Source organism: Castor canadensis, chromosome 1 (assembly GCF_047511655.1).
Source record: "Castor canadensis chromosome 1, mCasCan1.hap1v2, whole genome shotgun sequence".
In the NCBI taxonomy this organism is placed as follows: domain Eukaryota; kingdom Metazoa; phylum Chordata; class Mammalia; order Rodentia; family Castoridae; genus Castor; species Castor canadensis.
In genome coordinates this window covers 145,752,138-146,328,853 of record NC_133386.1, presented here as the reverse complement: position 1 = coordinate 146,328,853, position 576,716 = coordinate 145,752,138, and the positions used below count along the sequence as shown (strand labels likewise).

Genomic DNA, 576,716 nt, shown 5'->3' with positions numbered 1-576,716 from the left:
GTTGGTGAGGGTGTCGGAAAAAAGGAACCCTCGTACACTGCTGGTAGAAATGCAAGCTAGTGCTACCACTCTGGAAAAACTTTTGGAGGCTTCTTAAAAATCTAAACATAGATCTGCCATATGATCCAGTAATCCCACTCCTGGGGATATACCCAAAGTAATGTGACTCAGGTTATTCCAGAGGCACCTGCACATCCATGTTTATTGCAGCACTATTCACAATAGGCAGGTTATGTAAACAGCCAAGATACCTCACTACTAACAAATGGATTAAGAAAATGTGGTATTTATACACAATGGAATTTTACTCAGCCTCAAAATGGAATGAAATCTTATCATTCTCAAGTAAATGGATGGAACCGGAGAACATCATTCTGAGCAAGGTTAGCCAGGCTCAGAAGACCAAAAATCATACATTCTCCTTCATATGCAGACTTTAGATCCAGGGCAAATACAGCAATGTGGTTGGAATTGGGTCACATGCTAAGGGGAGAACACATACAGGAGGTGGGGATAGGTAGAAAACCCAAAGCATGAAAGTGTTTGATGCCCCCACTGCAGAGGAGCTAATACAGAAAACTTAAAGTGACAGAGGTCAATATGGGCAGGTGATCAGGGATGTAACACATTTATTTGTACATGGAAGCAATACCAGGAATCTCTCTGTATAACCATCCTTAACTCAACTAGCAAAAATGCTTTGTCTTCCTTATTATTGGTTATGTTTTCTCTTCAACAAAATTAGAGATAAGGGCAGAACAGATTCTGCCTGGAAGCAAAGGGAGGTAAGGGGAAGAGGGAGGGAGCGGGGGATAAGGGGAAGAAATGTCCCAAACAATGTATTCACATGTGAATATATGAATAATTTTAAAAAAGAAATCCCTTTAAGCTTTAAGGGCACACATACACTAAAAATGAAGGGAGAGACAAAGATAAATTTCATGTCAACGTATACTAGAAAATATCAGAGGTAGCTATTTTTACATCAGAGAAAACAGCTTTAAGTCAAACTATCACAAGAACAAAGAAGTTCATTATTTAATGATAAAGGAGCTATGAATCAAGAAGATGTAACAATTGTGTGTGTGTGCATGTGTGTGTGTGTGAATACAAACTGTGCCAGTCTCTCAGGATGCATTTTATTAAGTCACCTCTGTATCATCACACTTACTCACTTTTTCTTTTACCTACCTAGAAGTCTTAGAATTTCCTTTTACCTTCAACTAGATAAATTCCATGAAGTCAGAGCTAGATGGTGGAACAGGACTTTCCAGAGATCATCTCCCCACAGAAAAATCAATGTGAAGATCTCTCCATGCATGAAAATATTATCACAAGAGCTAAGAAAACCAGGTGAAAGACTTCAGTACTTGATTATAGTGCAATAGGAAGAAAATACACATGGAAAGGGGCAGGAAGAACAGTTTTAGAAAACTTGCATCACTCCTCTTCCAACTTCAGGCAGCACAGCAGATGCCACACTCTTAGGGGAAATAAGCAAAAGATTTTGTTTAACCCTGGGCCCAGAGTAGTAAAATTCAGCACTGGACAGACTACCATGGCCCCTGACTCTGGGATGGTACCTGAAGACTGAGCCTCAAAATCTTCCCTGGTACCAGGTGAGAACCTATAGCCCTTGTGAGATGAGCTCAGTCTCAAGTCCACTGACTGACTACAGAGAATGTGAGCTGTATATAAATCTTAGTGGACGACTGGTCTTAATGGCCCATGAGTTGGATACTTTGACCACAAAAATGATAACTATGTGAAGTAATGCAAATTGTTATATAGCTAAATGTAACCATTCTGTGCTATAATATGTATATACTTCACAACATCATATTGTATACTATATACATACAATTATATCTGACAATTAAAGATAAAATAAGAGTTGTACAATGTAATTTACAGAGGGAAAAAAGAATTTTCTGTTCTTCATTATTGTTGTGCTAGGTGGGGGTACATTGTGGCATTTATAAAAGTTCTTATATCATACTTGAATTCACCCCCTCCACTATTCTATTTCATCCCCCTTCTCCCCCTATTCCTGGAGCAGTTTCAACAGAAACCATTTTTCCATTTACATACTTGTGTACACAGTATTTGCACCAAATTCACACTCCTACACCAGGAAATAAGAAGTTTTTAAAAATCATAAAAGGCAGGGAAACCTGTGGAATAATATCAAAGAGTGAAATACACACACACACACACACACACACACACACACACACACTAGAGGCCCAGAGAAGCAGAGAGAATTAAGTCATTAGGTATTTGAAGAGTTAATGGTTGAAAATGTCCTAAATCTCCAAGTATGATATATTTGATACATGCCCTCACCCATAAAAATAGTAAAAATGAAAATGTCCTAAATCTAACAAAAGCTATTACTTTAGAAATAAAAAACAAAGCGACTATCAAGCATCCCATCATATACAGCATGAGTGATAAACACAATAGTAGAGTGCCAAAAATTTAAAGTAAGAAGAAATCTTGAAAGTAGCAATCAAAAAACAAAACACACATAGAACAATGGTATAGTTAATGACCATTTCCTCATAAGAAAATATGAAGGCTGGATTAAACTTTATGCTCCTTTTTGACATTTAATGCATTTAATATTATTATTTGGAACTTAAATGTTACTGACAATAGCAGCTCAGAACATTTTGACATCCAATCTGACCCAAATTTTAAGCCTAGATATAATTTTACCAATTGGGTATATTTGGACAGGTAGATTAAATTAAGTCTCATCTGCATGATAGGGTGATGGAAATACTTAGCTTACCAAATCATCATAAGGATTAAATTAAATAATGTGTATAAAGCATTAATCACAGTGCTTGGCTGAGTAAGTTTTGAATGAAAGTCAGTACTAGCAGTGGTCAACCATTCATATCAAGAGGACATGGAGTGGATGAGGAAGGACTTTCTAAAATTAGGGTTAACAAGAATATTGGAGTGAATAAACAGACTGAAGGTCTGTTTCTACTATCCTCCATCACATCATGTAAGCCACTAACCAATAGTCACCCCTATGTACTATAAGAGACAAGTATTACCTGAAGTCATCCAAACCTCTTTTTGCTTTATAGTTCTCATCTACATAAGTTTAAAAGTGTTTCATATACTTTTGGATATAAAAAGTATGTGAATATCTTAAATAATGTGTTACTTAAAATTCAACTTTGCATATCATCACCCTCCATCATACCCCTCAAGGTACTTATAAAATGAAGAGATATGAATGAAAGAAGCTAATGTTACCATTTTATATTTGCAGTTTACAATTTTTACATGAAATATCAAAGTAAACTTACAACCAATATTTAGCTATGAGATCATTTGTTATTGTATATTCCCAATAATTATAAAATTAAAGTGCACCAATAGTAACATAAAAAGAAAAGAAAGGATCACTTGAGGATTGACAGAATCCTTGAAGATTAGTTGTGTTTGTATGAAATAAACTGTTCAATATTCACTTGAGAATGTGATAAAGATCCCTAGTGTATTGAGTTCACATTTAAATAATTAGAATCTTCAGAGTCTTGTCTCCAAAGGAGAAAATAATAAAAGGTAGCATGACTGCTATATAATCATAATAATCATGAATTTCTTACAGTAAAATTTATGAACTCCTATTTCAAGAAGTAAGATTTGATTTTTATGAGTGAATCTAGTTTATTGGATTTCCTTTACTATTTAGGATAAATAAAGATAACTTCATCCTTTGAGGTTGTATCTGTATTCACAAGCCATGGTTTAGAAATAGGGCAGATATACTCAAACAGTCAGCCAGCAAATAACCTCAACTGAATTAACTTATTTCCATAGTGAAATTCATAGAAATAAATAGACATAACTCAGTTTTGCAAAATTCCTCATTTATCCACCTAAGAAACCTGCATGATCTTTTATAGTATCTAAACTTAGCCTTTAGCTATAATGCTAATAAGTGTACTAAATTTTAGATGTTTTATGGCTTACTGTCTGTAAATATCATGTAGAAAAACCTACCTTGTTTATTGATTTAATGCTCTAGGATCCCAGACACTTTGGTTGGAGGCAGTGATATAAAACTTAACTGTTGGGAGATGAGAGTCAACCTTGCTTCTAGCTGGTTGAGCATCTTGACCACGCTGCTTAAGTTAGGCTAAAATTTGTTCACCTATACACTATGTTGAAAATATTATTTCATTCTGTAATACACTTACCTAAAACACATTTTTACATTAGAAAAGGATTTAATGGGTTTGAATAAACAAACTTTAATATCTATGTTCTAAATATTACTCATAATATGTTTTGTATAATTTTAGACTGATAATTAAAACTATTCAAGGAAACAATATTTTATTTGTAAAATGTTAAAATATTCAATGAAATTGTAATAAGTGACTTCATTCGTAAACTTAACTTGAATAACTGTTTCTTCCTGGTCATATCAGGAAAATTATTTCTCCTTTTTTAAAAATGGTCTTTATAGACATTGTAAATCATATACCTAACTAGTCTTCTCTTTTATACATTAGTTGCCAGAAAACTGAATTTAAGTTGTTTAGGCTTAGACTAATATTTACAAGTGTATTCAATCTCATTGTAACTATTTATTTAATTTCACTTAAAAAATAGTTGCCAAAGGAATGAACCAAATTCAACCTACTTGTGTAATTCATGTTTATATTTTACTATTTCCCATGCAATCTTAGGTAAGTTACTTAACATTTTCAAACTCCATTTCTTCATTAATAAGTTGAGAATAAATATATATTTTTTTGTACTTAGGATGTTTTTATTTTTCTCAACAACTTCATATTTTTAAATCTTTAGTTTTAAAGTCATGTTGGTATATTTCATAATATGTATAAAGATATACATTATTTGAAGCAAGTTTTCTGATTTTTCTGCTAAAAACAATTTTTAAATTATAGACTCATTACATATATCATAACTATACAACAAATTCTTAATATAAAAACCAAATCTTGATTGAAATTTTTAATGATGCTTGAGTTTATAATAACCTCAATGTATATGTTACATAAGTGGAATCTTCATGACATAAATTATTTCCTGTAATGTTTCCATCACAGGTTTGTTTTGGCAGCAGTTACATTGTATCATGGATTCCCTGGTGGATGGGAACCACACTGCAGTGACAGAGTTCATTTTGTTGGGATTAACACAGGATTCAGTCCTTTGGGTCATCCTCTTCATGGTCATCCTGTGCATCTACCTGGTCACCATATCTGGCAATCTCAGCACAATCATTCTCATCAGTCTCTTCTCAGCTCCACCATCCCATGTACTTTTTTCTGAGCCACTTGGCTTTTGCTGACATAGGTTATTCATCTTCTGTCACACCAAACATGCTTGTTAATTTCCTGGTGGAGAGAAATATAATCTCCTACCTTGGATGTGCCATCCAGCTTGGTTCAGTTGTTTTCTTTGGCTCAAGCGAGTGCTTCCTTCTGGCTGCCATGGCATATGATCGGTTTGTAGCCATCTGCAATCCACTGCTGTATTCAACCAAAATGTCTACACAAGTCTGTGTTCAGTTAATACTAATTGCTTACATTGGTGGTTTTCTTAACACTTGTTCCTTTACCATATGTTTCTATTCATTACTCTTCTGTGGGTCAAATAAGGTTAATCACTTTTTTTGTGATTTTGCTCCTTTAGTTGAACTTTCATGCTCTGATGTCAGTGTTCCTGCTATTGTTCCCTCATTTTCTGCTGGCTCCATCATTGTAGTCACAGTTATTGTCATTGCCATCTCCTACATCTACATCCTCATCACCATCCTGAAGATGCGCTCCACTGATGGCCACCACAGGGCCTTCTCCACCTGCACCTCCCACCTCACTGTGGTCACCCTGTTCTATGGGACCATTACATTCATCTATGTGATGCCCAAGTCCAGCTACTCCACTGACCAAAACAAGGTGATATCTGTGTTCTTCATGGTGATTATCCCCATGTTGAACCCCCTGATCTATAGTCTCAGGAATAATGAGATTAAGGGGACTCTAAAGAGAGAACTTGACAGGAAAATATTTTCTTAGTGATATTTATTATTTTGTAGAACTTATTGTATTAATAATATCCTATAGAGAAGTTGATAATGTAGCGCCTCAGAAGTATACCACATGGTCTGCATGCATGAATCTGTGTTTCATTCCCAACACTACAGACACACACACACAGAATAGATATAATAAAGGAATAATAAGTATTATTATAACTATGTAATAATATAATAATAAAAGGAAACCACATATGGTTGATATGTTGATATATGGAGCTTATAGTAATTTAAGGGGGTGTGTTTGCCGGTAAAAAATGAAAGGCTCATATTTATTTATAATTAAGAAAATAAATTGCTTCACATAAAAATAATCTGATGAAAATTCTTTTAAAAGCATATTCAGATTATTTTCAAAACTACCTATATAAGTTGAAGTTATTGTACTTTCAATTCTTTGAGGCAGATCCCATCATCAAAACTAACTTTTCTTTTAATGTGCATTGTAACTATAGTCATTGTGTACATTCTGAGAAGAAATGATAACATTGGACAGCAAAATCACTAGAGCTGTTTTTCTTGCAGTAAGGTTATCTGTTGAGAATGGGTTTGGTGGACTTATACAATTCTGGTCTGTATTCCTAGATTCTGACTCCAACATTGAATGTATTAGAGTTCCACAGAAGAAAAGAATGAGATGTCTCTAATTAACCTGTGAATTCCTCTCTAAGGTTGAAAGAGGTGACTTCCTCCATAGGAATGAGCAGTGTTCCTAAACTATTTAGGGGAATGAACACAGCCATGTTTTGGAGTGACTTCTTCATGGTAAGAATGACTTCATACAAGAAAACGTGAGAAATTTGGATTATCTCTTACCTAAGAATCTTAAGTTACCTCTATATACTGATAACTAAAATATTTACTTCACTTTCCCTATTTCTCTTCCCCAATTAACTTCTTCCCATCCAGTAAGGGGCACCATCATTCAATCAGTTATTGATTCAGAAAACCTGAGAATTATTCACTTCTCTTCTTCTCCTGTGCTCCTACACTCAGTTATGAAGTCTTGTATATTCTGAATCCAATATTAATCTACTGTTTCTTTATACTTCATTATCAGTACTTCTACTTTAAGCTGCTCCCTCCTACATTTAGTTTATAGTATTGTCCCAATGGTGGTTAATTTTTTTTAATTTTTATTTTTTTATTGTTTTATTATTCATATGTGCATACAAGGCTTGGGTCATTTCTCCCCCCTGCCCCCACCCCCCTCCCTTACCACCCACTCTGCCCCCTCTCTCCCCCACCCCCTCAATACCCAGCAGAAACTATTTTGCCCTTATCTCTAATTTTATTGGGGAGAATATAAGCAATAATAGGAAGAACAAGTGTTTTTGCTGGTTGAGATAAGGATAGCAAAACAGGGAGTTGACTCACATTAATTTCCTCTGTGTATGTGTTACCTTCTAGGTTAATTCTATTTGATCTAACCTTTTCTCTAGTTCCTGGTCCCCTTTTCCTATTGGCCTCAGTTGCTTTTAAGGTATCTGCTTTAGTTTCTCTGCATTAAGGGCAACAGATGTTAGCTAATTTTTTAGGTGTCTTACCTATCCTCACCCCTCCCTTGTGTGCTCTCGCTTTTATCATGTGCTCAAAGTCCAATCTCCTTGTTGTGTTTGCCCTTGATCTAATGTCCACATGTGAGGGAGAACATACGATTTTTGGACTTATGGGCCAGGCTAACCTCACTCAGAATGATGTTCTCCAATTCCATCCATTTACCAGCGAATGATAACATTTCATTCTTCTTCATGCCTGCATAAAATTCCATTGTGTATAGATACCACATTTTCTTAATTCATTCGTCAGTGGTGGGGCATCTTGGCTGTTTCCATAACTTGGCTATTGTGAATAGTGCCACAATAAACATGGATGTGCAGGTGCCTCTGGAATAACCTGTGTCACAGTCTTTTAGGTATATCCCCAAGAGTGGTATTGCTGGATCAAATGGTAGATCAATGTTTAGCTTTTTAAGTAGCCTCCAAATTTTTTCCAGAGTGGTTGTACTAGTTTACATCCCCACCAACAGTGTAAGAGGGTTCCTTTTCCCCCGCATCCTTGCCAACACCTGTTCTTGGTGGTGTTGCTAATGATGGCTATTCAAACAGGGGTGAGGTGCAATCTTAGTGTGGTTTTCATTTGCATTTCCTTTATTGCTAGAGATGGTGAGCATTTCTTCGTAAGTGTTTTGGCCATTTGAATTTCTTCTTTTGAGAAAGTTCTGTTTAGTTCACTTGCCCATTTCTTTATTGGTTCATTAGTTTTGGGAGAATTTAGTTCTTTAAGTTCCATATATATTCTGGTTATCAGTCCTTTGTCTGATGTGTAGCTGGCAAATATTTTCTCTGACTCTGTGGGTGTTCTCTTCAGTTTAGAGACCATTTCTTTTGATGAACAGAAGCTTTTTAGTTTTATGAGGTCCCATTTATCTATGCTATCTCTTAGTTGCTGTGGTTTATGTCTTTCAGTTTTCTTTGTTTCTTACCTATACCTACTAACTCCAGAGAATTTCCTACTCTTTCCTGTATCAACTTTAGAGTTTGTGGTCTGATATTAAGATCTTTGATCCATTTTGAGTTAATATTAGTATAGGGTGATATACATGGATCTAGTTTCAGTTTTTTGCAGACTGCTAACCAGTTTTCCCAGCAGTTTTTGTTGAAGAGGCTGCTTTTTCTCCATTGTATATTTTTAGCACCTTTGTCAAAGACAAGTTGGTTATAGCTGTGTGGCTTCATATCTGGGTCCTCTATTCTGTTCCTCTGGTCTTCATGTCTTGTTTTTGTGCCATTACCATGCTGTTTTTATTGTTATTGCTTTGTAATATAGTTTGAAGTCAGGTATTGTGATACCTCCTGCATTGTTCTTTTGACTGAGTATTGCCTTGGCTATTCGTGGATTCCTGTGTTTCCATATAAATTTAACAGTAGATTTTTCAATCTCTTTAATGAATGTCATTGGAATTTTGATGGAAATTGCATTAAACATGTAGATTACATTTGGGAGTATAGACATTTTTACTATGTTGATTCTACCAATCCATGAGCATGGGAGATCTCTCCACTTTCTATAGTCTTCCTCAATCTCTTTCTTCAGAAGTGTAGAGTTTTCCTTGTAGAGGTCTTTCACATCTTTTGTTAGGTTTACACCTAGGTATTTGATTATTTGTGAGGCTATTGTAATTGGAATTGTTTTCATACATTCTTTTTCAGTTTTCTCATTGTTAGTGTATAGAAATGCTAATGATTTTTCTATGTTGGTTTTATATCCTGCTACCTTGCTATAGCTATTGATGATGTCTAGAAGCTTCTGAGTAGAGTTTTTTGGGTCTTTAAGGTATAGGATCATGTCATCTGCAAATAGGGATATTTTGACAGTTTCTTTACCTATTTGTATTCCTTTTATTCCTTCTTCTTGCCTAATTGCTCTGGCTAGGAATTCTAGTACTATGTTGAATAGGAGTGGAGATAGTGGGCATCCTTGTCTGGTTCTTGATTTTAGAGGGAATGGTTTCAGTTTTTCTCCACTAAGTATAATGCTGGCTGTAGGTTTGTCATATATAGCTTTTATAATGTTGAGGTACTTTCCTTCTATTCCTAGTTTTCTTAGAGCTTTTATCATGAAATGGTGTTGGATCTTATCAAAGGCTTTTTCTGCATCTATTGAGATGATCAAGTGGTTTTTGTCTTTGCTTCTGTTAATGTGGTTTATTACGTTTATTGATTTTCATATGTTTAACCACCCCTGCATCCCTGGGATGAAGCCTACTTGGTCGTGGTGAATAATCTTTTTGATGTGTTGCTGAATTCGGTTTGCCATTATTTTGTTGAGGATTTTTGTGTCAAATTCATTAAGGAGATTGACCTATAGTTCTCCTTTTTGGAGGTGTGTTTGCCTGGTTTTGGGATAAGTGTAATACTGGCTTCATTAAATGTGTTTGGCAGTTTTCCTTCCCTTTCTATTTCATAGAACAGTTTAAGGAGGGTTGGTATCAGTTCTTCTTTAAAGGTGTGATAGAATTCAGCAAAGAATCCATCAGGTCCTGGACTTTTCTTTTTGGGGAGACTCTTGATTGCTGCTTCAATTTCATTTTGCATTATAGGTCTATTCAGGTGATTAATTCCCTCTTGGTTCAGTTTTGGATGATCATATGTATCTAGAAATCTGTCCATTTCTTTAAGATTTTCAAATTTATTTGAATATAGGTTCTCAAAGTAGTCTCTGATGATTTCCTGGACTTCCATGGTGTTTGTTACTATCTCCCCTTTTGCATTCTTGATTCTAATAATTTGGGTTTTTTCTCTCCTCATTTTAGTCAGGTTTGCCAGGGGTCAAAGAACCAACTTTTACTTTCATTAATTCTGTGTATGGTTTTTTTGGTTTCTATTTTGTTGATTTCAGCTCTTATTTTTATTATTTCTCTCCTTCTATTTGTTTTGGGATTTGCTTGTTCTTGTTTTTCTGGGAGTCTGAGATGTATCATTGGGTCATTGATTTGGGATCTTTCAGTCTTTTTAATATATGCACTCATGGCTATAAACTTTCCTCTCAGGACTGCCTTTGCTGTGTTCCATAGGTTCCAGTAGGTTGTGTTTTCATTTTCATTGACTTCCAGGAACTTTTTAATTTCCTCTTTTATTTCACCAATGATCCATTGTTCATGAAGTAATGAGTTATTTAGTTTCCAGCTGTTTGCATATTTTTTGTCTTTACTTTTGTTGTTGAGTTCTACTTTTACTGCATTGTGATTAGATAGTATGCACGGTATAATTTCTATTTTCTTATATTTGCTGAGGCTTGCTTTGTGCCCTAGGATATGATCTATTTTGGAGAAGGTTCCATGGGCTGCTGAGAAGAATGTATATTGTGTTGAAGTTGGATGAAATGTTCTGTAGACATCAAGTAGGTCCATTTGATTTATTGTATATTTTAGATCTTGGATTTCTTTATTAATTTTTTGTTTGATGACTTATCTGTTGATGATAATGGGGTATTAAAGTTTCCCATTAATATATGGCGTTAATATATACTTTTAGGTCTTTCAGGGTATGTTTGATGAAATTGAGTGCATTGACATTGGGTGCATACAGGTTGGTGATTATTATTTCCTTTTGGTCTATTTCCCCTTTTATTAGTATGGAATGTCCTTCTTTATCTCGTTTGATCAATGTAGGTTTGAAATCTACTTTGTCAGAGATAATTATTGCTACACCTGCTTGTTTTCGGGAGCCGTTGGCTTGGTAAATCTTCTTCCAGCCTTTCATCCTAAGCCTATGCTTATTTCTGTCGGTAAGATGGGTCTCCTGTAAGCAACAAATAGTTGGATCTTCCTTTTTAATCCATTTTGTCAAGTGGTGCCTTTTGATGGGAGAATCAAGTCTGTTAATATTAAGTGTTAGTACTGATAGGTATGTGGTGATTCCTGTCATTTAGTTGTCTTAGTTGTTGGAAGGTTTGATTGTGTGTACCTAAGTTGAGGTTACTCTCTATTTTCTTGCTTTTTCTTTTCCTGTGGTTTGGTGTTGCCTGTCTTTTCATGGTTAAGTTGGGTTTCACTTTCTGTGTGCAGAATCCCTTGAAGAATCCTTTGTAATGGCTTTGTGGTCACATATTGTTTTAGTTTCTGCTTATCATGGAAGACTTTTATTGCTCCATCTATTTTGAATGATAGTTTTGCTGGATAGAGTATCCTGGGGTTGAATTTTATTTTCACTCAGTGTCCGGAAGATCTCACCCCACACTCTTCTTGCTTTTAATGTTTCTGTTGAGAAGTCTGCTGTGATTTTGATGAGTTTACCTTTGTATGTTATTTTTTTTTCTCTCTTACAGCCTTCAATATTCTTTCCTTAGTTTCTGAACTTTTGTTTTAATGATGATATGTCGTGGGGTAGTTCTATTTTGATCTGGTCTGTTTGGTGTCCTGGAGGCCTCTTGCATCTGTATGGGAATATCTTTCTCTAGATTTGGGAAATTTTTTGTTATTATTTTGTTGAATATGTTATGTATTCCCTTCGCTTGCACCTCTTCTCCTTCTTCAATGCCCATGATTCTCAAGTTTGGTCTTTTGATGGAGTCGGTGAGTTCTTGCATTTTCTTTTCACAGGTCTTGAGTTGTTTAATTAATAGTTCTTCAGTTTTTCCTTTAATTACCACTTCATCTTCAAGTTCTGAGATTCTATCTTCTGTTTGTTCTATTCTGCTGGATTGGCCTTCCATTTTGTTTTGCAGTTCTGATTCGTTCTTTTTTCTGAGGTTTTTCATATCCTGGGTGGTTTCCTCTGTAATGTTGTCTATTTTTTTCCTGAGTTCATTTATCTGTTTATTAATTGTGTTCTCTGTTTCACTTTGGTGTTTATACAGTGCTTCTATGGTTTCCTTTATTTCTTGTTTTGCTTTTTCAAATTCTCTATTTTTGTTGTCTTGGAATTTCTTGAGTGTCTCCTGTACATTTTGGTTGACCATATCCAGTATCATCTCTATAAAATTCTCATTGAGTACCTGTACTATGTCTTCTTTTAAATTATTCTTGTGGGCTTCATTGGGTCCTTTGGCATAATTTATCTTCATTTTGTTGGAGTCTGGATCTAAGTATCTGTTTTCTTCATTCCCCTCTGGTTCCTGTACTAATTTTTTGCTGTGGGGAAACTGGTTTCCCTGTTTTTTCTGTCTTCCCGTCATTGTCCTTGATGTTGTTACTGTCCCTGTACTGTGTGCAATTAAGTATTTTCTAGCTTGTAATAATAATAATGGTAATATTTAGAATGGAAGGGTGAGAGGAGATGGAAAGCAAGAAGTTAAAGAAAAAGGAAAAGCAAATAAACAGACAAGTAGGAAAAAACAAAACAAGGAATCAAACAAAAAGTTTCAAAGGTTTAAACAGGGAGCGTTAGTGTACTAATCGACAGTAAGCTGAACATGCATTAGGGAGACAGAGAGAGGATTGAAAAGAAAAAAATAAAAAGAATAAAGATAAGAATAAAAATAAAAAATAAGTAAATGAAAGAAATATATATATATATAAAATAAAACAAAATGAAAAATAGAAAATAAGAAAAATTTTTAAAAATCTCCAAGTTCAAATGCAATGAAGTTTCAGTCTTAATAATTTTGGTGTCCATCCCAGTCTCCAATCCTGGAGATGGTGCCTCAGATATTGTTCTGTAGTTGTCTCATCAAAGGGGATGCATAAAGTAGAACAAAACTGCACACACAAAAAAACCCCACAAAGTGTCCCAAGTTCAAATGCAATACAGTTTCAGTAAGTTTTTCAGCATGGAGGTGTAGTTCGGTTGTTTTCTCATCAAAGATAGGGAGAGAGAAGGAAAAAAAAAAGTGTCTGGAGACAGTTCTGTGAATGGTATCTGCAGCTGTGGCTTGCCTGCCCGCTGCTGTCAGCCTGCTATTGCTGGAGATGTTATTTATGCAGATCTCAAGGGTGAGCTTAACACTCACCTGGCCCTGCATGCTTTGTTTACTCAGAGTTCTCCTGTGCATGAGCCTCTGCTACAAGCTTTCCCCTTTCCAAGCACACTGGAGGAGGTGACACTGCACCCGCTTTCTCAGGCCTGCATGTTTGTTTACAGCTCACATTGGAAGTGGGTCTTCCCCTCTCTCCTGTGGAGTTTTCCTCCCTCTGCCACTCTCACAAGCTTTCCTGCTCCTGGTTGCTGGGTGCACGCCCCTGCTCCCGCCAGAGCCTCTCCAGCCAGCCCCGGCATGGTTATTTACAGTTCCGGGAAGGATTCCCTTCCCCCAATGTTCGGTGCTCAGTGCACCCCACCCTTTTTCCCACATGTATTTATTGTTCTTATTGCTTATTACTCGGTTTCTCTTTTTTCCCCGGGTGGAGGTCGGTCTGTCCAGGGGGCTATGCTGGGCCCAGGGTTGTCTGTGGGAGTACCATGGTATTGCTTAGCTCACCTTGTCCACGTTTTCCCAAGCCATCTGGGCATGGGTGACTGGTGGCCTGGGGGCCCTCCTGGTTTCTCCATTTAACGTGAAGTGGAGATGCTCTACGCCGGCTGGAGGTGTGGAGGGGTCAAAGTTTTGCTTCTTCTCAGTGGTTTTGCCTACAAGGTGTGTCTCCAGCATCTCTCCAAGATTTCACTATAGGAGGCATGCTTTCTGCTTCCTCCCTCTAGCTGCCGTCTTGCAATCTCCCAATGGTCATTAATTTTATGTGTTAATTTGAATAGGACATGGGGCACAATTTTTTGACCCAACCCATGTTGCTCTAATGGTATTTTTAAAGATGTGATTAATATTTAAGTTAGCAGACATTGAATGAAACAGGTTACTCTCCATAATATAGAAAGGTCTTCTCTAATCAGATGAGAGAAAAGATTGAGGTCTTGTGTAGAGAAAGGAATTCTCCTCCATTCTGGCTCTGGACTCTAGAGTGCAGTGTCAACTCTTGCCAGTGTTTTCTTTTTAAATTTTGTTTATGATTTATCATACATTAAGAATATGAAGGGATTTTATCGTGATAAGTACACACATGTGTGTAGTGTACCTTGGCTATGTTCACCACCTCTGTTATATTCTCTTTCCCCTTCTCCTTCTTCCCCCCTCTTTCAACATTGTTTGGTGGGTTTCTTTATGTTTTCTTCATATAGATGCATGTAGCATACTCCCATCCTTTTCAGCCCTCAGTATCCTTTCTTTTCCTCCATGCTGCTCTGGCTGATTCCCTTCCCTCCTCCAGAGAGTTTCCCAGGTACAATCATGGCCATTATCATCATGATCACCATTTTAGGTCTAGGCTCTACAAATGAGTGAGAACATGCATTATTTGACCCTTTAAACTTGGCTTATCATATTCAGCATGATCTTCACTTCTATTTACTTCCCTGAAAGTGAAGTAATTTCATTTTTCTTTGTGGCTGAGTAATATTCCGTGTGTGTGTGTGTGTGTGTGTGCATATACTACACATTTTCTTTTAACATTTGTTGGTTGTTGTGCACCTCAGCTGATTCCACAATTTGGCTATTGTTAAGACAGCTTCAGTAAACACAGAAATGCAAGTATGACATTGGAATTTTGATGGCCATTGCATTGAATCTGCAGCTTCCTTTCTACAGATCATTTCACAATATTAATTCTGCCCATTCATGAATACTGGAGACCTTCCCACCTTTTAGTATCACTTCAATTTCTTTCTTTAAGGTTTTGTAGTTTCATTGTAAAGGTCTTTCACTTCCTTGGTTAAGTTTATATCTATGTATTCTAATTTTTTGAGGCTAATGTGGACTGGATAGTTTTTCTAATTGCTTTCTTAGCCTGTTCATTGTTTTATATAGAAAAACTACTGAGGCCTTTTTTTTTTTTGGTGGAGCTAGGGTTTGAACTCAGGACTTGGTGATTGCAAAACATCTGTTCTATCACTTGAGCCACACTTCCTGTCCATTTTGTTCTGGGTTTTGTTGTTGTTGTTTTGGTTTTTGGAGATGAGGTCTTGTCAACTATTTGCTCAGGCTGGCCTCCCAGCTAGAAAATCCACTGATTTTTATGTGCCAATTTTATATCCTGCTACATTGCCAAAAGTGTTTGTCAGCTCTAGGAATTTGTTGGTGGAATCATTAGGGTCTTTTATATATAGAGAGAGTGATATCATATGTAAATAGGAATAATTCTACTTCTTTATTCCCTATTTGACTCCTTATTTCTTTATCTTGCCTTATTGGTCTAGATAGAAAGTCCAGTGTTATATTGCATAGCAGTAGAGAAAGGGGACACCCTTATCTCCTTCTTCAGTTTAGAAGAAAGGGTTTTAGATTTTTCCAATTTGTTATAGGTTGGTTATAGGTTTTTCAAATATAACCTTTATGTAGATGTACAATCCTTTATTCCTAGTTTCTTTAGAGTTTTCATCATGAAAAAGTGTTGAATTTTTCTGCATCAGTTGAGATGATCATGTGATTTTTGTCCTTGGTTCTGTTTATAGCTTTATTTCATTTATTGATTTACATATGTTGAAACATTTTTGCATACTGCAATGAAGCCAACTTGATCATGGTGCATGATCTTTATAATGCACTGCTAAATTTGGTTTGCAAGCATTTCATTGAGAATGTTTTGCATCTTTGCTCATTGCAGTAATTGATCTATAATTCTCTTATTTTGTTGTGTCCTTGTCCAGTTTTAGAATGAGTGTGATACTAGCTTTATCTGAAGTGTTTGGTAGTGTTCCTTTACTTTCTATTTCTTGGAATAGCTTGAGGAATATTGGCATTAGTTCTTAAAGGTCTGATAGACTCCTTGTTTCCAGATAAATTAGCGTCAGGTTCTGCCCTGAGGTTGTGACCCTCTCGGAGTCCCCATTGGGTTCACGTGCACCCTGTAACATTGTGTGGTGTTCCCTGTCACAGTATTGGAGGATCCATGATGGTAACTAGAGTGTAGAAGCAGACAGCATGAGCTCCATAAATAAAAAATCTTGCTGAGACACTGCAGCCACACTTGGCAGAAAAAAAGCACCAGCCTGTACAAAGCTTCTCCACACCACTTTACACTGAGAAAACAGGAGAGCTCCTGTGTCACCAGATGCTGGCTCCAAACCTGCTTGGGAGACATCCAGCAGACCAACAGGTGAGCAAATAAGTGTCATGCAGTATTCCCACAGCCACCCCTGGGATAAACCAGCATATTCCCCTGGACAGACTGATCCCCCACCCAGCAAAAATAATAATAAGAAGAACTGAATAATAAACAAGGAACTGAAAAGGAACAACAGGAGAAGGGGCAAGGTGCTGTAAGTGTACCAGAGAAGGGAGGAAGAGCAAGGAGCTGATTTCTGTGGGAACTTTCAGTCAACAAAGACTGGAAAGGCAGAAGGGCAGACAGTGGGTGGGTGATAAGCTGCTGCCTGAAATAAGGCAGATAGTGGTCCACAAAGCTCATCTCCTGAGCCAGTGAGCAACATCTAAAGTCAAACAATGTTGCAAAATTAAAAAACAGTCAACAAACCAGCATAACACACTGACAACAGGGAGCCAGCTGATGGATCTCTGACCTTGCCCCAGAGAAAGGTGGCAAGGCAAAGAAATAAGCCCCCAATAAACCAACACAGTGAAAACCCAACCCCAAAGCAGGATGGCTGATGGGCTACAGAGCTAATCTCCAGAACCTGAAGACAAGCCACACCTCATTGAGTTAAGAGCTGACTAAGCAGCTGCCACTGAAAGTCAGGAAAAAAAACTGGTGAGTCTCCCCAACCACCTGGCAAGAATAAGACAAAGGGTCTGCTTAAATACCAACACCAAGACTGGATGCTTAAGGAGTAACACCAGAACTACTAAGACTAAAATTCAATTGTTCACGAAAATGGAATTCTTATGTTTTTGTTTACTTCTTTGTACCCTGTTTGTTTGTCCACCTCTCCCTGTTGATTTCTTTGACTTCATTTTTTTTCTTTCTTTGTTTTGTTAGTTTTACTATTGTGAGTTAGTAATACTAAATTACACACAGACCAGGGACAGAAACAGCATACATACACTAACCTAAAACCCAACACATCCACAAAACAAAATTAAACCAAGGAAAAGAAAACAGGTGACTGAAACAACCAATAGCCTATCAAGAACATAGTTACACAACCAAGTGGAGCAATGGGAAGAAGAAAAGGGGATGAAAACCATTCTCCCCACAAAAGTAATTTAATACAGGATTCAGAGGGAAATGAAGAAAATAGATACCCAATTCCAAACTCCAACAAAACAAAGATAAATTATGCCAAGGAACCCAATGAAGTCCACAAAAACACTCTGAAAGAAGAAATCATGCAAGTAATCACTGAGAATTTCATGGAGATGTTATTAGACATGGTCAACCAAAACATACAAGAGGCACTCAAAAAATTCCAAGACAACAAAATTAAAGAATATGAGAAGACACAAAAACAAATAAATGAACTCATAGGAGCCTTAAATAAACACCAAAGTGAAACAGAGAACACTATAAATAGAGAGATAAATGAATTAAAGAAAAAAATGACAATATTAAAGAGGATGTGACCCATGATATAGAAAACCCCAGAAAGAAGAATGAAACAGAAATACAAAACACAATGGAAGGCCACTCTGGCGGACTAGAGCAAGCAGAAGACAGAATCTCAGGACTTGAAGATGAAATGAAAATTAAAGTAAAAACTGAAAAGCTGTTAGTCAAACAACTCAAGACCTGTGAAAGGAATATGCAGGAACTCACCAAATCCATCAAAAGACCAAACCTGAGAATCATAGGCATTGAAGAAGGATAAGAGGTGCAATCAAAGGAATTCATAAAATATTCAACAAAATGATAACAGAAAATTTCACAAATCAAGAGAAAACTATGCCCATTCAGGTACAGGAACCTCTGGGACACCAAACAGACTTGACCAAAATAGAACTACCCACAACATATTATCATTAAAGCAACAAGCACAGAAAATAGAGAAAGAATATTGAAAGCTGTAAGAGAGAAAAAACAAATAACATACATAGGTAAACCCATCAAAATGACAGCAGATTTCTCAACAGAAACCATAAAAGCAAGAAGAGCATGGAGCAACATCTTCTGGGCACTGAATGAAAATAACTTCAACTCTAGGATACTCTACCTAGCAAAACTATCATTCAAAATAGATGGAGCCATAAAAGTCTTCCATGATAAGCAGAAATTAAAACAATATATGACCACCAAACCATCACCACAAAAGATTCTTCAAGGAATTCTGCATACAGAAAATGAAAGCAATCAAAACCATGAAAGGGCTGGCAGTACCAAACTGCAGGAGAAGAAAAGACAAGAAAGTAGAGAGTAACATTGATTCAGCTGCACACAATCAAACCTTAAACAACAAAAACAACTAAATGACAGAAATCACCACATACCTATCAATACTAGCACTGATTGTTAGTGGACTTAACTCCCCCATCAAAAGACACCATTTGGAAAACTGGATTAAAAAGGAAGATCCAACAATCTGTTGCTTACAGGAGACCCATCTCATTGACAGAAACAAGCACTGGCTTAAGGTGAAAGGCTGGAAGAAGATTTACCAAGCCAATGGCCCCGGAAAACAGGAAGGAGGAAAAATACTTATCTTGGACAAAGTAGACTTCAAACTTATATTGATCAAATGAGATAAAGAAGGACACTCCATACTAATAAAAGGTGAAATACACCGAAAGGAAATAATTATCAACCTATATGCACCCAACGTCAATGCTCCCAATCTCATCAAACATACTCTCAAGGACCAAAAACATACATAGACTCCAACACAGTGGTAGTGGGAGAACTTAATGCCCTCCTCTCACCAATAGATAGGTCATCCAAACAAAAAGTCAATCACGAAATTCTAGAAATAAATCATATCATAGATCGAATGGACCTAGCTAATGTCTACAGAATATTTCATCCAACTTCTGCACAATATACATTCTTCTCAGCAGTCCATGGAACCTTCTCCAAAACTGATCAAATCTTAGGGCACAAAGCAAGCCTCAGCAAATATAAGAAAATAAAAATAATCTCATGCATTCTATCCGATCACAATGCATTTAAACTAGAAGTCAACAACAAAAACAACAGTAGAAAACATGCAAACAATTGGAAGCTGAACAACACATTGCTCAATGATCAATGGGTCATTGATGAAATAAAAAAGGAAATTAAAATGTTCCTGTAAAGTAATGAAACTGAAAACATGACTTACCGGAACCTATGGGGCGCAGCAAAGGGAGTTCTAAGGGAAAGTTTATAGCCATGAGTGCATACATTAAAAGGACAGAAAGATCTCAAATGAGTGACCTAATGCTACATCTCAAACTCCTAGAAAAACAAGAAAAAGCAAATACCAAAACAAGCAGAAAGAGAGAAATAATAAAAATAAGGGCTGAAATTAATGCAATAGAAAAAACAACAAAAAACCATACAAAGAATCAATGAAAGAAAAAGATAGTTCTTTGAAAAAACAAATAAGATTGACAGACCCCTCGGAAACCTGACTAAAATAAGGAAAGAAAAAACCCAGATCAGTAAAATCAGAAATGCAAAAGGGGAGATAACAACAAATACCACAGAAATCCAGGAAATCATCCAGGAAATGATCAGAACTATAATCATATAGTTCTCTGATGAGAACCTATATTCTAATAAATTTGAAAATCTTGAGGAAATGGACAAATTTCTAGATACTTATGACCATCCAAAATTGAACCAAGAGGATATTAATCACCTGAATAGATCTATAACACAAAATGAAATTGAAGCAGCAATCAAGAGTCTCCCCCAAAAAGAAAAGTCCAGGACCTGATGGATTCTCTGCTGAATTCTATCACACCTTTAAAGAAGAACTAATACCAACCCTCCTTAAACTGTTCTATGAAATAGAAAAGGAAGGAACACTGCCTAACTCATTTTATGAAGCCAGTATTACACTTATCCCAAAACCAGACAAATACACCTCCAAAAAGGAGAACTATAGGCCAATCTCCTTAATGAACATCGATGCAAAAATACTCAATAAAATAATGGCAAACCAAATCCAACAACACATAAGAAGGATCATTCACCATGACCAAGTCAGCTTAATCCCAGGGATGCAGGGATGGTTCAACATACACAAATCTAGAAATGTAATACAGCATGTTAATAGACGCAAATACAAAAGCCACTTGATCATCTCAATAGAAGCAGAAAAACCCTTCAACAAGATCCAACACCACTTTATGATAAAAGCTCTAAGAAAACTAGGAATAGAAGGAAAGTACCTCAAAATTATAAAAGCTATATATGACAAACCTACAGCCAACATCATGCTTAGTGGGAAAAAACTGAAATCATTTCCCCTAAAATCAGGAATGAGACACAGGTGCCCACTATCCCCACTCCTATTCAACACAGTCCTAGAATTCCTAGCCAGAGCAATTAGGCAGGAAGAAGAAATAAAAGGAATACAAATAGGTAGGTTAGTTATAGATTATGGGTAAAGGTGGCATCAAAAAGGAGGTGGGAAAAGTAGTGGGTGGGTGGGTTAAGAGTTATAGGGGCTGCTGGTTTTGTGGCCCTTGTGTGTGCTTGGGTGTATTTCTGTTGTTGTAGTGGAAGGTATTTGTATCAGGGATTATAGGGGGCTGGGGTTGTGTGCAGTTGGCACAGTAGGCTAGTCAGCAGGTAGTGAGTGTGCAGGAGGGAGGGGTAGTATGGTGACAGGTTGTGGGAGGGTGGGAGAGAGAGGTTGAAGACAGGGGAAAGAGTGGATGAGAAAGGGCAGAAATAGTAGTTGGGAGGGGGAGCAATGGATTGTAGTACAGGAGAAACAGGGAGAGTGGAGAGGATGAGAATAGGGATAAAAGAATAGTGATGATGGAGTTAATAATATAGGAATTTAAAAAGAAAGAAAGAAAAAAGAAACAAAAAAACCCACCAGGTTCAGGAACCTCAGAAAGCTCAGTCTATTGATAAAAATTCTGGAGTTATTCCTTATATGTCCAATTCTGGTATTGGTGTTCAAGCAGAGACTCTGATGTGGTCTCATCAGGTAACTGGCTTGTGAGTGGTTTTAGGACCTTCTGTCCACAAAATTAGTTGGAGTTGTAAGGTGAGGTAAGGTTGACAGCTCATGCAGTATTGTCACAGCTGTTTTCAGCAGGTGGCAGCTGAGTTGTTCTTCAGCTGCAGCTCTATTTGGTCAGCTCCTCCCCCAGCAAGGTTGGGCAATTCAGTTTTGAATGCTGCCCTCTGTCCTGCAGATCAGCTCTGGAATTCACCTCCTGCTCTGCTTTGGGAGGTTAGTTTGTTGCTCCACTCTCAGCCTTTATGCTTCTCCTGATCTCTGCTTGGTGCTGGTGGTTCCTCTAGGTGGTTGGCTTGTTGGCCCACCTCTGTTCTCAGCCTTTGCTGCTTTATGCCACATCACTAGAGTTTGACATTGAGAGCTTGGTTCCTTGCCACACCCCTGAAGGTTCATCAGTGAGAGATCAGCTCTTTGTCCCTCCCCTGTTCTCCAGGGTGGGATCAGCGTTTCACCCTCACCTCCAATGTTGATGTTAGATTACAGTTTGCTGTTTATGGCTTTAAGTTTTGCTGTGGGGGGCGGGGTTCATTCTGCCCAGGGGCTGTGTTGGATTATTTTCCTGGGGTGGTCCGGGGTGAGGGGGTGAACAGGGGAGCCACACATGGTGCATATCTTTTGCAGTTTCTCACAGACAGCTTTAGAGCTGGCTGGCAGGTAGAAATGGTACTGTTGTTTACAGTGTGGCACAGTGTAGGGAGGCTTTCCATGGACTATGAGTCCAGGATGTCTCAGGGTTTGATCCTGATTGATGCTGTGTATTCTGTCACGGGCTAACTCCCTCCTAGGACTGCTTTTTGCATCCTGTAAATTTTAGCATGATTTTCTTAAGATACCTTTTCTATTTCTCTCATAATCCTTTGTATTTCTGTGGTATCAATTATAATATATCCTCTTTCATTTCTGTTTTTATTTGTGTCTTCTTTTTTTTCTTTTCTAATAAAGTTTATCAATTTTACATAGAACTTTTATATTGGTTTCTAGTCCCCGTTTTATACATTTCTGCTCTGATGTTTGTTGTTTTCTTCCTTCTTCTAACTTTAGGATTAGTTTGTTATTCTTGTACTGGCTATTTGAGGCTCTAAGTTTAAGGGGTTTTTTCATCTGATTCTATTTTTTGTGTTTTTTAAATTTTTATCATATTTACATTTACTCAGTTTGGGCCACCTCCCTTTCCCCCGCCCCCTGCTTCTAGGCAGAACCTATTCCGCCAAGCTCAAGCTCCCTCTTAGGACTGCGTTTTGCATCCTGTAAATTTTAGCATGATTTTCTTAAGATACCTTTTCTATTTCTCTTTTGATCTTTTTAAAAACATTGGTTGTTCATGAGAGGTTTCATAGTTCCCACATATTTGTAAATTTTCAAGTTCTTTCTATAATTTATTGCTAGTTTCATTAAAATACTTGATATTCTTTCAATCATCTTCATTTTTAAAGACTTGTTTTATTGCCTAACATATGATATCTCCTGGAGAATGCCCCACATGCACTTGAGAAGAATGCATGTTCTACTTCTGGTAGACCAAATGTTCTATGTATGTATGCAAGGTCCATTTGATCGAAAGCACAACTCTGTTCAGATGATTATCCTTGATTTAAAGTATGGTATTTGGATAAATTATTGGAAGTTTTTAGTGCTCCAGTCAACTTTACCAGACTGACTTCAGTAAGAAATGGCCTTCAACTCTGAGGGAGAACATGGTGGAGCAAATTTTGGGTCCCTGGTATAAGGATTCATGTGCAATAAGGTAGTATATGTTTAATTCTATTTTATGAGTCAATTAATTTATTTCAATTAACAAATAAATTATATACTCATATGCAATACATTATATAAATTAATTATAAGTGAATTATATATATACATATATAATTTACTTATATTTATATATATTTACTTATAATTATATATATATATACATATATAATTTACTTGTTAATATTCCTGAATGACAGTGTGATATTTTAAGCTCTTATACATTATATAAAGGCCTCTTTTAACTATCACTCTACCCTGTTTCTAGGAGATAGATTGTTTTAGATTCCACATAAGACTGAGATCATGTAATATGTTTCACTTAGAATAATGTCCTCCAGTTCCACTAATATTATTGCAAATTACATTATTTTCTTATTTTTACAGGATATATAATATTTTATTGTATATATAAGCCATATTTTCTTTTTTCATTTGTTTGCTGATGGAAATTTAATTTGCTTTCACATCTTAGCTATTTTGAATAATGCTGAAATGAACATGGCAGCACAGATATCTATATGACATACCAACTTCAAGTGTCTTAGATATATAACCAGAAGTAGGATTTCTGGATTGTATGCTAATTCTATTTTTAGTTATTTGGAAAACCATCATAGCTGTATTAATTTATATTTTTACTACATTTGAGTAATCATTTTGCAATATGTTGCAAGAATAGCCAAATATTAAGTGTTTGGGATATCTATGTTCTATACTAAATGGTAAACATCTTCCAATGACCTAATTGTAATGAAATTATGGTTGTACAATACTTTCCATGAGTTACTATAGTCTAAAGAAATGCCTGGACTACACTTCTGTGATCTGTGATATTCTTATAAGTACTATACTTCTTTCCATCTGCACAGCCACTATGACACTTCTTAAATTTTGACATGTATAATCCTCTTGACACTCCTGCAACAGATGCAGAGTGTTCCTCTTGCTTCTAGTCTAATCTTTAACTTGAGTATCTGCAAATGTTTTTAGCATTGTAAAACTAATTCAAGAACTTCTGGGGTAAGATGGTAAATTAGAAGCTTCCTCCATGCAACTCTGTGAATGAGAAGAGACAGGGGAACAAAGGAGAGACAATATTCCAAAGAGATAAATTGAGGAATCTAACTTAAAGGAGAAGCATGCTGGAGCAAATTTTGACACTGGGTCTACAGTAAGGGAAATCAAGTTCAATATAAGCAAAAGTTTAATTTTATTTTTTAGTGAGTTAATTAATTTAACAAATAATACTTTGGTATACTTATTGGGTACAAGGTGATGTTTTGATCTATTATAAATTATAGAAAGATTAAATATTAAAGGTTAAAGGATTTCATCAGTAATCATGAAAGAGATCACAGGACATCTGAAAAGCACAGATAAACATAAAACAATGCAAAGCAAAAGTAGGAAATATCCCACAGCTCCAACTACAGCACCTGCTACCTAAGAAGAGAGATTGAGACTACAACCCCAAGATAAGCCAGGAAGCCCTTGTAAAACCAACTGGGATCCCTAGCAGCCTTAAATTCAGTGCTGGGATGTGGTGTGACAGTGACTCCACCTGTGTCGTAGGAAAGAATTGGAAAAGAAATCCATTTCATCACTCTCTATATATCAGAGAGCTACTGCCAGGCAACACTTTGAGAAGGGCCTATTGTTTGAGACTGAACTACTCTGGGGACTTGAAAACAAATAATGATCACATGCTAGATTGTCTGGGGATACCTTCCCACAATGTCTGGGTGGGATATAGCCACGAAGAGGGGAAGGGTTAGACATGGACCCACTGAGAAGTTTAGGTAGCAGGGGGGTCAGACACGAAAGGCCATAGCAGCGGGCTGGTGGAGTGGCTCAAGCGGTAAGAGCACCTGCCTAGCAAGTGTGAGGCCCTGAGTTCAAACCCCAGCGCCACCAAAAAAAAAAAAAAAGGAAAATGAAAGGCCATAGCAGTTGGTGGCCCCACCCTCTGTGGCAAGGAGAAAGCCCTAGTGCCCAAGATCAGAGCTCAGACTAAGAATTTCCAAGCCATTACTAGCAGACAGCCTGGCTTCCAGGACTGCCTCCCTGCTGTGTGTGGTTTGCCACTAAGTAGAACTGAAACCTCTGAGCCCAGGTTCAGAACTTTGCTCAATTTCCCTAGCCTCCTCCCTCTTTCAGAGTGGTTTACTCTCAAAGCACTGACACTGGCAGGCAGAGTGTGGGCTCCCTCAGTTCTCTCACCTTCGATGCAGATCTCAGTACTCTGTTTACTTCTCTCCCCTGCTGACACACTAGGTAGACATCCCAATGCTTGAATATTTGGAACTCCTGGGAACACAAATGGGGAACCTGTGGAGTAAGTGGAAATCTGACTAGCCCACAGGTCACAAAGCTATTTGGGGCCAGTAGCTGCTCTGAGCACACAAAGAAGGAAGTTTTAAGATGAATGCAGCCCTGACATTGACAAAATACCCTTGGCTGACCTGACTGTGAGTCTATATACAGGAACAACTGGAACAGTCAGAACTACCATAGACTATAGGTATGAGTCACTACCTTCCCCCTCACAAACCTAGAAGATTCCAATATTAAACAGTCCAGAAAGAAACCTCTCCAATTTGGGTTTGTTAACATTTTCATTTTATTTTTTTAAATATTTTATGTTTTTTGCCTTTATTCCTCTTCTTAACTTTAATTTATTTGTGTATATTTTCTTTATTTTGTTAATATATTTTTAACTTTTTTCTCTTTTCTTCTTCACATTACTTTCCATTTTCTTTTTCTTCTTCTATTTAATCTTTCTTCTTATTTATTTTTTCCATTTCTCTGTTTCCATCCTTTATTTCATTGACCATGATTACTTTTACCTCAATTAATTTTTCACTTCATAGTTTGTTCTACATTATTTTTCACCTTGTTTTTGATGGTCAAGGGTGGTATAGTAGTTGCCCTTAATTGAATTTTATTTTATTGGTATATATGATTTCTTTTGACACAGCTGCTATTATGGAGCTATTTGTTTTCTCCTTCTCTGAGTGGTACTGAGGATTGAGCCTTCAATTGAAAACAGGTCACTAAGAAGACCCCCAAATAAAGTCAAATGATATATCCATCCCCACATGTGCATGAATCATAACATAGAAACAAGAGAAATATGAAAAAAACAATATGACTCCTCCAAAAATTCATAGCTCTTCAATAACTGAATCCAATTATATTGGAAAGGTTGAAATGCAAAAAAAATTTAAAGCCTAGTAATTGAAATGATCAATGACCTCAAAGAAAATTGAAATAAACAGATGAATAAGTAAAGAAATAAATTAATTGTTTGAATGAGAAATTCAACAAGTTGGATGAGAATTATAGCAACATGGATGAGGAATTCAGTAAAGAGATAGACATTATGGGAAAAACAACAGCAGAAATCTTGGACATGAAAATCTCAATGAATAAAAATTTAAAACTCAATGGAAATTATTTCCAACAAATTAGACCAAATGGAATAAAAAGATATCAGAGGTCCAAGACAAGATTGAGTAATTAATGGATTCCTTCATCAATAATGAAAAAGCACTAAGCAATCATGACTACAACATTAAAGCTCCAGAACACAATTAATAGACCAAGCCTATAAATATGTAATGTAGAAGAGGAAACTAAAGTACAGTGAAAGACAGAAAATTTTTTCAATGAAATTATAACAGAAAATTTCACAAATCTAGGGAAAGAAATGGACACTAAAGTACAGGAGGCATTTAGAACCTCAAATAGGCATGACCAGAAAAGATCTCTCCACATAATATTATAGTTAAATGTCAATAGTACAGAATGAAAAAATTATATTGAAATCTGTAAAGCAAAAGTGTGACATTATTTTAAAAAGAAATCCTACCAGAGTAACAGCAGGCCTCTCATCAGAAACCTAAAGGACAGGAGAGCAGGGACTGATGTATTTCAAGCTCTAAAACTAAATAGATGAAAACCAAGACCAGTATATTCAGCAGTTAGCCTTAAAATCAAAAGAGAAATAACAATGATGATAAACATAATATAAAGTCATTTGTGACCACTAAGGCATGATTAAAGACAATACTTAAAGAAATACAATACACAAAAGAGGAAAAATGATATACACAGCATGGAAATTCAGGAAAGAATAAATTTCACTAGCAGAATAGATAAACAAATGAGAAGTAGGAAAACAGACATTATGCATCACTAAACCACCAAATCTATAAGAAAGGGAAAAAAAAGTACATACCTCTCAATAATAAATGTACATTATCTGAAATTATTTTCATTCAGTGCCCAAAATACCTCACTTCATTCCCTTCTTGCTTTTAAGGTTTCCATTGAGAAATCTGCTGTTATTTTGATGGATTTACCTTTACATGTTACTTGTTTCTTCTCTCTTAGAGCATTAATATTCTTTCTTTGTTAGCTGTGCTTGTTGTTTTAATGATAAAATGCAGTGGGGAGGTTCTATTTTGGTCAAGTCTACTTGGTGTTCTGGAGGCTTCCCATACCTGAATGGGCAAAACTTTCCCAAGATTTGGGAAATTTTCTGTTATTATTTTATTGAATATATTTTTAATCCCTTTGGCTTGCACCTCTTCTCCATCTTCAGTGCCCATGATTCTCAGGTTTGGTCTTTTGATGGGCATGGAGTGAGGTATTTTGGGCACTAAATGAAAATAATTTCAGTCCCAGGATACTCTACCCAGCAAAACTATCATACAAAAAAGATGGAGCAATAAAAACAGAAACCAAAAAATATATATAAATATATATGACCACCAAGCCATCACTACAGAAGATTCTACAAGGAATTCTACACACAGAAGATGAAAGCAAATAAAACCCAAAAGGAGGGGAAGTATCAAACTGCAGGAAAAGAAAAGACAACTAATCAGAGACTAGCATTGATTTGGCCTCACACAATCAAATTCTTAAACAACCAAAACAAGAAATGGCAGGAATCACCACATACCTATCAATGTTAACACTGAATGTCAGTGGATTCAACTCCCCCATCGAATGACACCATTTGGCAAACTGGATTAAAACGAAAGATCTAACAATCTGTTGTTTACAAGAGACCCATCTTATTGACAGAAATAAACACTGACTTAGGGCAAAAGGCTAGAAAAAGATTTACCAAGCCAATGGCTCCCAAAAACAGGCAGGAGAAACAATACTTATATCAGACAAAGTAGGCTTCAAACTTACGTTGGTCAAATGAGACAAAGAAGGACACTTCATACTAATAAAAGCCACAATACATCAAAAGGAAATAGCAATTATCAACTTATATGTACCCAATGTCAGTGCACCCCATTTCATCAAACATACACTAAAGTTCTTAAAAGCACATAAACACTCCAATGCAGTGGTAGTAGGAAATGTTAATACTCCTCTATCACCAATAGTTAGGTGATCCAAACAAAAAAATATCAACAAAGAAATCCTAGCACGAAATGACACCAGAGATCAAATGGATTTAACTGATGTCTACAGAATATTTCATTCAACAATGGCACAATATACATTCTTCTCAGCAGCCCATGGAACTATCTCCAAAATAGATCATGTCTTAGGGCACAAAGCAAGCCTCAGCAAATACAAGAAAATAGAAATAACCACCACACTCATTCTGATCACAATGCATTAAAACCAGAATTCAACAATAAAAACAACAGCAGAAAACTTGCAAATAATTGGAGGCTGAAAAACACATTGCTCACCCATCAGTGGGTCAAGAAGAAATAAGAAGGGAAATCAAAAGGTTCCTGGAAGTTAATGAAAATGAAAACACTACCTACCAGAACATATGGACACAGCAAAGGCAGTCCTAAGAGGAAAGTTTATAGCCATGCATATATTAGAAGGACAGAAAGATCTCAAATAAACAAACTAATGCTACATCTCAATTTCTTAGAAAAACAAGAACAAGCAAAACCTAAAACAAGCAGAAGGAGAGAAATAATAAAAACAAGGGCCAAAATTAATGAAATAGAGACCAAAAAAAAAACCATACAAGTAATCAACAAAACAAAATCTGGTTCCTTGAAAAAATAAACAAGATTTACAAGCCTCTGGTAAATCTGACTACAATGAGAAAGGAAAAGACCCAAATTAGCAAAATCAGAAACAAAAAGGGGAGATAAATACAAACACCAAGAAAATCCAGGGAATCATCAGGGACTACTTTGAGAATCTATGTTCCAATAAATTGGAAAATCTTGAAGAAATGGACAAATTTCTAGCCACTTATGACCATCCAAAACTGAACTAAGAGAATATTAACCACATAAACAGATTTACAACACATAATGAAATTGAAGCAGCAATAAAGAGTCTCCCAAAAAAGAAAAACCAGAACCTGACAGAGTCTCTGCTGAATTGTACCAAACCTTCAAGAAGAACAAATACCAACTCTCCTTAAACTTTTCCATGAAATAGAACGGGAAGGAATACTGCCTAACTCATTCTATGAAACCAGAATTACACTCATCCCAAAACCAGTCAAGGTCACATCCAAAACAGAGAACCACAGGCCAATCTCCTTAATGAACATTGATGCAAAAATCTTCAATAAAATAATGGCAAACCAAATCCAACAACATATTACAAAGATCATTCAACATGACCAAGTCAGCTTCACCCCATGGAGGCAGGGATGGTTCAACATACACAAATCAATAAATGTAATACAGAACATTAATAGAAGCAAAGACAAAAACCACATGATCATCTCAATAGATGCAGAAAAATCCTTTGATAAGATTCAAATCCAGATATTTGTTGCGTGTCTGCAGCTGGGAAATTGCTAAGGCTGTACAGCTCCTTCAGCTGTGTGAAATATTCTGACTGCAGGACCATAGTGATGTCGCCTGGACACATCAGAAGCAACAATTGGAGCCCTGAATCTTTGAGGATGTTGCTGTGAACTTCACCCTGGAAGAATGGGGCTGTTTGGATCCTTCCCAAAAGAAGCTCTACAGAGAAGTGATGCTAGAAATCTATAGCAAAGTATATTACATAGAAGAAAATGAAAATATTGAAGAGGACTTCAGGAATCCCAGAAGAAATATGATACCTGAAGTGTTAGAGAGACTGCATAAACATAAACAACATATTCAATGTGGGGAAGCAAGGAAACTCTGCTTAGAATAACACCATGTAAAAGCTATATATGTAATTCTTATGCGAAAACCTTCACTGATGGCAAGGTTTTTCTAATCCATGAAAGTATACACAATGTAGTGAAGTCTCATGGATGGAAGCAGTGTGGGAAAGCCTTTACTCAAGCCTTCAAATACATGAAAGAACTCACCCTGGAGTGAAACCCTATGCATGTCAGCAATGTGGGAAAGCCTACACTTCTTCCAGAACCCTTCATATCCATGAAAGAACTCACACTGGAGAGAAATCATATGTATGTAAGCAATGTGGGAAAGCCTTTACTTGTTCCAGTCACCTTCAAATACATGAAAGAACTCATACTGGATAGAAACCCTATGGATGTAAGCAACCTTGGAAAGCTTTTACTCATTCCAGTCACCTTTGAAGCCCTGGAAGAACTCACACTTGAGAGAAATTTTATGGAATTAAGTAATGCGAAGATAGTGTTCACATGCCCTGCTACCCTTAAAAGACATAAAGGAACTTACACTATAGAGAAAAGCCTTGGATATAAGCAATTTCCACTGACATTAACAAATGTGAGCTCACTCTACAGAGAAACTCTCTGAATGTAAGGAATGAGAGACAACCTACACTCTATCCAGTCTCCTTCCTACTCATCAAAAAATTCACAGAGGACAAACCCAATGAATGTAAACAATTTGGAAAGCCTTTCTTCATGCACCTGAAAGAACTCATGATGTAAATAAACACTAGTGACCTGGCAAATGTGGTAAAGCATTCACATATCCCAGTCTTCTTGAAAGGCATAAATGAACTCAGAAGCCCTATCAATGTAAGCAATATGGGAATGACTTCACCTTTTCCAGTAATCTTCTTTGAAATGACACAGTTCACATTGGATTACAATGTTATACATGTGTGTAATGTGGCTAAGCCTTCACACATTCCAGGGCTCCTCCAAAACATACAAAATTAACAATAGAGAATAATTGTATTAGGAAAGCAATATGGAAAGTCTTCACTCATTTCCATGACCTCAAACATGAAAGTCCTCACACTGAAGAGAAAATCTATAGGTGCAAGCAAAATGAAGCTTTCTGTATTCATTCCATTCACCATCAAACAAATAAAATAATACAATCTGTGACAAACCTTAGAGATGTAACATATATGGGAATGTCTTCTTTCATTCCCATTACCAAAAAATAAATGCAAGGTATCACACTGGAGCAAAACTCTATGTATTGAAGTAATGAAGACTACCCAGTTTATATAACTTCTGTTACCAAAAGCATCACATGTTACCTCCTTTTCCTCCAGAGATATGATGAAAGATGACATGAAGAGAAAACATAACTCCTGGCTTTGTGTTTGCAGGGAAGGGACTCTACCTCCAAGCCAAACATCCTATCTAGTCCATTTTGTCTTAGATATGTTGGAGCAAGGGCCTGTGAACTATTTGCCCAGGCTGACCTCCAACTATGATCTACCAGGCTTACCCTCTCAAGTACTAGGATGACAGACCTGAGCAACTGGCTTGTTCATTCTTAGAGATCTGTGGTTATGTATTTCTAAATGTTTCCCTCAAAACAATTTTTATGCTTCTTATTCTGGTACCAGCCTATTAAGAGAGCTGCATGGGATTCTGTATCAATAGACTTGCTTAAGTGCTGGGAGGAGTTGCTTAAGTATATCTTTTATGTGGGACTGGAATTTGGACTCAGGGCTTCATTCTTGCTACCCAGGTTCCCTACAACTTAAGCCACTTTGCCAGTCCTTTGTGCGTCTTTTTTATTATGACTTTCAACTTTACATTTTGTATTTTCTTGAGACAGGGACTACTTTAACTGGATATATATCTCAGGCTGACTTTGAACTTAGGATGTCCCAACCTTTGTTTTCCAAATGCTGGTATGAAAAACATGTGTAATGATACTTGTGAAAGTGTTCAGATTCTATCTTTCTTGTTTCCCAATGCAATTTGTATATTGTACAAGACATAGAGAATACAAAGCATGTTTTCAAGTAGAACCTAGATTTGTCCTTGTCTCATGTTTTAAAGAGTTTGTGGTTTTGGCCACCATTGTATCATGCCTGATCTGTCAAGAATCAATTTTCTCTTTACATTAAAACCAAGTGAAGACATAAAAAAAAAAAGATTCAACACCACTTCATGATAAAAGCTCTAAGAAAACTATGAATAGAGGGAATGTACCTCAACATTATAAAGGCTATATATGACAAACCTATATCCAACATTACACTTAGTGGGAAAAAACTGAAATCATTTCCCCTAAAGTCAGGAACAAGACAAGGATGCCCATTTTCCCCCTCCTATTCAACATAATCCTGGAATTCCTAGACAGAGCAATGAAGCAAGTAGAAAAAATAAAAGGCATACAAAGAAATAGTCAAAGTATCCCCATTTGCAGATGACATGATCCTATACTTGAAAGACCTAAAACACACCACCCAAAACCTCCTAGACAACGGAAACAGCTTCAGCAATATAGCAGGATACAAAAATCAGTAGCTTTTCTGTACAGCAACAATGAACAAATTGAGAAAGAGCATAGGAAAACAATTCCATTTACAATAGCCTCAAAAAAAATCAAATACCTAGGAATAAACTTTACAAAGGATGTAAATGACCTCTACAAGGAGAACTATAAATCATTGAAGATAGAGATTGAGAAAAACTATAGAAGGTTGAAAGATCTCCCATGCTCATGGATTGGTAGAATTAACATAGTAAAAATGGCTATACTACCAAAACCAATTTACATGTTTAATGCAATTCCCATCAAAATCCCAATGACATTTATCACAGAGTTTGAAATATCTACCCTAAAGGTCATTTGGAAACACAAAAGACTGCAAATTGCCAAGGCAGTACTGAGCAAAAAGAGCAATGGTGAAGGTATCACAGTACCCGAATTATACACAGCACCATGGCAATAAAAACAGCATGGTACTAGCACAAAACAGATATGAAGACCAGTGGAACAGAGTAGAGGACCCAAAAATGAATCCACATGACTACACTTACCTTATTACAAAGGCACCTGCACATCTATGTTGATTGCAGCACTAGTCACAATTCCAAGCTATGATAACAGCCAAGATGTCCCACTGCCACTGAATGGATTAAGAAAATGTGGTATTTATACACAGTGGAATTTTATTAAGCCACAAAGAAGAATGAAATTTTGTCATTCACAAGTAAATGGATGGAACGGGAGAACATCATCTTAAGCAAAGTTAGTCAGGCTCAGAAGGCCAAAAATCACATGTTCTCCCTCATATGTGGATTATAGACCCAAAACAAATGCAGTAATATTGGACATGGGTCACACACTAAGGGGAGAATGTGCATGGGATGAATAGGGAAAGGGAAAGAAACCTAAAACTTGAATGTGGTTGATGTGCTCATTATACAGGAGTGAATATAGTAATCTTAAACTGGCAGAGGCCACTATGGAAGGGGACCAGGAAGTAGCAAAGAGGTCTGTTACAAGTGAACCAATGTAGGTTGGAATACACAAGTGCATGGAAGCAATGCTAGGAATCTCTCTGTATAGCTATCTTTACCTCAAACTAGCAAAAATGTTATCTTTCTTATTTTCTCTTATGTGTTCTCTTTAACAAAATCAGAGTACTAGAGGGCATAACAGGTTCTTCCTAGAAGCAGAAAGGAGAGGTGGCCCAAACAATATATACACATATGAGTAAATGTAAAACTGATAAAATAAAAAATAATAAAATAAAAACCAAAAAAATGCAAATGATCTTAACTTTCAAATTAAAAGATGCAAATAAGATGACTGGATTAACAAACAGAACCCAACTGTTTTCTTTACATAAGAAATTCACCTCACTGGCAAAGACACATAGAGACTAAATGTGAAAAATTATAAAATGATACTACAAGAAAATGGAAAATGAAGGCATATAGTAGTAGTGACACTCATATCAAAGCTCACTACTAGTCAAAATTAGTCCAAAGGGGTAAAGAAGTTCTCTGCATATTAATAATGGGAACAAGTATCAAGAAGACATACTGATTATAAGTACTATGTACCAAACATCGGTCCACTCAACTTCATAAAAACAATCACTTCTGGATCTTAAAGGGGAGACAGGTCCATAGATAATAATAGTAGATGAATTCAATACTCTACTCTCATCAAAATAGATTGATCATCCAGATGAAAATAATCCACAAGGAATCTTCAGAGTTAAACTGCATCATAGATCAAATTGACTTAGTGGATATCTACAGAATATTCTATCCAAGAGCTGTGAAACATGCATTCTTCTCAACAACCTATGGAAATTTCTCAAAAATAGATCACATTTTAGGCCATAAAGAAATTCATAACAAATACAAAAAATGTAAGTAATTCCTTGGATCTTAATAATGATGGAATAAAATTAGAAATCAATAGTAAGAGAAACAGCAAAACAACAAAAATTGTACCAAGACATGGAGATTGACAAGGGTCTTTGAACAAGTCAGGGAAGATGTTAAAAATTCCTAGAATGAAATGAAAATAAAAATACAACTTACCAGGACCTTTGGCACACAACAAAGGCAAAGACAAAAATATATGTCTACATTATAAAATCAGTGGAATCTCAAATAAGTAACCTAATGATGCACCTCAGGGAAATGATGCACCTCATAGAAACATGAGAGGTTGCCAAACCAAAACTTAGTAGATGAAAAGAAATCATAAAGATCAGGGTCAAAAGTCATGAAATGGAGACTAAAAAAACAGTACAAAAGATCAATGAAACAAATAATTGGTTTTTTGAAAAAATAAGCAAGAATGACAAACCCTTAACCTACTTAATGAAAATAAAAAGAAGACCTGAATTAAGAAAATTAGAGGTAAAAAGGGAGATATTATAACAGATATCACTGAAATCTAGATCATTTGGGAATATTTTGAAAACTTATATTCCAAGAAATTGGAAAATCTATAAGGAATTAGTAAACTTCTGGACATATATGACTTACCAAAATTCATCCAAGAGGATATAAATAACCTGAACCAATATAATTTGCAATGAGATTGAAGCAGTAATACAGATTCACCAACAAAGTGAAGTACAGGACCAGACAGAAGCATCAATGCTTTTCAAACTACTACATTTCCATAGAAAGGGAAATAACTCTTCTAAGTTCAATCTGTGAAGCCAATATTACCCCAATATCAAATCTGGACATCACAGAACAAAACAGAAAAGTATAGATCAGTTTCCTTGATGAGCATATATGCAAAAGTTCTCAATAAAATCATTACACACAAAATTCAATAACACATTAAAAGACCATACACTAAGATCATGTTGATTTCATTCTAGAGATGCAAGGATGGTTCAATATTTGCAAATTCAGAAAACTAGAATCAAGGACAAAAATGTTATGACAATCTCAATAGAAGCAGAACAGGCATTGACAAAATTCCATATCCCTTCATGAAAAATGCTCCAAAGAAACTAGGAATAAAAGGATCGTACCTCATCAAAATAAAGACTGCACATGAAAAACCTATAGCCAACATTATACCAAATGGGGAAAACCAAAATTGTTTCTTCTAAAATCAGGAATGAGAAAAGAATGTCCATAGGAAAAATTTCTAAAGTTCATGTGGAAGTATGAAAGGCCCTGGATACTCAAAACAATAATAAGAAAAAAAAGTCAGAATTATCACATACCTGATTTTGAATTATACTGCAGAGCCATGGTAACCAAAATAGCACAGTACTGACACAAAAACAGGCAGAACAATGGAATAGGAAAAAGACCATGAAATAAACACTTCTACAGCTTCACACAATACCCCCTCAGGGACTGCCCATAGGCATTCCAACCCCGCTACACATTGCCTGGTGGTGGGAGATTCCATCACCTAAGAACTTTTGTGTTCCGCATGCATGCAAAATCAGAATCACGTGGACAACACTGCCAGCTCAAATAGTATCTGGGACAGCTGGGATCATGGCTATAGCAACCTCTGAGTGTGTAGATGGCTAAATACAGGGAAACATTTCCCTAGGCAGTCCTGTGTGAGCATGGTTCTCTGGAAGTCTCATCTCAAAAAAGTTTTTCAAATTAGTTTATACACAGGAGGCATGGCTCAAGTGGTAGAGTGCATGACCAGCAAATGCAAAGCCCTGAGTTCAAACCCCAGTACAGCCAAAAAATGGGGGCTAAAGTAATGGCTTAAGTGATAGCGCTCCTGCCTAGTAAGCAGGAGCCCCTGAGTTCAAGCCCCAATACTACAAAAAAAATTAGTTTGCACCTTTACACCCTTGACCCTGTGATAGGTAAAGTCTGGTCAATTCTTGGATGCCTCCAAATCATCTTCCCCAACGCAAAAGACTTGGTTTTGCTCTAATAGCAGTAATCTATTCATTGATCACACCTTCCTTGTCCCCAACTTTGAATTCCTTCCTTCTCTGGAAAAACCACAAGTTTTTAAAAACCTTTCTGCTTGCTTTTTGCTCCCAATTCTCACTGTAAACCTGGTTAAAAGTAGCCAGCTGTACTATACCACAGCTTGAATGCCAGATTGCCTTGAAATTTCCTGCCAAATGAACTAGTCCATTACCTTTACACTGTGCTTCCCACAAAGTCTTGGAGCATGGACAAAATGTAGACAAGTTCTTTTCATTATAACACAAGTGACTTCTAGACTGATTCCCAATAGAGTCCTCATTTCCATCCAAAGCCTCATTAGACTTGTCTTTCTGTCACCATTCCAGTTTTCTGAGCTTAATGGGCAATTAATTAATTCATTAATGCTTGCAACATTCTAGGACTTCTCTAACCTACTTATCACACTTTTCCAAACTGCATTTGTGAAACAGCTCCAAAGACTTCTGAGGCACATGATCAGGAGTAGTCATGACAAAGATCCCACTTCTCTGGCACTAATTTTCTGTATTAGCCTTCTAGTGCTATGACCAAATGTCTGAGAAAAACAACATAAAAAAAGCAAAGGTATATTTTGGTTCATTATTTCAGAGGTTCAATTCATGGTCACTTGACTCTGTTTTATCTGGGCTTGTGGTGAAGTAGAACCATCGTGGTGGGGAGCATATGACAGTGCATACTTGCTCATCATGTCGTAGTCAAGAAGCGAAGTGACACAGAAATGGACTGAGGACAAAGTATGTCCCTCAGAGGCATGCCCCTGTGATTCCCTTCCTACAACAAGGCCTATCCCCCTAATAGCCTGTACAATTCTGATTCATCAATGGATTAATCCATCAATGAGGTTAACTCCCTCATGACCCAATCACCTTTCAATAATGATACCAGATAGGGACCAGGCCTTCAACATGAGCCTTTGTGGAAGACTTCATATTCATTAAATAGCACCAATCTCTTCATCACCCACATCTTCCTTGGTCCCAACTTTAAACTCATTCCTTTTGGACAAACTGCAAGTTTTATAACCTCTCTCTCTCTCTCTCTCTCTCAATCTCTCTCTCTACTTGTGCTTTTATCAGGCTTTGATAGCCAGGATAATACTGCCTTTAATTAAGTATTGCAATGGTGCAATGGTCTCTTTCCATATTAGTAAATAGCATGAGGAGAATTGGTACTAGTTTTTTAAATTCTGATAAAATTCATTGGTGAATTCATATGGTCCTTAGTTCTTCTTTATTGAGAGATTTTCTTAATGTTTCAATTTTATTACTTATTAATGATCTATTTAGGATTTTAATATCCTTTTATTTCAAAAATGGGTTATAAATGTCCATAAATCTGTACATTTCTTCTATATATTGCTGTTACTGGCTTGTACATTTTCAAAATTTTCCCTAATGTGAACTGGGCATAGCAGCTCACACCTATAATCTCAGCTACTCAGGAGGAGAGATCAGGAGGATTACAGTTTGACACCAGGCCAGGCAAAAAGTGAAATTCAACTCAATCAAAAATCTGGGCATTGTGGCATAACGCTGTGACTTCAGCTTCAGGGGAGGACGTTGGTAGCATGATTGAGGCCTGAGGACAGCCATGCGCCAAATCATTAGAGCCTACCTGAAAAATAATTTTAAAAAAAGGGCCGGGAACATGACTCAAGTGGTAGAGTGCCTGCCTAGCAATCACAAGGCCTTAAGTACCCCAGTACTGCCAAAACAAAATTCCCCTAATGATCTTTTATACTTCAATGGTATATGTTGTATCTCTCTCTTTTCATCTCTAATTTTACTTATTTGAGTCTTCTCTCTCTTTGGTTAGTTTAGCTAAATGGTTTTCAATTTTGTTCATGTTTTCAAAGAACCAACTCTTTGTTTCATTGGCTTTTGTATTAGTCTTTAGTCCCCATTTCTTTCTTCTCTAATGTTTATTACTTCTTTTCTTCTACTATTTGGGTTTGATTTGCTCTTATTTTTCTAAGACCTTGAGAGGCACGTTAGGTTACTGATTTCAGATCTTTCTATTGTCTTACAGATACTTATTGCTATAAACTTTCATTTTACTTCTGCGTTTTCTCTGTCCCTCAGGGTCAGGTGTATTGTATTTCATTTCAGTTTGATTCAAAGATTTTTAAACTTTCCCCTCTCAGTTCTTCAATGTAGCATACTGTTTACTCAACAATGTGGTTGCCAATAGTCATGTGTTTGCATCATTTATGTGAGTTCTCTTGGTGTTGACTTCTAGATTCATTCCATTGTGATCAGATAAAATGAAAGAAGTTATTTTATTGTTTTTGAATTTGTTAAGACTTCTTTTGTGGTGTAATATCTGATCTATTTAGAGAAAAGGTATATGTCCTGATGAAAAGAATAAGTATTTTGCTTCTGTTGGATGGAGAGTTTTATACATGTTTCTTAAAACCACTTGATCTGTGGTGAAATATAACTTTCATATTTCTTTATTGATTTTTGGTCTGAATAATGGCCAATGTATTTGTATTTGTATATGAAAATAAAGCAATGAAATTTGTTGAAATTGTTCTAAAAGGGACAGGAGAAGTGAGGGAGAAAGACGATGGGGTGAATCTACCTAAGATACATTGTAAGCACATATGTAAATGTCATTATGAATCCTCTGTACACTATAACATGCTAAAATTTAACAAGTGGCAAAAGGAATAAAGAAGAAATAAAAAACACAAACAATTTAAAAGAGGTGAAACTTGAAAGAAAGTGTGAAAGACAGAGAGAGAGAAAAACAATTAGAGCAGTGTCCAGTGATTATTCACTCCACAGTTTGAGCTTCTTTTGTGAAGCTCACCAGGTGAATAGTAGGAGTGAATTGTGGCTGAACATTTTTGGAGTTCCTCTCATTGATTTTGCACATAGAATAAGCTAGTGCAGAAATGGAACTCACTAGGCCAAAATTCTCTCCATAGTCTTTTGTGCCACGTACTCTGAGGGCAGGCCTAACTCTGCACTAATCCATGTTAATAAGTCAGCATGGAATGCTGAGCTTATTGGCAGTTTCTTTCTGGAGCTTTTGGGCTACAATCTCCTTTAGCCAAAGGAATGCTGGTCCTGAAGCATGTGAAATCGATAGGGTGGAATAAGTCACTCCCTAACCAAAGATTCTTTCCTGAGCCCCCTGGGCTGCATGTTGTAGGGGAAAAACAAACACTGGGCCATGTCCCTGGAAGCCCCAGTAGGTGAGGAAAGGAAATGGGACAGTAAAGATCTGTGCTGGGAGAGGTGTGTGGCAGGTTCCACAACCAATAAACCTGGAGCTCACAGATTTAGATTCCTCCTGAAATCGCACCCCAGCAGATCTCCCAGTCCTCCAATTTTAAAGGAAATTTCCTTTCTCCTCTTTCCACCCCCCCAAGAACGCTCGATATTTCTCACCACAAAGAATTCTTGGTTATTTGTATCAGTGACAGACGCTAGGCCAAAAATGTGTCTTGGTATATCAACAGTGTACATGAGCCGCTTTGCTCTAAGCATGTTCCCTGCCATGATAGCCTCGCCTCAGGCCCACAGCAATAGGCCAGCCAACCAGCAAGCAAAAATAAATCTTTCCCTTTTACATTGTTTTTCCCAGGCATTTGTTATAGTGCTGAACAGTCTCACTACACACACTTCATTCAAGAAGCCCTTTGTTTCCATACTGTGTAATAACAGAGACAGAAAGCACAGTTAGTAAGAATGGCATGTATTAGGAGGGGCACTTTGGATGCCTCCACCAGCTCCCAGAACCTCCACAATTACAGATGCATTTGCAAGACTCTAGGTAGCCATGCATAACAAAAAAGTAGAACTTTACAAAGCTAAGTAGACATTTTTGTGCCTTTCTTGGCTCTGTCTCACTAGGGTAGGTCACATCCTCAAGATTCTTTGAGAGCAGACTGCTAATATTCAAAGCCATACTGTTTTGAGAGTTGCTTTTGGCTCAAAGAAACTAATTGATTGGAAAAATCTGGGAGAGTGTGCTCTTACACCCAGTATGGCCTGTAGACACCTATTAAATAATACATTGATTTAAAAATAGTAACAAAATGCCCTATTGCTGCAAATTTGGATCACTTTGAGATGCCATTCATACTTCAGTGAACTGTGTAGGCTGAGACTGAAGCTGCACTTCAGGTGATCCCATATCTTCATCTGTTGTCTCCATAAGCCTTGCCCTCCTCTCTTATCCTTATATTTTCCCTCTGAGATCACTCCACTAAATAATTTGTATGAAAATTACTAAGGGTCTGCTTTTGGAGAACTTGTCAGAAGACAGATTGCCAATGAACATAGGAATAAGAACTGAATACACTTGATTATGCAGATTCAAAATTTAAAAACAATGAAGTATGAACACTAAGTTCTCATTGTTTTTCCAGATTCCTTCTTTCTGAGGAATTACAACCCTTACACATCACTGTTGGTTGTGTAGTCATGCAGAATGAAGTGCCATCTATGGGTCACATGCACTGTTCCCTTATGATGCTAGGATTTCTCTTTCTTGCTAGTAGGTCCTATTATTAGATAGTGGCAGTTTTTTGTTATAGCTCTATTTAGGGAAAGTTTGTGAAGTTTCGGTTCACATGATTGATTTTCTATGGAGATCTGTGATTCTGTGTGGCAAAGACAAATGGTTCTCCTTTCAGCTCTGTCCTTAAATAAATAAATAAATCATCAGTCCACCTATTTGCTGTTATCTTCATCCTCTCTCTTCCAAATACGAAGTCAGTCAAATACAATAAGGAAAATAACAATAGTAGTATTATTTCCTGCTAGAAAATGGAGCTAAGAACATTATCATCTCTACCTTCTATTTTGAAAAAAATTGTGATATCACATTATAAAATTATATATTTTATTGTATTTCTGGAAGTAATGACCTAGAACATTAATCTACCATTAACTCATTTCTTCAGAAAGCATATTGAGTGCCTCGTATTCAGGAATTGTCATAGGCAAACAGAAATGCATTGATAAGCAACCAGGGATAACATCCATCATGAGTTTGTATTCTACCATCTCCAAAGCAGAAAAAGAAAGGACAATGGTTTAGCATAAATTGATGCTCCAAAAATTAAGACAGAAGAGTAATTCAATTACCCTCTCAAGCAGAGTATTCACCAGTACTTCAAATCATTTAAACTATTTCTACTAGCTTCCATCAAGGCACAGAGAGGGAGATTTTTAAAAGAGATGTTGGAAAGAAAAAAGTTCAAAGCATAGTTCAATAAAGTAAGAATAGAAATTACTTGTTTGATTTTAAGTTCCTTTACTCGTGAATGCAAAAATAATTGCATAGTATTGATAAGGTTGCTCTGGAAAGATAGCAAATATTTTCTAATATTGATGCTCTTATCATTAACTTCAATAACATAGAATTTTCTATCATCTTCTAAAGATTCCTTGTGTCTAGTTGCAGTCCTTGCTTCCCTCTGCCCTTGGCCCTATGTAACTGAAGCTTCACTACTTGACAACAAAAATTATGTTTTGTCTTCAGCAACATTGGAGAAGAGGGTAGAACAGGTTCTGCCTGCAAGTGAGGGGATAGGGGAAGATGGAGGGGGGACAGGGGGCAGGGGGAGAGATGGCCCAAACAATGTATATGCATACAAATATATGCATAAAAATAAAAAATCCAAGAAAAAATATATATGGGTTGCAAAAATATAATTTGAAATATGAAAAAATAATTTTCTCTTTCAAGGGTTTCGTGACAAAATGGCACATGACATACTTCATTGTACCTGACTTCTCTCTACCAGCATAGATATTTTAAGATTCATTCACATCACACATACCAGTAATTTGTTCATTTTATCATTGAGTAGTGTTTTAGTAAATGGATATATCATTTATAGATTATTTCCAATTTGGGGCTTTTATTACAAAATCTTGTGTCTTTGAACTTTCAAACAGTCTGAGAATGATATATATCTTCCCCTGTCTTCAGTAAATGCAAAGAAACAGCCATGCTGGATCTTATGGTGGTGTATGTACACATTTTTAAGAAACTCCTAGTTTTCCAAAGTGATTGTATATTTTTATATTCCCAAGTATCACACTGAGAATTCACATTGCTCAAAAAATCTCACTGACGTATGTGTTGTTCTTTATTTTAGCCATTCTCACAGTTACATGATGACATCTCATTGTCATTTTAATTTGCATTTATATGGTGGCTCCTACTGTTAAGCATCTCTCATGTGTTATTACTTATCTGTATATCTCCTTTTGAAATAAATATTCAAATAGTTCCCTCTTATTAGGCTCTTTGTCCTCTTATTATTGAGTTTTAACAGTTTACAAACATTGTATATATTAGCTCATTATCATATATGTCTTGCAAATATTTTACTTTTCAGCTTCTTGTTTTTTTAATTTTTATTGTATAAAATAATGGATTTCATTATGACATTTCCACAATGAATATAATGTATTTTGGCTTTATTCTTTATCTATCACCCTTTCTTATCCCCTGACCCCTTCTCCATGGTTCCTCTATCCCCCAAATTCCCTTTCCTTGAAGGTTCATGTCTATTTGTATGTCTTGTTTGTTTGGATCTAGACTCTTCATATAAGAGAAAACATGTAATATTTGTCTTTCTGACTCTGGCTTATTTTGCTTAATGTGATGCTCTCCGTTTCTAAACATTTTCCTGCACATGATAATTTCATTCTTCTTTTGGCTGAATATACTCATTATGAATGTATATCACATTTTCTTTATCAGTTCATCTACTCATAGGCACCTAAGCTTATTCCACATCTTGGCTCTTGTGAATTGTGTCACAATAACCATGGATGTGCAGGTGTCTCTAACATTTGCTGACTTACATTCCTTCAGATGTTTGCTCAGGAGTGACATAGCAGGGTCATATGGTAGCTCTGTTTTCAGTTTCTTAAGGAACCTCAATGATTCCACAATTTCAGCACTAATTTATATTTCCAACAGTGTGTAAGAGTGCCTTTATCCTCACATAGTCACCAGCATCTGATGTTCATTTTCCTGTGATTGCTAGTCTGACTGAAATGAGGTGGAATCTCAATTTGTTTTGCTTTGCATTTCCTTCATGGCTAATGCTGTTGAATATTTTTTACATGTTCATTGTCCATTTGTATTTCTTCTTTTAAAAATTGTCTGTTTACTTTATTTGCCTGATTATTAACTGGGCATTTATTCTTTCGGTGTTTACTTTCCTGAGTTCTCTACATATTCTCAATATTAATCCCTTGTCAGATGAATAGCTTGGAAAGATTTTCTCCCATTGTGTAGGATGTCCCTTCACTCTGATAATTGCTTCTGTTGATGTGAAGCTTTTTCACTTCATACAATCAAATTAGTCAGTTATTGCTATTATATACTGAGCTATTAGAGTCCTATTCATGAAATGGTTGCCTATGTCTTTATGTTGAAGTGATTCCTCTGTATTTTCTCTATTAGCTTCAAAGTTCTATGTCTTATATTAAGGTCTTTGATCCATTTTGTGTTGATTTTTGTACAAGGTAAGAGACAGGGGTCTAGTTTCAGTCTCCTGCATGTGAATACCCAGTCTTCCCAGCACCACTTTTTGAAGAGGCTGTCTTTTCTTCAGTATATGTTTTTGGTGTCTTTGTCGAGTATCAGATGGCTGTAAAATCCAAGATTTATTTCTGGGTCTTGTATTCTATCTCATTGGATTAAGTTTCTGCTTTTTGAAAATTCATGTAATATTTGTTCCTACACCTTTGTAGTATAATTTGAGATTGATTTCCTGATATCTCCAGCACTGTTCATTTTGTATAGAATTGCCTTGGCTATTGGAGGGCTTTTATATTTCCATATAAATTTTAAGTTTGATTTTTTTTTTTATTTCTGTGAAAAATGTCATGGGGATTTTTATGTTCATATAGCTATACAGAGAGATTCCTAGCATTGCTTCCATGCACATGTGTATTATAAGCCAAATTGATTCATCTCTACCAGACCTCTTCCTGGTCACCTTCCCACATTGACCTCTGTCATTTTAAGGTTACTATATTAGCTTCTCTGCAGTGGGCACATCAAACACTTTCAAGTTTTGGGTTTCCTACTCTTTCCTATTTCTCCTGTATGTGTTCTCTCCTTAGCGTGTGACCCATGTCCAATAATATTATTGCATTTGTTTTAGATCTAAAGTCCACATATGTGAGAAAACATACAATTTTTGGCTTTTTGAGCCTGGATAACTTCACTTAAGATGATGTTCTCCAGTTCCATCCATTTACTTGCGAATGATAAGATTTTATGTATTATATATTTTGAAAATTACACACCTTATCTAGAGTTACTAATGCAGTAATTTATAAAAATATAAAGATCTTGAGATCACTTCTATTTTTCTCATATAGCCTTTATGTTATTGCTATGTGTCTTACATCTGTTTTTATAAAGATAACATGAAACAATATTGTATTTCTTATTTGGTGAGGTTTATGTATTTTAAATGAGCTAGAAGGAAAATATTTTCATATTAAACCAAGTTATTGCCATTTTACATTCTCTTAATCCATTCCTGCAATAAGGGATCCCAATCTCCCTCTGTACCCATTTTCTTGGTTATATAATCAAAGACATTACAACAGCAAGAATTGGGATATATTAGAAGCTCAAAGATGTTCTTCCAGAATGTTCCATCTGAAAGTTAAGGGAATAATGTACATGCATTGAATTCCAGCCTCCATTATTTGGGGTTGCCTTTGGAGACAGTAAATGCTTTTACATCTTCGGCTGATGCTTGCATGTGAACTAAGCAGGTTACTAATATGTTCCCAGAAGGTCTAAGGGCGGAAGCCTTAAAGTGGACTGTTAGTAGGTAGCACTGGAAACTGGCAGTGTGAGTTGGACTCCCTTAGCACAAGTTGAGATCTTTCATCTCAGTTCTCTCATTTGAAAAATGGGAATAATTAAATTACCTACTTCATAAAATTGTTTTGAAGATTTAGGAAAATGCTTATCATAGTTTTTGGCATAAAATGACCACGGAAGGAATTTTATAGTGGGAAGGTATTTTAGATGTCAATACGAAATACTTCTCAATAAACACGTATTGAAGGGTTAGATATAAGACTAATATTTCATACCGCAAATTTAGTACTGTTTCTTAATCATTAATATCAAAATAAATTTGGAACTGATATTTATCTACAAGATAATTTATTAAAATTTATTCTCCAGTAATTATTAAGTAAAGATTGTAGAACTAAACCTGAACGCTTCAATAGAAAACAAAGAAATAATTGACCACTTGAGAATTGGTAGAATCTTGAATTATTGATTGTTTTCTGTGTAAGTTGAATTGCTCAATATTCAGTAAGGAATATAATGATGCACTGTGATACTTTTGAATTCACATCTTCAGAGATTTTACCCCCAAAGGAGAATAAAAATAAAAATATATTAAGATATAGATATAGACATATCTGCATAACCAGTATGACATTGATTTGTTAATGAGAAATAAATGAGTTCTCAGTTCATGAGATAAGACAAGCTTTCTCTAAAGAATCTGATATATTGATTCTCATTAACCATTTGAGAAAACATTACTCTCTAAAGTTAATGTTCTCACAGTCATAGTGGGCAAACAAGGCAGTTGTTAATCAAGGAATCAACTAGTTAGCAATTGGGCTGACTTGTTCTTTTTCCACCATTGGTTTCGTGTGAGTAAACAATAATAATTCAAGTTGCCAGACTTGCTTGTTTACTTAACCGTAAGACAGAAATGCATATGGTCTTTCAGCACTATCCAAATTTGGCACTCTGCAAAAATGCTAGCTTTGAGTTGCTTTAGGTATTTCTTGATATTTGAAGATTTTGAAGTGTAAAGTTGTAAAAATAATGCAGAAATACTGACTTTATGCATCTGAATACTGTAGATTCAAGGCAAGCTTAAGAAAAACCTTGATATATACACTCAGAAATTTGGAGACAAAGAGTAACATGACCACTAACTCAGGGATACTTCTTAAGTTTAGCATATACTTTATGTAGCTACATATGTTTGAAAGGACTGTATTTTGTGCTAAAAAATTCCTTTAGAAATCATTGTTACCGTAGGATGTGATATGGCTTATCTGAATGAATGTACTTTAATTATGTGCTGAGTATCAAATCTTTTTTTCATAGTGATTACCTTGATATTTCAAATTATTTGATAAAATGATTTTTCTGTTTGAAAAACATAAAAGTGTCCAGTAAATTTACAATACGTTACCAAATTTCCAAGCTTAATTTAAAATTCTTCTGAGATTATATTATTGATAACAATATTTCTTCTTTTTAAAAAAAGGTCACATTTAACTAATAAATATTGTGAAATATGTAACAACTTGAGACTTTTGCACATTTGCTCTTAGAGGCTTAAACAAGCTTATTATCTTCTCATTTCTGGGTATATTATACTTCATAAAAAGTATTGTTTAACTTCATTGCTACATAGTTACTAAGGGAATAAGCAATCATATTCCTAGGACTCATATTTCTTGCTTTATTACTTGCTATGTAAGCTCATGGAATTTACATAAATTTTAGTTTCTGGTATTTATCTACAAAATAGTAATGAAAGGGCTGGTGGAGTGGCTTATAGGGTAGAGCTGCCTAGTAAGCTTGAGACCCTGAGTTCAAACCCCAGTACTGCCAAAAAATAAAAATAATTAAAAAATAGTAATGAAAACAACTAATATTATTTTATTGAAAATGTCATAAACTATGCACATTTGTTTATTTATATAATAAATATTATGTACATCTGTTTATATATATAATTCTTCTCATTTTGGAAGCAAGTAAATAAATATTAGCTACTATTTGTGTCTTTTTTACAAAACCCTTTTGTTCCAATGTACTCAGCACTTATTTTTGTTATTCTTATATGCCTTGTATTTTCATCATTTGATTTTTGAGTTACTTTAGATTCACTTTTTGGAAAATATAATATATAAGGAAAAAATAGATATTAATATAAAAGAATTCTGTGGTGTTTTTGCTAATATTATTTTGAATATTACCACAGATTCATAACTGCATGTCAATATGTGTTGGTATTTGAATATATTGATATTCCACATGTGTTAATGAAAATAAAAGCATCACATTTACACATTCTTTCATGCAATGTTTTGGTTTGCTTTTAGAAACAGCTACAGTGTCCCATGGATTCCCTGGTGGATGGGAACCGCACTGCAGTGACAGAGTTCATTTTGTTGGGTTTGACAGATGATCCAGTCCTTCGAGTCATCCTCTTCATGGTCATCCTGTGCATCTACCTGGTCACCATAACTGGCAATCTCAGCACAGTCATTCTTATCAGAGTCTCTTCCCAGCTCCACCATCCCATGTACTTTTTTCTGAGCCATTTAGCTTTTACTGACATAGGCTTTTCTTCTTCTGTCATACCCAATATGCTTGTTAACTTCCTAGTAAAGAGAAATACAATCTCCTACATTGGATGTGGTAGCCAGCTTGGTTTAGTTGTTTTCTTTGGGACAGTTGAGTGCTTCCTTCTGGCTGTTATGGCATATGATCGATTTGTGGCCATCTGCAACCCCCTGCTGTATTCAACCAAAATGTCCACACAGGTCTGTGTCCAGTTGCTTATAATAACTTATACAGGTGGTTTTCTCAATAGTTGCACTTTTACTATTTGCTTCTATAGTTTACTCTTCTGTGGATCAAATAGAGTCAATCACTTTTTCTGTGATTTTGCTCCTTTAGTTGGACTCTCCTGTTCTGATGTCAGTGTCCTCACAGTTGTTTCCTCATTTTCTGCTGGCTCCATCATCGCATTCACAATGATAGTCATTGCCGTCTCCTATATCTACATCCTCATCACCGTCCTGAAGATGCATTCCATTGGGGGCTGCCACAAGACCTTCTCCACCTGCACCTCCCACCTCACTGTGGTCATTCTGTACTATGGAACCATTTCATTCATTTATGTGATGCCCAAGTCTTTCTTCTCTTCTGACCAGAACAAGGTGATATCAGTGTTCTACACAGTGATGATCCCCACATTAAACCCCCTGATCTATAGTCTCAGGAATAATGAGATTAAGGAGTCTCTGAAGAGAATGCTTGGTAGGAAAATATTTTCTTAGCAACATGTTATTTTGTCAGACTTTATAAAGTAATGATATCACATAGATACAATAATAAAAGTTAACTGAATATTGAAATATATCTACTGATATATAACAGTGTGAATGTTTTTAGTAAATGTACAGGGTAGATTTAAGATATCAAATAGTAAGTCATAGGTTCATGGTGAGTAATATTTAATAAATTTAATATAATCTATAACTAAGAAAAATATTTCCGATAACAATAATCTGCTGAAAATTCTTTTTCTGATGTACTCATATTTTTGAAATGTAGTTAGTTGCTATGAATTCATATTGCTAAACATACAAATGTTTAGGATTGGGGCCATTTTCAACAGCAACTCACCCTGAAATCTGCACAGTAACTGTAATTATGACTTAGTATGCATTGAGAGAAAATTACAAAATGTACAAGACAATAAAATTACTGGTGATGTTTTTCTTGTAGTATGGCTATCTGTTGGTTTTTACCCTTGTAGACTCACAAAATTTCAGTCTGCATTTTCAACAGCTTTGGATATAAGCAAGGTCTACACACATCAAAAGGATGGGATGTCCTGACAAACCTGCTCCCCTGACAATGTTCTCTTTTCTTTAGTTCAGATGATGGAACCCAGAGCCTGGCACATGGTAAGGAGGCTCTATCACTGAGCCACATCCTATCCTACGCTTCCCCTTAGTCTTAATTTACCTCTACTCTGATGACCACCACATTCATTTATCTTTCCCTGCCCTCTCTTTCAGTCCCAACTTCTCTTCAAGTCAGTGTCATCATAATTCAATCTGTCTAGGGATTTAGAAGTGTGAGAGTAATTTATTTCACTCTCCTGTCTGCACTCTTACATTTGATCATGAAATTTTCTACATTCTGGTTAAAAATTTATCTACTACTCTCCATCTTCATTGTCAATCTTTCTACTTCAAACTGACTGCCTTTTAGATTTAGTTTACAATAAGTAGTCAAAGTGTAATGAGTAATTTTATCTGTCAATTTGACTAAACTCTGATGCCCATTGTTTGGTTGAACACAAGTCCTGATGTGCCTCTGATGGCATTTTTTGTGATGCAATGAACACTTAAATCTTCAGTCCTTGACTAAAGCAGATTAGCCTTGAAAATATAGACGGATCTTGTTTGATCAGCGTAAAGCCTTACGAGAAAAGACTGAGGTCTTCTGAAGAGGTTAGACATATTTCCATATTGGTTTGGACTCTTGACTATAACACTCTTATTGAAATGTCAATCTGCTGATCTATCCTATGGATTTTGGACCTTACAGTGCAACAATTGCAAAACGCAACTCCTTAGTATCTCCATGTCTCTGTATAGATAGATGTGTGCATGTATATATGTGTGTAAATAGATAATGGATAGATAGACAATAGATAGATGATAGATAGATAGATAGATATAGTACAAAAATATAATCAGTTCCCTTAGGAAAGCCTAGCTAATACAACCTCTAACAAGATCTCTTCATTATGACTCTTACATTTTTCCAATTCATGTTCCACATACCAAACATAACCATAATTAAAAAATATTTTTTGATGAAGCTTCCAAAGATCTTAAAATAAAAGCAACACTTCTGAACATGTCTTACAAGTTCCTGAATATGGCCTTTGTTTTCTTCTCATCTCTCATTAATTTTCTCTCAGCCCTTGTGCACACACATTCTAGGAATTAATCTTTTGATCTTCTCTCAAATCCTTAAACATGTCCCTATTCTTTGTTGCCTCAAGAGTTCCTCACATGCAGGACCTCTACCTGCAATACACTTTTCCCTTCACCTGGAAAACATCTTATGCTACAGCTACCAGACTATGTGTTATTTGACCATTTCTAGCTAGCCTTATTAAAGCTTCAGACATTACTAAGAACACTATTATGCCTATGTAGAACCCTGTGTATTTTCCTAAAAAATTTCAGTGCACTGATAGTTACATATTCAGTGATTGTTTTTCCACAATGTTGGAAGCTTCAGGTAGACAGTTACAATAGCTTCCTCTTGCCTCAGTTTCTAGTGTTCATACATTTCATAGGAACATAGGAACATAGTAAGTTTAAATGCATTTGATATGAATGAATGAAAAAATTAATATACCAATGAATGGCTGAATGAAACTTCTACTTGTGTTGGAACATTGATTCTGCTGTATTTAAATTCTTATTTTATAGAGGATGTAACTGACGCAAACATAGGTTAAGCAAATGATCAAGTTCACAAATATTATTTTAATACTTTGATTTCTTTTATGGCATAAACTCTCATGTAGGAATGGAGGGATGAACTCTTTGAGAACACTAGAGAACTTTGTTTCTGTCACATTTATTTCTAGCAAACTTTTTGCTCTTACTAAATATGAGATTTCCATATCTGAAAATGACAAGGTAATTTGCATTAGACTACCTTTTTGACACCAGACAAATATGAAGCTAGGTAAATACGTTTACATATTTGAAGGTTTAGATTTCTAATTCCACTGAAGATAAAGTAGTCTCATTCTTTTCAGGATCTCCCGCTTATCATTAAAAAAATAAACTTTAGATGGAACATAAGAAGAAAACTGGGGAAATCATGGTCTTAACAGAAGTGAACATCCTAGTGAAAAGCTTCCCATACTTCACACAAACACTGATGAAAATGGCACCTTCCTACTACCCAAGTATCACTGGGGCCAACTGAAAGACTGATCCTCCTTACTATTCCTCTATCAGCACAGTGTAGCATTTCAAATTGGGAAATGAGATTCTACTTCACCTGGAAGCCACAGACCTAAAAGATGGGACTTTTTGGTACTCTGTCCCCATCCCTGTGTGTGAGGCCCTCTGGCGACCTGATCTTCCATCTCCACCTGCAACAAGAAGCAATGCAAGCCAGCTCACCAGTTCTTCCTTCTCTAGTGGCAGTGAGTCCCAACAGTGAGCAAAGTTTACTATAGGCAAGGAGGCAAGCAAGCTAGGGCCTCACCTTCACTGCTTGGGAGTCAACAGCAACTGGCAGCTGAACTTGCACTCACACACTGAAAGGAGACAGAAAGAGTCACCTTCCACTTATGGAAGCCTGGTGTCAGTGGGGCCCAACAGGAAACTGAACACACACACTTGACTAATATTGTAGCTGTATCTCAATAGGAGGACTACCTGCTAAAAAAAAAGAATGACTATGACTCAGCATCTCATAACGTGATACTCAAAATGTCCATAATACAGTAAAAACCACTAGTTCTACCAAGAGCCAAAAGATTAAAAATGGTTTGATGCCAACATTTAGATGAATCAGATTTTGAAATTATCTAAAAGGGATTTTAAAGCAACTATTAAAAATGCTTCATTCAATCAGCAATCACTGATTTTCTTGGTAGGAATGAAGCCATTAGAAAAGCTCAGTAAAGAAATGGAAAAAGGAGCCAAATGGAAATTATAAATTGTAACATTGTACCTACTTACAATGTTACAGTTTATCAGGAAGCTTAAATTCCGGGTTTATTGCACAGTAGGGTGACTAGTTAGTAATAATAATACATTGTATATTTAAAGTAGCTCAGAGGTTTTACCACAAAGAAATGATAAATGTTCTAGGTAATGTGATATGTTAATAACCCTGATTTGATCATTACAAAATGTATTCATGAACTGAAAAATCACATCTTCCCCATAAATATATGCATTATCATGTGTCAACGAAAAATAAAAATAAGCAAAAATACCCCCAAATAACAATTAAAAACAGAAAAGAAATTACAAAACTGAAAAACACAATCATCTAAATAAACAACCTAGGTGGATGGGTTGCATAGTAGAGGGCAAACAGAGGAATAGAGTGGAGACAGAGGTTTTGAATAAATTAAGCAGAATTTAACTGATAAAAACAACAAAGAAAATAGAGCTACACACCTACGGGGTAGTAAAAATAGAGCCAACGTTCATATTTTTAGTGCTCCAGAAAGAATGAAATGGCATTGAATAAATACTGAAAGAAATACTGACCAAAAACATCTTAACATTGATGAAAGAGGTAAAGAGTTATAAAATCAGGAAGATGTATAAATTCATAATTTTTTAAATGTCATATTCTAATTAAACTTTTGAAAATTAAGGGCAAAAAATTTTGAAATTAGCCAGAGAGAGAGAGGACCCACTACTTTAAAAAGGAAGTCACTCTGAGAAACAAAAAGTTTCTCATTTGAAATCATGAAGCCAAAAGGAGGTGGCACACTTTCCTTTTCATTTCTGTTTGTTTTGCTGTTTGAAGAATTGGGTGTGTTGTAAAATATGATACCGTGATATACATGTGCATTGTGATAAGATTACTATAGACAAGAAAGTTAATATATTCATCATCACTCTACTCTTGGCAAATTTCAAGTCTGTGAAAGAATATCATTAACTACAGTCCTCCTACTCTACATTGGATCACTAGAAATTCATTTTATGTAACTGCAATTTTGTACTGTTTGATCTATATCTCCTATTTGCCTGGTAAGGAAGAGAATATGGGGTGGAGGTATAGGAAAAACCAAAATGATGGTGAGAAAGAGCACCTAAAACTTGGATGCAGCAAACAATAAAATGGTCAAATGATAAAAAGGAAAGAAACAAAGAAATGAGCAAATCTGCAGCTACGACAATCCAACAACTGCCTCTGTACAAAAACATTAAAATAAAATACACGCCAGCCACTATTTCTTTCTTGATAAGGGAAAGAAGGTAGATTTCTACCCTCCCTTGTGTTTTCAGCCTGTGGGGCAGGGTGTTAAGATTCCCCTAGAATACGGCTTTAGGTGCCTTCAGGACAAAGTCAGGAGAAGTAAATGTGAAGTGGGAAATACACTGGACTTCATCTCCTGCTTCTTGCTTGTTTTAAAATAGAAATGCTACAAATTTGATGAAATCCACATCATTTTTATTTCCTTAATGGTTTGTGCTTTTGGGTTCTAGCTAAATCATTTTTCTTACCATAAAATGCAAATTTTTCCAATATATTTACCTCTAGAAGTCTTACAGTTCTTCACATTTTTATCTATGAAGCATTTGAGTTAATTTTTGTATTTGGTACGATGTTAGGATCATTCTTCACTTTTTCCATATTGACATAAGGATCTTCAAGTAATGTATACTAAGAATTGCTCCCGCATTGAATTGTCTTTAAGATTTGTCTAAAATCAGTGGGTTAATACGTATGTGGATACAGCCAGTGTATATGTGAACCTGAGTTTGGACAGTGTTTTCTGTTTCATTGATCCACATGTCTATTAATTCAGGACAATAATATTTTAGATTTATGATAAGTCTTGAAGGCATGCATGAAAATCTCCTGTCCTTGCTCTTTGTTTTCTAAAAACAGTCTCACTTATTCTACTTAGCTCCATATAGATACAGAATCACCTTGTGACTTTATGCAAAAAATCATGATAGCATTACTATCCACAGTGCATTGAATGTGTAGATCAATTCTTAGAATATTGGCACCTTAATGATATTGGGTTTTCCAGTCCAGGCACATAGTATACCCCTTTCTGTTTGGTTAGGTTTTCTTTAGTTTACCTTTAAAATATTTATTAAAGAGGTTTTATACAGATGTTCATAAGTCTATTCCTAAATATTCTAGCATCTTTTTTTTTTCATTTTTCTTTTATTATTCATATGTGCATACAAGGCTTGGTTCATTTCTCCCCCCTGCCCCCACCCCCTCCCTTACCACCCACTCCACCCCCTCCCGCTCCCCCCCTCAATACCCAGCAGAAACTATTTTGCCCTTATCTCTAATTTTGTTGTAGAGAGAGTATAAGCAATAATAGGAAGGAACAAGGGGTTTTGCTGGTTGAGATAAGGATAGCTATACAGGGCATTGACTCACATTGATTTCCTGTGCGTGGGTGTTACCTTCTAGGTTAATTCTTTTTGATCTAACCTTTTCTCTAGTTCCTGGTCCCCTTTTCCTATTGGCCTCAGTTTCTTTAAGGTATCTGCTTTAGTTTCTCTGCATTAAGGGCAACAAATGCTAGCTAGTTTTTTAGGTGTCTTACCTATCCTCACCCCTCCCTTGTGTGCTCTCGCTTTTATCATGTGCTCATAGTCCAATCCCCTTGTTGTGTTTGCCCTTGATCTAATGTCCACATATGAGGGAGAACATACGATTTTTGGTCTTTTGAGCCAGGCTAACCTCACTCAGAATGATGTTCTCCAATTCCATCCATTTACCAGCGAATGATAACATTTCGTTCTTCTTCATGGCTGCATAAAATTCCATTGTGTATAGATACCACATTTTCTTAATCCATTCGTCAGTGCTGGGACATCTTGGCTGTTTCCATAACTTGGCTATTGTGAATAGTGCCGCAATAAACATGGATGTGCAGGTGCCTCTGGAGTAACAGTCTTTTGGGTATATCCCCAAGAGTGGTATTGCTGGATCAAATGGTAGATCGATGTCCAGCTTTTTAAGTAGCCTCCAAATTTTTTTCCAGAGTGGTTGTACTAGTCTACATTCCCACCAACAGTGTAAAAGGGTTCCTTTTTCCCCGCATCCTCGCCAACACCTGTTGTTGGTGGTGTTGCTGATGATGGCTATTCTAACAGGGGTGAGGTGCAATCTTAGTGTGGTTTTAATTTGCATTTCCTTTATTGCTAGAGATGGTGAGCATTTTTTCATGTGTTTTCTGGCCATTTGAATTTCTTCTTTTGAGAAAGTTCTGTTTAGTTCACATGCCCATTTCTTTATTGGTTCATTAGTTTTGGGAGAATTTAGTTTTTTAAGTTCCCTGTATATTCTGGTTATCAGTCCTTTGTCTGATGTATAATTGGCAAATATTTTCTCCCACTCTGTGGGTGTTCTCTTCAGTTTAGAGACCATTTCTTTTGATGAACAGAAGCTTTTTAGTTTTAGGAGGTCCCATTTATCTATGCTATCTCTTAGTTGCTGTGCTGCTGGGGTTTCATTGAGAAAGTTCTTACCTATACCTACTAACTCCAGAGTATTTCCTACTCTTTCTTGTATCAACTTAAGAGTTTGGGGTCTGATATTAAGATCCTTGATCCATTTTGAGTTAATCTTGGTATAGGGTGATATACGTGGATCTAGTTTCAGTTTTTTGCAGACTGCTAACCAGTTTTCCCAGCAGTTTTTGTTGAAGAGGCTGCTATTTCTCCATCGTATATTTTTAGCTCCTTTGTCAAAGATAAGTTGCTCATAGTTGTGTGGCTTCATATCTGGATCCTCTATTCTGTTCCACTGGTCTTCATGTCTGTTTTTGTGCCAGTACCATGCTGTTTTTATTGTTATTGCTTTGTAATATAGTTTGAAGTCAGGTATTGTGATACCTCCTGCATTGTTCTTTTGACTGAGTATTGCCTTGGCTATTCGTGGCCTCTTGTGTTTCCATATAAATTTCACAGTAGATTTTTCAATCTCTTTAATGAATGTCATTGGAATTTTGATGGGAATTGCATTAAACATGTAGATTACTTTGGGGAGTATCGACATTTTTACTATGTTGATTCTACCAATCCATGAGCATGGGAGATCTCTCCACTTTCTATAGTCTTCCTCAATCTCTTTCTTCAGAAGTGTATAGTTTTCCTTGTAGAGGTCTTTCACATCTTTTGTTAGGTTTACACCTAGGTATTTGATTTTTTTTGAGGCTATTGTAAATGGAATTGTTTTCATACATTCTTTTTCCGTTTGCTCATTGTTAGTGTATAGAAATGCTAATGATTTTTCTATGTTGATTTTATATCCTGCTACTTTGCTATAGCTATTGATGATGTCTAGAAGCTTCTGAGTAGAGTTTTTTGGGTCTTTAAGGTATAGGATCATGTCGTCTGCAAATAGGGATATTTTGACAGTTTCTTTACCTATTTGTATTCCTTTTATTCCTTCTTCTTGCCTAATTGCTCTGACTAGGAATTCCAGTACTATGTTGAATAGGAGTGGAGATAGTGGGCATCCTTGTCTGGTTCCTGATTTTAGAGGGAACGGTTTTAATTTTTCTCTGTTAAGTATAATGCTGGCTGTAGGTTTGTCATATATAGCTTTTATAATGTTGAGGAACTTTCCTTCTATTCCTAGTTTTCTTAGAGCTTTTATCATGAAATGATGTTGGATCTTATCAAAGGCTTTTTCTGCATCTATTGAGATGATCAAGTGGTTTTTGTCTTTGCTTCTGTTAATGTGGTTTATTACGTTTATTGATTTTCGTATGTTGAACCACCCCTGCATCCCTGGGATGAAGCCTACCTGGTCGTGGTGGATAATCTTTTTGATGTGTTGCTGAATTCGATTTGCCATTATTTTGTTGAGGATTTTTGCATCAATGTTCATTAAGGAGATTGGCCTATAGTTCTCCTTTTTGGAGGTGTCTTTGCCTGGTTTTGGGATAAGTGTAATAGTGGCTTCATAAAATGTGTTTGGCAGTTTTCCTTCCCTTTCTATTTCATGGAACAGTTTAAGGAGGGTTGGTATCAGTTCTTCTTTAAAGGTCTGATAGAATTCAGCAGAGAATCCATCAGGTCCTGGACTTTTCTTTTTGGGGAGACTCTTGATTGCTGCTTCAATTTCATTTTGTGTTATAGGTCTATTCAGGTGATTAATTTCCTCTTGGTTCAGTTTTGGATGATCATATGTATCTAGAAATCTGTCCATTTCTTTTAGATTTTCAACTTTATTTGAATATAGGTTCTCAAAGTAGTCTCTGATGATTTCCTGGACTTCCATGGTGTTTGTTGTTATCTCCCCTTTTGCATTCCTGATTCTACTAATTTGGGTTTTTTCTCTCCTCATTTTAGTCAGGTTTGCCAGGGGTCTATCGATCTTGTTTATTTTTTCAAAGAACCAACTTTTTGTTTCATTAATTCTTTGTATGGTTTTTTTGGTTTCTATTTCGTTGATTTCAGCTCTTATTTTTATTATTTCTCTCCTTCTATTTGTTTTGGGATTTGCTTGTTCTTGTTTTTCTAGGAGTTTGAGATGTATCATTAGGTCATTGATTTGGGATCTTTCAATCTTTTTAATATATGCACTCATGGCTATAAACTTTCCTCTCAAGACTGCCTTAGCTGTGTCCCATAGGTTCTGGTAGGTTTTGTTTTCATTTTCATTGACTTCTAGGAACTTTTTAATTTCCTCTTTTATTGCATCGATGATCCATTCTTCATTAAGTAATGAGTTATTTAGTTTCCAGCTGTTTGCATGTTTTTTGTCTTTACTTTTGTTGTTGAGTTCTACTTTTACTGCATTGTGGTCAGATAGTATGCACGGTATTATTTCTATTTTCTTATATTTGCTGAGGCTTGCTTTGTGCCCTAGGATATGATCTATTTTGGAGAAGGTTCCATGGGCTGCTGAGAAGAATGTATATTGTGTAGAGGTTGGATGAAATGTTCTATAGACATCTACTAGGTCCACTTGATCTATTGCATATTTTAGATCTTGGATTTCTTTATTGAGTTTTTGTTTGGATGACCTATCTATTGATGATAATGGAGTGTTAAAGTCTCCCACAACCACTGTGTTGGCGTTTATATATGCTTTTAGGTCTTTTAGGGTATGTTTGATGAAATTGGGTGCGTTGACATTGGGTGCGTACAGATTGATGATTATTATTTCCTTTTGGTCTATTTCCCCTTTTATTAGTATGGAATGTCCTTCTTTGTCTCGTTTGATCAATGTAGGTTTGAAGTCTACTTTGTCAGAGATAAGTATTGCTACTCCTGCTTGTTTTCAGGGGCCATTAGCTTGGTAAATCTTCTTCCAGCCTTTCATCCTAAGCATATGCTTATTTCTGTCGGTGAGATGAGTCCCCTGTAAGCAACAAATTGTTGGATCTTCTTTTTTAATCCATTTTGTCAAACGGTGTCTTTTGATGGGTGAATTAAGTCCATTAACATTAAGTGTTAGTACTGATAGGTATGTGGTGATTCCTGCCATTTAGTTATCTTAGTTGTTTGAAGGTTTGATTGTGTGTACCTAACTTGATGTTACTCTCTACTGTCTTGCTTTTTCTTATCCTGTGGTTTGGTGCTGCCTGCCTTTTCATGGTTAAGTTGGGTGTCACTTTCTGTGTGCAGGATCCCTTGCAGAATCTTTTGTAATGGTGGCTTTGTGGTCACATATTGTTTTAGTTTCTGCTTATCATGGAAGACTTTTATTGCTCCATCTATTTTGAATGATAGCTTTGCTGGGTAGAGTATCCTGGGGTTGAAGTTATTTTCATTCAGTGCCCGGAAGATCTCACCCCACGCTCTTCTTGTTTTAATGTTTCTGTTGAGAAGTCTGCTGTGATTTTGATGGGTTTACCTTTGTATGTTACTTGTTTTTTCTCTCTTGCAGCCTTCAATATTCTTTCCTTAGTTTCTGAACTTGTTGTTTTAATGATGATATGTCGTGGAGTAGTTCTATTTTGATCTGGTCTGTTTGGTGTCCTGGAGGCCTCTTGCATTTGTATGGGAATATCTTTCTCTAGATTTGGGAAATTTTCCGTTATTATTTTGTTGAATATATTACGCATTCCCTTCGCTTGCACCTCTTCTCCTTCTTCGATGCCCATGATTCTCAAGTTTGGTCTTTTGATGGAGTCGGTGAGTTCTTGCATTTTCTTTTCACAGGTCTTGAGTTGTTTAATTAATAGTTCTTCGGTTTTTCCTTTAATTACCATTTCATCTTCAAGTTCTGAGATTCTGTCTTCTGTTTGTTCTATTCTGCTGGATTGGCCTTCCGTTTTGTTTTGCAGTTCTGTTTCGTTCTTTTTTCTGAGGTTTTCCATATCCTGGCTGTTTTCTTCTTTATTGTTGTCTATTTTTGTCCTGAGTTCATTTATCCATTTATTCATTGTGTTCTCTCTTTCACTTTGGTGTTTATACAGTGCTTCTATGGTTTCCTTTATTTCTTCTTTTGCTTTTTCAAATTCTCTATTTTTATTGTCTTGGAATTTCTTGAGTGTCTCCTGTACATTTTGGTTGACCCTATCCAGTATCATCTCTATAAAATTCTCATTGAGTACTTGTAGTATGTCTTCTTTTAAATTATTCTTGTAGGCTTCATTGGGTCCTTTGGCATAGCTTATCTTCATTTTGTTGGAGTCTTGCTCTGAGTTTCTGTTCTCTTCATTCCCCTCTGGTTCCTGTACTAATTTTTTGCTGTGGGGAAACTGGTTTCCTTGTTTTTTCTGTCTTCCTGTCATTGTCCTTGGTGTTGTTACTGTCCCTGTACTGTGTGTAATTAAGTATTTTCTAGCTTGTAATAATAACAATGGTAATATTGAGAATGGAAGAGTGAGCTGAGATGGAAAGCAAGAAGTTAAAGAAAAGGGGAAAACAAATATACAGACAAGAGGAAGAAAGCAGAACAAGGTATCAGACAAGAGAGTTTCAAAGGTATAAACAGGGAGTGTTAGTGTACTAATCGACAGTAAGCTGAACAGACAATAGAGTGACAGAGAGAGGATTGAAAATCAAAGATAAAAAAAATAAAAAATAAGTATATGAAAGTAATATCTATTTATAAAAATGAATTAAAATAAAATGGAAAATAGGAAATTAAAAAAAAAAAAACCAAAAAACTTCCAAGTTTATATGCAATGCAATTTCAGTCTTAATAATTTGGATGTCCGTCTTAATCTCCAGTCCTGGAGTTGGTGCCTCAGATGTTGTTCTGTAGTTGTCTCATCAAAGGGGATGCATAAAGTAGAACAAAACTACACTCACACACACACAGAAGAAAAAAAAAAAAGAGCCCCACCAAGTGTCCCCAGTTCAAATGCAATACAGTTTCAGTAAGTTTTTCGGCTTGCAGGTGTAATTCGGTTGTTCTCTCATCAAAAGTAGGGAGAAAAAGAAAAAAAAGCGTCTGGAGACAGTTCTGAGAGTGGTATCTGCAACTGTGGTTTGCCTGCCTGCTGCTCTCAGCCTGTAGCTGGAGGCGTTATTTATGCAGATCTCTGGGGTGAGCTTAGCACTCACCTGGTCCCACAGGCTTTGTTTGCTCAGAGTTCTCCTGTGCAGCGGCCTCTGCTACAGCCTTTCCCCTTTCCAAGCACTGGGAAAGGTGCCACTGCCCCGCGTTGTCAGGCCTGCGTGTTTATTTACAGTTCACGTGGGAAGTGGGTCTTCCCTCCTCTCACAAGCGTCCCCGCTCCTGGTTGCTGGGCGTGCCCCGCTCCCGCCAGAGCCTCTCCGGCCTGCCCGGCTCGTTTATTTACAGTCCCGGGAAGGATTCCCTTCCTCCAATCTTCAGCGCTCAGGGCGCCCCACCCTCTTTCCAGCGTGTCTTAACTGTTCTTATTGCTTAGTACTCAGTTTCTCTTTTTTTCCCGGGTGGAGGTCAGTCTGTCCAGGGGGCTATGCTGCTCTGGCCCAGGCTTGTCTGTGGGGGAACCGCGGTACCGTGAAGCTCACCTGGTCCGCGTCTTCCCAAGCCGTAGGGGCGCCGGCCACTGGCGGCCCCAGGGGGGCCTCCTCGGTTCTCCGTTTAACGTGAAGTGGAGATTCTCTGCGCTGGCTGGAGATGTGGAGGGGTCAAAGTTATGCCTTTTCTCGGTGATTATGCCTGCAAAGTGTGTCTCCAGCGTCTCTCCAAGATTTCACTATAGGAGGCTCGCTTTTGCTTCCTACCTCTAGCCGCCATCTTGGAATTCTCTCTCTAGCATCTTTTAATGCACTATGTTTTAATACTATCTATAAAATAAAAATAAAATTCCTTTTATATATATTATGAACTATCCCACTATCTTACTAAATTAGTTATAGTATATATTTTGTAGATTCCATAAAATTATATACATGAAGAGCTGTGTACAAATAGTTTTAGTTCTTACTATTTTATCTTTATAGTTTCTTTACATTACTTTTATTACCTTATTTCTGTACCTAGACACCACTGTAATTTTTAATAAACTTGGTGAGAATGCACCTCCTTGCCTTGCTCTAAAGGTAGATGAGAGTCATTTAGTATTTTAACATTAAGCATGATGATGGTCTTTATCAGATTTTTGCTTGTTCTGTTCCTAGTTTCTGCCTTCCTTTTGATCATTTGAATTTTTTAATCTATTCTAATTTTTCCATTGGCATTTTAGGCAAACATTTTTCATTGCTATTTAATGATTGTTCTCAGTATTATATGTTCCAAAAATATCACACTCTACCTGAAGTTAGTAGTGTAGTAATTCACAAAAATATAAAAGTCCTGAGACCATTTTTGTTTGTTATCATCATGCCACCTTTATGCAAGACATATAACAACAATATAAACACACCAAATGGCAATTTGTATTTTCTCTTTGGTGAAGTTTGTGTACTTTAGAGGAGTTAGAAGGAAAATATTTTCATATTAAAACCACATATTTTCCATTTTACATTCTCTTTATCCATTCCTGCAAGTAAGAGATCTCAATATCCCCTCTGTATCCATCTTCTTGTTTATGTAATCAAGGTCACTACAGCAGCAGGAACCGGAACATGTAAGAAGCTCAGAGATGTCCTCCAGAATGCTCCATCTGAAAGTTAATAGAATCATGTACATGCATTGAATTCCAGCCTTCATTATTTAAGGTTGGCTTTGGGTACATTAAGTGCTTCCACAACCTCAGGAGATGCTTGCAGGTGGATCAAGCAAGTTCTTAATAGGTTCCCAGAAGGTCTAAGGCTTCCCCAAGAAGGTGGAAAGCATTAAGGTAGAGAGTTTAGTGGATAACACTACAAGCAGGAATCTGACACTGCAAATTGGAATCCCTCTGCACAAGTTGTTTGAACTCTTTGGTCTCAGTTCTCTCATCTGAAAAATGAGAATAATTAAATCACCTACCTCAGAAAATTGCTGTGAGAATTTGTTGTGTGCAAAAATGGTAATCATAGTTTTTGGCATAAAGTGACCACTGAAGGACTTTTATTGTATTCTCATTCCCTCAAAATTTAGGCTACAGGGGGTTGAACAGGGGATTATAAAAGTAGAATTAGCATGAGAACTAGAGTAAGGCAGACTCTTGATTGAACACTCCACTGTTCTAGCATGATCTACATACACCATAAGACCATACTCAGAAGACAACCCTTTGACACTATATCTCTTCTGGAAGGCATCCATGCCTCTTTTAAATTTGGACTGCATTATACAACTTCCAAGCCATTTACTTTCTTTCCTCTGATATGAAAATATACATGCCTTAAAATTTTTGTTGTTTAAATTTGACTTTTCATTAAGTTCCACTTCATGCCACCCATGCTACTTAATGGAGGGTATTAGAAATGTCAATACAAAATACTTCTAAAAAAACCCACATGTTGAAAGGTTAAATCTAAGCTTAACATTTCATACCTTAAGGTATGAACTATTAAGGTACTATTTCTTAATCATTAATACAAAGTAAATTTGGCACTTGTATTTATCTACAAGACTATTTCATTTTACTCTGTATTAATTATTAAACAAAGATTGTGGGAAAACATGAACACCAAAATAAAAACAAAAGAATAAATTGACCACTTGGGAATTGGGAGAATCTTAAATTGTTGGTGGTTTTGTGTGTGAATTGAATTGCTTAATATCCACTACAGAGCACAATGATGCTTCAGGATACTTTTGAATTCATATTTGAATCTCTAGCATCTTCAGAGAGTGCCAAAGGAGATCAAAATTTAAAATATCTAAAGATAGGTATAACACCTGCATAACAACTGTGGCATTGATTTGTTACTGAGAGATGGATGAGTTTTCATTTCAAGAGATAAGATTTTGCTAGATAATCTAATATTGATTTTCATTCACCATTTGCAAAAAGATTACTCTTTTAAAATTATCTGTTCTCACAAGCCATAATGAGGAAACAAGGCAGGTGTAATCAAGGAATCAGCTAGTTAGTAATTTTGATGACTTGCTCTCTTTCCACTATTGATCCATGTGAGTAAAATAGTCAAAATCCAAATTACCAAGCTTCCTTGTTTACTTGACCATAAGAGAAACTCACATGATCTTACAGCACTATCCAAACTTGGCACTCTGCCAAAATGCTAGCTTTGAGTTGCTTCAGATACTTGTTAACATTTGAAGATTTAAAAAATGTAAAGATGTAAAAATAATACAAAAAGACTTCTTTCTTTGTGCATCTGAAAGTTTCACATTTAAGGCAAGGTTTAGAGAAAATTTGGTATATACACCTAGAAGTTTGGAGACAAAAATTAACATGACCACTAGTTCAGGGATCATACTTAAGTTTTGGCATATATTTTATGCAACTATGTATGTTTGAAAGAACTGTATTTCATGCTACAAAATCCCAATTAGAAATCATTGTTACAGTAGGTGGTAATTTGACTTATGTGAATGAATGTATTGAATTATGTGCTGAGTATCAAAAGACTTTTTCATAGTGATTACCTTGATATTTCAAACTATTTAGTAAAATGATTTTCCTGTTTGAAATATATAAAAGTGTCCAACAAATTTATAGTAGGTGACCACATTTCCAACCTTAATTTAAAATTCTTCTGAGGTTAAATATTGATATCAGTTATATTTCTTCTTTTGCAAAAACAAGTCATATTTAACTGACAGATACTGTGAAGTATGTAACAATTTAGGTGGCTTTTATACATTTGCTGTCTAAGCTTAAAAGAATCTGTTATCTTCTCATTACAGGGTGTATTAGACTTCATGATAATTATTATATAAGTTAATTATTACATAATTATTAAAAGTATGAGTAATAATTCCTAGGATTCATATTTCTTGCTTTATCAATTGCTATGTAACAATGTACAAGTTACATAATTTTTCATGCTCTTCTAATTTTTTATGAAGGAGTAATAAATATATTATTTTATTGAAAATCTTATAAACTATATATATTTGTATATGTATATAATTCTTAGCTATATTTTTCCCATTCAGAAAGCATGTAAATAAATATTAGCTACCATCTATGACTTTCTTGTAAACCCTGTTTACAATCTTTTTGTTCCAATGTACTCAGCATTTATTTTTGCTATTGTACACCTTGTTATTTTATCATGTGGCTTTGAGACCACTTTAGAAACATTTTTGCAAATGTAATATATGAGGAAAAAGAGATACTAATATGAAGGAATTTTCAAGTGTTAGTGCTAATATCAATTTAAGTATTACAAAATTCATAATTACATGTAACTAGGTACTGGTATTTGATTATCTTTATATTGATATTCCACGTGTTAATGAAAATAAAATTATCACTTTTGCACATTCTTTCGTGTAATGTTTTGGTTTGCTTTTAGAAACAGCTACAGTGTCCCATGGATTCCCTGGTGGATGGGAACCGCACTGCAGTGACAGAATTCATTTTGTTGGGATTAACAGACGATCCAGTCCTTCGAGTCATCCTCTTCATGGTCATCCTGTGCATCTACCTGGTCACCATATCTGGCAATCTCAGCACAATCATTCTTATCAGAGTCTCTTCCCAGCTCCACCATCCCATGTACTTTTTTCTGAGTCACTTGGCTTTTGCTGACATGGTCTTTTCATCTTCTGTCACACCCAATATGCTTGGTAATTTCCTGGTGGAGAGAAATACAATCTCCTACATTGGATGTGGTAGCCAGTTTGGTTCAGCTGTTTTCTTTGGGACAGTTGAGTGCTTCCTTCTGACTGTTATATGGCATATGATCAATTTGTGGCCATCTGTAACCCCTTGCTGTATTCAACCAAGATGTCCACACAAGTCTGTGTCCAATTGCTCATAACAACTTACACAGGTGGTTTTCTCAATAGTTGCACTTTTACTATTTGCTTCTATAGTTTACTCTTCTGTTGATCAAATAGAGTCAATCACTTTTTCTGTGATATTTCCCCTTTAGTTGGACTCTCCTGTTCTGATGTCAGTGTCTTCACAGTTATTTCCTCATTTTATGCTGGCTCCATCATCGTATTCACAAACATAGTCATCTCACATTGTGATATCCAAAATGTCCACAGTGCAATAAAAACCACCAGTCACATCAAGAACCACAAAAAACGTCACAAGTGGAATGACAAAAGACAGTGGATGCAGGTAGTAAGCTGAATCTGATGTTGAAAATATTTGACAAGGCTTTTAAAGTGTCCATCAAAATGCTTCGACAAGCAATCATTAATTATCTTGAAAGAACAGGAGGAAAATGTTGGCAAGGAATTAGGATGTATTAAAAGGAACCAAACAAACCTGGTGTCGGTGTCTCATGCCTGTAATTATAGCTACTTGGGAGGCCAATATCAGGAGGATTGTAGTTCAAGGCCAGCCTAGGCAAATAGTTCTTGAAACTCTTTTTCCAAATAACCAGAACAAAGTGGGATGGAAGTATGGATCAAGCTATAATTGTTTTGAAAGCTTGAAGCCTAGGTTTAAACCCTAGTCTCACCAAAAAATGAAAAGGAACCAAGTGGAAGTTGTAAGCTTTAACATTGTAACCACTGACAATGTTATAATTAAATGGGAGAATAAGTTTTCATAGTCTATTGCACAACAGGGTAACTAATTAACAACAATGCATTTTATATTCAAAATAGCTCAAAGAGAGGATATTTAATGTTCTCACCACAAAGAAATGATAAATGTTTCAGGTAATCTATGTACAAATAATCTTGACTTACATTCATGAATTAAAACATCACATTGTACCCCATAAACACGTAAAATTAGTGCTGTCAATCTAAAGTAAAAATAAACTCAAAATATCCCCAAACAAAAACAATAAAACATATTAATAAACATATTAAAAACTGAAAAATACAATCATCAATAATAAACAATCCACCTTGGTGAATGGCTCAATAGTAGGGGACAGAGTAGTAGAGCACAGACACAAAGGTTTTGAGTAAGATAAGTAGAATTTAACTAATTGAAACAAAGAAAACAGACAGAGATATACATACCTGTGGGGCAATAAAAATAGACCCAATATTCATATTTGCATGCTACAGAATGAAAGGGACCAAATAAGAAATAATGGCTGAAAGCTTCCCAACATTGGTCAAAGAGATTCAGAGTTATAGAATCAGGAAGCTGAACAAACCTCTAGTTTTAAAAATCACAAAGGCATATCCTAATTATACTTTTGAAAATTAAAGACAAACTTGTATCCATAGAGAAAGAACTCATTACATAAAGGGACAATCCATCGTTATATGATTATTATTGTGAAGCAAGTTAAACATATTTATCACCTCAGCTTTTGGTTATAGGAGCACTTAAAATCCACTCTTAGTAAATTTCCAATATGTAATAAAATATTCTTAATTGTAGTCCTTATGCTGTATACTGGGACACCAGACATTCATTTTTCATACTCTTTGGCTGTTATATCCCATTTTTGAGCCTCCTGCCCCTGGTAACTACCAATATTCTTTTTCTATGTATTTGGCTTTTCAAAGATTCTGCATACATGTATCTGGCTTATTTTCCATAGCATAATGTCCTCAAATTCCATCCATGTTTTTTCAGATGGCAGGAACATTTTTTCCATTATTTTCCTTCCTTCTTTCCTTCCTTCCTTCCTTCCTTCCTTCTTTCCCTTCCTTTCCTTTCCTTTTTCTTTCTGTTTTTTGTTGTACCAGAGTTTGAACTCAAGCATTCTGCCACATTGAACTGAACTGCATCCAATAACACAGGAAATATATTCCCTTAAGTCCTTCATCCTTCTAAGTTGCAGGATGCTTAACTGGAGGAGAAGGAGGCCTTGCCAAGGTCCTAGGGATTTTCTATGTGACTGCAGTTCTGCAGTCCAACAGTGGGAAATGAGATACCCTCTTGTTAATCAAAGGGGAAATTAAAACATCTAATTTCTATAGGAGAGCTATGTGGTTTGGGGTGCCAGTATGTGTTAAGTCTTTTCCATAAATTATTTAAGTTATCTTTTACTTTTAATGTTTCCTTATTTTAAATAAAGTATTAAAACTAGAGAAATTCAAACCAGAATGTGCTTACAACACCTCTTTTAATAAGTTCGTGAGGTTAATTTATCCCTGTTATCTTTCAGATATTGTTCTGCAGATTTTCTGCATTCACTTAAAGGAAAATAAGAATGTTTTTTATTTTTTAATAAGCTTTTTTCTTGGGTGGATGCAGAGGCTCATTCCTGTAATCCCAGCTACTTGAGAGGCAGATATCAGAAGAATCACTCACATTTTAAGACCAGCCCAGAAAGAAAGTTAGTTAGACCACATATCACCCAAAAGATGGAGCTGTTTGTGTGCCTGTCATCCTAGCTATGCTGGAAGCATAAATAGTAGGATCATGGGCCAGGATGGCCCGGGCGTACATGCAAAACTCTATATCAAAAATAACTAATGCAAAAAGGACTTGGGGGAAGGGATGACGTGATAGAGTTCCTGAGTAACAAGCACAAGATCCTAAGTTCAAAGCCTACTACCACTAAAAAGAATTATTTATCTCCCAATCCTTTCTCTTTCACCCTATTACACTGAAGTAAAGGAAAATCAGATTCTAACTCTTGCTTCCAAGTGCCATAAGTATTTGTCTCAGTACTTGTTGGGCTCCAACAAATCTCTTCCTACCCTTTCCAATCTCATTGCAATGATGGGAGAGTAGATCATACCCCCCCCCCATATTCCTTCCCTGTGATCTGTGGAAGCATTTTTAGCTTTATTTTCACCAATTCTAATTTCTTTATAGGTTCAGACCTATGGAACACAATTATTATGAACCCATTAATTTTGGTGCTTAGAATAAAATGATACCATTCTGGATTCCTACTAATAAGATTACTCTATGGAAACAGAACTATGTGTTTTAATATGTGTATAAATATGCACAGACTTCTAGGTAAATCATGTGAGTGTGGTATCAAACCTGAATTCCTAAAGATGGGCATCAACGCAGTTCCATCTCTACCCTTGTTCCAAAGTCTCTACTTCCTGGACTATAAAGATGACAGAGATAATTTAAAATGTTGATACAAGGTTCCAGCTGAGGCTTCATCATGCAACCTAAATCCTCTAGCTCAGCAAGGGTGCTGAAGTTATTAGAGCCATCATGGTATGGTATAGATTAAGTGCACAGGACCTGGAAACTGAGAAGTTTAAAGGCATGCCACCATGCCCGGCATTTTATTGGTTGAGATGGGGTCTTGCAAACCTTTTGCCTGATCTGACCTTGAACCACAAACCTCCGGAGCTCTGCCTCCTGAGTAGCTAGGTGTGAGCCATCACATTTTGCTTAAAAGAAAACTTTTTTAAAAGAAATTTTAGTAAGAGTGGTACTGTTTTTCCAAATCTCCTTACTGTCTCACTATATAGAAGACAGCTGATTCTCATCTGTTTTATTCAATCTGTTGCCCTATGTTGTATGGGTTGATGTAAATAAAGAAAATCCAACTTCACATAGATATTTAATTTGAAAAGGCAGGGGTGCTTCATCAGTCTTTTCAAGTTGTAAATATTCTCCTTTGATGCTGGATTGAAATGCTACAAATGGTAGTGTCTTAAAGTTTCTTTGCAATGAAATGACTGATGTTAACAGAAAAAGCAAGGTGTTTGGGGAACCAGACCCCCTGGAGTCATATAGTGGTCGCACATCTTCTTAGGTGAGTCACTTGGTTATTGCCACCTTTTAGCCTCATTTTATTTATTTGCAAGTAAGAAATAATAGGACCACTTCAGAAAGCTACTGTGAGAAATAGATGAGTTAATAAATGTCACATGTTTAGAGTGAATCCTGGCACATAGTAAATACAAATTATTGTTTGTTAAAGAAAGGAAGAGTGTTTATTATCTATAAGAGTTCGATAATAGTGACAATTACTACCATCATAATAACTGATATCAAGGTGTCTGCTAATTAATTTTAAAGTGTTTGAAAGTGATGATTAGAACAATGAAGTATGATTTTAATTTTTAAAAATCAAAAACATATGATTTAATTTAAACAATCAATTAAGAACTATATGGTAGGTCCTAAGTGTGATATTGTAAAGAAAATCTTTATAGGTCATTATCAATTCAAATAATAGATCTAAGAATATATTCTGACAGTCACCTTCCTCAGGGTCTTCTTAGCATCTCTTTTCCTCAGACTGTGGATCAGGAGTTCCACATGGGAATCACCACTGTGTGGAAGAGAGACATAACTTTATTATGCTTAATTGAATAGCTGGTTGTGGGCACCACATAAATGAAAGTAATTGTTCCATAGTAGAGAGTGACTGCAGTGAGGCGGGAGGTGCAGACGGAGAAGGCCTTTGTCTCCCCATCAATGGAACACAGCTTTAGGATGTGGCTAGAGTGTACATGTAAGAGAGAGCAATGACAAACATTGCAAGCACAAACATTGATGGAAGAGATGGATAATTTCAATAATTGAGATATCTGAACCAGAAAGTTTCAAAAAGGGGAGAAATTACAGAAAAAGTGACTGTACAATTTGGTCCACAGAAGGACAGACAGTAAATAACTAGTAAGTAAATGTCCAAGCATTCCACCGCCACCCAGACAGGAAGTCCCCAGTAAGAGAATGCACACTCTGGGATATGTGCACGGAGTAGAGCAGAAGAGAGCAGATGGCCACATAGCGATCATAGGCCATGGCAGCCAAGAACCATTTGGGTTTACAAGATGTCACTACAAAGTTGAGCTTCACAAAAGCAATGAAGATTCAAAATAAAATAAAAAACTGATGAAAATTAAAGTAAAAAATTATGAAAAATGATAATTGTAAGCTTTTTCTAAACCTCAATAGCTGACAGAGAAAGCAATCAAAAAATCAGGAAGGATATAGTAGATTTGAAAATTAGTTTAATTTAATCATATTGAAGTGAATGTAATATATGCTTCACTGTTTCCAAACATTATGACAACCCTGTATAAGAGAGGTGAGCTCTTTCAGAGAGAGAAGGTGATGTGGGGTGTCAATAGATTGCCTTGCCATTGAGCACATGCTCTCCAAGTTGTTCATTTATAAGATAACATTTTAAAGGAATATATTAACTGAATGGGGGAAAAAAACCTGTAATCAAAGATTCCCTAAATTATAGGCAGAGGAAAGAAAAAGTGAAACTACATTTTTCAAGTATCAAAACCATCATATACACACATTTAATTTGAGCCAAAGGATTCTTGTGAATGATATATTTTATTCTGTGGCTCTAGAAAGTTCAAGTTGGCTTGAATCAATATACTGGCACAGTGTATTTAAGACAGTTCTTGACATAAAATAACATAAATATCTATCACATATGCTTATCAAAGTATTATTTTAGATTTCTGGATTCACATTGAATTTCTTTCAAAATGAGGAATATGTTCTCGCCATCAATTTCTTCATGGCCTCTTTTACATCCTTGTTCCTCAGACTGTAGATCATGGGGTTCAACATAGGGATCACCACAGTGTAGATCACAGATATCACCTTAATATAGTCAGGTGAATGGCTCGACTTTGGTATGACATAAACAAATGTAACTGTCCCATAAAACAAAGTGACTGCAATGAGGTGGGAAGTGCAGGTGGAGAAGGCCTTGTGCCTTCCCTCAGTAGAGTGCATCTTCAGTATGGAATGGAGGATGTAGACATATGAAACAATGATGGTGAATAGCGTGATTACAATGACTAATGTAGCTGAGATGACAGGAGATATTTCAGCAATATAAATATGGGTACAAGAAAGCTTTATGAGTGGGGGCAGGTCACAGAAGAAATGGTTGATTTTATTTGGTCCACAAAAAGTGAGACTTAATAAACAGCTAGTAAGCGATGAAGCATTCAGGCACCCACCCAAGTAGGAAACAAACAGTAAGATGATGCAGACCCTGGGGGACATGTGGGTGGAGTAGAGCAGAGGGGAGCAGATGGCCACATAGCGATCATAAGCCATGACAGCCAGTAGGAAGCACTCAGCTGTTCCAAACACAGCATCAGAAACAAGCTGAGCTATGCAGCCACCAACAGGGATGGTAGTTCTCTCCCTTAGAAAGCTCACAATCATGACAGGTGTGACAGATGTGGAATATCCAATGTCCACAAAGGCCAAATGGCTGAGAAAGAGGTACATTGGGGTGTGAAGCTGAGAGCTTCTTTGGATTAATATGATTATGCTTATGTTTCCCAGCATGGTAGTAACATAGATTCCTAGAAAAACCACAAAGAGGATGGAACAAAGTGTAACATCCTCTGTTAACCCCAAAATAACAAACTCTGTCACCATTGTGTGGTTCCCAGTCTCCATTTGCTTCTGAATAGTATCTACTGTAGTAAAAAAAAAAGTGAATATTAAAATAAATTGAGTTCACAATTGATTTATTTGCTTCGACACTTAGTATATTAAAAAATCAACATGTAGATTTCACTTTTGTCTACCCACTTGCACTTCACAAAACATCTCCAAACATGTTACATTATGTATGATTTGTGAATATTAATTATTTCTCTCAAGGCCACAGATACAAATTGGAGAATGACTCAGATCAGAACACATCACTCACAGTTGCAAAATTTGATCAATTCACATTGCTAATTGAATGCTTCCAGCAATGTTCTGGAAACCTGAATGGTTAAAGTGATTGATCTCATGCTTATTTGACAATATTCAATTTGCCTCTGTTTCTCAGTCACGTTGGAGACGACACTTCCCAGTCCTCTTGAAGTTAGGTAAGACTGTAAACAGTATATGCTAACAGGTTGTGGAAAGAAATGTGTCTTTTCAGGATCAATTTAATTACTAGTGGGCAGGTCTCTCTTCCTTTTCCACAGTGACATATTTACATGATACAACTCTAATATAGTGATAGGTCTCACCAACTCAGGATTTGAGTAAATATAGAGAACAAGAATATACTGGAGGGAGTGTAGCTCTATATTGTATTGGACCATACTGTGTTTCAAAGGTTAATATGTTAGGAAAGCACAAAATCATCTATCTTGGTTAGAATAATTATAGATTAGCTGTAAGTAGAAGTTTCAAATAGAACTTAATCTTGAGAAAAACATGAGATATAAATCCACTTTTGGTCTCTGTTTGTGCTTTAGAAACTCTGTAGAACTAACAAAAGAATCTATTTCATAATCTTATGTGAATAAGTCATATAATGAAATAATTACCAAAATGCCAAATGTTTATGTTATACCAGCCATGTAAGAGCAAGCAGAAAATACATAAATGCAAGGGATAATAAGAAGTCATTTAATTTAACAAAAAGTAGGTTTAATCAGGAGAATTCAAAAGATAAATAAAATGAATGCAGACTTTCACTTAAGAATTACTGTTAACATTGTGCTGGCCAGAGTTGCTCAAGTGGTACAGTGCCTGACTAGTAAGCATGAGGCCTTGAGTTCAAACCTTAGTACTGCCAGAAAAGAAAAAGGAACAATGTTAACATGAAAGAACATAAAATATTTTCAGCAAAATATTTAGAATGCCAGTTTAGGCATTAAAATATTGAAAAAATGCTCAACAACAATAACCATTTGAGGAATGTAAATTCAACCAGAGTGAGATACCTGTTCTACTTGTCAGACTATTATCAAAAAGAAGGGTACAAACATTGGAAGAATGTGGAGAAACACAACCCTGGTACACCTGAAGTGAATGCCATTCGGTATAGCCATTTTGGAAAACAGTATGGAGTGTCCTCAAAAATCTGTAAGTAGAATTTCTATATGATTCAGAAATTTCACGTTGGTTACACATGCAAAAGAACTGAAATTGGTTTATCAAAACAGTATCTGGACATCCATATTCATCACAGCATCAATCACAACAGCCAGAACATGAAAGCAACTTAAGTGTCTAGCAACAGACAAATGGGTAAAAATAAATGTGGCATATATGCACAAAGAAATTATATGCTGCCTTAAAAAATACAGAAATCTTGTCATCTGAGATAATGTGGATAAACTGGGAAGGCATTACACTAAGTGAAATAAGCCAAGCACAGAAAAACAAGTACTGTATGATCTCACTTTGGTATGAACTCTCACAAAGTTCATTACATAGAAACAGAAAGTAGAATTGTAGTTTAAAAAGGCTGGTGGCAGGCAGAGAGAGAAGAATGGAGAAAGGGGAAATGTTGGATGAAAGGGCACTAGGTCTTAGGGGGAACATATTTAAGTGATTTATTTCACAATGTGGTGAGCATAATTAATAATAAGACATTGCATTCTTCAAAATTGCTAAAAGTAATAGATTTTTAAATGTTCTTCCTGTAAAATAAATGATAGAAAAGTGAGGTGACGGATATGTTAAGTGGTTGGATTCATCTTTTTATAATATATAGACACATGAAAGCATCATGCTGTATCCCATAAATATATGCAATTATTATTGGTCTAATTAATTAATTTTAAAAGTTCACAGTGCAGAAGTGAACTTTCATGTAATTTTTTAAAAATCCTCCTTGGGCCATGCTTACCAGGTAAGAGGTGACTAGGTGCACCATGACTGTCTGGAGACCTGTGCTGACTCCACAACTACAACTGTGTGGGCTGAAGATGAGGGCTTGCAACTATACAAGACAAGAAGAGTTGACATCTCAGACCCTCCCCCTATATGTGTCACCTCAAAATGCAAGAATCTGTGCTTTCAACCTCAATGGAATGGCAGTCCTTAAGATATCCTCTTACTAGCCAAGGGAAATGAGAAGGAAAATTTTCCATCTCAGCCTACTCCTTGTAAAAGAATAAAATAAATCTTGAGTGTCCTGGTATATGTTTGGGATTTTAATTTACATTTTTACTTAGTCTAAAATCCCAAGCTCTCAATTATCATAACTAGTCATGTATTGGCAATAGTATAAGGTAGATTACTGTGATGTATTGAAGATGTGATAGATTAAAACATTTATTTGTAATAGGCTAGAAGTGACTGCAAATTTCATTATGCTATTGCCACTGAGGAAGGAGTGCAATCTCCCACTATATTCAGACAGAACTTAGTGACTTGCTTTCAGAAGCAGAAGCAATAGTCTGGAAATTCTGAGAATAGTTCAGCTTCCTTTTGGGATATTTGTATATCAGTAACAAAGAATGAATGTTACCTGCTGGTCAAACATTGTGGCAAGAACAGACTCCAGGTATCATCTCTACAGAGTAGATCTTACTCACAGAGGACTTAGGAAAATTTTGAATACAAGACCATAAGTACCTTAGCAGCAGACACACACAAGTTTGTTAGAATCTTATTGAAAATCCATTGGGAGAAAACCCAATGAGACTGAGAAAGTTAGATGTATTTATGTATTCCTCCACCATTGTGCTGGCTGAGATATTCATTAAGATCTCATGGGTTTCATTTGTTCCTTCATTATTACCATACAGAATTATAACTGCAAACATCTAATTCATTTTCAAACCTGGTTTGAATAAATATAGTTGGCATGGGCTAAACTGATTATCTCTGCTGTTTCAGAGAAGCAGTCATGACTGGGTGTCTGGAATTGAATTTCTGAGCACTGTCATTTGGTTTATACTTAGTCACACCATTGGGCACTGCAAGAAGAACCGTGACACTTTTCTGTATATGAAAATGACCCACACTTTAATTCAGTTTTGGCATTTCATATACATATATATATACACATATTTCAAAATTCTGTACTCTTGACATAGTGATCCAGTTATTGAAAATATTTCTTTTCCTAACCCTACATTTATCTCTAAACCAATGATCCCTAGATAAACCAAGATTCTCTACCTTATTCTTAATTTTCATGTGGTTTTATAAGTGATTTTCTATTAGTATTATTTTAAAATTCCTTTTATTGAAAAATACTTTAGATAATTTCATATATATGTTAATTTACCTTATATTATTCCAAAATATTTTAATATTTTTTTATTTAACTATACCTTACTAATGCTTCAATGTACCACTGTTTCTCCTCACCATACACAAAGAAGTACAAATAAATACTGGGTTAAAATATTTGCACACTGTGAACTCTAATAGAGACTGCCAAATTGCCCTTTAAAGAAAGCTCGAATTATTTAAGAAATGATGTTTTGTGTTAATAAGCTACTAGATCATATATTTTGTTATAAATTTCACCTACCAATTTTTAAAGTCTTGCAATATTTTTATGAATTTTCTTAATTTCCCATATTCCTATTAGATTTTGCTTTAAGTATTTCAACATGGTATTATTAAGTATATAAATGTTTATGACTGTTATAATTTCCCTGTTAATTTCACTTTTTGTTTTATAAAACTTTTAAATTATTTTTATCAATTCACTTCCCATTAGCAATATTTGAAAGCATAGACTTCCTCACATAGTTAATGTTCAATATTATCAATCTGGTTCATATTTGCGATGAACATCATCAGTTGTGATTTGATGGGTTTAAATATGCTTTTTTTGTTACTGCTTTGTTTTTGTTTCCCTATAATTATTTACACTAGTTAGACTGAATCCATTTTCTTTGTGCTGCTTTTTATATAATAATACAGAGTGTATGTGCCTTATTTGTATTTTCCAGGAGTTATAAATTTTTTGGTACAAGAGATTGAATTTAAGTCATTTATGCTTGTTAGACAGGTAGTCTACCACTTCCAGTAGTTATATAACTCCTTTTAATGGTTTTTGTATATTTTTGAATTGGTATAATATTAATAATGCAAGTTGGGTTTATTGTGGTAATTCAATACGTGTGTGTAGTATGCTTTGAACAAGTTCATCCCTCCAGTATAAAATCCCATCACCCCAACTCTTCTCCCCCTTTTTTCAAACAGTGTTATGGGGCTTTCATCACATTGTCTTTGAATACATATATCTTGTGTACGCCAATCCACTTCACCCCTCAATATGCTTTCCTTTCCCCCTTCTTGTTCCTGTCAATTCTGTCCAGACCACACCTCTTACACATTCATGTCCCATCATCATCACCATCATTTCAGGACAAGATTCCACAAATGAGAAAAATTATGAAATATTTGACTTTTTGACTTTGTCTTCCTTGCTCAGGATGATGATCTCCAGTTTCATCCATTTTCTAGAAAAATGACATAATTTCATTTTTCTCTATGACTAATAGCCCATGCTATATACATACCATATTTTTATATCCAGTTATCAGTTGTTGGGTACCTCGACTGATTTCACAGTTTACCATTGTGATCCCACCTACAATAAACATAGGTGTGCAAATATCTGTCTTGTATATTGATTTACACTCCTTTGGGTGTATGCCAAAGAGTGGTATGGTGGAGTTGCAAAGCAGGTCTACTTTTAATGTTTTGAGTGAACTCCATAATGATTTCCATAGAAATTGCATTAGTTTACATTCCCACCAACAGTGTATAGGGTTCCTCTTTCCCCTGCATCCTTGGTAGTATTTGTTATTTGTTTTCTTGATGATCACCATTCTGACTGTGGTGAGATGGGATCTTATTGTAGTTTTGATTTGCATCTCCTTTGTGGCTGAGGATGCTGAACATTGCTTAATGCATTTATTAACCTTTCAAATTCTTCTTCTGAGAACTGTGTTTTCAATTCATTTGCCCATTTATTAATTAAATTACTGTTCTTTTGCTGTTCAGGGGGTTTAGCTCTTTGTATATTCTGGATATTAATCCTTTATCTGTTGAATAGCTAGTGAAGAGTTTTCTCCCATTCTGTGAGTTGTCACCTGATTTCAGTGACTGTTTCTTTTCAATGTGCAGAGACTTTTTAATTTGATACACGCCCATTTGTCAATTCTTGCTCTTGTTTCCTGGGCAAATTGGTCAATTCAGAAAAAAATTATCTTGGTCAATATCTTTCAACGTTTCCACTGTTTTTTTTCCTGTAGTAGGATCAAAGTTTCAGGTCTTACATTAAGGTCTTTGATCCATTTGGAGCTGATGTTTGTTCAATGTGAGAGGTAAGGGTCTAATTTCAGTCTTTTACATGTAGCTAACCAGTTTTCCCAGTACCATTTGTTAAAGAGGCTGTCTTTTCTTCAGGGTATATATTTGACTCCTTTGTCAAATATCAGATGAATGTAGTTTGTGTGGTTTTATTTCTAGATCTTATATACTGTTTCATCAGTCTTTGTGTGTTTTTTTGTCTGTGCCTTTCTGTTTTTATTACTATGGCTCTGTATTATAATTTGGAGTCCGGTGCTGTGCTACCTACAGCTTTGCTCTTTTTGATCAGGATTACTTTTGCTATACAGGGTCTTTTATTCTTCCATATGAATTTTATGATTGATTTTTTCTATTTCTGTAAAGAATGACACAGGAATTTTAATGGGCATTGCATTGAATCCATAGATTGCTTTTGATATTTTAGCCATTTAATGATATTAATTCTGCTAATCCATGAACCATGGGAGGCCTTTCCATCTTCTGGTGTTTTCTTCAATAGTTTGTAGTTTTCCTTGTAGATGCCTTTCATTTCCTTGGTTATGTTTGAATCTAGGCATTTTTATTAGCATATAATGGTTGTACAGGGAGATACATTGTAACATTTACAAATGTGTTTACAATATATATTAATTAGAATCAACATGAATTTTTCCTTGTTCTATTTTCATATATGAATATAAAACATATCTACCATATTTGCCCTCTTTTATGCTTTCCTTATACCCTTCTCCCTTCCACCAGTACCCACTTTCAGACAGGACCTATTTAACCTTCTCATCCTTCATTTTTTTAAGTGTACACAAAAATACATATGTGAGCTTATACACATGTGCATATAGTGTGCTTGTGTAAACATTTTCCAAACATTCCCTGTTGTGACCCTTTGTATTTCATTGATCTTTTTTATCATAGTACCTTTTCCATCTTCAATTTTATTTATTTGGGTCTTTTTCCTCCTCTTTCTAGTCAAACGTGCTAAGGGTTTATAAATTTTATTGCCTTTTGAAGAACCAACTTTTTGTTTTATTTATTCTTTGTGTAATTTTTTCTCTATTTCATGAATTTCTGCCTTAAATTTTATTATATATAAATTCCATCAACTATATATATATAATTCCATATAATTATATATTATTAATTATATATATATAATTCCATATAATTATATATTATTAATATATAATATATAATTATATATATATAAATAAATATATATATATATATTTATGTATATATAATTCCATCAACTAATTGGGGATTTAGCTTGTTCTTGTTTTCCTAGTTGCTTGAGGCACATCATTAAGTTACTTACTTGAAATCTCTCTCTCTCTCTCTCTCTCTCTCTCTCTTTTCCCCTCCCCCACCCTTTTCTTCTCTTTATCTGTCTTTGATGTAAGTGCTCAAACCTATAAACTTTCCTCTTAGCGCTACCTTTACTGTATCTCCTAGGTTCTGATAGGTTGTGTTTTCACTTTCAATAGATTCTAAGAACTTTTGAATTGCTTCCCCCCTTATTTCTGCAATGACCCACTGGTTGTTCAACAATGTGTTGCTCAGTGTCCATGTGTTCGAATATTTCTGTAGCTTCTTTTGCTGTTCTAGTCTTATTTCATTGTGGTCTGATAGAATACAGGGAATTATTTTAATTTTCTTATGTTTGCTAAGACTTGCTTTCTTTCCTAAGATATAATCTATTTTAGAGAAAGCCTCAAGGGCTGTTGAGAAGAAAATGTATCATGCAGCTGCTAGATGAAGTATTCTGTTGATATCTGTTAAGTTCATTTGATTTCTACTGTCAATAACTTCTGAGGTTTCTTTGTTGATTTTTTTGTCTACATTACCTATCTGTTGGTGAGAGTGGAGTATTGAAGTCTCCTGCTATCATTGTGTTTAAGCCCAGTATTGTTTGTTTAATGAAGTTGGGTGCACTGACTTTTGGCACATATAGGTTAACAATTGTTATTTTCTCTTGTTGAATATAAAGTGACCTTCTTTGTCTCTTCTGACTACTTTTGGTTTGAAATCTACTTTACCATATTTGAGTACAGCTACTCCTGCCTGGTTTTGGAGTCCATTTGTTGAAAAATCTTTCCCACCCTTTTACCCTAACCCAGTGAGATGCATTTCTTATAGGCAACAAATGGTTGAGTCTTGCTTTTTTAATCCAACTTTCCATTTTCTATCTTTTGATTTAGAAATTGAGGCCATTCATATTCAGTGTTAATATTGAAAGGCATATAGTGACTCCTAGAATGTGTTTTATTATTTCATATTCTTATTTGCCTATCCCTCATCTGGTGAAATTTTTTTACAATATTTTCATGGTTACATCCATCCTTATTTTCTTCCCTTCTGCATACAGAATTCTTATGAGTGTCTTCTGAAGTGCTGGTTCGGTGGTCATAAATTGCTTTAGTTTTATTTAACATGGAAGGTTTTATTTTTCCTTCAGTTATGAATGATAGCTTAGCCTGCTGGAGTGATCTAGGCTGGCAGTTGTTTTCTTTCAGCCCTTGAAATTTATCATTTCATGCCTTCTTTATTTTTAAGGTTTCTGTTGACAAATCTGCTGTTATTCTGATGGGTTTACCTTTAAAGGTGATTTCATACTTCTCCCTTGCAGATTTCAACAGTTTCCTTATTCTCTGTACTTGTTGTTTTATCTATAATATGCCAGGGAGAGGTTCTATTTTAGTCTTCACTGTTTAGAGTCCTAGAACCTCTATACCTGGTTGGGCACCTTTTCTCAAGATTTGGGAAGCTTTCCGCTATTACTTTGTTTGATATGTTCCCTATGCATTAGCTTGTACCTCTTCTCCTTCAATCTCCATAATTTGTAGGTTTGATCTAATGGAGTCAGAGTAATCTTGTATATTCTCTTTATATTTCTTCATTCTTTCTTTATCATCATCCTATCTTTCTAAAACATGTAATTTGTCTTCAAGCCTTAATATTCTGTCTTCCATTTGATTAAATCTACTGGAGAAGATTTCAGCTGAATTTTATTTGACTTAATGAGCTTTTCATTTCCAGAGTTTTGAGTTTTTTTTCAATATGTCTATATATTTATTGAATTACCCACTCATGTATTTCATTATCCTCCTTATTTCATTTAGCTGCTTCTTTGTATCCTACCTGAGTTTGTTCAGCTGTTTATTTGCACCCTCTTTGAGTTCTATTTGTTCTTTATTCATATTCTCTTTGAAGTCACTGAGGTGTTTATGCATGTCTTCTTTTATCTCATTAATCATTTTATCATCATTATTTTGAGCTCAAAAATTGCAATTTCATCCCCTTCCCTATCATTCAGGTCCTTTGTTGTGCAATCATTGACCTTTTGAGGTGTTATATTCCCTTTCTTTTTCATATTTCATGTACTTTTACATTGAGATATTCTTATCTGTAATCAAGTCATTTGTTAGGGGTCTGAGTCACCTAAAGTTTTTTGCTCTAAATTATTCTCTATGTTCCAGCAGGAATGGATTGTTGCAGGGTTGATTTGTCATTTCTCACCATTGGACTGGGGATATAACTCAGCAATAATGTACTCACCAATTCAATAACAAACCAGACATTTACATGATATAAAATACTGTTGGGAACATTGTTGATACAGCCAATCATACTAGATATGAAAGGGACTAGAGTCCTTGCATGGAGTGATAAGGGGTTAGAAAAGTAAAACTTGCTTGCCTAGGAGTTAAATCTTAGGTAGTAGAAATAAGGGGAATGAGGAAAAACTAATGGAGGAGGAAGATGGGGAGCAGGTTAGTAAAGTGTGAGGACCACAGGCAATCAAAATACTAGTGTTTAGGAATATAGTTCAATTATTGTGGAGTAGGGTGATATTGTCAGGGATTGCAAAAGGATACAAAGGTTAAGAATAATAAAAAAGAAGTGGTAGAATAAACCACTAGTACAATAATTTGTAATAAGAGATAGGAAAAGTGAAAAGAAAAGGTAAAGTGAAAAAAATGACAATATAAAATAGATAAATCAAAAATCTTTTAAATTAAAAAAAGTCAGTATTTCTTCTTCTGAATTGAGAGAAAGGTGAATGTCTGTGGTATCTGTCAGTACACTGGATGCTACCCTCCCATTTCTGGCTCTCAGGTTTCTGTCCACAATTCAGTTCTCCTGTTGTGTTTAATTACATGTCCCCTTAGGACTCTGAATTGAGCAGGTATTGTTTGAGAATAAGTATCTTGATTAATGTAGTTACTGGGATGAGGTGGGGCATCTCCAGACATGTTAGGAAGCATACAAGGTGGGTATGAGGGTTTCTGAGCACAGCTAGTACTTCAGAATTCACTCTGCCAATCTTGAAACCCATGGTCAGAGAGTCTAGTCACAGCTCTGGCAAATATACAATGAGCTCCACTCCCCTTTTTCCACCTAGACCTCCAGTTTAATATTTCACTTGGAGGAATGAGGGGTGAATAACTCCTGTCACTTTTGTATATGCATACACTGCTGGGTTGGGTCATAGGTTCAGGACTCTAGCTAGTTGGCCATCTCACGTCATACCCTCCTTGTCTTGGGATAAGGAGCAGAATGTTGAGCTCTATCCAGATAGCTTACTCACTTCTGCACCTTTGCTGTGAACAGAGACTCTGGTACTGAGCAGCTTCACACCCCTGACTGCTTGTCTAGCACTGTGTGGAGGGGTCTTTAAGCAGCCTACTTAGCCAAAAGTTATATTTGTGTCCACATGCTTGACTTGGTTGGGCTGTGGCCCTCAGGTTAACACTAGTTATAGTAAAGTTCATGCAGCTTCCCCCACTCACCAGTGCAGGGCTATATGTGGGGTACTTTAATCAGTCTGCTTAACCAAAAGTTTTCTCTGGTATCAGATATATTTGTGTCCACATGCTGGTCTGGCCTGTGTGCTGGCCCTCAGGACTAAAATAAGTTTACCTCACTGGCTCATTTCCATTCCATTCTTGTTGCCCCAGGTGGTGGAACATAGATGACAGTCAGCTTTTGCCTGAGCAAGTCTTGATGACCTGTTCTTACCCCTCAATGCAGTTGTTTCATTCACAGGATGGTCTGTGCACATGGATCTTGCTAGAAGTAAATCAAACCAGAATAATAAAAGAAGGGGGGAGGGGGTGGTAAGGGCATGGAATGGAGCCATTCCATGCCCCACAACAGATTTGTGTTTTCATAGGTTTAGTTAGAGTTTGGTATTTCTTGATTTTCTCAAGCTACTCTCTGTCCTTATGCTGGCACTCTCCTTTTCTTTACTAACTTGTCTTCCGCTCCTTTCAGTTGCTTACCTGAGGTTTTATTTCTGGTTCATGGAGACACATGAAAGTGGTGTCTCAACAATCTGCCATCTTGGAAAAAAATAATAAAATAACTCCAGTAATTATGACTCTTAAATTTTAGTACTTTATTTATACTTTCTACCAATGTCCATAATTCATTTGTTCTCATACCTCAACTTTGAATTTGACAAGAATCTGAGTTTACCTTAACATCTTTCCCTTCCTGGTTTACTACTCTCTATCTTGCTTGTTAAAGCATCAGTAATTTTAGCTACAAATTATTATTTCTAAACAATAATTATTTAGACCATGAAATTAGTTTTATTTCTTATTTGCTCCTATTTCTTGTGCTATATGTGTCCCTTAAGCTCTATCTTCATTCAGAAAGGTAAATCTTGTGAATAATAAACTTTCTGAATCTTTGCATGATGTACACAATGTCTTTATTTTCTCTTCTGCTTGAATCACGTATTATTTGCATATAGACTTCTATGTACACCATTACTTTCCACCTCACAGCTTAGAATAGTTGCTTTCTTATCTTCTAGCATCTCAGGTTATCAGATTTTCATCTTGTGTCAGTATTTTGATCCTGTGTAATAACTGTTATTATTTATGAACATTTAGTTTCTATAGTCCTTGTTTTTGAAACTTCACTATATAATTTTGGGAGTAGTGCTTTCTTGTCATTCTTCTTACTTGATACTTAGTGAGACCCTTGTCTCCCTTCAACACTAAAATGTATTTCTTTAATTACTTTACTTGGCATTTCTTTTCCATTCCTACTCCACTGTTTTCATTCTCTGTTTGAGGCTCTTACTAGATAATTATTGGACTTTTCCATCTGTCTTCCTTGTCTGTACCTTTTTAACTTCTTCCCATTCTTTGACATTCTGTATTGCATCTCGGGCATGTTTAGCTTTATTTCCCAGCTTGATAACAAAGAACTCATGTATCCTTTTTTATGTCAAATGGATCTGTTGATGAATTTTATATCTCAACAATAACATTTTTATATTTTGAAATTGACTTCTATCCATGAGATATTTATCATATCCCTGTGGGTTTATTAATTATACTTATTTTGAAGTTTTTATTCTAATTCTTTTATAAACTCTGTTTCCTTGGATGTCAGATTTTCCAATGATGACATTTGGTATCTCACATCCATGGTATCGTTGTGTATCCTCAGTGATTAACTATTTCTTTTATTTTTTATTCTTTTTAATTTTATCATTTTTACATTTACTCATATTTGTATACATTGCTTAGGCCAACTCCCCTCAAAACCACCACCACCACCTCTGCTTCTGGGCAAAACCTATTCCACCCTGATTTTGTTGAAGAGAAAACATAAGAGATGATAAGAAAGACATAGTATTTTTGGCTAGTTTGAGATAGATAGCTATACAGAGAGATTCCTAGTGTTGCTTCCATGTACATGTGTGTTGCAACCCACATTGGTTTATTTCTACTAGACCTTTTCACTACTTCCTAGTACCCTTCCCATAGTGGCCTCTACCAGTTTAAGACTACTATATTTGCTCCTCTATAGACCACATTCAAGTTTGAAATTTGCTTCCCTTTCCTTATTCCTCCCATATGCATTCTCCCTTAGTGTGCAACCCATGTCCAATAATATTACTGCATTTTAGGTCTATAATCCACATATGAAGGAGAACATGTGATTTTTGACCTTCTGAGCCTGGCTAACTTTGCTTAAGATGATGTTCTCCAGTTCCATCCATTTACTTGTAAATCACAGAATTTCATTCTTCTTTAGGCTGAATAAAATCCCATTGTGTATAAATACCACATTTTCTTAATCCATTTGTCAGTAGTAGGTCATCTTGACTGTTTCCATAGCTTAGCTCTTGTGAATAGTGCTGCAATAAATATGGATGTGAGATGCCTTTGTAATAATGTGAATTGCAGTCCTTTGAGTATATCCCTAGGAGTGGTATTACTAGAGCATCTGGCAGATCTATGTTTAGTTTTTAAAGAACCCTCCATATTGTTTCCCAAAGTGGTTGTACTAGCTTGCAAACCCACCAGCAGTATGAGGGCTTCTTTTCCCCCACATCCTCACCAACATATGTTGGTGTTGGTCTTCTTTATAATATCTATTCTAACAGGGGTGAGGTAGAATCTTAGTGTGGTTTTTATTTGCATTTCCTTTACAGCCAGGGATGGTGAGCATTTTTTTCATGTGTTTTTTTTTTTTTTTTGGCCATTTGGGCTTCTTCCTTTGAAAAAGTTCTGTTTAGTTCAGTTTCCCACTTCTTTATTGGCTCATTTATTTTCAGTGAGGTAGTTTTTTGACCCCCTTGTATATTCTGGTTACCAGTCCTTTGTCTGATGGATAGCCAGTAAATATATTCTCCCACGTTGTAGGTGATCTCTTCAATTTAGAGACCATTTCTTTTGTTGTGCAGAAATTTTTTTATTTCATGTAGTCCCATTTGTCCATCCTTTCTCTTAGTTGCTGGGCAAGTGGAGTTCTACTGAGGAAGTCCTTTACTATACCTATTGCTTCCAGAGTATTCCCTGCTCTTTCCTGCACTAACTTCAAGGTTTTGGGTCTGATATTAAGGTCTTTAATCCACTTTGAGTTGATACTAGTACAGGGTGATAGGCATGGATATGGTTTCAGGTTTCTGCAGGTGCATAACCACTTTTCCCAGCAGCATTTGTTGGAGAGGCTGTCTTTTCTCCATTGTAAGTTTTTGGCTCCTTTGTCAAAAATAAGGTGGATGTAGCTATGTGGATTCATATCCAGGTCCTCTATTCTGTTCCACTGGTCTTCATATCTGTCTTTGTGCCAGTCCCATGCTGTTTCTATTGCTATGGCTCTGTAGTATAATTTGAAGTCCAGTATTGTGATACCTCCAGCATTGCTCTTTTTGCTCAGGTTTGCCTTTGCTATTTGCAGTCTTTTGTGTTTCCAAGTGAACTTTAGAGTAGATTTTTCAATCTCTGTCATGAATGTCATTGGGAATTTCATGGGAATTATGTTGAACATGTAAATTGCTTTTGATAGTTTAGCCATTTTTACTATACTGATTCTACTAATCCATGAGCATGGGAGACTTTTTCACCTTCTATAGTTTTCCTCAGTCTCTATCTTCAGTGATTTGTAGCTTTTCTTCTAGAGGTCATTTACCTCCTTTGTTAAGTTTATTTGATTTTTTTGAGGCTATTGGAAATGGAATTGTTTTCCTATATCCTTTATCAATTTGTTCATTGTTGATTTTGTATCCTGATACATTGCTGAATCTGTTTATAGTGTCTAGGAGTTTTTGCGTGGAGGTTTTTTTTTGAGTCTTTGAGGTATAGGATCATGTCATCTGCAAATAGGGATACTTTGACTGTTTCTTTACCTATTTGTATTCCTTTTATTTCTTCTTCTTGCCTTATTGCTCTGGCTAGGACTTCCAGGACTATGTTGAATAGAAGTGGGAGAGTGGGTATCCTTGTCTTGTTCCTTACTTTAAGGAAAATGGTTTCAGTTTTTCCCCATCATGTATGATGTTGGCTATAGGTTTGTCATATATAGCCTTTATAATGTTGAGGTACATTACTTCTATTCCTAGTTTCTTAGAGCTTTTATCATGAAATGGTGCTGAATCTTATCAAAGGCTTTTTCTGCATCTATTGAGATGATCAAGTGGTCATCAGCAATAGTCTTTGCTTCTATTAATGTGCTATATTACATTTATTGATTTGTATCTGTTGAACCACCCCTGCATCCTAGGGATGAAGCCAACTTGGTCATGGTGAATGATCTTTCTGATATGTTGTTGGATTCACTTTGCTATTATTTTATTGAGGATTTTTGCAATGATGTTTATTTATTAAGGGGATTGGCCTGTAGTTCTCTTTTTTGGATGTGTCCTTGTCCAATTTTGGGATGAGTACATAACTGGCCTCATAGACTGATTTAGGCAATGTTCTTTCCCTTTCTGTTGCATACAAAAGTTTAAGGACTGTTGGTATTAATTCTTCTTTAAAGGTCTGGTAGAATCTATCAGGTCTTGGACTTTTCTGGTTTTGGAGACTCTTTATTGCTGCTTCAATTTCATTATGTGTTATAGATCTGTTTAAGTGTTAATGTTCTCCAAGTTCAGTTTTGGATGGTCATAAGTATCTAGAAATTTGTCCATTTCTTCAAGAATTTCCAATTTATTGGAATATAGGTTCTCAAAGTAGTCTCTGATGATTCCCTGGATTTCCTTGGTGTGTGTTTTTACCTTTCCTTTTTCATTTCTGATTTTACTAATTTGGGTCTTTTCCCTCCTCATTTTACTCAGATTTGACAAGGGTTGTCAATGTTGTTCGTTTTTTCAAAGAACCAACTATTTGTTTTGTTGATTCTTTGTGTGTGTGTGTGTGTGTGTGTGTGTGTGTGTTTATCTATGTTTCATTAAATTCAGCCCTCATTTTCATTATTTTTCTCCTTCTGCTTGTTTTGGCTTCTGCTTGTTCTTGTTTTTCTAAAGTTTGAGGTGTAGCACAAGGTCATTTATTTGAGGTCTTCCTGTCTTTTTAATATATGCACTCATGGCTATATACTTTCCTCTTAGGACTGCCTTTGCTGTGTCTCATAAGTCTGATAGGTGATCTTTTCATTTTCATTAACTGCCAGGAAACTTTTGATATCCTCTCTTATTTCTTCTATGACCTACTAATCATTGAGCAAAATGTTATTCAGCCTCCTATTATTTGCATATTTTTGCTGTTGTTTTTGTTGTTGAGTTCTAATTTTATTGTATTTTGATCAGAAAGAATGCAGGGGGTTATTCTATTTTCTTATATTTGCTGAGGCTGCTTTTTGCCCTATGATATGATCTATTTTGGAGAAATTTCCATGGGTTGCTGAGAAGAATGTATATTGTTCAGATGAAATATTTTGTAGACATCAGTTAGGTCCATTTAGTGCTAGGATTTCTTTGTTGATTTTTTGTTTGGATGGATAACCTATCTATTGGTGATCAAGGGGTATTAAAGTCTCCCACTACCACTGTGTTGGAATCTATATATGCTTTTTAAGTCCTTTAGTGTACATTTGATGAAATGGGTGCACTAACATTGGGTACATATAGGTTAATAATTGTTATGTCCTTTTGATGTATTACACTTATATTAGTATGAAGTATGGTCTCGTTTGACCAATGTAAGTTTGAAGACTACTTTGTCTGATATAAGTATTGCTACTCCTGCCTGTTTTCGGGGGCCATTGGTTTGGTTAATCTTATTCCAGCCTTTCACCCTAATCCAGTGTTTATTTCTGTCAATAAGATGGGTCTCTTGTAAACAACAAATTTTCAGATCTTCCTTTTTAATCCAGTTTGCCAAATGGTGTATTTTGAGGGGAACTTGACTCCATTGCAATTCAGTGTTAATATTGATAGATATGTGGTGATTCCTGCCATTTAGTTGTTTAAGGATTCGATTGTGCGCATCAGAATCATGCTACTCTCTGATTACTTGTCTTTTCTTCTCCTGTGGTTTGATACTTCCCATCCTCTCATGGTTGTGTTTGCTTTCATCTTCTATGTGCAGAATTCCTTGTAGAAGCTTCTGTAGTGGTGGCCTGGTGGTCATATATTATTTTAGTTCCTCTTTATCATGGAAGAGTTTTATTGTTCCATCAATTTTGAATAATAAGGTAGAGTATCCTAGGGCTGAAATTATTTTCATTCAGTACCTGAAATACCTCACTCCATGCCCTTTTTAATTTTAAGGTTTCCATCGAGAAACCTAATTTGCTGTTATTTTGATGGATTTACCTTTATACATTATTTGCTTTTTATCTCTTACAGCCTTAAGTATTCTTTCTCTGTTATCTGTGCTTGTTGTTGTAATGATAATATGCCATGGGGAGGTTCTATTTTGGTAAAATCTCTTTGGTGTCCTGGAGGCTTCCTATACTTGAATGGGCAAAACTTTCTTGAGATTTGGGAAATTTTCTGTTATTATTTTATTGAATATTTTTCATATCCCTTTGGCTTGCAGTTCTTCTTCTTCAATGCCCATGATTCTCAGGTGTGGTCTTTTGATGGAGTCACTGAGTTCTTGCATATTCCTTTCACAGCTCTTGAGTTGTTTGACTAAGATTTCTTCTGTTTTTTCTTTAATTTCTACTTTATCTTTGAGCTCTGAAGTTCTGTCTTCCACTTGTTCTAGTCTGCTGGAGTGGCTTTCCACTGTGTTTTTTGTTTATCTAAAAAGACTTTTTATTTCCAGGATTTCTGTTTGATTTTTTTTGAGGTTTTCCATATCTTTGTTCAACTCTCTTTTATATTTTGTGCTGCTATCTTTAACTCATATATTTCTTTTTATTGTGTCCTTTGTTTCACTGTGATGTTTGTTGAAGTCCTCTCTGAGATCATTTTTTTTCCTGTGTCTTCTCATGTTCTTTATTTTTGGTATCTTGAAATTTCTTGAGTACCTCTTGTACATTCTGGTTAACCATGTCTAGTGTCTTTTCCATGAATTTCTCAGAGAGTTCTTCCAAGATTCCCTCTTTGAGGGTTTTTTTGTGGGCTTCTTAGTGACATTTATCATTGTTTTGTTGGGGTCAGGAACTGGGTATCCATTTTCTTCCTTTCCCAATGAATCCTGTATTGAATTATTTTTTTGAGAAGAGTGGTTTCCATTGCTTCTTCTTCTTCCCTTCACTCTATTTGGTGCTGTGCAACTATATTCTTGATAGGCTAGTTGGTGGTTTTAATTACCTGTTTCTTTCCCTTGGTTTAATTTTTGTGTTGTGACTAACTTAGTTGTTATCTAGGTTGATGTACTCTTTCTATTCATGGCCCAGTAGTAATTTAGCAGTAACAAATTCACAGGTCCAATGCCAGACCAGTTGTTTACATATTATGTAGAAAACCCCTTGGTGATGATATCTGTTCATTCTGTAGATTCATGCAAGCAGCTTTGAAACCAACTGGTGGGGAGAAATGCACAGTGTAGAGATGCTTTCCACAGGTTTGAGGTCCATGGTGTCACAGATTTTGATTCTGATTGATGCTCTGTTTTTTGCTTTTTGGGAGATAAAGAGAAAAAGAAAGAGAGAGAAATGGCCAGAGTTTTTTTCCCCCAGGTCTGGACATGCTTTGCTGGCGCTGTTGTGTGGGATTTTTGTGGCTGTTAGGTGCAACTAAAGGCTAATTTAAGTGTCAGTCTTTGAATTTTTGTGTACCTAATATGAGAGAGGTTATTGTTTTGGCTAGAAAAAAATCAGAATTACCCAAGTGTAGCCTTAACGTCTCAAGGTGGTTTCTGGAGTCATGGAGTTTAGGATTTCTGATTCACTGCCCAAACTGCCATCTTGGATCTCCTAACTATTTCTTATTGTTTGTTAAACCCTGTATTCTGATTATCTATGAGTCTTTGTGTGAATGACACTTACAACAGCAACCTCCAGTGCCCCTGAGAGGATAGGATGTACTTTCAGGTAGAATCCAGAGCTGGATTTGTAGATATGTCTTCTCCTATTTATTTAATTATATCCCTACTAATGCTTCATTGTACCACTAGTTTTCTTCAATGTATACCAAAAGGTTTGCAAAGGGTAAATTCTAATAGAATTTCTACCAATTATTCTTCATGGATGTTGCCCACCACCTGGAGTGTTGTCTTGCCTTTAGGGACCAAATATTCCCTCACATGTTCCTCCCAGGGGAAAACCTAACTGATCCTTGTTTGCAATTAGTCCATTGCTTAACTTATACTGGGATACCCCAAACAATGATTCTGTTTATTATCTTGGAGATTTCTCCTGCTCCCTTTTGCTGCTGTCTCCAAAGTTGTATAATTCCAGGACTTGGTCAGAAGTTTTCTCATAACTGATATGTTAGGCTGTGGTTCTTTCCTTTAATTGGATTCCATCTGCTTTGTAACTTTCTAGGGATATTTATAATCTGGAGACAATAAAAGTATTCTCCTTTCTGGTTTACAGCATTGCTATGAGTTCATTTAGTTAACATAGCATTTTTTTTGTTACAGATCTGGAACAAGAATAGAAGCTTACAGTTCTCAGGATGCCTATTTAATCCAATCCCTAGGTGGAGCACTGAATCCTTCTTCTAAATACCTTTTATTCCTTCTTGCAACAAGATTTGACACACTTGAAACTAAACACAAATGAAAGGTAGAGATTGCAAATTGAATTCTAAATTAATGAAGGGCAATCACGAAATGCCTTGAGAATAATAAATAATGAAGGTTCTATTAAAAACAGATCTTAAAAGAGCAGAGGGAGATGGAAATTGGGATGATCATGGTTCTAGGCCAGCTTGGGAAAAAAGTTAGCAAGATTCCATCTCAACAAACAAGCTGGCATAGTGACTCACACCTGTCATCCCAGCTATGTTGGAGGCATTAACAGGAGGTTCATTGTCTGAGGCCAGACCAGGCAAAAATGCAAAACCCTATCTGAAAAATAACTAAAGCAGAAAAAGGTTGAGAGCTTGTCATAAGTGGTAGAGCACTTGTCTAGCAAGTGCAAGGCCCTGAGCTCAAAACCCAGTAATGGCTCTGAGTTCAAGCCCCGGTTCTACCAATAAAAAACTAAATAAGTTGAAACTCATCTATTAAAAAAAGTACCACCAAAAAAAAGAAAATAAGAACAGAGATGATTCAGAAATTGGACATTAACAGGGAAACTGAAAAGAAAGAAGCACTTCTCTTGATTGCCTGTGAGACTTAGGGAGGAAAGTGGGAAGTAAAGGGAGATAACAGGTTCAGATGTGCCCAAGAATTTCAGGAATGTTGAGGAAAAGAGTAGAAATAGTGTCCCCATAAATAGTAGGCATATTGGATAGAGGACACAAACTTAAGCAAAAATTAACTGGCCAGAAATAAAAGACTATGGAAATAGTGTGATCACTTTCCCCAAGTCACTCCCCAGAGTGTTGACTCTGCAAATATAAGAAATTCCACACCCAAGACTGAAGAAGGTGGGAGAAAGGAAGTTAGACAGAGTGCATTTAGAAAAAAAACATTATTAGCCTCCAATTCTGTATCTGGAGTCACAGAGCAGAAGCCCAATTCCAAGGGTCCCAAAAAAACTAAATTCAGTCACTCATCCCAACAGAAAAACAGTCAGGGAAGTTGATGGTGAAACAGGGAAAGGAACTTTAATTTCCACATGGCCACACCAGGAAGACAGGTCAATGGACTATTTGGGGGGTATTAAAAGCAGCCTTGATATTACAAGGGGGAAAGAACAAAGGCAAGAATTGAGGGGATTGCAGAGCATACAGAGTCTTATTGTGTCAAGGAAATTGCTGTGCTTGGCATGGAGGGGCCATTTCCATTTGCTTCACAGGATGTTAATGTAGCAGACCTATAGTTCTGAAATTTTTTTATTGTACAAAATAATGTATTTCATTGTGACATTTTCATATCTGGATTCATGTACATCAGTTATATCATGCCCTTCATCACCCTCTTTATTCCCTCTCCATTCTACCACTGGTCCCACTCCCAAGAAATCCCCACTCTATACTCTTTTTTTTTTTTTTTTTCAGATCTAGATCTTTTTTCATCATGGAAGAAAACATGTAGCATTTGTCTTTCTTTCTTCTTTTCTTGTGGTACTGGGGCTTGAACCTTGAGCCACTCCACCAGTCCCATTTTTTGTGAAGGGTTTTTCAAGATTGGGTCTCACAGAACTATTTGTCCAGGCTGTCTTCAAACCTTGATCCTCCTGATCTCTGCCTCCTGAGTAGCTAGGATTACAGAAGTAAGCCACTGGTGCCCAGTGGTATTTGTCTTTGTATGTCTGGCTTATTTTGCTTAAAATGATTATCTCTATTTCCATATATTTTCCTGCAAATTACATAATTTCATTTTTCCTTACAGCTAAATAATACTGCATTATGTATGTGTCACATTTTCTTTATCCATTTATCTGTTGGTAAGCACCATGGTCCATATTATGGGTATTGTGAATAGTTCTGAAATACCATGGGTGTGCAGATATTTCTATTGCATGCTGACTTACATTTCTTTGAGTATACACAAGAGTGGTATACCAGGATCATGTGGTAGTTCTGCTTATAGTTTTTGAAGAATCTTCATACTGATTTTCAAAGCGGCTGCACTAATTTACTTTCTCACCACTAGAGTACAAGGTTCCTTTCTCCTTGCAAAATCACCAGCATTTATTGTATCTTATTTTCATGATAGCCATTCTGATTAGGATGAGATGAAATCTGAATGTACCTTTGATTTGCATTTCCTTTACAGCTAAATTGTTCAACATTTTCCAGTTACTTATCGATCATTTGTATTTCTTTTGAGAACTGTCTGTTCTGATCTTTTGAGAACTGTCTGTTCTGATCTTTTGAGAACTGTCTGTTTACTTGCCCATTTATTTATTCTTTTAGTGTTTAATTTTTTTAGTTTTTCATATATTATAGATATTAATCCTTTGTCAGATAAATAACTGTGAAAGATTTTTAAGTTGATGCCATCCTATTTGCCGAATATTGCTTTTATTTCCTCAGCTACCAAAGTTTCATATCTGTTAAAATCTTTGATCCATTTTGAGTTTATTTTTGTGCAAAGTGAGAGATAGGGATGTAATTTCAGCCTTTTACATGTAGATATTGATTTTTCTCAGCAGCACTTGTCAAAGAGACTGTCTTATTTCCAACATATATTTCAGCAACTTTGTCAAGAATCAGATTGCTGCAGTTGTTTGGGCTTAGTCCTGGGTCCTCTATTCTATATTAGTGGTCTATGTGTTTGTTTTGTGCCAGTACCATGCAGTTTTTGATACTATGACTCTGCAGTATAATTTGAAATCAGGTATTGTGATCTTCCAGCATTGCTTTTTTTGTTCACACTTAGGCTATTCACATCGTTTTTCCATATGAATTTTAGGATTGTTTTTTCTGTTTCTATGAAGGTCATTGGAATTTTGATGGTGATCCCATTGGTAATACAAGCATTTTCTCAATATTCTGATAATCCATGAACATGGGAGTTCTTTCCATCTTCTAATGTCTTCTTCAGTTTCTTCAGAGTTTTATAGCTTTCACTGTAGATGTTTTTCATCTACTTATTTTGGCTTATTCCTGGGTATTTTTGAAGCCATTGTGAATATGAATGTTTTCCTGATTTCTTTCTCAGCATGTTGTTTATTGACATATAGAAAAGCTAGTAATTTTTATAGTTGGTTTTGTATCTGCTACTTTGATGACAGTGTTTATCAGATCTCAGAGTCTTCTGAAGATCTTTAAGGTATTTTAAGTATGGAATTACATCACATACATAGATATTTTGACTTTTTTCTTTCCTATTTGTGTCTCCTTTATTTTTCTTGCTTTGTTGCTCTGGCTAAGAATTCAAACATTATATTTAACAAGACTGGAAAGAATAGACACCATTTTCTCATTACTTATTTTAGAGGAAATGCTTTCAGTTTTTCCCAACTAGTACCATGTTGGTTGTAGTTTTGTCATATTCAACCTTTATTATTTTGAGGTATAGTCCTTCTTTTCCCTTTGGGGCTTTTATCATGAAGGAATGTTTTGTCAAGGCTTTTTCTTCATCTGTTGAGATGATCATGTGATTTTTATTCCATATTCTATTTATGTGCTGTATTACATTTATTTTTAGATTTTTTTTTTTGGTTGTGCTGAGGTTTGGACTCAGGGCCTCATGCTTGCAAGGCAGGCACTCTACCACTTGAGCTACTTCACCAGTTCTTATATTACATTTATTGATTTGCATACGTTGAACCATCTTTGCATCCCTGATAGGAAACTGACTTGATCAAGATATATGATCTTTTAAATGTGTTGTTGAATTTGGTTTGCACATAATTTATTCAGGATTTTTGTGTTTGTACTCATCAAGGAAATTGGTCTGTGTTTTCTTTATTTCTATGTCCTTATCTGGTTTTGTTATCATGATAATTCTGCCTTCATAGAATGATTTTGGCAGCATTCCCTCTCTTTCGACTTTACGGGGCAGCGTTGGTGTTAGTTTTTCTATAAAGGTCTGGTAGAAATCAGCAGCAAATCCATCCAGTCCTAGGCTGGAAAAGATTCTATTACTGCTTCAATGTCATTGCTGGTTATATATTTGTTAAGTTATTTATGTACTCTTGATTTGGTATCAGAAGATCACATATGTCTAGAAATTTATCTATTTCTTCCAGATGTTCCAATTTATTGGAATACATGCTTTTCAAAGCATTCCCTAATGATTCTCTGAATTTTAGTGGTATCTTTGTAATATCCCCTTTTAATCTCTAAGTTTATCTCTCCCTTCTTTTGGTTGGTTTGGCTAAGGATTTGTCAATCTTATTTATTTTTTAAAGAACTAAGTCTTTGTTTCATTGATTTTTATATTATTATTTTAGTCTCCATTTCATAATCTCTGCCCTGATGTTTATTATGTCTTTCCATTTACTAATTTTAGGGTTTCACTTGTTCTTGTTTTTCTAAGATCTTGAGGAACATCATTAGGTAATTTATTTGAGATCTCTGTCATTTTTAATGTAGGCATTCATAACTATAAACTTGCCTCCTAAGAACCACCTTTGCTGCACCTCATAGGTTCTGACAGGTTGTTTCATAGTTTCCTTTAATTCTAAAAATTTTTAATTTCTTCTCTGATTTTTTCCAATACTGTACTGATCATTCAAAAGTATTTTGTTCAATCTCCATATGTTTGTGCAGTTTCTGTAGTTTTTCTTGCTATGTGATGTCTAATTTTATTTTATTATGAGCTGATAAAATGTGAGAAAGTATTTTAGCTTCTTTTATTTGCTAAGATTTGCTTTATGTGATCTCCTTTGTAGAAAATTCCATGGACTGATGAGAAGAATATATATTCTGCAACCCATGGATAAAATATTTTGTAGATGTTTGTTAAGTCCATTTTTTCTATGGTGTAGTTGAATTCTGAAGTTTCTTTGTTGTTGTTATTGTTTCTGTTTTTCTTTGGTCTAAATGCTTTATATAGTGATGAGAATTGGGCATTGAAGTCACCCACTATTGTATCTGTTTCTTTTTGTCTGGTAGTGTTCATTTTATGCAATTGGGTGCAGCAATGTTTGGCACCTATTTACAATTGTTTTATCTTCTTGATGGTTTGTTCCCCTATTTAATATGTAGTAACCTTCTTTAGCTCTTCTAATTTTGGCTTAAAATCGACTTTGTCAGTTATGAATATAGTTACTCCCACTTGCTTTCAATTTCATTTTGCCTTGTATATAGTATTCCATTCTTTCACTTTCAGTCTCTGTGTATCTTTACCAATGTGGTGTGTTTCTTGCAGACACCAAAGTGTTGGATCATGTTTGTTTTTTCTTGCAATACATTCAGCTAGTCTGCATCTTTCAAGTGGATAGTTAAGACCATTTACATTTGGGTTATTATTGAGAGGTATTTGCTGATTCCTATAATTTTGTTGGGCTTTTGTTCCTGGTTAATTAAGGTACTATTTGTTCTTTTCTTTCTCCCTTATTCATCTTAGGAGTTTGCTGGTTTACTAAGGGGCACATATTTGATTTTTTTTTTTGCCTAATTGTCATTTGTTTCTTTATTCCTCCTGTGAAATTTATTCCTCCCTGAGCTTTTGAGCTTGTGACTGTCTTTCTTCCTCATCTCAGTGAAATATTCCTTTAACTAGCTTTTGCAATGCTGGCTTAGTGGTCATGAATAGCTTGGAAGTTCTTTATTTTTCAATTTATTTTAAAGAAAAGCTTTGCTGAATATAGTAATCTTGGTTAGTAGTTATTTAGTTTCATGGATTGAAATCTATTATCCCATGCTTTCTTGTTTTTTAGGGTTTCTGCTGAGAGGTCTGATGTAATTCTGATTTTATCTTTGTAAGTAAGTTGGCATTTTTCTCTTGCAGCTTTCAATATTTTTTCTCTGTTCTGCAGTCTTTTCACCTTAACTATTATGTGACATGGAGACGTTCTATGTTGTCATTCTGTTTGGTATTCTAAACGTCTCTTGTACTTAGAAATCCATGTCCTTCCCTAAATTTGGATACTTTTATGCTATAATTTCATTGAATATATTTTCTATGCCTTTAATTTGTATCTTAGGTCCTTCTTCTACTGCACATACCCTTATGTTTGGTCTCCTGATTGTTTCCCAGAGTTCTGATAAGTTGTAATCACACTTGTCTGGTTTTTTTTCTTTATTATTGTCTGAATGTAATATTTCCTTGGCTTTGTCTTCAACACCTGATGTCCTTTCTTCTTCTTGATCTCGTTTTTGGAGTATGTTTTTCACTATGTTTTTTCTTTCATTTATTGAGTTTTTTAATTCCCAGCACTTGTTTTTCTTTTCTTTTTTTTTTTAAGAATGTCAATTTTCCTGTTAAATTTCTAATCCAGGTCTTGAATTGATATCCAGATAAGTGTCTGCTTTCTACTAATCTCTCTGGCCTTTTAGAAGTATGCAAACCAGTCATACCAAGGCAATGTGCATTGGCTGGGCAAGGTACAGGACTCATATAGTTCCTGGGTACAAGACCTTACAGTTCTCTGTCTTAACACCCCAGCGCATGTTCACAGACAGTTGGTCTTTCTCCTTGTACCAGAGTCCAGGCAGCAGCTATGCTGATATTTTTGCCCTTGGCTCCCATCTGCAGCTCAGCTCACAACTTTTACTTCTCACCCAAGAAGACTGTGTTGGTGAATCTGAGACCAAATCACAGCCAGTTTCCTGGGTCCATGCTGATTCTCAGAGTGATTGCTCATGTATACAGTGTAAGGGTGGAAATTGATGGGGTAGAAATGTAAAATAAAGAATCTTCTGCCCTCACAGGTGAGTTATTTGGCTTTAAGACTGTTCCACAGATGACTCCCTCCTACTCCCTCCTACAAGCCAAGAAGTGCAGGGGGCCTCTTTCAGCATCCCTTATTTCTTGGTATGCAGATTTCCCATCTTAAGCTTTACTTTTGTAGAGTTCCAGCTGGTTCATGCCTGTGGATCTTCCTGGTGCTTACTATTACTCTTTTGCATACCCCAATGAGGGAGATTTTCCTTGTTCAATACCATTTTGCTTAGTGTGTTTTGTTGGGGTTCATTAATTCTTTTATAAATTAAAAGTTAAATGTTTCTGAATTTCCCTTGATTTCTAGCTGTCTACTCTTTCTTACTACCCTCCCTTGCCTTTCCAAGCACTCATCTCTCACTACTGCCATGCACCTGATGTTTTGTTTTAGATTCATGAAAATACAGGAAAGTGTTGGGTATCTCTACCTTAAATCTTCAGGTCCTGGAATTTAAAACAAACTGAGAGAAAGAGCAACTCAGAAAATGACAAGTCAATGAGAAACAAAATGGAGTTCATTAGGTTAATAATTGGATTCTCCTTCAATTTAAGGTGAATACTTTACATGTTCTTCTTCAGACTTTGGAGCCACAGATAAAGGTGTTTGTTTTTATGAAGACCAAATTTTCATAATATAAAAGAGGAAGAAAGTCAGCAGAAGACATAGGTTAGTGAGAAAGTCAGAGGAAAATAATATTTTAGAATAATAAAAAATCTCTAACAAAGATAAAATGGGGAAGGAGTGTGCATTATTTCCATAGGAGGCTGGCTAAGGAGAGGAATTGTACAAATTCACCTTTTCTTTCTTCTGTACCAAATTTGAAGCTAGTGACTAGTGGGACACTCTCTCTACCCCCTACCCTTGCAAAAAAAAAAAAAGAAAAAAGTGAACAAAATCTTTTTGGTTGGCCAGAGAAAATAGAAAAACTGACAAAGATTTAGTTAACATAATAATGTAAAAGAGAGGATATGGGATTAGGAATTAAAAAATATTAATGGAAGGCTAGCCATAGTGGCACATGCCTATAATTTCAGCTACATGGGAGACAGAGATGGGAGGATTTACATGGAAGACCAACATAGGCACAAACAGCTATCTAGGCTCTATCTCAAAACACAAGTTGGGTGTGGTGGTTCATGCCTGTAATCTCAGATACCTGGGAGATGGAGGTGAGAGGATCTTGGCACAAAGTAGGTTATATGAAAATAAACTAAAGTAAAAAGGGCTGGACGCATGGCTCAAGTGGTCGGCAAGAGCTAAGCAAGCAAAATGTTGTGAGTTCAAAGTCCCAGTACCACCAAAGTATATGAATGGAAATCAAGACGTGAATACATACTAAATATGTAGCTGTAGGCAAGTCTGTGAAGCTATTTGCTCCTTATATTCCATATTTGTAACAAACAGATAATAGCAAATATGGGTAGTCTTATGTATCTCTTGGGAAAAATATGTACAGGGACTATATAAACAGTGATAGGTTCCATGATTTCATAATGATACTTGAAAAATGAATCATCTTCAGCAGATACTGAAAAACTAACTCAACATTTTTCAAAATTATTAATAAATAAAAATGACTCAAGCATTTATCTTGTTTTTCTATATCAAATATAATGCAGGGTGCTTTCATTAATGAAAATTTTTATTAAATTGTGCCTGTTGATAAATAAATAATGGAATTAGAATATCACCATTTTGTGCATAGTACAATGATGATGAAGGGTTGTTTAAAATCAGTAAGTGAAAAAACATGTGGGACTTTATAGTGAATAGATCACTGAAAACATCTGACCTAACTTTTACATCATGGAAAGAACCAGACATTATGTGCCTAATTGTCTGAGCAGTCAGAAGTATATACCATAATACAAAATTTCTTGTCAAAAGTCTAACCAGAGTCTGATCAAAATTCTATGTAGATCCACCTATTAACATACAACCACATTAAATACCACAGTTCTTGAATCAGCAAAATGCTGAATGTAGAAATTTTAAGGATACTAAATAACTAATTCTCTTAACAAAAGTCACGCCCAAACAGGAGGAAGCAGAACATTATGGCTTTAAAAAGACTTATGGGATATAACAACTAAACAACACAGGAAAAAATTTTAGATTTCTAACTCAAAACAACTGTGAAGAAAGTTGAAAGAATCAGAGAATTCAAACACCTAATATTTGTTGTTAACAAATTATAAATTTTTATTTACTTTTCTTGTGGTAATGTGTTTCATGAGTTCTTGTCTTTAAGAGATATTTAATTCCTAAGTTATTTATAAAAAATTTACTATCCAAGCTTTGTTTCAGAAAAAGATTGTGAAGTGGTGAGAGCATTGAAAAATAAATGACATGGGTCAAATGTGAGTAACTGTTGAAGCAGAGTGAAGGGTACATGGAGGTCCATTACACTATTCCCTACTTTTATATTTTATATGGGATTATTTTTCATGATATTGAATATTCTCTCTACAATCTCTTTTTGTCATTCATCTTACACATAGGCTGAACATTTTCTTTCTGTTATGCATATCCCAGAACTTCTTTTCATTCTGTGCTACAACCTCCTTCATTGACGTTTTGTGTAATTTCTCAGGTCTGTCTTCCAACTCATTCATTCTCTTTTAGTTATGTGTAATCTATTACTTACCATGTCCTACCCTGAATATATTTTTATTTCTAGAATCTCTTTCTTTCACACGTGTGCTCTGGTTTCTTTAGATTCTTTTTTGAATATTTTATTATTTTTTCAAAGACATTAACATTTTACAGTATCTATTACATCATTCTATTATATGGAATGCTTGGTGATCTAAGTCTGCTCCATGGAACACTACTGGTTTGTTTCTTCTGCCACCCCTTTCACTGACTCTAGATAAATTTTGATATTAATTTCTGAACTTGGAAATTTGCATGCCAGAAGGACAGTATTATTTGAATCCCCAAACCATATTTGGTGTAGACTTTGATCCAAAACTGCCACGGGAGATTTTTTCCCTTCAAAAAGGTCAGCAGTCCATGGAGCAACATATACCTTCTTATAAGTACTTACAATGTACAATTATTATAGTCCCAGGGACTCTGGGAGACTTGGATATCTGACCTTAAGGAAACTTAGCATCTTAGAAATTGGCACACTCTCCCCAAAGATTAATGATTCCAACAGCAATGGGACCACAGTTTATTTACCATCTCAAAAGATAAGAGTACCAGACTCTTAATGTACAGCCTCATGCTGTACATAAATATGTTGGTATGTACAGTACTGACGTCTATGTTGACATATGTTTTGATTGTGTTTATACAAGAACTTGAAGGAAATTTCTTTTACTGAAATGAAGGAATAAGCAAGAAATGAAGGAATAAGCAAGCATGACAATCAAAAAAAATGCCCATCCTTACATGAAGAGGGAAAATGCCTCATTTTTTGTTTAGAGTTCAGTTTTGCCATCTTAGGACACTACAGGCCAACAGAAGGTCAAAAGGTCACAAGTCTCTCTCCTTTCATAAGCCTCTTAGTCGACTTTAGTTTCCTCAGTTCTGGTGTTCTCAGGTCTACCTGCATCTTCCTATGCTCTTGGCATTAGTAGCACCCAAAATTTGGACAGGGTATAGTGAAATTTAGAACCAGGAGATCTCTACTCCCAGTCAAGTTACTCTGGTAAATAATTCATAAAACATAATCGAACCCTCAAGAGGATTTATTGTCAAAGAAAGATTGAGATTTTGATAATGGCTTAGATGTTGATTGATTATACACATATTGGTTCATATACCCTCAAAATTACAGCACAAAACTTTGGTTTCAGGATTAAGGCATTTGGAGAGGAAGCGTCCATTGCAGGTTTGATTTTTCTTCTTTCTATAAATGTTCCCTAAGTATGCAGCATTGGCGTATTTTAGGTTTTAAAGTGTTTTGTTTTGCATTTATTGTTATGCTGTTATAGATTTATCTTATATAAAGGGAAAAGTTGCCACAAAGAACTTAGGGGCTCATCTGACATTTGCTATTTTGAGCAGGTAACTTACAGAAAGTTGTCAGAAAAATCTCACATTCCTATGTGGTTATCTAAGGCATTGACCAGTCTGTGTGCATTTGTTTCACACTAATGATGTGCTAAGGGAAAAGGAAGACTTATAAATAACCACAGCCAATTCCTAAACATCTACCAGGTGTACAAGTGAAGATTTAGTGTTTACCTTCAAGACATACAAACATGGTGGGAGAATTCATATTCAAAAGTACCGCAATAAACAGTATCCTAAATGACTGTGTAGCAGCATGATTTCCTGAGTGTGGACCCAATTATCTTTCTTCTCTTTTCCTCCTCTAACACATGGCAATAATAACCATCTTATTATACTTGGAAAATAAAAGAAAGAAAAATGTTTTAGTATATTCAGATGGATTGGCTTCAAACGGGGAGAAAAGTCGGCCTTTGCAAACAAGGACAACTTTGATATTCAATTTTCTTATAGAAAGCTATAATGTCAACAAAGGGGAAAGTTATGTTTGCAAATGAAAATCTTAGACATCGACCACTTGGCTAGCCAGAAACAGCCTAGGGGAAGCAACTAGCTGATGTAGGTGTAATGGGATTTGTAATGTTGCTCAATCAAGACTCTGCTTCTGTAGTTGATTCTCCACATCTTGCAAAAGACATTCGCAAGAAACTACATTCAGAAACGTCATATGGACATGGTTAAATGTGCCAAGTTTAAGTGAAGAAATAAACTTGCTTTAAATTTATTTATTGCTGGCCTCCCAACGTTTTCTATTTTTGTTCTCTTTAGTCTCTCAAAAGTTTCAGAGGAAAACTTGAGTCTCCAAATGGCTATAAGCAGAAACAAGCTGATATTACTGCTAGGAATGGTTTGTTTGGAACAAGGCGAATCTGCAGCCCTTTCTCTCCACAAAGGTAAGTTCCAAATGAATTCTATAACTGCCCTTGCCTGATAGAATCAACTTTGCTGGCAACGTCACAATCTGCACCACATTCCTTTGGGAAAATAGGAGAAGCAAGTCATTTTGGAAATCTAATTGTTTTTCAAGAAATTATTTTGGACTTGGCTCCTGCAATCAGCATATGAAATGGGGTGAAATATTTATAGAATGAAACTATGTTTTTTCACCTAGCTTTACTCACTGATTTTGGATTGTTCACTTATTTGGACACATTGCACAACTCAACCTTCTTTCATGGAGCAAATTCTGGAAGTAGTATAGGTTTGGAAGCATTTGTAATCTTTCAGAAAGTTATATTGCTGGAAAATATGAAGTATGTTTACTGTGATATATTGTAAAAACTCTTTTATCCTGAAAACGATTCTTGGCAGTCTTCTCTGTGAATGAACAAGTATGTTTTCTGTCTTTGGTTCAGTGACTTCAGGTAGGGCTAGCCACAAGTCTAATCAATCTGAGCCAGTATGTTTTCTGTCTTTGCTTCAGTGACTTCAGGAAGTAGTAAAAATTATGTCTGCAGTATTTATGACTCATTCAGATGAAGCAGCTAGAAAATAGGCTTTTATTCCATCTCATTTCTTCACTGGGTTCATTCTCTGCCATTATTCAGCTGTTCATTTCTTTGATTCTTAAATTTCTCATGTACAATGTGAGGATTCATTGACATGAGGTAGAGATTAAACAAGAAGTCATACGACAGAGGTTTGCATAGTTTAACATATAGATCTAAACAGTTATGCTCTTGGGGATATGGCCTAAAGAAAAACCACCTGATCATTCAACATTTCCAGGTGCCTACTGAATATTGAGAATTGTACTAAACCTTAGAAATGTTTTTTTTTTCCTCAAGAGGTTCATAGTCCAATGACAGAAGCAACAATTCACTATCACAGTACAGCATGGCAGAATTCAGTGGGGTGAGGGGTGCCACACTACACAGGGGAGAGACTGTAATCCAGTTGGAAAAAGTCAAGGAAGATTTCACAGGTGAGGTGCTCTCCAAGCTGAAGAATAAGGATTACAGCATTAGGCAAAGAAGTAAGCAATTAAGAGACAGAGCCTTCTAAACCCTCTTTTAAAAAATATGTGGAGAAGAACAACCTGCAGGAGGAACACAGGATGTGTCACCCTTGAATTATCTGGTAGAGGTAAACATCTTTAATGTAGCCTATCTTAGCTGAAGAGAAATGCATTGAGGGCAAATAAGCAAATGCAGCTTGTTCAGTGATAGTCTTTCTCCATGAAGAGGAAGGAGTTCCATTTTCTATTAGCTGCCAGCCTCCTATCATAACACTGTGATGTAAATCAGAACACTGTCTTCACTCCAGTCTCCTTGAACAACATATAATTTCCATCCCTACATAAAATTAAACCCAGCATGATTTGTTAATATCTACTTATATGGCAGACAGCAAAGACTGTGGCCTCAGACTCCACCTATGGAGTGGAGCATAGAAGATCTGCCCACAACTGCAATCTAAGGCAGACTATGGCATTGCCATCAAATTATTTGAACAGCTCTGTACACCAGGAACTGTGATTCGCAGTGTGCATGTAAGTTTTTTTTAAGATTAAGATCTTGTCTCTAAGGAGCCCATGGTCTAATTGGGTTGAAAGACAGAAATAGACACAATGGCATGTGTCAAAAGTCACAGGCAAGTACAGAGCACTGTACTCTTATTAGGAATCTCTTTGCATTCCTAATAAGACAGTGGAAATCTATTCTAGAAGCCTTTAATATTCACAGCAGAAAAGTCCATCTCTTGATAATATACATCCTCTTCTTGACAAAACCTGAGAAATCCATTGCAGTGCAAACCACAGCAAATCTCAACAACTAGCTTAAAACTATTTTGTGATGTTTTTTCTACATGCTCTGTGTCCTTCAGTTTTTATTTTTTGCTGTATCTTTTATTCCTAGAAACTATCTACTCACTCAATATTGTCTTGCTTTTTCCCAGCTCCTAATTGTGGGCAGAGTCTAGTTAAGGTATGGCCTTGGAAATACTTTAGCCTTTACAGTCGCATTGTCGGGGGAAGCCAAGTAGAAAAAGGATCCTATCCCTGGCAGGTAAGTCTCAGGATACATTCTGTGGTGGGTGGGTTGTGAGATGTCTCAGGATTGGATCTCCCGTATCACATGCTACTTACCAGTGCTCCACTCTACCTCCATCTTCACAAACAACCTCATGAGTGCGTACAAAGATCTAGGTTCCTTGTGATGCATATTAAATTGAGTTCTAGAAAAGGGTTTTTGATAATAGTTACATATATGGTTGACTTGCATCACAAAATTGAAATGCCATCAAAAACTTCCAACCCTCTACTTCAAGAAGCTAAAATTCTTCTGAATTTGCTATTCAAAAACTAATGTTTTGGTTCATTAAGTGTATTTAATTTTTTTATATTTAAATAAGAACAGAAAATTCATATCCCCAACACACTTTGAGTACAAGGTATAAAGTTTTCACCTGTACCACAGGACCCCTCATAGAATATCCAAGTGTTTACCTCCTTAGTAGCTAATGTTCTAAGCTTCTGCCTTAATATAATTGTCTAGTCCACCTATGGTATGGAAAAACCTTTATGCCTCTTGCTCTACTCCATGGTGTTTTGTCGTCTGTGAAAGTCTCCCAATTTTCCTTCTTTATTCTTCTTCTTTTTTTTTTTTTGAAACAGTGTCTTGTTATATAGTACAGACTGGCCTCTAACTTGTGATCCTCTTGCCTCAGCCTCCTGGGTATTGGGATTACAGGTATGTACCTCTTGCCTCAGCCTCCTGGGTATTGGGATTACAGGTATGTACCACCATGCCTGGCTTTGATACTCGAGTTTGAACTCAGAACCTCATACTTGCTAGGCGGGTGCTCTGCTACTTGAGCCATGTCCGCAGTCCAGTACATCTCCTGATTTTCTTTACCCTGGGATCCAGGTTGAATTCTTACTTTTTGGCACACAGAGAAATACTTCTTTGTTTTTATTTTTCTTGAATCAACCATTAAATCTTAGGTAAGTGATTAATTATTAATAGTTGTGTTAAGTAGTTTTATTTCACTGCAAGTAAATAAATACCTAAGAAAAGCAACTTAAGAGCGGGAAATTTATTTTGGCTCACAGTTTCAGAGGGCTCAGTCCAAGGTCACTTGGTTGCTTGTTTCTGGGTCCATGGTGAGTCAAAACATCATGGCAGGGGGAGTGTGTGACAAAAGCTGTTCATTTCATGATGGACAAAATGCAGAAAAAGAAAATGCCTCTGCTGGCTGGCTCTCTCCTTTCCCCCTTTTATTCTATCAGGGCCCTCAGCATATGGGAGAGTGCTGCCCACATTAAGGGTGTGCCTTCATGGTCACATCCAGAGGTGTGCTTTATACTAGGTTCTTCTCAACCCAATCAAGTTCATAATTAAGATTGTCAGAATTTCATATTCCAAATCATAGTAAGGATAACTCATTTATTTTTGTTCTATTAGCTGCTTCTCCCTGACTTATTTTGTTTTTTGCTTTTTGTCTTGATACTAGGGATCAAACCCAGATACTCATAAATGCTAACCATGCACTCTAACACTGAGTGTTAGAAATGTTTTCTATACCCTTCTGTATTACATTTTTTTTCATTTTTGATTGCACATTAAATAATTTTTGGTTAAAAAGTGGATAATTGTCATAAATTGCCTTTTTTTTCTAATTCCAAAAATGTGAAGATATTCATTGAAAGTATTTACTTGCATACTGTAAGCCATTTTAGAATAAAATCAAACATTATGACCAGGATAAACCAAAGGTAGAAAGTATGTTGAAGAGGCAGAACAAAGAACAGGCTTGGAGAAGTTTTAGGAATCAAATAGTTCATTAAAAGTATGAGAAAATGGTAGTCCAAACTATTTCTCTAAGTGGCTTGGAGAAATTAGAGAATGTGTTTAAAGGTTCCATAAACCTATAAAGCAGGACTTGACTACATATTCTACTCCTTTTTCTTCATTCACAGATATTGTGCGTATTGCTAGAGTCACAGAACTGAGTCAACAGTATTCTAAAAATAAATAAATACCAATCCTTCCAATTGCCAACTCTACTAAAACCATTATGACCAATCATCTAAAATGACAATCTCTGGTCAGCCCAAGGCTAAGAATTGTCTGTTTCCAGGACTGGTCTTTTTTCTGAGTTGCAGTGTATGGATTTTGCCTTGTCACATCCGTAAGTCATGATAGTTAAGAGTAAGACATCTAGGTCTGTTTTAAAAGCATGCCCAGTCAGCAGTTTTCAGGGCATCCCAGGGCACTAACTTGTACCCACTTAAGGTCTTTGCAATCCAGGTGTCTCTGAAACAAAAGCACAAGCACATCTGTGGAGGAACCATCATCTCTCAACGGTGGGTTATCACAGCTGCTCACTGCGTGGCAAACAGGTAGGGAACGACGAGAAAACAGGTCATGGGTGAAGATCAGGTCGCTCCCTCATGTCCCTCGGAATCAACAGCAATAACTCAATTAAAACACGGGGGAGTATCCTATTGATGCTTGGTGACATTTGCAGATGGTACTAAACTTAGTAGAAAACACACATCCATTGTAGAGGTAAAATATTGTTCTTATTTAAAGTGGCCTAAGTTAATAAAGAGTAATATCCAGTGAGAGAAAAATCACAAAAATGGATTTATGGAGGTTTTCTCCAAGTTGTCATAAATTACAGTGAAAAAAATCATCCAGTTCATCATACATCTTAAGGCATGGATAAAAGAAAACAAAGGGAGAGCAGTAAAATATAAAGTAGGCTCTCATGTCTCCCTTGCTATTGCTCCTGCCTCTCTGAGCCTCAGCCTACAACTTCCAGCCTTTATCCACTTTCTTGTGTAAAGCAAATTTCCATTGTTGTCAGTGATTTTGTACACACTGGGCTATGATCAAGACCTTGTTCCCATATTTGTCCTCTTTCAAGTCTGCAAGTATTCTTTGAATGCTTACTTGGTGCTAGATGCTACTAGGTGTCAGAGACACAAAAATGACTAAGATATGATTCCTAGTCCCAGAAATTTGACAGTTTAAGAGGAGTGTTAGCCAGGTAAGGTGGCACATACCTGTATTACCAGCAACTCCAGCGGGTGAGGCAGGGGCCAACATGGTCAATATAGTGAAAATTTGTCTTTTAATAAATGAATAAATAAATGTTAGTTGGTAAAGTCATTGCAATATGGCAGGTGGTAGGCTAGAGAGATACTTTGTAGTAGGTTAAGCATCAAACATAGCCAAAGATTTAGGAGAGTATACCAAGACAAATAATGCCCTTTGCAATTTTGCACAAAAGCGACACTTCTGTAAATGAAGGATCCCATCTCTAGATGGTGACTGATAACATTGCAAAATGTTAAATTTATCATATCATTGGCTCTACTCTATATTAGTCCTCCACTGGATCTGGAAATCTCTGCATCTTATCTAATAGTATTGGAATTATTCTCACTTTGCTCAGTAGCCTTACACCCCATATTATCTATCCATGTCATTTTGAAGAGGCCAGTTTGTCATCATTTACAACTGTACTCAGAGGCTTATTGACATCTTCCATTGTATTATGAAATACCCTTTATAGAAAAAATGCATCAACTTTAAATGTTACTGCTGGAGAATATGACTTGAGCCAGACAGAGCCAGGAGAGCAAACACTCGCCACTGAAACCATCATCATACATCCACAGTTCTCCATTAAGAAACCAATGGACTATGATATCGCCCTTTTGAAGATGGCAGGAAGCTTCCAATTTGGTAATAAACATTTGAGGTGCACCCTAAATTGTCTACCCTATATTTCCATAACCTTTTTCCCATAGTACATTTCCTGCAGTTCATGTTATGTAGCCTATGCGCAGATAGTTTGGATCAGGTATTTGATAAAGGGATTTAGGCTGGTGGCTCCTCCCTACCTGAAACTCCATTTGCTTGTGATTCTGGATGTTGAATTATGTGAAATCAGGAAAGGGGACCCTGGCTGACTTCTGGAGGTCCCAAGAAGAGATATTACAACACTTAAAAGGTCTTTTGGACCTTTAGATACTAACTACCACCTAGATGCTAACTGATGAGTGGCTCATTGTGGCCTCTCCTCCATGGATGAGACAAGCGCTGCCTTCATCTTTCTTCAGGCCAGTTTGTGGGGCCCATGTGTCTTCCAGAGCCAGGGGAGCAATTTGAGGCTGGATTTATTTGTACAACTACAGGCTGGGGCCGCTTGCAAGAAGGTAAGAATCCTGTGTCACTCCAAATCAGAGATCAGAACGTTCTAAAGAGTAATCAGAAAATAGAATTTTTAATTTTTTAAAAGAATTGTACAAATATTTTGAAAGAGAATGTCACATTGCACTTAGAAATTTAGGTCTTTCCAAAAAGACACAAACCTGAACCCAACTGATGATGAATAATGGGGCATTGTCAACTCAGGAAGGGTGAACTGAGGGCCTTGCTGGGCACCATCCCTGTGTTCCAGGTGGCAGCCTCCCACAAGTCTTGCAAGAAGTTGATTTGCCTATCTTGACCCAGGAAGAGTGTGTGGCAGCTCTGTTGACCCTAAAGAAGCCTTTTAATGGGAAGACCTTTCTCTGTACAGGCTCCCCTGATGGAGGGAGAGATGCTTGTCAGGTAAGTGGGAACAGGAGGGCTGACAGGTTTGCTAATAGATAAGGGTCTTAAGGAAGGTTTATCTGGAAGGCTGATTCCAGATTAAAGTAGAATCTGAAAAGAAGAGTCAGAAGTAAATAGGGAAAGTCAAGTTAAAATAAAAGGACAGTTTTAACCATCAGTTTTGAGCAGGAGTAAGAATTCATAGGTGGTCTTCTGCTTTTCCCAAAAGGACCAAATAGTAGAGATAGTGTCCCAAAGGAGGCACTCAGGGTTCTCCATCCCTAATGGATGTCTGGCTCTTTCCTACTTAGAGGTTTCTAGTTTGCAGAGATTGGGAACTTTACTTTTCCTCCATTCTCTCTGTTGACCAAGACCTGAGGTCAGTTTTATCACTGAAAAAGTCAACCCTGATTCTGTAGCATGAGACAGGAGAAGGAAAAAATTCTGTGGCTTTAACAAAAGTCTAGCATAGGGGAGAAAGAGCTGTAATTAATGAACTCCAATAATATTCAAGGAGCTCATGGGAATTGTGCTTGGCTGTTCTCCCAGGCACCTGAATTTAAATTATTAGAAGTGAGAATATATCATTATCCTCACCTAGCATCCTTGTGGGGAAAGAGTGAGTACTTTGCAGCCTAGACACTGACAATGATGGTAACAGAGGATTCTTCCTTTTGCAGGGCGATTCAGGAGGTTCACTTATGTGCCGCAATAAGAAAGGGGCCTGGACTCTGGCTGGTGTCACTTCCTGGGGTTTGGGCTGTGGTCGAGGCTGGAGAAACAATGGGCAGAAAAATAAGCAAGGGTCTCCTGGAATCTTCACAGATCTTAGTAAAGTGCTTCCTTGGATCAATGAACACATCCAAACTGGTAATGAAGCCATTCTACAAGGTTAAGAGGCTGCCATTCTGTTGGGGCAGAAAGCACATTAGCAGTCTAGGCAAATCAGGTCCATGGAGCAGAAATGTCCACTTCTGTTCTCAGTATAGCACATAAGAATTGTAAGATTTACTGTCTAAAGCAAGAGCAAACAATGATATGTGGTACAGTATGCAATTATTCAATGGAAATGAATCCATCTATTGCAGTATGTGTCAGTTTGGTTTTTAATCACAGCTATGTTTACCTGATGATATTGTTTCACCATCTATTTCTCAACTCTTCTAGCAAGAATCTGTAAGATAGTATAGATCAATACTTACCAATCAGGGACAATTTTGCCTCCCCTTGGAGTGATATTGTCAGACATATTTGTTCAGACACAATTTGAGAGGGGGCATAGGCACTTAATGGATAGGGACGATGGATGCAGCTAAGCCCCCTGCAATGCACAGGATAGAGCCCCATGATGAAGAATAACTTTGCCTCCAAATGTTAAAAAAGTACAATTGAGAAATGCTGGCATAGGGTATAAGTTTGAAAAGGTCAGGGTCTATATGTTGCCTTCTATTAGACTGACCAGGGAGTAAATTGTAACTTCATCTCTACTTCCAAATCCAACTTAATTGTTTTCTTATCTGATGTCTTCCAGTTTAAAAAGGGTTTCCATCCTTTCCCAAAGGGGTTAATTCAAATTAGTTCAGTTAGAACTTGAGTATTTTTTCTCAAGTGTATGGAACAGTGGCAGGTTATCTGAGCCCTCAGCTCAGTTTAGCTATCCCCAAAACTCTTTTGTGGCAAGTTATTTCCATCTGAAGCCTCAATTCTTATGTAAAATGAACTCTTATTGATCTGGTGTAATCTCCAAGATAATCACTTTCTGCTTCTTAATTAGGCTGTTCAATAAAGCAAGTAAAATCATCTTAAAACACCAGGACCCCTTTCCTACTTTGTCAATTTATCCCTTCTGTTCTTTTCATGCATTAAATTTTTCCTTAGTTGCTATTGAATTAAAATTTTCTGTAATTTTTGTCAATATCTTGAAATATTATTCAGAATACCACAAGCTTTGAATTGCATCTTTTTTTTTCTTTCCCAGGATATCAGAGAAAGAGCTCCAGAGGTGGGTATTGCTTATAGTCTACTCCAGCACCAGGAGCATGAATTAATACCTAACATTTCTGAATATCAGCTCCCTTTATAATCAAAAGACTTCCTCCACAAGAATTTCCATGCTCATTAGGCATAAAACACAAACAGATATTCTCTGCTGGTCTGGCAATCCCATGGCCACAACAGCCCCACAATCCCATTCATTTCCCTTAATTGTCAATTCATACCTGCATCTATTTTTTTATGATTTTTTTTATTATTGTTGTACTGGGGCTACATTGTGACATTTATAAACGTTCTTACAATATCGAATTGTCTCAAGAGGTTAAGAGTGCCTGCCTAGCAAGCATGAGGCCCTGAGTTCAAAACCCAGTACCACCAACAACAAAAAAAAAAGATTTAAAGATATCAAACTAGACATAATTTAAATAGCAAGAACCACAGATCGATGTAGAGTCATACCTACATCTGATTCAGCAAACATTTGACAAGCCCTAAACTTTGAATCAAATACTTGAGAGAAAAGGGAAAGTAGTGCAGATATGGTCAAAAAGCTATCACCTGCCCCGAAGGTGTCCCTTCTTACACAGGGGACTCATCCTTGTTTTACATTGCAACTCTGCAATGAATTCACTCTTTAAGTTGGGGCAAGGTCTTTCCCATCTCTGGACCTCAGCTACCTCATCCATAAAGAAAAGAGAATGGACCAGATGGTCTCTAAGGTCTCCTTAGCTCAATAATTCAATGATTTTTTTGAGCCTGTAGAACTGTCTACAAAAAGCAACATGGAAAAATAGCACCCCCAGAGCTTAGAGAAATGAGAGGCTGCTTCTATCTGAAAATAGTCAATTAAATAAATAAGTAGAGACTTTGGGGCATAGATATCTTTTAAAATATCTTCATCAATCTTCTGGATGGATGAAGAAGTTTTCAGGTTGGAAAGATAACTTGAGCTCAAATTATGGAAACCTCAAATTTCAGTTAAAATTTTGGACTTTATTAAATAATGGGAAGTTGAGCAGTTAGATAAGTAGAGTGGAGCTATACTTTAATTATATAAGAACAGCATATAGGAGATGGACTAAGGGGAGAATAATTCAAGGTAAACTCATGCATCAATTTAAGAGAGAAGAAATGAAAGATTGAACAAAGGCAATGACCACAGAATGAAAAGAAGGAAATGGAAAGGAGAAAATTTAGAACTTTGATGATAAATAGTGAAGGAGTGAGGACACATAAAAGTAATAAAATCAGAATTGAACTCAGCTTGATGACTTACAGAACTCCATTTGTAATGATGAGCTTCAGGGGAGATAGCTAGGAGACCATTGTAAAATTGATATGATGTGCAGAAAAAGTAGAAATAAGAGTTGAAATTGCCCCTGGGCAGAACTCTTGCTTTCCTAGACATGAAAGTGACTTTTACCTGCATCATTAGGCTAAGAAGAAAGACACCAATAGTTAGCCATAAGGAGATAAATGTTATTTATATAAGAAACAGAAATAAAAGTGAGTTTGGTGGCATATGCCTATAATCCTAGCATTCAGGAGGCTAAGACAGGAGGATTGGGAATCAAGGCAAGCCTGTGCTACATAGTGAAACCGTCTCAAAACAAACTAACAGACAAAAACAACAAAATCAGAAGAGTGAGAATGAGGGCATGATTGAGATTGCTCAGAGCTCATGACCTCATGACCCAGCAAAGGGCTCCTCTGTAAGAGAGAGAATTAGAGATAGAACGTAGTAATGAAGCTATGGGACCAGAAAAGGCAGAGTAAGAAGGGAAAAAATAAAAATCTCAATGTTAAGCAGTATCTAAAAGGAACAAAAAAGAATAAGGCTTCACAGAAGTCAAGGCAAGAAAAGGTGCCATGGACAACAGAAGAGTACGTAAAGAAGAACCAGAGTCTCTGCTGTTCTCACTCCAGAAGGGAGGTTCTTATGGCCTGCCATCACTACCAGCCCTGACTGCGTGACTTTTTCTCCCAGCCCTATGTGGCATGCAAGATGGCCTAGTCCCTGGGTCTGAGGGGGAGCTGTATTTCCTAGAAAGCCTCTACAAGTATTATGAGAACAAGCAGTAAGTAGACCCCTTTGCCACCCTCCACCAGATTCCCACTTAACAACTCTGCCCACTAACAGCAGAGTTGGGCATAAGTGGCCTATGATAGTCACTTTCTGTCTAGAACTAACACCCTCTTCATGTATCTGCCTGCAGACTGTGTATCTGGACCTTGTTGGTTCCAGAGGAAAGGCATGTGTTGCTCAGTTTTTCCCACTTGGATGTAGAATCTTGTCACCACAATTACCTGGCATGTACTCTTTAGAAGACAGGCTCCTTGATGAGTGGATTTTCACACTGTCAAATGGGAAGCAGTGCTCAGTGCGCTTAATGAGGCCTGGTTACAATATGTCTGGCATTGAGCCATGTGTAAATGCCACACTGCCTGTCTCCAATTTTGAGACTCAGATCTGGAGTGGGGAAGAGCTATATTTGAGCTTGCAGATGACTGCAAGGCCAACATCATTTTACCTGCTACATCTGTTTCCCATCAAACCAGTCTTCCTAGACCTGGACCCCATTAGTGGTAAAAGCTACCCATAATGCTGGGCCCTCAAGGCCCTCCAGGTAGAACACTGCTTTCCTAGGCATTAAAATGGCCTTTACCACCTTCATGAAGCTAAGGAGAAAGATGTCAATAGATAACCATGGGGAGGAGACAAAGGTGACTTATATTTGACATAGAAATGGAGTAACATTCCTGTGTTTCTCAGTTGGGGGTGATTTCATGCCCCCAGGAAACATCTGACAATATCTGGGAAACATTTCTTGGACATCACAACCAGAGGTAATATTACTGGAATCCTGTTAGGCTGTCACAACCAGAGGGGTGATTACTGATGGAGGCCAGGCTGCTACACAAAGCACACGACGCCAACAGGTGCTGACACGAAAACATCCAGTATTAAAATATAATAGCAACTTCAGGTTTCCTTAAGTCATTTAATGAGTGCTGTTTTCTAGATCTGAGCAAAGAATATTCTCATATTGCAGGAAAATTCTGTGAAGAAAGCCATGCTTCATCCATTCTCATTGGCTCCAATTCTATAAGGCTGAAGTTCATCTCCAACGCCACAGATTATGCTGCTGGGTTTAATCTCATCTATAAAGCTCTTAAACCAAACTACCTCCCTGGTAAAATCATTTACTTTTATTGCATACTATCCAGTTTTGGCATCATAGGAGTCAGGTAAGGGGTAATCCCCAGCACTGGCTGGCTCCATCATGGAGCGGACCATACAGCCAGCTCGAGAACAGTATGTAGTCTCTCTTTCTACAGCCCTAAAAACTCATATTTATCTCCTGCACAAGTGAGCTGAAAAGTTCTGTAAAACCAGTGCCTTCTTCTTGGCTGTGTATAGATTCAGTTCATGTCTCACGTTGCTGGAGACAGGGAGGAGAAGGATGAGAATGCCTCTTTCTTGGAGAATTCCATTTGTTTAAAATTTCTTTGTGTGTTTCAGATTCAGTTTGAAATTCCTTAACTGTCCTTTTTTAAGAAGGCATCATACAAAGTCCTCACTATCCTAAAAACTACAGTAACATGGCTAACTGTAACTGGACTTTTCAAACAACCAGCCATTACCTAATTAAGGTATTGATTTTGGTTATCCATAGGATAGCCAGAGTAGCTTACAGAAGTTCTATGGAAACAGAGGATTTTTCCTGATTTGTTCACAACTGTATTTTTAATATCCAATACCTACCACACAATAAATCAGGAGCTCAATAAATATTTTAAGAATGGACAAGCCTGAGACTTCCCACTTTTACCACTAGATGGCACTCACGCTCTTAATTTTTGTTAAAAACGGAACCAAGCAAAACCCCAGAACAGTGTTGCCCGAGTCTTTGTACCTAGTGACTTCCATCAGCCTTTAGACCCTTCTAGAAACAAACATTTCTTCCTTATAAATTCAACTGCTAACAAAGCACTCTGTAAGCAGTGACTAATAAAAGTCACTGACAATCAGGGCAATATCACTATAATCCTTCCGAGCAGAAGAGACAGAGCAAAGAGGAAGCAATGCAGAACAGGTACCAAGCTGTAAAGCACACTTGGAGGTGGTATTTGAAGGTCAGACTAAAGACACAGTACAGAGGGTATAGGGATTATTTCACATTGATGTTAATGGCCATTTGTTGGGGTTTTCCCACTAACCACTTGAAGACCTTCTGTGGAGAAATGTCCATAGGCAGTTGAAGGTTAGACTACAGTCAAGATGAGATTGCAGAAAGCCATTTAAGTTTTTCTATTAAAATAATAATTGAAAGCAAGAAATATGAAGGACCTAAAGGAGAGGAAGAAAAAAAGGGGGGAGGGAGTAGAGGAAGACAGGACCCCAGAGTTCTCATACACAGTAATGACAGGAGAAGTTCTGAGAAATGCAAGTTCATTGGGTAATTTTCATCTTGTGTGAACATCATAGTGTATTTATGCAAACTAAGAGTGCTACATGGTCACTAGGCAATGCAATCTTGCAGGACCACAGTTATCTATATGGCCTGTTGTTAATCAAAACATTGTCATGTTGTATATGACTGTATTTGAAGGTGAAAGTGATCTGAGATGCAGGGGGAAAAGCAAATTGGTGCAATTTTATGACAGTTCAGAGAATGGAGCCTTAAAACACAAAACAAAACAAAAGTATGTGACCAATTGTTTGGGTTTATCACACAGAGTTAGGTTTAAAGAGAATGAGAATTGAGAACAAACTGTCCAACACCCACCCCACGCCTCAACAACAAGGCAGAATAATTGGACTGGACAATCGAACATTTGAGAGCAGTTGGGAATGTTGGTGTGTGAAATATCAAGCCTAGGTGGAAATTAGGAGCAAAAATGAGATTACATATGTTTTGTGAATGAGTGGGTGAAGATGATTCAGAGGAGATAAGAGTAAACCTTCTTGAGCTGGCATTGCAGCTCAAGTGGTAGAAGCCAGCATAAGGAGGTCCTGAGTTCAAGCCCTAGTACCACCAAAAAAAAAAAATTTTCTGAAACCCAATAGAGTGAAATTTCAGTGGAATTTAGGTATGAGCATATTTTTAGGAGGAGAAGAAAAAGCCTTTGATACCGCATCTTTTTCTAAGGGACTTTATCCACTCCTGAGTATCTCAGTAATTTTCTCAACTCAGGTCTTACTCCAGAGCAAGTTAAACAATCCAGATTTCTCTGCTAAATCAAACTCAGGCCCTTTATTCATGTTGTTTACTGTGAGTATAACACAGAGTGATTTTGGCTTTCATTTCAGAGTTGGGAGATAGAAGAAAGTGGAAACTGCACTTCTGACTATGTGACAGAGCACAGTGATATAGAAAGGAAGAAGGAAATAGGTTTGCATTGCCCCTGAGCCTCAGCAGCCCCTGGCTCACATTTGGACTGAGTCTCAGATGGGAATATAAAGGATATGTCTCAATTTTCCTTCATTCTCCTGCACCACTGCTATCCCTCCCTATGGTCTCACCACCACTCTTACATTTGGAGCATGAAGAAAGAGAAGAAGGATCAAAGAACCATTAGAACAGAAAATGTGAAAGGCCCACAACGAAGTAGAGTTAAATGGGGGAGGGGGAATTTCAATGAAATAAGTTTTGTGGCTAAAATCAATCCCTTAGTAATTTCAGTGGGAGTGTTTGCCAGACGAGACAGAATTGAAATGTTGATGGGGTTAAATATATATTTGAAAGAAGCAAACCACCTTTCAATTTTGAAAAGAATTGCGATATTCATCAACAAAGCTTATTTCTCAACAATTACCAAAAGGATACATTTTTTTTTCTTCTATCCTATGCCGTGTCTCTTTGAGCCCTTTACAATATCTGGCTCAACCTGGGCTTCACGCAGCTTGGTTGTGTGGCTACACAGTACCCATTACTGTGCTGAGCTCCTCCAGGGTCATGCTCACCAGCTTCCAATCAGATGAAAACAGGACCTTCAGGGGTTTCCAGGCTACTATCTCCTTCATTCCTAGAGCAGGTAAGACAAGAGTGTCACCAACTCTTTGGTTCCCAATTCTAATCCTCATCCCATGATAGTAAAGGGCAGCCTTTAGAACCCGGCATTGATAGCCTTGTAATTATCACCCATAATGTCACCATGAACACTGAATAAATAGATACTGAACTGTTGTTCCTAGGAATATGTAGGAATAGGTTCCTACAAAACCCTGATACAGTTTCATCAATTGATCAATACATGATTTTGTCTTATGTGTGTTTTTGTTTAAAAATCCCTTATCTAGTATATATTATTGATTCATTAACACTAAATTCACAGTGAACAGCACTATAACTCATGTCTGAACAAAGCTTACCTGACACATGTATTTTCTTTAGTTTTCATGTTTTATTTTCTGGTTTTTTGAGATAGGGCTCACTTTATAGCCCAAGTTGGCCTGGAACGCTCTGCATAGCCTAAGACTGACCCAAACTCGCATTCCTGCTGCCTCCGCCTTCTGAGTACGGGATTGTAGGCTCACATCACCACAGCCTGGCCCGTGTACTTTCCAAGTAATGTACATTCCAGCCTTCTTACACTTATGGTCACTAGAGGGCATTATAACACTATGACTTGGGAGCCATATTAAACAGCTAAATCTCCAATAAAAGCACAAAACTGGAAGATTTTTTTTTATCACCCTAAAGCAAACACAGTATTTTACAAGGAGTTTCATTACAATACTCAGCAAGACATTCATCATTTTATTCCCAGCAGCTACTGCAATATCCTGAACAATGCAGGCATGAAATAAATACTTGGTGAATAAAATCAAATCATCCAGGCCAGGTACATTGTCCCATGCCTGTATTTCCACCTACTGAGGAGGTAGAGATCTATTGGATATGGTTTGAAGCTACCCTAGACAAAAAGTCATGAAGATCCCACTTCAGAAACAACTCAGGTGTGGTTGTTCAAGCCTGTAATACCAGCTACTTAGGAGACATAGGTAGGAGGATTGTGGTCTGAGGTTAGACACAGGCAAAAACAAAACAAAACAAAAACACATGAAACCCAATCTGAAAAATAACTAAAACAAAAAAGGACTGGGAACATGGCTCAGGTGATAGAGTACCTGCCTAGCAAGTGTGAGAGACTGAATTCAAACCCCAGTACTTCTTAAAAAAAAAAAAAAGGTAACCACAATTTACTTATTGAAGTTTTACTTCAATAAGACACTTTCCTTATTTTCTTTCACTGAACACATACCATCTTTATATGCTTCTTTCTTTCCACAAGTACCATAAAACACAGTAAGGATAATAAAAAGCATTTACTTTTGCCCTATTTTAAATAGGACACCTGAGACAGGTAGAGACCACCACAAGAGGACAAAGACAAACTCTGGCTCTTAACCTATCATCCATTAAAAGTATGCTTACAGCAAGGCATGGTGACACATGCTTGTAATCCCATAATTTAGGAGCCATAGGTAGGAGAATCAAATTCCAGGCCAGCCTGGGCTACAGAGCAAGACCCTGTCTCAAAAACAAAAAGCATGCTTTCAACAGCTTTGTCATAAAACACCAGATTAGGCCACAGGCCAGAATGCTTACAGAGTAGGTATTTCTTATGACTAGGCCAAGCTAAAACTGGTGAGGCTCAAGATAGCCACACAAAAAAATAAAGACAAAGGGGGAAATTGTTACTGAAAAAAATCTTGGTTTCATAAAATGCTTGGTAGACTCCCAGAATCAACCCAGATGTCAAACAGTCTGTTGAAGCAAAATTACAGTCCCTTTTTAATAAATTTCTCTTTCTCTTTGTGTTACTGAAAAACCTCAATAAATCTTCTAGTTTCACATGTTCTTAATTCACTTAAAAATCATTAATTTTGGAGGCCACACAGCTGAGCAATATATTATTAGTCTACCACTAGCTTTGCTGCAAATAATACCTCTGGTGTGTAGGTTATGAGCAGTTACCCAGGTTACTTTTCAAAAACTTGAAGGCCATTTTTGCTAAAAAATACAGACTCTTCAATGGATCTTACCAATATTTGGTGAGTGACTAAAATGGGATAAAAGGCTTGGCATCTCTGAGTTCATATTGTGTCTGTACCCTTTGCTGTCTTCATTCTTCTACTCAGCTCTTCATGTAGATTTGTTACTCACTTCAAAATGTTTTGTCAAAGACTATTGCTCATTGGAGTTCGTGTGGTGTTTTTCCTACCCCAGCCTCATGCTGTCTTGGCAGCTCAAGTACCTACAGCCTCTCGGCCTTATCATAAGATTAAACAATGAGGCCAGGATGTTTGTGCAAAATGGTGATGCCAGCTGTAAGTATAACTCAGTGGTTCCTGAGCAAGGTTACCACCCATTAGCCCACCAAATATAAGACCAGGATGTTTGCACACAAGGACATCTTTTTAATCATGTCCATATCTAATGGAAAGTCACCAGATTAGTCTACTACAAGGTATCCATAAAAACCTTCTGCTCCCTTTGTTAAACAGGCAGCTCTGTCACCTCTTTGATCAGTATTCTCTCCTTTCTGTTCAAGAGCTGAAGTTCCAACAACGGAACCCCACCTGTTTTGTTCATAATATATAGCTTGGTCTTATTTCTACCATTTCCATGCCTGCCATAAGATCCCCCTGTTGGGTACCATACTTACTGAGATTACCTTTTAATGGGTAGAAGATGGATGTAAGATATATTATAGATATTGTTTGGAGACTGGGTAGAGCTAAACACAAAGGGGAGTGACTGAGCTTGACATTTTACTCCTGGGTGCAATGCCCACTTCTCTAGTTTATATATTTTTCTCTCTCTAGAATGCAAGTATTTCTCATATTTCTCAGGTGTCTGTTTGTTAGACTTTTCATCACTGTGACAAAATACCTGACAGAAACAACTTAAAGAAGGAAGGATTTATTTTGCTCACAGTTTTAAAGGTTTTAGCTCATTGTGTTTGGGAGGGCATGGTAATCAAGAGAGAAAGAGAGAATTGATTGAGAGATGCCTGCTGCACTCGTGGGCTTCTTACTTCCATCCAGGCCCTCAGTCTATGGAATGGCGCTGTCCATTTTTCCCCCTTAGTTAATCCTCTCTGGAAATACCCTTACAAACACCCAAAAGATGTGCTTTACTAATCTCCTGGGCAATTCTCAATCCAATCAAGTTGAGAATCAAGATTAATCATCATACTATTAGAGTGCTCTGCCCAAAGAAGATTCCTTGAGATTGCTATCTGGGTTTGATGGTAAGAAGAATCTGTTGGTAATAAAGATGTGTCTCCTTGTCCCCAATACATGTGGCCTCTACAGAGTCACTCCCTGCTCCCTACAGGGAAGGCAAGGAGGCCCATCCAGCTCCTGGCCATGGCACGCCACTCTACAGATTGCCACTTAGCATCTCTGTGGAGGAATAATCATTTGACACATCTGGGTGATGACCACTGCTCATTGTTTTGTCAGGAAGTACACCTGAGGAATGGACGGTGGAGGGGGCTAATGGTTTAAACTGGCTGTTCATCCTTCCCCATCACTTCCGATAACCATCAGGGTCTGCTGTGAGTTACCACTGGTTCCCCCATCCATCATGACCAGGGTAATCCACGAGTTCCCTGAGTGTTCCAGAGAGATCTGTCACATCACTTTGTGCTTCTAGTATATTCTAATTAGGCATGAACTAGGCTGATGGATAGAAATATATTTATTTTATATCTTTTTTCCTAGGATTTTTAAAATCAGAAGTTTAAATTTTGTGAAATATTTTTAATCATCTATTGAAATGATTAAATAATGTACTGACATATTAAATCCTAATAGATTTCCTAGTATTCCTTTACTCTTAAAATGAATTCCACTAGGCCATGGCCCATTATCTTTCAATAAACTTCTGGGTTCTCTTTACTAATATCTACCTTAGATGTTTGCATTACCATTCTGCAAGGTCAAAACTATTTTCCTACTAGTACTAAGGTATTCGTATTATTCGCCCTTTTTATTCTCATAATCACCACAGTGTACACTGGAATTTTCCAAAGTCTATGTAACATATCCTATATCACCAGATTGAATATAATAAGCAGATAGGAAAATCCATCTGTGTTTGTTTTAGCCAGACATTGAAGAGTTGTGCAACAATGTAAAACAATGTTAATCTTGTTACCAGAAATTCAGTTGCCTAAGCTCAATGCCAAATTCACAAATAATGAGAGCAGGGTTTTGAGGAAAAGGAAATAAGGTTTATTAATTTTGATAGGCAAAATGAGGACTGCATGAGCTATTGCCTTATAACCACAGTCCTGTCCCCAAGTGAGGATGATGGGTTTATAAGGGGAGCCCAGGAGCTCAGTTTAGGGGTACATGATGGAGTACGTGTTCTAGGCCAGGTGTTGGCCTTAGTTCTTATCACCCAGTTTACTGGGACCACATCCCTGAACTCGTATGTCTTGACAAAGATTTACTCCTTCCCAGTGGTCAGAGAGAAATAAGGGAGGAGGGAAAAGATTGCTTGAGCCTGATGGAAAAAAGTGGTGGTAATCTTCCCAATATAGAAAGAGGATAAGAGAAGAGGGAATAGGAAAGACCTAGAGAGGAAAAGAAAGGAGAGGAAAGAAGAAGAGGGGAGGGGAGGAGAGGAGAGAAAAAAGTGTCAGTTTAAATCTCTGAAAAACAAAACACAGCAAAACTAAACAGCAACACAAGCTGGCTATAACCAAAAGTTTCTCTTTTTGTAGTCCCAGTTATATTTTCCCCACTATAAATTTGTTCCTTCCATGTCTGGAAAAGCTGTGTTTTCTAGCTTTTCTAGCTTTTTGTGTTCATATAGCTGCTTCCTGATGAAGTCTGGGGCTCTGTCTGGTGAAAGGCACTTCCTGTTTTGGTCTAATTAAAATTTTTGGTATGGAAATGTTATTTTGCATACACAAGTTACTTACTATATTTATCCAAATAAATTGGTGAGTAAATTGTTACATTTCTGCTTTAATCTCTAATTTCATAAGTATAGTTCACAGAAACAAGAGCTCTTTAGGACTGTCAGTAAGTTTTCAAAGTGTAAAGATATCCTGAGACCAAAATGTTTGAAAATTGCTGCTGTAGTTTGCTTCCTGCCTTCTGCATTTGTCAGACTTTGGTGTCAGTGTTTCCATGAAAAGATTTCAACATTGTTCTGTGCTTTACATACTATTTACAACATGAGAATAATAAATAATCTATTATATTATTGATATATATGAGAATAATATATAAATAATAACAAATAATGACAACATACAATTATGTAGACTAAACATGTATTCCTTAATGGCTTGAATGTAACTTTCTCAAATTTTTTTACAGTTACTGATTTTTAGTTTCAAATTTTTCTTCTTCAGACAATTTGGGTAATTTATCATCTCCTGATAATAGTTACACCATTCACACTTTCCTACTTTTTGTCTTGAGTTGTATGAAACATTCCCTGATGATTAATCCCTTCTATTTTGGAGATATTTTCTACTTTATGTTCCCAACTTTGTCTATTTTTTTAAATCTTTTTTTTAGATTAGACCAACTAGTGTTTGGGGAATTTTATAGAGAGAATTTTTTCCTTAGAAAATTAAAAAAAAAAAAAAACAAAAAACAACGTATGATCCTATTTCCTCTTACTGTGCCCTATTTAGTAATTTTAGTTGATCTGGACCTGCAGTCCTGAACAGGGGTGGGGATATTTCCTACAGATGACTGAAGGCTCAGCTATGATGCATACTGGCCTTAGAAGGGAGGCCTCAAGGCTTGTTTATGCTCCCATTAAGCTCTGAACTCTATGTGTGATGTCAGACAGATTGCTTCATGTTTTTGACTCTTAGTACCTCCTATATGCATTGATATGGTTTGAATGTCCCCTTCAAAGCTCATTTTAAATTTTAATTGCTTTCTCAAAGTGTTGAGAGGTAAGACCGTTAAGAGACGTTCAGATCCCGAGGGCTTTCCAAACATTAATGGGTTGATGTTATTATTGCATAAGTAGTTTAATGGTAAATTGTGATGTGTTCTGGCTCCCTTCTGCTGTCCTGCTCTCTCTATTGCTTTTTCTGTCTTGTGTATGTTTGCTGGCCCTTATGCCATGTTATGATGCAGCATGAAGCCTTCCCCAGCTTCCAGAACCACAAGCCAAATAAATTTCTGTTGTTTGTAAATTAACAATCTGTGGTATCTTTTATAGCAGTACAAAACAGACCGAGACACATATACAGGATGTGCATTGCCTAGATCCTTGCTGGGTTACTGGAAGTGATACACAGGAATTTTCAGGTGGTAAGGGTCCTTATTCCACTGTTAGATGGAAATCAAAGGCAGATTCGAGCAGCAAAGGTCAGAGAAGTTTTATTTGCAGAGAAGAGAAAGGAAAGGCTGTGTGAGGTCATGCAGCAGAACCCAGAAACTGGTGGTCCCCTGGGCCAGATTGGAAATTGAGTTTTGCAGCTTTTATTATTGCCCAAGGGCAGAGATCTTGGCAGGGCAGATGTTGAAGGAGAAGTGTCTCCTTGGTGTGAACAGATTTTCTTGGGAATGAAAAGAGAAGTTTTTCCCCCTGGCTAATTGACACCTTTTGGTAATACATGGACTTCCTGCAGTCTGCCCTTCTAGTCCCCCCAGCCCCACCCCCTCCGCAATGATCACCCTGCTATTAGGAATAGGGATGATTAAAGTCTATTCAGTGACTGATTCCTGCTGACAGGAGGCAACGAAGGGGTCTGCAGTATCAGAACTGACCATGAGAGGGGTTATCGAAGGGACCACAAGAGTAGGTCGTTTTCATCTCCATCAGGGGCATCTGCAGTTTGATAGATTCTAGGCAAGAAGAAACAAACTTTTCAAGTAAGTTTAAAATGCAAAGTTCAAACACAAGTAAGAGAATAATGGCAACAATAGGCTCCAGAAAGGGTAGGAACCATGTCCTGGAGGGGAGCCAGGATTTTATTTGGTCCCATACCTGTGTGGACATCTGAATTTTGAGGCACTATTCTCGGAGCCACTTAGCCTGTTGGAGAATGTAGTCTGCACGTTTCTCTACAATGCCTCAAGTGTTTATATATGTGCAACAGGAAGTATTGGTGATGGCACATACCCTTCCTTGTTTAGCCAAGAGAATCTAGAGCTAGGCGGTAGTCCATGACCATATAGACAAGGGACAAAAAAGATCTTTGCATGTCCTTAATGTCAAGGCCTACCTAGTTTGAGGTGTCCTCTACTACTTTGGTTAGGTATTTTGCAGTTACATGATTGGCAACCACCCCATAGCTTATTCCAGCTAGGGCTGCAATCAATGCTGTTATCCCTAAAACTATTAGAGTAATCTCCCTTTTATCCCTATGGGAAGTTGTTCCTGTTCGTTGGGAAAAATTCAGTTTGTTGTATTGTAGTATTTTTCTAAAAAGAGGTATGTTCAGGATTAGGTGTAAGTTGGGCAATTGCCCAATTTCCTCCAGTATGGTTTGCGTGTAGACATGGCAGCCCCCATACCTGGTTCTTTTTCCATGACCTTCCTACAAAGAGATATCCTTCCTCAAGGCATAAAATACCTTGGGTGTTTTTAGTCTGGGCCTGAGAGGTGTCTCCTAGAAACAGGTAGTTGGGGACATTAAGTCTTCTGGTAAAAAATGGAAGCACAAGGGGTAGCAAGGTAGAGTTATACAGTTTTTTAACCTCTTGTATATTTTGTTAAGATACATTTGTGATGGCCAGTAGTAAGTATGCAATAAGAGTCTTTACCAGTGAGGTTTGAGGACTTGGTCAGATTGGAGCCGAGGCTCCCTTTATAAGCACTAGCCCTAAGCACACTGGGACCTATAAAAAACGGAGCCCTTAGAGTTGTTTATACAGCACCAGCTGGCTGTCAGATGATAGTCACCTTTAAGGGTGGTGAAGTCAATGTAGGCCCTAGGCCCTCTATTGATGAATGACAAACTGGTGTATAGCTCTCCGAGACAGAAACATTAATTAGTCAAACCTTTTATCTGAGAGATGAACCCAAGCCAAGTGTAAGACATAGTAGGCTGGTTCTTCCATGGAATCCCAGTAAGAGGAACCATGGCATAGGAGAAGTTATCTGGCCTGAATATCAAACAAGGGAAAGGACTTGAGTAAAATTTAATAAGGCCCATGCTGGCAGGTGAGCAGCTGTCAGTCTCTCATAGCAAACCTAAGAGTACTTTAGTGGGGATTTTGGAAGGGCAAATGCTCAAGAGAGGTTTAAAAATTTGTTGGTCTTTCATGAAAGGCTGTAACTCTTCCCATATAGGGGCACTAGCATACCCAGAAGACCAAGCCCCGTAGCAATGTAGTTAGCAACGAAAAGGAACATGCTAATGTTGCCTTTTGTGTTCTGGTCCAATTAGAAGGAGCTGTAGTGGCTAGTCCTGTTCCCAAAGTAATTGCAAACAGAATGTATAGACTGATTAGGAGGTATTGGAGGTTTGGATCAAGAAAGCTCATGGAGGTGACTTATCTGTATCTGTAGGCATTTTCCTTTTGAACAGCAGTTTTAATCCATCCAAAGGTTCACATGAGAGTGAGGCAGGCTCCAATTCTGGATCCAGAGATGGAAATGCGATGTTCACAGCAGATTCCAGCCTTTTACCCTTGAGTGATGGATCCAGGAATCCAGGCCAACCACTCGCACTGCCGTTGGGGTAGACAGAATAACTGGATATGGCCCCTCCCAAAGAGGGATGTTTAAGTCTAGGGTTGGATTTGGAGACTTTATTAGGACTAGGTCAACAGGGCAAAAGAGAGGGAGCCCCTTTATATCCTTCCTGGGGGTGGCTTGTTTGAGCTCTGAAAGTGTTTGCTGGAATTTAGCAAGTTGAGTGACATGGGAAATTAACTGTTTCTTGGTCAAGAAGGAGGTCATTGGTTAGGAAGGGCCTGCTGTATAGAGATGCAAAAGAGGTCAGTCCCTGCCTGCCTGCGGTGTAGAGCAATATGGAGGAGCTTGGTCCAGGGGGAGTGGGTTTCTTGGGCCAATTTAGCCAGGTCTCTTTTTCAAAGCTAGTTTGTTTTTTCTACCTTTCCAGATGACTGGGGATGCCAGGCACAGTGGAGGTGGTATTCTACGCCTAGTGCTCTAGAGAGTCCCTGAGTTACTTCTGCCTTAAATGCAGGCCCATTATCACTTTGAAGGCTTTTGGGGAGACTGAAGCAAGGGATCATTTCTATGATTAGAACTCAGACCCTCCTCCCTAACACATTCCTGTACTGCAAGGAAAGGCCTCTACCCATCCCGTGAATATGTCACCAATACTAACAGTAGTTTTGACTTTGGTCCCCCCTGGCATATGGGTAAAGTCTAGTTGTCAGTCTTCCCTGAGATAGGACCCCTGCATCTGTGCCCCTGGCACCTGAAGTCTTTCATTATTGGGATTATTTTTTTTTGGCACATTTCACATCCCTATACAACTTGTTGGGCAGTGTCCCTTAATTTAGTCCTCCAAACATTTTTTTGACCAAAACCAAAGTATTATCTAAGCCCAAATGATAAAGTTGGTGGAGGGTCTTAAGAATTTTCCACTGGAGTGTCTCAGGGAGCCATAGTTTCCTTTCAGGGGACACCTACCAGACCCAGTAAACCAACTGGTACCCTTGGGCTGAGGCTTGTTTACTTTCCTCTGATTGATGTTTTGGTCTCTCTGGGGGAAGGAGAGTCCCCTCCCAGAGGACAGAGCCAGCTGTATATTACTGCACAGCTGCCCATTTAGCTGCCTTGTCAGCTGCTTTGTTACCCTTTGCTATCTTATCTTCCCCTTTTTAGTGACCTCTACAATGAATCACCAAGACCTATTTAGGCAATAGAATAGCCTCTAGGAGGGCTAGGATGTTGCAGGCATATCTAATGGGAGATCCCGTTGTAGTTAGCATTCCCCTTTCCTTCCAAATGGCTGCATGAGCATGCAGGATCAGGAAGGCATACTTAGAATCTGTATAGATGTCGACTCTCTGTTCTTTTGACAGTTTTAGGGCTTCTGTTAGGGCCACTAATTCTGCCAATTAAGCACGTGCATTAGGAGGAAGAGGACCTGATTTGAGGATGCCAAATTCTGTCACAAGTGCAAACCCTGCATGTCTGACACCATTTTTGACAAAGGAGCTGCCTTTGGTGTATAATTCTAGATCTGGGTTTTTTAAGGGCTGATCAGTCAACTCAGGTCTAGCAGCATAATTCTCCATGAGTACCTCCTCACATGAGTGTTCAGGATTTCACTCTGTCTCTGGTAGAACGGATACAGGATTTAGGTTCTGACAGCAGCTGGGGCTGGTATCTAAGTAGACTGCTGTCAGACAACCAAAGTCCTAACTTTGAGTTTAAAATTTCTCCTCAGTCTTGTGGGGTGTAAACTGTCAGGGGCCAGTATAGGACAAGTTTTTGAGCTTCTGGCACTAGAAGGCTAACTGCAGTGACTGCTTGAAGACATCCTGGCCATCCCTTGAGTGCCTGATCTAATTCTTTACTTAAGTAGCCCACTGGCTGGGGAGTAATGCACTGGAGCTGAGTCACCACTCCCAGAGTCAGTTTTCCCTTTTCATAGACATGTAATTGAACCTTGTCCTGTATCGGGAGACCCAGGGCTGGAGCTGTCATAAGGGCCTTTTTAACTGGTGGAATGCACTTTCTGACTTGTTAATGCCATTGAGTAAAAAGCTGGGAATCCTTCTGCATGTCCGTAAGGATCTGACTTAAGGGCCTGGGATCCAAATTCTACAGTATCCTGTCATCTCTCCAAAGGCCCTCAATTGTTACGAGTCTTAGGTAGAGGAAACATCAGGATTGGACGGATCCTGTCTTCTCCTAGAGCCCTCATTTCTTTCTCCAGGATAAGACCTAAATATATAACCCTAAGCTGACACAGTTGGGCTTTTTCTTTAGAGCTTTTATAACTTCTATCTGCTAGGAAGTTTAGTAAGGATTCAGTGGTTCATGAAATGACAGGCTTGGTTGGTCCACAGAGGAGGAGGTCATCTACACATTGTAGCAGAGCAGCTTGTGGATATTGCCACTCTGCCAAGTCTTGGGTTAGAGCCAAACCAAAGAGGTGGGGGCTGCCTCTAAATCTCTGGAGGAGGACAGTCCAGGTGACCTGTCCAGGCTTTCATGTAGGGTCCTCAAAGGCAAAGATAGTTTGACTTTTAGTGTGTAAGGGAAGGTGTCCTTTAAGTCCAGGACAGAGTAGTAAGCAGTACCTGGGGGTATTTGGACTAGAAGTCTATAGGGATTTGGAACTACAGGGTAGAGATGCACTAATGCTTCATTGATCAGGCAATGATATTGGACTAGCCTCAATTTGTTAGGTCCTTTTCTGATCCCGAGAATAGGAGTATTATATGGGCTGGAGCATTCTATTAGCAGTCCCTGTCTCTTTAAGTCTTTGATTATGGGAATTAGTCCCTCCTTAAATTCCAGTCTTAAAAGATATTGGTTTTGATGTGGAAACCAAGAGGGGTCCTTGAGATGAATTAGGACTGGGAACACCATTTGTGCCCATCCCACAGTATGTTCATCCATTCATACCATGGGATCTACTTGTTCCTCTATCAGGGGCAAGCAAAGTACTCCTCTGTGGGTAAAAGGAGCTGCACCCCCAATTTAGATAGAAGGTCTCACCCTAGCAGAGGAGTAGGGGTTTCTGGGACAATTTAAAAGGAGTGACAAGTGGAAATCTCCCCATGAGCAGGTTAGAGGCTGAGTGAAATAATGCTCTAAGGGCTGGCCTGATATGCCCCAAACAACAATTTTCTTGGAGGACCTGGGTCCGGGAGAGAAAGAGATAGCTGAAATGCTGGCTTCAATATTGATAAGGAGGCTGAACTTGTGCTTTTCAATAGTAAGTATCACCCAGGGCTCCTCTGGTTTTATAGTGGTCACAGGAGCCTGGATGGGAGGTACCACCATTGGGTGGGAGACTCTGGTCTTGGTTTCCATGCCTTCCAGTGATTTCCCCAGCTGATGGGGCAGGGTCCCAGAGGTGGCTTTCTCCAGGGGCACTCCCTCCTTCAATGTCTGTCTACATTGAAAACATGTCCTTGGGTTTGGACTGTGCACCAGGGGAACCTCTTGGAGTGCTGCGATCAGAGCTTCCTTCTGTTAATCCTTTCTCTTTACCTTTTCCAGGTCCTTTTTTTTCTTTTTCTAAGTCCTTATTATAGTACACAGATGTAGCTACACAGACCCATTGGTCTAGATCTCTGCTCCCTTCAGACATTAGCTGTTGGAAGTTTCTATGAATATCTGGAGCTGTGTTAGAAATTTATCCTTTAGGATGATTTTCTCCTCCTGTGACTCTGGTGCAATGCTGGTATGCTTTTGTAAAGCATCCTTAAGTCTCAGTAGGAAAGCTACTGGGGTCTCTAAGAGTCCTTGCTGTATAGCCATGACTTGGGATTAATTAAGGGGTTTTATCTTGGCTCTCCTTAGACCCTAAGAATACAGTGGATGAAGTGGTTATGGGCCCATTCATCCTTGTTGTTCTCAGGGTCCCACTTAGGATGATACCTAGGCACTGCCTGATCTCCTGTGGGAATTGGAAATCAGGATTCCCTTTTAGGTGTCCAGTGTCTCTGTCTTTCTTCCCCCTTCCCCTCCTCCTACAAGGGCCTGGTCTGAGATAGGCCCATAGGGCCACATTTATCTAAGTGATAATCATCCCCAACTGCAGCTGCCTGATCTAGTACTCACTGTTTCTCCAAAGAAGTGAGAGTCTGAGATAACAATATCATTACATCCTTCCTGCTTAGTTCAAAATTTTGGCTGACTTCTCTGAATGCCTGGATGTACTGATCCGGATTTTCTGTGTAATTTCCTAAATCCTTTTTTATTTCTTTAATCTCACTTAATCTAAAAGGAACATGAGCCCTGTGCCCTCCAGGAATTAACTGGATGGGGGTAGAGTCCTGGGGGGATGATGTCAGGAACATGAGGTGGCCGGACAAAGGGGTAGAGGAGGAGCTGATGGGGCAAAGACCAATTTCCTCAGGGTGGGATATATCCCCTGTGGTTCCCCTGGGGATTTGATTTCTGTCACGAGGGAGGCCTTGATGTTGTTGGTTTTTCAGGTTCTGGTTCCTCAAGGGAGGAAGTGTATTCTATTGAATACAGAATGGACAAATTTCTAGATACCTATGACCATCCAAAACTGAAGAGGATATTAACCACCTAAATAGATCTATAACACATAATGAAACTGAAGCAGCAATAAAGAGTCTCCCAAAAAAGAAAATCCCAGGACCTGCCAGATTCTCTGCTGAATTCTACCAGAGCTTTAAAGAAGAACTAGTACCAACACTCCTTAAACTTCTCCATGAAATACAAAGGGAAGGAACACTACCTAACTTGTTCTATGATGCCAGTATTACACTCATCACAAAACTGGACAAGGACACATCCAAAAAAGAGAACTACAGTAGGCCAATCTCCTTAATGAACATTGATGCAAAAATCCTCAATAAAATAATAGCAAACCGAATCCAACAACATATCAGAAAAGCTATTCACCATAACCAAGTCAGCTTCATCCCAGGGATGAAGGGATGGTTTAACATGCTCAAATTAATAAATGTAATACAGCAATTATTAGAAGCAAAGACAAAAACCACTTGATCATCTCAATAGATATATAAAAAGACTTTGATAAGATTCAACACCATTTCATGATAAAAGCTCTAAAAAAGCTAAGAATAGAAGTAATGTACCTCAACATTATAAAGGTTATATATAACAAACCTGTAGCCAACATCATACTTAATGGGGAAAACTGAAACCATTTCCCCTAAAGTTAGGAACAAGACAAGGATGCCCACTCTCCCCACTCCTATACAACATAGTCCTGGAATTCCTAGCCAGAGCAATTAGGCAAGAAGAAGAAATAAAAGGAATACGAATAGGTAAAGAAATAGTTAAAGTATCTTTTTTTGCAGACAACATGATCCTATACCTCAAAGACCCAAAAAACTCCACCCAATAGCTCCTAGACACCATAAACAGCTTCAGCAATGTAGCAGGATACAAAACCAACTTACAACAATCAGTAGCCTTTCTATACACCAACAAAAAAAAAAGTTGAGAAAGAACATAGGAAAATAATTCCATTTACAATAGCCTCAAAAAAATCAAATACCTAGGAATAAACTTAATAAAGGATATAAATGACCTCTACTAGGAGAACTACAAATCATTGAAGAAACAGATCAAACAGAGATGGAAATATCTCCAGTGATCAAGGATTGTCAGGATTAACATAGTAAAAATGGCTATACTACCAAAAGCAATCAACATGTTCAATCCAATTCCCATCAAAATCCCAGTGACTGCTAACCAGTTTTCCCAGCAGTTTTTGTTGAAGAGGCTACTATTTCTCCATCATATATTTTTAGCTCCTTTGTCAAAGACAAGTTGGTTATAGTTGTGTGGGTTCATATCTGGGTCCTCTATTCTGTTCCACTGGTCTTCATGTCTGTTTTTGTGCCAGTACCATGCTGTTTTATTGTTATTGCTTTGTAATATAGTTTGAAGTCAGGTATTGTGATGCCTCCTGCATTGTTCTTTTGACTGAGTATTGCCTTGGCTATTCGTGGCCTCTTGTGTTTCCATATAAATTTAACAGTAGATTTTTCAATCTCTTTAATGAACGTCATTGGAATTTTGATGGGAATTGCATTAAACATGTAGATTACTTTTGGGAGTATCGACATTTTTACTATGTTGATTCTACCAATCCATGAGCATGGGAGATCTCTCCACTTTCTATAGTCTTCCTCAATCTCTTTCTTCAGGAGTGTATAGATTTCCTTGTAGAGGTCTTTCACATCTTTTGTTAGGTTTACACCTAGGTATTTGATTTTTTTTTTGAGGCTATTGTAAATGGAATTGTTTTCATACATTCTTTTTCAGTTTGCTAAACTGAAACTAGATCCATGTATATCGCCCTATACCAAGATTAACTCAAAATGGATCAAGGATCTTAATATCAGACCACAAACTCTAAAGTTGATACAGGAAAGAGTAGGAAATACTCTGGAGTTAGTAGGTATAGGTAAGAACTTTCTCAATGAAACCCCAGCAGCACAGCAACTAAGAGATAGCATAGATAAATGGGACCTCATAAAGCTAAAAAGCTTCTGTTCATCAAAAGAAATAGTCTCTAAACTGAAGAGAACACCCACAGAGTGGGAGAAAATATTTGCCAACTATACATCAGACAAAGGACTGATAACCAGAATATATAGGGAACTTAAAAAACTAAATTCTCCCAAAACTAATGAACCAATAAAGAAATGGGCAAGTGAACTAAACAAAACTTTCTCGAAAGAAGAAATTCAAATGGCCAAAAAACACATGAAATAATGCTCACCATCTCTAGCAATAAAGGAAATGCAAATTAAAACCACCACACTAAGATTCCACTTCACCCCTGTTAGAATAGCCATCATCAGCAACACCACCACCAACAGGTGTTGGTGAGGATGCAGGGAAAAAGGAACCCTCTTACACTGTTGGTGGGAATGTAAACTAGTACAACCACTCTGGAAAAAAATTTGGAGGCTACTTAAAAAGCTAGACATCGATCTACCATTTGATCCAGCAATACCACTCTTGGGGATATACCCAAAAGACTGTGACACAGGTTACTCCAGAGGCACCTGCACACCCTTGTTTATTGCTGCACTATTCACAATAGCCAAGTTATGGAAACAGCCAAGATGTCCCACCACTGACGAATGGATTAAGAAAATGTGTTATCTATACACAATGGAATTTTATGCAGCCATGAAGAAGAACGAAATGTTATCATTCGCTGGTAAATGGATGGAATTGGAGAACATCATTCTGAGTGAGGTTAGCTTGGCCCAAAAAACCAAAAATCGTATGTTCTCCCTCATATGTGGACATTAGATCAAGGGCAAACACAACAAGGGGATTGGACTATGAGCACATGATAAAAGTGAGAGCACACAAGGGAGGGGTGAGGATAGGTAAGACACCTAAAAAACTAGCTAGCATTTGTTGCCCTTAACACAGAGAAAGTAAAGCAGACACCTTAAAAGCAACTGAGGCCAATAGGAAAAGGGGAACAGGTACTAGAGAAAAGGTTAGATCAAAAAGGATTAACCTAGAAGGTAACACCCACGCACAGGAAATCAATGAGTCAATGCCCTGTATAGCTATCCTTATCTCAACCAGCAAAAACCCTTGTTCCATCCTATTATTGCTTATACTCTCTCTACAACAAAATTAGAAATAAGGGCAAAATAGTTTCTGCTGGGTATTGAGGTGGGGGGAGAGGGAGGGGGCGGAGTGGGTGGTAAGGGAGGTGGTGGGGGCAGGGGGGAGAAATGACCCAAGCCTTGTATGCACATATGAATAATAAAAGAAAAATAAATAAAATAAATAAACAAATTGGCAAACTGAACCCTAAAAAAAAAAAATCCCAGTGACATTCATCACAGAGATTGAACAATCTCCCCTAAAGTTCCTTTGGAAACACAAAACACTATGAATAACCAAAGAACAACTGAGCAAAAAAGAGCTCCTACAGAGTCATATCAATAAAAATAGCATGGTACTGGCACAAAAACAGATATGAAGACCAGTGGAACAGAATAAAGGACCCGGATATGAATCTACACAGCTATGCCCACCTTATTTTTGACAAAGGAGCCAAAAACATATGATGGAGAAAAGACAGCCTCTCTGACAAATGTTTCTAGGAAAAGTGATTATCTGCCTGCAAAAAACTGAAACTAGATCCATGCCTATCACACTGTACTAGTATCAACTCTAAGTGGAGTAAGGACCTTAATATCAGACCCAAAACCTTGCAGTTAGTACAGGAAAGAGCAACACTCTGGAAGCAATAGGTATACGCAAGGACTTTCTCAGTAGAACTCAAGTGGCCCAGCAATTAAGAGAAAGGATGGACAAATGAGACTACATGAAATTAAAAAGCTTCTGCACAGCAAAAGAAATGGTCTCCAAATTGAAGAGACCATCTACAAAATGGGAGAAAATCTTTGCTAGCTATGCATCAGACAAAGGACTGATAACCAGAATATATAGGAAGCTCAAAAATTTAAACTCCCCAAAAATCAATGAACCAATAAAGAAGTGGGCAACTGACCTGAACAGAACTTTTTCAAAGGAAGAAGTCCAAATGGCCAAAAAACACACAAAAAATGCTCACCATCCCTGGCCATAAAGGAAATGCAAATGAAAACCGTATTAACCGCACTAAGATTCCACCTCACCCAATGGAATGTGATTCAGGCTACTCCAGAGGCACCTGCACACCCATGTTTATTGCAGCACTATTCACAATAGCCAAATATGGAAACAGCCAATCCATACTGACAAATGTATTAAGAAAATGTGGTATGTATACACAATGGAACTTTTTCAGCCACAAAGAAGAATGAAATTCTGTTATTCGCAAGTAAATGAATGAAACTGGAGGACATCATTTTATTCAAAGTTAGTCAGGCTCAGAAGGACAAAAATCACATGTTCTCCCTCAGATGCAGATTATAGAACTGAAACAAACAGAGTAATAATATTGGACATGGGTTACACACTAAGAGGAAAAAGCACATGGGAGAAATAGGGAAAGGGAAGGGCACCTAAAAACTTGAATGTGGTTGATGTGCTCACCATAGAGGAGTGAATGTAGTAATCTTAAACTGGCAGAGGCCACTATGGGAAGGGGTCTAGGAAGTAGTGAAAGGTCTGGTAGAGAAGAACAAATGTGGGTTGCAATACACATGTACATGGAAGCAGTGCTAGGAATCTCTCTGTACAACTATTTTTATCTCAAACTATCTCATTATCTCTATGTTTTCTCTTCAACAAAATCAGAGAACAAGAGGATGGAACAGGTTTTCCCAGGAAACATGGGGGGTGGGGCAAATAAAGTATACACATGTAAGTAAATGTAAAAATGATAAAATAAAATAAATAAATAAATGGGATTCAAACCCAGGATTGTCTGAAGCCTAAACAGACCAGTGCTCTTAACAACTATACTAAATCACCTGTACTTCTACTGTTGACCAAAAAAAAGTACATCCTAGGGATAGCAGTCTTGAGATGCAAGAGGATAAAGATGAATTCTTTTTGTAGCTGTTAATTTTGGAGGTGCCCTGTGAAGAATCTTGATGCTGTGATCCAGAAATTAAGAACCAAACCTGGGATGAGGTGATTTTGAGAAAGGCTATTTTTAGAAGAAAAGGAGAAAAGATGAGAGGAGAACCTGAAGAAAGAGGCAGAAAGGAGCAAGCATAAGGGGAAGGGAATAACCAGGTCAGAGCATAGAAGCTAGGAGAAGAGTTTAGGTTTTGCTGAATGTTTGTACCCCTCCAAAATTTGCATGTTAAGCTTAATCTCCAATGTGATGATATTTGGAGGTAGACCATTTGGGAAATGTGTTAGTTAGCTTTCTGTTACTATATTAAAAAATAAAAACTGAGAAAATTAACTTATAGAGAGGTTTATTGTGGCTCAGTTCTAGAAGTTTCAATCCATGATTGATTAGCCCCACTGCTTTGGGCTCATGGTAAATCGGCATATGGTGGTGGGAATGAATGGCAGAGCAAAACCACTAACCTCATCAAGAGCCATGGAGAAAAGAGAGAAGGAGAATGGGACTGGGTTCCACAATCTCCTTCCAGGCATGATCCTAATCATCTAAAGATTTCCCACTAGTCCCCTCCTCTTAAAGGTTCTACCACCTCCTAATAGCACCATAGTCTGGAGACCAAGCCTTTAATACATGGGCCTTTGGGAGACACTTATGCAAAACCCAATTAAAAGTAATTAGGTCATGAGGGTGGAACCCCATGAATGATATTCTTCCCTTACAAGAAGAGGCACATAAGAGAGCTTGATTCCTCTCCTCTCTCTCTCTCTCTCTCTCTCCTCTCTTTCATGTGACAATAAAACAAGAAGACAGACATCTGAAAACTAGAAAGTGTGCCCTTTCCAGACACTGGATCTTCCAAGACCTTGAGCTTGGATTTCCCAGGTTTCAGAACTAAGAGAAATAAATGTTTCAATTATCCAGTCTATGCTATATTTGCCATAGTAGCCTGAACTGACCAAGATGGGAGAGAGGTATCAATAATGTAAAGTGTTAAGAAAAAAAATCTAGTAATATAAGAATGAGAAAAGAGTTCTTTGGATCTGCCTTTGGGGGGTTGTAGGTAGCCTCAGTGAGTCAGGATTCCATGGACTGGTAAAGATGAGGACTTAAGTAGAAAAGAAGCACAACAGAGACAGATTTTACTTTCATAACAAAAGGCTTCCAAACACAGAGGCTATGGCCTCCGGCTTCTGTGCCTGATGCACTTGGACAGGCTGACGCACTCAGTAGTTTATTTCTCAGCATCAGTCTTTAAGGGACTATATTTTATAAAAGCCCAGGCTCATTTTCTAATTCTTACAGTCATCACTTCTAAAAATGTTATGGGTAATGAAATAGTAATTGACAACTTGCACAGACCTTTCATGCCATGTGGTGGATTCTCTTTTTCTTTTGTCTCTGTGGATAACATGCCAAGATAGATTCTGAAAATATATTCTGCTTTTACTCTGAACTTTTCGACTATGCAACAGAGATTTCTTGTCTTGAAGACAGTAAGAAGGTCAATAAGTTCTAAAATTCCCAGCTCTGCATCTGAAGTACACCAGGAGAATTGTGTTCCCCTCTGTGGGGATGCTGTGGAGAGTATCAGGTGCGGGCTTCCCTGCTGAGTAAGCTCTTCATGGGCAGTCTCTGTGCTCTCCTACAGTGCTCCTAGGTGACTGAGGTCAGTTACCTGATAGTTTCACAATCTAGAATTTTCAGGCTCTTTGGGGGCACACTGGGGATGATTTTAAGAACCAGCTTTTGAGAATTGAATGGTCATTTCTAAAAAAGTTTCCTGTGACTATTCAGATACATTCTACTCCCAATGTGAATTAAGGAACAAGTCCTTCATTTTCATTTTCAGGATTTTGGCTCCTTTCCCTTCTGCTGCTCCCTGAATTGAATCACTGTTGGTTATAGCATGGGACAGAACCTTCAACTCCATGGCTTTAACAATCTATCTCATTCTATTTGGGGAAGTGGACTATAGTCAATAAATCCTACATTCCTTATTCTTCCTCAAATTTTCACCACTGTTATTACTAACATACAGGGAAAGAAGTCAAATTAGCAGATACTATATATATTATGAGATTAAATTTATAGCTTATATATCAAGACTAACAGCTTACAAATTCCTAACTCTTGCTAGAAGTGCTTACCTGTTTTCAGAGAGACGACTTGGGCATTTTAGTTGTTTCAAGTGCTCAAACCCTAGGCCTTGATGAAATATTCACTTGCTCATTTCTAATACTTCATTTTCTTCCTTTTCTGGAACCTCACCATCACCATCCTGTTTTTCTTCCTTCACCCTCAGTGGAGTAACAACACATCTGAGGACAGCTTGTGCATTTCACCACATAAAATTCACCTAGAATTTCCCCCATGTACATTCACCTAGAATGGCTACTTTATATTCCTCTAGGGTGATGCCAGGAACCCCTTGGTTTGCTTGTGGTAGATTCTGGGCACTATACAATCTTTAGGATAATCAGCTGAAGCTTGTGATGCATCCATATGCATCAGTGCCTTTTTTGACTAGATTGGCACCTCCATGACAACAGAACTTCAATGACATATGTTTTCTGAGTTGATGAGTCTCCTTCCCGTTAATGCTCTCCACAAAGGCTGCACTGGCCCTTCTCCTCATAGTCTCAAAGGAAGCCTTGAAGACTTCCTTCTGGATGGATGCAAAAACTCATCTTTCATCAGGTTCATAAGCACACGCAATACTTGAAAGACTAGGATCATGTCCAGAACAGACACATTCATTCGGGGGATAAGCATGCTTCTTTTTCTCTGCTGTTTTAATAATTTTAAAAGGTTCCAACAAAATACATTTGGTTAGAAGGGAACAGAGCGGGTGATACAGTGACAGGGCAAAGGGAGAAAAAAGGAGCACATTTTCTATATTTATATAATTTCTGCATTCTCTTACACCATGGAAGAAACTTACTCCCTTTTTAAATCCAAGTGTAGGCTTGCACAAAGTTAACGCTTCAATACAAATGACTTGTCCATTTGATCATGGTCCTTCTGCCAAAAGCATTGCTTAATATTCACCTAGCTCTGGCCTTGACTTTGTCAGGTGAAAAAATGGGGGGACTTTCTAATTTGAAATCAAGAATATAGTTTGTTTGCCTGGCAGAGGTCACTATGGGAATGTGACCAGGAAGTAGTGAAGAGGTCTGGTAGAGATGAACCAATGTGGGTTGTAATACACATGTGCATGGAAGCAATGCTAGGAATCTGTCTGTATAGCTATCCCTATCTCAAACTAGCAAAAACGCTATGCCTTTCTTATTATTGCTTATGTCTTTTCTTCAACAAAATTGGAGAAGAGGGCAGAACAGGTTCTGCCTGGAAACAAGTGGGTAGGAAGGAGAGGGAGGGGGCAGGGAAGAGAGATGACCCAAACAATGTATGCACATATGAATAAATGAACAAATAAACTGAAAAAAGAATATAGTTTGTTTGCATGGCATCAGAAATAGTTTTCTTCATGCATTTCTTGCTCCATAGGTTGCTGTGGTATAGAAGAAGAGCATTGAGATGGATTCAGAAATAAGGACTTGCATCCCAGCTTTGCTAGCTTCAAAGCTGTAGACCTTGGAGAAAGCATGGAATCTGCAGACTAAAGTGGTAGTAAAAAGATTTTACAATTTCAGAGGGATATGTTTCATTGTGAGGAATGTGTTATAAAGCCATGAGTCTATGAAAATGAAAGTTTTAGAATGCAAACTTCTGTTCAGTTTGCTCCATCTTCACTTTTTCTTGCTTTTTAAATCACTTTTAGAACAGAATTGTCATTACAAACAAAACTCTTTTCTGAAATGCTCCTGTTTTGGTCCTTTTAGGAGATGAAGTATATGCTAGGCAAAGTTCTGAACAACCCAAGTGTGAGAAAGTAAAATATCCCACTCCAAATGTATTTCCTTAGCATATTTCAAGGTGGTCATTCAGAGAAACTGCAGCAGACAAAAATAGCTCTGAAAATCTGTGCCTTTGTGAAAGAAATTTACATTGGTAAAGTAAGCAGAGGATGAAGGCAATACTTTTACTTTGAGATCCCTATCTCTACCTAGGAAAGATCTTTTCACAGGAAGAAGAGATGGGGTTTCTGACACCCGGCCCAGACAGAGATTGCCACAGATAGTCTTTTGTGGGGTGCGACCTGGGTATCTTTGTCAGAATTATAAGACAGTCTTTGATCCCCATGCCTGTACCATCACTTCTCTGCCTTGGGGAGCCCCAAAACTTATTCCTTTTTGTATCACAAGATACAAATGTCAACCATCCAGCCCATCTTGAGATTCATATTTTGTATATGGCTCCTGTACTTCTGTACATTGATAAATTTGTATGCTTTTTCTCCTGCTAATTTGTCATATGTGCTTATTTTATACAATAAAATTATCAAATCGTCATGGGAAAAGAAAATTTTTAAACTTTTCTACACAAGTACTGGTTGTATTTCATTGGAAGTTGTAAATACTTCCCTTAGCTCTCTTCTTTCAGACATTTTCCCCTTCTCCTCTTCTCGGAGGCCCTGTCCTTCCCCTACATCTGAGGGTCGCAGACCCAGACTGGCAGTTACACTCTCTGTGCAGGTGGAACTCTCTCCTGGAAACAGCATTTGCCTTCCCAATAAACTCCCTGTTGTCTTGAAGCTGTGAACACACAATCATTACCTTCTGGAGGCTCTAGCCCAGCCTCTGTCACAACAGATGCTGTTTGGGAAAAGCTGAAGTAACTGCTGTAAATATTGGTGGAAAACTTGACTGGTGTCACTGGCATATCTATACAGACATAGCTGCTCAGGGAGGAATCCCCTGGGTGTAGAAAGGACAACAGGAGTAAGATTCTGCAAGCTGTTCTTTTGACTCTTCCCAATCACAGTTTCTAGCAAGCTCTGATCATTCCAGGTGTCTCAAACACCTTGCCTTTATACAGTTTTGTCCTAGTAGGCCCCTGGCAACTTCATAGGAGTATGCAAGGTTTTACATAACCACATTTCTGCTGCACAAGTCTAGGTTGAAGGCATTTCAGAAAGCAAGGTACTGCCATAGATTTATGCTTGTCTGCAGTGCTCAGTGGGGAATTCTGATCAGGTGGCACCAATATCCTTCAGTTTTTCAGTCCTTGAAGAAGAAAACCAAGGAAAAGCCAATTCAAGAAATATTCTGCATTGGTTCATGTTGAGTTCCTGGAGTGGACTGGCTGCTCATCAATGGTCTCATAAAGTTCATTCCAGTCAAATAAATTCAGTTGCTGAACTCTTTGTTCAGGGTGACATTTAAGCAAAATGCACAAAGGATGGGCCAAAGCCAGGGTGAAGAGGAAGGATGGAGTGGGTGTGCTGTCCATGTGGCCTAGCAGACAATGACTTGAAATTGTAAGCAGGTAGGAGGAAGCAATTTAGAAAAGAGACCCACAACTAAAGCAATGCAAGCATCAGAACTGGGGGAAGGGGGGTTCTGAACCAAGTCACTGGAAATATTTTTAAATAAATCCAGGTGTCAATAAATAAGCCCCCAAAAGATAAAAACAATAGTTCATTTAATATATCCATATACTATTACTGCCATACAAGTTACACATTGAAAGAAAACACTTAAACTTATGTAACTGACAAAGAAATGGTATCTGAAATACACATAAAATTTAGTGGTTTAAAATAACATAAATTTATTCTCTTATAGTTCTGGAAGTGAAAAGCATGAAATCAGTTTCACAGACCAATGTCAAAGTGTCAACAGGGCTTATTCTTTCCAAAGGCTCTAAGGAAAAAATCCATGTCCATTCCTTTTAGCTTCCACTGGCTGGCCTGTAATCCCTAACCCCATCTTCAAAATTCATCATTCCAGACTCTGCTGTTGCCAATGAATTGTCTTGTCCTTTGATTGTGTGCTTCTGAGTCTTTCTTATATGGACCAATCATGTCATGCTCACCCAGACAAGCCAAGAGAGTCTTCCCGTTCCAAAATCTTTAATTTAATCATAGACAGATACAGAAAAAAAAAAGAAAATGTTTTTCCTATTCTCTCATTCAACAGTCAACACTTCTGGGCTGGCAGAGTGGCTCAAGAGTACAGTGCTTGCCTACCAAGTGTAAGACCCTGAGTTTCAAGCCCCAGTTCCACAAAAAAAAAAGGAAGAGAACATTCAACACTTCTGTGACCCCAGATGTGTGGGAATTTCTCCAATAATTCTCCAATGGACATCAAATGAGGTTCTCTAATTCAACTTAATTCTGTATAAGAGTGAAAGATATAAACAATTGCTAAACTGTTGTGACCAGAACAATGAGGTATTGCCACAGACTTGGCAACCAGATCAATGTAGAGAATCAGGATGCCAGACCAGGTTCACAAGTATATGAAAACTGATATATGACAAAAGTAGCATTGCAGGTCAGTGGTCCAATAGGAAAAATTCAATAAATGTTACTGAGGATAACACATTAGTCATATGGGAAAAATTAAACTGAATCCCTATTTTCATATAAAGAAATCAATTTTAAGTGGTTGAGAAGCTTAAAAGTGAAAGGAAAAATGTTAACTCTTGTCAAAGAAAATATGGAATATCCTTATGAGCTTGAGTAGGAATACAGAAAATCACAAAAAACCTGTAACCATAAAATCAAAAGACTGATGACTAATACATATGACTATATTGCATTTATAAATTTCTGTTCATTGGAAAAAACAGGGGGGAGAGAGAGAGAGAAGAAAAAAATTTAAAAAGAGTTATTTACACTTTGGGAGAAAACATTTGTGAATCACTTAACTGACAAAGGAATAGTATCTAGATATATACAAAGACTCCTAAAATTCAGTAATAAACAATCAACTCAAATGAAAAATGGACAAACATCATGATCAGGCAAATTTTCGTGAAAAGGAAACACTCCATTGGAAATAAACATTTGAAACGATTCAGTCTCATTAGCAATTTTTAGGTAATTCAAATTAGGTTTGTGACACATCAATATACACTTAAGTTGCCAAAAGTTAAGATATCCGACAATGATATCCTGACACTTGCTGGCATTCTGGGAGGTGTCCCACATGTGCCTATGACAATGTGTGTTTTGGAGGTAGGGTTGATGTAGTCTTGTGGATTGTTTCCTCCTCACATTCTTATGTTCAAATCCTAACCCTTTGTTTGGAGATAGGGCCTCTACTAAGGTAATCATGTTGAAATGAGATCATGATGTCTTTGTAACTAGGGGAAACTTGGGCACAGGGGCACAGACAGAAGGAAGATGAAGTAAAGAAGTCATCATCTACAGACAGGATTAGTCACCATCTACAAACAAAGGAGAAAGGCCTGGAACAGATTCTCCCTTACAGCTCTCAGAAGAAACCAACCCTGACCACATCTTTTGGACTTCTATCCCGTAGAAGTGTGGGACAGTAAATTTCTGTTGCTTAGGCTAGGCAGTCTGTGGTCCTTTGTTACAGTGGCCGTAGTAAACTAAGACAAATTGGGATCTTCTTTGTCTCACTCAGTCCTAGAAGGCTGGAATTGTATTTGCCATTTGCAAAAGGTAGGAGTGCGAACCAAGGTTGTGAAATGAATTGAGAAGTACCCCACCATCTGTGCCTCTCACTGTGTAGGGTCTCACTGTGACCATCAAATCAGGGTAGGGTTCTTTTATCTGTTTTCAACTATGAATGAACGAATGAATGAACGCTGAGTAACTGTCATCAACTCCATGATACCCTCCACTTCAGCCCCATCCTGCAAATACCTGGTCCTGGACCAGGCTCAAAGTAGAAGCTCACAAAGTGTGTCAAATGAATATTTTTACTTAATATACTCTTTACCTGGACCTGAAGTCCCATTTCCTTTACAGCATCCCCTTCCTCCAGTCTTGCCACAATATAAAAAAGCAGTCATGGCTACTCAGAGAGGACCTGGATGCAGAGGGGCCTGAACAATAAAGCATGTACGGGCCAGGAAGACCCCCACTCCCACCTCACGACCCCCCCCCACACACACACACGTACGGGCCAGGAAGACCCCCTTGGGGAGGGGTCAGCCGCGAGGCCAGTGTCCTCTGCTGGTCTCAACCCGCTGCGGTCGGCCGGGCGCAGCTGCCCACGGGGGAGCGGAGGTCGACGACATGTTGGGCCTCTGGTTCCGGGTGGGTTTGGCGGGAGGGGCGCGGGCGGGGCGGCGGGGCAGGAAGGCGCAGGAGGCGGTGTGGCCGCGGCGGGGAAACGTCCGACGGGACCAGGGAGCCCGGGCGGGCGGGACAGCGCGGGGCTGGGCGCGGGCATAGGCCTCCTGCTGGGAGAAGAGGGCTAAGGACCTCTCCTGGATCTCGCCGGCCTTGGGTTGGGAAATGAACCCTCTGACCTTGCGGGACACGGTGGAATTGAGCTTGGTTGAAAGGAGGCTGGCCACACCTCTGGCAAGTGAGTGCCCAGGCCTCTTTTTGCCTGCCCTGGACGGTGTTGGTGAGTCCCCAGACCCTAACATCATGGAGCATCCATCCCCCTATTTTGAGCTACCCCATCCCTATACTACCCTAGCTGAATCAGAAGAGGGTGGGAGGAATGCAGAGGTGAGTCCTGTCACCAGTCCGGTTCCCTCAGCCACCACCACCTTGGGAGGACATCACAGCCATCTCCTCCTCTCTAAATCTGACCTGAGACTTGGGGCCTTCATACCAGATTACTTGTTACAAGTAATGCCATTACCTTGCAACTCGGGGGGAGGGGACTGTCAGCATTTGTACCCTTGGCTGTAGCCAGGATGAAAACAGATGGGCAGGAGGAGCCTGGCATACATTAGGACTCTGGACACTAGCAGTCTGACCTTGTCCAGGGGGCCTGTCTTACTTGCCACTTTCTCTGACACTGTGGTTCACACAAGCTCAGACTACCTTCTGTTAGTACCATTCCCACTGCCTATTCCTTTGAAACATGGCACAGTTTCTCCCATGGCATTGGCATGGGGAGGATGTTCTGTGTCTGACAACTGCCCTGCCCAGGGTAGGCAAGACCTGAGGTGCTCTACTCATACTCCTAGGATCCATCCATGCTGTTGGCCATCACTGTCATCGGGGTCACAGTGCTCATGTTGGCCCTGAAGAGCATAAACTCCAGGAGGAAATACATTATTACTTTACAAGACCCTGATACCACATACCTGCTGCCCTTGATTGAGAAGGATGTACTGTCTCAGCCGTACCCCTTGCCATGGTTGGGTGAAAGAGAGGACCAGAACAATGGAAATGCTGGCTGGGAAGTTGTGGTGGGTAGACAGGCATTTCATAGACAAATGGAGTTCTTTCCAGGCATCTGAGGTAACCAGCAAGGCTTCCAGAAAACTGACAGAGCCTGCTTCTATTTTGTTTTACTAGCAAATCAGCCACAACACCCAGAGATTCCGCTTTGGATTGCCCTCGCCTGACCATGTCTTAGGGCTTCCTATAGGTGAGCAGGCTTTGGTGTCACCTCTGAGGACTAGGTACTCTATCAGAAACAGGTTTCTAACCTCCTGGGATGTAGAGGCTGCCCTGATACTCTTCCCAAGCCATGTGAGCTCAAGGAGGTAGGAGGATAGACTTGGGTACCATACATTCTGTTTCTTTACTGTTCCATTTGGGCTGACACAAAAGTGGTGGCTTAATGAGCATTGAAAAGAAGCCTAGAGTCAGAAAATCTAAGATCCCATTGAAGGCTCCCTGCTAGGCAAACTTTAGCAAGTTCCTTTAATCTATGAAGTGGGAGTGTCCAAGCCTGTTTACATATCTCAGTTGGGTTGTGAGGGAAGGAGATTGATAGATATGCAGATTCAGAAACTGAAAAGTGTGGTGCACATAGGAAAAATGGGAAGAACTTATGTTTCCCTACAATCAGGAGAAATTCCCAGAATGTGTGGTGAGACAGGAGGGAGGCAGGTGCTCCATGTGGATTCTCTGCAGCGGTCTCAGACCCACATAAGGAGGGAACCATCGTGGACAGAGTCTAGCCATCCTAGAGTCCCATTTCCAGTCGGTAACACCTCTAGGTACCTCAGTCTTCCTGAGGTGGAAATCCCCAGGGCCTCAGAGAAGCTGTGCACAAAATGCTTTAGCTGATTGTTTCCTATTGGAGACCCTAGTCCTTGGCCTACTTGTCTCAGACGCACAGATGATGAAATTGCACAGTAGGAAGCCAGCTGGCCCCTGAGCCTCCTTGCTACTCCCTCACTCCATCTCTTTGCCTAAGAACACTGTGTCTTGCAGCCTTCCAGCTCCCTGGCCAAACACTAGTCTTGTTAGCAGAAAGCACAAAGAATGAAAACCTTGAGAAATAGAACTTCTTAGGAACTCCTATTACCTTCTCTCTTCTCAGTATGGTGAAGGCTTGGTGGTCAGTGGGACAAGATAATTTAGTGGTCTGGGAGCTCAGCTAAAGAGAAACTGGCTAGAGATGGGGACCAAGGGATCCATGGACAGCCCATTTTTTTCTGGAGATGTTCCCAGGCTAGGCCTAGGGTGGCTGTGTCTGCAGGAGCCTTTCCAGGTTCCCATTCTCAGGTGAGCTCTCAGAAGGAAGCTGCAGTCCCAGGCCTGTATTCCTGAGTATCCCCAGGATCCAGCCTGGCCATGGCTAGTCACTGAGGCACTGTGTTTGCCTCAGGCTTCAGGACCTCCTCAAAGACTCAGACTTGTGCTCTTGAAGCAACTTCAAGAACCAGCCCCTTTATTGTCCCAGTCCACTATTTTTCCTCTTTTCTCTCTCACCTGAAGTTCCCATTTCTCTCTGCAGATCCATAACCTGTGGACCAATGTCCTGAGTATACTGTTTCTACTGTCTCAGAAACTGTCACAGAGCTTTCTCCATGGCAACACCTGTCCTCATCACTAACCTTGGTTCTCTGGAGTTTCTATTTTAGATTCATCAAAAATCTGAGGGGCCTAGCTTGACATCTGACAGATTTATTGATCTTGGGCCCATCAAAACTATTAAATTCTACTGTGGAAGGATAGAATATATCAAAACATCACTACTAGCTGGTCATGGTGGCACATGACTGTAATCCCAACTCAGGAGGCAGAAGCAGGAGGATCAAGAGTTTAAGGACAACTTGGGCAAAGTTAGCAACACCCTATCTCAAAAATAAAATATAAACAAAATGTCTGGGGGTATGGAAGAGCAACTGCGTAGCATGCTCAAGACCTAAATTCAATTCCCCATACCACAGAAACAAAACAAAACTCTCATTATTTCTTCTCAGTAGAATATAAGACCAGGAAAGTACAACGCTATTGCTTTATTTGGGCCAAGGGTGTCCAGATGTTGGGGCCCTATAGCATCTATGAGCTCTTTGCCAGGCACAAGGATAAAAGTGTGGTAGCTATGACTTATTCATAGACACCAGTGATACATCCAGTTTAGGGAGAAATTGTGAAGCCCACATAGTTTTCTTTAAAAGGGAAACACTCTTTTCTATTTTTTTAATACTCATCATCCAACTCTAATCAGCTTTTCTTGCTCTGAAAGTTATTTACACTATGATCACGGCTGGGAAGTTACATCATTCTCCACCCCTGTCTACCCATTATTTTTTTGTGATGTTGGGGATTGAACCCAGAGCCTTGCACATGCCAGGCAAGTGCTCTACCAGTTGAGCTATGCTCCAGTTCTATCACTCCTGTTTTGTATATGAAGAGACAATCCCAGAGAGATGAAGTGGACTGCCCAGGGTAGTACATTGGAGTATCAAGGGCAGCCTAGGATCCAGGTATCCTGAATTGGGGCTCCTTGACTGCCAGCCCCCATTTTACAGCCTGCTCCCTTCATTGATTCTCAATCCTTTTAGAAATTCCTGCAGGGGTCCTATGTAGGCTAGCCATGCTCAGACTGAACAATTGATGCCTTTTCTCTAGGTAACCATGTCCATCTCTCGGCCAGAATTGATGGTGACGTTGTGCTCAGGGCTTACACCCCCATCTCCAGTGATGATGACCGAGGCTTTGTGGACTTACTTATAAAGGTAAACAATGCCCACTGTGCCCAGCTGCCTGAGCTCCCAAGCTTATTGATTGTGGTGGAGTGGAGGGCAGTGCTTTTTCTCTGAAGGGACTCATGCGCTTTCCAGTAGTCTCATTTAACAGCAGAGCTACAGTTAAGTTTGTGGTGTCTTCAGGGATTGCCTACAGTAAGTGTGAGGGCAGAATGTTTTTCCTCCGTGGCTTCCAGTAGCAAATGCATTTTCCGGTTGTATGTGGCTATGGCCATAGGTCTGAAAGTGTGAAAACTATGCTGTCTTGTTTTTCAGATCTACTTCAAAAATGTACACCCCCACCATCCTGAAGGTGGGAAGATGACTCAGTACTTGGAGAACATGAAAACTGGGGACACCATCCTTTTTCAAGGGCCATCTGGATGCCTGTTCTATTGTGGGCCAGGTACTAAAAGGTTAATACTGGGTCTCCAAATGGAAGAAAGAAGAGTCCTGCAGTTGCTTGTATTGTTCTCAGCTGAGTCACATGGGCTTGTCTTTTAAGTCTTCATACATTTATTACACAAATTCACTTATAATCATTTCTGTCACTCACAAGACCCTAAGCTTCAGGTCCTCATCACTATGTCTCCAGCACAGATTCATAACAGGTGTTTACAGATATGAATGATGGAGGGAGTCCACTTTGATTCATTCACTCAGATTCATCCTTTACTGCGGTGACTGAGAGTACTCTGTGAGGTTCCATATCAACTTCAGGTTGTCTGTCTCTCCTTAGAAGAGAACGCCAAGTGATGCCCTGTGGAAGCCCAGACTTTATTTCTACTTTGTTCCCTGGTACTTCAGGATTGGCCAGGGAAGCCATTGTGCTGATTTGCTGGATTTGGGTGCAGCCTGTCCCTTACTTAGGTGCACTTGCCTACTGGGAGTCCTATGGAAAATCAGCAATTTTTTGTAGGCTCCCAGACTAAAGCTGCAGAAGCTAGAAGCATCTTTTATGTTTCTAGGGAGACTTGCAATCAAAACACACAAAACAAGCGAGTCTGAAAACAAACTGGTCTATCACCTGGGAATGTTTGCTGGGGGAACAGGTAAGAGGCTTCTGTGGGCTTCTTCCAGAGAGTAAACCTTAGGCCCATTCTGACTTTGGGGGTATTTGATCCCAGAAAGGATAACATGAGAGATTCCTCCCTGGTTATGATGGTGGGAATGCAGAGTGGCAGATAATTATACCTGATCCTGTGTCCCCTGCTTCCCTTAACCAACATGGTGGCTGTCTGGTCTGAGCAGGCATGCCTATGGTCTCCAAAGTCCTCTGGGATCTAGGTCAACCCCTGCTCTCCCCATCCCTTGAGAATGAAAATAAATCCTTAGGAAGACCTACAGAGTTCCAGGCACCATCATAGACACTTTTAAAACCATCACATTTACTTGCCATTTAATTCTATTTTGTAAATGCGGACATTGAAGAGCTCAGAATGCTCTTTCCATTTTGCCATATGAAAAGGAAAAATGGCTTTGACTTAACTGTTGCTTTAAAAAGGAACACCAAAATAAAGGATTATTCTCCACTTTGAGTTTGGGGAACAGAAGTAAAAAAGGTATAATTGGGCCCAAAGAAAACTGTTAAGCCACTGCTAGCCAGGGACTGTGTCATCAGAGACAGGAGAAAGCTGCCCTGCCATGAACTGTGTTTCAGGCATTACACCCATGCTGCAGCTCATTCGCCACATCACCAAGAACCCCAGTGATAACACCAGGATATCCCTCCTCTTTGCCAACCAGGTCAGTTCTGCCCAGTCAGCCCAGAGCTCGCAGGGGTAAAATGGAATGTTTGCCAAGCTGGGGCTCTGCATTCATTCCTCCACTATTGACTGTGTGCTGCTTGGGGGCGGAAGGCTTTGGGAGGGCTTAGTAGGCTCAGCCAAGGCCACTGGCAGCTGTCTCCTCAGTCAACTGTGAGCACCGATGTTTCCTTCCTTCCTTCCTTCCATCCATTTCTCTGTTTTTCTGAGTTTAAGATCATAGATGCTTCCAGTGGAAATTTTGAGAAGTACAGAAGAACAAATATTTTTGCTTATCTTTTTGTCTTTCTAAACATGTGATATATTTTCATGTATATATTATATATTCTTGTATATATTTACATAATAGTTTTCATTTAGCATTACCATACAGGAATTTTCTTATTAATGTTACATTTTCATCATAGTCTATGTCAAGTTGCACTATAACTTACTAACTCTCCTACATTTAGGTTCTTTTCAGTTACAAATGATAAATCATACAAAGATGAATAATTGTCCCTAAGCCTAATTACTTTCAGATTATTTTCTGAAACAGAATCCCAGAAGTGAAATTCCTAGGGCAAAAGTTATGAAGAGTTTTAACAATCCAGACCTTCTGAACACTTTCTTAGAGCTTGTGACAAATGACCTTGGCTCCTTTTTCCCGGTTGAGGGTCCAGACTGTCTTCCTTTCTTTGAGATTGCAGGTGCTGCTCTTCCACATGACTTTTTAGTGCCTCCTTCCTTGCAGAAGATCACAGGCCTGCACTGAGTTTGTGACAGTTGGATGTATGGGCTTGATACTAGTGTGGGTGCAGGTCTTCTGTGAAGTCACCTGGCCCATACAACCACAGTCTTCTTACAGCTGGAGGGCAGTCATGCCACTGTGGACACCTCCACACTCCCAGCAGCTCATTGCATGAGAGGGTTTGGTCTGCAGAAGCAGCATCAGAACCCTTGTTTTCTCTGGTGTCTACTGCAAGTCCTCAAGCTAGTATAGTGGCCGCTTGGGTAAGAAGTATTGACTCAGGTGCTCAGTCTGGAGAACCTGAAGAATATCCCTGGAGAAGCCTTTCTAATGTTGCTTCTTTTCTAGACAGAGGAGGATATCTTGATGAGAAAGGAGCTTGAAGGAATTTTCAGGACTAATCTAGATCAGTTCAACCTGTGGTACACCCTGGACAGGGCTCCTGCCAGTATGATCCCTGCTGCCCTCACTCAGTGTGGATCGGCTCCAATCCTCAATCCACCTCAAGGACTCATGGCTGGTTTTTTTGTTTTGTTTTGTCTTGTCTTTCTAGGCCTACACTTGATGGTTAGGTATGGAGTTCTGGGTCTATATAGAAAATGCAAGGATTTGAGTGAAAGAGTATCCCATCTGTACTCCACATTGCACTAAATGTCAAAAGGGACACTGAGCCACTGGGTTGCCCTGAACAACTGCCCCCCTCACCCCAGTCATCACATGCATCATACATACCATTGCTCATGGCCACTGTGCCCCTCACATCTGGACAGCAACGCTCAGCTGGTGGAACTTTAGCCAGCACCCCAGCAACCATCATGTACACTGCACCCCACCCACTGGCCTATCTTCTACACTGTGCTACCTTGTCATATGGCTCACTGCCAGCAGACAGCACTACTCAATCAACACCAACACACCCTACCCCACAGCTCCAGTTCGCTGCCTTGATTCACACTGTATCCTGGTTCACTTCACCATGGTGTTCTCTGCCCTCCTCAGTGCTTTACAGCAGCCCCACACCAGCCCCTGCCCAGAATCTGGAGTAAATACTACAGAGAGCTGAGACACCCCCTTCTTCATATCTGTTTCTCAGGCTTTCTAAAGAGAGCATTAGTGCAGAGACTTCTCAGCCTTTGTAGAGCAGCCTGGTCTCTCCCTGGCTCTGAGATCAGGGACATTCTTGGCATCCCACAATTCTTTCCTGCTCTGCTTCATTACAGGCTGGAGGTACAGTTCAGGCTTTGTTACTGCCAACATGATCAAGGAGCACCTCCCTCCCCCTGGGAAGGCCATACTCATCCTGGTGTGTCGCCCACCACCCATGATCCAGACAACCATTTACCCCAACCTGAAGCAGCTGGGTTATACCAAAGACATGATTTTCACCTACTAACACCTCCCGTGTTCCTAGCAAGCTTGTTGGGCTCCTGTTTCAAAGTGAGTTTGGTTTCACTGTGTTAAATGGGAATGTTTTCAAAAGCACCTCCTCATGCACCCTTGGGCACACAAAGTGGTGCTCCCCTTTTGGGTGTGGGTCTAAGAAGAAGAACTCAGAGAGCTGGAGACAAAGTGGTTTCGGATGCCTCCTGGCTTGGAAGCTGGAAAGAGTTCCATTACAGTATCTTTCTCCATTTAATGAAATAAACTTAAGTTCTCAGCAGATAGCCCACGAAGTGTGTCTCTGTGGGGGACCTGCTGGGCAGTCAGGAGGCCTTGTCTCCCCTACTTGAGAGTTGGCTTCTTCATGCCTTTGGGGTGTCAGAACTGGCAATGATGTTAGTGCCAGAGAATTCCAGCAGGATCCAAATGGGTCACATTAACTCCCACAAACCTCTCTTGAACTCCTCCCCAGAGTACTCTACTTTTGGTCAGACCTACAAGAGGACTCAGCCACCTTCTATGAGCAGTATTCCTTCTCTTGGGGGATCCTTTGAAACAGGAATTGAATTACACACACACACACAACCCAGGGCAATAAATAATTCACAGGTTCCAGGAACCCCTTCTAGACTCCCTGCATTTTACAGTTGGGGGCATGGAGCACATTTCTTAACATCTTCTAAGTTCCAGGCTATGCACTGACATTGGCCCAGGATAGAGGTGGCTGCATTCAGAACTGTCTCAACTTGCACACAGGTTCTAGAAGCTCTGCCTTAAATCTCTTCTATCACTAAACCCAAATGATATAGGGATCACTATTGCCATCTGCTGTCCAGGGCCAATACAACCCTATGGTTTGGTTCTGCTACCTGAAGTGGGTAGCAGTTAGGCTGGGTTTCATATAACCCTCCAGACAGACCAGAAATCATGTGGGGATTTTGTTCTCTGAGTTACGAATGAGAAAACAAGATCAGAGATATAATTGTTCCCTGGTCATTTAGCTTTTAGGTAGCAGCGCTGACTTTAAACCTGAGTCTATTTAATTTCAAATTGTTCCCCTTTTCACAAAAAACTGGCATAACAGCAGTGTTGGAACTTAATGCTACTGGATTTTTTACTCAACATGTATGTGTATGATGGAGAAGAGAAAGGAGAAGGGACAGAGGAAAGAAAAAAGAGGAATATAGCTCTAGAGAGTTCTCTGCAGTAGGGGTGTATGTATTACCCACAAGTGGGCAAACACAGGGATGGACTCAAAGAAGGCCTTTGACAACTTACCTGTTCATCCTCAGGGAATCTCTTACTCAGGGAAATACACAGATGAACACTTCAGGATAAGACCCTGCGTCAGATATTTTTCATAAAGACAGGAGTGGAGAATGTCTGGAGGGGACCAAATGGGAAGGTAACAGACCATGCTTGTAATCTGCCCTTTACCACTTCCACTATAGTCACTACTCTGGCCAACTCATTTCCAGGACATATTCCAGAGATTGGTTTATAAGGTCTTTTTTGATTGGACTCTTGCTGACTTCATCAAATTTTTCATTCCCTGATCCTCACACTGTTGATTTCAATCTCTAGACCAGTAGCTCTCAAATGGGGGCGATTTGCCCCTTAGGGAACATTTGACAGGTCTGTAGACCTTTTGGTTGCCACAACCAGAGGAGATGACAGGAGGGTCTCCAAGAGAGATCAAGGATGCCAGGCAGCAGGAGCCTGATAAAGAAGTAATTGAGGGCCAGGATTGGGGCTCATTGATAACTGTAGAGGCTGCTGTCCACAACAGGCATTCATTAGGTTTGTGTTGAGGGTGGGTATATGGTGGTACAATATGTAACTTCAAGGCAAGCTTTGAAGCATTCAGGGTCCAAGGCAGACAGCGCTGTGGGACAGAGCTGACCTCTAACTGGAACAGGAATGAAGGCTTCCTGAGAGACCTGGAAGAGATAGTACTGTGCTGGGCCTTGACAGGCAGGATTTGCCTCATGAAGAAGACTGGTAGAAAACTGGATACCACAGGGAGGAAAGGGCCTGAGCCAAGTTCTGGAAGGAACAAAGATTGAGCAGTCGGCTCACAAAGGCTGAGGATGAAGGACCCAAGATACTCATCTGTGGGAATTATGTAACTGAGGAGCTCTGATAACAGGGGTGACTGAATTAAAACAGTGCTTTGGAAAGGTCACCTAGGAGGTGGGGTGAATAATACCTGGAGGGACCACCTGAGAAGATGGAAAGACCAAGTAGACCAGCTGCAGTAATCAGATGAGTAATCATAGGGAATCATGGGGAAAGAAAGAGGAAGAGGCTGGCTGGGGAGGGGACACTGACTGGGTGCTCAGTGGTGCCTCTCTCTGAGGTGGGAAACATCAGAGAAGGAATGGGTTTGTCTGGGAAGATGGTGAGTTTCCCCTGGACATGTTGTTTCACATGGCCAATGGCCATCCACTAGGGGGAGCTGCTTAACCAGACATTGTACTTGAGCGTGAAGCAAAGGCTTTGGAGATGTGTGTTTCTGTGTCAGGTTGGATGTCTTGGTGTTCCTCTGCTCAGCCCAACTACACCCACAGTAGGTGAGAGGGGATGGAGGACAGTGAGGAAGGACCCCAGTGCTCTTGCTCTGCTCTCACCAGTCAGTTCCTGGGAATGGAAATACATGTTCCTGAGAAGCAGCTCCAGAGAGCTCCCAATTACATTTCACACAACCCAGTCACTATAGAACACTCAGAACAGTTTTTCAGAACTTTTTTTCTTTTCCCCAGCAGAGGTTCTATGAACTAACAGCTCTTCCCCCTTGATATAGGAGCCTCCCAGCTATCATCAGAAAGAGCAGGGGCCATCAAATCTGTTTTCAGATATCACACTGCTCTCCCTGCAAAAGTGGTCTGCAGTCCATGTATAAAAGTACAAAAGGTAGAAAAGCTGCAGTGAAGAGCAAGCACTGTTGAAAACATAGGGACACCAGGTCCACCTCCTGGAACCTGTCCCACTTCTCTGCTTTGCTCCTATCAGTACCCATGTCCCAGATGCCCCACCAGTACCATCTGGGCTCTGCAAATGGCTACGAGCCAGCTCCCCATGGAGGCAAAGACTTAGGGCCCCACACGTGCCTCTCTGGGCTCTCAGCCATGAAGAATGTCATCTCCAGTCATCAGAGTTGGGGGCAGCCAGGCGAGAGTCGTTCAGCAGCTGGTCCTGGCTCAGCAGAGTCTAAAAGGACATAGCCAAAGGGGCAGTTTAATAGCATTTTGGCCAAGGGTGTTCTGTGGCAGCTACATGGGAAGCAGAGGGGAAGTGGGTGTGTATGGTCTGGGTCTGACACCAGTGCCCTGTAAGTTCATGGTATTTCATGGACCCTGAACATTTAGTCAGAATAGACAGTGCTATTAAGATAAAAATAGGATGGGTATATAGCTCAGTAGTAAAGAAGTTGCCCAATTTGGCCAAAAACAAAAACATAAAAAGAAATTGCTCATCTTAGAGAGATAAGCTTGTTACTTCTTTTTTTTTTTAAGTACATTTTATTTATTTATTTTCGATGGTACTAGGTATTGAACTCAGCACGAAGCAAACTACCACTTGAACCATACCTCCAACCAAAAAATTTGCTATTTCAAGGCTGCCGAGGGCCTGTTAGAAATCATAGGGAAAGTTTGTACAGAGCCATTTCAATGTGTGGCCCAAGAAAGTGAAAGAAAAAAAAAAAACAGTTGCATTAAAACGATCCTAGTTAGATCTGTGGAGACTTTCCTGTCTTGCCCTTAGTCTTCAAAATGTGCCTAAGTAGATCATCAAGCAATATACAGACACTATAGCTACCAGCTCAGGGATGGAAATGAAAGGCCTTGGGAGGTATGGGACCGCAAGGACAAATCTGTGTTCTACTGGTCTTTCTAATATGCCTATGATTATTGCTTGGAGGATATTATTTGCCCTGTTTTATAAATAACTAAACCAAGGCTCACCTAAGGTTTCAGAGCTAATAAAAGGCAAAGCAAGAGCTTGAACCATGTCTGCCTCACTCCAAAGCTGCTTCTCTTCCACTGAGACCAAGCTGCCTCCCCATGATCTAGTTTGTCCTCTTGAGCGTGGTAGGATCCCCTAACTTCCCGTCATTATGTCAGAGGAATTATGGGGAAAGTATGCATTGCATGGGAAGAGAACACAGGACAGTGTTCACTTGGCTGGAGATGAGGCCTGGACTTTGGGCTGACTGGACAGGTGACAGAGAGATGTTGAGCATCCTCCCAGCTCTAAGACTGGGAAGAGGACTCAGACCTAGTATGCTTTATCCAGCTAAAGGCTTGTGAGCATTCTGATGCCTTGTAGGTCCAACAGGCCTGTGGAGGAGGTCCGTGGGTGGCTGTCTGCCTCAGGGATGGCTCAGACTCCGACCCCTGTGCTCAGCATCATTCATTGCTCTCCTCCTGGCCTCCAAGGAACCAGCCCCAATGTGTGGAGAGGAGCAGAGTCCTACCGTAAGGCGGTGAATGTCTTGGGAGAGGAGCCCTATCTGCGTCACAGTGCCTTCCGAAGGTGCCATCTGTAAAATGGGCAGCAGCCTGGTCAGTACACACGGAAGCAGCCTGTGGTGTGCAGAGACAACATGCACATCCCATCCTGCCTGGGCCTGGCTTCTCTGGGACATGCTTTCTGGACGGATAGGCAAGTACTGAGCCAGGAACCAAGAAGTGGCAGGTGGTGGGCACATGCTGCTGCTTTCCTGAGGAAAGGTGTCCAGTGTCCTGCACTGCATGCACACATACTCCTGAGGCCCCACTCAGCATCAGCACTCATGGTACAGAGGAGCAGAGCACAGGCATTGTCAGAAGCAGCCCTTTTGCACATGTTCAGCGTTCCAGCATCTGACAGAAGTAGGGAATAAGGCCTCCAGGATGGTGAATAGAATGATGATTCCCAGGCATCAACAGGACTCTAGACACTGATGCCTGGTATAGGAGAGCATCTTGAGGAAGTTGCTGCTTCCTTGCTGCTCAGGAGTCTCCCTCCCCTGCCCTCCTCCTGAGGCATTTCTGGTATTCTTCTTCCCTAAGGCTATTTAAATACTGTAGACTTAGAAGAATCCTCTGTAGATTTAAAAGGCATAGAGTATAACCCCTTATTTTACAGGTGGGAAAGCAGGCCCACAAAGGGAACAGGACTTGTATGAAGCTGCACAGAGACTTAGTAACAAAACAGTTCCATGCAGGATTTGAAAACAGGCACGTGCAGAGTCTCTCACTAGGACATGATAAGAAACAAAGGAAAAGGTCTAGCCTCACGTGCTCTACAACTGCAATGACTAGATATTAGCACGTTATTCAGTGGCCCTGGTATTAGTATTGCCAGCTGGCAAGCTTGTATCCACATCTCTCAACCAGCTGGACTTCAGGGAATGTAGTGGCCTTGGGGAACAGGCCATGTCTGAGGCTGCTGGTAGTATAAGAAACAAATCTTAGTATCACCTCCAACTGGGGCAGAACCAAAGTGTCACAATAGGGTCATCGGCCTTGCTCTGCTGTAAGATTGTTATGGCACTGCTGTTATTTCTCTGTAGATGAGACCCACGGGACCCAGTGGAGCCAGACACCAGCCTGTACTGAGCTAGAATCTCATGAGCAGGAGCTCAGATTGGCATGACAGGTCTCTCTCTTAGTCTCTAGCCAGACACAGCCCATCTGGTGGGCCCATTATTAGCCAGTCAGCCTCTAAATCAAGAGACAAGATCTGTTCCAGCTCTGCCAGCACAGACAGACCATCCCCCACAATGATTATGAGAAGTGGAAAGACATGTGAAAGAACAGTCTTGCCAGCAAGGCTGCTTGGTTCATTGACCCCTACCCTTCACTAGGTGGCTCATGCTGCTAAAACAGAAACCATCTTTTGGCTCTGCATGACAGATGCCACCTATAGCCAGGATGTCTGTGAGATCTGAGCTTCCTCTCTTGTTTCACAGAGGTAAGTGGGGCCTCAGACAATAGGCCACAGACTTCTGAAAGATACAAAGAGGCGAGAAGGGGACCTTCCTTGTTCTGTTCCCTTTGGGATATCCTGAGTGTCGTGACTGAAGACCATGCTCGGTGCCATTAGGCTCCTAAAGCTCTGCAATCAGTAGCACTCCATCTCCAGATGGGGTTGGCTCCCCACAAGATTAAAGATATGCTGCACTACGCGATTTCTATATAAATATTGCTTTATTACCAGAAAGAAGTGACCACCTCTGTAGTAATGCACAACCCAACTGCACTGTCACCATGGCAAAAAAATCCATAATTCTTGTCCCTTTGATCTCAGCCAAGCCTCTGTGACTCACAGGCCTAAGGCACTGAACTCTTTCCTCAAATGGAGCAGAGGTGAGGTACCAGAGAGCTAAGCCTCATGGGATTGTCCAGGGTTTCCGGACTTCTGGACCTGTGTCCACATTCGTGTTTCCAGCAATGCTGAACATGGACACTAAGAATTACTAAAAAATGTAAAAGTGTGTTTCCTCCTGAGTGCACCTTTGGCGACAAACCCTGGCCCCTTTGTAGAGAGATATAACTGTGCATCCTGGTCACCCTTAGGGTGTAAAGAGAGACTAGCCTAGGAGCACATAATTGCTAGAATGTTCTCTGCAGTTCATGCACATGGCAGGGGTGGGGTGTGAGGTGCAGTTATATTGTGACACACGCAGTGTAACTGTGAGCTCTCAGGTGCATAGAGAAGGCAGGTGACAAGGACGTCAGCTAATCTGTCCCACCTGGTCCAGCCTATCCAGTTCGGGGGTGTCGAGGAGACTGAGGCCCCCATAGCCACTGTAGACCCTGTGACTGTCACTGACAGTATCACTGGGCTCCATCGGGCAAATGTAGTCTGTTGATTCATCGAACTTCTTTTTTCTCATGTTTCCAAAATGTGAAAATCCAAGTTTTCTAGGCTGAAACACAGCAAATACAGATTATAAGAAGGATATTATAAAACCAATACATTTAAGGGCAGGCTCAAGAGGAAAGGAATAAGGAAAATTATCAAAAAACTGAACCAAACAGAGCTCCTACAAATAAATGCCATGAGGAGAAAAGGTCAACAGATGAATAGTCATGAAAAAGAAGAGCTGCTCTTCCAAGACTGTGCCTAAAACTCATGCCTCACAACCCCTCTAGTGACTTTTCTATTTCTCAAGATGGGCTGGCAGGATCTATAGAATACCACAGTCCGCACTCAAGACCCAGCATGGAGGATTTGCCTGAATGCTGCTGCTGGCACCACATAGGGGAATAGCATACAGTGCCTTTGAGGGCTGCTGAGCACTGGACAGCCCTGAGTTTGCTGTCCTCCTTGCCTGAGCTGCACTCAGCACTGTTTCTGCTAGATTTCTTGCTCCCTCAAGGAAAGATATCTAAGTATGAGTTGCAGCTGTCCTTGAGGCACCAATATGCTTGCTAGGAACAGATTCTGTCTGTTGGCCTGTGGCCTAGGAAGGACATGGTCTAAATGAAGATATGGTTAAGGGTGGGCTTTGTGAGATTCAGGGAGCCCAGAGTATGATGCTGGTGTGTGGACAACTTCAGGTCAAAACAAGCAGGACCAACTGCTAATAGGAGAACTAATCCTTGTCTGGCGAGACCCCATGGCACTGCCATTCAGATTGCCCTGACTGAAGGAGACCTAGAACTCATCAACTTTGTAAGATGAGTAATGGCAGCTTTGGGGTAGAAAATGAGCTTCTGGCCACCCGAGAAGAAATGTTTCCTGCATGTGGCTTCTGTGTACAAAAACCTCTCTCTTCCTGGGACTTCAGACAGGCAGGAAACAAGCCTAACAAAAATGAACAGACCACAGGACCAAACTCCCATGGCAGAACCTGAGTGCAACTCCTCCTCCAGGCTGCACACACTGTTTTAGCTTTAGGCATTGAGCCAGCAGCTGTACATCATGAGGGCTGGAAGGCAGAACCATGTGGCCCACCCAGAAAGGTATGACAACTCACCCGGACTTTGGCTGTGGTGGTCAGTGGTGTGTAAGCTGTCGAGGCCATTTTATCTCGCTTTTCCTGTTCGGCCTCAGGACCAATCAGGGCATTGAATTTGGTGGTCAGGTGGCGCCTGAGAAGTGTCTTCTGTGGTGGGATATTGAGAAGCATAGCAAGGGTCTCCCCAGTGAAACGTGGCTCCAAGATCTAAGAAGAAACCACAGACAAACCTAGCCAGTGGTGATCAGAGATAGTACCAAGTGGGTGACCGTGAGAAATTGGTGCTTGGGCTTAGGTAGCCTCTAGAGCCTCTAGGGCTAAAGCTCGCACCTTTGTTGTATCCCACTCCCGTCTCTGCCCAGCATAAGGCCTGCTGATTGAGTAGATAGTAGCACATTTGTTGTGAGCACCTCATTTTCACAGACAAGCAGAGAACTGGAACCTCTTTGATAAGGCTGTTTCCCATGCTCCTCTGGATGACATCGAAGCCACCACCTCCACATTTCCCCTCTGGCTTTGTCACTTGACAGAGCTAAGTGGTGATAACGACCACATCAGGGAAGCAGAAAATTACATCTGATGCCCTCACCCTCACTTCTCCAGCCCCTGTGTTCCCCTAGGAACAGGTGGAGCTGCCTTGTTCAGGGTTCATCCTTGTGTAACCCCACTGACCCAGAATCCTCTGGTCTGAAGCTGAGGAAGTCCTTTCAGAAGCCATTTTGTTTTCCTAGGTATATAAATTCCCAACCACAAATTATAAAAATACTTTCTTGGAGACTTCAAATTATATACTGAGTTCAAATGGGTTTCTAGGATTTTCACTAGATGAAATATGTGGCCCTTCGGAAGTTAGTTTTGAGCTACCTCAATCTGTACCAAGGCGGATGGGAGAGCCCAGACAGCCACTCACAATGAGACCTCCATGGACACCACTCCCTCGAAGGTTGGGGGCATACTCTGCCAGGTCCACAGATCGCAACCACTCCATCACCCTGTGGTTTGACCATTGCACAACTTCTGAAGGAGAAAGGTTACTCTGTGAGAAGGAGAGTGAAGATGTTAGGCTTAATCAGTCCTGCCATGGTCCTAGATGGGATTTCAGTAACCCTATCTTAGAAGCCTCACCAGAAAAGTGAACCATCATCCCTAGTGGCTCAGGCCAGCCAGACCACTTGCCTGACAGCCTGCCCAGCTCCAAGAAATAGGGCTCTGACTTATTCTTGCAGCATTTTCTATATAAGATATCTGAATCCAGAATCCCGTCACACCCTAAGTTTCTGGCTAACTTTGGGATAAATAAATGAAGGCATACAGTTTTTCATTCAGTGATCTAACAGAATTTTAAAGAATCAATTGTGAGTCAAGTGTTTTACAGACTGAGGTCTCCCTGGTATGAATGCAGACAGATACTTATGCCCTGCGCTTTCATACGGCATCGTGGTCTTAAAAATGCTCAACACTGTGCCGGACACATAGAAGGAAAGCAAAACATATTTGCTGAACAGCAAGAAAATAGAAGATTGAAGACAGAAGTAGGTATTTTTAATCCCTCAGGAATTAGAGTTAGACATAGCTCATAGGATCAAAGGAAGAATGTGACTGATGAAACTTCAGTTCAGAGCTTACCAAGAACACATAGGTTTATAGAACATTTTCAGGTATTTCACTAGAATTCAGGTTGCCATGTTTACTTAAACTATCTCTTCTCTAACAAGATCTGCTCAAGAATACTTTGTATCTGGGCCTGGGGGTTGTTAATGTATATAGAAGCAGAGAAACCTATTCTGAAGTGTCCGATTCCTTCTCCCCTGGGTCTTCTCTCCTCTGCCTACTTTGACACCCATATTTCCATCTTGTCTTTCCCTGTTCCTTTTCTTTCTGACATCTCTTCATCTCCTTTAATCCTTTGATGACTTTGAAAGATTTATTGATACTACTCTGTAGCATTTGTCTCCCTAAGGGAGGATAGGAAACTAAAGGTTTAGTGGCTACCATGGGACACAAAATGCAGGCAACAGGGGTACAGGGGTATGCTGGGTTCCAGCATCCCCAGTATCACCATCTGAATGCAGTTGTTTATGATGATACCATTCTTATTTTTCCCACACACAGTATTTCAGGTGTCTTGGTTCAGGGCCACCTACTAGCTACTCACCTCATCAGCAGGACGCCGATGCAGGCAGTGGGGGTTGAACTTGTTGACATGCAGCACATGAATGGCACATTTGATGCTGAGATGATGCAGTTGGCTGGTGACTTTTAAGAAGAGTAGATCATTCTGGAGAGAAAAATTTTGGTTAATGAACCAGAGTTTCCAAAGTGACAAAGACCCCAGAGGTCCTTCTTAGACCAAGCTCAGACACATTTTGCACATTTCAGGAAGATACACATGGACATATCAACAGCTTCTCTTATCTTCATGGTTTGAGTTCTGCTACTTGGGACCTCTTTCTTATGTGACAACCAATACTGTTTCAAGGCCATAAGAATATGATGGAGGAGGAGAAATTCAGCTTAAAATAGCCACTAGGGTCACATCTGAGCTGAGTGCTCATAGAAACAAATGAATTATTTAAAGGAAAAACCCTTACCACAGTTAAATATTGCAGCATTCGTCCATCAACTCTGGATTCATGAAACTGGTCTTTATATTGGGGTAAGCCAATATCATCAAGCCACCCTACAAATACATAAAAAAAAAGTGTTAGAATTCATGAGAAGAAAGTGGGTACAAAGAAAAAAAAATGAATTATCATTTGTCTACGGTTTTATTCCCCCAAAGGTTTAGTAATCCATCTGCCTTTCACAAGCAGACAGCTGTTATTGAGGCACAAATTCAAAGGGAAATTCTCTCTACTCTTAAGAACTGCCTAAAACATGCTTAATACATATATGCCTGTCCTTACGTGTCACCCAAATGTGGTCTAGCAGTGCAGACTTCTCCTCCTGCTTGGTGTTGATGGCTTTCACTGCTAAAACCAGCTTCTTCCTGTGGAGAGGGTGCTTAATTCCTAGCTCCTGAAATTAAAAGATGAAGAGCAGATGTGAAATTTGGCAGGCAACTTGGTCCTCAGAGGGCAATGTGTCAGAGTGAAGATGCTCTGAGAAGGTTGTAGCACTTCTCTATACAATGCCCTGGGATGTCAACCTGTAGCTGCAGAGGGAATCTCAGCCTCCCCTGTGTGTATGATAGAGGGGTATGGGGGTGTTCGTCACTTCCCCACACATTGGTTTCCATGCATTGGTCGGGAGAGAAATGGGATCCTTTTTTGCCTATGCACAGTCCTTACCTTTTCCATGTCTTGAGGGGTAGCTGTAAGTAGTGTGTGTCCAGACGTCACCCACTGCCTGGCAAAGATCACGTACTGAGCCAGGCCGAAGTCTTCCAGCCATGCACACACACGCTCTGTGCTCCACTGAGCAAAGGGGGCATTGATATCACTGAGAAGCAGGGAAACAGTATGTTCCTGTTAGTGGGAAGCCTGAGGTTCTGCATATTGTAAAGCCTCACCAAAAAAGGAGCTATCTTTTAAAAAACAACCCTGATCATCACAACCTACTCATGTGAAGAAGACTCTAGAGTTTTCTGGATGACATGGTCTGAGTCCAGCCATGTTGAGCACAGGCCTGATCCTCAGGAGGGTGTTCACTCACATAGGTTCACATATAAGATCAGAGTGTGACTCCCTGAGGACGAACACCCATAGCTAAATTATTTTGCCCAAAAGACCCAACACTCTTTTTAGGAAATTACTTAGAAAACTAGGAAAAGACAGTACTCTAACATGAAAAGTAAAATAAACAGCCCCAAAGCAAATATCTTCTAATCAATAACAGCTAATACCTTATTTATTTATGAAATACTAGGGGCTTCACATTAAGAATCAACAAAAACTCAGTATTTATTTTTATTAACTTATTACTAACACTAGTATGAGAGGTTCATCGAGAATAAGAAAGAGCAGATATTAGGGAGGTAACTGATAGGAATGTTTACCTCACCTAAAATCCCAAGAGAGCTCAATAAGATGGCTAGTAATAAAATATGGGTATATACCCATATATACATACATAATATGCACATTACATGCCAAAATTCTTCTACACACCATCCACACACTGATACTATTACTTTTGTTTAAAAAAAAAAAAAAAACTCTCACCCTTAGTAACCAAAATTATAAAGTGCCTGGGAACTGTATGGAGCCTGTGTTACTGTGTGGGGCCGGGGTCAGGGGGGTGCAGTATGGTGATATGGAAGCTGCAGCACTCGACTGAGCAGCATAAAGAAAGATATAAATAAGTAAAGAGCTAGATCATGTTCCTAGACAGGATGACTAGGTATTAAAAGCCATCATTCTTAAAGACATAAATTTTTCATTTAAAGCATGAATGTAATGGTACACTCAAAATCCACTAGTGCCTGTGGAGGAGGGTGGACAATGCAACTTCATATTCATTTTTTAAAATAGGCTTGATAGATGGCTAGAAATTCAGAAAGATCTCTTTCCAAGAAAGTATAGTTGTCCCCTGTATTTTTGAGGGATTAGTTCTAGGACTCCCATACGTAGCAAAATCCAAGCATCTTCACATCCCTTATGTAAAATGGAATAGTATTTACATTTAACACACGCATATCCTATGTACTTTAAATCATATGTAAATTACTTATAGTACCTAATACAATGGAAATGGCTTATGAATAGTTATCTACATTGTTAGGATGACAAGAAAAAAAAAGTCTATACATGTTCAGCAGACTATGCAACCACTGAAGGCCTGAGTACATTTCAATCCTCAGTTGGGAGAATCTGCAGATCAGAACACTTGGATATAGCGGGCCACCACACTCCTAACATGAGGAAGAAGAAAAAAAAATTTTTTTTGAATGCCTGTATGAGCTGTTCTTAAAGTGAGGGAATGCCTTAAAGGGCCAGAACAACAAGAAAGCACCAGCCATTCTAGAGTAAATGCAAGAGGTGCATTCCCCACCCTGGTTTTATCCTTGGGTTGTTTCTACAGTATCAAAGTCAATACCTCCTCAGCTTCTCTCAGAGCCAGGATCTCCCATTCCCTCTACCAGTGCCATTATAAACATACTAGGAAAACACTCAGAGATGACAGAGAAGGTACCTTTCATATTCAGCCAAACCATTTGTTTTTCATGTTCCAAAATGTCTTTCCAAGTTGCAATTCAAATGACATAACTGAGATTATCAACTATGCCACTCCCATTGTAGGACAGAGCACATAGCATATTCATAATTGCTATATTTCATTAACAAGTACATTCCTGACAGGAGAGGACTTCTGTTTTAACTAAGCATTTAAGAGAACCAAAAATGTTGCTTAGGATTTTGCAGATCTCATGACTACAAAGAATTTCCACAGACTAGCTGCTAGTTCTGTATATCTCAAAGAAGTTTCATTTCTGCTAACCCACACTTCTAGTACAGATTGCCAGAGGTCACATTCATATTGGGACATGACCTCTGATTTGCATCTTTGTAGGAGTGCTGGGCAACTTGTCACAATGGGAAGCAGGAGTAATTATGGAAGTCAATTTGCATATTAAGATAGCTAGTTAACTAAATGTAACTAAATGAAATAATGAAAGACCACAAACCACATATCTATATCCTACTAAACCCAAACTAAATGGATTGCCAACTCAACTTCTCCTTAGCCAGATCCCCCAAATCCCCATGGCTATTCTATCATCATCTGATATAAGGGACAGTTTAGACCAAGGGAAAACTGGAATAAAAAGAGTCAGCAGTCTTAAACTGGCTGTATTTAAAATACTTTATTTATACAAAATTTTCAAAACACCTGGGTCAACATTTTGATTGGATACTCTCTGGACCTTAGAAGGGGCCCCTACAAATAAGAGTCTTGGAAGAGTAAGCTTTCTTACATTCATGATAAATACTCGGACTATGAATGTGGGAAAAATGCAATAAGATGTGGCCTGGGGTAGTGAAGTAATCTGATTGGAGACTTCTCATAAAGGCAGAGTTCTGTGGGCAACACCTCAGTACATCAACTCAGAAACCCCCTCCACAGAGACAAAATCCACCGTGTGGCTCAAGAACCTGTCTGCCTTAGCACTTTATTGCCTGTTTTTTGGAGGGGAAGGGCAACTCTTACACTAAACTCACATACTAAAAAAATCCCTAAGTAGATTAATTTAAACACAGTTTTTTTTTTAACATATCATGGAAATGATATAAAACAAAATAGTAAAAGAAATCACAAAGGAAAAGTTGATGAATCTTATTATATATAATCATAAAAATTCTAAGTATTACAAACAAAAGTAAAATTCTGCCCCAAGCCTAAAAATACTCTGTCACAATTATTAGACATGGCTTAATATCTTAACATATAGAAAGCAGGTAGAAATATACAAGAAAGATATTAATAATGAAACAAAATTGGCAAAAAATTCATTTCATGACATTGTCTGCATTTTATGATAAACATGTTTCATGAAAAATATGAAAACTAAATTGACAATAGAAGTGTAATTTTTTTAGAGGTCTGTAAAAGTGGAGAAATTTAAAGCAAGAAAAATGCAAATGTTTAATTATGTGGGTGTAACAGGCTCTCTCTACAGTGTGTTGATTAGAATGTGAATTGGTAAAACCTTACCTGGAGGGGAAAAGACAATAAAATTTGTTCTTCTATAACCTGAGAGAGAGTTGCTACATAATGTTATTACCAAATATATTTTAAAAACTAATTTTTTTTCATTGGACAAAAATGGATTGGGCCTGGAGGCTTTCAGTAACAAGTACTATTCCTATAAGAATATTGGTGGCAACACTTTTTTAAAGGTTTGCCTTATAAAGTAAATACCAAAGGATTTTAGCATACAATTATATCAAATTTCTGCTTAAGGGTAATAACAGCCTTTCTTTTCCACCAGCAAATTCATTTTTGTACCATAAGCACTGTTAAGATAAACATACCAATCTCAGGACCTCTTCATTCTTATTCCTTTACCAGCCATTGTTGTTGTTAACAAAGCACAAAGCATTCCAACAAAGCAGCTTTTGGGTTGGAATTGCAATTCTTTTTCCTTTGGCAGAAACAGTTTCTGACTTTGGTTACTCCCTACCCTAAAGAGACTGGCAGAATGAAAACTGGCTCCCTCAACATGCAGTCCTACTACAGGAAACACCTAAAGGGCCTCTGAAAAGTTCATGTATCTTTACCCCTCCTTCTATAATCAATCCTTAAACAAATAGCCAGAAACAAAGATGAATCATTTAAGTTTACTTTAGCTTAATTTTTTCATCTCAGGAAAACAAAAACATCAGTAATGTCTAAATCTTAAAAATTCCTAAGTAAATTAGCATATCTAATTATGAAATATATAGGTAAACTTTCTTTGGCTTCTGAGACTGTGTCCTTAACTTCAAATTATACTACAGAGCCATAATGACACAAATATCATTATGCTGTACAAAAACAGACATGAAGACCACTGGAATAGAATAAGAGACCCAGAAATAAAGCTATACAGCTACAACTATCTGATCTTTGACAAAGAAGCTAAAACATACACTGGACAAAAGATAGTCTTCAACAAATGGTGCTGGGAAATTGGCTACCTACATGCGGAAAACTAAAACTACATCTCTATTTCTCTCCCTGTACAGAAATCAACTCCAAATGGATCAAAGATCTTAATATAAGATCTGTAACTTTGAAAGTGCAATAGTAAAAAAAATAGGGAAAACTCTGGAAGACATAAGCATAGGTAACTGTTTTCTGAATAGGACACCACTTGCCCAGAAAACAAGAGCAAGAATTGACAAATGGGATTGCATCAAATTCCAAAGTTTCTGAACACCAAAAGAAACAATTACTAGAATCAAGAGACAACCAACAGAATGGGAGAAAAATCTTTGCCAGCTATAAAACAGATGAAGGATTAATATCCAGAATACACAAAGAGCTCAAATAACTAGACAACAGAAGAACAAATAATCCAATTAATAACTGGGCAAATTAATTGAAGAAACAGTTCACTGAATAAGAAACTCGAGTGGCTAATACATGAAGAAATGTTCAACATCCATAGTCATAAAGGAAATGCAAATCAAATCTACACAAGATTCCATCTCATCCCAGTCAGATTGGCAATCATCAAGAAAACAAACAACAACAAATGCTGGTGAAGATGTGGGGGGAAAAGTAATCTTCATATACTCTTGGCAGGAAGGTAAATTGGTGCAACCACTATGAAAATCAGTATGAAGATTACTCATAAAACTAAAAATAGACCTACCTATGATCATGCCATGCCACTCTTGGACATATATCTGAAGGAGGGTAAATTAATATAAAAGAGAGAGATCTACATATCATGTTTATTGAAGCTCTGTTCACAATGGCTAAACTGTGGAATCTGCCTATGTGACCAACAACTGATAAATGGATAAAGAAAATATGGAATATTGCTCACCTGTAAAAAAAATGAAATTATTTGCAGGAATAGATAAAACTTGAGATCACCATGTTGAATAAGATAAGAAGAGGTCAAAAAGCAAAATATCACATGTTCTCAGTCATTTGTGGAACCTAGACTTAAAATGATGATAATGATGGACCATGAATGTGAAATGAGGACAGGAGAATCAACGAACGGGGAGGAAGAAGGAAAGGATATTGAGAAGGAAGAGGATCAAAATATGCTACATGTATATAATTGAAGACAGCATAATGAAACCCACAAAAGCTGTAAAAAAAAAAAAAAAAAGGTGGGAGAAAGAGGAAAAGCAAGTATAATGGAGGGAATGAACTTGTTCAACTTACACTGTACATATATATGGAATTATCACAATGAAACACCCCTTGCATTATTAACGTATACTAATTCAAAACATAATAAAACTATTTAAAAATTAAACAAAAGCTAACATTTACTGAGAATTCACTGAGCAGAAGCATCACCACCACCCTCATTGATCCTGGGGGTAGGGGAGTACACACAGGAGGTCTATACATTCTCACATATCTTTTCAAGCACCTGGAATAGAATACAGGTTTGGGGATAGCCATCAAAGCAGAGGTGGATCTTAAAAGGTCTCAAACCCCAGTATCTTGCAAAGCCTCCAAACCTAAGTGTGGCAAGTTGGGGAAGGAGTTATCTCACTCATGTGCAAGCTGGGTAGGGTGTGCAGATCTATGAATAATAGGATGCATTTAGGGAAATTTTCTTTTCCATTAATTGGAATTCAGACTATATTATTTCTAAGAACTAACATTTGAGTTGTGGGCATCTTATCCAGTAATTGCCTATACCGGTCAATCTTGAAGGCAAACTTAAGAAAGTGAAAACCTTTTAGTTAGACTGCAGGTGCTCTAAAACTTGAGCCATGTCTCCAGCTGTTTTTGCTCTGGTTATTTTGGAGATAGGGTCTCACTTTTTGCCCATGTCAGCTTAGATCAAGATTCTCCTATTTTACGCTTCCTGCCATAGCTGGGATGTTAGGCTAGATGTTGGGTATCATCCTGCCCCACTTTTCTGGTACCACACCCCACTTTTTCTATGACAGGGGGTCCTGTGAACTTTTTTCTTGCTCCAGGTGGTCTGGACTCCAGATCCTCCCAATCTCAGCCTTCCACGTAGCTTAGGATGACAGCCACATGCCACTGTCCCCAGCTATTGGTTGAGGTAGGGGCTTGCTAACATTTTGCCTGGGCTGGCCTTGAACCATGATCTTCTGGACAGGGTCTCATTATGTAGCTCAAACTGGTCTCAAATTCTCCATTCTCCTGCCTCAGCCACCTGAGTGCTGGGATTAAAGAATATACTACCACACCTGGCTCTTGGTTAGTTGTTTTTGGTGACATGATATAATTCCATGGGAGACCCCCAGAAGTACTAATCTTAGCACTGTAATTTACCATTTATGAGATATTCTGCTGGAAGTGATATATTGTAGGGGCTGCCCGCTATAGAAAGGGATTTCTCCAAAACATAGGAGTAAGGATTTGTCTATGCAGGTTCGACGGGAAGCACTGTCTTAGAGCAGTGAGAACTAAGGAAATGGTATAGTAAGAGTAGCTGGAGTTAAGGGGGGGAAGGGTGTCAACTAGGGACACTTCTACAAATTTGACGTTTTTATGCCTTCTTATAAGGGCATGATGGGGATTGTATGTGAAACTCAGCATTTTTATTCCAGTGCCAGTGATGCCTTTGTGGCTCCCTTTAATCACTACTCTTCAGTAAAGTTTGATATTGGGATTATGAGGGATAACAGTAGATACAGCCTGTTCCACTGACACCATCCTGCAGAGTCTGTGGCAGGAAGATCCTGTCCCAGAGACAGGTAAGAGATCATGATCACTTTCCTAAATAGATGAGATGATATTGATCTTTTAGTGGCAGACAGCTGATATTTGGGTCACTTTAATAACATACTAGGTTTTGGCCCCATTTTACAATGAGAGAATGGAGAAATAGAGGTTAAATAACCTCTATTTAGGGCTCACAGCTACAAAGCTGTCAAGCAGAGATTGCAACCAACATCTGAGATTCTAGAATTTGCTTTTAATGGATGCATGAGAGCTTCTCAATCCAGTGTGCAAAGGCACTTCTGGGAATGGTCACGGATGAACAGAGCTGTTGAGGGTCCTCCTACCCCTGCCACCTCCAGTTGTGGGGAGCCTCTTGCCTTTACCTCAGTATCTGTGAGTATGAACAATGTCTACACATGTCAAATGGACAAGTTGGGAAGTTCTGCAGGGAAGGCTCCTGCCTTCCATTTCTGGAAGCTCTAGGACAAACTGCTCCTGCCCCCACTGTACCCTACCACCATTTCTCACAGCCCAATGTAGATTAATTGATGAGAGTCTTACCATTTCTGTCCCTTGGAGTCTCTGGTCCTAGAAAGTCTTGGCCCTGCAGTTGCCCGGAGCCCACCTCGTCGAAACTCTGCCATTCCTGGTGCATCAGTGTTGAAATTCCCTGACTGAGTTCTTCGGATTCTGCATGGAGAGGAATCCACAGAGACTGTTAGGGTATGAGCTGACAGACTGAAGGCAGTATGCCCCTATTTTGCAGGCAGGGCCATGCAGGCCAGGTTCAGGGGTCTGGGCAACACTGCCTCCTCGTGCCTCCCCTGAGATCAAGGATCATGACCTAGGACGAATTCTCATTCAGACTGGAGACTAAATTCTAAGCCTGTCTCTGGGATTTGGGCCACTTCTCATAGGGGTCAAAGGTTGATGCCTTGGAGGAAGTTCTAGTTTCTGCCTCATTTGGGAAGGAATCAGTAGGTCCAGTAAGTACTCAGCTTTCTCAAAACATAGCCTAATCCCTGAGAAGGAGGAATTCAGTCTCCTAGGTGTCTATCCCAAAGCCTGTGTAGCGTAAGCTGTAGAGAATGTGACCAGGGTATGTGGGATGGATGGATGCCTAGAATAAATGACATGTAATGCAACTGGCTCTATTTAGGGTGCATACCACACTTCTCCCTCTCTTGACCCTGAAAAACAATGCAAATTCTTCTCTCTGAATATGACCACCCTATTTTTATAGCTTTTTACCCAGGGTTTACATAGCCTCTTTGCCTGGTCAATATGAAAATTAATTCTAAGCATATGATTATGATCATCACCACAAACTTACTTTCCCCAGAATTTCTTGATGCCTTTGGGACTCCGTTTACCATCTGATGTCAGGGGAGACTGGGGACTCGACTCAGCACCAGATGAAGTGGGAGAAAGGTCACTGCCCATGGCGGCATCTTCCCAACCACTTTCTGTGTCTCCTAAAGTGGAAAGGATGAAATAACATGTAAATGAGTAAGGAGTGTGATCTTTGGAATGCTGGTCCTTAAACTTGGTCCATTGTTCCAGGGGAAGATTCTGAGCTCTCCACCAAGATTTTAGGGGCCAATGGGAGATCAAGTATACGCCAGGCTTTCACAGTAAGGAATTAGTGAGCTCCATGTTTCAAATCTGGGTGAACTAATGTCTTCAAATTCTAAGGAATTGGGGTCTAGGCACTTGTGGATTATTCCAACAAGGAGCTTGTTTCTTTTCTCAGAGGGAGATGGAAGAATGCAGGCAGGATGGGGGAACACAGCTGAGAGTTTGGGAGGGAAAAGTTTAGGGTCAAAACCAGCACACAAAGGCATCATCACTCTCCACCTCACCTGGAATGAGTACAGTACCTAATACGGGGGCACTGACACTCCGGCCGCGATCTCCAGCCAACCAAGAAGCAGAGAAGCCACATGAAGAAACAAGAGAGGCCAAAGTCCAGCCCAAGAGTTATAGGGAAGCAAAGAAATAAACAAAAGAATGTCATCAAGCAAGAGAGATAAACTTAAACAGAAAGAAAAATAATCCCATGAAGAGGATGGGGTAAGTCATGACCAACCTTGGCCCTCAGCATTAGTACATTAAGAGAAGGCCTTACATGAGGAGCCAAATGCTCCTGGTGCCACTTCCTGGTAGCTGAGGTATCCACAGGCAGGGAGAAGGAGGGACAGCATCAGGGGCTGAACACACCAGGTCACACATAGTTCTTGCACAGGTGCCAGGGTTCAGTTAGACTGGAATAATCTGAAGCTACTGTGCATCCAGCCTGAGTGTCACTGGACACACAAGCTTCTGTTCCCCAGGGAAAAACTAGCCTTCATAAGCCAACACATGGGGTAGCTCAGAAAATTGCTAGACAGAGGAGCAAATAGTAGGGAGAACTTTGGTAGGACAAGAACATTCCCTCCTGGGCCCCATTAAATCTGCTGCTGCTGTTGGAGAAAGATGGCCTGCTTTGGATGAAAATTAGCAAAGACCTCATAGTTTCAGGTCCTAATTTCCAAAAGGATATCTGTGAACTAACTAATCCTTGTCCCCTAGGCACTGACACTATTTAGCTAAGGAGGTGATCTCACTTGGTAGACCACATACTATCACTCTTCTGCTAAATAGGGAGGCTGCAGAGAAGGCAGAAACAGGAAAGAGAAGACCAGGATGACAAAAGAAGGAAAGTGAGGGTCAGGAAGGGTGGAAGGGGGTGTCTAAGAGGGAGGCAAAAGTGGAATGCTGGGAAGGACAGACAGGCTTCAAGAGAGGAGGAATGGCAGAGGAAGAGAAAATAGGGATGTGTAACTGCAGCTGGAAAGAACAGGATACATACATAGCCTGGTTTTCTGGGACTCTGAAGTGTTTACCATAGGAAATAGCTTTCCCAGACAAGGAGCCTTTCAAAATGGGCCCACTTTGGAGTATAGCTTGCCCTAGCACCCACTATTCTCAGTGTGGGCTGTGATGGTCAGTTAGGGATCTCACACAACGACTGGAAATGCTAAAGGTATTGCTACAGATGCTACCAGCCCTGGGGCTGGACGCTTACTCAGCCTTAGCAAGCTGCTCCCTGTGGAGTCAGGCTGGGTGGCCTTGGGAATAGATTTAGCAGCTTCTCCATTGGGTGTGGCTCCCGAAAGCTTTCCAGGTAATGTAGGATATTTCTGCTCCACCTGGAAATGGCTGTCCTATTGAAAGGAGAGAAGGAGAGATGCTGAATTAACATCAGACTCAAGATTCAAACCCAGTTAGGAATACACTTGAACACACAAAGAGTTCTGTGTTCTACAAGTCATTTTTCATTTAGCCTGACTGAACTCAAAGACCCCTCAAAGATCATTTTACCCAGGTTAGAAAAGGGACCCCAATTCTAAGAAAGGAAGAAACTTGCCCACACAGTGATACAGAGATGGAGTCAAGCCTAATCCATGGTTGACTGCAACTGCTTCTAAGCAGGAAATAGAGACATCTTGCAAATGGGGCCTTTGCCATTTGACCTAGTTGTTCAGAGGTTCAATGATTAACAGACATGAATTACTCTTTGAGTAATATGCTCTCCAAATATACAATTCAGAATTTGAACCTAGTACTTTCATCAATTCTGAAAGAGAGGAGGCTGAGGTCAGTCAAGTCTGGGTTTCCTGTTCTATAGGAAAGACTTGCTTTCCTATAGTCAGTAAAGAGGTGCTTTTGCTACATAGGACAGTCACTCCGACCAGTCCACAGCAGATATCTGCAAGTGCTTGGCCATGTGCACAGATTATATGGATCTTGGCTAAGAGAAGTCTCTGCCACAAGAGGGGGATTATAGTTTAAATTTTAAGCAGAAGAAAAAGTCTGTATTGTGATAATAGTTCTTTTCAAAAACATGTTAGCTAAAGAAAGAAGGTATGCACACATGGGAGAGATGACAACAGGAAATGAGTCAGAGAACTAAAGCCAGGAACACAGAGAGTTCCCTTAGGAATTTAGGATTATCATTTGCTTTGGTATGATGGACCCTATGGCATAGCTTTGGTGCAGTGGGCACCATATATCTGATCCCGGCCATATAAAAAGCCCCAAAAGAAACAAGTTGACAAAAAGAGAAAGGATATCTTATATGTGGCAAAGAAGCCTGTCATGGCCCATAAATCTGCAAATGTGAGAGAGATATGGTTAATGTACTGGGAGAATGAGAATGAGATGAAAGAAAAGAGAAATCGAAGCAATATTACCAGGAGAATCAACCATGGGGTCACTTGATGGGTCCCAAAAGAAGTTACATGGAAGACTAAACCGATTTCAAAACAGGCAAGTCAGAACAACAATGGGAGGCTGCAGTGACTAAGACATCTTTTGAAGTTCATTTAGCTAAAAGTGTCCAATATTTTTGAATTCAGTTTGTTTCTAAACGAATGTTCTAGAAATTGTCTGAAATTCAGCTCATTCATTGAGCATTGAAAAGAATGCCTAATATACAAGATTTGAAAGGAGAGATATGAGGAGAGGAATCTAAATTTTTAAAGAATTCTGAAAGAACTAGTCGGTGAGTAGAAGTAATTAGGTACTTGAGAGGTGATGACCATAACATCTTCAAGCTGGTGACGACCCATGAGGTAGAGGGTGGACGTGAACAGACATGTGTACCAGACCAAGAGGTTCTCAGTGCTAGCTCATGCACCCACTGCTTCATGCTCACCTGAGGCACTTGGAAAAACAACATCAGTTCCCAGCTCCCTCCCCAGCCCTGTGAATCAGCCCCTCTGGAAGCAAATTCACCCAAGGAGTCTGTATTTTTAACAAGCGTCTCAGATTATTTTGATACACAGTCAGACCTGGAAAGGGAGTGTTCAAAAAGTTTAGAGAGCTGCAGGGCATGACTCCAAGTTCCATCTCCCACAGAAAACGCAGGAGAGAGAAAGGCTCTCTATACAGGTTTTTGGTTGTGTCATCACATAAGCTTCCTGAAGACAGGACAGAGACAGCCAGAACAAGGACTCAAGATGTGGTCCACTTGGGGAGCTCCCAGAACTTTTTGTTCAAAGCACCAGGACAGGGAAGCAGGGAGAAGACTTATTCTACAATTCAGAGTGGCCCAAGGACTGACTTATCAATCACAGCATTAACTGCTACAAACATGGACGTGCTCAGAAGTCCCTTATCTGGAAGCAGAGATGTAAATAAGATCTTCCCCTTGCACAGAGTTAGAAGGGGAGAGCTGACCCATTCTATCACCCTGGTTTGAAAATATAAAATTAAACTGTCAGACCGAAGTACATATGCAGTGAGGCCTCATATCGCCTATGAAAGGCAGAGGACAGAAAAGAGTCGTGCACATTACATTCTCCCATGCGGTACTATAAATGGTGGTGGGTGTGACTGAAACCCTGCTAATTATATGAAGCTTCAGTCCATCTTGGTTTCAACATTTAATCATCTTCCATGCCAAGCTCTGTGGCAAAAATCATAGAACTGACTGGAGCTTTTATAACATGACTTGTTCTTTAAAGGGAGACAGAGTGTGTTCCTGTGGTTTTTAACCATGACATAGCAGCAGAAAAAGGATGAGAGCTATTGTACTCTTCTGGGTGCTAAGATCACAGTACTCCCTCCCAAGTGATTAAATCTAGATTGCTTTGTTAAAGATTAGTTTCTCTGAGCCTATGGAGGTGATAACAATAAATCCTATCCTACAGATAACTTGGGGAGAGTACATTATATACATATGAGGCACATTAACATAAAATGGGAGGAGGAAGTTTTACCTTTCTTCTCACCTACCTCTTATGCTTAACATATTTTTAGTTTACAAAAGCTGTAACTTGCTAAACCCCCTCTAGCCAACAGTGCAACAACAGGTAGATGACAGAGACATGAAGTTACTGTACCTTGGGTTCTACCACAGGGGAGATCTGGTTCCCATCCACACACTACAGAGTGATAAAGAATTCAATTATGTGGAGAAAAAGAGACCTGTGTTAGTCAAAAACAACTTAGGACTACCTCCCTGCTTACATCTAAAAGGCTCAGATATAAGCAGTCCATGTGCCCCCCATCTTCTTGTCAGATAATCACCACTGTGTAGAAAACATGGGTCTGTCCAACACCATAAACAAACATCCTAGGCAGCTGCCAGGAATCTGACTATGAGGAACAAGAGGCACATAGCAGAGGGATCAAAGCCAAAGGATGAGCCCACGGTTCCTGCCAACTCCAGCTTTTATACATCTCCATTGTACCACCAGAGGGCTAGCACACTGTTGGAGCCCAGAGGACAGTATGAAGCATGGCTCACTGGAAGTTTATTCATGACTAAGCTCAAGAGCCTGAGATCTTTTCCTCCAGCATAGGATCCACCCATGGTCCAGGGCTACCCTAAGAATGGAACCACAAAGCTCTTCTCATATCTTTCTAGACTTTAAAAAAATCTGCCTCTCTCATCTAAATTATTCCAGACATTACTACTGGAATCATCTCCTTTACCCACATTACTTCTTCATTGAAAATCTCTCCAGTGATTCCAAGTATCCGAGGGAGGTAGGTTCAATATCCAAGACCTTCTCTGGCTTGATCTGATGCATGGCTATGATCCCATCTACTCCTACTCCCCACCATTTCCCCAAACCTGCTTGTTCCCATTAGACTCAAGCCAGGCTTTTGCCCACCTCAACCTCTCCTCTTATTAACTTCAGCCAGCATTTCCTGGCTTGCTGTACCTCTAGGATACTCTGGGCCACACAAGATTGGTTTTCTTAAATTATTCATGTTATTCTGCCTTCCCTGCAACTGTGTAAGAGCTTCTCCGAGGCAGGGGACAGGACTCACCAGTGTATCCTAAAACTGTGCTAGGCCCAAAGAAGTAAACAGTAATAGGCAGAGGAACTGACCTTATCTACAGATTCACTTCTCAAGTCTTCCAGACTACAGGAGAGTTTCTTTTGAGTTCTGGAAAAACACAAAAGAAAGGAAAGAAAGAAATAGTTACTAGAGAAGGTAGTGGTAGTACTTGGTATTCATGCAAAGGACATTTTAAATGATTAACCAGTAGTCTGTATTGGGTTTAGAGTGAAGCCAAGGAGAAAAATCACCCTCTCATAGTAGCCAAGTCATAGGATGAGACTGGCCCACACAGCCTGGGGAGGCCTGATTACATCACATACATCCCAATGAAAAGTTCCTGACATTGCTCAAAAAGTTAGAATACACTTTTTTTTATTGTTTTATTATTCATATGTGCATACAACGCTTGGGTCATTTCTCCCCCATGCCCCCACCCTGCCCTCTCCCTCTCCCCCCCACCTCCTCAATACCTGGCAGAAACTATTATGCCCTTATCTCTAATTTTGTTGAAGAGAGAGTATAAGCAATAATAGGAAGGTACAAGGGTTTTTGCTAGCTGAGATAAGGATAGCTATACAGGGAGTTGACTCACATTAATTTCCTGTGTGTGGGTGTTAACTTCTAGGTTAATTCTTTTTGATCTAACCTTTTCTCTAGTTCCTGGTCCCCTTCTCCTATTGGCCTCAGTTGCTTTTAAGTTTTAGTTTCTCTGTGTTAAGGGCAACACTTAATGCTGTTGCACTGATAGGAGGTGGCTATCGAGTGTTCATAAGGAAGAGTAGGACCTGCATAGTCAAAGGAGAGGAAAAGCGCTGCTCTGGCTTCTCTGCAATTCAGAAAGAGCAGCTGGCATTGCCTTCAAGTGGAGACAAACATGTCAGTCAGCCATTGCTCCAAAGTATCATCCACTAGGATGCTTCAACTCTCTGCTCTGGCTCTATTTGCCCTGAGCAGTCTGCTCTGAGGAAGAAGAGGCAAGGCCACCAGTGGCCACAGGGGTAATCTTGTGCCAAGTCTCCTTGTCAGTCATATTTCTTAGTTTATAGAAATAAATCAGCATCTATTTATATTTTAGTCTCTTATAAGTCTGGTCAGTGTGAGTGCCCCATTGTCAATTTCCCCCAAGTGAACTCAAACTAAATTTCTTATTTTGCAAAACTTAGGACATGCCAATAACCCTCTGTTATTGGCCATTTTTTCTGTTCTCAGGAAACTGAGCTCTGAGAGCGTAGATTCTGGAACTCTGGAGACACAGCACCATTCCGAGAGGCTTCTGCCATGCTTGTGACTATCTTTCCCAGATGTTGTCACTAAAGAACCTGTTCCTGGTGGTGAAAACTCCACACCTCTCTCACATGAGAATAAAATTGGAAACATGTTCTAAAGAACTCACATAGGGATCTAGATATGGGTTAATTTTAGAGGGAATCAGACAGGTGGCAGCAATGACCCCATAGGCCAGCCTGCTATAAGCAAACTGTCACCAAAGCAATTGGACCAACTTCCCTGTGAGGAGAGATGGCCCTCTTTGAACAGCCTCATGGGCCAAATACAAGATTTGCCTTGAGATTGGTGAAGACATTTCAAGTGGGCTGATATAAATTACAGACACACATCATGGAATACTCTCATCTCCAAAGAGCTGCCAGAGGCTGTGAAAGAGTTGTAGACACCAAGTATCCTCTGAAGCTCCAACCTCTGGCCAGGTCTTTCCTCAATGACTCAGCCCAACATTCTCTGGTAAGGAAAGTCCTCTCTGGTTGGCAATGGCCCTGACAATGGAAGAGTGGTGGTATCCAGAACATGGTGGCTGTGCTTAAAACACATGGCCAGTTATGAGCTACCACAAGAGCCCCCAAGAGGGGCCTAACCCTACAGAGGCTCCAGAGAAATGCTCAATTCTCTTACCTGGTCTCCAGTGATTTCTGTGGCAAAGGAGGTGGCCCCACTGTGGGAGAACTGCACCTTGGAGGCATCTGCATCAAAATCAGAAGAGTGATCATGAGGATAATTACTATTTGGGGACCATCCTTCCCTGTCTTTGGATGACACAATTAGGAGCTACGTTTCTGCCCCTGGGTACAGCCATGGTAAATACATCAATATGGTAACCTTGCTCATTTCAAGATGCCAAGAAGGAAGGCATATCAAACCACTTGGGTCAACTAGACTTTTTCTCCTAAGCTCCATATCTTAAATAAAATTCATGACCTAGAAATAAGAGTCCTGAGATCCTGAGTCCTTGGGCTTTAGCTGCTCCTATCCTGTCTGAGGTTTGCTCTTCAGCTTTTCCTTTTATTCATTGAGTGACTACACACATTTCAAAAAACATTCTTTTTTCTTGGTTTAGATTACCCAGAGTCAAATTCTGCTGCTCTCAATGAGATAACCCTAATGATATAGTCACACAATATCCACCCTATGTTAGATATAGGGAAAGTAAAACTTACACCCAGTGGCAAGGATAAACAAACAATGTAATGCCACCTGTCCTGTGGCACATATCCCACATAATGTGGGAACAGAAGGGACGAAGGAGCTCCCTCTTGTTGAGGGAATGTTGAGAGGGCTTCAGAGGGGAGAACACCTGAGGTGAACCTTGAGTAGTGAGAATGGGCTCAGTAGGCAGGCAAGAAAGAAAAGAACACCTCAGAGGAGGTACGAATGTGAGATGATGAAAGTGAAAGGAGACAGTTCTATGTCTTCAGTATTGTGCCAACCACAAAGTTTTTCTCTTTTCCTTACAGTCCAGAGTCTTTTTGGTCTAATATAGAAAGAACCCTGGCATTATAGTTGATAAAAGCCTGGGCTCATGGTCAGATAGACCTGGGTTTAACTCCAGGTTTTATCATCTATTTGTAGTGTGACCTACAGCTTATTACTTACCCTCTCTGAAGGGTCATGAAGACTAAAAGAGGTGAGTCATGTACAGTGCTGATCATAGTTACCACGCAGAGGTATTAAATAAGCATTGATGATGGCTATTTTGTACTGTCAGCAATATAGGGTGCTTCTTTTAACTTAATATTGGGGTCACTGGATGATACTTTTGCTCCACCCTTAAATAAAAGAATTGACTTGGACTGCTAAAAGTCTTTTCAGTTTGATCATTCTGGGGTCTCATGAATCTTCTGGACTCTAGACTGATGCCCTTGAGCCCCCAGTCTCTACCTATGCACTTGTCTGCTCTTTTATAGTTGGCTTAAGTTCAGAGAAAAATACAATAGGACCAGATTTTAAAAAACAAGAGAAGGAAAGTCTGTGTGCTGGTTGTGAGGACTATGAAGCAGGAATGTATCACTTCAGAAGTTGCAGGAAGCTCTCTAAATCGGCAAGACCCATTTACTCATTCAACAAATATTTGTTGAATTCTGGTTATCAGGCATTACTGCTGACCCTGGATAAATGGTGGTAGATAAAATAAATACCTTTGTTATACACTTACATTCCAAAGGAAACAAAGTAAACAAGGAACCAGATTAAAAGGAAAATTCCTATCCTTGGAAGTTCCAGTATCTACCATGCCATTCTCAACCAGAATACACGCCTGAGCCTGGGCCCTTGCCCACTTCCACCTTCTCCTCAAAGCTGAGGACCATTCATGCATTTAATTATTCACCAGTTAAAACATATACTGGACTGTTGCCTTACTAGATCTTCCTCCGAGCTAAGGGCAAGCTCTGAGGGCTACTGAAATCCCATGTCATAAGTGGAAGTACAGTACCTCTTGTTTAAATAATTCTTCAGAGTCTTTATTTGCAGTGTTCCATTTTCTGAAACTTCCCTCTAATTCTTCTTCATTGATTGAGAGAGCTGTCTCTGAAGGGCCTGGAAGCATTTATATAGAAGTGATAGATCTCCGGAAACTTATCAAACTAATCATATCACAAAACCCTAACATTGCTTCTCCTTCATTAAGAAAGACTAATAAGGATCACCTGGGCTCAGGAGTTTGTGCCTAATCTGGGCAACACAGTGAAACCCTGTGAAAGAACAGAAAAGAACAATGGTACACACCTGTCATCCTATCTGGGGAGACAGAGGTAGAAGCCAGCCAGGGCAAAAGCACAAGATCTCATCTGAAAAACTAACTAAAAGTAAAAAGGACTGAGGGCATCAGTTAAGTGGTAGAGCACTTGCCAAGCAAGCAGGAGACTCTGAGTTCAATTCCCAGAACTAACACCAAAAAAAAAAAGAAAGAGAAAAACTAAGAAATGAGAAGATTCTTTAGGGTATCCAAGTAAGGGCTGTCAAAGGGTGATTTCAAGGTCAAAGTTCACTCTGGAATAGGGGCAAAGCATCGTTTGTCTCCAATCTTCTTTTTTATTGCCACAGGCAATCAGGCCATGAGAGTGAGACTTGGCCTAAGATCTCAAAGGATTGGCAAAAAGAGGGTTGCAACATTTGTGTGGGGGTCTGCAGATGCCCTGGGCAGTGACCAGTCATCCACAATCCAGTAGAGACTTGGCTCCTTCCCAAGAACAGGCAAGCTCAGCCAGAATCAAAGCTTCCTGCACACTCTTCAAAATAGCCATTTCTCATGAGTCAGCTGCCTCTGCAGAGCCTGGGTCTATGGCAGGAGTGATGAGGCAGGCAGTTTGGCATACACACCATAAGAACATGAATGCTACCTTTAAGAGGTGGACAACTTCTGATACCTGGTGAGGGCATTAATTGATCCCTGATCCAGGTTTGACTCCACACTGTCTCTAAGGCTATCTGGAGAAGATGCACAGGAGACCCCTCCAATGGTGGACCCAAGGGCTAAAATTGTAGGCTTTATGTATTTGGTGATCTAGACAGTCCCTAGAAATTCTTAGCTGACTACCATTTGATAACATTTCTGGAAATCATCAGCTGCCAGTTTTCTACCACACAGGACAGTCTAAATTGCTCAGTTTTCCAGTAGATCTTCTCCAAATGGAGATAAAGAATTGCTCGTAGATTTAATACAGATGAAGTATCTTTCAGGGGAAATGGTAGGCTCACCCTTGTTCCTATCTTGAGCTGTCATCGCAATCTCCTTCACTCTTCGGTATTGGTTCAGCAGCCCCATAAGCTCCTCTATCCGACGGTCCTGCCACAGAGCAAGGGCCAATTTAGATTACCACCATCCCTGGGACCCAGTCAATTCGGGGCCCATCTTGTATTCTGGGCACACTGTGAAGAAATCCTGTTTGGAACCTCTGAAGTACCTGACAGGAAAAGACAATCCAGGTCTGTTCTATAGAGCTGGGTCTCAGTGGTCTGCCTCACAGGAAGCTGCACACACTCATGACTCTACCTGAAGGTTGTGAGCCAACAGGTGCTGACATACCCTACAAGGGGCTTAAACATCTGCAGAAACATAAAACTCACTGCCCTCATTCTTCTGAAGTAGCCACCTATGAACGATGCCTCTTATTCTAGTGTTACTCTCTGGAGTTACACACACACACACACAAAGGACTAAAAAAAAAAGCTGTCATATTTATCCTAATATCCTCACCTGTTCCTTGGGACTCTGAGATACATTATACAACAGAGGAAATTCCCAAGTGGGAGCAGATCTTTCAAGGGAAGGGTATAGGAACTTGGCAGGCCACAAAAATCCTGGAGCTAGACTTTCTTGGGTGTGAACCCTGGCTGTGCTATTCACTTGTTATGCCCTATACAAAATTATTTCAATATTTTGAGTCTGTTCTCTTCACCTGGAAAAAGCAGTGCTGAGATTCTCAGAGATGATCTTTCTACTGGCTAGTGCATTTTATTTGTAGACATAGCTATTTTATGATTATGCAGGAATTAGACTGAAGAATATAAGGCAGTAGGGTAAAATGAGGCATTATATACAGCTAACGGTATCCATGATACTTCTGTCATAGAGATAGATAGTGCACATGGGAGATTGGTGGGCTGTTTCTGAGCTTTGAGAGTAATCTATGCAGGAGCATGAGTATTGGCATTAAGCACAGTTATACTGGCAGTAAGTATAGTGATATTTTTCCTCACACCTGCATGAGCAGGCAGGACTCTCATCTGCCTTTGGGAAATTTCATTTAGGCAAAGTTGTAGGCATCAAAGTAAAAAACAGGTGCTGTTGCTGAGTCTTTAGGGGGGCAGAAGCTGTTCTCCTGACCAATCTCTGTTTCAGTGGCCTAATGACATGGTTCTGTTCAAAGTAGCAGAGACCAGCAAGGAAACGACAGGGTTAATCAATGGCCAGTCACCTTACCTTATCTTCATTGGCAACAAGTAGACTTTCCATCCCCATTTTCAAACGTTGAATTTCTTGGTCTAAAATAATTGAGGTATAGAATTACTTATATAAATGCAAACAGCTATTCATATGTGCTAAGATGCCCCTTAAGTTCAAATGTGATGACTTTCCATGTGAACATGGCTCGTTTATTTCTTTAAAGAGCTCAGGATGGTGTCTGGCACAGAGTCAGTCTCATTAAATATTTGTTGGACTACTAAATGAATGAGCTCAGTATTCTATCTTCTCTTTATAGACATTTACAGGCAAAGTAAAAGTGCCATTTATTCAAAGGTAGTACAGAGGAACTAAAAATCTTTCACAATCAATTAATATTTTCTAAGAATATAGACATTCTTACTCTATATAGGCATGTAGCTAGGCTTCTGACTGGCTGTAGAAAAAAACTCATACAGTCTGACAGATTACGAGCACAAGAAAATTAAAAAGGAAAAGGAAAAAAAGAACCTACACTCAAATGGAGACTGGACAAAATAATTATGTAATTTTGGTAGTTGGCTTAATTTAAAGTGGTATAGTCATGCTTAGGAAATGTTTGGATGGACTAATAAACATATTAAAACAAACTCTATGGTAAAGGGGAAAGTAAGATTAATTTTATTTCAACATATATCTATAGACTTTTCCTATGGGCTGAGGGTTTTGTGTTGGTCTATGGTAGAAAACTCACGTTTGTTTGTTTGTTTTTTCACTTTAGACCCAAAAGGGACTCACTTGACTTCTTTCCAAATTGGCATGAAGATCTAAGTCAAAGCTCAAAACCTGAATCTGCTAATGGTCATTTGCCAGATACTTCAAGGTTTAGGAATCTGCACATGTATGGATTTTCCAAAGATGGGCTTATCCCTGTTCCTAAATTGGGATAGGCAAAGGGTTCTCTGTATAAGAAGAGTACAAGAGACAAGAGAACAAAAGTATAGACATCCTATTTCCTTTGAGATGCCTGTTAAATTCAATAAGAATAGCAACCAGAGGCCAGGCTTGATGGTGCATGTCTGTAATCCAGCTACTTGGGTGGCACAGGCAGGAGGATTATGATTTTGAGGTCAGCCTGGCAAAGTTAGTGAAATCCTATCTCAAAACAACAAAATAAAAACAAAAGGACTGGGGGTACAGTTCAAGTGGTACAGCACTTGTCATATTTGTATGTATGATGCCCTGGGGTTAATCCCCAGTACAGAAAAAAAAAAAAGACTAGCAATAGGAAATATATGGACTCTATGTGAATAGTTGTGGAGATCTATTGTCAGAGTAAAGTGGACAGTCTTAGACTCCTGGAAGCCAACCTCAGCTCTGCTTCTCAGTTTTCTAGGGGTAGGAGGTAAGTTTCAGATAAAGATTGGCAAACCTGGATTCATGGTCAGAATCCAACCTCAGCAGTGAATGACCAAAGGATCAGCTCCAGAAGGTAACTGATAATGGATTAGCACAGGATCTAGAAGGCCTGGACTGTGAGAAAGCATATGGTACAGAGAAAACTGCCTGATCTAGAAGTCATGGCACTGGGAGCTCTATGTCCCAGATTGTTCAGAATATCGTAGCCTCCACAGGTAGGTCTTGGCAGGTAGGTGACATACCCAATAGTTTGGAAAGACACCAGAGAAAGGAAATGAGCATGCTGTTCACTACTTTCTTTTCTAATCCTAAGTCACTGTTGTACAGCTGCATGACTTCCCTACCCCATCTGCAGATCCAAGCTAAGAAGGGTTGAGGTTGAGACAATACTAAACAGTGGCACCAACTCATAGAACTATATATATGATCTCTTCTAGCATTGCTCTGCAGCCAGTGACAAGTAGAGAAGTTGAAAGGTGTGTCATCATTCTGTATATGTTGCAAATAATCATAAACATATGTTAATAAGACTTTTTGACAATTTATTCTTGATTTTTAATCAGTAAAAGTTGAACTCCTCAGGGACCATTCACCATCCTTTTACTTACCCCAAAACTACTTTTTAGGAGGTTAACATGAGCTGAATATTGTGCTGGGCTCTGTGGATATGTTTTTAAACAAGAAAAACATAGTCCTTTCCTCAGAGTGAAGATGACCACAAGACCTCCCAAAATATAACACTGATAAGTTATAATAAGTGCTATGAAGGAAATAAGAAGTTACAAGATTTAGAGACAAGCAGGATTAGGGCATCTACTTGAGTTAGGACAGCCAAGAAAGGTCTTTCTGAGGAATGACATTTAAGTGAATATCTAAAGGATGAGAAAGAATTGAATGGCTTTTGTAACCTAAAGCCTTTGTACAAGGGTCAAGTAGGGCAAAGTGCTAAGCTTCCTCTCTGGTGATAACAATGAAATAAAGAGTCAGGTAAAAGCTGCATTCTTGGTAAAAAAAATCTCCAGAGGGGGTTGCACAGGGCTTTAGTCTGTAACATGCAACTGAGAAAAGCCTTCAGAGCCAAGTGTTCTGGATAAGGGAGGGGGTACATGGCAACAATTCCACAACAGATCTGTGCTTCTTAGATACACACACACAAATAAACACACATTCATATACTTGGACATGCTGACACACATAGTTGCATGTATGTGCATATTAGCATGCCTACATACACAAACACACACACTCATTCATACATATACATGAACACTTGTAAGAGTGGGCCCAGGGTCCAAGACAATGACATTCTATCACAATCAGTCCAATTACCTCTTTCTATGTGGTCACTGTGAAGAGCTGTAGTACGGGAGAGCTGGCTGTGCAGACGCTCAATTTCTGCATCTTTCAGGGCCACCTGCTCTTGCAGCTGGGCTACCTCAGCCTGGAAGAGCAACAAAGAATCTCTGCTAGGTCAGAGGGACTATCAAACCATGATGAGGTACCTCATGCCAAAGCCCAGAGTCCTGATGGACCCTAGGAGACATGAGGCATTAGGAACGGAATGGGGAGAAATTAGAGGGGCTCATGGCTCTCCCTACAGGGCAGAATTCTGCTGAATGAACTCACTCTTTCTGGCCACCACCTTTCTCCTTCCCTTGCATCCTCCTACCTGACCAGAGTAATTCTCTCCCTGAACTCCCAGAAACCACTGAGGCAGGAGGAACAGGGATTGTATACAATGGGTGGGCTCTGTCCTTGGTACAGAAGTGGATATTCTCATTTTGGATGTGTTCTTCCAAAGTTACTCATGTCACAGCACTTTAGGCTTTTGTAAAAAGTACTTGCATCTTCATCTTTTTACCCCATACAGGAAACACAATAGAAATCAAATCACTGCTGGCTAACAAAGCTTGAGCCAAGGACTCCCTCCCTTGACAGTTTCTCATCACCCCTTCTTCGCAGTCAATGCTTCTGCCCAGCCACTAGGCACAGGCACACACTTACCCACATGTACACAGACAAGCATTTGGGTGTGCTTTATGTAAACCATGTAAACACAGCATACAGTGTATACATATTCATACATTACACACATAGGCAGTGGCATTGGATGGTTCTTGTGTCTCTGCCAAGCATAGCAGGTTAAATTGCACACATTAGGTATGGTTGTCTAGGCTTTCCAGATTCATTAAAAGATCATAACTATGTCTTTCCCATCCCAACCTTGATTTTGAAGTCAAACAAATCTGGATTCTCTCATTCCCTAGTGTTGGATGAGTAAGTTATCCTTTCTATGTCTGTGCTCATATATAAAATGGGAAAATGGCAACTACTTCATAGACTAAGGTGAAGAATAGGTACTATAACAGTTGTGAACACTTAAGTCCAATACTTAGCTAATGTTAAGTGCTCAATAAATGCTGCTACGATTGCTCCTCTTATCCTATGCTCATGTAAAGGAAAGAGAAGTGGTGAAGGCTCAGATCTCCTTACAGATAAGTTCACTATGGAGGATGATCTCTCTACTCTGGGCTTCACCCACAGAACAGAGAGCTCAATCTGCTTATACCAAACATCTTGCCAAGACATGCAGCCATGGAGTAGTTTTTCATAGCTCACTTGGAGCCTAGGTGCCCATGGGTTTATGGATAATGGTGACAGTGGCTTCTAAAAACCTTAGCCTTGGCATTCTCAACCCAAATACCTCCCATTTCTACAAGGACCAAAACATTCTTGGAAGATTGTCTCTCAACCTTTCTTGAACATCTCCTTGCCCATTATCTCCCTCTGTTAGGATCTGGATGTCTGATGCTTACTTATCTGTTGGTTCCACAGTTGGACTTCAGTGATATGGGCCTATGGAGACAAAGCCCAGCACCTGGCACGCTGAGGTCCCTTCTCTCTAAGGTCTGTGTCTATGTGAGGTCATTTATATATGTAGTATGGAGCCCCTACATGCCAAGTGACTTGGTCCAATCTCCTTTCCACTAATGTCCACAGAACAAGCTAGAAACTACAGGTACTCTAGCATCCTTAGAGTGTCACCTGTCCTTATAGGTGGGAAGCCCTCTCCCTGACTGCTACTGCTGCTTCAGCCAGCTCTTAGACAGCACAAAGACCAAGACAGTTAGGCAGACTGGCACACAGGCAGGCAGGCATGGGGGCTTCAGGCCCCTGCAAGTGCTGTCCCTCATTAAACTCAGCAACAAGACTCTACTGCTGAAAGACTGTCTGTGGACTCTACTACTACTTGAACTGAAAGATGAACCACCTTCAGGGACTGACAGAAGGCTTAAGCAGAAAACTTAGGAACTTCCAAAAGCAGTGTAAGGATCTCACTGTGATAAATCAGGCTCGTGCAGGAAAAAGAACATGATAGCATGGGAAGGTCAGATCCAGGTCTGCACCGCATCTTGGCCACTTAGAGCCTCTTTATCCTTATCAGTGAAATCAGAATACTAAAATATAACCCACTGTGTTATTCCATGAATTAAATGAGAAAAAGTGTGCAAAGGGTTTGGTAATTCTGGAACACAGGAGGTACTCCACACTGGTAGTTACTAAAGAACCCTTAGCACCTAACAGGTCTACATGCCAAGGCAAAGAGCTTGAGTAATTTAAAAAGGAAAGAGTAACTTGGTTTTATAACAAAGGGTGGTGTGCACAACTTCAAAGGTTTCATCAGAGCAGGACTCGCTTGAGTGCAGCACCGTGGTGGACTGTTCTGAGCTACTGGACAAAAACAATGCTCCCAGAATCAGCGACAGTGAAGCATATAGCACATACATGGCTATCTATGCTCAGATAACAGTGGGCCAGTGAACAGATGGATCCAATTGACCAGGCTAGTCCTAACAGCTGTAAGATCTTGAGAGAGTCAGTTAATCTTTCTGTGCCTCATTTTTATCATTTGTAAAATGGTTAAGCAAATGAGTTTATATTTAGACATTAGGATAATATTAAAAAGATATTATCACCATGTTCAGCATTTTCTTTTAATAGCACAGGAAACCACAAAATTTTTAATGAAAAAAGCACAATATAAAAATTATATATAAATTGTCAACATCAGAAATAGAGAGAGAGAGAGAGAGAGAGAGAGAGAGAGGAAGATAGAAAGAGAGAGAGAGAGAGAAAAGGGGGTGAGGGAGACAAAGCAAGAAAGCCAAAATGAAAGAGAAAAATACCTGGAAGAAAATATTAAAAATGATAGTAGCTCCTTGGTAGTCAGTGGTTCTTATTCCTTTAATTTTTTATGGTCTGGAAACCCTCTAATAACTAATTTGTAGGAAAAATAAAAATATAAACTAGAATTTAAGAAAATTCTATTAGGTGTGTTTAAAACTCTAATAAAAAGTAAAAATTGGAGCTAGGTATGATGGCTTACACCTGCAATCCTAGCTACTTGAGGTTTGAGGCCAACTTAGGCAAACAGTTGGCAAGACCACATCTCAATCAATAAAAAGGTGGGTGAGGTAGTGCGCTCCTATCATCTCAGCTTCAGAAATAGGATCATGGCCCAGGATGGCCATGATCTTTGAATAATGATGGAAGACAAAAGAGCTGAGGGCATGGCTCAAGCAATAAAGTGCCTGCCTACAGAGCTGAAGGCCCTGTTTTCCAACCCCTGCACTGCCAAAATGAATTAAAAACTGAAATGCCTGCAGAGACCATCTGTTATCAACTGTGAATGGCACTGCAGGGGTATGTCCTTCCATAGGGGACAGCTGACCCAGGCACCCTCCAGCAGGCATGTGCCCAGGGTTAAGAGCTTCCTTCCTCCCTTGAACCCCCTTCACCAAAGGAAGCCTAACTATATTTTTTGTTATTGAGAGATAATATTTGTACATCTTTCTCACTCACTCACCGTCCCTTCTTCGCTAATGTCAACTAAACACTAATGGCAACCAGAGGAAGGAGGCTCGGCTGCTGCACTTCAGCAGCTCATTGTTTCCCAGGCTTCATGTGAGGTACACAATCTTGGCACAGCTGTACATCCCCACAAGGGCTGATGTGCATTTTTGAACAGGATGCTGGGAACCCATACCCTCCCCAAAGAATGTTGGTACCCTCCCCAGGAGCATCACATTGGCCTCTTACCTTCGTGGCCTTCAGCTTCCACTCATACTGACTACGTTCATTTTCTAACTCTTCCACTTTGATTTTGAGGTGCTTGAGTTCTTGCATTAACTCCTGGAGGGGAGAGGGAGAAAGACAATGTTGTGGTGGGCAAAAGGTGCTGGGTCTCCAAACCTGGTTAAGCTCATGCAGAAAGGATGCCGGGGCAGCAGCAACCACAGCAAACTCCACACTTCAGCTTTAATTAATCCTCAAACATGGTTGTGTTTCTAGGGAAAACCATGGGGCCATTTAAAAACAAAGGGTAGTGAGTTCCACTTGTTGCTTTTAGATCCTGTTCCGTCTGCCCCTTTCTCTGACATATGTGTCCTCTGTGGGGTATGTCCATATCATGCACAGGTATGTAGGAATCAAACAGGTGAGGCTTGTGTGAAAGACACAGAGATATTGAAAGGAGGCAGCTTCTTCCCTGTGATACTAAGTAGTAGGAAATAAACTAACTTGGAGCATCTCTATGTGCTGAAGGTGGATGAACCCAAAGAAGGGGTGTGTGGTGATCCTTGGAGGCTTCACAGAAGAAGTGACAGCCAGGATAGAAATGAAACACTCAGATAACAGATACTAAGCGCTAAATGTAGATGTCAGTAATGCATGTTCCAGTGTAAAGGTGGAAGTTGAAAAAAGAAAGGTGAGAGAAGACATGCAGGAAGGACTAAAGATAGTAGGCAAAAGGGGAAATAATTTGTTGGGCTGGAGCAGAAGATGATGTTGGCACATAGTAGGAGATAAGGCTGGGAAGTTAAGACGTAAAAACTGTAAAGGCTTTTGAATGAAAATACAAGGAGCTCTTATGCCACTGTTTCACAGTCAGGACCTAGTGAAGGTTACTGAATGGGGAAGGAATGTTTAAATCACTTGCCCATGTTCTTACAACTTATAAGCGGTAAAATGGAACTCAAGTTCCTACCTTCTGACTCTAGGCCATGCTTTAAAACCAGTCCAGAAAAGAAGGCACCATGACACTGTCATTTTAAACCAATATTCCTTTAATGGGCAATTGGTCCTGCTGATTAGTTCCTATCAGAAGTAGTACCATAAAAGTCATTATGACACTACACTCAAACATAAAACTTCCTACTTAACATCTCCACGTGGATATAGACTGTCAAGTCACAAGGGAACTCAATCTCCCCACCCCAGTCATTCCTGTCACAGTAAATAGCACATCTAACCATCTAAACTGCCTGTGCCAGAAAGCCATGCTTGGTACCTCTTTCTCTCCCTTCCCCTACGTATACAATTCATTTCTACCTCCAGGAAAATTATTGGAATGTCTCATTTTTCTCCCACTCTACCACTATAACTCAGGTCTAACAAAAAGTGTCGTAGCCTGACAGTCTCTTCATTGGTTGCTTCCCTGTTGTATTGCCCCTCTTGAATACACTGACCCCCAGAGCCTCTAGAGGAATGATGGAATTAAAACACATATCTAATCATTGCACTCTCCTGCTTCTCAAATCTCATTAAATTTACCCATGACCAGATAAGCCTAGCCTGTCCCAGCTCCCTGCCTGCCTTTTTCCCCAGTTAGGCTCTAGCCATACTGGAGAATTTTCAGTTCCTCTTTCCAATTTAGGCCTTCACACATGCCATTCCCTCTGACTGTAACTATCCACCAGGTTAACTCTTGCCTATCCTTTAGGCCACCATAAGCAAAGCTCCCTCAACATCCACACTATATCAGGTCCCTCTGCCAGATACCCGGTGTACCTCCTACATAGTTTACAACCAAATATTTATTGGTACAATTGCTAATGGCTAGTTCTCTACCTATTCTGCAAACTTCGTGAGGTGTTTGCAAACCTCTGATTATCCATCAGGTCCTGGCACACCGCAGGTCTGCATTGTTTACTGATGAATGAATACATGAAACCCAAGTCATTGTTTAACTGGCCTAGAGTTTTTTGCATTTGGAGACAATCTGCCATGAATTCAAATCCACTTGAATTTTGTAGGGTAATTTATTAAAAGTACCTTATAGTTGAGGTGAGCATTTGTTGATACCTATTTAACAAAAAGCAAGGTCTTCCAAGCTAAGGTTCTTGTGTCTATGATCTGCATCATTGGACATTAAGACCTAGGTCACCTGTTTGAACTTGCAGCAGATTCAGAATCATTTTCTTGGAACACTGTTGGCCCTGCATGAGGGTCTCCAATACCCAGTATTTAGGGGTTCTTCTGTTTTGCTTGTATCATAGCCGGGCTACTCAGTTTGTCCTGAGAGGGCAGCATGACTGCTGAGGGCAGAATCAGAAAAGCATAGGTTACTGTAACCTAAGGTGCTGTCACTGTGGAGAAACAGAGGCTGTGCACACCAGGCTCTTGTGACTTCTTTGGCACATGGCCCAACGGTCATGATGAAATCATCATAATGTGACTATGTTGGGGATTTCTTCCTGGAAATTCAAATTATGACTTAATTGTTCACAACAAACGGAAACCTGTGCTTTATTTTCTCACTGGGGGTAAACCTCAAATATAAACTTGAAAGGATTCTTTTTCATGATGCTATTTTTTTCCTAAAAAAAAAAATCATGTCAAATGAAGCTTCATTTAATGTCCCATTCTGTACACTTAGGGAGGAGAATCCTGTGACTTCATTTGGCACAAATGTCTGAGAGCTGGTCTCACCAGCTCAGACCTTCCTCAGTAGGGGTCTCAGAGTTCACCTCACATCCCCAGAAGCTGCTTGAGTCCATGGTCTGCTCTGAGGTAACACCAGATCATGCTAAGCCACACCATTCTGTTCCAGTTAGGAGAAACCCCAGCCTTCCACCAGTGAAATGCCCCACACACATGCATGCTCTGATATACTTAAGTATGGTTCCTACAGGTGACCCCTCCCCAGGGGCACAGTCCTGGCTGCAAGGCTGGGGCTCAGCCACCACCTCCTCGGGGTGGTCCCTACTGAGTAAGAGGCGCTCTTGAATCTGCCTGTGGATGTCCAGCTGCAGCCTACACATCTGCTCCTGCAGCTCACTGATCACATTCAGAACCGACTGTGGGAAGGAAGAGAAAGGAGAGAAAAGCACTGGAGGTCAGTTAGCTCACTGATACACAACTCCTTAGGAAAGCAGCACAGACAAGAGATGGTGTGCAGAGTGGCTGTACATAGCCAGCCCCTCTCTTCACAGGAACCAAAAGATATAACACTCTTCCTGAGGCCTGCCCCATCCTTAGGCTTGCCTTGAAGTTTGGACAAACTCCTGTCAGTTCCTTTGTGCCATACTGGACAGCCATTTTGCATGTCAACATCTGAGGTGCAGAGTCTAGACAATCCCTTCATCCAAGCAGAAGCAACAGCAGAGACAGGTGCATAGCAGAGACATAACACACAGACACATTCCTTCCACTCATGTCCATGTTATACCTTTCAACTCTCCTGTCTACATGCCAAGCATGTCAACACCTATACAAGTAACCCATGTGGCACATACCACACATATATATGACAATGTAACCCAACACTGAACTCATTTAGGTGCCAATATGTCTATTTTAGCATTAATCTTATATTTCTCTATCTTGATAAAAGATTAACATAAACAATGTTTCTGCAATGCCTCACTGAAGTTGGGTTTGCCCATTTCTACTACTATAAAACACATTCCCAGACAAACCAGAGACCTAAGTGTAATGTGACTCACACTTCGTGGACATCAATTCCTCCAATGTCGTCTAGCTTTCTGCAAACCATCAAAGGGTTGACCCTGAACTCAATAAGCCAAGTTTTATAGAATACATTTAACTATTTTTGCCATTTTGAAAATCAAGAAGAGAATGGTTTGTTTCCAGTTTTATAATAACTCTCTTGATTTCCTGATTCCTTAAAATCCACTTACAGCAAGCAGTTTTGGAACTGCCATACTAAGTTCTTTGCACCTGTCAAAAGCACTGGAAGAATCAAATCCATTCTTTCTTTGATTTTCTTACTAAGAACATATTCTTTTTTTTTTTTTAAGGCTTTCTATTGTCCCCAGCATTATCTGTTGTTTGGGGTTTGCCATTTGTGAATCTGGTCATACAGGTGCACTTTTATTTGCTCTTAGTAAGTGTCCTTTCTATCTTTGTACACGGTCCATTGAAACCTAGTTTCTCTCAAGGTGCCTCTAAGCCCTTCCTTTTTTATTGGTTTTATCTGTGAGATGCACAGTTGGAATTCAGCAGTTCAATATTGTTGAATATTCTCTTTTAGAGTTCCCAGTCTTTTTATTTCTAAATGTTCAAAGTACTTATCTGTTTATACCTAGCTTTTCTCTTGCTCAATCTTATGAACTTTCAATATAACAATGACCACATAGTCAGTACATCTACAACTTTACTTCATCAGTCAGTCTTGCTTTGCTTCAAAATTAGAGCTAGTATGGCAGTTTTCCCAGGTTTGTTTTCTATCTTCTTGAGTAGACTGTAAGCAAGTAAGAAAAATAAAGAAACTTTCAAATACTTCAGTACTCAGCTGGAGATTTTTAGGAGTTATCCAGATAATACTGCTCCCTTCCTCCATTACTGCCCCTTGTGTGTATCCCTTAGTTTAGGATGGATTATCAGGAATCTATATTTTTCTCCCTCTTCTCAGTGTGACTATGAGGTATACCGCAATACTATTGGGCCACTCTCCCTGACCACATGTTGTTGTTTTTTCATATATGTGTATGTCCTCAGGCTTGGTATTTAAATTTAGCTTTCTAATTTTTTTTTAAATCTCCAGAGCTGACCCATCTCCTCTCTTACTACTTCTTTTTCTCTCCCACAAGGCAGACCTTTTGGTAGCACTATTGTATCCTTAGATCGCACATCATGAAGTCCAGTGACATTTATGAAGTTGTAACTGCTGTTCTATACTGTAATCTCAGCTCCCTCTGTTTGTTAATATTGCTTTGCCAACCACAAAAGTTCTTTTTTTAGGGTTCTAATCTATGTGATACTACTGGGCACTTCCCATAATCATAGTCTTTCTTATCCCTTCTCACCCATTAAACTAATTATTCTTCGTTCTTTCTCTTTCTTCACGTTCAGTTTAACATTGGCTTGGCCCTCTTATACCCTATGCTGCTTGTGGGTATATAACCTCTATACTCTACAGAAGGCAATTTGGAAATATGTCAAAATTTCAAGTGCATGTATCCTTGACTCATAAGTTGCATTTCAAGACTCATATGTGAACAAGATTATTCACTACAGCATTATGTATAATAGCAAAAACTTAGAAACAACTTAAATGTCCATCAGAAAAGAACTGGTTAAATACATTAGGGCACAGTCAGATAGTGGAAAATATGCAGAAATAAATATGAACAAGGAAGTTTTTGTTGTTGTTTCTTACTGTGTTTGATATGAAAAGAACTCTAAGATGACTACATTTAAAAAAGCAAAAGTCTATTAGTCTATTCTGTGCATTTTGTACAAAATAAAGTGGAGTGTGTGTGTGTATGTGTGTGTGTCTTCTCATAAATTTGCTTATCTATGTCTAAGAAAACTCTGGAAGGATACAAAACAAACTAGTAATGTTGGTTGGACTGATGGATGGGGGACAAGTGTAGGAGAACCTTTGTTATATATCCTTTTGCACTCTTTTTCCCCCCCTGCTTTTGCACCTTTGATATTTGAATTGTGGCAGTATATTTCATATTCTAATGAAAAAGTAAATTAATAAAATAAAAAAAGATAATAAAACTCTCTTCAGCAGGCCAGCTCATCTCTCAGCAAATACATTCTTCATAGCCCTAACTCTGTGGTCCAAGTCTATCATTCTGGTTGTTCCAGTTCAGAAATCAGAATCCCTCCCTTCCAAGTTCTTGAACACAGGAAGAGAGAAGTGTGTTATAAGACATTCCATGTTTTGCCCGAAAACCTAAAGATTGTTTCCAATTCTCTCACTGCTCATGTAAACCCCCAACCAATTGAGATGACTCTAGTTCCTAACACATTCTGGAACATGCCCCCCTCTTAAAAGGCCACTCTAGCAGCTATGCTGCAGGACCTCTGCAATCCTTGTACATGAGAAACCAGACTCCCTTCTCCAACATACTTCTGATCGACATGCCTTTAAAATGCCTTTGACCTGGGTGCCATACAGAGGGTTTCTTTTGCCTCTGGGTCTTTCATGTTCCATCATCCTAATTCTGGTATTGACTTCCCATGTCAATTACTCATCTGCAGTCCTGTCTTTTATGAGTAAATCTAATTGATTCAATCTTGGGTATCCTGAAGTGATCCAGAACCATGGCAAAGGCTGATGAGAAAAGATAAAACAAACAAACCCAATGTCCACATCTCGTGTGGACCACTCCCAACCAACTGCTAAGCAAGGCTGGCCATCAGAAAACCTGTACCTTCACTCCTCAGATCTTACCAAATGGCCACCTCTAATCATTTGCATGCCTCACAACAGGCAACAGGACACTGACTTAGGTATGATCAGAACCAAAGCAGGAGGAGCAGTCTACAGTGCTTTCATTAATAGCAGCTTTTTTTTTTCATTGAAACATAAAATAGAATTTGAGGATAAACCCTGAGTTATACTTAGGAAGTCTTACAATTTGATTCTGAAGGCTTGTGTGTTAAAGGCTTGGTTACCAGTTAATGGACTTTTAGGAAGTGATTGGAGCATGAGGACTGACTTCACCAATGGATTAATCCATTGATGGATTTGTGATTTGATGACATTATTGGGAGGTGATATAAACTAGGAGGTGGGGCCTGGTTGAAGGAACTGGGTCACTGTGCTTCGAAGGGTACGTCTTGTCCCCAACTCATTCCTGTCTCTTTCTGCCTCCTGTTTGCCATGAGATTAAGCAACCTTCTCTGCCACACGGTGCCAGCACCATGATACACTGCCTCACCACAGATCCACTGCAATGAAGCCAGCTGACCACGGACTGAAACCTCTGAATCTGTGAGCCAAAATAAATCCTTCTTCCTTTAAGTTGATTTCCTCAGGTATTTTCTCACAGTGACAAAAGATAACTAAAGCAGGAAGTTTATTTCAGATCTGCCTACCTTAAAAAAATGTCCTGCCTTTCCCAAACCACAAGCAATCAGCCCTCAGGCTAAATACGTTCACTGGAAAACAGCAGCAGAATGGGAAGGGAAGCAGGATTCCCTTTATTCAAGCAATTATAACCTCTGGTAACCTGAGCCAGCAAAATGGCTCACTCAAAATAAACATTTTCATCACATGACAACAGTGTGGCTTAAGCAGCACTCATGGTTTTAAGCTCCGGGTGCTCCAGATAGCTACAAACAGAGGCAGAGGTTTGGAGCATAACAGCAAGGAGTATGTTCAATTACAAGAATGAGGAATTTGTTTCAGATCATGTGGCTATTCACTGATTAGCACAGGTTTGAACAGCCTACAAAATTCCTCCACATGGAAACCTAATATTTGTACTAGCAACCAAGAAGGATTGTGATCTGGGAGGATAGCAGTCAGAAAATCAGGGTCTCTGTTACCTCATGCATGAACAACAGTCAGATGGAAAACCACTACCGCTAAATAAATATAAAAACAATCTTTCAGAAAAGGAAGAAAGGAAGGGAGGGAGGGAGGGAGGAAAGAAGGGAAGAAGAGAGGAAGGGAGGAAGAGAGGAAGGGAGGAAGGGAAGGAAGGGAGCTTTGGTAAAATGACAATACCAGGAGAAAATTCAACTGCTTTCCTACAAACATTTAAGAAACAGAGTCCAGTCAATTAATACTTCACAAAGGACATTCAGTCTGTTTGATCTTTGCAGTATGTAAATAATATATCTAAGTATGCATTTCCATTTTTACTGTGCTTAACACCATTAGTAAGTGATTAAAAAAAGCTATTACTATGTGCTCCTCACTAAAGGCTACACATACATAATCTCATTCACTCCTCAGAAAATCAACAACTGAAAGCAAGTGTTAATATCTCCATCTTATAGAAGAAGAAACAGAGATTTAGAAGGTTAAATCACTTGGCCAGGATTAACGCCACTGAGTAGCTGAGTATGTATCAAAGCTGGAGATCTGATTCAACAGCCTGCACTCTTATCCGCTAGAAGTCAATGCTCTTTGCTTACTGGAGATCTCCTCCATTGGCAACTACGGAACATATTTCCTAAAGCAATATAGGGAATATACATTCACACATTAGAAGTGTCCCAATCACCAGCATTTACCCAGCAAAAAGAAATATGGCAGGTGTCTGTGCAAATCATGTTGGCACTTACCAGAACAGAACAATGTACATCTTTTGACTTTTGAGATGCCTAAATGGAGGCACCTTCAAAAAGCCAGATATTATGATAGGTGCTTAACTTTTGTGATTTTATTTGATCTTTAACACATAATTATCCATTTTATAAATAAAGAAATTAGATTCATAGAGGTTAAGTAACTTTTTGAATTTCAAAGTTATTGAACAGTAGATCAGTAAGTAAGCCAAGATTTTTCTAAACATAAAACCTTTCTTCTTTCATATCTTACAATTCTAAGTGTGAATACAAATACATGAAGGTGGTTATCTAAGGTTAAAACAGGCTGCCTTATCTCAAATAAAGCACTGTGACCTTAAAATTCTCTACACACTTATTCATAATATAGTCTGTCATGTTCTACACAATGGTATATGTAGCTTGAAAAAAAACAAAATCAACAAAATATTCCTTTAGAGAGGGTATGTGTTGGGGCACACCTATATGACCCATCAGGAGAAAAACATCTAATCTGAGACTTCCATCTTTGTCAGTGGAATGCATGTCAAAAATATCTCCAGATTCTTTAGTTATTGTAACAGTAGGCTGTTGGAAGGCCTCATCCCAGTACATTGTCATTACCTAGTTCTCACAGAAGACATCTTACATCCCTCCATGTTTGTCTGATCCTTCCCTCACTACTGCTTTCCTTTCCATACTTGTCAGCAGTTTGAGGGAGGACAAACACTTAAAGCCAAAACTGGGTGGTTTGGGCATTTCTGAAATTTGCAGTCACAGCAAAACCTGATAACTTGGTAATAACAGATCATTGTGTCTCTAGTGCATAGAAATTTTTGGCACCTAGTGGCTGCCAGAATTGGGGTTGACCAGATGGACTGGGTTCATATTTGGGTAGCCCCCACACAAAGTTGAGTTTCAGGCAATACAGGTTCTCCTCTGAGAAGCTGGTGTATCACACTCACCTCTGCTTTTCTCTGCTTTTCCTCTTGCTCTCTTTGTTCCTTCTCCATGCCAACCAGCTTGAGCTTCAGCTCAGACACTTCAGACATCAAATCAAGCTTCTGAGTTTCAAGAGATGTGCGACTTAGCAGCTCCTGCAAGAAAAATGAATCCCAAAATCATAAACCACCATGGCAACAAGGACAGCTCTTGCTCCATCCATAGCACATAAATCAATATCTAAGTTGTATATTGCACAACACAGAATGGAGACTGCTGCAGATAAGCCACAGGTCCATTAGGGCTAAGTCTGAGGTTACCCAAGGTCATTAGAGATAGCACAGCCTTGACAGTACCCACTGCGCTTTGAAAAACAAACTACATTTCTCAAAAAACATGTTTCCCCACCAAATAATTATTACTTCCAACCAGACAAAAATGAATGGGTATGCTCAAAGAACCAACTTCCTCTATCTCTACCTATAAGACAGAGAAGCAAGTCTTCTCTACCAGAACACACAGATAAGAACTTATATTAACAATGTATTTTTCAAAATTGAAATTTCTAAATCACATCCTGGGCATAATCTCTGCTCAACCCAGACTTCTACATTTTTCAAAGTTAGACTTCATTACAATGAACCCAGATGGTAGTTAGAACATATAATAATGGATGTTCAATGAGTATTTTTGAATGATTATATAGAAATATTATTATGGGAGATTGATCTTTCCTGAGGTGTACCCATATTACAGCTGGGTTGTAAATAAGAAGGTTGTTCTTTCCTGATTGTGAGGAGAGACCAGAAAGATTATTACCAGTGCTGCTATCTCTAGAACAGTACCTTATTACAAACAGAGACCTCAGAATCTTGACACCAAACCTATCATAAACATATATACTTACTAAAAATATTCAATGAAAAAAAAGAAAGGGTAAAGCAAAGCACTTGCAGAGGGCTACTAGGTATTATAAAGGACTTCAAAAAACAGAAGCATTTTCTAAAGTGCAAGACAAGATATTTTGCTATTGGCAAATGGCAATGTCCTATGATGACCCAAATCCTGGCACAAGGTAGACCCTCGCTACAAAGGTCCTGGCACCAAACCAGGAGAGCATCAGAAAAAAGAACCAGATGGAAAAAATATCCTGTATTGTTCTGAACATTTTGTATCATCATGGGCAACTGAACCCCAGCACAAGAATGGTGATCCCAACATTCTAATCCAACAGTTTTGATTTCATACATTTAGAACTGTCCTCAGGTCATGAATCAAATTACATACAACAGACAGTTTGACTGGGAATACATGATTTCCCAGGCCAAAGGGTGACAGTCCCTGGAAAAGCTGAGCTACAAATTGTCCATCTGAGAGAATGGCTAGCTAGAAGTCCAGTAGCTCAGCACTGGACTGAGGAAGCCAGACCTTCTGGGGCTGGCTGACAGGGCAAGGGCAGCAGGACTACTGTGTCAGAATTATGGACTTCTTGGCCCAAGGAGTCAGACAGATGAATGTGTCCAATGTAACGGAAAATTTGAATTTGTTGAGTGTCTCCTCTGCACCAAGCACTGCTGGGTGTTTTTTATATACACTCTCTTAATAAACCCTCCCAGGGATCTGGCAGTAAATATTAGTATCCCAATTCTACAAATGACAAAACAGGCCCAGAGAGGGTGAGTAAGTCTCTTGGCCAAGGACACATACCAATTATAAGCAGAGTTAGTTTTCAAACCAAGGCCTCTTTGGCTCCAGAACTCATTTCTGTCTAATATATCACATATCATATACTTCCCCAACACAGAAAAACATCAAAGAATTTTAAGGGAAATTAAAAAATACATGCCGAGAAAATAGTCAACAAATATTTTCTGAGCCCAGGAAATGTCCACTCAGATTGGCACGATTTCACTGAGCACAGGCCTAGTAAATACTAGGGTCTGATGCTAAGGCTATGCAGGTTATACATAGAAATAATGAGTTCTCTTAGCTTTGAATATCTAAATTTCTTCAGATGCAATCCTCTCCTCTATATCCCTATATAACTTACTCTCTTCTACTCCCTCTTGCCACTTCATATCTCCCTCTCTTTCTCTACCACCTCATTCTCTGTGTCTCGCCATCTTTTTGTTTACCTGATCATTTCAAAGATGATTTAAGGCAGTTTGCAAAAATAAATGTTTCCAATTAAAAATAAGTCATAAAAATTAAACAGGTAGGCAAGTACAAAGTTCTAAGTTCAAACTCCAGTACAATAAATAAATAAACAAACAAACAAAATTAAAGCAGGTGGGAAAGAAGGTTTAAGCCAGAGTTAGGAGAAAACTCATACCATAAAGTACTGGGAACAGCTAGAGATATATATGTGAGCTTCCTTGCTGCTAGTGCAAAAAGGAAAAGAAATAGGTACACAAACCACAGTCCATAACAATTACTTTGGAATACTAAGATATCAGGAAAAGAGTCCTCTAGAGATTTCATTTGTTTTTAACTACCTATCAGAGGCCAATACCTAGGGATATGACAGTTGAAAAACACAGCCCCTGTTGACTAAGTATCTTAAGATGATATTCATGAAGCTTTGTCTACAGATTAGCATTTGAGATATTGCTTTGGTAGAATTCAAAAAAGCCTCAAAATGCTTCTCTCTTGAAAGTTAATCACCTACTCTACTTTTGCTATTGCCAAAATCCCTCTAGCTGTTTTAACTACCAGGTTGTAATTTGTCATACCAATGTTTCAGTTGATGAGGGTAATATTATAATTGGTTCCAACAGCCGTTCTAATTAGTCATACCAGTGTTTGAATTGGTCACACTAACATTCCAAGTGGACATTCCAGTTGGACAGACTAAAGATTTAACTAGAGACCTGAGGTTACTTAATTCATTATAGTATACTAATAATAAAACTTTTATCCACTATCTTCTAGCTTAATACCTATTAAATGTACTTTTACCTTTCAAAATGATCTCCCTTCTGATCCTTCTTACTACCAATTACTGTTCTAGTCTGCAAATTCAAAATTCACCCTTCAACAAGCTTATCTCAATCTAACTGAACTTCCCCATTTCTAGACCCAACAAGGCCCCTGGACACTATTATGTACTGGAATTACTAAAATTCATGACTTAATAGGAATTAACTACCCCACATCCTCAATTACTCCTTCTACTTCCAACATAAACAGACTCTTTTTTTTTTTTAAACAGTACTAAGGCTTAAACTCAGGGCCTACACCTTAAGCCACTCCACCAGCCCTTTTTTTGTGATAGGCTGGCTTCAAACCGATATCCTCCTAATCTGTGCCTCCTGAGTAGCTACAATTACAGGTGTGAGCCTGGCCTACCTTCTTCGTCTAAGGAAGTGCCATTCAATGTTACCACATTCTCCCCAAGTCTCTAGAACCAATACTGCTTCCCACTTTCCTTGAGGCTTTTGAGCAAAAGCTTTTCTACCTACCCTAGGCACCTTCCATCTTTTCAGTAGCTTCAACATCTTTGTTAATGACTTTTCATTCACTATTCACTCACTGACCTGTTCAGCTTCACACTGACTTCAGCTCCCATAAACTCTGCTTCCACTTCACTTCACTTTCTTAGCAGCATGGCCATATCTTGGTTCTCATCTTTTTCCCAAATGTGTTTGCTCTACTTCTAAAGTCTTCTACTCTGAAATTCTCTCCTCTGATCACTATCTTTTGACCTTTCAACTGTCCCAAGTTGCTCACTCAACCTCTAATTTCTTCTGTGGCCATTAGTTACTTAATAACTCCCTATTTGCCTGGTTTACCAACTTTCTTTAAGCAATATTTGTCTTCCTACCCACTTTATACCTTGAAGTTAGTCATTTCAATTGTATTTAATATCTACACTAAAAAGTCCTTCACCAAACTCACCCTGCCCCTAGACTTGATAGGTGTTTACCATAGCCCACTTCAGCCAAATCTCATAGCTTTTTATGTTTTCACTCCCCATGGCCTGAGAATTGATAAGGAAAGTCACTTAATGATGTCATTTGGTTTCTATACAAATTCACACTAATAACAGCTTATCTTCAATACTGTCTGTGAAACTTATATTCATCTCCAAATAAGGACGGTTCCAAATCTTTTCTATTCTCCTCAAGCCCTAAACCATACAATGTCCCCACAGTCTTCTCCTCAAACCCCTCTTCTCCTCAAATAATCTCTCCTTGTATTTACAGAAAAGATAAAACAAATCATTCATTAAACTTAAGTTCTGTTTCATGTTTTCCAGAATCATCCCATTCATATTTCTTTAATCCCTGTCTTAGAAAAAGCAAGCACTGAGCTCCTTTCCAAGGCTAATTGCCACAACTGTACATTGCTATCTTCTCTGTCAGCTTCTCTCACTTTAAAGAACTGTTCCCTAGCTGGGCGCTGGTGGCTCACGCCTGTAATCCTAGCTACTCAGGAGGCAGGGATCAGGAAGATCACAATTCAAAGCCAGCCTGGGCAAATGGATCCATGAGACCCTATCTTGAAAAACCCTTCACAAAAAATAGGGCTGATGGAGTGGCTCAAGGTGAAAGCCCTGAGTTCAAGCCCTAGTACCACAAACAAAACAAAACAAAACAAATTTGTTCCCTAGCCCAGCAAGTTTCCAGATTACACATAAAAAGTATACAACAAGGAATGCAATGCTTCCAGAATTTGTTCTTGAACTGCCACATCTGAAGACTTTCCTGTCTCTGGCCATTTCTGTCTCTGGACTCTTCGGGCATCCTCATACATCTTGATGAATTATAAAGTTACCTTCATGGGTAATCAGTAACCTTTGGATTTTCCCCCTGATTTTTGGTCCTGTTTCTTCCTCCAGCTGGTAACACAAAAAGATTGCCATTCACATTGCTTCTCTATCATTTTTGTACCACTTTTCAGGAAGTTTCCACCAAGTTCTGTGCTAGTCTAGGGTAGAACCATCAATCATCCACTATGACAGGCATTTAATCTCTCCCTCACCATCAGCTCCCATTCCTAAGGCTATAAACGTGATCAAATTTCTGACATTCTAAAGAAATTTCCCTCTTGATGTTGTCTGCCCCTCCAGTTGCCACCATCAACTCTCGTGTCTTCTTCATGGGTAGTAGTGTGTGTGTGTGAGTGCTGTCTCTTCCTGTCATTCTCTTCCACCTTCATAGTCAAACTCCTAAAGGGATAATCAACTCTTGCTGCCTCTTCTTCCTTTTATTCCTCAACATGTCTGTCTGCCTGCCTACAACTTACCCCCTGCCTTTACTTACGTAGGGCACAGAAGTAATTTTGCTCCTGGAATCCAATGCCGAAACTTTAGATGCAGCTGTACTTCTTGGCACTTACCAATTCCACTCTTCATCAAATCAGTGAAAGCTACTCTTTGCCACCCCATCTTCTCTGTGCCAGGTTTTCCTGATCTTTCCTTTTTTTCTCTCCATTTTCTTTGCTGTTGATTTATTCTGTCTACCTTTTAAGGAAAATATTATTTAGATCACTAGTTCTCATTCCCAAGACTGGAGTCCGCCTTCTGTCTGGAGTATCAGCATCCTTGCCAGACAAGGATTGCCCTGCTCAGGCATCCTGGCCTTCAGGTTCAAATCCTGCTGAGAATCTCTCTCTCAGATCTCTGCAGTTACCATGATATGTGAGGAGAGGGGGTGGGGAGGCAGCAGGCTAAGGATAAGGGACAATGGTTTCATAAGCAGCATTATGCTTCTGCTCATAATTGTTTCAAGATTGCCTGTAAAGAGCAAGACAAGGACAAAGGGGGTGGGAGGGAGGGGAAAGAAGGCTTGTTTCTTTCATTGTGAAAGACCATGAAACCAGGTAATGAAGCTATAGGAAAAAACAGTGGACAAAACTTTCACTTATCCCTCTCATTTCATCACTACCACTAACTTCTTCCAGAAGGACAAACATAGTCCCTTTCTCAGAGATGAAAGTTTGTATCTCAGAGCAACCCACCATTTCCTTTTCTAAAGCTCAGGTTCTGACTGAAGCTGATAGAAAGAATTTGCCTTTCAACTTATTCTCCGTAAAGGGGCACATCTTGAAGCAATTACCTCCATTTTTTAAGTGTGGAACATGATCCAGCGAATTACTGACCAATGACAGAGGACTGCAGCCAGCCTGGAAATCTGAAACCAGAATGAAAGGATGGGCCATGGAAAGACATGAAAGGAAAAGTATGACCCTTTGCCCTTTGAAGTAAAAGGTCTGGGTCTTGCTGGGAAGCCTGGCTCATAAGTAGCACTGGGCAGAGAAGAGGTGCTTATAGTCAACTTGAGTTTTATTCTAGATTCAGTCTCTACTAACTGAATCATCTCTCTGAACCTCAGCTTTACCTATAAAAAGGGCTTAATATATCACTCCTCACTGTGGTCTAGAGACCTCCACATCAAATAAGATAAACTTGAAGAAACTAGTTATCTGTGCTTCATAAATATCCCAGAGGGAGTTTTAGAGACTATTTGGAAATGCCTACTTTCTTCACTCATGACTCAGTGTCTTGCCTCCTCAGACAGATTTGTTCCCTGCTAAATCATGTCATGGTTCTCTTTAATATTCTCTTTGAGGCAGAAATAAATCCTTTATCAGCCAGGTACAAGGTCTGGGTCCTAAGCCCCCAACCCCCCTGCTCAGTGTTTTGACTTATATTGGTCATTAGTATGATAGTTTTTTTTTAAACAACTTGAATAATCTTACAACTCTGGGAGGTAGTAGAGTTGGGCAATGTAGACTCCATATTGTCCTTATTCTCTATAAATTAGAAGAACAGATTCTCTGACTTTTCTAAATCAATGGCTAGAGGTTAATCTACAGACACTCATGTCTACTGAGTCCCAACCCCCTACACTATCACTCTCCACAGCTCACCTAAAAGGCAGCCAAAACCATGATAATAACCCTAGAGCTCTGGGTCAAGTAGGAGGCTTGAAACAGACACTGGTGTCACCCAAGGTTTCCCAGAGCAAGGTAATGTGCTTGGAAAGAAAGAGATGTTTGCACCCTTTCTTCCTCCTTACTGTGCTCCCTCATCCCATCTTCATTTTCACATTGAACATCGTCTCTGTTCTTAATGTTGACTGTATGGATAAATGTCCAGTCTCTGAAAATTCTCCATGTGGCTGTCAGCCATGTAAAACCTCTGCTTTCTGGATACCAACAGCTTCTTCCCTAACATGATCACCGTCTGGAGAGGAGCTTATTGTGCAGGAACTGGCTGCACCCCAGTAGGCTCCAGGAACCTCCCATGGAGGCCATTTTAGAGAAAGTTACTAGGCATCTCAAATATACCAACAGAATTAGGGAGCCCTCCTGGTGACACAGAGATTTTTTTCCAGCACATTCTGAGCCATCATGAGGAGGTCTCTTGCTCACTCCTATATTTCTGGAATACAACTCTGGGCTCTGGGTTCTGATGGCCTCAGTGTACAGCTGGACAATACCAGGTCAGCTTAAGGACCAGAGAGGCACTGAGGTCTCTTTACCCAGGCCCACACTATCTCATACCAATGAAAACACACTCAGACACTTTCCTTCTTACAGATCCATTTGCACATTTCCTAGGAAATGTATTTTCTTAATGGGAAACTTTTCCTGAAAAGTCCAGGCATACTGGATGAGTCTGAGACCATAATCTGAGAAGAGGCTTCCACAGGCAGTCCTGAAAGGTACTCACAGCTGCTCTCTTTCCACTCTGCATCTGGCAGAGCACTGTTGATGAGAGAGACTACCCTTAAATGTGCCCCTGTGCTCTTTCTGTTTGGTTCTGATTTGCTTATCTAACAGCAAGAGAAGTCTTATACTTTCTCCTGGAGGCTGGATGAGTTCATGTGCCAATAGTAAGCTAAGAGCTGAGAGATCAGCAATGAACAGGGGCTGGGTTGGGCCAGGGTAAGGAGTGCTTGGCTCATGACTTGAGTAGGGGACAAACTCCTGAAATAAAGCTAACATTGGTCAGGAGAATATCTGTAAGGAGAGAAAGCTCAATGGACTTTTGGGAGCCTAACTAAGCAGGGGGTTTGGGCTATGCTCATTGGATTTGGGTTTCCTTAAGTCCTCTAATGCTATTCTAGTCAGTGGAAGGGGCAAGGTCTAGAGCTAGTATTGCATATTGTAGGTTTTTAGGTCAAATTTGACCTACAGCCATATCCTCTGTAATTCACACAGTAATTTTTAAAATTTGTGTTAGTTGCCAATATTTTAACAATTGTTATCTTTAAGTCTTTAATTCTGAATTACTACCTTCTTATGAAAAATGAATTATCTAGCACTACTGAGCCTACATAGGAAGTCAACTGGAGTTGAATAGCAGCTGCTGCCTTTAGGCACGATGCATACAGTTTTGTGAGGTTATCAGGAGCAGCATAACAGAACACCCAGGGGAAGTACTGGGTCTACAGGTGGAGCCAGGGAAAGGCTCACATTGAGCACAGTAGGCCAGGCTTGGCTCAGGAAAGGAATGGTCTCTTAGGCTGACAGAAAGAGGCAACTGTTTTCATCCATACTCTGCCTCCAGGACATGAGTCATTCTTGCTCCTACTGCCAGAAGCCAAGAGCCCTGCAGCCCATAGTATCTCACCCAACTAGGCAAGTCTCTGCCTGCCCCCAGTTCAGAGGAAATGTACATACTCTAAGCTATAGATGGCAATCCGTCAGCACTATAAGAATCAAGTGTCTTTAGAAATGGCATTGAGCTTATTTCAGGAAAGCAACAGCATACACATTGAATGTGAGATTTGGAGCTTGGAACTCAAAGATTTGAAGCTCTGACACTACCAAACACCCAAGTGGGAGCTAAGGCTCAAATGTGTCCCATGATCTTAACTGACAATTTTCAAGGAATTTTACCCTTGAATGATTGAGAGAACACAGTGAAAGTTTATGGGCACAAAAAAGAACTTGGTCAAGTTTAGGAAAATCTTTAAAACCTTATTTAAAATAATGAGATATAATTCTCTAAAATATAATAGGTAATGACAGCACCTCTATAGCACACACAAAACAATGCCTGATATCTCATTCACAGCACCTAAGAAAGATTTAGAATAAACAGAATACAAAGAGTAATTGAGTTTAAGACTTTTAAAAGTTTAAAATGTCATGCATGGGATAATGCTGAAGGACAAGGCAGCCTGTCCCCACTTGGTACTGGGCACCTCCATCAGACTCCTTGGCATAGAGACTTAGAGCAGAAAAATGCCATTGAGAGATGTGGAGGAGTACGGAAGAGAAGTTAGGGCAGAAAGGCAGATAACTCAGGCACTACAATGCAGCCATTCTCTGACCTCCCATTATGTGGTTACTGCCAGGAACCATCTTCCTGAAACATCAACCCTGTGACATTTTCACATTCAAATTTTCATGGTTTCTTTTGGATTGTTTACAGCATTCTATCATCTTCCTTCCTTGTTTTTCCACCTCACAACCACACCTTCTGCAGACTTAAAAACATAATCTAGTAGGTTGTTTTATCCAGCCTTTGTGAAAGTGCTTTCCTGTCATTTGAGATTTTTTCCATCAGAATATTTTCTTTCCTGGTCTTCAAAAGAAAGATTCAATTAAAAACACAGATACCTGTTGCTACTCACAATTTTTTGAGACTACCATGAGCAAGAGAAATGCATACAATCTAAATAGAAACTCAAATGGAGCCAAGGATAGGGTAACTTATTAATCAGTAATGAAAAGATAAACTAACAACATCTGAGCCATTAGAAATAGTTTTTATGAAGGCATATGCATAAGAATACTGACTTACTCCCTCCCCTTAAGATCTTCAAGTGCACTCAAACAAAACAAACAAACATTGACACTAAGAAGTTTAAGACCAAAGATAAAATGCAAGGCCTGTGTTCATTACTATACTGTCAAGAAATATTTGAACTGTAGGCCAATCATAACAATAAAAAGAAAAGAAGAAGCTGTGGGGGAAAGATTGTAAAGTTATCTAATTTGAATCTATTCATTTTAAAGGAATGATTTTTGCTCCTTAAATAATTGGTGAGAATCTTTCATGTGCCAACTACCATACTGGGGCTACAAAGCAGACATACTTAAACTTCAGGCAGGGATTAATTTTCAAAATAACTGAAAATGCAAGAATGATTTAAGTTAAGGAACTGTACTAATAATAGGTTGAATAAAAAACCTAATTAGCTTCTCAACAGATTCTAAGTGGACTTCGGATAAAAAAAATAAAAAATCTGTAATAATTGCAGCTCATTATTTAAAATAAAACTATTCTGGAGACAAAGAATGCTTAATTCAATTATGATACTTTAACTTTAAAAAATTATTATAAGTGTTTAATAAAGATGACTACCCTGAAAATTTTAGAATGAAAAAGAGTCACTATATGATAGTAAGCAAATAAATACCTAAGGACTAAATTGTATCTCTGTGTGACTACAGCTTTGTAAATTATGTGTACACATCATGACAACCACCAAAAAGGAACAAGGAAAGAACATTATTTGAAATGTAGGGGAAAAGCTAAATATTGCAGGCTTTTGTTTTGCATTTTAATGTCTATTAAACTATATCAAGATATTTATATGATAATTTTTATCAAACAAAACTACACAGAATGAGAGGGAAAAGAGTGAGAGGAGGAAAGGGGGCAGAAAAACAGGTGATAAAATGACACTCTAAAACCCCAGATGCCATGCATCAGCAGACTATGGTTCTTGTGATAAGATAACAGCCAACAAGGCTCACTGCACCAGGCTGGAGAAAACGCTGCCTAGGAATCTGTCTAACCAGCTCAACAGGTTAGACATCTCATGCCAGCCCTTCCCCGCCCTCAACTCAGGCTGGTTTCACCTGCTGTCTAAACACTGCACATTGAGCAGCGATTCTCACCTCCAGACAGGATGGCAAAGTAAGCAGGGAGCACAGAAAGGGACTTTCACACAGGAGCTGCTTCAAGCCCAGTGCCCTTCCGCTCTACCCTGCCCTTACCTGTTGGAGCATTTCTTCAGCAGCATTAAGTTTCACCTGGTGTCCTTCCAGACACACTTCTAGGTCCCGAATCTTCTCTCCTTGGGCTTCCACTTGGTCTGTGAGGACACTCACCTGTTTCAGGAAACAAAACAATGGAGGAACGGGGAAAGTGTTTGAGGCAGAAAGGCTCCCACAATAGGTGAGCAATGGAAGCACATCACTGGCTCGCATGCCAAGGACGTGCTTTCTTTTAGGTAAGTGGAGGGTGGGGAAGTGTCCTGGATGAAGGCAACTCCTGTTAGATTGTCACCTTACCAAGAAGCCTCTTCCACTGCCTGAATGTCGTTGCTCACGTTTCCTGCTCTTGACAGACTCAAGAGGAAAGCAGCCAATAGCCACAAGAGCTGCCTCTGGGCTGGACTCCTGCTCCTTACTCCTCTAATAGGGCAGCCCAACCTCAAGGCATATCTCAGCTGGCTTGCCAGAACTTCTGTCACCTCATGTGAAAGAGCTATCCAAACCTCTATGGAACTAACCAATGACCTTACCTCTCTCATAAGGGTGTGAGGACTGCTCACCTATCAGGCAAGTGTTTTGAAGCAATTAAGGAATGTGAGACATAAAGGGCATGTATTAGCACTGACAAAACTTGGCTCCAGAGGGGTTTTGTGCTTCACAGGCCAAAACATGACTCTAAGTCATATACATACAGAAGCCACAGTGCACATACGTGACAGGAAAAATAAGTCATTGTTCTGTGGAACTCTGAGACTCTCTATTGGATGTATTAACTACTAAAAACCCATTTATAATAAGTGATTTAAATTATGTCCTAAATACATACCAAGAGGGCTTTCATATTCTTCTCTATTAGTAAACCACTCCAGAGGATCCTTTTAGGTTTTGTTTAATAAAATATACCTCAAAGCAGGAAAATGAAGGAAGTGAATGCCTGGGCTCCCAAAAATAAAGAATCAACAGTTGGTAAATTGAGATCCTTTCATTTAGAGACATGGCTGATGACATACAGATTATCCTCAACTATTGCTCATTCTGTAATGGAATGACAGATGGAGCCTTAAAGAGTTAATGTTAATTTGTTTATGAGTGTTTAAATAAATTTTATTAAGTGATAAAGTTGTTATTTAAAAAGGATTGAAACTAAATTAACCTGGCTACTTGAAGCATTCTGTTTTTATGTTCCTAAATGATGAGTGAATTATCCATGAAACTGAAGTGTGCTAACATTTCAATTCAAATCCAAAAATTCTTCTGTCAATTTAGGCCCATTTTAAACAACAAATCTTTCTGTGTTTTTCTTTGTGTTTAGTCTTTGTTGTTCAATACTATCAGTGGCCCTGACCTTTTCAACTGGTAACTGCACTATCAAAAGAGCAGGATTTGGGGTGTGATGCTGCCTCCAGGAATCCAGAGTTTCTATTTGAAAAGATGTTTTATGGTTAACCCCATTATGAGGATTAAAAACTATATATGGCTGCACCATACCATGGGTCTATGTGCTTGTCCACATAGGGGATTGAGGAATAATTTGCAGTTTCTAGTATTCCATAGCTTATAGTTGTGCATAAAACTAAAGACAACAGGGCTGCAGGGTCCTCAATGTTAACTCTAAGTATTAAAAAAGGAGAGGTGTAGGGTGGTTCAATATACACAAATCTATAAATGTAACAGAGCACATTAATAGAAGCAAAGACAAAAACCACTTGATCATCTCAATAGATGCAGAAAAAGCCTTCAACAAGATCCAACAATAAAAGTTCTAAGAAAACTAGGAATAGAAGGAAAGTACCTCAACATTGCAAAGGCTATATATGACAAACCTACAGCCAACATCATACTTAATGGTGAAAACTGAAACCATTTCCCCTAAAATCAGGAATGAGACAAGGGTGCCCACTATCCCCACTCCTATTCAACATAGTACTGGAATTCCTAGCCAGAGCAATTAGGCAAGAAGAAGAAATAAAAGGAATACAAATAGGTAAAGAAACTGTCAAAATATTCCTGTTTGCAGACAATATGATCCTATATGTTAAAGACCCAAAAAACTCTACCCCAAAACTCCTAGACACCCTAAACAGCTATAGCAAGGTGGCAGGATACAAAATCAACTTACAAAAATCATTAGCTTTTCTATACACCAATAACGAACAAACTGAGAAAGAATATATGGAAACAATTCCATTTACAATAGCCTCAAAAAAAAAAATCAAATACCTAGGAGTAAACTTAACAAAGGATGTGAATGACCTCTACAAGGAGAACTACAAACCTCTGAAGAAAGAGATTCAGGAAAACTACAGAAGGTGGAGAGATCTCCTGTGTTCATGGATTAGTACCGTCAACATAATAAAAATAGCCACACTACCAAAAGTAATCTACATGTTTAATGCAATTCCCATCAAAATCCCAATGACATTCATGACAGAGATTGAAAAATCTACCCTAAAGTTCATTTGGAAACACAAGAGACTGCAAATAGCCAAGGCAATATTCAGCAAAAAGAGCAATGCTAGAGGTATCACAATACCCAACTTCAAACTAATTACAAAGCAATAGCAATAAAAACAGCATGGTACTGACACGAAAACAGACATGAAGACTAGTGGAACAGAATAGAGGACCCAGATATGAATCCACACAGCTCTTCCGACCTTATTTTTGACAAAGGTTCCAAAAATATATGATGGAAAAAAGACAGCCTCTTCAACAAATGTTGCTGGGAAAAGTGGTTATCCATCTGCAAGAAACTGAAACTAGATCCATGTTTATCACCCTGTACTAGTTTCAACTCAAAATGGATCAAGGACCTTAATATCAGACCTGAAACCCTGAAGTTAGTACAGGAAAGAGCAGGGAATACTCTGGAAGCAATAGGTATAGGTGAGGACTTCCTCAATAGAACCCCAGCAGATCAGCAACTAAGAGAAAGGATGGACTAATGGGATGCAATGAAATTAAAAAGCTTCTGCACAACAAAAGAAATGGTCTCTAAACTGAAGAGAACACCCACAGAGTGGGAGAAAATATTTGCCAGCTATACATCAGACAAAGGATTGATAACCAGAATATACAGGGAATTTAAAAAACTAAACTCTCCCAAAATCAATGAACCAATAAAGAAATGGGCAACTGAACTAAACAGAACTTTTCAAAAGAAGAAATTCAAATGGCCAAAAAACACATGAAAAAATGCTCACCATCTGTAGCCATGTAGGAAATGGCAAACCAAAATCACACTAAGATTCCACCTCACCCCCGTTAGAATAGCCATCATCAAAAACACCACTAACAACTGATGTTGGCAAGGATGTGGGGAAAAAGGAACCCTCGGACACTGCTGGTGGGAATGCAAGCTAGTGCAACCACTCTGGAAAAAAATATGGAGGCTTCTTAAAAATCTAAACATAGATCTACCATATGATCCAACAATCCCACTCCTGGGGATATACCCAAAGGAATGTGACACAGGTTACTCCAAAGGCACCTGCACACCCATGTTTATTGCAGTGCTATTCACAATAGCCAAGTTATGGAAACAGCCAAGATGCCCCACTACTGATGAATGGGTTAAGAAAATGTGGTATCTATACACAATGGAATTTTACTCAGCCATGAAAAAGAATGAAATCTTATTATTCTCAAGTAAATGGATGGAACTGGAGAACATCATTCTGATTGAGGTTAGCCAGGCTCCGAAGACCAAAAAATCGTTTTGTTCTCCTTCATATGTGGACTTTAGATCTAGGGCAAATGCAGCAATGTTGTAGGACTTGGGTCACATGCTAAGGGGAGAGCACACACAGGAGTTTTGGGAATAGGTAGGAAACCCAAAAATGAAAGCGTTTGATGTCCCCACTGCAGAATAACTAATACAGAAACCTTAAATGACAGAGGTCAATATGGGAAGGGGATTAGGAACTAGTGAAAAGGTCAGTTAGAGATGAATCAACTTGAGTTGTAACACATTTGTACATGGAAGCAATGCTAGGAATCTCTCTGTGCAGCTGTCCTTGTCTCAACTAGCAAAACACTTTATCTTTCTTATTATTGCTTATGTCTTCTCTTCAACAAAATTAGAGATAAGGGCAGAACAGGTTCTGCCCGGAAGTGAGGGAGGGTGGGGGAGAGAAGAAGGGGGCAGGGGACGGGGACGGGGGGAGAAATGGCCCAAACAATATATGCACATATGAATAAATGAATAAAAAAATTTTTAAAAAAAAGGAGAGGTGTAGAAAATTAGGATGAAATGATAAAGATCCTACAATATGACCTCTGTTCTCTAGAACCAAACTTTTCTTTTGAGCCCTTACTACATATTAGGCATAATTTTAGGTATTGGAGGATACAAAAATGGGGGGGGGGGTGATGAAACTCCTTGCTTTAAAGGAATACATTATAATGAAGATATAAAATATTTTGTTTTTAGTTAATCCTGGAAACAAAGTATTTTGTTATGTATGGTTGGTCTTGTTCTTCTACAAATACACCCAAGAAAACATAAAATTCAGTCAGGCTAAGCTGTCGTGTGGATTGAGCAAGAAGCTGTGCTTTGCAGAGGATCTGCCTAACCAGCTCCACAAGCCACTATGGAATAGGAGCAGAGGTGAACATAGAAGAGCTGTCCTGAGAATTTGTCAATATACTCCTGGCAGAACAAAAATCATTAGGGTTAGGCTGTTGGTGTGGCTCAAATGATAGAGTGCCTGCCTAACAAGGCTCTGAGTTCAAATCCTGGTACCACCCTCCTCATCCCAAGGAACTACTAGGGTCAACTTCTGACTTTACTGGTAAATAGCTTTCTAATTGTGTTAGGTTTATTTAAATAGGGATTTTTCAAGAATTTGGACTTTTTTATTTTTTAAAAAAACCAAGTGAATGTGAAACAGAGCATTATTAAATTGTAATCCCCTCTAAATAGGAATGTTATTTCAATCATAAAGGGTCCTGGTTCAAAAGTCTACAATTTCATACTGCTTGCTACAAAATTCTAAGTTGGATACTCTTTCATCAATCTTGTCATTAGCATGGAGTTTCAAATTACACAGCCCTCAAAACATCTGGGCTATAAAATCTGCCCTGCTAATTCTCTCAAGGTGGCTTCTACCCCATTCTTCATGGCAGTCAATCCAGCCACAATGACCCCTTGCTGTTCTTCCCTCACATTAAGCATACTCCTGTCTTGGTATGTGGGCTGGATTGACCACCTCCTCTACCTAGAATGTACTTCTCCAGGTTATCTGCATGGTTCCCTTCCTTGCTTCTTCTAGTCAGACCTTCCCTGACTACACAGTTCTTATTTTTATACGGTTTTTTTTTCCCCATAGCACATAACAATATCCAAAACATTTTAGGTATTGGTGTATTTATATTCTCTTTCTCTCTCTCTCTCTCTCTCTCTCTCTCTCTCTCTCTCTCTCTCTCTCTCTCTCTCTCTCACCTTTTCCTCCTTCCTCCCTCCCACCTCCTTTTCTTTCCTTCTCTTTTTTTCCTCCCTGTCTATCATTCTAGGGACTTAATTTGCTTTGTCACTGCTATGTCCCTGGCATCTAAAACTGGTGTCTGACAGACAAGTGGTATATATTCAATTATTTTATGACTTAAAAATCAATGAAGTGAAGGAAAGAACAAAACTAGGATACAATATTGTGTATTTGGTAGGATCTCAATTATTTAAAAGAGGCAGGGCAGGGGAAAAAACACTGGGAAAAAGGACAAATGTTAATCGGCTTTAAATTCTTTTACAATTTCTAGTTTCTAAAATTGTTGATTAATCTTATGTTCATAAAATAAAATGAAAAAAAGTAAGGCAAAAAAATTAACACACTGCCACATGACGATTTTAGTTCTCTACACTAAAGTCCATACCCTGGGGTAGGTACCAAGTCCCACCTACTCCCTCTTCTGTTCTACCACCAGTCATACACATCACCCTTCAAGCTTTTTAAGAAGCTGAGATTAGGATAGTAATATTCTCCAAATCACCAATAAATATCTTAAGCAATCCAGGCCTTTAGCACATGCTTGCTAAATCCACTTATGTACTTAAGAATAACAGCAAAGGCTTCTTGCATGCCTAACTTTATGTTCTACTAAGTAATGCAGGTCTTCAGAAATGAAAAAGTTTTCTCTGGTTCTCTTTCTCCTTGAGAAATTTTGGAATTCCTCCCTTGGAAGCAGGAGTGCCATCAAAGACTTAGCCCATGTTACTAGCTCCAGGGCATTTGGCATCAAAGTGCTCAGTGTGTAAATCCAGCTTTAGACGCTTGGACTTGATTCCATTAGTGCTCACCCTTAGGCCTATATTGCACATGAGTCTGTTTTATTAGTGATGTATCTCATCTCCCTTCCAAGACTTATGGGCTCCTGAAGGACAGGGCCCGTTTTGTTCATCCTTAGCACCTGGCATCAGCCTGCCACAGGGCTTCCAGTGTGTAGAGGCAGGTACTTTGTAGTGCATGATGAGTGAACTCACAGCCCCCCAAAGTCAAGTCCAAAGTTAAACTGTGCCCCAGTTACCTTCTGGTTTGTTCTAGGAAAACCCTGTTTTAAACAGAAACATTTACTTTGCAAGCAGGAAACTTCCAACAGAGAAAACCCCAGTGCTTCTTGTTCAGTTGGGGAAGTTACAGAGCTAGAAGTAAGCGGGTAAGCTGGTTTTCATCCAAAAGAACCTACCTGTAATATGAGGGACTCTTTATCTCCTTCTAGACGGGCCAGGCGTTCCTGGTAGGTTTCGTTACTAGCAGCACCGTGGTGATTTCCCTTGGACTAAATAGGGGGGAAAGAATACACTTAAAAAGATGAAAAAACACTACCAATTTCTAAATGGATTATGCAATGTATACAATTTGAATCACTGATTCAATGTGCAAAACCACTGACCAAAATAGGAACCACAAACAACTACCAGGAGTACCAAACCACATGCCATTAAAAGGTGTGCCTTGGAAGGTGTTGCAACCACCTCTGGTGACCTCACCCTTGGCCTCGAGGGCCTCCACAGAGTTCCAGTTCAGCAGTGCTTGACTTGATGGGACGTGCTGGGTCTGGTTCAGTTGGAGGCTGAGCCTGCCAGAGGCACAGCAACAGTGAGGGTCTGCTCTTTGAAGAGACTAGAGAGAGCTGGTACCACTAATAAGTAGCTATGCAGAAACAAATGGGGCACAGATCTTGGTACCTCATAACTTTCACATCAAGCTTCTCTCTATAGAGCACACCCCCCAGCACAGAGGCCCATCTTGAACATCACAGTAGTGTGGAGAATCCAGGATGCCAACTGCACATCCCTTCCCACCCCAAACCCACTGCTAGCAAGGACTTTGGCAGCCAGGCTGCTGCATCATGTTTCAGAAATACTACAGTTGAAAGAAGTAAGCTACAATGAATCATCCTGAGAAGAAGCTAAGTAACAGCCAGGGGAATCCTAAAGAGCTAAGCAGAGAGAAAACAGGGAATGCAAAGTAGCTAGAAAGTACAGAAAACAAAAGAAAGAAAAAATGTGAACAGGCAGAGGAGGGACAGATGTTATAAAATACCATGAGGTATACAGAAGAGCTGTAACTTTCTAGGGTGTGTCTGACTTGGTTTTGGGCAGGGAGGAGGGTAGGAGCTAATAATGGCACTCAGCTGACCCCAATACTACCATGTCAAATGGAAGGCAGAAACCAGGAACCCAAACAGGCCACCCAGAGGACAGCAATCTGAAAAAGTAGTCACAATTGTGGAAAAGGGCACATCAGGGAGGCCCAGGTTAGCCCACCTTATCCTCAGCTCATTTCCCTACATTTCAATTTTGATATGGGTGATCCATTTTTTCTCTATGAGAAAGGGAATCTCCTTCCTCCTTATTCCATCCCTTCTCAATGCACTGCCATGGTGAGGGCAAGTGTCAGACTCACTCTCAGTCCTGAAACTGAAAATAGAGACAAAGCATTCCACATTTAAGCTGTAGAGGCTCACCAGTGAGGGAAGCACTGACTGTTGAAGGGATAGTGAAAGACTGAGCCTGGGGGCATTTCCCAGAGTGGCTATATCAGGCACAGTCTACATGGTGCACAGTGCCTGCTGCCACCTCACTGCCTTTACTCCAGCCTTCCCCAACCCTGCATTCTGTTCATTGTTATGGAAGCTCTTTCATGCCATAGACAAAGGGCTTTTACGGTTATGAATGACTTCTTTGTGAACAGCAATTTATTGTTGTTACATTATTATTCCAGGAATATTCCACTTCTCTAACTAGCATCTGAGAAACTATATAACCTACATTTTCTCAGAACCTGACAAGAAAAGATAGGAAAACAATTCTCAACAGCAGGCCAAATTCTCCTGCTAATGGACTCACAATGGTAATTTTCAGTTGGCAGAAATAGAAAAGAACCCAGACATCTAAGTTACATTTTGCACATCAGACCCCAGGGCCAAAGTCACCATGCACATGGGGCCACTCAGCATTGGCAGAGTAACTTGTCCAGCAGGAAGTAGAAGAGAGAAGGTCAAAGTGATTGTAGATCCTATCACAAGACTCTAGCAAGTCCCCACACCCACTATGCTATATTCAAATCATTTGAAATATGTCCCTGTAGTTAATGCTTAAATTTTTATATTGTCTTGTCATCTATTTTTAAATATAAATTGAATTTGCTCACAACAGAAGCAAAGTTCAGTTACCTTGACGCAGTTTCTAATGCTATACCCCAGAATGATACCTTCTAGAGATGAGAGAGCTCAAAAGCATCAATCCGTTCCCACCATTTTCTTTCAAAGGACCATCCAGACACTTGTCCCAAAACTTAAGGTGACCACCTCTTAGTCTGGACATAACACATGCTTTTAAAAAATGTACCAACTAAAGGTTGACACAGGAAACCAGTTTGGGCCCCAGTTTGGGGTCCAGTAAAGGTGTTGGTTAACTTTCTATCTGCTGTGCTCCCTGACCTCTATGTGTGTCCTCTACATGTGCCATGTACCCTCCAGGATCCATATATACTAAAAGCTCTTAAACTTTCACTTTGAGTTTATTATTGAAGCCCTACCGGCAATCTGACTCCTGCTGGTAAGGCACCCTAGTAGCCCCATGCAAGTGGCTCTCCTGCAGGCAATCTTTTGTCTGGGTCTCTTGTAGCTGCTTGGGGACAAGTAGCTACCAGCTGTATTGATAATGAACTCATACAAATCAGTTCCTCATTATAATAAAAGGGCTACCCATATAATCATCCAGAGGGGCAGTCATTTGTACTAATTAACCAAAAAATAAGGGTAAGAAAGTAAGTTAGAGTCCTAAGTTCAGTTAATACACATTGTACGCCACAGCGTTCATAACACATGCTAGAAGTTGATCAAGAATCTGGAACTTTTCTAGCAGTCAACAGAAGAGAATCACAGTCAGTTAAAAGATGCACAGATCAACAGGGTGTGGTGGTGCATACCAGCAATCCTAGTACTTGCAAAACTGAGAAAGGAGGATTGGTCATGAGTTCTCTCTAAGCCTGTGCTACATATACAGAGAGACCCTCTCTCAACACCTGGCCACACAGACCCTCAAAAAAACATGCACAGACCAGTAAGTACCAGAAAATCAAACTGACCACCTAGAAGAGCCATAACTACTCCTGGGCAAGAGAGAGAAACTGCTCTTGTTTTCATACAGACTTTGTGTGTGTAATGGGTTAAACAACAACCATGACGACACCATTACAGTAAAGAGCACAGTAAAATGCATTGCTTTTGTGTGGTGCTTGCAAAATAGGTTAAAGGTTAACGGATAATATGGGACAAAGTCCAATATAAGACCAGTACAATATGGTCCAAGCACAGTGCCTTAATATACTGCAAGTATTTATATAGCACTCACAGCACTGTTCGGAGGAGAGCATTTTACTATTCATTAATTCATTTAATCCTTCCCATGATCTCATGAAATGAATATTATCTTTATTCCCATTTTACAGATAAAGTAAAACACAAAGTATCTTAAGACACAAATGGATAGTGTGCCCAAGTTACTATGTAATAAATTAGTATGCTTTCTGTTGTTATACCTTGAGGGGACAGATCAATATAAATTTTGCTTTATATGTTAGGATTGTATGATTAGTCACTTAAGGTTGGAAGATGTCTTTAATAGGGAGTTGATAATAAGTGATGGTTTGCCTGTAACATGGAAAATTTGTAGCATTTTAAAACATGTAATAAACATTTGTGGGCATCATAGAAATATGACTTTGGATAGTGAAAAAGCAAGATACAAAAGAATGATATGGTATGATACTAGAAAGCAATATAACTCCATAATTATTTAAATATATGTGAAAAATAAATAGAAAAATTAGATTACCTTTTTATTATCATATTATTGTTGTATTGGGGGTACATTATAACAGTTACAAAACTTCTCACAATGTATCATAGTCAAATTATATATCATAGTTAAGGCTCCCTCCATCATTCTCCATTATCTCTCCTACCCCACTCCTGGAATCATTTCAATAGATCTCATTTTCCTATATTTATACATGAGTACATAATAGTTCTACCATATTCATCCTCTTTATATCCTCTCCCCTCCCACTGGTACCAAACCCCCAGTACAGGACCTATTTTACCTTCCTGTTCTCTGTTTTTGAAAAACAAATTGTTTAAGATAGTTACAGGGAGTTTCATTGTAACTTTTCCATGTATATATGCCTTATAACCGAATTGGTTCATCCCTTCTATTTTTCTCTTTTCTACTTTAGTCCCCTTGTTATGGTGATTTCAACAGGTTTAAAAATTCTGTATTCATTCTTGTATAGAAAGTACATCAACCATATTTGTAGAAGGTTACCTTTCAACAGTACTCCCTTTTGGGGAGAGATATGGGGTGGGAAGTATGGTCAAAGCAGACTTTAACCACAATATCTGAGTATCTTACAAAAACATATTTTCTTGAATATTAGTATTTAAAACACATTTTATAATTAGAAGCACCGTTTGAGGACCTAGAACAGTGGTTCCTGGTACTCTGCCGTCCCAACAGATGAGAGGTTAATCCTCTCCCAGTGGTCACACAAGCCCTGGGGCAGTGGCACACATGACAGAGAGGACTCTGCTCCCTATAAATCACTGTCTTAGAGAAACAGTACCTTCTTCTCAGCCAGGCCCTCCAGAATCAATGCTGTTCTACAGCAAGTTTTTGAATGGTATTAAACTGCAATGAAATCAGGATATGTTCCAGACAAACGTCTGCAGTATTGCTATCCTTGGCTTTTGGTAAGTCTAGAGCCATGTTCTAACTTTCTAGATAAAGATGTGAATCTTAAGAAAACTGCAGCCCCTCAGAAGGGCACAGAACAGGACAAATACCTGGCCAAGAACCCGGAAAATGCCTGAGAATAGGGACAAGAATTTTAGAATAATCTTGAATGTCAATATTCATCAATCAAAGGTAAAAATTTGGGTGAATAAATGTATACTCCTCAGTCTACTAGTTGGTCAACAGGTTTAATCATTTTCTGATGTCATTCTTACATCATAAAACAGCTGCATCACCAGAGCATAAAAAGCTACATAATTTCAAAATGTGATTCTAATTTGTTGAGAGACAGAGTTAGGACATAGCTCTGTTTTGTTTTACTTTAAAAGAGTTTTCCTTGGTCAGCGCTTTGCTTAATTCTCATGGTAGAACTGCAATAGAAGACTCAAATCAACACTAAGATCACACACCTGGGTCCTTGAGTGACTCCAGGTTTGGGAAGTCTCTGGAAATTCTTATCTATATGCTCTAATAGGTAAGTCAATGATAGAGCAGTAGTCCAGCTCCTCATGCACCAATTCACATTGAGAGAATGGTGTCCATGCTCCAATGAGGGGAAGAAAGCCAAATGAGATTCTGAAGGATGCTACAGGCTAACAGTATTTCCTCTACAGGACAGCAAGGGAGTTAACTTTGTTCAGGGTACTCACTCCATAGATGAATACACATAAGAAAGAAGTAATTTTTACTCAGTCAATGTTGCTAGTCCCTAGGCTAGACCTGTCCAACGGACTACTAATGTACTAAGCTGTATTACACAAAAATTTGATCAAATTTTCTCTTCTTATGTCCACAGTCATTGGTACATAGAAGACAAAAAGAAAAATCAGTCTTCTCACTAGAAATTCCACAGCTATAACTATCCCTGATACTATAATTCAGGGTAGTTACCTAAAGATATTGTGAGGGCTATGTGATCTATATAGCTTCAGGAAGTGAAACTTGGGCTGTAGACTGGAATTCCATTTTCTCTTGCATTTTGATTGAAGAATGCTACAGTGAAACATACTGTATCTCTTGTATCACAGAACTGAATCAAGACAAGGAGTTCTTGAATGTATACTCTCAAGAACTTGGAAACTAAGCCAAACCATCTTTGTTCCTATCAAAGCATGACTCTCAAAGCTAGGATACAAGGAATTCATTCTCTGAAACCCAAATCTTTTGGAGGCAGATATAAAACTTTAAACAAAATCATCATATCAAGGTCTTCCCTAGACCTTCAGATGATGATCCTGAGTGTCATTAGGAACAAAGACAACACAGTTGTTTGACTCTCACAAGTCATCTATGGGTCTTCTCCTGACTTGCTACCACAACTTGGGTTGGGCAGACCTAACAGCAATCAATGGCCTAAGGTGGGTCTGTTTTCTAAGCCATTCATAAGTAAGATAGGCTTCAGAAAGATCTGGCAACCATGCAGGTTGCTCTGTGGTGGGGGATCTTAGAATTTACCAGGAGAGTTAATCAGTCTCAGCAGTTGGGAGAATAGTCACAGGATGGAGAGGGAAGATGCAACCAGGAGGAGGGGACCAGGAGGATGCGACCAGGAGGGATGGAACTAATTAGCAATATGCCAGCAGGGACATAAAGGGCAGTTTGGACTGCATAAGACAACAAACTAGGCTAGACACAGTGGTGAATACCTGTAATCCCAGCACTTAGGAGGCAGAAACAGGGGGATTGAGAATTCAAGGCCAGTCTTGACTGCAGTAATAAGACACTGTCTCAAAAAAGGAAAAAAAAAAATGGCACCAACCTAACTAACCTAACCTAATCTAACTAACCCGACTACTACCTCACATCTCTCCCATGAGTGAGTGAGGTAAGGAGTTTATTCTTGATAAGTTCCTCACATACAGAAAGTTGGATACTGGCAAGCTTAGGAAATAAAAAATAAGTTTTCACATCTTAGGGGACACTGCATTTTAATTGGTGATGAGATTATCAGGGGATATTTAAGGCACACAAAAGAAACCTGTTAAGATTGTAAAGAACCCCAGACCAGTTCATTCTGCCCTTATTATTTTGCTAAGGGAAAAGAATGAAGAAAACTTGTATTACTCTTGGCAGGGAATTCTGAATTCTACCTTACTGGAATCCATTGCTTATCCAAAATAGCCCAGGATCATCACCTCTACCTAACCATGTGTCACGAGTGAGGCTGCTACCTTCTTAATGATAGCTGCACCTCTCAGCCACCTGACCCAGGTATGACTGGTTGGATTCCTTCCTCACAGTTTTTATTTTTACTTCTTTCTTTTTTTTTTTTTTTTTGCAGTGATAGGGATCAAACCCAGGATCTTGCATATGGTAGGCAAGAGCTGTACCACTGAGCTATCTTCTAGCACTCCTCTGAATTCTTAAACTTGGGAACACAGCATGGTAGTTGTGCTGGAAGGTTCTGAGGTAGTCAGTGGCTATGTCCTCCTCCACCTAGAAGAAGCTGGTTTGTAGCAAAAGTCAGCATTGAAGCCCATATGCACAGAAAAACAAACAAAATCCAAGAAAAAGATGAGTGGAGCTCTCATCCCTGGTTCATATTGTCTAAAGACAGAGATATATTCTGACCCTTCCTTTTAGTTCCTCTGGGCTTCGATTAATTCAAACTGAATTTCTGTTATTTGCAATGAAAAAAAAATCGTGGCCAATGCATTTGCTTCACTGAACTGAAATTTACCACTCTGGAAACAGACTTAGAGGAAAAATTCCTGCTCTTTGCACAAAGTACTGAATTACAAAGGAATTCTGCCTTTCATTGCTTGATTTACTTGAGCTAGCATTTTTTTTTTCATTTTTCTTTTATTATTCATATGTGCATACAAGGCTTGGTTCATTTCTCCCCCCTGCCCCCACCCCCTCCCTTACCACCCACTCCACCCCCTCCCGCTCCCCCCCTCAATCCTCAGCAGAAACTATTTTGCCCTTATCTCTAATTTTGTTGTAGAGAGAGTATAAGCAATAATAGGAAGGAACAAGGGGTTTTGCTGGTTGAGATAAGGATAGCTATACAGGGCATTGACTCACATTGATTTCCTGTGTGTGGGTGTTACCTTCTAGGTTAATTCTTTTTGATCTAACCTTTTCTCTAGTTCCTGGTCCCCTTTTCCTATTGGCCTCAGTTGCTTTAGGGTATCTGCTTTAGTTTCTCTGCGTTAAGGGCAACAAATGCTAGCTAGTTTTTTAGGTGTCTTACCTATCCTCACCCCTCCCTTGTGTTTGAGCTAGCATTTTTAAAGGCAGGGTTCTAAACCACTATAGTTAAAACCAGGATTATCATCAAGGCTAATAGGAATCTACTTTGTGGCTCAGGGTGTGTCTGTGTGGGATGTACTGGGATAAAAAGGACATCCAGTCTTTGTGTGTGGGATGGATGACTTTCTATCCACCACCTGTTTGCCTCCATTCTTATGTTCCATGTAGAACAAGGTTAAGACTTAGAATGAGAACAAGATGCAACAGGCCCATGGGCACCAACTGGGGTGGGGAGAGAAAGGATGTGAAACAAGAAAAATAAAGAAACAAACAGGAGATAAAAGATATAAAGGTGAAAGGGAAGATGAATACATAAAGATAAATAAGAACATAAACATATCTAAAAACTATTTAAAAAGTTATATTGAAATAACTATATGTCATACACAGCTGTACAAATGCCAGGTCTGGGAGCTAGGAGACTGAAAGCCACAGGTCCCCTGTGTCCCACCCCTTGCCCAGCTGGACTTCAGGCAGGGGACACCTGGGGATATTGTAGGGGCACTTTCATGTTCATTTAAGAATTTCTATAGCATCCTCCTCCCCAAGGCACAGCATTCTCAGCAGTCTAAGGACAAACTAAGAATGTTTAGGAGGCCAGAGTTGCTTCTAATCTCAGGCAGGTCATCTTATGTCAGGCTTTCAGTCCCTTCAATGAGAAAATTACACACCGTAGAACATTGGAGAAGGCCACTTAGGTCTCTCTATATGAAAATGTGTGGGAATAAAAGCATAAAATGCTTTTTATATCAGGATGTGCTAATAACTCCTCTGTGTTATAACAGGTTTTGATCATAAGATTATGGAAATCATTTACGTGATTGTCTAACCCATAGAACAATGTTCAGTTAGAAGCAGTTCATTCTTTCTGCTAAGAGTTAATTAACACTTATTCTTGTAAGAGAACAAGAGGGGCAATACTTCTTATCAGGACATCGAAGAAATATCTATAAGGATCTGTACAAAAAAAATCCCAAGTAAAGAATAACCAAAATACTTTCAGACTGAAAAGAAAAATAAGAAAACCCTAAGTGACAACACAGAGCCTACTATTAGCTAATAGTTTTGGAATCATGACTTTGGTGCACACAGCTAAAGACATACTCACTTTTCCACTGTCCTTAAAAAAGTGCTCATGATTTGAGTCATATCTTCATAGCCATAATTTTTTCCTCCTTATAAGCATTTTACTGTGCACTCTAAATACCAGTGCTACATATATATTTATAACAAATATAAGAATTTCAATAGCTAGTAATGACCAATCATAAAAACCTAAAGTTCTATTTTTGTTACAATCTAGAAGTTAGGTCAAATCTAGGTTAAACATGAACATTCAGCTAAATCAACTTCCAGCAGCCTCCTCAAAGTCATTGCTCTCTATCTATGGTGATTCTTCAAATTCCATGATACATACTTGCTCTTGGCCTGGCCAAGGGTTAGCTATGTTAGGCTCACCACTGAGTTTCTAGGTACTGTGCGGGTACCTGATGCCATGGTTGTCTAGGGACCATGCAGAATCCCAGAAGCATGTTTCTGTAATAGCCTGCCTGACGTCTGCTAGGAGAGCATGGCCTTCACACATGCTCTTGGTGTGTGCTGATCACGCACGATCTAGGGATGCTGGATGACGGCATCTTTGCATCATTCCAAATTGACCTGTCTCAGGAAACTGATTATCAGTACAGCACTTCACTGAACTTTGTGACAAAGTTGGTTCGAGAGCAGTCAAACAGGGCAAGAAAGAGATCACAATGGGGGTATCATTGGTATGCAACTAAGGAGTGTGGGAAAATGCTAAGTCAGATCACCAGTGTGATAGGCTCTACCCATCATGTAGACTTTCAGAGCCAACACTTGCTTTGAATCTAAAAGATATAAAGGTGAAAGGGAACGTGAATACACAAACATATCTAATAACTAGTCAAAATACACCTGTCCTCTTTTTTTTTTTTTTATATATCAATTCTATAGTCTTGGTCAGGTATATAATCATATTTCTTTAGCACTTCTTATAAGCTATGGATTCCAGTTTCTTCAGGATCCTTGCATGGCATACTACTGTTCCAACTTGTCAGTGTATATTTAATTATATATGCTTTTGCCTGTAAATATGCTGAGATTTTGAACACAACATATTGGGTAAGCCTTGGCCCTTAGATAAGTCTTAGAACAATTTGAGTTTCAGGGAAGATGCCAATGTCTGATCTGAACCATCACTTACATGGGAACCTTTCAGGAAATTATAAAATATGAACCTTAAAATTAAGGGGACCTACATAAATAAATAAAAGTAAGTGGAGCAAAGGTGCTGTTGTCAATTCTGGTTACATGGTTCAGATTACCATCACCAAGGGAACCAAACAGTATGAGTGTAGGTAAGTGTTTGGAAATAGAAAAACTTCCCACACATTCTTTGTTTAAGAATTCTTAGGGCTTTCTGGTAGTTATTATAAACCCAAGTAGTCCCAAGATAAGTTCTATTTTTTTCTAAGCAAAGAACAGTCAAGCCAATCTATTATCTTTGGCACAGAGCTAAAGAAATTTCTTTCAAATGCAGTGTAAATAGAGTGCAATCAGATCTTTAGCTACCAGTAGGCCAATAAGAGAGATCCTGTCCTGACCTTGACCTTTCCCTGCCCTCTTCTTCTTCATCTCAATTATTTATAAGAGGCTAAGTGTTGCTGGTGTGGTTATCACTACTCAATGATATAAATGTCCACCTTTAGGGAAGAACAAAGCAGAGTTCCTAAGTAGTGAATTAAGTAGCTTCTTGGGTGACCAGTGTTCACGTACCCGTATGTGCATTCAATGGCCTGAATACTCCTCAGCATGTGTAGTCAGTACTGTCAGAAAGAGTTGCATGTACATCAACAGCAGGAGTATGGGGAGGTATAAATAAAATTTACCTTCAAAAGACAGAAGAGGCTTTATAGTGGAGGGAAGGCTATAAAAGAATTCTTCTGGGGGAAATGGAGAACAGCATCTTTGGAAACAGCCTTTCCAAGACAGGCTATCCATGAAGCCATGACAATCACTAGCATTTAGACACCGGTTTTTCCAGAACTAACACAGCAAACAAAGACTGACCTTACATTCTCCAATAAAATGGTGGTATGAGGTTCCTAAATGATCTTCCTGAGAAGCTTGATTTAGAGTGAGAAAGAATCTTGATTTGCCAAGACCATGGCATTTATACATGTGTGTCTGATATAGCGTAAAGGGATGATATTAAAATCAGGAGTAAGGAGACTCTGAAGAGTTCCTCATCTTGCCAATTCCAACACACACACTGACTCATTATTGAAAACACCTTCAGAGACAGAGCAGCATCACTGGGTGTTGGATTTGGGGGTGGAGTGGGCATTGTGACTGATTTAGCTCACCTGGAGGCATAGAGTTAATTAATTGTATGGCGCCTCTTAGACTGCCTACCTAGACCTTCCACACAAGGAGCCAACAATCAAATAGGCAGGAAAAAACATAGCTGGAGAATATGAAGTAAGGCAGACAACAAAGTGAGGAACTGATCCTTTAGTCACAAGAATACCAGCAACCCTACAAGATTTTCAAATGGGAATGAATTAAGAAGGCCATGGATGGAAAAGGTTGTTTGGGAACTAGATGTAGCAAGAACATCATAGGAGGGAATTTTAAAGATGACTGCAGGCACAAAACCAGTGTGCAGTGGGCTTGAGGGTGACAGGGAAGAGTAGAGATGGTAGTTTTTAGCTTGGTCTTTCAAAAATACTAATGGTGGAACCAAGATAAGTTATAAGGCAGCATGAAGAAGAAAGCACAAAGCCAAAGATAGTTTTGATTTGACTTTTTTCCCAAGAGTTGAAAAGAGGAATTTTCCTCCAAGGGCAAGGAACAGGTAGGCAGGGAGCAGCTGCAAGAAGAAATAATTAGAGGACTAGGAATTGGAACAGGATTGGGTCAAGAGGACAGGACACTGGGATAGTCTGAGCCAAGAGAGAGGACTTTTGCCCCAGGAAAGAGAGAGACGTTGAAAAATGATAGCTGTGAATACAATTATACTTTGTGATGAAGGAGAGGGAAAATGGACGATGGATCTAAATTTTAACTTTTTTTTCCTCCCCAATGAAAAAGGTAGTGATGTCAGTTGAAAAGGGAGTATAAGGTTGGAGACAAGTGAAAAATCATGAGCACTGCTGCAGAAGACAGGAAAGAGGAATGCAGGAGTATAGTGAGTAAAAGGATCCCCAATGCCATTGCTAGCCTATGAAACTACCAATGGCTATGCTACTATGGAGCACCCACAAGCTATCCAGCAAATGACCCTGGTATGATGCCACTTTATACCCACTGTTGCCCTACCCAAGGGCTTGCAAAACCTCTCTACTCAGAATCAAGATTGGGCATGTGAAATGGAAAAAGAAAAAAAAAAAAAAAAAGACTGGGCATGTGGCTCTGGAGTAACCAGAAGTTGTCAGTTGTGATCAATGTCATCATTGTAACAAATACTTATGATGTGCTTTCTAAGCACTTTACAGGTATTGAATTATTTCCCTTCCAGGGAAATTGAATCCCAGGAAGGTTAAATAAATCATCCAAAAGTCACAAAAAGATGAGCTGTGAACCCAAGGAATCTGAATCCAGTATCATGATCTTAACAAGTCAGAGAAGCTTTCATAGAAGCTGTTGCCTACCTCTCTAACTTCCACTGCAGCCCATAAATGCAAGGCAAGTCAGATGCCAGTATGTCTATTTGTCTTTGCACCTCTTCTAGTCCAAGTGGCCAGGCTACTGGATCAACCATATGAGTACCAGATGACATAAAATAAAGTTGCACATTAGTATCTGGAGTTCATCCCAGTTTCTACTGCAGAACCCAAGCCAATTGCATGGCACACTCATGGTGGTTCCATTATCTTTTGTGACTTCAGGTTGCAAATCTGCTCAAGCAATCAAAGTGCTAGAAGCCAGGAAGCAGTGTGAAAATGCCCACTGTGCTGGAAATTCTGAACACCTACTCAAAGGGCATAGGTGGCCCCCACAGATCCTGATGGACACTATTTTTAGAGGCTCTTTCATGATTGTGTGGGTTGGTCTGCTGACCTCAGTGCAGGACAGATATGAGCTGTTGGTGAGTTAGGAACCAAATAGTTGAGGGGGGCTAAGGTCCTCTTGGTACTTGTAGCAGGAATTACTTTGTGCTTAGCCTTTGTCTAATAGGAGAATGAACTGGAGGATCAGTTCTGGGCAGCTTCATTCAGCAGCTAGAGTCAAGCTGGTCAGAACTAGCAGTTAATGGGCTTCTGGTTACATATGGTGGACAAGATTGCAACCACCTTTTCTTTGCCCTAAGTTTGCTTGGTTTGAGACATTGACAGGAACCATGAGAAGGAGTCTAGAGTTGAAGGATGAATAGCCCAAGATGCACTGCTAGGAGTGCATTCTCACTTTTTTAATTTCTCCTTCCTTGTAATAGTCCATAGCAGTTAACAGCAAAGAAGATATTGAATGTCTCCTACATACGTAGTGTTATGCTAAGCACTTTATTCACATTAATCTCACTTGTACCTCAAAAAGCTAATAGGTGGCAGGCACTATTACAAACTTCCTGGGCTAGTGGAGTGGCTCAAGTGGTAGAGCTCTTGTCTAGCAAGTATGAAGCCCTATACTAGCAAGTATGAAGTTCAAACCCCAGTACTGAAAGGAAAAAAAAAAAGTAAATAAACTTCCTTATTTTATAGTTGAGGAAACCCAGGCTTTGGGAGTATTCTACCTAAGGTTGCATACCTGGTGATTGTGACAGACATAGGATTTTAATCCAAGCATCACACCAAACTGCATGTTCTTAACTATAATACTAAAGTCTATCCCATACCTGAAAGGTCCCAAATTAAGGAATTTTTTGTTTGCTTTTGTTTTTTAAGCAAATATTTCTCCTCTAACTCTGTTCCTCCCTAAACATAGAATCTCCCCCTTGCCTTGGTTAAAGGGTAAGGGCTCTTGCCCTGTGTGACAGGTCATACCTCATCCAGGCACCTCTTCTTCTAGAACCCATCTCCTCTGTGTAGAAGAATAAAGTACACATGCTTCCACCTTCAAAAGCATGGATTCAGAGAAACCTGCTTTCCATAAAAAATTACATATGAAGGACAGGTGAGTCAAGCAGATGGGAATTCTAGAGACCTTGGCTGGAGGAGCCCCCCCCCAGAGGGAGGGGGTCAGCAAAGGAACTATGGGAAAGGAAGGGCCTGATGGAGTCAGAGAGGGTGAGAAATAGACACCTGGGAGATGCTAAAAGACGAAACTAAAAAGGTAAGTTGAGGCCATATTGGAAAAGGTTTCAAAAGCTGAGCAAACTGAAAAGTCTAAGCTTTCTCTTCTAGACTAAAGATAAGTCCTGAGGGCTCATAATTAGGGCCAGAGGATGAAAGGAAACATTCTTTTGGTTTTTGGGAGTTTAAAAAATCTGGCAGAAGTATTTTGGGTAAAGAACATGCCTATGACATGTCCAGCATGTATATTTTGCTTTTTTTTTTTTTCTAAAAAGTCATTCCTAAAATTCTAAAAATAGAAGAAAATATGTTTTTCTGTGAGCCATTGTGGGAATTCTGAAGTCTCCTGGCTTGGTGCTTCCCTTGCAAACTTCCCACTGTCCACAGGCGCTCACAGCCTGGGTCTCAGGACAGACAGAGCCTTCTTACATGACATCATGTACAGAAGTAGATCCTCTACAGGCAGAACTTCTGCACAAGAACAGAGTTACAATATCAGGGATGGGATTTCCTATAATCCCAGGCACATGGTGACTGGAAAAACCACTTAGTTAAAAATTAAGTTTGGCCAGCGTAGTGGCTCATGCCTGTAATCCTAGCTACTTAGGAAGCAGACATCAAGAGAATCACAGTCAGTTCTAAGCCAGTCCCAGGCAAACAGTTTGCAAGACCCCATTTCAAAAAAAAAAAAAAAAATCACAAAAAAAGGACTGGCAGAGTGACTCAAGTGGCAAGAGCTGCCTAGCAAGCATGAGACTCTGAGTACAAACCTCAGTGCCACCAAAAAAAAAAAAAAAAAAAGAAGTAGTAGTAGTAATGGTATGTAAGTTTCTTACCAATTTTCCCTTAGTACCTCCCAAGTGACATTCTTTTAAAATTTAAGAGATAAAAACCTTTGCCAAGATATGTGGTGGTCTCAGGATGGTCACTGGTAGTTGCAATGCCCCCCTCCCTGCTAAATAGGAGCTAAGCATAGATGGGATTGCAAACCAATCTGTTGGATTCCAAACCAATAATTTTTTACATATTTGGCAGACGAGATGAAGAAAGAACTGGACTGGGAGTCAGAGAAGAGGGTTCAAGGCCAGGCTTGCCCCATCAGCAGCTAAGACAGCAATAACTATGAGGTTCTTGGCCTCACTCAGGCTTTGCCAAATGAGGGGTTTATACTGGTTGACCCCTACAAGTCATCCAGTTCTATAACTGTATTCAGCTACCTCAAGTTTTCCATCATGGCTTACCATATGCCACATCACAGCTACCAGGATTTTCCTAAAATACAAATTGGACCCCACAGTATATCCCATACCACTTCCTTGCTGTAAACTCCCCATGTTACAAACCACTGTTACCCACCAACCTTACCAGAGCCTTCATGTCCTGTGATCTGGAATCTGCCTGCCTCAACTCATCATCACTGAGTTCAGCTTTCTCCTAGTCTTGAAATTTGTCAGACTCCTCCCTGACTCAGGACCTTTATATATATCATTTGCTTGGCCTGGAATTTTCCTCATTTTATTTTTCTCCCTGACTTTCCCCTACTGCTCCTTTAGGCTTCTGCAAAGTGTTAATTCCTCAAAGAGGGCTCCCTGCCTTCCTTCTCAATCATCAGGAGCTTTCCTGAGCCTTCTGTTGCTCTTCTTCACTTACATATCAGTTTGTAATCGAAGCTTATTTCCTGGGACTGTGTAATCTCCAACTCCTAAGAGATGGAAGATCCACAAGAGATTGGTTCTGCTTTGCTCAACACAGTACCAGGAACTCAGTATTTGCTAAAGGAATGCTGCAGAGGGCATATACAAAAGCCAGCCAGCCTAGTGTTTGTGAGTTGGAGTGAGAACCTGTGTACCTTTCTTGCTGGATACCTTACTTGTCCTTTTTTCCTTTTGTAGTTACAATGTCAAATCTCCTATCTGTCTGCTGTTTTTGCCCTTCCTGCCTCTGAAATATATTTAGCCTAAAATTCCTCAGTGTGTAGATAAATGCAAATCCATCTTAGCCAAATTAAAGGCAGCCACAAAGAACACCTGAGTTCTGAGTATGATGCAGTCTAACCCCCAGGGTTCATTGATTCCTAGCTCACTCACCACAAAATGCTCATCACCTAAAGAAAGGGCATGAAGAACTTGCAACTCAAACCATGGACTTCAGAGGGTTAGAAAAAGAACTCCCTAGAGCCTTCCTTCAGAAATGCAGAAGCTCATTTGGCTGGCAGCAGATGTACCCACCACTCCGGATAACATCAGAGCTGGGAACAAGTTAAACAACTTCCGAATTCATTTGAAAGGCTGCAGCTTCCTCTCTGGGTCCAGAAACCCAAAAGTGGAGGACACATTTTTCTGGTCATGGTGTTTGGAGCCTCCAACTGTTCAAGAGCCAAAGTTAAAATAACTAATTTTTCTCACTCCATTCTTGTCTTTGTACAGAGGCTCATTCACCAGAATGTCACAGCAGAAACAAAGACAGCTGACTGTTTTCTCCCCTGGTGTCTATAATTAGATTCTCATGAAGATCTTGGCCACCACATGGCTCTGCTGGACAAATACCTCCCTCTAAGACACAGACATCCAGACACACACAAACCACCCCAAAGTCTATCCCCCCCCACTCATCTCCAGAGACTCAGACAAAGCATCAGTCACTTACCCTCTTTAGCCACGAGAAATGCTTGTAAACATCAATGTCCCCATCCATGCTGGGCACCCATGTCAGCAGTTAGAGTCCTTGGTTGAAAAGGCCCTTTTTCTGGCTGAAGACCAAGCCCTCTCCTCTTCCTTTCCTCACTCCCCTCCCGCTCAGGAACGCCAATCTGTGTTCAAACTTCCCCACTCCCCTGGCCTGTGTCCTTCACCCTTTCCATAAACAGTTTCAGATACACAAGAAGCAGACCAGACCAGACCGTGCTGCTCCAGGGTCCTCCCCCACCACCCCCACAGGGAGGCACACAAACACACACAGGCACCCGGACTGGGACTTAAAGCCCTGCCGAGCAATCAAAACTCACATAAAAGTGGGGGGGGGGCAAAGAAAGACTGGAACTGGAGTTGTAAATACACACACACACACACACACACACACACACACACACACACACGAGGGAACATTCTCCTCAGTGATAATACCAGATCCTGCCAGAGGGAAACAGTCCTGAAGAAAATTCCTTGTCTGGCTTCTCCTTTCTGGAGTGGCTGGAACTCATTACTGAGAGCCCCTGATTTCCTGTCTCTGCTCCACTCTGCTTTTACCCATGGGCTCCCAGCTGCTCTCAGTTTATTTGGGACTGGGGAGATGACTAAAAATAAGTGCTGTTCTCAGAGGAGCTTGCTAGTTCCCACACACAGGCTGACCCCCTACCCCAAAGCCCACGCCTTCCCCCTTACAGGCAGGAGACAGACTGCAACCCTAGGAAAGCCTGTTGTTTCCAAAAAGAACAGATTCAGAACCAGCTCCAGTTTTGAGTACTGGGTTCTGTGGTGTGCCAGGCCTGGGGACAGTGTCTGCTGCCCTTGGCCAGGCTGACTATCCACCAGACACCAAGTGCTGCAACCTCAAGACCTTTGCTACTCGCTCCCTTGGGGGAATGTGGCTCTGGGCTGTGAGCCACCACCACCAGGCTGCCTCCCTAAAGGCCACATTCCACACCAGGGGTGCAGCTTCTGTCAACTCCTTGGTCTGCCTCCCTGGCTGTTCCCCACTCTGTACAACCTGCTTTACAAACCAGGGAGGTGGTTTGTAAGTCTCACGTGCATTTCCATGAGACTTGGGGAGCAGCTCTGGGTAGGAAGTAGCCATAGAAGGGCTGGAAGAGACAGGGAGGTGTGTGTTTGCCTATCAGCTATCAGCGGGTCACATACTGGCCTTCCAGAGTGGCCTCCCAGAGGCCCCCCACCTCCTCATAATGCATCTTCTTTGAGAGCTTCCCTGACAACAGCTTTTCCCCCTTTGCCCAGCCCTTAATGTGTGGCCTTGGGCTATGAGTGATTATGAAAGTGATCTCTGATGTGGGTGCAGTGGGAACAGTGCTTACATGCAAAGGCTGTGCACTCTGCCATCATAAATGCTTGCAGATGCAGATCTTGTGTTTGTGGGGGCCTTCCTGTGCCTTTCCTGGAAATTCCATATTGAAGAAAAGACTTCACTGGGTGTCATCAGCTCCCTCAGCCTGGCATCAATGTTCACCATGGCCCAGAAGTGGAACCCAAAGACAAGGCAGAAATAAGGCCTGGCAGCACAATCCAAGCAGGCTGGCCAGGCAGGGAGATTACAGAAGCATAAGGAGGAGAACTCTGCCCAGCAGCTGGCATGGGGGAGGAGTAAATTCCTGGAGACACACCCAGATCAGAGGCCAGAAAGAAAAGCAGGCTCTGCTGCCCTGCTCTGAGCTCCAGATCCCTTTCTTCACCCTGGCCCACTTCCAGAGTAACCCAGAAACAGCACCTTCTCCCTAGCCAGTTTCCCACTCAGGATGGGCTAATGAAAAATGTCTTTAAGTTTGCAGGGGTAGTAAGGTTTTCTGGTTTTGTTTTTTTCTTTCGTTTTGTTTTTTGTATTTTGTCTAGAAACATAGGAAAGTCAAATGAAAAAATTCATTAGGCCAACACACACTTGTCTAGCACCCAAGACAATGTAACCAAATTCCTAGCCTGGGTAGATAACAAATTATGATATGGTATGTAATAAAGGTATACCTGGGGATCTAGAGAAGAGGACACTGAGGGCTGATTTAGAGGATAGAAGAAGAGAGGCAGGAGAGAATCCCACTGCCTACACTTTCTCACTCATGAATCCCAGGGGTGCTCAGTCAGGACTTCTTATCACACAGGCTAGGTGGAACTATGGCTCTATTACACTCACCTGAAAGGCCATATTAGCCAAGAGAACCTCACAATGGTCCGCAGATGTACTTCAGGGGATCAACCAGAAAGTCCCAAAACATATTCATTAGATATCTGAAGAATGGGAGAAACCCCTGCTCTCCTTGGAGTTGCTCAGTGCCCTTCTTTAGCTTTTGGTACAAGAGGAGGAGACAGGTGAAGAAATGGCAATATGACTGCTTCTCAACAGTCTTTCTAAGCCCCTTGGGGAGGTGGCTCAGGTTCAGTCCTGCAGGAAGCCTCCCACCAGCTTCTCCTCCACTTCTTCCTGCTCATCCACACTCTTCCTCTACTTCACTGAACCATGCTGAACCACAGCTAATGATCAAGTAGAGAGACCTCTCTACTGCCCCACAAGTCTCTCTACTGCATCAGAAAGTAGGAAGTAATACTTGACAAGTTTCTCTACGGCACCAAACTGTGGGAAGTGCTTCTGCTTTATGACTCACTTCTGTAGCTTCATAATTCCTGGTACACAGTGGAAACAAACATTCTCTGAATGAAAGAATGAGGCTAAATTGTACTTGGAGAAAATAGATTCTTGAAAGTCTATTTCCCAGGTAACAATGCTTAACTCAAAGAGAAATAAAAAACAGGGGCAACTTCATCTATTAGCTGAACTCATGTGATGAACAAAAGTGGGAAAATGAGGGAGGAGGGGAAAGGAGAACAGGAGGGAGGAAGCCCGACGAGCTGAGATAAATTCTTGACATATTTTTATACATCCTCAAATAGCAATTCTTACCTCAGTCTTTTTTTGTGCTGTTTTCTTAAGAAACACTAAAGTACATTTTACTTATTATTATTAAATTCCACAAAATAACACTTCAAGGGATCTAGAAGCAGTGCATATATGTATGAAGGCAGTAAGGAAAGGGGTAGAGATGAGTGAGATACGGTGACTGCAGCATCTTCAGCCATTCCTCACTCAAAAACCCCTTGGGTGCTCAGCTTGTATCACACTAGCAAATTGAGCCATGGATGTATCACACTCACCCCAAAGGCTATCTTGGCTAGGGGTACCTCATAGAGCTCTACTGATACATTGATGAGCTTCAGAGGATCAGATAAGTCCCTGAATATATTATATATATATATATATATATATATAATAAATATAGTACTATTATATGTATAAATCTCTATTTCTCTAAGAAAAGTTTTCATCAGATTATCAAAATGGTCCATGCTCCCATAAAGTGAGAAATCTTGATTTCATCTGGCCTAAGTAGTTAATACTACTGGTGTAAGCTGCCCTTGTTACTGGGCGGGGGGGTGGAGGGGTGGCGCACAGTAGGCTCCTTGCTTCCATTACACTGTTCCTATGAGATAGTCTTGGTGACCATAAAGAGTAAACAAATAGGGAGTCACCAAGTTGACTCTGACAGCCCTCAGGATCTTCCTAGAAGCACTTCACCTACTTATAACCAGACTCAACTCATTACTAACTGCAACATGACGTAGAGTGGAGGAAAAGGGCAGGGGACTATGAGACTGAGTAGTCAGGGAGTGGAAACACAACTAAGAGGCCAGAGTAATCAGATTTGGATGAGGGAAACTTGTGGTTTGTCCCCAGCCCCATCCTAGGGTCTAGAAGAGGACCCCAGGATTGTCATCCACCTGGCTTGGATTTCAGGGAATGGCTGAGTGGGTCTGTAAGGTGTCAGTTCTATTGGCTAACAGGAGTCAGCAGCATCTTATTGGGAAGCAGTGAGGACCAAGAGAAGTCTCATGGCCCATGTGCTATTCTGTTGGCCCATAACCTGCATCCCAGGCTCTATTAAGCTCTGAGCCTTGGCGATAGCTGCCAGGACACCTCCTAATCAGTCAGATATAGTCTCTGTCCTGAAGCAGTCATGCTGCACAGTGGCCCTAATTTGGTAAGAAGGGGAGGAGAAGAAAGAACACAGCAGAGAGAGTCTTGAGCATAACACTTAATTCCGCCACCACCATCCACATACCCTGAGTCCACAAGCATGGACAGCCCATCTCCAAAATGGGTTAGGACAAAGGCCACAAATATTTTTGGCTTGGTGGGCCATACAGTCTCTGTCATACTTAACTCTGCAATTTGTAGCATGAAAGTGGCTATAGCCAGTGCCTAGACCAATAAGTGAGGCTAAGTTCCAGTAAAATTTTATTTATGGATATTGAAATTTGAATTGTATATCATTTCCACATCACAAAATATTCTTGTAATTTTTCTTCAATTACTGAAAAATGTAAAAGTCATTCTTAGCTGACAGGCAACAGGCCATCTGTAGCCTATAGTTAGTTCACTAACCACTGGTTTAAGACAAAGTTTCCCGATCTATAATAAACTGCCTGAGCTAGAGTGGGTTCTAGTGAAAATGTAGGGTCTGATCCAGAAGGCTAGGAATAGAGCCTGAAACTGTGCATTGATAACAAGCCCAGGACCACACCTGGAATAGTAAAAAGTAAGGAAACCATTTAAGTTCCTTGAAGCACTGGGTACTGGAAGCATGAATTCCTGGAGCTTGTTCACTAGTGGGGGCTGAAGGGACACAACCTGGTGACGTGCCTAACAGGCCTTCTTTGTGGGTGGAGGGTGAGTGGGTATCTACATGCTCAGACTTCAAGTTATGCTAACCTGGCAACATCTTCCACCAGGTTCTCTAGGCCTGAAGCAGGAAATTTAGTGGGGAAGGATTTATTTGCTCTTTTACCAGTGTTTGCACATTCTTGGTCATTTATAAACATTGGTTCTCAGGGACTGAAATAGTCCCCTTTGGTCAGGTCTGAAAGGATACAGATTGCTACAATTTACTTATTTGGGGAAGCCAGGGAAGATTTAAAAACTCAGAAAGAGCAAAACTGCTGAATCTGCAGTAACAGAATGCCCTTTCAGTATTGGGTGCTATGGAGGAAAATTGCATTCAAAACCCCTCAAGGCACAGGAACCTTCTCTAAGGCAGGGCTGGCAGACTCTGAGCCAGGAAATGCCTCCTAGAATGTAGAGAACCATTCTATTAGCGCCCCAAAGAAAGAAACTGGTGTCAAGGAGTTTGGAAAGATTTTTTTGCCACTGACCATGGAAGGTCATGTCTATGCTCCCAGGACCAGTCCTCAGCACCCTTGGCTTTTCTCTTCCAGCCCCACAGTGGAAGCCACACACACACACACACACACACACACACCCCTCATTTGTCCACTGTTTCCAAGGAAAACAAGACAGAAATCTCATTTTCTCAAAGAAAATGAGAAATATCCAGGTGCACTGTTCAGCAGCTTCACTACTGAGAGGTGTTTGTCATTTTGTCATCTGAAAATGGAAAATAACCAACAAACAAAAAGTATTTTCTCTAATAAAGCCCATACCTTATTTCTATTCCTTTCCAGCATTTGTCCCTGACTCCCACCTACTGGCTTCTTCAAGTATTGCATGAGGACAAAGAACCACTACCCATGTGGCCCAAGAGTCCCTTGGAAGCTAAGCACAGAGTAAAAAAACAAAAAAACCCAGTTCATGCCTACTTATTTCTCAGTTGCCACTCAACTGCACACCTGTAATAGGGCATAGTAAGAAACACACACTGAAAATTGACTCACATAGGGGCAGCACCCCCATTTCTCTCTTTTAAAACCCAAAGGAAAAGATTTTCCTATGTACCTTTTCAAAATTAAAATGTTAAAATTAAAATGTTCTACACAAATACATCCAGACCTGTTTTTTGTTCTCTGCCCTGACTGGAGAACAGAGATAGACGAATGAATCACTCTGCAAGAGAAATCAGTCTCACATTTTACAATCCATAAAATAGCTTTCTCTCCCCACCTTTTTTGCAACAACTCTGGCTTTTCAATATGGTAAACAGACTTATTTCTTTGGTCAGAATGAAAAAGTACAAGTGGAATCTGGCAGGAACACGTGGCTTTGTTTGAGGTACCGGGAGCTGAAGAAGCCACCATCTGTGACAAGGTGGTTGGGAGCTGAGATAGGGGGTGGCCAGGCCCTGTCCTACACCTGGGTCTCTTTCTTTGTTCCTTGAGCAACTAGTTCAAAAAGGTAGCTGAGAGTACCAGTATGCAGGACAGCCCTCTTCATTGTTCTTGAGATGTGGGCCTGACATAAGGGCATCCATACCTGGAGTCTCCTCAAATGGTTTCTACCTAGGAAACTAAGAGATCTGGACAGATGGAAGCCAATACTGGGACTTACAAAGAAGCCCCTCAAACCAGCCTCTCCTACAAACCACAGGATAGAATGTCTGGTCAGATCTTAACAGACATTGTCAAAATGAGCTGTCATTTCCAGTAGGGAAACCGAGTCTCAGAGACCAGAGGTTCACAGTGCTGGGGAAGAATGCTGGCCTCTTAACCCCTTCCTACCTCCCACACTCCCTCACGTAGGTTTAGCTTGCTTCCACCTACCCAGGCACATTGACTAGGACACCTGCAATCTTACAAAGGAAAGCCTGGGCTCACACTGGGTGGCCAACCCTGCTGCATGTGCTCCAGTTCCAAAGAAGGCACAGCCCCTCTCTAGGTTCTCTGCCAGCCACTGCCCCTCACCCTGAAACCTGAGCACTGCCCTGACTTGCCCTCACTTTGGTTTGCCTGCCTCATCTCTGACTTCATCTTGAACTTTTGCCAAGGAGTTCCTTGGCCTATATCCATAGATTTATACAGCAAGACAAACTGGCTACTGTTGAGAGATGAGGAGTGTATGCAACAGAATGTTAATGAGGCACCCATAATTGTTCTTTCTACAGACGGCTGGCTCTGGTATCTTTGGGGTATCACCTAAAGACCCAGGTCACTGATCAACATTGTGTACTAGTTACTGTTGCCATCATCAATTGCTTGTTCCCAGTCCTTTAGAGTCCAGTGAATCTGGTTGCGTAGCCTCTATCTCCCAACCTATCCCTGGATCACACCAACCAACATCTACCCAACCAGGCCACGTGAGTGTGGAATAGTAGACCCACCCCTTCCAGAGCACAGGAAAGCCCACTTGAGGTACAGTCAAAATCCCGGTAGTCATAGTGGTGCCAGATCCTTCCTGCCTGTTATACTTGCCAGGAACATTGATGAGCACCAGTCTCCTTTCTGGACCTCAGGGACATTGAGTTAGGTTCAGGACCTCTTGACCTGAAATAGCTACATCCTCTTGAGGGCATCATTCTGCACTGATACAGCAAACAGAGCAGGAAGAGGCTGCCTCAATCCAGAACTTGTCTCCATTCCCATCACAGCAGAGATGCTTCAGCCATCCAGGAGGGCCTTGGCTTCATTCTCTGTGAGCACTGACTCTAAGTTTCATCCAGTCTGCCAAATATAAAAGACTACCTTCCCATCTCCTGAGGGTGACACTTCTGCTGTGCCACAGAGTAGGCCAGGCCACTGCTTGCCTTAGATTCCAGGAAATTTCCTATACAAGAGCCTTATCCACCAGCTTTCTAGAGACAGACTTAGAATTCAGATACAGATGCTATTCCCAGACCAAGGGAATCCAAACCTTTTGCTTCTTGCCTCACTGTGGTCCAGACACCATTCCCAACCCAGAGAGCCTGATGCATGCCCTTCTGTGCCTAGAGCCCACTTCTCATTATACTTACCAACCAAGGGCAGGCCAGAGAACTCTGGAAATTTAATCAAAACCCAACACCACTAAGTCCTGAGTGGGTCTGCTCTATGTGGTCTTTAGGGTGATCCTGGCCTGTTGATATCCATATCACTATGACACACTAGAACCAGATGCTCCCTTCTCCATTTGAGACACAAGGGAAGGCCCAGGACTAGTCTATTTGTCCTATTCTAACCACCAACCACTCTCCAACATCCACAACTACCTCTTCAACAGCCCCTTTCTCTTGTAGACCACAGATACCACAGTGCCTAAAGATCCACAGTTCTTGATGAATAGCAATAGTAGGAGCCACATTTCCTACCATACAACCCTTCCCCTCTGACCACAGTTAATTGGTTCTTGAGTGGTCACCTGACCCAAGGATAACTAATCCATAATTGTGCTTAAATGAAAAGCTTTAAATTTCTACTTCATTTGCACTCAATATTTGTATGATCCTGTAGAACTTAGTTTCAAAATTATGACCTATGCAATAAGATTCTTTAGGAATTTGGGTTTAAAAACAAAAAACACAAGAAGAAACAAAGAAAGATTCATCAGTCAACCAGAAGAATAAACTCAAATTTAAAAGATGTTGTGGCAGTCATTCTGAACTGTCTTCCTAAGGGCCATTTGTTTCCCCCAACTCTATCATTCCTTTCTGACAGGGGCCACCTTTCCTACCATGGCAAATGGAAGTGCCAATACAGGTTGAGTATCCTTTGTCTAAAATGCTTGGGACCAGCAGTGGTCCCAAGGAATTCCCAGCAGGAATACTGACATATAGATTTTACCAGTTGAGCATCCCTAATCCAAAAATCCTAAATCCAAAATGGTCTGAAATGTAAAACTTTTGGATTTTTAGATTAGGAATGTTCAACCTGTGCTTGCTATCCCAGCCTCCCTTGCAGCTAGAGTATGTACATGTGAATAAATCCTAGCCATTGAACCAATGGGAAGTTCAGAGAAAGAAATTTTCTTTCCTGATTAAGGAGGGAAAAAGATAAACTAAAGAAACTGTTCCCTACCTATAGGCATAGTTCTGTAGTTGTGTCTATATGAGGACATGATTCCTGGAGCCCCAGCAGCCACCTTGCAACAATTAGGGGAAAATCCAACCCCAGAGGATACTGGGACAAAATGATGGGAAGAACAAGAAACTTTGCAGTCATCCAGAGCCACTCACTGAATCTGGAACTGCCCATCCTGAGGACACTTTGTAAGCGATATTTTGTTTATACACTTTACTAGAGAAGCACAGTTGGACCAGGTCAGGACAATGCATGCCAAAGAAGTAATTTTATGTGACAAGCCAGTGTGTCTACAGAGGACAATGGAGCAAACATGCAAGAGCTGCAGACAACAGGAATGGGAATACATTTGTCAGTCGTGGCTAATCCCTCAAGCTTTCTCACTTGCTCTAATTGTGATTCTAATCCCATATGATTCTTTTTAAAATATAATTTAAGCAAGTCTCTGAAACGTTAATGTGCACATGAATCACCTGAAGATGATTTAGTAGGTGTAGGACAGGGTCTATAGTCTGCATTTTTTACAGGCTCCCAGGGGATATCAAGCTGCTGGGCCTCAGACCATTTGTGTAGCAAGGGCTTCTATTTAAAGGACCAATCTGAAACACCCAGTAAGTTTGTTCACTGCTCTGAATCCTATTTCCATGCAGATAAGAAGTACTGTGGAATGTGTGCATAACCAGAGTGTAAACTGACTTTAGGTCTGCAAGACCTAAAACATAGACAGGCCATCTCTGTTCACAATCAAAATCTTAACACCCAGTTCTGATTTCCTGGAATGTTTGTATGAACTTCTGACCCCCTGAAAGTATACCATTCATAGGTGGCTAATAGCCATAATTACTCCAAAAGATTTGTGAATGCATAACTTGTAAGGGAATCTTCTTTCCAAAGAAGGGTATGCCCCAAACCATTGTAAATAACCCCAAAATAAATTCAAACCAAGCATTTTTCTGAGATTCATCTTAAAAACCCAACAACCACATCAGCTACCTTTGGATCAAAAATAATTGTAATAACCTAAAAAATATTTTCAAAGTTGGATCCATTTTTTCATACCATACACTAAAGAAATACTAATGAATTAAAGTTAACCAGAAGATAAAAATCAAACCATAAACTTACTGGAGGAAGATACAGGTAAATGGCTATTGAATCTGAGATTAAGAAAGGCTTTTTAGGGCTAAAAGGAAAAGAACCAACCCAAACAGGAAAGACTAATGAGTTAATTACAACCTTTAAAAATTATATGCCTCAATAAGCACCATATACAGCATTTAAAACAAAGTGAGGAAAACATATGCCGCAAATAAAACAAAGGACTAGTAAAAGGTCATTTAAATACATAAGCACTAAAATCCTAAAGAAAAAGAACATAGAATATGAATAGAGAGTGAGATAGACCCACCAAGGGACTTAGGGTTATCTCTAGGGTACATGGGAAGAAAATGTAAGAGCTATTTTTTGACCTATCATTTGAAAATACTCTATTAGAGGGTTATTTTAATAACTTAAATATATTAGCAAAATACTATATATATATATATGAACATGTATATATGGGGTATTTTTTTCAGATCAGGTATGAGTTTAAAAGCTTAGAAATCATACAAAAGAATACTAATAAACTAATTTTTTAAAGAGTTTAAGCTCAGAATGTAGCTAAGTGGTAGAACACTTGTGTAACATACATAAGGCCCTGAGTTCAATCCCCAGCACTACCCCCCTCAAAAATGAAAAGAAAAATACGATCCATATATTTTTTTTAAAAAAATAAAGGAAAAGTAGCCTTCCCACTAAACAAAGAAATGCAAAAACAACTGGAAAACATTTTCCCCTATGAAACTAGTAGAGCTATTTGTGTAGTCTTAGTGATTATTGTTAATCAAGATGCTGTGTGATATTCACATCAAAACCTCACAATGATTAAAAATATATAAAAAATAAAACCTCACAATGAAACTATAAACAGTTAAATCTTCCTGAAAAGTGATGTGGAAAAATATGTCAAAATGCTTAAAGATACTAATGCTTTTGAATTAGAGTTGTCAGATTTAGCAAACTGTATGAAGCTTCTTTAGTAACTATTATTCATTGCTTATCTAAAATCAAATTTAACTTAGCTCCCTATATTTTAACTGGTAACCCTACTTGAACTCTGTAATTATACTTCTAGGAAATATCTAAAGATAAGGACAAACATTTCTGGACAAAGATATTCACTGTGGCAATGCCATGTTATAAGTGAAAGATTTAAAATGATCTAAATGTCAAAACTGGAAAAACTGTCACATAAATTAAGGTACAACCATATAAGATAACCAAGGAGCATCCATGCTCATTGTTAACTGTACAGTGAGGAATAAAAACCAGCTATTTCTAATCTATGGGCAGACTGGGCTTTTTGTTCAGAAAGACACTTCAATGAACCTCTCATTTATGTGATTATAAGGTCCTGGACAGAGCTGAGAAGCAAGTAAAATAAGGCCCTGGAGCTTAATGAAAGGGCTCAGAGAATAGTAGAGAAGGCCCCTATAAGGACTCCTGTGATTACATGTGTTATACCTGGATAGTCCAGGATACTCTCCCTATTTTAAAGTCAGATACTTAGAAATCTTAATTCCATCTGCAAACTTCCTCTTTGCTGTGGAAGGTAACATATTCACAGGTTCTGCCCATTACCATATGACATTCTGAATTATTCATTGCCTATCAGCTTGGTATAGATATATTACATAGAACACCAGGCAGATGCCCAGGTAATGAAAATATTGAATAACACATATAATGAATATAATAAAGAACTGTTCAGTGTTCATAGGAAGCCATGGAGATGAAACTGTAGTGACAGAGCCTTTGGAACAGAAAGTAAGCTAGGACATCTGGGACATTGCCTGTCTAATCATAAATGACATGACCTCTGTACAAGGGTATTTCAGCTTCCTGGTTTGTGGTCTCCAAAATCACCCCCACACCCCCAATTAAGGCTCCTGTTCCTTTCCTCTCACTTCTATGCATACTTTCAATTTTTAATCCATTCTGAAGGGCTCTAGCTTTAGAAGACTGTATCTCAGCCTTCATCCTCAAACTCACCTTAGGTAATTCTTCCTTCCTATGGCTTCCCATATTCCTTAAGTCCTCAGATGGTTACAACCCAGATTACCTCCTCAATGGACTAGCTCCTTACCTTACCTATTCCTAGTTATTACTAAATCTCTTAAAGTTGACCTGTTAGTCTCCACAGGGAAGCAGATGGATAACCAAAGCCAAAACCAAAGCTTGGTTACCAAATCTGCTTGCCCTACAGGGAGGGCAGGTCTGTGAGCCTGATCTAGAGAGAGCTGGAGAAGGAAGTTGGTAAATCTGCATTCCATTCTAGGGATAGGAAGTAGTTCAAGGGCAAGTAGTAGGAGCAGAAGAAAGAAATGAAAGAGGCAAGCAGGCTGTAAATTGTGCTGGGGAAAAAAAAGGGGGGGGGGGCGGTAATGGAATCCATTTGAGGGTTAGAAATCTCATCCAGGGATTGTAACTCAGAAAGTAGTACATGCAGTCTTGGGGGCCAGGGGTTCATCCACTGCTGTCCTTCTCTGGCCCTGGAATTACTCTTCTCAGGACAGAGTGACTGTAGACCACAAGAAGGCAGAGTGTATAGCTTGAGCTGCTTGACTGACATCTATTCCCTTACTGGGAAGGACCACCCAGTGGGAGCTGCCTAAAGCTAGATGGAAAGCAAGAATAGGCTGGAGGATATAGAGATAAGTCAATAGCCATGGCCAGTGGTGGCATTTCATGGGCTGCATGATTATGTTTCCTAGCAATTCCCCAACCAGGTAATGGACCTACTCACCAAGCTCTCCTCAAACCACTCCTTTATGTAAACAGCTGTTGGGCCAGGGATCTGGCTCAGGAGGACAGCTCTCTCCTGAGGAAGCACCAGCATCTCCAGGGCCAGCCTCAGGTCCTCGATGAGATGGAGCACTGGGAAAGGGTTCTTGTAGGAGGCCGGGGAAGACAGTCCAGGCTCATAGGTACCATCAGTAATATCTGCACCTGTTTTAGTGCCTAGAACAAGAGAGAGAGGGAGGAACCTGAGTAAGAAGGGTGTATCCCCTGGTCAATGAGCTAGAGGAGAGCAAAGGCAGTGAAAAGAGAGGAGAAAGGGCTGGATAAGAAGCCTGAAGGATCATTTCTGCCTTGGCAGAATCACTTACAATGATCTGGGGTGGGTATGATAGGAAGAGACCCAACAGAGATGGGTAACAGTCCATTGAGACTGACATATGATGCTAACACATTTAACTTCTGGAAAAACAAAGCCAAACTTCACCAGTGACCAAAGCTTGCTAGTTGAGACAATGTGATCCCATTATTCGGCTTTTAGATGAATGTATATTTTTAAAACAGCATGGTAGACTGTATAGGCAGCCACCTATTTAGGAATGGAATTTCTTCCATTCACATATGGGGGTTCCACTCCTTCCATTGAGATAGATCTTGACCCTGAGCTGTTATTATCATCAAAACATAGTGGTAGTGACTGTGCCAGTTCAAGAAGTCTGACAGTTTCCATTTCTTCTCTTGCCCTAATCTACCATGTAACAAAGCCCACTTACCCTCCTAGAAAGACTGCCCCAACTGCAGGCATCCCAGCTGCAGTGACAGACTTGTAAATAAAGTCATCCTGGGTCCTCCACCTCCAGATGAGCCATCCCAGCAGACACCATATGACTACACCTGCCTAGCACTATCACAATCATGGAATTATAAAGAAACAAATAGTGGTGATTGACTTAAGCCATTATGTTCAGTTTAATTCACTGCAATAGACAGCAATTACTATAATCATTTTGGTGATAGTTTAGTGAGTTGGAATCTTTCTGGATGAGGAGCCACATCTCATCTCCCCATTATGGACTATAAAGTCTCGGACAGCAGAGTCCATGTCATACTTAGTTGAGTTCCCAGCATCATATCCTCTACCCAGTAGATGTTGAAGTAGACTCTGATCAAATGGCCACACATATACTTGAGTGAATAGCTGGAGAGAAAAGAGTACTTGGTTTTCCTCAGAAATCTGGCATATTTAGTCAGTTCTTTTTAATTTGTTATGCCCCAAATAGGACTGATTTTGCCTTTCAAATCCCATCATTTAACAATAGCAACAAAAGTCTTCTTTCCCTAAGTACAAGAATATATTTATCAAGCCAGAATTGGGGTAACATAGTCATACAAAGGATTTCTGTGATTCCTTCAGCAGTAAGAAACACTTTCGAAAACACGGTTTAGACAGTGGAATTTCTAGGGCATTTGGATTGTTTATAAGGCCAATAGAATAAAATATTTGAAATCAAGACTCTGCTGGAAAATGTGAGCTGTACAGCAAACACGTCCACGGGTACACTATAGGTCTGACATCTAATTCCTGGTCCCTTTACTCTTCTAGAAGCCAACTCCTATTTGCCAGGAAGTTTGGAGGTGGGGGAAGGAGAAATCCACACAGAAGGAAACAATTACCACAGTATTTGATTGCCACTTTGTTTTTGAAAATGCGTAATAGAGGGATTCATGGATCACAATCCACAGACAAGTCAGAGGCTCTGGGGAGCTAGGAAACTGCCCAGGAAATCCACACTCTGATGTGTGCTCAGCATTTTCTGGCTCCTACAAATCCAATTTAGAGTTGACTGGGAATTGCCACAGCCAAACTTCAGGGAAGAAAATAAACAGAAGCTGAACAAGATCTCTAATCTACAATTGCTAAGCAACCCATCTCCATTCTGAACACACTCTAATTTCACACAAATATTCATAGTTGTAAATGTAGGAAGGGTCAGGCTGGGAGGCAGGAGGAAAGATGGGTTTTCATTAACTTTATATCACTGTATGGCCTTTGAAAAGTCTCTTCCTATCTGTGGGACCCTCCCTACCCTAAAACATTTGGATTCTTTCCTACTAATCAAAGAGTGTATGAGTGCATGTATGTTTTCTGTTTTTATAGGTGTATGTATATGTATGATAGACTAAGTTTAATTCTTTTGCAATTTATATTTCTTTATTACTTTATCAAAATTAGTAGCCAATAAACTCTAAATGAGGAAAATGAAAAGATAATAACCCATGAGTGATTATTTGTCCCTAAGTTAGTTGTAAGGGCAGTGACAGCAAAGCCCCACATAAGAGCTACTTGATTTTAAATCTAAGAATCAGATAGTCATAGGATAGAAAACTAAGGGAGGAAGAAACTTCTAAATACTACTTGTGGTTTGGGGGATACAAATGACAAAATGATATTGAACAAGAAAGCTTCTATACAAGGGGAGATATAATGATTCTAATTTCTTAGAAGAAAGTGTGGTAATAGGTCCCATGAGGCCACAGTATGTTCATAGATCTCATGTAGTCCCCTTGTCCCATGTTATATCAAGGTCACCCCATGAGCCCACTAGAGTATGACAGATGTGCAGGAATGTCACTTCAAAGAGTAGATTACAAAAGATGTATCATTTCTGCCTTGTTCTCTCCCTGTCTCAGATCACTTACTTGGTCTGGAGAAAGTCAGCTGCCACGTTGTAAAGACACTCGATTCTCCCTATGGAAAAGTCCATGTGGTGAGGAAACATGACCACCTATTAACTAACAGCCATCAATGACATGAGTCCTACCACCAACCATGTAGGTGCACTGCCCTAGGTGGGGGTCTCCCAGCCCCAGGTAAGCCACCTGATGACAGTATTCCCAAGCTGACATCTTAACTGTAACCACATGAAAGACCCTGAACCAGAACTACCCACTGAAACACTCCTGAATTCCTGGCCAACAGAAACTAAAAATAAATATTTGTCTAATATGTACACATATATGGACACACACATATATTACACAATAAAATAACCAACCAAAATAAATCAAATAGCCAAAACCATTCTAAGAAGCATAATCAAGGGGAACTAGCCTATGTGCTACTAAAGTATGTTGCTAAAACTACTTTTACAGAAAAATAGGATTTTTTCTTATTGCATGTGTGTAGGGCTAGGGATGAAACACAGGGTCTTGAGCACATGCTAGGCAAGCATTCTACCACTGAGATATATCCCAAGCCCCCAAAATACCACCTTTACTTTATACCATATACAAAATTAAAATTTAGACAGATAAGCATTATATATAAAAAATTAAACACCAAAGATAAAAAGAAGATAGATCAAAATTGGATTAGAGAAAGATTTTATAGGCATAAGGGTAATTGATCAAAACAATAGAACATCAAATCTAACTACATAAAATTAACTTCTGGAACTATATAAATTAAAATTAAATGATAAATTATAACCTGAAAACTCTACTTGTAGCAATTCTAACAAAAGATCAATATATCCTTTATATAAAAAGAGGGCTTATATAGCAATAAGAAAATGCACACTTTCTTCTCACACATAAAAATAGGTATAAGGTTTTTACCCGGGCAACTCTGGAACAACAAAACCAAAAATAAAAAATTAAAATATGTAAATAAAATGTTTTCTCTAGTAAACAGAACTAGAAAGTGAAAAATGACATTTCATTTTTCACTTATGAAATTGTTGAAGTTGAAAATGCAATGACCAATGTTGACAAGCATGCAATAAGAAGGATATCCTCACATCCTATTACTGGACACAAAAATCAACCCAATTTCTCTATAAAGCAATTTGGCAAGATACAGTAAAAACATTTATACTTTTTGACCTAATGATTCTAACTTTAGAAATCTAATGTAAGGAAATATAATCAGACATGCGGCTAAACATTAATATACAAGAATGATATCAGCAGTATTCTAATTGTGAAAAAGTAGGGGGTAAATGACCCCACACAGGTGAATGTTTAAATAACTTCTGGGACATACAAAGAATATAATTCATATACATACACATAAAAAGAAACAATCGTCCAAAGATTCAGTAATGTGGGAAAATACTTGCCTTATACCATTCAATAAAAAGGAAAAGAATAATTTAAAAATATACATAGAAGCATACATATATAGAGGATTCTGTAATGTTAATAATGATTATCATTACTTTTATAGCATTTTTAAAAGCTTTAAACTTGTTGAATAAGAACAAAAGTGAGACTCAAATTTGATATTTCCTTTGCACAGGACTCTAGGTACAATAGTGTTTTGAACGTCTCCATCAGGTGGTGGACAATATAGGAGAATTCAGGCCTTTTTTGAGCAGGCATGAGTAATACAAACAGGTTTTCTCCTTGTGTCCTTGATTAGTTTTCCTTCTCTCACTAATTGCATAAGTGAAAGGGGTGAGGGGCTACTAGTATTTTCATAGAACGATCATTTTACAAAATCATAGACTTGGCCAGACCCCCACATGTCTTAAGGGGAAGTTTCTAGCAAACAGGGCAGACCCAACCATGGATGAAGGTGTCCTCTTCATCCACAATGAACAAACAGAAAAACTGAAAAAGCTAACACCTTTTTATTTTTTCCAATATAGAGGCAATCTTGAAAGAAAATAAAAACTTTGGGTGCTGGAAAGTGAAGCGTGAAGTAAGTTCTAGTTGACTATAGAACAGCCCAGTAGGAAAGACCTGGGCTGGAGCTTCAGGCTGCAAGGCCTCAAGTGAGAACAGAAAGTGAGACCCTACAGAAAGACAGTAGCCCAAGTATTACCCACTTAATGAAGTAAGGTCTGAGAAAATTTGTCCACTGGTAGAGAAACTTATGAAGGACTAGGGAGCCCCTGCATGTTTATAAAACCACATACAAACACACACACACACACACACACACACACACACACACACAGAGAGAGAGAGAGAGAAATCAAAACTACAGGCTTACACATACTACAAGTGCAACTTACTACTAAAATCCCAAATCAGAAATCAATACACATGCAGAATGGTTCAGGAATGGTGCAACACCTGAGGCTCAGCATTAGCAAAGGCAGAATCTCCCAGAAGGCTTAGCAACACACTGCACACACACTCCCTGCAAGCGACAAGCTCCTGTGAAAAAATTACCATCACAAAGTTAAAAAAAAAAAAAAAAAGTCAAAATAGAATGGCCATATGCAACAACTAAGAAATGGGTGTTCTATTCCTGAGATTAACAGAACAATATGAACCAGACAATAGATGATATGCCCATGAGGATTTTTTTCCCCAAATTATTTATCAGAAAAAGATGATTCAGTTTATATTTGAGCTGTAAAAGAGCTTCTCTCTCTGGGGACATTCTATTTCTCTTTTTTTGAACTACAAAGCACTTTTTCAGGAAAACAGATTAACACAGAGGTTTTCAACTTTGGATGCACATTGAAATCACCTGGGGTTTCACCTGTAGTGATCCTAATTTAGTTGGTCCAGGATGTGACCTGGTGTAATAAAAAGTTTCCCATATGATTCTAAAAATGAAGCTAAAGTTGAAACAACTGCATTAGCAGATCACCTAAATCAGTGCTAATTTTTGATATTTACAGCAGTCTCCTGAGAATTTTTATTTGAAGAAGCAAAATCAAAATTTAATATAGACTTGTAATTATTTTTGTATAATTATTCTAAGGATAAGGCCACATAAAATGCAAATGTTGAATTTTATTAAAAGCACTTTAATGATTTTTATTAGCATATATTATATGAAATGATGGGTTTCATTATGACATTTTCATGCTTGTATAAATGTACTTTGAAAAAAAGTCTTTTAATGGTCACTTTCAAAAGCATGTAAGTATGTAAATGGTAGACATTAAGCTTATGAAGAAATATTTTGGTTCTCCATTTAAGCTCCATAAATAGGATGACGGTCCTGCTCCTTGTGAAGCTACACATGACCACATGACTTCCTTTGGCCAATAAATATGATAAGTGACATATGTCAGTTCTGGAAGAATGTTGAAGAGCCAGTATACAATTCCCCATATCCTGGCTTCTGGCAATGGTAGAGAATGAATCAACACATGCCTCAGAGTGAAATGGCATAGACCAGAGCTTTCCACAGAGAGGTAGTGTGTGCAATAAATACATCTTTGTGTTTCAAATTACTGACATTTCAGGACTCTTTGTTACTATAGCATAACTTAGCATACCTGCACTTATACAAGGTATCTATGTTACACAATTCAGAAATAGAGACACACAAGATAAACTTTTAAAGAATGATCTTTTATCATGTAAATGGGGTTCTGGCATCAGGTGAAACACACAATGATAACATCAATGTGGATCTTAAAAGCACTGCATTTAGAACAACTTACAAGTGAGGATGATGTGCTCTAAACCTTGCCACTTAAAAGTAGGTCCACATGAGCAGCACTAGCAATACGTGAGAGCTCATTAGAAATATACAACCTCATGCCCACCTCAGACTCAAAACTATGAATCTTCATTTATTAGCATCCCCAATTGTCCTACAACTGCTTCACAATGCTATGATTACTCAAAAGGTAGCCTTCATAATAACAGAAATAGAGATAAATGTAAAAGGCTGGAATAAAAATATTTCATAAAATGTGCCAGAGATAAGAAATTCACAAATAATTTTAATATTTTACACTAGTGCTAATCTACATCAATACATTAATAATATGTGTACATATTTGCCTATTTGGGAGTATATTTGGGCATATATGAGGTTTTAAAGGAGAAAAAAATAGAAACCATGATAACAAAAAGGAAAGTATGCAAAAAGAATGGGGAAATTTGAAAAAGACTCCAATACCAACCAAAAAGCAGCCAATCAAATTAATATTTAGTGGACATATTTAATAACAGAAAAGAGAATTATTGGAAAGGAGGGTAGACCAGAAGACTGCTAGAGAAAGAAAAATACAAGGAAAATATGAAGAGGAGTTAGAAGACACCAGAGACAGAATGACAAAGTCCAAAACAATTCTTAGGAATTTCAGAGGAAGAATACAAAGGATAAGCAGAGACAACGGTGAAATAGAAAGGCTATGGACTTTTGAGAATGGAAAACTGGAGTTAAAGACAAGCACTGATTTCTAAGCAGGGATTTAAAGTGAATCCACCCTAGAAAGAAAATAGTGAAACTTAAGAACACCAAAGATTAGGAGGAAATTTAAAAGCAATCAGAAATAGAAGACAAATTCTACTAGACTGTCAACAGACTTTTCATCACCTATAATCCCAATGACCACAAAATGGCTATAAGTAGCTACCAGTCTATAAACCCATACAATATAAGCTATAATTCAAGATTAAGAACATTGAAGGGTAACTTTCAGATGATGATCAATGCAATTTATTACTGATAGACTATTACTGAAAGAATTTTAAAAATAAAGAAGAATTAGCAGTGAGCAAAAGGAATGGGCTGAAAGAACAATGATTGGAGAAGCTGTTAAAATTGTTGGTTAAACAAACTGAATGCTGTCAACTTTAAAACAATAATTTAGGGAATATAAATTAAGATAATACTAAAATACTAACAAAAATAATGTGGAAGATAGGTCTCTCACAACCTACAATCCTAAAAACCTAACTGGAACTGGAGCTGCAGAAAGGACAAAAGATAGACAAACATGTAAGAAATTGGGGGAAGGTATGCTGGGCACTCAGATGGAGATGCACAACAACCTCATTACTCCTGTTTTACTTCTTTTTTCTTCTTTTACTTTGTTTCTTTGTCCTTTAGCACCTTACTTCTTTTCTATTCTTTAAAGCCTTTCTTGAAAGTCTCGGTCCTCAGACTTGCACTGTCCCATGTTTCCTCTGATCTTTACCATAACTCCTAAAGTCTTGGTCCTTAGACTCGCAGACACACAACAGCAGCCCCCGCCCCCCAGCAGCCTCCTTCAGGGAGTCTTTTATAGACAGTCACAAACAAGGAGGTGGAGCAACAGCTCAAAGGGAGGGGCGTGACATTGTAACAAGAGGAACCTGCCATTGATCACTACTGTCTGAATGTAAACATCTTAGGAAAAGCAGCTGAGCTGCACGTTGCCCTTGCCCTCTTCTGTGGCTGGGGCCATGCCAAACTCAGCCTGCAGATTATTTGACATAGTGGTGCTTATATCAAGTTCTCATAGGATTCTCATACTCCACTCCCCACAAGGTCAGTGATGGTAACTAAAGCTTTCTTTAGGAGTCAGGTATTATTAAAAGGAAAGATAAATATTACTCTTTAAAGATATTACCTTTGGCCTTCATTTTAAGGATGCGTGCTAAAAGCATAAAGATGAGCATTTAAAGGAAGAAATAGATATTTAACTTCCAACAAGATTTAAAAAGAACAACATGATGATCAAGGCAACAGAAGCCAGCAAGGCACAATTAATTAATTAAGGGTTAAGAAAAATAAAACAGATGCAAATATGATGGTGCACACCTGTAATACTAGTACTTGGGAGCTGGGAGCAGAAGATTATGAGTTCAAGGCCAGTCTAGGCTACATAGTGAGCCCATACAAAAAAAAAAAAGAGAAACAAACAAACAAAAGGGAAATAGGTATACACGAATCTACATACCAATAATTACAATTATAAATTCATTAAACTCACTTGTATTAACCTGAAATTTTGAATAATGGAACAAAAGAATGATGATAACAAAAGAGCATTATGAAAGACCTGGCATGGTGATATACACCTGCAATCCCAGCAATCATGAGGCTAAGGCAGGAGGATTGTGAGTTTGAAGCTGGCTTAGACAACACAGTGAGACCTTGTCTCAAAAAAATTATGGGAAACAAAAACTTATGATTCTAATCACAAAGTATTCAAAAAGATAAACAGAATTCCATACATTGGAAGTTACTTGATCAAGCTGCTGAAAACAGCCACAGAAAGGAAATCACTAGATAAAATGATAATGAACAAAAATTCATCTGACAAGACCCATAAAGAAATTGAATCATAGTTTAAAGGTTTTGTTTTAGAAAAAACCAGGCCAAATGCTTTCATAAATTAATTCTATCAAACATTCAAGAACTGAATAATTCTAATCTCATAAACATTTTTGTTTAGCATAGAAAATAGGGACTGCTCCTAGCTCATGTTATAAGGACATCCTTTACCAGTACAACTTACAGAGTGTGGCTGGTGCCCCTATCCAGGAACTGTGTGCTTTAGTAATCCTGACTACCACAAAAGAAAATTACAGGGTGTCTCATGAATGAACTTAAATATATTTAAATCCTAAGCAAAAATTAACAAAATCAAATCCTGCAATGTGTAAAAAAGATAATTATGATCATCTCTCTTAGGAAATGATAGATAAGCAGACCCAAACAACATAAAATAAAGTGATGAGATACATTAAAACAATGTTCTTCCAAAACTACAGAACACATTCTGTACACATACAAAGCGTTTTTATCAGCTGACCATATACCAGGTCATAAAGGGAATCCCAACAAAAATCAAGAACTGTTAGAAGCTTGTTATTGTTTGAACATGTCCGCCAAAGTTCATGTGTTTTTCCAATGTAACAGTATAGAGATGGGACCTTTATGAAGTAATTAGATCATAAGCCTCTGTTCATGAATGGATTAATGCCTTTATCGTGGGAGTGGGTTAGTTGTAGGTTTCTTATAAAAGATGAATTCTGCCCCTATCCTTTCTCTCTAGCATACATGCTTGCTTGTCCTCTGCCTTCCACCGTGTGTTGACCCAGCAATAAGGCCTTTGTCAGATGCCAGAAATTTGATATTGGAGTTCTCAGCTTCTAGAACTGTGAGAAACTTCTTTATAAATTACCCAGTCTCAAGTATTCTGTTTCAGTAGCACAAAATGGACTAAAGTATTCCTGTCTCCGTATTTCTATGGGTAAAATCCACTCAGGCCACATTTGTGGCCTCACCCCTTCCTTCCTTCACTCATTTCTTTTTCCCCCAAAGAGAAATTACTCTAACAAGAGACCTAAAAGAATGTGTTCTCTCTCTCTCTCCACAGCTGCCCACCTGGATGTACACATTGCCTTTGGGGCAAGCTTTCTGAGACCAGTCTGCCTCTTGCCTCTTTAAAGTGAAAGTCTGTAGCTTGGGGTTGTTAATATCAATTTGGGGTGTGTGTGTGTGTGTGTGTGTGTGTGTGTGTGTGTGTGTGTGTGTGTGTTAGGAGTAGTATTTGAGCTTCAGATAAAGTCAGCTTCTCAAGTCAGTACTATACCTGATATTTTGATCTCCATCTGTTATGAATGCTTGTCTATTCATCAATTTGTTTAAAATTGAGCAGGAGAATAAAGGAATGGTATTCATTGATCACTGTGGTGGAGAGAATAATGCCATCCTCAAAAGATGTTGACATCCTTGTTCCTGGCACCTATGAATATGTTACCTCACATAGGAAAAAAACTTTACAGATGTAATTGAGGTTAAGAATCTTGAGATGGGGAGGGTATCTTAATCGTATAAGATTTTAAATGAGAAAATGTAACAAAAGAATGAGTCAGAGAGATATGACAAGAGGACTCAACCTGCTATTGTTGGCTTTGAAAATGAAAGAAGGGAGTCATGAGCCAAGGAATGCCACAACACTCTAACAATCATAGGGCAGGCAGTAGTAGACTCATTATACAGAGAAACATCCCTCCTCCAAGAACAACCAAAGATACAAATAATACAGATACACATCCAGACTTTTTAGGGCAACTGAATTGAGTAAAATCCTGAGCTCAAATTTTAGGGGTAAAAGCATTTGAGTTGGTGTTGCTCTGTAGACACTGACAATTCCCTGATGGCCTAAGGTCTGAACTTTAACGGGCTATTTGAGGGAGAAGAAAACAGACATAGCTTAAGGCCTGAGCAAAGGGAGAGATTAGATGGGAGACTCCTGCACAAGATCAAGATGCAAAAGTAAATAATCTTAGGAAATCAACTAGAAAAAAAAAATAACTCTACAGAAGAAAGCTTGGCCTTGGATCTGGAATAACAACATGAAAACAATATAATATTTTAAAACAATAAAAGAAGTATGGAAGGAAATACAGAAAGAGTGAGACAATAAGAAATAACAAGATAAAATATTTGGAAATTTTTTCAGAAAAATTAGTAATCAAAATAAATATATCTAGAATAGGAATGGCCAGTTAGAAGAAAGAACACTGGAAAATTGACTGAAGTGTAAAAATTAACCAATATTCCATTAAGCAAAAGATATGCCTAATACCAAAGTACATTGGAAGCTTTGGAGAAAAGGATGGAAGAAGATAATACCAGTAAAAAGAACCACGAAAGCAAGTTGGAATTGGTAGATCAGTATTAGGTAAAATACTCTTTAGGGCAATAAGTATCACTAGAATTATATCACAGGATGATGTAATTCTAAAGATATATTCATATAATAAAAGCAGTTTTAAAACATAGGAGGCAAAATATCCATAACCATAAGGAGACAAAATCCACCATCTTTTATGGATTTTTATAGTGATAGTAATAATAAGTTTGATAGTAATTTCTCAGAAACTACTGAGATGGAGTAGACAAAAACAACCAGTAAGGATAGAGAAGATTCAAACAACTTAATTCACAAACTGATGTAATTGGGGAGTATGGAATACTGAACCTAACGACTAGAAAAATGTACAGGCCTTGTGAACACACACGGAACATTAATGAAAAATGCCAGTTGTTTAGGCCATAAAGCATGTATTAATAAATCTCAGAGAATAAGTGTTAGCCACAACATAGGTTAGAAGTCAATTTAAAATACATGTTATTGTTTCATTTTAAAAGTTGAGTTTTGAAAAGGAACAGATATATTCAAGAAAGCAGAGAGGAAAATGATGAACAGATACAAAGAAATTAAATATAATAATAAATTACAGAATAATTTATACATCCACACATATTCACATATAACAGAGACTGATCAACAAAGCCAAAAGTGAAAAGATCATCTGTGTCAAAATTGGTCAAAAATAGAAAAAGAGAGATATAACAAGTATAATAGATCTCAGATAAAATGTAACAGCCAACTTTATCCTAGTAAAATTGAATGCCTCAGTAAAGTGGTCATACTCCTACAAAAACATAACTTGCCAAAAATCAATTAAGGAGAAATTAAAACCTGATTATCTGTAACCACTGAAAAAGAAAGAAAGAAAATTCCCTCAACAGGAAAACAGGAGGTCCATGTGGGTCTGTAGATTAGTTCCTTTATCCATAGCTACAGTAAGTATTTAAGGAACAAACAGCTCTAGTCTTATCCAAACTCTCTCAGACAATATAAAATGAGGCCACATTCCCATGAAGGAGTGGGAAGCAGGCTCTACCAACAAGGTAAAAAGCAGAATGCTGGCTGCTGAATTTGTTGCCATAGTGGGTTATTTTGATCTCTTCACAGTAAGGTTAGCCTTTGGTATTTCAGCCCCTAAACACTTCTAACTCTACTCCAACTGTCTCCTTTAAAAAAAAATTAATTAACTTGTTTATTTGCTTTATTTCACTAACACAGGGTTTCACTATGTAACCCAGGCTGGCCTTGATCTCAGGATTCTCCTGCTTCAGCCTCCTGAGAGCTGGGATTATAGGCATGCACCACCACACCCAGCTTCCAACTCTCTTCTAAACAAAGCCAGAGCAATGCTCCCAACCTAAATCCTGAGTGGGAAACAGGCAAATTTAGTTCCTCTGTTCTGTTACTGATGGATACTGTATGCTGATTGTCTCAGAGAAGTAGTAAACAAGATCAGTTAACAGCTAAGAGCTGTTCAGAGCACAGACTCATCTCAGCCACTAATACCACAGCTGAGATTCATGGGCCAAACTGAACCATCTCAGTCCTGACCAGAACTTTTTCTACTCCTACAAAATCTTTCTTCTTTTTTTCTTTTTACAAACCCAGACACTAAACGGAGTTGGGAAGAAAGGCCCAGTAGAAAGAACAATGTCTGTTTTAACTGTCATAAGACACTCTTTCTAACTATTCGTCATCAGTGAGTACAGCTTGTAGATAACTGTATAAGTGACCGCCTGCCACAGCAAGGAGAAATAGTGGCCCTCTGTGTCCTGACCACGTGGTTCTGGCTCTTTGCCAGAAGTGGCTTTGACAAGAGTAGCCACTGAACTATTATTAATCATCAAATTAAGCCCTATGTAAAATCAGCATTCATGGTAACTGCTCTGTGCCATCTAGAGGAATGTAATTAAGCAATATATAGTTCAATTTCACCTACCAATAGTGTAACTCAATTACAGTGTTATTTGCAGACAGAATCACAGGGACTATTGAGGAGGAAGATTAGATCAAAGGTTACACCCTATTGGGAGTTGTAACAATGGTCTTTTGTGTTAGAAACAAATTATTATTGACACTGGTGCTGGTGTCTTTAATAGTCACCCTTTGCCAACTTTCTGCTAAAAAATTTGGGAGTTCTAATCAAGTATACCTAGAATATACTACTGAGTCTTCAAAACTAGCTAGTGATTTGATATTCCAAAAGAATCAATCAAACAAAGGCACCAATACAGAAAACAATAAATGAAATCCAATATGCAGATTTGAAGATTTCATATTCAAGAATTCAAATTTATTAAATTAACAGTCCTACTTCTATTTCCAAGGGATTTCTCTTTGTATTTACAAGAACCAACTTCTATTTCTCAAGCCTCCCAAGCCACTGATGGCCTTGAGATGAGGTCCCCACTCTGTGGGCATATGGAGGAGTACATCCACCACCTATGCATTGGAGTGAATGCTCAGAGTCTTCCTGCCCAAGCACAGGAGTGATAATTATCTGTACTGTTTCCACTAACTGGGGGAGGGAGTCAGGCACTCTTTTTGCATTGAAAGTTAAAAATTGGTACCACATGGCCGAAGTATACTTTTTTGTATAGAATTTTGGAAGGTGAACAGTAATCTGCCATAGTATAGAGTAATTAAAAGTTAAAATCCCTGCTATGTAGTGTTATGATTAATAATCACTACTGAAGGAATTGCATCCATTTTAGTAGGCATCTGTGTTATTTTTGTATAAGTGACTACAATTGGGGGAATACAGGAAGCCCATAAGTGTCTTTTATTGAAACAAGTAGCAATTGCCTTTTGAAAAAGTGGGAGAATATAGCCTTTGGGTACTTGTTAAGTACTTTAACTGATGCAAAAGCAGCTGTGCTTTGGTAGTGGTGGGTGGCACTGCCTGACATCATTCACCCTCAAATTAATAAGAGAAAGACTTAGTGCTCACACAAAATGAAACATTCCTATAGAATCTATAGTCATAATATGGTGACACAATTTCAAACTTACTTTTAACTGTGCCACCTTTTGAGAAAAGGAAGTCCTGCTTGGAAAGGATAATGTGCAGTGGGGATGAAAATTAAACCACTCTGGCTAAAGGATTTCAAGCAAGGATATAACAGTGTCCTCCTCCCAGTTAGCTCTTCTCTCCTATAGATGGTCCCACACATCGATGTAAAACCAACCCAGGAATGGAAGGAGCCTGGAAGACACTCAGGGACATGAACTCAAATGTTACTTTTGCCATTTTCCAGTACTATGTCTTTGGGTAGTGCTTAAAAATAATATTAATACGTACATCAAAAAAGCAAATATTTTAGACCAATTGAGTACTTAGTAAGTACCAGGCACTATTCTAAGTGCCTTATTTGTTTTAACTTAATTTTCACAATAATATAAGGTAGGAGCTATTATTATCACTGTTTTATCTATAAGGAAACTGAGGCTCATTGTCCAAAGATCCCACAGCCAGGAGTAAGTGGCTGAGCTGGGAGTCAAACCCCAAAAGTCTAATTCTGTAGACCATATTAAAGTTCCTAACCTCTTTGGCCCAGTTTGTCCTGGCATCTTGAGGAAAAGTGTCCTGTACAAAGGCATTCAATAATTCTCTCTCTCTCTCTCTCTCTCTCTCTCTCTGTGTGTGTGTGTGTGTGTGTGTGTGTGTGTGTGTGTTACTGAGGAGTGAACTCAGGGCTTCAGGCTTGCTAGACAAGGGTCAATAATTATCATTCTTTCTGGGCACAGGGGTGCACACCTGTAATCCCAGCATGCAGGAGGTGTAGGTAAGAGGATGTTGTCTGAGACTAGCCTGGGGAAAATGGAGACCCTATCTGAAAAATCAGCTAAAAGCAAAAAGGGCTGAGACATGATTCAAATGGTAGAGTATTTACCCAGGAAGCACAATGCCCTGAGTTAAAATCCTAGTACCTGCTAAAAAATAAATTTAAAAAAATTATCATTATTTTCATCAGGAATAGCATAGAATGTATGCCCTCCAGACACTAACAACATCAAAGGTGAATTATCTGTCAAATAGCTCCTGTCAAACTTCTGTGTGGGCTAATTACAATTTAGGAGATGGTTCAGAGACATACAAACTACTGAGTCTTCAAAACTAACTAGTGATTTGATATACCAAAAGAATCAATCAAACAAAGGCACCAATAGAGAAAATAATAAATGAAATTCAATATGCAGCCAGATAGAGAATATATACAGAAACTTCTAACCAATGAAAGGATGTCCCATTGACAAAAACAAGTAAAATATGCACATGACAAATATTTTTAAACACCTACTATGTGCCACAGACTAACTGAGATGGGAGATACAGTGACAGAGACTCTGCACCCATGGAAGTTTCATTCTGGTGCAGGAAGCAGACAGAAAGCAAACACAGCAATATGAATATAAAAGGCCAGGTGATAGTAAGGCATATAAAGAAATATTAACTCATCATGAGGACAGAGAGAGATGGAGGATGCTGTATTCAAGTCAGGGAAGACTTTCTGATATGATGACATTTTCTGCAGAATTCTAGGTGAATCTGAGTTTCCCAGAAGAGGAGACAACAAGCAGCAGGACTCTGAGACAGCCAATGCTTGTGTCTAAAATGAGACAAGCCAGAGGGAAGTAACAGAGAAGAAGCCATGAGGCAGCAAATGCCAAATCATATTATTACCTTGCTGGCCACAGTGAGGACTTTGAATATTTTCCTGAGGTGGAACACCATTTGAAGAGTTTTGGGGAGAGGAGGGATGTGATTTAATTTATATTTTCAGGTTTACATTGCTGCTTTGTGGGAGACAGTCTATAAGGGGGCAAGAAGAGAAGCAGAAACCAATCAGAGGCTACATATCAATCTTGTAGACTCTGTCCAAGTCAAGTCATGAATGTTCACATGTTATATAATGAAAACCCCCAAACTCAGATGGGCAATATATAGGCTTCAATAAATGAGAACTCTACTATGTCCTTGAAGAAGAGAAACTCAACATAGTAAAGATTTTCTGACTTTCATTAATTTATCAAGAGCTAACATCTTATAGTGCTAACTATGCTCCAATCACTTGTCTAAGCACATTAAATGGGTTAACACAGCAATCCTCTAAAATGGGTACTACCACAATCCCACTTAAGTGTGAGAAAACTAAGACACAAGTTGTGAAAACAACCTGTTGTAGAAGTAGCATTGAAACCAAGGAGTCTATCTTACAGGTATTCCTCCCTGACAATCTGCAAAGGACCACTCTACAAAGAACAACTTTGGTATGTCTTAGATTTTCTTCTCTACAAAACTCTCATACCTGTTTCAGACAGAAGCCCAAGGAACCCATCTAGCTAGACCCTTCAAAGATGGAGGACTAAGGAAGTGGAAGGAGGAAGGAGCACTGTGCTCTGTAATATCAGAAGGATAGGTCTCCCAGGTTCCCTACAACTATACATAAGATCCCTTTCTTCGCATCCATCCCAAATTCTAAACTGCAGATCCTGGACCAAAGCAAGGCCTGGAAGATCCAACAACATAATCTCTCAGAGACAAAGATTATTTTCTCAGAGGCTCTGTCATTTTAGGAATACTTAACTGGAGAAATTGGGAGGCAGAAAGAGGCACCAATCTCACACAAGGTTTCTTTAGGTGGTGTCTTATTTATCCCTTAAATATTCAATATTGTCAACATGTCAGTTCTTTCAATCATGATCTATAGATTCAATGCAATCCCAATCAAAATCCCAGCAAGAGATTTTGTGGCTATCAACATATGATTCTGAAGTCTTTATGGAGTTAAAAAAAAAAAAAAAAAAAGGCTGGCCAACACAATGTTGAAGAACAAAGTTGGAGGACCGGTACAATCTGACTTTAGGACTTACTATAAATATTCAGAAATTAACATAGTATAATGTTGGCAAAAGCATAATAAAAAGCTCAGTGGGACCAAACAAAAATAGAATCATGTAACTATAGTCAACTGACCTCTGATGAAGGGGCAAAGGCAATACAATGGAGAAAAGTCTTCTCATTCATCCTGCAAAAGCATCCAAGAGCTCTGTTATGAGCTTGGTCCTCCACAGGGGACTCAGAAGTGTTGACCACCTCATCCAAACTCAGTGTACAGCCCTGGGGCTCTTATCTCAACACACATGGTTTCCTGGGAGTTTCTAGATCAGGCTCTCTAAAAGTATTGCTAATACATTCACTCTCTTGGTGATTTTGGAGATCAGAGACTCTAACCTACAAGAGGTTAGGCAAGACATTAGTCATGGCTACTCAAGGGCCACTCTAAATTCATGGAGAAATTAAAAGCCTGACAAAAGTTAGACCAAGTTATAGGTAGTACAACTCATAACATAAGGGGGCTGTGAGACACAAACTCCCTTAGCCCAGGCTCCAACATCCAGAACTTTCCATGAATCAGATGTATTGCTGCAAAGCGAAGGAAAAGTAAATGCCTGAAAAGGGGCAGTGCCAGATATCCTAAGCATTTCCTGGGGTCTAGCCATATTCAGCTCCATACCATCTCTCCCAGCCATAGCTGCAAATAAGGCCACTGAACTACATCAGGCAGAAAGACTACCTGGGACCTTTTGGAAAGATTTTCAAAGATTGATTTACTGTAACTAGTACAGCTTCCTGGTTGTTCTTGTCAAGAAATTAATCCCCCAGAACGGCCCACTTGTAGTCTTTCCCAAGTAGTCACAATTTTGCTGGCTCCTTTCTAGAAAAGTTCCCTACTGGCTAATGCAAACATTAACACCAAACAGTTCAGATGGACAAAAATCAACATGGCATAAAGAACACTGTAGTCATTAGGTGAATCGATCCAACACTGCCTCCTGTTTGGATACCATCTGGGGCATGGTGGGGAAGGAGGGTGTAGAGCAGACTCTGATTTGATAGCAAAATCTCCTGGATTTTGAGTTTCAGCTTGGCTATAATAAACTATGATATGCTTTGAAAATTATAACAGAGTCAAATTCATCATGCCCAAACTGCCTCAAATCTAGGATCTAAACCATAACAGAGTTTTACACATGCATGTGGTACATCTACACCATCTCAACAGACACCCCCAAAACCATTATACTAGGTATAAAAGTTCTATAAGTTTATATGTTAGAGAGAGAGAGAGAGAGAGAGAGAGAGAGAGAGAGATGGCACATGCCATAACACTACTTAAAAATAAATTTAGCTATCTGGGAGGTACAGATCAAGAGGACTGAAGTTCAAAGCCAGAGTAACAAAAGGTTAACAAGACCACATCTCAACCAGCAAGATGGACGTGGTGTAATTGCAGCTGTAATTGCAGCTATTCAGGAGGCATAGGTAGGAGGAACACCTATCAGAGGCTGGCCCCAGGCAAAAGCATGACACTCTATCCAAAAAATAATCAAAGTGTAAAGGGCCTGGGGGCATAGCTCAAGTGTTAGAGCACCGGCCTAGCAAGTATAAGACCCTTTAGTAATGCCAAAAAATAATAAATTAATAAATTTAACAAGGTGTTTCTATGCCTCCTCCCAAAAAAAGTAAAATGAGAGAAAATAGTTTCTGAGATGCAGGGGAGTAAACATCAGTCACCAGGATCCCCTGGGCCTACCTGCAATGATCCCATCCATCTGCTCCAAGGCAGCTTCCAGTGCATGGCTAGCATCAGAAGTCATGGCTCCTTTTGTCTGCTTAGTCTCCTCCTCCTGTTATTGAAAATTCAAATACAGAACAAAGGAAAAATGATAGAAGTTCCATATTATGCATGTTAGACCACAAAATACTTTAAGTCCATCATCATACAATAAACTTTCATTAAGAATCCTTCCCAGAGGGATTAATAACCAGAATTTACAGGGAACTCAAAAAACTAAACTGCCAAAGAATCAGCAACCCAATAAATAAATGGGCAAGTGACTGAACAGACAATTTGCAAAGGAAGAAGTACAAATGGCCAATAAATCCATAAAGAAATGCTCAATATCCTTGACTATAAAGGAAATGCAAATCAAAAATGACACTGAGATTTCACCTCACTCCAGTCAGAATGGCTATCATTAAGAACACAAACAACAACAAATGTTGGACAGAATTCAGGGGGAAAAAGTAACCCTTATACATTCCCACTATTAGTAGGAACATAAATTATTAACTGGAACTATGGAAAGCAATATCAAGGTTCCTCAAGAGACAAAAACTAGATCTACCATTATGATCCAGCAAACCACTACTGGAATATACCTGAAGGAATTTAAGTCGGGATATAATATAGACATGTGTTTATTACAGCACTATTCACAATAGCCAAGCTATTGTGAAACAGCCCAGATGCCCTACAATGTGGCATATTTACACAATGGAGTATTATTATTCAGCCATAAAAGAAGAATGTAATTTTGTCATTTGCAGATAAATGGATCAAACTGGAGACCATCATGTTAAGCAAAGTAAGCCAGGTTTGGAAAGAAAAGGCCACATGCTTTCTCTCATATGGGGAAAACAGATCCAAAAGATAAACATATATACAAATACAAACATGATCATATATATATATATACACACATAGAACATGTTTAAAATGAGACCATTTGGTGGAACTAGGGCGAGGAGGGAGAGGAAAAGAGAATGATGGAGAGTAAATAATACTGAAAAACATTTCATCTGTGTAAAGATGATGGCATAACAAAACACACTGAAAGCTGTTGAATAATAGGGGTTGGGGGAGGGGAAGAGAGAGTAATAGAGGGGGTTAATCCGATTAGAGTACAATATATTCATGGATGAAATACCATGGCAAAACACCTCTGAACAAGGAATATACACTTGCAAAATGAAACACTAGAATGTTAAACACATCCTATTGGGGGGTGAGTACTAATGGGAGGGGGAGGGTAAAGGAGGGAGAATAAGGTCAATGTACTTTATATACCTGTATAAAAATAGAACTGAGAAACTTGTTGAAATTAAATTAAGTAGGGGAGAAGGAAATGAGGAAATGATGGAGGTAATGCATCTAACCAAGGTACATTATAAACACGTATGGAAATGTGACAATGAAACCCCCTCTGTACAACTAATATATGCTAAATAAAAATGTTTAAAAAAAAAAAGAATCCTTGCCAGGCCAGTCATGATAGCTCACACCTACAATACTAGCTTCTTGGCAGGTAGAGATCAGGAGAGTAGAGTACCAAAGCTAGCCCAGGCAGAAAGTTTGAGAGACCCCATGTCAACCAATAAAGGATAGGTATGGTGGCAAGTGCTTGTCATCCCAACTACTAGGGACGCATCATTAGGAAGTGACCCAGATAGGCCTGCACACAAACTTGAGAACCTATTCAAAAAATAGCTAAAGCAAAAAAGGGCAGGCAGCATGGCTTAAGTGGTAGTAACCTGCTTACCAAGCATCAGGCCCAGAATTCAAACCCAAGTAATGAGAGAGAGAGAGAGATCTTGCCAGGAGGGGTGGTGCACACCCAAAGAGAAGGGGGAGAGGAGAGGAGAGAGGAAAATCCTAATAATGTATGTATAGCTTCTGACTTCTCTGTGGACTATCCCTCCTGGCATGGGCGTGTTTTCCAGTACACGATCCCCTCATTCCTGTAATGACCACTAGGCTCTCCAGTCACCTGTAGCAGCCAGATACAGTTGTACCTCTCCATGCTGACGGGCCCCAGGCTCCAGAAGTTCTTGCCATCACTGGGGAAGATCCGACTGTCTTACAGCTGTATTTGCTCCATGCCTGAAGTACTTTCCTTGGGTATAATCCCGGCAAAGAGGCCTCAACTGTGCTTTCAATTCTGCAACTGAGCCATTGTGCCACATCCATGAAGGCCACAAGCATAATGATACACTTGTCCCGTGCAGCTGAATCTCTACCTCATACCATTCAAATCTCAACTTTTCAAGGCTGAGGAACAACTCAAGGATCATAGTCCAGTCACTTTCCTAATACTGAACCTGCCCTCTAAGGGCCCTGTCAATAGCAGTGGAGACCTGTCCACCCCCAACCTGGGGCAACTACTTCCATTTTAGACAATTCTGTCACTTAGAAAGGCCTAAGTTAAACTGCCTTCTGGCAGCCTCCTCTCATGTTTTTTGTTTCCCAGCTTCTTCCTGGGGAGTAGGAAAGGTCTTACCACAGCACTTGTAATCCTAAGAAGAGACTTAGCTCATGTCTGTAAACTGGGACCAGGAGTCAGTGTTTGTTTGCTCATTCAGCAAAACCCACAGGTGTGCTCTGGAGAACAGAGGCATGGCTCCCACACCCAAGCATGGCACAGGCCAGGAAACAGAAGGATCTCTGTTCATTTTCCTTATGAAGTTGGACCTTAGGAGGGAGGAAAGTAAAGTGGACCCTTCAGAAGAGTGGCTTTGGTGATAGTGTGGATATCAAAGAAACAAGCCAAACTGTACCAGGCAGTAGAAGCTAAATTCACAGACATGAGAATCACAGCCTGAGTCCAGACTCAGCTCTGCCATTTACTGTGTGATCTCTGACCCTAAGTTTCCTTGTCCATAAAATGCAAACAGCAGCATCTAACTAACAGGACTGGTGTCATGACTAATGGGTCATTAAGGTTTCACAGAGAGTGAAATTCATTCCTTTGCACACAGTAATTGCAGAATATATGTTAGCTATTTTTCTTTTTGTTTTTAAGTGAGGAGATACCCTCAGGACATTTTATTTTAAAAAACAGCTCACTAGATGAGACTTTAAACTGAAAAGGAATGGATTTAGGAGAATCCAGAGAAGCTCAAGAGGTTGCTTCTCCTGGAGGAAGTGGGCATCACAAAAGAAGATAAATAACTGCACGTGGAGGGAGAGAGCAGAGATTCATAAAGACAAAGGCCAAGTTAGGCTCAGAACAATGACATTCACCCACAGGGGCTGAGAATCACTACACACTTAGGTTAAGGAGAATGAAAACAGGGGATTGCAGACAGGGATGGGGGTCTCACTTGTAACTCAAGGTCCTGGTAGGAGCCACGCAAGGCTGAAACAAGGACCAGAGCTGTTCCAAGGTAAGCAGAGCAGCCCCAGCTGCTCCAGAGCAAACAGTTTGGAAATCTTAGGGTCTGAAGAGAAGCAAGATTAGGTCAGGATATAAGAAGAGGTCACAGGCAAAGGGGAGGGAGCAAAATCAAGGCAAAAATCAGCAGATTCCTACGTGTTGAGCTATAAGGAATATTAGAAGTTTAAAATACTTCCCTCCAAAAACTTCCCACTGCTCTTGGTGGGGGGGGGGAAATTCCAAAATCCTTACTGTGACTTGTGAAAAAGGTGCTACAGAGTTTGGCTAGGCCAAGTTCACCTCAATCTCCTCATGGCTCCTCATATTTCAGCAACATTGCTCTCCTGTCTGCTCCCCACATACTCCAAGACCATTTCCTCCTCCTCTTCCCTGAGCTCACTCCCCAGCATTCTCTTCATGGCTGATTTATACTCATCCTTCCTTCAGATCTTGGCTCCAAAGTATCTTCTCAGAGAGATCTTTCCTGAACACCCCTCATCTAAAGCAGCCCCTCTGAAGTGCATTAATTCCAAAGTGTCTTATCCATATATTGTTTTCTTGTTACCTGGTCACCTTCCCCAAGGCAAACTCCATCTGCCTTTTTCACCCCTATGTTCTCAGTGCCTAGCAGAGTGCCTGGCACAGAAGTTTGAGTAAACACTTGTAAATAAATGGATCCAGGCAGCCAACATCCCATGAATTCCTTCTATGCTGCGCTTTGGGTGTGGGGTGGGGGGAGCAGATATTAATAAATCGGACCTAGTCCCTGCTCCCATGGAACACATAATGTAGAGGAAAAGACAGAGGTATGAACAAATAACTATGACATTTTGAGTTATACTGATGGAAGTATACAATTTCCTTGAGTCCTGAAGGATGAGCAGGAGTTTTCTCACAAGATAAGGAGGAGAATGCTATTCCAAGAAGAGGGGATGGTGCAATGAAAGGCACGGAAGCATGTAAGGGCAAGATGTGGTTGGCTATGGTCAAAATGTTTGACAAAATTATACAGGAGCATCCAGTTATTCAAGATGAGTCAAAAACTTCCTACAGAATTCAAATAAGTAGGAGGACAAGATCATTTAATGAGAGGAGCATGGGAATTATGCTCACTACTTCAGGGGTCTGAATACCAGTGCATAACAAATCAAGAGGTCTCTGATCGGAACATGACAACAGATTTTAAAGGAAAGATCTCCTAGTTCAGCAGTCTGGGCCCATTGATGAGCCATGCTGGTTCCATTAGGGGCCTTGTGCCAGGATAAAAGTTGGTGAGAGGGGCACTTAGGAGGTGCCAACCCCCTCATGATATGTCCACCTGCAATAGAAAGGCCTTAAAAGAAGAATATGGGCCTTCTGCCCAGCGATGAGTTTGTTCTTGGCAATGAACAAGTTGGGTGGACCTGTGGGAGCTGACCTGAAGTGAAGCATGAGTCAAAGGTATATCCTCGTCATAACCCAGGAACTGGGCCACTGAGATTGGAGAACCTGCTTTGGGAAGAGCTGATGAGCTCAGTTCTAGACCTGCTTGGGCTGAGGCAATGACAGGACACTTGGGTGAGAATGGGTCCCTGCCAGTCCTGTTACAGAGCTGCTGTTGAGGCATCAGTGGTTTCAGGTGTGGAAAGGCAGAATATGCCACAGATGTAATGCTTCCTGCACCATCTGTGAACACAATCTTACTGGATCAGGGAAGTCAGAAGGTCACTAGCCATTTCCTTTCTGGCAACTAATCGACATTTTCTTCCTTTATCACTGTCTTGGTTAGCGTTTCCATCAGAAAAGACCACATGATGATGGGGCAATCCCTGCCCTCAAGAAACTTGGGATTTAAAAAACAACAAAAAATTCTATTTATTCTGTTCTTACAATACTTTTGATATCAAATGTGTAGGTTTTTTCAACATCAAGCAATTCTTTAATTCTCTGGACTTCAATGTGTGTTCTACAATTCAATTTAATTCGGACACTATCTACCTGTATTTAGCATCAGATCCCACAAGTTGAGGGCACTGATGCACAAGACTGCCCCAACTCCAGATGTCAATCAAAAGTTTTCTGTCTGACTGGCTATAAGTCAAATTTGATAATTTGCTAGCACTGCTTACAAAATTCTTATGGTTACTAGTTGATCATAAAGGATACAACTCAGGAACAATCAAATGGAAGAGATGCACTGGACCAGGTATGGGGTACTGGAAGATGCACAGAGCCTCCCTCCATGTCTTCTCTAGAGGGGCCACCCTCCCAGCACTTCCATGCATTCAACAACCTGGAAGTTCTCCAAAGTCCTTCCTTTCAAGTTTTTTGTGGCGGTCCCATTACTTAGGCAAGGCTGACTAAACTGATGGTCATTGAATCACTAGTGACTGAATTAAATCTCTAGCCCTTTCCCCGACCAAACATAGAAGTGGGATGAAGGTTTAGATGTGGAGCTGACCTAGGTTCTAACCTTCTAATCACATGGTTGGCTCCTTAGGCCACCAACCCCATTCTCCAGTTACCTTAATAGCATAAACTCAGGTATGGCTGAAAAAGGGCTTATTATAAATACATGTTTCTTCTCTTACCCCTCACAAGGGTTTTAGGAGCCCTCTGCCAGGAACCAGGAAAAAAGATCAAATATACTATTCCTTATTACATTACTAGTCTCAAGGACAAATGTGTCATCGTCTTCCATGTCTGTTCCTCCCTACAAAGACACAGCATCTCCCTCAGGAGCTCAGTTCATCTGAAATGTGGCCTAACATACACAAAGTTCCAGAAGCAACATGCCAGAAGGCCTCCTAGACAGAAGTAAGGAGAAGCCAGAGGGCATCCAAAAGAGGCAACAATCCAAGAAGGCCAGGAAAAAGAGCCAGAAAACAGGTCAAAATAGAAAGGAGACCTGTAAGCAAATTAGGAAGTAGAACTTTGCTCATTTTCCCTACCACTACAATTTCTTTTTCATAATTTGCTAGAATGGCTCAGTCATCCTACAGTAGCCACCCAAGGGTTCAACACAGCACAGACATCAGAGAAATCAACAGTGTGCTGTGTGGACTCTGAGAAGTGACATCAATGAGACCAGAAGGAAAGCAGGCACAGAGGATGTTATTCTTAACATGCTTGATATAATGACTCTGGTTATGCTGGACACAAGCAGTTATCCTCTCTGAACACTTAACACAGCTCTGCATTTGACCCTGATGAGCAAGCATGCTTCTGATACCCTGGGTTCCAAAGCTAAGGCATGGCGTGATGCTTAAGAAAAGGTGTGATGCATTCATTGTTCATCCTTCCCTTCACTTACAGGCCTCTGCGGATGCTGTCACACTAAGACTAAGGCTGTAGCACCTGCTAAGACAAGATTTCACACTCCTCCCTCTACTAGTCAGGGAGAAAATGACCCATAGAGCTGTAATATCAGCCAGTGAGGTAGGAACAGTCATATTTTAGAAAGACAATGTGTGATGACAGATGTAAACCACAGGGACTGCACCACACAAAGGTCAATTCAGCACCTTGAAGGTGATTAGGATGCAGGACAAAGAAACAAACCTGAAACAGAGCTAGGAGTCCCTGTTACCCCTGCTCTTCCAGAATGCCTGTCATATAAATGGCTGAGCCCAAGTTGAGACCTGTCTGCTCAGCAGCCCTGCAGAGAAGGCAGAGCGGGAAGAGCCCCACTATTTTGCCACAGGACTTACATTCACATCATATCTCACTTTCCTAAATGGTCAACAGATGATAAAGAGTGGTACCATAAGAAACTGAAGTCATTTTCCTGTAATTTACACATCTCCCATAAACCACAGCTGCTCTTAAATGGTTATTTGAAGAAACATCTTCTGTTATATCTAAGCTTGGGAGACAAACTCTTAAAAGGATAAATAAAATATTTCTTTTGGAGAGTGAAAAAGAGCAAGAACCCATTCAAGTGCTCGGGTCACAGAAAGAAATGAAGGAAATTGAGCAGCATGTAAATTCTCAAAAACATTGATATCAATCAAAAACACTCAATTACATAGGTTGTATAGCCATAAAGCCTCAAGTTGAAACATGGGTTCTGCCACATCATGGTTATGGGACTTTACACAACTTATTTAACTTCTCTGAGCCTCATTGGGTCATCTACAACAACAGTATAAAACCAATCATATTGTTATGGGCAAAGGTAAACAGGAGAAACCTCAAGTAAACAGAGCAGATTGAACCCAGACATATAATTTAGCTACCCACTAAAACAACAATAGAAGAATTTACTTGGAAAAACACAAACCATAAGGATACAGAAAACAGGAGATGTAGGGAGATGCCAGGGTATCAGATGTGCAGCAAGCATCAAAGTTAGCCAGTCCTAAAGCTCCAAGAGACACTTCTTCAGTAATATGACATTGACAAAACACCCAATGTATCTGAACATCTTATAAGATTTATATAGTAGGTGAAGAATTTCTTTAATTCATTGAAAAGAAAATAGAAAACCAAGCAAATAACAAGACAACTCCACAGAAACCAAAAAGTCAGAGTAATTATCATCCTTACAACAAAAATACCACATCCTGATCTCACTGAAACTACAGAATGGGGCATATGGGAAAGTACTTGTGGGTTATGAGGTAGAACTGAAAAGAGAGTTGAATCCTCACCTTCTCAAGTTCAAGAGAACTCACGTCACTAGATAATGACAGCCAAAAGTACATAGAGTAGCAGAACATGCAGTTTTTCAGTAATACAGATAAAAACACTAAAAGAATTTAAGAGACTGCCTCTGAGGAAGAACTATGGGGTTGTGAGGGTGGGAAGATGGCTATTTTAACAAATTATGCATAATTATTTGATTCTCTAAATTGTATGGCTACACAGTAGTGATAAAAATTAAAATAGCTAGAGCCAGGGATGTAATCCAATGCTCAAGACCATGAGTTTGATCCCTGGCACTGAAAAAAAAATTAAATACGTGCTGTATGCCTGGCATGGTGCCAAAATTCAATTAACTTGTGCTCCATTCTCCTCTTTAGCTACCTTGTATTGGCTAAGGGTTTATATAACATTATCTCACTAATTCCCACACTCCAGTTAGGTATTATTCTTCTCAATTACAGATAAGAAAACAGATTAGGTTAACTTGCCTGAGAATGTACAGCCTACTTCCCCTTCTTCCCCTTTCCTCGCATAGGAATCTACTGAAGTATGTGGAGCAAAAATCATAGGATTTTTCTGGCTGCTGCTTAGAAAATAGACTGTAGGAAAGCCAGGTGACAGATGAAAGTAGCTTGAGCCCGAATGATCATAGATGTTCTAATACCTATGATCTATGTTGAGGGAAAAGCCAGAAAGAGTTACTGACAGATTGAACACAGGCCTGAGAGAGAGAAGTTAACCATGACTATGGGGTTTTTGCCCTGCGTCCCTGTTAGAACAGGAGCAACAATGTGCAGCATGTGAGGTCAAGACATTGACTTTGTAACGGTCAGCTCAAGATACCCAGGAAGATAACGCAAAGCAGCCATATGGAAATACGAACATGACGTTCAGTGAGAAGTCTGTGCTAGAGATACCAATTTGGGAGCCATCTACATAAATATGGTATGTACAGCAATCACATGAAATGATTTAAGAAGTGGTATAGATTAGAAAAGAGAAGAGTGCCTAGGACTCTCTAGAACACTCCATCACGGATCCATCAGAAAGAAGATCCAACCAAGGAGACTTCTCACCTGGTGAAGTGAGACTGGTACCAGAGCTAAATGAAGCATTTCAGGTAGAAAATGCAGCCAGGTGTGCCCAGTGCTATGGAGTAAGAACAGATAGCATCTTCTCTCCAGACTCTTGCTAGTGGTTTTCTCATATGCTTCCACAGCCTTAGTTGTCCACATGCTACCTCATTCCAGACAACTGCAGTAGCTGCCCACCTGGTGCCTCCCTCCAAACAGCCCTCTCCACTCACCCTGCACTGAAGACTCACCCATCTCAGCAATCTTCAAACATTGGTGTTTATCAGAATCACCTGGAGAGTTAATCATGTAGAGACCCAGCCTCATGTAGGTAGAAAAGGGCCTGTCCTTTACAGATGATTGAAGACCTTGGGTAATTCTGATACTGACCAACTTTGAAAACTCTGCACCAAGCACTCTTCAACTTAGAAATTTCCAGGGGCTTGCCACCAGTGACAGCCTTTCATCATATGGACTCAGTCTATGCGTTAAACTTTAACCTCAATCTTGACAGCAGAATTCTGCCCCATCCTAACCAAAAGCCTTATCATTAGTGGACTGATCCCAATTGTTAGTCAGTTGATTGTCCCAGTTGCTTTCCTGAGTTTACACCCATGCCAGCAGCCTTCTCTACTAAACTCCCATGTTCCCATACAAGACAGTACTTTCAGGAAACCAAGCTCTATCCTGCACCTGAATGTGATCTTCACACCTCTTTTTGTCCTGTAGGAAAGGGATGACAGCTGTCCCCAACTTCTCTGGCATTCTGGTCATGTGTCTGGGCCTCTGGAGGATCCCCCACTCTGTAAACCCTGGAGAAGTGCTTATAGATTTGTTGATAAAATAAACCGATTCATTTCTAAAGGGCACTAAAACCTAGGCAATAGATAGTGGGAGTTGGTGCCACCCACACCTGATACCCACATCCTTCTCCATATCCTCACTGTGGGTGGCCCACACAGATCATTTACCAAATGCTCCTCATCCCACCTCAGGGATACCACCACTGTCACCAAGCCAGACACATGGGAGTCATCCCTTCTCTCATCCACATCCTGAGTCACTAGTACAGTCTCCTTCCTCACCCCTTCTCAGAACTGTCCCCTCATCACTCCCATAAGAATGACCTCATTGTCTTCCTAACTGGCCTTTCTGCCTCTCCACCGCCAGCATTATACACATACATACATACTCCTCAACCTCTCCACAGCTGCCAGAATAAATGTCTACACTTCACAAATCTAACCAAGACAAGCCAATACTTCAACAACTTTCTATCATTCAGGACACAAGGGAAGGCCTGAGCACCCACCCACAGAGGAAGGTAAGGACCCATGGAAGATTCTGGCTCTGTAGTCAGACTGTATTTGGACTCACACTTTTCCCTTTACTGGCTGTGACCAGCACAAGTTCCTGAACATCATTGAGTCTTATCTTCTCTGCTTAAAAGGTGCAGGTAAAAGCATATACACTACGGGCTGTGAGTTCACAGCCACAGCAGTTATAATTCTTCTGACCATACCTGGCTTCCTGCCCTGAGCAACAGGCAAGCTATTATTACCAGCCAGCTCCTGTTCTTGGGACTTCCTTAGTATGTGATGTTTTAGCCAAAGGTCCTCATTCCCCCTGCTCAACTTACACTTCTCTCCTAGAACCATCCTCTCCAGAAACCCTCTCCCATCCCCCAGAGGAAAGTGAGTGCTCCTGATTTGGTCCCCTTCTCTAGTCCCACAGAAGACCACTCCAGGGCACCGGCCACATTATGTGTGAGACTCCTTGGCTCAGTGGTAAGCCCCTCAAGGGCAGGTCCATGTTTCTGTCCCTAGCTCATGTATGTTGAGGCAATAAACAGAACCAAACAACTGCCTGAGGGAGGCAGTTGAAGAATGGCCTGTGAAACAAGTCATCTGCTTCTAAAATATGATGGTAGAACAGGCATGTGATAGACATTCTCATTCCAAAAGGGAGAAATGGAAAGAAGAAAGAGGTTTTCAGTAAAGAGGCTCCCAAGAGTAACAGGCCAAGTCTTCCTTGCCTTCAACCAGGGTCCTCATCTGTGCCTGCGACCCTGAGGCTGGAGTGAGGTAATGCAGTCATGAGGTCATGTCCCACAGGATAAGGCCTGATGGTGAGGAGTAGCACAGAGAGCACTTCTAGCCTGAAAAGACCGCCTACCAGAGCAACAGCAGAGCCCAGACAAGGACTCTATGTCATGACCGAAGGACAAGGCCACAGGCATCATCTTCCCTCAGGACAGGAGCAAGACACAGCAAAACATCCTGTCATGACAGATGAGTCAAAGCAGGACAGAGGGATCAGAAGCTCAGAAAGTTGCTATCAGAGATGCTGAATGTCTTCAGTGGACATCTGAGTCCAGTAAACCTCACGTTTACTTTGATTTCTTTTGTCAGCTAACAACAGCAGCTTAAGTAGCCTAAGAAAAGCTGAACAGGAGAAAACAAAGGTGAACAAGCTTGCTTCACTTGTCCCCACCTGATCATAGTATCAGTAACTTCTAATAACATTGTTTAAGGCTTTACAGCATCAGAAATGTTTTTCACTCACACAACTTGGAGTTCTTAAATGTCTCACACAGGTGGTTCTGATTAGTGAGCCAATTAACTGAAGCCAGGGGTCGAAATCCACCAGAGCTGCTGAAAGGGCCCCAAGTCTGGGTGCAGGCTGACAGTGCTGGGTGGTAGTAGAGGCTAATGCTGTATTTCTTGCTTAGCATCTTTTCCAGATTAGTGAGTTGTATGCCCTGGCCATTACCAGCCACTCCCTGCTGAGCGAGTTCCAAGAGATCCCTAAGAACATTTGTGCTGCAAGTCCAGCTCTACCAACCACACTGGACGGCTTCTTTTTGCCTTCTGGACCTTCCATTTAAAACCCTGCCCAGTTCCCATCAGATGTCCCTGCCCTACCACCAGCCTTCTTTGGCACAGCCCAACCCAGATGCTTCCACTTAAGCATTTACCCAAAAACACTGAAGCCTTTCTCATCAAACCACAGCCCATGATCTCAAACAGCTTTTCCAACCCTATGCAGCAACAGAAGGGCACACTCATAAGGCCAAACACCCTCCTCGAAGGAGCATAAGGAGAACTGAGACCTCACCTCCAAGGATTATGAGGTCACACTCCCAGCCTTACTTCCCCACAGTCTCAGGAACAGGAATGACATCTCTCTTCTACTTGAAATGGCAAGCTGCTTAAGAGAAACACCACCCCAAAGGCATGAACATGAGACATCGCGGTGAGCCGAGCCCAGCCCACAAGGAGGAGCTCAGGGCCTGGCCAGGAAACGGGTGAGTGTGAGGTTCAGCCGCTCACACCCAGACAACACATCTGATCTTAGTTGGAAGAATACGGAGAAACTAACATTGTTTCCTTCAGAGTCTTTATTTCATATATTCAAATGCCTGCCTTGCCTTCCTCTGACTATTCACACCTACCATCTGTGCTCTTGACATTCTAGACCTCCCCTGTCCCAAAAACTGGTCCTTTTCTCCAATTCAAGGACTAATTGTAGAAAAAAGGTCACAATAATCCTGGTGGTCAAGGCCATGGCTTTTACCCCTGGGCCTGCCAGGGAAGTTTGGGCAGATCTCAGGACAGACCATGAGGCATTCCAACGAGAAGAGATTCTGGGTGGAGGGTGGGAGTAGGAAGTGAGGACAGGAAGTTTACCTTTGGAAAAAGTGAGATGGGGAGCCAGGCAGCAATCAGGGAGCAGAGCCTCACCAAGCACCCCAATCAGTCTCCTCCTTCACACTGTAAGACAAGTTTATCTGTCTTTACAGGTGCACAGATCACTGAAGCTACTCCAAGACCCTGGGATGGAAGATTCTTTTCCTTCTTCTGAGAGCCACAGAAAGAGTGGATCTGAGAAGTAAAGGTAGATGAGAGTGTACCTCCTGAGGCTGAGACATGAGGAACCACACACAATGCATCAAAATGATGGAAAATTACTTCAATGCCTAAGTAATTTCTACCTGCCTGTAAACACCAGCTTCTGGAAATTCATAGCAGGTTTCTTGCCTCCTAAGAGTGAAAAAGACTTTGTCCTCATTACCTCATTTGTGAGAGATCTACTACAATGATCATTTCTGTTTTACAAAGATATAGTTCTATGACCAGAGAACAGGGAAAGAGTGATAACAGGCAGTTAGGACCAGCTTGGAAAAGTCTTTCCTCTCCTCTCACCCCTTGAACTTGGCCTGTGTCCACCAGGCAATGGCCTGAAAGAAGCACTTGGAAGCCACCCTACTCTCCCCAGCAAAAGTGTGGAAGGATGTAAGGAGTGGAGGACAGAATCACTTTCAGTGGATTTCAGAGAACTCTCTGTATCCCCCAAGTATCAGCAGGCTATGTATGGCAGCCCATTCTTTCCGCTGCCCTCCTTGGGTCCCTGCCTATACCCTCCTCATATTTCTCTTTAATTGCGCTTTCCCTTTCCCTACCACCTTTTTCTGGACAATGGGGGAGAGAGAGAGGGGACACACTATCTCCAGTCCCCACAGTCTGTCATCATCTGCTCGCAGAGTCCTTACCTGAAACTGCCTCTCTCCAGCCACCTCCTAACTCACACTGAGCCCACTCCTTGGTGTATTCTGCTTCTTGTTCACATTTAACCTTTGCCTGAGAATCAGGTGGTTCAAGTGTCTGTTTTTGCTCCTCAACACTCCAGTGCCAAGATCTTTAATCTCATGTTCTTTTCCTGACCCACTCCCCTCAGCAAACTAGCATACACCTTTCTTTGATGAGAAACAGAAGCTCTTGATTCTTTTTTTCTCCATTCCAAACTTCCCCTCCATCCTGTGGAAAAGCTGCTCTCTTCCTTCTGACCCACTAGTCTATCATTACTGAGCTCTATCCTTTTGATTACACCCCCTAAGCTGAATCTGTAACCCTTCCCCTCTTTCCTTCTCATCCTACACAAATATTAAATTTCTGCCACCCTAAGACACTCTCTGCAACCCTACACTCCCTAGGGATCATGTCCTGTTTCTCCTAAGCTCTATAGACAACTGCTCACTCCCTCTGACAACCATGCTGTAATATTTCCACTCATATGTGCACGGCCCACAGAAGGAACACAGATGCTGCACTCTCGTCTACCCAACTGTTCCCATTCTTACTTCCTGGAGAAGCAGCATATGGTAGAGTGAAAAGTACATGTCTGAGTGAGAACCCCAATTATGAGACTCTCTATGTCCTAGAGCAAGGGCATAACTTGGGTGCCTCAGCTTATTTATCAATAAGATGGGAATAATATCTACCTGAAAGGGTAGCTGTGAAGGTTCAATGATTTAACAGAGCAAAGTACTTAGTAGTCAGTCTGAGTCAGCAAGATTGCTTTCTTTGGCATCTCTTCAGAGATATTTACCTCCTTTGTCACTTGGGACAAAGCACTCTTTGGATTCTCCTTGAACTATGCACCCTACATCCTGGTGACCTGTCCCCTCCCTTGCCTTAAAAAGCCTCCAGGTCCCTATGGGTTTCTCTGCAGAGATACTCTGCCCACCTTGTGTTTAGGTGTTCAGACCTGGAAACAACAGGACCTCCTCTCACCTGAGCAAAACTTGGCCTCTCCCAGAGCAGTTTAAACTCATGAGTTTGTACCCAAATTACAGCTAACCCCATGTTACCCCAGACTCATTATGGTATTAATGTCTGTCATTTATTAAGCTCTTACTCTTTTTCTACATTGAGCTAAGCGTATTTATGTATATCATAGCTCAGTATTCATAACTGTTATATACAAATTCCACAGACAAGGAAACTGAAGCTGGAGGAGATTAATCAACATTGCCAAATCATACATCCAGGAAGCAGCAGAGATGAAATTTAAATACAGGCAGTCTGACCCTAAGGTTATTCAGTATTTCCTCACCAAGCCTGGCACCCCTCTGACCACATTCTGAGTCCCTAGGAGTCCAGCCATACAAAGGAAAGGATTCTCATGTCACTGTGCCTTTTTTTTATGCCACTCCTTTAACCTAAAGGACCTTTCCCCAGTACTTGTCCATCAAAACTTACTTTTTCAATATCCAGACAATCCTATGTTCTCCATATTCCCACCCCATCCAAATGAATCTCTGCTGAGACAGAGATTCATGCCTTCATTATTCTGTTTCATGTCGCCATGAAGGTATCCAGTGAGAGGACACTGATATCCTCTCTTTCACAGTTAAGTATCTGATTGGTGAGTAAGAGAAGGAACCAAGCATGTGCTACTCAGTCCCATCCTTCTCTCTCTCTCTGGAGTCACCTTAATGAGGGAGTGGCCTGCCCCAGAAGGAGACTGCATTCATCTAGGTCCCCACTAGAGGTAGGCATGCTAATTCAGCTAAGGGATGCACTGGGAACCCTATGGGACCAAATTCTCCAAACACCTTTATTGGTTATAAAGCTGGCATCTTGGTCTCCCTCTGACTCCTGGTTTTATTTTTCAATTGTTGACAATTTAAAGGAATGAACAATTACTACCTCCCCCCAAACCAAGTGAGGCCACTCAGTGAGTGAATAGTGCCTATAGAAGTGTTGATCTGCGTGGCACACTAGTGACCAATATACCATCTCTGAGAGTAGAAGCAATCCTAGTAGCTAGCAGGCACCATCACTGCCAGGGCTAATATACCCACATTCTACACAGTGCTCTGTCTGGGAGCTCAATAGCCCAGCAACCTGCAGTTGACACTGTAATTCACTTTCCCACATAGGGAAATGCCAAGAAGGTGGTCTGGAAGGAAAGGCATTTGTGTTGTGGCCACCGGACAATGCCTGCCAAAGTGAATTAGTCCACTGGTGTCTGGCTTATAGGCAAGCCTTGTCAGGTCAGTCAGTGTGAATCAGGCCCTGGGCAGCAGGCACATTCCAATGAATGGACAATGGGGCGTCTTACTCCATAAACTGCCCTCCCCGCAGTCCTTACTTCTATTCTCTACCTTTCACACACCTGCTTTATGACAAATTCTTATCCCACTGAAAAGCCCCTGCTGGAAGTGTGTATCCTCAGCCCAAGAACACACCCTTCAAAGGATACAACCCTCACTTTCCTTTTCAAAGTAATAAACACACACTTGCATGTGCATGCACACACACACACACACACACACACACACATATTCACATTTAATTTACCTCCAGGGAGGAACAAATGGACATAATGTTATTTCAGAGCCTCAACATCATCACAGGCAGATTCAAATTCAAACTCAAATTGGATGCTTCCCAAGCTCTGTCTAAAACCACCCCTAAAAAATAATACCAACAAGAGGTTATCATTGAAACATGGTGACAAGTAGGAAGATTCATTATACTATTCCTTCTACATCTGGGTATACTGGAAAAAGTTTGAAAGAACATCTGGGTATAGTAGTACATATCTGTAATCCCAGCACATGGGAGATTGAGGTAGAAGGATGACAAGACCCTGTCTGAAGAAGAAGAAAGAATAAGAAGGAAGAAAGAAAGAAGGGAGGAAGGAGGGATGGAAGGAAGGAAGGAAGGAAAACCTGCCACCACATAAGGCTCTGGAATTTGGGGGTGGGGGAAGAGGCAGCAGTGTGAAGGATTTCACCTTCCCTTCTAGCAGAGCTGAGATTTGAATCTAAATTCCTGATGACTCATATGGGGCACTTTTCTAGTGTCATTCAGACTCCCCAAATAGTTTCTAACACCCAATCAAACTCTCCTCAGATCTCAAACATCTCTGCATAGCTTGGAACCTCATCTCTCAGCTGGAATGCAAAAACTCCCTCCTCTGGGCTTCCTACCTCTAGCCAATTCTCTTTCAATCCATCCTTCCCAGTGCAGCAGGACATGTTCCACAGAGCTCATGGCATTACTTCCCTGCTTCCAAGCCGTCTGTAGTGGGCTCCTCATTATTTTTTTGGGGAAAAAAAAGGTACATTATGCAGCTCAGCCAAAGTCCTGTAATACGGTTCATCTTCCAGCTACTACCCTTCTCCCAAGATGGGCTGGGCCATACTGAGCCACTTCCTGCCCTCTAAATAGAAAAAAGATAAGGAGGGATAAGGAGAGACATAGAAAGGTTTTCCTATCTCTATGTTCTCTGTTTCCTCTATTTGGGATGTTTTGTTCTATCTATACCTTCAAATCCTACCCATTCTAAGGCCTCATCAAAATTTACCACCTCCAGGAGGCCTTTTCTGACATCAAGACCCCCAGTCCCTGCAAATGCTGGACTCCTCCAGTCTCTGATCCTGTCTTGTCTGGAACCCACCTTAATCATCAGAACTGCTTGCATTACTTGTAAGAATGACAGTAACTTGTATTATTTCTCAATGTGTCTGTTCACCCTTCTAAATTGAGCAGCTTGAGAGCAAGGAGTATACTCTACTCACCTTTCTATCCTAGGAGCTCAGCAGAGAACATGACATTGGTAGACACAGAGTAATTGTTTGTGTTTCTTTGAGGAGGGAAGGGAGAAGGGACATGTGTCTCTGCTACCATCCTGAAGGGCCAAAGTTTGCCCATGACAACCTCTCCAATCTCACTTTCCCCATTCCTGAGTCCTCTCTCTCTCTCTCTCTCCTGTAGCCTGATATTCAGAGGAACCTGGTTACACTTGGACCTGGAATGAGCAAATGATGGATGCAATTATACTCCAAAGGACCAGCAAGAGCAGACGTTATAACTTCCCTTGACATTTGATAAAACCAGACCTTTCTCTTCATTCTATTATTTTAGACTGCTAAGCAACAAGAAAATACAGGTCTGAATTGGCAAGTTTTCTTTATTATCTAGAGTATTCAGTATTAGCCTACTGGCAGCTGCCTCCCACAAGCCTCTCTAGCTGCCCACAAGGGATCAGACCTCAGAATTTGGCAGGCTCTAGGTAAATACTAATCTGCATTTTAAATCTTCATTTCAACATTTGTTGAACAGTTTAATTTTGATTCAGTGCAATGATTTTCCTTTGGCATTAAAAAAAAAAAAAGAACTGGGTACAGTGGCACATGCCCTACAGTCACAGCTACTTGGGAGGCTGCAGGAGGAGGATAACTTGAGCCCAGTAGTTCTGGGCCATGTGCGTAACAAAAGTAAGACTCTATCAAAAAAAAAAAAGATTTAAAAAGAAACCCCAGAATGATGATGATAAGACCAAAGAATTTCTTTAAAGACCAGCCTGTATGTACTGTCAACAACAACCTGGCTCCTGTCTCCCTCAAAAGAGAAGGTGGCTTCCCCTGCAGACATGAGCTAGAGTATATTAGCAGCTCTAGCTTCACTGCAGGGCTTCACTGCAGTTCCAGCTTCACTTCAGTCATAGAGAAGCCAGATGAAGACACTGTACAGAACCCACTGCTGCCAGAGAGCTCAGATTGCAAGTAAAAAGTACAGATCCAAGCTTTTCTGGATGAGTCTTTGGGCAAGGCCAGTCAGGCTTCCTCTACTGGTCTACCTTCTTCTTCGCTTGGCAAGAACAGCAGTAGGGTGCTAGCTGTGGTTTATCATGCACTGAGCCTTTTTCACTGAGGATTTTGGAAATACCCTATTATGAGCAGAATTGTGTCCCCTCCCAAAATTTGTGTGCTGTGAAGATGTGATCCTCAGTACCTTAGAAGGTGACCACATATAGAAACAGGATCATTAAAGAGGCTATCACATTAGGATGGGCCCTAATCAAATATACCTGGTGTTCTTTTAAGAAGAGAAGACTAGGACACAGATAAGTACAAAGGAGAGACAATGTGAAAATGGCTATCCATAAATCAAAGGAGAGAGTACTCACAAGAGACCATCCCTGCCAACACCTTGATCCTGGACTTCTGGCCTCTATAATTGTGAGAAAATAAATTTCTACCATGAGTCCACTGCTCTGTGGTGCTTTGTTTTGACAACCTGAGTAAACTCATAAAGACCTTATTCTGATCTTGGGCACAGAGCCTGGCAAGCCTAGGTAAAGAAGGCAGCTTCCTCTCCAGAGCTGTTGACTTCTATTCTGATCTACTAGTGTTTCTTTCCCTCTCAGTCCAAGGGAGATTCTGCTTCATTTCTCTGACATTAGACAACATCCAGGTAAAAGCAGTTCTTAACATTCCTTTATCTATAGTCTTTGTAAGCCAACTCCCAGTTCAATCATGTCAGGGAACCAAGACCAAGTAGTGAGGCTAGACATTAGGATGCTACAAGGAAATCACACTAAGACCACATGCATGACCACCTGTCAAGCTGCATTCAAGAAGCCTACAGCCCTCTTTTCTTCAACCATTCAACAGTATATCTAGTATGATATGGGCAGGAAGGGATGGGGCAGGGCCTGTCCCCTAAACTCAGCTGCCAGTCACAAGACACTTGTCACTCAGATCACTTCCCTGCCCCAGAGCACTGAAGCCAGGAGGGTGATTTAGGGACTTTCCCAACACAAGTGACCCAGTAATCTCCCACTGGCACACATGCTGGTGCAAAACAAAGACAAGCCTGCAAGAGCAGCCCTCCTTCCTGAGGGCCCAAGCAGTCTTGCTCCTTGAAGTCTGTCAGCTCCCAGGGGAGAGGAAATGTCTAAAAATCTCCTGGGGGCCTCTCTCCATTCTTAGCTTCTTCTTTTCCATAAATCAAAGCTTTTATTTCCCCACAGAATATAACCAAAGAGTTTCTTAGACTTAAGGAAGAAGTGAAAGGCATAGAAGCCTACATAACCCAAAAGGGCCACAAATAGGTAAATACAAATGTCAGGTCCCCACCTCTCACTCTACCTCAGCCACAAACTTTATGAGGCTCTTTTCTTACCAAGTGAATGGAGGCTTCTTCCTCTAAAGAATTAGAGAAGTAAAATACAGCAAATGGAGTCTAAGCCTGGTCTTAATCTGTTTGGGTTGCTATAACAAAATTACCATAAACTGGGTAGGTAGCTTATAAACAACACAAATTTAATTCTCTCAGTTCTGAAGGTTGGAAAATTCAAGATCAAGACTCTGGCAGACTAAGTGTCTGATGAGGGCCCATTTTCTGGTTGATAGAAGGTAACTTTTAGCTGTGTCTTCACATGGTAGAAGGAACTAACTGGCTCTCTCAGGCCTCATTTTAAAAAGGGACTAATTGCATTCATAAGGACTCTACTCTTATGACCTAATCACTTCCCAACTCCCACCTCATAGTACCATCACTTTATTTTAACAAATGAATTTTGGTGATTATATCATTCAGATCAAAACAAAATTGGAAGGACATGAATTCAAATCTTGACTCTACTTAAGTTTTTTACCTTGGATAATATAAATTATTCTCTCAGATTATTTTATAATGGGGATATTATATAATGGGGACTTTAAACCTGCTTCACACAGGGCTGGTAAGACTGTTAAGAAAGAGGACGGAATAAACTACCCAGTTCAGTGCCTGTCCCAGTAAACGTGCACTATCCCCATAGGGAGAACATGTCCCTAACTGTATAATTCCAGAAGACACTCATCATGGCCTAAATGTTAGGATTAGGAAAAAATATGATGTTGACTCTCTGTAAGACATGACCAAATCTCTTGCTGTCAGCCCTAACATTGGGAGTACAAGAGCTTAAACCCAGTGTACATGCTTTGGGTTTTCTGTGTCTTTCCAGTAGTACATGACAGAAAGACAACAATGCCAAGGCTATTGTCTTTCAGACCTGAAAATTTCCTATAGATCACATGCTCTGTCTTATAGTCTGATGCTTTCCTCAAATATCCCCCAAGAGTCTTAACAACTAGCCCTGATTAGGGACAGGGAAATGCCAAGGAACCCATCATGGAGCTAATGCTGAAGTTGGGCTCTATGGAGTTAGGGAGAAGAAGGGCCAATCCTGACCACATTCATAGCTGGATTTAGACTTGGAACAATAGGTCCTTTGTCCTCTGCACTGGTATCAAGATTTCTCATATTAACTCCAGAGATGGCCTTAGGAAAAAGACAGCCAAGTTGTACAAGTGTCCCAGAGAAACCTCACAATTGCTCTTTGTAGATACCAAAAAGAGCCTATAGGTGTCCAATTATTCCAGGATTTACTTCAGAAAAGTTTCCATACATGATATGTAATAGTGATATAATGACATGCTTTTCTCACATAACTTATAGAACCCTTCTCATGAACACCATTCCTCATTCAACTATTACCTGATCTAAAATTTTCTGTTAAATACAAGCAAGCATGACACTTGAGGCCTAGATTTGTGACAATGAGGCATCCAAACGAGATCAGAGTCAACACAGCCAAGACACTACCTGATCTTCTCACTTTGAATAGTCACTGTATTTTCTCAGTGGTTAGTTACTGCCTCTCCAGATCACCTCAAATTCTGAAGGAGAGGAAATTCTCTTGTTAGGAAGCCTGGAGGTCTACCCTGAGGACAGAAGCAAGGTGTGGTGTGCAGGACTGGGTATGAGTTCTAAACTCCAGGAGGAACACCAAGCTGGACAGAGGATGAGGCCCAGCACAGACCAGCTCAGCAATAAGGACTGGCTGGTTCTACAGGATACAGGAGAAGAAAGATCCCCAACTTGAACAGGCAGCCCCCTTCCAACACCCACCTGCTCACAGCCTCAACATGCCATCCATGGAAACAATGCTGTCCTTTCATGTAGGTGTCCTGGTGCCCACTCCACATCCCTGCACAGACAGGCTGTCAGCAAACACTTACTGAATTAAATAACCTCCTCCTCTCCACCCCCACAGCCTCACCTGAGTTACTGCCCAGGTTTCTCTGACTCTCATCCTTCACTACACCCTTCCAACCCACTCTCAAGAACCACTCTTAGAAACAGACAGGACTGACAACCTGGGGTCCCAAAGAGGTGAGGTTGTTGTAAGTAACTTGTTACTAATGATAAGGCAGCTAGAGTGAGTAGCTTTTTGTATAAATTATAGAAGCTCAGAGTTATCTTTCCCCATTCTAATATACTTTCTTGAATGGGGAAAAAAACAGAGGAGTTTAGTTAAGAATTCAGAAATTATAACAGTCAGGGACTAACAGTTTCTATGACACCATGAAAACCTGTGCAACTGCCCATTGTTTTAGAAGTTGACTTCCTGAAAATGTATGAGTACTCGTCTATGTTAAATGGAGTGGAGATGTGCTTGGTTACCAGCTGGCCATATCCATCAAGTATCTCTCAAGGGTTAATGTGAACTGATACTCACCATCTTCTTGCCTCATCATGATTTTTAAAAAGTCTTCCCAGACTCTCCATAATGTGGACTGTAAATGTGGTGGCAAGATAGGATGGAAAGAACACTAGTTTGGGGTCAGGTAGACTGAGAATAAATGTAACTTCAATCACTAATCAGCTAGAAAACCTTGGGAAAGTTGTGTAACTCTTTGAGCCTGTTCCCTCCTGAGCTAAAGGCCTGAAAGTCGCTGTGAAATTTAAGTGAGTACAGCCCCTGGGCTCAATGTTTGAGGTACGGAGGGTACTTAGTAAATGGTCCAGTTCTAGCGCCCTCCAGTTCTAGCGCCCTGTTTGACCTCATTGATCCCATAGTTCTAGCCAACCTAATCACTAGCTGTTTTCCATATGCAGTGTCCTGTTCTGAGCAAGGGGTACATTCTTTAAGTTCCGTTCAGGTAAGGGACATGGCTTCCTCAGCTGTGTTCCCACCATCACAGTTCTCAGAGCAGAGGATGGTCTCAAAAGTATTTTGTGACTGAAATAATCAATAAGGACACAGGCCTATTGGCTCAAAAGTACTTAGGAAATATGCTCTACCTCTTTTAGTACCTCTGCTACTAAAAGGATGGGAATTTCCCCAGACCCCATGGGTCCGTTCTGACTCTGGGGCTGCAAGGTTCCCTCCCTGCTACCCAAACCAGGATATCACACCCCTCAGGCATCCACGTTGCTTAACCACAGCACTCTCCATCTTCCCATCCACTGCACCCCACCCAAAACCTCAGCCTACTTGAATAAGGCCCTGGTGTCCACAGCCCTCCCCTGTCTCTTCTTGGGGCCAATGACAGTCAGACTTCTCAGTGTAATGACCAATGCCCTCCTGAATCACTCCCTTCTACACCCACCATAACCTGTTGAATGTTGTGAACCTAGTGCCTCAGGCTGCAATGTCTTCCTTCCCTTCTACACCTGCCACACTCTCTTGGATATTAGGAGCCTAGTACCCCAGACCACATGCCCTGCTTCCCCAGGTCCCAGGATGCTGTGTTCTCACAATCTTCACAGGTGGCCTATGGATATGAAAGAGGCTTCCTGTCCTAGTAGGTAGTTAGGCCAAGGGAAGCATCACATCAGCAAAGGATGCTGAGAATCATAGCCTCAGAATTTCAACCCACAAAGGGATTTCCTCAGAGCCTTTCCCCTTACCCAACTCTTGTCATTAAGTGGGACATTTAGCCTATGACCTGGGAAAGAAGATTTAAGGTTGCCTTTTTCTAACCTCCCACTCTCATACCACCATACATTTGCTGCAAGTTGCCTCTGCTCAAAAGGCACCAATTAGTCCCCACCTTCAACAGGATAAAGTCTGGCTTCTTAGTTTAACATCAAATCTCCCTACCCCATTGTCCCAACTTATTTGTTCATCTTTTTAAAATAAGAAGCCTAGCTAAGCTTCCTTATTATTTCTTGATCCCAGTTTGTTCATTTACATAAGAGACTTCTATGCCCTTAACTCATGACATTTGATTGACCAGGGATCCCTGCATATTCTCCCCTTCTCTTATATGAAACTCCCTGCCTGCCCTGGTAGATGTAATTCTGGTTCTAACTCCTTTGGACCTGGTCCTAATTGGTTGATCCACAGAGCCAACTCTGTCAAAATCCTGCAGTCCTTTTACTTAGACCTATAATCTTTCAGCACACCCTGCCTCCCCTATTATCTCACAAACTCCTTTCTAATCAAACCACTTGGAAAGTCTACCCTTTTCAGGTAGCCCCAATACATGCTCTCAGGCAGCTTCTTGGCCCTAGAAACAAGCCTGAGTAATTTGGAATTTCCTACATCATTTCATACTAAAATCTGCCTCTTCTTATTTGCCTCTACATCATTATCATGGCCCTTCCATTTTGCCCTCTGAGAAGCACAGAATATGGTAGATGCCTCATCTAACTGAAAATAGTAGTCATATCCCTGTGTCTTCCTGTCTGTTTCAGGTCCTTCCAAAGCCTGCAGGACAAGGACCCCAGTTTTTCAGTGTCTGGATTCGCTCCTCCACTTGCCTCAAGGGGTAACCAGTCTTAGACGATGTAAGAAGAAGATGCTCTACTAAATCCTAAACTCAAGATTTCTATTAATTCAGCCAGGCTAAGCCAATTTATGTGAGCTTTTCCATATGGGAAGGTAGGACACATACAAATTCATTTTGGTAGCCTAAAGGCAGGACTTTGCACTTACCCTTGGCTCATCTCATTGCGCTGGCTTGAGTCCTGAGCTCTGTGTACTGCCCTTGTCCTTTATGTTTGACCAGCCATCTGAAACTGGACTGTCACCTACCTTGCTGTGCACTTTCCCTCCTGGACTTTCTGCTCAGTTCCACTATGGCTGTGTCATACCAACAGGCCCAGAGATACTTTTTCCCCCTTGAAATCTCGGGATAAGCCCTCTCCATGATGTAAACCACTCCTTTTGACAGAGTGTTTTTCTTAGGCTCCTTGAGAAGAAAAAAATAATGATGATAATACCATTTACTGACTGTCTATGATGTGCCAACACTGTAGTCACATTGATTGCATCATCTCACCTAATCTTCATAACAACCAAATGATGTGGGCCTCTTATTGTTAAGTTATTAAACAAATGACAAACTTAAAGCTCAGAAAGGTAAAGAGATTTTCTCAAAGTAGCAACAGTGAACATGTACACAACCAGGAGTTAAGTGGATGACTGTCTAATTCAAAGTCCCATTCTAGAGCTACCAAGGTCTCCAAGGGTCAGGGAGGCCAAGCCCTCATGGTGGAGGAAACCTGTTACCCACCATGAAGGAATGGGGGACAGGGTGGCAGGAGGAGTCAGTTTCCTCCTCTCCAGAAGCAAAACAATAATCCCTGTCCAGGCATTGCGCAGCACCAGTGAGCCAACACAGTGAAAACCTAGACAGCTGTACAGGGATGTTGTTCTGTTATCAGGTAAGCAGTGTTGCATCAAAAACCCAGATGTCTTGACTGGTAGCAGGAAGAGTTTATATAATAAAATTCTTCATGACATGTAGTCAAGGTCAGCTGTCAGAGCCGAGAACTATTCCTTCCTTTATTGTGATAAAACATTGAATAAAAAGAACCTGCCATTCCCACTCTGAATCACATTCCAACTTCTCTCCTCTCCCTGTACCAATTCACTCTCCCCTACCCCTCTCCCCTTTCCCCTTTCCGGCCCTTGCTGCTCATAGGATTTGGGCTTTTGAATGCAGAGTTTGATGCCACATATTCCATTGTGCCTGGGACAGTCTCATGATCCCAGGGTCCACCTACTTTAGCATTCATTCCCCTTCTTTCATTCTCAAAAGCATCCATCTGGACAATGAATAAAATAAAAGTAATAAATTAAATATGCTGAAGTCTTCAAAAATCTGTTTCCTAGCATGCACAGGGTTAGATCCCCAGGGCCAGAAAAAAAAAAAAATCCAATGCCCTCCCACAAAATAGGAATAACACAACCACCCTTACCTCATGAGATAAGGGTTTTGTCAAAGCCACTAAAGTTGTAAGTTCTACTCTATCCTCTGCATGGAGGAAACTTTCTGTGGGGCCTGTCTACACCTTTGTTGCCTCCATGAGGCAATCCAGCAATTGAGTTAGCTATTAATGCAAAAAACTTACTTGATTTAAGGGGAAAAAAGCCTTGTGTTGGAGGAAGGAATTCACTGCTCCTAAGACAGGAACTGTCCTGTACACAGAAAAGGAACAGAGACAAACCACTTTGAGTGTTCTTAGCTTGAGTTGGAGCTCTAACTTTTTCTGTTCCTCTAGTCCCTACAGAAGACTACTCCTCTTAGCTTCTACATAACTAATTCTCTCTCAAATTCCCTCTCTCTCTAACTGCCTCTCTCCCTCTCTCCCTCTCTCTCTCTCTAACAGACACACACATACACACACAGAGTTATCAACCAAGGAGTTCCTTTTGGCAGGGCTCTCTGGGTCTTTCTGCTAGGAGCAAGTTGGAGATGTTTGCTAAGAAGACCACTTGTGAGACTCAGTGCAGTCACAGTTATGGCCCTCCAGCTCAGACTGTTTCCTGCCCAGCCCAAGACACCCAGCTACATGTAACTGGTACATTCCAATCACACACACAAACTGCTGTGGAATTACATCTTTACCCTGGAGACTGGAGTTAGGAGTTCTGGCTATCCACACTAAATACATTCCCAGGAAATCAATAATCACTAGCAATCCCTGTGCAGGCAGAGAAACTCTGGAATTTAGATCACCTGCTTCCCTGTACTGCCCTTTATCCTCAGAAAGAAACAGATATACTCAAAGTAGAGTCCCCTGAGAATATCACTGCAGCTGTAGGCCAGAGGAGAGGCCATGTAGAATCTAATCCCCATAGTCACACCTGAGCTAAGTAATTTCTTCCTGTAGATTTATTTGTTCATGGACCCTCCACCCACCTACGTCTACACAAGTCATTTCTAAACCTTAGGCAACCCAAGTTTCAAGTCTACAATCTATAGCTGTTGCTGTTACCTAACCATGGGTAAGCAGACTCACTCAAGCACAAATTTTTCTCAATAGAGGCAAAACAACCTGGGAACAAGAAGTGGGAGAAAATACCAAGAAAGAGCATAGAGTCTTGACAAGTTTTCCTTCAAAGATAAATCCCAGTATTCCTTATGTCTTTGGTTTTGTTTGGCAACAGCCACATGCAAGATGATAATCTGAATGTTTCACATGCATTAACTCAACTCTGCCTTAGCAAATAGAAATGACCACTGTGCTAGGGTACATGGCAAGACTTCATCCTGGGAAGCTAGAGATTGAGGAGCTTGGCTGGCTAGAGAAGTGTAGAGAGAAGGAGGGACAAAAAAGGGAAACTCCAGCCTCAGGGTCAGTGAGTGTCTGGGTAGCAGTGTAGATTCTGGATAAGCTCCCCTTCCTTCCTCTAACAGGTGTGGCCCTCACTTGACACTCCTGGCCCTAGATGGAGGAAGTCCTCATGACTGGTTGCTTTCCCCCAGCCAGTTGTCACTCCTACCCACCCTGCTCCCATCTTCAATTCATCTAATATCTAATGAACTGCTAAATGTGTTCCCAAAGTTTGTCTGGGGGGAAAAGAGGTCTTTGATTCTTGGTAAATTGGTGGTTGCATTCCCAGCAAAACCTGATTTATACATATGTATCCCACTGAGCATATCAAGTGTAAGAGTTTTGATACCATACAAGCATGCCATACCTCATAAGCCCCATATATAGGGAGGCCTCAGGATGAAAAATGAGGCCTCCTGGGTCTTCAGGCCCCATTAGCACTGGCTGCCAGCAGACAACTCCCCTGAGTCTCTGACCTGTATAGCTCCAGCCTTAGCTATTCTGCAGACTGAATTCACCACAATCTGGTCTCATTCCCATTTTTGCTGCCTAATAGAATCTCCATCTGGACCTTCTGGCAGCTCTCCTCAGGCCAAACTCACGTAATACAGATGAAAGAGCCCCAGGCCAGAAGGTCACAAGGCCTGGATCTGCCACTAAGTGGGGTGACCTTGGGAAGGTCACTTGGACTTCACCATACTCATGGGTAAAAATATAAAGGGCAAGCAAAAAATTACCCAAAATTCCCTTCTGATTCCAACATGAGTCAACCACCCTCATTTTCCTTTCCCCTTCCAACAATCTCCTCCCCTAGGTCCTCATGCTACTCACAATCACCTCATTCTTCTCCTGGCAAACTAGCACAAAATGCCAGTGTCCAGCTTGATGCCTTTCTCTATCTCACAAATCCAATCATTCACCAAATCCTGCTGATTCCTTGGCAAGCTCACTTGCTTCTGTTCCTTCCTCTCCATCACTATTGCCATTGCCTTGACTTAGGTCCTTAGTTTCTTCATGACTTTTTCTAAATAGCCTGTCCTCACAAGAAGTTCACCCCCTTCAGGCTGCCCTTCGTAGCCCAGAATCCTCCTGAAAAGACACTAGCACCATGCATTTTTCCATACTCAAAAATATTCAATGTTATTAGAATAAAATTTGCTTTTTTTTTCCTTAAATATTGGTTCTCACCATGTTGACCAGACTGGTCTCAAACTCATGGGGCTCAAGTGATCCTCCTGCCTCCTGCCTCTGTCTCCCAATTACATGGGACTCCAGGTGCATATCACCACACTAAGCAAAATTTGAATTGTTTAACTCAAACTGTCAGGGCTTTTCACAATTTCTCCCTCACCTGAGATTTCAGCCTCTGCTCTCCCAGTGCCCCCACCCTACTCATGACTCTAGCCTTGTGGGCCCACTCCTCCTTGTGCCTCTCCTTCCTCCCTATCTTTCAGTTTCTGCTCCTGTTCCTTCCTCATCTCTCACACAAAATAACCTGTCCCTGTTCCTCTTCATCGGGGTAAACATCATGAAGTTAGCCAGATCAAGACTTGCATGTACCACAAAGTCCTGCCAACACCTGCCAAGTGTGGAGACACACACAAGAGCTAATGCAGCTATAAAGCAGATCAGAGCGTGGATAGAGACATGTAAACTACAGTGGTTAAGGAGCACAACAGCAATCTACATTTACTGCAATATGTACATAATATTAGGAGAAAAGAGTAAAAACGACATGAGAGGGGTAAGGGGGTTTCAAGAGTTCACTCTGCATGTAAAGGACAAATAAGAGCTCATCTATGTTGCAGATCAGAGACAACAGGTATTTCCAGAAAGAGGAAATAGTGTGTGGAAAGGTAGCAAGGCACCAAAGAAAAGAAATTGTTGAGTTCCTTAGTTTTGGGAACATTGGAGATGCAGCTGGAGAGCTAAATTAGGACCAGCCTCTACACAGCCTTAAATGCCACAAAAATGTTACACTTTATCCTATCTGGAGAGGTAATCCTATCCTGTGTCTACAGATGTGTTATAAAAGCCAAGATCACTACAGTGGAATACAGAGATGATTAAAACCTGAGCACAATGAATGTTCAGCTCTCAGTGTGTATGTTTGTATGTAACAGAGACACAGGAGGAAATGAAAACAAGAACTACCAAGAAACACCAAACTAATGATCTTAAGACCAATAGAAATCAAAAATTTATTGAAGACAAAGCTCCCTAGAACTCCTAAAACTCAGCTGTAGGCCAGCAATTCCTAGAAGATGGTTTACCAGATGTCAGAGATAAGAATGGGCCTAGTGAGATTCACATGGTCCAACAGACCTGGCTTTAAGGCTCTATAGGGACTTGGCAAGGTGGGGCATGCCTGCAATTCTAGCTATAAGGGTGGCTTAGGTAGGAGGATGATAGTCTGAGGCCAGCATCAGGCAGAAAATAAAGTAAAAAAGGCCTGGGGGTGTGACTCAACTGGAAGAGGCCTTACCTAGCAAATGCGAGGTCCTGCCTTCAAACTCCAGTACCACCAGAGAGAGAGATAGACAGAGAGAGAGGAAGGAAGGAAGGAAGGAAGGAAGGAAGGAAGGAAGGAAGGAAGGAAGGAAGGAAGGAAGGAAGGGCAAAGGATACAGATCGCCTTCCTTAGATTCTATTTAAAAAAAAAGGAGGGGTGGAAGTGACACATAGATGCCATGAAGCATTGAAAATGAAAGAAGGATGCTAGGAAACATACAGGCTAAGAGAAGTGGCACCCCTCTTGAGGAAGGAGGAAGCAGGAAAAATAGTGACTCAGGAAAAACAAAGCTGCCAAGAGTTTCAGCCTAGTTGTGCCCACACCAAATGCTGACTGAGAGACCACATCTTGCATGAGGGTACACAATCTGTGGAGCTTAATAAATGTTTAGATGACTTATTTGCTATGTCTATATCATGCTTCTTTCTCATATTTTGCATTAGGGTATCCAGAATAGGACTTTAAACAAGACAGCATCCTGAACAGATATGTATTGCAGGAAAAAAAAAAAAAACTTTACAAACATTAACATTTTAAGGGCACACCATTCCTTGTGTCCAAACTCAAAATCTCCCTAAATTGGTCCTCTCTCCTCATGTATTATTCTACCCAACCAGTCAAATGACTGACTCACTCCAAGATCCTGCCCTATGTATTCCATTTTCCCAAGGTCTCTTCTCCATAACTTCACTTTACCACTCTCTCAGACCCCAAAAAAGGGCTTTTAGATTGGCTTTCCAGTCCCCTAACAGGCCTCCCCAACCCATTGTCTTTTTCCTATGGACGCTGCTCCCCTAGCACTGTCAGAATCACCAGCCTTCCCCACCTGACATTTTATCAGAATCACCTGGGGGACTTTTGTAAAATCATCTCAGACCTACTTAATCTAAGTAGTTGCAATGCTCCCTAGGCAATTCTGAAGCCTAGCCAGTTTGCATACTACTAATCTAAATTCTTGCTACAGATAGGGAGGTGATAAGCACTTTCCCTGGAACAAGTTAGAAATGCAGAATGCCAGGTCCCACCCCTGACCTACTAAGTCAGAATCTGCATTTGAAGGAGGTATCTTTTCAGGTGATTCTCAGGCTTGGTAAAGTTTGAGAAACAGTGCTTTAAAATCCTCTGACCACTCATTCCACAAATATTTTACTAGATTTTCTCTGGAAGTTGTCAAGGGTTAAAATCTCTGACTTTGAGAAGCTCAAAGAACCTGAAGTCAGTCCCCTTCTTAATACCTGATATTGACTCCCATGTCTTCAAAGTCCAGACTTCTGCAACTGGCCTTGAGGGTTAGCAGGAACCGTGTTCCATCCTGTCACTAGTTTTTTGTCCACCTTCCATGATAGGAACCAAGGTTGACCACTAGTCAGTGTCTTAAGGCTAGTCTGAGCTTGCCTTCCTATGCAGCTCTTACAGCCCAGGTCACCTCTACCCTCCACTGCTGAGAGAAATCTGAAATCCAGGAGAAACTCTAAGAGGTCCCTCACATACATCAGTCCTTTTGAAATTATTCCAGATACTTCCTGTATAGATGAAAAATAAGAATTGCCACAACTTTGTTCCTATGTCTTTATTTTCACTTATTTCATTCCACTTAAGTCCTAAAATCATAGCACATCTGCCTTAGCTACCCCAGTAGAGATCATGGCGTTCAGCATGTCTCTCCAGTAGCAAAAATCTAATGAGTGGCACATCACCAAATCTCAAAGTATACCACTAATAATTAAAATATGTTAGATAAGCAGTGAGGGTGTAGGCACAGTGAAACAGCATTTAACATGAACAAGGCCAAGAATTCAATCCCCAGCATTCACACACACACACACACACACCCCACAAATTAAATTCCAAATGAATGCAATAGTGAAAAACTCACCAATGTCCCTTATCTCTCACTTCAAAGTCATTTAATATAAATGTACACAAAATACAAGCATACAAGTGGGCTGCCTCTCTCAGTCACAAGAGAGAAATCATTTCTAAATCAGATAACATTTTGTGTTTTCCACATACCACCAATAATCTGAGATTTAAGATGATTAAGTCAATGGTCAACTACCTTTCTATAGTTGAGCATTTAATGTAAAAAAATACACCATAAAATTACAAAAATGTCAGTTCTGTATTACAATCAATTAAGGAAGGGTGGAAGAAGGAGAAAGATGAAGAGAAAGACAGGAAACAGTCCAAAATAAGAAAAGTGAGGTGAATCTACACCAAATATCCAGATGTTCTAAAAGAAAAATATAATTGGTTTTGTACTAGTTAGAATGCTTTTTTCAATCTTATCCAAATCTTGAAAGTTCTAGTATTGAAATAAATAATCCTATTTTCATTTGAAGAAAAACCTCAGCTCTGGAGTCAGGATGTTTTGCGGGAAGAAAGACCCACTTTTAAATAAATCGGACCATACCCATCCCGCAGTCTTCTGCTGCTTGAGCCTTTGGAAAGTATGTTGCACTTTTGCAGTTACACTATAGAAATGCTCCTAGACAAGACATTGTATCTGGACCCAGGCTCTGTGGAACCCATTTGCCTGAGCGAGCAGTCCTAAATTTCCATACCACTTGGGCTCTCTGGTTAACGTTGCTGTTCCCAGGGGCTGAGCGGAGCTCCAACATATCATCGCAGAACTGACATAACTCACTATCCCAGCACCTCTAGGGCCATTCTGGCACCTGTAGGAGCGTGGGCTGTCCGCGGACTCCGGGCAGAGTGGGGTGAAGATCTTGAAGTAAAGCTACCGGAGTTACACCCCGTGTATAAGGGTTCTCATCCTCGCGCCTGGGTCACGTTCTAGGGCCTAAAGAGGCACTAACCCTCTTGTCTCATGTTGTTCTTGGAGCCGGAGGCGGGGGGAGGGGGGAAGAGAAGGGGGATGGGAGGAAGCTCTCAGTTCCCCAGGCAATGACCATGTCAAAATTCCCAGGCCAGACAGGGGCGAGCCCGAGGGTCGAGGGGAAGCCCACTGACCTGGATGCGGAGCCGCGGCTTCTCTCCCGGTAGCTCAGGTGTGCGGGCCGCTCCCCGTGTCCCTCCCACCTTCGATCATGAGAGCCGAGAACCCAGCAACAGGCCACTGGCCCACCAACCAACTGCCGGACCAACCAGCGGACCGACCGGCAGCGGCCGAGTACAACGTGCACGTGACGGAGGCGGGGACCCTGCGGGAGGCTTGTCCCAAAGTGTCGCTCTCGTACCGCTGGGACCTTCCACTGGGACCGCCCCTCTGTCACTCCTCCTCCCTCTTGGGCACCATTGGGACACGTGTGCCACCGTTCCTGTTCCCCAGAGACCTGCCTGCTCAGCCCCGCCCCGTACTCGGCTTGCCCGCCCCAACTCCGCCCCTCCAGACAGACCGCGCCCCTCGCGGAGCCTGACCTGCAAGTTCCACCCCGTCCCTTCCGGCCGTAGTGATGCCAGGGAGCAAAGTCCCTGCGCGACTTGGTGCCCTGCGTGTGCTGGGCTTCTGCAACCCGTCCTCTTCTTAGCAAGAGACGCTGGAAGATGAAAAGCAAAGGAAGCAAAGAACTTTTTTCCGGAGAACTGCGAAAAGAGAAAGAAGCAACGAAAATGTAGATAAGAGGCATACCCAGAAAAGCAATCCGTGAGCCGTCCGACTCCCCGGTCCACGTGCGATCCCATGGAGATTGAGATTGGCCTGAGGGCAGCTTCATTCCCTGTCTGAGCCAAGCCCAGTTCACCCCTGGTTTGGAAAGCTCCCCTGGCACCTAGGTCCGGCTGCGTGGGAACCCCGCGACCTCCTGTGGGGGTCCCTCTAGTGGTTGACGGTGAAGTACAGCTCTGGCGCCAGCTGTTGTGAATAGCAGAAGACAGAGAGCATTTCCTGTGCCCAGCACCAAGGTCAGGTACTGTATACATCTAAGAAAAGCTTTGGTGATGTCTGACCACAGGAGGACTGGACCATGCAGACCGAATCCAGTACCTACCCACGGTGTGTGGCTTGAGGCTGTATCACCAGGTGGTTGCCAAGGATCAGCTGCTCAGTTCAGCCAGTTAAAACACCCATGGGCCTCAAATGGCAGTGACACCAGGAACTCTGGTGTAGTCAACTCTGGCAGGAGTTACTACAGACCTGGCCTCCAGTTATCTACAGGATAGTGTTGAAAAACTCCATGGGACACATCTTTTTTTCCAGACCAAATTTGCCTCGGTATTGTGAAATTACAGAACATAAGCCACCCTGGCAAACAGGAAATATGTGATCACTGCAGAAGCCTGACCAGCAGAGCAGAGACAAAGCCAGCAGAGGAAGGTTGGGGCCCACAAAGAGTTGTGTTTCAGCAGGACAGCCTTCAGTTCACTTTTACTTCCTTAAAATAGCAGCAGAGAGGCTTTTGAAGACAGAGCCTACCACAGTTCACACGAGTTCATGGGTGTTTCCAAATCCCACAAGTGCTGCTCCAGGGGAACCACTGCCCTTAACCTAACTGCCCCCCACTCCAAATGCTAGCCTGTTCTTAGAAATATTCAATTAGGGTTTTTTTTTTTAATGTTCTATGTAATTGGTTCTCAAGTTTATTTACACTTTGAAGCCATGTTCGGGGAAGGGGTTTTAAAAATGCTAATATCTAGGTCCTACCCCTAGAAGATCTGATTTAATGGGATACAGGTGTAGCCTGGGTGATTTTTATGTGCAACAAAATTTAATAATCATTAGGATTGATGAGACATCAATTCTCACTTAAATACAAGAGACCCCAGAGCTGAAAAGTTCACGTGAAAGATACCCAAGAAGGTATTCCCAAGCCTGCATGCTATCCAGCAAAGTGGCAGTTCATAGGGGACTCCTGGAGAAAATGCAATGACCTAAAAGAGGAATTCTAGCTGTAGGAATTCAAGGTACCAGGGTGAGTGGCTAGGGGCAGGTGTCCCCTGCAGAACTGCCAAATCCAAGCATATCCCCCAGATGGAAACCACACAGCACATTACAGACAAATTCTTCTCTTGCCTCCAAAGGAATCAAATGTGCAGAACTCACTGCTGTTGATAATTCCACTCCATCTTCCATTGATGGAGGTAACGTGACTTTACTCATGGAGCAGGTAATGACCCCAGGCCCAAGGAATACTAGCACATTCATTCATTTATCCCTGCTTCATTCCACAAAAGATTTGGATTCTCCATGCCATTCCATTATAACTATAGATAATTACACAGTCTCCATGGGTTGAGTTAATTCCATTCGGCCAGAGATCTACTCAGATACTATGAGAGGAAAAATCTCTCTTCACTGCCTATGGTTCTGATCTGGACTTGGCAAAGACAGGGAAACAGCTGCAAGCACACAAAGCAAGCCCTCTCATGTGATCAACCTGGAAAGACAGAGGCCTCAGCACATGACACAGACTGGCACTGCAGCCTGCACTTGTGATCCAAACTCAGCTGAATTGGACACACATGGGAGATACTTTGAAGAAGTCCCTCTCAAGTGGCACACTGCCCTCTGTGCCACACAGCACGCCTGCTGGGGCAGTGTTGCTTCTCTGCTATCTGGCTTCCATCCAGATTCCAGAATATTTACCAAGGGCCTCTGGATGGGGGGGTGGGGATTGTTCACAGTAAACTCAGCACAGGCAGCACTCCCTGAAAGCTCTTAAACTGAGGGTATGAAAGCAAATATAACTTGATGAGGTTATTTGCTTAATCTCACTTTTATTGTATTTAAAGTAAGAAGAGAGAAGCAGATGGCAGTAAGACAAGAAGAGACCAGAGGTGGAGCCCTCAGCTTTAGGTTGGGTTTCTGAGGAAAGAAGCTTTTGAAAAACCTATAGGAATGTCTTGTGTAGACATGAAAACTAGCTAAAGATCAGACTGTTATTTTTAGGGTGAACTGATGAACACATTGGTTATAAAAGGCTGGATGAACAAAAATACATATCTGATGCTTCTTTGGACAATGGAAAGACTGAAATTTGTAGTATTTTCTAGCTCTTTCATTTTATAGTTCTGCTACTTTGAATGGCTCACCTAAACTCTATCCCCAGATTAACACGAGTAGAAACTTGTACATATCTCACAATGGTGAGAAGAGAAGTAATGTGCAAATACTTTGCAACTAGAAAGCCATATTCAAATGTTAATGTTTTTACTCTATTACTATATCCACCTATCTTGGGGAAAGGGCATGACTAGGGAAAATAAAGATTAAACCTATGAAATAGTACTTAAGTAGACAGTGAAAAAATTAAAGAATATTTGTAAGAGCCTAAGCAAAGGCCCCAAGAGAAGGGACCAGTGAGTATCAGCAGGTGGCATGAGTCTACTTGTTGGGAGGAGGGGTAGAGTTACAGCAAATGATGGAGAGCAGAAAAGAAAAGGCTGGGCATAAGCTGGATCAAAATATGGGAGGCCTTAAAGACCAGTAAGTTTGGATGAGGAATGGATGGTGTTGAAAATTCCTGAATAATAGACCCTCATCTAAGCTCTTGTATGATATGTAAAGTAGTGACATTTGTATTCCCACTTGTAGACCCTATTCTTGTTTGTGACTAGAGGGATGCTACACTGTAAAGGGGTTGTGGCCTCAGTGCCCCAGAAAGCAGTTACCAAAGCCACAGTAACTCTCTCCTGACTGCAGTTTGTTACTGCAGAGGCTGCTTTCTCTTTGTCTGGAGTTTGTAAATGATCTGGTTTCCTTCATTCCAGGCATAGAGCTGCTTATCTCTGGGGTTGTAATGGATCATGGAGTGACTTCTTGGCCTCCTGGGGAAGAACAAGTTGGGTAGGTCTTCCTCCCTAATAGTGCCCAGTGGATCATAGACACATGTGATGCGATGAGGGCCCTGGCCACCAGAACTGTAGACCACGTAGAGAACCCCGCACAAGAGGAATGAGGCTTCAGCATCCTGGCTACTACATGGTGTATCCCATGAGTGCTCCACTCCCAATGTGCCAGGCTCGATTTTTGTGAGAACCAAATGCCCTTGTATGCCTGCCCCTGAGTGTATAGCCCAGAGTCCATGCTCATCCACAGCCAGGTCAATGTAAGTGGATGGGGAGTGCTGGTAAACCAGAGCTCGGCCTGCTCCTCCTGGGAGCAGCATTCGGTCTTCCACAATCTTCTTCTGTAGATTATATTTGATTATCTCATTAGAAGTCCCTTGGTTGTGAAAAAATAGAAAACCTTTGTAGATGGCTTGGCCTGATCCCTGCCAGGAAAGTGGAAGGATTAGTTTCCGGGGGGCTGGCTTGGTGCTGTCCTCCACGAATGCCCGCATGTTTGCAAATTCCCAAACAATGTTGTTTCTGGGTCCAATTAGGAAATATACTTTTGTGGAGTTACTGCCAGTGTCTTTCATCCAAGAGCCATCTGTGTCCATAGTCTTCTTCACTATTTTCAGGGACTTTATACCCACCAGCATGTTGTCACAGCCTGGTCAAACAGAAGAAAAAAGAGGTTATTTTATAATCATGAGATATCTACTTTCTGGAAGACTCACCATGGCTGGAAAATTTTGTTTCCTCCCAGCTCTCATACCAGTCGGGAAGTCTTTTTTTTCATTTTTATTAGTATATATTATTTGTACAGAAGGGATTCATTGTGACAATTCGGAATAGCCTTACATTGTACGTTGGTTAGTTTGCCCCTGCCATCTCCCTCCAACCCCCTCCCCACCCCATTTAAAGCAGTTTCAAGAGGTTTCATCATTCTATTTCATATAGGTATACAAAGCCCATCGACCATATTCCCTCACCTTCATCTCCATTTGTGCTACCACCTCCCACTGTCCCTACCTATTTTATAGCCTTGTTTTCATTTTTAATTCCAAAGTCAATGTTCAAATGGGTTTCTTGATGTGTCCCAGCTGTGAATATATTTTACTTTGGTCACTTCAATCCCCTCTGTTACTCTCCCTTACCTTTTCTCCCCTACCCCCTATTATTCAATAGTTTTCAGTACATATTGTTATATCCTCTACCTGCACAGATGTAATGTATTTCGATATTGATGATGCTCTAGAAATGATGGTTCTTAAAAGAAGAGTTTCCTTGAGAAAATCCTACAACAAAAATGGAACATAGGCTTGCGCTTCATTTTCTTGAGATAAAGGGTGTTTAAATCCCAGTAATAATCCAAGTGTATTCTTTTACCTCCTTATTCTCACAGATTGCTTATGTCCATACTGTTTACAACAGTTTTTACACATAGATGAATCACAAGTTATGATATGATTCAGTGAATCAAAAAATAAATTAATAAACTGGTCTTTACTAAGAGAATTGTTGTCTAGTTTTTAAGAGTCAGCATTTTATTCACTTCAGAATATAAACAGCCATTTGCTGTGTCAGAGACCCTGTCACTTCAAAAGCACTTGGAGCTGACATCGTGAGATTACATAGGTTTGAAGCTACATAATTCAATTCTTTTCACTATCTACAGTATATTTAGCTTACAAGCCTCCCCCCGCCCCACAATAGTGCCAAGTATTGAAGCACTATTTTGGGAAGTTCTGGAAACTTTAGAAGGTAGTACATAGTTAGAGGAAGTAAGTCACTGGGGGTAGATTCTTGGAGGTATCTTGTCCCTAGGTCCTTCCTGCCTCTCTCTGCTTTCTACCTGCCACAAGTTGAAGAACCTCCTCGTCACAAGCTTCCACCACTGTGATGTTCTACCTAAGTACATAGGGCCAAGCAACCATGAGCTGAAACCTCTGAATCCATGAGCCGAAATAAATCGTTCCTCCCTATAAGTTGTTCATCTCAGGTATTTTGGCCACAGCTATGCAAAAGTGACTAATATAGAACCTAAGGAATCCCTGGGTTTCCCTCAAATCCTGCTGTGATTTACATCGCAGGCAGGAGAATATGGTATTAATAGGAGCAGGGAACTCTGCAGGCCTCCCTCAATGACATAGAGAGTAGTCTCTACATAAGAACTGAGAACTCTTAGGGCCTCTCTCAAATTCTTCTAAAGGCTTTGGTATAAAAAGCTGGATGTGCTAGCAGGCTGTCATGTTAGAGCTCTCAAACCTATCTGGAGTCAGAAAACAAGAAACAGGATGACAGTAGAAAAATGACACAAGGAAGAGCAGTGCACAGCTAACAGATCCCAGAGGTTCTGAGATTAGTAAGCCTATTGGCAAGCTGCTCACCATAGTCAGCTGTTTAAGCAATACTCCTATCATATTTCTTTTATCATACCTCTACTCTCTCCTCAAGCCTCTATCATGCTCTGCTCGCTCTCATTTGAAGATTTTGCTTCTTACATCATTGAGAAAATAAGAGTAATTGGAAGAGAACTACATCATTTCCTGCCTGGATTACTGCAGTAGTCTCCTATGTGTGATCTGCACTCACATTCTTGCCTCCCATAATCCAGTCCCACAGCACTCAAAGGAATGCCTTAAAAATGTAAGTCAGATCATGTAATATGTCTCCTCAAACCCTTCTAGTAGTTTCCCCTAACACTCTGAGTAATGCTGGAGTCTTCACCTCTAGTGCTGTCTGTAAGATGTTTGGCCTGCCTGTCTTCCCGTCTCCTACAAGTCTTCTCCTTGTTCGCTCTGTTCCGCTACTTCAGCTAATGTCCTTTAGGTTCCTCATGTTCTTTACCTCTGTTCTCAAATGTTCCTTTGTCATAAAGTACTTTGCTCATTACCCAATAAAAATTCACTCCTCTTCTCCAGCTCTTTGTAAATCCTTGACCTATTATCTTCCATTGTGCTTATTACCTTCCAACTTAGTATACATTTGCCTATTAGCATATTTATTGCTTGACTCCCCTCAACAGAATGTAAAAATTCATGAAAGCACAAGCTTTGCATTGTTTGTTCCATTTACTGCTGCTATGTCTTGTCCCTAGAATAGATCAAGCACACAGTAGTTCAGAAATTGCTGAATGAATGAATGAATGAATGAACGTTCCTTTTCTGACCACAAAATCTACCATCCAACTGCACCAAACCTGCGTTCTCTATCTTCCTTCCTGCTCCCTTTTCTTTTGTAGTGGCTCTTTGCACCCCTCTCATCTACTTAAGGGTTTCTTGCCTGAAATTATCTCCTCTCTTCTGCCTTAATAGTCACTCCCTCCCTACTGAATCATTCACTTCAGTAACCAAAGAGGCTGTAAAATAATCCATCCTAGGGTGGCTCCATTATCTATTCCACTTTATAACAAAACTCCCTGAAAGGAGAGTTTCTTCACCTCCAGTTATCCTCTAAACTACATTAATCTGGTTTCCATTCTCCACTAAACTACCTAGCCCACTCGAAAGAATCAGCTCCTGTCAAGGTCATCAACAACCTTCACATTGCCAAATCCAGAAGTCAATTCTCAGTCTTTATCTTAATTACCATCTGGACAAAATTGTATTATTTGATTGCTACCTCCTCTAGAAACTCTTCTCTTGATTCTGGAATACTGTTTGTCCTTACATTTTTCTGGATATTTTTTTCTTAGTGTCCACTGCCAGTTCCTTCTCATCTCCTACCTTTAATTAAGTAGTCTGTCTTCAGATCTCTCATTTTCTCGATCTACACTCACTTCCTAAAATCATCTCATTCTGTCTCATGATTCTGAATACCATGTAAATTCTAAATAATGATGGCTTCTAAATTTGCATTTTCAGCCCCTATATAAATGTCTACTTAGTCCCAAACTCATTTATCTAACTGCTTACTCAGTGACCTGTCCAAAGCAGAATTTGCACTCTTTTTTTCTCCCAAACTCTCTTCCTCCCTATCTTTTCCCATTTCAGGCAAGAGCCATCAACAAAGTCTCTTACCTAGAAGGCACCCTTGTTTTCTTCCCTTCCATCTCCCACTGTCAGCAAGTCTTTTTGGTAAAATTTACCTTTAAATTATGATTTCACACTTAAATTAAAATTCTAAAATGTTAATTTCACTTTCTATCCTTCCTCTTCCCCTACACTCCAGGATTCATCATTTCTTGCCTAGATCACTACAAAAGTATCTGATTTGTCTCCCTGATTTTACTGTTGCTTTGCTGTTGTAAGTATATTATCTACAAAGCAGTAGAAGTGATATGTTTAAAAACACAAATGACATGACCGATTGTCAAACTCTTTTCTCATCATACTTGAAATAACATCCCCAATCCCGTATTTTGGCCTAAAAGGTCTACATAACATGGTGCTTGCTGGTCACTGGGACTTTATCCTTTACCTTTCTCCTCTTGTCTACTGTGTTGTGATTACATTGTCTATCTTTATATTGCTCAAGCATGTCAAGTTTGTTTCTGCTTCCAGGCTCTTGCATTTGGAATTCCCGTTCCTGAAGCACTCTTTCTCTTGATCTTTGCACAGTGGGCTCCTATTCACTCAGTAAGTTTCACTTTCAATATAATTTCCTTAAAGGGTTTCTTGTGCATATTCTATCAATATGTCCAGCCAATAATCATCTAGTACAGCACCTTATTTCCTTGAGATCACTTATTATACTGTTAATTATTTTATGTTTTATTTAAGTTCATTGTCCATTTCCCCAACAGAAGAACAAGGTCTTTTTATTTGTGTTTAGCATTGTCCTCTAATGCCTAACTCAGGGCCTTAATGGTTCAGTAAATATATGTTCAATGAATAAAGAAAACAGCTAGAAAAAGCAGGTCTTTTTCTAGGATCTAAATAGTATCGCACATTCTAAGTTCTGACTGCAGACCTATCTTAAGTGAATAACCATTTGTAAAGTACTTCAAAGCTTTTAAGATATTTCAAATCCATTATTTCATTAAAAACTCTGACCCAAGGTTTTCACAAAGGGAATACATGGAAGAAGTGGGGTGGAGAGCAAACTTAACTGGGGACAGCCAAGTCCCAGGAAGTTGGTCTTTTAGTGTTCATGCCTGCTCCCAGAGGCACAGAGGCCTTTCCTGGCTTATACTGTGGACAGGGCCAGACTTGGGGGGACAAGTGGTCACCATATCCCCTACTGACATGCTTCAGAGTCCTAAGGGTCTGCTTTCTTGTATGGCCTCTAAGTCCACAGTGACCTGTAACAGGAAGCCATAACCCTGGGGAAGGCACCCAGGAACCTTGTACATTGCAAGAGCAGCTAGCAGAAGGATCCTCTACCATGGTGATCTACTAGGGACTACAGGATGTAGTGTGAAGAGGGTAAATGAGTTGCCCTTTTTACCAGGGCCCCATCTCTGCTTGGGACCAGGAGACCTTTTTCAGTTCCATGAGCTGAACCTGTCTGATGTGAAGTTTCTGCTCTTCCCAGATCCTCTGCTGATCACAGAGGATGAATGCGGGAGATGTTAAGCCCTGAGATGACCATAGAAGATTTTTATGAGGGAAAAAAAAATCCATGGGTTATTAGAGAAACCCAGAAGCTATTTTCTCTTAAGAAGCATACAAAAGAGCTAGAGAAGTTAATAAATATTTGACAAATATAAGTTCCCAACTATCAGACGTAGCATTAATTGTCAATTCCTCCAGACACTGGATATTTTTATCATTTCCATTTATTGCCAAAGGGAAGTAATATTAAAGTTTAAGATAACTTGTAAAAATATGACAAATGCATAGAATATATTTGGTACTGTACTAGACACTTTATTTATATTAACTTGTGTAATTTTTTTTTACAGTGCTGGGGATGGAACCCAGGTCCTCATGAAAGCTAGTCAAGCATTCTACCACTGAACCACATTCCCCAGCAATTTATGCAACTCTTACAATAAGTTTCAGTGGCAGGTATTTTAATTCCTCTTTTCCAAGTGAAGAAAATTAAGGTTTTCATAAGTTACTTGCAATTAAGTGGTGGGGAAAGGGTCCTCTGAGCTCAGGCTGAGCTGGGAGGCAGGCCGGTCAGGACACTTCTAGCTAGCCTCTGGGGCACAGTGGTTATGTGTGTGTAGTGGGAAGGGCTGGAGAGTAGAGTGTTCTAGCATACTCAGAGAAGGATGAGTGTTTCCCAAGGGAAACAGGGTATCTGCCTTGGCCAGGCAGCCCCCAGCTTGACCATCCCTCCTTCCAGGGAGGAAGGCTAATAGGCATGCAGCCCAGCTATGTAGGAAGTATGTCTAAGAACAAGGCACAAATGTCTCATCCATAAGAAAATATTCATTAAAAATACAGAAGAAATAAACATATAGATTCTTCCTTCTTCTATGCCTTGTTTTTAGTGCAGAGCCCTTGAAGAAATAACAAGAGAGTGGTAATATATGATTTTTATCAGGGAAACAGAGCTCTGGAGGAAAAGAAACAATTTTTCTATGTCCTTTCTCTGCTTTTTCTACACCTTCTTTTGTAGGTGGAACCCAGGACTGGGAGTGAGAGACCTGAGTGCTCTGGACTTGGTCTCTGACCTTCTCTGTCCCCTTAAAAGTGCCATTGTCAATTCACCCTTAATTCTACCACTCATAAAACAAGGAGTTTAGGCTGGATGCTACCTATGCTTTCTTCAGGGCTGATCCTCTGTAATGTTTTAAATTTTTTCTTCTTTTGGAGTTTAGGAAGAGTACATTTCCAGTGTTCCAGCAAAAGGGTAAGTTAACTACCCACTGCATATCTCTTAAGAAGAGATAATTAGCAGGAGGAAAAGGCTGAGGAAGGATTGGAAATAATAAATTTAAAACTTCTGAGTCCAGCCAAGATGCAAATTATTTAACAGAAAATGTCATACAAGGTTCCGCCTGCAAACCAGAGAATGAAAAATCTGTGGTTTTTCCCTCAGGCAGAATTGCAGACAAGCAATTAGGGTAGAATTTGGCCCAAGGCCTCACAGTGAATTCGAACACAAATATCACTTACTTGAATCTTTCAAAAATACTTTCACCCTTATTTAATTTAATAACAACACTCTCTGGACCTGGTGAGACTTTTCCCTCTCTAGGGGACTGACTTAATTGAGTATTAGAAATATTGGTCCAGATGGTAGAGAATGAGGGGGTGAACAAAGGGAACCCAGGCAATGAGTTTGTAAGTATATTCCAGATGAGAGATCTTCAGATAGAGATAAGCATGGAAAGATTGGCATGGATCAAGAAATGGTTAAAAAAAAAAATAGAGGTCAGGTCTTAGTTAACTGATTAGATTAAGGGAGCCAGACTCAAAGTTGAGGAAGCCAGACAGAATTCATGAGATACCAACAGAGAAAGAAAAAAAAGAAAGGAAGGAAGGAAGGAAAATATGTTTTTCTTGGTAAGAGTGAGGAATCCATTAAAAAGAAGAGAATTTTCCAAAGGTCTTGAGCATTTTGACTGCATTTTGAAACTCTATTATAAAACTTGACTTTTTCAACCACCTAATTTATATTCACTTCAGTAAACATTTATCAATACCTATCAAATGACAGGATATTAGGCACTGGGATGACAAAGATGATGGCTTTCAGACTAAAAGTCAATTATGAAATTTCATGATGTCACCATAAAATTGCCAATGTAATAGCATAATTGGATGCAATTATTCTAGAAATTCAGGTCACAGGCTTCCCCCTAGAATAAGTTTCACAGATCTCAGCATAGCATGTAAGGTCCTTAATCTATCTTCCTCTCTTATTTCCCCACCACACTGCATTGGTCTCTGCATCACTGAACTTACCACGACCTTCTGCAAGTTTTAGATTTTGCCCTTATTTTCCTTCAATCACCCTTGCTAATTGCAGTACACTTTCTTGTGTTTCAAAACAAAACTCTCTTTTATAGAGCAGTTAGTTGCTCCTTTTTAAGTGTCCAAAGCACTCTTCTCAGCCCTACTCTCAAGACAACTGAATTAGAGTTGCTTATTCAGTTCCTTAAATATACTTTGGACAAAGGCTACGCCTTTGAGGTGTTTGTTTGGGGTTATTTTGTTTTAGTTTTTTAATTTTTTTTTTATCCTCAGTGCTTGGAACATAATACATACCTCCCTCACTATGCAGACTCTGCTTACTTTCCATAATCAGGAACCAATTAAATTCAGATCACACAGTATTTGTCAGTGTCCAAATTTGTAATCTCAACTCACTTGTATTATGCCAACTTGGAAATCAAATAAATTACCAGGTGCTATTTCACTGTCTGGGAGCTTCAGTGCATGCACTGAAGGGGATGGCGGGAAAACAGAAGGCTAGCTTATCTGAAATATTTATTGATCACAGTAATAATCACAGTATGATTTGGAAGGTGTGCAGATCTGTGAATCCAGGGTTAGGACTTGAACAGGACCTGGCATACAATAAAAGTTCTATATGTTGGTTTTGGTGATTCACTTAGAACCCTTCAGTAAATCCATATTATAGACTTTTCTAGCTTCCTAAATTTTCTAGGTTACTAAATTTAGAATATACCAAGGCACCGAGAGCTAAGCTCTGACAGCTTTATTGGTGATTAGCAGTAGATTATGAGAAAGAAAACAGACTCAATCAATGGCTCTTTACTTGTACGGCTGTAAGTTGCCCAATAGCATCAAGTAGAGGACAGAAGGAGAGTGTCTGAGTGCTGGGAAGATGTGTAAGATGTGAACATGAACCCAGCCTGCTTTCACCATGGGGTCTGAACAGCTGGAACCAACACACACGGCTTCTTTCCAATGCCCCCGTTTGGTGGAAGCCAGCTCTTCATAACCTCCTTACCTTAATTCATTTTTCTCTATAGTGCCTGTTATATTCTTCTGACATAAATTTATTTTTAAATATCTGACATATTTATTTTTTGCTACCTCAGTAGAATGTAAACTCCCTGAGATTCAGAGCTTTGTCATCTCTTTTATTCACTACTGCATGTTCTGTTCTGGAGTAGCATCTGGTAAATATTAGGATTTCTCCATTTTTATTATGAATGTAGCAAAGGTAAATATTTATAATCAGCCTCAACAAAACCTCTTTGGGGCTCTGAATAAGTCTTAAGACTATAAGGAGTTTCTGAGAGTGAAAGTTTGAGAACTACTGCCCTACAGCATCCAGTATGGTCAACACTTGTGGAGCAAAACATGGAAATGACTAGGTCACTGGGGGAGTTCTGATCAAACAGCTTCTATTTTGAATCAATTATCTGACTGTTGCAACATCTCGAGTATTCCAAGATTATACTTACAAACCTCTCGTTTTCACTTATTTCTTGTTTAAAGACTGTGCTAGGTTTTTTGTTGTTGTCATTTGTTTGTTTGTTTCTGGGACTAGGGTTTGAACTCAGGGCTTTGTGCTTGCTAAGTGAGCACTCTACGCTTGAGCTACACCACCAGCCCCTTTTTTGTGGTGTTTTTGGAGAGAAGGTCTCACTTTTTGCCCAGGCTGGCCTGGACCATGATTTTCCTATTGTGTGCTTCTCACCATTGCTTTGATAACAGGTGCACACCACCCTGCCCAGGTATTGTTTGAAATGGGATCTTGTTAACTTTTTCCTGGGCTTGGCCTCAGCCTCACAAGTACGTAGGATTACAGGCATGAGCTGCTAGCACCTGCCTACCTGTTTCTTTCTTTTTATTTTTTAAAATAAGTTTCTTCTCAAGCTGAAAAGGAATGGTTAAAAATGTTCTCAATTTCTAGCTGTGGTACTTCCATTCGCCTATCTGCCTGGTTAGAAAACAAAGTTATTTTGTTGTTTTCCAGTGGATTCTTCCTGTGAAATAAACCTCACTTCATCATGTTTTCTTCATCCTTTCTCACAGTGTGATGGTCTGGGGCCTGCTTGCCCTCTATTTTGTAATAGCGGCCTTTTTACTGTTTCTTCTGTTTCACCTCCTCGAAACCATCAGTCACACCAGTGCCTGCAATTTGCATGCTTAAAAAACTAATCTCGATGGCTGCTTCTTTCCGCCTGTTTCCATGAGCCTCAAGACCAAAAGCCTGATATAGATGCGATTAGAGGTTATAGTGGAAGAATGTGCCTGGAGCCAGAGTTGGAATTTTCTCTATTCAAAAGAATGTGGTAGCTGGGTTCTGGTAGTTCTCACTTACAATCCTAGCTACTTAAGAGGCTAAGATTGGGAGGATTGAGGACTGAAGTTTGAAGCTAGTCCAGGCAAATAGTTTGCAAACTCCATCTCCAAAATAACCAGAGAAAAATGGACTGGAAGTATGACTCAAGTGGTAAAGCACTTGCTTTGTAAGTGTAAAGCCCTGAGTTCAAACCCTGCCCTCCCCCAAAAAAGGACATGGTAAAAATGAATAGGCTAAGTCCATAAGGGCTTTGTTTGCTTCTCTCTCAGACATCTACCTCCATCCTAAGATGAGCCCAGGTCAGCTTCCTGGAAGATCAAAGGCCACATGAAGGTGAACCATGTCATTCTAGCTGAGGGCCTCCTCAAATAGCCATCCCTGGATGGTGTGCTGTGGATTGGAGATGCACAAGTGAGCCAGACCTGTCCCTAATCAACAGAACTGCCCAGTCACCCTGCAGATTTCTGAGAAATAATAAACAGTTATTGTTATAACCTACTAAGTTTAGGAATGCTTTGTTAGGTGACATTATTGTGGTAACAACTAATGTGGGATGGGAATGGAGGGTGGTGAGAGACATGGAGGTAGAGATGGAGCCAGCATGTCTGGGGGTTGTATAGATTCCTGGACTTAGCAGAAATGTGGGGGAAGATGGGGCTGTGTGAAACTCTGAAGCACAGCTTCTTCATCTGAAAGGAAGGTTGTAATAATGTCTATCTAGCAGGGTCATTGCAGGCATTGGACAAGATAACAAGTAAAAGAGCTTAGTGAAATTCTAAGCAAATGGTTGCCTCTACTTTTATTTTTTGATAGTACTGGGATTTTAAGCTCAGGGCCACCTTCTTGCTAGGCAAGTGTTCTATCACTTGAGCCATACCTACAACCCTTTTTTACTTTAGGTTATTTTTCAGAGTCTCAAGTTTTTTTTTCTCTGAGCTGGCCTGGGACTTTGATTTCCCTGCATCAGGACTTACAATGCCTACCACAATACCTAGATTATTTGTTAAGAGAGGGATCTCACTAACTTTTTACCAGGGTTGGCCTTGAAATGCAATCCTCCCAATCTCCACCTTCTGAGTAGCTGGTATTACAGATGTGAACCATTATGCCTGACCCTAGTTTCCTTCACTTTCTAATAAACTATTTCAGGTAATAACATAAACTCCTTCCTGTGTCCCTTTAACTTCCCCTGCTGCTGTTCTATTCTGTACCCTGTGGCCAGAATGACCTTTCTAAAACCTCTGTCTGAGTGCTGATGCTTCCATGTTGATCACTACTCAGCAGGGCAGCATGCTGGGAGAGGTTTGCACGTGTAGGAGTCAGCCTGCCTCAGTTTGAATCTCAGCCCTGCCATCTTTAGCTGTGTGATCTTGGGCAAATTACTTATCCTCTCCAAATCTTAGTTTCCTCATGATATTGTTGGTCAGAATTACATGATAACAGTCAATAAGATACATAAGATGCTCAAAGATTTCTAGTATATGATACGGCTCAATAAACGTTAACTGCTATTATTCACATTATTCTCATCCCCCTCAGCTGGCAAGGATGAACTACATTAGCACAAAGTGACTCAGCTCTTCTTTGGTTCTTTTTGTCTCCTTTCCACAACATTCTCCTCCACCTCATCTCTACTGAACAAACATTCTGAACCCTATTACACTTTTGTGTTGCCTCATGTTTGAAATGTCCTTAACTCTATTCTCCATTTAATTAGTTATTTTCATGATTAAAACTCAGCTGTTGGGTTATTTTCCAGGTTCCATGGTCCCTCAATCTCCATGGCAACTCTGACCCTCTCTACTTAACGACTGCCCTTTCTTGTGCTTCTGTGATACCCTATATATCTCTCCAACAGAGCAGTCATCACTCCGGCTGTTATTCTCTTTTCCCTAGATGGTTTCTCCATCTGGCTGTAAACTTTTTTTTTTTTAGATAGGATCTTGCTGTGTAGCCCAAGCTGGCCTGAAACTTGTGATCCTCGTAACTCAGCCTCCTGAGTGTGGTGGAATTATAGCATGAGCCCCCGTGCTCAGCACTGGCTATAAGCTTTTTGAGGACAAGGAAATTATCCTATACAATATTCCATCTCTAATGCCTGGCACAAGGCCAACATCTATCTGGAACTCAATGTGAATCTGTCAAATTTATGAATAGATGAGTAAGAGATAATAAATGAATTTCTTACCAACCAGAGCCAAATGTTACTAGTTGGCATGATTTGGGGACTTTTTGTTAGTGTTGGTAGTAATGAGACTACGGGTAACCTCATGAACAACAAGGTTGTCAGATGATAAACAAAAGAAGTGCTGTGTATATAGGCCTTTCTGGACCCCTGGGCATGGACTCTCCCTGGGAATGCACAGGAGTAATTAAACTGTGCACACATCTACAGTGTTGCTGGCCTTGGGAATGCAGCAACTTCTGGGTGTTTGCATGCATAGCGTGTGTACACACACACACACACACACACAGAGCATATTCACGTTCTCCTGTACTTACACCTACATGCATACCTCCAATCTCCTCTTTTGTAGTAAACACATCATTTCACTTTGGTTATACTTCTCTTAATGTTTTGTTCCACTCAGCAAAAACTAATGATCTTTAGGGTTAGTTCACAAATATGTTTTATTTGCTTCTGGGGGATTGTTTGGTTGTTTTGCTTTTTTATTATTTGTTTTTAGTGAATTTGAATACGGGGCATGCACATTTATCTACATAAATGGATTCTAGAGGCATTTAGATATGCAGCAACAGACTTTCTTCTTTGAAACATGATCTAATAGAAGACAGGAGTTATTTAATTCAGCAGAGTGAGAGTGACTCAAGCTAACTTGCATGCACCTTTGCAATAAAAGGAGCTGGACTAAAGCAGGAAATAAAATAAAATCTACTACAATAAAGGCTTGTTTTGACTGTTTCGAGAATTTTTCTTCAAAAGCTATTTGCAAATTAAAAAGAGGTTAATGCTTTTATCCACACAAGAATACAGCCCATGGAATCTTCCCAAGACTTCAGTTGGATAAATTCTCAATCTAGGTGCCTTAGGCCATAGTGTTTTATGATAAATTGGCAAGTGCAATGCAAAATTTACTTTAATAGTAGCAGTTTTAGTGCCAAAGGCTTGAAATGATTTACAAATGTAAGTTAGATTGTATTCATGTAAGTTTCACTTGCTTACATTTCAAATTGTGTATCTATGTGAAGCGGGGGAGTAGGAGAGAAAGAGATAAAGTTTTGATTCTAATAATTTTACTTAAACCCCCAAAATCCCTGGGATTGAGGACTATATGTGGGCATTATTTGGGATTATTTCAAAATAAAGAATGAAGACTTGATAAACAGCTCTACAGGGAATGGTTTAATTATAAAGCAACCCTATCTTATTTCTCATCCCCAGTATCTGGTCTTTAGTATTTGCATGAGAAATATTCCTAGAAATGAGAACCATTTAAACTAACATGTGTTAGAATTTCCTGGAAGTCTCCTGAGACTCAGGTTGAATTATCTAAGGAAGTTCAAGATCTACTTGCTATAGGTTTTCCAAAGGAACACTCTTAAGACAAAATATATGCATATGAATGAAACTATGTACTGAACCCTAGCAGCCCTTCCTTGGCCAATAATCCCTAGGTTTTTACCCACACAAAAGTGTTGACTTGCATTTTTAGGATTTTAGTGAAAGTTCTACAACTTGTACCGTCCCAGTGGGCCAAGGACAGAAGCTGGAAAGACTGGAATCCTTTAGGAAGAAGGTGGATTTGGGGAATTAGTAGCAGAACAACACACTGTGACAGGTAGAATTCCAAAAAGGGCATGCAAGTTCCACCATGTACATGCCCCACATAATCCCTCCCCTGGAGTGTGGACAGGACCTGGGCATTTGACAGCACTCTGTCACTGAGTTACATTATAAGACTATGGTGCTTCAAATTAGGTAATTTTAATCTAATCAAAAAGACTATTAGGATAGGTAGACCTAATATGATCAGAGCAAAAACTTTAAAAGAGGCACTGGGTACCTCATGAGAGATGTACTTTTCTGTCAGCCTTGAAAGAAAAACAGGCATACTCTGAGCCACCCATGGAGAGGGGAGGTTTCTGGACCTTAGTCCCATAGCTGTATCCCATACATGAACTATTAATCTACAGAAAATCTAAATAATAAATACATATCATTTAGAGCTGCTAAATCTATGATAATGTGTTGTGAGGCATTAAAAAATGCACAAAATGGGCTGGGATGTAGCTCGGTGGTACAGCGCTTGCCTAGCATGCGTGAGGCCCTGGGTTCGATCCCAGCACCAAAAAAAAAAGAAAAAGACAAAAAAAAAAAAATGCACAAAAAATCACAACCACAATAAAACAAACAAAAAACTGGGGAAGCACAGTATGAAATATGAACAATGTGAGGTAGGTGAAGAAACTGATGTTCTAAAATCTAGCCTTGGACAGAGAATTTCTGAAAATAATGGGTTAGGGGAGCACGAACCATGAGGCTAAGATTATTTATAGGCTTGTCTTTCCTTAAATTGAGCTCATCAGGGCCTCTGCCATTGGTATTTCTTCTAGAAACAATTTTTATGGACTTTCCATGCAAGGTCTATGTTCTAGACGCCATGAATTCAGAAAGGAAAATGTCAATATGTTCATGGTCTGGTTGAAGAATCAAATACACACATGTGTGTTTGAGTGTGTTAAATACTCATATCTCTGTTTGAACCTATAAATATTGTAGGTGCTTATGAGTAACTTGGGAGAAGAAACAGTTGAGATCTTCACTTTGTGAAGGGACTTTCCTATATAAAAGGCTTAGACAATAGAATGAATATTTTTGTTGTTGATAATTAATAGTGAATACAAAATTCTAAACAGAATAATATGATCCATGTTGTGCTGTGGGAAGGTTTGCTTAACAGCAGTTGGATTGTAGAAGGCAACAGAAGCAATAAGAAAATTAGTACAGGATGCAGACATGTCCTGCTCACTCCTCTGTCCCTACTGTGTAGCATAGCCGACCCAAGGGGCAACATGTGTTGGTTGAATAACAAATGTACACATGAAATATGAGCCCCACAAGCAAAGGTATGGGAGCAGCAATCTCTGGGAAGTCGAGAGAGAAGTTTTCATTTATCACAGAGCTAGGAGAGAAAATATTTCGGGCTCCAAGGTCTGCGGGATGAGGCAGAGGATGAGAACTGAGAAAGCATCGATTCCAAGAGCTGGAGTGGGAAAGGGCTCAATTCAAGGCCTGAGGGGCTGAGGGTTTATAGGGACTAGAAGCAGTTTAGGGAGCTAATTCAGTACTACCATTCAGGCTTGAGATCCTACCTATTCCCTGATGAGAAAGTTCAGGCACATTTTACTTCAGGCCATATTATACCTAATCCTTTCCACCAGATCTTTCTTACTTTCTTTTTGGTTTGTTTTCTTTTTGCATTGATAGGGATCGAACCCAGGGCCTCATGCATGCTAGGCAACTATTCTACGACTGAGTTATGCTCCCAGCCCCCATCAGCTTTTTAGGAAGCCTCTGTTTATCCTGGCTGGCCTAGCCTTGTCCTTTCCCCCTTTCTAGGCACTGGAGACACAGCACTGAACATGAAATGGAGTACCCAGGCTCTCAAAGAACTGACGTTATAGATGGAGAGGGAGAAAATAAGCAGTGAGCTAATAAATGAACTGGAATATTTCAGAGTTTTAAGTTACTATGGCTTGAATGATTCTTCCAGCAGTTCATGTGTTGGAAACTTAATCCCCAAAGTCACATATTAATGGTTTTGGAGGTGGGGCCCTTGGGAGATAATTAGGATTAGATGAGGTTAATGGGGGGGGGAGATTCCCCTATGATGTGTAAGTGGCTTTATGAGAAGAGGAAGAGACCTTCAACCTCAGTATGTGAGGCTCACATTATGATGCAGCAAGACAGCCCTTGCCAGCTGCTAACCAGGTGCCTGTATCATGCTCTTGACCATGAGCTAAATAAGTTATCCAGTCTGTGGCACTCAGTTACAACAACAGAAAACAGACTAAGCCATAAATTCTCTGAAAGAAATAGTCAAATAATAAGTGTTCCCAAATTCCTCTTGGGTTTCCTACCTCAACATACTTCATGCCAACTATTCAATGACATAAGCTCAGAACTCATCTCTCTCATTCATCTTTTTAAAATTTAATAATTATCATTTTTATTTCTGCAGTATTAGGGTTTTGAACTCAGGGCCTCACAGTTGCTAGGCAAGTGCTCTACTGCTTGAGCCATGCCTCCAGCTCCATCCTTTAGTTTTGATCATCAGTTGCCAAACCATGTAGATTCCACCTTCCAATGGCTCTCAAATCTACCTGCTCTTCTCTGTCCCATGACAATTCATGCTGACATCATTACTTGCCCAAATTGCTGCAGTAGTCTCCTGACTGGTTTCTCTCCAGTCTTACCCTCTTCCTTCATATCCTCCCCTTGCTTAGAATAATCCAGTGGTTCACTAAAGTTTCTCCAGTCAACTTTAATCTTCTTATTATGGTATGCAAGGTCTTCCATTGTCTGGGTCCTGCTGAACTTTTCACCTTAGTTTTCCTACAGTCACCTGCTCTATGCAGTTTTACTCATATTCACAGACCTTTCTTATAATGACCCATGGAGTTTTTAAGAGATTACATTGAGAAGATGTGTGAAACAAAGCAATGATGACACTCAGCTTGTGTCTTATTTCCCTGGTTGAGTTTCATGAATTTGGCAGAGATAATTAGCATATGAATAAAGTCATCCTGTTCGTCATGAAACCATTTCAGAATTTAGTCCCTGAGGTGGGAGTCTTGTTTCTCTTACTGTTTTAACGAAATGGACTCAAACAGAAAAATTTCCTTCTCATATTTGTGTCTGTTGCTTTATACTTTTTAATTTGAGCTACTAGACATTATTGTTAATGGCTTGGAATTGATTCTGATGGATCCCAAATCCCCTGTGTATCACCATCCCATAATTATCAACACACACATAATAATTCATTGCCGCTCCCAGCCCTGAGTGCTCCTGTTTCAGACTGTTGCCTTGCACATTGTCAGCCATTCCCTACTTCCAGGGCCCTGGATGTAGAATCCACCAACATGCCATTCTCCCTGGAAGGATCCAGGACCACATCCCTCCAACAAACTGATACCTATCAGGAGGTGACTCCCAGGCTACCTCAATACTGTAGCCCTGACCTTCTATGGGGTCTTTAGAAACTTGAGCATTTCTACTCTCTGAGAATAGGTTTTTCTTTGGACCCCTGTTCCCTGCACAATTTACTCTTCCAGCACAGGCCTGGCAAAGCACACATCCTGTTCTTACTCATCACTTGCTCACACTCTCCGTGTGCCCCAAGTCCGTGTCCTTCAGAGTGTGATAGTCCCTCAAAGAGGTAGTAAAAAGATATAGGCCTTACTTGCATTCAGCAGAGTGCGGATCTTTTGCTCTTCTTCAGCTTCTTGAAGTAGCTTTTCTGCTAGTGTCTTTTCCTCTGATTCTATGCACATGTCAGCTTCTCGGAGGTATTCCAGGTAGTCGATCTCCCGTTGGGCACGTTCCACTCTCAGTACCAGGTTATTTACTGCACTCTTATATTCACTCGTATAGGTCTGACACCTTCCCAGCATAACAGATACGTTCTTTGAGAATTCTCGGAATTCTTGAACGTATGCCCTTGTTGCTTGGGTACATTTTTCCAACCCTTGCTTCAGGTAGAAAATAGATAAAAGTAATAAAAATAATAAAATAAAAATAGCTAACATTCATAGAAAATGATTATTAGAAAAAATACAAATAATAAAAAAGGGAAAAAGAAAATTTACTCCTAATCCAAAATTTGAAGTTACTATTGATAACTTAGTGTATCAATTTTTAAGTTTTCTTATGTATTTAGTGACATATATGTTTATATATTCAAAGACATATGATTTTACTATATCTATGTTTTGTAACATATTTCAACTTGCTGATATAGCTTGAACATATTTTAATATCAGTTACTGTATTGGTATACTTACACCATAAATTTTGTGTTGATCACATCCATTTGAACTGACAAGTAAAAGTTCTATATATTTATGGTACAACATTGCAGAATGGTTAAGTCAAGCCAATTAATATATGTGCTAACTCCCACACTTATTTTTTGGGACAAAAACACTTAAAATTTATTCTCTTACTGACTTATAGGCATAGAATATATGGTTATTAACTAGTCACCATGATGTACAATAGATCTCTTGAACTTATTATTCCTTTGTTTGTTTGTTTGTTTTTGTAGTATTGATTGTGGTTTGAACTCAGGCCTACATTTTTTTTTTTAGGGCCTATATCTTGAGCTACTCCTCCAGCCCTTTTTTGGAGAGAGTTTTTCAAGATAGGGTTTCATGAACTATTTGCCTGGTCTGTCTTTGAACCACAATCCTCCTCATCTCTGCCTCATGAGTAGCTAGGATTATAGGCTTGAGCCACCAGTGCCTGGCTGAACTTATTCTTTCTAACTGAAATGACCAACATCTCCCCATTGCTCCTGCCCCTCAGCCTCTGATGTTTCCATGAGTCCAGCTTTTTTATGTTCAACATATAAGTGAAATCATTCAGTGTTTGTATTCTTGTGTTTGGCTTATTTTAGATGTCCTTCAAGTTCAGATATAGTGTCACAAATGACCTTCTTTTTAAAGGCTGAATGGTTTTTCATTATACACACACATATTTATGGTGCAACATAATTTTTGATGTATGTATACATTGTGGAATATATATATTCACCTATAACATAATTTTAATAAGATATAGCATTCTGACAGAGCATCAACAATATTGTAATACATAACATCTGCGAAGGTAGAGGATATAAGGATGTGTATTGAAAATTGTTGAAAAAGTGGGAGGAGGTAAAGGGGTAAGAGAGAGAAATGAAAGGGGTTGAGCTGACCAAGGTAAAGTATATTCACAGTGATGATACATCAAGAAACCCCCTTGAACATTGACTTAGAAATTAATAACAAAAGACAGGACTGTAAAATAGATAGTGTGGTGGATACTTGTGGGAGGGGGGAAGGTGAATGAAGGAGATTAAGGTGAGGAAGTATGGTTGATGGACTTCATATACAAAATAGAACAATGAAACCTCTTGCAACTGCTTTAAGTGTGTGAGGGGGAGAGATGGTAGGGGCAAGCTAACCAATGTACAATGTAAGCCTATTTGGAATTGTCACAATGAATCCCCTCTGTAAATCAAATATATCCTAATAAAAAATATATAACATTCTATTGAATTGATATCCCATTATCTATTCTGTTATATTGTTTTAGATAGACGTTTATGTAGTTTTTCATTTTATATTATCCAAATAGTGCTGAGAAAAAAATGTATTTACATTTTCATGCACTCAACTAGTTATTTTCTTTTACTAGATTTCTAGAAATTAGCTCCATTCCCCAGCATCTGGCACATGGCCTAACATATAGTAGTACTCGACAAATATTTGTTGAATGAAAGAATAAATGAATGGAAATGGGATTACTTAAAGTTCACTTGACACAGTTTACCAAATGCTCTTCACAAATGTAAAAAGTTATGCTCAAACATCAATATAAGGGCACTTCATTTGGAAGGGAAGGAGTTAGAGACAGAGAGAGACAGAGAGACAGAGATAGAGAAAGATTAAAATAATAGCCTAGGTCTGGTATTGTAGCTCAAGTCATAGAGCATTTGTCTATCCCTGAGTTCAAACCCCAGTACAATAAAAAAATAAATAACCCTAAATCTATATCCTTTTCTGCTTCTGACACATCCCTTTCAGGATGAGAATTGTATCACTTAGTTAAGTGTCTGCAGTGACCAACTGGGACTTGGCTTTACCTTCAGGTCAGCATCAGGGTGGGAAGATCTGAACAACTCATAACCCTGCCTTTTTCAAACCTATAGTCAAAGCTATTGAAGTATTAATTTGTATGTTATTCAATTACCTGCAGAAAAACTCTTTTTAAGCATTGAAGGACAATATGCAGGGAGGTATATGACTGGCTCTAACCATAGGGGCAGCTGGTACAAAAGGCTGAGAGTAATCCTGACATTTTAAGTAGGTGAGACTGGGAGGTGTTGAGGAAGGGAGCAAGTGAAGCAGCCATTGCCTGGAAACATTTCATCCACAGCTTTCAGGCCACAGTCTGTTGGTGGGACAATGTTAGAAATGCATTATGGCTGCTCTGTTGAATTATTTTCACTGATTGTAACTAGATGACCAAATAATTTGTACTTTAAGATTTTTTTTAGAAAAAGACAGAAAATAAATATTCGAAGTAAGTGTCTTGGAAAGAAGATAAATAATGTGTCAATTTAACATGTGTAACAGCGAGGCATAAAGTTTGAAATAATGGATACCAATGCTAGGGTATGAGAAAGTCCAGGGTGGAAGTTTACATTTGTCCCTGAGAAACTCTGTCCTACAAAAGCATGGAGTTTTACCCCATTTTAATGAGGTGGAAGCCCAAACACTTTGGCTCTGTTTAAAATTGCTGAAATCTGTTCATTTGTAATTCCAAGTCCAGTTAAGGCAAAAACTCCAAGAGTTACCCTTTCAGTACACTATCAACATTTTATAGAGACTTAATGGTTTATTGTAAAAAAAGATAAAAAGTTAAAAATCTGCTATCATCCAGATATACTAAAACATGAAAACTTACAAAATTTATTACTTTTCATATTTAAAAAAAATGAACTATTGATTTTGGATGTTAACAATTGTACATGTACCCACCATGCTAGGCGATGTTCTAATTATGGATTAATGATCCAATATAAAACACCCCCAAGTTCTCAAAGTTGGAATTTATTCGTTAAATTTTCAGAATAACCTTAGATGGTAAATCCTATTATAAAAACTGTTAAGTCAGAGTACAGAGTGAGCCATGTTCAAGGCCTGGGAGTGAAGCAGACCAGACTCTGGAGTTAGTGTCCTGCACTGATAGAATATACACATTTGTAAGTGCAATTTTAGCAATGGATTTATCATTTTCTTTGTGGAAAGCATGCATTCCAGTAGTCAGGGAAGTGTGGGTATAATAAAGTGACTCCCAGGTGGCTTGTTCCTTGTGTAAGTCCATAGATGTCACCTACCTCCAAGACTTGAAAGCGCTGGTAGATGTAATGCACCATAGCTGGGTCCTGGGCACACTGTGGTGGGGGTAGAAATGCTGCAAGGAACAAAACGAGCACAGCAGAAGCTTCCTGAAGGGCCACCGTCATCCTGCAAACTCCCCAGGAGTGGAGTTTCTTATGCTATGGTTCTTGAAGAAGACTCAAAGTTTCAGGCGGTAGTTTCCTGTTTTCTATCTGCTGCCGTGACAAGTCCTTGAAAAACAATGTTTTGTAGAACCAGAGAGCACAGTCCGCTTGTTATTCCACCCAATGAATGATCTCAGTTTGTAAGCTGGTGATCAAGTCCAGCTGTTGGCAATCAGTTCCTGGAGACCTTGCAGGCACACTTGGTGCAGATTGCTTCCTGGGTCTAGCATCTGCTGCCCTTGACATGTGTAGACCCTCCCCAGGCTGCTGGCTGCACACTGCTTTCAGGCTTAGGGTGTGTGGGGGGTAATGGGGAGGTGTTCCCATCCCCCAGCAGTTTCCTTTTACTTTTGCTTTCCTCCTCCCTAGTGGACTCTGCAGTCCAATCACAGGCCTGACCCACACAAACCACCCCCAACTTCTCGGAGTTGGAATCTCAGTTTAGTTTTTGGCAATAATTCCCAGGATCCTTTTCCCAGAAGTTCTGTTTGGAGACCCCACCTCTCCTCCAGACTTCCTTTGCATTCCTGCAGTTCTTAAAGGCACAGCAAGGAAAAATGAACATAAATATCCCCCATCTCTGAAAAACCAGTGTATAAGGCTGCATTGTTCTGAGGACAGTGAGGTACAGTGGGCTACAGGCTGACAGCTGCCCAGGCTGACAGCTAAAAAATCTCAGCATTGAACTCAGAAGAATTTTCTTAAGAGGAACAAAAATTATTGATATACCAATAATTCCAGAGCCATGTCACTAGGAAATGAAATTCCTTTGTGAGGAAGTCCTGGTGTTTTTCTCAATCACAAATATCAGAATTCACTGGGAGTGGTGGCTCGTGCCTATAATCCCAGCTACTAAAGAGGCAGAGACAGAGGATCATGGTTCCATATCAGCTTCAGAAAAAAGTTCACGAGACCCCATCTCAACCAATGGCTGGGTGTAATGGCATGTGCCTGTCTGTTACCCCAGCTACATGGAGAAGCACAAATAGGAGGATTGCAGTTCAGGCTGGCCTGGGCATAAAGCAAGACACTATCTCAAAATAACCAACGCAAAAGATGCCTGGTGGAGTGGCTCTAGTGATAAGGTACCTACCTAGCAAGTATGAGGTCCTGAGTTCAACCTCCAGTACTGCTAAGAGAAAAAAAAGTCAGAATTCCTTTCATATAACTTCAGACTAGAAATGATAGAATGCAACTCCTGCAGGTACCATTCCAGTTGAAGATAAATCATATCCCTTGAGCAAAGTCTTGACATCTTCCAATTTTACATTTGATGTCTAGGCTTCTACTTATCTCCAGAGCGGACCCAGGACTCCTCCATGGTTCTTTCTCAATTACCTACCAAAACAGAGAATATTGAAGCATCTATGGATGAAAGACCTCTCACTGAAAGTCAGAAGACCTTTTGTTCCCTGCAATAGACATTAAATGTCTGAGAGTGTCCTTGTCCCTAGTAGATGTTCTTCTCCATCTTATTTTGTGTGTGTGTGTGTGTGGTCCTGGGGCTTAAACTCAGGGCCTACACCTTGTCACTCCACCTTTTTTGTGATAGGATCTTGCAAACTATTTGCCCAGGCTGGCTTTGAACTGTGATCCTCCTGATCTCTGCCTTCTGAGTAGCTAGGATTACAGGCATTAGCCACTGGTGCTCGGCTTCCATCTCTTTTTGATATGACCTTTGCACCTGTCTCTCACCTACCTCTGGGTAAAGTCCCAAACAATAGCTCCTCATTCTTATACAACTTCTCCTATTTCCAAGAACCATCTTTGCCCTCTTCCTCAAAGTAGTGGAACTTTAGTTGACCTCTTCTCCTAAATCCTTATAAAAAAAATTCTGCCCTACTCAGGTTCCTTCTCCCAAACTTCTCATGCTTGGAATTTTTGAATAAAGTTTCATACTAAAGGTGTTCTTCTATAAGTGCCTCAGGTCCTAACTTTGAAGCTGTGATCTAGGAAAAGGACCAGTTAAGAAAGATTCTGATTGTATCATAATTAATGTTTGGAGGGTCATTGTGCGTAATCTCCTTGGTTTTCTATAGCCAAGTTTTATATTACTTCTGTAATGAAATACATATTCAGTACCAATGAAGCCCCCCAAAATCACCAGACAATTGGTAAGCAGGCCTCATTGAGATGCCTCAGTTGCCCCACAAGTCCTCAGGCTGCTTCCAGAGCTTCTATTGCCTCTGTCTCTCCCATGTGGGCTACAAAGGACTTAGCCCAGGCCTGGAAGGGACTCTGCTCTCTTCCTGACAATGATATAGTCCCCACCACACTGTCTATGGCCCTCAGCTTTTCAGGGAAAACCTGACCTCTGACTGTTCATACTTGGTTTCAGCTGGATAACTTTACTTTTTGCAATCTCAGAAAGAGGCAGTAAAGTCTACAGCTGGCATCCCTAACCATTAGACTGATAAGCCAGGGGATAGATCCAGAGTGGAAACCCTCATGTTCTTTGTCTCCATAAAAAAAGACAAAGTTCACTTTAGAGATAGTCCCCATTTTGACCGACACACACTATGACTAGCTGTAGTCATTGTTACTGAAAGCAATACTCCTCAATGGGTGCTGTATTGATGAGGATAGAAAGATGGATTGCTGAATATTAGTCTACAGAGGGAGTAAAATCATTTACTTTGCTCTGGTGTCTTCCTCACATTTAACCTCTGACCTTGGTCCCTACTCTCAGCTCACTAATGAGCACAGTGACCAAGCACAGTGACCTACTTTTTTCCTCCTTTGCAAGAGGATGATCCCCGTGTATTCCCAGCCTCAGTCTCTGGAGAGGGAAAACTTTAGCCCTTAGATATTCCTTTTCAGTGTGGGTGAATCCAGGTGGCTCGTCCTTGATCTGTAAGCCCAGCCCTGAGCTGTCTTTTCTAAGGGACCAACTTCTTAGCCTCCCCACCCCCAGTATCCCCAACACTAATCTCATCTATATCCCCAGCTTCTCTTGAGGTTCTCTTCCACAAAGGATGCCTCCTTTTGCTACTGTATTTCCATATTAATTGAACTATGACTTCTAGAGCCATCTCTGTTCCCAGCACCTTCTACTTTACTGAGAAATGCTGGCCAGCTCTGAGAAGAGTCTGTGAGGAGGAGACAATGCCTCTTTGAGGAGGCAGAGGCCACCCCACTAGAATCTCACCTAGGATAGTGGAATTTATCATTTAGAGATCAATAGGATGTGTTTTTCTTCCCTCCTTTTCACTTCTCTTTTTCTTCAGCATTTCCCTTTGTCTTTTATTCACTACTTCTGACCCGATCTCCCTGTAATTTGCTTTAATATCATTCTCAAATCTTTCAACTTTGTACAAGTAATCACATTGTTTCCTGAAAGAGTGATAGGAGAAGTCTCTAATTCCCCGTGTTCATCTCTAGATAAAGCACCAGCTGGTTTTTAGGACAAAGTGAAAGCTTTTGACAATGTGACCTTAGCCAACTTTTCTTTTTTTTTTTTTCATTTTTCTTTTATTATTCATATGTGCATACAAGGCTTGGTTCATTTCTCCCCCATGCCCCCACCCACTCCCCCCCCCCCTCCCCCCCCCTTCAATACCCAGCAGAAACTATTTTGCCCTTATTTCTAATTTTGTTGTAGAGTATAAGCAATAATAGAAAGGAACAAGGGTTTTTGCTGGTTGAAATAAGGATAGCTATACAGGGCATTGACTCACATTGATTTCCTGTGCGTGGGTGTTACCTTCTAGGTTAATTCTTTTTGATCTAACCTTTTCTCTAGTACCTGTTCCCCTTTTCCTATTGGCCTCAGTTGCTTTAAGGTATCTGCTTTAGTTTCTTTGCGTTAAGGGCAACAAATGCTAGCTAGTTTTTTAGGTGTCTTACCTATCCTCACCCCTTCCTTGTGTGCTCTCGCTTTTATCATGTGCTCATAGTCCAATCCCCTTGTTGTGTTTGCCCTTGATCTAATGTCCACATATGAGGGAGAACATACGATTTTTGGTCTTTTGGGCCAGGCTAACCTCACTCAGAATAATGTTCTCCAATTCCATCCATTTACCAGCGAATGATAACATTTCGTTCTTCATGGCTGCATAAAATTCCATTGTGTATAGATACCACATTTTCTTAATCCATTCATCAGTAGTGGGGCATCTTGGCTGTTTCCATAACTTGGCTATTGTGAATAGTGCTGCAATAAACATGGATGTGCAGGTGCCTCTGGAGTAACAGTCTTTTGGGTATATCCCCAAGAGTGGTATTGCTGGATCAAATGGTAGATCGATGTCCAGCTTTTTAAGTAGCCTCCAAATTTTTTTCCAGAGTGGTTGTACTAGTCTACATTCCCACCAACAGTGTAAGAGGGTTCCTTTTTCCCCCGCATCCTCGCCAACACCTGTTGTTGGTGGTGTTGCTGATGATGTTAGCCAACCTTTCTTGTGTCAACTCTTAAAATCGTAGGTATTCATCCACACAAGAGCCACAAGTAATTGTCACAAAACTCTCCATGAACTTTAACTTTGTGGTATCTTTGGTTGGGGGGAGGTGTCCTACAGCCTAGAAGATTTCTTCTTTTGTAATTAGTGAATTCTTACTCTCATCCTTCAGGTCTTCCTGCTACCTCTTCATCCCCATCCCGAGCAGAATAGCCTCCTTTCTCATCTGTTCTAAAAACATGTTGAAGTCTGGTCTGGACATTTTTGCTCTGGTGAAGAGGTGTGGGCTGGCAGCCTCTATAGCAGTGGTGTGGAAAGAGGCAGAGAAAAAAAAATGTAGCACTATTATGGGTTAAACTGTCCCAGATTCGTATGTTGGACCACTAATTCTCAGTATCGCAGAATGTGACTGTATTTGAAGTGGAACCTTTAAAGAGGGGATTAAGTAAAAAACGAAGTCCTTAGAGTAGATCCTAGCCAATTTGATGCCCCTGTAAAAAGAGAAAATTGAACACACTGAGGAAGTATGTGAACAGAGCAGAGACTGTGTGAGGACACAGTAAGAAGGTGGCTGTCTGCAAACTAAAGAGAAGCCTCAGAAGAAACCAACCTTTTGATTTGATCTTGGGCTTCCAGCCCCTAGAACTGTGAGAAAATAAATGTCTATTGTCTAAGTCACTCAGCCTACAGAATTTTGCTTTGGAAGCCTGGGCAGACTAATATAAGCACTCATTGAGCTTCAAACGAAGGCAATGTGGGGTCAGTTCACAGAGATTCCAATGGGTGTGTGCAGAGTGTTCTTGGCCAGATGTACATTCATCAGGGACTTCCTGGGTGACACAGTGATGATTTCCAGGCCTACATCTTGAGCTTTCGACCTTTTTCCCTTCTGCCCACTGGACATTTGCACTTGGATATAGAATAAATTTCACAAACTTGACTTATTTTCATTTGTGTCTCTACTTAAACTTCTGAATTATTTCTCTCAGCTAATAGCATCATTTTTTTACCTGCTTACAAATGCAGAAATGTAGGAGTTATTCTAGATTCTTCCTCTTTTATTTCTATGTTGTCAATTAATCAGTCACCAAAATGTTAATTTTACTATCTAAATATATATATGAAATATGAACCTTTCTCTTTTATCCAAATAATTTCTCACTTAGGACTTCTTCCATTTCTACTATTTATTCATTTGACAAATACTCTGGAGTACCAGTTACGTTCCAGGTACTGGACTATGCCCTTGGGACCACAATGACAGATAACAGTAAATAGATTGTTTGTTCTCACAGAGGATTTAGGCTAATAAGGAATATAATGATAATTACAATGCATCATAATTATTCTAATTATGCAAACATAGAGGTTGTACTAAGTACCATGACAGCATGGAAGTGGGGCACCTGAGCTCAGTAAATCAGAGATGACTTCTCAAAGGAAGTGCATTTTAGCTGAGACTGGAGGGGTAAATAAAATAGATTACGGGAAAGAAAAGTGAGAAATTCTCTAGGTGGAAGCATCAGCCTGTGCAAAGACTCACGAACTAGAGAGAGCTTAGCGGATTTAAGGTGGTAAAAGTGCTGTATGAAATTTCTAAGAGGCTGGGAGAGTGTTGTAGTTTAGACTTCCCAGGAGACAAACTCTAAGACTAATTTACATGCAAGAAGTTTCTTGGAGTGTGCTTTTTGGAACAATGCCTTTGAGGGAGTAAAGGAAGCAGACTGGGCGAGGAGAGAAGTTGAACTGTAATACTATTTTAACACAGTGCTCAATAGATCCCACCAGGAGCTCTGATGTGATGAGGCCCCATTGAATAGTCCCCAAAATTGAGGCAGAGGGTCTAGGCCTGGCATTCCTGCACCAATCAGCCATTGGATAAAGGCTTCTCCCAAGAAGGGAGGGCATATAATGTTGGGAGAATGGCGTATAATGTTGGATGAGGTAGCTTCCTTTGACTGAGGCAATTTTTGGAGAAGGACTCACCTCTGTGCTATTAATGGCAACACTTGGAGAGCTGGTGGAGCTAGTGTCCTTGTTGTAAAGAGTCAATTTAGGCAAGTGGCATACTATTCCCTTCAGTAGAGCATAGAGAGGCCAGATCTTGACAAGTTTGTAGGACGTGCCACACATTTTAAATGTTATGGTAAGAAAAATGAAAGAACAATTAGGATTTCAACATAAGTAGATTTGTGTCTTAGAGCTACCTCTCTGGAGGTCAGGTGAAGGTTGAATTGGAAGGCCTCAAGACAAATTCAAGGTGGGATATGGATTAAGAGGCTGTTATAGTGATTTGAGGAAGAGAACAATGAGGGCCAGAGTAGTGTAGTGAAAAGAGAGCTCAATGGATGGCTTTGAGAAATATTTAGGATGTGGAATTGTTGAAACTCAATTACTAATCGAATGAGGGGGCAGAGCAAGGAAGGAGTCAGGTTGATGGTCAATTTCTTTTCTGACGGTTCCTAGTCCTAATCTATTGTCCACACTGTAGCCAGAGTGATGGAGCCAATGTGAAAATCTCATTATGTAATCTCTCTGCTAAGACCACCTAATTGTCTGCTAATTTTTTCCCAATAAAGTCTATATTCCCCAGTCTCAGGGAAATCTTTGCAAGTAAATTACATCTAAGCTAAGATCTATACCAGGAGTAGACAAAGGGGGAGGGAGTATGTATGAGATACATTCCCAATGGAGAGGGATGCACACATACAGCTCTTTAAATATAGCTCTGGCCAGCAAGCCTGCCCCTCAGAATTGATCATACTTCTGGACCCAACCTCTGCCATTCTGACTAGCTTTGCCATATGTCTCTCCCTCAGTCTTGATGCCTTGTTTGGACACTCTACTCTTGCCTGGACAACTCCTTTCCTTTTAGTTTAGGCCTAGAACTGATTTTTTTTTCCTTTTTCTTTTATTATTCATATGTGCATACAAGGCTTGGGTCATTTCTCCCCCCTGCCCCCACCCCCTCCCTTACCACCCAGTCTGCCCCCTCCCTCTCCCCCCCCAATACCCAGCAGAAACTATTTTGCCCTTATTTCTAATTTTGTTGTAGAGAGAGTATAAGCAATAATAGGAAGGAACAAGGGTTTTTGCTGGTTGAGATAAGGATAGCTATACAGGGTATTGACTCACATTGATTTCCTGTGCGTGGGTGTTACCTTCTAGGTTAATCCTTCTTGAACTAACCTTTCCTCTAGTACCTGTCCCCCTTTTCCTATTGGCCTCAGTTGCTTTTAAGGTATCTGCTTTAGTTTCTCTGCGTTGAGGGCAACAAATGCTAGCTAATTTTTTAGGTGTCTTACCTATCCTCACCCCTCCCTTGTGTGCTCTCACTTTTATCATGTGCTCATAGTCCAATCCCATTGTTGTGTTTACCCTTGATCTAATGTCCACATATGAGGGAGAACATACGATTTTTGGTCTTTTGGGCCAGGCTAACCTCACTCAGAATGATGTTCTCCAATTCCATCCATTTACCAGCGAATGATAACATTTCATTCTTCTTCATGGCTGCATAGAATTCCATTGTGTATAGATACCACATTTTCTTAATCCATTCATCAGTGGTGGGGCATCTTGGCTGTTTCCATAACTTGGCTATTGTGAATAGTGCCGCAATAAACATGGATGTGCAGGTGCCTCTGGAGTAACAGTCTTTTGGGTATATCCCCAAGAGTGGTATTACTGGATCAAATGGTAGATCGATGTCTAGCTTTTTAAGTAGCCTCCAAATTTTTTTCCAGAGTGGTTGTACTAGTCTACATTCCCACCAACAGTGTAAGAGGGTTCCTTTTTCCCCGCATCCTCGCCAACACCTGTTGTTGGTGGTGTTGCTGATGGCTATTCTAACAGGGGTGAGGTGGAATCTTAGTGTGGTTTTAATTTGCATTTCCTTTATTGCTAGAGATGGTGAGCATTTTTTCATGTGTTTTCTGGCCATTTGAATTTCTTCTTTTGAGAAAGTTCTGTTTAGTTCACTTGCCCATTTCTTTATTGGTTCATTAGTTTTGGGAGAATTTAGTTTTTTAAGTTCCCTATATATTCTGGTTATCAGTCCTTTGTCTGATGTATAGTTGGCAAATATTTTCTCCCACTCTGTGGGTGTAGAACTGATTTTTTAATCTAAATCATTCTTGCTCCTACCTTGCAGCAAAGACACATCTCTTGATGGCCACTTTGAAAGGCACATGGAAATTCATATGGATGCACATACTTGTCTCAACTCCATTGTTGGGGTTCACTTCATGGATTTTAGCATAGACTCCAAATCTCATATTATTTTGAAGGAATCAATGCCATCTAGCCCTTAACAATCTGAACAAATTTTAGGTGACACATCCCACACGTCTGTGAAGACAAAGTCTAGGATGTTTCACATTTTCAAGCCATGCAATTCTGTGAACATGAGGCTGCATTTCTCTGGGGGATGAGATAGTCTTCATAAACAAATCTTCAGAAGACAGAAGGCTTTCATTCCTCTAAAAAAATTCCAAGACATTTTTAAGTTTAAATATTTTAATGAAAATCTTGCCAAGCATGTTTGAAACTTTACTTTTTAAAGCCATTTATTGTTTACTTAATGACATAAGGAGACCTTTATGAATACCAGCTATTGTGTCATGTGCAGGGATCTTTCAGAGATTACTAAGGTATGTAGAGATGTTTGCCTTCCTACTTGCTAGGTGAGGATAGCTAGGGATTTTTAGTTTCTGCATCTTTTTTTTTTTCTGTACTTTCTCTCTTTCCCTTCCTCTTTGTCTCCATCCAACTGTAAATAAAATAACATAATTCTCACACTAGTTCTCTCCTGGCATGTGATATCACCAACCTGTTTGGGATTAGGTATAGACTTAGGATTCAGAACTTATTTGAGAGGCTGCCTGCTATTTTTCTTACACATCGCTTCCATCTTTCTCTTTTCTGGGATCACAATCTGTTCTAATAACTTGCCCTGGCCCTCCTTGTAGCAGGACCTACAACAGGTCTTCACCAGTTGTTTTGATTTACTTCAGCCCCTTGACCATGGCCTCTTGATGCTGCCCTCCAGATTCGTGAGCCTTGGCAATTTCCTGCAGGTTCATGGGCCTGTGACCCCTGTGGAACCCACCCAGTCAGCCCAGGGGTACATGTGCAACTCCACCCTCTATTGGAAACATCACTCTGCTCTGAGTTTGGCCCCAATGTTACTTCATGCTCCACCAGGTGCCACCACATAGTTGCTCCATGAGAAAGAACAGAATTTTGACAGAGAAGGTTGGGAAGGGCTTTTCAGTGTTTGAGAGTTGTCTTGTTTCCTCTTAAGCTGTGAGGAATTAATTTTTCCTAAATATTGAGCATGAAAAATCTAAATATTGAGCATATTTTAAGACCCAGAAATCCAAGAGATCCTTCCATATTTCAAGGAGGAAACCGTCCTCCTTTCCACCTTTCTGCCACCACAGAGATGGTAAAAGCCTGAAACTTCTGGCCTCTTTAGTGGCTGTGCAAGGAAGGTTTTGCAGCAACAATCAAAGCTCATAATTCAGTTCACTTGGAGAGAAGACGCAACTATGAATTAAAGGCTGGCCCGAGATACTAAATTAATTGGTAAAACATTTTAGGGTTAGTCCTTTTAGTACATGGAAAGACCAGAGTTAGCACCCTTAGAATGGTATTTATATTTATTTATAATAAATAATAAATTTATATTTCCTTATATTTAATTTATATTTATAAGGACACTAATATCTTCATAAGGTTCTTACCTTCATAACCTCACCTAGTGCTACTTACCTCCCAAAGTTTTCACCTCCAAATGCCATCATATTGCAGGTAAGGGTTTCAACATAAGAATCTGCGGAACACATTCAGTCATGGCACCAGTCTTTCCACTATCAACAGCATCATGATTTGACATCAGTAACAATTCTCCAAGGTGCTCCCTTTGCCTTCAGTCACTTCTTTTTACCTTCCTCCCTTACTTGGCCTGAGTCTACTCAGAGCACAGCCTCTCGGTTCTGGACATTCATCCCTAATTCCATATGGTTTACTGGAAATATCTTTTATCAGAATCCTTTCAAGTGCCTGGTGCTGTTTCCTGCCTAAAGTGAAGAGGCTGGCCCTGATTTCCTGTAGCTCCCAGGACCAGACAGCTGCCTGCTCAGCATCCATTTGGTGGATCAGCCTCCCTCTGCTCTGGGAAGTAAAAAAAAAAAACCATGAGGTCCCTAAACACTCAGACCTCTCTTTGTGATTATTATGGTTTGGCTTTTGAAAAACACCTGTGCAGGTTTCTCTAAGACAATTCTCCATGGAGGCGAAGTGTCTGGTCCTTCTTGGTACTAGTAAATGCTGGATGCACCAGGTGTGACTGGCTGGCTCAGGTAGCGAACACTGAGTACTTCTTTAGCACCTAACAATCATGTCTCTGCTAAGAGCTTCTGACATCTTGCCTGCTGTCACACAGTTTGGGTGGCTTGAAAGTGAAGGTGTAGCCATAAGGAAGGGGTTTGACCAATGAGAGTCACTGATGAGGGTGGGATATGGATTAGTGACTTCCAGAGGTAGGAATGCTGTTGGGGAAGACTTGATGCCAGGAGATGACATGTTTCTTGATATTCACCTGCACAGGGCTTGTTCATAAGTCAGCTTTAGGACCAGGGCTGGTAGGCATGTGGAAATGCCCTAGGTCTGTAAGCAAAGGCCCTGTGTCTCCCCAGGTAGGACTTACTTGGTCTCTGCTGGACAGGTTCCCAAGTGGGGTTCTATGAATAAATTCCCAGGACTTGATGCCGGAGGTTTCCTGTTGTCCTCTTAAAGGTGTCTCTGGGGTCTTAGTTCAAGTGTCCCATATCAAAACATTGGGCCAGTTTTTGCACAATTTGAAGCCTTTAGTCACTAGAGGGCAGAGGCTTTTTAGGCAGTCAACTGACTAGGGCCAAGACCCTGGTCCTTTCCTTTTTTAGATTTGAATGGGGATATATTCTACATGAAAATGTACCCATAAGCTTCCTTCCTCCTCCGATCAATCTGTTTGATATCTTGATCAAATAGATAGAATGGACTGTGTGGTTTTATTTTCAAAACATAGGCTGAAGCACAAGAATGACTATTCTTGTGGTCAATAGAGCATCAGGCCTTCAAAATGCACATCTCAATCCAGTGCACACAGGGGCTGGTAGGTGGGCAATTTGTGGAAGGACAATACCTGGCTTTTGACACCCCCAGATACCTCTGCCTTGATCTTATCAGAAGCATAGTGTTCAGTGGTATGAGCTGTGGATAAATCCATGAGATTCCTGGGATAAAGATTTCTATCACAGCCTTAGGCAAGGAATTATAGGTTAGTGCTTAAATAAGTAAGCCAGGGGAGGAGCTGTGCAGCATCCTCCCTCCTCTTGCTTCTGGCTATGAACGCTCTGCACAGACCTCTTGTTTTCATCTAATACCTGCTTCTTTGTCTAGAAGCTTCCCTTTTCCTTTGTTGCTCCCCCTGCCCTCTCTTCAACTCACTTGCTAGACTATGATTAGCTAGGAGGTTATTGAGAATAACTCATTTTGGAATTTAATTCAAAATGGAATTTCCTCTGCTTACAGTGTAAGTCCTGGCTTTATGATTTACTGGTTATTAAAGGGACTTTCTGAACATTTTCAAAATCAAATTCCTTTCAGATCACTTGTTAAAAATGAAAACTCATTGAAAAGGGAACTGGGAAACAATGAAGGGGCTGGAGAGACAGTCCTGTGGAGATTAAAAAAACCCCTCCTCCTCCAGAGACAGCTTGCACTTGGGTTTCTAACCAGTTTGTGTCTAGGACTACAGAGCCCCACCCTAGCTCTGTGGCTTTACCAGTGACAGGCACAGAAGTTCCCTAGATTCAGAGACACACAGACACCAAAGGTTGGAGAGCACAGAACACATTGGGCCAATCCTTCCTCATGAGAGAAGAAATGAATTCCCACAGGGGAGACCTCAGCATCAGAAGCAGAGGCAGAGCTCCAGGCACCAGCTTTACTCCATGGCTCTGGCCACTACACAGGTTGCATCTTCGTCCTTGCTCAGTGGTCCTCAGGCCAGCAGTCAGATGCAAACGCTACATGTAAATGACAACCTTTCAACAGAAATGGCAGCTCTGACAAGCCTACACATTTACGCTATAGTCTCTGACATCCTTTGTCAATCAACATGTCATGGTCCCAGAGAGATGGAGTCACCTCACCTTTTCTCTCTCTCTCTAGCTGAAGAGTGGATTATGAAGGAAAGAATTGTGTAGAATCTGGCATAAAATGAGAAGAGGAAGCTACTGTGACTGCAGGTCATAGGTATCTAAAGAGACAGGAGGCTCCTAAGAAGACCAGCCTCTCTGTGCTAAGTGGTCAGGTACATCCATGAAGTCTCACCTTATTTCTGCCATTCCCATTTAGCAATTTCTATAAGACTTAGAGAGCTCTTTGCTGTAAAGAGTTACACAGGTCCAAATCTCCCAGCTCTGATGGGGCCACTCTCTCTGCAATCTTTTTCTTTGGCCTGAGAGGGACATAAAAGGGCATAGCAGACTCTTCTGAGCTGCACCTGCCCAATAATTGCATCAGTGCTTATGTGTGTGTATGTATAGTGGCATGGGAATGCCAAGCACTCTATGACATAAAAACCAGGGAGGGGCTAAGTCAAGACAGAAAGTTCTAGGCAAGGGTTCCCATGGCCATATTTCCATTGTTTGAGCCCTTTGAGGATTGCTAACATTCTCTTAAGCCCAGAAGAGTTGGAGCCAGGCACAGTCACAAATGTGGTGCTATTTCTTTCTTTGATATGTCTGGGTCCTGGTTGTACCAGGGCTGACAAGGATCTGGTTTGGCCCCTCATAGCAGAGTGTATAAGAAAGTAAGGCCTGTGTCTTATAAGGTTAGCCAGTAGCAGAGTAGGTCCTCAGCTCCTCACAGGGCAAGACTGTTCCTAACCCCACTCTGCTTGGAGGTAACTGGTTTGTGTTCCTTTTGTCTTCTTAGGACCATTTGGTCTCTAGCACTGCTGCTATCCACCAGAATAGGACAAATATTTTATGGTTAGAACCCAAAATAGTGAAGCCATTCACTAGAATAGTTTCAAGGAGTGGGTAGAAGTTTAATCTCCCTGCCCAGTCCTTAACCTCTATGTAATTACAACTTGAAGTCTGAAATCTACTTCTCCCAAACTGATGATTTTACTTTGTACCCTGGAGTCAAAGGTTGTAAGTTGAAGGTTGGTGGAGAATTCTTACTCCTTCCTCTATAAGAACCTTCCCAATGGGAACATTAGCAGACTGGAAAAATTGACATCACGCATCCAATCAGCCACATGATAGTTTGATCTACTTGATATAATAAGCATTTGAATAATTTATTAAACTTTTTTTTGTTTTGTGGGACTCTTTAAAGTCACAGACATATCCCTTGGATTTCTTTTGAGTTCATTGTTTATATTTTTCAAAATTCTGCCTTTTTTTTCCTAAAAATTTAAGATAATAAACTTTAAAACATAGAAAAATGTAAGAGATATTGTATTTGAGTTTTAGGTGATGTTTCCCCTCACTGCCCTGTGTACATACATACCACACCACACACACACACACACACACACACACACACACACACACACACACGTTTGTACTTGTTTTTATGCTGTTCTGTGACATAGATATATTCTCCTTTGCTTCCTCCTCTCCCCCCAAGGTGGTGAGTAACAGGAAGAACATATTTCAGAGTCAGGGGACAACAAAATACTTGGACATTGCTGCCAAAATGGTGTTATCTTGACTCAGGAGCCCCAGAGGATTTGTCTAAGCTGCTAAATGGACTGCTACAGCAAGGACAGTCTCATCCATCCAGGCAGTCACTGTGGAGGGGCAGCAGGTATTAACAGCACCAGTGAGGGCCCAGAGATCCACTATAGCATGTTAGGCAGGCAGTTTCATCTTGCCAACCCTCCAGGCCCAGGCTACTCACACGGAATTACTGGCTCCTCAACATGGATTCCAACTGTAGAAAACACTGGAAGGCAAAGCTTAAGTGTCTTCTTGTTAATTTTATGAAATCAAATACAATTCTTCCCAAATGAGCAGTACTGTTTATAATAATGTGACAAATAACTTTGCAGAGAACAAGGTAGAACAAATGCATGTTAGAAAAATATTTATTTTGTTTGAAATCCTTTTAAATGGGGAGTGATGGTTCATGCTTATAACCCAGCACTGTGGAGACTGAGGCAAAATGATTATGAATTTGAGGTTAGAGGCCAGCCTGGGCTACATAGTGAGACCCTATTTCAAAAAAACTAAAACAAAACAAAAAAAAGGAAATACTTTTAATCCTTGTGGTCCTAATTCAGAAAATAGCATATTGCTGCCTTTCTTCCTGTCCCTCTTCCCCTCCCCCCATGTCCTTCTCTTTCTTCTTTTCTTTCTTTTTGGTACCCAACTGGTAGAGGCAAGCACTCTACCAGTGCTTAGCTAACACACCAGCCCTCTTCTTCCTTTTTTAAGTGGTGGCCAAAACATCTCCTTTTCTCCAGCAGGCTTGGCACAGTGCTTCCTGGTCTTCTCAATAAGACATTTTTATTTACTCTTTCCATCCTAAACACAAAATTAGAAAACACTGGCCATAATTCTGAATTGCTAGTTGGCTAAGAAATCCCACGAGTCTTGCTAGAGCCAGCAGGCCCAATGAACACTCAGCAGAGTTCCAGTCTGATTTGTGGACACAACATACAGGCAGGGATAGTGCATTTGTTTCTCTTTATGCAGTTTATGATACTGTTTTTCTTTATTGAGTTCTTATCTTGTTTTTCTAGTGTGCTTTTAAGATTAGGGTTGCTTGAAAGCTTTATTTTAAATAAAAAATTTAATTTAGTTCTAAATTTCCTTGAGGGGAAAATATTATCAAAATCATTACTTTCTGAAATGAAGGTAAAACTTGGTTTTGGAACAATTATTTACCAGTTTATGTAGTTTATAAGCTTATCTTCAAAACCTTGACAAGTGTCTTCAGGTATTTGAAGAAATAATTTTTTTATTCTCTAAAAGCTTTATGTTTGTCAAATTGGAGAAATCATCTTTGTTTAATAATTGCAAATCTGGATAAATTCAAGATTAAGCCTCTTGATGCTGTCATGAAAAAAGAATTTTATTTGAATTGTGAGATATGCTGTTTACTTGATAGGAAAAACTATCAACATTCCTATGTTTCAAATGTTGCTTTGTAAATAACTTTAATGCAATGGGTAATCAATGGAATAACTACAATAAACTTGGTATTGAGCCAAAAAGAAATTTTTTAAACTTTCTTTTCTATTTGGAATCACAAGTTAAATTTTTAAAACATAAAATGGATAAAAGCAATACCATGTAAGGTATGAGATATAATGCTGATTATCACCAATAAGTTTCAAGTTGATAAGTACACTTTGTTATCTGGCATAGCTTACCCAGCTTTCACAGAGTGATCTATCTTTTGACCTGTTTACCAAGGCCATAACAACAATGGAAGGGCATCTGTGGCCCATCTCCTTTGCCTATTCTTCCCTCTCCTACCTGTAGGAGGTGCTATGAGAATCATTATCTTCTGTGAAAGGTTAGCACTGGCCTAGGAACCAGGATCCACCAAGGTTTTGGGGGCACCTTTAACATTGGCTCTTAATTCTTCCCAGACTTGGAGTTCCTGTAGCCAAGTGGGAAGACATGAGGGAGGTAGATGGTAGAGGTTATCATTCAGTTAATGGAATTTTGCAGCCCATATGTCCAGAAAGCATAGACTGCAAGTGACAATTAAGTCTTTTGAGTGGGAGAAGGAAATGGGTTCCTGCCATAGCTCCCAGAGAGGCTAGATCTACTGTGCTGGAAGACTAAACAAAGGGAGATTTGTACCTCCCATTAGGGATGCCCAAGGAAACCCATGATACTGCTTAGAGCTTTTCTTTGCCTCATTATCTTTCTTGGGCTTAGAGATTAGCATTGGGGTTCATCTTCTGCAGCTCCTAGAATGCTAGCCAGTCCTCTACTTTCTGGTTTTCACTGGGATTTTCCTGAAGGTTTTCCCTAGTGGAACATTTTTTTCCTCCTGGTGAGACAATTCTCTGTGAGAGAGCCATTATAAGGAAGTAGAAGGAACAGTAGCCATCCCCTCTCACTTAAGTTTGGTGGTAACACCAGAGCCTGGGTACTCCTAGGCTAGATACTCTCAGCAGCCCCAAGTGTCCATCAATGAGGCAAGTTGCCATGAACAGCTAACTTGCCTTTAGAATTCTCAAGATTCACATACAAGTTGCTGACATTATTTTTGTTCATATGCATATCCAGATCTGTCCTTTTCTCTGTTAGTTAAATACTTTGTATAATCTTTTTTGAAAGTTCTAGCAATGTAGGTGATAGGAGTAGACCAGGGTATGGAGAAGAGCAGTGGACTAGACCCTTACTATTCTATTTGGCAGAACTGCTGCAGGAAAGGGAGGGGCAGACAGGGGAAGGCACCATGGCACCACTGGTGATGTAGGGACCTCATGCAGCGGACAGCTGGCAAAAGAGTTAAGTTCAAGTTAGATTTGGTAAAATCTCTTTGTCTTCATTAGCTGCAATAATTTTTGTGAATTCTTCATAAAAGGGACAGCTTCTGCTTAGCATATTTTTCTCTAAGAATAGTCCCAAGCATGGGGAGGTCCTATGTAAACCTTTTTTTCTTGAGGGGGGGGGTCAGAGGTTCGGGGGCAAGAATCCAACTCACACTTTTGCATTGTTAGTACAGTGAGAGTAATCGTGTTTTTCTTCTGGGGGTTTCTGTGATGTTTGTCTTACATAGTTAGCTATTCCCCATCCTTTACCTCTTAGAACTCCCCTTTTCTCCATGAATGTTAAGCATGTGCTTTTAAAGTGACAGTTATCTACAAAGTCCTTTGACTCAGTAAGTTCCTCACCTCCAATCCCATCCTCAGTGTCTCCAAGGATGACCCTGATTAGCCACATCCTCTGGTGTTCCATTTTCTGTAATCCCTTCCCTTTGAAATCTGGGCTGACCCTGTGACTTGTTTTGAGCTAGTATGTGGCAGACATGGCTTTGTGTAATATAGGAGGTTATTTAGAAGACTCTGAACCACTTGTAATGCTAGTTCTGGGAGGAAGCCAGCTAATTAGTTGATTTATAAGAAGGCTATCTTAAGACCTCCATGTTGTGAGGAAGCCCAAACTTACCATGTGGCAGGAGATGTGCAGCCATTCTTTGGCTGTTCCAGTTATCCCAGTTAAGGAGCCAGACTTGACAACCAGCCCAGTCAGTCACTCAAATTATGCCAGCCCCAGTTGCCATCTGACAGCAATCAGGAGACTCCAAGAGAGAGCAATCAGCTAAGCCCAGTCAACCCACATAATCAGGAGAGATAATGAATTTCTATTTAATCCACTATGCACAGCTGTTTGGCATGCCTCTAATCCCAACACTTGTGAGAGGAAGAGGCAAGAGAATCTTGAGTTCAAAGCCAACCTGGGATACATAGTAGACCCTGTCTAAACAAACAAACAAACAAATAAACAAAAAGTCTTATTATGTTTTGTGGTGCTTTCTTATGTAGCAATGGATAATTGGAACACCCACCAATGTAGGACAGAATAACCATGGCAATAGCAAGCCATTTTCTGTACCTATCTTTTGTCAGTTTCCTTGTCTTTAATGTGAAAGCATGACTTTATTCTCTTCATATGAAATATTGGGTTACTTACTGATGATCTTGGGTACAAAATCATTGTATTTGGAGCCATGATTGCTAGAGAAATTTGAAAACACCTACATTGTAGAAACCACCTGTTTTTTCTTGCTTCCCTGAGTCCTCCTCCTGTCATTTGCCAGTGTACTTTCTGGACATCACACTGCCTGCTGAATGTGTCCAATTTATTGGCCAGGGAGGGGCTTTGGCAGCAACACACATCCAGAGCAAATCTTCCTGAAGCAATAGCAGTAAGAGGAGGGAATCTGGGAATCAGTGCAGGGAAGACAGGAGGATACTTGGTTCCTTTCTCTCTTGGCATCAGCTCTTAGAGTATTTCTTTTTCCACTGCTATTTTCACTTTTTCAAGGTATTTTAGTGTCATTCTTTATTCTATAAAAGAAGCTGGACAACCCTCCTACCCCAAGTTCAATGAGACAAGGTTTGAATTTTTCAAAAGAAGCATTTACTAGGAAACTAAAGGACAACCAAACAGAATACAAGAGAACAGAGGCAGAGTTGCAAATGGGCTGAGGGAGTTCAAATTTATAACCAGCCTCTGGCCACAGCTACACTGGCTAGGCAAAGCTTTCCAGACGCAGAGCCCCCTGCATGCTGTGTGGCCAGTACTCTTTACCTGATGGCTCCTACAAAGTTACCTTGTTTCATACCACTGAGCCAGTAGCATACTCATTAGTACCTCAGGGCTGCTACCTCTCTGGGCAGGAATATCCTGAGGTGGGAACAATAGGCACAGCTGCCCCAGGATCTCCAACCCAAGCTCCCATAGGAAATGTCAAAGCAAGCTTAATGGGATGCCTCCCTGATATCTATTGAAGCTAGTCTGGTTTCTTTGGGACCATTTTTCTGGGCTCATCTGCTTGGTAGTGATAATATTTCTGCTCACGACCCTGAAGGGCACTTGCCCTTCATGCTTTGGTTCTAAATACTGGTGTGGTAGAGGATGTCTGGGTGGGGAGGGATGGACATAGGGTAACCTTGGGTAAAGAAAGTTGATTTGTTCTCATATGTTCAGAGATAGGGAGAAGTGAGATTCCTTTTGAATCCCTATGATTGAAAAACCAGTAAGAGATGGAAATGGATTAGGCAAGGTGGGGAATGCATAAAGCTTAAGTGAAATAAGACTGCCTCACACAAGCAAAGTTCTCCATCTTTGTAAGATCTGACATCAGGGTAGGGTTTATTTAACTAGGCAGCTGTGCAACAAGAACTTTCTGGCAACACACAGTGATCATACTTCCACTCAGTAAGTCCTACATTGAAATGTTAATTGAAACGAAGACAATGATCTTTCCAGGAAGGTAAACTACAAACCAACTCTGGATTCTTCTGCAAAAAGACTGTATGAAAGCAAAATGTTATCTTGGAGTAGTGGTGCAAATGTGTAGGTGGAGTGCTTTGCATCCATAATGGGAGGACCACTAGGTAACAGCCCCTGGTCTTCCCAGGGTGTACTGAGGCCTTTGGTTTCATTTCTGTGGAGGCAGAAGCATTGAGGGTGAGGCTCATAGCTGGCAGTAGATTGGTGAGAAGGAAGCTGAGTGATGACTGAAATACCTGGGGAGAGCCCTTGACCTTCACTCTTATAAGTATTTCCATTCCCCAGGTGATATGAAAGTGATATGTGTCTGAAGTGAGAGGGAAATCACTGGGCTGTAGCATCTGGAGATAGCCAGCAGGCTCTCAGGCCAAGAAGGCTCAAAAGCTATGCCTTCCCCTAGGGACTGGTGTCATTTCTCAGTGATCTCATTTCTGAAGTGGCTCCCTTAATGAACAAATGGGCCTTGGAAAAGATATTCCAGAATACATATGCCATTGAGAGGTATGCCTCTCTAACAGAGATGACAAAATCATTTTAGTAACACCATCAGTTGAAAGAAAGTGACTGCTGGCTACTTAGAAAATAATATTGTAGAATTTCAGAACTTGGAATCTGGTTTTAGTAGAAAAGATGGTCATGGACAATTGGTACTCCACCATGTGCATGGGAGGGGGCAGTGAATTTGCTGTGAACTAACCCTCCTTGCACTAAATTTTCTCCAGGGGAATGGCCTGCCTGTCCTATTAGTCTCCTGGGGCTACTCTTTGTGAAGCTGGAGCACTTCTTGGGGTAAGATTATTCTCTGAAGACAGTCATTAGCTCAAAGGTAGTGGAGTTTGAATTGAGATCTGCTGCTTATTTAGCACCTGGATATATTTTTAAATATTATGTCCTTCCAGGGCATTCACACAAATAGCTTCATGTCAAAATGACCACTGACAGGGCAGGTGCTATATACCCATCACCATGGGTCTTACATTAATCACTAAGAGTTCTGGTACTCTTGAGACTCTCACTGTATCACTTCCTTTCTTCCACAGTCCAATCTTGCTTGGTTCATGACAATGAGAGATTAGTTTCCCCTATAGCACATCACCTTGGGCCACTTGAAGAAGGTAGCTGGACCATTCATGTTCACCTCATATTCACCAAACCCAATTTGGAAAGAGGGCCAGTTATTGCTGTGGTTTCAGCTGAGCATTTGGTCACTGGAGTCATCTGGGTGTTGCTAGCTGGGAAAAAGTTACTTAAGATCTTTGTTAGATGGTTCTCCTACTGTGTCCTTGGCATACGCAGTCCTCTTATCCATAGTCATCGTTTCTGTAAGAAGAAAAAACAGAGTGACTTGGTTTTCAATTATATATTTTAAATGGGTAGCAAACAAGCATAGGGCATTGAGAAGAATACTCGGAATCCAAATACCATCAGTAAGATATTCAGCTGAATTTCAAAGATCTCAAAGGGAATAAGTGAATAACAAATAAGTAAACTGCCATAGGAGCCTTCAAGGGTACTTAGGAGGTCTACTGAAGGATAAATCTTGGAATGTGTCATTTAGGCTGAAGAGAATGCCATCAGTAGAGAAAAGTAAAAGACCATTTTACACACAGCTGTCAGATCTGGGATTACAACCGAAGACTTCTAATTTCAAAATCCAAGCTCACAATTACATCATCCCTAAATGCACTCTGTAGACCCAGTCTACACATCTGACATGTTACAACTGCTTTTCTGCCTTGGCTTTCTGGACTCTCTAACTAGCCAGATGAGCTGCCGTTAAGGAACACTAGTCTAGTAGCATGTAGCCACTGTCATATCCCACTTCCTAGGTTCTTACTTCATTTTTCTAGATTCTCCTGGTTAGTGACTGGCATGTGTAACTCATTCTACCTTTAGAATCTGTGTATAATCTCATTATTCTTTTTATGACCTTAGTTTCACATCTCCATTTGAGCAGCTATTTAGGACTACTTTAACTATGGCTCTCTCAAAGTGCCCATCTTTAGGGGTCATCTTTATATCTAGTTTCTTATGGCCTTGTCTGGATCCTGCTGGGAGGACTGGGCTATGATCTCAGCTAATTTTTAACCTGTCCCCATATCCAAGAATATCACTAGTAGAGGTCATGCACCAAAAACCAAATCATAGCATAGTTCTGTTCTGACTTTCATTGCTGCATTATGTTCATTTGGTGGATTTCTTGGTTGTGCAATTATCAGAATCAAGCACAGTCCCAGGAATAGCATGGAGTGGGCTGCAGATTTCCCCCTTTTTCAGGTGAAGCTCTTCAGCTAGGTGAGTTTTCTAAATCCTGCTACTGTCTGGGCCCCTCATCCTTTGTTTTTCCTCCTCTAGAAAGTGGCACTGAGGTACCAGAATGCTTGTGTCCAGGGACTGAGCCCATAAGATGACAGGACAAAGGAGTTTAATATGTCTAGTAGCATGGTTGGTCATTTCTACCAGTGATCTTATAAGAGAAGTTTCTTGGACACAAATGTATTCTAGGCAGTAGGTCATACAAGTCAGGTCTGAAAGAAGTAGTTCATTTATCTTAGGAGAAGGGGAATTTGGAGTATATCATGGATGGATCTTACTGTTACCCAATGCCTCTTTGTCTTTTGGGGTGAAAAAAGACTGGAAAAATTCAACCAAGCAAAACAAAGTAAACATACTACAATTTTCTAACTTCTGTAACTCAATGAGTTATTTCTCATCCAAGATTTTCACAAAGCAAGGTGTAAGGAAAAATTTTTCTATAGTTTAGAACAGTGTTGACCCAGTGGGATGTGGTGGGGAATGGAGCAGTGGACATTGTGGTATCAACACAAAGACATAATGGTGGTGTAAGCACTGTGGCCCCTAATGTTGACCTTGTTGGTTTCAGTGCTGGCACTAGGCTCATTTCATTGGGCACAGCAACAGTCTCCTTGTTATCATCCCCAGTGGCTTACTAGGTAACACCATGGGCTTGGAAGATACCAGGAACTTTAGCAACATCGACAGGGAGTAGTGGTTACAATCCTATCTGAAAAGAGAGGATTTTTAAAGTGAATTCAATTGTCCTGAGACATAAGGATTTGATTTGAACTAAATTGAATTGAAACCAGAGATGAGAACTGTCCCAACGAAAACTATAATGTGCAATGACATTTCAATCACAAAAATGACAGCTGATGTGAGACAGGCCATTGACACTGACCCCAAATTAAGAACATGAAAAGACTGAGAGGCACATTAGATAAAATCTCCCAGTGAATTTGAAAATGGGTTTTGATTGCAGGAAGTATCAAAGGGTTTTTAACTAAGAAGCTTTTCAAAAAATGAAGCAATTCTTGTTACATAATTCAATCTTATATGTGCTTAATATTGTTGTATTTGTATTTTAAATTTTTTTATTTAAAAAGCACAAAAATCCCAGGATTTTGTCCACTATTTAATGCTTAGCATAGACTTATAAATACACATATGAAGAAACATCACATTCTGCCCACTTAGAATGAGATTAGCTTCTCCCTTTCCCCAAAAGAGAGCATTCTTTATTTTTCACTCCCTTTCTCCCCTTTAAGAACAAATATGTTAAAGAAATAAAGTAGAGTAAATGTACCTACACTGCCAGTCAAGAGCTTGGGGTAATAGTATAGAAAATGAAAACGTCTATTTGGATAATAACTACTATTTATTGAGCGCTTATGTAGCTGGCTCTATTCTAAGAGAGCCTTTTTACACTTACTATGTACCTCAATCCTCCATGGCAGATATTGTAATTACAATTTTACAGATGAGATAACTGAGTCTGGTAAAGATCAAATGTACACCATTATATTTTTTTCAGATAAGGGCATAAGTCAGGGAATTACTTCAAGGCAAAATTACTCAAGTGGAAGATATTTGGAGTCTGTTACTCCAAATTTATATTCATTATATTTATTCATTAATGCATTCAACAAGCATTTATTGGGGACCGGGCATTTGTGATGGACACTAGGAATGCAAAGATGAACAATGTACATTATACTCTTGAAGAAGAGCTCACAGTGATTAATAGACTATAGGATCAAGGATGATGAGAGAAGAAAGCAAAATGAAGTTTTAATAGGAAGCTTTGATTGTGACTGTGTATGTGTGTATGTTTGTGTATAATTCCATCTACTCAAATCATGGAATAAAAACGAAAACATTATAATAAAAAAAACTGAGTAAGGGTAAAAGCTGAACAATTTTTGGGAATCTGTGATACACTGGATTGGGAAATGAAACTCCATTTAAGAAATCTAGGATTGCCTCCCAATAATAGTAATGCAAGTACAAACCAACAAGAAAGGACTTCCTTATTAATTCCTAACTGGTAAAATTCTCCTTGGAGGCAACCCATGCCCTGTCCCATATCTGTACAGTAATTTTACCTCTGCAGTTTGGGACAAAATCTCTGAATGACTATTTGTATTTTCCATTGTAATGTCTTGAACCTATTAATTGGAAAAGTAACTTTACAACACCAGAAAGGTATAATAACATTTATAAGTGATGAAGTAATGATGATTTTGTGCAAGTTATATTTATTCAGGTGCAATACACACTTTGTTATCCTAATTCTGCTTTGTTTATGTTTCTTCTATTTGTGTGAGGGAGCAAAATCTACCGTGTTGCCCGGGTTGACCTTGAACTGATGATTTCTTTCTCAGTCTCCTGAGTATATAGGATTTAAAGGCTTTATGTTTTTAAGCCAAATTCTTAGCAATATGATAAGCTAGAAAGTTATTATATTTATTATTTTAATGGATACATATAGTACAACTCAGTTAAGTTTACAATTAATGTTTAAGTGCTCAAGAAAATTTATTATAAATAATTTATAAAGTTGATTTTGAAGATGTTGAAATACTTCCAATAATTTTAACTTAAAGCATAGGATTTAATTTATTTTAGCATTGATAGAGTTGTTTAGGTCTTGAGAACAATTTTGTTTAATACCACTGTGTTTGATGTCTTAAGTATTTGACGTAATTGCATTTTATGATTAGGATATATTTGTTATTAAGTGAAGTAAGCCAAGCTCAGAAAGACAAAGGCTGCATGTTTTTTCTCATACAAGGAAGACAGATCCAAAAGATAAACATATGCACAAAAATAAGCATGACCATACACAAACTAATGTGTAGAACATGTTTGTAATAGTAGAACTACTCTATGGGACTTGAGGAAAGAGGGAAAGGAAAAGAGAATGCCAGAGCATCAGTAATATCATAAAGCATAACATCTGTGCAGGTAGAGGATGTAAGGATGTGTACTGAAGGCTGCTGAAAAATGGGGGGTGGGAGATAAAGGGGTAAGGAAGAGTGATGGAAGGGATTAAAAATGGAACAAAGCAAAGTACACCACAGTGGGCATACATTGAGAAAGCCTTTTGAACATCAACGTAAATATTAATAATGATATAATCACATTTTAAGTTTGAAACATTCAAAGGAATTTAGCTAATCAATTGCTTAAACAGTGCCTAAATATTTAGGAGAATTTTATTTGCTAGATTTGTGAGGTTTTTTTTATTTAAAAATGTTTTAGAGAATTTGATTAAGTATGAAATTGGTATTTAAAAGTTTAGGGAAATTTAATCTATTAAATTAATAAGCTAATTGAGAATCAAAGGATAAGTGAAAATGAGTGTTTTAATTTCAAAACAAAATTATTATATTTAAAAGCATTATAATAGTTGACACTGTATAACATTTGGTATGTATTATTCTCAGAATATTATGAATATTAATTTATTCTTCATCACAACTCTCTGAAGTAGGTACTATTATTCTGCCCATTTTACAGATGAGAGAAACTGAGCAACAGAGATTTTAATGACTGTTTTACCAGGCATATTATTTTTGTAGGGCTGTCACAACAAAGAACCACAAACTAGATAGTTTAGAACAACAGAACTTTATTCTCTATTTGATTTTATTCTCTTCTGGAGGCTACAAGTTTGAAATTAAAGTGTTGGAGGGGCTATGGTCCTTCTGAAGGTTCTAGGAAAGAATCTGTTTCTTTCCTATCTTCTAGTTATCAACAATCCTTGGCTTGTAGTTGCATCATTCCAATTCCTGCCTCTTTTCTCCTTGTATGTCCCTCTGTGTCTTCAAATGGGCCTTTTTATAAGAATACTAGTTATTGGACTTAGTACCTATCCTAATCCTGTTTGATCTCATTTAACTAAATATATCTGCAAAGACCTTATTTTCAAATAAGGTCATGTTCTGAGTTTCTGAGTAGACATGCATTTTGCAAGATACTTTGGGAGTATCAACCCAATACCTCACGGTCACCAATGTCCAGCACAGAGTTAAACCCAATGTCATTTCTCAGTCTCCATCTTATTTATATATCTTACTTGACACATCTGGCCATTCCCTCCTCCTGAAATAATCTCTTCTTTTTTCCTCCTGGCATATCACTTCTTTGTTTCCTTATAACATTAATGATTTCTCTTTCTCAATATTTGTTAGCTATTTCTCTTCTTTTCCCTATCTTTAAATGCTGGAATGTGCCATTTCTTGGTATTTGGCTCTCTTCTCTTCTCCATTTACATCTCAATTTTAGCCTGACCTTTCTCTGGAACCCTAGATTCCTGTATCAAACTGCTTCTTGATTTCTCCCTGTGGGTATCCAGCAGATGCTTCAAGTCCAAGTGTTGATCGCCCCACACAGGCTTTACATATAGCCTTCCTCAGCCCATTACTGGTAACTCTGTTCTTTCCAGTTTCTCAGTCCCAAATCTGAAAATCATCCTTTTCTTCTCTCTCTCATACCTGGAACTCCTGTTGGGTCTCCCTTCAAAATATATATAGACTGTAACTATGGCTCACTACTTTCCCTGCTTCTGCATGGTCCAAACCTCTTTTATTTCCATCTGGATTTCAGCAGACTTGTAGTGGATATTCCTGCTTCCATCCTTGCCACTCTGCAGGGCAAGATGGAATTTCTTTATGAATTTTTGAGATAGAATCTCACTATGTAACCCAGTCTGGTCTCAAACTCATGATCCTCCTACCTCTCCATTCTACAGTGCTGAGATTACAGATGTGTACTACCCACTACACCCTGCTACAGTCTATTCTCAACATAGCAGCAGAGGGATCATTTGTAAGTTTAGACCATGTCATATTTCTCTTGAGAGTTCTGCACTGAATCCATGTATATCTCAGAGTATGAGCCAAAGTACTTACAAAGAGTTACCAGGTTCTATATAATGTGAGTTCTGTTTGCCCATTACCTTTCTGATCTCACCTCCTACTTCTTTCTCTCTCCCTCTCTCTCTCTGCATCTCCAACATTTCTCTGCTCACTGTTTCTTATACCAACTTCCTTAAGGCTTCTGTGTTTAAAATTTGCATTTCCTGAAAAGGATCAAAGAAGCTGCCTCCCTCCTTCCCCCTCTCTCTCCTCTCTCTCTCTCTCTCTCTCTCTCTCTCTCTCTCTCTCTCTCTTTGTCTCTGCTTCTACATTGCTTTCCTCACTGCATCTTGTACAAATTTCCTCAAGGCTTTTGTGTTGGTTGTTCATTCAGCCTACAAATCCATATGGCCACATGGTTGGCTCTCATCTCTTCAGTGTTTGCTCAACTGTTTCACTTCTCTGTGAGCCCCACCATTATTACCTCTGTTAAAATTAAGACCCTCAAACAAATGAATCATGCCACACTTCTGATGCCCTTTACTTACTCTATTTTATTTTTCCCTAGTACTCACTGTCTTCAATTTTATTAACAAAGTTTATTTTCTGTTTCTCTCACTAGAATGTAGTATGTTACACTAGAAAAGCAAGAATTTTTGTCTACTTTCCCCACATAAATGCATCTTCAGTATCCATAGTAGGTATTCAATCAATGCTTGTTGAAAAATAAATGCTTGAAATCTAGCATTTCCCTTTGCAAAATGATTATTTAGGAAGTCTGATTGATCCTTACTTGGGCAGAATGTACAATACAGCAAATGATGCAACACAGGGAGGCATCTTGAAAGATTGTTGAGATAAACTGACAGCATGGTAGCCAGGATGATGATTCCAAGTGTGCAGAAATTCTGGGTTTTCTGAAGGAAGTGGTCATGCATCCCTTAGTTTGCCTTTTAAACTAAAATGTCTTACAAACGTCTTAATGAGAACTGCTTGAGCCTTTGTGCTGCTTCAAATCTCGTGATGACTAAGGATTGTCACTGTTTTAACTTTCATGGGTATCCTGTAGGGCTTGGAGAAATAAGTGCTATGAAGAAGACAGGGTTTAGTCCCCAAGAAAATGGAACTTCTTTGGCTTTCAAAGCTAGTGCTCAGTTACTTCTATACATTAGTAGAACCACTGTGCTTGTAGATTTTAAAAAAAAATTGACATGCAGAGTCTGTCTAAGAAATCAGTAATCATTTTACAAATTATAAGACAGAAGAAATCAGAATTCTGTCCAACAAGAATTTATTCAGTGCTAACTTTGTGCCAGGCACTTTGCCAGGTACTGGTTATGCAATGATGAGCACTTAGTCTCCATCCTCAAGCAGCAGCTGGATGTGCTGGGAATGACATGGACACAGATAATATCAAGTGTCAATGAATACTATGTTAGGGGTAGGTTCAGTGTTATCAAGAGAAGACAGCAACATTTAGCTCGTACTGGAGGATCTTCAGGATACTTCCTGAAGATGACAACTGATCAGCGGCTTAAAAGATGAGCTGAATTTAGCCAGGGAAATAGAGTAGAAAGAACAGCACAAAAAGTTAAAGCAGAAGCAAGGGTGTAGGGTGAATAAAAAGCATTGCGTGAATCAAGAGGAATGATTCCAAAATAAAGTCACAGAGGACCGCCAAGAGAAACTGTTCTTGATCTTGTTCAGGACAAAGGCAGTTATTGAAGGATTTTAAGTAGGAGAAGAAAATGGTCAAATTTGTGTATTAAGATGGGAACCTGGAATCAATGTAGAGATTGAACTGAAAAGTGCCAGGAGAGCAAGGAAACCAGAGAGGAAACCAGAGTTTGTGACCACCTGGGGACAGTTACAGCATTCTTCTTGCCTTGATAGACTCCGTTTACCTTGGCCTCATAAAGTGAAGATGGAAAGTAGTTGACTTTAGTATTTGAGAGCTCTACATGGCTGGTTCCAGAACAGGCCCAGAGTGTTTAAAATTTGCATTTCCTGAAAAAGGCCAAAGGGGCTCTGAAAACACAATAGAGTCAAAAATATAAATGCATCATGAATCATGATGAGGAGATCATGAATGACGAGTCACAGATCTCCCTCAGCCCTTACTTACCTTAAGCTTTAGTGTATAATAAAATGAATGTTAGATATGTTCACTTGTGAACTTGACTTCAGGTTAACATCACTACCACTTATGGACCGTGGACATCTTCTAGCTAAAGACCAAGATCCTAAGGTTCACGTGCTCTCACTTGCCTGATATGAGATATTAGAGAGAACATGCTGCTATGTGTAGTATCTTACCTCTTTCTGGGTGCTTCCACTAGCTGTGAGGAGCTGTGTGCATACTATCTTGTCTTAATCCTCTATTGGAGACTGTCCCACTGACCAGCCTTTTTCTGCCTGTTGACTACCGTATACTAGAAATGTTTCCATCCATCACAGAGTAAAGGCCTGATCACCATCTGTAGTAGAGGTCAGAGTGACCCTAAATCAACTGAACACATCAGTTCAGTGCATACTGACAGACTATATTTCACTTTCACCATAAGATATTATCCCAGCCCTCCGGGAGTTCACTGTGAAGTGGGAAGATAGATGTACCTAACTATAAAACAAAACTCAGAAGTGGTAACTGACCAATGTGAATCACAATCAAATTATGGGAGTACTTTATTGTAAATGTTTCATTGGACACCCCATAGAGGAAGTGGCACCCAAACTGAACCCTGAGGATTATGTATATTTATATAGTGAGAAAGTAGAGGGAAGGTATTCTAGGCTAATGAAGGACAAGGAAGAAAGGTACAAAATAGCAAACTGATTTAAGGAATAGAAAGAGGTATGGACAGCACTGGAAGCTTTTGAAGAGGAAAGGAAGGATAAAATCTGTGTCCTTCCTAAGGAGAGTGGTTAGAGTAAGAGGGAAACAACTGAGGGCTGATAAAATCACTTCTAATGACCACATATGGAAGAGAAGAAAGACACTGGGTGACCTTCTTGGGTACCTGCTGGGATCAGCCTCACTTAACTAAGTGGTGATAACTCGCTTCAGTAGACATGACCCAGAAGACTGTCATCCTCACCCAGAGTATACATACATGAAAGACAGCAGCTGTAGAACTTGTAGCCTATTGCAATTCCATGAAGAATCCCCCTGAGGGCCTAAATCAAGGGTCTTCACACCACCCTCCCAGGGCTTTCATACTACCCTTTGCTTTTCTAGGTATAATAATTTATAGATGTGTTTCTCTCACTTTGAGAAAGCTCTCAGAATGAGTTTATACACTGAAGTACAGTTGACAGGAATAAACACACCTAATTGGTTGAACTGAACTTCATTTTGAAAAGTTAATTAAATATTTCTTGATGCTGGATATTTTAAAATCAAGTCCCAGGTGTTATATCATTTCATATATAACTATGAGCATATGTACATATAACAGGTAACAACCTTTAACATATATAATAAATCATTACTATGACTAATAAAATTAACAATGACTCCTGAACACCATCTAATAATTACTTGAGTTCAAATTTCTCAATTGTCTGCAAATTGTCTTTCAATAATGTTTGTTTAAATGCAGCTAAACACTGAACAGAGCTGATATGACCATTGTCTTCTCATTTCTAAGCAGTTTTTAGTCCCTACTCTCCTTTCATGCCATCTATTATGTAAATATATTTGTAATGTGGCTGTGTTCTCATGCTGTGGTTTAATGTGTTCCTCTGTCTTCAAATTTCCTATAAACTGGCAGGAGGATCCAGTAGCTTGATTCAATTGAAACTCAAATTTTTGGGAGGGTATTTATTGATGGTAAACTACTGTGATAAAGGAAGAGGTACATCCTGTCTAGCTGCCCTACTTGTAGCAATTTTGAGATGAATCAATGGGTTCAGATGTGTGTCAGTTAAATCCACTCCTCATCATGTTCCTCATTAACATTCCCCTGTTTTCATCACTGTGGATGATAACTGTTTAGATGTTGCGGGACTTTTATAGTAAAGAGTACAGAGCAAGAGAATACCACAGTCCTAAAGCAGAGGTCCTAATGATGTTGTAAACAAACTAAAACAAATCTCCTGTCTTTTGATTTGTCTAAGACAACGAATTCATTTTACTCTCTAAGTTTGAGGTTTCTGTTCTCAGAAGCCCAAAGTATTCTACTTGACTCAGGGTATCATAATTGTTTCTCTCAAAGAGTCTCACCCAAAGTCCTCTGAGAATCTGGTAGTTGAGGACCAAAGGATGAAGTTTTTCAGTGAGTGACCCAGCCAGTATATTGGATGGACTTTGCATTCCATTTGAGGGATGAGCTCTTTTTGAAAGGATTCTGGGTAAGGCAAGTGCCATGATTTGAATGTTGTCTCCAAAACTCATACTGAAAGTTAATTCCCAGGTCATATGTTAATGGTGTTTGGGAAGTGAAACCTTTGAGAAGTAATTAGGTCATGAGGGCTCTGCTCTCATGAATGAATTAACCCATTCACTGATTAACAGATTAATAGATTGACTAACAAGTGTGAGATTTTATTGTGGGTTATAAATGTGAATTCTCTCTGGCTCACTTAATTTGTTTGGCCATGTGATGATCTGCATATTCTCAGGACTCTAGGGAGTCCCACCAGTAGGAAGGCCCTACCCTTAAGCCTCCAACATTCTGCTTTGAAATGGGCCCAACTTGAGAATCTGCAACCCTACAGGACAGAAGGAGTGGGCAGAGTCAGAGGGCAGCTCTTCTCTGTGGCAGAACTGCAGGCCACAGAATCAAAGTAAGAGGCTTTCAGTTCTAGAGGCAAAGAGTCCACAGGGAGCCTGGTAGTTAGTCCTGCTGGTGTCACGGGTGTGATCTGTGCCTGTTGGTCAAGCAGCAGTATTAAGGATAGATTTTCTAGATATTAACTGCTTAAAGTCATTACACACTTTGATTTATTTTACATGACTCAGATTTCTTATTACAGTTTGTTTTATTATGTTTCCTGAAAATGTGTGTGTTTATATCTGCAATACTGTTAGCTCTTTTTGACTTAGGGATCCTTCACTGCTCATTCACAGTTTAAAATAAAGATCTGAGGTATTTTGTGTATTGTTTTTTCTGCTTTTGTGTGTGCAGAACAATTTTCTACCTATCTGTATCCCCAGAGATGGAATTTTGATCAGGAGCTGTGTCAAATTTTTCCTTTTTGGTCATGGGTCCATGTTTCCTTGCAAGAGACTTCTTCAGGCAAAGCTGGCTCCAGAAGTTCAGACAATGCCATCAGAACTCTTTACTTTCTCCACCCCTCAAGTCTGCTTTCTTTTGTTTTGCACTACTCTGAGACTGGGTTCTACTGTTCTGATGTCAAAATAGCATCTAGTAACTTCACATTTTGTATCCAAACCCAGTGGAAGTTGGAACATTTCCTTTGGTTCCAACAAAATTCTTGGGCCAAAACTGGATCATGTGCCAAACCTGAATCAATCTCTGAGTGTTCCAACTGGACATAAGCCTGGGGAGGCAGAGAGACACTTATGGAATGAGGGTGTGGTTACCTCCACCAAACCACGTATGCAGAGAGGAGAGGCGGACAGAGCCCTTAAGTAAAATGGAATTCTTTTATTAGAAGAGCACAAAAGGAATGTTGAATAAGCAAAATCAATTTTCATTCCAGAGCTTTTCTAGCTAAGATAACTAGAGAAAAATCATGTTCTGCTCTAGAGGAATCAAATTTTTGTCACTGCAAAGTTGAGTCTTTTCAGAATACTACATTAAAAAAATTTGCAAAATAACTACAGAACAAAACATGCTACTAAGAATTTAAAAAGAGTATTGCATTAACTTTTAGGATTTTAAAACCAAAGGGCTTTCGATTATTCAATTTTACTGCATAATGTTCACTGCATGTCTTTCTGGGCTTGGAAATTATGGTTATATTGAAGCACATGATTAGGTGGGGGGAGAAACAACAGAAGAAAAACAACTGAAAGCAAATTAGCAAAAAAAAAAAAAAAAACTTACATCACAAATCCTTTGGGAATATGAGGTCATAACTGGAGAGTGAATTGGTGCCAGGAAGACAGAAACAAAAGAATTTTCCTGAAAATTCTTAGGCATTGTTTTGTTTCTATTGTGAAGTGAGCTGAATAATAATTGCACAGAAGGGAAAAGTCTTTTAGAACCAGCTGTGTGATTCCTAGACTGATGTGGAAGACACACTGGTTGAGTTCTGTCTGATATAGCTATGTCTTCTTCCAAGTGACCAAACAGCAAAGTATGGGGTTGCAAGGTTGGCTAAGATGTGTAGGTATTCACAAGATTTTTTCAAGGACAGGGCAGTGGAAGAAAAAGAGAACTGCAACTGGAATATCTATAGGTTGTGAGATTCATCTTGGTGATAAACTGATGAAGGGAGAGAGCCTCTCCCAAGGGGCAGAGAGAAGTCCCTATCTGGATCCAGTCTCAATCAGCATGGTAGCTACACTGCAGAAGCACTGGGGTGGAAGAACGCTGTGGCTAACAGCACTCTATAGAACCAGTGGATCTCCATTTAAATCTGCATTAGTCAGCATTTGTGACAGTAACAACTAACCCCCAAATCTTAGTTGCTTACACAATAAGCACCACTTTCTTGCTCATGGTTGGTGGGTTGGCTGCAGTTCTGACAGACATGTAGAGGTCTGCTTCTAGGTCTTCTCATTCCAGGACCAGGCTGAAGGAGCCTATGTAATCCAGAGTGTGCTATTCCCATGACAGATGCCCAGAGATCAAGGGAGTAAGTGGAAACATGCTTCTTAAAGACCTCACTAGGAACTGGCTTATGTCACTCCATCTACATTCTACTGCTCAAAGTAAGTCATAAGGACAAGACTAAATTTGATGGTGTGAAAGACCCCGACAAGAGTGTGGGAGGAGGCATATATCAATGAGCAAATACTATAATCTACCTCAGTGTGCTATATCTACCATGTAATTAATTGCCTGATGATGTTGGGTAAGTTATTTAAGCTTCAGTTTGTTTCCTCTGGAGAGACAATACCACTTATCTGTTTACAGGGTCAGGATTCAGTTACATGACAGACGCCCTTAATGAAGCAGGTGTTTGATGCAGGAAAACTAATGTATTACTATGACTAATCTGAAGTATCATTAGGGGAAAAGCATGCTAGCTTGTGAAACAGGCTAGGATCAGCACTGGAGAGAAAGCAGGACAGGGATGGACAGGTTAGATGGACACAGAAGAGGAGGTGGCAGGCAGGAAAGCAAATAAGGGTTTAAGGTGGTAGAAGACAAGGGAACATTAGGCCTTATGCTCCTAAACAGTGGATAATATATAAATGAAGGCATGAAGATGGGTGGCTCAGGCTCTCTCCCAGGCTCGCTCCCCGGGACAGAGCAGCTGGTCTGAGGATGGCTGTGGCTTCATCTTCCCAATCCCAGCACAGCCTGGCTACCCAACATCCTCCAACTAAGGCAGACTTTGTCTCTGGAGAGCACATCTACCAGGCTTTACCCCCTTGCTTCTTGCATTCCTTGCCCATGTCTTCTCCCTCCTTCCACCCACATGCTGTTCTGCACTTCCCCTTCTCAGAACTAGAGCCCTCTTTCTGCCATCACCAGTCCTTCTCTGGTGGTCCTCCATCTACCACGATTAGACCCATACCCCCACATCTTAACCCCTATGACAACCTTTGAATTCTATCACTTTCTTGTCCTGGTTCTCCCTGTAAGCCAACTCTCTTTTTGCAGTTCTCTCAGAAGGTCATTTAATTTCTCCTATTCTGCATTCCAAGTGGGCTGTGGAGCTGTGTCTTTCTTCTCAATGCCATTGCTTCTCCATTTTCTTGGAAATCTCCAGTGATCTCTCTACTCCTCTTCTCTGCTACCATCTCCATTTCATGAGGACCAAGGCCCCTGGTATTCCAGGGTTTCCTTTATACCCTAAGTCCTGTCATGCATCACGTCAATAAACCAGGCCTGATTGGTGTCACATTTGAGTGTGGACTCATCAAGCATTATGACTGCAGGGTGTTGGCTGCCAGGGGAAGCTGGAGATACCTGGCCTCTAACTCATTGTGCCTGCTGAAGAAGTATGTCTGAAGGCCTATAAAAGGTGAGTTATTTTGAGAGAATTCCTTTGTGTTCTGCGGCAGAGGAGGGTTTGCCACTTTATCAAACTATTTCAATAAGTCCGGAAACAGAAACCTTCATGATACAATGCTGGAGACACAGTGGGTACAGCTGCCACTTTCAGTAGAATTGAACTGGAATAATCACAGCATGAAATTGTAAATAAAGCACAGTATCTTATTGAACCTATACCCTCTTGGTGGATGCTTTCTTCCTCAGAGCAGGAGGTCTGTGCATTACCCTGTTCTTCTGCCTTGTGGCAGGACACAGCAGGGATACGGAGCCCTGCACAGAGAAGATAAGATCCACTTGCAGTGTCTGTGCACACATTGCTCATATAGCAGGAGCTATCAAAGGCTTCCCCCCAGTCTGGAGCCAGGTCCCACACCTGAGTATGGGCCCCTGGCAGGGCAAAGGCTGCCTTTAGCACAGGTCTGAGAACCAAGCAGATAAATAAGGAGACTTTTGGAGGCATCTCTTCTCCACTCTACGTCCTCATTCCCTGCTGCCTCCACATTTCTCAGCTTTGCAGCTTCACAAGGTCACTAAATTGTCTCAAAATGTAACTTGGATCCTGAAGCCCTTGAGGATCATGAAGTCCAGCAGTATTTCTCTGTGGATATATAAAGACTTTCTTAAAGCCCCATGGAGTAGGAGTGATCTCATGCTCTGAGGCAAAGTATGGAATGTTGCCAGTGAGGGTTTCTTTCATCCAGCTTTTCAGAGTACAGAGGTTTAAAGATGCAATCTTCTGAAACCATACAATAACTGTCAATGATGGACTCACATCTGCAAGTCACAAAAGGGGTTTATATACTTCACGCCAAGCACAAGGAAAGTTGAACCACTGGAACTTAGGGCCCATCCTTCCTTTCTCAATCAGCCCACACTACGTCCCACCCATGGGCTGGGGCCTGTGGAAGGGTCTCAGCATTCAGAGATGAATAAAATACAATCCCTCTTTCCAAGGACCTCATAATCTACTTGGTAAAACAAACACAAATTACCAAGTAGCATTATCAGGGAGCTGTGGCAAAGGTGTATCTACCCACAGGAAGCGATGCTTCGGTGATGTATTTGTCTGTTTTTCATTATAATGAAATACATGAGGCAGGCTGACTTTATAAAGATAAGATGTTTATTTAGTTCACAGTTTTTGAGGTTCAAGGGCATGGGGTTGTGATTGGCTCAGTACTGGTGAGGGCTCTCTTGGACAAGACTGCATGTGTCAGGACGTGATCACTTTTCCATACCGGAAGCCAGAGAGACTGAGGTACCACAGTCTTTTCTGAGGGTGTGCCCCTAAGGGCATTTGGAGGACACATTTAACCCATATCCAAACCTCAGCAGGTGGAATTCTAAAGAAGTAAAAGTTTATGTGAGGTATCCTATGCAAAGCAAAGAGCACATGCAAAAGCAATGTGACAGCACAGAACGCCATGTTTCTAGGGCCATAAAAGTGGCTTGTGTGATGTGAATGTAAGGTTAAGAGGCTGTGATATGCTATCCCTCTAGACAGGAAGGGGCCAAGTTGTGAAGGGCTCTGTGTGCACTCTGAGAAATTTTGGTTCTATCCTGTGAGGAAGCCAGGGAGAAGGAGAGTTGGGCAAAGGTGCAAGGGTGAGCTGATGTGGTAAGAACTGGCAGCTTCTGCCTCCTGTGAAGAGGGGCACCAATACAAGGTTGAGATTGCTGACACTGGAACCACACTTGTCTCAGAGCACTTGGGAAGCCTTGCCAGTTCCTTCGCCAGAATGACTTCATCTTCTCTGCAGACCCCTACACTTCCATTCTGTCAAATTCCACATGCCAAAGCAAACTGGCACCAGGACAAGTATCCCTGGGCCCAGGATAGACATGCCAGGTGATGCCTGTGTGCCCCATGCTTCCCTCTGAGCTTTTCTCAAAAATTGAGTCCTCATTGCCCTTGCCTGGCTCCACTTTCTTATTCAGGAGTCATTATAAGAGCTTGAGAAGCTGACCAGGGCCAAGGTGTACTTACAGTGGAGGGCAGGAACCTGCTACCTCCATGTTCCAGAAGGAGATGAGAAGGAGCCAGGAGGTCCAAATGAACTGGTCTTGTATTTCTGGAGAGGGAACTTGGATAGCCTCTCCCGTTTCCTCTTGAAGGAGTCAACACAAAGGGGCCAAAGGAGTCAAGTGGATGCCAGCAAAGAATTTTCCCTCCCTTGCCTGCCCTGGGCAGTTTTAGGATCTGGTTTGTTTAACTGAGAGATCAGGAAGTTGTCATGATGTCACTTGGCCTGGGATCATTAGACCATAGATTCAGCTCAACAGTGAACACTTCTAGGAATTCCCAAAACAGAAAAATCAGTATTTCTGGCCAGGAATCCATAGGCCTTGTGAAGCCCGAGTTCTCCCTTAATAATAATAATGACAATGATCCATTGATTGTTGGTACACCAGGTACCAAGCACTCTTGTATGTATACTGCACTTATTAACTTATTTCTTACAATTCTTGGAGGTAGTTAAAAATCAATCTCCATTTTATAGTCTAATGATAATCATGATTATCCTTGAACAGAGACCACTGGACATTCCAGTGTGATGATTTCATTGGCTGGGTGTTTCTCATTTCCTTTGCAGCTCTCAGCTCAGGGTTGAGCATAATTGTAAGGTCAAGTGTATGCTCTTTAGGATAGTCTTGTACCCAGACTTGATGCTGTATCTGGGGGTGGGTCCTAACTTGGGAGTGTTACATAATTGCTGCTCATTCCAAGGCAAAAGCCTCCCCAGTGGCCAGTTCAATGATAGGTATAAGAGCTGGGTATTTTAGTGACCTCGGCAAGGGAGCCACATGCTATAGGCAGAGGGAGGGATGGACTAAGCCCAAACACTGGCTAAGGACTGGTGCGGATGGCAGTCTGGAAAAGCTGGCTCACAAGTAAGGGATCTTCACAAGGCCCCACTGTGTAGACAGCACTGCTGAGATCCCAGTGTTCGGTATAGCTCTTGAAGAGCAGACTATTAGAATTGTGTATCACAATAGAGTAACTGTGGCTGATAACGATTAATTCAATATTTCAAAATAGCTACTAGAGGGCATTTTGAATGTTCCCAACACTAAGAAATGATAAATGTCTGACTGGTAAACATTCAAGTTACCTCAATCTGATTATTACACATTAAATACAGGTACTGAAATGTCACATTGTGCCTCACAAATATGTACAATTTCTATATGTCAACTAAAAACAAAAACATATTAAAAGTTGTCTTTTTGGAGCCAGGAGGGCAGGAAGAAATTGCATCCCTGTAGGTTATCGGTATCTGTCCCTAAAAGATGTTTTATATGTTGTAGAAAAACAAAAAGTGACTTAGGACAGAAATGGGATATAACTACATCCAATTATCAGCTCACAAAAGCCCATGGACAGCAAAAGGCATCAAAGATGTAGGAGGGAGGTTTGTGTGGAAGTTGGCAGAGCACAAGTCTCCTGGAGAGGCATCAGGACAGGAGCAGAGGGAGGCCAGGATTAGGGAGGAAGGGGTACAGGGAGAGACTGCAGTTAGAGTTCTCAGGTGAAACACCCCCAAGGAAGGACAAAGATTGAGAGGCAGCTATGACATCCCAGGCTGGGCAGTGAGGCCTGAGGAATGGCTGGGTCAGTGGCAGCCTAGCCCACAGTTTCTACATGCTTTCAGAGTCCCCAAGTTCTCCTAGGAGCACATTTTTAACACGTCAATTCTCCCCTCTGTGTCTCTCCTTTTTTTTATACATACTTGTACGTTAAATAACATTGATTACTAAAATTTACCTAGCATTCGTTAAGTGTTAGGCACTGTGTTAAACACATTACATTCATTTTCTCATCTAAGTCTTACAATAGCTCCATCAGGTAGGATCTCTTATTGTGTGGTTCAAGAGTTAAATAATCTGAGGCTTAAAGAAATTTAGAGGGCTGGAGGCATGGCTCAAGTAGTAGAGTGCCAGCCTTGCAAGAGTGAAGCCCTGAATTTAAACTCCAGTACTGCCACAAAGACAAAAAAAGAGAATTAAAAACTCACTCAAGGACACACATCTCAGAAGGGTAGAGGTACAAGATGAACCCAGTGGTCTGATGGGGGAGTTGTGTTTTAAATATCATACCTGGGTTCACAATGTGAGAAGATCCCACTTCTGGCTTTGAGAGAGTAGAAGGTAGGACCCTTGCAGAATTCCAGCAGAGGAGGACTGTTCTGGAAACTTCTTTGCAGAATAAGCCTCCATTTGTCCCTAGCCACTGACCTCTTAGTCCTGGTACTAATCCTGATTTAGAAAATCATGAACTCCAAGAAAGATCAAAGGCAAAGTCTGAGCTCCTGTTTGCCAGTCTATGTCTGCTTGGCCCTTGATGTGGCATAGGCCTCTAAGGAGGCAGTGACCACAAGACAGGAGACATTCTTAGCTCTGCCTTCACAAGGAAAGCACACACGTGGGCCTCCATTGGCTATGGAAATTGGGCAATTTTTCATTTAAATCCATTTGAAAACAAACTTCAAAATTATATATTCATAGAACATTCCTAGACTCTGGACTAGGATTAGATGGTAATGATTTAATTGACGGTTAAGTGTGTAGATAAAATGAATGCGCTGAATCCTTTCCGTTAATTATCTCTCCAAGGAGCCCTGGCAGCTGTAATTACTGTCTGTGGCCAAAATTACAAACCAGCTGTAGTTTTAAGCAAAATGCATTGCAGCCCCTGCTGGATCTTTCAGGAAAAGTCAGTCACCATCAGCACAGGAGCCCCTAGGGCCTATCAAAGAGAGGGCAGAGCCCTTGAAGAGGTTTGTTTTCCAGGCTGAAGGGAAATATGTTCTTGTTCAGTATCTGCCCCTCACAAGCACTGTCCTCTGCTCTACTCTTTTTCCTTGCTACTATAATTCCTTCCTCCTTTCCTTTCTTTTCTAGGAAGATTTCTCAGACTAGTCAGCCCACCCTGGGGCCAGAGAGCAGGATGAACAAAGAAGAATGCTCTTAAATCAACTCAGGGATGATCCTGGAGCCCTCGTGGACCTTGAGGAAGACTGGTGACACCACTGCAATTCCAAGTCTTCACTCTCTTGGTGTCCCATAGGATAAATTAGATTATATATCTACTTCTGACTACAATTAACAACGACTGCTTCCACTGATCCAATGCATCCAGACACGACCAAATTCTTTTCAGATGTAAAGCCTTTGTCTGAATAGTTATACAAAACTTTTTTTAATTTTATTATTATTATTTTTAATTGTTTCATTATTCATATGTGCATACAAGGCTTGGGTCATTTCTCCCCCCTGCCCCCACCTCCTCCCTTACCATCCACTCGCCCCCTCCCTCTCCCCCCTCACCCCTTCAATACCCAGCAGAAACTATTTTGCCCTTATCTCTAATTTTGTTGTAGAGAGAGTATAAGCAATAATAGGAAGGAACAAGGGTTTTTGTTGGTTGAGATAAGGATAGCAGGGAGTTGACTCACATTAATTTCCTGTGTGTGTGTGTTACCTTCTAGGTTAATTCTTTTTGATCTAACCTTTTCTCTAGTTCCTGGTCCCCTTTTCCTATTGGCCTCAGTTGCTTTTAAGGTATCTGCTTTAGTTTCTCTGCATTAAGGGCAACAAATGCTAGCTAGTTTTTTAGGTGTCTTACCTATCCTCACCCCTCCCTTGTGTGCTCTCGCTTTTATCATGTGCTCAAAGTCCAATCCCATTGTTGTGTTTGCCCTTGATCTAATGTCCACATATGAGGGAGAACATACGATTTTTGGTCTTTTGGGCCAGGCTAACCTCACTCAGAATGATGTTCTCCAATTCCATCCATTTACCAGCGAATGATAACATTTCGTTCTTCTTCATGGCTGCATAAAATTCCACTGTGTATAGATACCACATTTTCTTAATTCATTCGTCAGTGGTGGGGCATCTTGGCTGTTTCCATAACTTGGCTATTGTGAATAGTGCCGCAATAAACATGGGTAGTTATACAAAATTTTATAGGCTCATTCAACCACCATCACAAAACTATGGACATCTTCCTATGTACCAGGCTATATAAAGGAATGGATATTCAAGGATGAATGAAGCAGATAGGTTTCTGCAATACTGGAGTGGCTCTTGGATTATTCTTGACTTGACTTGGAATCTGCTAATAGTCCTCTTGAAATATTAGGAAGTAGAGATGTGTAGTTGGGTAGAAGAGAGTTTCAGGATGAAGTGAGCATGCTGCAGATGAGGAGAGGGCACATGAGCTGCTGATTTCAGCTGAGTTGGCTGGAAACACTGGCCTTGGCCTAGGGACCCCTTCAGCTCTGAAGCCTCTCTCATTCATTCAGCATTCCTGAAGTGTCTATAGTGTTCATAGGTTGTATGTATTTGTGGTTCATTCCTCCTACCTCCCACTCTCATACAGATACCATGCCGATCCTTGCTGTGTAGAATGCTTTTGTTTTGTTTTAAAAAAAATAAAGGCAATTTAAAACAATTGATTAGCATATATTAGTTGTAGAGAGGGGTTCATTGTGAAATTTCCATATATGACTACAACGTATCTTGGTCACGTTCATCCCCACCATCATTCTCCCTCATCATTTCCCCCTTACTTAAAATGGTTTCAGCAGATTTCATTGTTCTATTTTCATACAGGTATATAAAGTACATCAACCATATTCAACCTCCTTAACCTCTCCATTCATCTTGATGCAAGATGAAACAGCCAAGACCTGTTTCACATTTCCTGACCTACATTATTTAAATGTATATTCATTGTTCAAAGAGGTTTCATCATAGTTTTTAATCCCCCTATCCTCTGTTACTCTTTTTTATTCTTCCCCCAACCTCCTATTAGGCAACAGCTTTTGGTTCATTTCATTATGCATTCTTCACTGTGTAGGCATGAATAAGACAACACAATATCAGGTAACAGTTACCATAACTATTATTAAAGAAACTGTGCCTCTTAAGCTAAGGGAGATGAAACTAGCATTTCTCCATTGTATTTCTGAATAGGTGCCTGGCAGTATTTGGCACCTGCTTAGAAATACTTGTTTTACAAATGAAAACAAGTCCTAAAATGATATGGAAGACGAGGATGACAGCAGATGTGACTAACATAGCCATTGACTAGAGGGAGGTCAAAGGTCTCCAACTCTAGCCACAAAGGGAAAAAGATGCTAAATTCCAAGGACTTTTTTCAAGTGAAGATGTTAGACAGTGAAATGATGAGAATCTCATCAAATTTCAGCTGAACAAATTTCAGCTTCCACAGAGTATACACCAGAATTCATTCCTTTCTCTCTCCTCCCCCGTCCCACCTTCTCTCTCTCTCTCTCTCCCTCTCTCTCTCTCTCTCTCTCTCTCTCTCTCTCTCTCTCTCTCTCTCTCTCTCTCTCTCTCTCTCTCTCTCTCTCTCTCTCTCTCCCCTGTGTTCTCTTGGAAAGCAAACACCTTGTATTTATTCCTTGGTGTCTGAACACCAAGTAGTACTGAGCAGCCCTAATACCTCCATGAGTCCATTAGAGCCCTGACAGGTTACTTGCAGTTATATCAATGCCCAGGTGAGGGCAGCAAAGGGTGGCAGAGCAAATGGCAAAGGTCCCAGGAAAGGGCTATTTGCTCTTTGTGAGAAAGATGTTTGACATTGGGTCAGTATTCTTTTACTTATGTGAATATTTGGGGACATTGAGAATACCAGGACTAGAGAAAATTGTTGACAGAAGTCCAGTGAAGCCCATCATCATAAAGGAGGGAGACTAATATAACTGGAAGCTAGAGAAGCATGGCTAGTGCAGTATGGGGGTAGAGGTGTATGGAGAACTGAAACCCTGGATTCCATACGAGGCTGGAGTCATAAGCCCTGTACCAAGCACCTCTGGGAGTTCCAAAGGTGCCCTCAGGGCTTCAACTCTGTAGCTTCTAAAGTAACAAGTGTCCTGAAAGTTGGGCCTGACACCACTTTTATCCTGGTTTGGGCTTAAAGACAGTGGGAGGAAAGCTTAGAAATGTGTGGTGGGAGACATTCTTGGGTTTCCTCCGGTCCTACCACAGGTGTGGGAATTGGAGAACTCTGGGGATTTAGAAGAAAAGTTCCTCATCTCAGTCATTTTCATAGGGGAGTAGAGTGTTGACAGCATTGCAGATGTGGGACAAGAAGTGTGGAGAGGAAACTATCAGGATTATCTCTTACCTGGAAAGGTTTCATAGGAGCTACTGGTCTGGGAAGTGTTGGGATTCAGACTTTATTTACTGCTCTCTGGTGCCTATGTTGGCTTGAACCTTTTGAAAGTGGCAAGAAAATGGTTTGATTTCAGGAGGGTGGATGATGGAGTCCAGAGTTGTGGGGGGGAAAAATTGGATTAGGGGAAACTCATGTTGGACAAGCAAGAAGGGGATGGAGTTTTTCATGGTGTCTCAGAAGAAAGTGACCCATCTCCAGGGTTGGACTTGTTTGGCCCACATTGCTTCAAAAACTGGCAAACTTCTAGCCATGAAGGTAAGTAGAAAGTTTTTCCTTGATCCTAATTGAGAACCACATGAAGTACATTTTTCTTTGGACGTTTTCATGTCTGGACTCAATGCCTAGAACTACATCCATGTTGCTACTCATCAGAAGATGAATAAAAAGGATGTCCAACAGCCTGGAAAGAACTAGTGTTCCTGGCACCACCATTAACCACTGAATCAATCCCTGAACTCCCATCCTCTCTCAGCTCTCTAGCCAGATGATACATTTTCTTATTGTTTAAACCAGTTAGTGTCAAAGTTCCTGTTCTTTGCCTCAGAAGTATTCCAATGCATGTATCTTATAACAAAGCAACTCAAGAACTTGTCAGATACTGTCCTTAACAAATGAAGACTTCCAGGAAATGTCTTGCCAGAGGGTTTTCCCTCACAACTAAAGTGCTTACTCTGCACTAGTGCTATGGGGTCCTTTCTGCTCAATCCCACACATATGATTCTCAAGTGTTGAGGATAAAGGTTTTCAGCAAGACACAGCACATTAATCTGTGTGTTTCCAAATGGTCTGCTGACACGTTTTGGTATCAGTGATGCCTACAAGCCTATAACGTTGCTCCAGATAATCTGTTTGTTCTCCACTCAGGATGGAGTAGCATACCTAAGGACACACACATCTCTTATAGCTGACTTTCCATCTTTCCTCCTGTGAATCACTGGATACCTCCTGTTCTGAAAATCCTTCCCACCTCCGACTTAGTGTCATTTGTAACAAATGATATTGTGGATTATCTGTTTTGTTGTGTTGGCTCTCTCTACTTCCTAGTATTAGTTTATAAATCTTGATGAAGTTAGCTGATCATTCTTTGAAAAACACTGTTTTCTATGTCTTTGTAAGATGCTCTGCATTCTTGACTGTAAATGATTTCTTCTACTATTTTAACCCATGATTCAGGTCCTCATTCTAAACATTAACCTGATCATTTAAGGCAGCTATTGATCATCTTTGAAGCACTCCTTCATGCTCCAGAGTTGTAAAGGGCAATGGGAAGGAGTAATGAAAATACCACCTCTATTCTCAAGTCCTTCATTTTCCCAATCAAAAAATTACTGTCTCTAAAAACATATTTAAGTTTGCTCCAAGTAGATTATCTGTGCCCATGAGAAGCAATAACTGTGACCACTTTCAGCAGAATCTATCATACCTTATTCAATATCAGAAAGGCATCTTGCCATTATACCTTTTGGACCCACGTACAATTTATTTATGCATCACAATGAAACATCACCAATAATTAACTTTTTTGTAGCTTCCCTATGAACTGCTTTCTTCATACTGAATATTCGGCAGGGTGGGGGGGGCGTGTTTCTCACTCATCTGTGATTCTTTTCCAGAAGTCTAGCTTTCTCTAATGGATCTCATTTCTATTTGTGTTATTTTGCTCATTCAAATTTTTTTTCTATTCAGGGAATTGCTACCCATTCAAGGTTACATCTTTAGTACAGCTAGACTTTGGAAAACTGTTGAAACAAATGGAGAAGCCAAACACCTTTTATCATGTTTGCTTCTAGACACTCCCAAGTCCATATCTTTTCTGGTGAATCTTTGCATTGCAAGGTACACAGGCTCAATAAAGGAAGCTCAATACATGTTTGGATGGGTGTGCTTTATTACAAAAATTCTCATAGGACAATAATGGAAATGAATTCTCATAGAAGCTCCACAGAAGGAGCCCTGATAGGAGTGGGTAAAGTAAATTTCTATAATCCCCATGTTCTCAGCATCAGAACCTCTAGATTTTTTAACTGGTCTTTATTATTAATAAGACTCATCTCTTCTCTGTTCATCTGTTTCTCTCTCCTCTTTTTATTAGTTGGCTTCTTTATCTTCTACTCTGCATATATTTCTTGCTACAATTCTGAAATACTGACAAGGTGGCTTTCTCATGGCCTATCAAGACCTCTAAATTCTGTGAAACTTATGACCTTTCAATTTCTGGTTCTGCTGCTCATTAGAAATGTTCATGGCATTTCCAAGTTCAGTGATAGAATCTAATTGACCCAACTCTCCTTGGGATATCAGGCCATGTCAGGAGTCACCACTGGGCAGCCCAGAGATTGGCTGCTGGGAGCATGAGCCCCTCTTTATCTAATCACCCATGACCAGGGGTACACACTTTAAGAACCATAGTGGTTAAGACTGCCTCTTTATGATATGAAGGATGGAGTTTGCATGCATGCAGGGAAGGCTGAGCTGGGACAGGCACTGTGGGTAATATGTTCTAGCATGAGTCACCACCTCTCATCTGTTCTGCATCCCAACTCTATTTCATTTCTGAAGTCTCATCTTGAAGTTTCAAGTGCAAGCCTTGATTATGTTCTCCAGTCTTTGGCTCATGGATTTACCTCTCAGCTCTAGCCTATCTTTTGACTTGGTATTGTTTGACCACAATTCCTGTGGCTGAGATTGGGGTCTACTCCCAAGAAATGCTTCCCCAACAACCTTAGCAGGTGTAACCCACTGTACCTGAGCACTATCTGTCCCCCCAATATCAGTTAAGATTAGACACACTCTTTTTTTTTTTGATCAGGCCACCATGACTCCCACATGGACTCTCCTCAGATTTTTCCTTGTTTCCTGGAGCAGAGAAAGTTTCTGGTTTCCCAGGTTTGAGTTCACATTCTAGATAAAGGCCTTACCCCATTAGGAAGTAGCAGTGGAAAGAATGACTTTCCTTCTATTCTATGTAATGTGCATGCCTCCACACCCTTACTAGCTTATATAATTGATGTTCGTATAATTTCTTCCATTCTCTTCTGGAAATTTGTCCTCTCTATTAGGCTGGGTTTTTAGAAGTTGTTCAACCGTTTCATCCTCTGAGTGTCTGGGGTGTTGTCTGAATCCAAAAGGCACAGTGATTGAATACTTTCTCAGTGATGAGAGATGGCCTCTTTCCTCAACATTGAAACCTTTAGAATTTCAGAATAAATGCTCAAAGGATGCCCACAGCTGGACTGGGTGGAAGTGAATGGAGGTGTGGGCTATGAACTGTAGCCAGGAGAAGAGGACTTAGTAGGAAGAAGCTTCTGTGTCAAGAGCTGATGGTGAAATCAGAGATGAAATGTGAATAGAAATGTAATATCCAAGAGTTAGGGGTGGGATGTGGGAGGTACATGAGATGGCAGGGCAGAGTCTGTTCTGAGGAATGCAGTTGCAAAGTGTAGTGCAGAGGAGGGCATGGGAAAGAGGCTGGGCCATTCTAGACAACCTGATAAAAGCTCCTGGAAGAATAACAGCAGGTTATGGGTGTTGGCATAAGGTCACACAGGACCAAGATAGGGAAAGAAGTCCTTTCAAGCCTGAGCCATGATAGAAAAGGGCAGAGCCTGTTTCCAGCATACCAGAATGTGCAGTAAGTATGTAGAGGAAAGCCTGGGTACCAAGAAACCTGGGAGAAAGGAGGCAGGCAATAAGCTGGGCTTCAGTTCTAGTAGTTGGGGTAAGTGGCAATTGAATAAATGCTGGGTCCTCTGCTCTCATACTGAGAGCAGCACAAGGTACTTGTTAACCCTGGCCATGGAGTAACATTTACTTCCATATGCCATGGAACCAAGATGACACCATGATGGGCCTGATATGGAAGGGGCAGAACATCTGATGATGAACTGGACCCTGTGTCTGTAGGTCAGAACTCACACATCAGTTATCCCCTCTCTCTCCTGTACCTTCAGTCTTTTCTTCCATATTGGACTTTCCTAAGCCTATAAAAATGCCCACATTTCTTGCTTCTGAAAATGAAGAAATCACCCTCCTTTGACTCTTCATCCTTTTCTACCTACTTACTTATCTTTTGCCTTCTGCTTTCAGCCAAGTAACTTGAAGTTGTCTATAATCATTAACTCTTAATTCCTCACTTTCTAATTCCTCCCTCCTTGTCTCTCCAATCAGGATGCCACCAAGTACCATCACACCACTGAAACTGCTTTCCTTGAACTCAGAGAGTGAGCCCAGCCAACCTGTGCACACAGATTAAATAGCACAGAGATGTTGCTTAGTGAAATGAAGAATGGTTTTAAAATATTACTAAGTGTAATTTGAAATAGATTTGGATATATTTTGCTATACATTCAACTTGTTGTGGCCTGGTCTGTAGTCTGAGGTTGTCCTGATCGTCTGTCTCTTTTTGCCTCTTCCTAGCACTTTCTCCCTTCTGACTCCTGAGTCATCTCTGAGGTCCAGGTCCTGATGATGTTCCAGATTTTTTTGTTTTGGTCTTCACTCTAGGCTTCAGCAGAGTGTAGAATATGCCAATCTGAACTGAGGTCTCTTCTTTTCACAGTAAGGTTATAGCTGAGTGTGGTGTCCTCTAACATAGGGGGAAAAACTACAACCTCCCTTAACTCAGGGAAAGCTTTTGTCAGTAAAGCTCTGAGCTTCCCTCAGAGGATCTGGCAGGCTAATTAACCTTTTGTCAACAGCTTATGGGCATAGGCATTTTCATTGAAAAAGTCATCATTCAGAGCAGTGTGTGTGTGTGTGTACAGGGTGATGGTTAAAATTTAAGTAACTGTTGTGAACTCATCTTTTAGAAGGTAATGAATAAACCATACATTGTCAAATTCCATTGCTATGGGAATACAGTGAAACTCCTTAATCTCTTTACTCCAAGCCCCTGGTCCCTTCTCTACAATTCTGTAGCCCAGTAAACAGCAGGACCATCCATCTGGTCAACAAAGAGGCCTGGCTATCATCCTGAACTCCTCCCTCTCCCTAACCTCTTGTTTTAGCTCATAATTCTTTCCAAGTATATTCTTCCTTATCCTCTACTTCTTCCCTCTTCAGGCCCCAACACAGCTCATCCTGGCCACACCTCCTCCAGGTGGTCAGTGTGATCCTTTTAATATGTCAATTTGAGCACATTGCAGCTCTTCTCAAAATCATTTCAAAGCTCCCTTATTGTCCCAGTAGAAAGGCCAAACTTCCTTCCCTCCCTTTCTGGCCTTATTTCCACACTCCAGGTTGCCTGTTTTAATCATCTGAACTCCTTGGTGTGTCAGACACTGACCCTTGCCTTTTACAACTTTGTGCCTTTGAATGCATTGATCTCTATTCTTTTCCTTTTCTTCTTTGTTCAATGGGGGGATTTTTACTCATTTCTAAGAGCCTGCTGAAGTCAGGTCATCTATGCTCACATATTACCACTCCCTCCCCTATGGCGTATTGAGAACACACTCATCTGTGCTCCCGTAAAAACTGGGAAAACACAAATTATATAATCTATGGCATTACACTGGAACAATAAACTGTTAGTCTCTCTTATCAGCCTCTTTGAAGGCAGGCACTTAGCCTTCATCAGCATCTTCAGTACTCAGTGTAGTGCCTGGCCTCAGCAGGAGTGAAGGAGTCATGTAGAGCCAGTCACTCAGGGAGCTCTTTCATAGCAGAGACACTCACCTTCATGAGCGTTATCTCTCCTTCCTTCTGTGGTTTTACATGACAATATTCTTCAATGATAAGCACATGGTTGGTATCTCAATGCTGATTAGCACCGTAAGGCTCAGCCCCAAGGTTAAATATATGTGGCAAAAAAAAAGTTATTTGTACTTGTATAAATGTGTCAGCACAAACTCATGCATGCAGTATCCTAGCAGAGAAGCTAAACTCAAGTCATGAGGAATGTATGTGATGGTGAATGTATGTGATGAAAAGCCTGGAATTCAAGTCTTTCAGAGAAAAGATCTGAATAGATGGCTGTAAAAATGTGTGGACTTGATCATGATTCTACATCTCTCATTTAATAAACCATAATAGAACAAAATTACAGTGGCCTCTCTGAAAGTGGTACCCTTTATGTAAATGTTTTTCATATTGAGAAAAGTGACCCATTATTGGATTTTTAAAAAATTAATGTAATAGTTTTGACCAATACTTTTTTAAAAAATGAAATACAATTTTTAAACAACATACATGTGTGTAGTTTTATATCTGTGTATATGTAATGATATTAGATATATTTCTACTGTAAATCACAGGTAAGAATCTATTCCATGTATAATTGGGAAATTATTGAAATACAGTGCTACAGCTTACATTCTTGATGACAAAGTCCCTGTGAAGCACTGGAAATTCCAAAAGTCAGAAAAATGAGAAACTTGGAATATTCCTAGGAAGTTATCCTTATTTGAGCATTGCAATAGCACCACCAATAATTAGCTGCTGAAAGGTCTAGGTAGAATTATATTTCCCCAAGATTTTAATTGGCTGAAAAAGGAAACAAACACTTGCTGAGCATCTTTAACTGCCAGATCCAGGCTAGGTCCTTTTGTATATGCTATATCATTGAATTGCCTAAATAGGTATTTAAAACCACATAGAAACCTCCTCATTTATGAAGGAGAAAACTGATTCTTAGAACAGATAACTTGTCAAAGCTTCACAGCTCCAAGTGGCAAAGCTGGCATGAGATTTCCCTTCTTGTTAGACACTAGCGACAGCAGCACAGCTGGGGTAGCTCACCAGGAAGTTTAACTGGGCTATGCCTTTCTTATTAAATGTTTCTCTCCTCAGCTTCTCATTGCTTTGACCACAGTAGCTTTTGCATTTATATATTTCATACATTTAGTTTCCAAGTTAAACAAGTTCAGGAATAAATTCAGCCAAACAAAACAAAATAAAACACCCTCCCAAAGCCCCCAAATTGGACCCTAGAATATTAAACAGTTAATTTAAGTCTTTATGTGTATGCTTTAGCTTGCTGAGCGCTAACTTAAATTTGTACATATACATGTATATGAAAAATTACAAATAATCTAGCCTCATGTGGGAACACCATGGACCATTCAGTCTGGGGCCAGTCTCAGAAAGCTGTCACTGTACAATCCAAATGCAAATCCATGTCAATTCTACTCAATATACTGCCTCTAATTTCCCCTTCTCCCAATGGCATCAAATTCCATTCCCTATGACTGGCTGTTGTTCCAACACTTCTCTTTCACACCCACACTTTCTTCAGCTTCTTCAATCACATGGAAGGAATTTTATATAGCAACCTCTCACTAGCTGTATTATACTCAATCAAGTATGCGCCATCATCAGCATAAAGTCTTAAAAATAGAGGTTGCCTATTATTCTCTGAGCATGGAATGAGTAGTGGTTCTAGAAGGGGCTTAATCCTTAATTTCTCATCCTTTCTAGGGTGAGAATGAGCAAAGCCTCAAGTTGGGTCCGTATCTACTTATTTAGTCGTCTTCTTCCCCTGTCTCACAGAGTCCTCTTCTGGACTGTGTAGCTGATTTTCTAATCAATTTATATTAGTTTCATCTGCAATTGCTTAAGGACTCTTTTAACTTTCAGAGACCATCCACCTCCACTACAGCACAGGGCTCAACTTTGTATTTGTAGGATTATTGCTATTATTAATTCTGTCCCAGCTTCTGTTATGGAGGAAGCTCATACTCAGCAGGACTGTCTCCTGGGCACCCATGAATTTAAACAGTCTGTGAAGATGGGGAAGGAAGTTACATCAGTGCTTGGGAACTCTGGAGAATTATTGGCTTGAATCAGTAAGAGGAACTTCTTCTGGAATGAGTAGTCCTCGAAGTCTCCCATGTAATTCAAAAGTCCTTTTCTACCCTATTATTCCCTCTCTTGCTTTCAAGCATCTCTTCTGGCTGCAGCAACTGGAGCTAAAAGCAATTTCCTTATAACAAAGAGCAGCTTCTCAAGGTCTTTGCTATTAACTGCTTCATGCCCACTGTCATGTGGGAGGAACAGAAGGGCTGGAGTTAGTGCTGATGGTACACTGAGAGTGAAGGCTTAGATTCTGCCCCGATACAAATGGTGCAATTCGTGGTAGTGTCCCCAATTCTCTCTTGTTATCCTGAAGTCATAGGGTTTCACTCAATTATGATTTCTTTTTCTGCAAGGATTCTTGGACCCTTATTCTTGATTTAAGATTTATTTCTAAGTGGCTCCATATTCACGTATGTTGGTTTAATACTTGAAAAGCAAGGGAAGTCCCATATTATTTGCAAGTAGTAGCATAAGAGCCATTAGTTCTAACCCTGAAAAATAAATATTCTGCAACTTTTAAGAGCATAAAATTTAAACTGCAACTGAAAGATCAGATTTGGTCACCCCAACTAGTCACTCCTGAGGTCACCCACACCCATGCTGATGTCACCCTGCAGGCTCAAAGTGGAGAGGCAGAACTGCCCTCTTGTGGCTATCCTCTATCCTTTTGGGTCCTGTGATGCAATGTTCCATAGCCAAGGGACCTTGGTTGTCAACTCATTCCTGAACCTTGTATGCCAAAGTGAGTAGAACTCCCACACTATTCAACCCTTCCACAAGTCTGACCCAGCCTGGCAGGTCAGGATCTCTCAAAAGCAAAATACTACTTCAATCCTTAAAATCTGCAATGAAGATACCTACCATCTCAATCTAATCCCTGTCTAGCTCTTGCTTCCTTCCTTAGGGAACATTACTGCCACTGGTGGCCCCACTCAATATTTCTGCAGAGAAATTCCCAGAACTAGGATGGGAACAGCAGATACTCAGTCCTGATTATCTTGTTTAGAGATTCTGTGTGTCTCTCTGAAGTCAGGCTAATTCCTGTCTTCTTTAGTGAAGAAGTGTTGCTTGGCCCAACTCAGCCTTATTTTTTGATGCAACCTTGACTCCAGGTAACAGGAGGGTACCTTATTCCTTTTGGGTTGCTTTAACAAAATACCTTAGCCTTAGCCTTAGCCCGAGTATTATATAAGCAACAGAAATTTATTACTTACAGTTCAGGAGGTTGGGAAATCAAAAGATCAAGGCACCAGCAGATTTGGTGTTTGGTGAGAGCTAGCTATAATCCTAGGAGAAGGCTCCTAGATGGTGCCTTCTTATTGTATTTTCACACAGTGGGCCTCTTTTATAAGGTATTCATCCCACTCATGAGGGCACAGCCCGTATTACCTAATTATTCTCTTTATATCACTAGATTGGGGAAGAGGTTTCAACATAAGAATTTTGGAGGGACAGAAATATTTATACCATAGCTGAGGTAGAATGAAGATAAGGCCCTGTGGAAAGCATAAACAGATGTGGATTTATTTGGATTTAAATCTCCAAGTCCCCTTCAGAGACTTCATTAAGCATTAATAGCAGGAAGGAAGATCCAGAATGTTTACATTTTAAATTTTATAGTCACTCTTAATCTCTTTGGATGTTATTTACTTTTTTGATTGGTTTTATGACCTTTCTCTAGTAAACTCTGTGAATTGGAACACTTACTTATCAATATGTAAAGTATCTAAAGGCTGATACCATTCAGATCTTCTGCTACAAAGAGAAAACTCAGCTTGATGTTTTCCTGGCTGGCTTGAAACTGCTTCTGTTTCTGACAATCTGAGTACAACAAACTATAGTATATTATATACCTACGAAGTAGAGATTGCATTCCATAATTGCTTAGTGATTTGTAAAGTTCCACTTGCTTTTTAAGAAAATCCCCTTTCTTTTTTAAGTATTTTGATTACCAATGTCATCACATTTCATGCCCTGAATTTTATTTAAAAGGAGTGAAAAAATGTAATTCTATCACTATCAACTACAGATTTTAAACATACACTTGAGCTTTACTTAAAAATAAAGTAACAGGACTAAAAGATAAAGTTGCTGAAACAGTGTTGTTAAAAGTATCAAATTTCACTTTTATTCTAAAAAAATGAGTACATGGGAGGAAACATTGATGGGAAAGGGCAGTAATGTGTGAAATGTTTGCTGCTGAGGAACTGTGCCTTTTTCAACCCCAGGGGGCAATCAGAAATGGAGAGCTTCCACAGGCCCTTCAATTTCATGTATGATTTGAATTCTTCCCCTGGAAAGTAACATAAGTATAAGTACAAGAGGAAAGCAGTTTTCTCCCTTAACTGTGAAAGAATTTGTGTATCATTGAGAGTAAAGTGTCTCTCTTTTGACCATGACTATTTGAACACACAAGTCAATTAACCAAATAGCAATAATTGGTTTCATTAGAAAACATTGCTGGGAGTCTACCACGTGCCATGGGCTTTGTTAGGTAGTGAGTATACCACAGTCTATAAGACAGAAGAGGCAATGGCAGCCAAGATCCTCTCTTTCCATCCCCTCACTGCACTGAAAGACCCACCTTAAATCAGACTTCCAAATATAAATAAACCAGACCTTGCCCTTCCATTACAGGAGAAAGCAATAAACTTAGCTATGTCCTATCAGTAGGTTGTACTGGTGATGTGTGAGAAGCAGCACTTGATAGGAGCTTCTTTTGGAAGACATTTCCTGGAGTAATAGCCTTCCCAGATGACCTCTGCCAGGATGATCTACTTTTGCCCCAGGTCCCTTCTCCAGGGAGGGACTATCAGCAGCTGGCATGACTCCTTCAGAGAGTGGCATAAAACTACTCTGATTCATTTAATCTGTGGGAGAAGAATCTACACACCCCACTGTGTTGCAGTCACAATGCCAGTCCCTCCTGAGGTGGGGAGAGCTGAAGCTCAAACCCATTGTCATTCACCCTCCTATTTAATAACTATTCAAGTGTGATCCTCTAGGGCAAAGACTGCTGCAGCAAGGTCACTTGTGAATCAGAGGAGAGTCAAGATGCTGTTGACTTTCTGCTTAGGTAGAAATGTTACTTTCCATCACACTGTTGTTATTTTTTATACTTCTAGTGTTTACCTTAAGCATTCCCATTTTTGTATGATTACTATATGTACAGACCTTCTAGAAAGTCACTGGTTTTGTATACCAACTGAAAGTGAGAAACCATTTAGAAACCTTATTTTTTTTTTTTGTACAGATAATTCAATATAAGAAATAAGACTTGCCAGGTGCCGGTGGCTCACATCTGTAATCCTAGCTACTCAAGAGGCAGAAATCAGGAGGATCGTGGTTCAAACCCAGCATGGGCAAATAGTTCATGAGACCTTATCTTGAAAAAACCCTTCACAAAAAAAGAACTTGTGGAGTGGCTCAAGTTGTAGGCACTGAGTTAAACTCCAGTACCACAAAAAAAAAAAAAAAAAAAAAAGAAGGGCTGTTGGATTGGTGTTGTGACTCAAATGGTAGAGTGCCTGCTTCATAAGTGCAAGTGCCTGAGTTTAAACCTCACCACCACAAAAGACAAAAAAGGAAAGAAAAAGAAATAATATTTGCAGGAGAAAGGCTGAGTGGTCTTGGCTTTATTTACTAAGCATATCCTCCACCAGCTGGAAACACAATGCCCATTAACACTAACTGTGCTTGCTTGTTCAAACTGCATTCTGGCCACTCATATATCAACTAGTATAGATTCTAACAGATTTGTTAATATTTTCAGATCCCAAACATATAGTACATTCTATGGTCTTTGCAATCAGTTTTGCTTCAGAGGTTCTGCAAGTGTTTATGGACATTGGCATGCTAAAAATGTTTTTAAAAAATCTTTTAAAAGTGGTTGAAAAATCTGAAAAATAAGTCCTTTATATTGTCACCCCACATTTCCCTTTGTTTTTTCCCTCCTTTAACTTCACAGATGGGTGGAGCAAGTCATTACTTTGTATAAACTGGTGCGAGAGCACACAAGGGAGGGGTGAGGATAGGTAAGACACCGAAAAAATTAGCTAGCATTTGTTGCCCTCAATGCAGAGAAACTAAAGAAGATACCTTAAAAGCAACTGTGGCCAATAGGAGAAGGGGACCAGGAACTAGAGAAAAGGTTAGATCCAAAAGAATTAACCTAGAAGGTAACACATGATAGAACAATAATGTCGCCATTTTGTGAATCAGCCAAAATGGCAGCCCTGCCCTTAAACAAATTCCCGTGCTCTAAGACAGCCCCACCCCTACCAGAGACTACTGCACCTGTACTAACTTCCTTACCCTCCCCCTTCTATAAAAGCCACTGCTCGCCCAGACTTGGGGCTGTGCCATCTTTTCCCCAGCCAGCCTGGCAGTTTGGGCCTGCCATTAAACTTTGCTCTACGGACGTGAGTTTTCTCGTGAGCTTTCTTTGAGAGCGGCGTTTTTCCTAACAACACACATGCACAGGAAATTAATGTGAGTCAACTCCCTGTATAGCTAGCCTTATGTCAACTAGCAAAAACCCTTGTTCCTTCCTATTATTGCTTATACTCTCTCTTCAACAAAGTTAGAGATAAGGGCAGAATAGTTTCTGCCAGGTATTGAGGGGGTGGGGGGGAGAGGGAGGGGGCGGAGTGGGTGGTAAGGGAGGGGGTGGGGGCCAGGGGGGAGAAATGACCCAAGCATTGTATGCACATATGAATAATAAAACAATAAAAATTAAAAAAAAAAGTTTACATCTAAATCATGGAGCCAGCAGAAGACCACGCAGGAGCTGCAGACAGAGCTCTGACTTTGGCTTTGTTGTCCTTTCTTTGTGGCCTTTGGTACATTATGAGATCATCCTGAGTCTCATTTACTTCATTTATAGAAACTGAATTTCTGTTCCTACCCATATATCTTGCTTTTGAATGCAAGCAATTTTATTAAAAATGATCAAAATAAACTTCATATAATTTTGAAAAAAAAAAAAAGTTGAAAAATCTGAAAAATAAGTCCTTTATTTTGTCACCCCACCTTTCCCTTTGTTTTTTTCCTCCTTTAACTTCACAGATGGGTGGAGCAAGTCATTACTTTGTATAAACTGGTGCTGAAATGTTTCCCCAGTGAGAAAAGTCAAGTTGAGGGCTGATTTCTTGTCATCTCTCTATCAGTTCTCACTTGGGGTGCAGCAGTCTGCTTTGCACCTCCGGGGTCTCTGCTTCCACTATCAAAGGAGATACTGAAGTAGGACCTGGCTGTCTATATCAAGCGGATCTCTGCACTTTACTAAGGGGAGTCAATTGTTCTGAATATTTCTCAATTGTACCCCAAATGCAAAGCTACTATCATCAGATAGCATTTCTTGGGCACCAAGGGAGGAAATGACCCCTGCTCATGTACTTTTCCTAAACAAAGAAGAGCTCATCAAAACTTGGAGCTCAATAAAGGGCATCTCCATTTGAACAGCCTTGATGCAAATTCACTCTCAATGCCTTTTACACCTTGCCTGGGACTGACTTTTATTTTGGACTCCACGGAATGGGGGAGTTTGAAACTACAGAATTTCTTTTTTTTTTTTTTTTCCTTCTTTTTTTATTATTCATATGTGCATACAAGGCTTGGTTAATTTCTCCCCCCTGCCCCCACCCCCTCCCTTACCACCCACTCCGCCCCCTCCCGCTCCCCCCCCCCCCCCCCGTCAATACCCAGCAGAAACTATTTTGCCCTTATTTCTAATTTTGTTGTAGAGAGAGTATAAGCAATAATAGGAAGGAACAAGGGTTTTTGCTGGTTGAGATAAGGATAGCTATACAGGGCATTGACTCACATTGATTTCCTGTGCGTGGGTGTTACCTTCTAGGTTAATTCTTTTTGATCTAACCTTTTCTCTACTACCTGGTCCCCTTTTCCTATTGGCCTCAGTTGCTTTAAGGTATCTGCTTTAGTTTCTCTGCGTTAAGGGCAACAAATGCTAGCTAGTTTTTTAGGTGTCTTACCTATCCTCACCCCTCCCTTGTGTGCTCTCGCTTTTATCATGTGCTCATAGTCCAATCCCCTTGTTGTGTTTGCCCTTGATCTAATGTCCACATATGAGGGAGAACATATGATTTTTGGTCTTTTGGGCCAGGCTAACCTCACTCAGAATGATGTTCTCCAATTCCATCCATTTACCAGCAATTGATAACATTTCGTTCTTCTTCATGGCTGCATAAAATTCCACTGTGTATAGAAACCACATTTTCTTAATCCATTCGTCAGTGGTGGGGCATCTTGGCTGTTTCCATAACTTGGCTATTATGAATAGTGCCGCAATAAACATGGATGTGCAGGTGCCTCTGGAGTAACAGTCTTTTGGGTATATCCCCAAGAGTGGTATTGCTGGATCAAATGGTAGATCGATGTCCAGCTTTTTAAGTAGCCTCCAAATTTTTTTCCAGAGTGGTTGTACTAGTCTACATTCCCACCAACAGTGTAAAAGGGTTCCTTTTTCCCCCACATCCTTGCCAACACCTGTTGTTGGTGGTGTTGCTGATGATGGCTATTCTAACAGGGGTGAGGTGGAATCTTTGCGTGGTTTTAATTTGCATTTCCTTTATTGCTAGAGATGGTGACCATTTTTTCATGTGTTTTCTGGCCATTTGAATTTCTTCTTTTGAGAAAGTTCTGTTTAGTTCATGTGCCCATTTTTTTATTGGTTCATTAGTTTTGGGAGAATTTAGTTTTTTAAGTTCCCTGTATATTCTGGTTATCAGTCCTTTGATGTATAGTTGGCAAATATTTTCTCCCACTCTGTGGGTGTTCTCTTCAGTTTAGAGACCATTTCTTTTGATGAACAGAAGCTTTTTAGTTTTATGAGGTCCCATTTATCTATACTATCTCTTAGTTGCTGTGCTGCTGGGGTTTCATTGAGAAAGTTCTTACCTATACCTACTAACTCCAGAGTATTTCCTACTCTTTCTTGTATCAACTTAAGAGTTTGTGGTCTGATATTAAGATCCTTGATCCATTTTGAGTTGATCTTGGTAGGATATACATGGATCTAGTTTCAGTTTTTTGCAGACTGCTAACCAGTTTTCCCAGCAGTTTTTGTTGAAGAGGCTGCTGTTTCTCCATCGTATATTTTTAGCTCCTTTGTCAAAGATAAGTTGCTTATAGTTGTGTGGCTTCATATCTGGGTCCTCTATTCTGTTCCACTGGTCTTCATGTCTGTTTTTGTGCCAGTACCATGCTGTTTTTATTGTTATTGCTTTGTAATATAGTTTGAAGTCAGGTATTGTGATACCTCCAGCGCTGTTCTTTTGACTGAGTATTGCCTTGGCTATTCGTGGCCTCTTGTGTTTCCATATAAATTTAACAGTAGATTTTTCAATCTCTTTAATGAATGTCATTGGAATTTTGATGGGAATTGCATTAAACATGTAGATTACTTTGGGGAGTATTGACATTTTTACTATGTTGATTCTACCAATCCATGAGCATGGGAGATCTCTCCACTTTCTATAGTCTTCCTTAATCTCTTTCTTCAGAAGTGTAGAGTTTTCCTTGTAGAGGTATTTCACATCTTTTGTTAGGTTTACACCTAGGTATTTGATTTTGTTTGAGGCTATTGTAAATGGAATTGTTTTCATACATTCTTTTTCAGTTTGCTCATTGTTAGTGTATAGAAATGCTAATGATTTTTCTATGTTGATTTTATATCCTGCTACCTTGCTATAGCTATTGATGATGTCTAGAAGCTTCTGAGTAGAGTTTTTTGGGTCTTTAAGGTATAGGATCATGTCGTCTGCAAATAGGGATATTTTGACAGTTTCTTTACCTATTTGTATTCCTTTTATTCCTTCTTCTTGCCTAATTGCTCTGGCTAGGAATTCCAGTACTATGTTGAATAGGAGTGGAGATAGTGGGCATCCTTGTCTGGTTCCTGATTTTAGAGGGAATGGTTTTAATTTTTCTCCGTTAAGTATAATGCTGGCTGTAGGTTTGTCATATATAGCTTTTATAATGTTGAGGTACTTTCCTTCTATTTCTAGTTTTCTTAGAGCTTTTATCATGAAATGATGTTGGATCTTATCAAAGGCTTTTTCTGCATCTATTGAGATGATCAAGTGGTTTTTGTCTTTGCTTCTGTTAATGTGGTTTATTACGTTTATTGATTTTCGTATGTTGAACCACCCCTGCATCCCGGGATGAAGCCTACTTGGTCGTGGTGAATAATCTTTTTGATGTGTTGCTGAATTCGGTTTGCCATTATTTTGTTGAGGATTTTTGCATCAATGTTCATTAAGGAGATTGGCCTATAATTCTCCTTTTTGGAGGTGTCTTTGCCTGGTTTTGGGATAAGTGTAATACTGGCTTCATAAAATGTGTTTGGCAGTTTTCCTTCCCTTTCTATTTTGTGGAACAGTTTAAGGAGGGTTGGTATCAGTTCTTCTTTAAAGGTCTGATAGAATTCAGCAGAGAATCCATCAGGTCCTGGACTTTTCTTATTGGGGAGACTCTTGATTGCTGCTTCAATTTCATTTTGTGTTATAGGTCTATTCAGGTGATTAATTTCCTCTTGGTTCAGTTTTGGATGATCATATGTATCTAGAAATCTGTCCATTTCTTTTAGATTTTCAAATTTATTTGAATATAGGTTCTCAAAGTAGTCTCTGATGATTTCCTGGACTTCCATGGTGTTTGTTGTTATATCCCCTTTTGCATTCCTAATTCTACTAATTTGGGTTTTTTCTCTCCTCATTTTAGTCAGGTTTGCCAGTGGTCTGTTGATCTTGTTTATTTTTTCAAAGAACCAACTTTTTGTTTCATTAATTCTTTGTATGGTTTTTTTGGTTTCTATTTTGTTGATTTCAGCTCTTATTTTTATTATTTCTCTCCTTCTATTTGTTTTGGGATTTGCTTGTTCTTGTTTATCTAGGAGTTTGAGATGTATCATTAGGTCATTGATTTGGGATTTTTCTATCTTTTTAATATATGCACTCATGGCTATAAACTTTCCTCTCAAGACTGCCTTAGCTGTGTCCCATAGGTTCCGGTAGGTTGTGTTTTCATTTTCATTGACTTCCAGGAACTTTTTAATTTCCTCTTTTATTGCATCGATGATCCATTCTTCATTAAGTAATGAGTTATTTAGTTTCCAGCTGTTTGCATATTTTTTGTCTTTATTTTTGTTGTTGAGTTCTACTTTTACTGCATTGTGGTCAGATAGTATGCACGGTATTATTTCTATTTTCTTATATTTGCTGAGGCTTGCTTTGTGCTCTAGGATATGATCTATTTTGGAGAAGGTTCCATGGGCTGCTGAGAAGAATGTATATTGTGTAGAGGTTGGATGAAATGTTCTGTAGACATCTACTAGGTCCACTTGATCTATTGCATATTTTAGATCTTGGATTTCTTTATTGAGTTTTTGTTTGGATGACCTATCTATTGATGATAATGGAGTGTTAAAGTCTCCCACAACCACTGTGTTGGCGTTTATATATGCTTTTAGGTCTTTCAGGGTATGTTTGATGAAATTGGGTGCGTTGACATTGGGTGCGTACAGATTGATGATTATTATTTCCTTTTGGTCTATTTCCCCTTTCATTAGTATGGAATGTCCTTCTTTATCTCGTTTGATCAATGTAGGTTTGAAGTCTACTTTGTCAGAGATAAGTATTGCTACTCCTGCCTGTTTTCGGGGGCCATTGGCTTGGTAAATCTTCTTCCAGCCTTTCATCCTAAGCATATGCTTATTTCTGTAGGTGAGATGAGTCTCCTGTAAGCAACAAATTGTTGGATCTTCTTTTTTAATCCATTTTGTCAAACGGTGTCTTTTGATGGGTGAATTAAGTCCATTAACATTAAGTGTTAGTAATGATAGGTCTGTGGTGATTCCTGCCATTTAGTTGTCTTAGTTGTTTGAAGGTTTGATTGTGTATACCTAACTTGATGTTACTCTCTACTGTCTTGCTTTTTCTTATCCTGTGGTTTGGTGCTGCCTGCCTTTTCATGGTTAAGTTGGGTTTCACTTTCTGTGTGCAGGATCCCTTGCAGAATCTTTTGTAATGGTGGCTTTGTGGTCACATATTGTTTTAGTTTCTGCTTATCATGGAAGACTTTTATTGCTCCATCTATTTTGAATGATAGCTTTGCTGGGTAGAGTATCCTGGGGTTGAAGTTATTTTCATTCAGTGCCCGGAAGATCTCACCCCATGCTCTTCTTGCTTTTAATGTTTCTGTTGAGAAGTCTGCTGTGATTTTGATAGGTTTACCTTTGTATGTTACTTGTTTTTTCTCTCTTACAGCCTTCAATATTCTTTCCTTAGTTTCTGAACTTGTTGTTTTAATGATGATATGTCGTGGAGTAGAAACTACAGAATTTCTAAAGGAACCCAATTTGCTTCATTATATATCTCATTTGTTTATTCCTTCCTTCCTTCATTCATCAAATATTAATTCACTGTCTATGTAGCAGGGATGTTCTTTTCTTTTTTATTGATGGTACTGGGGTTTTGAACTAGGGCTTCAAATTGTTAGGCAGATACTCTACTGCTTGAGTCATTCCACCAGCCCTTTTTTGTGTTAGATATTTTTGAGATAGGGCCTGAAAAACCATTTGCCCAGGGCTGGCTTTGGACCTCCTGATCGCTCCCTCCTGAGTAGCTAAAATTACAGGTGTGAGTCACCAGTGCTGGCTTTTTTTTTTTTTTTTTTGAGACATGGTCTCTCTCACTCTGTAGCCAAGGCTGACCTGGAACTCATGATCCTCCTATGCATTCCCATGCCTGGCAGATATAGTATTTTCTTTCTTTCTATTTTTTTTTTTTTTGGCAGTACTAGGGTTTGAACTCGGGGCCTCACACTTGCCAGGCAGGTGCTCTATCACTTGAGCCACTACATCAGCCCCAGGATATTATCTTCATTGTCTATCAGTCATGTGGTCTCCATGCATTGAATTAATGCCATATATTTCTTCAAGTTGAAGGGCAGATAAAAGAAGGTCAACAATCAGCCAGTGTCAGCTAGTCTCCCATGAAACAAGTCTTGAAGCCAGGCTTGGTTGTGAGAAAAGAGACACTTCTAAGCTCCAAACATTTCCTTTACATGTTGAAAGAAAACCTTGGAGTCCTGAACATGTCATGGGTAGAGAAGAATCATGCTACACCAGAAAGGACATTTCCACCAGACAGGAAGAAGAAATAGAGAGCCTTTGGCAGAAGAGACAGGGAGGGCTCAGAAGGAGGAGTGATTCTAGTTTCACTTCAAGCTTGAAACCCCAAGTTCAGATGGATTGAAGGAAAAGCAAAAGGAAAATGTGGACTCAGGGCCAGCATGATCTGGAGGAACAAAGCAGCAATGGCCATGTACAGACCTGTGACAGCACCTAGGCTCCTTCAGCTATACCCATATCCTTCTGGAAGAAATCACTCTAGTTTCCTGAATCTGCCATGAATAACAATTTGCCCAGAGTGTTTAAATCTCTCACTCTCTCACTTCAAAATCTTCTGGGAAGCAATCATGTTAATTCTAGTCACTTTTCCTGTCCTGTCAGGTCTGATCTCAAGAAGTCTATTCCCCAAACTCCTGCTGGAGTAGGTACTCATTACATTTTCATGACCCATGGGAAATAAGATGCTTTCTCCTGGGAATCTGTGGACCTTGGAGATCCAGTTAGGCTGGAGAGATGGTTAAAAGGGATTGTTAGTATAACTTCAAGACAAGCCTGGGTAACTGACATTTGCTTTGGACCTTTAGTTATAAATTCATACCCTTAATGAGGCTGAAGATGATATATGAGGACCATTCATGCCAAGGTGGTCTTGCACCCATAGTTATGCTGAGAACTGTACAGCCCTCAGAAAAGAACTGTACACCAGGTGCAACCAGGCAGTCCCAACAGACAGCTAGGTTGGTGTAGAACAATTCTAGCCCAATGCACATATTTATACAAAGACTGGACTTGGTGAGAGGAAGACTGATCACATTTGAGCAACTTAGATAGGACTTTAGGAGTTAAGAACTTGCACCTGTCAATCAGGATGACATTGATGTGTTCTATATATTCTGATTGGACTCTCATTCTTTATTCTTTAGTAAAAATAAATTCTACTTTAACCAAATGGTGCCTGTGTCTGGTTTCCCATCAAACCAACTTTACTACTTGTTAATACATAAGTTTACACAGAAATACACCGGAGAGCAATGAAAACCTGGAACTATTTCCTGTTATTCTCCCTGAAACTAATCATGTAGGTCAACTTGACATTCAGGAGAATGCAAGAGGTACAGGGATATAGCCAGGTCAACACCATCTTATCTTGGATGTCCAGAGCCTTGTGTTAGGGTGAGGGAGCCCTTAGCACTCTATCATCCCTTGCAGCTCTGTGGAGGGAATCCTCCTATCTATCCCCAAGCCCCAGGCAGCCTTCTCTGAGGCAGTTTACTCAGCTTTCCATGCTGTTGACATCATGGAGAGGAGAAGGAGTGGTATTGGCTGACCTTTGAGTGTGAAGTGAAGCCATCCAGAATCCCTGAGAGAGAAACGGATTTTTTAATTCATTGGCTTTGAAGACTCCATCTGCCACCTGCCCTGGCAAGGTCAGGATATGTTGGATGCAGCCCTGAGTATGCTGCCAGATCTCTGCAGGGCTCAGGGTTCAGTTCTAACTTGGTCCCTCGGTCCTTGGCAGTGAAGAGCTTCTGCCAGGCCAGCTTCCCTTCACACTAAATTCCAACTCCCCCTTATTCATTCTGTCCTCCCTCTCAAGCTCATGTGCGCACACACACACACACACATACACACACACATCAAAAGGTCTGGGATTTAGCAATGTTTTGTTTTAAATCAGAAATTTAAAAGACATAATAGCAACTTATCTTTACAGCCAAGGAAAAGAAGAAAAGGGGCAGAAGTGCATGCACTCAAGTACAGAGAACCCCCCCAATCTGCGCTGTGGGGTGCGGGGATGAGGATTCCCAGCCTTTCTCTTATTCTCCATGATGAACTATGGGTGGATATTTCCCTACATGACACAGTCCCATGAGGATTCACAGCAGCCCGTCAAAACGTGGGAAGTATTTAAGGATCATGAGAACTTCACTGAGTACCTGTTATGTGCCAGCTGTGGAGTTGCATTTCACATAGATTGGGATGCTTCATCCCCACAACTGCCCTTGACAAACAGGCACTCTTATGGCCACTTTATAGATGAGAAAACTAAAGGAAAGAACAACCCAACCAGCACAGGGCAGCCCAGCAATGTGAATCTAGGTCCATCCAACTTCTTCATGCACACATCCCACCACTGCCTGCGGCCTCCTCCACCTGTACAGAGTCCAGCAAAGCATGGCCCACCTCCCACCTGCTTTCATCTCATCTGGTACCATTGCTCCAATTCTGCCTTTTCTATGTTTATTTTTAAAAAGAGAGGGCATCACTTCTCCTCTTAGGATGGATTTGGAGTCTGGGGTGTTACTTCAAAGAGACAGGAAGCTACAAGGAAGGAACAGCCTCCCTTGGTTAGCCTTTCATACCAGGGAGCAAGCATTTCTCTTCCTTAGTTCTGCTGCAACAATTGAGAAACAACTGTTGTATTAGCTGAAGTAATTCTAGCTGCTGTACAAGTGACTCCCAAGCTTCAGTACTTTAACCCTAAAGACATTTATTTCTCACTTACATAACCATTGAACACAGATTTGCAAAAAGCTGAGTGCTCAGCATTTAAGAAGCATCTCCCAGGCGACCAAAGCTATACAGCACTTTCCCTCAGCAGTGGAGGAAGCCTCCAAGGCCTGCTTTCTACCTCCTTCTTTTCATTACACCCACTGCTGCTCAGGGCCAAGGATGCCACACCCGGCCAAGGATACTGCCTGCCGAGGAAGAACCGCTAGAACAGGGATCAGGGCTCACCTCTCAGCTTCTCTCCACCCCTTGCCCTTATTCCTATCCCACTTCCTGTCACAGAGCTTAGACATTCCTGATGACAAGTCATAATTTAATTCAGGGATGACTTCGAAGACACAGGAAGTGGTTTACAACTGCTCTGACACTGCCAGAGGTGGCCCTGAACAATTTAATGAGCCTGCAGATAGACTCCTTTGAGAATTCCATTCATGGAATGAAGTGGGGTAAGGTTCAGTCAGTGTCAGTCTCCCAGCTAATTCTCAAGGGGCTCACAGGTCCTTTGGGGCTCCATTAGGGATTAATTTTGGGTCCAGCAGAGATTCTTGGCTTTGATGGCCCAGGGACAGAGATGCCTTTAGGGATATGTAAATTAGGGGACTCTAGGCTCCCTGTGAATATAGCCAGAAACCCTGATGTTTGGAGCCTCCTTTTTGCACCATTCTAACAAAGGAGGTGTCCCTTTTTCCTCAGTCCTGGTTTGGGCCTCTTTGCCTCTCTACTGATGCATGTTTACCACAACTAGACTCACATGACTATGGCAGATAGAGGCACACACTCTGGGTGAGGCTCTGTCTTGCTCTCTCATGATGGCTATTGAGGGAAACAGCTGACTGCACAGAAAGAACAGAGGAAAGTTCTCCACATGGAGCCCACAAGCCTTTTGTAAATAATCTCCAATTGCTTCCTGGCATTCCCATTCCCAGGGGCTTCTTCTCTTTACTTACTGAGAACAGGAAGGAGAAACTTCACAGAATCTCCTGTAAGCTCAACAAACACCTCTCTCTCTTATGGCACTTCCTATGGATGACAACGCTTATGGCTGTATCCTTTAGTAAGTAACCTACACACAATCTTCTGTCTCTCTCACTGTCCGCAAGTTCTACTTTTGATTCACCTCTGTAATTTATGTGCCTACAAGGCATTTGAACCTCAGAAATGTTACTTAGTCTGTGCAAATTACTTTTGAGGGAATGAATTAGCAAATAAATGAGCAAAGATAAGTAGAATAAGAATGAATGAGAAGTGATGGAAAAGTGAGAGTGAATGAGGGTGAGAATGGGAGAATGATGTAAATTGCCTTTAGTTATCTATTCTCTCTCTCTCTTTTGCAAATAAAACCTCGTTTTTCATTTGAGAAGATTACTACCCAACAAAAAGAATATATTTCTCACCCTTCACTACAACTAGACATGGTTTGCAGCTAAAATAAACAAGTAGTAGCATTGCATGAGATCTTAAAGCAAATCCTCAGAACAGGAATGTGTGTTCTTTTGACTCTTGCCACTTTTACCTTTGATTTTTGGCCTGTAAGATATGTGATGGTTGGAGCTTAGCAGCCATATTGTACAATGAAGTGACTTCAAGGAAAACAAAACCAAAAATACTGGGACAGAAAAGCAGAAAGACAGAAGAAGTCTAGGTTTCTGTTGATCATGGGACCACTATAATATCCTACACTGTTTTCTTCAAAGCTGTGTATGTAAGAAAGAAATTTACATTTTATATTGTTTTTCCATTAAACATGGTTGAACCTGATACTAACCAACTTGCTTAGAACCACAGGTTAGTTCCAGAGTCAGTTCTAGAATTCAGACCTCCTCTCTTTCAGTCTAGAGTTCTTTGAGAAGTCAGGCTCTAGATAACATATGATGGTCTGAAACTTTACACTCAACCACACCCTGCAGATGCCTTCCAAAGGCCAAACATGGAGCCAGAGAACCCTAATCTTTGATCAGGATTCAAAACCTCAATGTTCAAAACCTCCTAGAGTGGTGGGGAGCTCAAACAGAACCTCAGACCACATGCAAGTCCTAACAGCCCTGTCAATGCCACCAGAGAAACCCATCTGTAGAGCCTGGTAAACTCATGTTTTTCCCAGCTTTTGCATTTCATCAGCAAAGCATTGACTCTTCTGCAAAGTGGAGCACATGGAGGTAGCTCTTACCTCCACCAGGGAGTGCCAGTGCGCAATGGGCTTCCGAGGATACGACAGCATCTCACTCCAGTGGTCTCTGCCCAGCCGCTCAGCTTCGTTGCCTACTTGACACACTCCGATGATCTCATTGTGACCTACACTGTGAAAATGGTCCACAATAGTTTTTTCTTAAAATTTTGGTATATAAGTGTAATAGCTATTCAATTAAACTGATAAAGGAATTGGGAAAGTGGTTTTTGTTTGTTTATTTTTAATTCCCTAATTTACAACTACAAGCCAAAACATCCAATAGAACCTGGGATTCAATGTCATACTTGGCTTTCCTGACACTGACATAGGTTAGTTTGTTCCTGAGAATCCTGTTATCAAAGAATGCCCTGATGCATGCTAAGGATACTACCTTGGGTTCTGGATTTAGGTTGGCTTCCAGTGGGCACTCAAATTATCACAAGAGGCAACCAAGGAGGGTGAGAGAACAGTTCTGAGTCTGGTAACTATCTTGAGCCCACATACAGGGCAAAGTGGAGGAGGCTACTGGGTTGGCTTGTTCCCTGTTTTGTTAGAGAAGATTATTGTCATCTTATGCTCTTCTCTCCTTCCTTCCAAGCTCATATTTGGCTCTTTGGTCCAACTTGAGTTCTCGACTCTACAAGACACTTAGCTCCTTGGCCCTTAGAGCTAACACTCTCAAAATTTCCTTGGGTAGGTTTCTGCCTTGGGTCAGTGTTTTGTTTTGTTTTTCTTAGCAAACCAAGAGATATGGCTCATTCTTAACTCTTTGAGACCCAAACTCACATATTCCCTTTCTTTTTCCTTTCTACAAAGATGAGTAATTTTTCCTGTTTGCGTGGGAGTGGTAAAGGGGAGCTATGGGTGGGGATGTAGTGTGTAGGATATTTGTGTCTAAGCTCATTAAAATGAGATGCATGCAGAAGGTCTATGAATTCTGCCTTGGATTTTTCCAGACCAAATTCATGAGTTTACTGATAATTAAATTGAGGCAGAGATCACATAATCAGATTTGTTCATAAAGAAAACTTGGCAATAGCTTTAAAAGTACTGGCCTAGCTTTCCACAGTTGGTGGGCAGTATCTCCTCCTGGGGCCTGACACTACAGTGCTGTGTATTGCCCAGGGGAGATGGACAAGGCCTACTGCCCAGCATGGGCTGTCATACCCATGGACAGCCGTGTTGGAAGACAGTCATGTTTCATGCAGGCATCTGCTGAAGAAGTGTTCAGGTCACTGAAGCTGCCTTGCTGACATTTCGGAGGTATGTGGGAAAATGTTTTAGCTACAAATAATATTTGTAAGATTATATTAGAAGTCAAAATGATTCTTTCTTTTATAATTGTGCCCAGACCACGTGGGAGGTTTCTAATTAAAAAGAGACTTTGCAATTCAGTCTAATGACTGGTTTAACATGTATAATTCCCTGTTGGTGCTTCCTTTGCATATTAAAATGACTGTTTTTCAAATCTGTCCTTTAAATACACAATTGGCTACAATGCAGGCTATAAATATCTCTTCTGTGCTGTATTAATTAAAAAGTCTAGCATCTTATACATTTTAATGTACCCTGTCATCCATACGGATTTTAGCATTTTCAAGAGTACATTTCTGTGTTTGCTTTCAGACTTAAGTGGATGGAAATGATCTTTATTCAACATGTTTCAAGAAGGAAAAAAAAAACAAGATTGAAGTTACATATTTAGAAATGTTGATGGTCCGGCTAAAGTAATCATTCTGTTGTTCGGGGTGGAATTTTTTTCCCTAAAGGTAGTCAGGATTGCTCCACAGAACACAAAGACTTGTCAGGCCACAGATCTGCACAAGATGCCAGGAGGTATGCAGAGATGGGGAGGGGAGAAAAAGGAAGAGATAACACAAGGAGAGGAAAGAGTGGAAGAGCTGAGAGGCAGTCTGACTCTACACCATGGTTTGGACACTGAAGACTCCTGGACAACCTGCCTTCCATGTGCTGCTCATACAGTTACTCCCTGTACCTAGGACCCCAGCTGAGCATCTAGGCAGCTTCCATCGCTGTCCTCCCTGCCCAGGGAAGGGGACTTGTACTGAGAAGGAGTGCCAGACATCTCACCGGTCATAGTCCATGACAGCTATGGACAAGTGGATTTGGTCAATGTTCTCAGGAGGGACGTCAAAGACTATGGCTTCGTTGTAAACAGGATTCAGGGTGTTCCTCTTGGTGGATGTTTTCCTCTTCTTGAGTCGTCTTCCATCACACATCAGTGAGACCTTCACATAGGGATCTGTACAGACCATTAGAAGCAGGGATAGTGAGGATGAATGTACTGTGAGTTTTCATAGACCCCTGCCTGTGGACTGGAGTTTGAGGATTTAATTAATGTGATATCTAGGCAGGGACTAGTTAGGATAATTAAGGCATTAATTCAAGAAAAAGCACGGGATTATGCTCTTCAAAATGCAAGAAATTTAAAAATAGTGTGAAAACATCTGTTACTGAATTAGAAAACATTACAGCTATAACTCAAGACCCGCCTGTCTGTGACAGGAAGAGAAATAAGGAGTGAGAAACAGGCCTTAGTCCCCTAACTCTGAGTCACTCAATCTAAGGAATCTTTTCCTAAAGATCAGGTAGGTTTTTTTTTTTTTTTTCCTTCCAGTGCTGGGAATTGAACCTAGGGCTTTGTGCATGCTAGAGAAGCACTCTGTCACTTGAGCCATGCCACCAGTCCAAGATCAGGTCATTAGGAAAGGGAATTCTTCACTATTTGGGAGATGGAGATCAGGAGGATCATGGTTCAAGGCCACCCTGGGCAAAAATGTTACAGAGACTCCATCTCAACAAACAAGCTGGCATGGTGGTACATGTCTGTAATTCCAGCTATAGGTAGGAAGACTAGCAAGGAAGATTGTGGCCAGAGGCCAGCTCCCAGCAAAAAGTAGGAGATCCTGAAAAAATAACTAAAACAAAAAAGGGCTGGGGGTGTGGTTCACATGATAGAGTACCTACCTAGCATGCATGAGGCCCTGAGTTCAAACCCTGCACTGAAAAACGAAAAAGAAAAGAAAGGGAATTCCCAGTGTCCTAGAGTTTCAGAATTCCTCAAGGACAGAGAAAGCATCTGGGGTGGAGGCCCTTAAGTATAGGGAGCCCCCAGAACCACCTGTAGTTGTATTGCAAAGGGAGAGGAAGAACAGGCTTGCTCCTTGTACATCACTGTGACAGGGTGACAAGTGGCAAGACTAGCCTCTATTCTGGACAGAGCTCTTCTTGTCTCACCACTGCCTCGCTATCCTCCTGTTCAACAGGGAGTTCTCCATCTCTTATCTCCATCTCTTATCTCCAATCACACGTGCCCTGGCTCCTTACAATTTCCAAGAGGGATGCAGAGGCCCCTGGGGCCACATCTTTGGTTTTTTCTGCTTTGAAATCCCCTAGAGTATGGATGCAGAATATATTGCATTTCACGCTCTTTGATATCCCTGACTGTGAGCAAATGTGTGCTGCATGTTTGTCACCACATTCAGGTGACAAACCTTCTGAGGATGCTTGTGAATTTGTATAGTAGGAAATCATAATGAGACATCTTTGTTAGGGTTTTGAATCCAAGTGTACATGCTGGGTTCACTAAACCAAAAATAAAACCAAACAAATCCCAACTGTATCATTCACTTTTGTAAGGACATAGGGTTGCCTTCAATCTCCAATAAGCCTGGGATGTGTCTATCTGAGGAAAGACCTAACTAGATAAGCTGTGCTAACATGTGCAAACTCTAGGTTCAATTCGCACTTCTGGTGAGGGAGAAGACTCCACAGAGAATAATAGCAGCTAACATTATGTAGCGTTTAATATATACCAGACAGTTTTCTGGCTTTATATGTATTAACTCAATGTTACAACAACCCAGTGAGCCCAATGCTATTATCATGTTCATTAAGGTTAAGTGGCTTGGCTAAGGTCACAAAGTTCTTAAGTGGTTGGAATGGGATTAAACCTAGAAAGTTGGTTCCAGAGTTAACATGCTTTATTGCTATATTTGATACTTTGTAAGGTACTACATTAGAACCAGATGGGGAGCTTGAATTTAAGAATGGCCCACCTGAGGCTCCTGTTATGTCCATTGCCTTTAAATTCCTTGCTTTTATAATGGTAATGGTCAGCCTGCCAGCAGTTGGAAGATAGCAGAGGGAAAACATCAGCTCTCCAAGATCCACATTGTCCTGTTGAGAAACCAAAAATGGAAGCATTAGAATGTCTTTTCAGATGATAGGCAGGAGGCTCAGATGCAAAGCAGCACTGGAAGGGACCACACTGTTCCTTTTGCTCAGCTCATAAGCCCCTTATCTCTTCCTTTTGGGTCAGTTATATGGAGAATACATCCCTGTATTCTGGGAGTAACTCACCTAAGGAAGCACAACTCATTTTTAGATGGCAAAGAGGAGGCCATCCAAGGCCTTAGCCACCACTTAGCCTGCACAGCCTTATATGGGTCCCCATAAGCCAGAACACAGCTCCAGGGCAGAAGCCACATAGCCTTGATAATCCTCCATTGCTCTCTCCCCAACCCCAACATAGTTTCACTCATATCCCTACTACAATCCACATACAGCTTCCAGCACAAAGCTATGTGGAAAGGAGCCCCAGAGGCCTGCACAACTCCACCACAACCCAGGCACTCTCTGCATGACCCCATCTACCATCTTGCAGTCTTTCAAACAGGGTCTGCACCGCCCCACAGACCCTCTCTCCCCCCTTACATAGTTGTTTCAAACACACTATTCACATATCATTCTGTGTAACTTAGCCTCCCTCCCACAGTCCCTACCCTCAAAACACTGCACACAACTTCTGCAGACCAGCACATGACTCCACCAGGCCCTGGAATCTTCTAGCCCCTCACATAGCTCAGGACAAGGACACTGCATGAGCAGCAGCCCAGGAACCCACAGTTGTATGGCCCCGGACACCCCAGGACACTTGCTTAGTCCTGCAGTATCAACACAAGGGAAGAGTAGCAGAGCCTCAAACCCCTAAGTGGCTCTGCTGCCTGTGTCTTTAAGGAGCCCCATTCCTTCTCCTGGGGAAGACATCTCCTCAGAAAGCATGCATCCATCCAAATAGGTCAGAAGGCATGAGTCTCTTTCTCCCATTTTAGCCCAGGGAGAATAACTAAGAAGAGAAAAAAAAAAAAAGCCAGTTCATTTAGTTTCAATTTCTGAGAGACACCTGAGGTTACTGAGCTGGGTGCCTGTGTCTAATTAATACAGTTTCATAGTGACAATGCTCTGGGGAGTCAGGTTATTGCCCTCAACATCCAGAGCCTCCCCTGCCCTTCTGGATTCTCTGAGGATGCTCCTATTTTTAGAAGCACAGATTCAGCTCTGTAAGGTCACCTCACCCAACCTCCCTGCAGTGACTGCTTCCACAGGAGGAGGAGGAGAAGGGATCTATTTGGTTGTTAAGGCAGATGGATTGCTCTGTGTCTTCATGCATCATTTGCCTCCTGTAAATAAATCACCTCGTCTTGCAGGTCAGCCCCACCCTGTTCCTTGACCCCTAGAGACCCAGGTGGCTAGGCCACCTATGGGGAATGGTTTGGGGGCAGTCCTACAGTAGTTGGGGCTCACATGCTTCAGGTTCTGGTTGTTCTGTGGTACTGGGTTCCTTCTTCAAGAGCAGGGTCTGCACTCCCTGAAGAGGAAAGTCTGACCAGAATTCTGCTGGTGACAGAGAGGAAAGTGAAGCAACAGCTGCTCCCACAAATCATGCTTTTGCTTCCTTATTCCCGGACCCTCTTCTTTGCCCTTGCCTTCTATTACCTATTCTTTCTACTGCACCTAGCTCTCTTCTCCTACTTCATCCTGCCCAGAAAATTTTGATTTGACAAAGTAATTATAGGAGCAACCAAAATCATGCTTGTGAAGCTTCATAATCAATTCTTTCAATACACATTTCCTAAGAGGCAATATTGCATGCACATTTTGTAAGATTTAGGATGTGAAAATGCACTCCGTCTAGTTCCTGTACTTTAGGCCAATAAACATAATTCAATCTGATGTGTCAGGGTACTTCTATACTAAGTATGTTGGATTGTTTTTTTTCCCAACATGAATCCCATTCATAACTATTTGTATTGTAAGACTATCTGTTCACGAGTTAAAAGAAAAAAAAATCAAACTACAGATTTGGTAGTATATTCAGAGTGTGAATTAGGGCTAAAGCCACATTTGTACTTTTTGGTTGTTTGCTTTATTTTGGTTTGGTTCTCATAGGGTCTCAATATGTAGACCAGGCTGGTCTTGAACTCACAATCGATCCTCTTGCCTCAGTGTCTGGAGTGCTGGGATAGCAGGTATGTACTACCATGCACAGTCACATTTGTACTTTAAAATATATATATATATATACACACATATATGGTAATAATTGTTATCTAAGAGCAAAAGGCTTTGTCTTCAATTGCTTTATAAAGAAATCTTTAAAAAATTTTCTAAAATATAACAATAAAATGACACATATAGAAAAGTTCAAGTAAGGCAGCAAGATATCCTCTTTTTCCATGTACACAACCACCATGTCACTCCTTTCCCCAGAGTAACACAGTGAATAATTATCCATATTTTCCCTTTTCATTTATCCATTATCCCATCCATTTATTCACTCATGCACTTATTCTTTCAACACCTGTCATGATTGTGAGCTAAGCATTGCTCTTCCAAAGGCTGGGGGCTGAACCTGCAGTGGAAATAGCAATCACTGTCCCTTGAGGAGATTTGGGCTTGTTGAGTTGTAGAACAGGAGTTCACTGGCACCTGATGGTAGCTCTGCCTTCTCCCTATCTGCTAGTGTTGGTTTGGGGCAAAGAGCCTGAAGATCCTGGTGTTTGCAAATACTCCTTTAAACTAATGGTTCTCACTGAGAAGCAATTTTTCTCCTCCAGAGGATATTTGACACTATCTGGAGAAATCTTTGATTGTCCCAACTGGGGATAGAGGTGTATTACTGACATCTGGTAGGTAGAGCCCAGGGATGGTGCAAAACATCCTACTTTTCCTACAGGGAAGCCACAGTCATCTGGTCCAAAATGTGAATGTTGCCAAGGTTGAGAGATTGTGATTCACATAGAGGTGTTTAGATCCTTAGTAAAAGTTTTTCTGAAATGCTGATAAAAGTCAAATGTAAAGGAAAGGCAGAGAATCTGAATTCTCTTTCAGTTTGACAGGAATCAGATATGCAGAAATGTCACTGGTGGATGATTGCCCTGGAGGATACAAGGGGAAGAAATGTTACATTTGCTCCTGTTTTGTGTGGCCAAATTTGCTAATGTTAGCAAGATATATTGGGAATTTATAGCAAGTGCATAAATTCTCTATCTGCCAACCTATAGCCTCCTTCTGTGATCTGATCACCTATGTGGCCTGTGATAGCTGTACTTTTTTTTTTCTAACTAGTATACTTTTCTATTCCTCTTCTTGCATTCCTCTGGCAAATTCCCTCCCAACTCCATAAAGTTCTGGAAAAGCTGCTGCAGGAATCCAGGTTGACCAAAATATTCACACCACTGTGCTTTGATGGAATAAAGGACAGTTATATAGGTCAAGCAGGATTACTCAGAGTCATTCCTGGCATTCAAAAAATCGATACTGAGAAAAAAAATTTCTCATTTTGTTGAGGTTATTCATAAGAAAATATGAAACTAGAATTGCTGTAAGATTCTTGTACTCTATAATAATATCACGTTAAGTTAATCTGTGCAAGTTAAAAGTATATATATAGTATATACCCCAAATAAATAACTAAAGTAATAAAACAAGTAGTTAAAGGAGATAAAATGGATGCTTAAAAATATTCAATTAATGCCGGGCACTGCTCTCTCAAGCCTGTAATCCCAGCAACTTGGGAGGCTAAGATCAGGAGGATCACAATTCCAGGCCAGACCAGGAATTGTGAGACCCCGTCTCAATGGAGCTGGGCATAGTGATGTGCACCTGTCACCCCAGCTACTACAGAAGCTTAAAATAGGAGAATAGTGTCTAGACCAGCCTGGGCAAAGTAAGACTAGAGTAAGACTATCTCCAAAATAACCAGAGTAAAAAGGACTATGAAATATGGCTCAAGAGATAGAGCACCTGCCTCACAAGCAAAAAGCCCTGAGTTCAAACCCCAGTAACACCATCCCAAAAAAAAAAAAAAATCAAGAAAATGGAAAGAAGGAAGATCAGAAGAGAAAAATCTGATGAAAACACAAAACAAATTATAAGATGGTAAGTTTAAAGAAAATTATTAAGTAATTACATAAAGTGTAAATGGTCTAAACATTTGTATTTAAAAACTCTTGCAGTTTGGACATATCAGGGTAATTGATGGAAGCTGAGGTTAAGCCTTCACTCCTCATTAAATCACTTCTGCAACCTTAGATAAGCTACAAAATTTCTCAGTTCCTCAGTTCTCTGTTCTAGTGTCCGCATTTGGAAAATGGAATTAATATCTAAGCACAGAACTAACAAAATAGTTAAATCAGGAAACATATTTATATAACAAATATTGAATTCATATTTATATTGTAGCTATCATTACTATTTCATTTGATTATGTATTTGTCACTCTCACAAATGTTGGTATTCAAAAAGTGATACTCCAAAGTATCATTTAACTCAAATGATACTTTGAATTAAAGGCCCTTTGGGATGGCTTGGGAAAGAGTTGTCTTTATGCCCTTCTCTTGCCCTTCTTGCTCTTATTTGCTTTTCTCACCCAAGGCAGGTCCAAAAAAGAATTCCTCAAGTCAGATCATAGAAACTAGAAACTCCCTTCCCCAAAGCCAACCATAAAACCTGGAAATATCACTCTAGCCTATCCCTATCTTTCTGCCTTGCAGTTGGCCATCAAGAAATTCTCTGGTCTACCTTGTCTGAAAGTAGGCCAGGCAGACCCTTTTTCCAGAAGAGGCTTTGTACTCTGCTTGGGAGGAAGGAATACCGTACAGAGAGACCAAAAAGAATGAAAAACAAGCTTTGTTGATAATGTCCCCTCTGTCTGTCACCATTAATTCATGCCTTTTTGTCCAATCATTGCTACATACTATCCATTCTTCATTGATCAATCATAAGCATAAAAATATTCAGCTTTCTCTGAGTCTTTGAATCCTCATTTCTGAAGGCTCTCTGTCATATAAAACTTTGATTAAATAATTTTTTATGTTTTTCTCCTATTAATCTGTCTTTGCCAGATTTTGTTTCAGACCTAGCCAGGAACCCTAGGGAGACTGAGGAAACATTTCCTCTCTACACCAGTCTGTATATTCTTTAAGAGAAGGCCCATTTATCTACCTCTCACAGTGGCTTCCACACAAGGGTATCTCAGTCAATATTTCTTGCATTAATGAAGTGATGTCCAAACAAGGGAGTGTTGCAAGGATCCATGGATATGTATTGTACCCTCAGTAGCTTCCTGGGACTTTTGGATCAAATTCTAGTGAGTCAACAGACTATAGGACATCTGGTCTCCCCTCTCTTCCTACCCTTTCCCCACCCACCCCTTGCCATCATATTCCCCAGAATTACAGGCTTACTGAGAGATCCTGTTCTTATACAGCCTATTTAAAAAACAAAAACCTTGTGAGATACAGTGGCAAGAAATCATTTACTTAGCAAGCACAATCCTGGTTGCAACATTTCTCTCAAATGTCCTTTATCTTTACTTGTAATAATTACACGGCCCAAACCTGGTCCTCCTGTAACATGGAAGGTGTTAATGAAATAACCATTCTATTTTCTCAGAAACTCCAACTATATTCCTGATACTGTCCCCAGACATAACAAATTGGCAAAAAACGTCCTTTTTCAGTGACAATCCTACAAATAATTAGCATTCACTGTTAAAGTAACTGTTGATTGCACTTTATTTATAGGTATTTACATGATTAATTGCATTGGAAGTGTGCCTGGAGGATGTCATTTTCTTAGCTGGTGCTGGGGCACAAGCGAACCTGCAGCCCTCACAGAGTAGTGATAGAGGGCTGGGATCAGCCCAAACCTTTCTCCTATCTGACCTGCTCCCTCAAAGTATTCTAGGTCTAATTCTGTAAGACTAGTCTTCCCTTAAAAGAAAGGATTTCCTTTAACCCATGATATGTTCAGCTGAGAATGGACAAGATAATAACATCATACATGTGTGAAGTTCTTCACGGTCAACAAAAACAATCACAGTACTCTCTTATCTGATCTCATCCAGTTCCCTGGTTTAATATTATATCTCTACCCTAGCTTTTTCCTTGCATTATAGACTCATACATCCAAATGTCTTCTTTAGTTGTCTAACAAGCATCTTAATCTTGATAATTCAAAATAACCCAAATCTTCTCAATTTCAGTGTGGCAAAAACCTCCTCCCAGAGGCTGAGGCTAAAAATCTGGTAGTCATCATATTCCTCCTCTTTTCTCACCCTCCCACATCTGCAAGTCATGCCATTTCTCCCTCCAAAAATATTTAAGTCTGCCCAATATTTTCCTTTTCTATAGTGCTACCCCATTTCAAGATACCATTACCTCTCTCACATGCACTACTGCACAACAGTGAAGGAAAAAGGAGAAGTGAGTGGGTACATGGGGCAGGACACCTGCTGTAATATGTGTATATCATAGGAATCTCTCATGCAATAAGCTCCCAGCTGCTCAAGGCCTCAGAGCTTGCTTCCATACCCTTGTGCTACAGTGCAACATAGCCACATCTGAGATTTTCCAGTCTGGTCTGATGCACTGGTGAGCACACAGAAAGGCCTCCAAGAAACACTGACTCTAGCTGGGGAGGTGAGGGGACACTATGGGTCCTGATCTTCCCACATGTCTGGGGTTTTCCCTCAAAGGCTAGAGTAGGACCCTGGGGCTGGACAGCTCCCATTGCATATGCACACACAGGAGGCTTGGCTGTGTCCTAGCACTGTGGTGGCAGACGGGATGGATGATGATAGTAACACAAAGAGGAACTTAATGATAATAACTGCTGGGTATGAGCAACCTCTTTGCTTTCCTATAAAAAAGAAGTGGCTCTGGCTTATCTGGAATTACATAATGTCTGCTTTTGCTCTGCTGGGATTTGAGTCTTTCATATTTCAAAACACAACCCAAACAGGGAAGATGTGAATCTGGAGGACATTCTTTTCTGACATATTTAGATAGCAATATCTTGCTGAGAGCTTATTAGGTACTCCGCTTTTCTCAGCACTAAAGGCCACCGGTTTCTGCCCCAAGGGACCCAACTGTCTAGAATGGCGGCAGAATTTCAACACAGGGTAGTGAATGGGGGACACTACCTGGAAACCACATTCCCAAGTGTAAAGAGCTGGGCCATTTTGCTGGAAAAGTAAGCATGGAGCTCATCCCAAGAACATTACTAGGATTAATTATTGAAAGCTCTGGTTTCCAAACCCCTCAAAAATCACTGACTTCTAATGGGTTCGTAAAAGACAGGTGCTACCAGATAAACATCACTTCCTTTTTGAACTATGGGATTCACAGATCAGGGAGTTTTTGCAGGCACAGGAGTTTTTGTGTGACTTCAGCACATCTGGGATGTGATATTCTTATAGATGATCTGGATAGATTTGGCACAGATGATAGTAAAGGTGAATTCGTATCTACTTTCACAATCACACTTAAAGGGTGTCAATTACTGATTCAACAACCTGGATATTGTCCAACTCTGTAATTTTATCAAAAGGCTAGAAGAAGGAACAGAATTTCAGTGTGACAGAGCAGGCAAAATAAGTACACTGGAATCCAGAATCAAGATCCATAAAAATACCAACGGGTAAATATATATAAAGCTTAAAATATGAATTTATCAAGATAAATTATTTGATAGCCTAAGAAAATCAATATTGCAATCTTTGAAGTAGATGCATCTCAATGCCTGTGAAAATAAAAGGTTTATGGTTTAATCTTAAATTGGATCAAAATGTGATCTAGCTACCAGTAACTAATTTTGCTTCAGGCAGCACCAAGAGGTATAGTTTGAAGATGAAGGGTGCACACTAGCCAGAAGATTCCTGAAACATTACTTCTGTTCTGGCCATCTGGATTTTAGAGATATGTAAATGGTTGGAAGATAGTGAGAAGAACTGGAGGTGTGGCTCAAGTGGTAGAAAGCCTGCTTTCCAAGTGCCTGCTTTGCAAGCTCAAAGTCCCGAGTTCAAACCCCAGTCCCACGAAAAATAAACAAATAATAAATAAGATAAGTAAAGATGGCGAGAATAATAACTGCTATGAGAGAGGATCAGGATTATAAGAAGCACAAATGAGGAACTAGTAAACCTTAAGGAAAATACTCAAAAAATACAAGATTCTTGTCAGCACTAATTTGAATTGGTGTCCCACAGAAGAGGGACTGAACTGTTCTTAGTGATTCTATAGACTAGAACTAGTGGAAATCACAGAAAGATTTCTAATATTCTTTTCTATTACAATCCCAATCCATGGATTGTCTCTCTTGTCTACCTGTTCAGCAGGTTTCTCTGCTTTAGAGAAGAATCAAGGTTGAACAAATGTAAAGCCTTTTCCCATTTCTATTCCTGATCTCCTGTGATTTCCTAGCTCAAATATGAGCTGGCAGGTAAAGAGAGACTATAAATTTCTGGGGCAAGACGACTAAGTTATCAGAACCATAACTAAGGAGATAGGGTTTAGTGCCGTGGTATGTATATCTATATTTGAGGGGAAGAACTTATTCGATGAAAGGGATAGAAACTCTGAAGGCAGCTGACTAATAATGTGTAATTCAGCATCCTAGGAACACGTATACTTTGAAGAAGACATGGTAAAGAAAAAGTGAATTCTAAGCGTTGGTGCACCCAGCGTAGGAATTTGGGGTATTAGAACCTTTTAATTTTTTCTTAACATTGCTTCCCTGATAGACACTTTTAGACTCAAGTGTGATTTTCTTTAATCTCCCTGTTTTCCCAGGGCTCATGTCTAGTCAAAAGAGTCCTTGACTAAAACAAAGGTAGCAGTTTTTAAAAATTAAAAGGCTACAGAAAAGATTTTAGTATTTAATATGAATGTTTAATAACCCATTCAGAAAAGACTTTTTTTTTTTTACAGATCCATGGATTCTCAATAGAAATAAAAGACAAAAGTAATTGAAGATGAAAATTTGTTCTTTAAAGGCTGGGTAGAGACATCAGAGCATCCTCAGAATTGAGCGTTATATGCTGGCTCTGCTGGATACAGTGAGTTTCACTGGCTTTCAAAGCAAACATTAAGATGAATTGGATCATTTTGAATTCACCCTGCATTCTCAGCATCCATGTCATCCTGAAAATTTCCATCAAAACTTGGAATTCATGTAGCTTATGGGAGATAGGAAGATGAGATTCTTTAGTAAAAATGCCCTTTAAAGAGAAGCATAGCAGCAAATCAGTTAAATTAACATGTTCAGTGGTTTGAACAATCATACAGAAAAACACACTATTTTACTGTGAATGGAGTCTTGACCCAAAGATAGTCACAGGACATAGAGTTGTTTTGTTTTTAAAAATCTTTTAGTGAAGACAAGCATTATCCCCCATCTTTCATCCCTCTCTATCAACCATTCCTCTATCCCTATTATGCATCCCTGAGAGCTTAGTACCTGGGCCACCCAATTTACAACAATTCTACCTCTAAAATGTGTCTTGATTACCACTTTTCCTCTCCATTCCCTTTGGACCAGCCTCTGAAATATTACTCTGGAGTAATTTGCCACTTTCAATCCATCCTACATGTAAACATAGATCCATTTACTCCTTATTTAAATCCTTCAATAAATCCTCTTAGGTTAAATAAAAACCTTGTGGTATATACTATAAAGGATAACTTCTCAGGCTATTGTGTTACTTCCTAAATGACCCGCACTCACTTTTATGTTGGCAACAATTTCTTTTGTATCTTTGAAGACCCAGCCTGCCAAGTTATCCCCTCTAGGTATCCTTCAGGGTCTCTCCAAGCCTGTTTTCTTTGTTCTCCCAACTCTCTGTCCATATTTGTAATACCATATAAAATTAGAGGTAGTTGTGATTCTGCGATGCTGAAGACAGGAGCTGCATTGTCCTGTTGGCATGTTTATCTGGAGATGTGGACATTTTACAGAAGAGAAGTCAGAGTCAGAGAGGCTAATTAGGTTGCATGGCTATTCAAACACTGGAACCATGCCCTCAGCTCTGACTGAGGAGCCTGTAGTGTGCATCATGTGGTAGAATCCAGCCCTTTCATAGCCAAGAGGTTCATAGGGTCAAGCAAAGGAGAAGGTGAACAAATTCTTTCTTGTATGGTGGAGATGAGAGAACTCAGAGGAAGCAGACTGTGAGTTAAAAATGTGCCCAGATTCTTCCCTTTGCCACACAATATTTCCACCCTTAGGGTTGACATTTTCTCTCACCTTTTATCAAAAGGAACTGCTTTTGCCTTTGCAACTAGTAGAGAAAAGAAAAAGAAAAAAGGACAGAAAAGGAGAGGGAGAGGGAGGGAGTAAAAGGAGGGAAGGAAAGAGAGGGAGGGAGGGAGAGGGAAGGACAGAGAGAGGGAGTGAAAGGGAAGGAGGAAGGGAGGAAGAAAGGAGGCTGTGGGGGAAGAGAGAGAAGCAGGGAGGGAGAGAGAAAGGAACTACATTGATTGAATCCAATTTGAGAACTGGACAAAAGATGCTTTAGCAAAAGAGGATCTGCCTCTCCTCCAAAAGCTAGCATCAGACCACTTCCTTGTCTCTGACACAACTTTCTAGGACTCTTGGGGAAACACAAAATTTTGATATAATAAAGGACAGTGCAGGCATAATCAGGGGTTATCATAGGTGTACTTTAAATGAGGACAATCATAGTCTCTCTGTATTTCTCTCTCCTCTTTTCCTCTCTCCCTCCCTCAAATTGAATGTAAGGCAGTTAGTACACTGAAACATACATGTTAACATATTATCTCTGTCATTCTACATCTCCTAGAGCAGGGTCTGGTACAGAGTGGGCTTACAATTAGCAAACTCAGCATACCAGTGAATGAATATATGAACAGAATTATATAGGAAAGGAAGCAAATAAGATATCCTTTTAAAATGGTATGCCTTGAAGTTGCAGGGGACATCATCAGATAGGTCGAGCCATTTTTCCTCAGTTACAAAGTTTTTTACCATCAAAAATGAGTCTGTAGGATACTTTCCATCCCCATGAGCTCTGTGACTCTAAGTCTTCATTAAAAGATAGTAATTTTTAGAAAGTGTAAAACAATAGTAGTAGAATTTCAGAACAAGCCTCCCACTTCCCAGGACACAGCAGAGGATAAGCAGTTTTCTCCACCCAGTGCTCCACATGGGGACTTACAGGACTTTCTAGGAAGAGTAAGCCAACTGCTATAAAAAATCTACTTTGTGGTAATAGCCGAAGGCCATGCATGTGTCAGAATGTTTTAGGAGACAAACCTGGACACTTCATTTGCCATGATGAGCTGGGGAATTCCTTGACACCCTAGGCTAACAATTAGTTCATTGTACACAGGAATCTGTTCTTCTCTTCACAAAAGCCTAATTCCCATTTATCCAGGACATGAGCTAAGACAATTATGCAGGAGACAGGGGAGAATCTGGACATGACAAAAAAAGGAAGGAAGGAAGACAAACAGGTCTTCAATTTAAATTTATTCACTCAACAAATATTATTCAACAAATTGAATACTTACTATACTTCAGACATTATACTAGATTCTGCTAATACAAAGAGATTGTGGGGTTCGGGGGCGGGGAGGGGGAGTGAAAGGTAAGTATCCTGGCTGTAATAGTCATTTGAATTGCCATTCTAGAACTTAGATAGTAAACAAATTAAAGAAGTAAATTATATCACGCTAACTGGTAAAAAGTGTTACTCAGAAGTTAAAGGGAAATAGGAGCTGGAGGAAGGAGATGCAATTTTATACAGAATGGCCAGGGAAGCCCTCAGAGACTGTGCCATGTAAGAGGAGACCGGAGAAAGTAGGGGAGCAAGGCATAGGTTACCTAGAAGAGGTGATAAGGCAGAGAAAAGAGCCTTGAGGCAGGGGTACATCTGAGCAACAGCAAGGAGGCAATTGTGGCTACAGTGGAAATGTGCAGGAGAGCAGTAGGAGATGAGGTCAGATATAAGGTGATGAGGAGGCCTGAGGTCAGATTCTGAAGGCCATTGAAAGGACTCTGACTTACTCTGATGAAACGAGGAATTGCTGGAGGACTTTGGCCACATAAATGACAAAAATCAACCAAGAATTTAAAAGATCACTTCAGTTTCTAAAGAGATTACAGACTTTGCAAGTGATGGAGCAAATTAGGAGCATGAGATCCAGTTAGGAGTCCATTGCAATTAACTCACAAATATACTATGTTATACAAGCATCCATTGTTCTGAACTCACAAGTATACTATGCTATACAAGCATCCATTGTTTTCAGCTTGAGATTGTCTTGGCTTTTATGAGGTCTCTTTAATTATTAAGAAGCACTGATGTTTCTGCTACACATCTAGTCAGATTAGAATGTATGGTAGGAGGTTACTTTTATTTAGAAAGGGTTTCAATAGGGACTTAACTGAATATTCTTCCTGGGAACTCAGGAATAACAAAGTAAGAGACCCTCTAGGACAATCTAGAAAAATATGAAAAGATTTTTGAAATGTTCATCAGAAAGCTCTTCCTCCTGTTTCTGGGGTCCTAATCACACCCACTACAGGCATTTCCCTCCAGTATCTCCAACAGACAGGAAGTGAAGGCTTTCCCAGCTTCCAGGTGCTTTCATATGTCTAGGAGGAAAGAGTCTAAGAATTAGGCTAAATTATGTGAAGTTATTTTGTAGGCCATAATGGGAAGTCAGCAATTTCATATAGTTTGGCTCAAAGTGAGTAAGATCTGTGCTTACTGCTGCCCTAGATTAAATGCACTCCAGCTTAGTTTGTGAGAACTTATTCCAAAACAAAATGTAAAACTGAACTACTCAAAGCATTCAAGGTTGCCAGCAAAACCTAGTCTTGCATTAGCATGGCCAAGAGCAAGTAAAGCTGGGACTTGGGAAATTCTGGAGCTCTACAGAGGCCAGTAATAGCAATATGGGAAGAGTTGATGTGAGGTGGAGAAAATAGATAGGGGAATGGGAATGATAGGGTTACAGATGTATTCAAAAATATATCACAAAAGGGGAAACAGTAATGATTCTTCAAATCTTTTCTTGAGTTTAGTGTCAATATTCAATATCAGACAAAGATGCACAAAACAAGCAAGGGCCTCCACCAAGATAGTCACAGACAAGTAAGCAAACAAAATAGGCCAAGTCTTATATAAATATGGCTGAAAATCCTATATACTATATTAACAAATAAAATTAGTGTTAATAATATGCCTTGATCAGAGAACACCCTGAAGTATGGGTGTTTCAAAATTAGTAAACTAGGATGTAACATAAAATTAATGGGTTGGAGAAGAAAAATTATGCAAGCATCACAGTAGAAAAGATATTAGATGAAATTCAAGATCTATTCCTAATAAAATGAATACAAAGCATTATATTGTAACACTAATAGCAAATTCAGAATCAGGATGAGAATTCCTGCTATCACTTCTACATAGTCTACAATTTGAGAAATTCTAGCCAATGCTGTAAAATAAGAAAAATAAATAAAGGGTAAATTTATTATTAAAAGCAGTGTATGTATAGTTATTCAAAGAGTATCTGATTGCTTAGTTGGAAATTCAAGATAACCAACCAAGTTGAAAAACTATTGAGACTAATGAGACAGGTGGCTAATTACAAATACACAAAAATAAAGAATTACAAGTCACAAATGAGAAGATAAACAACTCAATTAAAAATGAATAAAAAACCCCATGAATTTAATAAAAGTAGATATGTAAAAAGGTCCCTGCAATCATGAGTCATATAAAAAGACCAGAATGAAATATCATCACTAGAAAAACTAAAATAAAAAAGATGATAACAGCAAACATTGCAGGGATGTGAAGCAACCAGGACTTAATGCACAATTGGTGTGAATGTAAAATAGTACTTTGAGAAACTACATGCATTTTTTGTAAACATAAATCTATCCTATGGTATAGGAAATCTACTCCTAGGTAGATTACTTGAGATATGTAAAAGTGTTAAGTCCATAAGTATACTTGTACAAGACTATCCATAGCAGCTGTATTCGTGTTAGGCAAAAAACAAAAACAAAAAATTGGAAATCTGTAGGTGAGTATCAGAAGCATTATACTGAACAAAGGAATCCTTTGTCTACACCCATGCAAGTGTGAAGTGCAAGAACAGGCAATTATGGTGAGAGAAGTCAAAAAGTTGCTGCTCCTCACGGGACTGACTAGAACAGGACACGAGGGAACTTTTCAGCAATGATAGAAATGTTCTACATCTTGTTTTAAATGATAGATACATGTGTGAGCACAAATGCCAAAGCTCAAACTGAGTACTGAAGATCATGCATTTTGTTAAATGTAAAATATATCTCAATTTAAAGACAGCCTCTTCCTACATGTGCAAGGAAGGAGAAAGATTTTTTCAAATGAAAAATATCCAATTCTCATAGGCAACATAAATAAAAAGTACATAGGGAAAATGTTAAGAAAACTATCTAGACAGATAAATTTTACAAAAATCTATTAAATAATGTTCTTTAAAAAAGAATGGAATAAATGGAGATGTTCTGTATTCCTAGATGGTAATATTTAATATTGTAAAGATGTTAATTCAATCAAAATTTTATATACATAGAGGTAAACTCAAATAAGTTCACAATTCATTTTTAAAAAATGCCTTTCCTAGATAACTTAAAGATATATTTTCAAGACTCAATGGCTAAAACCATCAATCATTTTATCATTAATAAGAGTGTAAGATGGGGGAAGGGGATGTGCCTCAGTGGTGGAGCACTTGCTTAGCCAGCACAAGGCACTGACCTTGACCTCTAGGACTGCCCCTCCCACCTCAAGGATAGGGGATTAGTGTTACTACAAGGTAGAACATATTATTATAATATAAGCACCAGCATTTTGCTATAAGAAAAGTGAAGATTAATGGAAAGAAACAGAAAATGCAAACGCAGACCAAAGTGTACAGCTTGTTCATAACTTCAGTACATAATTATCTCATAAAACATATGGAATACAAATGCACAAAAATATATTCAGTATAAAAGAATTTCTATTTATTAAGAACGAAAAATTCATTTAAAATCTCAGTCACACATTCGTAGCACAATTTTTAACAATATGTTCTCAACATTTTCTTTTGTTTACAATGGATCCCATGATCAATAGGCATAAGCTTGTAAGAGAGCACCTGTTTGAGAACAATGGTGAACAGCTTTCAAGCTCTAATTATTTCCTTATTTATCCTAATTTATTAAATTTTGAAGCTTATAGTTTGTGACTGCACCAAAAGTTAAAAACTTGAGTATTGGTTATATGGTAATAATGTTGGTTTAGGTTTATTCAGAGGATCTAGATAACTAATTATTTGGGGCAACTTAGCTAAGATCATTAGCTTATATGCGTATCAAGTTAATTTTAAATGGATTTACATTTTAAAGTAGAGATTGTGGTTTAGACTGTGGCATCTGGAATCAGACTGTGCTTTATTGCAGATCTGCCACTAGGTGACCACAAGTAAGTCACTTAACCATTTGTATCACATTTTCTTTATTTGTAAAATAAATTTTAATAATGTTATGTGCCTCATGGGGTTTTGTGATGAATAAAGGAGACAGAATGTACAAAGCTCTTGGAACTGGGCATGACAAATGGTTAACGATGACTTCATAGATGTTACTTCTTAGTGTTATCATTATTGTTGGTGCAGGCAGGTTTTAATAATCATGGAAACGAGGGACTTCCTAAGTTGGACTCCAAAGGCAGAATCTTTATATACATGAACACGTAAACATATGACAATGTCAAAAGAAAATTGAAGCTGACAACTTTAATGTTGAAGAGATCTTAAAAATTAGCAAGGAAAAAAGTAATTCATGAGTAAAAAGAAGAAAAACAAATGGTTAACAAACTTACAAAAAGATGTTCAATATCATCAGTATTAAAAGAAACACAAAACTTGTCAAAATCATCATGGCTTATTTTGCCTATTATATTAGCAAACAATGAAACAATGATAACAAAAAAAGCCTAGAAGGACAGATTAAAATAGCTGTAAATGACGATGGAGGTAGAGTAATAATAGGAGATGTTTACTGTCTTCCTTGTAGCTTTGTATACACTAGAGTCTGAAATTTCTACAGGGATCATGTATAATTTCTATGAGCCATAAATTTACCTTAAGTACATTTAAAATACAAACCTTCATACCCACGTTAAAGCTAATTCAATAATGCTTATAAAAGTGATGAAATGTACACTTGAACATCACTATAACTATAAATATAGTAAAACTATGCAGCAAAACCAGACCTGAGGGAAAACTGACAATATACATCAAAATCCATAAAAATGTGTGTATCTGTTGATTGTAACTTTCCACCTCTAGGTCTTTATCCTGGGTAAATAATTAGACAGCATAAAAAAGGTATTTATAAGAATTTACATGATGGTATAAAGCCAAAATTAGTAGTAACTCAGATACCAATTAATAGAAGATTGGTTAGAGTGCATTATGGGAATCCACACATGCAATGGAATAATAATGAGAAGGGTTGTCACTTCAAATGAAGATGTAAGCTGGGGTTGTAGCTCAAGTGGTTGCATGCTTGCCTAGCATTTGTAAGGCTCTGAGTTCAAACCCTAGTACCAACAAATGAAGATGTAAATGTCTATTGATATGGAAAAGTTCTTATTAAGAGAAAAATAAATTATAAAGGAGGAGTATGCATTGGAGTCACCTCAGGTTTGCTGGAAAAAATTATAGATATATGTTTATGTTTAGGTAATTAAAAAAACTCAAAGTAATTATGCCAAAATATTACTGTATTCTCAGAATAATAATTATCTATACATTATCACCAGGTAGATGGGGAGAGGCCAGAACCTGGCAATTTGGTGAGTTAGAAGAGCCTGAAGAAGAGAGAGCTTGATTTTGCTGATCATGGGCCAAGGCCCAGGGATATCAGAGCTCAGGAAAGCTGATAGCCATTAAGGAACCAAGATGAGGTAGCAGCATGACCTCATGATGGGGCAGAGCAAGGGATCATGAGAGCTGGGCTTGGAGAGTTTATGTGGATAGACAGGGAACACATGGAAGATGGCCCAGCCACAGATACCTTTCAGTCCCTTGAAGGGTAACTCACCAAAGGAAGCAAGGCTTCCTTCAAGGGAGAGTACAAGGTTATGGGGCACAGAACAGAATTTGTCTTTAATATCAGCACCCTAAGTTAGAGGCACAAGGGCTACAAGCATGCTACAGTGCTAATCCTACAGACTGAAGGGTAGAGCAGGAATGGAAGGGAGTAGAATCACGATGCATATTTGTCAGTAGTATGTGTGATTACTGATGACTTCTAACACATTTCAAAAATTTAAGTCATTTTGGTAACTACAGCAACAACTACTGCAACTACTAAAAGAGGCATAAACCTTCCTGAAAATGTCAGTAAAGAAAAAGCAATGAGAACTGCAGGCCACTGAAAACTGTAGAAGAGAATATGCTGAAACCTTAATTAGCTTATTCATTTATTTACAAGAAAATCACCCATGGCATAAAGGTGCCAGGATTTGCAGTGAGCAAAGGTGAACAAATCTGTCCATTGACTCTGATAGAGTTCCAGTTCAGTTTTCTCTAAAGCACATATATATACAAAGTACAGTTAACAGAATGCACACATGGTCAGAACGTGACACACTATAAAGTCTTTAAAATATTTTTAGGCTTGTAAAACCAGAAAATGAGAAATTTTAGTTTTTCTTCCTTTTCAACTGAGAAAATACAAGAAAGTATTCTCTATAAATTGGGAGGATAATAAAAAATAAGTCTTTTTTAGATTAGAGTGTTTATTTTCCCAACAAATGATCTCTTCTGTTTCCCACCCAATTCTGAGGATTTCTAAGTAATTTCATCAGTTTTTATTTTTTACTTTTAAATCACAAAGACAAAAACCCAACTACACTATTGCTCCAGATAAGCCTTCTGATTATTGGAGGACTTCACTGCACATGGGAATGACAGTGGTATGAATGCAGGGTGAGTCTGGGAGGAGGGGCATGCTCACTTATACATACCAGGACACAAAACAAAGGACCCCTAGCAATCCATTAAAACCTGTCTGGGAGGCAAGTCTTCACTGTCTGGACAGAAGGGTCAGTTTAGGACAGATTCCTTTTTCTTTCCTTTCTCCCTCTAGCATTTGCTCTCTCATCCATCTGTCACAGCTGCAGAGCTCCCCAGCCATGAAGGAATCTGACCCCAAAATTCTATTTTAGTCATCGTGATGCTTGGCATTTATCAGAAACAAAAGCAACTACTGAGGACAACTAACTGCTTAGGCAGGTTAGACTTTTCAACTGGGTCACAAAAAGGATCTTAAATACCCATACAAACTATAGAAAGGCCAATGAAGGGACAGCAGAGAATTTTCAATAAGCCAGTAAAGAACTAGAGGAGATAATTTCTGTCTTTGTCACATTCTTAATTCTTCAAATTAGTATCAGTTTTACAGTCAAACAGATTGAAGTATCAATCCCAGCTCTGCCATCTATATGGCATATATCTCAGCTACAGAGGTTGGAAAAATGATTTAACATTTGCTTCCATATCTATAGAGTGACAGTAACAGTATATATTGGGGTTTTTTTTTTTGGGGGGGTGGATATTAGAAGTAATAGGTCCTAACATGTTGCCAACATTCTTACAAAGAGTTTTGTATCTTTATCCTCCTTCTAGTGCTTCTAGTGCTTCATCCTATCAAGTATGATGAAATCCCACCCTATTAATCATCCTCAGAAACTCAATGATCATCTCTACTCTCCTCTTTCCTCAGCATTTTCCTCTCCAATGGATCCTCTGTATTAGTATATTTTAACATATTCTTGTAGTTTTAAATAAATCCATCCCTTAAAAGCATGGCTCTCTATTAGTTTCTGCCTGTTACTTTTCGGTTTTATCTGGCCAAACTTCTCTAAAGGGTTGTTTAAGCAGAAAACTTCAACTTCTTATCTCCCACTTACTCCCCAGCCCACTTCTATCTGACTTATGTATGTGGGGCTCTATACAAGGTGTTCTTCATTTTACTGAATAGACACTGTCTTCATTTGGACTTCTCAGAGGTATCTATGGTAAATGATCACCCTCTCATAAACATATTCACTTCTTCTGGGTTCCACAATGTTAGATTCTCTTGTTTCTCCTTTTTTTGACTCCACATTTCAGTTTCCTTTGCAAGAGGTCCTATTCCATGGGATCTTTAAACATATCAGGTTCTGTGCCTTGGGCCTAGGCCTGGCTTCTTTTTCATTCTAGGTAATCAAAATGGTTTGTTTCTCTTGTCTTCCATATGTTCAGGCTAGTTCCATCTTTAAGTTTCAAACCCATGTCATCTAACAGCCTATCCAGCATCACCACTTGAATGGCCTACAGACACCTCACACTCACCATGTACAAAACTGAATTTATAATTTCCTTGTTTGTATTTCTAGTACTCCTCATTCCAGTAATGAGATCACCATTCACCTATATGCTAATGTGAGAATCCTGAGCACTGTTAATTTTCCTTTTATGAGTTCTTGGTGTTAAGAATGTTAGTTTCCTGGGGGTGTGGCTCAAATGCAGAGCACCTGCCTAGCAAGCACAAGGCCCTGTGTTCAAACCACAGTACCACCAAAAGAAAAAACAACTCCCAAACAAAAATAAAAACCAGAACATAAACAAAAAACAATGGCCAATTTGATTTGACCCTGTAGGCAAGTCCAGGAAAATTTAGGTTATTTTCCTACTATTTTCTTTAGTTAGTCTAGTGAAGTCACTGAGACAGTAGAAAGAGAGGATTCTAAGAGGTTAGATGGTTATGCAAAAATTCAGAAGAGAAATGATAGCAGCAGTGGAAATTCAAATTGAATGTACAAAATGAGGTTTATAGACAATGATGACTGATGTTGTTTGATGGAAAGGTATAGGGGAGCCATTCCATGTCCCTAATATAAGAACCCAGTAAAACAATGGTATAGTGGGTGATCAACAAAATGGTCCATTCAACAAGTAAGGAGATAACATAGGCAAAAAAACAACATGTTAACTAGAAAGCAAAAAATAAGATGGTAGAAACAAATTCATAAATTCATAAATGTGCAAGGCTATATATATACATATATATATATATACATATATATGGATTACATTTTCAATTAAAAGATAAAAAGTTGATTAGTTTAAAATCAAAATCTCAACCAGATGCAGTGGCTCACACCTATAATCCTAGCTTACTTGGGAGGCTTAGCTTGGGAAGGTTGTGCTTTGAGTCCAGCCTGGGCAAAAAGTTTTCAAGGCTTCATTTCAACCAGTATCTGAGCTTGGTGGTATGAGTCTGTCATCCCAAGTACAAGGGAAGATTGTGGCTCCAGGCAAGACCCTATCTCAAAAATAGCCAGAGCAAAAAGGACTAGAGGCATGGCTCAAGTGGTAGAGTGCCTGCCTCACAAACCTTAGTACCACCAAAAAATATTCAAATCATGCTATGTATGAGATAGTTCTAAAATACTGCAATACATTAATGTTGAAATTCATGAAAAATATATACAAGATAAATACCAACTAGAAGTTCATATAATACTGAACAACACAATCTTTAAGGTAAAAAGCATTATTAAGGATAAATAGGGCATGTAATGCTGACATTTTACCTAATATTCAATCTTCTTTCTTCCTAACTAATGGAACACCAATTCAGTTGGGGGCACTAATTTTATAGACTCTTTTGTAGTAAGGATAACCTGTGACTATTTCTGGTCACAAGTATATAGATGGAAATATAATGGCTGATACCCTTGTGAAGTCTATTATTTTCCTGATTTAAAGGAACAGTTTAATTGCTATATGACTTTTCACCTTCAACCTTCTACTATCTTCTTCTATAAAATGACAAGTTGCTGCTGGAAGTAGATAAACCATTCAATGACTATGAATTTAAAAATAATATTGTAAGGAGGTACAGGAAGTTAGAAGAACATTTGCCTTTAAAAAAATCCCTGGAAAAGCATGACCATCCCTGAACTGTCTATAACTAGACTTCTTATTTCTTAAGAAAAATGAAATTCTCTTTTACTAAGCTACTCTAATTGGATTTCCATAAAATGCAGCTAATCTCATTTCCAGTAGACATGATGATATAAGGAACAATTTTCCAGGAGATAAAATGACAGTGAATTGGCATATATATATATATCAGATATATATATCAGAGAAAGAAACCAGCAAATTCGCAATCATAGTTAGAGATTACCACATCTTTTTCAATAAATAATAATGTAAACAGACAACCTATGTCTTAATATAGATTATATGAAAAGCACAATACAATTAACAAGCTTGATCTAAGGGACTCATATGGAACTCTGAAATCAACAATAGGAGAAAACACATATTCTTTAAAGAACCATGGAATAGTTATAAAAGCTAACCACCTATAAGGCTACAAAGCAAGTTTCAGCAAGTCAAAAAAAAAAACAAAAAACAAAAAACCTTGACATTCTTCAGACAATGTTCTGTGACCAAAATACAATAGGAGTATAATAAAAGTCAGACAAGTCTACAAAGTCAAAAATCTAAAAACATTCCTCTACATAATAAAATCAAAACGTGATTCCTACGGGAATAAGAAGCTACTTAAAATGACTCATGGGATGCAATGGAAGACCATGTCAAAGTTACAAAAAAGACTAAGTTATGCCAACACCCAGAAACAGAACAGAAGTAGAGGAGGGGAATAATATCAACGATAAAGGAAAAAGAAGCTGGTCATTGTGGCACACATTGGTTATCCCAGGCAAAAGGATAGATAGTTTGAGGCCAGCCTTGATTATCTGCCATGATCCATTTCAAAAAAATAAATCAACCAAACAAAAACAAATTAGTTAAATCCTTGGCAAAAAGATCAGAAAAAAGATAACTGAAAAACAAATTGCATTATGAAATATTATAAAAATATTACAAAAAGTCATAAGAATTTCATTTTTCTCAAAGTCATGCATATGTGAGGAATTTTGAAAGTGTTAGAGAATACTCTGAAAAACTTTATGCCAAAGAATCTTAAAATGCAATGAAGTGGAAAATTGTCTAAAAAATATAACTACCAGCGTAGGAATCAAGAACAGACAACTTGGAAAAATAACTATTAAGTCAACCAAATCAGTTACTTCAAACCCACCTCAAAGAGACCTTTGAAATGGATAATTTTACATGTAAGTTCTACCAAATCTTTAAGGAATGAATATTCTTTCTTATACAAAATTCTTTTAGAGAATTCATTTTTAAAATGATTTTCTCCAATTCATTTTGTGAAGTTATCATACCCTTGATATATGCCAATTTCTTTTATGAAAATTGCACAAAAATGCTAAGTAAATCTTAAAGCAACAAAAGTGAAGTCACATATGAAAAAATAATATATTGCGAACAAAGTAGGGTTTATCACCAGTATCCAAGGATGATTTAACATTAGATAATCTAATATTGAACTTCACATTACAATGACAAATGGAAAACAATATTATATTCTCAATAGACTAAAAACACTTAGTAAAACTTAGTACTCATCTATGAAAAATATATTTAGCAAGCCATGAATCTTTAATGTGATAAAAAGTGTTAACATGTTTATTCACTAAAAACATCATACTTACTGGTGAAATATTAGAAACCATCACTCTTTGTTTTTGTTTTAATTGTTCTTTTCCTAATTTCCTTTTAAAACATTTTTTTAGTATATGATTGTTATACAGGGGATTTCATTGTTACATTTCCATATATACATATATTGTACCCAGCTTGGTTCATTCCCTCCATTATTCTCCCTCTTCTCCTACTCCCTTTCTTAAAATGACTTTGACAGGTTTCAGTGTTCCATATTCATACATGCATGGAAAGTTCCTCAACCATATTCACCCTCATTTACCTTCCCCCTCCTGCTATTATCCTCCACTTAATGGGACCTGTTTTACATTCCTATCCTTCATTATTTTAGTGTCTGTTCATTGTTCACTAGGGTTTTGTCTTGGTATTTTACCTGTAAATATATTGTGCTTTAATCAGTCTAACCACCTCTATTACTCTTCCTTACCCTTTTCCCTTAACCTGGAAACCATCACTTTAAGAATAAGACAAGATAACTTGTTGCACCATTTCTGTACAAAAGTGCACTAAATACAAAAATAAGGATGGCAGGAAGATTAACAGAAATGAAATTGTATTTTATTAAAAATGTCAATCTAAAAAGAATCTGCAAATTAATTAAATAAACAAATACAAGTTTACTAGATATAAAATCAATATTCAAAAATCAATAGCATTCTTTTCACCAGCCAAAAAATGTAATTTTAAAAGAAATAACTTTTATATTAGCATCAAAAACTATATCATACTGAGAAACAAATCTATAAAAATTATAGAAGATTTTAAGAACATTATCATTGAAGAACAAAAATGAACACCCTTTGGGAGGTAGAAGATTGGTTGGATATGGTTTGAGGCTGGACCAGGCAAAAATTTCATAAGACCCCCATCTCAAACAATGAAAAGCTGGGTGTGGTGGTACATGCTTATCATCCCAGCTGCTCAGGAAACATAAACAGTAGGATCGTGGCCCAGGCTGACCTGGGCATAAATGGTAAGATCCTAATTTGAAAAATAAACTAAAACAAAAAGGTTTGTGGGCACAGATCAAGTGGTAGAGCGCCTACCTGGCAAGGGCAAGCCCCTGAATTCAAACCCTAGTACTGCAAAATCAAAATACCCTTTATAAAATAGTATTCAACTAACAGTCATTCTTTAGGCCTTTCCACACTATTTTTTTCTTCCATTATAAATGATGGCTATAGATAGAAACAAATCAATATAAGATGTCAATTCTAGTCAAATTAATATACATTCCATGCAATTTAAATAAAAATAACTCACTATAGTTAATTGATTTTTCTTATACCACTTCTCATTATTTTAATTAAATAACAATTTGTGTAATTATTTGTTTAGTATCTGCCTCCCTCCTGGTTGAAATCTGATGAAAGCAAAGAATCTAGGACATTGGATTCCTACGCTGAATAGGAACTGTAGAATGCACAGAACTATAGAATTCATAGAAGAACATGTTTGGTATTACAATTAGAAAAAAGTGAAGTGAAAATAATTATTCTCTGAATAACAAAACCTGTAAAGGGAGCTTCAATCACTGATGTTCACAATTCCTTTGATCTTTATCTATTGCAAAATGTGTTAGTTGTCTCTAAAGAATTCATAAGGTTCAAAAGGTGGCTTTTGTTACTATCTTGGATGCTCCCAAGTCAAAGGATTAAAAGGCAAAGAGCATCAGTGCAGTATAGGGAAATAATGTGCAGCAGATAATTCTCTACTCTTCACTCCCTGTGGGCTCAGACCACAGGGAATTCAAGGCAGGTTGGAAGGAAGAGGAGAGAAAGAGCCTCTAAACCTTGGCAAACTTGCCAAGGTTATAGCTTTGATGCAAGTGCTTGTATTTTAGAATACTGAAATACAGAAGTAGCCATTTCACCCAAGAAACAATGCTGAATTTCAGTGTCAAGCTTCAAGCACTAGAAAAATAACTTGAAAACGCAACTAGTAGCTTCATAAGTGTTTCTTAATGTGCTAGGGCTAAAATTGGGATCAGACAATTAGACTCTTAGAACTGCTTCCTCCATCCTTGGATGGGCTCATTTCTGTTTGTTGACTATATTTACAGTGACCATCTTAGCTCCTGGAGAGGCTCAAACACATTGTAAGTTATTTCACCCTAAACTTGAGACAGTTGATAAGCATAAAAGAAACTGCCATTCCTCTGGACTAATGTAGGTATAATTCCCAAATGAAGGCAAAGCAAAGGCTTAAGTGTTACTAATAGGTTCAAATAAGAAAGATTTCATGAGCTCCTACTTCGTGTAGAACCCTGGGCTAGGTTCACTGTGGCAGACCCAAGTCAAGCAGGAAAAAATGGGACTCCCAAAGAGCTACTGGTAAATTGGGAAAGGGTCCAGCATGAGAAATGTGAGCACTACTATTTGGACTAGTTATGAGAATCATGAAGCTCTAATTCCAGCTCCATGACACAGGATAAGTTCCACTTAACCTTGATAAGCTTCCTATCCGCTGCCTATTTATCATTAGATCAGATGATCTCTAAAGTCAAGCCCATCAATCCCAGTGCTCCTTCCCCTATTCTTTAACTCAGTAGTAGCATACAAGAAATACACCAAGGCAATAGCTGAGTGTCTTTAATTGTCTAATCAATGGAGCAGATGATAACTGAAGTAGAAGCATCTGCATCAGATGGATGTTTGTATTCCTTCTGGCTGAGAAAAATAGGGAAGAATTTAAGGAGAAGTTGGGATTTGAGTTGGAGACAAAAAAAAAATAAACAAAAGAGAAAGGAGAGGAAAAGTGAAAGGTAATTCCCATGCAGTGCTTCCCCACTCTTTTGTTTTGCAGCCAGCACAGAAAGTCACATCTGTAGTGCATACTAGTGTATACCAGCTAGGTCAGGAAGTGGGGCTTCAGGTGAAGAGAGTTCACATGAATTCCTAGAAAGCTGAGGGAAAATCAGGATCTCAGCATACTTGTAGATCATCTGTGGCACACCCACATCTTGCAGCTGGTACCCTGTGCCATCTGGGAAGTTCAGGTCCAAGGGTCTGATGGCAGGAAGAGCAAATTTTCAGGTTTCAGGTAGGTTTGGTGTGGTGGTGAGTGATAAGAATACTAGAGGAAGAAATCCTATGGAAATATATTTTTATCTTGATTGTGGACTTTACAAAAGATAATAATGTCTATTGAAGTCATTACTCTATTACAGGTATTAGTCCAGACACTGATTCATTTGTTTTCCATGACAACACCTTAGGCAGATTAAGGCATTACTATCATTATGAGAAAAAAGAGGCATAGACAGAGATGGTGATGGTAATATTTATGGGGGGTCATCCTGGGATAATATCCCCAGGAGGCCATACTGTCTTTATGGGTATCAAGGTGATGGTGTCAAGTGTGATGATGGACTTATTTTGACTGGTACCATCCCCTCTGAGAACAAATTGTAAAGCATCATGGTAGAGCCTGCTCATGAGAACCTTCTTGCCAAAAAGAAGATCATCAAACTGAGAAAAGAACAGATGAGAACATCTGTCAGCTGAAAGCATGGGAAGCAGGACCTTAAATCACTCAACTCAAGAGCTTTTCAGAACTGAGGAAGGCATCACATGTCAGATTAAAGCTCAAACCCAGATCCTGCATTCCAACAGGAAAAACTCTGGTACAGGATTCTTTGGCACATTTGTGGGGTGAACAAGGGTAGGTGACAAGATTAGTGGAGAAGTCACAGGTTGGTACTAATGGGATTTGCACATCAGATTCACCATGGCCTATGACACATTTGCAAGCTGGTGGCCTGCTCAAATGGTCTATAGCTAAATTTTGTAGTAAACCTTAAGAGTGATACGGTGTCAGTGATGTCTTCTAAGCAAGAGAGTGACACATTTTTTATGTGGATGACTATGGTTGTAGTATAAGGAATAGACTAGCAAGGGAACAAGGAAGTGACTTAAATCAGGGGTATACAAAGAGGGTTCATCTACCCCAGAGATGTACAATGTGGTGCTCTGAGTAGGGCAAAGAAATCAAATAACTCTCATTGTTATTTTACAAAAAATAGTCCATTCATAATATTCAATATAAAGATGGATACAGAGCACTCTCACTCAATTCCAATAAAAAACAATCACTGAAATGTGGGCATTTATTTACTATAATTAATGATTAACCATATTTGGTCTATATTTTTACTTGACATATTTGCTAAAGACTTTATAAAGCAATTATAATCAATAAAGAAGTTAAAACAATATTTCAAATACACATTATTTAATTGTTGCTTTAGTAATTTTGTATGTTTTAATAGATTAATGAAAGCTAGTAAAATAGTACATGAATATAATTGATAAACAAAATATAGATGTGTTAGCTATGCGCACTCCAAACTATTTTGTTAATAGAAGTATACCGAATCAGTCTGGGCTCATTTAAGAGCAAGAGACAATCCATTAATTCAGATAGAAAAACCTTAAAGAATTTTTAACTGTAACAGAGAACTGGAGTAATGAGGGATTGGCTAGCAAATTTGAGGATAACTCTAAAGAACACAAGAAGAGCCATCATCCCTTGGGCTGAGATGGAGCACCCAAGAAAGAGATCCTCTCTGCCTGCAAAGATGAGACCCAGAACTTGTTGGAGAGAGCACAGTCATCATTTGATGAATGGCAGAGAAATTGTTGTGCTACTGAAACCACATAATTTACTGGAAATCTGACCTTTGGCACTTGTAAGAAATCTGGCTTGTAGGTGCCAGGAAAAGTTGTTCATGGGAGGGTGCCTTGCCAGAAGCACTCTGCTACAAAGCTACCCAATAGGTGATGGGGGAAGCTGCTGGCCACTGGGTGCTATCATTTGGCTGGGTACTGCAGGGGCTGAGCACTAGGAAGGTCCTGTGAGTTGCAGAGACTGATACTGATACAGCTGTCATATTGTGTTGGAGAAGATGGACCTCCACGAAAAAGCCTGAGGAGGGGGACACCAGAACTAGCAAGAAAAAAAAAAAACCCTTCATCTTGCAATGCCTCTCCAGTGCCTTCTGTTGACCCATTGGCCCAGGTACTAAAAGGAAAAATACATAAAGGTATCAACTTAATTTTTCCAGAGTAGGCAATGAAGGATAATATGGAACTGAGAAGAAATAAATTTATAGTTGGCACATGTATTTCAAAAATGTTAGAGGAGGTTGGGGCACATGGATTAAGTGATAGAGCACCTGCCTAGCAAGCACAAGCCCCTGAGTTCACACAACAGTACTGCCAAAAGAAAGCTTTGGAACCTATTTGTATATATTTACCTATGTATTAAATGTATACATGTATAGAATTCTAACATGTATATATAATAAACATATTAAAAAAAATAAAAGAGATGAGAAAATGTAAATAGAAGTCTTAATATTTTATTCTTGCTCCTCAGTGTATGTTATCACTCCACCATAATTTGGAGATCAGGCTGCCCAGACAAATCGTTCAGGAACTAGTAACAGACTGTTTACTCCACCATTCTCAATTTCCTAACTCACAGGAATCTGTGTATTTCACATATTTGTAGGCATCCTTCCCTGTATTGTTAGTTTGGTGTTTCATAGGTATGTCTCATCTTCCCTAACAACTATACAACTGCAGGGCATATGTCATATTATTTTATACTACTCCCCAAGGGACTGGGCAAAAATTACACAGCCATCACAGGTCAGTTGGTTCAGGGACTACTCTTAGATAATATCCATATCTACCTTACCACTTCATTTTTCTTTGTGACTCATAACCAGCTAGAGGCACCATATGTTTTCAGACTTTAAACTTACAGATCTCTGTGTCTTACTGTCCCCTAGGGATACAGGTTGAATGAGTGTTTAATAAAGTGCAATCACTAGTGTCAGGATTGAATGTTTACAGCACAATGTCTACATAAACCCAGTTAATCCCAGTACAGATATCTGGGGGCAGTCTTGAAACCCCAGCTACCTTGCTGGAGAGACACTGATCTCTTTTTCATCTCTGATGTATCTAGACAGCAGTGGTATAAAAACTCCCCAGTTTATATGTTTATGCTTCTTCTAGAAGGAAAAAAAATTACACTTTGCTTGAAATCATGTGTGTCAGAAGTCTGCCTGAGGCAGGGACTGCTCTACTCTGGGTAACATCTCATAGCATCTCACAAACACACACATTCCCCAAACCCCTCAGGTATGGTCATTTGTTTGTTGAGCCAGTTAGGATTTAGCCAAATAGTCACTCAAATGCTCTCATTAGGTTGAGGGAAGACCTACACCTGCAAGAGTACTTCTGAAAGTAACACACATGTATAGGAAAGCAATGCGAGTCAACTCCCTGTATAGCTATCCTTATCTCAACTAGCAAAAACCCTTGGTCCTTCCTATTATTGCTTATACTCTCTCTTCAACAAAATTAGAGATAAGGGCAGAATAGTTTCTGCCTGGTAGCGAGGGGTAAGGGGGGATAAGGGAGGAAGCGAGGGGGTATAAGGAAGAGGGCAGGAGGGAGAAATGACCCAAACATTGTATGCCCATATGAATAAAATAAAAATTAAAAAAAATTAATTAAAAAAAAAAAAGAGTACTTCTGATCCCTCCCACCCAACCTGGTTGTCTTCATCCATACATCAGGCTCTTGAAGAGACTTGTTGCTTATTCATATTTTTTCTTCCATTCTCCTTACTCTTATACCTGAGGGTCACATTCCTGGTGATGCTTATAAAACAGAAAGACTCCTCTCAGCCTTTGGTATTCAAACACCAGTCTGTCTTTCAAATTTATCTGTTTGTCTGAGAATACTCTGCTTACTAGAGCAGTAAATGTTGACACAACATAGCTTAGCATCATCTCATGTTTCTGCTTCTATCTTCACAATCGATGAGGATTCTGGAAAGTGCATCATTAATCCCATTACATCATCTTATTGAAGACGATGGGGTGGTGTTTACAAAAGGAAATGCTTTCTTTTCCCATAAAATCAATGCTGACAGGGGAAGGCTCAGGGCAGGAATGAGCAGTTCAGAGCTCCAGTCTGACACACAGCTCCCACTCGGGCAGCCTGTAACTCAGGAGCTGCTCTTAAAAGTAGGCCAGCATCATTGCTGCATTGTGCTCTTAAAAGTAGGCAGCACCATGGTTGCCATCAAACAGGTTGCCCAAAGCCTCAGGGTCATTTTTGCACGGACTGTGGGAGCTTGATCCATTTTTTAACTGAAAAGCATGTATTTTTTAACTGAAAAGTATTAGATCATAAAAACCACTTATTTTATTACCAAGCTGATGCTGCCCCCATGCTGGACCTCACTCTATAAATGACTATCATTCACAAATAGAGTAAGTGTTGGTGATATGAGTCAGGATCAGGAATCCCACTAACTCACTGTTTTGTACATTCTTTAGAAATGTTTTAAAGACTGCAAATTTATCTGTTTATCTTTAGGTCACGTCAAAAGGCACACAGCATTTACTTTTTCCCCCTTGTGCCATCACACGTCTTCTGGTCTCGGATTGAAAGTTGGTGGTGGCAGTAACAGCAATGACAGTCACAAAAGGAGAAGCTATGGCAGTGGTTGTTGAGGAGACAGAGAACTGGACCTTAAGGTGAAAGGAAGTCAGTCAGGCCACAGGACTGCATTCTGTGAGTCCACATTCATGAGGCAAAAGTGGGATAAGACGTAGGAAAAAGGGGATGAAGATTTATGGCTTACAGGATCCACCAAAGCACATAGGCAACTCAGGCAGAAGATGACTTTGGCTGTCCTTCAAACAGATATGATGTAAATATCCATTCAATATTGATTAAAGAGAAGTTGACTACTCTGTTGTGTAGAGCAGTGGCTACTGGAAGCAGTGGTAGTCTCTCCTCTAACGCTTGAATAGTTCAAGACTGAAGCTTGCAGTTGATTAGAGTGGCCCTTCAGAAGACATATTAGTGAGCATTCCTTGCAACCTGAGCTATGTGGAAGTATCATCACTCTCCCTAATTGACTTGTTAAAATATTATTTACAATTATGGGTAATGTTTTCCCAGAAAGAAATACTGATTAATAGTTTCCTCTACCTCAATGTTTTAGTACCTTTTATTGATTAGATCTCTGGAAATCTGTCTGATCAGACTGTTCTTTATTCAGGCTCTGATGTATCATCGATCCAGCAAAAACTAGATTGGGGACACAAGGGATAGTGGGTGGGTCCTACTGGCATGAGTGACTCACAGAGTGGAGTGTGATGAAAACAGCAAAATACCAGTGGCTTTTGTCAGTGTGCTGGATTCAAATTATGATATAAGTCTTTTTTTATCCCAGAGTTAATGAAAGCACTGTTCAAAGTATGTTTTTATACCAAGACATATTTTGAAGAAAGACATAATGGGAAAAAGAAATCATGGGTTGGTTTTAGAACATAGCCTTGAGTTGACTTACACTCAAACTTTGCCTTATCTCTTATTACTTTGTGTGAGCTTTGTCAAGTTATGTGCCCCTCTCTACCTCAATTTCCTTTCCTGAAAAATAAGCATAATACTTATTTTACTTTTGTGAAAGCTAATTGGGAATAAAAGCAGTGAAAATGAAGTCTGGCACAGAGGAAGTCTGAGCTCCTCTTGCCTCCCTTTTTTTCTCCTGCAGAACAGGGTGGGAATCTCACCCAGGCAATCACTCCAGTCTGAATGGTTCAATATCAGTGCCGATGCTCTCCAACTATTTCCATGATTTATACAAAACTTTAAAAATTTTTATTAGCATAAATTAAGTGTAGAGAGGGGTTTCATTGTGATATTTCCATACATGGGTATAATGCACTTTGATCAAATTCATTCCCTCTGTTACTCTTTCTTATTCCCCTGCCTACCTACATATCCCCTTTATTTTATAATTTTTAGTGGGTTCTATTATGTTATTTTCATACATGTATGAAATGTACTTTGATCATATTTGCCTCCCATCATCCTCTTCTTTCTCCTCCCCTTTCTTGTTCCCTTCCAAAGTCCCTCTTTTACATTTATATCTTATTAATATTATTATTTATGACTAGATTCCACAGATGAGAGAAAACCTGTGATACTTGATTTTCTGAGCTTCGCTTATCTGGCTAAACATGATATTCTCCAGAGCTAGCCATTTTCCTGCAGGCAAATATTAAATAAATAAACAAATAAATAACAAACAAAACAAAAAAAAAACAAACAGCCAAAGTCATCTTAAGCAAAAAGCAATGCTGAAGTTCAAATTATGGTACAGGGCCATAGTAACAACAACATGGTACTGGCACAAAGACAGATATGTAGACGAATGGAATAGAATATAAGGCTCAGAAATAAACCCACATAGCTACAGCTATCTGATTTCTGACAAAGACACCAAAAACATACATTGGAGAAAAGACAGCCTCTTTAACAAATGGTGTTGGGAAAACTGGGTTATTCACACAAAGAAAGCTTTTCTCAGGCAAGATTTTTGTTTTATTCTTCCAATGAGTGTACTCAGGAAAGAACTTTGTATAGGGATGGTGAGAGTTAAGAATTAGAGGAAGAGAGTGAAATAAAATGGGTGGATCTTATTAGGACAGATGTTGCCAGGATTGATGGGGCAGGGCTCTGGGAAGCCCAGCTCTCACTGCCTGGAGCATCTTCTAAAATGAGTAGGTGTCTCCTGCAGATACAATGTTTCCAATCCCCAGGCAAGGCCACCTCTGTGTGCTGGTACCTGGGATCTCCTTTGCTAATTCCAAGTCTCTTTTGAATCTTGGTGTTTATTGTATATAGTTTGGATTTCTATTGTGGTAAAAAATATAACATACAATTTACCATTTTAGCCATCTGTGATATTTCTTTTGGGGGATAGATTAATAGAGATTGGGGAGGATGGTCAAGTTGGTGCAAGGGTTGATTTAGTAGCTATTAAGTAAATTCAAAATGTTGTGCAACCATCACCATCATCCATCTCCATTAACTTCTGCATCATCCCAAACAGACATTCTGGAGCCATTAAATAATTTTCCCCTCAACCAGCCCTTGGCAACCCTGGTAGAGATTTTAATCCCCAGTAAGGAGAGTAAGTGGCTATGACAGTGGGGAAGGGCCCACTTGAAATTTCCTATTCCAAACTCACTTCTGAACTGATCTCCTTGGAAACTACTCCCCTAAAGGTATAGGAAGCTCAAAACAACATCAGGGTATAGGGTCCATCTGCCTAAGAGTCCAGCAGTATCCCTGTCCTAGTTGTAGCCCTGTAACTTCCTTGGTTTGTGGAAATCAGCTTTCTTTTCTTTCCCCAGGATCAGGTAAATCAACCTTAGCTGCTTCTATAACTGCCAGAATTGAGAATACATTGTCCAGAGCCATGAGGTACACAAATGGTTATGAAATCTAAGAGACAGCAAAAGAAAAATCCATTTCTTAAAAAGGATCAGCTCAATTCCTAAAAGCCAGCTATCCACAATCTGAAAATACATAAGTATTTTCCTCTGTGTTTAAAAAAAAAAGAGGGAGAATGGCCCTGATACCTGGAAGGGATTAAATGCTAAAAATAGCTCAAGGTATTGAGAATGCTGAGGGAGTTCATGAAGCAAAGGGCAGTAAAATCTGGCATTAAATGCTAACAAGAGGAATTCTTCAGGATTTGTGGATTAGTGGGAACTTCTACCACTAAATATAAAGCAATATTCTTTAATAGCAACAGGATTATGGATCCTACTACCTAACCCAGTTTGTTAGGAAAGTACTGTATATCCAGAAAAGATCTGAAATGGACCTGAAATGAAGGAAACAAACTACAAGTAGATTCTCTAATGCCTCCTTGTTTTGGGTGAAGCCATGCTGATGGCCAGGTGACATTTGCAGGGCCATCTGGTGACATTTCTTTTTGGGAACAGATTAATAGACTGGGGAGAGTGGTAGAGTTGGTGCAAGGGCCAACACAAGATTCTCAGATGGTTTCCTGAAGCTGAATACATCCTTTGAAGGAAGAGGTTCCCTGTATTTTTTTTATGAGAATGTGGTCAAATAATAATTATTAAACATTAAATGACCCGATAAAGAGCTCTTTTAATGAAGAAAGAGTGCATTATCATTGTAAAAGCATCAATTAATATAAAATCCAGGTATTAAGGAAAGTCACTTGTTTGGAAATTATAAATCTTCCTTCCCTCACTCCTCCGGGGTGAAAGAAGAATAAATGCAGTTAAAGTTGAGTTGCTTCTTCATGGAACTGCTACTTACTCAGACACCACAGACCTGGCCTTCTGCTAGCCTATGGTTCCCTACTTCAACTCGTATGGACATCTCAGCATTTAGCATTGGGCCTCTCTTTTAAAAGAGCAAATGTCTCACTGGGTCTTGGACTACTCAAGTTCTGCCTTTACTGAGTTTGTGATACTCCTCTCATAAGCCAAGAGTCCATGATTCCCTCTGTTCTGCTTCTCGTCTTCCTACAAGCTGCTGTCCACATCTGATAGGCAAGAATAGGAGACCTTTCCCTTCAGCCCCAAGTGGAGCACTTATCTTCAAACTTCTTCCCTTCTTGAGGCCCACAGCCTCCTTTACTGTAGAAATGCTGTCTCCAAGATCTTTGAAGCTATGTATAAGACTTCTCCAGTGCCTGGCCCTGAAAGCCTTGTCCTGCTATGAATAGAAGGTTTGGTGAGAACTGTTTGCAGGCAGTATTGGTTAACTGATCAGTGCCAGCTTCTCTTCCAGACACACTGATCACTATCCAAAGAGAAGTGAGAGAAGCTTCCTTTGAAGCCTGTGTGCTGGATTTTTGCTTGTTTGGGGCTGCTTGGCTGACAAAGAAGACCTGTGAAGGTAACAAAGCCCTGTCCAGTTGTTCTGGAAAAGGGGCTATACCCACTTGCAGAGAGTCATCTGAGACTCACAACTTTGTGTTCTGCTTCTTTCCTTTGCAAACTAAGACAAAGAAGCAAAATAGTGTCACAACCACCTATAATTGCAAATGAAGTACCATGGACAGAAATTATACAGGACAGACATACCAAAATAGCAGCAGTGGTTATTTTTGCATGAAAAGATTATGGGTGACTTTGTATTTAGGGTAAGCTTCTGTTTTTATATATTTTTTTGTAATTTAGAAGATTCCCTAATAAAGGAAAAAACAATATTTTTGAAAAGTAAAATACAGATACATATATACATGTGTGTATACACACACACACACATACACATATTCTAAAGTTTAAAGTTGACCAGAGAAAGTAAAATTGAGTTTTAAAAGTAATGTTTTGCAGTTATTCATAAAAGAAATCATGAGACCAGTACACACTAAGAACATAAGCTCCCAAAGGAAGGGACACAGTCACTCAGTCCACAGCCCCATATCACACTTCATAGAGAAGAGAGAGCCATCAGCTAGGGCTGTACTTAGCTTCTTACTCTGGATGCACAAGTATATCTTCATTTGTATTAGCTCTCTCCTTTCTGTTAGTGACATGGGGTGAGGTGCTCACTCAGTCCACAGCCCCATCTCACACTTCGTAGAGAAGAGAGAGCCATCAGCTAGGGCTGCACTTAGCTTCTTACTCTGGATGCTAAGTATATCTTCATTTGTATCAGCTCTCTCCTTTCTGTTAGTGACATGGGGTGAGGTGCCTTATCAAAAGGGAACCCACCAGCTCTGTTCTGAATCACACCTGCCCTCACCTTCCAGTAGGCTAGCCATGGGCCTTCCTCTGTTGCACACCCTCTCTTTCTTAGATCTTCAGGATCCAATATTATTGGTGCTCTTACCTGTTAGTATTTAAAATATCTGGTCTCTCCCATCTTGAAAAGATTCTCATTAATTTAGGTCCTCTTCTCATCCTTATAGCTAAATGTGTTTGATGTTGATCCTTGGGGCTTGATGGGAAGTTCCCTTACTAGAATCACTACTGACTTTCATGTTTCAGGACCTAGTGTATTCTATTCAGTCCTTTCTTAATTCACATTAATACAGTTTTCACTCACCTGACCCCTCAGAGTTCCTTAAAACATTCTAATGACTTCTGAGACAGTCAACTAACTTACCTTTTACCTCTTTGACTGTTCTACTTCAAGTTACTTTAAGGTCTCCTAATTCTAAACATTAGAATTTGTCCCATATCTGCTTCCTCTATCACTCTACATTATGGTATTAAGTCATTTCATTAACCTCTATTATTCAAATACAATAAATAGCATATGTTGACAATTAATTATTATTTCCATCCTTTCCAACTCAGGCCCTATTTTCTGAGCTCCATCTTAGTATACACAACTGCCTTTTGCTTGTTTTTTTAATACTTAAATGTTTCCATTTAGAAAAACTTGAATATGTTAAAAATGGAACACATGACCTACCTCCCCCAAAACACCTTATATTTTACCTAATGAGTCCTACTCAGCAAATACTAGAAACTTTTTTGAAGTTGTTCATGCTGAAAACCAGAAAATCATCCATCTTTTTCTCAAGTCTTATAGAAAATCAATCACTTCTGACAATGCAAGATACAGTAAATGAATTCGTTCTTACATCTTAAACAGCCAAAAATCTGGACAAAATACTACATGAAACAACGGTTTCCAAAGCACTGGCCCCAAGACAATGAAGATATATGATGTTTGAGAGACAGGAAACAAATGAAGTGAATCCTATGATTGCCCTTCTCACTATACCTAAAGTTTTCAAGACACAGCACAGACCGGAGGAAACCCAGGCAGAACATAAAGGGCTTCTTCAGTTGAGAATATGGACTAGGAGTCTGGAGAGTCTGTAGCTCAGAGTGCACAAACAATCAGAGTGCTCCAGAGATCTTTACTATAAAATACTGATGAGGGAAATTAAAGAAGATGCGCTAATTGCAATTGGGAGGACTCAGTTTTTAAGATATGGTGGTACTGGAGGTTGAACATAGGATCTCATGCTTGCTAGGCAGAGACTCTATAATTTGAGCCACTCTTCCAGCCAGTGTTCTCAAGTAATTTTATATTCAATACAATCCTAATCAAAACTCCAAAAAAATTACGTGTATGTGTACATGTGTGTAAACAGGTAAACTGATTATAAAATTTCTACAGAAATGCAAAGGATCTAGCATAACCAAAACAGATTCGAAAAAGTAGGCCAAAGTTAGAGCACTTATACTACCAGATTTCAGGACATACAAATCTGCAATAGTAAAGATACTCTGGTATTGGAATAAAGATAGACAAATGGAGTAATGGAAAATAGTAATGAGTTTAGAATAGACCCATACATATGATCAACTGATTTTCTTCAAAAGAACAAAAAGCAATTATATGGATAAAATATAATCTTTTTGAAAAATGGTGCTAGAACTATTAGATGCTATATAGAAAAAGAAAAAGGACATGAATCCATGCCTCATACTGTGTCTATACATAAAAATTAACTCAAGTGTAACAAAGTCATAAATGTAGGAATTAAAATTATAAAACTTCAAGAAGAAAATTATACTGTATAAATATGTATTAGGCAAAGATTTATCTGACTAAAAAGCACATTCTAACAAAGATAACATTGATAAAATAGACTTGTGCAGAGTTAAGAACTTCTCTTTTCCAAAACAGAAACCCCCTGTATAGCTATCTTAAAGAAACAAAATTGTCTTTTTCAAAAACAAAGGACAGGAAGGTAAAACGGTCCTGTCTAGGAGTTGGTACTATTGTGGGGAGGGGGAGAGAAGGAAAGGGTGGAGGGGGTGAATATGGTGGAAATATGATGTACTCATGTATGAAAATGGGAAAATGAGACCTGTTGAAACTATTCTAAAAGTGGGGGAGGGGGAATTAAGGAGAATGATGGAAGGGGTGACTCTAAGATATATTGTAGGCATTTTTGTATATGTGACTATGTATACCCTGTGCAACAATAATATGCTAATAAAAACACAATATAAAAAATAAAATGAAAATAGCAATATATAAAGAGAAAAAAAGAATGAAATAACAAGCCACAACTTGGGAGAAAAATGTATGCACATTACATATTTGATAAATGACTAGCATCCAGAATATGTAAAGAACTCTCACAACTAAATCATAAGTAAAAAAAGAGCTAAAAATAGACAAAAGATTTGAACAGACACTTCATCAAAGATGAAGAGATTGTAGATAAGTACATGAAAAGATGTTCAACACTATAAGTCATTAGGGAAATGCAAAAATCACAATGAATTTCCATTTCCTGTCTGTCAGAACACCTAGAACTAAAGGTCAACCTTAACAAGAGCTGATGAGAATGAAAAGCTACTAGAATCTTCATACACTGCTAGTAGGAAAGAAGAATGGTACAATCATTTTGATAAACAGTCTGGCAGTTTCTTAAAAAGGTAAACATATGCCTACCATATGAGCTATTCTATTCCTCCATAAATGTGCAAATGAAATGAAACATATGTCCATACACAACACATGGACATTCATGGCAGCTTTATTTCTATTATCCTAAGCTGAAAATAACCCAAATATTCTTCAACAGACAGGCAATTGATAAGCAAACAGTGAGCACATCTATGCAATAGAATAGTATTCAGTAAAACTTATTAATATACATCACAACATTGATGACTCTCAAAATAATTATTCCAACTGAAAGGAACTAAACAAAATAGATTACACACTGTATTATTCTTATTTATATAAAGTACTAGGAAATACAAATTAATTTAGAGTGACAGAAAACAGATCAACAGTTGCCTGGGGATTGGGAGATGGGTGGCAGGGGAGGTTACAAAGGAGCACAGGGAAGTTTTGGAGTAGCAGATATGTTCATTATTTTGATTATGCTAGATGGCTTCAGAAACGTATGCATATGTCAAATATTATCAAACTACAACCTCAAACTTGCAGCTTTTGTGTACCAATTATTCCTTAATAAAACTGCTTTACATTTTTTCTGGAATCTGTCACTTTTCTCCATGTCTCTTACCACCACACTTGTGAGAAAAATTATCTCCCCATTAGCCTTCTACAATTTCCCTCACAAGCTGCTCTTGTCCATTCAGCACTGCAGCTAGAGTGATCTTTTAAGAAGATAAGTCTATCTGTGTCAGTTCCCTGCTCAAAATCCTTTAAAAATTACTCATCAAGACCCAAAGGTTTGCCTACAAGACACTACTTATCCTTATTCCTGCATGAATTTTAGTCTCTTCCATTTTGTTTCTTCCTTTTTAATTACTTCCTGCTCCTAGACTTGATAAAACTGTTTCTACCTCAGAGCCTGTGATTTTTGCCTTTATCTAGGGAAACTCCTCAATTATCCTGTTCAGCTTCAATGTTATTTCTTCCTACTATCCCTCTTTGATGTACAAGGTCAGATCAGAACACTCCCTTAAATCTCCTTCACAGGACCGGTCACATCACACATACACGCAATTAGTTGTTTACTATTTGTCCCTTCTTCCCACATTCCTGTATCCAAAGACCATAAGCTCAAGAGAGTAGGGACCATTATGTACTGATGCCTAAACATTCCTAGTATATGCAAAAACATCTATTGAACACATGATAGAGACATAATTAGAACTCATTTCCTGATACAACTCACTCCCTGACTTCCAAAGAACATTTTCCTCAAGTCACTCATGAAAATATCCATCCTAACATATCTGAGATCTTGGTGTGCTTTCCTATATGATTTAAGTATCAAACTTTAAAAAATACAGTAAAAAGCCAGGCATGGTGGCATATGCCTATAATCTTAGCTACTTGGAAGGCAGAGATAGGAGGATTTGCAGTTTGAGGCCAGTCTTGGAAAAAGCGCAAAACGCTATCTGAAAACAAACTAAAGCAAAAAGGGCTGGGGGCATTGCTCAAGTGGTAGAGTACTTGCCAACCAAGCATGAGGCCTCGAGTTCAAACTCCAATAAAGCAAAAAAAAAAAAAAGTTTTAAAATAAATAAATAAAAAATTTGAAACTGAATAGAGTGCTGGGATATAGCTCAGAGGCAAAGTGTATACTTAGTGTACACAAGGCCCTGGGTCCAACTTCCAACAAAAAATAAAAGTAAAATATAATTAATTAGCAGTGTGTTTCATTTACCAAAAATTTAAAAATCAAAGCACCAGACTTATAAGAGAAATGTTATCAATGTTTAACATAGCTGAATTGATAGATCAGTTGGAGTTTTTAAAAAGTCAGTCATGCTTATTTTAATGATTTAATGATTTTAATGTATTCTGAATGTTTTAACACAAGACAGTTAGCAAAGGAGGAACCATATGGGGATAAGGCTAGAGAGGCAGGACATTTTAGGAAATGAAGCCTGACTGACCACTGATCCAGCACTACCATGTCTTTAGCAGAGCAGTGGCCTAGATTCTCCATCTAGCTGAGCATGTGGGACTGGGAAGATAAAGACTGTAAACATGGCCACTTTCCAAAGGAGCTTCTCAGAAACAGCCTACTCCCCTCCTTCTCTCTCCCCCACCATGTTTATTTAGACTCCCCTTAATTAGAGCATTTCAGCATGGAAGCATAATCCAATCTGAAGGAAAATTTCCCTGGAGAGCCATCTGTCAGAATTAGACTACACTTAGCTACTGGAAAGTAAGGCTGTATTGTAAATACCACAGACTGTTTCGATTCTCAAAAGGCTCAAAACTCATTTTCCAAGCAAGCAAATGCCAATCCTTGGGATAAGGTTTTCTGTCAGGAAACTGGCTTAGTATTTTAGACAGTAATGCTTTCATGGGTAGAAGATGGTTAAAAGTAGTCCCGGGGGACATTCTACCTGACTAGTTTCACCTTTCTTTGGAGATAAAATTGCTGTCCTTGACAACTCTATTAAGTTCTCCTTCAGTGTTCCAGATCTATAGAAGATGGTTTTTTCCATCCAGCTTGGTTCTCCCGGTGTATTCAGCCATGGAATAATTTAGCTGTTTAAGAGGGTCTCAAGTTGAGCCACCACTTCTGCTCCCAGCCTTTCTCTAAGAAGCAGCCAGCTTTGCCATACAAATACCTGTCTTTGGTACCCACCTCAAATCAGCAAGCCTTGCCTAGGAAAGAAGTGTGGGGGTAGGAGATGGGGGAAAAAGGGTCTCTTCTAGCCTCCTCCTTATTTCCCTATATCTCAGAAGTCATGTGAGTCAGGGTTCCTCCTGTGTTCTCATAACCTCTTTCCGATTGTTCAGCTATGTCTACTGTAGTGGACCCCATTGTGTCCTGCCTATAGCCCATTAACCAGGCTGTGAGGATTGGCTTGCTCACAGCTCATGGCTACATTTTTCTATAGAGAATAGTCCTTAACTTATGGGGGTCACCTTAAAAATGACTGGCAAGTTATACTATTCCCCAGAGGTGGCCTGAAGACCCCTTGTCTCAAGGTGGTATATGTTCAAGAGCTCCCTATGGGATCAGCTCAGGATAGACTTTACTAAGTCCCTACCTATCTTCTGTAGCTCTTTGTCCTAACCTACCTGTTTCCCTTACTTCCTCATGGGCTTTCCTGGAGAACATTCCTTCAAAAACACACTCATCAAAGAACATTTCAGCCTGCACTTCTAGGAATTCCAACCTAAGATGAATTTTCATTTTATTCATTTGTTCATTCACACAAAAATAATTTTACTGTTCACCTCTTAGGTTGAGTACTAAGGATGTAGTCATAGACTTGGTCCTCAAAGAATAACTAGTCTAGTAGTGTGGGCAAAGAGATATAGATAAGTCAGTGGTTTCAGAATAGAATTTTAAAAAATCCATATTTACAACATTTACATTTAAAATATAAGGAGATAGGAAATTTACAAGTAAAAGAACAGAAAGAATACAAAACTAAACTAAGATTTTATAGTTCTAAAATACCAAAATATACTTGAAGGCAAGAAGCATTTCTTTAGAGAAAGAGTGACACCAAATAATGAGAAAATTCAAATAGTGAGAAATATATAAGTATCATAACTTAAATATATATGAAACAAAAGCTGATAGAACTACCAAGAAGAAACTGAAAAATCTACCACCATAGTGGGGAATTTCAAAACACACTTTGTCAATAACAGACGTGTTTAACAAAAAAAATACTAGTCAAGATGTGATTGTAATACATGATGTTTTCAAGTATATAAAGCACATTCATAAAAATTGAGGTGTAAGAAGACAAATTTCAACAAATATTAATCTATAAAAACAAAATCTACATTATCTGATCACATTTTTGTTCAATTATAATAACCCACTGTTAACTACACAATGTAAAGTTTAAAGACACTTTTAAATAACACACAAAGAAAAATCATACTTAATCTAGAAAGCATTGAGATTGAATAAAAACATAAAATACCAAAATTTGCAGATATACAACTATTACTACAGTCTTAAACACACATATTAACAGTTAAAAAGGCAAAATATTACTACCCTAAAGATACAAATAATTAGAAAGAAAATAAATGAATAAATCTAAAGAATAAAAAGAAAACTAAACCAGACATTATGGCAATTGCCTATAATCCCGTTCATTTACTGAATGGAAGCAGAGCTGGGGGATTGAGGTTGGAGACCTCCCCAGGCAATTAGTGAGACCCTACCTCAAAAACAAAATAAAAACAAAGGGAGTAGGGATGTGGCACAAGTTTCAGAGTTCTTCCCTTTCAATCTCCAGTACAAAAAAAAAATCAAATAGAATCAACAAAACTGAAACTTGGTTCTTTGAAAAGACTTGTAAGACTGTTAAACCTACAGTGACACTGATCAAGGAAAAAGAGAACAAGAACAAGTAACCAATATTATAAATGAAGAAAAGGACATCACTATAATTGAGGCAGAAAGCAAAAATTAAGAAAATAATTCAACAAACTTTATTACATTTAAAAAACAGATGAAATAAATTCCTAGAAAAGTCTGTCACCAGTCTGTTTATGAAGAAAGTAGAAAAGCTATACAGTCCTGTAACCATCAAAGGCACTGCATAAATTTCCTCCAAATGAAGCACCTGATCCAGAATATTACAGGGCATGTTCTAGTAAACATTGAGGCAAAAAAATTATTTGAATTTGATATGAAATCTTCAAGCAACGAGGAAAAAAATAAACACTACCTCTTTTTATTTATTTATTTATTTTTGAGACAGGGTCTAGTTACATAGTTTGGGCTAGACGCAAACTCGGTACCATGCTAGGCAAGTGCTCTGCCACTGGGCTACATTCCCAGTCCTTTTTCCTTTTTAAAGGATTGTGCATCTTTGATAGTAAAATTAGATAGAGAATAAGAATATAAAATTATAGGCTGATATCATATATGAATTTAGTTGCAAAAATATTAGCACAATACCAGCAAAGCAATAAACTGATGCACAAAGACTCATATTTACCTCTGTTTATAGAAAACCAAAATATCATGAACAAGTTAGATTTATCCCAGAAATGTTTCCATGAAAATTAGAAAATATAGCCATATACTACAACACATTAAAGGATAAAAGTAGCAAAGCATATGCTTATCTCAACAGTTTCAGAAAAATCATATGATGTAATTCTTTCAAGTTTTCTCACAGTCAATAGCTATTGTCTCAATGATAAAATATTCAAGCATTCCATTTTAAAATCAGAAACAAGATCTCTCTTCTTTCTTTTTTCTTCTTTTCCAGCGGGACTGGAGTCTGAGCACAAGTCTTCACACTTGCAAAGCTGGTACTCCACAGCTTGAACCACACTTCCAGTCCATTTTGCTTTGGTTATTTTAGAAATGAGGGTCTTGAGAACTATTTGCCCCCACTGGCCTCAAACCTCAATCCTCTGATCTCAGCCTCTCAAGTAGCTAGGATTAGAGGCGTGAGCCACTGGTGTCTGGCCAAAGATATTTTTAGTGGCCTTTGGGTTGGTGATCTTCATAAATGCAACAAAACAAGCAATAAGAGTGGGGTAAAGGGAGAAGTCAAAAGAATCAAAAAGAATAAACACAATGGTCCTTATCCTTGCACTGCATAATTGTCAATACATTAAAATGCAAAGGAATCTGTGGTCAAATTATTGAAGTATAGCGCAATTCCAAGTGTTGGAAGGTGGGCTTCTTTGACCCAGCAACTCCATTTCTAGAAATATATTCTGGAAAAATTCTTGCCCCTGTTTAGCAGGAGACATATACAAGAAAGCACAGTGGCAGTATTTTCTGAAATAGAAAAAACTGAATTCAAATATCCATTGACAGGAGAATAGATGAATTGTCGTATGACACACAATTAAATATTAAACCACCACAGCAAAACAGAGCTACATTTATATATCTGAACACAAATGATACTAATCACACAATATTCAACATAATTTACAGAATACATAGACAGTTTCTTTTATATATATTTCAAAAATAAAAATAGTAGCCTACTTTTATGTGGTAAAAAATAGTTTTTGGTGGTACTGGGGTTTGAACTCAGGGCCTCACATTTGTCAGGCAGGCACTCTACCACATGAGCCACTCCACCAACTCGTTTTTGTACTGTGTATTTTTGAGATAGGGTCTCACAAATTATTTGCCTGTGTTGGCCTCAAACCACAATCTTCCTGATCTCTGCCTCCCAAGTAACAAGGATTATAGGTGTGAGCCACCAGCACCCAGATGTGGTAAAAATTATTTTAAAAATCAAGGAAATTGTATATATGAACCTCAGTATACGTACTGCCTCTGGAGAAGATTGGGGGTGCAGAAAAGTGGCATATAGAGAGCTTTGAACAGACTGGTAGCGTTCACTTTTTTACTAATGTGTATACTTTGTACAAAGTGGGGGGTTTCATTATGACATTTCCATACGTATGCATAATGTACTTTGATCAGGTTCACCCTCTATTGCTTGTTCTCATCCTCTCCCCCATTTACCCTTCCCCTTTCATATGCCTGTAATTTCTCTTTAACTTTCAGATTCCACATTTTAGAGGAAATATGTTTGACTTTGACTTATTTCATTTAACATGATGACATCTTCATTCAGTTCTACCCATTTTCCTGAAAACAATATAATCTCATTTTTCTTTATGGCTGACTAGAACTCCGCTGTGAATATATGCCACATTTTCATTGTCACTTCATACGTGGATGGGGTGTCAGGCTGATTCCATAACCTGGTAATTGTGAATATTGCAGTAATAAATATGGGAATGAATGTATTCTATAGTAAACTATAGAGTATATAACCAGAAATAGTATATCTGGATTATATGGAAGTTCTGTTTTTAATTTTTTTGAGGAATCTCAATACAGTGTCTGCACTAATTTACATTCCTACCAGCAGTGAATAAGTGTTCTCTTCCCTGCCACATCATTATCAGCATTTTCTTTCTTTTTTGTTTTTTTTTTTGTAATAATCTTTCTTGTTGCAGTATTGGAGTTTGAACTCAGAAATTTGTACTTGTGAGGCAGGTGCTCTACCACTTAAGTCATGCCTCAGCCCTTTTTGCCCTGGTTATTTTGGAGCTAGACACTGACTTTTTGCCCAGGCTGGCATTGACCCCAAACCTCTTATTTCAAGCTTCCCACTGTAGCTGGGATGACAGGCATGCACCACCACATCCAGCTTTTTTTGGTTGAGATGGAGTCTTGCAAAGTTTTTTCCCCAGGCTGGCCTGGAACCATGATCCTCCAGATCTCAGCCTCCCAAGTAGCTAGGATAACAGGCATGAACCACGGTACCTATCTTCTGAATTTTGTGTTCTTGGGTGATAGGCATTCTGACTGGGGTGAGATGGAATCCCATTGTAGTTTTGACATGCATTATCTGAGGTCAAAAGATGTGGCAGAATTTTTCATGTGTATTGGCCATTTGTACTTTTGTAAACTGTTCACTGAAATTGCCACTTATTGATTGGATTATTTGATCTTTTGGTGTTTAATTTTTTTGAATTTTTTATAGTCTAGATATTAATCTCCTGTTGGATGAATATCTGGCAAAGATTTCTTCCATTCTGTAGTATGCTCTATTCACTCTTTTGGTTATTTCTTTGACTGTGCAAGAAAATTTCCATATCATGTGATCCCATTTGTTAATTCTTGTTCCTATTTCCTGAGCTATTGATTTCTATTCAAGAAGGCTAGGCATCTGTCAAGATCTTGAAGTGTTTCTCCTGTTTTATCCTAATGGTTTCAGGTCTTTCATTAAGGTCTTTGGTATATTTTGAGTTGATTTTTATACAGGATGAGAGACAGGAATCTAGTTTCAGTTTTCTACATGTGAATATCCAATTTTCCCATCATCACTTATGAAACAGGTTTTTTTTCCCAGTAAATGTTTCTTGACATCCTTGTCAAGAATCAGACAGCGACAGTTCTGTGGGCTTACTTCTGGATCTTCTAATATATTCTATTGGTCTATGTGTCTGTTCTTGTAGTCATACCATGCAGGTTCTGCAGTATAGCTCAAAGTCAGGTTTTGTGACACCTCCTGAAGTCTTTTTCATCAAGTTCACTGTTGATATACAGAAAAGCTACTAATTTTTACAGGGTGAGTAGTCTTATGCTATAACCACAGCTATTCAGGAGGCAGAGATGGGGAGGATTGCAGCTTGAGCCCAGACCCAGAAAAAAATTAGTGAGAACCCATCTCAATCAATACAGTTGGGTGTGGTGGCATGCACCTATCATCCTAACTATGTGGGAGTATCAACAAGATGGTAACGGTTCTGGTCAGCCTGGGCAAAAACGCAGGACACTGTTAGAAAAATACCTAAAGAAAAAGGGCTTGGGGGTATGGCTTAAGTGATAGACACCTGCCTAGGAAGCACATGGCCCTGAGTTCAATTCCTACTACTGCCAAAAAAAAATGGAAAGAAAGAAAAAGAAAAGCTACTGATTTTTGTTCTTTGATTTGGTATCCTGACACTGCCTTAAGTGTTTATCAGATCTAAGAGTCCTTTAGTGGAGTCTCCAGGTCATCTGGAAATAGGAATAATTTGACTTCTTTTCCTATTGTTTCCCTTTTCTTTCTTTCTCTTGCTTTAATGCTAAGCTAAGAATTCAAAAACTACACTGAATAAGAGTGGAGAGAGTCAACACCCTTGTCTCACTCCTGATCTTAGGAGAAATGTTTTCAATTTTTCACCATTTAGTGTAATGTTGGTAATAGATTTGTCATCTACAGTTTTTACTACATTGAGGTATGAATGTTCTATTTGTAGTTTCCTTAGGGCTTTTATCATGAAGGGATATTGAATTTTGTCAAAAGCTTTTTCTGCATCTATTGAGATGATCATGCAATTCTTTGATTGTTCATATGTTGTAGTATGATTACCAATTTGGGTATACTGAACCATCTTTGCATACCTAAACTAAGTCCAATTTGATAACCATGCATGATCTTTTTCAGGTGCTGTTTGATTTGGTTTGCAATATTTTATTGAGGATTTCTGCATCTATGTTAATGGAGGAAATTGACGTGTAGATTTCTTTTTTGTTGTGTCCTTTTCCATTTCTGGTATTATTGTAATCCTGGTTTTATAGAATGAGTTAGGAAATGTTCCTTCCCTTTCTATTATGTGTTACAGCTTCTAAGCGTTGGTGTTAGCTCTTCTTTAAAGGTCTGGTAGAATTCAGCAGCAAACTGGTCTAGTTTGGGACTTTTTTTTCTCCTTTTATTTTATCGTTTTTACATTTACTTACATTGTTTGAGCCACCTCCCCCTTCACCACCCCCCCCACTTCCAGGCAGAACCTGTTCCACACTTTTCTCTGATTTTGTTGAAGAGAAAACATAAGAGATAATAAGGAAGACATATTGTTTTGCTAGTTTTGGATAGAGATAGCTATACAGAGAGATTCCTAGTGTTGCTTCCATGCATTTGTGTATTGCAACCCACATTGGTTTATTTCTACACCGTCTTCGCTACTTTCTAGTCCCCTTCCCATGGTGGCCTCTGCCAATTTAAGATTACTTTATTCACTCCTCAACTGGAAGCACATCAACCACATTCAAGTTTTAGGTTTCCTTTCCTTTCCCTATTTCTCCTGTGCATGTTCTCCCCTTGGTATGTGACCCATGTCCAATAATATCAATGCATTTGTTTTGGGTCTATAATCTGCATATGAGGGAGAACATGCGATTTTTGGCCTTCTGAGCCTGGCTAACTTCACTTAAGATGATGTTCTCTAGTTCCATCCATTTACTTGCGAATGACAAAATTCCACTTTTCTTTGTGGCGAAGTAAAATTCCATTATGTATAAATACCACGTTTTCTTGATCCATTCATTGGTTGTGGGGCATCTTGGCTATTTCCATAGCTTGGCTATTATAAATAGTATTGCAATAAACATGAGTGTGCAGGTGCTTTTGTAATAACTTAAGTTGCATTCCTTCAGGTATATCCCTGGGAATGGTATTGCTGGATCATATGGCAGATTTATGTTTAGCTTTTTTAAAGAGCCCCCATATTGTTTTCCAAAGTGGTTGCACTAGCTTACATTCCCACCAGCAGTATATGAGGGTTCCCTTTTCCCAGCAACCTCACCAGCATTTGTTGTTGGTGGTGTTCTTGATGATAGCCATTCTAACAGGCGTGAGGTGGAATCTTAGTGTGGTTTTGATTTGCATTTCCTTTATGGCCAGAAATGGTGAGCATTTCTTCATGTGTTTTTGGCCATTTGGATTTCTTCCTTAAAAAAAGTTCTGTTTAGTTCAGTTGCCCACTTCTTTATTGATTTTTGGAGAGTTTAGTTTTTTGAGGTCTCCATATATTCTGGTTACAGGTCCTTTGATGCATAGCTAGCAAACATTTTCCCCACTCTGTGGGTGGTCTCTTCAATTTAGAGACCATTTCTTTTGTTGTGCAGAAGCTTTTTAATTTCATGTAGTCCCATTTGTCCATCCTTTCTCTTAGTTGCTAGGCTGCTGGAGTTCTACTGAGGAAGTCCTTCCCTATTCCTATTGTTTCCAAAGTATTCCCTGCTCTTTCATGTACTAACTGCAAGGTTTCAGGTCTGATATTAAGGTCTTTGATCCACTTTGAGTTAATTCTAGTACAGGGTGACAGGTATGGCTCTAGTTTCAGTTTTCTGCAGGCAGATAACCACTTTTCCCAGCAACATTTGTTGAAGAGGCTTTCAACATCTTTATCCTTTCTTCAGGATATGCTTTTGGCACCTTTGTCAAAAATAAGGTAGGCATAGCAGTGTGGATTCATATCCATGTCCTCTATTCTGTTCCACTGGACTTCGTATCTGTTTTTTGTGCCAGTGCAATGCTGTTTTTATTGCTATGGTTCTGTAGTACAGTTCAAAGTTTGGTACTGTGATACCTCCAGCATGGCTCTTTTTGCTCAGTATTGCCTTGGCTATTCGTGGTCTCTTGAGACCACTGAGATTTTTCACTGTCAGTGATGAATGTCATTGAAATTTTGATGGGTATTGCATTGAACATGTAGGTTGTTTTTGGTAGTATAGCCATTTTACTATGTTGATTCTACCAATCCATGACCATGAGAAATCTTTCCATCTTCTGTCATCTTCCTTGATCTCTTTCTTCAGCGGTTTGTAGTTCTCCTTGAAGAGGTCATTTATGTCCTTCGTTAAGTTTACTCATAGATATTTAATTTTTTTTTGAGGCTATTGTAAATGGAATTGTCCTATATTCTTTCTCAATTTGCTCATTGTTGTTGTATAGAATGGATACTGATTTTCGTAAGTTGATTTTGTATCCTGCTACATTGCTGAAGCTGTTTATGGTATCTAGGAGTTTTGGGGTTGAGTTTTTTGGGTCTTTGAGGTATAGGATCATGTCATCTGAAAATAGGGATATTTTGACTGTTTCTTTACATATTTGTATTTCTTTTATTTCTTCTTCTTGCTTATTGCTCTGGCTAGGAATTCCAGGAATATGTTGAAGAGGAATGGGGAGAGTGGGCACCCTTGTCTTGTTCTTGATTTTAGGGGAAATGGTTTCAGTTTCTCACTGTTAAGTATGATATTGACTATAGGTTTGTCATATATAGCCTTTATAATGTTCAGTTACATTCCTTCTATTCCTAGTTTTCTTAGAGCTTTTATCATGAAGTGTGTTGGATCTTATCAAAGGCTTTTTCTGCATCTACTGAGAAGATCAAGTGGTTTTTGTCTTTGCTTCTATTAATGTGCATTAAATTTACTGATTTGCATATGTTGAACCATCCATGCATCCCTGGAATGAAGCCAATTTGGTCATGGTGAATGACGTTTCTGATATGTTGTTGGATTTTGTTTGCCATTATTTTATTGAGGATTTTTGCATCTATGTTCGTTAAGGAGATTGGCCTATATTTTCCTTTTTGGATGTATCCTTGTCTGGTTTTGGGAGGAGTGTAATACTGGCTTCATAGAATGGGTTGGGCAGTGTTCCTTACCTTCCTATTTCATGGAAAAGTTTAAGGGGTGTTGGTTTTAGTTCTTCATGGATTTTTTTTCAAGATATCTAACTACTGTTTGATATTGTTCCTTAGCATTGATTTGCTTCATTTTTTAAAACATATCTTCTTGGTTCAATTTGGTAGGTTATAGTGTCTCAAAATGTATTCATTTCTTCTAGATTTTCTAATTTATTGAACTATAGTTTTCAACATAGTCCCTAATGGTCCTCTGAGTGTCAGCAGTATTTATTATAGCACCTTTTTCATCTCTAATTCTCATAATTGTGGGCAGTACTTTTAATTAGTTTGGCTAACATTCTGTCAATCTTGTGTACCCTTTCAAAGAACCAACTCTTTGTTTCACTGTTCTTTTAGTTTCAGTTCATTAACATGACATTAATCTTTATTTCTTTACTTCTACTAATTTTGGGGTTGGCTTGTTTTTGTTTTTCTAAAATCTTCAGGTACATTGTTAGGCTACTTGAGATCTCTCTGATTATTTAGAGTTATAAACTTCCCTCTTAGAACAATTTTCATTATATCCCATGGGTTCTGTGGTATGCTGTGGTTATTTTCAATTGATTCTAGGAAAATTTTAATTTCCTCCTCTTGATTTCATCAATGACCTACTGGTTAGTCAAAAGTGTATCATTTAATCTCCATGTGTTTTTATACTTCTGTAGTTTCTCATGTTGTTGATTTATAGTTTTACTCCATTGTGATCTGATAATATACATGAAGTTATTTCGAATTTATTGTATTTTTAATTTTTTATTATAAAACTTATTAGGATATATTCATTATACTGGGGACATTCATAGTGACAATTCTGATTAGACTTATATTGTACATTGGGTAGATCACCCCTGTGGTCTCTCCCCCTTAACCCTCTCCCTGCCCAACTTAAAGCAATTGCAAGAGGTTTCTTTGTTTTGTTCATAATAAGTATATGAAGTCCATCAAGCATACACCCTCTCCTTAATCTCCTTCATTCACCCTTACTCTTTTATCTCCCACCCACCATTTTTCAACAGCTTTCAGTACACACCCTTATATCCTCTACTTTCACCAATGTTATGTTTTACAATATTACTGATGCCCTATCATTCTCTTTTCCTTTCCATCTTTCCCTAAGCTCCTTAGAGTAATTAAGACATGCTTTATGTCCTAAAATACAACCAATTTTTGAAAAAGATCTATGGGCTGCTGAAAAGAACATGTATTTTCTGTAGATGTTGGGTGGAATATTCTGTAGATGTCTCTTAAGTCCATTTAATCAATGTAATTTAATGCTGATGTTTCTTTGCTGATTTTTTTGGTTTGGATAACTATCTCTTGGTGAGAGTGATGTATTAAAGTCACTCACTATTATTATGTTGAGGTTTGTCTGTACCTTGATGTTCAGTAGTGTTTTTCTTTTTTATGAAACTGAGTGCACTGCCATTTAGTGCATACATGTTTACAATTTATTAAATGCATTAAATTGCACATAGTAAGGAGTTTCATGATATTTCTATGTATTTATATAATGTAATTCAATCATTTAACCACATTATTTTTTCTACATAATTGTTATATTCTATTGATGGATTGTTCCCTTCATCAATATGAAGTGACTTCTGTCTCTTCTAATCTTAGTTTGAAATCTGCTTTGTAAGATATGAATATATAGCCTCACTTTCTGTTAGGTTCAGTTTGCTTGGAATATGGTTTTCAATCGTTTCACCCTGTACTTGTCTTTGCCAGAGAGTTATGTTTCCTGCAGGCAGCAAACATTAGGTCTTGTGTTTTTAATCCAATCTGCCATTCTGTATCTTCATTCTGTATTCTTCATTCTCATTCTGAGAATGAAGACCATTAACATTTGGAGTTATTATTTAAAGGTATATGGTAATTTTTTATCTTTTTGTAATGTTTGATTCTTTAATGGTCCTCACTTGCTTATTTACACTACAAGTAAACTTTATTCTTTTGCATATTTTTATGAGTATGTTTATTTCCATTTGTGTATAATATTCCATTGAGTATCCTCTACAGTGATGGCTAACTGGTCATGAGTTTGCATTTATTATGGCAGGTCTTTCAAAATTATCCTTCAATTACAAAGAATAATTTTGCTGGATAAAATAATCTAGATCAGCAATTATTTTCTTTACAGGCTTGAAGTACATCATTCCATGCCCTCCTGACTTTCAGAGTTTCTGCTGAAAAATCTGCTGTTATTCTGATGGATCTACCTTTCTATGTGACTTGGCACTTCACTCTTAGCAGTTTGAATTTTCTTTCTTTGTTTCTTTGTGCACTTGATGTTTTACCTATAATATGATATGTGGAGGTTCTTTTCTGGTCTTTGTGCTTAGCATACTCAAAGCCTCCTGTACCTGAATGCCCATGTCTTTTCTAAGAGTTGGGAAATTTTCAGCTATTTTTTATTGAGTATTTTCTATTCCTTTATCTCATACCTCATCTCCTTCTATGCACATGACTTGTAAGTTTGGTCTTTTCATGGTGTCCCAGAGGTCTTATATGTTCAGTTTGGACTTTTTTATTTTTTCCATTATTGTCTAAATGTTATAATTTGTTTGTCTTGTCTTCAAGTCCCAATATTCTGTCTTTGACTTGATCCAGGCTATAAATGAAGCTTTCAACTGAGTTTTTCATTTGATTTATTGAGCTTTTCATTTTGAAATTTTCCATTTGAATTTTTTCAAAATTTCTATCTCTTTCTCGAATTCCTGTTTCATATCCTGCATTGTGTTCCTTATTTTACTCAGATATTTATTTTAATTTTCTTTGAATTCATTCAAGGATTTAGGTGTCCTCTTTGATTTTGTTGATCATTCTTAAAATCATTCTTTTGAATTGTATCCATAATTTTATCTACTTCACTATCATTAGAATTCATCACTATAAAATTGTTAACATTTGGAGAAGTCACATTACTCTTGTTTCGTTTTTGTTTGTTTGTTTGTGTTTTTGATGCTTGTTATGTTTCTCCATTTGCATTTGTGCATTTGGTGCCAACTCATTGTCTGAAAGTTTCAATCTTCCATATTTTTTTAGTTGAAGTATTCACAATGTTCAGGTGAGACTATGTTATGGCAGGGTTGAGATGCAGTTTCTCACTCTGGACTGATGGTGTAACTCAATAGTCAAACTCCTGCCCTGCATGATCAAGGTACTGGGCCCAAGCCCCAGCACCATTCAGAAAGAATAAAACTGTAGTGGCAACCACAACTAATAGAGAAAGCAACTAATTTAAATATAGTAATAACAAATTGAAAATACTCAAAACTCCAATAACTGAGGGGGAGGGGAAGCAAAGCTCATACTGCAAGAACTAAGAAGATATTAGTTAATAAGTGTAGGAATGAAAAAAATATTAGAGAACAGTAAGTATAAAAAGGAAAAAATAGAAGAGAGGAAGGTAAATAGAAGGGGGGAACAAGAAAGAAGAGACAGAGAAAGTTAAAGTGACAAATAAAAAAACAAAAACAAGAAACAAACAAATACAATGAACATAAATAATTGTAGAAGGGAGAGAGATGAGAAAGAAGAAAAGATAAAAGAAAAAATTGATCTAACTGAAGACAGAAAGATAATTTAAAAATGGGTAGTAGGGAGAAAGGATTGGGAGAAAGAGAGGATTTAAAAAAAAAAAAAAGCATGGTCCTGAAAACCATGCCACAAAAGAGGTCAAAGAAATTAGATGTTAAATTGAGAAGAATTATGAGGAAAATACAAAACAAATGAGAGAAAAAAGAAGTTTCATAAAATAGAATAAAATTTGTATGTAAATATTTAAAGTGATCAATCTGACGTTAAGTCTCTATAGCAAAGCAAACCATCAAACAAAAAAGAAAAATAGAATAAAGTTAAAAATTAAAAATAATACATTTTTTAAAAAGAGGATAGGTTTCCAGTCTTATAAGAATGTGAATTGAATGGGCAGTAGCGTAAAATCTTGATCTATGCCAGTTAGCCTTTCTTTTGAGGCCACTTCAGCTATGTATTACCTGGTGAGAGTTGAATCTGTGTGATATTTAGCTTCCTCTTTTTAATTTGTGTTGCTGTCAGGACTAGATGAGGTTGATTGCAAGCTTTCTGCTGGTAGGTCCTTGTCTCTGGAATCTTTAAATGTCTGGTCACAAGGCAGGTGCTAGTGGCTCATGTCTATAATATCCTAACTACTTGGGAGGCTGCGATCAGGAGGATCACCATTCAAGACAAGCCCAGAGAAATAGGTACAAGATTCCATCTCCAAAATAACCAAAGTGCAATGGACTGGAGGTGTGTCCTGTAGAGTATTTGCTTTATAAGTGTGAAGCCCTGAGTTCAAACCTCAGTCCCATCAATAAAATAAAATAAATGACTGGTCATGGGATGGAGAAGACCTTCATGGATGCATGACCAGTGTAGTGGTAGAAGGCGTGCATGCTTCACCATGTAGGAATCTGACTTTCTGAAACTTAAGTCCTGCTCATAATCACTTGCCACTGTTCTCCCCACTCCTGGAGCTCTGGTAGCTACCTTTCCTACCTGACAGCCCAGACATGAAGCAATTTCCACTCCCTCCCATGACTCCAACCAGTTTCTCACCACATGGAGCTGACTCACATCTCTGACTCAAAGTCTCCAGGACATCACTCAATGGTTCAGTACCTGACCTTTGCTGTAATTTCCCAAAGACAGTAAAATGTAGAGAATACTGACTACCTAAAGCCATAGATTCAGGTATGAGCCTTTCAAAATGGCTTCCTGCCACTATGCCATGACTGAACATTGGGAAGAAGAGAGAATATTCCCAATATCTATATGCTATACTGACTCCAGGACACCTGTATGATTAGATGGCAAATCTGGCATTGAGACTAACAGTAATTGTGTTTTCTGTCTCTTTATTTCTTCTCTACCCCCACTTTCTGTTGTGGTGCTTTGCCAATTCTACTTACAGAAATTTTCCCTCATTTTGTTCCATTCTTTAAATTTTCTCTTCATTTTTTAAAATAGGATTCTGTCTTTTCACAGCTGAAACTATGGTGCATATTTCCTGAGGTTCTCACTCTTTCTTTCTTTCACTTATGTCCCTATCCTATGCAGCTACACACACTACACTCATTGTTCTGGCATTCTGTCCCTCTGTTATGTTTTCCAAAGTTTTCTATTTTTTTTTTAAACCATGGGTCTGTTTGCTACTAGAACTTCAGTGCCCTCCTGCTGTCACCCACCTCAAAGGGCACCACTTACCAGATGTTCCAGTTCTATTCCCCAGAGATGCTAGCAATTAGTGGGTGCCACTAGTCTACCATCTTTCAACTACGATAATGTTCTCTTTATTCAGCTAAGTCCTGAATTGATTGATGTTCATTTTGTTATTATTCCTAAACCATACACATACATGTTCTCTTGGTATGTGTCATGGATTTCATCTAAAAAATTAAATGCTTTATCCTGGCAACCATGCTACAATAAAAGAGACAAGGTCTCTGTCAAAGATGTGTAACTTCATCCAGACCTTCCTTCATATGTTCTGTTTGGCAGCTCTGCCACTTTTTACTCCTGTAAATAATCTAGACACCAGGGAAAGGAATGTGTGAGAGGTGATGGATGGAAAAAGTGGCCAGGTGAAACTCAGTGAATTCTCATGAAGAGAATTCCGGTGATGGCTTGGCTCCCCACATCCACATTCTAGAATGAATGTGGCTTCCTGTCAGCAGTTGCAAATTAGAGATTACTATAGATTTCTTTTTAAGTTGTTTGCTCCTTAGGATCAGCTAACCAAGCAATCCTTAGCGCTTTTAGTACTACATGTAGTGATATACTGAGTGGGATTTATCAGCTGGCACCAGCTTGGAAAGCCAAGTGTGAGCATCTTTTCCCAACTTTGCCTTCAATGATGTTACATTGGCAACTTAAAATCAGCCCCAGTGGGAGTAATTACACCATAGAAATCTATCAGTAAATGCTACAAATATGCTCCCCTTCCCCTCCACTTCTCTACCCTACATCTAGCTGTTATCCATTTGCCAGGACATCATTGAAATAACATAGCCATAAAATCATATGAAATGAATCAAATTAATAAACACCAATCATAGAACCTGCCTGTCTCACTTGTAGTCAACTGTGATGAACAAGCATCCTGGGCATCTCTTTTTATCATCTCTTGCTTGAGTGGTTTCAGGTGTCCACCTCTATCAGGTCCAAAAACAGTCTGAGGCCCATGGGAGACAGGACAGGTAAATTCCCAAATCAGTTAGTATAAAATATATTGTGAGCACTTGTTCACAAAGCAAAATATTGATGTAAATGCAAGGTTTTAAAATTATTAATATTAAAGTCTATACTGTGCCATTTCTTCTTCTGAACCAGAATCAATATTGGCATAGAGAGAACCTCATAACTTCCACAGCCACCATGTATGAACTCTGGCACCTTCTCCACAACAGACTCTAACTGAGATGATCACAGGTCTCAGAAAATTCTCAAAACCAGTCTCTAGGCAGGCCACAAAGAAACAGTTTTCTGAAGTAATTTAAGACTACTTGCCATGGAGCCAATGATAAATACTAAGTGGTACGGGCCTAATAGCCAATGTTCTTTCAGACCACTAAACCCAGGCTCTCTGAAATTTTGACCTTCCCCTAAAAGATGTCTACTCTTTTGTTGACTGGTAAAATCCCCGCAAGTATGCATTATATTATTACTGATCTGGCCCCAGTGGCTGAGAGATTTAATTAAACTATCATTTTTACACTCAATAATTGTTGTTTTCTTCCTCCCCAGGAAAGCATGAGGATTAATTTTATTTGAATATTAACATTTATAAAACTAACACTCTCTTTGGAGGAATTAAAAAAATAAAAGAAATTAGTTTATGGACTCCTGTCTACATAACATCCTCCAACACAATCATCCCTAGAGCCTCAGCAAATGAATTCCTCATCAGGAGCTTCATTTTATTCAATATCTTATTAAGATATATCTCTTACTTCCAGACATAATTCTAGACATGAACAAGTCAGACTTGGTCTCTGCACTATGTCACTGTATGCTAGAGAAGAAATAAAATTGAATAAAACAATTAGAAGTACAGTGTCACAGAATTAAATAACAGAAAAACCTACTCTAACCTAGGGTTCAGGAAAGAGTTTTCTAAGAAAGTGTCATTAAAGCTGGGATCTAAAAGCTTAGTAGGCATCAACGGTCGAAGAGGGGAAGAAGGATTCCAAGATGGTGACTAGAGGGAGGAAGCAGAAAGCGTGTTTCCTAAAATAAAATCTTGGAGAGATGCTGGAGATATACCTTATAGGAAAAACTAGTGAAAAGAGGCAAAACTTTGACTCCTCCACACTCCCAGCCCATGTGTAGCATTCCCACTCCACGTTAAGTGGAGAAACCAGGAGGGCTCCCGTGCCCCAGACTCCAGCTCCCACACCACTTGGGAAGACACAGACCACCAGGTAAGCTAAGCAGCACATGATACTCCCACAGACAACCCTGGGCCAGATCAGCATAGCCCCCTGGACAGACCGACCCCCACCCAGGGAAAAAAAAGAGAAAAAAACCAAACTGAATAATAAACAACAACAAAAAAGACAGGTAGCAAAGACGGCAGGGTGCCCTGAGTACCAAAGGGGGAGGAGGGGAATCCGTCATGGAACGATAAATAAACAAACCGGCCGGAGAAACAGGAGTGGCGGCACCTGCCCAGCAACCAGGAGCAGGGAAGCTTGTAAAAGTGGCAGTATAAGGAAAACTCCACTGGAGAAGAGGGGAAAGGCCACTTCCCACATAAACTGTAAATAAACAAGCCGGCCGGAGAAGGCATGTGTAGCACCATTTCCCCCAGTGTGCTTGGAAAGGCGAAAGCTTGTAACAGTGGCATTCGTGCCCAGGAGGACTCAAAGTAAACAAAGCCTGAGGGACTAGGTAAGTGTTAAACTCACTCTTGAGATCTGCAATCAATAAAGCCTCCAGTAACAGCAGGCAGAAAGTAGCCGGCAGGTGAGCCGCAGCCTCAGATAGACATTCACAAAGCTGTCTCCAGACTCTTTTTTTTTTCTGTTCCTTTGATGAGACAACAACCGAACTACACCTGCATGCTGAAAAACATACTGAAACTGTATTGGATTTGAAGTTGGGACATTTTGTGTTGTTTTGGTTTTTTGGGGTTTTTTTTTGCTTTTTCCCCTTTGATGAGACAACAACAGAACTACTTCTGAGACACCATCTCCAGGATTGGAAGCTGAGGGACTAACATCAAAATTATTAAGACTGAAACTTTATTGCATTTGAACTTGGAGATTTTTTTTTAAATTTTAATCCTCTCTTTGTCTCTCTAATGCCTGTTTAGCTTACTGTTCATTAGTACACTATATATCTCTCCCTGTTTATATCTTTAACACTATTTTTTTGTTTGTTTTACTTTTTTCTACTTGTTTATTTGTTTTTCCCTTTTTCTTTATTTCCCTCCCCTCTCACCCTTCCACTCTAAATATCACCATTGTTATTATTACTAGCTAGAAGATACTCAATTGCACACAGTACAGGGACAGTAACAATACCAAGAGCAATGATGGGAAGATAGAAAAAATGGGGAAACCAGTTTCCCCACAGCAAAAAATTAGTACAGGAACCAGAGGGAAATGAAGAAAACAGATACTCAGATCCAGACAAAAGATGTGAATGACCTTTACAAGGAAAACTATAAATTTCTGAAGAAAGAGATTGAGGAAGACTACAGAAAGTGGAGAGATCTCCCATGCTCATGGATTGGTAGAGTCAACATAGTAAAAATGTCTATACTCCCAAAAGTAATCTACATGTTTAATGCAATTCTCATCAAAATTCCAATGACATTCATTAAAGAGATTGAAAAATCTACTGCTAAATTTATATGGAAACACAAGAGGCCACGAATAGCCAAGGCAATACTCAGTGAAAAGAACAGCGCTGGAGGTATCACAATACCTGACTTCAAACTATATAAGAAAGCAATAACAATAAAAACAGCATGGTACAGACACAAAAACAGACATGAAGACCAGTGGAACAGAATAGGGGACCCGGATATGAAGCCACACAACTATAAGCAACTTATCTTTGACAAAGGAGCTAAAAATATACAATGGAGAAAAGACAGCCTCTTCAACAAAAACTTCTGGGAAAACTGGTTAGCAGTCTGCAAAAAACTGAAACTAGATCCATGTTTATCACCCTATACCAAGATTAACTCAAAATGGATCAAGGATCTTAATATCAGACCCCAAACTCTAAAGTTGGTACAGGAAAGAGTAGGAAATACTCTGGAATTAATAGGTATAGGCAAGAACTTTCTCAATGGAACCCCAGCAGCACAACAACTAAGAGATAGCATAGATAAATGGGACTTCATAAAACTAAAAAGCTTCTGCTCAACAAAAAAAATGGTCTCTAAACTGAAGAGAACACCCACAGAGTGGGAGAAAATATTTGACAGCTACACGTCAGACAAAGGACTGATAACCAGAATATATAGGGAACTTAAAAAACTAAATTCTCCCAAAACTAATGAACCAATAAAGAAACGGGCAAGTGAACTAAATAGAATTTTCTCAAAAGAAGACATTCAAAAATCACATGAAAAAGTGCTCACCGTCACTATCAATAAAGCAAATGCAAATTAAAACCACACTAAGATTCTACCTCACCCCTGTTAGAATAGCCATCATTAGCAACACCACTAACAACAGCTCTTGGCAAGGATGCAGGGAAAAAGGAACCCTCTTACATTACTGGTGGGAATGTAAACTAGTACAACCACTCTGGAAAAAAATTTGGAGGCTTCTTAAAAATCTAAACATTGAGCTACCATATGATCCAGCAATAACTCTTGGGGATATACCCAAAAGACTGTGACACAGGTTACTCCAGAGGCTCCTGCACACCCATGTTTATTGCAGCACTATTCACAATAGCCAAGTTATGGAAACAGTCAAGATGCCCCACTACTGACAAATGGATCAAGAAAATGTGGTATTTATACACAATGGAATTTTATGCAGCCATGAAAAAGAACGAAATGTTCTCATTATCAGGTAAATGGATAGAATTGGAGAACATCATTCTGAGTGAGGTTAGCCAGGCCCAAAAGACCAAAAATCGTATGTTCTCCCTCATATGCAGACATTAGATCAAGGGCAAACACAAGAAGTGGATTGGACTTTGATCACACGATAAAGCAAGAGCATACAAGGAAGGTATGAGGATAGGTAAGACACCCAAAAAACTAGATAGCATTTGTTGCCCTCAACACAGAGAAACTAAAGCAGATACTTTAAAGCAACTGAGGCCAATAGGAGAAGGGAACCAGGAACTAGAGAAAAGGTTAGTTCAAGAAGAATTAACTTAGAAGGTAACACACATGTACAGGAAATCAATGCATGTCAACTCCATATATAGCTGTCCTTATCTCAACTAGCAAAAACCCTTGTTCCTTCCTATTATTGCTTATACTCTCTCTTCAACAAAATTAGAGATAAGGGCAGAATAGTTTCTGCTGGGTAGCGAGGTGGAAGGTGTGGGAAGGGAGGGAGTGGGGTGGGGGAAGTGAGGGTGCTGGGGGAAGGGGGGAGAAATGACCCAATCATTGTATGCACACATGAATAAAATAAAAATTCAAAAAAAAGAGAGGAAGAAGTAAACCAGAATACATGATCATTTTGAACCACCTTTTCATTAACGGACTAAACTGACTATTTAAAAGCTTAATCTCAACTCCTACTGGCCCAACATTCAGTTATGTAACCCTGGTTGAATCTAATGATAGCCCCCCATCTCAGTTTTATTTGCTAAATGAAGATTTTAGATTGCAGGACTTCTATTGATGCATACATATAATACACAGATTGTTTAGTTAGTATAAGTGAGAAGAGCTTTTCTTAAGATAGTTCAAGTAATAAAGCAGAGTGTTTCCAGCAGTAGGGTGAATATTCATTGAAACTCCTTCACGTAAAGATAGTAGGTATGGAAGCCTTTATAGTGTGTAGTAGAGCTGATGGGACAGAAATTTTTAAGTGGCCAAAAATAATAAAAGAGAATGAATCCATGGAGGTGAGTAACCTCTGAAGCCAGATCTTGAGTGGAAATAAATGTGACCTTGGAGATTAGTGTGTTGTGGGAGAGGTCTGCGTAAAGGTGGAGTTCTGCATCCTCTGGTTCACACGCTTAAAAACAAACATGACAGAAATTCTGCCTTACACAAGTAGATAGTGGTACACATGCCAGTCTTGAACTTGCTGTAGGCGAAGAATAAAAAAAAATCTCCCTAACCAGTTTCTAACCATGAATGCAAATCTGCACTTACACATTTTGGAGCCTATATTTGCCCTATCTCTTGTCCAAAAATTCTGAGGCTAAATTAACTAGATTTAAATTAACATTTAGTTAAAATCATTCCACACTGGTAGTTAATCTAGGCATCTGACAGAGACAATTTCAAATCATCTTTGAAAAAATGCATTTTAAAGCCACACCTTCAAATATCTACTGACAAGTTGTAAGCTAGATGAACTTGCAGTCAGAAATCTAAGCACAAGAGATAGCAAGGCAGAATGAGTTAAAAGTGTTAATGCAAATGCAAAACAAAAGAATCAGAGTTGCACAAATTATAGCTATTGAAGTTATGAGGAGCAGAATAGAAAGGTAACCATTTTGTAGAATGTTGAAATACATTCATAAATACATATATAACACATGTACATATGCATATGTATGTATGTATATATGTGTACATACATATATGTATATGTAAAGTAGATGTATATACATTTATATAAGTATTTATAAAGTTTATTGAGGAAAAAGACTATCAACTTTATTAGGCAAGTAGAAAACATGTCAAATAATGGAAAGAAGTAAATGGCTAAGAATTTTTCAGAAGTGATCAAAGGAAACAACTCAGATTCAGGAATCCCCATATATCTTGCTCAGAATTAATAAATATATACATTTATAATTTAATAGGAATTAACACTATAAGTGCTACAATATAATCAAAATACAGAACACTGAAGAGATAAGTGAGATCTACAGATCAAGAACACTGACACTCAAAGGAATAAACATTAGAATAAGTCAGAAAAAAATGGAATGATAGCTTTACAATGCCAAAGTCAAAGTAACTGAGAATTTTATGCTCCTAAATGTTTTATTCCCAGAATAAAAAATCTTCTAAGAATAATCACAATATAAAGACATATTCAAGAGCTGGGGCTTTCAGTATAAAGTTATTGCCAGTCTATGGATACCCCAAGAAATAAGGAAATAAGTACACCAACTTTACTCTTCTCCCTTCCTCATTGAACCTAAGCAGAATCCAGATACTATGGGAGTTCTTACAGTGTGAAGAAAGATAAATGAAAACCCTAAAACCTCCAAGGGCACCTACCGGGAACAAATGGAAGATATCCAAAACAATCCTCCAACTAATTTTATAAAACGAGAATTACCTTGATTCCAAACCAAACAAGGATAGTGCAAAACAGTAAATTACATGCATCACTCATGCACATAAATGTAAAATGAAATGTCTGTAAAATGAACTCAGCAGTTCATTAGAAAAGGTAATACATCAAGGCAAATGTAGATCTAATTTTGACTCAAAATTAGAAAACTGGGTATCATAATTGACCTGAATAGCAGATTAGAGGGAGTCCTCACCAAATCACAGCATTTGATAAAAAAAAAAAAAACTATTTGTGATAAAAAGTTTTAATCAATTAGGGATAGAGGAATACATTCTTATTATAAAGATACCCTCAGAATATCTACACCAAGATCATATTGAATAGAAATGTGAAGACATTACATTTAAAATAAGGAACAAGTCAAAGATGCCTACTCTCATATTTATTATTTAGCATCGTACTGGAAATATTAATCTGTATATTCTACAATAAAAAAGAACAAAAGATTTAGAAAAAATAAAAGGTACAGATTGAAAACAAGTAAAATTACCATAATTCACACATGACTGATTATTTACAAAGAAAACTTGGAATTCTATAATCAAATTATATGAATTAATAAGAGTTTTACAAGGTTACCAAACAAGATAATTTTTTTAAATTTCAACTGTGTATCAGCAATAGCCACAAAATGGAATTTTATAAAAGTTACCATTTCAAACAGCAAAAAGTTAAGGACCTAACAACAAATATAACAAGAGACGTTCAAGATCTTTATGGAAAAAATTGTAAGACTTTAATGAATGACTAAAGAACTAGATAAATGGAAATATACACTGTGGACATGAATAGAGTCGATATTAAAATGATGTAAAATTTCCCTAAACTACTCTTACAGACTTCATACAAGTCCAAACAAACACCAGAAATAATTTTTTGTTTAATTTGATAATGCAACTCTAAAATTTACCAAAAAAATCAAGTGTTAGCTAAGACTGAGCTAAAGGACTACACTGGGTGACTTAAGGCCTATTCTAGAACAATAGTAATTAGAAAATCATGCTACTTATATAGTCGAATAGAAAAATGGATAGAAACAGATTCCTCCTATGTGAATATCTATACAGTACAGAGCATGCACTATATAATATTGGGAAAACATGCCAGGAAATTGTTTATTCACTAGAAAAATATGGGTATATTGTATAGGCTGAATATTGTGTCCTCCTCAAAATTTGTACGTGGGAGTTTAGTCCCCAATGTGATAGTATTTGGTGGTAGAGAATGTAGGCAGTGATTTGACTCAGATGAGGTTACGAGTTTGGGGCCCTTTGCTGGGATTAATGTCCTCATAAGAAGAGGAAGACAGACCAGAGATATCTCTTTCTCTACCATGTAGGGAAAAGTGAGACAGCAAGCCAGAGAGAACTCCACCAGGAACTCTATCTGCCAGTACCTTAATCTTGGACTTTCTACCCTCCAGAACTGTCAGAATTATATGTCTGTTATTTAAGTAACTTAGTGTCTGGTATTTTGATATGACAGCCTGAGATGACTAATAAAAGATGCCTATGTATTACACTATACAAAATAATTCATTCTGGGGGAGGTGAAAATTATGTTTGAGAAAGTCAAAGCTTTAAATCTTCTAGTAGGAAAATATCTTCATGACACAGGATAAGATTTCTTAAATGTGCTAATTTAAAATCAACAATACTAGGTGAATGCAAGTATGATATACTTGATAAGAAATTTGTAATACATATAACCAACATAGGATTTGTATCCAGACTACAAAAAGAGCATATATGAATCAATATGGAAATGGAGATAATAGAAGAAAGTTCTGAACAAGCATTTCTCAATAAAGGAAGCATGAGTGGCCAATTAACATATGAAAAGATGGTCAATCCTGGCAAACAAGAAAATACTAATGACATACCATTTTCCATGCATGTACACACATGCATATTAATCAATGCGACACATGCAGGAATTGTTGGGAAAGTAGAGCACTAAGAACTGTCAAATTTGACCAGTGGGAGGATCAATTTAGTCAGTCACTGTGGAAATGACCTTAAAACTACCCAGAAAAGTTGAGCATGCATGTACCTTACCTCTAACAGGGACACACTCTACAAAAATTATTACATATGTGAAGCAAGAGATGTGGAAACATGTTCTGTGGTATCACTCAGAATCTTTTACAAAAAACTAATAACAACCCAAATATCATCAATATAAGAATGCTAATGTATATATGAAGTCATATATTAATGTCATAGAATATTACATAGCAATGAAAATACACAAATCCAGCTGTTCCATTCATCTGTATTGTTAAATGACATTTCCAATGTTGAATAAATAAAACCAAGTCAAAGAAAAGCTATGAAAAGCAGAAATAAATAAAACTAAATCTATATTGCCACACTTATGTTTATCACAATTTAAATAAAATTCATGCTAGCGGTTTCCTCTGGAAGTAAGAGGTAACAAGAAGGGGAAGGACAATCTAGGGTCAGCAAAAGTACTGATTGTGTTCTATTCTTCAGCTGGTAGGTTCATGCCTACTCATTTAATTACTCCATTATCTTGTTTATGCATTATATATATAGTATTATACACATCTATATTATGAAAATAAAACCTTGACAAATCTCAGAACTTTGTGTTTAGTCTTTGCAGACAGGTATAGTTAAAAAAATGTTAAAACATCCCCAAATAATACTTTCAAAGTGGAATTTTAAAAAATACATGGCAGATTATGAAATAATTTTTAATTCCAGTCTGAGGACCTCCCCTCTCCTGTGGCTATCCAAAGGCCTAGGTAAATGTTTCTGGATAAACAATCTCACATCCTTTTTATCTCTGTGGCAATTCAGGATTTTCCAACAATATGCAGGGAACAGTCTCAGGTAAGCCCTGCAAAAGCAGGGATCTCTCAGAGCCAGAAAGTGTCCGAAGCCTGCCACTCAGTATGCCTGTCCCACAGGAACCTGCTTGAGGAGACTTTCCCACCAGGGACCAGCCTTATTCAGATGTTATCAGCCTCTGTGCATGTAGAGTTGCTCTCTCCATAAAGCCTCTAGAAGGCAACTCCACAGTAGGATCCCCACTGAGCTTTCTAATAACCTCTCCAGCTATTTTATGGAATCCATTTGTCAAAAAACTATAAATTGATGTCTCACTAGATGGTATGACCAACCCCTCAGTAGCCTACCCTGAGATCAGACCAAATCCAAGCCTCATCACTACATCTGACAATATGTCTGCTTCTATACCCAAAAGGACTTTGGTAAATATCCTAGTGAGAGGGTTAGTTTTTGGGTTACTCATATTTTACTATAAGCAACCATTCTGTTTCCTTAAAGTGTCTCAGCTGCCTCCTGATTTGGTCAATTAGAATTTGGGAGCTAATCCTTGCTTTCTGCAAAATCCATTTTTGGGTTTCTATATATTACAACCTTTCAAGATGAAGAGGTTTGTCCCTTCCCCAACATTCCATATCACCTTAGTTTTATCAGTGGGTATTTTCTATACCTCCTCCAGCTTCTTCTTTTCCTTTCCAACATTATGATGGTGGCCTGCAGAACCCCATGCCACACTTTCCTTACCTGTGTAGCAGGACAAAGTTGGCACTAGTACCTTGTGGCATGTGGAGAGAAGGTATCTCTTACTGCCACGAAAGTGTGGGTGAGTTCCCCAGTTCATAAAAGTGGCTAAAGAAGGGAGAGTGCTAGTGGGATTATTTGGTCATTGAGCAGAGATTTTTTGTCTTCATTTGAGCAGAATGGGCCTTTCACTACATCAGCTCTAAACTCAAGCTGGATTATTATCTAAGCTGAGTAAACATGGTGACGCTTGGCCCCTTTGGATGCCAAGACAGAGAAAGAGCAATGCTGGTCTTGGAAGGGCTTTGATTCATGATGATCTAACAAAGTTGTTTTAGGGAACTTGGACATGTGAAAAAATAAGCATCTTGGAAATATCAGTTACCTAAGAAAGTCCAAATTTTCTTTCTGTTTCTGGAGTGTCAATATATCTCAGCAGAAGAGTAAAACAGATATAAATAGAATAAAATTATCGCTTCTGCAATCCCATGTTTAGAATGTAAACACAGACATATGGAGCACAACATAGTATCTCTGTCTTCTCCCCTAGATTCTAAATTGTATTTGACCTTCTATAGGTCAGTTTTGCTACTGTCTGCAGCCTCTTTTTCAGACTGAACTTCTTGTATTTTTGATTTGTGAGTTTTACATTTGAAAATATGGTGCCAGCTCTTCTCTACCACTCCCACCTCTATGATTAGATGATTTGATCATGTAAGGGCTGTTGAGCTAACTTGAGAACACAGACAAGTACTTAGTGCTCTCAGAGTTAGGCGATGGTCTCTTAGCTGCAGAATACAGTGAATAGGATTCCAGGACCCATTTAACCCAAACAATCCAAGAAAGCATTAAGGAAAACTGTGATGAGGAAGACAGGTATCTCTTGTTAGGGAACAGCTAAGATTCAGAAAAAAGGAGAGAGAATATGACTCTTTAATATAGCTTTCTTGAATAATTCTTAGAAATTTCCAAATGGATATTGTTGAAAACCCATCACTGTAAAGATACAAAGATGTACTAAAATAATAACCAGAGGAATACTGACATGAATTTTATACTCTGCCCCCCAAGAATTTGATTCCATGCTAACAGAGAAGCTCCCACCCCCAAAATGAAGAAATGCTAGACTCACATTGGTGACGTATTCGATATCCTTCCAAAGGATGCACTCTCTGGGGAAATCAGCCAAGTCTAAGAAGTGATCGACCACCACTTGGCCAATTAAGTCATGGCGAGAGAACCTGTCAAAGTCATATACAGAGAAGTGAAGCTTCCGAGCTTCAAGGTCATTGTAGGGAACAGGAAATAAAAACACTTCATCAAACACAGGGTTCAGGGTCTTTCTGTGAACTTTAGTCTGGTGCTTTGTTTTCCGATCAGGAAGCAAGTAGATCTTGACATAAGGATCTGATGTCCCAGAAAAGTCCTTGGCGGGTAAATTGACAGCCTTGTGAATCTTGACTATGAGCTGCTCTAAGTCACAGTCATATTTTAAAATGAAGTTCAGTTTCCCACAAGCTTTGCTGTTACTCCTTCTCCCATCATCATTATCCAATGACCTCTGTTTATACAGCTCCGGTTTAATTCTACCAATTCCAGTCAACTGTTCCTGTTTTTGAAGCTGCTGGATATTGAAGTCAGGGTTTGACAGGTTGAGTTGTCTTCGGATTGAATTATGCCTTGAATGAAGAACAAGACAGAGCAAAGTTATTACCTCATTTGCTATGGGTCTTTCAGAAACCTGTGCCTGGAATGTAGGTAGACTGTTAAGAGCTTAGATCTGTGGATCTTTTTTTTTTTTTTTTCTTTTTGGCCTAAATTCAAAATGCTCATCAACGTGAGTAAGCCGCTCCCTCAGGCCTCAAGCTCAAAATTGAGGTTCGGTATCAGGAAATGAACTTACTAACATGTGACCTCAGAGTTTTAAAGGTTTTAATGCACTTTCTAAACTGTCTAATGTGCCATTAAAGAAGCTTATCTGGCTGGTGGAATGTAAAGATTTGTATAAGCTGCTTTAAAAATAAAATTATTCACTTTACAAATAATATGCTGAAATTGAAATAGCTAGCTAAGTGTTGTCTTTAAAAGAATGCATCTTTCTTTACATTACATAGGACTTCCTGTCACTGGTTTATAGCTTTATATGGATGCAAATTCTTCTTGGTTCAGATCAAATCATTTCAATACAAGAACACAGTTTTTGCTCATGTGAAGATGTATGTGACTGGGATGTATCTTCTTGCAGGGGATTGAGTTGGCTGTGACAGGAACCAATAACAGTTCCCAGATTGTGCTTTTGTTGTGCCACATGGGTGACTCTTAATCAGAACTTTTCATTTCTGAAGTAAACACTGATAGTGGCATTTATATACTACAAATGCAGTTAGGGATTCTGTTAGAGAAGGCAGGGTACTGATATTTGCAAATTAAATGTTTGCTAGGGGGCTCAGACCTGTAACACCAGCTACTCAGGAGGTGGAAATTAGGAGGACTGAGGTTCAAGGCCAGCCAAGGCAAAAAGTTAGTGAGTCCCCAGCTCAACAAATAAGCTGGGTGCAGTGACATCTGCCTGCGATCCTAGCTATGTAAGAGGCCATATGTAGAAGGATAGTGGTATGAGGCCAGCCAGGGCAAAAAGGCAAGAACCTACCTGAGAAATAATTGAAGCAAAAAAAGGGCTGGAGTTGTGGCTCAAGTGCTAGAGCACCTGCCAGGAAAACATGAGGACCTGAGTCCAAACCCCAGTACTGCCCTATATCTATATCTATACCTAATCTATCTATCTATCTATGTATGTACTAGTGGAATTTATTCTTCACCCTATGAGCTTATTGGTTTGGGTTATAAATTTCTCTACAATTCCCTTTAAAACCAGTCTTATCTATGTGGGTTCCTCACAAGGTGAAAGTAGTTATTACATACAAGGTTGTTTTTAAAGTTATTTTTGCTGTTCTTCATTCAGAGTTCATGGTCCTTACATCATTATTATGTGTAGTCCCTTAGTAACCTTAATTAAGATAGTGTCTCAGTGGAAGTGAAAGGGAACAGCCGGACTGTCTCTGAGGGATTGGTAAATAGTTGGTGAGGTAGAACAAACATTTGTATTTGTCTTCTTTTCCTTTTTTAAAACTTATGAAATAAAAAATGTGAAACTGGGATTAACAGACCCTGAGACATGTTTGAAATCATTCTCCTTTGTCATCACAGATGTTGCTGTGCTGAACATTCCTCTTCATCTTAAAATATCCTCCTTAACACTAATCACCCACATGGTACAACAAGTGCACTGCACGGAGTTGTCACTTGTACCTGTCACACCCAACACAGTCCACGGCAAGTAGACAAATCCCAGATAAAACCATTCCCAAATGTACAAAAAGTCTGGCCTGACAGTTGCTGCTGTGAAATTTTAGTTTCTTTCAGAGAAAAGTACAATCTTAAGATATCTTTGTAGCTGATGATTTGGGGGGAGAGACAGAGAAGCAGGACATGCTGTTAAATAACCAAACTGGCTCTCCATGCTGAAGCAGCCAGGCCATCCCTTGTCAAGAAGTAGGACCTCTATGGTGCTTGTGCAGCGCTTTAATATCACTTGGTCTTTGTGGATAGGAAGAGCTGGCAGGGAGGAGCAGGTATTCCTTATGCTCCTGTGCCTCATGCACAGACCAGAAGGCAATGCTACCAGTTCCATCTCTGACTTTTCTTCATAGGCTAGATTCAGAAAATGTCCATACTTTGGTATTGAGTCAATTTCCACATTTCTGGGTGAGAACGAGCTAGTACAGACCACTCTAGATGCTATTTAGTTAGTACCCTCATGCTCCTTCTTGGGGATAGATCTGATGGAGCAACAATCCTGTGTCTACACTCGGCCACAAACCCAGTCACTCTGGCCACTTTCCTCCCAGGATGGCTGCTGAGCAGACTCTGTGCATAACAAGTAACCTTTGAGGTTTTTTTTTTTTTTACAATGAAGCAACATTTTGTCTTCACCCTTGTCCATATGACTAAACCTACCAAGTAAATTTAAATTTAAAATACATGGATTTGGCTACTTAGCAATGGAACATTTTGTGTTGTACACATTCTTTTTTTTTTTTTTACCATGGTGGATTGCCAGTGGGTAGATAGAGTGGGTTGGGGAGGGCAATACAGAGAGATTTATACTTCAAAATTAAAAACAAAATCTCATTCCCAGAGAACCCAATTGTACAGGAAGCCCCTCCCTCAAAATTCCAACACAGTGATTCTTCACAAAAATCAACCAGAAATATGAACCACTATTACCTATCTATACTACCAAGTGTATTTATTACATGTGAATTTCATTCCTGATACTTTTCTCCCCATTCAGAATTGCTATAGGCAAAACAGTTGAATCTCACTGTAAAGTAGTAGCTTAAAGCAGATAGCAGACTGTAACCAAGCATGACAATTTCTTGCTGCTTGAGGCTCCTTTCAGAAGCCTGTGACAGCTTATTGAAGTTGGGGGTGGGTGTAGAATAAAGAAGTTCTGAACAGCCAGAGAACCAAAGTAACTTGTAACATCCCTCCATAATGGCTAGCACTCTGCATACTGAGAAATGAGACAGTAGAGCAGGGAGGCTGCCCCAGGGACACAAAGGAGAAGATGAGGTGGAGGAAATGGAAAATCAATATTCCATACCTCTCATGGACTACTGACGTGCAGGCAGGCAGAAAAATTAAGCGAAATCAAGAGATAAGGAAGGTAAACAGAATATAGTGCTTTGACCTGGATCTGACTCCCCATCCCAGATAAGGTCATTGGTGGTGGTCTTTAGGGTAGTATATAAGAGGTTCCCCAGAGCAAGGGTCTGGAATTGTAATGTCACTGAGTAATATAATAATGTGGTAAGGAAGAATCTATCCCTGAAACACCGTCTTCTGAGTAGGACTAGAGAATCCTGTATTTTCAGGACTTAATTTGCACCATGAATGGAAAGAAGAAACAGCAAATACCAAGGATGGTGGGAGAGAGGGGAGAAAGTCTAGAGACAGCCTCCTCTATAAGTCACACCCTAACACAGGTTCAGAAAACCTGGCTGCTGGGGTTGGAACTCTCACACAAGTTGGAAGATTAGTAGTTGAACCTGGAGTAAGTATGGGTTCAAATATAACTAATAAAATGTGCAAAGCAGACTTCCTATAATAAATTCAAAAACATACTTTCACATTTGAAGGAATCAGATTTGTGCTGAGCTGCAGCCATGGGTCAGGAGGGGCAGGAGTAAATATATTAATACCATGCTTTTCCTCCTCTCCTTTCCTCAAATGTGAATTGATCAGTCTCTGTTCTACTCTCAGTCTCTGAACCAGCACCCCAAACCAACTATGTCCATCAGATCTTAAGAAGATGCAATACTGGAATTCAACAAGTATGAATGTGCAAAGCCAGGTGTTACATGGAATGGAAGGAGCATAGAAGCAAAGCATAGTTCAGACCTTGAATGAAATGACTGGCCAGGCAGGTGAGATTGTCCTGCAATATCTATAAAGCAGGGCAGAGGGTAAGTACTGACCAGAGGTCAGACAGCCAGGGAACAGAGAGGGAGAATGACAGGCCTCTGGCTCAGGAAATTTTCCTGGAGGAGATGGTACTTGAGCGGGCCTTGCATCAACCTTATTCTTTTCCAAACTGATGATATAGAGTTAATTTCAGTAGGAAAATTAACTGAATTTTAATCTTGGTCCCAGCCTTCTAACAGGATTGTCAGCTCTTTGGTCCCAGAATCTCTATCTGGAGCCCCTTAAACATGACTCCAGAATCTCTATCTGGAGCCTCTTAAATATGAATCTTTTATACCAGACTCTACAGAAGCCAGTGCTCAGAATTCCCACCATCCCTTCCATCTCTGGGTTTCTGTGTGACCACAGACCAAGAGCACTTTCTTCTATATTCTCTAACCTTAGAAGTGAAACCTGACCTATCTTTCCCTGTTACTGGATCATCTGTGTCAACCAGGCTTCAGGGTCTAAGGAAAGAAAGGAGGGAAACAACTTGTGACTTCTGAACCATCATCATTTTTTTTCCCCTACATTGCAGCCAAGGTAGGAAAGTCTGGAAACAGTGGAGATAGAAGCCTGTTTTCCTTCTTTGAAACTTTGCAACTGATGGAGAGGAGAGTTGAATTGGTCTGAACCACAGACGAAATTCTGGACAGGGACAAACACAGTTAACACACTGCAAGGGCAGAAGGAAATGGAAATCTGAGGCTTTCTTGGCCTGGGATTCAGGGGTTTCTACAGTGAGTGAGATAATGACGATGAGGGCATTGGGCTTAGGGCAAGTGGAGACGTGTGGTCAAGAACAATTGGTTACACAGAAGTATTATCAGCTTCCTACCATTCTGTCCCAAGTTAAACAGGTTTCAAATAGCTTATCTCTCACAACCAACATGATCCTCTGTCCACCAACACTTTCCCTAAGTAGTTCATATCACCTGTCTCCTTCCACTCCCACTGCTCCCAGCTGGACTCAGGCCTATACCACTACAGACCTGAATTGGCTCCCTATGTTAATTTATGCATTTATGCATTAATTTCAGATTAATATTCTAGAGAATAATTTGATCACTTCAGCATGTGATTAATGTTTTACTTCTGAGCTTTTGAAGGGGGAGCCATGTTTTCTTTCTTTAATATCAGGACCTAATATAGAATTTTATGCATAACAGATGCTCAATACATGTATCTAGAATAAATATATTAATGCTGTGTATAAAATACCTTCAGATAATTAAATCCCAGTAGAGAAAATATGCATGTATCTAAGTTTAGGTTCTCATGAGAGTTGAGATAGGTTTAGGACACTTCCATTTTTGAAGTTGCCAGTTCATTAAAACATGAAGAGATAACTAAAAGAGTAATTAAATTTTATTTTGTTCCCAATGCAAAAATAGAGCTTAATAAAAATGTGTATGGCTGATGGTATGGCTCAAGCAGTAGAGTGCCTGTCTGGCAAATGAAAGGCCCTGAGTTCAAACTCCAGTACTGTCAAAAAAACAAAAAAGGAAATGTGCTACTCACAGACTCACAGATTATAACATTTAATCATTGTGTACTACTTATTGGACTTGTGGATAGTAAAGGGATCCAAACTTAAAGTGTGATGGTTGTAATTGTTATCTTCTTTCAATCCTGTCAGTGTATTTCTGTGACTGTATTGTTTAATTTGGAGATAAAGTCAAAAGTCTAAATGGGAAAACTCTCAATGAGTACAAGGCCTGGAATAAATGGTCTTCTGCCAGCCTCATACCATTGCGGGCCTTACTTAGTTTACACTTTTGCTCTTCTGCCATTCTTGTCAGCAGAATAAGAGAAAAGTGGCATACTATTGACAATGTATTCTGCCAGTAATTCATGGGGAAACATCTTCTATGCCTGGGGCTGCACTGGGGGCTGGATACAGATAAAGAAACAAAACAAATATGGTCTCTGAGTTCACAGAACTCATAGTCTAGAGGGAAGTACAGGCAGTAAGCAAACAATCACTTAGAAATAGAGTTCAATGGTTTGAAAATAAAACCCTTAAAACTTGTGAGTAACAAGCAGTGGAGGATAGGATACATTGTTTGGGTCGGAGATCAGGGAGACCTTTGTGAGCAGAAGTCATTTAAAGTAGGACATTAAAGCTGCAAAGGAATCAGGAAAGGAAAAGAATCCCTAGCTGAGGGAACAGCATGTATAGAGGTCTATAGTTTGGAAAAGGCTCGAATACTGAAGGAACCAGGAGAGATGATAGTATGGCTGGAATACAACATGCTTTCTTCAGGCAAAGCCTCCCATTGAGTCCACGTGAACAGCAGACTCTGGAGTTCTGCAATATGGTGGCGATGACAGGTGATGAGGCTGTGCTAATATGATGCAAGATCCTCAAAGACCTGATATGGAGTTTGAGATATGGCCAGTGATGCTTTCATAACTCCAAAGTGTTATACAGGAAATTTGAGAACAATTTAAAAAGAAAAAAACAGCATGGGATATGAGTCAGAAAATGGAACTGATGGCCTTAAAGTCTCCTCTTACTTTGAGGATCCAAGGATTATCATATACTTGGGGTTGAGACCTTTATTAGAAAGCTCTGGTATTAAAAAATTCTGAGAAAATTACGATGTCCACATTCCCAATATTAGGTCATCAATATAAAAAGGATTTCATCAAAACTGAAAAGAATGAATAGGAATTTCACATGGTTTTAATAGTAATTGAGCTAACTAAACATAGAATCTTAATATGCTTGACCTTGAAAGAAAAACAGAAAGTCATCCTGACAGTCTCAGAAGACAAAATAAAGCTTATCTTTAGGATATTCCAAACGGCACTGGTGTGAGCCAAACATTTCCAATCTGAAGAGGCCAGGTGAGGTAGAGAGATTTCTAATGTAAATACTGGAAGAGAAATTATGCCACCCATGGTGACACAGAGGGCATCCTTAAATGGGAGGTTAAGTTTTATGTGCACTAGGCCAATGAAGTGTTCTTAGAACCCTGGGACAAGTGATAACAGCTGTAGGATGGACACAGTAAGAAAGAAAATGATAACGGTTACAAAGTAAAGGACATAATAAGGAAGAAGACAGAAGAAATCAGAGCAGGAAGAGCAAACTTTCAAGACCATCTTACCAAAGAGTACCTTTCCTGTTCCTAAATATGTTACTTAAAAAAGAATGTTAAAAATGTTTTGAAGCATAAAGGATTTCATTCATTTTTCCATTATGCCAGTAAAAAGTTTGGTTGCGTGTGTGTGTGTGTTTATGACACAACACAATTACTAAAAAATTACAGGACCATACATTGCTATACAAAAAACATGTGTTTCCAGACAGAACACATAAAACTAGGCCAGTAGTAATTTAGGTACGAATGTTTTAAAAGCATAATGACACAAATTTTAATACTAGGTCAAATGTAGCTAGAAAGAGTTTAGTTTTCTAATAACAGTTCAGCTATTACTAAACCTGATTTTCACTACCAGGAAAGATATTTTAATTGCATGTCTTCAAAACTAAAATAATCTGAATGCAAAATGAGTTTTATAGGGATAATTCCTTTGCTCTCCTTTTTCCTTCTACTCAAGTTGTACAAATCAGTGGTGAAATAACAATAGTTTTTCTCTTATAAACACATTATGTTTATTGATGCATCTTTCTAGAATAGCATGATAATTACAGTGATGTTATTGATATCAGTTCATTAGTAATATGGCAGAATGGTCAGACTGAATCTAACAAAAACACAGTTTTACCACTTTATCTGGGAGGAACAAAGACAAAAAAAAAAGTTACATGCAAGGTAGAATCAAATGGGAGACAATTTCAGTGGGGTCCCCATCTGAAAGGCTCCGTGTCTTGAAGTACTAAAAGGATTTTATTATCATGGATCAGAACCAGTACATGAATTTCATGATGGTACCAAACAGTGTTCAGGCTATATTCAAGTCTTAAATCTGAAGAGAAATCCTAGTGGCAAAATCTGAGGATTTCTTCTAAATCAAATGGCAAGCAGCCACCCATTTCCTTACAGAGGAATATTTTAAGTTTAGCTCTTTGATTCTGAATTGGAATTGATGCTAAAATAGGTTTCTGAAAAAAAATTAAACTATAAACTGTCATATTCCATCCTACTTTATATGAATGAGAGCAGCCTCTAGGATAAACTTGATTATCATAAAAAAGGGCAAAATCTTATTTCTGTTTCTAGAGAATAGAAGATTTAAAAGAAAATACTCCCAAACCACGTTCATATTTCTAAAACAATATAGTACATGCTATTCCTCTGGCTATCACTCAAGAAAATATTTTCATTTTAAACAAAGTTGCTTCCTGTGTCTCTTTTCCTAAAATCTCTTATTAAAAACTGTTTTTTACATTCAGTGGTTTAGATCTGGCTGTTTAGCCTTAAACTCACCTTTATACATCATCTACATCTTGGAGAGGCATTGTCTCAATGACAAAGGTGAAATTAACAGTAATATGGAAAGCAAAATGGCAGCACTAACTAGTACAGATGTATGCAAGCACGAGCTGTCCTTTCACTTTCAAAAAAAAGTCTTTCTTTTACAGAAGAGAAAAAGGACATATACGGAGGCTATGTGATTTGTTCCATATCGCACATGTAAGTAAAGACAATTCGTTAGACCTCAGAGCCCATGGATTTAATCATCACACTATGTTATTTCTCTACTGTTAAGGGAATAAAGCATCCAAACAATGGAAAGACAGTGACCCTAGGCCTAGTAATCTGTAAGCCTTCGATAAGGCTAGAGATGAATAAAGACTTCCAACTACATTATGGAGTCTGAAGAGAGCCTTTTTGCAACTGCTAGGCTAGGTGAGAGGCATAGTGAATAAATTCTACAGAATTAGGGGGCATCAGGGAATAGTGACTTAAGAATCCAGGCTTCGGTATTGGTTGAACCATGGTTCTAATCCTAATGTGGGTGCTTATAACATATGACTTTGTTACTTAATTGCAAGTTTCCGCTAGATAAAAGGAAAATAACAGTATCTATCTCAAAGTTATAAACTATAATTTAAAAATGCATTTATACTTTGCAGATCATATTTGATACATGGTAAATTCTAACAGTGTTAACTATTACTTTTATGGACTGTGGAGACTAAGCAGAGCTCAGGAACTAACTTCAGCACAGTGTTTTCCCATATTCATGTCTCTGATACTAAATGGACATCGAAAAGTTTCAGGTTCCTTGGCTAATTAGTACCATCCCTGCCAAGAAAGGCTAATTGGGCAGCTCTTGCTTTACATTCGGAAAAAAAGGGAGCATTACTGACCGAGCCGATGATGTTGGCTCTGTGACTTGGCGTTGAACACGGATGCCATGGGCACAGTTCTCTTGGAGCCCTGGCTGGGTAGAGAGGGGAATGTCGGGGGAGGTGTGGCTGATCTTCATGGAGGAATCAAGACAGGGCGTGGGTGGGTCTAGGAAGTCCTCACTGTTCTCCTGCTCATTGGTCTCTGTGTCTGTGTAGTTAAGAGGCTCCTGGTTGTTGTCTTTGCTACCAGAGAACAGGCCTCGTTCTCGCCATGGAACCCAGCAGAGTTTCCAAGACACGAAGAGAGACACACCAAAGAGGGCAAGACCACAGGCAGTGACCACGAGGGTTAGCAGGCTCACTGAGATATCTGCAAAGAAGCAAAGATAAAGGTCAATATGATTGTTCCTCCCATGTCCACCCACTGCACAGGGCAGGCAGAATGACCATCTTACCCATTCATCCCAAAGGAACTGACTGTGGAAGGTCAGGCTGGGAGAAACTGGATCACCCGATTCAGTGGCAGTGGCAATGACAACGACAATTCGGACACAAACTAGAAGGCCAGTGAGCAAAAGCAGAGAGGAGCTAACATAACACGCAGGCCATGTTTAGAAACAGCAAGAAACAGTACATGTTCAGGGAGACCAGGAATACCCTGCAAGTCTAATGAAACTCTATCTTATAGGCAGCACAAAACACTAATGTTTTCTGAGCAGGGAATTTTCAATTGTCCTTAAAAATTACTCTACCATCTCAAAGAGCTCCCATCCCACCTACAGTAGAGTTAGAGTGACTCAACCTGAACACATTTCTGGCACTACTACTTTAAAGTACATACCTATGTGTCCTTACCATGCTCCACCGCACTCAGGACCCCCAAGGACTCTTCCTATGTTTGCCTCTACTGTCCACCATTAATATTTACATTGCTTTCACCAAAGTTTTATGCATGTCCACTATGTGTCAGAGAGTGTGCTTGGTTTTGGAGATACAATGGAAGCATAACTGACTTTATACTTTCATTGATTCATATTCTAGAAAATAAAACACTAATTTATTTCTTACAGTTTCAACTATTCACAGCAATGCCAACATTTTATGATCTGTGACAATCTGTATTCCTACTGGGGCCTGTAGGACCCTCCTGCCAATCTACTTATACTGAGTCAAACTGACCAACTACCATCCATGTGCTTTTTAGCATGACTCTGAAGGCCCTTGTTATGGAATGATAACACTGTTTCTTCATGAAAAACTGCTCTTAAGCCAGGCATGGTGGTATACACAAGCTACTTTGGTGTAGGAAGGTCACAAGTTCAAGGTCAGCCTGGCAAAGTTAGTGAGACCCTATCTCAAAAACAAAATAAAACAAAAGGGCTGGAGGCTACCTCAAGTATTTGCCTAGTATATACAAGGTCCTGAGTTTATTCCCTAGTACCACCCCTCTAAAAAAATTTGCTCTTGAGAGAAAGCCAGTTGCCAGGTTAGTAATGGATGTAATAGATCTATCCTATGCCTCTCAACAGATCTTTGCCCATGTAGTAAAGCAATATTACATCTTTATTTGAAAACAGTGGGGTTTCAGTTTCAACATAGGTCTTTAAATCCTTTGTAAATCCTATTGAAATGGAATAAGCAATGGAAATCAAGGAAGGGTATCATCAACCCATCACTGAACCAATAACTTTAAGGAATTTCTGGACTGTTTTAAGAAAAACAATCACTGCTGAGTTTTTAACCCTGACAAATGAAGGGACACTGAATACAATAAAAACAAAAATTCCCAGGTAAAGGAGTGGTGTAGGTGGAAACAAAGCAAAAAACCACTAAAACCACACTTCATGGAACTGCTGCAACATGGTGTGTGGGGGAACATGGTTTTTCCCCAGGCTCTACTTGGCTCTGACAGCTCACATAGTGGAGTAGAAACTTTATTGGTCCATAATAGGTGGTAGTGCTGGAGGCACAAGGAAGGAGACGCTCTCCCAGTTAATCCAGTTGCCATAGCAAACTTTAATCCTCACCTCCTCTGAATCTAAACACAAAACAGGCTCCACACAATGGTGAAGTCCTTTGACACATTCTGTAATCCAAAAGGAGGCAAACCTCCTTCCTTTCAAACTATTAATTATTACAGCTTTGTCCTGACACATATAAGGCTAGAAACCACCTTCAAAGTTTGGAGGAAGGGTACACTAGGAGGCAGTGGGATTTAGGAGTATAAGGCCATAACTGCATTATTATTTACTAATAATTTTTCACTCTACCCTGTCACAGTGCTTCTGATAAATCCCAACCTTCTGAGTTAGTCCTGGACATGTGACTTGCTCTAGGCAATGGAAGATGGGCCACTGTGGCCTAGCCCACCTCACACCAGAGGACTACTGAGCTGTGACCTAATGCATGAGAACAGAAGCTCAGATTAGGGCTGATCTTCAGCCTGGGTACCATAAAAAGACTTGGGCACAGGTCCAAAGTCCAGAATGAATAATAAAACTTAAACCTGACCACAGCCTAATGCAGGGCTGCAGATGACCTACAGATCCATGAGCAAAACCTAAATATTTGGTGTTTTAAGTCACTAAAGTGTTGAAAGGATTTGTTGCCATGGCAAAAAAAAAGCTAACATATATATGACCATATAAATTACTGTGTAAAGTTGGAATGCTTTTAAGAGAAAGCAGGGAGCCGGGTGCTAGTGGCATGCACCTGTAATCCTAGCTCAGGAGGCAGAGATCAGGAAGATCGCGGTTTGAAGTTAGCCCAGGCAAATAGTTTGTGAGACCCTATCTTGAAAAAACCCATCACAAAAAAGGGGCTGGTGGAGAGGTGTAGAACACCTTGTTGAACTCAAGGTGTAGGCCCTGAGTTCAAACCCTAATATCACCAAAAAAAAGAAAAGAAAACAGGGGGTTATATTAATAACTAAATGGGGATAAGATAGTTAACCTAAGTTTGTCCAGGGTAAACTATGACATAAGGTCTCCCTGGACATAAGAATCCCAGATGAGCACTGAAATCATCACTTTAGTACAACATGAGTGCTCAGGATTCAACATGGCATAGACAATATGCCACATAACTTGAAAACTTGGCCCACTTTTACTAGTAGCCATAGGACCTTCTGACCCAGTGCAAGAAAAATCCCATCTTGTTAACTAACACATACATTCAAAAAATAGTGTGTTCACACGTCCAATTATGGGGGAATCATGAAATCAGAGATGTTGTCCATCTCAAGACTGAGTGCTAAGCATCTCAAAGAATACCTGGCACATTGTAGTCATTCAATTAATGATGAAGCTTGCTGTTAGACTGGCTCAAGTGGTAGAGTGCCTGCCCAGCAAGCTTGAAGCCCTGAGTTCAAGGCCCAGTGCTACTGAGAGAAAGAGAAAGAGAAAGAGAGAGAGAGAGAGAGAGAGAGAGAGAGAGAGAGAGAGAGAGAGAGAGAATATACATGATGAAACTTATCCAAGGAGCTCTGTACCCATCAGCTATGTCAACCTTAAAATATGGTTGTATAGGTTGTGGCCTGTAAACTGAGGGTGAGGCAGGCGGAGGTGCTAGTCACATTCATAGTCTTATAGTTTTTTGTGCATGTAGTCATTACAAAACAATTAGTGTGCACCAGGAAATACCTCCCAGGAGAAAGAAATGATGGCCTAGACTTCCACACTAGTCACGAAGTTTAATCCTCTGGATTTCATTGTGTACCTTAGACACTATTTTTGTGCTTTTTGCTCTTTTTTCATAAAGAAGTACAACTCACTAAGACCATACTTCACTCCTCAAACCCATGACCTCAGCAGAGAGAGTGGAAAAGTCAGACTAGACTCAGAAAATAGTTTATTTAGAGGGAGAGAACTTATTTCTTAAATTAGGTGGTAGATATTTGGTCATTAGTTTTATTATTAATCATTAAGTGATATGTATTCATTATGTATAACTCTGGTGTTTAAAATACAGTGATAATAAAAAATTGTTTTTCTAAAGAATAGGGAAAGCATAATTGGTCCTTTTGTCCAAGGCTCAAGAAAATAGATGGTAATTAGGGGATGAAAGAAGGCAGGTGGCACAACAGTTCTGATCCAGGTCTCTGGAGGCGCTGTTGCTTTGGAGGATGACTGTGCATGCAACTTTACCAAGGGCTGTGTGGAATCCATCTTTCCCAAGCAGGAGACATGCAGTGCAATGGCTGCACTTATGCCTTGGTCCTAGCACATGATATACTATAGCATCGTTCCTACACACCAGACCCAACACTCTGCGACACCTCTAGACTCAGTGACATTCCAGCTAGACAAGTATAATTTGGGAGGATCTCTGCAAATATAAAGGAATGGATTTGTTTTGGAATAGCAACTACTATTGGCTAATGAATAAAAAGCTTAAATGTGCATACACTGCATATGGACTGAAGAACAATAGTTGTCTCCCTATATTGTGAAAGGCCAGAAAGAACACATGCCTGGACAATAAAAGAAAATCCATGGGACAAATAGGAAAATCAGCAGCACAAAAGAGGCTCACTAAGCTGAGCCATCAGAACAAATGGCCCATGACATGAAACAAATTAGTGAGAGAGGCAAATTGTACTGAGATTTATAAAACAGCAACTTAGATTAAGAAGTATGACTGCAGCAGTAACCAGAAACAGACACCCTTGAGATTCCAGCTGATCTAGACATAAAATAACACAATTGCAGTAACAAAAGAAAAATTCAAAAGAAGTCAAGTCAAGGAAGTCAACTGAATGGGAACCAAACTAAAACAAGAACAATAGCAAACACAAAAACTTGGGACTTTCAAGTAAAAGATGGGAGATGTACAGTACTCATTTAAGAGGTCTAATATTTAAAGTTTTCAAAGATTAGGACAGAGAAAATGAGGGTAAAAATCATCAACAGGAAAACATTCCTTAAATTCCCTAGAATTGAAGGATAAGTTGATAGATGTCCACTGGGCACCTATAATAAAATAGTATTACCTCAGATGTATTATTGTAAAATTTTAAAACATAAAGAGAAAATCATAAAATTAAGAAATAAAACAGTAAAAACACAAAGAAGTTAAGACTATGTCAAAATTATTAAAAACTGTAATTTTTAAATAATTAAAAGTTTTTTTAATTATAAAAAAACTCCATCCACCTTAGAATTTTCTACCCAAATATACTATCAATGAAGCATGAAGATTCCAAAAGCCATTTTTAGATCTGCAAGAAGTCAGGTAAGTTACTTCCCACACATTTATGATGGGAAGCCACTTAAGGAAGTGAAAATGAGACAGGATATTCAGGAAAATTGCACTCAACTCAGAAGACTAGTAAAATAAAGTTCCCAGCATGGGTACTGAGTATCCAGCTCAAAAAGGAGCCAGTCCACCCTGGAGCAGTTCATGATTAAGCATGTATAAGACATGTAACCATGTATAAGATAGGAAAATTTGAACTGGATATTTAATGATACTACAGATTTATTATTAATAACTTTGAAGTATGATAGCTGCTTATGGTTATATTTTACATATAAATATTGAAATATTCAAATGATATGTTTGGAATGTTCCTCAAATTATAGGTAAACACGCTGGCAATGAGCTGATGATTATTGATACTGAGTTTTGAGTATGTGGAGTTTATTGTATTATTCTATTTACTTTGAATTTTCTAATGGAATATAAAAATAAAACATGCTTTGGTAGAGGGAAAATGTTGATCCCTGACTCCAGCCTTAGACATTTTTATTTAATAAGTCTTTGGTTATGTCCAGAATATTAGTTTTTAAATAATTTTTATTATGATGTTATTGCTGTACTAGGGATACAATGTGACACTGACAAAAGTTCTCACAATATATCATAGTTGAATTCACCACCTCCATCACTCTCCTTTACCCTCCTTCCCCCTGTTCCTGGAATAATTTCAACAGAATCTCCATTTTTAATAAGCATCTCAAATTTCAGATGAATCTGAGCAAGATGGCTTACAGATAACATTGAGTAAATCTACTCAAGTATGTGTGTGTGTGTGTGTGTGTGTGTGTATGAGTGTGTGTGTTTAGAACATAAGATGCTGTCTTGACCACAGGACAATTGTGTCTTTAGGGGCTAACACAAATAACACTGGGAAATTTTGTTAGGAAATCAGACCATGAAGAAGTTGAGGATATCACATGATGCCTTGCAGGGAGAGTGGTAATGTAATTAGACAGAGAAAACAGACAAGACCAGACATCTCTGATGATGATATGTTAAGTATTCCAGGAAACTAAAGCAGTGAGGAAATACTATGTTAGAATAACCCTTAGAGATCGATCACCCAGCATATTTCATGTGAGAATTCCCTCATCTGAGCTATCTCATGTGACTGCAAAGCCCTCATTTGATATTTCATTTTCTGAATTTTTAAGCTTTATTCAATGAACATATATTACATTTACAATTTTAAAAGATAATATTGCTGATAATAAAACTACTCTAGAAATAAAATCTATTCAAACAAGAGTGAAGATGAAAAGGAAAAGGAGATGAGGGAGGAGGAGAACTGTCAAATTCAAACACCCAAGCATTCTGGAGGTTCCCAGTGAAGAACTTAACTCCACGTTACATCAGTAGGCTAGAGGATAGCTTCTGAATGCTGACCCTGAAGCATCTTGTATAAAAAAAAATGCAAAGGCTTGAGGTTAAAATTAGATACTTTGTTATTAAAATGACTGAACTTGAGTTGTCTGGGAAATGCAATATTGCAGAGACATTTCTGTGTAATTACACTGTAGGCTGCATAGCACAGTAGTTATGAATAGTTAAGATCTGCATCCTACCATTAACTGTGTAACATTAAATTTCTTTGTACCTTGATTTGTCAGAATAACATTGGGATCATAATGGTCTCTATCTCTTGGGGTTGTACTTAGGTACTGGTACTCAGTAATATGTTACTGTTTTTCGTAATGTGTCTCAGGGTCATGTTGTTCCACATCTAGATTGCTTCTCATTGCCAATAAGTGATCACCTTGGTTACTAAATAGTGAAGCCTCCTACAGATTTATGAAACAGACTGTCATAAAACAGTATCAGGTACTCAACTGGTGCTTAATGAACTGAATTGCTGAGGACAAGAGAAGGAGCTCCCATTGCACAACTGATATTTGCAAAGAACTAAACCAGGGGTATAAATTAAATAAAACGAATTTTTTCCCTCAAGAAACTACTCATCAAGAGAATTTCAGTAGAGATATTCCCAATTCACAGAGTATACTATAGCCCAGAACTCAGGGGTACATAACCAAACCCGGGATTCAAAGGCCTCCCAAAAGACTAACACAGAAACTGGTATCAAAAAGTATGAGTGTTGCCGTAACAGATATCTAAACATGTGGAAGCAGTTTTGGACTGGGTAATAGGCAGAGACTGGAAGAATGTTGAGATGGGTGCTTAAAAAGGCCTATACTGAATGGAACAGAAATGGTGATTCTGATGAGAACTCAAAAACAGGAGAACTGATGGAAGCCCCAGTCTTCTCAGAGAATTCCCAAGTAATCATGAATAGATTGTCGGTAGAAATATGGATGGTGAAGACTATTTTGATGAGGCCTCAGATGGCAATAAGGAATAAGTTATTGGAAAGTGAAGGAAAGACAATCCTTGTTATGCGGTGATAATGAACTTAGCTGAATTGTTCTACAGTTTTGTGTGAAAAGACCTTGTGAGCAACAAAACTGGATATTTAGCTAAAGTTATTTGTAAGCAAAATGTTGAAAGTGTGGCTTTTCCTGGCTGGTAAGAGTAAAATTAGAAGAGAGAGAAATCACGTAAAGATAAATTTATTGAGCAAAAAGGAACTTGAATTTAAAGAGTTGGAAAATTCTCAGCTTATGCATCTTGCAAAAAATGAGAAAGCATGTTAGGGAGAGTTCACAAACAGAGCACCTAAGCAAACCTTTGATAAAGAAATTAATATGGGTGGAAACCACAGACTTTTAACCATCCACTCCAATTGGAAAACCGACAGTTTGAATAGAAAAGGAGGAAATGGGATGGAATGAAGGAGGGCCATCAGATTTGGATATTATAGTGTAAGACCACAGAGCTATTAAGAGAGAATATAACTTATTCTTCAAAACAGGGGAAGAAAAAAACCTAAAGAAGATTCAAAGATCATCAGACTTACCTCCTTGGTTTCAAAAGGAAAGGGTAGCTATAGCCTTTCTTTCAATAGGCCAGATGGCTTCTACCCAGAAGAGTAGGGGCTGGCTAGACATATGGGTATAGGGCCACCTGGGAGAATCTCAGAGCACAACTTATGCTTGGCAGAGCTGGAGAAGAAGGTTCAGAGTCCCATGTGTCCAGGAGGGACCAATGCCCCAGTGTGATTGTAAAGCAAGAACTCAGTCCAAAGGACCCCAGGGGAGGAGTATTGAGTCAAAAAAGCATTTTTTTGAGTCTTGAGATATCATGGAGCTTGACATGTGATTTGGACTTACTTGGGACTTGTCACTCCTTTCTTCTTTTTTCTTTTTTTCCTTTTTGGAATAGGAATATCTATCCTATTCTTGTTCTGGCTTCACCGTTGTCCTAGAGTAATGTTTGACTATGGCTGAAGCTACTTCTTAGTATAATAGCCATGGTCCCCAGCAACAACCCCAACAAGGACTCTCCCAGTTCTAGAGGTTAGCCAGAGGCTTCATTTACACTTCACTATAATTATGGTTTTATGCTCACACCTTCCCTCAAGTCTCCATCCTGGTTCTGAGGACAACTTATTAGGTAAACCACTTCCTAGTTAGTGACTTTTCCCATTTCTTCAAAAACTCCATAATTATATACATATCCTTAACATACTCATAAACCTATCCATAAAGGTGCCTAGGAGCCAAGAGTTCAGTGCACTTAACTGTTGGTCAAGCTACCCCCAGCTTCCTTTGGAGGTATACTACTGGTTGTTAATCACTTCTGCTTTCACAAAATCTAGCTTTTGCTTAAATAAATCTTCTCTGTTAAAACTTTCTCTGTGTGTTCACCTTTGAATTCTTTCTTTGGTGAGACCAATGACAGGACATTCATCTCCCCTGACACCATCATTGAATTTTAGAAGCATTTAACTGGTATGATTTCACAGATTCACAACTGTAAGAGAAATTTGTCTCAGGATGAAATCTTGAGTTCCATTCACATCTGATTTTGATGATACTTAGAAGAAATTTTGGATTTTAGACTTTAGAGTTAATTCTGAAACAGGTTAGACCTTTTGGGGCATAACAGGTATATTTCGCAATGAAAAGGATATGGATTTTAGGGGGCTGGGAGTATATATGGTGCCCAGACTAAACAGTTTTGTCCCCTCAGTGTGATGGTATTAGGCAGTAGGGTGTTTTGGAAATGATAGGACTACTACCCTTATGAAAAAGATCCCTGAGAGTTCTTTCTTCCTTTTTGCCATAAGATGGCCATCTGTGAGCCAATCCTTCACCAGATATCAAATCTACTGTCACCTTGGTCTAGGACCAAGAACTGTGGAAAATTAATTTCTGTTGTTTATAAGCCAGGCAGTCTGTGGTACTCTGTTATAGCAGCCTGGACTGATGAGGAGTGAGTCAGATCCTACCTATAACCACTACTCATATACCAAGACCAAACTCATGTTATCTGAATGTGATTAAAAGACTTCATCAAGATCAAGGGATATCCAAAGCTTCTGTTTATGACCATGCATGTTGCATAGGGTGCCACTTGCTCAACTGTACATAGTAGTCTGGAAAGTGCTGGAGTATTCCAAAGGACCCAGTAGGCCCAGCTTTGTGCCATTTCTATTTTGTGACCAGGGTAAGTAATCATCTAACTATAGTCTTCCTCATCTATACTGGACATGGCTTTCCTACTCTGTGGCTCTTATAAAACTGCCAAATGACCTTGGGTTCACAGAAATGTGTGTATCTAGGGCTAACATCATTATAATAATTCCTACTAGTGACCAGTCAGAGTGCTACTTAGCTGGAGGCTACAATTTAGGGCCATTTCTTCTTTTTTATTTTTGCAGTGGACATGAGGTTCTCTTAGCACTGGTTCATGGTGAAAATTGCAAGGATTAAGGGATACTAATGTGGGCCTCTAGGGTCCATACCATTATTAAGATATTGAGTCAGGTAAACAGAACACACAGTTGCCTTAACTCTTAAAAAAAAAAGAGCCAGTTTAATGAATTAGAACACGTGAACTGGCAAATGGCATCAATTGGATTTTTCCGTGACTAACATGAAGGAATGACTATAACAGGACTGTCTCTTACCTACAGATCCTCTCCTCAGAAGGCTGCCCTGATGATTCTGCCTCTGTAACTAAAGAGCTGGCCTAAAATTAGTGTTGAGAGAACACTTTCTGTTGCACCTTCTATTTGCAAAGTGCTGTCTCATGGGTGTGACCAATCCCTCTTCACACCAGCATTATCACCTCTGTTTCAGACAAATGGAGCAGTGGCTGCTGTGAGGGTGTGCAGGAGCTGAAGCCAGACACACTCAAAGCTGAAAGTCAGCTCATATTCATAATCCCTCACCTACAAACCCTGTGACACCTAAGCCCTTGCGGTCTCCCTGAACAGGAAGATTCGGGAATCATGATCAGGTTTGCTACTGTGCCAAAAATTATTTAGTTGGGGAGAACAACCTACTTTAAAAGAATGTTTTACCACTCAGTTGGAAATGCTTGTGAAATCTACAATGTTTTTTTGTGTCATTAGATTCTGCTTTGTGTCAAGTAAATGGAAACACTCAGATGTGCTAGGATTCTTGTGAAATAATAAAAAAATTGGATGTGCAGATGATTGTAGAAAATGGGGGAAGTCTGCATGAAAAGAACACTTTGAAACATAACTCAGGAATATACGGGAACTGGGGACAGGCACCAAAAACCTTCCTTGGTGCACCCACAGGAAATGATGCCCCTTCCAGGGCTGTGTGGAGTTTCACGGGGATGGGAATTGGAAACTGGAGAGCTAGTGTTCAGGTGCTACCCACTTGAGATTATGGTCTACCTGCAATATCTTGTGGGCCACCTCTCACCTCCACAATGGAAGGAGAAATTCTTCCTTGCCTGGCTATGCACCAGCATCTGTATAAAAGCTTATGACAGTGCTTTCATATTGTTTATTGACATTCTTTTAAAACCTAACATTGCTGGCAATGGCCCATTAATTCACACCTCCCACGGGATCCTTCCCAAACTATTTTCAGTTGGAGTCCTTTACTAGGCAAGATCTGGTCTTGCTTTGGTTCAATTTATGTTTAAATCTCCTATCTATCCTGTGAAACAAGATGAAAAAGTTGCTGACAACCACCTTTGTGAACCAGTATTTAGAAAAATCTTATGAAACAATGTACAAAGTGGAAATACTTCCTCCTATTTCTGACTTGCATGAGGAGTGACTTTTCCCTAATTGACTCTAGTAACTTCCATCACAACTTCTATATTCAAAGGGGAAATGAATGAATTGATTAGTAAGCTCAGGCTCAGTCGGACCTCCTCTTTCTATTCGATATCCTCCTGTCTGCATAGGACATGGTGTGGTATTAGGAAGTTTGTTTTTACTCTGGACCACAGAATCAGGCAAACTTTCCCTCTTGTTCCTTCCTTAGGCACAGATGGACACTATAGGACAGGGTCTTGACCCTTAGACGTGTGTCCAGGCTGAGAGCAGACTGCACATGTACTCTCTGCTGGCTGGGCCTAGGCAGAGTACTCTCATGCTTCTGTTGGTATGAAGGGAGTTATATGGGAGGATTCTTCTTTCAGAGCACAAAATTTGAGTAAGAGACAAAATATACGAGGAAATGACCAGGAGACTGAGTACAGATTTGTTTTAAACAAGCTGAAACACTCCAGAGAGTCTGCTAATATTTCGTGAAAGAGGAAGTCTTAGGGAGCTATGGTGGACAATGGCCCAAAAAAATTTTTTTATATATGAATACCTATAGGATGTTCAGGTTCCAGGCGCTTAATTATGATTTTATTATTCCAAACAATATTTTCACTTTCAAATTAGAAATTAAAAAAATCTATTCTCCAATAACTCAGCAATCATATATGATACCCTTTATAATCAAAGACCCTTTTCTAACATGTGATTAAAACTGAAATTATGTCCTACATTTGCATTTTAAATCTTTCAGTAAAGAAAGGTGGAAGTTCCATTCACTACCCCAAATCCACTCTCCTCCACTATCTTTTCTGCTTTAGGCCATTTGAACCCATATGAAATATAACACAGGGCTCCCTTGCCTTTTGTTCCTATCAAGTTCAGCCAATAGAGGGCCTTAGTGGAAAATCAGAAGACAGGAGGAAAGGGCAGTTAAGATATTTATTCTCCCAACTGTTTCCTGCTAAGTCACTATGTTGCATGTGCTCCTCTATTGAAAGCTACAGATCCTTTTCTGAGTTCATTGCTCCTTATGGGTAGTGATCTCGCCCTTCTGGTTTTGAAGGACACTGTCCTTTGCTGGTTCCTTGCATCCTGACCATATCTTTGCAAAAGGTCCTTGTTTTAAGCACTCCTCAAATTACCTAGTTTGACTGTGTCACCTACTTATGCTGGGACCCAAATTAATTCATCATAGAAAAGGTTGCTTTCTATTCTGGGTCCTACATCTAATAATCTAAAGAACCTTGGAAAACCTGTGCTCTTATCTGGGACTGGGAGTCCTAATATACAAAATGAGATCTGGTAAGATAGAAGGGCCTTCCAGATCTCATATTCTCAAATGAAATGAAGAATTCTATATGAAGTGAAAAATTCTGTCTGTGAAGTATCTTCTACAACCCAGCATGATGTCTGGCACAAAAGAGGCACTACATGTTTGATAAGTGATAAAATTCTAAACTATGTATCATTTCTATTTTATAGCCATTCTTTACTCCACTAAAATATGTGCTTAAGGAAAACATATGCCAAAGAAACTCTGTACTTAAGTATGTATAGAACTAGTATTAAGACTGCTTGTTCACTGTGATTGAAAATCATATATTGCACTCTTTTCTGAACATTGGAGACTCAGTGGAGGCAGTGCAGCAGAAGTAGCATGGGCCCTGGAGGCAGGTATTGGCTACTGAATCAACTTCACAGTCCACTGCATTGAGCTGTCTATTGTGAAAACTATGTTACTGGGAATATAGTGATCTATCCAGAGTATGCCAGAGAAGTAACATCTTCGGAAGAAGCTCTCTGAGCCAGCTGATGTCTCCAAATAGTCTTGCTCCTACAGCCAAGACCAACTCTGAAGAACCTCCCCTGAGAAACACTCCCAAGTCACAAGGTTGCTTAGAGTCAGAACACAAAGGATTCTCATTCATACTCTTCCTTACATTTTCCCTTCTCTGTCTGATTTGAATGCTGGTTCATGGCTAAAAGCACAGACACTGATCCAACTTTACTAGTGTGGATCCAACCCTTTACTACTATGGGTCATTATAACCCAAGTCCAAATGTACCATCAAGTTATGGATCTCCTGTGCTAAAATACTATGGGTCAGTCTTAGACTATTGGTAAGGAGTTAAAAGCATGAGCTCTTGTGTATTGTATTTAACTATCAACTTTCCACAAATTACATGATTTGAAGTCCTTTTGGCAAATATTTCATGCTACTGAAATGAAAGCAGTTTCTTTTAAATCACTAATTTTCCTCAGTAGTCATGCATAGAAAGTGGCATTTACTTCTCATCAGAATGATTACTAATGCTGGTATATGACCAACAAATGTAGCAGTTGTTCCAAGGAACATTGATCAGTCAGAAAAGAAAAACTTAAAATTTCAATACATCTTACTCTTGACTCTAACTGGAAGATACAAGGATACCAGTTCTTCTCAACATGTTCTCCTCAGGCCTGTCCTCAGGAGTTCAGAAGTTCTGTATAACAGATAGTAGGAAGATCTATGTCTATGAGCAGGCACTGATGGTCTTCTCTAAGATATTTCTGTATCTCACTTCTTTATTTAAAAAAAAACTAGTTTTTTCACATTTTAAAAAGATGGTAGCAATTTATATAGCATAAATTTTACTATTCTAACCATTTTAAAGTGTACAGTTCAGTGGTATTAAGTATGTTCACATTGTTGTGTTACTATCACCACTCTGCTTACAGAGTTTTTCCACTGTCCTATACTGAAAGTCTGTACCCACTAAACACTGATTCCACATCTCTCACACTCTCCAGCCCCACTGTCTACTTTATGTTTCCATGATAACTCAAGTATTGTGTTTCATTTGAACGAAAATTGGTCACGAGACAAGAGCTTCCCCTTGCAAAAGTACATAGAAAAGAACTGACGCCAGTACTGGCAGGCTTCTGAACAAATGCTGAGTAACAAGAGAGTCTGTGGGCACATCCCAAATGATGCTCTGGAAGCTAACGTGGGGAAGGGGGTATTTTATTATCATTTTCCAGATCCTCTGAGTCAGGATGGAAATGTGCCCTCCTGAGGGTGCACAGAACTTCTCTCATCCTTGTGAGTGAGAGCATCTTGTGTCCCAAGGAGTCTAAGCAGCACTACCATGAGACACTCTCTATATGAAGATGGGATTGTATTAAAAATACCAGAAATGTGAGTACTGGAGAGAGGAATAGTGAAGACTCCAAACAGCAGCAACAGAGGGCAGGGTTCTCATACCTAAGAGAAGAAACTGAGGAACCCATATCACTAGTGGTAGGTCAGGTAGTGAACTATCAGTAAAGCAGGGGTTAGCAGGCAGCCAAGGCAAAGAAAGCAGGAAAAACATTGGGGAAGAAATGTAGCAAGAGTAGCATGGACAAGACAGTATGATAACAGCTATAACAGCTGTAGGCTCAGCTGAAAGACAACAAAGTCAGAAGAAGTGGCTCATTTACATAAGATATTATTCCTCACCATATCCCCAATGGGGAACTTGTAGGAAAACAGAAGACATGATGGGACAGGGGGTCCTTCCTATCCTTTGGCAGGCATAAAATATAATGTAATAAGCCTAGGTACAAAATGCTAAAGTAGCCTAATCTAGTCTCACAAGCAGGTGATATGCTGGAAGATACCTGAGTTACACAATAATAAATTAAATGGAAAAAAAGGTATTGAAATTGTTGGAAAGGATGAGATGGGCATCATCATAATGCATAAAAGAATCAACTAGGTAAGGAGAAGAACTAATGAAAAGTTAGGGTTCTTTTTTGTTTTTTTGCAAGTACATATGTCTGCACGTTTACTAAATAACAATAATATCCATGGACTCTAGTCCCCCTTCAATCCTTCTGCCAAAGTAATCCTTAATGGGATACCATGCTGCCCCCTAACCATTAAGGGTCTGGGGTCTCTCCAAGGGTTTCCCAAGCCCCTAACAGATGATTTCTTACATCCTACCACTGTGATTAATGGAGCATATGAAGACCCTCGAACAACACCACAAAATTAATTCTATGGAATAACTATCTTTGTCATTGCCAGGATGTCATGATGCTTCTTTCTACTGTGAACATATGGAATGCTATATTTCACTTGGAAAATATATTATATCAAAGTGTAAACAACATCATTTTCTTCAGATAGCTTACTAAACACGTAAGAGGGGAATGGGGGGAAAGCACAAGGTTCTTGGCAATTTTTATAATTTACATATCATCTTGGAAATTTCTAGTTCTTTTCTGCTTTATAAATTATCAGGGAGTTTCTAATTTCATTGTCCCAAAATTCGGAAGCAAAAGTTGCAATTAACTGGGTGTTGTGGTTCATGTCTGTAATCCTAACACTCAAGAGGCAAAGGCAGAAGGATCACAAGTTCAAGGCCAGTCTGGGCCACATAGAGAGACCCTGTCTCAAAAAGAAAAAAATATGATTAAGTGTCATCATTATTATGTTAGGAAGAGGAACAGGGATGCAGATTATCTCAAGAGAAAGAAACGATGACCAGGTCACAAGTAAGGAGCACGACCATGACAGAAGCCTCCCCCTTCTAAAACAGGGACTAACTCAACCTCTGCTCAGACCTTTGAACCATTAACAACAGAGACTACTACCACAGTGAGCTGAGAAACTACAGTAAATAATAATTTCTGATTATTACTTAACATTTTGAGAAATTTTCCTGAAAGAAAATTCCTTTGGATTGGTGCTGGTCGTAAAGTTGTGAACCTTTCACTGAAAGACATATAAAAAGAACCCTTAAGCTGTATGTAATCCCGCCTCATGAAGCAGAGGCAGGAGGGTCACATGTTTGAGGCCAGCTTGGGCTACATAGTGAGACCTGAGGGTCACGAATGTAGCTCAATTTTCGAGTGCTTGCAGAGCATACACAAGGCCCTGCATTCAATCCCAGCACCAAAAAAGAAGAGAAAAGAAAAACATTAATTTAATCTGGGTGTTAAAAGAAAAGAGAAACCTACCTGATCTTTAGCTACTAAATTCCTCTAAAAAGGGTATAGGGATACCTTGACCCCTGGAGAGGTGAAAATATAACCCTAAACCTTGACGGTCTGAGTGACTTCATACTGAGTTGTCCTTTTTGTTTCTCAATGCTCATATTTCGTAATTTGGGTGTGGTGGTGAAAGGGTCCTGTAAAGGAAAAGAGTATGGAGAAATAGGGAGAGGGAACAAAATATACTGAGATAAACTTTGCTTTTCAAGACATTAAGAATATAGAGCAAAGAGACAAAAAGCAATAGAGAAGCTAAAAAACCTAAAGGATTACTGTAGGAGGACCCCTAAAGAGAAAAAAAAAATGGAAGGGGAAGAAATTATCATAAAAACAAAACATTTCCCAATGTGAAAGAAAGACACAGACGCCAAGATGAATGAAAAAAAGTGTACATAGCCAGATACTGCTGTGAAATTCCAAAAGTCCAAGACAGAGAAACACCATCATCTAATCTAGAAGTAGACTATCTTTGAACTTCTCTTGCCTAATAAGTGTCAATGCTATCATAAGCAAATTCATTGATAATCATGAAATATCCATGATTGCCACAATTTAACAAGTGAGAAGGGTGAAGTATCTTGCTGGAAGCACTTTTCATCACTGACTTCTAACTCTCCCCATAAGCCTTAAATATTTTAAGTTAAACATTTTAACTTAAAACACTAATTCACCAATCTTTTTATACATGATGAAGAAAAATGCTGTTCTTTGAAATGAGTCTTCTAGCTGTAGTTTGTCATTTTCTTACATCTAAAATACTCGTAATGTGGTTTCTCTTGTTCAACTTACATTTCTTTAAGTATAATAATAAAGGTATTTGTGAAACAACCTGAGAGAATCCTTTTGGTTTTTACCACTGTTTTCTATCTTTCACAGTTGTTCCTCCACAACAAACTCATCAGTATTTAGAAAAAACAACTTGCATTTCTCAAGTCTTACAAAGATTTCAATTCAGTTTTTATAAAAACAATTCTATTTTAGTATTCATACTTCTTCTGTACATGTAGCATTTAATTAGATTACATGATTCCAACAACAAGTTACTACAGAATAAACAAGTTTGGGGACAAAAATAATTGCTTCTTAGTAAGCATTCAGCTTAATTTATAGAAGCAGAAATCAATGGAATAGTAGTGAACTTGCGATCTGTGCACACTCAGTTTGTCATGGTATTTAAAAAAATGTTTTCCAGAATGAATGGAAACCCTGATAGTTCTGGTAAGTCAATATCTGGAAGTTGGCTAAGAAAGCTTCAAATGTACCATCATCATAGTTTGTAGAAATATAATGTTTATAATTAACATGCCTTAATAATAGTCATCCCTGGATATTGGCTTGAGGACACCCCCTTAAACATTAGCTAACAAAATCAATGGGTGAAGTACTATATATCAGATGTTCTATATGTATTTGTATAGAACTTTAAATCATCTTTAGATTACTTATTAAAGTCTGTGTGTGTCCAGAACAGAAACAATTTTTTGCAAATATTTTCTACTTGAGGCTGATTGAATCTGTGCCAGCAGATACAGAATGCCAACTATATAAAGCAATGTAAAAATTTACTATCACAGTATACCAACATAACAGGCAACCAATATACTCATTTTACAAAGTGGAGGAGTCCAGGGATAAAGCTGAGGGTGGACACAAAAGGAAACAGAAATTTAATTTTTTAAAGTTTAAAATGTAAACAATAACAAATTAGAAATGGGAAAATTCCTCATCTTGTTTATATGTGTGTGTGTATGTTGTCTAAATATGGTGAACAAAATTGAAGTATATTATTTATAGTAGGAAAGGACAAAACTGAAGTATATTATTCACAGTATAGAGGAACAAAATTGAAGTACATCATCTATAGCGTGGAGGGAATTACCAAAAACCTAAAATTTTTAAAGGGTAAATACACAGGCTTTGGGAGTGGACCCACAGATACAAATTGAATCTCTCTCCCCTCCCCCCGTCTCTAACACAAGATTTTTTAAAACATTGTATGTATATTACTTGATCATAATTAAAATTGTAAATAAAATATGGAGAAGTTAAATGTAATATTAAAAAAATCATGCTTTAAACCGTTAGCTGAAATATTCCAAATTCTGACCAATAAGGATAACTAAGGGATCAGAGGTGCTGTCTCAGTGGAAATAGCTGCCAGAAAGTACAAAATAGCACCTGCAAAGTTTTTGCTCTCAGAAACTTCCCACTGCACTGCCTATAAGCTGCTACAGGGTTAATGCCCAGATGGCTGCAGAAGGGTCCCTGAGTCTGTGCCTGCTCACAGTGTCCTGGGAGGTACCCTTCTAGGAGGAACTGTAATTAGGTACTGCCTATCCTGGGGCACCACAGAGCTTGCAGCGCCTAGCCTGCCATCTGTCTATCTGCCTGCCTCTGTGAACATACACCTCCATTCTACCTGACCAAAAGATACTTTATTGAAACCCTTGGTCATGGTCCCTTGTTTTGCTCTGACCCAGAATCATGGAATCAGCTGTACATAACACAGATCTACACATAAGCAATTTGGCTTAAAGAGAAAAATTGAAAAATGGCATCCATGCTCAAAGACACAGTCCCTATCTCCTTCCAGTCAAAAGATTATTTGGTTTTACTTTATGTTTTCTATAATATGAAAAAAATTCCTTATTCATTTTTTAAATATAAAATGTCATTATAATATTAGAAGAGAATCTTACTTACCCCAATTACAAATCAGTCAACTCAAAAATAATTTTTACTTGAAGTAATATTTGAGGACCTGTAGGAGACATTGTGTGACTGAAATAGAGCCAAGTTGCTGGGGCACAGCCAATGTACACAACAGGAAAGAACAATTAGCAACTTCAGGCAATTTTGTGTTTATATTCATTCAGCAAGCAAAGTTCTCTATAAGTAGGTCCCTGTGCCATAATTACAATGGTCAGTACAGAAAATAGTGATAGAGACCAGGTTCCTACATTAGGAAATTCAAACACATTTCAGAAAATGTTCTTAGGGAGCATAATAAAGTTGTTTAACAATTTGCTTGCAAGCATAGCAGTGCAAAAACAGGAAGAAAGAGACTAAGATTGTGCCCTAGAGGTATATTACTTATTCCATGACTATCCAAATATTCTATCAAAGAAAAATACTCTATGAAACTGTTTTTAATGAGAATTTTCATAAAAAGTGTATCAAATCCTAATAGCTTTGCATGTGGCAGGGAGCTTCAAGCTTTCAGCTAGAATCTTACTGTATTCAGAAGGGCTTGTGGAGAGAATAAAGGTATCAGAAACAGTTTTTGCTGAAATCAGGACAGAATGCAACACAAGAGAGGTACCTTTCCATATGAGACTATCTATTGATGCAAAATGCAGAGTTGGCAAAGAGCTTGAGTCATAATCTCCCAGACATGACAGAGGAAATCTGTTCTATTGGATCTGACCTTGTCTGTTTAGGAACTCTTCTGCACTCATGCCCAAGTGTGGAACACGTTTGTTTGATCTGTTATTGCTATCCTCTGATTTAGAAGGGTGCATTTTTATGTAAATGTGCCTAAATATTATATCTGTACTCCTGCATAAAAGCAGGAACATAACCCTGTCACATATCTGTGAGTTCAGACAACTCGCCTTTATTTAGTAATTAGCCAGAGCCAGATCTCAGAAGCTTGTAACAGCCAATTATTAAATTTCAGAAATTTTTAAAGCTGGTTAAAGACAGCCAATACTAAAAATTACATTACATAAACACATAATTAAATAAATTATATTAGAAACATATATAAAAATTACCACCAAATGATCATTTCCTACTCATTTTACTATTCTCTATGCTTTCAGAGTCATTTACACCTCAAATATCTGTGTGTTAGAAATAGTAGATAATGACAGGCCACCTTGCATCTCTCCCCAACTCTGCATACAGCAATATCATTTTGGTAGCTTGAAACTGTCCACATTGAAAGCATTAATAGCACTAAAATTTCAAACACCATAAATCAGGATTTAATTTATTATTTTATTGATATATTATGAAAGTGATATCTTACTAAAGTCTTACAAAAGCAAAAGAAAAATTTAAGAACCCAAAGGGAAAGTCTGCCATGTCTGCAGTCATTACATTGTAAAAAGCACAAAAATTTGAGGATATTTTTTTCCAGGACTCAAAAACTATCATCTAATTCAACAAAAAAACCTAGGTATATTATTGGCAAATAAGTGAAGTTCTAACATGTCATTTCACTTTCACCTTGCTAGCATAAATGAAGCTATTAACCAATATGTATGTTGAACCTACACTCCTTTGTACGTTGCAACCAAGGGTTGCTATGGACACAAAGGTTTGACAAAAATCAAGGCAATAATTCTGTAGGAATCAATTATAATGTAATCAATAAAACTCAATGTGTATTTTATTATGAATTGTCCTGCACATGCCTTATATTAATAACATTCGTAATAAACGTATGTGCACGTATTTATCCACACATTTTTATTCTAGACAACTGGTTATTACACATGTATTTGTATGCCACTGTCCTCAATCCAGGCAGTGTGAAATTGACTTTCCACATAACTGTACACAACTAAGTTTCTTTTATATGCTCTTTAGGGGTAATTTGTGATTGGGTTTCTTTTTTTATAATTTGCTTTTTTGGGTGATACTGGGGTTTGAACTCTGGACCTTGGACTTGCTAGGCAGGCACTCTACTCCTTAAGCCACTCCAACAGCCCTGCTTTTACATGCCCTTTAAGTCAAGTCTTTAACTAATAGAAAATCCAGTTTTAGTGCTCAAAAGATTTGCCTCATCAGTCTTGCTTTTTCAGCATAAATGGTTGTCACCAGATGGCAACAGGGTTGGATTTGACCCTAGGCAGTTAGATGTAGAGGAAGATCAGAAATTTCTGAGTCATAACCATATGCAAAAATGCATCTACTTACTACTTATGAAACAACCGAAGAATCTCCCATACTTCGCATTCTGGGTTACTTTCTTCACAGAAAATAATTTTATCTTTGAAACAATAGTTATGAAATTTACATGTACTTGATAATTGTCTGGGAAGCATGCTAAAAGTAGAGATTCCTGAGCTATACCTCCAGAGATCCAAACTCTGGATGAGGTCCAGGAATCTACATTTAAATAAATGTCCCCAAGTATCTCTGAAGGCGAAAGTTGGCTCATGGTTCACAATTTGAGAAACGTAGTATTAAGGGACACTCTGAAAATAAACATGACAGCTTACTAAGCTCCCCACTGCTTTCTTAAGCAGACTCTGACTCCATCAAGCTGGCCATCAGGAAGTATTTTCCTGCCTCTCTGGCTTTTCTGTTGATCTGGCATTTCACCCTACCCTTCCTTCCCCCCAACAACGTTCCACTGTCCCCAGCTTAAAGGGGGAGGATTTGCTGATTATCATAAACAACCTAATGAAAAATCTTTGCTGAAGTCAGAGATACTTTACCAACAAAGGAAGCACAAGAGGCTTACTATGACTTGGTTTTAATAAACTAGCTCTGGAGCACCTTTTCTAAATGCTCACAAACCATCTGCTAAGTTGGCTTAAGAGTTTGCCAGGAATGGACACCAAGTTCACAGTCTTGAATTTGTAGATTTCATGTTTCTTTCACTGTGAGGACTGGGCCATGTGCCCAATTCTATCTACTGGCTTTGCTGTCTCTATTGGATGTCTTCTGGCATCTGTTACCATTATTCCCTCTTCCCAGGCAGGGAAATATCTTCCTTTTCCTTTTTTGTGGACATAACATTTCTGATTATTCTTTGGATATCTATAAAACATCAATTCATTCTGGCCATCAGCATTCCTGAAAATATCTCCATAGTCTAAGCCTCCTGAAAGTTCCTAGACATATACTTGCAGGCTCCTTTGTTTATGTACCTCTAAACCTTTCCATTTGTGCTTATCAGTACTAGTTTTCAAGATAAAGGGTTCTCCACTTGTAAAGAGTTAGAATGGGAGAATCTAAAAGATATTTTATGATTTTGTTTCCTATATTATAAAACACAAGTTCAGCTGTATCTACCCAAATTAAATCAAGAATAATATCAAGTGAAATCTGATAATGAACTACCTTCTATAAAACAGATATCAATGTTGTTGTCCTGATTGCAGTGGGACAATAAGGACTCCAGGACAATCTTGCAAAAACTTAGGGCTCTGTAAAGGAAAAATTTTTAAAAACACTGTGCAGCACAAGGGAGGAGTGAGGATAGGTAAGACACCTAAAAAATTAGCTAGCATTTGTTGCCCTTAACGCAGAGAAACTAAAGCAGATACCTTAAAAGCAACTGAGGCCAATAGGAAAAGGGGACCAGGAACTAGAGAAAAGGTGAGATCAAAAAGAATTAACATAGAAGGTAACACACACGCACAGGAAATCAATGTGAGTCAATGTCCTGTATAGCTATCCTTATCTCAACCAGCAAAAACCCTTGTTCCTTTCTATTATTGCTTATACTCTCTCTACAACAAAATTAGAAATAAGGGCAAAATAGTTTCTGCTGGATATTGAGGGGGTAGGGGGGAGAGGGAGGGGGCGGAGTGGGTGGTAAGGGAGGGGGTGGGGGCAGGGAGGAGAAATGACCCAAGCCCTGTATGCACATATGAATAATAAAATAAAATAAAATAAACACTGTGCAGATTAAATACCTCAGGCTTTTCGCTGCCATTTAACTAGTGAAAACGTTCTTCACTTTTAACAAGTTTAAGCATCACTGGAACTGTGCCTTTCCCAGTGAATCTTTACATGCCACTGTGACAGAACTGTTCAACTGAAAACATTCTGAGCACAATTTCCAACAAGTTGATGATAAAGTTCTGCAACAGAAACATTTGTTTTCACATCGAGAACTCAAATCCAGCATGTACTTTGGGGGAAGGGGATCATTTACTTTCAACTAAACATACACTAATCTTTAAGAAACTACCCACTACATCATGTTGCCTATATACCTTACACAATTCATGCTATTATAACAACACAATCATTTTACTACTACAAATAAAGCCCTTTTGAGAAAACCCTATGGATTCATAAGAAAAAGAAACCAATGGATGTAATTGCCCATGGTCCTTCTTCCCCCTGCTCTTTTTCTCTTTTTAGTTATTGCTAAATTGACTTCTGAACTTACTAGGACAATGAGGAAAGTAAGACCTTCTGACAATGGAAACATAATGTTCTGTAGCATACAGCCTTAATGAATTCTCATTCTGTGGATTATACTAATATCTTTCAGGTTTGGGAAATGCAATTCTGTGCTATACCTTGATGATAACGACTAGAATTCAGCCAAAAACATCCATCTAAACATGTCATCCATTCATCTTTCATCTATTCAGACATTTATCAAGTCCCTATTATATTTCAAGAATTGAGATAGATGAGAACAGAAAGAACAACAATACATAGTCCTTTCCCTCAATGAGTTTTTGGTCTAATGAAGGAGGCAGATATATGGACAGATGAAAGAATCCACCAGAAATGAGAAAGCGGAGAGCAAAGAGAAACACTGTAGGCTAAAGGGACAATCTGGAAGCAAGAAACTTTGTAGCAAAACTCTACTGTTAGTATAAAGCAAGGGATGGCATCTCATGCAACCTGATCAGCCTCATATATGCCATATGAAAGAGCTTGAACTGGAATCCTGCTGCTGACTGGAACCACTGAAAAGTTTACAGTGAAAAGCAGCAGAGTCATGTCTATCCATTGAGGGTAGAGTTAAGTGCTTAAAGACAGAAGTAGGAAGCACACCAGGTGATGAAATAATACAGGGAAAGGAAATAGGGCTGTAGTGATAGGAATGGAGATGGGAAAGAGAGTTGAGAAAAAAATTACAAAGTAAAACTGGTAGAAATTAGTGTTTTATGTGCACAGTCAGGGTTGGTAGTGATGGTAATGGAAGTTTCTAGAATAACCCCAGCTTTCTAATTTGAATGAGTGAGTGTGGGATAGAGCTACCCATCAATATAAAAGGGCAGAAGTCAGTCTGCAGTGGGGAAAATGCCTAATTCATTCACTTAATATTTGGGCATCAGAAATTACTTCAGGTATTTATATTATATAAATTCTAATATATGTATTCTGAAGAAGTCAGGGCAGAAAAGGCATATAAGGGGCCTTTCTAAGATTGTGTTCATTGAGCAGAGAGGCTGAATGAACTGAGGAATGAGCCATGAGGGATTTATGAGAGAATAGTTCAGGCAGAAAAACAACAGCAGGTGTTGCTATCGGCCAGTTTTGGCCATGTTGAATTTGAGGTCACTATCTGGGTAGAGTGTTCTAAGAGGAGGTTAAATATGTAAGTCTGAAGCTCATCAGAGTCCAGGCTAGAATATGGATTTGGGATTATCAGCATGCCAGAGGTTCATAAATTCTTGAGATTGGAGAGGGAAACTTGGGGTAAAACGTTCAAGTGAGGGAAGCAGTAGGACAAGCTCTGTGAGGTAAGAAACATCAATGTGGGGTGAGTAGAAAGAAGAAACTCATGGAGGAGAAAAAGAAGAATGGGATTCAGTGTTACAAAATTCAAGAGAATAGAGCAGTGATCACCATTTTAAAGGCAGCAGTATTCCAACAACTGAAATGTGCCCAGTGGGATTAGCAATTAGTCACTCATGAATGTAGTTGGAGCAGCCTCAGAGGAGGGGCAGGTGTGGGAATTGGATTATAGTAGTTTAAAGAAGGTGGAGGAGGAGGAAACTCATCAAGTGTAAGGTATCTTATGAGCAGTGTGAGAGCAGAGAGAAAACCCACACTAGCAAAGTCCAGAGTCTGGAAGGTCAGGAAGTATAAGTTGGAGCAGTGCTGGCAGGCAAGGGACACACAGGTATTGAAGTCGAGATCATGCTCACTCGGCTAGACAGCTGTGTGCAGCCCTGGATCCTAGGTACTAATTCTAACCAGTGACTGAACATCCCTGAATAAGGATAGCAAAGCTAGGTCACTCAGCATTTCTCATTTAAATGGATTGTAAGAAACTTCAGGAAGCTTTCCCAAAATATGTATGAGGGACTGAACGCGATGTAAATCAAAACATAAGGAATGATGTTTGTTGATGTAGGAGCTGGTCATGGAAAATTCCTCATTCCTCCATCCATATCATAGAAGAACATCAGGCCCAAAGTTCAAGGTCATGTTCTGCTTCATGTATCAAGGTGGGCGAGGTGGGTAAAGAAAGGGAAATCCTGAGAAGTTATGGGGATGCCAGCTCAGATGAATGGGGAGAAACTAATCAAGTAAACCAATATCACAAAAAAAAAAAAAGATGAAGCTAACAGAGTTCTGAGCAAAGAATAAATAATCATGGCAGGTATGAATTACAGAAACATGGATTTAAACAATACATATTGAAATATCAGAATGAAGGGTCTTTACTGGAGGCAAAAGAGAAGTCAGAGTCTAACTGATCAAAGGCAGTTTTACATAGCACAAGAGGTAATAAACTTATCCTGGAACTTACCTGAAAGGGCATACAAGCCAGAAATAAAAAGACAACAAGAATTTTTAGATAAACCCAACAATAGCAAAGCCATGGTTATTTCTTAGAGAACTCTCCAATCTTAGAGATTGAGTTTAGGTAGGTGATAAGATTTTACCACTCACTCCAAACAAATCCTTGTTCACATACTTCCCTGACACTGTCCTCAGGACATCACTTCCTCCAAGTTTGGGTTAAGTACCTCTCCTATATGCTCTATTACTCCATCACACTTTCTCTTATTGCAATAAACTGTAATTACCTGTTTATCTACATCCTCAATGAGATGGTCTTAAGGACAGGTATCATGTCTGTCTTGCTGTTACGATGGTGCAGTAACTTCAGCACCATTGACAGTGCTCCAGTATAGGGTAGGTTTCTGGTACACACCATCAATAATAGCTAAATTGCTTAGCATTTCACTTAAGAAAGTCAGTTAAAAAATAGCCAATAAACAGTGAAGGATAAAATAAATCAAGAGATGAAAAGGTGAAGAAAAAGGAGAGGAAGCAATAATGGGATAGATTAATGAAGCAAAGGAAAGCAAAATAAAGGATGTGGTAGCAATCGCTTGTGTACGTTTTTGTGAAATACAACAAAAATCTCTACCAAGGGGATTAATAAGAGAACTACCATTAATTGGACTCTAAATGGCATTCTCTTTTCCAAATACCTGATTTTACTCACACGTCATAGTTCTCCCACAAACATTATTCTCTTCATTTTGCAGAAAAGAATGTTGAGACACCAAGAAGTTAGGTCACTCTCCCCAAATTATACAACTATTAAGTAGTAAAGCAGTCTTTCAACCCAGATTATGCAGACTGCCTAGCACATGTTTTCTTTCCTATAGAATAAAGGCAGATTTGATGGTAAAAACTTCTAAGCTTCCAATATTATAAATAAAGCTTTGACTTACCTCTTTATAGCTCAGCTCTTGTTTTGTTTTGTTTTTTTCCTCCTCTAAATTTCTATTTTATAGCTCCTCTCAGAGCAAGCAGAACTCCTGAAGTCAGCAGTAGTCAAATTCTACATGGAGCTGATATAAGGAGTATCCATTCTCTACAGACCCCTCCAGGGAAATTTGTAGATTCTAGGCCTGAGCCAGGGTCCCAGGACACATCTCTGTATGATGAGTTTCTCTTGCTTACCCAAATAGGAATAGAAGTGCTGCTATGTGGCACCAACCAGCAATCCATGCTGTGAAGCCCAGCTCTGGCTTTTCCTTGTTCTACCAATAGTCTCAATATATTAACTTTTATGAGTGCAGGGTTTCTAGCAGACACGGCCCTCAGGCAAAGCACCTATCAGAGCCAATGGAAAATTCTCCTCAATTGACATTAAAAATGGACTTGGACCTAAAATATATATTGCATTATTTTATATTAGAAAAATGTGTTCTCTATCTTTTTTCAAACTTCTGTAACAATAGCTTTGTCATGACAGTTAGCATTCACAGATGTGAGGAAAGGAAGGCTACTCCTGTCCCTGAACAAAAGCTCACACACTGGCTATTATGCTTCAAGTTCCTGTATTTATATAAGTCTTCCTTCCCCAAGTAGAAGCAGAATCCTTAAAGGCAGAGCCCTTTATAACCATCCCACATCTTCCCCACTTTTTGCATTTACTAGGCTTTGCAGATTTTTATTTATAAATATTCTGCACATCTGATGACACTGTGTGTATGCATGTGTATATGTATTTCTTGTGCATCTAAACATCAAAGCCAATATCCTCTGATGAAAGCAGATTTTCACAAGAAATTAATTTTAACTGATTCAATTCATCATCTAACAGTGGTTACCAAGGATATCAAATAGCCCAAATCACTTGGCTCCAACTTTCTTGTTAAATCAGAAGATATTAACAGAAAACTGTGAAGAATTATTGCTGTGTAAGTAATCTGGCCAGAAACAGTACCCCCTCCCAATGTCCCCAAGTCCTGAACTCAGTTAAAAAACATTCCAGTATATAATAAGCACTAAAAATATGCAAATATTTTTCTAGGATTTTGAAACTCAGTGATTAGTATTTAGAAAAATGACCGCTAATGGTTTCACTTTAATTCACTTCCTGATGAAGCACTGAACAGAGAATGGCTACTGATTTGAACTTCTTATCAATCTGAGAGCAGACGATTCTCACCATGACAGTTAATTGAGCATTCAGGTAATCTCACTATGTCTATCCTAAATCAAACAGCCCATCACTGTGTACTTATTAATACAGGCTAGCCCTTGCCAGCAAAGAATTAAAAACACTCAATACAAAAAATATATGTAAGACTGAGCACTGACTGTTCTGTATTACTATACATTTTTACATTTAAGGAGGAACCAAAGAATTAGCATTCTTTCCCCAAAAGGCACAAGCAGTCAAGTTTCTTACTATTGCATTTCTGTACAATTTAAAAGAATGCTAATTCTCTATTATTCATTTCTGTTATTTTTCCCACTTTGTGGTTTGTCTTCATTTTGTTCATAATATCTTTCACAATAAAAACTGTTTGTTGTTATATTTGTCAAAATCTGTCAACCTTGTCTTTTATGGTTGTTAGCTTTGGGGTCATGCATCACCTACTTTAAACATGACAGAATCTGGTAGTTGCCACTCAATATCTGTTTTTCCAGTTTCCCAAAAAACAGAAGTTACTTGTGTTTGAAATGACAATCAAGCTGAAAGACTACATTTCTCAGCCTTCCTTGTAGCTAAGTATGGCTATGTGACTAAATTCTGAGTAAGGGGATGTATACACAAGGTTAAGTGGGACATCCAGAAACATTACACAAAAAGAACAGACTCAGGGTAGAAGGGGGATCCTTTGTCTTTCCCAGGAAGGACAATGTGAGGACTGGAATTCCCAAACACTTGTAAACCCACAAGGTGACTGTGACTTAAAAAGCCATGCACTAAAGAAGGCAAAATAAAAAGACAGACAGAAGGAACCTGGATCTTATAACTACCTAAACCTCTCAGATGTGAGTAGCCTACCTTTAGGTCTCTTTATAGGAGATAATTTAAAAAATTTACCTCTTATGTGTTTTATTTTTTTGTCGGGGAGGGGTTGTCTCGCCATGTTGCCTGGCTGGCCCTGAATTTTCTGCAACCTTGAACTCTCAATCTTCCTGCCTCAGCCTCCCGACTGCTGAAATTATAGGCACGCACCACTATGTCCAACTCTATCTTTTGTTTAATTTGCTATTTTAGTTGTTTTGCTACCATATATACAGAACTCTAATTATATAATAATTATCATATATTTTCCTTTGGAAATCAAATGACTTTGTGTTTCATAAAATTTAAATCATGTGAAAAATGTGGGGTATCAAGAATATAATATTTTCCCCATACAGTTAGCAAATTCTATCAACAGTATTTACTGAACAACCCACTTTCTCCTCCACTTATGTGAAATACTGTCTTCACAGATATTATGCTACTGTGTTACTGTATCATCTTTATGTTTCTGAGAAGTAGGAAGTACAGTTATCTGAAGAAAAATGACAGCTTTGGCTGAGTAGCAGAAGGGTAAGGAAGAGACCATGTGACAAGGAAGAACCATGAAATAACAATGAAGGTCAATCTGAGATGAGATTCTCCACATTAACACATAAGGATTAATGGGGATGAATCTGCATCCAGAGCACCTGAATTTAAATTGCAACTCCATGACTTACTAGGTGGTAGAGTCAGACAAATTGCTTAACCTATCTATGCTTTTGATTTCTTCTCTGCAAAGTGGGGATACCGCTAGAATCTACCTCAAAGTTGCTGTGCTAAATCAGCTGTTTTGTGAAAGCTTAGAACTTTGTACCTGGTACAAAGTTCTACTAAGTACCATAATTATTTTAATAGTTATAATTGCTGTTATTATCATCAATCACAATCATTATTCTTATTACATTAAGATAGGGCTTTTTGTTTCTTAAGGTATAATTAAGAATAATGTTGAATTTTATCATGTGCTTTCTTAACACCACTTGAGATGACTAGGTTTGTTTCTCTAAAAACTTACAGTTGTAAAGGAAGCACCTTTTCACACCCACTACAGTGGCTATACATTGAGAAAGAAAGACAGGGGCAAATGTTGCCAAAGATGTGTAGAAATGGGAATCCTTACATGCTATTGGTGGGAATGCAAAATGTCATTTTCGTAAACAGTTTGGCAGTTCATCAAAATGTTATGCAAAATTCACTGTATGACTCAGAAATCCCACTTCTAGGTGGGATTTAGTTAAGATGAATAGCTAAGATGAATGAAAACACATATTCATATAAAATCTTGCATGTAAATATTCTAAACAGCATTGTTAATACCCCAATTGAAAAATGCTAAACTTCTGAAGACTGGTAAATGAATAATACTAATCAGCAATAAAAAGGGACTAATGATACATGTTGTAACATGGCTAAACCTTGAAAACATTATGCCAAGTGAAAGGACCCAGCTACAAGAGATATCACAGATGATAACTCTTTATGTGAAAAGAGATTTATGTGAAAAGCCCAAAAGTAGATTTATAGACACAGAAAGTATAGATTAGTGGTCTTCTAGGGTAAGAATTAACAGTGAGTAGAGATGAGAAATCTTTCTAAGTGATGGAAATGTTCTAGAACTGATTGGTACTGATTCCTGCACAACTTTGTGAATTTACCAAAAGGAATTGACTTGTACACTGGGTATATTTTACATACCATGTAATTCATCAATAAAATTATTTTTAAGTGAGATAAAGACTAGAGATAAACTTTGAAAAATATTTCTGTTACCTATTTTGTGCAAACAGTAAATGTTTAAAATAAATAATTTCAATAAATTTAAAATAAACACCACCACCAACAACAAATACTGACTAGTGTGCTAACAAGCTTTCCAGTTCTTTCCCGTTTTTTTCTTTTGGTGGCACTGGGGTTTGAACTTTGAACTTTTCTATGGTGTATGGAACAGTTTGAAAAATACATGAATTCTTAAGGTTTTGGAAGAACAGTTTGGTATTTTGTATCAATGTAAATAATGAGCATAAGCCTATAACTAGTAATTGTACTTTTAGTAAAAATATTAGCAGTGATTCTTTATAGATAGTGGAGGCACGATGACCTTTATAGATAGTGGAGGCACTGATGACCTTTATTTAGTTCTTGGGGGAGGAGCAGTACTGGGGTTTAAATTTGACCTTGCACTTGCTGGACATTCTGTGACTTGAACCATGCCCCCAGTCCAGATTCTTATGTTCATTTAACTTTTTTTTTTGCAATGAGAATTTAAGACAAATTTTCAGTAACAATTATAGTCATTGCTGAGGGACAATGCACTATTTAGGTCAGATTTACTAAATCTGGCCTAAAGATATATCTGGATCTACAGATATATCTTTTTTATGGGGAAAGCCCTTTGACAACTTTTCAATTTCCTCTACATATTTCTATGTCCATTTGGAGATGTTCATACTTTCTGCTGAATTTGAATTTATACATCTTTGGCATAAATGGCATTTTCTTGTGCTTTCTAATCTCTTTTTTTATAATCTGTTATTCACCCCCTTTCTCGTTCCTTTTGCCTTATAGTCATAGATTTTTCTCATAAATTTTTCTTGGTCAGAATATCAAACTATTTACTTATTTGTATTTCAAAGAAACAATCTGGGTTCTGTTTTGTAATACTGATTTTTTTAGTTTTGCTTTTTATTTTTCATTCTCTAACTTATTAATTTTTCTTTTGGTTTTACTGATGCTTTACTTCTGCTTTTTGAGTTTGCTTTATCCAATTTTAGGTCCTTAAATCCAAGGTTTGATTTATTTTTTCTGTCACTCTATTTATTTCCAATAATAAGTTACAATTAGAATTTTTCACCTAACTGTAGGTTTGGCTAGACTCCACAGTTTGACATATGTTCTCTCATTTCCATTGTATTTTCAATGTCTATAATTTCAACTTCCATTTCTGATGTTTTGTTTTGTTTTAACTCAAGAGACTTCTAAGAGTTCAGTTTTTAGGCATTTAGGGTGGTGGTGTTATTTATTATTCATTCATTGAGAGTTTTATTGTATCATGGTTAGTAAATATGGTCCATACAAATTTACCTTTTGAAATTAATGATTCCTTTATATAATCTGACCTTGTGGTGATCAATTTTTTAAGTGAACATTATTTTTATATTGGTGGGTAGGAAATTCCCTAAGTACATAAATCAAACTTTTAACTATATAACTTCTAGCCTATCTATTTGATGTATCATATTATTGGTGAAGTATGAAACTTTCCCATTCTGATTTTTTAACTTAGAAAGTTTTAATAAACTTTGTTTTACATATTTAAATATTGCTTCATTAATTAAAAGTTTATGGGTGCTAATATTTCAATGTTTATTCTACCATTTGTGAAAATAAAATAAATCTCATGTAATGACTTATTTCCATTCAATATGTTTATTATACAAATATTAATTCAATTAGCATGAGGCTTTGGAAAAAGAGAAAATAAGGACAACATTAAATCCACAGACAACTATTTTGCACTGAGTTTTTAAAAACATTTTTTTTGGGGGGGAGGGTGCTGAAGATTGAACTCAGGACCTTGAGCTTGCTTGGCAAGCACTCTACCACTTGAGTCATCTGCCAGCCCTGTACTTATTATTTTAATTTATTTAATGAAACTATTTTCTGAAAAGTGAAAGAAGCAAGTCTATAGAGCTGACTCTGACCATCCTCTGACAATTCCCCATGCTTTCGACTACATTATAAAGGCCACCATTTACTGCCCACTTCTTTCCTTGAGCCTTCTTGGATCAAATCTGATGATGTCCCCAGCACTACGGAGTACAACCACAAATCCTAACCCATTATCTTTTACTGCATAGAGATATGCCTTAGAGCTCTTGTCTTGTGAGTCTGCCTAATTTGACTTCCCAATTCCCACCGACTAAGGCACTGGGAAGACAGCTGTGACTGAGTTACTGAAGCATAAGACAATTCAAAAATTAAAAGATCAAAAACCTAATGTAATGGAAAGGTGCTGCGATTTTAATTTTTATCAGTCTGCCCAGTAGATCCTCTCAAACTGAACCTGTGGGGATTAGATCTTCCTCCAGAGAAGCTTCCAGTCATTCACACACAAATGTTCTCTACAGCAGTGTGGAGTTAGAATCAAAGGATGTTTGTACCAACAGTATATAGAAGAAAAAAAGAAACACTTTGGGGGATTTTTCTAATTCTCTTTGTAGACTCTCTCTGAAATAGATTCCATAACATAATGAATTTCAGCTCCCTCAAAATTAAAGTAATACACACAAAGTACTTTTAAAGCCCCAGAAAAAGAATGACCTATAAATTTGGGATATTACAGTGACATTAAATCTAAAGTAGCAGTCACAGCGGAAGAGATTAAAGGAGAGCAAGCAGCGCTGTTTTCTCATTCCCTCTGAAATAATCTGGGAAGCCTTTAGAGCTAGCTCAGCTATACCAGCAACTGACATCCACATTATCGGAAAAACTAAAACTGAAAATGTGTTTAACCTGGGAATGTTTGAATAAAGTGTTAAAAGTGGTTCTAATATGGCTTCTGCATTCATGTCCAGCTTCTTTCTCTGTTTCAGGATTTTTTTTTTCCTGACAAGAAGTAGGCTTATTGCAAGATGATTTACAGCTTACAAGAATCTTCTCTAACACCATGATCTAGGGTTCTTAACAGAGTTTATTTACCAGATGGTTATCCTAAATTAAGAACAAGTGACAATCATATTATGTGCTTAACAATAAAAATGGCCAAGATTTTAGTTAGTGTTAGGTTATACACATGCATCTTAAAGGTAAATTTTCTACAGAATATATTATTAGTATTGCCAACACACTCCTAATTACTAATAATTTAAGATCACTGTGCTTTTAGAAAGTGTTAATGATATACACTAAATGCATTTTTGTATTTGTATTTGCTTTCCTAATATTTTATAAAATGTTTATACACATGGTTTGGATATTTATTTTTGACAATGAAGCCATAAAGTCATTTGAATCCATGAAGGCCATTAATGCACTCAAACTTGCACATCAAACCTGTATGCACAGATACTTTAGAAGTCATCCTCAAGATTCTGATTTACCCAATCAGGGCAGGGAAGCTGTATCTTCAAAAGTCCCCCAAGTGATCTGGTACACAGCCAGCACTGAAAACCACGCTCCAAAAACCTTTGAGTTGTAAGGGACCTTAGCGTTCAGTGGAGTTCTTACCCTCAAATCCCAGTGACCTCTTCCCAGTGATCTCCCAGTCAATTGCCCTGAACATCTGCAACAGGTGTCAAATACAACCTCAAACTCAACGCATTTTAAATCAACCTCATTTTCTCATAACCGTGCCTGACTTCCGGTAGTAAATTCAATCAGGTAAATCCTCCTAGGCACGAATATCAGAAACTTGAAATCCAAATCCCTCTCTTTCATATCTCTACACTATTTCGCCTTTCAAATATCTTTTAAGGCAGCTACTGCCTTAAGATATTCTCTGCATGCCTCTGCCTAGATAAAAACTAATAGTCTACCATGTGCTGATGTTTTCTCTACAATCCCCCAGCTGTGAATCTCCTACAATCTGACTGCATCACACAACACATGCTTGTTGCAGACAGCTATCATTCCTCACGTCACATCCCACATTCCTGGAATAGCCCATTTGTCAACTTACTGTCACAATCTCCAAAACCACTTTCATCATAATTCTTAGTTAATTCAATGCCCATGTAGTGATAAAACTTCCAAAACTCCAACCCTCCAGTTCTTTGAGTTCCTCTCTTTCAATAATTTGTTCTCTACCCTGCCTCAGGGCCTCACATGTGATCATGCCATGGAGCTGGTAATGCCAACAACTGCAGCTCCTCTATCATTCTGATTCCAAAAATTCCACTCTCTGGTCCCCTTCTCTTCACTGAATTCTTAACAATCATTCTATCCTTCCAGTACCTATGATCCAGTAATTCCACCACCTCTTCACTATCCTCAATCCTCTTGCATGTCCACACTTCTCTCATTATCTCAGTGAAATATCACAATCAGTCACTCAGATCACCCCATGCTATACACCTTCAACTTTTTTTGCTATTGTTATACACAACTTCTCTCTCTTCCTTGTCTGCCTGCACAAACACAGCTGAATGTGATGGAAGGAAAAGAAACACCTATGCTGATGGATTTCTAGAAATTCATGATCATCAACTTTGAGGAGGCCTTTAGTATGGGCTGGCAGCAATGTCCCCCATCCCTAACCCATTCACTCTCCTGTTTTCCTAGATAACCATCATTACTCTCCTAGTTTCAACCTCCTTCACTATGGACCCATCTTTACAGGCTGCTAGTCTTACTGCTTCCTATTTCACTGAGAACAGAAGGGCAATCAGAAAACAAACTTCCATGAGGTCCTCATACCATGTCTACCCACCTGTGGCCATATATTCTGCCTTGATTTCATAACAATGAGTGAACTGCTGAAAAATTCACCTACTCAGTTCAATCCTCACAATCATTTTTTCATTCTCTCCAGTATACAAAGTTATTTTCTCCTTTCTTTAAAAGCCACCTTTTGAGCAATTTTCTTCTCTTTCCCTTCACCAAAGTTACTTATATTCTTTTTCCTTAGTTTCTCTCCTCTTTGAAAGAGACTCTAGTCAGACTTTCAGCAACTCATCTTTCCTCTCAAATCACTTAGTTCAAGTTTATCAGTGAAACTCCAAGTTCATTGTATTTCTAAATGCAATACAGGGAGTCATTCCCTCCTCCCAAATATTGTCTTCATGTTCAGGCCATCACACTCCTGATTTTTCTCCACTTTACTTGCTTGTCCTTCTCAGTCTCATTGTTGGCTCTTTTTCATATCCCTAGTCTCTAACCAGTTGTCTGATTTTTTTTCTAGCTTCATTTGCCCCTTGGTAAATGTTTTGGTCTGAATGTTTATGTTCCTACAAAACTCATATGTTGAAACCTAGTCCTCAGTGTGATAGTGTTAAGAGGTAAGGTCTTTTAAGAGAGGATTAGAAAATAAGAGCCCCCAAGGAGGAGATTAGTGTCCTTATTGAAAATACCCAAGGGAGTTTGTTGACCCCTTTCCCCGTGTGATGACACAGAGAGGTGTTACCTATGAGGACACTGAATCTCCACTGTCTTGATCTGAGCCTTCCCAGACTCAAGAATGACGAGAAACAAAAGTTTGCTGTTAATAGACCACTCAGTTTATGGGAACTTTGTCACAGCAGGCTGAACAGACTAAAACAGTAAGCTTGTCTAATTTCTTGGCTTTAAATCTCATCTATGCCCTCAACTGCAGGGTAGTATATCCAACTGCTCACTCAAGGACATTGCTCTAGCAGTCCTACCTGTCTTTATCCTACATCTGAATTTTTATTTCCCATACTAAATCATTCCCTATCATCTTAAAGCTGCTAACTCTCCTAAGCTAAAAATAGATGATAAAGAAAACATCATGTTCCTTACCAGTGACTATTTCTCCATTCCTCTGCTTTTGCAAACAACAACAACAACAACTTGAAAGAAGTCTTCCTCAGTGGTCCTAATTCCCTTCCCCACAATCTCTCTTAAGTCCCCTTCAATCAGGCTCTTGTTCCTACCTCTCCACAAAAACTGCTTGTCAACATCATTCCCAGTGACCTCTATCTTCTTGACACAACAGTAGCACCTGACACAGCTGCTCATTCCCCACTCTTTGATATATTTTCTTCTTCAGCTTGGCTTCCAAATCAACACTCTTGAATTTTCTCCATTTCTGATCCAACGTATCTCAAAATATCTCCAACCTCTTAGTGTTGAATACTTTCAGAAGTCAGTTCTGGACCCCTTTTTTCCTCTATTCACATCTAGATTATTTCACCATACTCATTTTAATATCATCTTTATGCCAACAACTCCCACATTTATATCTTCAGTCCAGTCATCTTTATAAAACTCCAGACTCATATATCCAACTTTCTATATCCTGTTTCCCCACTTGATTAACTAATAAGCATTTCCAACCCAATGCATCCAACTCTTACTTTTCTCTGAACTCTATTCTCCAGTGACTGGCCCAGGCCAAAATCTTGGAGTCATTTTTGATTCCTGTCTTTCACATTCTACATCCATCCATCAGTAAATCTTGTCATCTCTACCTTCAAGCTGTCCAAAATTAGACCATTTCTAACTACCTTCACTGCTATCACCCTGATCCAAGTCACCTATATCTCATAATAGCTCTAATTTCATCCTTATCATTCTACTATTTTCTTTTCTTTCTTAAAACAGTGTCTTACTATGTAACCCTGGTTGGCTTCAAACTTTCCATCCTCCTGCCTCAGCCTCCTGAGTGCTAGGATTCCATGTGTGTCCCACACGCCTGGTTAGTCTGTTCCTTATATGCTGCTCCAAATGATCCTTTCTCTTCCTAAATTAAGTGTTTATCCTCTCTATCTGCTTAAAACATTCTATTGGCCTCCCATCTCACTCTGAGCAAACTCACATTCTTTACAATGGCTGACAGGGCTCTACAATCAGCCTATCACTCTCTGACCTCTTCCACTACTGCTCTCCTCCTTGACAACTTCACTATAATCTCACTGGCTCCTAGTTAATACTTGAACATGACAGGCATGCTCCTACCTCAGGACCTTTATACCTGATATTCCCCTTTCTGGAATGTTCTTCCTCCTGATGTGCAGGTTTTGTTCCTCAATGTCCTTTTGACCTTTACTCATAATTAACTTTCAATAATGCCATGTTAGTCTCCAGGTCTAACTTACTCCAGTCTCTCTTACTTTATTTCCAAGCTTTATTTTTCTAGCACATATTACTACCTAACATACTATGTAATTAATTCATGTACCATCATCTTCCATGACAGCAAACTTTATTTTCTGCTTGAACAATATTACTGTGCATGTACTACCACAGGTACGTAAGTATAATACTGTATCTAGTTACCTAGATATTGTGCATACAGTCATACATCACCTGACAACATTTTGGACAACAATGGACTGCATATATGATTGTGGCTGACAAGATAAAAATGGAGCTGAAAAATTTCTATCACCTAGTAACATCTTAGCTGTCTTAATGTTGTAGAGCAACGCATTAAACATGTTTGTGGTAATAATTATATAACAAACCTGCTGCACTGACAGCCATATAAATGTATAGCACGTGCAATTCTGTACAGTACACAGTACTAGACAATGATAATAAATGACTATGCTGCTGGTGTATGTGTTTTCTATAAAACTTTTATTTACCCTTTCTACTCATTATACTTCTTATATTTAAAAAAACTTACTATAAACAGTGTAACATGTTACCCTGACCTCATACATCTCCTGTTTATCTTGTCTCTTGATTGTACTAAGAGGCCACGTTAAGAGACTGACCTAGACTATACCATCTGAGTTTATGTAAGAATGCTGTGATGACTGACAACAAAGAAACTGCCTAACAACGCATTTCTTGGAACATATCTTTGTCATTAAGTAACCTATGAGCATATCTATAACAGAGCCTGGAACATAGTAGATGGTCAATAAATACATAATCAGTATATGAATGACATGCCCAATTATAACTTCTTCAGTCATCCTTCATCCTCACTCCAGAATAATCTGGTTAAGAGATAAATCTGCTCACCCCAATATTTAATTTAAAACCCTTCAATGATTCTACAGTACTGCAGTTAATATGAATTGAAATCTCTTCAGTAGACAGGCATGCCCATAAATGTATAGATATAGATATAGATGCAGATATATGTACCAGATATGAAAAGTAGACAGTATGTGACCCACCCAAGGGCATTCAAATCAATTATGTTAAAGAATTGTGCCTCCTTGCATAGCCCTGAGTACAAACCCCAGTATCACCAAAAAAAAAGAGAGAGAGCGAGAAAGAGAAATGTGTCTTATTTGTACAAAGAATAAAGTACTATCAAATGGATTGGTAGGAGGAGGCCTCCCATGCTTCCTCCTTCCTGAGCAGAGAAAACACACTGTGCATGTCCACAGACTAGACAACTGCAGTGCAACTGAACACATTGTTTTTCATTATTGAGTAACCAGGCAAGAAAGCAAGATGCCACTGTTGACACAGTCAGAAATTATATCTGGAACCCAGCTGTTTGAACCAGATGTCTAAACTTGCTAAAGGCAGTTTTTACAACTCTATGAGGTAATTATTCTTGAGTTCAGGGTGACAAGATTGAGGTTCTAAAATAGGTAATCTTCCATTCAGTGATTCCAATCTGTCAGGAACTTTCACTGGACAGAAAGAACATAATCGCCACCAACTGCAGCATATTTCCCATGAGGACCCAGGAAGATACAAGAAGCTTCTCTCACAGAAATTCTCCCACCCAGAAACCTGGTGCAGTTTGCTGAGAACAGATCATTGCACTTTCTGGAGTATAATGTATTATAAGATTTCTGTGTCAGGGTACCTGGCCAGGTCCTCAAGTGACCTGATAATGGCATACAAGGACTTCCATGATTGACAAGGATTTACCAGAGCAGTCTCATCTCTCAAAATTCCCAGCATACACTGCACCTACTATTACCAAAGATCCATTCTTCCCTGTCTTATAGCATTTGCAATTTTCTGGAATGCCCATCCCACCTACAAGTCCAGGCAAACTGCTCCACCCAAGAATAGGCTTCTCTAGGAAGCCTTTACAGATCCACTCAAGTCAGCTAATTACTTCCCTCCTCTCTTCCTGCACTATATCCACTACATAGCTCCCTTCTTGCTTGTATTTTATTAATTGAAATTATTTTCTTATCTCAATTCCATAGGGAAAGTAAGCTTGTCTAATGTATCTTTAAATTACTGATGCCTAACCTAGTACATGGCATTTAAGAGGTACTCAATGAATTTTTTTTTTAATTTAACTTAACTTTAATTAGAAAAGATTAATCAGATCAGTGTGGCCAACATAAAAACTGCATAAGGGAAGGGTGAAATGGAGTGAGGTGGAAAAGATATATGAATTACATAACTACTTATACTTCATATAAATAAAGGCAGTACTTTATATAGAAAATATTGCACTATTTATTGATGAATCCTTAAAATTTTAAAAGGCAGTACAGTATAATGGATTGATTACAGCCAGAAAGCCTGAGTTAATTCACTAAACAGTGTTCCATCTGAGTTAATTTGATAGAATGTTTATATCCTAATTAATGCAAATTTGTAAGAAAAACATTACTATTCCCAAAAAATAAACTGGCACATGGGAGTGAATAAACAGAAAATTCACATAAGTGTAAATACAATAAATTATTCAAAACATTCAATCCTACTAACTATAATACAGAAATTGAAACAACCAGGTGAATGCACAAACTCTGATGAATTAACAACCTTTCCTCACATTATATGACCTACCAGTAGTAAATTTACTCTTGACATGTAGTATGATAAGTGGCATAGATCTACTAGAAATCAATTTGAGCTCCTTATCAATAAGCTAATATTTACACCAGGTAAAAATTAGAAGTAAGAAATGCCCCAAAATAATGGTTAAGTGAAAAAAAACTGTGATCTATTCTCTGGAACATATATAGTAATAAAACAATAATAAGGATTGAAAATTGGACAAAAATCACAGTAACAAGCATTTACTATGTGTCAGGTATCAAGGTGAGTGCTGGGGATGCATTATGAGATAGATATACTGGAATTGTGTTGCCAATTTTAGCAAATAAAAATACAGGATTGCCCAGTTCAACTTGAATTTTAGACAAACAACAGACAACTACTTTGAATGTGTATGTCCCATGACATAGTCCATATTGTTTATGTGAAATTTTAATTAAACCAGCATCATGTATTTTATCTGGACACTAGTAACCCAGATACTAGTAATCAATTTTACCGGTAAGAAAACAAGGACATGAGGTTAAATAAACTTGCCTAAGGACATACAGCTAATAAATAGTGATAAAATGCTGTTTACAAAGTTGTAAAAGAGAAATACTGGCTACAAATGATTACAAATAGGTAAGGCATATGCATGGCCAGGGGTCACTGCAGAGAGAAAATATGGACAGGTGATACAATTTCCAACAATACCTATCAATAAAGCCATTACTTGAGTATTTACTCTGGGCACTGTGCTTCAGTAACTGTCCACTTCCATTTTACAGATGAATAAAATGAGGAGTGAAAACTTTTGCTTAAGGTCACTAAGCCAGTAAGTAGATGGTGCACTTCTGATTCCAAAGCTCTTGCTTATTCCACTTTGCCATATTGGTTTCCCCAGTGATTTTTTTCTTTCATGTACAATTCTACCAATGTGGATATAAAACTTTTTCTATGATAAAATACATGCATCAGGATGCATGAATATTTCAAACAGATCTGCAAAGCCTAGTTTTCATGGTTCCTTTAGTCTAAAGCTGTTCCTAGATACAACCAAATGACACATTTGAAAGTTTTGCAAAAGTCATGATGCACAATCAGAGCTGTCAGGAAGATCAAACTCCAAACATCCTCTCCCATTTATGCCTCTCCCTGAGCCCCTCCCATTTCTGTACATAAGCATGTGCATTTCTTAGTTCCCTGGAGTCAGTTGGCAAAGAAGGGATTATGAATTTTTTTCTAAGCCAACCATATAGAAAACCTCACATACACATACAAACTCTGAAGTGCCAGGCATTTTTTTGATGGAAGCAACACCTATGCTCTATATATGAGAGAACTCAAGGGTGATTTCCCTTAGCTGTCAGCTTAATTTTTCCTTCAGAGCCTCGCTCACATCAAAAAGTTTGTGCTTTGATTGTTTATTCTGAAAGAGGCAGCTGGCCCAGGGCTGCCTGTGATGCCTTTACCACAGTTTGCTTTTGTTTTTCCCTCTTTATAATTACCTCATGACTAAACCACTCACTAGTCCATGTAGAGGAACCCCACGGAGATGAAAACACACTTGTTTAAATAAAATATTTATGAAGAAGCCCTAAAATGTCACTGAAGTAAATGTAAATTAGAACTTCCATAATGTGTATCCAATATGCCACTCATTCTTCAGGAGATTCTATTTCCTCATTGCAATTAACATTATCTCTTAAAAAATAATCCCATTGTGCATAATCACACCAATGTCTATTCACAAAAATCCAGTGTTTAAAGACTGATTCTCTTTTGACTATCTTGGACAATTTGAACTAAGGCTAGTATTTAATCATGGTGATTATTTAAGATTTTTCCTTAGAAATTATATTTAATTATTATCTTACATGTACATCCCTAATAAGTGATTTCACTATAATTTAACACAAGGTGACATTAGTGAAGGTCCGTATTTCTGGCCTTTTAATGAAACACTATTTGGACAAGATTTTTCTTAATGCAGCTTCTTTTCCCCTTCAAATTGAGTGAACATAAAAGAGTCTCGTGGTACTTTTAAAGAACTCTTAAAATAAAAACTTGGCATAATATCGTCAAAAAAAAGTTAGGAATCAACCAATATAGGTACTAACTGTAGAAGGGTAACCTTCAAGTTCCTTGGTTTTGATACCATCTTTCTTGATTTTTCAAGAAAGAAATGTGAGCTAAGCTGAGAATTGTTAGGTAGACTCATTGTTTGCCTTGTGGTCTCAAAAGCTGTCCTCTACCTGGCTGCACATTAGAATCAACTGAAGAACTTAAAAAATATACTTATCCCAGGCCCCACCTCCAGTTTCTGACTTAATCTAGGATATAGCCCACTTAGATTTTTCTTGTTTTATTTTTTCTTTGTTTGTTAGAGCTCTCTAACAAACATTTCTAATGTCCAGCCAAAGTTGAAATCCTTTGGTCTAAAATTTTTTAAAAAACAACAACAAAAAAGCTTTTCCTGGAGAGTAATATTTACTTGGAGAGAAGAGCCACTAAGGATGTGACTTAAGGCTTTGCTTTACACCCTAAGCTGGGAAACACTTTTTAGACCTCAGGTGCAGACACTGAGAACACACAGAAGAGTCTCCAGAATATGAATGGAAAACCAATATCTGGTTAACAGAATTCGTAACCAAAATACTAAAGTAAATCTCTATATCTTTACACAATTTAACCTACACTTGGGGATTAAATCAATTATGTAAATACAGAATAGAGAAAGCAAGTCTTAAGGATGGCTGTTATGAAAATAACAAGTAAATTTTCACTGACAAGATTCCTGAGCACTTTGTATCCAAAAGTCCCATCCACATCCATGGATTTAACCAGTGATAAATCAAAAATATTTTGAAAAACATGTGTCTGCACTGAACATGTACAGACTTTTTTTCATTATTCTCTAAATATAGGATAACAATTATTTACATAGCATTCACCTTGAGTCAAACATTATAAGCACTCTATAGAAGACTTAAAGTGCATTGAGGATGTGTGTAAGTTATAGAAAACACTACACTGTTTTATAAAAAAGTCTAAGCATCCTTAGATTTTGGTTTCACGGGGGTTCTGGAGCTAATGTCCTTCAGATAGGCAGGGACAAACACAAATGTGACATAACTACCTAAGCTTAGACTCAAATCTATATTTTTTAATGGACTACATGGTCTTGGGCTTGTTTACTTCTCTACATTTCATTTTATTCATATCTACCAATCATTTGGCCATCCCTCCTTGAAGTTCATTGTGCCCATGACTCTTAAGGATTCTGTAAATGCACCAATTCATGTTCAATAGGCAGGGGGGGTGGGACTGAGATCTTGTGTGTCTAATAAGCCAGATGCTGCTGGCCCAAGACAAGCACTTTGAGCAGTAAGGTCTTAGAGGACTGTTAGGAGGACAAGTGAAATGACCTACATAAAGTGCTTGGCACAGACACAGGTGATACCCTACAAGGGAAAGACTTACAAGGAGTTCTTTAAGAACTAGAAATTATAAGATGCAATTCTCCTTTCTTTTCTGGGTATGGAAAGAACAGGAAAGAAGTTCATAACATTGCCTGCTAATAGTCAAAGGTATACAGTGGATGAGAGAATGAGACTAAATCTTTTTGAATATCAAAAGTATAATCAAGATCAATGAGGAGAAGTTTCAGAAGTTTGAGAGAGAGCTTTCAATTCATTTATTGCTTCTAGCAATAAATGCAGCTCTGACAACAAACACTCTAGTTATAAACTAAGAATATAGACCAGTTGGCGATGTTGAAGATATTCATACCTCAGGTCACCATTCCACTATAAGACAGCTTGATTACCTAAAGAGGAACAACACACTTAAAAACAAAACAAAACAAAAACCTCCTTACTTCCCTCCCTACTCCAAGCCTCCTCCTGAGTTTCTGCTCAGTAAATGTAGTTGCTTAGATCAAAAGGCCTCAGAATCATCCTTAACTCATCTTCTTCCATCTTCCACATCCCTCCCCATGTATGGCCCATAATCCAATACTTCTCATCACCTTCATTATCCTGAGCTACCTACCACTACCTACCACTTTTTTCTGGATTTCTGAAATAGCTTCCTAACAGGTTTCCTGGCTCCATCCTTGCTCTTCTATACTATTTTCTCAGCACAGCATTCAGTTGTCATTTCTCTGCCTAACAACTTCTAGTGGCTTCGTATTTCCTGTGAAGTAAAAAAACAAAGTCCTTATAATAGTTTATAGGACCCTACATGAAATATGTTGACCATATTTCTTATCACTTTCCATCTCCAGGCACCCTTGAAGTCACTGTTCCTTGAATCACAGCAAAGATGCTCCTGTGTCAGGATCTTTGCATTTGTTCTTCCCTCTGTCTCAGGAACACTGGTGTGTGAACCAGACTTACCCCACCTCTGAAACAAGGAATGAACATCTAGATGCAGCATCACTCTTGATGGGAATTACATCTGTTCTTCTCCTTTTATAAAGGAAGCTTTCACGACAAAATCCTTAATGCAGCTTGAGAAATCCTAGCTAACACTAGGTGACCATGAACAGACAATAGGCAGAAAAAGCTGGAATGTGGCATTCAGGTGGATTCTTTTAAAGAAAAGGAAGTTACCCACTTACAGAGATGACTCTCTGGGGGACCTGTGTCAGGGCAGCTGTGCATGGTTCTTCTGGTTCATGCTACACAACAGCTGGGGAACTATTCACATGGTGCTGTGCAGTATGGCTTCTTCAGCCACTCAGTTTTTAGGGCTCACAGATTAAGGCCAATCTTGGCTTAGACAAACAACTTCATAGGGATGGAGATAAATGCATCTGATGTAAGAATTAATGTAAGCACAGCAAGGAAGGAGGGAAATGAAGGGAGGTATGGAATGAGCTGCAGTGCCCTGAAGGAGGGGGTACACTTTTGATATCATCTTCAGCCTCATTTCCTCTCACCTTGCTCTTGCAGCTTCCCTCCCCTGCCTCATGAGCAGGCTACTTCCTGAAACAAACCAAAGAGCCAGAGGGGCGCCAGCCACCTCAAACCATGTGCCCTAGTTTAGGAAAGCGGAGCACTGTCTTCAGGAATTCAAGGAGCAGCTATAAGACAAGGCTCTTATCTATAGCTATTTGTCAGCCAAGGTATCAGATTACCTCTCATAAGGAGGAGTCTCTGTGACTCTTCCTCCAGGGCTACTCAGTACAGGAGCTGAGAGAACCTAAGAACATGGAAACCTACCCCTGGATAAAAGGAGGAAGCAGAGGCAGAAAACTGACCAAAATGATGTAGAATGATAAACATGCAATTCTGAGACAGGCCTCATACACCTTCTCTTAGAAAGCTTGTATGGGATAATAAGGAAAGCTTGAGGCACATTGTGAGGTGAGGAAGTGAGAAGTTTTGGCCCTGGCATCTGCTTTAGGTGAAGTATGTTAATAATGGTCTTGGCCCTGCTGTGTAAGGACAGAACTTCCCACACCTGGGACATCTTTCTGGGGTTCCAGTTGGTGAGAGGAGGTGCTCCTATTTCCATTTGTGGTCTATGCAGCCCACTACATCCAGCAATGAGCCACACACAGGCTGGACACAAAACCTCCTGAGAAATCAGTGGGATCAGTATTTCTCAACTTAATTCTACCCTTTGAAGTAAACCATTAGTGATCGTTTGAGAAACTTATTAATGTAACCATGGGCAATGAAAAAAAAAAAGGCTTTGAGTACTGAAAACCTGATATAAACTTTTAACAGCTGCCTTCACTCCCCACACACATTTTGAATATCCTATCAAGGATATGCTATTTAAGTTAGGCTCAGTGTGAATCTATATAGAATCAAATAATCCTCTAATTTATCCTCCGAGTTAATGTATTTTTATATAATAGATTGGCATAAAGTGAGGTAAAATCACACTGAATAATTTGCACGGGAATAGCTGGTTGCCAATATTTATACCCAAGAATATCAAAGGAAAGGCCATTTTCTAGTCCAATTTTTAACAATCCAACCACAACATGCTCTTTTTATTTTAAAGCACTTAGGTTGGGAGAATATTTGAGAATATGACTTCTCCAGTTGAGAAGCGTCTTAGAAAACACTTGAAAGAAATGTATCTTCCAGTGACCAACAGTGGATAAGAAGACGTGGAAGATCCCTGGGTCCTTCGGGAAAGCAACTGGCTTCACTAAAACTCACTCCTCCAACCTTTATTGGTCAAATGACAAAATAAATGAACTTTCCAAAGTTAGGAGCTTCACAACTTTCACTAGGGATAAATGCAGGTCTACAAGGCACGACCGGCACGCTCACCCACCCCAGTGTGCAGGAGTGGCAGAGGGTGGACTGGGCGCTCAGGCCAAGCGGCCTCCACACCGTGTGACCCACAGGGAACAGGTTCATGCTCGGCTGTCCAGGACACGTGGCTCCCTGACCAGGTCTAGGGCCAGATTCCATTCGCCCTTCTTATCCCAACCAAGGAGAAGGAAGGTTGTAAGGCACTGGGCAGCAAGGATGAGCAGCGCCCTGTGGGACTCAGCCGCAGCCCGGGGACGTCCCCAACTCCCAACTTCCCAGAGTTTCCTCCGATCTTCTCTTCCTTCTCACAGCTCGGCAGGCCTCCGCGGCCTCGGCTTGCTCAGGGCGCAGAGCCAGGGAAGTAGAGCGCGTAGCTCAGAGCCCAGGAGCCGACCCCAGGAGCCCTGGCGACCCGAGCGCAGGTGGCGGGCGTGGTTCCTCCAAACCTGCCCCAGCCCACCCAGACTCGGCCTCCACGCAGCAGCCTCCGCCCGGGTCCCCGCTGGCGTCCAGAATCAGGCCACGGTGTGTTGCTTCTTGATCCCTCTTCTGGCTCGGTGGTCACCCCTGCCCTCCACCAGTCCATGTCGCTCTTCTTGTTCAGGCCCCGGTGCGGCCCCAAGTCCCCATCCCAGGGCCCTTAGGTCGCGCCAGACGGCTGCGGCGGCGGCGGCACTCACCTGGGTCGCGGAGCCGGGGTCTGGCACGGTCCCGCAGGTGGTAGATGAAATCTTGGCAGCTGTCGTGCTCCAGGGCCCCACGGGCACAGAGCTCGGCCAGCAGCTGCAGCGCCTGGTGACAGAGCGCGTCCCTGGCCCCGGGCATCGCCCCCCCGCATCCTCGGACCTCGCCGGGCAGGCGGGCGCGGGAGACAGCCCTCCGCCTGCCAGCTCAGAGCCGCCGCCTCCGGGCGGTCCGCGCTTGCCGCCAGGGACCCGCCAAGAAAGGGTCCGAGCCCTAGCCCCAGCCGGCCCGGCCTCCCACCGGTTGAATGCAGCTCTTCGCCAGCGGGTCGGTCGGGCTTGCTCTCTCTCCCGCCCGGCCCCTCTGTCCCTCCCCCGGCGCGAAGAGAGGCGGCGCCGCACAGCCCAGCGCGCCTCTCTCTCCTCGCGATCCTCCCGCCACTCGCGGCCGCCGGGGGGCGGGGCAGGGCCAGGGGTGCGCGCCGCAGGGTAGGGCGCGGGCCAGGGCACGGGGGTCGCTGCCGGCTGCTGGCGCCCGGCGGGACGTGGCTCAGGACCCCGCGTTCAGAGTGGCCGCGCCCAGGCTGGGAAAGTGGGAGCGGGTACACGCTCCGGGCTCTCTCACCACCCCATTCTTCCGCCCTGATGCAAACCAAGCACCGCCTCCCACCACCTCTCGCAGCGTGTGTCCAAAGCACATTCTTGGGTATCTGGCGCTAAGGTTGTAATCTGGACCACACCCGCAGAGAACCAAGTGCCTGCTTCGAACTTGGAAAGCGCCGCCTGAGAAGAAACCATGGGCCTAAGTGTGCCAGAAGCCCAAATACAGGCTTTGGGGCCAAGATTTGCCAATGAAGGAGTGATTTCCAACCACTGATGATTTGGAGAGGGTGGAAACTGTCAAAGAAATTGAGGTCAAATAAATGACTCCTGGGTAAGATGCTGAGGTTTGCCTGGAACTTCCTAGCTCCTGACTGGTTTTCCAAGTAGCTGACTGGAAATCTGAGGATTGCCAACCTTTCCCCAGCACCCAAGGGAAAGTATTTCAGAATTTTGGATGTTTGGACAGAGCTCAGGGAACCTCTCTTCTACCCATCTCTTCAGTCTTTCAGGCAATAAGCCCAAAGATAACCACGAAATATTGCACTTTCTTGTGTGTCAGGCACTGTGCCACAAGCCTGTTGGATAAGTTCATTGAATTGTCTGGATAGCCTCAAATGTCCGTAGGACGATTGCCCCCCATTTTCCCATTGAAAAACCAAGGATTGACCAAGTTCATACATGGGAGGGAGGAGTCTGTCTCTTTCTCTGTCTTTCTTTCTCTCTCTCTCTCTCACTTCTCTCTTTTTTTTACATATTTACAAAATACTAGCCAAGACTTATTCTAGAACAATTAAAATAGAATCTCTGCAACTGGCAACCGACACTCTTAACCATAAGGATATATTATTGTCTCTAGGGACTACTCATAGCAAGTTATATTACACAGAGAAATAATTCAGGATTCCTTAGAATGTCACCCAAGGCACAAGATTTGAAATCCTGCTGTGAATGGTGCTAGGACTTCAAGGAGCTTACATAGGAATAACAGAGAAAACACAGACTTGTAGAGTTGACTCCCGAGAACTGAAAAAAAGAAGAAAAATGTAGATTCCCGATCCTAGGAAAATGAGAACAAGTCAGCTGAGAGGGAGCTTCGGGGGGGGGGTTGAATAGGTTACTGGTATTCCACAGGAGGGACCACTTTCGGAAGGGTAGACCCTGTGACTGACAGTGGAGGTGATACTGGAGAGGGCATAATGCTAGGGCTGGTGTAGAAATGGGGGAAGATGTGTGCTGCAGCCTGTAGGAATATAGCACTGATACCACTGTGTCACAAAGGAATGGAAAGCAGTATGTTCAGGCAAGAAACAAGTCAGATGTGATGAAGGCCTGAGGCAATAGCTGATTGCCAGAAACATCCAAATTTTGGAGAAACAAAAAAAGTATTTCAAGTACTGACAAGATTGCAACCAGTAGAATGAGGAAGAAAGAAAGACATGGAAGTTTCAAAAAACATGGGTCATGGGATGAGGCCCTGACATGTTAGCCAAGAGCTGAGAGAGCTGAGACTGGCAATCATCAATGGAAAGGTAGAAACTGATTTGCCACACTGAACAGGTTCCTTCAAGAAAGAAGAACGGAGAAACAGGAAAGAACTTTGGCCTTTAAAGTGTGGCTCAGCAAGGGCAGGATTGAAAAGTGGCAAACAGAGGAGGAGGAGAAATTAGACAGAAGGGAGTCATGGAGATCAAAGGAGGAGGACTTTGACATGGATGTCAAAGAGTGATTGACATCTTGAAGCAGGGCTTAAAGAGAAAAAAGCCTAAGAATGTCCTTTGGAGTTAGCAGGTAGTAAGAAATTCAAGAATTAGAATAGTTACTAAGCAACCAAACTTGTGCAAGCTAAAATGTTTGTGCCTAAGGTTTCTCATCAGATAATAATAATATGTGCATCACTGAACTGTTAGTGGAATTACTTAAAGTAATTCAGGTAAAGTACTTAGAATAGTGCTACCACATAATGTGGGCTTAATCAATATGATTTTCTTGTTGCTGTTATATTTCTACTTTAATGCGCTTTCATAATCTATTACTTTATAACATCCCAGGTGGTAGATGTTATTACAGTCATAAGCCTCATAACAGTTTTGGTTAGGGACAGACAACATTTATGTCAATGGTCCCCTGAAATGTAATGGAGATGAAAAATTCCTATCACCAGACTGATGTTTCAGCTGCCATAATGTCATATGCCCAATGCATTGCTCACATTTGTGGTGATGCTAGTGTAAAGAGACCTACTGTATTGCCAGTCACATAAAAGTATAGCATAATTATGTATACTACATAATAACTGATAATAACACATGACTTATTGGTTTATATATTTACTATACCATAATTTTCATCTTTATTTTAGAATATATTCCTTCTACTTATAAGAAAAAAAAAGTTAACTGTCAAATAGTTTCATGCAGGTCCTTCAGGAATTGTTCCAGAAAAAAGGCCTTGTTAGAAGATGACAGCTCCATTCACGTTATTACCCCTGAAGACCTTCCTATGATACAAGATGTGGAGGTAGAAAACAGTGATATTGAGGACCCTGATCCTGTGTAGGCCTTCACTAATATATGTTTGCATTTTAGTTTTTGGCAAAAAGTTGGAAAAGTAAAAAAGAAAAAAATTAAAAATAGAAAAAATCTTATAGAATAAGGATATGAAGAAAATATTTTCATACAGATATACAGTATGTGTTTTAAGCTAAGTGTTATTACAAGAGTCAATAGTTTAAAAAAATTAAAGTAAAAGTTCTACAGTAACCTAACGTTAATTGTTACTGAAGAAATTTTTTTAATAAATTTAGGGGAGAAGCCTGAGTGTACAGTGTTTATAAAGCCTACAACAGTGCACAGTAATGACCTCACCATCACCTTTACTTGCCACTCCCTCACTCACTCAGAGCAACTTCCAGTCCTGCAAGCTCTAGTTAGAGCAAGTGCCCTATGCATGTGTACCATTTTTTAAAAATCTTTTAAATGTTGGTTTTGGTTACATTTTCTGTAGTAAGATACACAAATACTTACCATTGTGTTACGGTTGCCTACAGGATTCAGTGTAGCAACATGCTGTACAGGTTTGTAGCCTAGAAGCAATAGGCCATACCATATAGCCTCCAGGTGTAGTGTACCATAGTGCTTAGGTTTGTGTAAGTACACTCGATGTTCTCATGACAATAATTTATTTCTCATCATTAACCACCACCACATGACTCTATTTCCTATTTTACATATGAAGTTAAGTGAAACCAGATGGTTAAATAATTTGCTCAAGGACAAATTGGTAGATTGCTTACGAAGATAGCCACAGGCATCCCTCCAGTTCCACACATCCTTGCGCAATGTGACTTTACCACTTCTCCCATAGAAGATCAGTCTATTTCCCTTTCTCTTGAATCTGGGAGGACCTTGTGGCTTCTTTTAATCAACAGAAGTATAGGCCTTACAAGGTCTTGCAACTTTTGCAGAATATTCAATTAGAGAGATGATGTGGGGGCAAACCATCATACAAAAGGAAACTGAGATACTGCTATGGATTGAATTGTGTCACCCTCAAATTCCTTTGCTGAAGCTCTAACTCCCACCATGACAGTATTTGGAAATAGGGCTGATAAGGAGGTATTTAAGGTTAAATGAGGTAATAAGGGTAGAGATGTGATGCAATAGGATGAGTGTCCTTATAGGAAGAGGCATCAGTGGGTTGCTTACTCTCTGCCATGAAAGGACACAGTGAGAAGGCAGCAGTCTGCAAGCCAGGAAGAGAGCCCTCACCAGAAGTGGAATCAGCCAGCACCAGGATCTTGGATTTCCATCCTTCAGAACTGTGAGAAAATAAATTTATATTAATTTTAAATTATTCATTCTCAGGTATTGTTATGGCAGCATAAAATAGACTAAACCAGGAGTACTATTCCTTGTAGTGCTTCTGAACATGGATCTTTGAGAACTTTCAGTTTACATGATGAGGAAAAGAGTCTTTGGAAAAAGACAACTGAAGTCAGCAGTACTATAATCTGAGTAATAATATTAATGATTATGACTGATAATTATTAAGTGTTTATTGTATAATATGTTCATTATATACATTACTTCATATAATCTTGACCACCCAGCAGGGTATACATCACTTCTCCATTTTATAGTTGAGAAAACAAACACAGAGATCTCATAATTTCTCCAGGATCCCACAACTTATTTTTTTTCTCTTTTTATCATTTTTACATTTACTTACATATGTATTCATTGTTTGTGCCACCTCCCCGTCCAACCCCTCCAACCCCTGCTTCCAGGAAGAACCTGTTCTGAACTCTTCTCTGATTTTGTTAAAGAGAAGACATAAGAGATAATAAGAAAGACATATCATTTTTGCTAGTTTGAGATAAAGACAGCTATACAGAGAGATTCCTAGCATTGCTCCCATGCACTTGTGTATTGCAACCCACATCGGCTCACTTCTACCAGACCTCTTTGGTACTTTCTGGTCCCCTTCACATAGTGGCCTCTGCCAATTTAAGATTACTTTATTTGCTCCTTAACAGGGAGCACATCAAACACATTCAAGTTTTAAGTTCCTTTCCTGTTCTTATTTCTCCTGTGTGTGCTCTTTCCTTAGTGTGTGACCCATGTCCAATAGAATTACTGCATTTGTTTTGGGTCTATAATCTGCATATGTGGGAGAATATGTGATTTTTGGTCTTCTGAGCCTGGCTAACTGCCCCACAACCAACGAATGTATCAAGAAAATGTGGTATTTATACACAATGGAATTTTATTCAGCCATAAAGAAGAACGAAAATTTGTCATCCATAGCTTATTAATGACAGCTAAGATTCAAATTCAAATTTGACTCCAGAGCCTTTGTTTTTATGCCACACTACTGCCTTGAGTGCCCTCCAAGATAAAAATACCAGTATCTTTACTCCTCATTTGACATTGCTCAACTCTTCTTATTAACTTGTTCTTAATTATCTTCTATGTGTACTGCAGTTGATCAAAATCCATCCTGAATCATGACACCAGAGTGGAACCAATCACTCCTGGTGTAGTCTTCTAACATGTGGCGTGCAGTACCTCCTGCTCCTCTGTGTTCCAGGCTTCTGCATTGCTGCTTGGATGGCAGCACTTCAACATACAGCAGATGATGTAGCAGATGAAATCCCACGTACCTTTGATACTGTCTTAGATCATATCCTGCTCCCCAGACTCAGATCCCATAGTTGGGAGATGGTTTGGGACCCCTAACGGCATAACTTCCTATTAATCATTATTTTGTTAATTCAGATCCTTGCTAGATATTTGCCTTTAAGAAAAGAAAATAAGATTCAAGTAGCAAATTGGTTCTCAGTGAACCTATGCTATCTCCTAATGATTAGCACCCCATGAAATGCCTGCAAACCTCCTCTTTAATGATCCAAAATAGATATTTATCCATTCTGAGACTTGCTTCAGAACCTGAAGTAAAATTCATCTGCACCAAGACATTAGAAATGGTTTAGAGCCCACGTTCTGTGACAAGTGCTCTCTTACCTTGATCACCAGTCTCCTTTGAAATCTGTAAGCTTTATCCTTTCCTGTTTGGAATGAATTTTTCTTGAGACGAAATGAAAGTTAGTGGAAATTGAGTCATACCACTTTGTTCTTGTGACTGTTATCTTTGAACAATTACCCCAAAGAGGAGATTGTTCTGGTATGTTCCAAGTCTTAATTCCTCCTTCCTGGACTGTGTGCGTTCCTTCCTGACTTTATGATTAAAAACTACAAAGTTATAGCTCCCATTTCTTTTACTTTAAAGAAAGTAGAGATTTATTAGCTTTAGTATTTAGAAGCTACACCATTCAAAAAATATACAGAAAGGACAGAAGGTGATGTTCTGGGTCAGAGGGCCTGGCAGTCCTTTTCTGTATCATCTTAGTAGACACTCAATTGTTCTACATTTGTTCATCTGTTCAGAATGAGGCCAGTGGAGAGAGCAAAGGTCAGATTTCTGCTCACTGAGACTGAGAAAAACCTGGACCTCAGCCCCCTCAATTGCCAGATGAATTTTTTAAACCAATTTTTATATCCCTGCTGCTGCCTTTCAAAGTGGCTGATGCCCCTCCCCTTGGCCAAGTCTGAGCAAAGCAACTGCTGTAGTCACTCTGGATGCTCCAAAGAGAGAAGATAATGATGATATCCCAGATTGATCAGACTGGGGCACAACTTACCATGGACTATCCAATTCTACAGAGATGCCAGAAAAAAAGATGCCAAATAAAGCAACACCTTTCCTTATCTTCCATAGCAAGCGTCCCTACCTCCCCAGTGGTGACAATCAATCTAAAGCAGAGTGACCTATACTCAAGTGCCTAATTATTAAGTGAAAAGGTCAGTGTGTACATTTATGGGTGAGATTACAGAAGCATTTCAACAATTCCTTTCTTTGCTTAGTAAAAAGTGGTTTTCACACAGATCTCTACACTGAAAGAGAAGGAAGAAGGTAACTATAAAGAGGAGACAGGAAAAGAGGGAGAGGGAGGGAGGAGGGAAAAAAAGAGAGGAGAAGGAGGGAGAGCAGAGAGAGAGAGAGAGAGAGAAAATATTATACTGTTTCTTTGGCTTTATTCAGAAGACCATATTTTTCAGCCTTCACTCTGCCAAAGAATCAAGCTCAGGTTAGCTTCTCAATTTAATGCTTTAATCACATTTTATCAACTAATACATAAATCAAATGTCTATCAAGTGCCCACTAAATGCAAAGGTTTTTGATAAAACTATGTTGAATCTCAAATTCTCTATTTAAGCTTACTTCCTTTTCTTATATATTATGTTAATTACAACAGAAAAATAATTGCTATCTCTTATCACAAATATTTGTCTCTTTTATTTTCTCTAAGCATTTTTCATAAATATTATTAAAAACTTTGTCCTCTTAATACTGCCTATATTTTGCATCATCTCTGTTGCAAATTTTCTTGTTTCCCTTTTCCACCCTCTACCTACCTTCTCCTGGCTTCCTTCTTTCTCCTTTGCTTTCTGAATATTCATTGTGCAAAAGTTTTTTTTAATTAAAAGGCAATGTTGAATTTGGAATCTTAGAGGTTTATTTCTAAATTATTATAATTATTTTACCATAGTTTTTTAGCTCATGCTATGTGCCAGACACTCTTAAAATGCTCTAAATATATTAGCTCATATCATCTTCAAAATAATCCCATAAGGAGGATGCTCTTAGTTATCCCCACTTTTCAACTGAGGAAACATAAGCATAGAAATATTTTTTTTCATATTAAAGATGAAACCCGAGCACTTTTTTTTTTTTTTTGTATTTTGGCTTATATTTTTTATTGATGTTTTGTTTTTATTTTTTTTCTTTTATTATTCATATGTGCATACAAGGCTTGGGTCATTTCTCCCCACTGCACCCACCCCCTCCCTTACCACCCACTCCGCCCCCTCCCTCTCCCCCCCACCCCCTCAATACCCAGCAGAAACTATTTTGTCCTTATTTCTAATTTTGTTGTAGAGAGAGTATAAGCAATAATAGGAAGGAACAAGGGTTTTTGCTGGTTGAGATAAGGATAGCTATACAGGGCATTGACTCACATTTATTTCCTATGCGTGTGTGTTACCTTCTAGGTTAATTCTTTTTGATCTCACCTTTTCTCTAGTTCCTGGTCCCCTTTTCCTGTTGGCCTCAGTTGCTTTTAAGGTATCTGCTTTAGTTTCTCTGCGTTAAGGGCAACAAATGCCAGCTAGTTTTTTAGGTGTCTTACCTATCCTCACCCCTCCCTTGTGTGCTCTCGCTTTTATCATGTATAAGCACAGAAATTAAGTAGCCTCCCCAAGTTCACATAGCTACTCAGCAGTAGAGTTGGGCTGGTTGGCTTCTGAGCTCTGTTGTTTCACCACCCCTTCCTCTGCAGATGGGCCTAGGTTGAATGTTCAGAGCCCGTACCCTAAGCTGAATGGGCCCAGATGGACAGTAAAGACAGTATTTGCTTTGTGCCTTCCCTAGCCCTGATGTGTGCAATCAGATTTATGCCTTGTTTTTTATTTCTTCATGTAAGGTTAGGCAGGGTCTGACCAACATACATTTCTGTCCTTGGGATTTTCCAGACTAGCCTGTGCATCCATTTATAGCCAATACTTATTGAACAATTGCTCTGAACCACATGCTGTATGCTGTGCTTAATGTGTTTTTAATTTAATCATTACAGAACTATTTGAAATAGTTACTGTTATTATCATCCTGATTTTCTAGATGGGAACAGTGAAACTCTGAGGCCTAAGTCACCTGTCCAAGGTCACACAGCTGGTCAGCCATGGAAGAGAGATTTAAATCCATATTGGGGAGACTCCAGAGACTGAAATTTAACTGCTTCACAATATGCTTCCCCCTGAATCTCGTATCACAACTGTCTTACAGGATTTTTCAAATTTCACATACACACCTGGAGATTTTTATGATCCCTTGGACAACTGTAGGAAAATAAAATCCACACTCTAAAGTGAATTATATACAGCTTGCCAGGTGATTATACTACAAACTACACACAAAACACTCCATGCTCCTATTATTTTTCTAATCCAATTTCACCTGACTAAGAAGAACTCGGCGATCCCACCCACTATGGACTGCTTTCTTTCCCTCCCCTGGCTTTCTCTTGGTGTGCACCCTTCCCACTTTTCTCCTGGGCTTCTGCCTCTCCTGGCCATGTGCACTAGAATTACCTTCCACCAACAAAGAAACCTTATTTTCTCTAGCAGCAACTCATTAAAGTTCAGATTTTGCATGGAAATTTTCTCCTAATTGGATATATATTTTCCTCCTATTCAATAACTGCTAAATAAATATGTTTTCTGTCCCTCTATTTAGGCAATACTTTACTAAGTTTCTTTGTTATCTCTTTCCTTTTCATCTGCTTTGCAAAATACGTGCTGTTCACGTGTGTTAAATAATTTCTGTTGTCTAGCTGGGGAAATCTCTTTTCTGGGCTTGGTCTATACAGGAAGTAATAAGACTCTCTCTGTTATAATACAAAACAACATCTCTGTACGCAAGTGGATACACTGTATTTTCTTCTTTTGAAAGAGATTTTGGCCCCTGTGGAAGAAGGTTGGTTTGCAAGGAAGATTAGAATCCTTTAGGTTCATCAGGGCATAACAGTGAGCGAAGGCTAGGGTTTATTTTGCATTTCCTGAAGGGTCTTCTTTTAAGAGGGCTTGTTGAAAGGAAAAGAAATTCATAAAGTTCAGATAATGAAGGTTTTATGCAAAATATGCACTTTAATGAACTATATTTGGCTATCTGACTTTGAGGGTTTAATGAGAAGTGATACACCTTTTCCACTATAACTTTAACCCACACTGATTAAAATAAAAAGCACATGCTTTAATTTTACTTCAGACCTAAGAATGCAAGATCATTATATATCAGTTGTCATATTTGAAGCAGCTCTACCTAAGGCAATGTAATGTTACTTGTGAGCTGCTCTGAGTGTATTATCTGAATAAAATAGTAAGAAGTAGTCTTGTTCAATTTTGTTTAGCGTATTAAAGATACAGTCAATGCTTATTTTGTGGGATTCTTTTTTAGCCTTTTGCCATGATATTTCTGAGGAAAATGTCTTGCAAATATTATTCAAGAAAGAAAAAGTAGACAAGTTTTCTAAAGTGTTTTTTCCCAAATATGTTCCCGCTTTTTTTTGTCTCCTGTGGTTATTAGAGCTCAATTGAAAGTGGAACTTACTTGAAGTAAATCCATTATATGAAACTTTGAGCACATGCAAGTTAAAACGCAGAAGATGGTTTTCTCATGAGGAGTTGGTATGGGGGAGATTGGAGAATGACTTGGTCATCTCTTTGGCCTTTGAAATCTGCCTTGGTTTTCTTTTTATCACAGGCATTCATTGCTCTTCATTCCTTTGTGTGTGTGCGTGTGTGCGTGTGTGTGTGTGTGTGTGTGTTACAGGGGATTTGCTCAGGTATACAAGGCAACACTCTACCACTCAAGCCACTCCCCCAGCCTTTTTGTTTTCATTTTGATTCTGAGACAGGGTCTCTCTACCTTTTTGCCCATGCTGGCCTAGAATTTTTGATCCTCTTGCCTCTGCCTCCCAAGTAGCTGGAATTACAGGCTTGAATCCCTATACCCAGTGAAGATGATGAAGCAAACATACAGCAAATGGCACAGCCTTGAGTGCCCTAGTGAAGTGGAGCCAGGCCTGATGGCATGCCTCTGACCCCTTCTCCCTCTCTATTTCTTACTGTGGGAGTGAGTTTATTTCCAGATTATTTTAGCCACTTTGAGGCAGTGTTTCTCTGATAGTGGCTTTCTTTTGAAGGCTTCTGTGCCAGTCTGAGTTCCTAGTTGAGAACAACAGACCCCATTAGATTAGGCAAAATGTATGAAAGAATATCCGTCTTGATGGCCAGGCAGCAGGAACACTATGTTCCATTAGCAGTGATAACTTCCCCACTCCCAGCACTGCTAGGGTTGGGTACATCAGTCCCCCCAGACCTCCTGAGTCTGGCCTGATATTCACCACTAACAACTCTACCTCTGCTTCCTCTTAAAGCTGAGTCTCCCTCCACCACCTTCATCAGAATCCATCTCTGCACCACCCGCTTCATGACATCATTCTTTCTTGAATGTTTTTTGACGTTTTAGTCAATTGGGTCATATTAACAAAACTGGGTAATTTGCCTTTGGTGGAGCTGCAAGAGAGGCTAATAAGAGTCCCTGGCTTCTGCCTTGTGATGGCAGGACACAAAGCAGGAAGGGGGGGAGATTACATTCCTTATCTATTGTCATGTAACAAATTACAAAACACTGAGCAGTTTAGAACACCAAATAGAAGTTTCTAAATGTCAGGAATCTGGGAGCAGCAAAGCCGAATAGTGCTGGTTAAGGGTATCTCATGAGATTGCAGTCACAGCTGCATCCTCTGAAGACTTGACGGAAGACTTGATTCTTGCTTTCAAAAATGCTTACTGGCTGCTGTTGGCTGTAAGTCTCCGTTCCTAAGCAGGTATGCATCTCCACAGGGACACCTGAGTATTTTTTTTTTTTGATCTCTTGCATTATACAAATTTTTTTTTCTTTTATTATTCATATGTGCATACAAGGCTTGGTTCATTTCTCCCCCCTGCCCCCACCCCTCCCTTACCACCCACTCCGCCCCCTCCCTTTCCCCTACCTGAGTATTTTTGAGACACGCCAGCTGGCTACCATAGAGTGAGTGATCCAGGAGAGATAAAGCTCAAAACACAAGCCACCATCTTTCATTACATAATCTTAGAAGTAATGTAATATCACCGCTGTTGTATTCTATTGGCTCCCCAAAGAAAGCCTTGATATAATGTAGGAGGGGAATACACAGGGTGTGAACGTCAGGATGTACCACTCATTAAAGGCTCTATCTTGGGAGACTGGTTACCACAGTGAGAAATTCTCTAAAAGTAGAATGAGTGTGTAAAAAAAGTACGATAGCCAGAAGCATGAAAAATATCCATTAGAGCAGTGCTTTCCAATCTTTTCCACATCTTGGAAGACATGGAAAAGGATACTACTTATTGTCATGGTCAAGTTAAAGAATGAGTCTTTTGGGGGGCCAGACCAACCCTGCAGCTTTGGCCAACCCAGTCCTGTCCTAGTTACACTAGAACCTGTTTTGTGTAAAACCATCCTAACTGATGCACTTCCTTCTCCCATTGTTGATTCCTATTATCTTTTCTCCCCAAAGCAGCCATGATGGTCTTTTAATTCATGAGTTAAATCACATCAAATTACTGCTTAACCTCAAATGTCTCAAATGTACTGAAAATCAAACCCAAACTCCTTTGTTTTATATGTACTATCCAGCACTAGCTTGTATTACTCTCTCCTTGCTGAGTTTGCCTCTATCCCCATGTTCTTTTTCTGTCCCAAAACATAATCAACTTGTTGTCAATTCACTGATGTTTTGCTTGATCCTTCCTCAATTTCTTCCGTACCTTCTCTTCTTTTTCTTCCCATATCAGCATAAACAATGCCTTCTCAAAGCATCTTCCATGCTGGCAATATCTTAATGCTCCATTTCACATCAATCAATTTCCTTCATACCATTTGTCACTATCAGAAACTGTCTTGCCCATCCTATCAAATCCAAATATTTATTGAACATGTATTATGTACCAGAAACTGTTCTGGATACTGAGTATTTGTTTTCTTTTTTTGGTTTATTCCCAATATCCATTCCTTCTGCCAACTAGGATATTCTCTCCATGAAGATAGGAATTTTGTCAGGTTTATCACTGAGAATCCAGCATCTGAGAGAGTGTTTAACACATAAGTGTCATGAATAGATAATGAAGGTCAACTCTCGGATCCAGATAAGAATGGGTACTCATGAGAGCATGGGTCAGGAGATTGACAAACATATAAGAGCCAATTCTATATGTCAAACAATCATCTGAATTGGGAGGTAGAATCCAAATGAACATTCTGTATGCGGATAAATTCAGGAGAGGAAATACAACTGTGAAGAATGAGCAGCAAAATGGGTAGAACTTGTCCATGGAGATCAAGTTAAGATTCCCTCTATTGTCATCTTTTCACTGTCAATCTCATCAACATAGACCTAAGGTAGCAATGATAGCTAACATGGGTTGAATAGTGACACCCCCTTAAATTCATATGTCCCCATGGAACCTCACAATATGACCTTATTTAGAAAAACAATTTTTGCAGATATAATTGTGCATGTAGAGATGAAATCATCCTGGATTTAGAATGGGCTATATATCCAATGACTAGTGTTCTAATAGGAAGAAGAGAGGTCACAGAGATACACAAAGAGATAATAATGGTATAAGGAATTGTCAGGAGTCACCAGAAACTAAGAGGCAAGAAAGGATTCTACCCTGGAGCCTTCAGAAAGAACATCATCCTGTTAACAACTTGATTTCAGAATTTGACCCAGAAAAAGTGAGAGTAAATTTTTGTTGTTTAAGCCACCAAGTTTGTGGTTACTCATTATAGCAGCCCTAAGAAAATAATACAACAGCTATGATGTTTATTTCTGTTTTCTTTGGACATCAATTGTTCCGTAATTCAACCAGCAATGATTTGCCCAGTATTTCAAAAAGAGCAGAAGATTTTTTAATGTTTGCTGAAATAAATGTTTGATGATTGAGTGACCTGCTATAATTTAAAAACACTTAGGAGAAACATATCAAAACCTTTCAATGATTTTGTCTGAAAATATGAAGAGTCAAAAGCACCTGAAGAGCTTGACCTTTTTCTGTTGGCTGAAATGAAATTGTGTTGCCTTAATATGTACAATTATCCATTGTACTGAGGTTAAAATTGAAAAAGAAAATGAGTCTGCAATTTTTATGCCACCTTGGAAATGTCTTACCTTGAATTTGTTGAAATTTAGATTTTTATTACCTGTTGTGATGGATGAAGACTTGGACCAAGAGAAAGTTACCTGGAGAATTGTCTTTGCTCCTTTCATATCACTTTAGGTTGGTAAGATGAATACTCCCTAGATAATTATGATGTCATCAGTCACTATGGGCTCTATAAAGGTGAAAGATTGTCTTCTTACCTGTAGGACCTTACAATTCTGGAGGTGTGGGAGCAGATAGGTGGACCCAGTTGAAACCCAGTTTAACACTTTGTAAACAAAGTTTTCATAAAGTCACAAATCAATGGAAAGTGATGGAGATTGTGTTACCATAAGAAAATTACTTAATGTCTTTGATAACTGTGTTTCCCTGGCAAAATGGATGTGTTTAACCAGACAAGGTCCTGTCAAGCACTGACAGTCTAATGTTGATCTGGGGTTAGTCTGTTTCATGTGTATTAATTCATCTCCTCTATTAGACTATCATGGGATAGGTATAATGGCTCAATCATCTCTATTTCTATGTCCAGGGCATTACCCGCTCCATAGTTGGCATTAGTTGAATGCATATTGATTGGTTGACTGAATTTCATCTTCCTCTCTTATTTTAATATCTGAGAATCAGGTTAATTCAATATCCCATATTGACAGATTTCAAAGAACTGAATTTAAAGATAAATATTAGAAACCAACAGGAAGTTATGCTTGGCTTGGACCCTTACCCTCATGAATCTCACTAACAGGCTTTTTATAAGCGTTCTGTGTCTCAGTTGTAGTTTGTTCATAGTCTATCAAAAAAGCTCCATTTTCTGAACTGAGGAAGATCCCTCATCCCACCACGATCTCCTATTTATCACACCTTGGATCTGTGACCATCAGGAGTCTGACTGTGTATTGACTTAAAGATGTGAGTCTATATGAGCAGTGTGTGTATGTGCATGCACATAAGATGTTTCAGAGAGATGTGCAGAGTATGTGCTTGTGTGTGTTGATGAGTCTGGTGAAAGGAAGGGAGATCTTTATGTCCTGCAGATCTTTATATCCAGCCCAATCTCTGGATCTAGAAGACCTTCTTTCTTCAAGTTACAGAGTTTATCCCAATATAAGGGTGTGCATCATCCCTCTTCCTTGCCAATCACTGGACCTCTAGTTCCTATTCCTGTGGGGAAGACTATGCACTTCAGATAAAGATGGCCATGGAAAAGCTACCAGTCTCAGCATTTTTCTTTAGAGTATTAAAAGACAGCAAACAAGTCACCTTGGCTTTCTGTCCTCAATGAATGATGTTCTATCTGTCAAAAGGACCATTGTCTTGAAAGTGTTTTTGCTTTTGTTATTTTTTTGTTGTTGTTATGTTTTGCAGACAGTTGTTTTAAGTTTCTGACTTGCTCTGCTCCCAAAGGAGCAAGAGAATCAATCATTAGTTTTTCAAAAGGAAACACAGAACCATAAAATTAAAACTAATGTCCAATAAGCCAATTTTTACCCAAGTTAAATCACGCTTGTCTGAGTGAATATGTATGAAAATGTAAGCAGGTCAAAGGTCAGGCTCTCAGAGACTATCTCATAAGCACTGACATTAATCTGGGGTTTTCACGGATCACAAAGTAACCTAATGTCACTCCACAAACACTGTTTCTGGGTCAGGTTGACTCCTGAGGCAAAAGGAACTCCTTTACACTAGAGAAGCTTAAGATTTCTTTTCTCATCCATTATACTTCCAGCCTCCCCCAACATTGGCTATTTTATTGCAGAACTAAGAGTTAATACAGAGGGAGCCCATTTGTGGAGCTGTTGCCTTTCTAAGCGCTTTGCAAGAATTAACTCATTGATTCTTCAAAATAATACTATAAGGTAGGTGCTATTATTATCTCCATCTCACAAGTAAGGACACTGAATCCTGGAGAATATTAAATCACTTGCCCATAGGGACACAATCAGTAAACAGGAAAACCAAGGTTCAAACCCAGGTAATCTGCCTAGAGACTGCTTTATTAAATGGGATATCACACTATCTGATTAGCCAAATCACTGTGGCAAGCAGGCTCTCAAAATGAACTTTTAATGTCAATATTAAATAAAAGCCCCAGTTTAAAATAGAATAGAATTTTGGCAATTATGTATTTGGAGGTTGATTAACATTAAGGATTATAACAAGGTAAATAAAAGGATGGGAAACACTGAACTGTTTTAACATCTATATCTATAATAAAAAATGTACTGATAAGAGTGAGGAGACTTCAGTGATTTCTCTGCCTCTCCAATTTTATACAATCAACTTGATATGTGTGTATGCTCAGCCATGTTGAATCCTGGGAACTTAATTATTTAAAAGCACAAGTAGAGATTTACTAATGAGTAGACTGTGAGTGGTTGGAGCAAGAACATTACAAAGGAAAGTGGTTTCTTTGCAGCTTTTGGTAGGTGAAGTCTTATTTCTTTTAGCATCCTTCTTACTTGAGGCCCATCTACATTAGTGGCTTTACTTGAGGTTGGTTAGATTTTTTGTCAATAGTCCTGTGTAGTTTCTGTTTTCATTTTAGGTCATTGAAAAATGACGGAAGGTAAGTCAGAGTTATCTAGCTGTACTCTACTTGAGCTTTTGTGTTATCTCATCAAAGACAGATTAACATTGGTATTTAAGAATCAAGTAGATTCATGAAAATGGATGATTTGGTATAATAGCAACCTGGAGCAGGTTGATTCATATCATGATGCATCCTTGAATATCATTGTATTTCCTACACTCTGACTCTTTTAAACATTTTACTCTTCAGAAATCCAAACCAGAGTCCCTACTCAAAGTTAACCCTCTATGATATGATTCCCACTGAATCAATTCTCTATTGCTGCAAAATGAATTATGCCAAAACTCAGGGACTTAAAAAACAAATATTTATCACAGTTTCCATGAGTCAGGAATAGATATGGCTGAGCCAGTTTACTTCTGGTTCAAAGTTTCTCATAAGGTTGTAGTCAAGATATAAGTAGAGAATGTATGTCTCATCTGAGGGCTTGACTGGGGGAGAATTCCCATCCCAAGTCTACACTTGTGATTGTTTTTATGCTTCCACAGGCAATCAGGCTTTTGAACTGGGAGCCTCAGTTTTTGGCTGGCTATTGAAGACCTTCCCCTATTCCTTTCCAATGGGCAGCTCACAAGATGACAGCTGGCTTTCCTCAGAGCAAGCAAATCAGAGAAAATGTCCAAGATACCAAGAGAGATGGAGTTCAAGGTCATTTTGAAAACTAATTTTGAAATTGGCATCTCATTATCTCTGCTGCATTCTATTTGCTACAATTGAATTACTAAATCTAGCCCATAATGAAGAACAGGAGTTTATACAAAGATATGAATATATTAGGAAGTGGGGGTTATTGGGTATCAAGCACATCCATTTATAACAGTGTCATTCTAACTGTGGGGATTGTTGATATTCAAATAAGATAGTTTTGTTTGGCTGTAGTGAGGTTGGAACTCAGGGATTCACACTAGCTAGGCAGCCACTCTATCTCTTGAACCATGCCTCCAGCCTTTTGCCCAGGCCAGCCTGGATCATTATCCTTCTATTTTAAGTTTCCTGCTATCGCTGGGATGACATACATGTGGCACCACACCCATTTTTTTCCCCCTTTAAGCTAGGGTCTCACAAACTTTTTTTGCTCAGGCTGGCCTGGAATTGTGATCTTCTGGATATCTGGCTTCTAAGTATTTAGGATTACAGGTGTGAGCCACCAAAGCTGTCACAATCTGCTAACAATGTAATCATGTCACAATATGTGACATGTCTGTTACACTGATTTCCAGGAGGGCTTTATGTTCTAATGAGTGCATTCTGAATCTTATCTCACCATTGTAACTGCTTCAGGGTCTGCATTACCTCTTGCAGTGCATTCTTCCATCTCTGCATTCATATTGACAAAGTAGCAATAACACTGTTATTTTAGTTGACCTATTTCTACTGAAGTTTTGGTGATAATAGAAGGTTAATTATAGTCAATAAATATACTCAAATTTAGTAGAAGAGTTCATTGTTCCTATAAATGTATATCAGGTATATTTCTATGATCTCAGAATATGTCAGCAGCTAATTAAAAAAAAAACCACTTGTGCCCTTCTGGAGTTTTCATTGTAGTTACACATTATGCTAGATGGTTCTTTTTTCAAAACAAAAAACTAAGAAGGATGCATGGTAAGGAACATCTGGAATATAGAGAAGGGGTAGCCAGGTTACAAATTCTACAATGACATTTTAAATATAGATGTAAAAAATCTTAATAGATAAAAATAGTATACTAGTATATAAGAATATATTATTCCCAGAATAGTATATAGATTTTATCTTTAGATTATAAGATTTACATACTAGTAGCACACTTATTAACATTGCTCATTGATACTAGATCAAAGGAGAAAAGCAACATAGTCACCTTCACAAATGCTCTAAAATTATCTCATAAAATTTAATGTCTACTCCTAAGGAAAGGCTGGGAAAATAAGGAAGGAAGGAAATTTCCTTAACATGAGAATGAATGTTAAAATCTAAGGACAACATTCTGAAGGTTAAATAGAATAGCTCCTTTAAAAGTCAGGGTCAAAAAAACCCCTAATGTCTTCATCATTATTTAATATTACTTTGTAAATTTGTAACACAATAAGAGCTAAAGCTACTAAAATAGGGAGAAACATATTTTAAAAACTATTGATTTGTTTGTCTAGACAACTCAAGAGATTTTAATAAAAATTATTAAAAGTAATAAAAGAAGTCAGGAAAATGTACAGATACAAGCATAAATATAAAATATCAATAGCTGTTTCTTTACACCAACAATAATCTAGTCAAAATTATGATAGTCAGACTATTTTTTATGTCCTCAAAACTAAGCAAAAAATAATTAAAATTATAAGTAACCATGAAAAATAATTTAGATAATTGTGTCATATATATGAAGAGAATCAGAAAACATACAGAGAAATATAATAGGAGAATAAATGGAGCCATTTGTGATGTTCCTGAATAAGAACTCCAAATATAATAAAGGAAAGCCTTTAATTCTTCTCAAATAATTTAAATGTTTAATGTGCTCCCATGAAATTTTTCTAAGAGTTCTATTTTTTACTGGACAAAGTAATAATATAGTTCATTTTTAAAGTATACAGTTTCCAATAGTTAAAAATCTCTAAAAAGATAATAAAATAAGATAGGAAAAGCAATAAAGAGAATTTTGTCTCACAAAATAATAAAACCTACAATAAATTTTTAGCTGTCAAAATGCTAGATATCTAGGGCAAAAATTGTTAATTTGGTTAATAGAAATATAAACATTTTAGAAACCAACTCTCATAGATATAAGAATGTAATATGTACTTAAATTTTCATAATAAATCAATATTAAATGGCAGGTGTTCAATAAATGATGCTGGAACAACTGGTTAGGTACTTGGAAAAAATAAAGTGAAATCAAAATGACTTAGAAGATGTCCCTCAAATTAACCAAAATAAGTCATTCTTGTAACTAAATTAAACTACAAATGGGCATTTTGTAGACTCCAGGAAAGGGGAGTTTTTTTAAGAAAGAAAACATAAGGGTTTGGGGTATAGCTCATTTAGAGTAATGTGCTTAGCTAATGTCCTCTATTGAAAATAGATAAATATTTAAAACCTGTTTCTCATAATTTATCATAAAATTATTTGTAGACAAAGGATTAATTTTCTTAAAACATTTTCTTAAATTGCTGTCAAAGAAGAGACAACCTTTTACCTCAGTAGAAAATAATGGAGAAAAGACATAAATAATCTGCCAAAGAAGAAGCATAAGACACTAAAAGCATGTGAAAGAAAGAAATAAAATGTTTGATCTTTTGTGGACATGAAAAAATGAAGGTTAAAATAGCATTGAAACAATGTTTCCCTGAGTCAAAATTTGGGGAAAAAATTAAAGGGATCATACTGAGTAAGTGAGGATTACACCAGCATGAGGTACAATACTGTTTCAAAAATAATTTTGGAAAAGTATAGTGAAATAGTTAAATAATAACATCCTTTGAGTTAAGTTACTCTTGACTTTATAATAGTAATGATATATTCCATTGGTGATATGGAAGTGAATGAGGAGCAGTCTTTACAGGGTTAAGCAGAGATGTAGAGAATATTACAAGACTGTGAGTTAAGAACTATATGCAAGAAGCTTTGGGAGCTGAAGGAGAGATTATCTAATAAATTCTTTTAAACTAGAAGCTATTTAAAAACAGTTTAATTATCTAACAATAGGACTGAATAGTTAAATGATGATATATTAATAATATTGTAAAATATATTATAATATTAATATTGTAATAATAGTATATTTAAAATAATTATTATTTTTTAAACAATTATAAACCATATTCTAAAAGAAATTATTTAATTAAAATTTTAAACATTCCCAATATCAATAAAAATTACAATGAAAGGTTGTTTGTAGCCCACCAATGGTGACTCACACCTGTAATCCTAGCTACTTTGGAGGATTGCGATTCCAAGCCAGTTGAAGCAAAAATTTTGCAAGACCCTATCTCAGTGGAAAAAAAGCTGGCATAATAGCATGCACCTGTCATCCCAGCAAGGGTGGGATGCATAAAATAGAGGACCACTGTCCAGGCCAGCCTAAGGAAAAAGCGAGACCTTATCTTCAAAATAACTAGAGCAAAAGGGGTTGGAGGTGTGGTCAAGTGGTAGAGCGCCTGACTAGCAAGTGTGAAACCCTGAGTCCAAATCCCAGTACTGCCAAAAATTTGTTTATATGATATAATCATAAATATGTGTATCTATGCATACACACAAATACCCGCACATATACATACATAAAAATGACTAGAAGAAAATACTTAAAACTGAATTTTATCTTTGTGAGTACATTATGAATTTTTTATTCCTTTTTCTGTGCTCTTTAAAGTACTGAGAATATTATATTTTTATAATAAAGTATTGTTAAGGAAAGGTAAGAGGATACTCCTTGAATTTAGAAGACATTCATTTACTATATTCATTCATCAAATATTTACCCAGCATCTACTACTGCCAGGTGTGTTAGTCCCGCAGCATACGAAGGGTGAGCAAAACAGGTGGGAGTCCTTTTCTCAATGACTTCACAATCCTGTGTCTCTTGAGATTTGTATTTCTGGTTTCCAACCTCTCTTTTTCTAATATTATCACAGTCAGAATAAATAGGTTGCATTTTTCTCAAACTCAGCAAAAAAAAAAAAAAATTAGCTTGTTTTCCACAAAGAAAACCTAGCAACCGACTCTCTTAACTCCCTAATCCTTTTGCTCTCATAGGCAGCCCTCCCCTGGTGCTAACTTTTTTCATGAGAAATGATTGTATCATCAGCATCAGGAAAATTGCCAAATGACACCTTCCTTTCTTTCTGATGTGTTACCATCCCAGGAGCTCAGGTTAGCAGAAATCTATGCTGAGGCCCATAAAAGCATGAATTGTTTCTTTTAAATAATTTCTAAAGTGAACTCCAGGAAGAACTACAGTAAGATACCTTTCTACCACCAAGATTTTACTGTTATTTATATAAGATAGTGTTTGTGTATAATGATGCATTAGTACAAAGATGGCATATACATATCATATATGTATACTAGATTCCCCAAATAAAATTATAATTTATGAAAAATATATTTAACAGGTGATTCCAAAATTAACATTTCCTATTTTGATTGCCCTTTACTGTTTTGCTGAACAAGAACTTTAAAATATTATTTTGCCTACAGTCAAAACAGCTTCTGTCAGTCAGTCATTTAACATTTAGTGAATCCCTACTAAGGGGCAGTAATAATCATAGCCACTGGGGATATTGAGATGAATGAGGAACAGTTTTTACAGGGTTGAGCAGAGGTATAAAGAACATTATAGGACTGTGAGCTAAGGGCTATGTGCAAGAAGCTTTGGGAGCCACAGAAGAGATCATCTAACAAATTCTTTTAAAATACGCTATTTGTGATAAATTTGCAAAGATGAGTAGAAGCTTGAATGGTATGCAAAGTGAGGACAGGCAAAGAAGGTACTTATGAAAAGTTAACGAACTATGAAAGAATACTATAAAGTATGTACTAGGATAATGTATTAACTCACCAATGGTTGTCTTGCTTCTGCTGCTGCACAACAATTAGAAAGAACGAGTCCCTTATTTTTCTCCTACCACATTCTTTCAAGTTACCAGGCACTGTTCTAAATCCTTTTTATAGCTATTAGCTCAATAGATCTTTTTTTTTTTTACCTTTGGCAAAGTTGAGAACTGTACAATTTACTGCACGTTTCATTTTGGAAAGGAGCAGTGAAGATGCACACAGCACAGACCAGACCTTAATAGATCTTTATGCTAATACTATGAGGGCTAAACTATTATCATCTCTAGTTTACAAACAAGAAAAATGAAACATTAGAGAAGGTAACTTGCTGATTACTAACAAACCGGAATTCAAACATACGAAGATTTAGTCAAAATCTAAGTGTTACACCTACCATCTAAACACAGACTCCATAAGCAGAATATATAAAGAATTCCTACAAAAAAACAGGAAAAGAGTCACTGATTATAAAGCCAATAGAAAAAAAGAAATACAAATGAGCAATAAACTCCAATAAGATTTTTTATTTTGTTTGTATTCTGTGATATGCAAAGTAAAGCAATAGGGCAATGACAGTTTTCATCGATTAGGCAAATATTTTTTAAAGTCTAATGATATCAGTTGTTTGCTAGGACTTTAGGAAGATGAAATTTTCATGCATTACTTGTAGAAATATAAATTTGTATAACAATTTCAGATAGAAATTGGCAGCAGCTAGCAAAATTACAACTCTACAAATTTATAGATGTACAAAATAGAAAAAAATCGTGTATGCACAATAAGACATTAACAATGAAAGTAATTAATCTATTGTTTGTGGTGCTATCAAGCTGAAACTAGCATAAATGTGTGTTACAAAGGTATTAGTAAATAAAACTTGATATGTTTGTAGTTATGCAATGAAATACTAGATGGTGAGTACAATTAAACTATATTGATATAATTTACCTCTATCTATAAGCAATAAGCCACCATAAATTCTGGGTTGTAGGAGAATAGGTATCGTTATTCTTTCTTTTTTCCACATCTTTAAAATTCTTAGAAAAAGGCAAAAGAAAGGACAATCTCTCTATCTTAAGGAAGGAAGCATAAAGTTCACCAAGTCCCTTGCTGTCTCAGATTCAAATTGTATTGCTCACATTTTGCCACTTCTGTCTTTGAGAGTAGATCATTAAACTTTCGTTTTCAAAAAACTTGTTATTTGAATCTCTCCTCATCTTCATGGTCTTGGATTGTTGCATTTGGGACTAAGGAACATCTCTTTACAAAATTACATGCTACTTAACTTATCTTTTTATTGCAGGATATTTATAAAGAACACCAGAAGTATCAAAACTGCTTCACCACTCTTATACTTTTCTATTAAGTTTCCTGAAAACCTAGGTTTATCTTGGGCACATCATCTGTTCAAGACCCATTGACAGGAGTTCAACCAGTTGCTTCACAACCACTTCAGTAGAGATCACCAACTTTTCAGCAAAAGGCCTCACTATCCCACTCCCACTCTTGGCTAATTCTATAATTAGATGGCTATCACCTGTAACACTCCAACCCCTGGACCACTTTGGTATTAGTAAAGATTCTGCAGATTTTAAATCTAAAGAATCCATGTCAGACTATATTAAATCAAAGATAAAGCATACTGGTTTATATACCTGGAGCAACTTTCTTTGGGCCTAGCTTGACCTTTGGGCTTAAATAATTTTGCATATATCCTAACATTTTAGTTCAGCTTCTCTCTGTGGTGTCCTCATTTTATCTGTGCAGTTATGCAACGTGGTTGCCAACAGCTCCAGTTTTATACTGCTTAGCTTTTTAACTCCAGTGAAAAGATAAGATTTTTTTCCCCTCACTGTCCATGTATCAATCTCAAGGAAAGGTTCTGATTTTCTTGTTTGAGTCATGTATCTACCCCTTGGATGAATTATGAATTCTAGAAGGGCTGGACACTAACAGACCAAATGGAAGGGAATGGATGGTTTCCCAAGTGGTAAGAGGGGTGCAATTACCAGACAATGAGGAAGAACTGTTGGACAATAAAATTGGTACCAGATACCACAAAAATTCTTCTAGTTAACCCTGAACTTTCACTACATACAATTGCCTTTCACTAGTGGTTCTCTGGAGAGTTAAGATGGGACTCTGAAGGAAAATGACAATCTCTGAATCATCTTCCATAGTAGTCAGTCATATCAAAGCTCTAGACAGTGGAGCAAAGATACTAAAGTACATATGGAAATAGGTGTAACTTTACAATAATAGAAAAGTCCTCAACTTGAACTGACCCAGAGTAGATGTGAGACAAATTCTTCCCCCCAATACATACAGATGAAAAAGCTTTTACACGCTTGCGATTTTCAGGTGGCATACCTCAGAAACCTGCTTTTCTCTTCTCTCATTCTTTTCTGGCTATGTTCTCTACTCCCTTTTTCCTTCCCCTCTACTTCCCATGCCCACTTCTCCCCTTTCTGACACTATTTCAATTTTCTCCTTTTTCCCACGAGAAGCAAAGTATTTTGGTAAAAGAGTTAATTCTCTTTGAGAAAGATGATCATCATTTTACCTATAACTGGACATGAGAAAACCAACTCATTATAGCTGTCACAAAATGAAAATTGTTCATTCTGTTTCAAAGGATATGATTAAAGATACTGAAGGAAGGAAAGATATGTCTGACAATATTAGAAAATATCTAATAGAATATATTTGTGCAATATAAAGACATCTACTTGGAGGAAGAAAATCCTGGGAAGTGCATGTGTGTGGTACTTCCCGGAGCACCTTGACTTCTTGACAGGCCTGATGGCACATGATCTCAAGACACCAAAATGCCTTCGAAGACTTGAATGCAGTTGTCTTCAGTAGTTAATCCAACAGGCTCAGCAAGCAGAAGGACTCTCAAGGCTGCAGCATTGGTATTTATACTGCACCTATATGACTAAATAACTTGCTTGTCCCATATTTCAATTTTTGAATCCAGTCATGCCCATATGTGCTCCAGATTTCCCAAGTGCAGCTTTAGTTCCAGTGTCCATTATGTGGAAGATGAAGACACAGCTTTCCTCCTACTTTCCACGGACTTCACAACTCTCCAGGCAAATGGAAGTATGAGTGCTCCTTTATCATCCCAGGGGAAACATCTCCCCTGCCTGAGTGCGGTCATGCTGTGAAAAGAGAGATTACCGAGTATTGCTCTACAGCCTGCTTCCTTCATAGCTGATCACCAGGTGAAATGTCAGAGCAGCTGTGCTCATCAATTCACCCTCTGTGACTTCAAATACCAATTAGGACTATGAACTCCTAATTGCCTCATTTCTAGCCACATTTTAAAGTAATAAGTAATTGAGTAACGCGTTAATAATAGCCTTAATTATTTTTTTAATGATCAGCTCCTACATATAGTAATCTTTATGACCTGTGGGAAGCATTGCATTTCAAGTCATGTCTTGTTAATAGTCCCTAAGCTATCATTTTTTTACTAGGGCAATTTGCTTTCCTCCCCCAAAACAAAGGGATGGGGCGGGGGTAGGAGAGGAAACAACCTCCAGATTGTGACTTGTCAGACCTGTGATTTTCTTCTCTCCCCTCTCCTGCACAGCCTATGTCTTCTTCTCAATTTATTCTCCTTTTGAAACTGTGAAGGAGATACCAACATGCAGGAGAGGTTTCTAATTGCAGTGAAGCTTTATTACATGACCACTTCTACACACATACTTCTTCACTGATCATAACAGTTACCTAAAGTCTGAGCTTTGTTTCGTCATTATTGTAGCTTATAATTATAGCTTTACACTGTTAGAGTAAAGCAATCATTAACCTTCAGATTTTAATTCAAAGGGAAGGGTGGGCACTGCAAAGTTACCTAGACCATCAAGATAACCATAGGCAAGAGGAAGCCCGGGACAGTGCTACATTCCTGTAATCCAGCGGTTGAGAGGCAAGAAGACAGAATTGAAGCTCAGCCAGGGTTACATAAATGAGAAACCCCATCTTGAAAATTTTAAAAATTAAATATAAAAATTAAGAAACAAAGAAGAAGAAAATAATAGGCAAGAGGTATAAAAAGTCATAAATAAAAATCCAAAATATGCTGAAACTTGCTCTAATGATGATCTCCAAGAATTGAGAGCCAGGGAGACCAAGCCACTTACAAATGAGTCAGAAGAGCATTGGAAGTCTCTGTCAAGTCTCATTAACCTTCTTAGGGGCTCAGAGACTTGGCTTTGGGAACTGTAAGTCTGACAATGCTAAATAAGAATCCATCTCTAAGACTACTGAAGATTAATTTACGGCATTGGTTCACATTGGGTCTTTTTGGGTAAAGTTGTTTTATTAATAACTATTTCTCTTGAATTCATATTCTCTCTCTTTCCCTTTCTCTCACTTTCTCTCTCTCTCTTTCTTTCTCTCTCTCTCTTCTCTCTCTCCCCCTCAACCTGATTTTTTACACCCAGAATATAAACATACTAAAGTATCTTCTTTTAAAAGAAAACAAAAAAGTGGCTCTTCCTCTGCCCTTTCTCTCTTCTCTAGCAACTACCTTGAGTAACCTATAGTGATCCTTTAAGACAGTCCATTCCAGTGTGCAGATAGTTCACTAGATTCGAGATGGTGGATGAGGGTGAGGTGTCAGAATTTGGGAAGACAGGTATTACAGGTGGTCATGATTAGGCACAGTCACATTACATGCTATCCTTATCTCTAACCTTTGCTCCTAGTTGAGAATTTATAATTACACCATCCTAACTTCTCATTTCAGAGTTTTTAAATCAGTCCTCCAAATGAGGAAATCAAAATGTTGTTCCAAACTAGGTGTGGTAGCTCATACCTGTATTCCTAGGTACTCAGGAGAAAGAGATCTGGAGGATCGTGATTTTAGGCCAGTCTGGGCAAAAAGTCCACAAGACCCCATCTCAACCAATAAAAAGCTGGGTGTGGTGACATGCACCTGTTATCCCAGCTACCGAGAAAGCATAAATAGGAGGACTGTAGTCCAGGCAGCCCAGGCAGCCCAGGAATAAAAGTGAGACACAATTTGGAAAAATAACAAAAGCAAAGCAGGTTGAGGGCATGGCTTAAGTGGTAGAACACCTGCCTGGCAAGTGCATATGGGCCTGAATTCAAATCTCAGTACTTTGAAAAAAAAGTTCCTGAGGTTAGATCCAAATCTGGTTGACACAAAAGATGACTGTAACATATAAAATCAATAAGTGATCTTCTTTTTTTTTTTTTTGGCAGCACTGAAGTTTGAACTCAGGGTCTCACACTTGCTAGGTAGGCACTCTTACTGCATAAGCCGCTCCACATGCTCTCTTAGGTTGAATACCCCAGGGACAAGCCCTGCAAACAAGAATGGATTTGATACAGGAGATTTATGAAAGGCTATTCTTGGGATTAATACCTGTAAAGCAAAAGAGAAACTAGAAGCTGTTGATGAAAAGTTTAAAATGGGGACGTATTTGCACTGAGATTTCAGTCAGTCTTATGGGAGTTCAGAAGCTGGGACAGCCCTTAAAAAATGTCCTGGATTAGCCTAGGAGATTGGGTCCTGATTCCCCTACACTAACTAGTGATTGAAGGCAGGTTGCCTATGGAGAGGGAGAGTAACTTTCAACAAGTAGATTTTTTGAGGGGCGACTCAGTTATGAGCAACCAGCATTCAACCTTCTTGGCAGCTAGAAAAATGAGTACCTCACTCCTAGAAGGGACAATCTAGATGAAACCCCCAGCATCCAGTATACCCATCATACTCCCCCAAGTCACTCTATTCGAGACTGTACAATCACCTCAGCCATGTCCGTCCCTTATGGAGTGTCGAGGTTCCTTGCAATGCTGAGATATTTTTCTTCATTTGCCTCAACCCACTCTGTGCAAGCAGGATTTGCTCATTCTTTCTCCCACCTTTCCAGGAATTTGGCTCTATTCACTTCCAACAATAACCAATCACACTATTTCTTCTCAGAGACTTCTTTCCAATCTCAGGTACTTCCTCTAAAACCTGTTCAAAGGATGACTAACCAAAGTTAAATGCGATTCTAAAGAAAGAAATTGGAACTCTTCCACATTCCTTTTGCTATTCTTCCATTTAATTAAGGTTTCAGTGACTTCATAATTGTCAAAATCGAAGGATACTTTTTAGTCCTCAACTTGTTCGTCATCTCTAGAATATTATTTTATTTTATACTTTAAATGTTCCTTCTCTTCCCTTCCCATATTTTTTTTACCTCAAGTTTTCTTCATATTCTATTTGTCTCTCTGGTTCTTGTGCCTGAGATTCTAGACTCTTCTCTTCTGTCTATCCCTAACATAGTATAGTATCTAGACCTTATTAATAATCCCATAATTGTATCTAGTATTCTAAAGTAAGTATAGTTATTTGCTTTGCATATCAACCATATGTTGTTGGTGTCCACATCTGTAGATCTGGCTCAAAACATCCTTACAGAAAACTTTTTCTATATATGTGTGATGTGAGTAGATATACTGAATATCCTTGGATATACACACTCAAGTGTCTTAGGAAAGTTTGACAATATCCTCTTTATTCTGCAGCCTGATTCTCCTCCAATACTTCCTACCTCAGATAATAGCATCACCATGCACATGCATCCGCAAGCAATTCTAGATTCCAGCTTCTGTTTTTCATTCTAGAATCAAACACAAACTCTGTTTATTCTACTTGCTAAAAGCCTTCAAATCTCTCTACTCTTCTCCACATTGCTACCAACTCTAGGAGAAGTCTCATAAATTCTCACCTAAATCTCTTTAATAGCTTCCTAATGGGTTTCATTACTCTATTCTCCCTTCCTCTGATTAATTTCCCATACTGCTACTCAAAACACATGTCTAACCTTATTGTTCCTTTCTTAAAAGCCTTCAACTTCCAATTGCCTTCTGGATGATGTTCAAACTTTTTCTCATGGCATTAAAACACTTCATGATCTGGCCACTGCCTAACTCTAAAGCTTTATTTCTTGCCATGCTCCATTACAGACCTTCCAGGCATTTCATAATTTCCAGAATCTATCATGTTTCTGAGGTCACTATGTCTTATTTGCACTCATCTATTTGGATCATACTTTCCCATATATGGAGATTGTTTTTCAGAAGTGAGTTATATTACCATAGTATTTCTCACCTGACTATATTGTCCAAGGGAAAGAATTATAGGGGTAAAGCAAGTTGTTAAAATCCACATGAGCTTTTGTGGCCCATATGATTGGAGAGGTGGGACGAATTGAGACTTTGGTCAATTCTTAGAGATAAAGCAATGTACCTCTATTACTTCAAATATTAATTAGGAAAAATGAAGTATAAAAGATATTTAGCATAGATATTTAGCATTCTAAGTTCAACTTGCTACTGAGGCAATTCAACAAAGGTTGAATGAAAATTATGGCTGAATTATTTCCATTAGAAAACAGAAAGGGACCAACAAAAACATCTGCAACTTTAGATCCATAAAAACATGTTAATAAAGAGATAGACTACATTCACTCCAGAGAATTTCTGAACTTTGGGAGGGGCAATAAACCTTGCATCAATTATAAGTAAAAAATAGAAAGTATAGGTAGAAAAACTTTAAAGAAAAACTTTTAAAGAAAAAAAGTGGAGGGGAGATAGACTAAAAAACAACCAACACGCCCACTATCTGCCTTTAGTAGCTGAACGCAGGTAGAAGCTAGGCTAGCTGGGTGGCAGCTCTCTTGGTTTCTTACTCAGGTCTGTGCTATGCTAACTGTCTATAGTTACTCTGCTATATGGGTAAGAGTCAAAATTACCCATACAGCTCACTGTCAGATTTCTGGCCCTCCCTCACTTGCAGTCTTCCAAAGTATTAACATGTGCATTAAATGGGATTCCCACAGACAACACTATCATCTGGCGGGATGGGCTGGGGTAATTTATCTCTTAAAAGAGACCCATCTGAGGTGAAGATCTATGCACCTACCTGCCATACATGGAAGGGTCTTCCCTCATGTGACCAATGATCTTCTTTTGAAAAAAAAATTCAATTCAAGTTTCTCTAGATCTAAGAATTTCAAAATTATATAGGATTTGAAGGATGGTTCCCCCATGGTAGGGAGGGATGGAACCTATCTCCTCTATGGGAGAAAAAAAGCATAGAGCAAATAAAACAAATCAACACTTGAAAACAGAGAATCAAACTGAGACGTCAGAGCAAAGAAGTCAATATTTAAAAAAGAATGTTGAAAATAGGAGACTATTTTAATGAATTCTGAATGCTGTTTTAAGCTCATAGAATATTGTGTTGGCTAGACATAGCAGGCTTCCATAAATAAACAGTAAGAATATGATTTTTTTCAATATATAAAATACTATTTGCCAAAACAAAAATTAATAAAGACAATGAATAGAATAATATATGCTACTAAAATCTGAATAAGGAAGTTTAATTATTGAAACAATTCTCTCAGAACACAGAACAAGATGATAAAGAGATAAAAATTGTGAGAAAACTCATGGAGGGCAAATCTAGGTCCTCCAATAAATATCTGAATAACAAGAAGATTGACAGGAGAGAAAAAAGCCAATGGAGGAGAAATGGCAATAAAAATTGAAAAGGAAGAAAACTTTTTTGAGCTGAGAAAACAAATATTAGGCAAGATTATTGAAAAATATCTCCATACACTTATGCATATCCTGGTGACATTTTCAAAATAAAAGATGAAGTCTAAATGCTTCCCTACATAGAAAAGAGCAATCACCTAAAAAGAAGAATGAGGTTGGCACCAATGTCTTCATTTATGATATTGAAATACAGAATCAATGGATCAATATCAGTGAATTTTTAAAGGAAAATAAATTCTATATTAACATATCCAATCAAATACTGTTCATTCATGAAAATAATTAATTCATATTTTTAGATGTGCAAATACTCAGTATCATACTCATATTTCCTTTTTAAAAAATAAAAAGAAGCTCATCAAAGTTCTCTAGGCAAGTGAAAATTGCATTAGCATAAAGATCTCAAGATAGCAAAAATTTAATACAAAAGAAACAGTAGCAATCAATGAGATTAGTGGTAATTCAATTGAAATAACAGTTACTATTATTCTGAAATATGTGGGAATTGTTAAAAAAGAAATCTTGAATTAGAAAGGACATAATGTAAGAAAATGAATTATAATTTAAGAGTAAATTTAACATACAGTTTTCCATACTTAAGTGCTATTTCTACCACGTCCTAGCTGTTATAATGAAGGGCAAATTATTTAACCTCTTGTGCCTTGGTTTCCTCTTCAGTGAAATGAGATTGGTAACATCTGTTTCATAGGTTGGTTTGGAGAATAAATTAATTAATACACATAATGGGGTTAGAAGAGTGTTTAGCATAAATTGCTTAACAAACACCATCTATTATCATCATTGCTATTATCATTATATAATTCAAAGGGCAGAAACATAATTACTATTCAATTCTTAACGCTGCTAAAAAAAGTTTCAAAATCCTCATTTAACTGATAGAAAACTTGAAGTAGGTTACAGAACTTTGAAATCAATTGAAGAAAAAGAGAACGTAGACAACTTGATTAATCCAGCTAATTAAACAGGATGACAAATACAACACAAATTCAAATACAATTTGGGGAATAATTAGAAACTCAATTTTGGACACAGTGCACTCACGGTGCTTCTTGGACAATTTGATATATCAGACTCAATCTAAGCAAGGTCTAGATATACCCTTTAAAAAATGGGTATCACAGATGTACATAAAGCATGGGAGAATTTCTAGAAGGAAGTTTGGGGTAACGTGTGGCTAAAAGGTCTGATAAAATAGCGTGCTTTGGCCACAATCAGAGTAGACTCAGGAGGTGGTTGGTGTTCTGGAAGCAAGGAGAATCAGATGGCTAAATTGCATTACCTTGCCTGGGAACTACGATACAGCACAGTGGGACTAGGGACTGGAGCATGGACATCTTTATTCACAAAAGTGAAGATGTAGGGAGCGCCAAAATCAAAGGCATGCACAAAGCCCAGGTGGGAACATGAACTCTAACAAGGGCCAGAAGGAGCTGGTCTACACTTGTTAAAATCCAATGGGAACAGAATTAGATATTGAATTTGGAATATGACTTCAGGAGACAGAAATCAGGGAAGATGAAAGTAACAGTGACAGGCACAGAGGGTTGGTTCTCTTTTTGAGCTACTTACAGTGGAACTGAGATAATTTTTGTAGTATCTGAAATCTACTGAAGTTGTGTGTGACCTCCATGAGCATACAATCATTTTCTTGGAATATAAAGCCAAAGGAAGTCAATGTAGATGGTAGAAAAAAATAAGAACATAAGTTTGTGCCGGCTCCAAGATGCTTCCTTTAGCATCAGTCTTCTCTAAGAGTCCTATAAAATTACTACTATTGGATGTGTTATTGTGAAAATTTATGATTAACATCTTTGTATATGCACTATTTGTATTAAATATTACCATATGTCCATAGGAAATATGCAGTTGTTCAGTTTTAAGAAGGAATGCAACCTACCCAGAGCTCTACTTTAGAAATACACTTCCAATAAAATGAAAAAGAATTAAAATAGGGAGACTGATCAGGAACCTATTAGCAATAACTTAGGTAAAAATTAGAATTACAGAACTAACAAATTGGCAGGTCAAATGACTTTGAAAGAAAACTTGATAGATGACTAAGCAAATGTAACAGGGAGAGAGAGGAAGAATTTGGGAAATTCATTGGTTTCTATGACGTTAACACATTGAATTTAAAGAACTTCACCCTAAGAGAACAATTGAGTGGCTGGTTGGGATGCGTACCTCCAGAACACTGGTGATGTAGAAGAGGAGGAATAGCTGTTATTTGTCTACGTATACATGATCCTTGACACTGCTATTACATAGGAGTATTGTGCAGAGAAAAGAGGTCAAGAGTAGCCATATTCCTAAGAAACTGAAAATAATATGGGAGGGCAGAGCCTCTGTTTCTTTTGATATATAAGAACCAAAATGTGTTATGATCAGAGAAACTAAATGGGAAAGCTTCAAAACTTCAACAATATTTTCTAATGCTAAAGACAAGTCCAATGAGATAAGGATTAGAAAATGACTGATATCAAAATTTATTCTGACTCTTAGACTTCTTCATTAGTTCTTATTTCCAAATTGGATAGACTTATATTTGCAGTGAATTCTTGGTGGGGAGGAGGGTGTATACTTATAAGTGATGTTTGTTCTATGCCTAAAATTCATAAAATCATATACAATGTTTTTATATGTAATACATTTAGTTCTACTATAATCATTTTGACTACTGATTTCATTTATATATTTATACCACACAACTCATATTTATTTGATTTTAAAATTATCACTTTGAGCCAGGCATGATGGTGTACACCTGTAATCCAGGAAGTTAAGGCAGGAGGCCTCAAGCTGGAGGCCAGCCTGACTACCTAGTGAGACACTGTCTCAAAAATAAAACAAAACAACCTAATCATTTAAAAATCTTAAGTGATGTATAAATTCAATCTTGTTCCTAGGATTAATATTTGGTCCTTTATAATACTCACTAAAATACTCTATTATCATTTCTTATAAAGTGTTTACAATGTTTCTTTCATTGAATGTAAGATATAATCTGGAGAACCTAATAGATACTTAAACGTTATCAAAATGTTCACAGCATTTAGCAGTGAATTGGAGACTCTAAAGTCTTAGACCAGACACAAAAATTTATCTTCCTTCTTTGAAAGATAGTGATGCCATGCTAAATAGCCTGAGAGCATAGATGCAACTAGAGGCAAAGTATTATAGCCAAATGAAATGGTAAATATGATAATCACTTACCTGTACTAACCACCAGAACAAGAATGTTACATACAGCTCTCAATCCATCAGAATCTGCACATTTATTCTTTTCTTTCTCTTCTGTGCCTATTTAAGGCCAGCCCCTTCACCAGTGGACTCAGTAGTATGCTTAACATTTTATTCTCCTGGGGTTTAAAGAAAAAACAGATTAAAGTATTTGCTCATTAAAATGGTGTACAAAGCCTGTTTCAAGCTATCCACAAGATATTTGTGAATATGGAGTTGGGAAGAGATGATAATCAGTTGTTCTTGGAAGCCTGTATGAGTGGGGCTGAAGAACATCTCTGATGTGCTAGGTCCTAACCCTTGTCACCCAAGAACATCACTCTAAGCAACTCTTGCTCTTGCAACAACAGGAGCTTTTTCTTTTTTTTTTTAAATCAACCTGAGAACACACTATTATCTGTCCCACTAGAAAAGAAAAACAAAACTGGTACCAGTGGTTCATGACTGTAATCATAGCTATGTGGGCGGCTGAGAACTGGAGGATCACAGTTCCAAGCCAGTCTGGGCAAAAAAGTTTGCAAGACCCCATGACAGTAGAAAAGAAGCTGGACTTATATTGTGTGCCTATCATCCCATCTACAGTGGAAAATGTAAAATAGGAGGATGGCAGTCCAGGTCAGCCTGGGCAAAAAGCAAGACCCTATATCCAAAATAACCAGAGTAAAAAGGGTTGCCAAAAAAAGAAAAGGCTGCCTAACTCTTCTTGTTCTTCCATTAATGCACCGTTTTTCTTCTCTCTGTGCAGTGAAACTTTTTGAAAGAGTTGTGTATACTTGTTGCTACATATAGTTCTTTTCTTTCCATTCTCTGGTAAGCTCACTCTTCAGGCTTTGCCTCACCGAAACTACTCTTTTCAGGATCAATAATGACCTCATGATTTCTAAATGTAATAACTAATCCAATATTTAAATCAAATTGAGAAGTGTTTAATTCTGCATCCACATCATGTTACTTGACTAATCAGCAGTATTAGACACTTGGCTTCCAGTCCAGTCCTACTTTCTTCTCCTGGTTTCTTTCCATCCCTACTAACCACTCCTCAGCATCTCCTATTGGTTCTTCATCCTTTCCTGATTTCTTAATACTGGAGGCTCAGTTCATGAAATCTTTTCTCTGTTATACTCCTTCCCTTGGAGACTTCTTTTGTAGCTTTACATATCATCTATAAATGGACAACTTTCTGAATTTATGTCTCAATTCAGACTTCTCTCCTGAATTCCAGATTCACATATACAACTGTTTTTTCAGCATCTACACTCAGATGTTAAATAGTACCTCAAATTTATCATGCCCAAAAGTGAGCTTCTGCTCCTGCCCAGCCCCATTTGCTGCATCTGTACTAATGACCATCTCAGCCACCGCCATCTTTCCCATTCATTGCTCAAGACAAAAACCTCGCAGTCATCATTGCCTCCTTCTCACAGTCTGCATTGGTCCTTTAATAAATCCCTTAATATATGCTTCAAGATATATCACTTCTGTCCACATTCACTTTAATGACCATCTCCCACTTTGACTTACTTTCTAACTGGTCTCTCTGCTTTCCCCCTTGTCTTTCTACTATTCATTTTTAACACAATGGCTGAGGTAAATCTTTGAAATTTTAAATGACATCATGCTCTCCCCCAGAAGAAAACTCTTAAATTGTGTTTCATCTCATTGCAAGTAAAGACATGATTCTTTCAATGATCAATAATGCTCACCTGTCATCTGGGCCTTTGTGGCCCCCTGATTTTACTTCTTGTCTTTCCTCCAAGTTGTTCTGCACCAGTCATTTTGCTCCTTGTCATTTGTTGAACAAACCGAAGGTTCCTTGAACATGAAGTGCTCTATGCCCCCAACTAGAGCACTCCTCTCCTCCCTCAGCTGTTTCAGTACAGTGCATGTTTCACAATTGCTACAAGGTCACTTCCTCAGTGACAGTTCCTTCACATCCACCACAGAACTCACAGTCTCCCTTAACCTGGTGCACATCTCCACACAACACTTACACTGAGCTGTAATGGTTACTATTTACTAGAATTTCAAGTTTCTTGAGGGCAGGGAATTCTTTTTCTTATTTTTGTTCATTAACGTATTCCCAGCACATAGAATAGTTACTGGCATGTGGGAGGTACTCAAATGTTTCTTGAGAGAAGGAATTATCTCATTTAACTCTCACAATGCTATAAGGTGGTTGTGATTAATTCCTTATGTTACAAATTAAGAAACCAAGGCTGTCATATATTAAGTATCTGACACAAATTCAAGAAGCTGTTAAGTGGTGGTGTTCAAATTCAAATGTATTTGTAGGCTGAACACAACACTAGAAGTTACTAATACAGTCTAAACTTCAATAAAGTGTTACTCTTCGATTACAATATACATAATTTTATTACATTAAGAAAATACTGGTCATACATAATGTTTGTGAATATTTTCTTTCAAAGGGTGGAAGAAGTTAGAAAAAACTTATTTTAATATTTGGAGTAGAAATGATGTCTCAGTTTCTTCCTATTAAAAATTAATAAAAATTTTCTCAGTAAATCATGCTTGCCTTACAGAATATTACTTGGTTAATAGGAGTATTTTGGTAAAGATACCTTTTGATCCTAGAAGTTGAGATGGGGTATCATTTAGAATAAATTGTACTGGGCTGATATACCTCAAAAATCTCTCATATTTAGGATCAAATACTTAATATGAGCTCTACCCTTTTAGTGAAATACTATTTCTCTAGTTTTCAGATATCCAAATAGTAGAGGCAATGAAAGAGGAGAATGAGTGGAAGTCATGAGGGATCTCAAACTTTGAAGGAGAACAGAGGTAAACATTGCACAGAAAGGGCATAGGGATAGGGGGAACCAAAATCCAGAAGTGGGGAAGTCAGGGCCTTATTCATGGAATAAAGAAGGATAATACACAAATGGGCTGGGAGGAACAGGTGAGAGAGAAATAGAAAGTGAGGGCAGTGACACTAAGCTGCTTCTTTAGCAGTGAGAAACCTTGAAGGTTTGTAAAGATGTGATGTGTGTGCAATTATCAATTATGAATGCATGAAATTACTGTAGCTATAGACAATCAAAGGAGAGAAAAATATTAATCTGCAAAAGTTGTCAGCTTCTAAGTTGACATTATTTACTTATTTATATTGCAGTTTCATAGATCCTGAACCAGCACACATCATATTTGTTGTAATGATACATACATTCTGACAAACTGTGGCAAATATGTGTGTTATGGTGTGTGAAACTGATACACACTGGTCCTCCATAGTGTTAAATGGTCCTTAATCATTTATGTAATTGATTGTCTTAGAGCATACAGACTAATTTATGGGGCTATCAAAGTGAACACAGATTAGCATGGTGCATACACACTGACATGCTTTGGTCTGTTGTGGCTTATATGGTACCATTATGGTATATGTCAACAAACATTATGGGTTGCTTTAATATCAACTGTGTTGTCATGGTGTATGGTGGCACACCACAGATGGTCATGATTATAGGCTCCAACATGCAGACAACTGAAAAATAAGCTACCAAACACATTTCCTATTTTATGCCATAGTGATGTGTGCCCCTAAATTCTGTATTGAACAATCATAAAGTGCTAATAATATCACATTTTGCTCAAGCTGAGTTGCAAGGTGCATACTTAAAAATATCTTCATTTCAAAGGAAGGACCTAAATAGTTGAACGATTATATTCCTTTCCTCAATATATATGTGGAATACCTTTGGTTTTCATTTCCCCTTCATTTTTCATTTACACATTTTTTTACTTATCTACACAGATGGCAATAAACATATTTTGTTTTCCCTAACAATTTGGTTTTCTACATACAGAGTATACAGTTTTTACACCAATAGATTGAAATATTTATCTTTCACTTCTCATGGCTAACTATGTTTATAATATTTAAAGAAATGATTGATATTTTAAAAGTTTAAATTGCCAAAATCAAATAGCAAAATATATTTTATGTATGCAAACTTTAAGATATAGACTGAATATTTATGAGAACATATGTAACAATGTAACATCACTTGGTTTTTGCAAGAGAAGTTTAATGAGAATCAAATAGATGGAACTAATAAGTTCCATCTCATCTACTAAGGGTTCTCACAACCTGACCTCATATTTCTGTCAATATGAACACTGGATGTGCTAAAATGTGCCTACAGCATTTACACCTCTACTTTGGTGACTAAAATCTGGGTTCTAAAAATAAGCACACCTGGGAGAAACTGGATGTCCATATGAAGAAGAAAGAAACTGGACTCTAATCTCTCACCAATTACAAAAATCAATACAAAATGTATCAAAGACTTAAAGGCAAGACCTGAAACAATGAAACTACTCAGAACAGGTCAAAATTTTCTGGATAAGACCCCAAAAAAGCACAAGCAACTAGAGCAAAAATAGACAAATAGGGTTTTATCAAACTAAAGAGCTTCTGCTCAGCAAAGGAAATAATCAACAGAGCAAAGAGGCAACACAAAGAATGGGAGAAAAAATTTAGAAGCTACACATCTGAAAAAGGATAAATATCCAGCATATTTAAGGAACTCAAACAGCTCAACAGCAAAAGAGTAAATAACCATTTTAAGTGGGAAAATGATCTCAATATACATATCTCAAAAGAAGCAATACAAATGGCCAAGAAGTATATGAAAAGATGCTCCATATCACTAACATTAGGGAAAGGCAAATCAAAACAATAATGAGACATTCTCTCACTTCAGTTAGAATGAAGTCCTATTATCAAAAGGACAAGAAATATATTCTGGCAAGGATAAAGGGGAACACATATCCTCTGGGTGGGAATGTAAATTAGTGTAGCCATTATGAAAACAATATAGAGATTTCTCAAAAACTTACAAATAGATATGTCATATGATCCAGTTATCCCACTATTGTATATATATTCAAAGGAAAGGAAATCAGGAGAGTTATCTGTATCTCCGTGTTTATTGCAGTATTATTCTCACAATAGTCATGATCTTGATCCAAGGTAGGCCATTGACAGACGAATAAAGACAATGTGCATATATCCATAATGAAATATTATAAGCTATAAAAATGATGCAAATGTTGTCATTTGCAGCAACAAGGATAGAGCTATAGAACTATTTCAAGTGAAATAAGCCAGGCACAGAAAGACACCACATTTTACCATCATTCATATGTAGAAACAAAAAAAGTAGATTTTATAGTACAAGGTAAAACAGTGGTTACCAGGGTCTTGAAAGAGTAGGGTGGAGGGAAGGAGTGACAAGGACTGGTTAACAGATACAAAAACACAGTTGAAAAGGAGGATTAAGTTAAGTTCTAGTGTTCTATAGTACAATAGGGAAAGTAGAGTTAACAATTTATTGTGTATTTCAAAATAGCTAAAGGAGAGGATTTTTTTTTAGACATAGTCTCATTGTTTAGCCCATACTAACCTAGAATTCACTATACAGCCTAGGCTGGCCTCAAACTCACCATCCTCCTTCCTCTGCCTCCTGGGTACTAGGATTACAGGCATGCACTAACCACATCTGGTTTTAGAAGAAAAGATTTTGAATGTTCCCAACATAAAGAAACAATAGATGTTTGAAGTGATTGATATGCTAATTACCCCAATTGAACATTACATATCACATACATGCACATCAAAATACCACACTGTACTCCATGAATATGTATACCTATTATTTGTCTATTAAAAAACCTGTTTCTTTTTGTTTGTTTGTTTGTGATGGAGACCTCTTTTGTCCTTTTTTTTTGTTTTTTATTATTCATATGTGCATACAAGGCTTGGGTCATTTCTCCCCCCTGCCCCCACCCCCTCCCTTACCACCCACTTCACCCCCTCCCTCTCCCCCCACCCCCTCAATACCCAGCAGAAACTATTTTGCCTTATTTCTAATTTTCTTGTAGAGAGAGTATAAGCCATAATAGGAAGGAACAAGGGTTTTTGCTGGTTGAGATGGTTTTTGGTGAGTCAACAGGGAGTTGACTCACATTAATTTCCTGTGTGTGTGTGTTACCTTCTAGGTTAATTCTTTTTGATCTAACCGTTTCTCTAGTTCCTGGTCCCCTTTTCCTATTGGCCTCAGTTGCTTTTAAAGTATCTGCTTTAGTTTCTCTGCATTAAGGGCAACAAATGCTAACTAATTTTTTAGGTGTCTTACCTATCCTCAACCCTCCCTTGTGTGCTAAAGCTTTTATCATGTGCTCAAAGTCCAATCCCCTTGTTGTGTTTGCCCTTGATCTAATGTCCACATATGAGAGAGAACATATGAAAAAACCCGTTTCTTAAGAAACAGTCCAGCTGACCAGAGTGAAGATGAACCATGATGGCCAATGTGACCAGGACCAGGGTGAGCCATTTGAATAAGATGCCACTCAGGGCTGTGAGGGTAGCACACACTGCAGAAAACCATTCTAAGGACTGGATAGGAATCTGTAGTTTATTTTGCGATGAGAGAAAAGCCCATAGGCCATTTTTTGGCATACATTTCCAGACATTCTCAACCTTACTGAAAAGTAATGAATTCGGTACAAAAAACTGTGGGAAACCAGGCATGGTGATGCATGTCTGTACTCCCAGCACTTGGGAGTCTGAGACAGGAGGATTGATAGTTTGAGGCCAGACTGGGGAACATGGCGAGACTGTCTCAAAAGAACAGACACAAAAATTTTGAGAATAAATTACTGATTTGATACCCAATCATTCCTAAATACATTAATATTTCCTACAACTAAGGATATTTTCTTAATAACCATATACAAACATCAAAATCAAGAAACTAATATATCATATTAATACCATCTAAGCTTTAGACCCCACTTAAGTTTTGCCAGTTGTCCCAGTCATGTCTTTCATAGCAAAAGGAGCCCATTTAGATTAATGTGTTACATTTAGGAATCACGTCTCCTCAGTCTCATTTAATCTTGAACCATTCTTCTCCCTTGACTTCCATGGCTTTCAAAAATCATAGACCACCCACCATGCATCATGTCTCTCCATTTTGGTGTGTCTGGATGTCTCCTCATGACCAGACTTAAATAATGTGATTTGGCAAAAGTTTCACAGAGTAATGCTGGATTTTGTCATTGCATCCTCTGAGGCAACACAGGATTTGCCTCATTTCTGATGATAATTGCTTTGATGATCTGTAGTCTATGTCATCTTTCTCTACTGTGAGATTTCATTTTTTCCTTTGGAATTAATAAGAAATTTCTGAATAGCTCCTTTGAAATTATTTAATATCTTAATACTCATCAAAATTTCTTATTTATTTTATCAGAATGGGCTATCGTTTTCTGTTTTCCTCAGTGGATTATAATCCTTTCCTCTCATAATTTATTTTGATGCCCAGTCCTCCTGTATTTTTAATGTGTCTCACCATTCTTTGAACACTTCTTTTTCTGATAGTTAGAAGTCAAGATCTGGTACTACTTGAGCTCTTTGCTATTGAGGTGAGGCCTGTATCATGGCCTTGGTCAATGGAGCCAGATAGATGACAGATAGATGGATAGATAGATAGATAGATGATAGATGATAGATGTAGATAGACATGTATTCACACAATTACATCTTATACTTTTTTGTCACTGTTTTCCAGACTGGCCACCAATTCACAATCTTCCTACCTTAGCCTCCTGAGTGGTGGGATAACTTGCTTGTACCACCACACCCTGCAACATCTACATGTATTGTAGTTTATGAATTCCAGGTCCAAGCTAACAAAATCATAGGCTCATCCTAGCTTTCTTTTTTTTCCATTTTAAACTCTCTTCTGTGACAGTGAGAAGCCTTATTCCCATTACTCTCGCTGTATATTCGTATTTTATTAGATCTGTGATAGCAGGTCACCCAACACTCTTATCACACTCTTCCCTTCCCAGGTGCTCTCCTTGCTAGAAAGTTTGAAGTCCCAGCATTGCATGCCAGTAAACCCCTCTGTGTAGATAGTCCAACATCCCAGGACAGCCTGCCCCTCAATATCAATGCCATTCATGTCCTGCTCTGAAATCGACTCCCCATAGCAGGCTGCTTCTCTACTTAGACACCCTCCTTACCTTACTCCAACTCTAAGTACCATGTCAGATAGCTTATTTATTCTTGTATGAGTTACATTTTGGGGATATACTCTGAGTCAGGTGATCAAAAGGAAGAGAATTTCACATTTTCTGTCCATGCTAAGTGGCCCAGTAGGAGAATTTATGGTTGATGCATAGACAGATTGTTTGCAAAGGTCTTCTCTAATAACCACATTCAGTTGTGAAGGGTGTGAGAATACACTGTGGTTTCAGCATGATGGCAGGTCTCCACTCATAAAAAGCAACTTTGAAATAGGGTCTTTGGTATACCTAGCAAGTGTTCAGACGATGTTTACTGAATGAATCAATTGGCATGGGCAGGAATAAAGAAAATACAACAATAATCAAGACATATTTCCTACTCTTCAGAAGATTATTTGGAGGTGGAGGTAAACCTGGAAGTAATTACAATGCAATATAAAATAAGTGATAAGAGAGAAGCTATGAATAAATGTGAGAAAAGAAGAACTTATCTAACAGTTGCTTAGAGGAAGTAGCATTCGAGCTGAATCAAAAAACTTGTTGAGATTTCCTGGGTGGTGAAGGCATACATGCATAGCAGGAGCAAATGTATGGTCAAAAAAGTGTAGCATATATGTAGAGAAGGAGAATAAACTGTAGCTAGAGAGCACTGCATTGGGGAAAGTGGCAAGAGATAAATTTGGAAAAGAAGGATCAAATATGATACAAATTCCTAGAAGAAGGTTAGTGTAGCCATCAAGTTAGTTATCAGTTAACTGAGGAGATTATTTAAAAAACAGACAAACACAAAACAAACAAAACTAATTAATTAAAGAAAGCTCTAAGGGCTAAGGTCTTAATTGTGAGACAAAGAGCTTCAACCACCAATGACCTATTTGCTAGGGGCAATCATGACTTGGGTTGACAACATGTCATATTTGATGGTAAGTGTTAGTACTAATTAGAATATAGAAAACAATATTTGCTGTGGTTTTGATATGGTTTAAATATCCTCCAAAAGTTTGTGGATTGGAAGGTTTGACAGTATTGCTAAGTGTTACAGGTGTAATCTTTAGCAGGTGGGACCAAGATCTTCAAGAACACTGTCCTCAGAAGGGCTAAAATAGTTCTCATGGGTCCACAAATAGTTGTCAGAAGAGGACTGTTACAAAAAGAGAAGCTCTGCTGGGCACAGTGACTCAAGACTGTAATTCCAGTCACTCAGTAAGCAGAGAGCTGGGAAAATTGCAGTTCAAGGTTAGTCTAGGAAAAAAGTTCGCAAGATCCCATCATAACCAATAAAAAGCTGTGCACCATTGGTGCATGCTTGTTATCACAGCTACACAGGAGGCATAAATAGGAGAAGGGAGGTCCAGGCTGGTCTGTGCATAAAACATGACCCTATACAAAAAACAGTAGTGCAAAAAGGGCTGGGGGCGTGTTCAAGTGGTAGAGGGCCTGCCTGGCAAATGTAAGTCCCTGAGTTCAACCCCAAGTTTTGGCAATGTGATTGCTCACTCTCACTTGTGTTCTCACTATTAACTCAAAGCAACCAAAAGGAACCTTTCTGAAGCCTGTGTCATGCCATTTAGACATTCAGCCTCCAAAACTGTCAGCAAAATAAACTTCTTTTCTTTACATAGTTTACCTACTTCAGGTATTTTATTATAGTAATGAAAAACAGACAATACAATATCCTATGTTGTTCATTCTTACATTGAATTATGAAAGGTTTATATTCTCAGAGAAAGTAACAAGAACATGCAATCTTTGAATAAAGAGATTACTTGGAAAAACACTAAGTAAACTCAGTAAGGAAGAGGGGAAGGAGTCAAGGCACAGGTTGATTTGACTATATTTTATTTTAAGGAAATGCAAATTAAAACCACACTAAGATTCCACCTCACCCCTGTTAGAATAGCCATCATCAGCAACACCACCACCAACAGGTGTTGGCGAGGATGCGGGGGAAAAAGGAACCCTCTTACACTGTTGGTGGGAATGTAGACTAGTACAACCACTCTGGAAAAAAATTTGGAGGCTACTTAAAAAGCTAGACATGGATCTACCATTTGATCCAGCAATACCACTCTTTGGGATATACCCAAAAGACTGTGACACAGGTTACTCCAGAGGCACCTGCACACCCATGTTTATTGCGGCACTATTCACAATAGCCAAGTTATGGAAACAGCCAAGACGCCCCACCACTGACGAATGGATTAAGAAAATGTGGTATCTATACACAATGGAATTTTATGCAGCCATGAAGAAGAACGAAATGTTATCATTCGCTGGTAAATGGATGGAATTGGAGAACATCATTCTGAGTGAGGTTAGCCTGGCTCAAAAGACCAAAAATCGTATGTTCTCCCTCATATGTGGACATTAGATCGAGGGCAAACACAACAGGGGATTGGACTATGAGCACATGATAAAAGCGAGAGCACACAAGGGAGGGGTGAGGATAGGTAAGACACCTAAAAACTAGCTAGCATTTGTTGCCCTTAACGCAGAGAAACTAAAGCAGATACCTTAAAAGCAACTGAGGCCAATAGGAAAGGGGGAAACAGGTACTAGAGAAAAGGTTAGATCAAAAAGAATTAACCTAGAAGGTAACACCCACGCACAGGAAATTAATGCGAGTCAACTCCCTGTATAGCTATCCTTATCTCAACTAGCAAAAACCCTTGTTCCTTCCTATTATGGCTTATACTCTTTCTACAACAAAATTAGAAATAAGGGCAAAATAGTTTCTGCTGGGTATTGAGGGGGTAGGGGGGAGAGGGAGGGGGTGGAGTGGGTGGTAAGGGAGGGGGTGGGGGCAGGGGGTAGAAATGAACCAAGCCTTGTATGCACATATGAATAATAAAAGAAAAAGGAAAAAAATAATAATAAAAAAATAAAAAATAAAAAAAAAGGCACACCAAGACAAACAGATCTTCAATTTGAATGATTTAACACAATCAAAAGAAATTTCTTCCTCTCATCCTAATTTAAGGCAAATATTTCTGGTTGGTGTTTGTCATCTACCTATCATTAGGGTCACAGGCTCCTTCTATCAATGTTCCACCTTCCTCTAGGGCCTCTGGATCTATCCAGAAGACAGAAAGATGTGGTGTCTTTTTTCTGACACCAATTTTCCAGAACTCCAACACCAACTAATAGTCCAACAGTTTATTTCCTTAGCATTAGCACAGACCCCACAGGGCAAGGATTTAGTCCCACAGGACTGATTCCACTTCAGACACCAGTTGCAAGTCCCAGGTCACCACCTGTTCTTCTGACTAGCTGTAAGTCAGGGGTGAGCACAACTCCCTCCTCAGGTTTGATAACTCAGTACACTATCTCACAGAACTTTCCTAACGCTTGTACTTTTACCATTTGGGAGCAGCCAAATGGAAGAAGTGCAGAGGACAAGGCACAGAGATGGGAGTACTGGAGCTTTCATGCAGCTCACCAGCCTGGAAGGTCTCTGATCCTTATCCAATAGGAATTTTTAGGGAGGCTTCTTTACATGGATTTAGTGATGAAATCATTGGCTCTGGAAGGTTAATTCATTCTCCAGTTTCTCCCCAGTTCCCATGGGGCAGAGCCAAAAAGTTCATTAATCCTAGCTTGGTCTTGCTGGTGATCAAACCACATCTCATCCCAAAGCTATGCGGGGTCCCAAAGCTATGTATGGCCTTATCATATGACCACACTTATCTGCGGTGGGGGCTTGGTGTATGGAGTGTGTGCTCAGGTAAAAAGGGAATAGGTTTGTTGAACAGTTTGAGGTCTCTGCCACAGTGCTGTGATACAAACTTTGAGTTACATTTGCTTCAGTATACTGGTTGCTCCAATCCTCACCTCTATAATCAAAGTACTACATGGAGATTCCAAACTGTGACATGAAATATTCTGTTATTCAGTATATAATGGTATAATAAGAGAGTCCAGGTTCCCATCAAAGAGAAGAAATCCATGCTATTCCTCAGTAAATTGAAGATTCTCCCCCCCCCCAAAAAAAATAGATCCCTAGGCTTGCTATATAATGATTTTCCAAGATCTACACTGCATTTATGTAAAGAATGACCCCTAGAATTGTGCAATAGACAGTCTGTGCAGCTACACATGGCAGCCCTGTTCCACCATGCTAGATAAATAATTAGCAGAAAGGAGAGAACATGTGTCATATGCATACCAACTATGAAAAAGTAAAAGAACTTGAAATCAAAACCTTTCCTGTATTGTCAGAGAAATTAGAGGCCAAATAGTCTTTGAATCCAAACATCAGTGAAAAGATTAACAGATCAAAATGAACTAAAATTAACCAATAAGGAAGTAAGGAGTAGTGAGTGCCACAAGAGGTTAATTACACCAGTTAATCCAACATCTCATTTGAAGGCACAAATTTGCAATAATAATTAAGACAATGTTATAAAAATAAAAACAATATACAATATAAAAGGAGGCCTGTCCGGCAGATATAAAAATCACCTTAAAGCCTTTAAATAATGTGGTGCTAGTGTAAAAAAATGAGGATATAGAACAATGGGAACAGGAAAGGGAGTTGAGAAACATATCCAGGTATAAATATTACTTTAGAATTAAAACTGTGACATTTAAAGTCTGTGAGGAAATGACTGATTATTAAAAAAAATGACTTTTGAGAATTTAGATCTCTATTCAGGAGAATACGAAGGTAAATATCTATAGCATATGAAAAATGAGCTTCATGTGGTTTGATAATCTAAAAAAAGAATCTAAAATTGTGTAAATACTAGAAGAAACCAAAGAGCAATATTTTACTATCTCAGAGGATTGACATCAGACTCAGAGGTTATGAAGAGGAAGATTAACATAAGAACTCAAGTCTTCTCAACTGTGTAAGGAATCAGACAAAGTTAGAAGATAAATAATAAGAAGCATTTTCACACATTGGACAATGGCTAGGTGTTTCACATGCACCACTTCATTCTCTACCATGGAGAAAACTATTGTTATTTGTATTTTATAGTTGTGAAAACCAAGCTTTTGAGGGGGTTTAGTAACTTCAGCAAGGTTACCTAGATGATAAGGGACAAAGCTGACATAGCTCACTCCTGTAGTTCCAGCTTCTCAGGAATCCCAGAGTTGAAGGCCAGACTAGACAACATAGTGAGACCCATCTCATAAAAATAAAGAAGCAAACAAACAAACATTGATTCCAAAATCTAGTGCTTAACCAGTATACTACACTGCCTCCTTAGTTTACAAAAAAAACTGGAAGAATATTTGTATGATAAAATATTCAATATAATATTTATAATACCTACAGAACTCCTGTGTACAGTTGAGAAAGAGAGAATTCAGTAGGAAAAGACACAAATAGAAAATGAATAAAGTAACATATATGATTAACAAATGTTTTTAAAAGTCTCCCTAGCAAATAATCAAAGAAATGCAAATGAAATTAAAAACTCAGATAGGTTTTTAAGATATATCTTACATGGCAGTCTTTGCAGTTAGGCATTATTATTCTCTTCTGGTAGGAATACATACTGGTACATATTTGGAGAACACTTTGGACTTACTGATCATATTTCAAATATACGTTATTTATTGACCAAATTCTCAGTTCTAGGAAGGTGGCCCAGAAAAATGCTGCATTTTTAAAGATTTCTATGCCATTTTTTTCATTTCATTTTTTTTCACTGCAGTGTTGTTCAGAATAATGGAAAGCTAGAGTAACCTAAACATGCATTATGAGCAGACAGCTAAATAAAGATGCTATGCACCTAGAATGAAGGATATGCAATTCTTCAGGTGAAATGAAGGCCAGTCTTGTGTGCTTCCTAAAACCTCCACCAGACTGCTAAAATAAAACACAGAAAACATCAGGTTTAGAGAGGGTATGGAGGAAGAAAAGCAGTTCTCAAACACTGACTGATAGGGGGATTGGTCAGCAGCTCTCCAGAGAAACAGAACCAATAGGATTGGTATGTGTAGGGAGAGATTTATTTTAAGGAAATGGCTCAGGCAATTGTGGAGGCTGGCAGCTCTGAAGTCTGTAGGGTGAATTGGGAGGATGGAGCAGGAAGGGATTGCAGTTCCAAGCTGAAGGCAGTCTGCTGACAGAGCTCCCTCTTCCTCTAGGTAGGCCAGACCTTCACCTGATTAGGCAGTGACCACCTACATTGTGAGGTATAATCTGTTTTACTCAAAGTCCATTGTCTTAAATGTTAATATCATCTTTACAGAAATATCTGGAATAACATTTGACTGAATATCTGAGTATGGGGGCCTAGCGAGGTTGCTACATAAAATTAATCATCACAAGAGGGTATAAAAGGTCTTTGGAAAATGTTTTTGAAATGTATACCAAAGCTGAATATTATTATACTTTGTGACTTAGCAATTCCATCCTTTTGCTGTATAGTCAACAAAAATACATATGTATGGGCTGGCAGAGTGACTCAAATGGTAGAGCTCCTGCCTAGTAAGCATGAAGCCCTGAGTTTAAACCCCAGTGTCACACAAAAAAACCCTTAAAAATGAATTGGTATGATTCCCAAAGGACATATGCAAGAGTGTTCACAGTAGGACTGTTCATAAGAACTACAATCTTGATACTATTCCAAAGCCCTCCTGAAGTGTAAGCACACAGTAGGAAGCCAGACAGCACCAAGAGCAAACAATTCAGCTACACACAGCCACAGGGATGCCTCAGATATACGCCACTGAGCAAAAAAAGCTAGACACAAAAGCACACACCCTTTATTATTGTGGCTGGTATTACCTTTATTAAAAATGCAAAATTAACCCAACTCATCACTCCTGTATGGAGTAGTGACTGGAAAGGGGCACAAGGTGGTCATCCAGGGTGTTGAGAATGTCCTGAGTTATTTTAGTTATTATATTTATTTTGGAGCTAGTTACTCAAAGGTGTTCAGTTTGTGAAAATTCATTGGATGTACAATGTAGTATGAATAGTTAATTAATTATTTTTGAGACAGGGTCTTCTTATGTAGTTCACGTTGCCCTTGAACTCATGATTCTGCTGCTTCCACCTCTTGAACGCTTGGACTACAGCATGTGCCGTCCACCTCTTGAACGCTTGGACTACAGCATGTGCCGTCCACCTCTTGAACGCTTGGACTACAGCATGTGCCGTCCATCTAGCTTGGTTTGTGCACTTTTAAACATACAAGCAATAATACCATAAAATATTTTAAAGAAGCAGAACAACATGTATCTCTAAATATTAATGTACTACTATATCCACCTGTGTTAGTGTAAGAACAAATATGGATCTTAAGGTTAGAAATCAAATGGTTACAATTTGGTTGTTGTCAATGGGTAGGTGTAGGGATTCAGAGAAGTGACCAAAGCACTTTAACTTTTTAATTTTTACATTTTTTGTATTTTATTTTATTTTTGGTGATACTGGTGCTTGAATTCAGGGCCTACACTTTGAGACACTCCACCAGCCATTTTTTTGTGAAAGGTTGTTTTGAGAGAGGGTCTCACGAACTATTTGCCTGGGCTGGCTTCAACCCATGATCCTCCTGATCTCTGCCTCTGGAGTAGCTGGGATTACAGGTGTGAGCCACTGGTGCCTAGCTATATTTTATTTTTTAAAAACATGAAACATACATTAGTTTTATTGCCTTATTTCTGGAGAAGATGCATCTCTGTACTCAGGAGGCATAAAATCTATTATAATTTTACACAGTCTGTATTCTAAACCTGCATTTTTCACTTCAACAAGACCTTTCAAGTCAATAAATATAGTCCATTTTTAACAACTGTATAAAATTTCTACATCATAATTTACTTTACCAGTCCATTACCGAAGAACGTTCAGGTTGTTTCACATTTTCAATATTGTAAATAGAACAGCAATGTGCATAAATCTCCTTAGGGTGAATTCCTGGAAGTGTATGGCAGAGTGAAGTATTTTACATTTGAATATATACAGTTGAACTATTTTCCTAAGGTAATGTGCTTGTTTCACACTCTCTACAACATTGTATAGGAAGACATGCTGCCCCTCAATTTACAAATTTAGATATGTCAATAATTTTAATCTTTGCCAGCTTGATAGGGGAAAATATTTCATATTTCATAGCATTTCTTTGATTATTTGTGGAACTAAAAATTTTATATGTCTTGCATTTCTTTGCTGACTTACCTCAAGAGTTATTTTGCCCATTTTTCCATTAAAACATAAAACATTTTCTCTATTGATTTTTAAGAGCGCTCTATTTATCTGGGATATTGATTCTTTGTCTTCATTTTACTGAAAATAATTTTCCAATTTGCCTTCTAACTTTCAACCTTTTATGGTGTTTATTTTTACACCAATGTTTCATTTTTTAAGTAGTCAACTTTATCAATCTTTTTCTCTTGTGTTTTCCCAGGCTTACAACAAACTTAGAAAGGTCTTCACTACCCCAAGACTATAAAAATATTTACCAATGTGTTAATATTTTATGGTTTCAGTAAGAATTAATTTTGACATTAAGAATCCAGATCTATTTTATAGTTCAAATACCTAGCTGTTTTCATTTTTTAATCTTTGTCATCCCTACCAATTATAAAGTTTAATTCTACTGGATATACTTAGTTCTAAATGGGGAGTTGTATTCTATCCAGTGTTTTTTCTGATTTGGCACCAGTATACTTTTGATTGCTTTAACTTTATAATGCATTTTATTATCTGCTAGGGCAAGCCACTGTTCTTTCTTAGAAATTTTTAATATGTAACTTGCATATTTTTACAATTGTATTATAAAGAAATTTGGTTGGAATTCAATGGAACTGTATTGACTATGTGAACATGTGTATGATACAGATCTCTTTATTGTACAAAATTTTTCTATTTTATTTATTTATTTATTTATGGTCTTTGGTAAAGTTTTATATTTTTATAAATTTCATTACTATGTTATAAATAACTGGGTTTTTTAAAGTTCAAATAGTAAGTTGTGCCTTTTTCAATTATATTTTCCAGTTGGTTCTTCTTATTGATACATGTTATATATATTGATTTGGGCACACTAAGTTTGTAACTGGTTATTCTGTTCATTCTTTTCATTGTTTATTAGTTTCCTTGGATTTCTTGACACATTTTTACACATTTCTTATTTCCCTAACTTGTGCAATAAGACTGTCTACCAATTATATTTCTGGTTATCTAGTTTTCCGTTTGTGTGTTTGTTTTTGAGATGGGGTCTCGCTCTGTTACCCAGGTTGCTGTTGACCACTGGCATCAAGTGAATCTCCCAGCTTAGCCCCTGCAAAACTAGGACAACAGTCATGGCCACCACTGTGTCCAGCTTAATAATTAAATTTTAATTTAATTTAATTTTTTCTTTTATTATTCATATGTGCATACAAGGCTTGGATCATTTCTCCCCCCCCCGTCCCCACCCCCTCCCTTAACACCCACTCCGCCCCCTCCCTCTCCCCCCCACCCCCTCAATACCCAGCAGAAACTATTTTGCCCTTATTTCTAATTTTCTTGTAGAGAGAGTATAAGCCATAATAGGAAGGAACAAGGGTTTTTGCTGGTTGAGATAAGGATAGCTAATTAATGTGAGTTGACTCACATTAATTTCCTGTGCATGTGTGTTACCTTCTAGGTTAATTCTTTTTGATCTCACCTTTTCTCTAGTTTCTGGTCCCCTTTTCCTATTGGCCTCAGTTGCTTTTAAGGTATCTGCTTTAGTTTCTCTGCGTTAATAGTCAATGGAAAATAAAAAGTCACAGAAGACACATATGTCTTCCAATATTGATGAGAATGGTCTAGTGTTGACATAAATATTGACATTTGGTTTAAATTTAGATATATATAGATATTCATTTATTCAACAATCTAATAATTGTAAGTATACATGGATATCTTATTAGCAAGGTAGGAAAGACTTGATTGAACATGTTACGGCAGCAAGGGACAAAGGCCATGAATGAGTTTAACTATATGTATTTTCCCTAATTAAGATTACCATCACTATTAAGTGATGCTCTGCCAGTCAACAGGAGCCAGTGTTGAACCATGATATGGCACCTTCTTTGGAAGGCTCTTGCTTCCTGGTGGCAAGGTAAGTTGATTATACTGAATTTCTTCATCATAGTGTGGGTAAAGATTTCTCAGTCATAGACTTAAATTCTGGATCCAAATTTGTCTTCACTGCCTCTAAGTAAGTACTTTACCACTACCACTTGCAGACTATAGAATGTTTTCTTCATTGCCAGGTTGTCATACACAATATGATCTCCAATCAAGGAATATATTTTATGGCAAAAGAAGTGTCCCATGGGCCCTAACCATATAATTTCCTAGTTTTACTTGTTTTCTATCATTCAGAAGCAGTTGGTTTGATAGGAGGGTCAAATAGCCTGTAAAGATTCAATAATGGCAAGTCAAAAACAATCCTTTGTTAGGTGTGGTGTCATTTACTATGCTTTAAAATACACACACACACACACACACACACACACACACATACACAGACTCGGGTCCCCTCACTTTTATACCTTACAACACACTCACAGAACTATTTTTTCACTTGCCTCTTTGGGGCTAGGGATCATCAGGCTGGCTGTTGCTAGTGCAAGTGTTTCACATCTCTTGTTGATTCTCTTCATGAAAAGTCTCTGAAGCAAGAATCATTTGAATGTGCTGTCTGTTGACTTATGAGGCTTGGATGCTACAAACACCAGCAGGAGTAATACCTAGACTGCTCTGCTTTTATGAGTAATTTCAGGGGCTTCCAGTTCAGTATTATGGCTTACAATGCCCATCACAGTTTTAAAATTACATATTTTACATCAATAACAAGAAGTTCCCTTAATCTCTGACTTGGTTTAATATTAATTTTCATCAGAATGTCAAACACATTTTTCCTTAATTAACTGGAAGAGTGGAGTCACACTGGATACGAGATTACTAACTCATGAATGAGCAGATCATCGTCTCTTTACAGTCAGGGTTAAGATGGAAAAGGCCCTGGTGCCTCTAAAAGGCAGCTCTTTACCTGTGTTCTGGATTTTACCTCTGGGCAAGGATTTAACATTGTGACCACTGAATAGCCTGAATTCTTTTTTCTATGGGGGACCACTTGGGTTTAAAATGTAGAGCGTAAAAGAGATTCTTTACTTAAAAATGGGACATTCCACATATGGCCAAATTCAGTTCTTCATTTGCTCTAGTCACATTTCAAGTGTTCAATAGCTAGAGGTAGCTCCTGGCTAACACATTGGGTAGCACAATGTAAGTCATTTCTGTCATACAGAAAGACTATTAGACAGCACCATTATTGTATGCTTATACAACAGTGTAAGATTAAATCCATGGCTGGGGATGTAGCTCAGTGGTAGAGTGCTTGCCTAGCATGTGCAAGGCTATGGATTTAATCCCCAGCATGCAGAAAAGTAAAATAAACATGGAAAAAATGAAATGTACCAGATTGTCTATTGAAGCATTATGTACGACAGCTAAAAGACTGGGGGCAATATAGTTTTTCATCTCAAAAGGAATGGTTAAGTCAGTTACAGGAATATTTATTGTATGATGGCACTAAGAAAGACGTAGCCAGAGTGGTAGAGCACTTGTTTAGCATGCACCAGACCCTAAATTCAATCCCCAATACTGAAAAAAAAAAGGTGGGGTGAGGGTAGCTGGAAACAGCAGCACACACCTGTATTCCCAGAACACTGGAAGCTGAGGTGGGAAGATTGTGAGTTCAAGGAATGCGTAGGCTACACAGAGAAACCAATTGCTTCAAAAGAAAAAAAGAAAAAGAATGATATAGTTCTGTGTGTACTAACATATAGAAAGATATCTGAGTTGCAGAAATTTGTATTTATCATTAAACAATTCTTTATTTAATAATTCTTTAATTAGAATATCTTTTCTAGTTATATTTTCAATTTATTTCACATTTATTCCATCACTTTAGTATGCGTACTATTTAGCATACTAAGAAATGAAATTGTCTGGGTCTTCCAGGGCTATTTTCCATCTTTGCTTTTTGGAACCAGTCAATACCACCATTTTCAGGGATTCAATAGAACCTAAAACACTTACATTTGAATGGAATTCATGACACATACCACTTCCTAAAATTCACAAAAGGAATTAGGAGATCTATAAAACTCACAGCCATTTCTGAATGCACACACACGCAGGAATAGAATTTACCCTTCAAAACCAGCAGATCTTTCTTCATGAGCATCTGTGAACCATTACCCATTTTAAACCAGCTGAGAATTCACAAGGGACTGGTCCACTCACATTGGGAATGGGAGCTGTTAGTTTAACTTGCCACTTTTCTCAATAAAAACAATATTTTGAAATACAAAAGATTTTCATGCTTATACCAACAAGATGCATATTATAGAATTTTATATTTTGTTTATCTTGATTTTGTGTTTACATTTTTAATGTACACATATACATTTTGTGCACATTTATATTGGTTTCTGGGGGTGTGGCTCAAGTGGTAGAGCACCTGCCTAGCAAACATGAGGCCCTGAGTTCAAAACCTCCAGAAAGGAGTGAGGGGAGGGGAGAGAGACAGAGAGAGACAGACAGAGAGAGAGAGAGAGAGAGAGAGAGAGAGAGAGAAAAGACACTCTGAAGCCAGATCATTGGGGTTTTAATGCTAGCTCTAGCCCACTTCTGTAAAATGGGGTTGTAATGATACTCATATAATAATACACTGTTCTTTTAAAGGATATCCTTTTAAAGAATAGCATTCTATTGCTGTTTTAATGAAGATTAACTGAGGTAGTATATATAAAACATAAAGAACAATGGCAGACATCCAGTAAGTACTCTGTAATACTCTTAAACACATTGTGTAAATGTTAAGAAATCATTCTCTACTCCAAGGTCATAAAGTTGTGCTTCTAGGGCTGGGCATTCGTGGCTCACATCTGTAAACCTAGCTACTTGGAAGGCTGAGACTGGAAGGACTGTGTTTTGAGGCCAGCCCCAGCCAATAGTTCATGAGACCTCATCTCTAAAATAGCCAGAGCAAAATGGACTGGAGGTTTGGCTTGCTTTGCAATTGTGAAGCCCTGAGTTCAAACCTCAGTCCCATAAAAAAAAAAGCCTCTAGATTTTTTTCTAAGAGTTCACTTTTTTCACAGTGGGTTTTGAATACATGTGTAATTTATTTTTGTACCTTTTGCATAAGGTAGGGAACTTCTTTGTTGTATGAAAATCAGCTGTAGCAAAACATGGTTACTGTATTAAAAAAAAAATCCCTCTCCTTAATTTATTACACTACTTCTACTATAGTAGACATCTCTACTTATGGAAATAAGCCTAGGTCTCCACCACAGCTGGTCTATAATCAGCTTGATGACTGCTTTATGGTTATTTCATAGGATTTATACACAAGTGGGCTCTTGCAATTGATGACTTTCAGGTTTTTCTTGAATACTGAGAATTAGTAGAGTTTTGTCTCAATTTGGAAGAAAAACATAAAAAGAAAAATATGTTACTTGTAACCCCTCACATTTTTTCAGCAATCAATTAACTGAGGCTTAGCAGTACTCTAGGGATGATATTCATGTCCAACTTTTAGTAGCAAGTTGTTTGCCTTACCTTGACCCTTAGGATATGAGACCGTCAGATATATCTCAGCACCTACTGGAGGGCACATCCACCTCCATACAGATGATGGGTGAAACCTGATGCTTACATACATTAGGGTAAATACTCATTTTTTTGCTTGAAAATTTGAAAGATTTAGACATTGCAATGATTTCGCTTTTGGTGATCTAACCCTTTTGTTTGTTTGTTTGTTTTGGTGGTAACAGGGGATTGAATCAAGGCCTTATACTTTCTAGGCAAGTGTTCTACCACTTCAGTAATGCCCTAGGTCTTGTTTTATCTTTAAGAGTTTTTGTAATAACATATCAGGACTTTTCACAGGGCAAATTATATCAACTTATTATCAGTCATTCACCACTGCCTTTTTACTCTGGTTCCTAGTGGTACAATATGTTCATTTTTCTTACACCTCATATATAACTTGAGGGGCAAGATGAAATCTGTCACTATTTTCATATCAACTGCATTACCTGCAAATACACCAAATTAGACTTTTTGACAATTTGTGCAAATGATTTAACATTGAGAACAGTTTTTTGAAATACTCTAACACAGATATTTTTATTTCTCATACATCATAAAAGAAAAAGCCTTATTTATTATAGCCCTATCATGGTTCTGACAATATAGACTTTCTAGGCACTTATCCATTTTCAGCTATAAGTAGATCTTTATATGTTTGGCATATAACTCTCATCAGCTGCCTATGTGGAAATATTTTCTCACAGTTGGTGTCTCTTTGAATTTTGTGTAAAAGAGTACTGGGTCCATGATATGGAGGATTTCAATAGAGTTAAAAATTGAACTTTAAGGAAAAGGATACAAAATTAAAGCCCAAAAGTTCTTACAAAACCTTGTATTAATGTATAATGAAAAAAGAAATTAAAATTATAAAACTTTAAACATTGGCAATAACCACAAAGAGTACAACTGCCAAAAAATATACAATGTTCTTAGGATCAATTTGACTCACATCTTTAATTCTTTTCCATACACTTTTTTTCCTAATGTTTTGATTGTTTATTCAAATTATAGAGATTTTTGCTATCATTTTTGAGAGAGAAGATAGCTTAGTCTTTCCTTTAGTATGGTTGCCAATGTTTATTTTTTATTAATTATAGTTTATAATTTTGACATTATGAAGTTTCTGCCAGCTTTCTTTCTGTTGAGTTACATTTTTTGGCTTCTCCTAGGATACTTCCTTCTTATTTATAATTGAAGTTTTGAATAATAAATTATTCTTTTAAAATAATGCAAATTCATTCTACAATTAAGATACAAACAAGGTTAATTCAAACGACTTTTAAATTAGTGCTGCATTGTGTTGAGTTGCCTAGTTGTGCAATCAGATGATTTTCTTATACAGAGCACACTGACTTAATTATGTGTAGTAGTTTAATCATGGGAACATGTATCTCATGAGGCCATTTCACATTCTGGTAACAATGGTGTGAGCCATTTCATTTGTAACTATAAGGTGACAATGTCACATCTGCTGAGATCTGATCTAAAGGGAAATTTTTTAAAAACTTCTTATATATTTGGTGATATTGCTCCAGGTTATGTATTTGAGATACAGTAAGTGAGTAAATTTTATTTCATGCAATTCTGGTCAAAAAAATAAGAAATAAATGTGGGTGCTGGAGAACCAGGGGCTGAAGGAAGTCAAAAGCATTCAGACAGGCAGGGATTACAACCAAAGAATCCCTGAGGATATTTCTGGAGGTGCAGAGAGAAGTAGTGATCTCCAAAGATGCATAACAGGAAAGTCAGCTCAGGTATTGTGGCAGGAAGGAAGGAGGGGGAAGAGAGATAATAAAAGACAATGAGGGAAATAATGAGAGATAATGAGTGCAATAGTGAAACAAAAAAGAAAAAAATGGATTTGAGGAATGTCAAGTAGCACCTGGGGTGAGACCAAAGAAGGGTCACCTCAAACCAGAGGTTAAAAAACTAAGGAAATAATATGTGACCATGTATGGGACAAGCTGTATCTCCCCACATTTCTGTAACCTGCTCTAAATGGTATATAAGGAAAGTCCCCTTTGTTCTTGTGGCTCAGCCTTTGGAATCCACTGAGTCGCTGCTGGCCTGGCAAATAAATTTGCTTTCTGAAAGCTTGGGTGTTCTGTCTCTCTGTCTGAGCCATCCTACAACAGTATCTGCACATATAGAAACACTCCCAGCAACTCTCACTTCTCAGTCAAGTTCAGACTTTTGACCTATATCTGTCCCCTCATCCCCATTCTCCTCAGTCCACTCTGGAGTAGCCATGAATACAATCTTAGAAACACCAGCTCCAAACCTGCTTGGGAGACATTCAGCAGACCAAACAGGTGAGTGCCAAGTGTCATGTGGTATTCTGCCAGCCACCCCTGGAATAAACCAGCATAGCCCCCTGGGCAGACAGACCCCCTACCCCGCAAAACAAAACAAAACAAAACAAAAACTGAACAATAAACAAGGAACTGAAAATAAACACACAGCAGAGGGGGAAGGGTGCTGTAATAACACCAGATAAGGGGGGAGGGGCAAGAAGCCGATCTCTAAACAAACTTTCAGTAAACAAAGGCTGGAAAGACAGAAGGGCCAACAGCTGGCTGGTGATAAGTCACTGCCTAAAATAGGGCAGGTAGCGGTCCACAAAACTAATCTCCTGAGCCAGTGAGCAACATCCAAAGTCAAACAACACTGCAAAATTGAAAAACAATCAGCAAACCATCACAACATGCTGACAGCAGGGAGCTGGCTGATGGATCACTGATCTTGCCCCAGAGAAAGAGGGTGAGGCAAAGAAACAAGCCCCCAGTAAACAAGCACATCGAAAACCCAACTCCAAAGCAGGATGGCTGATGGGCTACAGAGCTGATCTCCAGAACCTGAGGACAACATACAAACTTAAACTGCAACACCCCACTGAGTGAGGAGCTGACTAAGCAGCTGCCACTGAAAGACATAAGAAACAAAACACTATCCTACCACCTGGCTAGATTATGATAGAGCTTCTGCTTAAATTACAAAACCAAGACTGGATGCTGGAGAAGTAACACCAGAACTACTAAGACTGAAATTCTATTGTTCCTGAACCTGGAGGTTTTTTGTGTGTTTGTCTGTTTGTTTGTTTGTTATGGCTCTGTTTGTTTGTGTGTGTTTGTTCATCTCTTCCTGTTGATTTCTTTGGTTTTTTTGGTTATTGTTTTGTTAGTTTTACTATTGTGAGTTAGTTAATACTAAATTACACCCAGCCTAGGGACAGAAATACCACACATACACTAAACTAAAAACCCAATATATCCACAAAACAAAATTAAACAAAGGGAAAGAAAACAGGTGACTGAAACAACAAACAGCCTATCAAGAACATAGCTACACAGTACCAAGTGGAGTGATGGGAAGACAAAAAAGGTATGGAAACCATTCTCCCCCCAAAAATAATTTAATACAGGATTCAGAAGGAAATGAAGAAAATGGATACACAGTTCCAGACTCCAACAAAACAAAGATAAAGGATGCCAAGCAACCCAACAATGTCAACAAGAACACCCTCAAAACGAAATCCTGCAAACTAATCACTGAGAATTTCATGGAGATGTTACTAGACATGGTTAACGAAAACATACAAGAGGCAGTCAAGAAATTTCAAGACATGAAAAATAAAGAAAATGAGAAGACACAGACACAAATAAATGAACTCATAGGAGCCCTAAATAAACACTGAAGTGAAACAGAATACTATAAATAGAGAGATAAATGAATTAAAGAAAAAAATTGACAATATTAAAGGTGAAGTGACCCATGATAAAAATTAGAAAAAAGAATTTAAAAAGAATTAAACAGAAATACAAAACACAATAGAAGGCCACTATAGTGCAAGACAGAACCTCAGAACTTGAAGATAAAATGGAAATTAAAGGAAAAACTGAGAGCTATTAGTCAAACAACTCAAGACCTGTGAAAGGAATATGCAAGAATTCACCAACTCCATCAAAAGACCAAACCTGAGAATCATGGGCATTGAAGGAGAAGAGGTGAAAGCAAAAGGA

At 39.1% G+C, this 576,716-nt stretch overlaps 7 protein-coding genes and 1 pseudogene across 20 annotated transcripts; 5 read left to right on the top strand and 3 right to left on the bottom strand.

Annotated features, from left to right (window-relative positions):
• Positions 1 to 5,134: 5,134 nt before the first annotated feature.
• Positions 5,135 to 6,077, top strand: LOC109680802 (olfactory receptor 5P6-like). Its single transcript, XM_074066993.1, is given in 2 exon segments — positions 5,135 to 5,289; positions 5,291 to 6,077. Coding segments are annotated over 2 exon segments (942 nt in total).
• Positions 6,078 to 48,161: 42,084 nt separating this feature from the next.
• LOC109699623 (olfactory receptor 5P6-like) lies at positions 48,162 to 49,107 on the top strand. Its single transcript, XM_020184422.2, has one exon. The coding sequence runs from the start codon at positions 48,163 to 48,165 to the stop codon at positions 49,105 to 49,107; it is 945 nt and encodes a 314-aa protein (XP_020040011.1). The 5' UTR covers position 48,162.
• Positions 49,108 to 65,370: 16,263 nt separating this feature from the next.
• LOC109699626 (olfactory receptor 5P76-like) lies at positions 65,371 to 66,140 on the top strand (annotated as a pseudogene).
• A 5,214-nt stretch (positions 66,141 to 71,354) lies between these two features.
• Positions 71,355 to 72,293, bottom strand: LOC109699622 (olfactory receptor 5P4). The gene has a single exon (XM_020184421.2). It carries the CDS (start codon positions 72,291 to 72,293, stop codon positions 71,355 to 71,357), a length of 939 nt encoding a protein of 312 aa, XP_020040010.2.
• A 30,532-nt stretch (positions 72,294 to 102,825) lies between these two features.
• On the top strand, positions 102,826 to 143,146 carry Ovch2 (ovochymase 2). Its single transcript, XM_074041102.1, is given in 15 exon segments — positions 102,826 to 102,913; positions 104,919 to 105,028; positions 107,273 to 107,364; positions 108,546 to 108,718; positions 109,096 to 109,191; positions 109,437 to 109,588; positions 110,251 to 110,448; positions 111,557 to 111,572; positions 113,553 to 113,643; positions 113,782 to 113,879; positions 114,589 to 114,759; positions 115,089 to 115,219; positions 116,859 to 116,961; positions 117,473 to 117,604; positions 142,956 to 143,146. Coding segments are annotated over 15 exon segments (1,842 nt in total).
• A 1,069-nt stretch (positions 143,147 to 144,215) lies between these two features.
• Positions 144,216 to 151,619, top strand: Cyb5r2 (cytochrome b5 reductase 2). Its single transcript, XM_020184419.2, is given in 10 exon segments — positions 144,216 to 144,299; positions 144,767 to 144,910; positions 145,101 to 145,173; positions 147,615 to 147,721; positions 148,007 to 148,136; positions 148,650 to 148,684; positions 148,686 to 148,782; positions 149,391 to 149,476; positions 150,575 to 150,674; positions 151,447 to 151,619. Coding segments are annotated over 10 exon segments (1,029 nt in total).
• A 3,097-nt stretch (positions 151,620 to 154,716) lies between these two features.
• Positions 154,717 to 322,792, bottom strand: Olfml1 (olfactomedin like 1). 13 transcript variants are annotated; one of them, XM_074084893.1, is made up of 28 exons: positions 322,185 to 322,760; positions 297,586 to 297,750; positions 264,616 to 264,709; positions 245,671 to 245,885; positions 216,208 to 216,300; positions 209,527 to 209,640; positions 198,588 to 198,719; positions 189,406 to 189,498; positions 185,635 to 185,746; positions 182,926 to 182,987; positions 181,701 to 181,788; positions 180,436 to 180,539; positions 178,620 to 178,687; positions 176,759 to 176,816; positions 175,760 to 175,801; positions 172,939 to 173,077; positions 171,752 to 171,784; positions 171,205 to 171,346; positions 170,433 to 170,561; positions 162,848 to 162,998; positions 162,464 to 162,575; positions 162,149 to 162,237; positions 161,713 to 161,835; positions 160,468 to 160,593; positions 159,576 to 159,764; positions 158,346 to 158,522; positions 156,084 to 156,149; positions 154,717 to 154,816 (listed from the first exon to the last, which is right to left on the bottom strand). In XM_074084893.1, the coding sequence occupies exons 1-28, from the start codon at positions 322,311 to 322,313 to the stop codon at positions 154,745 to 154,747; spliced, it is 3,117 nt and encodes a 1,038-aa protein (XP_073940994.1). In that variant the 5' UTR covers positions 322,314 to 322,760; the 3' UTR covers positions 154,717 to 154,744. The 13 variants fall into 13 exon arrangements, with proteins under 13 accessions (XP_073940994.1, XP_020040007.2, XP_073940972.1 ...); XM_020184418.2 differs by lacking the exon at positions 171,752 to 171,784 and having other exon boundaries at positions 322,185 to 322,755; XM_074084871.1 differs by lacking the exon at positions 171,752 to 171,784 and having other exon boundaries at positions 154,717 to 156,149; positions 322,185 to 322,755.
• Positions 322,793 to 340,903: 18,111 nt separating this feature from the next.
• Positions 340,904 to 517,567, bottom strand: Syt9 (synaptotagmin 9). 2 transcript variants are annotated; one of them, XR_012451083.1, is made up of 7 exons: positions 517,095 to 517,567; positions 469,859 to 470,210; positions 460,178 to 460,724; positions 393,004 to 393,124; positions 391,016 to 391,187; positions 388,925 to 389,049; positions 340,904 to 343,116 (listed from the first exon to the last, which is right to left on the bottom strand). XR_012451083.1 is itself a non-coding variant. In XM_074084869.1 (7 exons), the coding sequence occupies exons 1-7, from the start codon at positions 517,237 to 517,239 to the stop codon at positions 343,108 to 343,110; spliced, it is 1,476 nt and encodes a 491-aa protein (XP_073940970.1). In that variant the 5' UTR covers positions 517,240 to 517,565; the 3' UTR covers positions 340,904 to 343,107. The 2 variants fall into 2 exon arrangements, 1 of the variants encoding a protein (XP_073940970.1); XM_074084869.1 differs by having other exon boundaries at positions 388,925 to 389,054; positions 517,095 to 517,565.
• Between the last annotated feature and the right edge of the window lie 59,149 nt (positions 517,568 to 576,716).

What these genes read in the sequence shown, in the direction of transcription:
- LOC109699623 (XM_020184422.2), top strand. Translation starts at nt 48,163, where the DNA reads ATGGATTCCCTGGTGGATGGGAACCGCACTGCAGTGACAGAGTTCATT.
- LOC109699622 (XM_020184421.2), bottom strand. Translation starts at nt 72,293, where the DNA reads ATGGAGACTGGGAACCACACAATGGTGACAGAGTTTGTTATTTTGGGG.
- Olfml1 (XM_074084893.1), bottom strand. Translation starts at nt 322,313, where the DNA reads ATGACGGTGGCCCTTCAGGAAGCTTCTGCTGTGCTCGTTTTGTTCCTT. An exon ending in CCCCTGTGGTAGAACCCAAG is followed by an intron (nt 173,078 to 175,759) that starts GTACAGTAACTT and finishes TCCTTTCAATAG; the next exon opens with GACAGCCATTTCCAGGTGGA. An exon ending in GTGTCCATGGAGGTCTCATT is followed by an intron (nt 159,765 to 160,467) that starts GTGAGTGGCTGT and finishes GTTTCTTCTTAG; the next exon opens with ATCTTGGAGCCACGTTTCAC.
- Syt9 (XM_074084869.1), bottom strand. Translation starts at nt 517,239, where the DNA reads ATGCCCGGGGCCAGGGACGCGCTCTGTCACCAGGCGCTGCAGCTGCTG. An exon ending in ACCCCGGCTCCGCGACCCAG is followed by an intron (nt 470,211 to 517,094) that starts GTGAGTGCCGCC and finishes GCTTCTTTGCAG; the next exon opens with ATATCTCAGTGAGCCTGCTA. An exon ending in ATATCGAATACGTCACCAAT is followed by an intron (nt 393,125 to 460,177) that starts GTGAGTCTAGCA and finishes GTTTCTCAACAG; the next exon opens with GACAATGTGGATCTTGGAGA.